General features: G+C 39.4%; 5 protein-coding genes and 1 long non-coding RNA gene across 78 annotated transcripts; 2 read left to right on the top strand and 4 right to left on the bottom strand.

Annotated features, from left to right (window-relative positions):
* The first annotated feature begins 7,005 nt into the window (after positions 1–7,005).
* LIX1 (limb and CNS expressed 1) lies at positions 7,006–58,758 on the top strand. The gene is made up of 6 exons (XM_055298212.2): positions 7,006–7,257; positions 25,186–25,349; positions 42,336–42,476; positions 44,561–44,656; positions 54,420–54,497; positions 56,270–58,758. Exons 1-6 carry the CDS (start codon positions 7,176–7,178, stop codon positions 56,555–56,557), a joined length of 849 nt encoding a protein of 282 aa, XP_055154187.1. The 5' UTR covers positions 7,006–7,175; the 3' UTR covers positions 56,558–58,758.
* LOC134731748 (uncharacterized) lies at positions 47,918–77,744 on the bottom strand. Its single transcript, XR_010114306.1, has 4 exons — positions 77,631–77,744; positions 52,330–52,366; positions 49,192–49,565; positions 47,918–48,292 (listed from the first exon to the last, which is right to left on the bottom strand). It is a non-coding gene; the product is annotated as an uncharacterized lncRNA (long non-coding RNA).
* A 37,106-nt stretch (positions 77,745–114,850) lies between these two features.
* On the bottom strand, positions 114,851–222,858 carry LNPEP (leucyl and cystinyl aminopeptidase). 3 transcript variants are annotated; one of them, XM_055233389.2, is made up of 18 exons: positions 222,687–222,858; positions 174,876–175,716; positions 169,630–169,768; positions 168,187–168,318; positions 159,896–160,016; positions 159,059–159,213; positions 156,193–156,306; positions 154,555–154,686; positions 149,182–149,313; positions 146,388–146,548; positions 146,076–146,164; positions 138,465–138,648; positions 137,179–137,335; positions 129,696–129,880; positions 127,611–127,772; positions 125,548–125,688; positions 124,495–124,576; positions 114,851–123,921 (listed from the first exon to the last, which is right to left on the bottom strand). In XM_055233389.2, exons 2-18 carry the CDS (start codon positions 175,691–175,693, stop codon positions 123,790–123,792), a joined length of 3,036 nt encoding a protein of 1,011 aa, XP_055089364.1. In that variant the 5' UTR covers positions 175,694–175,716; positions 222,687–222,858; the 3' UTR covers positions 114,851–123,789. The 3 variants fall into 3 exon arrangements, with proteins under 3 accessions (XP_055089364.1, XP_055089366.1, XP_055089365.1); XM_055233391.2 differs by lacking the exon at positions 222,687–222,858 and adding an exon at positions 218,392–218,661; XM_055233390.2 differs by lacking the exon at positions 222,687–222,858 and adding an exon at positions 195,667–195,684.
* A 13,837-nt stretch (positions 222,859–236,695) lies between these two features.
* ERAP2 (endoplasmic reticulum aminopeptidase 2) lies at positions 236,696–360,186 on the bottom strand. 8 transcript variants are annotated; one of them, XM_055233353.2, is made up of 20 exons: positions 360,054–360,186; positions 356,085–356,271; positions 277,276–277,972; positions 273,591–273,729; positions 270,770–270,904; positions 268,326–268,446; positions 265,205–265,359; positions 262,303–262,416; positions 261,178–261,309; positions 260,816–260,947; positions 257,159–257,227; positions 255,680–255,855; positions 252,696–252,775; positions 251,499–251,682; positions 245,900–246,056; positions 245,253–245,437; positions 242,545–242,706; positions 241,891–242,031; positions 239,564–239,645; positions 236,696–237,831 (listed from the first exon to the last, which is right to left on the bottom strand). In XM_055233353.2, the coding sequence occupies exons 3-20, from the start codon at positions 277,848–277,850 to the stop codon at positions 237,688–237,690; spliced, it is 2,883 nt and encodes a 960-aa protein (XP_055089328.1). In that variant the 5' UTR covers positions 277,851–277,972; positions 356,085–356,271; positions 360,054–360,186; the 3' UTR covers positions 236,696–237,687. The 8 variants fall into 8 exon arrangements, with proteins under 8 accessions (XP_055089328.1, XP_063468399.1, XP_063468397.1 ...); XM_063612329.1 differs by lacking the exons at positions 356,085–356,271; positions 360,054–360,186 and adding exons at positions 279,506–279,646; positions 287,355–287,378; XM_063612327.1 differs by lacking the exons at positions 356,085–356,271; positions 360,054–360,186 and adding exons at positions 279,506–279,646; positions 281,027–281,656.
* Positions 360,063–407,902, top strand: ERAP1 (endoplasmic reticulum aminopeptidase 1). Of its 17 annotated transcripts, none has more exons than XM_063612314.1 (21): positions 360,063–360,196; positions 363,058–363,161; positions 364,056–364,599; positions 366,997–367,135; positions 370,659–370,793; positions 372,807–372,927; positions 374,001–374,155; positions 374,449–374,562; positions 375,772–375,903; positions 376,694–376,825; positions 376,968–377,039; positions 378,658–378,812; positions 380,818–380,897; positions 381,396–381,579; positions 383,283–383,439; positions 384,118–384,302; positions 385,507–385,668; positions 386,161–386,301; positions 386,854–386,935; positions 392,040–392,172; positions 393,518–394,080. In XM_063612314.1, the coding sequence occupies exons 3-21, from the start codon at positions 364,073–364,075 to the stop codon at positions 393,619–393,621; spliced, it is 2,910 nt and encodes a 969-aa protein (XP_063468384.1). In that variant the 5' UTR covers positions 360,063–360,196; positions 363,058–363,161; positions 364,056–364,072; the 3' UTR covers positions 393,622–394,080. The 17 variants fall into 17 exon arrangements, with proteins under 17 accessions (XP_063468384.1, XP_063468395.1, XP_063468390.1 ...); XM_063612315.1 differs by having other exon boundaries at positions 360,096–360,196; positions 363,062–363,161; XM_063612317.1 differs by having other exon boundaries at positions 360,114–360,172; positions 363,062–363,161.
* CAST (calpastatin) lies at positions 393,884–511,520 on the bottom strand. Of its 48 annotated transcripts, none has more exons than XM_063612332.1 (32): positions 510,938–511,387; positions 497,947–498,009; positions 479,060–479,131; positions 452,227–452,286; positions 448,039–448,104; positions 447,365–447,406; positions 445,611–445,667; positions 445,092–445,205; positions 443,960–444,040; positions 439,970–440,038; positions 432,088–432,186; positions 429,902–429,982; positions 429,238–429,276; positions 428,668–428,760; positions 428,446–428,532; positions 427,276–427,377; positions 423,747–423,830; positions 422,780–422,827; positions 421,553–421,648; positions 419,481–419,576; positions 416,058–416,159; positions 415,477–415,560; positions 412,721–412,771; positions 412,561–412,632; positions 407,849–407,947; positions 403,242–403,346; positions 402,418–402,510; positions 401,084–401,128; positions 400,572–400,664; positions 397,993–398,058; positions 396,888–396,946; positions 393,884–395,947 (listed from the first exon to the last, which is right to left on the bottom strand). In XM_063612332.1, the coding sequence occupies exons 1-31, from the start codon at positions 511,010–511,012 to the stop codon at positions 396,911–396,913; spliced, it is 2,370 nt and encodes a 789-aa protein (XP_063468402.1). In that variant the 5' UTR covers positions 511,013–511,387; the 3' UTR covers positions 393,884–395,947; positions 396,888–396,910. The 48 variants fall into 48 exon arrangements, 47 of the variants coding, with proteins under 47 accessions (XP_063468402.1, XP_063468405.1, XP_063468404.1 ...); XM_063612335.1 differs by lacking the exon at positions 510,938–511,387 and adding an exon at positions 510,267–510,458 and having other exon boundaries at positions 403,242–403,343; XM_063612334.1 differs by lacking the exon at positions 510,938–511,387 and adding an exon at positions 510,267–510,396.
* Positions 511,521–576,716: the final 65,196 nt, after the last annotated feature.

Here is a 576,716-nt window from a genome sequence, read left to right as displayed (position 1 = left end):
AATTTAAACATTCTATATGACTTACACCCCCCAGAAATGTGACTTTCTAGATAACCCATAGAAGGGGTGTTGTCTCATCCCTTGGCTTGCCCCTTATAGAAGACCTCTTCTCTCTTTATTTGAGGAGTAGCTCAGAAACTCAGCTGGAATTCAAATGCCTTTTTTAGAATCAATCTGATCACTTTACAGCCACATTTTGTATAAAGTTTTTTCCTATGCACCCAATGATACAAATTTCTGTCCTGGAAAGGGTGTCCTGGAAAGGGTATGTGAGAAAATGGAGAGGAACCAATAATTAGATAAACTTTTATGAAAGAGAAAATATCATTATAAAGGCCACTAGCAAAATCCACTCCAAAAACAAACCAAAATTGTTTTAACTATCTTTTTAAAGATACATATTAGGCTCAAGTCAGCCAACCATCGTTAATGAGCTCAGTTATCACAAATGACATCCAGTGACCCAAGGGCTTGGCATCATTATCTCCAATCTTGTTAAGTTTGAACTTCCAAATTCTCCCATTTAAATAACTCTGAGTTTATCCTTAAAGTGTTAACCTGTGAACTAGCAAAGCCTCCCCCAGTATCTTTGACCTCTGAAGTATTTCTTGAAATAATCAGTTTTACTCCTCACAGAGGCAAATACCAAGACAGCTCTGGGTAATTGGTTATATGAGACCATCAAGATAACATGGACCTATTCAGGGTCCCCATATATATATACCAATCAAAAAGCTGACATAAATGAGAGGTTGAATTTCATTGTGCTTTATGGTTATGAGAGTTCACTTTGCATTGGCAAGGAAAAAGAGCAGTTTACTAGTGGTTTTTTCATAATGTTCTATAAAAATGAAGAAATGTACATTCCTGTAATCTGGAGATGGGATATTAATCAATTTTCTAGTTATTTTTCATGTAGTTCAACAGATTAGTTCCTATTAATGATTTCTTAAAGGCAGTGTAATATCAATAAACAAGTATCTAGGATAAAGTTCTTTTATTTTACTTGTATTTGTAAACTTTTGCCTAGAAACCATCTGAAGTTGCCTTTCCAACTCACCCTCTCAATAAATACATTGATTCAAACATCTCATTGGTCGCTTCCCAGTTGACAGTATATAAATTAGCACGGCAGCGGTTCATTCTTTTAACTTGCTCTTTCCCAGCTGAGAGTAAACAAAGTTGATGCTATACAGCCATTCATTCCTCCTACTGCTCTCTTCCTAGTTGAGGCTAAACAAAGCTGACACTAAACAGTCATTAGCTATTACCTCTGCGAAGTCAACTTCTTCCCAGCCTTTCTTCTTCATCCTCCCACACACCCTCAGAAACACTCCTGACAACAGCTTTGATCCTCTTTTGCCAATTCTGCATTTAGACCCTTCCAGTTCCTTCCACTCATTTCCCATTAGAATCTGAAAGGAGCTGTTGTCAGTCATTTCCCGTTGTTTTCATAAACTATTTGTTCTCCATATTAAGGCATTTAACTGTTTGATTCCAATTCTTTTTCATTTGATCTGTTTTATCTTAAATTGTACATTTTTAAGGATTAGAAAGTAAGTGAAGAAATTATTTCAGGATAGATAATCTCCCTAAATCTCAATCAAGATCCACTCCCTCTCTCAGTCACCTGATTCACTAGAGATGAGTAGTATGAGTCATCTCAGGCTTAGTTACTGCAGGCCTATTCTTTAAAGCCTGCATGTCTTGAACTGAAATCTCTGAGGACCTGGAGTTTCACTAACCTCGCCTGCAGCCTCACCAACAGGCCCACTCTCCTGTTTCCCTTACTCTAGCATCTTCCTCTAGAGCAAAGTACCTTATGGCAAAATGAGAGAGTTCCTTCTTGTTTCTAACTGAAGATGACTCTTCAATGTATCCATCATATTTTCTAACATTCTGCAGGTTATTTTAATAAGTGGCCCCCACCTTCCTATCATTTTTATAACTGTAATGAGCCATCTAACAACAAAACTGTTACTGGAATTAAGATCTCAGCTCACTGCAACCTCTGCCTCCCAGGTTCAAGCAATTCTCCTGCATCAGCTTCCTAAGTAGCTGTGATTACAGGCATGTACCATCACACCCAGCTAATTTTTGTATTTTTAGTAGAGATGGGGTTTCACCATGTTGACCAGGCTGGTGTCAAACTCCTGACCTCAAGGGATCCACCCGCCTCGGCCTCCCAAAGTGCTGGGATTATAGGCGTGAGCCACCATGCCTGGCCAGGAACGAATTTTTTTTTTTGCCAGAAAAATTATTGTTTCCATCAACTTTTTCGATGCATTATGCATAAAATTATGGAAAATATACCACCTTGATTTCCCGTCTTGAAGAACTCTGTTCTCTCTGGAAGATTGGTAAGTATGCTATTTCCCTGAGCCTTCTGACCATTGGGTGGTAAGTTTTGATCACTGAATATGTCAGTTGTATGTCATTTCTCATCCTCTGATTAGTACAGTCTGACAAGATTTGTAAAAACATCATTTTGGTTTTTATTGTAGTCATCTACCTTTGTTTGAATACTTTTGTTTTTGGTATATACCAACAGATGGTTGAGGTTTACAGTAAATCTAATGTGAACTTTAGAATTTGTGCTAAAATAGACACACTATTCAGGGGTTTCTCAGGTTCTTCCATCTCCATCAGATGCTTCTTACATCAAATAAAGAATAGTAAGAAATAGTCGTTTTTCTAGACTATCTTACAATAGCATTTTAAGGTAAAAAGTCTTTATGGGCATTTAAGAAGGAAATGCATAAACAAAGGTTTAAGAAAACTTCTGCTGAAGGATTGGGCTTAACAGGAATGAAGAAACTATGCTATCTAACTGGAATGTTGTATAAGCCACCTTTCTTAGAATTCCTTTTTCATTTCTCAAAATACAACTCATTAAAAATCATGATATTTATTTATATGGACTCCTCTTCGTGAAGCTGTTTTGGAGCTCTCCATGAACATGCTCAATAGTTTGCTTTTTAAAGAAAAACCTTATGGAAATTGAAGATTAGTTTTCATTTTTCTTTCTTTCTTTCTTTTCTTTTTTTTTTTTTTTTTTTTGAGACAGTGTCTCACTCTTGTCACCCAGACCGGAGTGCAGTGGTGTGATCTCGGCTCACTGCATCTTCCGCCTCCCAGGTTCAAGCAATTCTCCCGCCTCAGCCTCCTGAGTAGCTAGGATTACAGGCATGCACCATCAAGCCCAGCTACTTTTTGTATTTTTAGTAGAGATAGGGTTTCGCTATGTTGGCCAGGCTGGTCTCAAACTCCTGACTTCAGGTGATCCACCTGCCTCAGCCTCCCGAAGTGCTGGGATTACAGGTGTGAGCAACTGCACTTGGCAAGAAGATTAGTTTTCTCAACAAATTTTTCCCTTTCATTGTAATTAGTATTAGCAGTGAACATCTTTGAATTCCTTATATTGATTTGTGTCTCTCACACTGATGAATGGATAACAATCAGACTGACTGTGGGAATAGAAGTGATTTGTTTGAAGACCATTGCACCCTTAGGAAACAAATGTATGAACTTACAGAAGGCTAAAAAATCTGTGATAATATTTGTGCTCATTTGTAATATAGGCATAGAAAAAATGTATGTTAGAACTGAAAGAGAGCATCCAACTTAATCCCTTAATTTTACAGAAGAGGACTCTGAGCCCAAAAATGAGTGGCTTCTTTAAGGTTATATAGATAATGAACATGAAGCCCTGGTCTTAATGATCCCACATTCAGTGTTGCTTTCACCAAAATGCAACCAAAATATTTTTAAATACTGCTGGAATTATATTTAAGCATATAGAAATGCCCATTTATTGACTGAAATCCAAACATTTCTTTTTTTTTAATATTATCAGGCTTACTTCTTTGAGAAGTCCATATTATTTTTCTTGGTTCTCTAGTGGTGATATTAAATATCTTGGTTTCCAATTCAATATCACATTGAAAGTACTTCATTTATACTTTGTGTCCAATCAATGGATAATAGCTTTTTTGTCCACAAAGCATCTAATTTCTGTTTTAGATGATAAACTCCTGGACAGCAAGGACATTGACAATTTCCTATTTGGTACAGCTCATATAAAGTGCACTTTGGGACCCTGTTTAAAGAAAATGTCTTAACATGAAGGGCTACTTCTTTCAAGTTCTTATCTTATACAATGTCTTTGCACTCTGGGGCAACGCTGTGTCTGTGTGGCATATACTCCCTGTGGGCATTTGCTAAGTGATAGTCATGATATGGTTTGGCTGAGTCCCCACCCAAATTTCATCCCTTTTTTTTTTTTTTTTTTTTTTAAGACGGAGTCTCACTCTGTTGCCCCAGCTGGAGTCCAGCGGCACAATCTCAGCTCACCGCAACCTCTGCCTCCCAGGTTCAAGCAATTCTCCTGCCTCAGCCTCCCGAGTAGCTGGGATTACAGGCATGCACCACCACACCCAGCTGATTTTTGTATTTTTAGTAGAGCTGGGGTTTCACCACGTTGGCCAGGCTGGTCTCGAACTCCTGACCTCAGGTGATCCGCCTGCCTCGGCCTCCCAAAGTGCTGGGATTACAGGTGTGAGCCACCACACCTGGAACCAAATCTCATCTTGAATTTTAGTTCCCATAACCACCATGTGTGGTGTGAGGGACCTGATGGGAGGTAATTGAATCATGGGGGTGATTACCCCCATGCTGTTCTCATGATAGTAAGTTCTCATGAGATCTGACGGTTTTATAAGGAGTTTTGCCTCTTTGCTTGGCACTTCTCCTTCCTGCTGCCATGTGAAGAAGGATGTGTTTGCCTCCTCTTCCACCATAATTGTAAGTTTCCTGAGGCCTACCCAGCCATGCTGAACTGTGTGTCAATTAAACCTCTTTCCTTTATAAATTACCCAGTCTTGGGTATGTCTTTATTAGCAGCATGAACTAATACAGTGAGTATAATAGGAATTATTATTATTCTAGTTCCATTCCATCTATTTCCTTTTATGAAGCCTGCTCTTCTACAAACCAGCTGAAGAAGCTGATCACATGGAAGGTATTTCATTTTTATATAGTCTTTAAAGGTCTACTTTCAGTTCATCATAAAATACAACCTAGTTATGGAATCTGAAAATTGGAAGAAACATTGGAAAACAATCTCTGTGGCTACCCTGGAAAAATATTTTAAGTAAAAGTTTGACAATCCTCAACAACCTCCTTCAACAAGTAACATTGGTTACAACCACTAAAATTAGTTATTTTATATCTGGTATAAATCCTTATTATGGAAAAGGAATCCTGTGACTTATATTTGTGTCTTCTATGGAAAGGTTATTTAACAAAGTGTTGCAGGTAGTATAGATCATGAATAGGTAGAAAAAGAATTTCTGTTTTCTTAAGATCTTTAAAGGCCAGGCATGGTGGCTCACGCCTGTAATCCTAGCACTTTGGTAGGCCGAGATGGGTGGATCACTTGAGGCCAGGAGTTTGAGACCACCCAGGGCAACATGGTGAAACCCCCTCTCTACTAAAAATACACAAATTAGCCAGGTGCGATGACATGGGCCTGTGGTCCCAGCTACTAGAAAGGTTAAGGTGGGAGGACCGTTTGAGACTGAGAAGTCAAGGCTGTAGTGAGCCCGGATCATGCCATTGCACTCCAGCCTGCATGACAAAGTGAGACTCTGTCTCAAAAAAAAAAAAAAAAAAAAAAAAAAAAATGGATAAAGCTAGGGACTAAATTAAGCCTTGCATTTGAATTCAGGAGCCACTCTTCTGGAAGCCAAGGCTTGTTGCCCCCAACAACCCTCCCAAATTTTAGTCACTTCTGTTGGGCAGGGGCAAGTAAAACGTGATGGACTGTCTTACAGCTTGCCTGGGAAAATTTGTTTCCCTATTTACCCTTCAAAGTGAATCATTCCCAAGGTTGACTTTAATTAATTCTGATGTAATTCACTTCCTTTCATTTAATAATTATTAAAAATTTCAGGGCAGGGTGCAGTGGCTCACGCCTGTAATCCCAGCACTTTAGGGGCCAAGACAGGATGATTGCTTGAGCCCGGGAGTTTGAGACCAGCCTGGGCAACATAGTGAGACCCCATCTCTACAGAAAATTTAAAAATTATCCAGGCATGGTGGCATGTGCCTCCCAGCTACTTGGGGTGCTGAGATGGGAAGATTGCTTGAGTCCAGGGTTCAAGCCCCCCACTTAAGTCAAGGCTGCAGTGAGTTATGATCACGCCACTGCACTCCAGCCTGGAGGACAGTATGAGACCCTATTAAAAAGAAAAATAAAACAAAGAAACAGGACGAGAAAATACATGTATGTTTCTTAAGGTAGTTATTAAAAGATTTTTTTAAAAATTGAGACAGGGTCTGACTTTGTCACCCAGGCTGGAGTGCAGTGGCACAGTCTGGGCTCACTGCAGCCTCGACCTTCTAGGCTCAATCCATCCTCCCACCTTAGCCCCCCAGGTAGCTGGGACCACAGGCATGCGCCACCACACCCAGCTAATTTTTGTATTTTTTGTAGAGTTAGGGTTTCGCCATGTTGCCCAGGCTGGTCTGGAACTCTTGGGCTCAAGCGATCTGCCCGCCTCAGCCTCCCAAAGTGCTGGAATTACAGGCATGAGAAACTGCACCCAGCCCCATAATCTTTATAGCACTCCTTTACCAAAGAAGAATTATACTGAAAATTTAGATTTATAGAGATTATACTGTTAACATATAGCTGGCAGTCCTGAGCTGGAAGCTCTCTCGTCATTCAGGAAATTTCATGGAGAAATAACTTTCCTGATTCCATATTCTTGGGGGCAACACAATTGAAGATGGAGGGCCAGAAGAAATACTCAAGTCAGAAAGCTGCACAGCATTCACACAAAATCTGGTTGGAGAGGAAAGCCGTTTTCATAATTTAGCGAGCTTCCCCAGCTAGCCTGTAGGTGGGTGTGTTTAACAGAAGAAAGCAATGGGAACCCGCCTGTCAGCCAGCCTTTCGAGCTAATTAGCTCAGCATACAACAAAGATAAGTGAGCCTGGGAAGAGGGCCCCCTGAGGGGTCTTTAGATTCTGGGAAATGTCTGATTGGCAGATGTTAAAAGGGATTCCTTGGTAATCCAGTGCATCAATGAGCTGCAGAAATTCAGCCCAGGACTGCAAGAATTCAGGCATGAGGACACTCTGTACAGGAGGCTCACACAGGCAGACCCAAGATGGACAGAACCTTGGAATCTCTGAGACACATCATTGCCCAAGTCTTGCCTCACAGAGATCCGGCTCTAGTCTTCAAAGACTGTAAGTACTGAAAGGGGAAAAGTTTTTTGACTTTTTAGAAAATAGTCCTAAACGTCAAGTCACATCCTATTTAAGTAAGATTTCTCCTAAATCTCTGCAGTCGTATGCTGTGTTCTAAGTGATATTTTAACTTGTTCCTGACTTCAGTCAGAAGAACGATTTCATTTCACCTACAGGCATTAGGCGCTGGGTTATTTTGTCAGTGATACATCTTCCTAACTATTTAGAAGTCTCTTCTACAATCCAAGACCTGCCTAAGACTTAATGAACTTTTTCTGATGCTTTTTAAGTAAAGCAAAGCTGACTGGTGCTGAGATTAAACCTAAAAATAATTTGGAAATGATACTAAAATATATCAATATTTGTTAACCTGTTTAATACTCCACAACACATATTAGTTATGTTAATTCAAGTATCGTGTTTGTCTGAAAATTTTTGTTGCAAACCAGAATTAACAGTAAATCACCACTGAGCTTTTAAATTTCGATAACAGATTATAATGGTTTAGTTAAAAGGCCAATAAAATGAGATGCCTCCTAACCTCAGCAACACTCCCTGTGGGGACCCCCTGACCACCACCACCAATTTATACAGCATGGCAAAGTTATTTCAAAATCTTTTTTTTAATGATTTAAAAATAATTCAATCAAGATTTCCAATTCTAGCAATACTATTAAACCATTTGTCATATAACTTCGTTTCTGGAACCAATTTGATTTCCTGCTGCTGCAAAACAGACTATCTTCATGTTGTATCTTATCTACAGTGGGTTTCATATTACAAAGGGCTTCTGAAATAGAACTTTGCTATGGAACTGCCCAAAAGGTAAAATGCATATGGAATTTTTTTTAACTTCAATAGGTTACAGCTTTCCTCTTTGTGAATCTAGTTATGTTTGTCTCCATCAAAACATCAATGGTTTGAATTTTTGCTTTCTGATTGCTGAATAATGTTCCTTTCCAGATGTCCTCTTAGCTTAGATTTCTCATATGTATGTTGAAGAAAGAGGAATGTTAGGCCATTTAATTCTATAAATTTTTCCTCTTAGATGTTAAATTGTAACCAATCTGTCCTTTAAGGCATAAAGTGGAAGCCTTTTCTTTCCCTCTCTCTCTTTTTAAATATTGTCTTTAAGCATTTGCCAATAACTATGTAGATCTAATAAAAATCACTTCTCCACTACTCTAGCCTGGAGTCTATTCAGGTTTGTTATGTTTTTTAAGTAAAAAGGGAAGGAAAGAATGTCTCTCTCCTACAATAGAAGTGAATTCACTAGTGAGGGATAAAAGGGCTCTCGGGCTGCCCAAGCTTTGGATAAATTGTATAGGACCAGGGTTCTTATGCTGAGGGTTTAAATAGGGGAAGCAGTTAAAAAAATAGGGAGGACATTTTTCACTGGCTCATTGAAAACTTAATAAGTTCAAATGCGAAACTGTGTAGCTCATTTTTTAGCCGAGCTAAATTGCTGCGATTGTTTACGGTTTAGAAGAGAAGATAGACTAGAAAAAGGATTACAATAAAGCATACATTAAGTTCTGTCATCCAGGACTTTGCAGGACTTCTTTTATATGGGAGAACAAATAAGTGTCCTGTTTTATGTATTTCATTCATTAACATAGAACCTATATTTGACCAGACAGCATTGTCCGTTTATCCTAGAATGGACTGCTACTCGGCAACTGCTTGCATGGCTTAATAGATGTGAATATTAAACTGCTGATTCTGTCCCTTCTTTTCTAATCTGAAAAATGACTAAATGACAGTAAGCCAAATGGCACATTTCTGTACCAGGAGTTTTCCTAACTTTAAAACATCCAACCACTTACCAATCTCGTGGAATAAGTGGGAATGGGCTTGCTTACTTTCTGCGACAGGACATTAAAAGTCTGTCTGGAGCCTATGCCATTGCCCTGGCAAGCTGTAGGTGCTGCACACGCCAGAGTTTGGCAGATGGACCCATTTTCTTTGGCATACCCATAAGTTGCTGCCACCACACTCCGATTGGCAGCCTGTAAAAAGCTGCCACCAGCCTTGAATGGCAGGTTCTGAGCAGTCCCCTCTCCTCCTAGTCACTCCTGGCTCCTCCTCCACTCCAACCTGCTCCAAGCTCTTTCTGCCAGGAGGAAAGAGCTGAGTACTTGAGCACATCACTGCCAATTCCTTAAGAAAAATTGCTACCTTACTTTCCTACAAGATGAACTCTGATCCAAGAATTTTTAAAACCCAGCCCAGTTGAACAAAAGAGTAAACACACACAAACACACAAACACACAAACACACACACATGCACACACAAAACACTTAAATTTTTTCTAAATTTCTCTTCCATGAATGCAAACACAGTTTTTCTCTCTTCACTGTTTGGTTATACATAATGCAGGGAGTGTAAATGATCATGCAATTCATTTATTGCCCTCAGTTGGCTTTTGATTTGCTTAAAAACAAGCAATAGTAACTGAATTTTCTCTTCAAGTTGGTTAGAAAAAGCACCCAGAGAGTTTTCTGGTCTGAAACAGATGCACATGGGAATAGTTACATTCATTTAAAGAAATAAAATTCAAATGCTTTCTCAGACAAGGAAGCTCTTCAAATGGTATTTTGCAATACATTAAACCTGTCATTTTGTTTTATACAAGGCGTTCATCTGGCAATAGTTGTGATTTGTTTCTTTTTTTATTTTCTCTTCTAGAAGGAAATAAATTCCATAACACACTTTTTTCCTTTTCCCTATTTCACATTTCATATGAAAAATAATGGAAAGAGGTTTTAAATAAGGTGGACTCCCAATTTTAAATTTGTTCATCTAAGCTGACACTGGACTGTTCTCCCCTGCATAAATGTCTCTATTTTAAAACAAGTAGCACTGGAAGTCTCCACACTACCAGGCAGAATCTCTGCAAAGTATAGCTTGTCTCCATATTGCCTTCCATTCTTGGCTTTGTGCAATATCCAATTTCGTTTCATGTGTCATGCATCACAACGAAAGCTGAGCTATCCTAAAAGCAGCCCCTGTCCACTCTTTTGAAGAAGTGTGTGAACTTACTATTCATTTGCCACTGTTTGACAATTCCTTGCGTAACTTCTCAAAAGAAATCACCACAGGACTTCAAGATAGCTATGCTTTCAGATCCTAATCTGAATATTAACTCTTCATATTACAAGAGCACAATACATTTATCTGCCATCTTTGGGCTCTTCCTTCAACCATTTAATAGTAAGGCTAAGACGTCAAGTCCTCATCATGTGATAGGCACTGTACTAGAAACATTTATTCTTCACAGTAAGCTAGTAATGTAGGTACTATTGTTGTTAGAGGTGAGGAAACTGAGGCACATAGAGGTTAAAATGACGTGCCCAAGGTCACTCAAGGTCACCCAGCTAGTATGTGATAGAGCCAGGAATCAAATTCTGTCTTCCAACTCCTCACCTTGAAACACTATGAGACATTGCCTCTCAGAAGTGCTAGTTACCATGTCATTAATGTTGTAATAGCAGTACAGGTTGATTATGCCTTATCTGAAATGCTTGGGACCAGAAGTATTGTAGATTTCAGATTATTTTTAGATTTCAGAATATTTGCATTATATATACCTTAGCACCCCAAATCTGAAAATCTGAAATCTGAAATGCTTCAGTGAACATTTCTTTGGAGTCTCATGTCAGCAATTAAATGTTCTAGATTTTGGAACATTCTGGATTTTAGGTTTTTGGATTTGGGATGCTCAACTTATATCTCTTAGGAAAACAGAGGGGAGAAAAAGAAACTCTACCAGGAGCACAGTGGGAGCCCATTAAATAATCACATTTAACAGAAGTGTGACAAGAAAGTGGTCAGGGGAAGATAATTTTTGATGAGATAGAACAGCTTGTCCAAAGACAAATTGGGCAATACAAGAACCATGTGCTGGGGGAGGCAGAGACAGACCGAGGAGGCAGGTTGGGTCATGCTGACATGCCAGCAATAGGGAGCCATTGGAGTTAACAGTGATCCTAAATTAGTTCTGGAAGTTTATGGCCTTATGTTGCATTGGGGAAAAGTTTATATTGACATCGGTTGGAGGTACATATCCGAATACCTAAGTTAGGGAACACTGCAGCTTTTTCTTAGCAAGAAACCATTTGCCAACTCAGACAAGATGCAAGATTTGTAAATGTCAAACATGCCTATGAAGAGAAACCACTTTCACTGACTGAAGGCCAAAATCAGGGCAAACTTTCTCAAAAAGATGGTTTAAAAAGTATCTTAATTGTCACTGTAGCCACGAGAATGAGTTGGTTTCTAGCACTGACTTATGAAGTGACATGTAAGATTTCACTGATATTTTTTCCCAAATTTTATAATGAAAAAGTAAGACGGATCCTTTACTAAGTGTTGAAAAATTGGAAGCAAATTTCTCACATATTTGAGGTGCACTAACTCTTCCATTTGGGAGAACATTTTTCTGCATGAAACGTTTTATTTATATCAGATAGGTGAATACTTTACTTCAAAGAGTACGTTTTTTACCCTTTGGAAAAACTGGACCAGACTACAGGGCTATTAAAAACATCTTAGTAATCATGAATCTAGCTATATGCAGCATGAGAGAGCAAGAATCCTCAGGAGTCACGTACTTTATCCACCATGCTTTTTAGTACAGTTATGTGAAATCAATAAATTTGATGATAAATTTATAGTTTTCACATTTCACAGAAAGGAATGGAGTAGGATGTAAAGCCTGAAGATTCTTCTGCAGTAAAAAAATCCCTATATATATTGCATTGCATTCTACCACCCCTGAAAAAATACAGTTTAAAACCACAAAAAAACAGCCAAACAAAAATAAACCCTATAGTGCTTGCTAGCTTATTTTAAAATAATGAGTGCATCTTAATTACAGTAATTTGAACTCTGCTAATTTTAGCATCTAAACTATGGATGTCTGTTTGACTGAAGCCTATTCAAACGCTAATTTTACTTTATTTATCAGAGGGCCTAACTATTTTTATTTGAATTTATACTAAGGAAGAAATGTAAGTTTTAGTACAGCTATCAATGGCATAAGAGCTGGTTCTTTTTTTTTTTTTTTTTTTTTTTGCAGTAAATATACTTTGACAGAGTTTAAAGTCAAATGTATAAAAGTCTCAACCCCAGAAGACGGGTTCTTAAAATGGAAAAAATAGGTAGCTTCTTGATCACTTTATGGCTATATCTGTCCTAGTACATTTATTTCTCATAGATAAGTAAGATTTAACAGATCAAAATAAATATGATAGACACCTATCCTGTGAGATCAAAGCTGGGACCTCTTCATTGACTGCTCTCCCATCTCACCAGAGGTTTTTGATGGTGGTTGCTGTTGTTTTTAACAGTTAAGATTTGTTAGTCTGAACTCAATTTTAACAACTTCTGAAACTCATGTGTTAAGTTACAGCCCATAATAGGATACAGATGCATAAGGGTGAGTTTCTAAGTTATGATCTTCTGTTTAAATGACACGGTTTTACTGATTATGTGCTACAGATTGATTTAAGAAATGTAAGACAACTTTAGAAGCCTTTCATAAAAGAATCTTCTTTTTGTAATACATTTCATATTGACGTTTTAACCCCAAACGCTCTTACTTCTTTTCCGCCATGTTCAAATGCCCATGTAAGTTTAGTCTGTCAAGGTAGTTAAAACATTTCTATTTTAAAAGAAAAAAAAATCCTACTGAAAGATTAATATTGACAAAATAGACAATCATTACACTCTCCATAGTTCTTTATATTTTTTTCTCTGGTGTCCATGAAATGTTTGAATTATGGTTTTGGTTTTTTTTTCCTCCTGCGATGATAATCAGTTGATCCCTATTTTGATCTTATCCCGTTAAGCAGGTGTGAGAAACCATCATTTCGTCACCACTCCTTTGGCACTTACGGCCTGTGCTATTTAGTTTACATTTCCTTCATGTGGCTCTGTACTAAGTGTTACGGCTTCACTGTGGTGTTTTTGTCCACACCTAAGTTGTAAGTTCCAGGAGGGCAGAGCTGTACCTTGTACTTTTCTGTAACCCCCAGGTAACTCCCACAGGGACACACACCTAGCAGGTGCACAATCAGACATTTTTGGATTGCCAATGGTTGATTTTTCTTCCTCACGTAAAGGGGGTAAGATTCTCCCCATTGTCAGGTGTTCTCCTTTACGATGAAATAAACTGTGCCAAGACCCTTTTAAGCCGTTTATCTTCTGACTCCATTATCACAGGCTAATTACATGCAGGGTTAAGTTGATAGCCAGATGATACAGAAGACAGCATCAAGAAAGTCAGGGCTCTAAAGACAAACACACCCACTCGGCTAGAACTCTGCCTTGGGTTGGCCCTATCACACTCTCTCAGAATCATTCCATATGCCATATTGGCACAATGGCTTAAATTGCCCATCCTTACATTCATCCATTGGATCTACCCCCGACTGTGAGTCACCAAAGTCATGCATGCACCATGCTCTTTAGAGCCAAACTCTGTGCCTTGTACATAAACCCTGGTTAGATAGCTGTGGCAGGATCTTGAGCATTCTTATAATGACTGTTTCCAGGGAAGGAAGATGCATTATACAAAGCCACTTTTCACACTTATTTGACCATTTTGACTAAGAAGAACTGATCAGCAAAGCAACCAGAATGACTAATCCTTTATTGGTTGTCTAAAATCATTGGTCCTCAAAAGTCTCTTTTATTTATTTTTATTTTTATTTTTTATTAATTTTGAGACAGAGTCTGGCTCTGTCACCCAGGCTGGAGTGTAGTGGCATGATCTCAGCTCACTGCAAACTCTGCCTCCTAGGTTCAAGGGATTCTCCTCTCTCAGCCTCCCAAGTAGCTGGGATTACAGGGGCCCACTACCGCACCCAGCCAATTTTTGTAATTTTAGTAGAGATGAGGTTTCACCATGTTGGCCAGTCCGGTCTCAAACTCCTGACCTCAAGTGATCCGCCCACCTCGGCCTCCCAAAGTGCTGGCATTACAGGTGTGAGCCACTGCGCCTGGCCTAAAATCTCTTTTAAAGACAGTGCAATGTCATTACCCAGTAGAATGTGAGAAAGATATGTACTTTCTGATTGGATAAATAGGGTACATCAGGCTTCTATTTTATGCAGCTTTTGAGATTGAATGACATCATCTGATCCAATGTGCATGTATTAACCACATATGTGAAATCAGGCATGCTGCTTAAGTATGGTATACTTCATAACTTTTTGTCTTTGTGATTCCCTCTTACACCTTCATTAATTTTTCCCCTCCTTCCTTAAAAAATTACCCTGTGCTTCCAAATATACATAAAATAAGTGTTATTTAAATTTTCCCCTAAAAGGATTTACAGTTCATCGGTTTTAAATTCTAAAGGTGAAAATTAAACAAAAAAGTATGATATCCCTTTTGCATGTTTTGCAGAGTCTCCTGAGAGGTTAACTTTGTAAAACAACCTGAAGGATCATAATTTCCTCAGGAAAATGTTTGGGGTAAGGGGTGGGAATGAAAGAAGAAGAAAAAAAAGCAAACAAAAGAAGAAACACAACCAGCTTTCCAGTTGCTGAAGAGTTAAGCTCTGACCTGGGAGCGTTACCAAAGGAAAGTCCCTCTGCTGGGAACAAAGCAAGACTCCAAGCTGTCTCAGTCCTGCTGTGTGCTGTGGCTACCTTTGAAAGTGTCTACACAAAAGAAAAAGGGGCCCGAGATTCCCACATGTTGTACCCTGTGTGTCCACAAGATTCCATTAGCCTGGGCAAAACTTGGGAAAGGCTGAGTATAGTTATAAACGACTAGACAGCAACTCTGTTTGTCAGTGTCCTGGGGTTCAGCTAAGCCCAGCACAAGACCCAAAGGTACTGCATTTTTAAACTCATTTTGATGAATGGTAAATCAGCATCACACCTCGAGCTTGCCCTTTAAATTGTTTAGGGATCCTTTTCCTGTTGTTCCTCAAGAAAACTAGGAAATAACATTGGTAAAAAACAAGTTGTACATGATTGAATTGCTAAAATACAAAATGCTAATTAACTTTATTTAAAAATATCACCTGCTAGGGATAATTTAACTAAAGGTTATATTAAAATATTACATAACATAAATCCATCTGTTGAGAGGCAGATAATCAATTTAGAAATATGGCGTCTGGGCACAGTGGCTCACGCCTATAATCCCAGCACTTTGGGAGGCCGAGGCGGGTGGATCACCTGCGGTCAGGAGTTCAAGACCAGCCTGACTAACATGGTGAAACACTGTCTCTACTAAAATACAAAAATTAGCTGGGCGTGATGGCAGGCGCCTGTACTCCCAGCTACTGGGGAAGCTGAGGCAGGAGAATCGCTTCAACCCGGGAGGTGGAGGGTGCAGTGAGCTGAGAAAGCACCATTACACACCAGCTGGCCGACAAAAGTGAAGCTCCATCTCAAAAAAAAAAAAGAAAAAGAAAAAAGAAATATGGTAATTATCTTGAAAGCCTCTTAATGATTTATCCTTAAATGGCAGCCTTTCCAATTTGTCTTTGTTTTTTACAAGGGAAATTCTACCCAGCTAGAATATTTCCTACGTAAGTCTTAAAGAAATTTGTTCTTTTTTTCTGTCAAATTTATAATGGATTTTTAAGATCCCTTTTTGTGGACAAATGACTGTCTTCTATGCAGGACTTGTGTCATATTAGGTAATTGAACTGAGCAATGAACTATATTGTTTCTACTTTCCTGAAGCATACACTGTTATGAAAATTAATTTAAAATAAAATTAGCTCCTCATGATAGTTTTTGCTAGGAGCAGGTCTATTGCCTTTAGCATCCATTGGAAAGAGAACAATTGGGACCAAAAAAATCCACGTTTTCAAATTTTGAGACACGTAGCATTTTATCCATTTATTTTCTGGCTATTAGGGAGTTCTGACTTTACCAGTGAATGTTATCAAAAGATCTCTCTCTTTTCTATTCCTGAACTCTGCCCCTATCTTGGAAATAAATAGCACAATGTGTTCAATTAGAGAATCTTCAGGTTGTAGACGATTTCTGGACTATTTAATGCCTTAGTTTCCAATACAGGAACAGTTTGTTTCAAAGATGCAATATGAAAACATATATTCATGCCTTTTCTTTTCTTCCTTTACCTCCTCCAGTCACAAATAATAGCCAACACTCTAGTTACTTACTATGTGTGAAGTTCTTTTCTGAGCATTTCCCATTTTAAGCCTTACAGCACCCCTGTGATGTAGACACTACGTTCCACGGATGAGGAACTGAGGCATGGGGTGGTTAGATATCTTGCAGTGATAGAAACAGGATTCAAACCCAGACAGTCTGGCTTCAGAGAACAGGCTTTTAACTACTAAGGAAACTTCCTGTCTGTTGATAAAAAGTGGAGAGACAAGATTCAGTGCATATTTTATTGTGTAATGAACTCATGCCTGTATCTGAGGACACTTCTATAACAAACCCTGTAATCCACAGAGCATTTAAACTCTCTACATCTCAAACTTTCCCTATGAAAACATAGATCATATATCCTTATTGGCATCCTCATTGTCCAATCTGTGAAAATAAAAATACAATTTTATATATATATATATATACACACACACATGATAAGCCCTGAGTGTTGAGTATAATGCCCTCTGGGTGTCCAATTATTGATGTCCTTCTCTGAAGGGGTTTCATCTCCTTCCAGGCTGCAGAAAGAAGACTCTTTTGCTTACTCATCTCCTACCCACTTCTAGTGGGTTTTTCTGCCCAGGCCCCTCTCAGAGAAATGTTCTACCTTGGGCTCACCCAGATACACAAGAGCAATCACACATTCTCTCTGGGGATCCAGGCCCTTCCTTGTGGCTCCACCTCTTCATGGATGGAGCCACCACAGGCAGCACAGCACCTTTGGCAAGGGCAAAGGACAAGGGACTCTGTTCCTACCCTTCTCTCCTGCTTGGGTAAAGCTGGGACACCAAGGCAATGGGGTTCACGTCCAGTTATTAAAAGAAGCTAAGTCCCCTCACCCTGTCTCTTGTCAAATCATATCCCTTCCTACTGGCACTCTTTCCTATTGCTCCCTACACAGTTTCTCAGTGGGAGTATCATTATTTCTCTCCCTTCACCCATCCCTCCCTCAACCTCATTCCTCTGAGAAGGGTTCAGCTTAGGCCTTTTTCCTACACAAATTTTTCCTGACCTTTCCAGCCCACATTCATCTACTCTTCCCCTTGCATTTATTTAATTATTCTGCCATAAATTTTACATTTTACATGTCATTTTAACATCATCTCTGTTCCACAATTTAGCACTCTAATATTTTGTTCACTAATTACATGATGAATATATTATTTCTCCAGTCAGATTGTAAATCTCCATGGGCAGAGACCCGTCTTGGATTTTTCTATTACTTCATAGCATCAAGGTCAGGGTCAGCACATAGACATGCCAATGCCACACTGCAGGTTAATTATGGTGTTCTGTTCCACTGATCCCATATGGTATTTTTCAATTCCTTCCAACAGAGTGCTTCAGGCAGTCAACATCAATCAATTAGTGTTGGCATCCAAGACAAACAGACTTATTATCCCTGTTCAGGACTTTGCTAAGCACTAGTTCTTGTGAAGATACAACCCAAGTGAGTAGGCAGCCAGCAACCACGTTTCTACCCTGACCACACTTCATCTCTCTCTACCCACTTTGCCATCTCCAGCTGAGACATGGTTGCCACCAACACACCCATGTTGTGTGAACACCGTGGTGGTCTATCCATGAAACCTCCTATTCCAGAATTAAGTCCTGACCACGCTGTGGATCACAGTGACTTCACTTACTTTCTACATGTTCGCTCAATTGCACTAGAGCTGTTTAGACTATGTCGAGGTTTCTTAGATTCCAAATGAATTCAATGACTGCTTCTAGGTGAGCATCCAGCCTGTGCTGGATACCAAGGAGGCTACAGAGAAGAATGAGCCAGAGTTGCTGCCCTCTAGAATCCCAGTGTGCTGTGAGTTAAATAACAGAAAACTGTATTCTGTAAGATGAATTGTTACTACAAGGCATTTCGTTCCTCTGGCCAGAAGGAAGTACAGCCAAGTCTGACTGGATACATTTAGCCAGGAGCACCACATCCATTTTATTAGCATGGTTTAAAGGAGATTAAGTGCTAAGACATAGGGCCGCTCATGGAATAAGAGTTCAGAAAAAGAGGTACACGTGGGTAGGAGCCAGTGAGTAAGACACAATGAAGGAGGTGTCATTTCCCCTGAAGTGTGGGAGTAAACTGGATAGAAGGAAGGGAGGGGAGGGACACAACACTCAAAATAGGAGGGAGAACTTGAACGAAGGTACAGATAACAAATAAGCAACATGTGTTCAGGGAGGTGTAATGAGACTGTCCAGGCTGAATGAAGCCAATCAGGAATTTCTGCTGGAGAGGGTCAAGGGTTAAATAACCAAGGTGTTCCATGTTGCTGGATGTCTTCATCAGTTAACTGGGAAAGCCTCAATGCTCAACTTTATAATAAAAAAAAAGGAAGCTTCAGGAAGGGGAAAATGAAAACCTCACTTACAAGAGACTTGCTTGGGGATCTAATACTACTCTGAAAACTCTGTTGTGTTCAAATTTCAAAATACAGTGAAGAAGAAAGTAGCCACACTCATGTCTATAAACTACATGGCACATTTTCTTGTTATTGAAACACAAAATATTTAAAACTCCTGTAGGGGCCTATCACCGTGTTAGAGAAAGCAATTAGGGGTAGTAGAATGAAATTAAGAAGCTCGATCTGCAAAGTCACTTCAGAGGTACACTACTTTCTTTACTGTCCGCAGTTCTAAGCTGATAGAAATCATAAAAAGGAACTGGATTTCATGCTATTATTAATATCCCTCCTAACACTTCTCTCTCCTTCTACTTCTTACGTCCCTTGCCTCAGCAAGGGATTTGATATTCTGCTTCTTTATTGTAACTTTATCAGTTAAACATCAGTTACCTTGACAAAAGCAACCCCAAAAGATGATTTGCGAAAGTTAAAGGCAGAACCAGAAGTGTTGCTCAGCTCATCCTTAATTCAGCGTCAGCCCAACTGCTACCCCTCTGCTTTCTCCAGAGCTCCAGCTTAGGAGTCACTGCTTCATGTGTCCAGTGTCTAGATTCACTGTATGACTGATTTATCTTGTCCTGGCTGTGGATAAAGTCCCTTCCCTTTAGTGTCCACTGGGAGAGAGTAGAAACTTTTCAAAAAGAACTTTACCAAACTTTTGGAGAAACAATGCAAAGCCATAGATAATGCATTTTCTTCTGTAGCTTCCTGACCCTGAGGTGGAAGGCAGAACCAGGCAGAGACCTGGCCTTGCCAGAAGGCTCATGTCCCTCTACCAGGGAAACCAAGCCCCTCAGCAATCTCTGTCATTGAGTCTTATTTCTCTTGAGGTCCCTCCTTTGTTCTTTGAAAGAAAGGGCTGGAATGAGAGGCTCAGTCACAGCCCCTCCTGAGCCAGTCTGTGGGTATTTACACCATCGCTTAAACCAGAGCAGTTGGCTGAAGACTGATGATAAGGATGTCTGTTTACATGCACATGGACGGCTCATTCCGTATGACAATTCCAAGCTGGAAACATGTCATATGACTTGTTGAAAATGTGCAAATAAAGTCTTTTCTTTCACTTGACTTTGTCAAGAACAAAGGTCAGAAAAATGGCTCACGGAAAAAGGTAAATGAAGTAATTCTTGGGAAGGCTCTCATGCCTACACTACCAACAGCCTCACAAATGCAGCCTATCTTCTATACTTTTGATAACATTCAAATACTTGACTAACATTTATTACGTTTCTACTATGTTCCAGGGGTTGTGGGGAAATGATATGATTCTTTCTCCAATGAGCATTGTCTATATTACAGATAGACAGCATGAAAATGACTTAAGTTCTATTATACTACAGAGTATCTCAGGATAAACCAAGAACATGGACTATAGAGGCAAAACTAGGTGAAAAATCCTAGGTCTAAGACTTAGTAGCTGTGTGATTACACCTTCAACTTCTTTTTTTTTCCTTTGTAGGATGTGGATGATAATACCTATTTCAAGGGGGTGCTGTAAGGATGAAATGGGAAAATGCAAATAATAGGTACATTAGGAGGATAGGAGTGGTCACTTCTTCCTACAGCAAGGCCTCTCAAATTTTAACATGCACCAGTTTTTTTTTAATCTTGTTAAGAAGCAGATTATATTTCAGAAGTCCTAGGGTGGAGCCTGAGATCCTGCATTTTTAACAAGTTCCCAAGTGATATCCATGATGTTTCTTGGGGGTGGGGCGTGCACTTTCATTAGCAAGGGCTTTGAGATTATTTTGTTTTTGTTTTTTAGAAACTGATCTGGAAGCACGTCTTGAAAAATAGTAGGTACCATTCGAGAAGACAATAGTCAGTGGAAAGAAGGGCATTCCAGGAGGATGAATGGAAGTACTGGCTTTTGAGAAGCATAAGAAGTATAGGAGTGAGCAACCTGAAGGGTGAACTTGGGGAGAGGAGGTTAGGACAAGAGAGAATAGTGAGACATAGGGTCTTCTATGCCTTGCCAAGGAGTTATTCATTCCATAGTTAATAAGGGACCCACAGAAGGACTTGAAGATGTGAGTGATTTGATCAGCTATGAGATTCAGTGATATTACCCTGAAAACAGTGGGAGTATAGGTTGGATGGGAGGCTGGTTGGAGTCAGGAGGATATTGTGGTATGCTTGATGAGATACAGTGAGCATGAACCAATGCAGTAATGGCAGTATAGACTGAAAGAAACTGATGCTGATGGGAGACATCAGGATATGAAACTGACAAAACTTGGGCATTTATTAGATATTGAAAGAGGAAATTAAGTTTAAGGTTTATGCCCAGTTTCTGATTTAGGTAACTAGGTAGATGATAACAGCACTTTTTTTTGTAACTCAGGAGAAAGAAAAGTAATTCAGGAGGAAGAGAAGAGTTTATGAAAAAGAAAATGAGTTGAGTTTGAAAATATGTTGAGTTTTTGCAACATCCAAATGGCAGTGTCTGATAACAAAATTGGAGATGCAGGAGAATAGTTTGGGAGCTGTCTGTGTATATTATGGTGGGTTCTGTCATTCAAGGAGAATAGCTGGAAGAGAACCAAGAAGAGACAAGACAAGATTTCCATGTTAGCCAACATGAGTAGTGAGCAGAGGAAGAGAAATTCACAAAAGACACCAAAGAGAAATGATTAGGAAGAGATGCAGACTGAGGAGGAAAAGCCTAGGAAACAAGGTTTCTAGAAGCAAGTTATCAGCTTTGTCAAACACAGCTAAGAAGTCAAGTAAACAAGGATTGAAAACCAGGAATTGGTACTATTTGTAGGAATTTCAGTGGAATAATGTAGAGGAAAGCCTACATTACTTGCAGTGGGTTAAAAATAAATGGAACATAAGGAAGCAGAGATAGTCAATGTGGAATATTCTTTCTAGCAGTTTGGCTATATTGGGAGCATTTTAATAACTAGTAGCCAGACAGAGTTCCAAGATTGAGTGTTTCATTTAATTGATTGATTGTTTCATTCATTTAATAGTTGTTTTGAGCATACTTTTGGCTGCTGGGAAAGAGTGAATAAGGAGGGAACTTTTAAAAATAGGCCATGGGAGTGACTAAGAGACCAATTTCCAGGAAAAGCAGCACAAATTCATTTGAGACTGTAGGAAATAAGGTGGAGCTGAGCATTTGTGCAGATGGGTCCCTAGACATAGGGATGGATATTGCACACTTGGTAGCTCAAGTTAATTCTGTAACATGGAAGGCAGGATCATTGGCTGGGCACTGAAGGTGCAACTGCACCTAGAGATTAACTACGTATTGATTGACGCCTATTCTCAAACTTGGGTGATTTTCTTCAGCAGCTCTTGACCCTCTGCTCGTATTTTCTTTGAAATTGTCCACAAACCTTGTTGATGCTACCCCCAAAATAAAGAAGCGTGTGTTTCATAAATAGAGCATTTTCTGATATACCAATCGTTGGAATTCCAAACGGCAAGCTGGCCTTCTTCCCTCTGCACTTCATTTGTCTGGTTTTCGAGTTGACAAGAACAGATAGAGATAGAAAGATGGATTGTGTGTCTGTATGTATATATATTGCACTCTTGGCGGGTGATGACATCTATGGGATCATCAGAGAAATCTTACAAAATTGCAGAATGAAAAATTTGAAAACTGCAACTTTTATTCACATAGAAATCTGACTTAGTGCATACCTTCAAACTCTTTAATCCCAAGAGCTTTACATGCCAAAATTCTTGTGTTCATTTTCCCTAGATTATCATGCATTTTACCTAGATTATCGTGGGTCCTCAACTTCCTACTCCACTTCTCAGCTAAACACCAGTCAACAACTGACTGACAAAGTAGGAGGCTAATAGTCCTTGTTGACAAGAAAAGCAACAGGCTACTGGCATTAGTTACAGTCTTCAATCTTTAGGACATCTCTGCTGACTTCTGGAGGTCAACTGCAAGCAGAGACTCAAGTCAGCTAGCTCATAGATATTTGTTTCCTCAGGGGTGGGAGGGAAAGGAGAGTAGGGGACAGAAAAATAGTTTAGAAAATAAAAGTTCTAATTCTATTTTCAGTTACATCAACTAGTAGAAAATATTATTTCAGGCTGGGTGCGGTGGCTCACGCCTGTAATCTCAGCACTTTGGGAGGCTGAGACGGGAGGATCACAAAGTCAGGAGATAGAGACCATCCTGGCTAACAGTGAAACCTTGTCTCTACTGAAAATACAAAAAAATTAGCCAGGCATAGTGGCAGGCACCTGTAGTCCCAGCTACTTGGGAGGCTGAGGCAGGAGAATGGCGTGAACCAGGGAGGCAGAGCTTGCAGTGAGCTGAGATCATGCTACTGCACTCCAGCCTGGGCAACTGAGCAAGACTCCATCTCAAAAAAAAAAAAAAAAAAAAGAAAAGAAAGAATATTATTTCAAACATTTTCAAAAATTTAAAAGGCTCTGTAATGACCAATTCTCAACTTGACCATTCAATATGTATTTTATTGATTAATTCAAGTATCCCCTCACTACTCTTAACATTTTCCCAATTTCTTTCCCAAATCACTTCTTAAATTACTAAACACTGCAGTTTTTAAATATACACAGGCAACCAGTTCCTTAGGAGTTGCCAGAATTTGCCTGAACTATACACCATGAAGTTGATCAGTGACCTATATAGGAGGTGCAGACACCCAGTGCTCTAGTAAACAGCTTAGAAAGCGGCTATACAATGATTTTGCCTCCAGATCACACTCTGAGATACTCCAGACTCTCTGAAAAATGTCACTGTCCAGAATTTTAAAGCAGATCCAAGAATATATTCAGGATAATGGCAAAGGGCATAGATGCCATGTTACACAAAACGTTTGAAAGAGCAAAATTTAATCTAGAACTTGAAAAAACATGAGTGTTGTCTGTTTAGTGTACTTTTCATATGCAAGTGAGAGATGCCACTTGAAAATGGCTTAAGGAAAAAGCAGATGGGTTGGTTAGATAATTTCAAGTCCAATCAAGGATCCTGGATTATGGGCATAGCTGGAACCAGGAGCTCAAACTATGTCATCAAAACTTAGCCTTCCTCCATCTCTTTACTGAACCATTCTCTGGGCTTTCTTCTCAGCCAGATTTTCTTCTTGCTCGGGCAGCACCATGCTTACCTCCTACCGCTCCAGAAACCCCACTGACAAAAGGAAAGTTTCAACATTTTCAACACATTCATTGTCCCTAAATGGCTTGGTTATGGCCAAATTCCCACCTGCACCCCTAGAGACTACATGATTCTTCAGGGAAAATATCGGTGCTATTTCCACAAACAGGGAAGTGAATGCCAGGCAAGCAAAACAACAGATGTCCTATACTGCTTTCAAACAAGTAGTGGGCTCCCATGTGGATAAGGAAATAAACTTTTTGAGGCCTCAGAAATGAGAAGTAGACCCTCTGCATGAACCTTACAAGAAAGCAGATTTCAGTTCACTCCTACAAGGACCTTTTCACAGAACCATTAGCAGTTGAAATAGGCTGCCTCAGGTTGTGGCAAGTACTAGTTCCTTCCACATGTTCAGGTACAGGCCAGCTGGGCAGCTGTCAGGAATGCTGGCAAGGAATTCCTGCATTAGGCAGGGCTTTGCCTACATGACCTATAAGGTCACTTTTGACTCTACGATTCTATTATCCTTGTTAATTTCTACAATTTAATTTGCAGTACAGGATAAACAAACCAACCTAATTTGATCTGGAACTTCTGCAGGCTATCACAGGTCATTTAATCTAAAACATATGGCTCTAGCCATTACTATGTTTTCTGAAATACTCGAACAGACCTTGTCCTTAACAAGGTCTTCATGTTATTAGTTTCACTCATGGATTTTTCCAGCCTCCTGCTTATTCCACAACTGCCTTTCATTCTCGTTTAGACTGGGGTGGAAGGAGCATGAAAGAGTTCCCTTCTTTCTGATTTTCTCTTCTTAAATCTTTGCAGGCTTAAGAATCTATGAGAAATGATAAAGAGGACCACAGATAATCACAACTCTGGATAAAGTCTATTAAGACAAATGTTCAAAGCAGAATGAGATTTTTAATTTTTATATTAAAAATTAATTTATAGAGTAAATTTGAAATACTGCTATATTGTTTTAATTAGGGCACCAAAACCACTTCTTGAGCCTTACTCATTAAGAAATATACACATTTGCATTTGTAAATAACAGGTTTAATTTGTATATTTTAGCATACTTTAAATATATTTAAATAAAGTATATTCTTTCACAGCTAAAAGCCCCCCCACCCCACTATCCACATACCCAGCTCTACTTAAACTGGAACTGTCATGCTACAGAATCCAGCTTGCAAATAAAATTTTGGTTTTGCACCAGATTATGTCCATCCTTAATAACTGATGGTGTGTTGTCTTTTTCAGTGAACGTTGTGTCAATGTTACAGGAATTTTGGGAAAGCAAGCAGCAGCAGAGGGCTGCATTCCCAAGTGAAGGTGTGGTGGTCTATGAGTCACTGCCAGCTCCTGGGCCTCCCTTTGTGAGTTACGTGACCCTCCCAGGGGGAAGCTGTTTTGGCAACTTTCAGGTAAGAAGTAGCCATTAATTTGTCAGTGAAAGTTCATTGGGTTAAAATAAAGTAAACCTTTTTGTAAACTGGTAACATTACAAATTTTCTTGGAAATAGTGAACAAAGTTGTACCATATCCTATGAATGAAAACAACAGGAAAGGAATTTCTAAATTTGCCAATATCCTTTATAAATACCCTTTTAATTGAGTAAATTATCCCTCAATTTTCAATAACTGGCAAAGATGTTTTATTTCTTGCTTATGGATACCACGAAACTCATAAGTAGTCAAGTTTCTCTCTTAGTTTGTCAACTAAAAAGCCCAAAGGAAAATTTTCAGGTAATTTTTTTGTAGTGTAAGTCTAGAGAACTTCATATCATATAATTTTTAAGACTAACGTCATACCTGATACTATTTATATTTTTACCTTTACTCTCCCTTTGAACTTATTAAGTCACTCATTTACTGTATCCTGTTACCAGGTGTATCTGTTTTACATGGCTTCAAATCCTTCATTGAGTGAGGGAAGGGTATAATTTAATAAACAGACCTACAAACCTATGCTGCCTCAGGGAAGTCAAAGAAGGATTCACAGGAAATATAAATGTGAACTGAGGCATTCAGTTGATGATGTCTTGGCCAATGGGAAAAGGGAAAATGACATTCTTAGCATAGGGAACCACAGCATTTTCAGAATTAGGAAAGCATAAGGGTTAATGTGTGTGGCAAGGAACGGTTGGGAGAGGACAGGTAGGCACTCACATCAAACCATAAGGGATCTTCATACTTTGCAAAGCAGTACAGGTTTTATTCTATATAAAATCAGAACCTTTGAAGGATTCTGAGCAGAAGAGTGATGTATTCAAATGTACTTCAGAAAGATTACTCGGGTCACAGCGTAAAGATACTTTGGATTTAAACGATTTAAATGGCTGAGAGGCTGAAAGTGATGAGTGCCCATGGAGACGAGCTGCAAACACAGTATGTTCAGGAGCTAAAGGTGAAGGGACTTCATTAGGAGTGAAAGTTGGGATGATACTTTCATACCTAATGAAGTCCATTCACCTTCACCTTTACCAGTGGTCAGCCCTGGCTTTGGCCACTGGGTGGGAAACACAGGAGGAAGTGGAGCGGGTATGTGAAAGGTGAGGACGAGGAAACTATGAAGTGCCTGGAAGCCAAACAGAGAAGAGCAATCGCCCTCCCCTATCCAAAAAAAAAAAAAGTAAGACCTGAAGCTCAAGAAAGAGATATGTGTTGAACTTCTGCATTTCTAAGCTGAAGCCACAGCTACAGGTACCACTGCCAAGTGAGAATGTGTGGTGTGAGAAGATGATCAAGGAATGCTCTTAGGAACAGTTTCAGCGGGGGAAATAAAAGGAGAAAGATTTCTCTAAAAAGCCCAGAGATTGCCCAGAAAGAGACAAAGAACCAGAAGTGGGGATTTATGGAAACCGAGAGATGTGACATTTTGAGACTGAGGATGAAGTGAGCAGCGGTCAGCCACAGGACAGATGTCCAATGAGATGTTTCCACTGATTGTGATGAATGTGAAATCCTTATTAACCTTCCGAAAAGTAATGTCAATGGAGAAAATGGGATACAAATTAGATTACAGTAGATTACAGTTGCTAGAGTAAAATAGGGGTTTAGAAGTAGAGACAGCGTCTTTCCGCAAGGATTTAGAGGGCTCCTTCCTACTCTTGTGGTCAGCACTGCTTGTGAAAATAGGAGCACGTTGCCTATTGTCCAGTGGGGAGCTGGAGACAAAACACATTCTGGTGAAACTGGCATCAGTGGCTTCCAGACATCTAAGCCATAATTAAAGCTGGGAAGGACAACTAAAACTGAGCCACTGAATATTCAGACAGTTCTCAAATAGCCTGCAAAGATGGGCCAGAATCAACAAGATGAACTCTTAGAATATAAAATAAAAGTTAAAAAAGTCTCAAGATTGAATCAAGATGGAGTGGACTTAGCACATTCTTCAAACTCTTTTCTAGTCTGAAATTCCCTAAAATGTCAAAGACATGTTTTAAAATAAGTAAATTCACAATAGTGCTAGGCAAGAAGAAAGGGTGCCATTGGAAGAGATGAACTTTGAAGCAACTCTGGGAGATGAGAGTAGAATCAAATTATTAGGGGCAAAGATGCCACCGTCTAAATATATATAGGAGAAATGTACTGTGAAAGTAAAGAAGAGCTAGAGAAACTCCAGGTTCACATGAATGAATGCAAAGAGCAGGAGGCAGTCCTGGGGTAATTTTAAGGCTAATCAAAAACTGCTTTCAAAACTTCCGACCCATCCAGCCAGTGAGGTGTTGCCTTCCCCACTCCGAACAGTAGTCAGCAGTGTGTTTTTACCTCTGGTGAATGAAAGTGAATTGACTGACGAGGATGATTTGAATGTGGGTATGGAAGCCTCAGAACAGAGCTTGATGTAACCCTAGACACCAAAGACACGGATGAGAGGCAGCAAAGGGGAAAGAAAGGCAGCCACTGAGGAAGAGGCTCTCCAACCCACATGTGCCTGCAGGTCCATTATTGAGCATCCTAAGGTGAAGTCTGCCTGTCAACACACCCCATTCAATACGAAGCACCCAGCTGTCCTCTCATTCAGGGGAGCCCCTCTAGGGAAACAGACATTCTCAAGCATAGAGGAAGGTTTTGTCAGCCATCTAAACTAATGTACTTGTTTGTCCATCTATGTCAATGAACTTAAGATCACCAAACATTTGAGGAAAACCAAATGCACAAAAGACCAAAGGCAAGCAAACAAAAGAACAAAACAATTCAAGCAGCACAGAATGTCAAAGAGTATTACAGTTAATATCCTCAGAAAATTTTGAAAGGATATTTCTCTCTAAAACAGCTATTAAAAGGGAGCAAGCAGGGAGCAAGAAAATGAAATATGTTTGCCAAATTAGAACAATAAGGATAAAGAATTAAGAGGAGCAAATAGAGGAGCAGACATAGCCAAATTAGTAAGGAATAACTAAGTAAAGTCTTCTAGAACTTAGAGCAAAAAGACAGAGATGGAAGACAGTACAGGAGACATGCAGATAAATTTTGCAGGTAAACATCAATTTAGTAGGAGCTCTAGAAAGAGACAAAGGAAATAGAGGGGAGGAAATAAATAACAGAGGCAATTTTCTTTGAGTTAAAGAAAAGCATAGGTTGTCAAATTGAAATGGCCCACCATATTCCATGCAGAATCATAACAAAAGAAAAGCACAGCTCTGTGGTTATGCGGGACTTAGAAACAGTATTCTGCTTAAAGGTAGACAAGGGACTTTTTTGATACTGCATATGTACACTATCTGTTTTTAAAATTAGATTGAACATATACGTAGCTTTAGGGAAACTTCAGGGGGCATTAGCTCCCTGAAATGGGACAAAAACTGGCAAACTTGGTTAACGAAATCAAAAACTGTTTCTTTGAAAAGACAAATAAGAAAGACAGATCTTTGGCATTTCTGATTAAGGAAAACAGACACACCACACTAAGCATTAAAGAGAGAATATAATCATAGGAGTGTAATATAAGAACACTATATAAATCATTATTCATTGAAACATGAAAACTTAGATGATATGGACTACTTTCTGGGAACTCTTTACAATCTTTGCAACTCTTATATAAGCATAGCATTTCAAAATAAAAAGTAAAAAGGGGGGCTTCAATGGCTCCCTATTATTTTCTTATTAAAGCATACATTCCTTACTCTGGCAATAAAGATTCTACAGCTGGTCCAACTTTCCCTTCCAGTTTTATCTCCCCGATTTCCTCTTCTGACACTTGATGCTTCTACCTAACTGTTCCTCATGCATGTCTTGACCTCTCCTAACCATTCCCATACTCACATTGAGATCTACTTAGGAAATGCTATTGCCACCTTCTTTTCACGTCTAAACCCTGACCATCTTCCAGGACTCCACAAAAATTTTTCAGAGAAAATAAAAAGTTTTCTCTGATTCTCCCTGATGGAACTCCCTACCTCATGTGATTTCCCAAAGCAGTGTTCTCTGTTTCTCTACTAGACTTAATGTTTTCTACCGTATGCTCCAGTTACCTATGTGCATGTTCTTTCCCTTTACTGAAATGTAAGTTCCAGGGATGGGGTGTGTATCCTTATGTTCCCCATGACCTCAAGCACTGTGTTTCGCATACAGTGCATAAAGTGCCTAATAAATTGTGTTAAGTGAATAGCCAAATGAATGAATAACAAATCCGAAGAATAAATGAAGTCAATGTTTGTCCATTCTTGTATGTAACCAATAGTCAGCTAAGATCATTCATCTAAGTCTGCAAGATAGTGGGCTAGGAAGGAAAAGTCAGTAACAGTAAAATCAGCTTATATTATTTTGTTCGTATCTGTGGTTAAAGTTTTGAAAATGGATGAATTTAAAAGTATTGATTAAAAATACCTTATGATTCTCTTGGATTTAATTTATGCATAGCAACTTTTTCCCCACCCGACTCTTAGGACCATAAATAACCAAGATTTGGCAGTACTCACACCCAGGCATGCATTATATTTGTTCATACATTCATTATACTCTATCTAGAATATAATGCATTTGACAGATTGGTGAATGGATCTAGAAGATATGAGTGTAAGAAATTCTAGTGTTATTGTTTTTGTTTTTGTTTTTGCTACCCGAAGAAGCACAAATTTTCCTATCATCTCATAAATTTTGACCCAAAATGATAGCACTTCCCTTAGGTAATAAATTCAACATCCTCCTGTGGTCTTAACAAAAAAAAAAAAAAAAGAAAGAAAGAAATAGCAAACAAAATGAAAAACTGAAAACTTCAGCAGGGAGGCCTCTTGGTGATTTCTCTGATCATTTTAGGGTCCCCTTTTCCTTATGTTTAAATCATCATATTTTAAGGCTCTCAGGAGGACTGTTAACATCTTTGCTTAAAAAGATCCAGAATTTCCTGAATCAAGTATGTTTTGAAAATGTGTTTGGGTGGTTGGCTGCCAAATCTGGCTCCTTCACCCATTTGGCCCTCCAAAATATGACTTGAGAAGGAAAACCAGGGGTGAAAAATGAAAGAACATTTCTCCTAAAGCAATGTGCTTACGCTTTTCTTTGTCAGTTCAGAAACCATCTTAAATGCTATTTTCACCATATAACATTTCATCATGTTTTTGCCAGCAGTTGGACTATAAGAGCCTACATGCTCATTCCTGCAATGCCTTTCACATAATCAAATGTCACCCCTGTGCATTACAAATCATTTCACGATGGATTATTAATGCCAAGACCATGTGCTGAAACATGGAGAAACCATTATGCCAGCAGTAGCCTTCTTACTGAGCCATGGACGTCACCACCAATGGTGCCAAGTAATTGAAAATACTTGAAGTGGAGTATGGGACCGGATTGTGGGACTAATCCCTCTGGTTTCAGGCAGTTTCATGAAAGCTGTAAGAGATTATGCTCATTCATTCTTTAGGAAAGTAGTATTCAGACTGAACTTTAGTTTTCTGATTAATCAAAGGAAAGCAGTCCAGTCAAAGACTCTGATGGATACAAACCACTGGTTTTTTATGCAAAGAAGCCTCTCACTGAAGTAAATGGGAAGCTTGTGTCCATGAAAGCTGATTAAAGAATTTTCAGTTAGCCTTGACACCACAATCTACAAAAAACAGAAACAGAGAGAGAACGAAGAGAGAGAGAGAAAAAGCAGCCATAGCCCTGCCTTTAGACCAGGCCTTCATAAATTACTACAGAATAGAAAAAGAGAAGTGAAAATATAATTTTATTTCTGCATTTCTAAACAATAAATAAAATAACCTACTGATTAAAAAATTTTTTTTCAGAAAGTTATATTGAAACACATTAGTACTTATTGGATCTTTTATAAAAGAAATCATTTTCTAATATTACCAGCATTAAGTATTTCATGTATTTTAGATATATTTTCTTCATGCCACTTTTGTCTAGGCAGTTAATCCTTCCCTAGCCACATATCATGACCATGAAAACTTGCAGTAATTTCCATTTTTTTACAATAGAGCAATGCAAAGGCCATCAGATCCACGTCTGGCTCCCCTCTTGATGAACTCAGAAGGAAAGCCACTCATTGTTGCAGCAGCTGTTTTTGCTTCCAAATCCAAAAGGGAACTCGAGTATTTTATCTTATTTTATATTTTGATTTAAAGGGTTTGTGATTCAAGTTTTGCTTTCAAGTCAGTGACATGGTCTTCCACATATAGTCTGCTGGAGTGACTTGAATTAGTGAATTTCATTCTTATTTTGACTAAAAAGCAAAAATTTCCTTGAATATAGTACTAGAGCATGTGATTATTTATGTGCATGAATTATGATTGAATAAAAATTGCCTCCTGACAAAAATATTGATGTGATAGCTCGATCTATTTGGAGCGTGAGACACTTACTCATCGGGGCATTATATCTTTTTCACCTAAGTATTTTGTTGTTAAAATGGCTTCACAGAAAATAAGTACAGGTGTTAAAAACTGGGTTCTGGTACTCAGGCTAGTTGAATAGTGCCAAGCACTCTATGAAGTTGAGACATTCAATTCTTCCATAGGCAAACTGTTGACTGACCTTTTATTTTTTTTCCATTTGTAACCAATGTTTGGTGTTGCAAAACAGGGCTGCAGAGGAGTGAGATGGGGGTGGCACACAGTGCAGATGAGCTCCTTGCAAAGCTCTGTCTCTAAAAGGCAATGAATTCATTAGATGGGTTTTGATTTTTATGCCAATCTGGTTTTCAAACCAAAGCCATCGCCTATGCTGATATCTAGAAAAACCATTTTTCCAAGGAGCATACAGCCTTAAACAAGGTGAGGAGTATTTTAATTGTGTTTTATTTTAGTTAAGGCAGTAAGCACACTTAACCTGCATTATCAGACATAAAAACGCGTTTTATACTTTTATGCATTAAATGAGTCTTCTCAAAGTTCATGGAATTAAAAGTACATTTAAATCACAATAAACTAAGTTTATAAAATTAAGTTTCTCCCAGTAGAGAATGACTAAGAAAATTTGATTAATTCATACACTTGACTCAATGGAATTGTAACGCTCTTTTTGCTGAGTGTTAAATAAGGCCTGGCCTTGACATTCCATATCCCAAATAGGGATTTAGTTCCTGCTATAAACTTGAGACTATTGCCCAGCACTAATGCTGTTTTAATGCCTAGTATTTCTATTTGAAATTATCCATGACCTCTTCTCTGCCTCTAGGGTGGTATACCTTGACTCAGATGGACGACATGCTATGCAATGTAACTTAACTTCTAAAGGAGGTATTTCCTGGTGGAAATCTCCACAGGAAAGCATCCTGTTTTATAACTAATGAGACTCAAAGACGGGAAGGTTAGTTATAACCATTCGAAAGTCATATGTCAGCTAATTATCAGACCTTAATGACCTGCCCATGAAATTGGGAGTGCATATTGCTTTAATGAGACCCTTTATTTATTCCCCAGCCTCCTTCCCTAACTTTAATCTGTTTCTTTTTTTATTAAACAAAGTGAATAGAAATTCTTGACCTCCAAATATAGAATGTAGTGAAAGAAATGATTAGGAAAGTCCCCATGGCAAATAAGGACTTCAGACTATCTCCACAGGAGTCTCCCAGCCCCTAGTTCATAAACTTTAGAAAGATGCTCACCAGCTCAGTGAGTCGCTGAGTGGGGAAGAAAGCCTGACTCCATCTCTCCCTAACTCCCCTCATCCCTCTTATGCAATCAGAGCCAAGTCCTTTCACATCAAAGCAACTATAAAAATAAACCCAAATCTTGAGCCCTGATCAATTCATCTTGTCTACACCTTAACTTGAAAAAAAGAAAAAGAATAAAAGAAAAAAGAAAAGAAAAGGAATAAAACCTCAAGGAGCAAAGCACAACATAGGATTGTAATAGTTACCAGGGACCTTGGTCTAGGTATGTGTGTAGAATACCGTTGCCGCAGAGGTAAACGAGGAGAAGGCCAGGTGGTTTATATTATAAAAATAACATTCTGACCCACCATGTGCATGAAACATTTCTTTCAGTTGACAGGAACTGGTGAGTTTTCTCTGAAAATTGGACTCCCAGAGCAGTCCCCTCCTCCACACGTAGCTAAGACCCCCATCCCCAGCACACACAGAGCTCTAAATTGTTCCCAACATATTTGCAGCCACTCTGACCTATGGATAGACACGATATTAACTTGGGTGACTGAGTTCCAACGGTTGCCCTTTTTCACATCACCATCTGGAAGGAGAAAAAATGCTAATATATCCACAATTAGATAAATTGGAACACATGCAAATGTTCATGCTTCGGTCAGGGTAGTCAAGGTTTTAAAGCACTGAAAGGGGGTCCGTTAGCAACAGGGTCTGGCTTGTGGCATTCTTCGTGAAGGCTTGCTGTCAGGATGAAACCGAGGTGTTGGTGACACTGACCAGAGCTGTCAGGCAGTACGCACAAACTCCACAAGTCACTTGCTAAAAGTTGGACTCCAAGTTACAAAAGCAAAACGTTCCCAACCACCTGAATGACAGACCTAACAGCCGATAGGATTTGGGCAGGAATTCTCACTTCTCACAGAGTCAATTTATTTGGTTTTGCCACCTGCAAAGTCCCAGCTTTGGAAAACCCCTTGGGTACCATGTGCTATTGAATGAATGCCACCTAAATAACACTGACCTGCCCTTGACCCCAGAGAGGATGGCATCTTCAGCTTTGAATCTGCAAATAGATACAATCTGTTACATTAGCTATTACATTACTGTTCTTCTTCTTCTTTTTTTTTTTTTTTTAATCCTGCTTCTTACAGACTGTTTCAACTCCTTGGCTACCACTGGGAGGCACCAGTGAAAATGTGCCTAAAATGTGTTTTATACATTTTAGATCTGGAGACCATTTTTCTCCTGATGTCTTTAAAACACATGTATGCATAATTGTAGAAAGTCTGTTGTTTAAGATAGAGAGAAAGTTACTTGTATCAATGTCCTTCCATATGCACTCCTGAAGAAAGCACTGTAGTTGGGATGTAAGTACAGTAAAACCTTGGGATGTAGAAACAACTACTCAACACATGAATCCTGCCTATTTTCTAATACAAAGCGTGGAATACAATCATTAATCAAATGAGGGCTACCAGGAAAGTTACTGTTTCACGTCTAAATTGCTTCGGCTTGGCCAGAAGATGGTTCTATAATCAGTAAGACACCTACAAATAGTTTTAAAGTATTTCACAAGTAAGTAATGAAAAAAACTAATTTCTTATTAGGAATTTCTATTTATAACACATACATGACTATCAAAACTTTATTTCAATTAATATAAGAACTTCAGTTAATGCTAAATAGTTAACTAGTCATTTTATTTCAGGAGGGCCTACTGGTCAACAAATTAATCTTGGTTGAATCTCGACATTACATAGTGTGACACCCTGGAAAATAATCATAGAAGAAATAAAAACTGTTAAGCAGAGAAGTGAAATGGAGACCTCAGTTAGTTAAGTCATAGTGCTATGTCCTTCCTAAGGACCTAATTTTAGAAGAACTATCATAAAGGACTTTTTAAAAACTTGAATGCTGCTTTCCTTGACTCTTGGGTAGAAGCAGTTTCTCTAATGAGAAATTAGCATTTCTGACGTTAGCAGAAGTGGCTCTACAATGAAGACAATGAAGCTTCTGCACAGGCTCTTTGTAAATCACAACGCTAACTTTTTTATTTGTAATTTCATATTGTTTTTCTTAAACAAGGGCCCCCAAATTGTGTAAGCCTCAGGCCCCACAAAACTTGGTTCTGCTCCTGCCTGTTAGAAATGAGACATGGCATGGGCAGAGGTTTCAGCAACACTCCTCTAAGAGTTGTCTTCGGTCCGCATGTCAGAATCACCTGCAAATCTTATTATATGCAGACCCCCCCCCCCCACCATCATACAGCTGAAGAGATTCTGATTCAGTAGGTCAGCTTTGGGCGCAGGAATACACATGTTTAACAAGTTCCCGGGTAATTGTACTATGAACACTAAAGTTTTTGAACTATTGGTCCAAACTCCCGGCCTAGGCTTGGCAGCAATCTTCATAGTGTACCCTATAGGGTCCTGGTGGCTTGTTGGTCATCTTAATCTATGATAAAATATAGGGCCAAAATGAGTTAGTCTTGGGGGGAATTTTTTATTCATCAGAGCTAGGAAAGTTTATTTTTTGTTTTATTTATTTAGTTTTTGAATTTTAGTACAGACAAGGTCTCGCTACATTGCCCAGGTTGGTCTCGAACTCCTAAGCTCAAGTGATCCTCCAGCCTCAGCCTCCCAAAGTGCTGGGTTTACAGATATGAGCTACCGTGCCTGGCCAGGGAAGTTTAATTTAAATGACTTTTACTCTTGAAGAGTTATCAATACTTCTTGAAATGTTGAGCAACCTTGTGTGGTAGAATTCCAAAATCTCTTGGCCCCGTACTTAATCAAGAGAGTAGTTAAGGTTAGAATGAGATGCTTCCTACAAGGTAACATCTGATCTCTGGTCTAGTCGCAGTTGGCCTTTCTATCTCCATTTTCCTTCTCCCTATAGTCCAGGAAAGCATCCAAAGGAGAACAATAGGAGGGAGGAGGATATTGAGATAATGTCAGCATATTCCCATCCTCAGTGAGTACCATTTATCCCCACAGTGTACTGCATCTTGCTTGGCCTTTTGTTGTAAATGAAGTCAAATTTGTCATGGGAGGAGATATCCTTTTAGTCTTATATCAAAATGACCCATAAAAGCGCAAAGTTGAAGCTTTGTCTAAAATACTGTACTGATTTAGGGAGTGCTATGTGACCTTAGGCAAATTATATATCCTCTTTATTCCAAAGTGGGTGGCCATTTCTATGAAGAGCAAAATAGCAAAGTGGTTAAAAATGTGGACTCCCAAGTCAGACAGACTGGAGGGCAAATCTTGTTTTGTTCCCATCTTAAGGTGCATGACCTTGGGATGTATAACCTCTTTAAGCCTGTATTTCCTCACCTGCAAAATAAGGATAATAACAAAACCAACTTTACAGGATTGTTGTGGTGACAAAATGTGATAATAAACATAAAGTGCTCAGCATAGTGCCAAGCACATAGTGCCAGCAATGTGGATTATTTCATTGAGACTTCTTAATTAGCTGTGGTGAGCAAAGCCTTTGTATTAGTTACCTATTGCTGCATAAGAAATTGCCTGAAAACTTACAAACATTTATTGTCTTGCACAGTTTCCAAGGATCAGGGATCTGGAAGCAGCTTAGCTGAGTGGTTTTGGCTCAAGTTCTTCTGGAAGGAGGTTGCTTTTGGTAAGCTGTCAGCTGGAGGTGCAGTCATTTGAAGGCTTGATCAGGGCTGGAGGATCAGCTTCCAGCCTCCCTCAGATGGCTGCTGGCAGAAGGCTTTAGTTATCTGCCATGTATGCCTTTCCATGGGACTGCTTAACATGGCAGTGACTTTCCCCAAGCCAGTGACTTTTCCCCTTGGTTCCACTTATCTTCTTTTATAAAGAGATGGCAAGTGAGACCAAGATGGAAGCCATAGTGTCTTTTATAATCTAATATGGGAAGGGGTTTGCCCTCACTTCTACCATATTCTATTGGTTACACAAACGAACTCTGGTGCAGTGTAGGGGAGGACTACGCGAGGGTGTGAATGCCACGGGGCAGGGGTCACTGGGGAATCTTACAAACTGGCTACCACTGCCTTTGAGTAGCTTTCCTGAGCAATGCCACAGTCACTCTTTTTTTTTTTTTTACTTTAATTTTAGATCAGAGTCAGGAGGCTTTGAAATTATCATAGTGGTTTATAATCTACCAGCAAATGAAAGGCATCTGAACACCAAAATAAATGTCTGAATGAGGTCTGCTGGCCACTCGGAAAGCATGTGGCTCCACATGCCTGAGAAATTCACAGCTGACTTTAGTAAAATCTTTACTTAAATATCCCAGCTCTGCACTTTCGCAAAGTGCAAAGAACAGAAGTTGTCTTTCTATATTAACAAGTAAAAATGGTTAACAGAAAAGACACGGTTTACAAATCTATATTTATGATTAGGGCCTGGCTAAAAAATAGCAAGAATAAACTGTATAACCTGGGAAGTCTAACTCTAGCAGGAAGTTACTTTGAAATAACATCATACTTCACTCGCTCCCCAACCGATGTCTTTGACGACTGGTTTGGACACATCCATAAAATGTCCTGTCACTTACCATATTTTATTTTCTTACAGTGTTTCCCACTGTTTGATAGTAACTTTAACAGTGCCTGTTCTTACAGCAACATTCACATTCTGATTTAGATTGCAACCAAGTAGATTGCCGTTTGGCTAAATTTCTTCCCCAAGTAAAGATTCTTATGGGCTGAGAGGTCCCATTAAAAGATCCCTAGAGAAAAATATGCAGCCCTTACTGGCTGGGATTTGTAGTTCTAGAATTTAGAAGAAAGCGGCTGGTTAACATTATAGACATTTTGAAGTACTTGTCTTTCAGAAATGCCAAGAACAATAGCAAGAAAAGCTCTTTGATGGCTCAGAATTTATTTTATTTTATGTACTTATTAATTGGAACACTTTCTCCCCCGTTTTAAGCAAAGATTCCGTACATTGAAATAATAAAATAAGCATAGACATGTGTCTGCTTTAAAATCTTGGTATTGGTTAGTTCTCTGTAGTCCTTTTTCATGCTTTCTGGGTAAAGGCTCTTTCTGTTCTCTCAGCCGGGCTGCACTTTGATCTCCCGAGCAGTGCCATTTGGTTGTAAACGTATGTGGTGCTTTTGATCTAGTACTTAACTGGTCTTATTTAAAATAGATAGCTTCTTTTATCTAACTAGTGTTTACTAGGTCTCTCTCTCCATAAAAGATGGTTTAAATTGCTATTATTTAGATAGAAGTTGTTTCTGAAGAGTGCCTGGATTTGAATCAAATTCTCTAAATTCTAAAACTCCAACAGCTCTATGATAGATTTTGTAAAGCTAAATTCCTATTAAAAGGAGCTGTTCCTACAGATGTCAGGTAATACTTGCAAAAACGTTGTTTGCTTTTTAATGGGGAACTGATTTTCCAAAGAATAATAAACATACCCTACGCCCAGGCAAAAATGGTCATCTCAAAGTGTCTGACTGCAATGACCAATTATCCATCTGAAATTCATTAATATGTTTTTATATTACTAAGTTATACATACCATAGAGGGTTTATTGAAATTGCACTCATTTAAAAAAAATAAAAAGTATATATCCGTCATTTTTTTCTTTACGAGGATCTCTTGAACATTATGCCTAGTGCTTCAGTGACTTGTTTTTTTAGTTTCCTAGGCTGTATTGTTGCTTATTCAGCAAACTAGGTCACAAGAGGCAGGAGACAACTAAGTCATAGGCTCTGCCTTTAGGGAGCTCACGGCCAGGAGATGGTGGGGGCAGCGCATTAGCAAACAGTTACACCGCAGTGTGGTCAGTGCCTTCCTTGGACAGTGGTCCTCCAAGCCTAGACTTGAGAGTGATCAAGGAAGGCTTCCTAAAAGAGATGGCACTCAAGCTTCAGTGAAAGATTGGTGACTCAGTGTCCTATAAATTTTCAGCCAAGCCCATAACACAAAGCCAATCTACCTTGTCAAACCCATTGTGGTTTCATACAAGTTGCCTAAAACTTGGAAGAGGTCTAAACCTTGAACAGCATTGCTGTCTAAAGCTTCCCCCAAAGCCTTCTTGTGTGTCAACACCAAGGAAAAAAAAAAAAAAAAACTACGTTCCACACTCATTTTGGAACTTTAGCTCCATTGTTCATTCAACGGCTATATAGAAAATCACTCTTTGGGCCCAGCACTGTGGTTCATGCCTGCAATTTCAGCACTTTGGGAGGCCGAGGCGGGTGGATCACCTGAGGTCAGGAGTTCAAGACCAGCCTGACCAACATGGAGAAACACCAACTCTACTAAACATACAAAATCAGCCGGGCGGAGTGGCACATGCCTGTAATCCCAGCTACTCAGGAGGCTGAGGCAGGAGACTTGCTTGAACCCAGGAGGCGCAGGTTGCGGTGAGCCAAGATCACGCCATTGCACTCCAGCCTGGGCAACAAGAGTGAAACTCCATCTCACAAAAAAAATAAAAAAATAAAAAATAAATAAATCACTCTTTATTGTAAATTATAGTATCTTCTTCTGCCTGCCCTTAATTGTTCTGCTTTGTTAGTCTCCTGGCAAATGTTGTTTGTTTGGTTGGTTTTTGTTATTTTTTAATTTGTGTTGGTTTTAATTCTCCTCAGTCTCATGTTCTTGCCATTTCAAAAGTCTTCTAATTATTTCATCAACACACTCACCATGTACAAGCATCTCCAAGCGCTGAGCCTGGCTCAGCCAGTGGAGGATGCTCAAGTAATATACAAAAACAGTATGGAGATTCCTTAAAGAACTAATAGTAGAACTACCATTTGATCCAGCAATTCCACTACAGGGAATTTGCCCAAAGAAAAAAATGTCACTATATGAAAAAGACACGTGCACACTCATGTTTATAGCAGCACAATTTGCAATTGCAAAAATATGGAACCAACCTAAGTGCCTATCAACCAATGAGTGAATAAGGAAGATGGGGTACACCACGGAATACTGCTTAGCCATATAAATGAACAAAATAATGTCTTTTGCAGCAACTTGGGTGGAGCTGGAGGCCATTATTCTAAGTGGAGTAACTCAGGAATGGAAAACCAAATATTGTGTTTTCACATATAAGTGGGAGCTAAGCTATGAGGATGCAAAGTCATAAGAATAACATAATGGACTTTGGGCACTTGGGGGAGAAGGTTGGGAGGGGGGTGAGGGATAAAAGACTACATATTGGATACAGAGTATACTGTTCGGGTGACAGGTGCACCAAATTCCCAGAAATCACCGCAAAAGAACTTATCCACAAACCTAAAAGCACCTGTATCCCAAAAACTATTGAAATAAAAAAATAAATATGAGGGGGCCAGTGGCTCACGCCTGTAATCCCAGCACTTTGGGAGGCCAAGGCAGGTGGATCGCTTGAGCCCAGGAGTTTGAGACCAGCCTGGGCAATATAGTGAGACCCTGTCTCTACAAAAAAATACAAAGATTAGCCAGGTACGGTGCCAAGTGCCTGTAGACCCAGCTACTCAGGAGGCTGAGGTGGGCGGATCGCTTGGGCCCAGGAAGTGGAGGTTGCAGTGAGCTAAGATTGCACCACTGCACTCCAGCCTGGGCGACAGAAGAAGAATCAGTCTTTAAAAACAAAAGTATATGAGGGCTCCTCCCAGGCCCGGAGGCTGGGAGAAGGGGTGGGCAAGAAGTTACCCATAGTTGAGGACAAGGTCTTTACAATATATAGGCACTACTATTCTAGAAGGTTTGAGGGCAAATCACAGAGGACTTGGAACCTGGCTTCAGGGCAGTCCAACTAGGTTTGTGGAGACGGGGAGGAGAGACAGGTCTCTGGAGGACACGAGAGCATAAGTCTGGAGCATTCCCGAGACAGAGCAGAGATAGTCAACATAGGGCAGATAGGATGGAGGCGGGGATGTTGAGAAAGCAAATGAGAGGGATTTGGCTTTCTTCGTTTGGTGGCACAGAACCCTTGCTCTGTGAAACTGTAAAATGAAGCGTGGTATTTGCTATTTTTCCTTTTCTTTCCCATAAATCACCAAGAACTACTGATTCTGAGAATCATGCATTTTGGGTAGTAGGAGCCTTGGAGATCAGAGAGCCTAGCCTCCCTATTTGTCCAATGAGAAGATTAGCTCCCAAAGTTCAGGTGGTCCAGGTTTCTGAGAAGCAGAGCCAGGGGTGCCTGGCCACCCCACTGACCAGGACCTAGGCCCAGACTTCTCTTGTTTCCCCCTAGGAGTCCAAGATCCTAGACACTTATCCCCGGGTCCACAGGAGCCTGTAGGAGAGAGGCCATCAACTCCTGGGCTCTCCAAAAGGTGTGGGCTCCAGGGACAGTCCAGTACTTATGGGGCTTGTCCCTCTATCTGCAACCCCAGGAAGCATGCCAAACCAGAACTTGAAAAATGGGAGTTGTTAGTTGTTCAGAGACAGGGAGGACAGAAAAGAATATGGATGCATCGACCAGATCCATATGAGCCACAGAAAGCCAGTCTAGCAGGATGGAGCACAATATTATATTTGAGAGGAGTGAATTTTTTTTGAGTCACTAATCATAGGCTGCCTATAGCCCTAACTTCAAGAAGGTTTGAATGGAGTATGTCCCAGCAAAACCTCATGGATTGAGACCAAGGGAGAAAGCCTAGTCCTCAAGAAAATCAGGGAACTGTTACTAGAAGGAAGATGGGGGACAAATGTTGGAAATGCAAAAGCAATAGATATTGACAGCAGCACCCTTGTACTAACCTGGAGATAAAAATGTCTGGCTGGCCTGTTCTCATAAGTGCTACTGTGTGCCAAGTATTTCCAGTGCTTCATCTATATTAACCAATTGATCCTAACCTCAACCCTACTATTATTCCCATTTTATAGAGGAGGAAATTGAGGTGCAGAGAGACTAATTAACCTACTCAAGATCTTATAGTTAGTAAATGCCAGAGCTGAAAGCAGTCTGACTCGGAATTTGTGTTCTTAATTATTGTGTTGCAAGTATTTCCAGATTCCTTGCTTTTCTCCTCTCCTTACATTTTTTCTCTGAAATAGGGATTTGAGGAAGGCCCTGATAATGAATTTAAATTATCTAGCACACAATAATAGCCATTATTAATTTATCATTACTCATTAATAGAGTATGCAAAGCTTCTGACATATAGTAGACATTCAATGCTATAAAATAAGACAATAAGTAATTGAAGATCAGCCAAGACATTTGCATGGCTTCTAGAGCTGAAGGAAAATCTGGGTGACCTTCAGGGAAATTAGCAACATATATGAACAGAATAGATGCGGACAGTAAATGTATAAATAGAAATGTCCAGAGACCCATTGATGCAGGAGTGGAATGGTGAAATGCTAAATTCTCAAATGACTCCTTTTCTCCTTCCCTTCTCAAGTGCTGCTTAAGTAGAGCCGAGGCCAGGCGGGATGCAGCTAAAGTGGCCCTGATCAACTCCCTCTTCAATGAGCTGCCCTCTCGCAGGATCACCAAGGAATTCATTATGGAAAGTGTTCAGGAAGCAGTAGCCTCCACCAGCGTGAGTACCCACCATGGAGGGCAGGAGATGGCTGCACTGAGAATTCTGAAGCATTTGAATCTTGAGAGATGCTAACATGAGCAAATTCTTATTTTAAGAATTCTGTAGATTCAATTTTTACCCATTAAATTGTTAATTTTCAGAAAAAAGAATACTTAACTTGGAAGTCATAATATCACACATCTCCCTGGATCACAATTAATCTTTAATCTCCCTGGATTACAATTAATCATGCTTTAAATCAAGGTAGATCATTGGATCCACCTGGATATGTTTAAGTGAATGTTTGCTTATTGAGGAGTGTTGATTCTTTTACGGCCTGAGAATGCATACAGTGGAATACTGCTTTAATCTAGTGGAAAACTAGCTCCATTTTCCCCAAACTTGAAAGATCATGAAAATCATCTGAAGTGTTTACCGGAAGTGTGAATTCCCCAGCCAGTGTGGGGCCCTGCAATCTGCATTTTTAAGGAAACATGGACTGTTTAGATATGAGAAAAACCATATGCCCAATATGTGTTAGCTATTAGAATTACTATGGTTAATATCAATTACCTCTTCGGAGAGCATTGAAAATTTCTGTAATTAACACAATTAAATGCAAAGTGCTTTAAGAGCAAAACGCCCTGTCTTAAAAATTAGATAGGATTTTTTTTTAAGCAATATAGGACAGGATATTTGTCCCATGAATGATTTGGAGCTCCCAACTCCCATTGTTTCCAAACTATAAGCCAAGAAAGAAGCCTTGGGTCCCCACCTGTGGCAAGTATTGCCCTGTGTGTGCTCAAGGGCAGGAACCTGGCATTACCAAAGGGATTAGCCACCTCTGGCTTGCCTTTAGCACGGATAAACCCCACCTGAGATTTCCTTCTCTGTTTCCCTTAACTAGGAAGGCTCCGTCGTTCTGGTGAAGCTGCTGCTGATGAAGGAAACACTATCAGACTAGATGTGACCCTTTTCCCCTCATAAATCTTCTTATCACATAAAGGAGAGATAAGGAAGGAGGAGGGGAAGAAGAGTGGTTGACTTGGCTGGGAGATGCCAGGGAGTTCTGTTCTATATCTGGTCTGAGGATGAAAGGAAGCCTTTATTTTCCAGCCCTGTAAATTTCAAGTGCTTTTGAGGAAGAGAGGTTAGGAAAATTATGCCTGATTTATATAAGTGTGAAATTTACTCAGGAGCAGGGAAGGGCCCTCAGTGTAAAAGTAATTTATCATTTTTTAAATGGAAATTTCTAAGGAAACAGAATATATATGGTTGCATGCTTCTAGATGGATTTCCTTTGGGATATTTAAAAAGCCAACATAAATATTTCAGCAGCAGTGTGTTAATGTTATTGCATTCAAAAGCTATAAATTTGCTGCTATCTGTGCTGGCACTTGTTTGTTCCGTCTCACAAAGTCACCATTGCCCACCTTCCCAGGAATCCGCATCCATAGGATACAGAAGGGCTGGCCCAAAAGCCATACCAGAGTTGTGTTAGCTTCTTAGCACCACTCCCCACACCCAAATTGAAAGGGAATTTCGTTTCTACCCATCACCCACCCACCTCGTTTCCTAGAGATTAAGTGGTACAGGACTGAAAAAATATAAACCATGATCCATGTCTCCAGGCTAAACACCAGCATATTACGAAAAGCTCCTATTAAGAATCATGGCAGTAAAATCTGAATGGTCCATACAACTGACGAATTCTTTCCATGTCAATTATGTAATCTTGCCCGGTTATCACTGGAATCAGAGCAAAGTCAGCATTTCAAATTTCAATAACCAACGAAGGCAGCCTCAGAGTTCAGCCATGCAAATGTTAACACCACCACCACCAAAACCCTGTGCAATCATACAGAAATGTCTTCTTTTGGAAAATTATTATATCAGCGAGTATATAACAGTATTCTAATCAAACGCTCAATTCAAATTGATTACAAAACCCTCAAATCTACTGGAGACTTGGTTGTAAAGTGAACATCTGTTCAGGTTAGACCAAAAATAGGCTTGCTGTGTGGTCACAGAATTAATTTGTGACCATTCAAAGAAGAGGAGGAAATATGAGTAATTTTTCTTTTTCTGCTTTCTTTCCCAAGGGCACCTTAGATGATGCAGATGACCCCAGCACCAGTGTTGGAGCCTATCACTACATGCTGGAGTCAAACATGGGGAAGACCATGCTGGAATTTCAGGTACCTGCCGACCTGCCACATATTTATTTGATTATCCAATCCAGAAGCCTAGGAGAAATGCAACATTTATCACTAACATCTCCTGACCCAATAATCTTTTGGTCTTAAGTGTTTTTGGTCATTTTAATCTAACCCTCCTGGAATCCAGCATGGTAGCCCCATCTCGGCCACATCTCATAGGCCTAAACAAACACGCAATCAGGAAACAATCTTTGCTTTTATAAAAGAAAGTAAAAGGCAAATCTAAGAAATAGGTGAGGTACACCACATTCTTATGATCCTGTAATGTTTCACCAGCTTTTCAGTACAAAGCTCCCCACTAAACCAATGAAAACAGTTTGACATGTTGGTTGTTACCATTTGCTTCTTAATTTTCAGAAGTCCTATGACTTCTGAAAGTTCCTGCAGTGCACGTTAAACAATACCCTACTTGGTCTGGTTTTCTATTACACAAGTTCTGCCACCTCCTATCATCAACGAAATAAAAAAAAATTAACAATCTGTATCTCTTTTTCACCCACTGCCAACAAATGATAACAAGAGCTGAGGAACTATATTACCTATTATTTCTAAAATATATTGTTATATTAGTAACAACAACAGTAATAACAGTTGACACTTATGGATGCTTACTTTGGCCCGTGCTTAGCATTTAACAAATAGTGTCATAATGTAACACTCACAATAACTGTATGAGGTAGATAATATTGTTATCCTCATGTTATCATTGAATTCAGGATCAGGCAGTCTGATCTCTGAGCTCACACATCTGACTATTATCCTGTATCAGGCTGGACAGACAGAATTTTAGTAGTGATTGGGCATGAAATGTGCTTCCCTTTAAAAAACTTAACTCCAATGCAGTTGAACATCCATACACATGCAATGCTGGTAGTGAGAGGTGACAGTGTGCTGGCAGTCCTCACAGCCCTCGCTTGCTCTCGGCGACTCCTCTGCCTGGGCTCCCACTTTGGCAGCACTTGAGGAGCCCTTCAGCCCACCGCTGCACTGTGGGAGCCCCTTTCTGGTCTGGCCAAGGCGGGAGCCAGCTCCCTCAGCTTGCGGGGAGGTGTGGAGGGAGAGGCGCCAGCGGGAACCAGGGCTGCATGCTGTGCTTGCGGGCCGGCTGGAGTTCCTGGTGGGCATGGGCTTGGCGGGCCCCCCCAACTCGGAGCAGCCGGCCAGCCCTGCCGGCTCCAGGCAATGAGGGGATTAGCACCCAGGCCAGCGGCTGCGGAGGGTGTACTGGGTCCCCCAGCAGTGCCAGCCCACTGGCGCTGAGCTCGATTTCTCACCTGCCTTCCCATGGGGCAGGGCTCAGGACCTGCAGCCTGCCATGCCTGAGCCTCCCACACCCTCCATGGGCTCCTGTGCGTCCCGAGCCTTCCCGGCGAGTGCCACCCCCTGCTCCATGGGGCCCAGTCCCATCGACCACCCAAGGGCTGAGGAGTGCGAGCGCACGGCCCGGGACTGGCAGGCAGCTCCACCTGCAGCCCCAGTGCAGGATCCACTGGGTGAAGCCAGCTGGGCTCCTGAGTCTGGTGGAGATGTGGAGAACCTTTATGTCTAGCTCAGGGATTGTAAATACACCAATCAGCACCCTGTGTCTAGCTCAGGGTCAGTGAATGCACCAATCGACACTCTGTATCTAGCTGCTCTGGTGGGGCCTTGGAGAACCTTTATGTCTAGCTCAAGGATTGTAAATGCACCAATCGGCACTCTGTATCTAGCTCAAGGTTTGTAAACACACCAGTCAGCACCCTGTGTCTAGCTCGAGGTTTGTGGATGCACCAATCGACACTCTGTGTCTGGCTGCTCTGGTGGGGCCTTGGAGAACCTTTGTGTCGATACTCTGTATCTAACTGATCTGATGGGGATGTGGGGGACTTTTATGTCTAGCTCAGGGATGGTAAACGCACCAATCAGCGCCCTGTCAAAACAGACCACTGGGCTCTACCAATCAGCAGGACGTGGTGGGGCCAGATAAGAGAATAAAAGCAGGCTGCCCAAGCCAGCAGTGGCAACCCGCTCGGGTCCCCTTCCACGCTGTGGTAGATTTGTTCTTTCACTCTTTGCAATAAATCTTGCTACTGATCATTCTTTGGGTCCACACTGCCTTTATGAGCTGTAACTCTCACCACGAGGGTCTGCAGCTTCACTCCTGAAGCTAGCGAGACCACGAGCCCACCAGAAGGAAGAAACTCCAAACACATCCGAACATCAGAAGGAACAAACTCCAGACGCGCCACCTTAAGAGCCGTAACACTCACCGCGAGGGTCCACAGCTTCATTCTTGAAGTCAGTGAAACCAAGAACCCACCAATTCCGGACACAGTAGGAATCAGAATGCAAAATAATAAAGAGACTTCACCTTTAGAAATTGTTTTCTTAGGTTATATTCCAAGAAGCAATGAGAGGTATAAGGTTTCATGGGCAAAATGTTCCTCACGGTATAATTTACAATGGTGAGCTGAGCGCTTCTGAAGCCACAATTTTCAGATACCTTCTTTGGTACCTTTCAGACTCCTTTCCTGACCCCGGTGGCATAGCCACTTCTCAGATGGATATGTCCCCCTGCACATTTTTTAAAAATAAATATTATTTTATTAGCCCTCTGTATGATTGCGGCAAAAATGCTCTTTCTTCACTCATCCTAAATCTTAGTTTTTCTTTCTTTTCTTTCTTTTTTTTTTTTGAGACGGAGTCTCGCTCTGTCCCCCAGGCTGGAGTGCAGTGGCGCCATCTCGGCTCACTGCAAGCTCCACCTCCTGGGTTGACGCCATTCTCCTGCCTCAGCCTCCCGAGTAGTTGGGACTACAGGTGCCCACCACCACGCCCGGCTAATTTTTTGCATTTTTAGTAGAGACAGGGTTCCACCGTGTTAGCCAGGATGGCCTCGATCTCCTGACCTCATGATCTGCCCGCCTTGGCCTCCCAAAGTGCTGGGATAACAGGCATGAGCCACTGCGCCCGGCCTTAGTCATCCAGTTTTATAGTTAAGTGGCCATGGTCTTACTGACCTTTGGCGTAGCCTGTCTTGGTTAGGAAGCAACAAAGTATCTTTTAAGCCTAGTGGATGGGGCACATGTCAGCTCAGTGGCTCTGACCCAGACTCTGCAGTGGGCTGGCCAGTTTGAGCCTGGCTCTTTTCCTTACCTTAAAATCTACTTCCTCGTTTGTATGTAAATCAGAGAGAATAACAGTACCTTCCTCACAGTGCTATTGTGAGGATTAAATGGGATGATATGCGTAGAGTCCAGAAGAGTGCATGGGGTATAATGAATGCTCAGTGAAGATGAACAACCATTATTATACGTATTTCTGAAGGAATCTTTGCTTGAAATGCCAGAGGCTACTGGATGGATTCCGTTGACAACTCTGTCTAACCTAGCTCTATTTGAACCTACACAAAATGGTTCAGGGCCCCTATTGTAGGATAAAAGAGTCGATCTGTAAAAGGTCCTTTTTTTTTTTCATAACAATCTAAAATTAAACAGAGGAATAATACTTTTAAAAAGAGGTATTTTTTCAAGAGAAAGAAAATAAACTTTAAAAAATCATACAGACCTATGTATGAAGTCTGCTCTACCGCTTGCCATCTGTGAGCTTGTCCATTCTGAGACTCAGTTTTCTCATCTATAAAATAGGAATAATAATGCCCATTTTGTAGAATTTTTCTGGGATTTAAGTAGTGTAACATTTATAAAGCATCTGGCATAATGCTTCCCCCAAGCAGAAATTTCATTTAGTTCCTGTTCCCCCTCCAAATAATACTGTAGTTCTTTTATTATGGAATGAACATTGCCTGCCCCAGTACACAGTAGCTTGTATGTAATTTAGAGCTATTTTTGGAAAAAATTAAGAATGATTTTGAATGTGATTGGTTTAGTCTGCCAAAGACGGGGGAAGGTGAGATTTAAAAAAAAAAAAATTCTTAAAATTCCTTCCAAGTACTATGAAAGGCTCTACTCAACCCTCTTTTAGTAATAGTTTAATTGCTTTGCTATAGGCTATGTGTTTTCTGTGTGGTCTGTAGTAAGGTATTTAAATTTGTGAAATAATAATTTGAATCCTACTGTGGACATGCTTCATAAATTCTCCTAAAGGAGTCTGAATACAGGATGGAGACAAAGGAAGAGGAAGATGTGAGGGCAGGGAAAATCCAAACTCCCTTCCCCAGTAGGGATACTGGCAACCCAGGAGGAGGGCCTATGGAGCGCATCCCTTTTCCTTCCACCAGCCCTAGCTTGCCTGCTGGGACCTGGCACATTCCTTAGTGGCCTGGCTTAAATGCTTCCGCTTGTGTCTACACATAATGGGAATTGCCCACAGACCCAGGCTGTTTCTGCAGCCAACACAGCAATTCAGTACCCCTGGTGGGTAATAGATGTGTGTTTGTATCTAGCTATGGATGACTCTACCATATAAAAACAGGCTGGTGTCTCCAGACTGCCTTTGGGCTTCCGGAGGTAGGGGGGTTGAGGGGGACATCCTGCAGCCAGCACTCAGAGGAAACATGATAGGCCTCTGCTTACCTTCACTTCGTGGGAGGGAAGCCTGGATGCTTGTTTCGAGGTAGCTTTGCCACAAAGAAAATTGCCTGCTGTTTGTGGGGAAGGTTGGGAGCAGCACTAGTCACTGGGTCTTGTCAGGGTCAGATTCTAGGCAGACTTTGACTGAAGCTGGTTAATATATTTATTCTGAAGCCTAATGCAATTCAACGAAGACTTGTTTATTTACATCTTTGCTAAATTTTCCAGGTCGCCTTTTAAAACTTCATCCCATAAACAAATTTCCTCTTAAATCCATTCTCTTGGGTGGGGAGATGGTGCCCACCTGTTTTTCAAGTTCTCCATTTACAGTGTTTGTTTTTCTTATTTCTGATGAATCACAGAGCCAAACCCGTCTCCTAGAAAGAGTTCCAAAGAGAAGCAGTGAGCATTTTCTCTCCACAAGTAGCTGAAAAGCCCAACATTGTTTCTAACAGAGGCAACCCCAGGAAAGGCTGTGAGGACAGAGCCCCGTTGTTGTCTGTTTAAATGAAATGAATGACAAAATAAACCAGGAAAGCTGTAGAGTGAGAGCTGCAACTGAAATTTTCCCTAAAGAGGAAAGAAAACACACAGCTTGATTCTTTGTTCTATATTAAATTTACTCTGCTGGTCAGGACCAGCTAGATAATTTGCCAGGCCCAGTGCAAAATGAAAATCTAGGGGCCCTCGTTCAAAAATTACCAAGAATTTCAACACAGCAGAGCACTAAACAAAGCAGGGGCCCTGTATAGCTGCACAGACCTCATGCCCGTGAAGCCGGGCTTGCCCCTGAGACAGAGCCACAAGAAGGGGACAGACAAGGGCTAGGCAAGTGAGGCATTTGTCTTGGGTACAAAATTGAAAAGGATGTTTAAAAACTTCATAATCAAGATAAATAATAGTATAATGCATTATTTTTTAAACTCAAAATTCATGCAAAAAATTCACGATAAACAAAATATCAGAATTATAAATAAAAGACCATGAACATGTATAATTGGCCCCACTCACTTTAAAACTTGCCTCACCTGCCTCACCTTATGAGGCTAACTTGTTTTTCTGTTGGTCCAGCTGGGCCCCTCAGGCTTCCAGATTACCCCACAAATAAAACACCACACCCCAAAAGACTTCAGTGAGGATTATGACAGACCCTCACAGGAAAAGACAACACTAATTTCCTTTATTTAAAAAAATTTTTATATATATTCTTTTTTTTTTTTCTCAGACAGGGGTCTTGCTATTTTGCCCAGGCTGGGCACAAACTCATGATCTTCCTGCCTCAGCCTCCCAAGTAGCTGGGACTACAGGCACATTCCACGGCACCTGGCTACACTAACTTCCTTTAGAGTAACAGAGCTTCTCCAGGTAGAATATGAGCCAGCGAACACCAGGCAGCAAAGAATCATGGGGAAACTAGCAAGCAGAACTCCACAGCAGCCCTCTCCTTCCCACTCTGCAATCATGCAAGGATTTCCAATGGAATTAGTCACAGGCATGCAAAGATTTCCTGGAGTTGAGCCAAGAGCTAATAGTTTTGGGAAAATTTGAAGAGAGTGAATTTGGTCTTATGAGGGGAAATAAAGAAGTGAGACAGAAAATATGTGAAAATATTTAAATATACTTTATATAATGATGGCAAGCTGAACATCTCTACAGAGGACAAAAACTAGATGGGGATATAACGTAAGAAGTTGGAAAGGAGGTCAGCTTCCCTAGGGAATTTTAAGAACAAGAGCAACACTGAGGAAGTGGCATTTGTGTTACCGGAGAGAAAAAAAGCTGCTTCGTGATGGGATAGAAATTTAGACAAACCAGAGGTGATGAGGAGGTTGGCCTTCATCCTGCAGACAAAAACAGTTCAAGTCTCTTTGGGGACATTTTTGAAAGATGAAGGTTGTCAAGGGGCATGAGAAAGGGTTTTGGTTCTGTTCCCAGAAGAGTTGTGAATTCTAAAGTCTTAGGAGATTTTCAGGGTGGAATGATAGTCGCTTATGGGGCGGGGAGAGCAGTTAGTGTATAGATAAGAAAGAGAGCCCAGAAGACCCCAGAGGAAGAAGAGTATGTTTCTAAGTCAACAATTATCACAGGATGGAATTAAGAGCCTTGTTAGCAATAGGCTGTTTCTCAAACTGGGCCACAAGGATGCAAGAACAACGTCAAGATAGATAGCTATAGGAAGCCCCAAAACAAATCCAGTATATGTGTCTGAGTTCTCAACTTTACATAAAGATTTAGGGCTGTGGGGGTCAAATGGACGAGTGGAGTGATATTTATTTTCTTTTTTGAGATGGCGTCTCACTCACTTGCCCAGGCTGGAGTGTGGTGTCGCGATCACAGCTCACCTCAATCTCCGCCTCCCAGGTTCAAACAATTCTCCTGCCTCAGCCTCCTGAGTAGCTGGGATTACAGGTACCCATCACCACACCTGGCTAATTTTTGTATTTTTAGTAGAAACAGGTTTTCACCATTTTGCCCAGGCTGGTCTCCATCTCCTGACCTCAAGTGATCTGCCTGCCCCAGCCTCCCAAGTGCTGGGATTATAGGCACAAGCCACCACACCTGGCCAATATTTATTTTCTCTTTTCTAAAAATGGGCATATACAATAGAATACAAAATTTGAGTGGATTTTTATAAGACATAAAACCAAAAAAATTTTCTTATTTACAAATATTGGCTCTCCTGTTACGTCATAGAGACTGGTTCCCACATACTGAAAAAACCTTCCTATTCATTTTTATGGCTTCAAAGTATTCAGTGAGCTGGTTTGTTAGTATGGTAGGGAGGGCAACACAAATTTGCCCTCCTCAGCCACTGGGGCTACTTTGATGGAAGGCCTGAGAAGAACAGCAGTGACAGCCAAATTGGACGAGATTTGGTTTCTAGAACAAAGCACTCCCACTTTTTCAAATTAGCATAGTGACATGATGAAGTGAAAATCTGAACAAGGGCAGGAAGATATGGAGGAGAGGGGCCAGGAAGGGGCAGCATCCCTGGGCACTGGACCCAGGACCCTGTGCAGACAGGGAGGTCTCCATCTGGGGCAGAAGGAGCAGCTCAGCTGGTATTCATGTGTGTTTTAATTAGCAGACACAAGTGGTTTTGCTTTTACTGAGGTGTCTGTGGGCTCTCAGAGTGCTTACTGTGCAGTGAACTTAGACAGAATGCCAAACTGGATCTCTGACAGAAAAGAAGAAAAACATTTCATTCTAACGGCAATTTTAGACATGAGAGAAGTGCTATTTGCTCTTCTAATAATCTGATAGCTTTAAAATTTACCAAATAATTTTAAGATGCCGAAAACCTGACTATGAGTCTCCTGATTTTCATAAGAGAACCTCTTCCCGAGCAAGCAGATGTAAAGACAGTTAATTAAAGTCAGCTTTTTTGTTTTAAGAGACAAAATATTATGTTGCCCAGGCTGGTCTCAAACTCTTGGGCTCAATCAATTCTCCTGCCTCAGCCTCCCAAGTTGCTAGGACTATAGGCACACACCACCGTGCCCAGCTAAAAGCTTTTTTGAATAGGCAGTAGGACATCTGTCTATGTTAAGTTTTCATAACTATTTTTTAAGACATGAAAGTTCCTTGATCATCTCGAGTTATTTTTCAATAATTTCAATAACCACAGGCTATTAATCCACAATAGATGTATCTCTGACAAAAAAAACCTGTAAATGAAATGCAAATAATTTCAGTGGAAACTTCTAATTGTAACCGCATTAGGAAAATGAAAATCTTCAGTATACTTATACACTTTAGCTTGCCCTTGATATGTCACAAAAGGCAAGGAAATTATGGTGCTGATAGTCTGAATGCTGTGCCCAGCCCTGGCCCTTGGATTTGGAAACCATGGGTGAGTTTTAATGTCAATATAACCTTATTGTCTATATTTCAAGGCATTTTTCTTGACTGAATTTATAAATTTAGGAGTATTGAACAGTTTCTGTAGTTTGTTCATTATATGTTTTATATTATCAAAAGACAAAATTATAATAAATTTAGTTTAACGATCTAGCTGACTTTTACTTGCAATTTTAGAATTGGGTAACACCTCCTTCTGTAAAACAGAATGAATGTTCTGATGAGCTGAGCAGAGGAAGTTGGCTTTAGGCAGAAAAGGGCTAAAGAAGGTAGAAACAGAGGACAAAAATGGATTTGTCATTTCATAGTTACTTGTCTTGTAAAGATTAAAGCAGAGGGGACTTCTTTATTATGCCGGCTAAAACTGGCTTGTTTGGGGATTTGGCTATTATCGCTCTCTTTGTCCTGATTTCAAGGAAGCTCAGATAAACAGCTTAGTTTCAGCATGGAGATCTAGAACTTCAGCATGAGTGACTCCATTTTGATTTGGTCTATTAGGCCTAATGCAGTAGCTCCGTCCAAACTAATGGCCTCCTATAAATGCTATTTAACTATATTTGTATATTTATTTTTTGGCTTAAAATTTTTAGAGTTAAATGGTTTTCTTTAAGATATAACATGGCCACATGATTCAAAACTCAGTAAGTTTTGCAAAATAATGTCACAAGAAGGTCTCCCTCTTTTACTCCTGTCCCCCAGACATTCCTCTGGCATTCCAGAGACAGCTAATGTTACCAGATCCTTTTGTATCTTACTAGAACTCTTCTAGGCATTTACAAGCAAACACGTATATAGCAATCTTCTTAATCAAGTAGTAGCACATGTTACACACTGTTGTGTTCCTTGCTTTTATTTTAACACGTCATAGAATTCTTTCTATTTAAACTTATGGAACGTTCTCATCCTTTCTTTATGACTGCAAAGTGTTCAGTAGTATGGATATATCATACTTTAGCCATTCGTCTAAAAGTGACTATTTAAGATGCTCTCAGTCTCGAGCAACTTTAAAAAAATGATACAATGTCAAACCTTGCCTATACACTATTTGTCAGATGTCCTGGTATATTTAAATAACTTCTTGTGTGTAGAACTCTTCAGTGTATTATTTTTAATGCTGAAAGACATTTGTCAAGTATTTAGTCATTTCATTACACAAGTAATGTAATGTAATGCTATGGATATAGCAAAGGAGGGAGAGAAGAATGTTCCAGAAGCCCTGGGACCCTGGGCTTGGGAAAGTCCCAAAGTGTTGTGACAATATTGTGTATTCTGTTTCCTGATATATTTGGGAATTAGAGTTATGCCCTGCTCAGCTCTCACCAATGCACATTTCTGCTTTGGGACCAATGATAGGTGTTTGGGTTTTGTAGGAGCTGATGACCATTTTCCAACTATTGCACTGGAATGGAAGCCTAAAAGCCCTTCGTGAAACAAAGTGTTCCCGACAGGTAAGATTTTCTAATCAAGTCTAAGTTCGTGTTATATGAACTCAGCAGGTGGCTCATCATCTTCCTAGGAGATTTCCTTTATTCGAATTTTTCCGAATATAAATTTGGTACCTTATTTATTAAGAGCAGAAGACATATGAAGAAATATATAGAACAGCCCCACTGAGTCAGGGACTAACCAAATATACACACTAAAAAGAACGTGGGCACAGGACTGATTTAGATACCTGTACTGAATGCAAACCGAAAGGATCATAAAGGCAGACAGCTTCTAAAGAAAATCCTGGATCTTACCCCATACACCTCCCCTGCCTCCTTGGAATGTGTGCCCTCTTGTACCTTCTGATGCAGAAACTTGAAAATGCACTGCTTCTGAAACCTCGTCACTGGAGAGTGGCCAAGTTGGTGGTAGAAGAAGAGTATTTCCCACTCCTGCCAAAAGTCCCCAATAAACAACAGAAATGATTATAAAGTCTGACAAGCTGGCATTTAATCACTCTCATTTTTTTGGTTTAGAAGTTTCTTCTTTATTTTTCAGAGACAAGGTCTCACTATTTCTTTGTTACTTATGAGAAGCACCCTTCCCCCTTTTTTAATAACTAATGTAAACCCCCTCCTGTGTATTTAATGGTTTTCACCTGTTGTTCTCCAAGATTTATCCTTCCTCTACCCACCGTTAGAATGTGAAAGATGGTAGTTTATTTCTGAGAATTTCCTAATAGGAATTTGTGTGAGGAAGAAAGCCTCTAGGAGTCAGCAAGGTAAGGGTGGGTGAAAGGAGCTTTCCATGCACTGCACCCCCTAGTTTTTAGTTGTTCTTTGCTTAGAGAGTCTAGGTTTCAGTTGTCAAAGATGGAAAAGACATGAGTAGCTGATAATGTCTTTGGTTTTGTTTTTTTTCCTTTTCCTTTGATTTTACAAAAGGCCTTTGAAATATGCTGGTTGGGTTATAAACACTTTTCCATGATTGTTTTTAATTTGTTAAGGTCATAAATGCATACCATATGTTCTTGAAAACAAAAATAAGCAATGCATTCACTCCACATGATCAACTCTACGTATGATGTTATTATGTATTGACAAATTTTTCACACAAGAATTGACAGGCAGTAACTAATTTTTAATTGTTTGTAAAAGTAAAAGACAATGGACCATGAAGGTATCATTATGATATCAATAGTGGAGATGTCTACCTTCCATCATACATCTGAACTCCCTTCTGTATTTACTGTGAGAGAGTTGGCCCGTCTCCCTTGTGCTAATACCACAGCTGATTCTCCTGGTTTGTAAATGATACTCTGAGATGCCCTTAACTAAGAGCTTCCTGCTTTCTTCAGTGGATTTGACCGAACCCCATTCTGCCCAAGACCCTCTGTAGAGCTACTTCCCTCTCTTTATCTTTCCAAAGGAAATAATGCTGGGCAACAGGGTTCAATGAATAAATGAGGTCATATTCATACCAATTGTAGGAATGTATTTTCAGTGAATGGCTTGTATTTCTAGAGATGGCAGAGCTATGTTTGGTGAACATTATTGAGTCATTCCTGGTGGTGTGTTTTGACTCAACCTGGAGTTGTGTGCTTTGCTAGGCCAACTTAGCCCTTCATTTCCTTTATAGAACTAAACCAGTGGGTTTTGGTTTCAGTTTTTGAACATGAGAGAGATGGGGTTGTTGATAAAACCCTAATGATATGGGAAGCGGGAGGAGGCGTGTGGATGGGTGCCTTTGTTGCTCTTTATTGACACCCTGGACTTTGTTTCTTGGCCCCCAGGAAGTCATCTCCTACTATTCTCAGTATTCTCTAGATGAAAAGATGCGCAGCCACATGGCCCTGGACTGGATCATGAAGGAGCAGGAGTCACCAGGAATTGTCTCTCAAGAGCTACGAATGGCCCTGAGGCAGTTGGAGGAAGCCAGGAAAGCAGGACAAGAACTACGGTTTTACAAAGAAAAGAAAGAAATCTTGAGCTTAGCCCTGACTCAGATCTGCAGTGACCCTGACACTTCGTCACCCAGTGATGATCAGCTAAGCCTTGCGGCCCTATGTGGCTATCACTAGCAAGGCCAAGCCCCGGGGAACCCTCAGTGATGGCAGAGGCCAGACTCTAACATCAGGAATCTCAGTGCAGAGGTCCTCAGAGGCTCTAGCATCTCTAGCTACTACCTGAAGGCTCTCCTAACCCTCTCCACACATTCCATTTACAGAGTATGAGAGTTGTAGGACCCTTACAAGACCCAGCAAGCCACTCGATGCATTTTTTCCATCACATTCTCAATAGTTCCAGCTCAGGATAAAAGGATAGACACAAAATTGTTTGAAAAACATTTTCCAGGCCTGGCTCCAACCTAAAGCCTGACTGACATGTGCCTTGCTAGATTATACATGTTGTTTCAAAGAATAGTCCAATATAGCATTCCCCAAAAGAACAGCAGCCAGAACTAGGTGAAGTAGTATGATAGCAGTTTTTAAAAATACTTAGGATTAAATAAATAATATGGATTGTTTTAAAAAATATCCAAGGATCAGAGTCCCTTTCTAAGCTTTGTAAGCTAAGCAATAGTTTATGTCCTACTAGATACACTGCAAAGCTACAGTGGGGATTTTATCTGGACATCCCACCATCAAAGATCTTGAAATAGTAATAGTATGAAAATACTAGATAAAATTAATATTTAAAATGTTTTTGTAACAATAATTTTTTAAAACCCACTCTCTTCCATATACGGGGATAAATATCACCTAGAAAAGTAGCCTCACTCTTATTCCTCAAGAATTAATATCCAATTTTTACGAGTCTTGCAATCAATTTTGTTCGTTTTTAATTTGCAAATAGATAACCTGAACTAATTTGTTCTTGTTTTTTGCCACTGCAAACATATATCTACAGAGAGAAAAATTAATGGCATTTTAAAGTTTAAAACATTTTGAAAAATTATTAGCATGTAACAAAGAATGCTTGTATATGATTAGTTTCACCAGCATCTGAGAGAAGGACTCTTTAGCTCTGTTTGTTGTTCAAGAACATAAGCAACCGGTAGCTCAAATGTAGTATCATTATTAAGTTTAAGTCACTGGAATCTTCTTTAAAGGAGGGATAAGACATTGCCATCTCTATTTGACTCACCTATATGGGTCAATCAACTGATTAGAAAATCAAAAAACAATACAAACTTTTTTTTTTTTTTTTTTTTTTTAGTAGAGATGGGATTTCATCATGTTGCCCAGGCTGGTCTTGAACTCCTGGGCTCAAGCCATCTGCCTGCCTCCGCTTCCCAAAGTGCTGAGATTACAGATGTGAGCCACCATGCCTGGCCTAAACTAATTTTTAGATAGTTCCTGGTCACTCAAATTTAAGAATGTCAGCAATGTCAATTTTAAATGCTCATAGGTATTTCCATATCTATAACATGAAAATGATTATTCTGCATTTTATTCAGTAGTCCAAATTAAAGAAAATATTTTTCTCAATTTAAAATAACTTCTTTTTCTTTTGTTTATGCAAGTGCATACATGCCTCACTGAAAGCAAAACCATTATAATTACATTAAAGTTTATAAAATACGATATTTTAACCTCATATCTAATAAGTATGTACAAAGGTAACCATCACTCCTTAAATCCACATGAAAACTACTGTAACTGATCATGTATTTTGGAATTAGACTTGATAATAAAAGATTATCATGTATCACATATCTCACACCAGGGGAACAATTAGCTACGTAATTGTCATACTTTAATATCTTTTAAAGGTAATAGTAATTTTCAACACATTTTATTTTAAAATATTATTTTAACAAAAGTTACATTCCTCTCCACAATGAGGCTAAATGTCACCTAAGAAAGAACTTTATTCCCTTATATTCCTGAAAAGAAATCAGAATTAACATTTTTATGTTGAATAAATTTTAAAATTTAGGAAATGTTCTATTTAAAGTTAATTTCTTTCTTAAAGCCATTACTGTTTACATTGTCATTTCCAAAGAGCCACAATTTCCCACCTTGGATGCGATTAAAGTTAGGCACACCTTTACTGCATTAGCATAAGCCTTTGACAATGACTTCCTCAAACTGACACCATCTTAATTAGATGCAGGGACAGGGATCAGATGGGACAATATCAAATTTACTTTGTGCCCTACAAGTTAAAAACTGCACCCATTCTGTAAATGGAATATAGAGTTTCTCCCTTGGCCACTGTCAGTTTTTCCTGACTGGCCAAAACTGCCCATTCTTCCTGGAATGATATGAAAACTTCAGCAAAATAAATAAGTCAGAATCTTTGCTGGTCCCGGTCCCTTTAATGCTCATTTGATAGTAAATCAATTTCAGCTGAGACATAAGGGCTGTCAGTATATCATATAGATATCTTTAACTATAGCCTAGAGAAAAGAGGATTGAAAGACAAAGCAGATTTTTTTTTTTCCTTTTCTATATCTTGTTCTGAACAACACACAGTGATAAAGGGGTCTAGAGTGGAAGATTCCCTATTTAAACACATGAAGCTCTGGGTCCTAGCCTTTTTTGGTTATAAACCCTTTGAGAATCTGATAAAAGCTATGGATCATCTCCTAGGAAAATAGAACAAAACATATATATTCACATTACACAGTTCCAGAGTACATGGACCCCCCAAAGTCCGGGGATTGCCCTAGGGGATCCTTAGATTCTTGTTTAGAACTGTTGATTTTGAACACAACATATACGGTCAAACTTTACATCAGGGATCCAACATAACTCAGACATAGCCCAGGTAGCCTGTTTCTAACACAACTGTCATAATCCTGAAATCCAAAATTGCACTGTATTTGACATGAGATAGTTTAATTTCCACAAAATCCAAATTTACCATATTATTGTTTTTAAAAAAGCAGTTTAGAGCAAACTGTCACTAAACTTGGGTGAATGGGTCAGAAAGTACAGATTTAATAAAGTCGTACCTCTAATGTTCAGAATTTGGTTGTCTATTTGTTCAAAAGCTATAGTTCACTCCTATTTTTGCTGTTAAATTTATTTACCTATTTCTAGAAAAGGAAAAGAATTAAACCATAGATATTCCTGAAATGCTATACCTATATCAACTATGAATCTGATCAGTTAAGTCTCAGGAAAAAGAGAATCAAAAGCATAAAGGTTTAACACTTTTCTCTTTCTTTAGAGAAGGTTTTCAAAGCCAGAGGTATTGTTGCAGTTGATTTTATCTCTAGCCAAGATGCTTTAGAGAATTCTGAGTTTTATCATGCCACGCCTTTCTTTTTATCCAAAGGACGAAAGAAGCCGGACTAAGAATATTTTTATAATATATTCGAAGGTAAACATTAGTTAAGATGTTATCTCATATATTGTTGATTTTTTTGTTTGTTTTGCCTTACAGAAATGCAAATATCAAGATTTATTCTATAGTGTCCATCCTTAAAGGCTAACATTGTTTTTAGCCAAGGCGCTAGGAAAATGAAAATCCTTCTCCTTATAACAGTGGTTCTCAATTTTGGCTGCACATTAGAAATACCCAAGGAACTTTAAAAAACGCTAAATGTCCAGACTGTACTCAAACCAGTGAAATCAGACACTGGGAATGAAGCGCAGCCATCAGTATTTTCTAAAGCTTCCCAGGCAGTTCTAGCACACAGAAGGTTGATAACCACCGCTCTCTCCAGAGGTACTGGCTCAGAGGTCTATGCCTAACAAGTGGGAACTATTACTCCACTTGACCTTGGCCTCAAACTTAAATGTGGAGCTCTTCTGAGCTGCATAGGAGCACATTTTTTTGCTTGGATAAGAGGTCTCTCCTGGAACCCAGGACTAAACCAGGGCAAGTACACACACATGTGCATACATGTACAAACACCCCTCATCTGAGTAGGAGAGCCAGATTCTGCCCCAGGGTCCAAGCTCTCTTTCTCAAATATCTATCTGCACCAGAATCATATAGGTTACTTGTTTAAAAATACAACTTCCCAGGCTGCACCTTAGACCTTGCAACCAAATTCCAGGAGAGGGTCTGGATTATGTACCACTTCACCAGGTGTTTCTGATCACACTTCAGCTTGAGAGCTTCTGGGATAAAGCTACCTAACACATCCTTTACTGGGCAGCAGAGCCCTGGCTTCTACAGAGAGAGCACAGAAAGGAATAAAGGAGTGTGTGAAAGGTTGCCTCTCCACCCCTCCTGGAAGCTAGAGAAAAGAAGGGGCAAAAGGATGTGTTGCATTTACCTCCCAAATGAGCAGCACGCGCTCTTTGATCACTTTGGCCCCAGCATTTGGTATTACTTTTAATCCCTTTCCTAGAAACCATAAAAATATCTATCAGCTCGTGGTTAAAGTCACTTTTTAAAATCTAACTAAATCCCAGTAACACTTTCCTCCTTGGAGCAAGGTAGGTGGTGAAAAAGGCAAGCAGAAGCTTCTTTTGAGAGCTATTGATTCTCTAGTGTTGTTGGTTCCCAAGCAAAAGTCCCAGATTGCACCTATTTATAGGCACTTCCCAATTCTAGCCCCAACTGGGCTCCACAAGTCCATTTGTAAGTCAGTTAGTTCAACTGTGAGTATAATACATTTTTCTATAGGATCAAGGTCATAAATGGTGGTAAGTTTCCCAGACCAGCCTATACAGGCCATAAGGTGCCTAAAACATTGACTATGGGACATAATGCAGCTCTGGGTTGTGAGTGGGCAGAGGAAGGTAGCACAAGGAGCAGCTGTGAGTATAGGGCATCATATGGAAACACCTCCCTGGAGCGTAATTCTCAGTTTCAGACTGGTTCTCCAGACACTCCCTTTATTTTCTCTTTGTCCCCTCATAGATTTGCTTGCCAACGCCCCACCCACTCCCATGACCTATTGCCTTTTCTGATCATGGCTTCTTCTACTTTTGACTTGCTAAGGAAGAGATGTTTTTTTTCCTGCGTTTCCTACAAAACTTTTGAAAGTGTCTGAGTTAGTACCACTAGAAACAGGAACATTCGGGTGACCTGAAAATGGCAGCCACTAAGCCTCTTCTCAGAGCCTATTTTCACCAGGGCCTGCGGGAAAAGACAGGAGCATACAAGGCAAAACTGTGTGGGACTGGCCAGCCAAGGAGCCTGATCCAGTCCCCCAGACCTCTAAGGTTCCTGCTTCTCTGTTGTTGGCTTCACGTGATGTTGCCCCGTCCTGATTACAGCTAGCTACCCCATAGGCCAGCCAGTGATTCTGGGTAATCTGGCTCAAAACCACAAACTGGACCGATCAGTCTGTCCTCTCAGGGATCTGAACTAAAAAACACAGAAGGAATTGGCCAGTTGGAGTTGGCAGCTGAAGTGGGAACAGCCTGTCCATGAGAGCTGTGGTCTCTGCAGGTGGAAGGGATGAAGAAGCAGGAAGCATGAGTCAGCAAGTGAAGCTGATCAGTAGAAGGGGGAGAAGTTGCTTGGTGTAGAGAGCAGATGCAGAGAGAGGCAGAGACAGGAGATGATGAGGCCCAGGAGGGCGTGATGATGATGAGGAATCGCTGGCCTATGTGCCCTGCAATAACCTTTCCTCGGTTGCAAGGATCACATACCTCGCAACCAAAGAAATCTCACTGTATTAGCCCATTTTCACACTGCTGATAAAGACATACCTGAAACTGGGCAATTTACAAAAGAAAGAGGTTTAATGGACTTACCGTTCCACGTGGCTGGGGAGGCCTCATAATCATGGTGGAAGGCAAGGAGGAACAAGTCACATCTTACACGGATGGCAGCAGGAAAAGAGAAAGAGCTTGCGCAGAGAAACTTCCATTTTTAAAACCATCAGCTCTTGGGAGACTTATTCGCTATCACAAGAACAGCAGGGGAAAGACCCGCCCCATGATTCAATTATCTCCCACAGGGTCCCTCCCACAACACCTGGGAATTATGGGAGCTACAAGATGAGCATTGGGTGGGGACACAGAGCCAAACCATATCATCCACCTTACTCATTTCAGAGCAAAGCCCCATTTTTTTATTCCAGTCTTTTAGCAACCTAAGAAAAGTGCAAAAAAGCTGACACGAGGAGGACCATCTTCAAGCGACAGAAATGCTGCTGAGAAAATTAGAGTTAGGACTGGTGCAGGGTTAACTTTCTCCTCATCCACTGCCCCTTCACTCCAATGTTAGGTGTCACGCTGGTCAGGAGTTCTCCCCAACTCTGAAATAAACACATGTATTATGTGCTAACCATACTGTCCTTGCTCCATACGTAGAAATTCCTGTTTTCTCACGTTCCACAGGAGATCTGACTACAGGGGAAAACATAACTCTATTTTTACAGAGATAGAATTCATAGCCTCAGCTATTTGTTGTCTTCTTCAAAAATTAATCACCTTGGGAAATAAATAACATGTTCTCACCACACTCAAGAGTGCTGTCTTTGCCAAAGACATTCCTGTCACTAACTCCTCCTTGAGAATGGCCCCTTGAGTCTGCGTGAGCAAAGGAAGAAAAGCAGTCTCTTCCAGGCTGAAAGATCTCAGCATCCTGAATGGACTAGTTCATCTCAGCATCTCGACTATTAGGCCCAGCATTTAGCAGGTGCTCAGTGTTGAGTAGAAATCTGTCATAAATGTCTTGATACCTTCCTTCTTCTCTTCTTAAGGAAGAACCTTACCTGGCTCTATTCTGCTGGTTTAGTCAGGACTCACTTGGTTGCAAGATTGAAGCCCAAATCAACCTGCTAGGCAAATAGGTTACTGGCTCATGATACAAAAGAGTCCCAGCATTGTTTCTGCTCCAAGTATATCTGGATCAAGGTGCAGAAATCAAGACTTAGTCTCATTATGTGGATATACACACATGTGCACATCCATGGGTCTCATCGCTCAGGTCTTAAATCTGCTTCCTTTTATGTTGGCTCCATTTTTAAGCAGGCTCTTTGTAGTAGCAAGTGGAAGCCAGTAGCTTCATGCTTATATCATAGCAGAGTGAGAAATTCTCCTCCCAACAGTTAAAATCCATGTACCAGAACTGAATGCCAGCATGCTGTTTCAGTCATGTGTCCATCCCTGAATCAATGACTACGGCCAGGCTCGTCACATGTCTGTGCTCTGGAACTAGTGGTCAAGTCAGCCTACCTGAACAACTTAGACCTGGTTGAGGAGCAGTCATTCAAGAAAGAAATGGGTTCAATTGCCAGGGGAAAATGTGGCCATTTCCCAAGGGATATTAAAAGCTATTTTCTCCTCGAGAGCCTTCAAAGACAGAATGAACAACAGAAGAAATACAGCCTCTCGGCCGGGCGCGGTGGCTCACGCTTGTAATCCCAGCACTTTGGGAGGCCGAGGCGGGCGGATCACGAGGTCAGGAGATCAAGACCACGGTGAAACCCCGTCTCTACTAAAAATGCAAAAAAAATCAGCCGGGCATGGTGGCAGGCGCCTGTAGTCCCAGCTACTCAGAGAGCCTGAGGCAGGAGAATGGCGTGAACCCGGGAGGCGGAGCTTGCAGTGAGCCGAGATCGCGCCACTGCACTCCAGCCTGGGTGACAGAGCCAGACTCCGTCTCAAAAAAAAAAAAAAAAAAAAAAAAAAAGAAAGAAATACAGCCTCTCCAAACACAAGTTGGGACAGAGGCTTCTGGGTAGACAAAAACAACAGATGTATACTATGAATACATTGTACCATTTCCAACAATCTAATCGATCCTCAAAGGACACACTTTGTCACCACTAACAGTGTTCAAAAGCCCCAGAGGGCATCCAAAAATGTTTCCAGACCAATCACACACTGGGATAAGCATACGGGTTCCCTGAGGACTCTCCTGAAGGAGACAGTGCTCATTTGTATGTAAGAGTTTTGTTGTGCAGAGAAACCTAATCACTCGCATTACTCTGCAGTCACACTTCATATATCTTCAGTGCTGATGAACTGTTGTTATGCAAGTGAGTCAGGAAATTTCCTCTGGTCTATTTCTAGCGGACCCTGGCTTCCATTAACAGTGGCTGCTAATACCTTAATAGGAAAGAAAACAGTTGATCCCAGCAAGTAAATACAGTTGTAGCGAAACTGGACAGTTCAACAGCCTGGATAGTTTGTTTATCCCCTCTTGCTACTAAGCCAGTTGCAAACCTTAACTATGACTCTACTCTGACCCATGAGTCGCGACTCAGGCAGTCATAAAATGATTTGGGGAACGATTTATTCTGAGGCAATCCACTGTGTATCTCTCAGATATTTCCTTATTTTCCTGTAGTGATTTTATAGATGATGTCTAAAAGTTAATAGGGAGTACTTGGCACAATCATGTTTTCACATGGAAATTTTTAAAACGCAAGTGACTCTGTGAGGTTCCAGATTGCCAGGTAAGTTAAAAAGTCATCCTGACACTATAATTAACTGAAACTAAAAAGGGGGAGATGCTTTACTTTGTCAGTTAATCTTTTCTCTCCAGTGAAATGGGAATTTTATTCATTTGCTTATTTATTTATTGTGGCTATTTGGATTAAAACAATTTTTTTTGGTCACAAAGCCACCAAAGCAAACAAATAAAAAATAGGGGAAGCAATTTTAATTCTCTTAAAAGCCAAAACACATTTGCTTCTGATGCCTCACATAAACATATTTGTTAAAGAGTAGGTTTACTAAAACAGATAATTTACATTAAGACAACTTTCCTTCATCCTGCCTTTAATCTAGAGCATTCTTATTGGCAACATGTTTTGCAACCTTTTTCTTTTTTTTCACAGACATCCAAGGAGAGTGTCTCCTTGTCCCGTTCACCAATTGTCTATGAAAAACCAAGGGGGCTTGGCTCTCACTCCACTGAAAAGAGGCTTCGACAGGCTGCATCTCACCACATGGGCAGCTTCGTCCCAGGCATTGCAGGTGTCACACACATTGACAGTAGGATTCACAGGATCTAAAATAAATGGCCTAAAAAGCAAGAAAATTAAAAACCAAAACTGTCGATTTCTAAAATCTATTTCTCTCTCTCTGTCTATATATCTGTGTGTGTATATATAATATATAATTATATATTATATTATATATTATATATTGGATATATATAACATATATATATTATATATATATATGTTATATATATGGCCCGGATGCTAAGCCCCTCACTGCCTGGGGCTGGTGGTGCCAGCCAGCCAGTCCGAGTGCGGGGCCGCGGAGCCCGTGCCCACCAGGAACTCACACTGTCACATGAGCACTGCCACCCTGCAGCCCTGGTTCCTGCCCGTGCCTCTCCCTTCATACCTCCCAGCAAGCAGAGGGAGCCGTCTCCAGTCTCGGCCAGCCCAGACCAGGGCTCCCACAGTGCAGTGATGGGCTGAATATATATATATTCAGTGTGAGTTCCTGGTGGGCACGGGCTCCGCGGCCCCGCACTCGGACTGGCTGGCTGGCACCACCAGCCCCAGGCAGTGAGGGGCTTAGCATCCGGGCCATATATATAACATATATATATATAATATATATGTTATATATATCCAATATATAATATATAATATTATAATATATAATTATATATTATATATATAATATATAATTATATATTATATATAATATATTATATATAATATATAATTATATATTATATATAATATATTATATATAATATATAATTATATATTATATATAATATATTATATATAATATATAATTATATATTATATATAATATATTATATATAATATATAATTATATATTATATATATAATATATAATTATATATTATAATATTATATATTATATATAATATATTATATATATAATATATAATATATTACTATATATTATATATAATATATGTAATATATGTTATATGTAATATATAATATATGTAATATATAATATGTTATATATATAATATATGTAATATGTATATCCCATCAATTGCCCAAGGGCTGAGGAGTACAGGCGCCTGGCACGGGACTGCCACAGGACAGCACTGGCAGGCAGCTCCACCCTTGGCCCTGGTGCAGGACCCACCAGGCGAAGCCAGCTGGGCTCCTGAGTTGGGTGGGGACTTGGAGAACTTTTATGTCTAGCCAGAGGATTGTATATGCACCAATCAGCACTCTGTGTCTAGCTCAAGGTTTGTAAACACACCAATCATCACTCTGTGTCTAGCTCAAGGTTTGTAAACGCACCAATCAGAGCTCTGTCTAGCTAATCTAATGGGGACTTGGAGAACTTTTATGTCTAGCTGCAGGATTGTGGATACACCAATCAGCACTCTGTGTCTAGCTCAAGGTTTGTAAACGCACCAATCAGCACCCTGTGTCTAGCTCAAGGTTTGTAAACACACCAATCAGTGCTCTGTGTCTAGTTAATCTGGTGGGGACTTGGAGAACTTTTATGTCTAGCTAGAGGATTGTAAATGCACCAATCAGCACTCTGTGTCTAGCGCAGGGATTGTAAATGCACCAATCAGCACCCTGTCAAAATGGACCAATCAGCAGGATGTGGGCGGGGCCAGATGAGGGAATAAAAGCAGGCTGCCCAGGCAACCCCCTCGGGTACCCTTTCACACTGTGGAAGCTTTGTTCTTTCGCTCTTTGCAATAAATCTTGCTGCTGCTCACTCTTTGGGTCTGCGCTGCCTTTATGAGCTGTAACATCGCGAAGGTCTGCAGCTTCACTCCTGAAGCCAGTGAGACCACAAACCCACCAGAAAGAAGAAACTCTGAACACGTCCACACATCAGAAGGAACAAACTCCGGACACACCATCTTTAACAACTGTAACACTCACCACAAGGGTCCACGGCTTCATTCTTGAAGTCAGTGAGTCCAAGAATCCACCAATTCCGGACACAGTTACACGGTTAGAAGAGCACACCAGGGTTCAGAGAAGGAACTTAGTTAAGGAAAGGAGTCTCTGCGAAGAAGAGAGGAAGTTCATGGAGGGCTAATCATACCTATCACGAAACAGAAGCTCCTGTTTCTGCCCCTCTAACTCTCCTCGTTTTTCCTTTTAACCTGAGCCATTTCTTCCCTAGATTCAACCTTCAATTTCCTTCTCATGTTGTTGTCTATTTACACATTCTATTCATTCTATTCAAGTTACTCTTAATTCACATTTGAGAATTAGAGCTTTGGGGAAGTAATCTAAGGAAATTGATTTTATGGTAATTAAGGTCTCCTCATTTACATGTACTCCCAATAAAGCTGTGCTTTGTTGCAGTCTCTTTCTTGGTAGCAGAGATGTATCTTATATCCAAAGAACACAAAAAAAAAGATGATTACTTTGTGTTTCTGGCTAACCTTTACAAAAATGAGGAATTTGGAATGATGGTGTCTGTGCCAGTGTAGTTCTGCATATTGACCCGAAAGTTTGAGGACTGCTCTCATTCCCTGCCCCGGGCTGAAGAACAGGGGCTGTGATTCCAGTCCCCAGATGTAACTGTGAGGAGCTCCCTCATGTAACAGGAGGGGATTCTCCAGAACCTAGGCACAGAATAAAGGGTTAGTACCTGGTTCAATTAACCCAGGGAAAAATTCAAGCTCAACAGGAATTCTACAGAAGAAAATTCCAGTTTTCAATCCCAGTACTTACCGAACCATGGTAAGATTTTTACCAATCAGATTGGAAAACTATAATTAGAATATCCATCATTGCACACCTGTAATCCCAGCACTCTGGGAGCCCCAGGCGGGCAGATCACAAGGTCAGGAGATTGAGGCCATCATAGCGAACAGGGTGAAACCCTGTCTTTACTAAAAATACAGAAAATTAGCCGGGTGAGGTGGTGGGCGCCTGTAGTCTCAGTTAGTCAGGAGGCTGAGGCATGAGAATGGCGTGAACCAAGGAGGCAGAACTTGCAGTGAGCCAAGATCACACCACTGCACTCCAGCCTGGGTGACGGAGCGAGACTCCATCTCAAAAAAAAAAAAAAAAAAAAAAAAAAAAAAAAAGAATATCCATCATTGGTGAGTCTGTGAGGAAATGGATCCTCCAACACTGTTGTTGAGAGTATCTTTTTTGAGTCTTTTTTGGAGCCAACTCTATTAAAATTGGATATGTTCTGTCCCTTTGGCCCAGCACTTTTCACCTCTGTGAATTCATCCTGGAAAACCACTGCTGTAAGTGCTCAAGATATGTCAAAAGAATGTTTTTATTTCATTGTTCATATGAATAAGCATTGGAATGTTCCTCATTAGGAAACTAGTTTCAGGATACATTTCTTCCTGTGCTGTCCAGTACAGTAGCTACTAACCACTTGAAATGAGGCTAGTCTGAATTGAGTACACATTGGATTTTGAAGATATGAAACAAAAGGTAAAAAATGTCATTAATTTTTATATTGATTGAATGTAGCAGTAATAATATTCTGGGTATACTGGCCTAAATATATTACTGGAATTAATTTCACCTTTTTAACCTTTTTAATGTAGCTATTAGAATACATAAAATTACATATGTGACTTGCATTTGAACCTTGCACTATATTTCTCTCAGACAGCACTGATCTGTACTATGCAGTCACTAAAAGAAACTAGATCTCTATATAGAGATACAAAAATAAAATATCCATTATAGATTAAGTGAAAAAGAATTTTAAAAGGAATACATGAAGTACAAATCCAGGTTTTTTTGTTTTTTAAAAAATTAGGCATATAAAAAATAAATTTGTAGGAATATACTCAAAACATTATTGAGAAGGTGGGGATTGGGAGTCAAGAAGGAAGCTTTTTCTAAGCTAAGTAGATTTTTTTTTAAGAGCGAAAGATAGAGATACATTTGCAGAAATTTCTGTCTACTCAAAACAATTCATAGTCCCTATTCTTTCAATGTTGCACTTTTCCTTGTGGTCTCTATGTTGCAGAGAGAGTTGTTTCTCAGAGATGTTTGCTTAATACAAATAACCTTCCCCTCTGTATCACAGAAGGGAAATAAGGACTAGTCCCCAGAGAACAAGCAGGCAGTCTTCAGAGAGGGATCCCCAGTAACTTACAAGGGGTGACAGAGTCATTCTGTCAGGAGTCAACGACTCTCCCCGCCCATCGAGTCAGCAGTAATCAGGTATAATCAGGTGAAGAGGAGAGGTAGTATAACCAGCTGGACAACATAGGCAATAGGAAAGTGTGAAAATGAAAGAGATTTCCTACCAGAGGATCCACAGAAAGGTTGTACCAGTCAAATGCAGTCTTGTGCTTCTCTTTTGAGATGGGGGTACCCTACATGGGTTTGCAGTTTTCACATAAAAATTGGATTGATACCAAATATTTGTGCCATTTATGTACACCAGGAAAAAATTAAATTAAAGCTGATGATTAAAAACAAACTCAAGGGAGGAAAAAAAAATTGAAAACCAACATATAGTTTCAGGATTTCCTGTTGGTTGATTTCCAAATATGCGTTTTACTGACTTGGCATTCACTGGCCACAGAAATCACTTTTGATGATATTGTAAGGGTAGAAAAGGTTTTCCTCAACCATCTTAGGGTCCCTAGCTGGTTCTGAAAAAAAAAGTCAAACTAATAAAGATAGGTCAATAGGAGAAAAACACACAAATTTATTTATTTATTTACCTTAATTACTATGAAGTCAGTTTCCTTTGATTACTTCTCCAAAGCTCTAATTCTGAAATGTGAATAAAGAGTAATTTGACACAAGAGCCTTTATAAGGAAACGAAGATCCAAAGACAATGTTGAAGCTGTTTTTTTATAGTAGGCTTAATAAACGTTAACCTATTTTACTTCACATTTAATAGCATGTTTACATATATATCGACATAGCTCTGACTTGTGTCCATATTACTTTGTATTCTATTTTAATCATTTAACATTATTTCTTGCACACATCTTTCTATGTGTTACCATGTTTCCAAAACTTGTCTTGAATAGTATTTCATCAGTGAGTTTAATTGCTCTTCAGGGAAATTTTTGTTTTTCCCAGTTTTCATTACCTTTAATATTAGGTTGGTGCAAAAGTAATTGCAGTTTTGGCCACTATTTTTATGCACTTTTCTGAACCTACTTTTCAAAACAATTATTTTTAATTTTCATGGGTACATAGTAGGTGTATATACATACATATATATATATATATATATATATATATGGGGTAAATGGGATATTTTGATACAGGCATACAATGTATAATAATCACATCAGGGTAAATGGGGCATCCATGAGCTCAAGGCTGAAACTACTTTTTTACAATTTTTTTTTTGTCTGATTTGTTTTCTCCAATGATAGCTCTTCTGGGTAGTTCCAAACTCTCTTTTTAAATCTTTGAGTTCTTTTGTTTATGATATATATATGTCATGAAATAAAATGCTGCCTAGGCTAGAGTAAAGTGGCACAGGCGTGGCAGCCTTGAACTCCTGACCTCAAGCAATCCTCCCATCTCAGCCTCCCAAGTAGCTGGGACTACAGGTGGGCATCACTGCACCCTGCTCTAGGACATACTTTTAATATAAATGACCTCAATTTCTTGTTTGATACCAAATAAGCAAACATTTTCTGGAGTGGAATTAAGTTGACAAATTGTTTGAATATTTAAAAATTCTTAACATACAATAAATACTTAATACATATTACTAGATAATTCTTCAAAAATGGAAAACCAATTAGAGGACAGTAACATATGTGGCCCAGTTTCCCCACAACGTCACCTTTCTTAAGTGTTAGAATTATTGTTATCGTTATTTTAACAGGTAAGTTTCTTCTTGAAGATCTATAAATGCTCTCCACCACACACACACACACACAAAATTTAAGAAATGTTTCAAAACCACACCTGTCATCTGACCAAAGATCTACGCAAGCAAGAAGCTTTGTTTCTTTGTCCTTCTGTTTTTCTATTTTCACTAGTAAGTTGTTATTCAAACAAATGAGGAAGATACACAGAATATTTAGAGATGCTTAGAGATAGGAGCCAATTATATAGAAGTAGTGTATGTTTTTACAAAGTGACTAACGTTAATATCAATGTTAAGCACAAAAATATACAAAGAGTAAACAGAGGGTGTCATTCAGATTAACAAATAAAGATTATTAGCAACTTTATACAAAGACAAAGAAGACATAGTCCTTGTAGAAAATGGCTCTATATAAATGTGTTATAATAAATCCCCATCTCTATTTCTGCCAAATGAAGAATTCATACAAATTTATTCAAATTTTCTGTTTATCAAATTTATCTCAAAATATTGAAACTAGTCCCTGTGTCTCCCTCATATCCCTTCGTCATTGCTAGATTTTGTTGTAACCAAAGGGGAGGAAAGACACTACAATAGTGTTACAAGAAAAACTTTAGCCGAAATAAATTTAAAGGTGTTTAACTAAGCAATGAACGATTTGCAAATCGGACAGCCTCCAGAATCATAGCAGATTCAGGGAGACTCCAGGGATGTCTTGTGGTCAGAAGAAATTTGTAGAAAAAAAAGGCAAGTGATGTACAGAAATTGGAAGTGAGGCACAGAAACAGCTGGATTAGTTACAGGTTGGCGTTTGCCTCATTTAAACCAGTTTGAACACTCCAGCAGTGTATGAGTGGTTGAAGTATGGCTGCTGTGATTGGACAGGACTCAGCAATTGTCACAGACACATATTCCTAAGTTAGATTTTCAATCTTGTCTAGCTATTAAATTAGGTTGCCATTGGTCCACAAGGACTCAAATATACAAGTATGGAGTCCTTCTCAGGCCACATTTAGTTCGCTTTAACAATAGGCACATGCTGGTCATCCCGTGGAAGGCCACCCTGCCTCTGGTAGAACAGCTATAGCAGAAGAAGAACTTAAGCACAAACATTAAACGGCCCATTCAAATAGTGCTGAGAGTTTCTCTTTTCCTTTTATGTGCCTTCTTCCCTTGCACCATAATATTTGGTTATGCCACTGAATATTTTCGTTTCTATTCTTTGATTCCTACCAAACCATTATGCTGTGCTTTGAAATAATATACTACAGATGTTCCACATTCTACACCAGCCCTTGTGTCCCACACCCCTTCTCTCTATATATATCCCCTCTGCCTACCAAGAAAGGAGTGGGCACTGAACAATAAAGAAAAGGGACACAAAAAGAGAAAAGCTCACATGGTGCCCATGTGCTGGTTAAGTTCTTATTTTTCTCAGTGGGGTTGGCAAATGATGTCTCGAACCAATGTGTCATTAAATGAATCAGCTCCTTCACCCTCACAATAGATGCTACAGATGCCTTGACGAAATTCACTTGGTCCCACAAGAGAACCAGGGCACACAGCTGTGCCTCATCTCTGTCATTACAGAGGTACAGAGTTTGCAGCAAAGGTGACATTTTAAATCTGTTAGCACCAAGGAACAAAGACAACTGTGATAATTTCCTTCCCCCTTTTCTCCCCTGGTTTCCCCTGATACAAATGAGCACTGACATTCTGATTAATTAGACTTTGAGCATTTAAAACAAAATACATTTCTGTACGCAGGAAGTTATTCTAGTTTGCCCAAGTAATTAAAAGAGAAAGCTTCAGCATTATAATACCTGAGCAGTTCAAACTGAGTAAACCCTGATACAGGAAAACCTGTCTGATGAGAAAGATTTTCTTCCTATCGGCAGAGGAAGTTTATTTCTCAGGGGCAGATTTAATTACTTTATGCAAATATCATCAGCAAAGGATCCAATGCCACTATGCTCTCTGCCCAATAATCTATATCATCTCCCCTGTTTAATATCCAAATTGTTAGTATGTGTATGTGTATATTCATTCATGTACTGCACAATGACCTTCCAGTCATTGTCAAACTGTATATATGCCAGTGGCATCATAAGAATATAAGGGAGTTGAAAAACTTCCATCACCTGCGGAAGTCATAGCCATAATACCATCGTAGCACAATACATTACTCCCATGTTTGTGGTGATGCTGGTATAAACGAACCTACCTTATAAACTTTATAAAGTAAATAAAGTTACAGTAAGCTGAAGTTAATTTATCACTGAAGAAAGAAAAATGTGTGTTTATAGTGTAGCCTAAGTGTACAGTGTTCATAAAGTATTCAGTAGGGTAATGTCCTAGGCCTTCACATTCACTCACCGCTCACTCACTGACTCCCCCAGAGCATCTTCTAGTCCTCCATGCATGTTACATGCCCTACACAGGTGCACCAGTTTTTATATTTTATGCCATATTTTTACTGTACCGTTTCTATGTTTACATACACAAATACCAACCATTGTGTTACAATTGCCTATCGTATTCAGTACAGCATGCTGTACAGGTTTGTAGCCTAGGGACAATAGGCTATACCGTCTAGGTTTGTGTAAGTCCACTCTATGATGTTTGCAAAATGACAAAATCTCAGAATTCTCCCCTTCATTAAGCAATACATTACTGTCTCTTTTCTTTCCTCGCCGGCTCTCTCCCTCTCTCTATATATATATACAAGTAGATGTAGGAGAGAATTTACCACCTGGACACTTGAAGGAATTAATTATGTTTATAAAGATGGAGATGATTATAAAAGACATATTTAGATCCAATTGAAAACAAATAATCTACTTCAGTTAACCATAGATTAATGAGGGAGGAAAGTTAAACAACAAATATGATCAAGTAATCCTCTCCAGTTGAAAACTGCAATCTCATAAAACATTAACTCAGACGGTGCTCTAATTGAATGATATAATATAAATGCTTGCTATCTTTCATCGTAGTCTACTTAAATTTTTTCTTTTTCTTTTACTTCATTATTTTATTTTATCGTGTGTGTGTGTGTGTGTGTGTGTCTGTGAGAGAGAGAGAGAGAGAGAGAGACAGGGTCTTACTCTGTGGCCCAGGCTGGAGTGCAGTGATGCAATTTCGGCTTACTACAACCTCTGCCTCCCAGGGTTAGTTAATCCTCCCACCTCAGCCTCCTGAGTAGCTGGAACTACAGGCATGCACCACAACACCTGGCAAACTTTTTGTAGAGATGAGGTTTCACCATGTTGCCCAGGCTGTTCTCAAATTCCTGGGCTCAAGCGATCCACCCACCTTGGCCTTCTAAAGTGCTGGGATTACAGGCATGAGCCACTCCACCTAGCCAAATTTTCTTAATTCCACACAATTAGAAGTTCTAACGTGAATCATTTTACATAACCTTGGTATGACCCTGTCCTTCTGCCCAACTAAATTGTGACGTAATCCCTCTATCACTTGTTAATTGTGACAAATTTATATTCCACAATGTACATTTTAAATTGTTTAATTTCTTTTACTTGTAAAATACATTTTACCAAAAAAACCTCACCCGCATATGCTTTTATCTGGATTCCTAATTTTAAGATATATGCAGAGTCATTTTGCACTTGTCCAATTGTATACAGCCAAATCAGAGATGTAATAGTAGATTGCCATCAACAGTTTTTGAGAATAAAATCAAATTCCAATAATAAACATAGGTGAACGAATACAGTTATCTATGGCAAATATTCTTGTAAACGTTGTTATCATAAACTTATTCTACTCCCAAAGTTGTAAGGTAACAGTCACTAGAATTATTAATACAGACCTTTCCATTTTACTGGGACCTTTCCATTTTACTGGGAGTCTGCCAGCCTTTCCTAGCAAACAGACTTGGAAAAAACTCAGGTTTATGATGATAAGAAATAGAAGAAATAATAATTTAACTTAAGTTTTGGTATGCAATAGGTATGTCAGATATTTGTTGACCTTTTCTGATCTACCTGATAAGATGTCAGTCATGGCTGCCCCAGAGATGATCTACTCAAAGCCACTGTATCAATATTTCCCCTCCTTCGAAGTTCTTCATTGACAGGAACCAAAATTGGTGGCCTCTGTCTTCAATTATTTTGAGGCTTATAATTTTCTGTTTCTACTTTAACTGTGTGACTTGGATGAGTCTATTAAGATCTATTATTACTATTATTATCACTTGTAAAACAAGAATACTTTGCTGTCTTCCTATGCAGCAAGTACTGTCCTAAGGGTTTTACATTTATTTATGGCACACTTACTTTGAAAAACTCTGTAAGGTAGGAACTATTATTATCTCTAGTTTATAACTGAGAAAATAGAGTCAGAGAGGTTAAGTAGCTTGCCCAGAGACACACAGCAAGGAAGTTAAACTGTCTATTGCCATTGTGTAGATCTGAGCACAAATGCTTTGTCATCAATGGTTAATTCAGTACTTTTTGGACTTTAATGAAGCTGAGAATCACCTGGGGATCTTTTAGAAACACAGCCTGTGATGCAGTAGGTCTGGAGTGGGGCCCCGAAAATGTATTTCTAACAACTTCCCAAGTGACACTGATGCTTCTGGTCTGAGGATCGTATTTAGAGAAGGAATATCATCAACCATGTCCTCGTCAAATTCATAGTTCTGGGCTGCATCGTGGTACACGGGCCATGTTATTAGTTGTCTCACACATGTGTAAGATGTAGAGGAAATAACATAAGATGCCTGTGAGGATTCGATGTGATCATCTGAGGCTTGCTCTGACAGTTATTAACATTCAGTTGCCCATTAAAATTCTTTGGAATCCTAGGACTTCGTCTGCTCCTCTCCTGTCAAATTCATTCCCCATCACCGTTGGAGAGCAGCAGAGCTACTTAATCATTTCAGTCTTTTTCCATTCATTTCACTCAGCTATAATCAAAAACATAGGAGACTTAGAAGCCGATATGGAAATACGCTTCTGCTCCTCTGGGAGACATTTTTAGCTAGAAAGCTACTGATCTAACCTCAGATCCTCAAGACAATTACCCAGGAGCTGCTGTTGACTAACAAGTGAGCATTTGAAGCACGCACACAAGAGAAAGAAAGCGTTTTACACAAACACAAGAGCTTCATGGGCCTATATGATCAGGCCTAAGAAGACTAAAATATCTTTTCCTAATAAATATTCATTGATTTAAGCACTGTGCTACATGATTTCTAATTAAATGTCATATTTTAATTCTCACAACTATCCTGTGAGATAACTTTCTCATTCCTGTTTTATAGATTAAAAAAAACTGAGGCTTGAGAATTTTACATGACTTACCCAATGTCACATAAATGACATTAAATAGATCTGGCATTTTGCTCCCAGCCCAGTGTGTTCTCTCCATTGTATAACTCCGATGTTATGTTAGTCTACACAGGAGCCAAGGTAAAGCCATACTTACCTGGGATTGCATTCCTGCTCTTAAACTTAATGGTTATATAACCTTGGGCAAGTTGTTTAAATTTTCTAAGGCTTAGTTTTTCAATATAAACGCAGAAAAGGCATGTCTAGGAAAGATTAGCGAAGGAAGTAATATCTGAGCTGAGTCTTGAAAGATAAACAGGAACTTTCAAGATAGACTGTTGGGTGGGGCAGGTTAAGAAAAGTGTACCAATGGGAACAACTGTGCAAAGCCATGGAGTTGGAAGAGAGCATGGAGCTTTAGGAAATAACAAATATTTCAGGGGTGCTGGCTCATGAATCTCTGCTCTACAAAATGGGAGTCCATGAAAACAAAAATCTCCATCTCCTAGCTCAGTACCTAATCCATTGTCACTACTTCATAGCACAGGATAGGTGTTTCAGAAATAATGGTTGAATGAAATAAATGAATAGGTGAATGAAAATATTTAATATTTGCTGCTAAACTAGAGGAAGATCATTGGTCATGTACTGGTTAGGCTGAGTGCCTTAAACAACAGAAATTTATTTTCTCAAAGTTCTGGAGGTGGGGAAGTCTAAGATGAAGGTGCCAGTATATTTGGGTTTTGGTGAGGGCTCTCTTCCTGGCTTGCAAATGGTCACCTTCTAGGTGGAGAGAGGAAGCTTTGGTATCTCTTGCTCTTCTTATAAGGGCAGTAATCCCACCTTGGAAGCTCCATGCTCATGCCCTCAGCTCAACCTAATTTACCCCTCAAAAGCCCTACCTCCTCATAGCATAACACTGAGTGTAGGGCTTCAACATATGGATTTTGAGGGGACACAAACATTCAGTCCACGACAGAGACTTAATCGCCTTGTCTAAATTCAAGATACTCTATCTCCTTCTTCGTATGTGTAGGATTAGGCATTATATTCTGTACCTCACTCCAGATACCACATCTTGGGGATAAAAATAATATCACAATGACCACAACAGTATCATTCTCTGGCTCTGTCCTTCACTTCCCACTTCTAGAAGTTCCAACTCCCTCAAATTTCTCCCACACTTCAGATACCCCCCAGGGCATAGCTCACACTTGCTCACAGGTGAATTCCTTCTTACCTTCTGGCATCTGCCATTATGTCTTCTCCTGCTCTTTTGTGCTGTGTCTGATGAATTCTGTGGCTGCTGAGACAAAAAGCATCAAAAGTCCCTCAAAGATGGTCATGCTGAAATGGGAGAGTTTCCTAACCCCCCTCGTAGGATGTGTGACAGGGGTGTGGCTTGTCTGTTCAGCCTCTGTGCACTCAAACCCCTTACTGGAGGGGGAGCATGCAGATGGGCAGGTGCAGGAGGTGGGGCAAACACTTTTGGGCTCCAGCCCCATGGTAGTAGCATCCAGGGGTGGGTGCCTGCAACTCCCAAAGCCCCAGTGGGCATGTTACAGTGCTCTTCTAGCTCTGCCGTCCACAGACAGCTCAAGCGTTATCCAGCCCAGTGCCCTCTTGGTACCCAGGTTCTTGTCCAGCATCCAGGAAGAATCAGGTCACACAGGCAAATTGAAGGATAGTGAATGAGAGGGATTTTATTTTCAGATGGAGGTGGCTCTCAGTGGAATGGCTGGGGAGTGGGAAAGCGAATGGAGTAGGAAGACGTTCTTCCCCTGGAGTTGGGTCATCCTGCGGCCAGTCTCCTCTCCGACTGTCCCCAGCCAAACTCCTCTCAACATTCAGATGCTGCTTCTCTTCCCTCTTTCTCTACCACGCTGCTCTTCCATACTGCTATTCTTCTGTTCCTCTGCTCTTCTATGTGTCTGCTTTTCTGCTCATGGAGCCTGCAATTTGGGGTTTATATTGGTACAAGATGGGGGGGGCATGGTGGGCCAAAAGGCAACATTTGGGTGCAAAAACAAGAATGCCTATTCCCATTTAAAGTCATGGGTTTCCAGGCTTCAGGGTGGGGCCTTTGCGAGGGAACCTCCCTCTTCTACCGGGTATTTCCCTGCCTCCTGTCTGTATAAATGCCACCACTGGTGGCCAAGCCTGCCAAAATCGCAGCTGCTCCTGCCATTGCCAGGAAACTAAGACCATCAAGGGATGAGGTCTACTTCCATGTCTTCTCAATTCAGGATGAGGGTTGCCCACTTTCCTGTTCAGGCAGTAGCCCCAGAGCTGCTGTCTGACACTCAGGCTGCAAAGTTGTGCTGACCTAAGCTCTAGCTGCCTTAGCAGATACCCAGGAAACAGCTCCTCTGGTTTTTACTGAATGTGTTTTGAAGTCTTTCTCCCAACGACGTGAGTCCACAAGGGCTGAGTATTAAACTTCTCCCTCTTTAATACTGATCTGTTGACTTTGGACCAAAGCTCCATACTAACATGCCTTTTCCACTAAAGAAGACTCGTTTTCCCTCCTGAATCCCCCAGATGGTGACTGAACGTCGGCGCAAACTTAACTTTGGCTCAGGTTGGGATTCCTGCTTTGAGATGAAACTCCCACAGGAGGCACAATGCAAACTTCTTTTGTGCCTCTTGTCTACTCCATGATACTAGACAAATGGTTAATACTTAATAACAATAATAATACTTTTTAAATGGGAAACTGGTAGTATAAAGATATACCGTATGTATGCACTACAGGGGGAAAAAGTGACTCCCAAAAATGCTAAGCATTTCAGTTCTAATAAAAGCAGCCTGGTTCTGTAAACCTAGCTCAGCAAATCGTGTCTGGACGTGGTCAGTCCCCTATAAACACGTGATGCATGAGCAGCTGTCTGAAAGGCTGCTGAAGCCAAGCAGAGAAACCTCACCTGTGGAGGATGCAGGCCTGAGGACATTGTAGCAGGTCATGATCTCAAAAGAATGACCGTGAAGACTTTCAATACACAAAAAATGGAATCTTAAAGACAATGATGTTCTCTTCCCCATTGAGATCCTTTAAAAAAGTAACATGACATGGTATGAGAGATAATGGGACGGAAGAGAAGAAAACACTAGATGACTATCTACTATGTTTCTTTTTACTATAGACTTGCTGATCTCTTGGCTAGTTCTTGAATGTTCCAGGAATGTTCCCTTCTCAGGACCTTTCCAGTTGCTGTTCTCTATACCTAGAATACACCTATCTGAGAAAATTCATATGGCTTGGTCCCTGGCTTCCTTCAGGCCTCTGCTACACAACTTGATCTTTCCTGGCCACCCTTTATAACAAGAGCTCCCTCCCTACTCTCTGTCCCTGTACCGGATTTTATGTTTCTTCATAGCATTTAACTACCGCGTGGCATTATATCATTTGCTTATTATCTCTCACACTACAGTGTCAGGTCCACGAGGTGAGGAATTGTGCTTGCTGTATTCATTGCTCTGTACCTAATACCTGACACATAGTAGATGCTCAATAAATAATTTTAAAATGAATGATTATCTAAATATAAATTGTAGTGCAAGATACTGTTAACCATAAATGTGATCCAGTAAAATATTTTAAAAGCTGCCAAAAAAAACTCTAGCCAATTAAATTTGAAAGAGTTTAATTGAGCAAAGACTGTTTCGCGAATCAGGCAGCCTCCTGAGCCACAGTAGACTCAGAGACTCCAGCACAGCCACGTGGTGGAAGAAGATTTATGGACAGAAAAGGGAAAGTGACGTACAGAAATGGAAGCGAGGTACAGAAACAGCTGGATTAGTCACAATTTGGCATTTGTCTTATTTGAACACGGTTCAAACAACTGGCCACACTTGACTGGCCAAAACTTGGTGATTGGCACAAGAGTAGGTTACAGTCTGTTTACAATTCCATTTAGGTTTGTTAAATCAAGTTTAGCCTAAAGCTGCCTCCTTACATATTTTAAGTTTGGCCTGAAGGTTTCTCTGTACATCATGAACTATGACAAGTGGAGGTGTAAACAGGCCATAGTCTACACTTGTGCCAATTACTAAGTTTTGATGAATCAAATGTAGCCAACTGTTCGAACCATGTTCAAATAAAGCAAATGCTGAGCTTTTACCAGTCCAGCTGTTTCTGTACCTCGCTTCCGTTTTCTGTACCCCACTTGTCCATAAATCTTCTTTCAGCACGTGGCTGTGCTAGAATCTCTGAGCCTACTCTGGCTTGGGAGGCTGCCCGATTCTTGAATCATTCGTTTTTCAATTAAACTCTTTCAAATGTAATTCGGCTGAAGTTTTTCTTCTATCAGGTTATAGTTCGTGATGTTCAGAGAAACCTTTAAGCCAAACTTAAAATATATAAGGAGGCAGCTTTAGGCTAAGCTTGATTTAACAAAGCTATTGTCAGACTTCTACTTCTGGGTATAACAGAGTTGTTTCCCACAGATCAGCACTGAGAACAACTAGAAAACTGAGTTTAAAAAATTATGTGTATGTGTGTTTTAGAGGCTTGGGAGAGTTGCTGAAGCTAGAGAGTCCAAGACTGGGGAGGGGGTTGGTGCAGAAGAGACAGTAGATCATGGAGAGGTAAATTGTTGTTGGGCTGCTTTTTCCCTGGAGATACATGCTGATTTGCAGAATAGGTAAGAGGCTGAAAACATGGACTTTGCTTGGAGAGAGGGAAGCTTCTAGAATTAACAAAACCAACAGAACTTTGTCAAGCTAATGAGGCTGAAGAGGCAATGTTAGAGACTCAGACTTGATCCTGGAGAAGGAGGAAGGGTAAGGAAGGGTAGAGAATTGTACCTGAAATACGCTTGAGATAGTTATGGTTAAGAAATGAAGGCCAGAAGTAGTGGCTCACGCCTGTCATCCCAGCACTTTCGGAGGCCAAGGCAGGGGCATTACTTGAGCCCAGGAGTTTGAGACCAGCCTGGGCAAATTAGGGAGACCCTATCTCTACAAAATATAAAAATAAGTTAGCTAGATGTGGTGGAGCACACCTGTAGTCCCAGCTACTCAGGAAGCTGAGGTGCGAGGATTGCTTGAGCCCGGAAGGTCGAGGCTGCAGTGAGCTATGATCATGCCACTGCACTCCAGCCTGGGAGACAGACAGAGATCTTGTCTCAAAAAATAAAAGTAAAAAAAAAAGGAAGAAAAGAAAGAAAGAAAGAAATGAAGTAGAATGTCTTGAAAAATCGAGTGGACTTTTTGGAAGTCTTGCCAGACTAAGGCAACACGGATTAGTGTTCGGTCTCAGACGCTAAGGAGGTAAGGATTAGGAGAGAGTCCTTAGACAATGAACAAGGCTGCAACAGTGGTTCTGGAACTTCGCTGCATGTTGGTATCACCTGGGAATTCCTTAAAAGTATTGTTACCTAGTTCCTACCCTCAGACATTTTAATTTAATTTATGTGGAGTATGACATGTGATTAACTATCATTCTATCCAGTTAGTGAGGAAACAGCATGCCTTCTCTGGAAAAAAAATAGTCTTGGGTGTAGCATTTATGATTTTTAATGCAAAGTGTCTCGGTTTTAATTTTTAAAATTCACTAGGAATTGCAAGAGACAAGGCTAAAAGATTTAAAACTAAAAGAAAAAACAAATTATGGTAACAGACGCCATCAGTGACCCAAATATTGGCATAATCAGGTAAGGATTTTAACTAATTAATGAATATGTTTGATAAAATAGAGAGGAAAATGGTCAAGGTAAACAAAAAGATAAAAAATTACACCAGAGTTGGTTTCAAATATGTAAAAAATAGTTGAATAGAAATTCTGGACTGAAAAATACAATAACTGAACTAAAAACTTTACAGACAATTTCTTTCTTTTTTTTTTTTTTTTTTTTTTTTTTTTAGATAGAGTCTTGCTCTATCACCTAGGCTGGATGGAGTGCAGTAGTGCAATCATGGGTCACTGCAGCCTCGACCTCCTGGACTCAAGTGATCCTCCCACCTCAACCTCCCAAGTAGCTGGGACCACAGGCATGTGCCATGATGCTGGGCGAGTTTTTAAATTATTTGTAGAGATGGGGGTTTTCCTATGTTGCCCAGGCCGATCCTGAACCCCTGGGTTCGAGTGATCCTCCCTCCACTTCCCAAAGTGCTAGGATTACAGGTATGAGCCATTATAGACAAATTTGTAAAAGATTAGATATAGCGGAAGAGAGAATTAGTGAACTATAAGACAGGTCAACAGCCAAAATAAAATAAAATACATTTTATGGCTGTTCTTTCTTTGCTATAAAGAAATGCCTGAGGCTGGGTAATTTATAAGAAAAGAGGTTTAACTGGCTCATGGTTCTGCAGGCTGTACAGCAGGCATAGTAGCATCTGCTTCTACAGAGTCCCCAAGAGGCTTCCAGTCATGGCAGAAGGCAAAGGAAGAGTAGGCATGTTACATGGCAAAAGCAGGAGAAAGAGAGTGGGGAGAAGGTGCCACAAACTTTTAAATGACCAGATCTTGTGAGAACACTCTATCACTAAGATATCACCAAGCCATGAAGGATCTACTTCCATGATCCAAACATCTCCCACCAGGCCCCATTTCCAGCATTACAGATTATAATTCAACATGTGATTTGGGCGGGACAAATATCCAAACTATATCAATGTCCAATCTTTCCTTTAAATGGAATAGAAGTTTCTGAAAATTTATATTCCTAAATATATTTTTTAAGTGTTGAGACTTCGAAGTTTTAATTGGCTTCCTGTACATACCACAAAAAAGAATACCTCAAATCATTATTAAATTCCCTCACCTTACTTTTCTCATGAGTATATCCTTGTCTCTCAGCTGGGGATAGGATAAATTAGGGAGAGTGAGAAGGAGTTAAAAAAAGCCAGCAGCCCACCATTTCCGCCACAATTTAGAGTACTATGCCTAACACGGTAATTGTATGTTAAGGAGATATGGCCCTAGCTAGGTGAAGTCCAGTCTTGTGAATAACCAGAGGGCCTGAATGAGGTATGGAATCGATTGGGGGAATCCATGTAGGGTCTAGAATGGGTCAAGGTTAATGAGAATGTCAGTACTAGCCTAGGCTAACTTGTATGAACCTCACTGTCCAATGAGTATCCCAAGAGATTTTTGCTATTATTTTATGTGGAAATAGGACATAGGTCCTAGCACAGTTTGGTCATTAATCTTCACGTCGTATCATTTGCCACCTCTCATTTTTTCTCAGCCCTATTAAAAACAACTCCATATCCTACAAAATGGCTTGAATAGGACTATTTGTCAGAGAAGAGCCTGAAGATGACCTGAACTGAGAAGCTAAAGAAGCAGAAATATTCTTGTTTCAAGAACTCTAAATCAAAGCGATAAGAAACAAGAGATAATGGACAGAAGTCCAGTGATAACCATAACTGTTATAGACATGACACAGATTTTACAGCACTGTCTCCTTAAAAGCTCGGAATACGTTGCCCCATTATGGTTTTCAATAATAAACACACTGGTATGTAAAAAGAGAAACACAGCATCCCCTGGCGTGTAAATGATTTTCAGAACCTAGGGGTTATTGGGCACGTATCCTGAGATTTCATTCACAAACAGGGCCCTGAAAATGACTGACAAAGAACAGTTGCTGTTACTTGTCAGCTAAGATGTGGACTAGTTCCAAAGGAAAAGAAAAGGCTTTTCTCACACCCATCTTTCAAAATAAAGTAACTGAATAGCTTTAAAAATAACAGCAACAAACAATATATCACCAAAAACCAGGTATCAACCGAAACAATAAACTTCTTTACTCTCTCAGTGGGTGGGAGTCAAAACCAACTGTCAGACTTGTGTATCTGCTTCTTTTCCATTTTTCATTAGATTTTCCTTTCAGATGAATCTTGGTAGCTCTGAGTAGCAGAGAAGAAAGTCAGAGGAAGTGACTGCTGCATACAGATATCAGTCCAAGGAAACCCCTGTGGGCGATCCACCTCTTTCCCGGACTTCACAATCCTGGATCAGTCTCTCTCGAGGTCCCGTTCCTCTCTAAAGATGCTTTTCCTTTTTTTTTTTTTTTTGCCCCAGGAATTGTTCCGCAAAATAAAATATTTGATAAAATATAGCTTGGGCCAAATGAAAACCATTAGCCTCTTGAAAAATCACTCCAAGGAAGGGAAAAGAAACAGACATTTACTAAGCCCAAAGAAAGGATGGTAGTTACCTAGGAATTGCGTTCAACTTTAAAGGCTTTCCAAATTAGATTATTTAATGAGTTGAAAGAACAGAAAGAACATAGGTTACCAAATTAGTTTGTTTTCAGTCAGTAACAATTAGAGCAAATGAATCAAGTTTTTCAACGCTGGATTTTTTTTTTTTTTTTTTTTTTTTGGTGGGTTCCACTTCAAAATTCATTCTGAAAATCTAACAAAATAAAAACTTCAAGTGCTTTTTTGGAGACGGGTTCCTGAGATACATAGGAGTTGAAAGAGAGTTAGTGAGACTGCATCTCTAAGGTTCTGTGAAATTCTGTGGGCTGGCAGTGTAGGAAAAGGACATAACAAGAAACAACAAAGATTTTGGTTCCACATAAGGTCACCATGGAAAGGGTACACCTTTAACTCTTATTTTTAATGTGCCTTTAGAGTACATTAACTGTCTTGTTTTGATAACTAATAATAACAATGGCATAATGTACCTTATGGTTTACAAATTTAATGGGGAAAACTTGGAAGAAGCAATGAATAAAAATGAAAAACACCACCTTCTCCCATTTCTTCCTTTTTTTAAAATAACTTATTTCTTAAAGGTGGTCTTTCCTTGTCCAAAGTGTGATCATAGGTGAAACTCCATTTCCCTTTGTGCCTTACCAACTCCAACATACTTCATTATGGTCACCGTCATGCCATTCATCTGTCGTCTTCTGCTAAGTACTATAATTTAGTAGGTGTCTGGTATTCCTGAAGGTAGTGTTTTTCATTAAAAGACACATTCACACTAGTTCTCTATACTCAGTTGAAGCCAGAGCTTGGTAATGAATCTATTATTTAAATTAATAAACACTTCTGGGATATTGTTCTAAAATATGGATCTTATTTTAGAATCCAAGTGGCATAGAGCCTGGCTTGCTTTTCTCAAGAAAAATGTGCTATTTGTTTTACAACATAGTTATTTGCATTTTTTTCTGCATCCTCAATTCACTAAACTGAAAAAGAAATAAATAGAGATGTAAAAATGAAATAGAAAAATCAATAACATATTAGGGACTTTTCTTTTTCTTTTTTTGAATTCACTAAAAAACAGACCTGATTAGTTCAACATTTGGAGCAAAGAGATATTGTGTGTAATGTCAGCAAAGCCACATCAGCAAGAGACCTGAGGACATTGCTAAAGGAAACGTTTGTCAGACAACTGTGTCTCAAAGACTCTTCAGTACTTGGAGGCACCTTTCCCACCCCTTCCTGTTTGCATTCCTCAGAGTCAGATTTCAGCTAAAGGGATGGAAATTAAATAAAGGTGCATTGGAGAACACATAATTAGTCCTTAAATCATAGGATCTCAAATTCATGAAATTTCATCAAAAGTTTAGTAGAAGTCTTAAAAAAATGCCCCAGGGCAGTCTCTCCAAGTTTTCTCCCAAGAATTTAGCGTTAGCATACACAAGTAATTATCACTCGATAATGCTCTTTTGTGCCAAGCTAAGAGTTTTCTTTAACAGTCTTTTCCACCTGTGGAATAAAATATTTCACAGAAACACATTCACCCAGACCTGTTCCCATGTGAAGTCTGCTTCAAGTTTTTTGTCAGAGCATCCAACTCTTCTCTTGCAATTGTTCACACTGGCAAACACATCACATTGGCAAACACTGTGTAAATCTCAGAGCATCCTCAGGTATCTGTCCCCTTTGTGTAAGAGCCATCCTATGAAGACGAAAAATACCACTTCGAAGAAAACTAACCTTAAGGGAAGTGCAGACTTCAAGCAGTAGTATTTTTAGGGTAAATTAACATTGTGGCATAGCTTAAATATATGCTAGTTTACCCCTAACTCCCCTGCCACACACACACACACACACACACACACACAAGACAGGAAGTAATCAATAATGCTGTACTGAGAATTTGGTTCTGTGGAAAGAAAAAAGTCTTTGTGAAAAAGGCCTGAAAATCCTTATGGGCAGTCACAACTAGAAGTTCTCAGACTCTTCCTGCTTGAAAGGTTGTGAGGAACCCACAGGGGCAGGAATTACATTCACCAATATGCACCAGAACGTACCCCAAGACTCACACGGAGTCATCCTCAGCAAACTGAAAGCTCCACCCCAAACATGGGTGCCTTGACACAAATTGCCCCTAGGAAAGTCCAAACTATAAGCTCTGATGTTTTTGGTGGATGTTAGTTATGTGTCTAAATTCATCACAAATTATTTTAATAAAGTATTGTGTAATTAGAATTAATGAAAATTTACATCAAAGCTCTTGCTAAATATAATTGTACAAAAGTTACAACTTTAAGTAATTAATGGTTCATCTTTGTCTTCTTTATCACTCAAGGAAAACTCTAGGCTGCAAATTGCCAAAGGAACTTCTTTAGTAATACAAGGAAATGTTATCTATGATTTGAGAACCATCACACATTTTTTTGAGACGAAGTTTCACTCTTGTTGCCCAGGCTGGAGCAAAATGGCACGATCTCAGCTCACTGCAACGTCCACCTCCCGGGTTCAAGCAATTATCCTGCCTCAGCCTCCCATGTAGCTGGGATTACAGGTGCCCACCACCACACCTGGCTAATTTTTTGTATATTCAGTAGAGACAGGGTTTCATCATGTTGACCAAGCTGGTCTTGAACTTCTGACCTCAGGTGATCCGCCTGCCTTGGCCTCCCAAAGTGCTGGTATTACAGGTGTGAACCACCACGCACGGCTGAGAAACCACCACACTTCTAAAGCAAATGCAATCTTTCAAAGGTAGAATGTGACACATAAAGTGACAATGCAATTTCACATGATGTTAAAAAACATTCTGAATCTCTGAACTTGTTGCCATTTATTGAAAGTTAATCACTTAAAGATTTCCAAATGCCCATTCAGTCAGGCACTGTGTTGAGTGCTCAAGTAAACAAGAATGCACAATTTTTTAATCTTGGCATCTCCCTAACCTGCCCCAGGAGAAGACTGAGTCCTCCAAAGAGACACAGCAGCATGGTCAGAGTACTAACAGGTAAAATGGAGAATCCACGGGTTATAAGAGTATACCACTAGAGAAAATAGGGGAACAAATACTTCCTACCAACAAGAGCTGTTGTTGGTCAAGAGGAAAGGGTATGTGTGTTTCTCCCAAGTCACAGGATCATGAAAGATACTTTAGAGCAATGTTTCCAAGAGTGAGAACCACAGTGTACCAGGAGAGGATTCATTGCAGGTAAGAGACACCGTTCTATAAAAAAGTTACCTTAGGCAGAAAGAAACTTAATCAGGAAATTGTTGAATACCTAGAATAACAGGTTTTAGGATGGGTTTTTAGGAATGACTTTCAGAATAACATTGTCCAACTGGCAGGCTAAGGGAACTGTTGCCCTAGCTATAGTCAATGAGCTGGGAATCTCAAAGCTGCCATGGCAACTGCTGGCTTCATGATTGAACTGCCTTAAATCTGGGAATCAAGAAACTGCCTCTGTAAGCATGCCTTTTCAACTGTCCCAGAAACACTCCACCCTAATGTGAATCCAGGGACTAGAATTTATTGCCAGAACTTTTGGCTCCAAAGTCATTCTGTATCTGCTATATCTGGATAGCTAAACTGGTGCCTCATACCCCACTACCTCTTCTCCGACTACTTCTGGACTCAAATCTTACACTAGTGCAACTAATTGATGAAATCTAAATCCATTTGAAATCACAGAAGCAAAGGAATGTGGAAAAGGTTTTTAGCTTCCTTAATTTGACATATCTTAATATGCTAATGTGTGATATCAATCTCCAAAAATGAAATATGGCACACAGCAATTCCTGAACTTAATTGATCATCAGCCTCTGCCTTTAGCGAGCATCTTGCAGTACTGGAACCAGAACTCTGGCTCCCAGTTCCCAGCTCTGTACCCTACAGCTTATCTTTGTAGAAGAAAATATGTTGTTTCATATTCAGGCTTTTGCCATAGCTATCTTACTAGAATGTAGTCATACTCATAAATGATATTTGATATGGAGTTACATTAAAAGATAATTTTGACTTTTAAATAAATGTATGGTTTAAAGATGACTTTATAACAATTATGTGTGCATTTGTAAATGAATGAATAGAAAAATTATCAGAATAAAACACCCTCAGAAATATATACTGTATTTTTTTTTTTAAACACAGATTAAATGGTATGGACTGATGGTATTAGCATTTAAAATAATAACAACAGGAGGGAAACCACATCATCATTCTTGTTCGAATCCCTTCTCTGTGTGTAGGCCATTTACCCTCAAGGAAATTTTCACAGAATGGCTCTGCACCCTGTGGACAACCATTCCTGGACACAGTGAAGTGTCGTTAAGTTGACAGGGAGCCCATCAGCGCAGCACCTAATTACTTCTACTGGCAGGTTGCTCCAGCATGAAACAGGGCCCCAGGGGACAGTACCACCTCCTTTGCCTCAAATTCCCTGAAGCATCTCTTTTCAAACATCAGTCAAGTGTGAGCCAAGTCCTTGGCCTTGCCAATGTAAAGGCAATTTCGTCCCTTGGGCAAAAATTGCCAACCTTAATGGGTTCCAGCTGTTGCATGATCAGTCAGCCTACAGCCTGCCCTGGCATTTCAAAGGGCTCCTGCCAGGTCTGTGTCACCCCCACGCAAAAGGTGAAGCTGGCCTTTGAACCATGTGGCCTTGCCCCATGGATGTGCATTACCCCCAAGAGAAAGGAAATGGCTTCCTTCTGGCTGCGTGGCCTGGCCAGAGGCCTCAGGAGCTCAGATTACCTGGATCACTCGAGAGGCTGGCACCAGAGAGCAGCCCGGATCAACATCATTAAGGCACAGGTTTCAGCAACACAAGCATCGCTCAGAGGACCCAAGGCAGAGCGAATTTTTTCCTCTGCAAATCTCTGTAGCTCTTGGGGACCTTTACACTCCAACATATTATGAGGTGAAAATCCTGTGGACATTTGGGCTGTACAGAGAAATGATCAATATTTGGTATTCACAGTACAGATGTGTGTGTGGAGTGGGGCAGAGGAGGGAAGGCAAGAATCTAATCCAGTGTGCACATTATGTCTAGTTTATCACCAGGATTGCCTTGTTGTGATAACAGGGAGCCTGGCTCTCCCTACTGGGGAAGCATCAATTGAACTGGCAGACTTTCCTCCCTCTGTACTTAGCCAACATTTTAACCTTAGATCGCTAGAGAAATGGCAGCATTTATTAGAAACCAGATATTCAGATATTTTCATGCCCTACAGAAAAAATCTTTGCCCCAATTTACTAAATTACTTTAAGTTTCTATATGAATAACATGTTTCTTATTATATAACATGTTATATCATAGACATATAACACATTCATATGTTATATAATATATATAACATAGCCATATAATAACATGTATCTTAAGCCATCTATTCTAGGGGTCTCAAACTGTTAGCCCACAGGCCACGTTCTGCCTGCACGAAGTTAGATTTGGCCTGCACAGGGCTTTCAAAAAGAAAACACTGAACCAACATCTAGAAATCAAGAGATGATACATTTTTGAAAATGGGGATATCAGAAATGTTTGTTTTAAACCAGAAGATCGCACAAGACTTCCCAGGAAGAAACTGAACTCCAGAATTGCTATTGCCTGTGTGTTTGGGGGAATGGCAGGGAGAAGGGGAGGATAGTTCTCCAGGAACCAAGGCCCCAGCATGCCCTGTGACTACCCTCCTGAGGCTGAGCAGCCTTGGGCATTTATCACGCCACTGGAGCTGTAGATTTTTATGATGTGGAGATGTTTCCCCATGTCTCTGCCATAGATAGAAAGAAAAGTGGAAAAGATCATATTCCCTTTTTTATATCAGGCCTGCTTCACTCATTTAAGATACCTGCCTGGCCTTGTTTGGAGTTTGTCATCCAGAAAAACTGAGAACAGTTATTTTAATGGAAAATCTGCAAGGACCTGCTCATACCCAGGGCCAGGTGTGAGCACCACTGTAAGGAGGTCACTGTGTGTCACTGTAAGGCCTGCCACCTGTCCCCACCTGTGCTTCTGCCGGTGCCCCCACCTGGAGGATCTTGGCCATGTGTAGAGAGGTGGTGGTTCAGGTTCTAGACCAGCATTTTTCATGGACCACAAAGAGTCATGAAATCAATTGAATGGATCATGATCAGCTTTTTTTTTTAAATGAACAGAAAAATATCAAAATTCATCAGGCTTACTAAGGGTGTTAAGGTATTGTGAATTTCTTGTTTTGCATACACACATGTGTACTGGGTAGCTGTATTAAAGAATGCTCCTATAAGTCATGGAAAGAGCTTGAATAATCTTGCTATAGATCAATGGTTCCAGATCTTCCATGAGCCCATGACACCTTGGTGTCTGTGAAAGTCATGAATCTGAGAATCTCTTTCAGGCTTTCTAAATATCTTACTGGGTTTTATGGACTAGATATGCCATCAAAACACCCAAAAAGTCATAAAACGAGGTGGATACTTTAAAAAAATTTTAAAAATTCATTATGAGCTGCAAGAAAGTAAGGAATATCTCCAGATGCTAAACAGCACGTGAAAACAGGAATCCAGAGAGGTGAAGGGATGATAAGGACAAGCTGCCTCTGTGTCTGCAATCCCAGGTCTCCTGACTCTTCTGTTAGCCACTCAGGCCTCAAGCCACCCATACCAGGGGTCTGACAGGAGATGCCCACCTAAAGCCGAGACTTCAATGACTAAAAGCTCAGTGAAAGGATAAGTGAAGGAGGCCATAGACGGAAGACAGCAAAGAAACTTCCAAAACTTTGCACTAAGTGAATTGAAAAAATATCCCTGAGACGCCGAAACAACAAAGTGGCCTTTCTTTGGGTTTACAGAACAAATTCATATTTTCATTGGGAATTAATTTTAGAATGAACTCAGGCTAATGGGGGGCCCAAGCATTTTGCAGAAGAAATCGCTAATCCTCTCTGGGAATGAACTTTCACCTGGACCTTCCTTCTCAAACCCGTATGAAATATTTACAAAAATTAATGTATTCTCAGCTATAGATAAAAGTCAACAAGTGTCAGAGAGCTGGCATTACACAGATTATATTCTCTGACTACCAAGCAATTAAATAAGAAATTAATAACAGAATTAAAATATCGTGGAGATCAGGAGGAAGATGGTGAATGGGAGACAGGGCTGACATGTACCTCTCACTTAGATGGACAGAAGAGTGTGTGGAGACTCACACTGTCAACTTTTGCTCCAAGAACCATGGCAGGAATGTACCAGGAAAACTGAAAGAATTCACAGATCTTTTGAAAGAAGCAGTACACCACTGCAAATTCTGTAAGACGAGCAAAAAACTGTGAGTTCCCAAAGTGTGAAAGGGAAAAAAACCGCTGCCTCCAAATACACATCCCCACTGGTGAATCTGAAAATCCAGATCCTGGGAGAAGGATTTAACCTTACCTAGAGCTGAAACAGATTTAGGGAGCCACACCAAATATAAAAGTAGAAGCAGCAGTGGGAAGAGCCTTGTAGGCACTTGCAGTCTTCAGCTCAAACCCAGGAAAGTCATCTCTGACTATATCTCACAGTGGGCATTGGGGAAGGCAGCCAGCAGAACTAGGGAGGGGTCATAGGGTGAAAGTAGCTTCCAACTGAAATTTGTAATAATTTCAACTGGGCACAAATTTTCTTGAGCAGAATCTGAGGGGCAAACTGGGGGGCAAAACTGCTGCAGGAGCCAACAACAACATTGTGGACAGAGAGGGAAAGCTGTGCTTGGTTTCTCCATGGGAAAGCTTACAGCCTGGGACAAGGTCTAAGTAGGGCATTAGAGGAGTAAGACCAGACTCACCAACTGCATGACAGCTGGGTGAGGCCTTTCACTACTGGCTATCCCCTATTTCCCTGGCAAACTCTATGACACAGAAGAGGCAGCCATAATCCCCTCTGCAACACAACACCGTTGGTCTGAGAACCACCCCCAATCCCACACAGCAGCCATGGCAATCCCTACCCAAGGACAGTCTAAGCCTAGACCCATGTAACCCTGCCCCAACCTAATATTTTTTCTCTACTGACCCTGGTAGCTGAACACAAAAGATAGAAACTCTTGGGAACTTTATGGCCCCACCCATCACCTGAGAAACCAGAATAGTTACCCTGGCCAACTTAGGGCAAGCTTGCATCTCCCTATTACTACCACAGCTGGTGTTGTCTTGAAAGTACCACTGCCTGGCTGGAGGCAAACCAACTCAGGCCATTCCAGCAACACATGACATAATAACCCTGCTCATGGGAAGGAGAAAACAACAGCTAATTCTACCACTTGCAACATTCTGGCTAACTAGAGGTCCTGAGTCTGTCCATGTGACAATATCACTACTAGCATAACCAGCATTTAAGAAAGCCAGCACACTAAACATATCTACAACCAAGGACTCTCACAGAGTCTAATTCAGTCCCTTGACACATCCACCAGAGCAGGGGCTGGTATCCATGGCTGGGAGATATGAAGATGGATCACATCAAAGGACTCTTTGCAGGCATTCCCCAGCACCAGCCTGGAGCCCTGGAGCCCCACTGGGTGGCTAGACTCAGAAGAACAATGACAATTACTGCAGTCTGGCTCTCAGGAAGCCCCTTCCCGAGTGGAAGGGGGAATGCACTACATCAAGGGATCACCCCATAGCACAAAAGAATCTGAACAGCAGTCCTTGGGTTCCATAACTTTCCACTGAAATAGTCTACCCAAATGAGACAGAACCAGAAAACTAATTCCAGTAATATGACAAAACGGAGTTTTATAACACTCACAAAAGATCACACTAGCTCCCTGGCAATGGATCTAAACCCAAAAGAAATCTCTGAATTGCCAGATAAGGAATTCAGAAGGTTGATTATCAAGTTACTCAAAGAGGCAGCAGAGAAAATTGAAAACCAACTTAAAGAAATTTTGAAAACAACATAGGATATGGATGAAAAATTCTCCAGAGAAATAGATATCATAAAGAAAAAACAATCGAACCTTCTAGAAATGAAAGACACACTTAGAGAAATACAAAATGCGCTGGAAAGTTTCAATAGATTAGAACAAGTAGAAGAAAGAAATTCAGAGTTCGAAGACAAGGCTTTCAGATTAACCCAATCAGACAAAGACAGAGAAAAAAGAATAAAAAAAAAACAATAAATAATGTCTCCAAGAAATTTGGAATTATGTTAAATGGCCAAACTTAATAATAATTGGTGTTCCTGAGGAAGAAGAGAAATCTAAAAGTTTGGAAGACATAGTTGAGGAAATAATCAAGGAAAACTTCCCTGGTCTTGCGAGAGATCTAGACATCCAAATACGGTGCTGATGAGTTAGGAGAGGTCATCAAAGATGATATTTGGCCAAATCCATTACAGTATTACTTGGTTCCTGATACGGATAATGAAGAAGGAGAAGGAGAAGAAGAAGAAGATGATGATGATGAAGAGGAGGAAGGATTAGAAGATATTGATGAAGAAGGGGATGAGGATGAAGGTGAAGAAGATGAAGATGAAGGGGAGGAAGGAGAGGAGGATGAAGGAGAAAATGACTAATAGAACACTGATGGATTCCAACCTTCCTTTTTAAAAATTTTCTCCAGTCTCTGGGAACAAGTTGCAGTCTTTTTTTCCCCCCTCTTGTGCTCATTCACCCTGTTCTTGAGGTCTCTGTTCTCTAAACCATGGCTCTCAACTTATTTTGGGGGAAATAACTTGAGCATAATACAATGGGAAAAGAGTCTCTACCCCTTTCTGTTCGAAATTCATTGTTATCCCTTCCTCTCTGAACAAAAGCTGTATGAACGCGACACCACTGAGCGGTGTGGGAAAAAAAGAAAAACCTGCTCCCTTCACATTGCTGGAAGCTGGAAGGTGCTAAGCCCTGAGTAGTAGTGCATAGAATTCCAGCTTTTTTCCTCTTTTCTCTGTATATTGGGCTCAGGAGAGTACACTGTGTCTCTGTGTGAATATGGACAGTTGGAATTTACCAATATGTATCTGTCTACTTTCTCTTGTTTAAAAAAAAGAATAAAAAACTTTTAAAAATGGGGTTATAGAAGGTCAGCGAAGAGTGGGTTTGAGACATTTGGGTGATTAAGTGGGCATTTTGACAACATGGCTTCTCCTTTGGCATGTTTAATTGTGATACTTGAGAGACATCCTTGCAGTTTAAGATGACACTTTTAAAATCAATTCTCTCCTAATGATGACTTGAGCCCTGCCACTCAATGGGAGAATCAGCAGAACCTGTAGGATCTTATTTGGAATTGACATTCTCTGTTGTAATTTTGTTCCTGTTCATTTTTAAATTTTCTTTTTGTTTCACTGGAAAGGATAGATGATGCTCAGTTTTAAATGTTAAAAGTGTACAAGTTGCTTTGTTACAATACTAAATGTGTACACAAAGGATTTGATGCTTTCCTCTCAGCATAGGTATGCTTACTATGACCTTCCAAGTTTAACTTGTATAACATTACTGTCAAACTTTGTCACCCTAACTTCGTATTTTTTGATAAACACTTTGAAGGATAACCTCAGGGCTATGTGGATTGAGTAACGGGATTTGAATCAATGTATTAATATCTCCATAGCTAGAAAATGTGAATACAATTTGCCTTTGGTTTCTGAAAGTATTCACATCATTTGGAATACCAGATTGCTCAATACTTTCTGAGTATATTGTGCCCTTGATTTTTATCTCCAAGTAGCAGTTTTTAAAATTGGCCTTTTACCAGGATATAAAATAATAGTGCCTGCCACCACTATCCAACAGACCTGGTGCTCTAATGCCAAGTTATACATGAGACAGTTGCCGGCATGTCTTCAATGGCTATATAAAATGTGGCCAAGAAGATAGGTTCTCAGAGTAAGAAGTCTGTGATGGTTAGCAGTAACTGTCCCTGCTCTCTGGTGTAAAGCTCTCAAGTGTGACTATGTGAATCTGGGTGGGATAATGGACCCAACTCTGTCTGCTCAATGCCATTGTGCAGAGAGGCACCCTAATGCATAAGTTGTTTAATGCTGCAAAATATAGTAGCTGAAATTAAGTGCCACTTTTTCAGAGGTAAATTAATGGACAGTCTGGTGAAATTCAAAAGCTTTTTGATGTATAAAACCTGATAAATGGAACTCTTCCATCAATAGGCAAAAGTGTAACAACATATCTAGATGGATAGCATGTAATTTCTGCACAGGCCTATGTTTAGTAAATACATCACTGTATACCGATCAGGAATCTTGCTCCAATAAAAGAACATAAAGATTAAAAAAATGTACTTAACAGATTTTATAGAACATTCTTTCCAATAACTGAAGAATACACATTCTTTTCATCAGCACATGGAACATTCTCCAAGATAGACCATATGATAGATCACAAGACAAGTCTCAATAAATTTAAGAAAGTTAAAATTATATCAAGTATTTTCCCAAACCACAATGGAATAAAACTGGAAATTAACTCCAAAAGGAACCCAGAAAACCATATAAATACATGGAAATGCAATAATCCGCTCTTGAATGATCTTTGGGCCAACAATGAAATCAAGATGGAAATTTAAAAATTATTTGAACTGAACAATGTAACACAACTTATTGAAACCTATGGGATACAGCAAAAGCGGTGCTAAGAGGAAATTTCATAGCATTAAATGCCTACATGAAAATGTCTGAAAGAGCAAAAACAGACAATCTGTCTCAAGGAACTAGAGAAGCAAGAACAAACCAAGCCCAAACCTAGCAGAAGAAAAGAAATAACCAAGATTAGAGTAAAACTAAATGAAATTGAAACAAAAAATACAAAAGATAAATGAAACAACAGGCTGGTTCTTTGAAAAGATAAACAAAATTGATAGACCATTAGCAAGATTAACCAAGAAGAGAGAAGATCCAAATAAGCTCAATTAGAAATGAAATGGGACATATTACAACCAACACCACAGAAACATAAAAGATCATTCAAAGCTACTATGAAAACCTTTATGTACACAAACTAGAAAATCTAGAGGAGATGGACAAATTCCTGTAAATATACAACCCTCTTAGATTAAACCAGGAAGAAATAGAAACATTGGACAAACCAGTAACAAGCAGTGAGACTGAAACAGTAATTTAAAAATTGCCAAGAAAAAAAAAGTCCAGGGTCAGATGGATTCACAGCTGAATTCTATCAGACATTCAAAGAGGAATTTGTACCAATCCTACTTAAACTATTCCGAAAGGTAAGGAGGGAACCCTCCCTAAATCATTCCATGAAATCGGTATTACCCTAATATCAAAACCAGGAAAGAACACAACAGAAAACAGAAAACTACAGACCAATATCCATGATGAAAATAGACGCAAAAATCCTCAACAAAGTACTTGCTAACTGAATCCAACAGCATTTCCAAAAGATAATACTTCATGATCAAGATAATACATCATGATCAATTGATCGTACATCAATTCATGCCAGGGATGCAGGGATGGTTTAACATATGCAAGTCAATAAATGTGATACACCACATAAACAGAATTAAAAACAATGATCATATGATCATCTCAATAGATGCAGAAAAGTCATTTGACAAAACCCAGCATCCCCTTATTGTTAAAACCCTCAGCAAAATTGGTATAGAAGGGAAATACCTCAAGGTAATAAAAGCCATCTATGACAAACCCACAGCCAACATTATACTGAAAGGGGAAAAGTTAAAAGCATTCCCTCTGAGAACTGGAACAAGACAAGGATGCCCACTTTCACCACTTCTATTCAACATAGTGCTGGAAGTCCTAGCCAGAGCAATCATATAAGAGAAAGAAATAAAGGGCATCCAAATCGGTAAAGAGGAAATCAAACTCTTGCTGTTTACCAATGATATGATTGTATACCTAGAAAACCCTAAAGACTCATCCACAAAGCTCCTAGATTTGATAAATGAATTCAATAAAGTTTCATGATACAAGTAATCAATGTATTACACACAAATCAGTAGCACTGCTATACACCAACAATGACCCAGCTGATAATCGAATCAAGAACTAAATCTCTTTTACAACAGTTGCAAAAAAAATGAAACACTTAGAATATACATAACCAAGGAGGTAAAAGATCTCTACAAGGAAAACTACAAAACACTGCTGAAAGAAATCATAAATGACACAAACAAATGGAAACACATCCCATACTCGTGGATGGGTCGAATCAATATTGTGAAAATGACCACGCTGCCAAACGCAATCTACAGATTCAATGCAATTCCCATCAAAATACCATCACCATTCTTCACAGAACTAGAAAAAAAATTCTAAAATTTATATGGAACAAATATAGCCTGTATAGCCAAAGCAAGACTAAGCCAAAAGAACAAATCTGAAGGCATCACATTACTCAACTTCAAACTACACTACAAGGTTATAGTTACCAAAACAGCATGGTTCTGGTATGAAAATAAGCACGTAGACCAATGGAACAGAATAGAGAACCCAGAAATAAAGCCAGATACTTCCAGCCAACTGATCTTTGACAAAGCAAACAAAAACATAAAGTGGGGAAAGGACACCTTATTCAACAAATGGTGCTGTGGTAATTGGCAAGCCACATGTAGAAGAATGAAACTGGATCCTCATCTCCCCTTTATACAAAATCAACATAAAATAGATAAAAGACTTAAATCTAAGACCTGAAATCATAAAAATCCTAGAAGATAACATCAGAAAAACACTTCTAGATGTTGGCTTAAGCAAAGAGTTCATGACCAAGAACCCAAAAGCAAATGCAACAAAAACAAAAATAAGTAGATGGGACCTAATTAAACTAAAAAGCTTACACACAGCAGAAGAAAAAAATCAGTGTAGTGAACAGACAACCCACAGAGTGGGAGAAAAATATTCTTAAACTACGTATCTAACAAAGGACTAATATCCAGAATCTAGAAGAAACTCAAACAATCAGCCAGAAAAAAAAATAATTCCATCAAAATGTGGGCTAAGGACATGAATACACAATTCTCAAAGAAGATACACAAATCGCCAACAAACATAAAAGAAAGCTGAGCATCACTAATTATCAGGGAAATGCAAATTAAAACCTCAATAAGATACCACTTTACTCCTGCAAGAATGGCTATAATTTAAAATTTTAAAAAATATAGATGTTGGCATGGATGTGGAGAAAAGGGAACACCTTTGCACTTCTGGTGGAAATGTAAATAGTACAATCACTATGGAAAACTGTGCAGTGTGGAGATTCCTTAAAGAACTTAAAAAAAAAAAAAAAAAAAAGAACTAAAAGTAGAACTACCATTTTATCCAGCAATCCCACTATTGGTTACGTGCCCAGAGGAAAAGAAGTCATTATACGAAAAAGACCCTTGCACACGCATGTTTATAGCAGCACAGTTCACAATTGCAAAAATATGGAACCAGCTTAAATGCCCCTCAACCAATGAGTGGATAAAGAAAATGTGGTATATTTCCACCATGGAATACTACGCAGTCATATAATGGAATGAAATAATGACATTCACAGCAACCTGGATGGAATTGGAATTGTAAGTGACAACTCAGGAATAGAAAACCAAACATCATATGTTCTCATTTATAAATGGGAGCTAAGCTATGAAGACACAAAGGCATAAGAATGATATAATGGACTTTGGGGACTTGGGGAGAAGTGTGGGAGGGGTGTGAGGGATAAAAGACTACATGCTGGGTACAGTGTCCACTGCTCGAATGATGGATGTATCAAAATCTCAGAAATCACCACTAAAGAACTTATCCATGTAACCAAAAACCACCTGTTCCCCCAAAACTATTGCAATAAAATAATGACAGATAGGGGCATATAAACAGGACTCTCAGTGAACAAGGAGAGAGAAATAGAGAAGGAAATATAAACAAAGAAGAAGAATGAACTCTCTGACAGAAGGTCAGAAAGACAAACTGTGCCCATGAGAGCCATAGAGGACGGATTGCCAGAGACAGGACAGGCTGTCTGGTGTCCCTGCGTCATCACCTGGGGATAGATAAGTACTGCGTTAAAGCCCACACATCACCAGGACATCTTGGAAAACTTTCCTGTCTTAGCTCAGGAAAGTCCCTGTGATAGGAGACAAAATACCCCAGAGAGCAAATACGAGCTTAGTTTCTTGCCCTTAGGTCAGCAATTTAGCTGCTCTTGCCTCAGTTTTCCCAGCAGGAAAGTGGGTACAATTCTTACTTTAGAGGCGTATTAAGATCATACTGAGTTAAGGTGGGTACATGAAAAAATGTAAACATCTCATACTTGTAGAAATTTTTTTTAAATAACTCAGAGATCATAGAGGAAATCATAATGGAAATCAGAACATACTTAGACAGAACAGTAACAAGAAACTATACCAAAACTCAAGGGATACATAGTCCCTTGTTTAAGTTTCATCAATTATGCCAAATTAACAGATTGGTTTATTTGTTTGTTTGTTCACACTTTGATTTTTTTTCTTGAAACATAATAGCTAATAGATACACTACTCTTTTTGGCTCTTTTTAGGGAAGGTTTATCAAAAGTGAATTCATCACATTTCAGTGATGTCCTTTGTATAGGAATCAATTATGTTTCCTTGAAAAATTTTTAATTTGTCAACAGACTTTCACACAGTAGCAACCATCAGTTAGTTTAGAGGAGAGACTAAATATGAGAGCAGAGGACAGACAATAAATATATGAGCAAAAGGGGTAATATCAGTTTTCTGGTTATTTTTGACACGGGCAGGCCTTTAAAAATCTCACTTATGTCTTCTCTATCTTCTGTAGACCTACACTCTATTGTACTATACATTTATTGCTCCTGGCTCAGATTACCTATTTTACCCAGATCAAATTAATATAAACAAGCCAGGACAAAGAAGTCTGGCACACAGAAGTTAGGGATGTGTGGATGGGATTAAGACTAGAATTCTTACTAAATGAGTAAATTGCATTCCAACATTTTATAACCAAATCTTTTAATATAGATATTTGCAAGGGATGGAATGTATAAAACGATAAAGGAGTCTCTGGCAGGGAAATCTTGGAGTCACTGTTCTAGACTCTTCTTTCTTCTTGGTAATTAAAAAATAGTTTTTTCCCTTAGAGAATCTGCTTTTAAATAGTAATGAACTAATTTGATAAGATAATGTGTACTAATTCACAGAAGTAGTCTTCCTGGTTAAATGTACTTATATGTGTTTGTAAATATTAGCTTCAGGAGTCAATGCTTTCATCTAAAGAAGTGTCTGTAAGGGCAGGAAACTCAGGCACTTGGCAAAAATATCTGGGGACAGTTATAAGCCAATGGTTACCTGCAGAGTTCCCCCACCACAGAAACTCCAGTGTCATCCCTTTGTCAGCCTATCCAGTTGACTCTTTACTGAAGCCACTTATGTCATCATTTTGAAGAATGGCTTAATTATTTATATATATGCACATTATCTGCCAAATCCCCAATCAACCTGAGAAATAGTTAAGTTTTTTACTACTTACTTAGTCCAAATCCACTGCTTCACAATCCTTTTCCCAGATTTCAGTCCCAGACCCCAGAGTCAGGTTTAATCTTACTTATTTACTTTCCCTATCTCCGCCTTCGCCGAAATTCTCAGACATGGACCCAAACTCCTGCTCTTCCCACAAGCCCTGCCGGCCACCTTGGCCCACTCCAAGTCCTAAGGCAATTCACCTCAAACCTCTGGTGATAGTTAGAATTTGCTTCCAAATTCAGGTGCTTTTTGCATGATTTGAGAGGTTTGTGAAAATCCAAACCTAGAGTCTCCTTCTTTGCCCAATGCATTAAGGCCTGAAGCTCCCCACAGCCATCCCTGAATAGATGCTCTCCCTACCTCATCTGCCCAACTTGGCCAGGTCACAGTTTGGTTTCTGCCATAGCAAGTTGGTTTGTGTCATGGGATCTGCCCCTAAGTTTCATCCAATCCCTTCCCCACCCATGACGAAACCTGGCTGTTATTTTGTCTTGCTCAGTCCTTTTCCTTGGCCCGGGAGTTCTGCCTGCTATCTCCTCCAACACCTGAGGTTATGATATGAATGACTGGGTCACCTGAATATGAGTAGCCCACACACCTGACACCCCCCTGGACCCTTGACACTTCTGACTGGAGGCCTCCAGAATTGTGCTTCTGACTATGTTATCTTTGAACTTTGCCTTGGTTTCCCAGCTTCCTCCTTAAATGAAGCTCTGCAGGATTATCCTCCACCTCTTCCACCTGAAGTCTCAAGCCACATCCTGGTTCCATTCTCTTTCTTCTCTTTTTCCTGTTCTTGGAAACAACCCACAATGCCTTGCATTGAAGGAAAACCAAAATATGGTTTAAATGCTGTATGAACTTCCACAGAAGGAAAATGCCAGATATCTGTTTTGCCTCTTTTACTGGCTGTGAAGTGATGCTCTGTATTTCATGGTTCTCCTAACTAAGGACTGTTCCAAAGTGTCTAGGACACAACCTACAAGTTTTTGACTTTATTTTTAGCCATATGCTTTATATTCCTTTCTCCTGGATTTTCCCAGGTTGGGCTGTGTGTCTCCATGGTTGACCTGTCATGAACACAGACTGAGAAAAGGGAGATATTTAACAACGAATTATAAGAGCTGTTTGAAAGATCTGCTGGTCTTCATTTGGTTTCTCACTAAATGCTCCCATTCATGGGCACAGTAAATGTTCATTCTGAAATTCTCAAAAAGAGCAAAACAAAGTCAATTAGCTCTTCTAATATAGATGGAAAACTACTGTAGATAATAAAGGAATGAACCATAAGAAGCACAGTGCTGAAAGCCAAGCACCGTAGTGCGTGTCTGTAGTCTCAGTTACTCGGGAGGCTGAGGCAGGAGGATCACTTGAACCTAGGAGTTCAAGGCTGTAGTGCACTATGATTGCACCTGTGAATAGCCACTGCACTGCAGCCTGGGTGACACAGTGAGACTCTATCTCTTAAAAAAAAGAGAGAGAGAGAAAAAAATTCTAGGATTATGAGAATTATGTCACTGCACAAAGCACATTGGAGTAGCAATGAAAATAATAGCAGCCTCCTTGGATATATCACTCCAGGTCCAGGGCATTCTGCTACACGTCTTTTGCTGTGGCCCTATGAGATGGGTACTTTATAGCTGAGGAGTTTTAACCACTACACCCTACTATCTGTCCTATGGCCCCAAGTTTTTGTTTTAATTTTTAATTTTCTGTTAATAGGGCTCAGGGAAAAGAATCAAAAACCAAAACCAGCCAACAAAAGGCATGAGTGTTGTAGAAAAAGTGGAGAAAACTCAGAGGTTTCACCCATTTGTACCTTACTGTGATCTTGGAGCTTCTCCCTTAGCACTTCTTGGTTACATTTTTCACAGTGAACTTTTCCAAATGCTTCAGCTGAAAGTGATACTTCAGAGCCACGCAGCTGACAAAATCACTCTCACAGCGCTCCCAGTTACAGGATTGAAGAGCCCACGTTCTTGCTCAATGAAGTATTGGATTTAGATCCTGTTGATGACAAAAACGGAAAGCATGAGTCCTTTGAGGAAGCTCTAGTTCCTCATAGTCAACTAAAATAAAGATATTATTTCTAGTGTGCTCATTTGTGCTCCCTCACATTAGTGTTTTCTAAGAAACACATCCCTCACTAAAATCAAGTACGACATCGTGAAAGTATCCATGTAGATCAGATGCTTGTAACTTGGGTCTATAAACATTAGAGAGGCTGGAAAACCCCTAAAAACAAATGCAAAATTGTGTAAATATATATATGCATTTTTCCAAAAAGAGTGTCAACTAGATCTATGATCCAAGAGATGCTGAAAACTACTGATTTAGGTATTTCCTGTATTCATGGGACTCTCTGAAAGCCATGGATTCCTCCAATTTTTACCATCCAGTGAATTCTCATATTTGAGAAAATTATCATGAATGATGATTTCTGTATTTTGAATCATTCTCTGGATTTTTTAAAATGTAAAAGAGAACGAAAGTAAGAACCAGAAGTTTATACCAAGAGACATGGTCTAGAAGAGGTTGTTGGTGGTTCTAATCTCCAGCTGACTGCTTCTGAAACTGTATATTTATTTTTGTTGTTGTTGTCATGCAGCTCTGCTTGCATTTGTAATAACTTACCTGAACCTTAGAGCTCCTTCCTCAGAGTTAAGGATTATGGGATTTATAGTTAGCAGTTCTGTAGCAACTGCTTAGATCCAACTTTTCTAACTGCACCAAAAAGTATGCATTAATTTTGCATTTGCCGCTGTAACAAATTACCATAAATTTAGTGGCGTAAACACACAAAATCATTATCTTATAGTTCTGTAGGTCAGAAGTCTGCCATGGATCTTACTGGGCTAAAATCAAGGCCTGGTGCTGTATATCTTTCTGTAGGCGCTAGATAGTACCCTTTCCCTGCTTTTTCCCGCTTCCAGAGGCTGCTGCATTCCTTGGCTAGTGGTCCCCTTCCTCCATCTTCCAAGCCAGCAAAAGCTCTTGAAGTCCTGCTCAGGTTGCATCACTCTGATCTTTTCTACCTCCATCTTCCACTTTCAAGGACCGTTGTGACCCACTGGGCCCAACTGAATAATCTATGGTAATCTCCCTGTTTTATCTGCAAACTTAATTCTCTTTCGCCATGTCGGGTAGCAAATTCATAGGTTCCATGGATTAGGACACGGACATCTTTGAGGGAGGAGGGATTATTTTGCCTACCACATTGTAATTCTAAACAATCAGAAATAGAAATGAATCCAAAATGTGTCTGAGTAAAATAGAAGAAAGGCAAACTGTTTCTACTCTCTGCGAATGCTTCTGCGTGTAATTGGTTTTGGAGTCTTTGTCAAACAAGCTTAGAGCTGCTGGATAATCTTACCAAGGACACACACTCTTCACTGAGGTGTGGTAAGTTTTCCAACTACGGGCCCTGTCACATCAGAAAGATGTGAATCAAGCTAGTGGGTTGTGACCATGCCTAAAAGTGTCTGCTTAATCCTCCTGTTCCCAGCCTTTAAGATCATGTATATCACTGTTCCCAAACTGGATCCCACAGGAGGACACAGGTTGACACATGCCATAAACAAGAGTTCTTTAGGCACTGATTCAAAGAGTTGTGGGATTTTTAAGTGGAAACATCCTCCTCTGGCCTTCCTTCCTATCTCCTTCATCATTTTAACAGATAAGTATTTAGGGACAAGCAATTTTGTTTGTAAGGAATAGGAGCCCATTGAATGGAAAAATGGGTTTTATGGGACGAGCTTCAGGAATCCTGAAAAATTCAAGAATAGGGAGTATACCTAGGCCTCAAGGCCATTCCTGTTCCTATCAAATTGCCTGGCACAAGTGAATACTCAATAAGCTTTGGTCCAATAAACGGAGGAATGCGTGGGCAAATGAAGGAAGAGAAAATAATCAGGAATCAAGGTAGATGCTCTCACTAACTCTAGATTTGGCTCATAATCTTACATCTCTGCTTATATGTGTCTGCTTCGCTTGTCTTTTTCTGCATGGTTGTATATAGCTACTCACAATGGTGCCTTTGTAGGATGACCAGCCATCCAGTTTGCCTGGGACTGAGAGGAGTTCCTGGAATGCAGGACTTTCGATGGTAAAACTAGGCAAGTCTCAGACAATCCAGCATTGCCTCACCCTAGCACAGCCTCAGAGGGCACCTAACAAGTCAGCTTCATAAATCTAGCCCCTGTAGCACCTTTGAATTAATGCATCAAGTCCCTCTATAAGCCAATGTCATGATATTTGCAAAATTTATTGGCTCAGCCCAAACTGTGATATGTTTCCCCTGCACCAGGTTTTCATCCCTGGTTCAGTCACATAACCCATCCACAATTCTATGTACCAAGTTCTCTATGTACCAAAGGGGTGTTGAGGCAATGTTTGGCACGTGTAGACCTAGTACATCATTCAGAGGTTTCCAGCAAAAGCATCCTCTCCATGATCAGGACGGCACGGCAAAGGAATTAGGAGAATGTTGAGGTTGTTAGATTTTCTCAGTGAGATCTCTCTCCTTCCTTTCCTTCTTCCTCCTTTGTCTCCCTTCATTACTGGTTCACTTTTCTACTGTATTTGATGACAACACGCAACAGGTATTTCTATTCTAGTTCAGCAGTGGTTCATGGACCTCTGGAGGTAGCCAAGACTCTTTCAGAGAGAAGCTGGGCTCAAAACTATTTTCCTAGCAATATTAAGACACTATTTGTCTTTTTAATGACTATATTGACATTTGTACTGATCATGAAAAAGTAATGATGGGTAAAACTGCTAGTGCCTTAGAATGCATGAAGACAGTGGCAAAAACTACATTAACAGTCATTTCATTCTCCATCAACATGTGGGGGCAGTAACGCTCAACAAACACCCTTTCTTCTCCTCCCAGAGGCTTTAGAACTGAGTAAGCTCAAGTAAGGTCAAATAAGGACAGTGCTTTATAGAATGGGGTCTTGCAAGGAACCACCAGATGGGTCCAGTCATGACAATTCTGTTTTCTCCAGTACCAGGAATGCAGGCTATTGTTTCTCAAGACTGCTACCGAGCTGGGTCACAGGGAGTGGGTCCAGGGTAAGTTAAAATGCCACAAAGCTCATCGTTCTGAGATTCTACTGTTTTCTCTTAACACTCCCTGTGTTGCCGCAAGCCTTTGGTTAATTTCTAGATTTCTGGAAAAAATGGTTCTCACAATTTTTGCCAGATTTTTCCTTGCTTTTTTATGGAAAAGTGAACTTTCAGAGATTCTTACTCTGCCATTTTCACCGACATCACTCTGTAATTACACTTTGAATATTTTCTATAGTGAAATTTGAAAGATAATAAATGTTTATTGATCATGAACTTTCCTTTTTCTTTTTTTTTTGAGATGGAGTTTCGCTTTTGTTGCCCAGGCTGGAGTGCAATGGTGCGATCTCAACTCATTATAATCTCTGCCTCCTGGGTTCAACCTCTTCTCCTGCCTTAGCCTTCTGAGTAGCTGGGATTACAGGCATCTGCCGCCATGCTCAGCTAATTTTTTATATTTTTAGTAGAGATGGGTTTTCACAATGTTGGCCAGGCTGTTCTTGAACTCCTGACCTCAGGTGATCTGCCCGCCTCAGCCTCCCAAAATGCTGGGATTACAGCCGTGGGCCACCACGCTCGGCCCTCCTTTTTCTTAAATTATGAAAGCAGCACATACTAGCCATAAACAGTTCAAATAATACAAAATGTTTAAAGTGTTAAGTCCCTTGCTTTGTGTACCTTCTTTACCCTCTGCCTTAACACTTCTTTCATCCTACTACATCTAACAAATTATGGAGCACCTACTACATGTAGATTGAGGTGGGCAAGTCATTGACTTAGTACCTTGTTTATGTAAAACTGAGTTCTGTTACTGTTTGCCGACCTGAGAAAGCTTCCCTGGTAGATGATGGATGAACCAGATTACAGCTTCTGCATTTATGAGAGGAATTCTATAAAGCCCAATGGCCAGAGAAGATGTTCAAAGTCAGGGCCTTCGTAAGTGAGATAAATACATCAAACAGGAGTTTCTTTTCAGTAAGAAGAGTTTTACTACTAAGTGCAGTGGCAGAAGCAGGGTCACAATTCCCAAAGCAGGGGTGAGTTTGTCATTCTTGTCTGCATTTTGTGTTGTACTCAGAATGTGCTCTGGCTGCCCAAGCAGTCCTGACTACTGAAGAGCAAAGTAGATCTTTCCTTATGGTCTGTGTTGATTGAAAAAGGGGTGCCACATATATTATTTGGCTAAATTTCTTAAACATGTCTTTTAAATATTCCTTTCTTCCTCCCTCCGTCCAGCAGCTCCTGAAATATCTGTCCCTATTCTTTCCCTCTCTTCCCACATTCACACACACACACAAAACCATCTATCATCTCTATCTATCTATCTATCTATCTATCTATCTATCTATCATCTATCCATCCATCCATCCATTCCATTCCCTTAATCAACCTGCTTTCCTCTACCCCATCCCAGTCTGCTGACCTGCATAAAGTATCTCCTCTTACCCCCAGGGATGCTTCCTCTCCCCCAAAATGGTCTGCACAGTTGGGCCATTAGTATGTATGGAGCATCACCAAGCTTGGAATTCTAAGACATGAAGCACCTGTTTTAAATGTCATCACCGTGAACAAACACTTGTGGAGACAAGAGCTGCAGAAAATCCCACAGGGAATATTTGCCAAACTGCCTTCTCCACAAAGTCCAGTGCCTAATACTCTCAAATACTCATCCCTCTTATTAGGTGAGTCTGCTCTGAAATACACATTCTATGTTTTTCTGCCAATTACTTGCAGGACTGGTCTAGAAAGCAGTGAAACAGGAAATGTTCTGGAGCAGTCATAAGGCTGAGGCTGAGCTGCAGTTCTCTTTTGTACACTAGGGTAATGCCACTCAGAACTACTTTTCATGGCAAAGCAACAGTCTACTCACCTTTGAGGACCAGCACTCCTCTGCCTTCCCTGCTAGTACCCTTGTCTCACAGACCCTAAGGAAGATTCCTCGCCTACAGGGACCTGGGATAGTGTTTTCACCCCGATATGGGGTGGCTTCCAATCAAACCTGCACTGCCTCCTCCTGGAAGGCATTCGGCTGCCCTGGGAAAGCACCGCTTTCCACAGCTCCTGTTGGAGCCAGTCTTACTCAAAACAGCTCGACTTCCTTCCTGGTCATCCTGGCCAGTGGAAATTTCTAGGCTATCTAAATCAGACAACAGATCAGCTCAGCCACTTTACAGGACCTTTACAGGAAGGTGCAGGATACCCTTTAGAGTTAACCATTTCTTTCAAACTACAAAGGGAAAAACTTTCATTCTACGCTACTTCACTTGAAACTACACTTTTTTAAAGCATCCTTTCACAAGAAGCATATTTCCCAGGAGTTCTTCAATTTCATCTGAATTTCTCCTCTTTTCTGTGTGAGTCTGGAAATTTCCATGAGCGCTGTGTAGACTCTAAGCCGTTTGAGGATAGACAAGCCTCCCCAGCTGTTCCTGGTCACTCTTGGTGAGCACTGGGCAAGGACAGAAGCCACCAGAGTTCCCCCCAACCAGCCCACACTAGTCCAGCTGAAACTGCAGCCCACGCACATTCTAAAAGACTTGAGCAGACTGCTCTTAAGGCAAGGACCCTCGAGAGGTCAAAGATCAGAATTCCTGCTCTGATTACTGAGGCTAGAGGGCAGTCATTGAAATAACTGAGGCGGGTGCCTGTCATGTAGAAGCCAATCAGACAAACAGTGCCATTTCCTGTGTGGCACATTTAATTGATTATGCTCTGGAACTTCACCTAGGGGCTTTCCACTCCAGGCAGCCAGACTCTCCTTTTATTGAAGTTTAGGTGTTAAGTCAAGACTCCCTGCATTACAAGTCTATCTTGAAACACTCTCTTTTTTCTTACTTAGCCACACAGAGGAACTCAGACAAGAAAGCACTCTTGCAACTCAGGTTGAGGAGAGCCAAGCTCATTTATTGCTAATTAGAATTTAGGAGAAACCTGGAGTGAAACCGAAACAGGCAATTAATTTCCCACCTCCTGTCATTCACTTGGAACACCCGCAGGAATGTATACCTGTGTGGTTACTCAAAGCAGATCAAAAGCGCCTCTGGTTCCCAATCAGCAACACAGGGCATGCAACGCGGTACTTAAGCAGCGGTGAGAGGTCTCCACTTCTCACATTCCTCTGCACACTCCAACGAACAGAAGGAGACTTCTGGCTGAGGAATGCGTGTCCCCCAGACCTGCCCCACTCAAGATGGTGTGCTGCCATTGAAACAGGCTGCAACACCACCAGTTTCACAGCTTGAAACCTCCCCTGGCAACACCCTTCACTTCTGTTGCACATGAACCCCAATGCCCTTGACTGTCTACCACCCACCACGCAGGCCGTGTTTATAAAACCCAGGTGGCAATTTCCTGGCCTGAGCCAGCTACTCACATCAGAGTCAAGTCTCAGGTACCCACCGAGCTCAGGGCCTGATGCATAGTGGACAGATCACAATATTTGTTGAATAAATGATCCATAAAAAATATTTTAAAAGTATGCCTTGGCTTTCCTCTTCCACCAGTTCAATTTATGGCTGCTTTCTCTCACCCCAAGTCTGGATGGGGTCAGATATAAGCCAATTTTCTATTAGTCTGGAAAAACATAGTTAGGAAGAAAAATCTGTTGCCAATCTACAGAGGCAGATAAAGATTTCTAAGAACATTTGTTTGAAATAAATAGTTGATAAGCTGCCTGCTTGTGGGAAGGGTTAAGACTCCAGGGAACATGTCCAAATAGCAAAAGGTCTCCAAATCTTGGGGCCAGCTGCTCACTACAGGCCATTAGTTTTGTGGAGCTTTTGAGGTGCTTGGCCAAACACGTCTGGATGTAGATGCTGAGGCACTGGGATGTCTAGGGGCAAGAGTGACAGGTCAGCAAGGCCTGGGTGTGTGTGTGTATGTGTAATTTGGGTGAGAAGCACACAAAAAGATCCCCCAGAAATGGCAACGTAAAGGAGAGGCTCTGGAGAACAGAAATACAAGTGAGGATGACACTGTTAGGGCATGTAAGAGTAACTTCCCTCATAGACTCTCCTCTGGGTACTATCTTGGAGAAAACCTATATTGCTGGACAATGCTTTGGTTTTAGTGCATTTCGTGGAAAGGAATCTTGAAGAGGTGCTAAATTCCAAGTCTAAGTTTGCTCAAGGCAAAAAAGAGACTACAGACACACATGCGGGGCTGAAGAGGGCCAACTGCATTCAGGTTATGCCTCCTCCATAAAGCAAGTGAAATCAATGGTTTTAAAATTGTGTAATATTGCCTCTTTTCCCATGCCTGTAGACTTCCTTAAGTTCCTGTCCTTCTGGCAACAGAAGGGGGGTCTGTTGAAAAATAGGAAAGAGGCTGGGCGTGGTGGCTCAGGCCTGTAATCTCAGCATTTTGGGAGGCTGAGGTGGGAGGATCACTTGAGTTCAGGAGTTCAAGACCAGCCTGGGCAGCATAGAGAGACCACTGTCTTTATACAAAATTTTAAAAAGTTAGCCAGGCATGGTAGCACACACCTGTGGTCCCAGCTACTTGGGAGGCTGAAATGGGAGAATAGTTTGAGCCCAGGAGGTCGAGACTGCAGTGAGCCATTATCGTGCCATTGCACGCCAGCCTGGGTGGCAGAATGAGACCCTGTTTTTTTTTGTTTGTTTGTTTGTTTTTTGTTTTTTTTTAAGGAAAAGAAAAAACAAGAAAAATAGGAAAGGATGTCAGTCTGCTCTCAAAGTCTAGGATTCTGTGGCTGAAGACAGAAGGCCCATCTCGGGCTGATTTCAAACTATAGTAATGTGTTGCTTGCTGATTTCATCATGGTGCAAACAACACAAATCTTGATTGTTTAGCCTACTACACACCTAGGCCATATGGTATAGCCTATTGCTTCGCTCCTGCGCTACAAACCTGTATAACATGTGACTGTACTGAATACCATAGGCAATTATAACACAATGGTATTTGTGCATCTAAATACATCTAAACATAGAAAAGGTACAGTAAAAACAGTGTAAAAAAGATTTTTAAAATGGCACAGCTGTGTAGAACACTTACCATGCATGGAGCTTGCAGGACTGAAAGTTGCTCTGGGTGAGTCGGTGAGTGAATGTGAAGACCTAGGACATTACTGTACCCTACTGTAGGCTTTATAAACACTGTACACTTAGGCTACACTAAGTTTATAAAAGAATTTTTCTTTCTTCAATAATAAATTAACCTTAGCTTGATGTAAACTTTTTAATCGTTTAAATGTTTTGATTCATTTGTATCAACACACTATAGCTGTACAAAATAATTTTCTTTATATCTTATTCTATAAGTTTTATATTTAAAATTTAAAATTTATTTTTAAACTTTTTTTGTTTAAAACTAAGACAAAACCAAACACATTAGCCTAGGCCTATACGGGGTCAGGATCATCAAGATGTCACAAGGCAACGGGTATTTTTCAGCTCCATTATAGTCTTACGGGACCATCATTGTGGCACATGACTGTACTTTAGGAAAATGGTTCATTTTCACCTTCTACTTGCAGTCGGTGAAGCTTAACGTTTATGTTCTTTTCATCCAGCTCATCAACCATTACGGCAGTTGTTACTTTACCAATGCTAACCACCCTTCCTCCTTCCTGAGATTCCCTTTGGTGGTGAGAGTGTCTGAACCTTCTGACATTAGTATCTTCTACCTGAGAGAGATTATTCAATGTAATTCACTTCATTTAAACATTAAAAAAAAAAATGCTACTCTTTTGAGATCATGTTATTTGAATCATTCACAGCATCATTAAATGTAAAGGTGAAAACATTAGGATAGTTCAGTTTAGCTCTGCACTCAACATTAATGAAACACCTCTTTCAACAGCAAATTCGAACTCTCTTCTCCAAAGAAGCAGTATCCCGCAGGCAATTGCACATCATTTGTCTCAAAAACGATGCATATAAACTGTGTCTAATCTAAAAACATATACAAATTTAACATATAATGTTATATCATGTGGGATTTTAGCTCAAGCATAACTTGAGCTAAAAGTTATGCTCAAGGAGTAAATTTAGACTAGGTCATGTGGAAGGAAGTTTTCCTTCTAGCACTAATAATCCCAGGTCCTAAAGTATTTGGCCAATTTCTCTCCATCATGCCATCTAATGCATAAGTTGCAAACAATTTTTTTCTAGCTAGAATGGAGACTTAGGCATGCTTGATTCATTTGCATACTTCGGCAAATAAACTGAGAGAAGGAAAGGAGTATTTGTGGAGCACCTACGAAGCACCAGGTGTACTTTCCTATATACCTGTTCTTCATGTTATTACTGCAAAGTAGATATGCTTTGCAGATTAGTCAAGAGTCAGGATTTTGTTTTGTATCTACTTTTAATTAACCAAATTCAGCGACAGCCAGAATTAACTTCAGTTGTAAAACCTATATAACTGCATGTTTTTTCTAATATAATGCCTCTCAAATAAAATCTTTGCATATTTCAGGCTTAAATAAAAAGCATATTAGACGAAAATTATTTTTGTAATTTCCTAACTGGCAAGTTATATACCTTATTCAATTTTAAAAACTCATATCCATCTGTAGCTGAAGATATTAATATCCATACACCTCATTAAGCAGCTGAGAGTTTTAACAATGACAGTTGATAATTACTCTGCCTGGGCCAGGCAATATACTAAACAATTTATAGGTTATTTTATTTAATGCTAACAACCCTGCAAGGTAGGTAGGTAGGCAGTATCTCGGTTTTATAAATGGAGGAAACTGAGGCAAACAGGAATTAGTAACAACTCTCTAAGTGGAAACTGATTGAACCAGAAATCAATTCTAGTTCTGATTGATACCAGCCTAATAGCCTTTCAAGTATTTAAATTTCTTGAAATTGTTACCTGTAGTTATGTGGTAATAGTAATATTCCAATAATTTTGCTGAAGTTAAAAATTACAGAGGTCTTTGAGAAAAAAAAAATGAAGACATAAACAGCCACTAAACCCATAGGGCAGCCCATGTTCAATCCTACATGTAGGACCCAAAGATCTTTTCAGCTGCATTCACATAGAAGAGCAACAGCATCAGAAACTGCTGAACAAAAGAACTTTCAATTTCCCACATTTGGTTTGTACACAAATGACACTTTAATAAGCAACATACTGACAGCTCTAAATTGTCTTGCCTATGCTGAAGTGGCCTCTTGTATGCCCCCGACTTCCTTTCAAACTATTACCTCCTGGTGCTGCCTGCTGGTCAACAGTTCAACTCTGATGACTGCTATTTTATTATCACATTAGGTTCTTCTTTTATAAACACAAATGGGAATAGGAAAGCAAGAATCAAACTTATTTTGTGTAAGCCAAGGTCCTGATTATTCAGCTCAGCCAACAACAGAAATTATAGGGGTACCCAAAGTGCATTTCAACTCAACTGGACTTTGGCCAGTTGACTGGAGGTCATCCATGAAGAGAAATAATAAAAGTAAACAAGCATAGAGCAGTGGGAACATTATGGATCTAGAAGGTGGGTGAAATTAATGACTTAAAAGTATGATTTTGCCCTCTAGCAAAAAACCACCTCTTTAAGCATGTAAGTCAACTGTTCAACTTGCACACAAGTTTTAGTAAACACCAGAGCCTTTGTGTGTATGTTGGCGGTGGGGTGTCGGGGGGCTTTACGTAAAACAGAAGAAGCAAAAAGAAGATATAACTGAATCATTCCTCTGTACCATGGGTTCTAAAAATAATTTAGAAAAATAGGTTATTGTTACTCTCCATCCAAAAAGTCTATCAGAATCAAAGTGTTCTTTACATTTATAATGGGTTTTAGTTCAATTGTTTACTGCTGGTATCTGTGAATTAAAAAGCATAAAAAATTTAACCAGAAGCTTTTGATCAAAATCTTCACAATTTTAAGAACATTTCCCCTATATATTAGTAATGATCATTATAAGAGATTTTAAAAGGGCATACATCAAGGTTTTGTGTCCTCAGAAATAGGATTTTGGGTGTGGGAGTTAAAACTTACTTTGCCTTCAAACGCCCACCTAACAATCACTGTAAAAGAATACTTATTCTAGTTCATATATCTGGAAGCCTAAGAAATTCTCGATTCTTCCTCAAGGCTACTCATGCAGACAGAACCAAGAAACTCCTTTTGTAGACCTGACCAGGAATGTAACCATGGCAGTGTGCCTCTAAAAAGGTGCACTCATACTCCTACTTATATGTGAATCAACGCAAGGGGTATTTCCCTGATAACATCCAATGTCTCACCTTCAAAGTAAGACAGTGTTCCTTGGTTTCACTGGCATACGACATGTATGACATTTCTCACACTGATTTAGGTACTGTATGACTACTGCATCAGTTGGCTACTTAGGTGACCTGAGTGTTTACAAGAACTGCTTTAGTCCAAAAAGTAAATAATGGTCCTGATGGAGCTCCCATGACTGTTACTTAGTTCTCTGCCCTATGTATCCACTCAAAGTTTTAACCCTAACCTCAGGGGACATTTGGCAATGTCTGGAGGAAAGGTTTTAGTTGTCACAACTGGAGACAAGAGTTGCTATTGGCAACTAGTTGCAATTGGCATAGGAGGGATGCTGCTAAATGTCCTATGATACACAGTACAGCCCCCGCAACAAAGAATTAGCCACCTCTGAATGTCAAATGTCAACTTAGGTATATGCAATAAAGATACTGGATACTGGTGAAATAAAAAACCAACCACAGAAGACAATGAGTACAGGAGCTGCCCTGGTAGAGGTCATAACCTAAGAAGAAATACCACATTATATATATTCATTAATCCAAAGAGTCCACACAATATTTGTATTTAAATACTTTTATTTTCATCTCACAAAAAAAGCAACAGTGTTTGCAGTTACACATGCCTTTCAGTCAGTGCTGGTCATATGCAAAACAAGTTATCAGAAATATAAAGAAAAATAAGCCTTTTCCCTTTACAAGTGAAACAACACAATTCGCAGATACAATATTATATATACATATTTTCAAAATCTTTCATAAAAGACAGATTATGACACAAATTTAGAATTCCACCCACAAGCTCGGACTCAAGGAATTGAAGATCTCTATAGGTGTTTAAATATAAAAATGTAATACCTTTACAAGTTCCAAGTAACTGCTTTCCAAAGTATTTGAAAGTGGCTATCCTTCACAGCAACGTGGAACACTTGGCTTTAATCAAGACAGCTGTAAAACTAAGTTTTATCTCAATGTGAGTTTGTTGATTAATGCAAATGCTCCAATTATGCCGTAATTCTCATTTTATATACACATACATACACAGCGTATTATTATACTGATGGTTTATACAGTCCAATTTCTGGAGCATTTCCTTCAGCTAAGCCATGACCTTTACTTCCTTTGAAGTATTTTAAATTAAGAACTGTTCAGAAATATCACTAATGACTACCATGACTAACTGTGAAAAGGTGCCCTTTTTACTTTTATTTATGATCAAATGTAAATGTGTCATGAATAAACTTATTTTTTTCTATGGCAGCAGGTATAAGTAATAGCAAAGTACAGGCTACTTTTTCAACACTAGAACCTGAGAGTTTGAGATACAGTATATAACATTTCTTTGCAAATTTTCTAGGAGTTCTATCACTCAATGTTTCCAAAATAGTAATATGGCAAATCTTCAGTATGGATTAGTAGTATCAGAAATGGGAAAACAAACAATGCTAAGAGGCCTGAAGGAAGGCAGGAGAGCAGAGAGGGAGGGAGGGAGGGAGGATGTGTGCCCATGCATTTTCTCTGATGCAGACAAATGTGGAGTTTTAACATTTACCATATGGTAGATGAGGAGACAGTGTGATATAAGAATGCTTAAAGTGAACATACAGGTCTGGATACATGATATGCACACAAAATACAAGGCTAATGAAGCAGAAATGGCTTAAATTTGTGAATGCCAGTGAGGAAAACACGTAACAGTGTAAGCACTAAAGACAAAATGGAAAGCACACAATGGAGAACAGAGGAGAAAGATGCAGTCACACAAAAGACCTCTGGGTAGGAAAGGGCCAACTTGTCTTGCCACATGTGGGGGATGAAAGACAGAAAATTCCTTTTGGATTTAGTTTTGGGGCTCATGTTCTATTCATCGGAGCCATGTCAATAACTCGAAAGGGTCATTCCAAGACACAATTTCTACCAGGTACACAAGCTATGCAATTGATGGAATCGTAATAGACTTCTATAGATGAACCAGAAGTCTGGGCCTCAAAAAGAAGCTACTCTTAAGGGTTTGCAAATGCGTTCTAGACAGCACTCTTATTGGCTTATCAGCTTCGCCGGTTTACCAGTTACTAAATGATACATAAGCAATGAAGTTTAAACACACCTTTATTAAATACTGTCCCCTTGCCTTTCTAGAATTTACAAAAGCACAGGTCCCTTTTCACTACCTCATTCAATTTGAATCAACATAAGAAATGCTGGATCTAATTAGCTTTCACAACTCATCCATAGCCGAGTGTCTTCTCCTGTCTTATCTGCTGCACACCTGTTGCCATTAGTTACATCACTACACTGTTACACCTTCCAGCCAGATGGCAGGGATTTAGTAGGTCTTTATTTTTGTTACGTACAGTCAGACCCCTTGCAAGGGACTAAGTGTTAAAGGAAAATAATGGCGGAAAAAAGAAGCAAATGATACATGTGCATCTATATGCTGGCATCCTTAATGGAATAGATCCTAGGGAATGAAATAAAATAACCAGAAAATAACTATATTAGCTACTGCTAAGTGAGGAAATATGTAGGAAAAGAAGAAGTGAGCTGTTATATTATGAAACTCAACTTTCATTAGGTCCCTACGTAGCCATGCAAAAGACTACAAAATGAAATAAAGATATGAAAACATATTAAGAATATTCTCCTACCAAAAATAGAAATCTTTCCAAAACAGACAAGTAAGTAAACAACACATAACTAGTCTACTTGCTATTGCCAACACAGGCAATAAGGAAAGGGGAGGATGGGAGATTTGTCATACACTGATCCTCAATTTTCATTAGGTACCTATATATCCACGCAAAGGACTAGGTACAAAACCAATAACATGAAACATTTATATACATCTTTAAAAAGTATAGACACTGTCCTTTCCCCCGACTATTATCCACCCAAAGAACCCCTCCCCATAAAAAAAAAATTAAACAATAAAAAACCCAAGATATGAAACTATTGCCCCTGCAGGCAATGAGGGAAGGGAAACAGAGGAGAGTTATCATACGTCTGGACCTCCATGTTTCATTATGTGCATCCATGTCCCAACAGAGGACTGGGTACCACATTATATAACACACAGAATGTAGCAAATATTTATATACATTAAAATGTGTGTGTATAGTATATAAATATGTGTGTTCTTGTGTGTGTATACACACACACACACACACACACCCAGACACCCCCCAAAAGAAACCAAACATCTATTCTACCATTGCCCCCTAGGCAATGAGGGATGGAGAGTATGGGATATTTTTCATAGAGTCAATCTCAACTTTATTACTATTAAGTACCTAAGTGGTCATACAAAGGACCAGATTCAAAATGAAGTTAACACCAAAAAGGGGCAAAACATTTATATACATTAAAAAAAGTATATATCTTGCTTTTTCCTCTCAACAATCCCACTCCTCATTAAAACCCTCAAAAGCAAAACACCAAAACCCAAACCCAAACCCTGTAGTGCTCACATACTGCTTGCTTGTGTACACAGGCTCTGAGGAAGGGAAAGAATATTTACCACACTCTCGGGTCTGGGTCCCTCTTTACATTTGATTCCTACAAATTCAAACAAAATACTGTGTTGAGAGTGAAAGAACAACAACAATAACAACTAGCACACTTTTATAGACATAAAAAAAAAGACAAACCCAGAAATGCCCCACCTCCCCTACCAAAAAAAAAGAAAAAAAAAAAATCCCTTAAACAACTACTCTACTGGCCATTGCCAAGACAGGCAATAAGGGAAGGGGAGAAGGGGAGATTTTTTCATAGAATGAACCTCAATTTTCATTACGTACCTAAGTATCCATGGAAAGGCCTTGGCACACAATGAAGTAACAGGAAAAAGGAGCAAGAACATTTATATACATTTCTAAAAGTGCACACCCCACCCTCCCGGAGATAGGCAGATGGAGTAAAAAGGAAAAACCATCTATACTACTCTATAATTATTGCCCACAGAGGCAATAAGGAAAGGGGAAAAGAGGAGATTTTCATACATCCGGACCTCCACGTTTCATTAGGTACCCGTAAGTCCAAGCAATGGACTGGGTACAGCATGAAATAATACAATATAGTAATGAAAAGTATATATACATTTTTAAAAAGTATATATTCTGCCTTAGACCCCTCCCACCCCTCAAAACTTCAAAAAATCCAAGCTACTTTAAAATTATTCCCCATATACATGAAAAGGGTAAAGGGAGAAGAGATTGTTATACATCCATAACTCCATGGCTCATTAGGAACCTACACGTCCAAGTGAAGGACCGGGTACCCAATGAAACACTATAATAAAGAAGTAAAAATATGTACATACATATACAAAAGGATATATCCCAATACCCACAGAAGAATCCCTGAAGCTAATCAACTACTCTCTTAGACACCTGCCCACACAGACAATCTAAGGGAAGGGGAGAAGAGGAGAGTTGTTACAGGCTGAACCTCAATGTTCTTCATATATCCATGTAAAGGACAAGGTAAGAAAGGTAGTGACAGAAAAGTAGCAAAAACATTTATATACATGTTTAAAGTATATACTCTTACCCTGAAACCATTTTCTCTCTCCTAGCAAAAGATCTTCAATAAACCCAAACTACTCTTAAGTATTGCCCACATGGGCAATAAGGGAAAGGGAAAAGAGGAGACTGTTATACATCCGGAACTCCATGGTTCATTAGGTACCTTTCAGTCTGGGCACCCGATGAATTAATAGAATGTAGTAGTAAAAACATGTATATACATTAAGTGCATTTTCCTACCTTCCCTGTCCCTCCCCCTCACCTCAAATACTCCACTTGACAACTATTCTGTTAGCTACTGCCCAGCCGTCAATAAGGGATGAGAATGGGAGACTGTTATACATCGAGATCTCCACATTTCATTGACACTTTCACATCCATGAGAAGGACACAGTGTGAACTAAATTAGTAATACAATGTAGTAGCAAGTTTATTTATATACATTAAGTACACTCCACTCTCTCCCACACCCCAAAACAAAACAAACTACTCTATTAGCTATTGCCTAAATAGGCAGTAAGGAAAAGGGAAAAGAGGAGATTTGTCATACTCTGAACCTCAATTTTCATTAAGTATATATGCATCCATACAAGAAAACAAGTATAAAATGAAGTATAAAAAGGTGGCACAGTATCTATACACACTTGAAAGAATAATATACAACCCCAGCCCCCAAGACTAGATCAAAAGAACAGCAACTAGGACTACTCTGTCAGTTATTGTCCATGCGAACAATAAGGAGAAACGCAAAGGGGACATCTGTCATGCTTTTGGACCACCGCGTTTTATCTACACGTCCACAAAATGGATGAATGAAATACAAAATGAAATAACACAAAATAGCAAAAACATCTGTACACACTTTTAAAAGAACATACCTTGCTCTCCTCTCAACATCACCACCTTCTTCCAAAGAAGGAAACCAAATAACTAGTCTGTAGCTACTGCCCATACAGGTAAAATGGGAAGGGTAAATGAAATTTTCATAGGATGATATATCACTCTTCATCAGGAAAAAAATATACAAAATGAAATAATATAAAAACTATCAAAAACATGTGTGTACATTTTTAAAGTATATACTCCCAAAAAAAACCACTGAAAAAAACGATCAACTTTTCTATTAGCTGTCACCCACGCAGGCAATAAAGGTTAAAGGAGGAGATTTACCATACTTTTGGACCTCTACTTTTCATGTGGTACTTAATTGGCAAAGCAGGGAATGGAGCACAAAATAAAAGAATGCAAAAACAAGCAAATATATATATATACCTTAGTTTTTAAAAATACAAATGGGGTGAAGGGGGAAGGAAGCTCTTTAAAAAGAGATTTAATTCCAATAAATACAAAAGTAACAATGGCAAAGGTAAGAAGAAAAGCTATGTCATATCCATGGCCTCAGTTTTTAGAGAGGCCTAAGTAACCAAATCCTAGTTTTGCAGCCCAGGAAGTGCTGTCCTTGGAGGTGGCTCATCTCAGATGTATTTGCCTTCCCTGAAGCCCCAGGAAACATGGGGATTATGTGAGTGTTTAGCAATCTGACGGCAGATTACGGTTCCAGGTACTTTGGTTTGAATAGACTCTTTTTAAAATCCACCTCAACAAACTGTCAGTAATCCAACAAAATCAACACTTTTTTTTTTTTTTTGAGACAGTCTCGCTTTGTCACCCAGGCTGGAGTGCAGTGGCACAACCGTGGCTCACTGCAACCTCCGCCTCCTGGGTTCAAGTGATTCTCATGCCTCCCAAGTAGCTGGGATTACAGGTGTGCACCACGATGCCCAGCTAATTTTTATATTTTTAGTAGAGATGGGGTTTTGCCATGTTGGCCAAGCTGGTCTAGAACTCCTGGCCTCAAATGGTCTGCCCACCTTGGCATCCCAAAATGCTGGGATTACAGGCATAAGCCACCGTGCCCAGCCAACACTTAACTGATTTCTTATTTCCTAATAGAAAGGATTCTGTTTGGACCCTATAATACTGATGCAGCTTGATTTGCTCTCTATACCCAGGAGTCTTCTGACAACTCTTGTGGTTCCTATGGTGGCTAATGTCCCATAAAATGGAAACACATATGGCAAGGAAAATTAAAGTAGAACCTGTGATAGCGAGAAAGTTCATGAACGATGAAACAATGACAACAAAATTTCATTTAAAGAGACTTAAATAAAACAAGATGGAGGAAGGCCCAAGCTTATGGTGAAGCTGATACTACTTGCAGTTTAATATATCTAACCACTTTATATTAACAGAACAAACTGGACTCATCCAATTCCTACATTCATAACCTTTTTTAGATCTCCAAAGCATAAACATTTCTTCCACAACCCAAGATTTCCAATTCTTTTTTAATAATCTAGTATGATGACCCTTTTATATTCAAGTAGACCTCTCTGCAATGAGAACACCTGTTCAACAAGTACTTGTGCCATGAATCTGTGTGCTTAAATAAAAGAAGCATACTGTGACTTCTGTGCTTCAGTCTGAGTTCTCAGAAATACACTGGCTAAGACAATGTTTTGAGAAGATAAAACTTTGAAAGCTACCATTATACCTATTACACTACAAGTTCTACCTCTCATTTAACCTTACATTCCTGATGTAGTTTTTAGAAGTCCTATATAGATGGGTTAGTTCAACATTAAAATTATGGAATTCTGTGGGAAAAACTGAGGCAAGGCCTACTAAAACTACAAATAATTAAGGTAAGGACAACAACAACAAAAAAACTACAACTATTATGGATATGGTATTATGGGAATGAACAGCCTTTGAGTAATAAAGATAGCAATAGATCATGAGTTATCTGTTTTTCAGGCCAAGTTTTGATAAGGTTTTACTCATAACAATACCCCCCATACTACACACACACACACACACACACACACACAGAGAGAGAGAGAGAGAGAGAGAGAAATGATATAATTCAAGACAAGATTTGCCATATGCAGAGTTAACTAACATACATTATAGGAGCGATGTCAAGAAGCACAGGTAAAACTGAAGAATCTTTACTGATTTTGAGAAGTTACAAAATTTAAATTTTGTATCAAAGTGGAATTTAGTACCACATGGTAAAAAAACAGCAACAACAACAAAACTCTCAAAAGTTTAGTATTTTTCCCTCACTCTAAAAATATAAAAATACATTAACTTTCACTATCAACTAAATTATCATTTATTTAACCAAAGCACAAGAATAAAGACTTACAATCACCTCAGTTGAATAAGACATACTTAGATGATTCTGTGATTCTCAGGATATAATATTTTCTACTCTAAAACAGATAAATTTTAGAAAAGACTAAATTGGGGAAAACACACTAGGATTAAAGACGACTATTTTTTTAGCTTACCAGCCTTTTAAATTTTATTATATAAAAATATTTTCATAAAATAAAATATAATTTTATTCACAATTCCATACATTCTAACTTTATACCTGCTGAATAAAAAAAGGGTGACCTTTCCCACTGTCTGACTCTGTGGAGTGTTTTAAGTGCTCACAAATGGGTAACTACCCTTTTTATGTACATAGAAACTGTTTTCAAACAAAATATAAAGTTCTCAAGAATTATTAGGAAGAAAGCTTTTCTCCTAAGAATCAAAGAAACACAACAATCTAGGTGTAAGTCTGCATAGCTCAAAAATTCAAGTACAGTATTTCTCTTTCAGGAGTAAAATGCCATACAGTTTCGGACATCCTCCCTCATTTTTCTTTCTTTCCTTCTTTGACCATTCCTTTTACGTTAGTTTGGACACACACAAAAAAGAAAAACTACAATTTTTAACTAAACAAAAGCACTATTTTTGATAGTGAAAAAAATTCAAAGTCCACCATACTAAACACGAATTCAAGTTACTCCTATCCCACATTCTCTTTGTTCCTTTAAGGTATTATGGTGAACTTCAAATAATTTTTTTTCAATTTCTCAAAGGCTCTGTTTTAAAATATGCATCTAATATGCTACACTATCATATAAAATGAAAATTCACACATGGGTATGATTCAGAGAGAAAGTTTCTATGATCTATGATGCCAAAAGGCAACTTAAATTGCATTCTTAGTAATAGTGATAAAAGTCACAATGAAAACCACTGGTGTTACCAAATGCTTGCCACGAATGTAGAAATACTAACCTAAAGTATATCTACAGCAGGGAGTGATAAAGGTGTACAGATTTGGGGACTATCACCATTTATGAATAAAATAATTATAATTAAAGCTAACTCAGTTTGGAACAGTTTCCTATGGTAATGCTATAAAAGATGAAAAAGAAAGTCTTAAATATTCAAAAAATTTAACCTTTTGGCCTTGTTTAGCTTTTCAATACAACAAAAATTTTAAAAATCTGTAGCACCTGGCTATTCTGCAGGAAAAAAAACACAATAGTTACAGACATTATTTAAACTTTATTTCAGAAAAATAAAGAATTAATCAAAACCCCAAATCAAAGTAGATCTGCACACCTGAGGTCAGTTCTTACAGTGCATGCTTTATTGTCTGTTATCATATTCTTCAGAGCTAACTTTGTACCACATTCCAATATCATCTATCAATAAGAAGCAATAGATGGCTGACAAACCAGTGGCCTGCAGTGATGGTGGCTCTTAGGGTAGAACTTTCCTTGTTTTACTGTGTCAGTAACTTTCTGGATACTGAGGAAGAGAACAGAATTCCAAAACAGGGTTTTTTTCCCCATTTGTGTATCTTCAAAGTAGAAAAATTACTCATTGTTTTTGTAGATGGTTGGCATTTAGGTGAATATAATTTTGTAATAAATAACTACATACTGCCCAAAGACACTTCAGAAAAGACGGACGAAAAATACAGTCAGGCCCTGAGCTAACTAGAACTCCAAAGAGCGCAAACAACTCGGCAGCGATCCTGGCTTTACCTTGGCTTTTGCAAAAGCGGCAGAGCCCAAGCTTACAAGCTCTCTGAATGGGCAACAAAATGAGGTGCGGTTGTGCATGCTACAGCCACCATGTGAGACTTTTGAGGTTCTTCTCCATCCACTGGATATTCAACTGAATGACTTCCAAAGCCTCCTGGACACAACGAAGCCGGAAGGTTGCCTCTGACTGATTTTCAAAGAATGCCTGAACCTGTAAGTTTCACACAGAAGAATTTCAAAAGAAGAAAAGGACAATAAACCTCAGGTAACTCCAGCTTTTAAAATAAGCTTTAACTTAGTGATGGCTGTGCTGTTATCTTGAAAGAAGTACTTTAATATTCAAGGTATCTACATGGAGTTCCCAATCAAGTATGGTGATATCTGAAATGATTTTAAAAAGGAAATCTTTTTACTCCCACACGGATACATTTTTCTAACTTAAAATGAAACCAAGGAGATGTTTAAGTAACAATAAATAAAGTAGAGTCCAAAGGCTTGGTGCTATGAATTCACCCCAAGAATGCAATTCTTCCAAACAATTTTATGACCACTTCAATTATTTGTATTAGGGAGACAAGGGAAGAGAATGGAATCAGAATTTTTCCTCATTATCATATATGCCACCATCTAGAAGTAATCACAATGCAGAATCATTAGTACTGATTAAGGAAGACAGAGAGAAGGAATCAGCATGAAAATCCACCATCTCACTAAAACTGAGCAGCCTGGTCGGGGTTGCCAGGAGGGTTGCCCAGTCTCTGCATTAGCATTTTATAAAACCAACCTCAGATAAATGTGTCTTTGTTGAAAACAGGTAAGTTGATCCAGCAACAATATTTTGTATGGTATAGGACCCCAGATGGAACCTGAAGAAACACAAAAACAAGAGCAAACAAATTAGGCAGCTGCTGGTAAAGCGTTGTTCCTGAGTGCAAAGGAAAGTCGTTAATGCCAAAGGCAGAGTAGAATCCTCCTCCCGGAACCGCAACTGAGGAAACCGGGGTAGCCCTATGCATACTTACTGCCGGTGGGAAGGAAAGGTGGGCAGAAAAAGGGAAGAGTTCAGAACATGCAGACAATTAATCTGCTTAATATCGTCGAAGATCACACTGTACACCCAGAAATGCCGTTATTGATTTAAAAGAGAGAAAGCAGCAAAAAAACTACATCTGCATCTAGCTGAGTATGAGTTCTTAACTGATGCCTTGGCAATGCAGAGGTTTTTTTTTTTTTTTTTTTTTTTTTAGAGTCTCGCCCTGTTGCCTAGGCTGGAGGGCAATGGCACAATCTCGGCTCACTGCAAGCTCTGCCTCCCAGATTCACACCATTCTCTTGCCTCAGCCTCCCAAGTGGCTGGGACTACAGGCACCCGCCACCACGCCCGGCTAATTTTTGTATTTTTAGTGGAAATGGGGTTTCACCGTGTTAGCCAGGATGGTCTCGATCTCCTGACCTCGTGATCCACCCATCTCGGCCTCCCAAAGTGCTGGGATTACAGGCGTGAGCCACTGCGCCTGGCCATGGAGAGGTATTTTTCAATATGCATAGCTAAATGGTTGCTATGAAATAGTCTGTAGCCATGCTGAGCTAAGTAACCTGGTGCCAAGCAAGGGTAGGCTTAATTAGAACTTAGATGGAATGCTACTGTTAAATGATTCATGCTATGGAATTATGTTAACAAATGTGAAAATTTCCGGATGTTTCAGTTAAACTGTCACGGAAGTATTTTTCCTCTCACAGCAAATCCTAACTTCTGTGAGCCAACACAACACTGGGAGCTTTTTTCAAATGCACAACTTGAGAATACTAAAAGTTAATAATTCTCTGAGAAACTTACTTCTGTACAAGCTTATTCCAGTTCTCTTTGACAAAATCCCATGCCAGTAAGTGTCCAGGAAAATGTCCACCCACTGTTCTAATGATAAGAGACAGCTTCTGTGTTCGGATGTTATCTCCATTCAGGCTACTTTTCATTAACCTGAAGAGCAAAGTAGATTTAGCCTCCAAAATTATTATTCATGAAGAAGTGATGACTGAAATTAAACTTAGTATGGTTTCCTAATTAAAGCTGTGTAGCAAATCGAGAAATAACTGTTGCGTTAGTCTACGGTTGATCTATAGATTGAAAATGTCATTTTTTTTAAATGAAGAAAGAACTCACCAATGAAATAGGCATTTACCTATATTGTCACATGACAATAAATAGTTTTTAAATAGTAAAAACATTTAGGAAATAAGTTCTGGTAGAATTTATTACAATTCGAGAGGTGGGTATTTTTTCTGGTAAAAACCTTATTTGATTTGAATGGGCAGGTTAATTATATTACTATTCTTAAAAAAAACTAGGCCATTTGAATTATTTGAAAATTAGGATACATTTCAGAATATAATCTTAATGTTCGTAGCAAACATTTACTGACACTATGTACTAAATAATGTTCTAAGTCCTTGACACAACAATGCTATAAAGTAGGTATTTATTAATACTACCTAACTCAATTTTATAGTTGAAGAAACTGAGGTTATCTAATTGACCCACAGTCACACAGTAATAAATACCAAAGCCTGACATCTGAACAAAAGCAGTTCTCATTTACTATGCTATACTATCTGTTTATAGTGAGAAACCACCCCCTACTCCAAGACTGTGGCAGTATTTTTAGGAGGGAAAAAAACAAAAGCCCAACAAAACGTGATGGGTTAAATAAATTATGATAGAGCCATACTACAGAATATTATGAACCCATAAAAACACTTTAGTTTTTTTTTTTATATAAAGCAGCCTTCAAGAATTGACATGGAAAATCTCATAGACTGATCATTCACAAAAAGATTGTCACAAAACACTGAGTATGGTATAAACCTAATGTGGTTTTTAAAATGCAGTTAAATATGTAGGTATGTATGTATGTACGTACATACATATGTACAAATATCCATTCCCACAGATGAATACAAAGACCAAGACTGACATTGTTGTTAACAGAGAAAACGAGAATGGAAGTGAAGGATCATGAGAAATGCTTTCATATTTTACTCTATATTCTTAGGTACTGTTTGAATACTTTATTATGGGCATTATTAGTGTATTACTAGCATAGTTTAAAAACAATGATTTTTCTCTATTTGCTTAAGTCAGAGGCTGGCTAATACTTTAAAGAAAATGACAATTTACAGTGTATCTTTTGGTAAGTGGGTCTGGACAGGTACTGAGGACATCTCTGGGACACTATTAAGATTTTTCTGAGCAAAATCATACAACAGAAGTAATGAGACCCAGAAGCCTCCTTCTATCCTCAGTGTAACTTTTAACATCTGTGCTCTCTACACCAGATGCCTCCATATTCCTCTTGGCTATGTAGAGCTCCTCTACCCCACCACTGCCTGTTCTTCCTGTCAGGAGGCCCTACTTATTGCCCTACCTCCATCCATATGACACTCCTACTTCTGGGCCTTCATCACTACATATTAAAAAGGAAAAGTCTGACAAATAAACTCATATGAACATAGAACCTAGAAGGTTTAATATGTTATTTTTTTTCTGAAATGTCTACATTTTAAAATGACAGCTTGCACAAAGCAATGCCTTGGTCCCAAAATATGGAGTACCAATTGTGGTGTATAAGACAACATTCCAAGGGGATGAATACTTTTTGAGCAAGGAGTAGGAGGGGGCTGTGACTCCTGACATCTTGTAATCCCTTTTGGGCAAAGGATTTTCTGCTTGTCCATAAAGATAAAGCCCAGCACCTGTAGTCTCCTCACCACACTGTCCAACTTAGGCCTGGCCTGTAACAGAAGGGAGGAAAAGAGATCCCCTCAAAAATGAGCTCCTGCCCAAGAGCACAGTGTTTGTATTCTTTTGGTTTCTGTATATCATATTCCTCGGTGGTTTCATACCAGTAAAGCTTCCGCACATCCTCTGAGCTGGCAAGTGCTTCTAGTATTTTGTTCTTCTCTGCTTCAGAGCCTATAGAAATGTATTTGCTCAAAAGGAATGACCAGCCTTTGTCAGTTTTCGCTCCAACTTTGAACACAGCTGTCATGACATCAGTAGGTAGGCTGTAAGAGAGGTGGTCAAACATGAGAATAACAAGAAAATATTCTGAATACAAAGGTGAAGAGTTGGCTGTGGTGGAGTTTCTGGTGTGAGGGTCGGTAATAATAACAAGTTTGAGTACACAATTTAGGGTCGAGAAAAAGTTTAACTCAGTGACTGCTATTTTCCTAGTAGTGCAACTATGGATACATCAGTTCAATTTAATATTCACAGAGTACTCACGAAGAACCAGGCAGGTGACTGGCTGGACACTAGGGAGCAGAAAAGGAGTGAGAGCCCCTGTCCTCTGAGAACTCACAGGCTACTACGAAGTATAGAGCAGTAAATATATGCATTACAATTCACTGTGATAAGTTTCATGGTAGAAATATAGCAGTAAATGGGGTGCAGAGAGTAAACACAGTCTACTGCCTTTATTAAGATCTCAGAGCTGGGAAAGACCTCAAAACGTTATCCAAATCCTCTACCCCAACTCTTCATCTGATGCTTGAATCTTCTCTCCATAATGCATGGTAAGGAGCTGGAGAGAACTAATTACCCCCAAAAGCTTTTCTGTTAACTGCTAACTCTACCTGCTATGTTTTATTTCTAAATTAAGAGACTTGTTTATCACCTGAAACCCATTAGGATGGCTGCTATCAAAAACCCAGAAAATGGCAAGTGTTGGCAAGGATGTAGAGAAATTGGAATGATTGTGCACTGTTGTTGGGAATATAAAATGGTGCAGCTGCTGTAGAAAACAATATAGCAGTTCCTCAAAAAATTAAAATTAGAATTACCATATGATCCAGTAATACTACTTCTGGGTGTATTTCCAACAGAATTGAAAGCAGAGTCTCTAGGAGATATTTGCACACCGATGTTCATGGCATTATTATTCACAATAGCTAAAAGGTACAAGCAGCACAAAGGTCTATCCCTGAATGAATGGATAAACAAAATGTGGTATATACATACAATGGAAAATTATTCAGCCTTTAAAAAGAAAGAAATTTTAGCCGGGTGTGGTGGCTCATGCCTATAATCCCAGCACTTTGGGAGGCCTAGGCGGGCAGATTTTCTGAGGTCAGTAGTTCAAGACCAGCCTGGCTAACATGGTGAAACCCTGTCTCTACTAAATATACAAAAATTAGCCAGGTGTGGTGGCGGATGCCTGTAATCCCAGCTACTCCGGAGACTGGGGCAGGAGAATCACTGGAACCCGAGAGGTGGAGGTTGCAATGAGCTGAGATCGCGCCACTGCACTCCAGCCTGGGTGACAGAGCAAGACTCCATCTCCAAAGAAAAGAAGAGAAGAGAAGAGAAGAGAAGAGAAGAGAAGAGAAGAGAAAAGAAAAGAGAAGAAAGGAAGGAAGGAAGGAAGGAAGGAAGGAAGGAAGGAAGGAAGGAAGAAAGAAAGAAAAAAAGAAAGAAAGAAAGAGAGAAAGAAATTTTAATGCATGCTACAACATGGAAGAACCTTGAAGACCTTATGGTAAATGAAATGAGCCAGTCACAAAAAAGCAAATTCTATATGACTTTACTTATATGAGATATACAGTGTAGTCAAACTCACAAAAACAGGAAGTAGAATAGTGGTTACCAGGGGCTGGTGGGGAGAGGGAGTGAGGAATTATTCAATGGATGCAGAGTTTCGGTTTTGCAAGATGTAAAAGTTCTGAAAATAAGTACTCAATAATGTGAATATACTTAACCCCTACTGAACTGTACAGTAAAAAATGGTTAAGATAGTAAATTTTATGTTCTGTGTATTTTACCACAATTTTTTAAAAAGTCTTGTTTGAGAATGCAGATACATAGAGTTCACCTACATTGACACTCAGTTTTATAACATTTATGACCCAGGATGAGAATACCCTGGATTCTGTATATGATGTGAGATAAAGAAAAAGAAGATAATTCATCTGAGTAGAGGTATACTTCACCTTTGAGTTCCATTGGATGCCATCCAGTCATCAAACAGTTTCATGGCAGTAGTGGAGCAGTTCCCCAGGTTGTGGGTGCAAGCAAACTCTAGCAGGGCTGATCGAAGCTCTCGCAGAGATGGAGTGCCCTCATCCGTCCAAGTTTGTTGTTGAATTTGGTTTTGAAGTAATTTAAATACCCTGGTCTAGAGAGACAAAATAGATTATAATGGTTTCATAATAATTAGGACAATCAGAAAAAAAACAGGACAATTACAGCCAGGCGCAGTGTCTCATGCCTGTAATCCCAGCACGTTGGGAGGCTGAGGCGGGTAGATCACCTGAGGTCAGGAGTTTGAGACCAGCCTGGCCAACACGGTGAAACAACATCTCTAGAAAATACAAAAATTAGCCAGGCATGACGGTAATGCCTGTAATCCCAGCTACTCAGGAGGCTGAGGCAGGAGAAACACTTGAACCCAGGAGGTGGAGGCTGCAGTGAGCTGAGATAGCATCATTGCATGCCAGCCTGGGCAACAGAGCAAGACTCTGCCTCAAAAAAAAAAAAAAAAATCAGGACAATTAGATCTCTTTTCCCCAACATTTATCCAATGAGGGAAAAAAAAGGCATAGATATTACTCATTAAATATCAACTGACACATGAAGGCCACATACAGCTGGGATGAAACCATTCAATAATAAAGGCTATGCATAAGGCTGCTATAGCTAAGGGGGACTTTTAGTGATGTTAACTCAGAAAAAAATTAATGACTTCTGTGCAGTAGAGAACTTTTATGCTGCATATACTCAGCTAGAAGTTATTTTCCTACCAAAAAGTATCACTTATAACCACTTCTGCAAGGAAGTCAGAACTTCCTGACCTTGTGACTTTACAATCTATAAACCTATAAAGCAATGAAAGAAAAATACACTTCTTTACTGATAGTTAATGTTTAAATGTTTCTCAATCCAATATTAAAGGTATATTTAACATTATCAACTAGTTTGAGGTTATAACAAATTAACCAAATTAGCAAGAAAATGAGGCCTTCAGGGAAGAATAGTTGTTTATAGTTTATTTTTTCTCCCAAGTTTTTATTTAAAGAACTTTCAAACCTACAAAAAAAGATAGTACAACACCCATACACTGTTCATCTAGATTCACCAGTTTTTAACACCCTGACACTTGCTTCGTTTTCAAGTGTGTATAACACACATACACACACATTTGTTTTTTCTTGTTTTAGCTGAAAAATATGAAAGTGATATACAGATATGATATTTCATTTATAAATACTTTGGCATGCAACTCACAGATATCAGAACATTCTCTTACAGAAACATAATACCTTATCACACTTAAGAAAACTAATAGTTATTCATTAATATCATCCAATCTAGTCCATTGGTATTGGCTGTCATTGCTAAACGTATACTTGCGTTATTAAGGTACTAACAGATGCCTTTTTCATCTCTCTCCAAAATAAAAACACCAAAGCTGTTAATACTATGTTGAAATATTTCCATTCTGCAAGTTGTGCATGGCGGGTGGGGGGTGAGGACACATGATATTTTAAAAAGCATCATATGCAATATGCTTTTATGAATACCACTAGGAGGAACAAAAATTCTGATATAAAAAACGTTTTTAGGTATTCTTTTTTTTTTTTTTTTTTTGAGATGGAGTCTTGCTCAGTTGCCCAGGCTGGAATGCAGTGGCACGATCTCGGCTCACTGCAAGCTCTGCCTCTGGGGTTCACGCCATTCTCCTGCTTGAGCCTCCTGAGTAGCTGGGACTACAGGCGCCCACCACCACATCCGGCTAATTTTTTTGAATTTTTAGTAGAGACGGGGTTTCACCACGTTAGCCAGGATGGTCTCGATCTCCTGACCTCGTGATCCACCTGCCTTGGACTCCCAAACTGCTGGGATTACAGGCGTGAGCCACCACACCTGGCCGTTTTTAGGTATTCTTTAGAAAACCTTCATGGCTACATAAGAAGGACCAAAATGAAAAAAATTCAACAGATACCCCCTCTGAAGGAATCAGCACAGGAGGATTTCTTCCTGCTGGTACTTCTTTACCTCCACCACCATCGTGGCATCTCATCTCAAGTAATCATGTACCACAGATGACCACATACAAAACCCTTAACTTCAGAAGTTTAGCTCAAGTTCTTCACAGAACATTGCTTTCTTCCTTTCTTTTAGGTATTGACAGTGAGTACCACTGAGTATCACCGTCAATACCTAAAATGAATCCTATTTGGAAATTTTTATACTATTAAGACCATTATCCTAGCAATGACTTACAGTGAATAAGTATCTTGTGGAGTTGAATATGAGAATGGAAAAAAAGAAACTGCAAGGAAAAGAACTCAAGGTTTGTATAACATGTCAACTTGCTTGTGTTTGTTTCAAAAGCAATGAAACACAGAACAGACACCTTGTGGAATGTGTAAGTGGTAAAGCTTCTGAGACATTGGGAAGACATGAAGTGGAAAAATACTTGCTATGCTGACAATGCGAGGAACAGACAAGCAATGCAGGGGATCCCACTTGACACACCTGACTGCATTGCTACACGGTGTCTTCACTGGCCTTACCTTCTCAATAGCATTATGATGGAAAACCATCCCAAATGACTGGAGAACAAAAGAAATTTAAATCCTACTCATAACTGTCAAATAGGAACAAATGAAGAATGTGAGAAAAAAAATCACATGCTTGAAATCCTATTTAAAAAAAAATCAGTGAAGAACAATGGCAATTCTCATTGAGAGTTTACTAAAACACAAAGGCAGCAATGGAAAGAATGGCACTTGAAGTCCTGGAAGCAAAGGAAATCTGACACTTGAAGATGGCTGTGGCTAATTCTTGAGCAGTTACACCACCGAATTACAGGGAGCAATTTTACTAGTTAGTCTTCATACGAAATCATTAAGGCAAGTTCTCAAAATAGTTGTTTAAATGTATTTCAAATGATAACATAATAAAGTAAAACATTTTAAGAAAGAATAATTATATTAGAAAAATCCTGTTACAAAATATCATTTTTATAAGTAATCCAGGTTTATTTTTAATATTAATTAATATTAATGAAGCATAGCATGTGCTTCAAATTATCTTTCCCTTTTAGAAATAAAATGAAATGTTTTTCTAAGGATCCAAATTAATTTTTTTTTAATTTAAGTTCTTTCAAAAATAGAATGCAACTCTATGATTTTACAAAGTGAAATGGCAAGTGGAGAGAGGAAATAAATTGATGGGTTATACAAGCTACAAACACTGGATTTGTAATAAAATGCAACAACAACAATATAAAATTATTTTAAAAATAAAACAGAGGGAAAGATGCTAGCACTTACGTTGTATATTACATTTTGATTTACTGCTTTAATTTTACACTGATATGCCCAGGGAGTTCTTTCCTGGGTCAACTGAGTTTCTTAAAAGTGAAATGTCAGTTTTTATTGCAAAAGGTTTATCCCACCAATGCTTCATATGTAAAAGAATGACAGATTTGTAAGTGATAAAACAGGAATATGGCTAGGATCAGATGTTAACATCAGATGTGAACAATTTAACACAATTGAAATGTGCCTCCAGACCCTACCCATCACAACACCACAGCATCACAAAACGCAGCATATGTCATGTGCAGCCTACATAACAAAAGGACCAATAAATGTACATAATGCTTTGGTTCCAATGATATAGAAGTTAATTAGAAATCAGCCTTAGACACTAATACATTTGAACATCATATCCAAGGATTCATAAATGTCTCCTATCCCAATTCCTAACTGTAGAATGTCAGATTTCCTAGTTTGAGAGTATTGATGCTACCAGAATTTTCACCCCAATATGAGAATAAGAATGTTAAAGTGACACGTTCTCCCTCTTGATGAGCTAAAGTTAACTGGGCTTTTAGCTAACCATATGAAGACACAGAGCAGTAAAATGGCGTCCGATCTTGGAAACACATACTAAGCCTTCTGCCCTTGCTCTCTACCCATCAGTCCCTGGATCCCTCCTTGAAGTATGTTCCTCATAAACACATATCTGCCCAGAAAGCTGGAAATCATCTGGGATGAAGATGCAGTTCAAAGAAGAGGTAAGTATCAAGTGCTTCCTTGATATCTTTAGGAAAAGATTTCATAAGCTAGATTACATTAAAATTTAAAACTCATATTAATAAAAAATAATTAAGAGAGTAAAAAAAGCAAGATGGAGTGGGAGAAGATATTTGCAAATATACATGACTCTAAACAGAGTTAACAGAGAGGCAAGGAGAAGATTGACTTCTGCCATTATGAAGTTTAACGGGCAGCTTCAGAGTCAGGGGATATTCTGCCTCCTCACAGGGTATATTCAGAACCAACACTGTCCTTTAATAGTGAACAAAAGTGAGTGATACGCACTAATCTTATTTATTGCTACCTGTACTAGGTTGAATAGTATCCCCTCAAATTTTGTGTCTGCCTGGGACCTATGAATATGACCTTATTTAGGAATAGGGTCTTTGCAGGTACAATCAAGTTAAGATGAGGTCATACTGGATTATGGTGGGCCTTAATCTAAGAATGGGTCAATTTGGGCACAGAAACACAGGGAGAACACTGTGTTGACAGAGATAAAGGCCACGGTGAGGCACCTACATGCCCAGGAATACCAAGGATTGCTGGCAATCACTTGAAGTTAGGAGAGGGGAATGGAACAGATTCTTCCTCAGAAGGAGCAAACCTTACTCTGCCAATACCTTTATTTTGGCCTTCTAGCTTCCAGAACTATGAGAGAATAAATTTCTGTTATTTTAAGACATCAAGTTTGTAATAACTTGTTTTGATAGCCCTAGGAAATTAATATACTACCCCAAATGGTGTTGATATTATACTAATTACCTCAAACATAATTCTATGCAATAAAATATACTGGTCCTGGGGATAACTGGATACCATACTGAAAAGAATGAATCTTGGTGTCTACCTCACACCATCCACAAAAATCAATTCCAGATGGATCATAGATCTAAATGTAAAGGATAAAATAATAAAGTTTTCAGAAGAGAACACATAATATCTAGGGGTAGGAAAAGATTTCATAAGCTAGATTACATTAAAATTTAAAACTCATATTAATAAAAAATAATTAAGACAGTAAAAAAAGCAAGATGGAGTGGGAGAAGATATTTGCAAATATACATGACCAACAAAGGATTCATATCTAGGATATATACAGAACTCTTACAAATCAACAAGAAAAAGGCAGACAATTTAATAGAAAAAATAAGCAAAAGATGGGCATTTCACAAAACAACATCTAATGGTCAATACATATATCAAAAAGAAAATCATCCTCACATCAGTAGAAAAATGTAAATTAAAGTGAAAATTGCAGTACCACTATGCACCTATCCACATGGCTAAAATAAAAAAGATTTAGTATGAATGATAATTATCAGCAAAGATATAGAGCACCTACAATTCTCATATACTGCTAAGTGTAAATTGGTACAACTTTGAAGAACTATTTGATAGTACAGTATTAACTATGCATGTGTTATGACTCAATAATCTCATTTCCAGACATATATCCCATAGAAATTCATAAAGACATACATCAAAGACACCATAGCAGTGCTATTCATGATAGCTCCAAACTACAGATAAAACAAATGTCTATCAACAATAGCTGAAATGGTTAACTAATGGCCAATCTCTTTACTATACTAACACTAGAAAGTCGATATTGGATTCTAAGTTTGCCCTAAAGACATGAGTAAGCTATTTGCATACTTCTTGGAAAGGCACATAAATATTGTTTTAAAAAGTCATTATTAACATTTTAGATAAAAAAAAATCTCTTAAGTTGACAACTTCATTTTTAGGAGAACAACTAGATGTGGGCCAGTCACTTGAAACCTTAAATGTATGGTCTGCAAGCTTTTCAAAAGAATATGACAAGAAGAAAGCTTTAATTTTTCTAACAAAAGGTATCCTGGAAAGATGACGTTGCTAGGACACGAATTAATTTTACAAATAGCAATATAACATAAAGAGAAGTCTTTGGAGTGAAATTAATCTGGGTTTGAATCTCAGCTTTATCACTTACTAGATAAGTGACTTTAAAGAAGCTATTCCGTCTCCTCGTTTATTTAATGGGGGTAGAAATATCTACCTTGGCACTGTGTGATAATTAAATGAGGTAATCTACATTAAGCACTAAGCACAGTGTGTAAAAGCACTCAAATACACTTGTTTCTGGTGTGTTTCAATCATTTATTCACTCAACATTTACTGAGTGTCACTACAGGCCAGGCCATGTTCCAGGCACTAGTTTTTATTAAGGCTGCTAGCTGAAAGCCTTATGAAATAGAAAATGATAAAAATTTTAACCATTAGAAGAGATCTCAGAGAATCATCTAACTTAAGCATCTTGCTCATGGATAGGGATGGGGTAACTCCTTTGGGGTCAGATCAGAAACTTTTGGGGGAGAAAAGCTTTTCAAGCTCCATATGGCCACTCTGCCCTGTGTTCCCTCCACTCACTGAGAATCATGCAGGTGATGAGAGAACTGTTCATAGGAGATGCAGGGTAAGGCAATAACAGAGGCAGAAAGAAGGTTGTATACATATGTAACGAACCTGTACATTGTGCACATGTACCCTAGAACTTAAAGTATAATAAAAAAATGTTAAAAAAAATTATTTAATCCAACCCCTTCCTTTTACCAGTGAGAATACCAAAACCCCAAAAGACTTACTCTAATTCTTGGTCTAATGCTTCCTTCCTTTCCCTGAAAGCTGCCTTTTGCCTGGGTCCCTGGGAAATCTCACTAGTTTATAAAGCAAACTCTGTTGTCAAAATGCGCTGATTCAGAGAATTAGATAAAAACAAATAATTTTTCACTCTCTTCCAAGCTTTTAAAGTCTCAGTCAACAGTTTAATATTAAAAGTATCCAAAATAACAACTGTTAAGATCAGGCAGTTGATATTAAGAAAGGTAAAATGGTCTCTAATACTAAGACTCCTTTAGTGCTTTGCAAAGAAACATATCCACCAGCATCATTATCCGTTAGATAGTTATCAGTAAGAACTCTTAAACAGAATATTCTCAATACAAACATAACTGTCATTTTATAATGACCACTAGAAAATTAATGGGGAGATCTACTTTGCAAAAGGGTCTATTTCAAACATTCATCATGTAAAAATAAAACAGGATCTGAATAGAGAAATATTATTCTCATGTGACCTCATTTTGACAGTGGTGTCAAATGTCTGTATTTTGATATTCAAACAAGACCATATCATACTAAGCCTTTATCAGCTCTTCATCATAAGCAACATCTTGATTTTAAGTAAAGATTTCACAAGCAGGAAAGTGAAGAAAATGGAATTTAACTGGTTGCTTTTTCAGCCTATTACTGGCTGAAAATGGAACCGTGAATAACAATATTAAAGATAAACAGCAAGAAGCTGGCAAAAAGGCAGACTTACCACCAGTCTTGAGGCCAGATCCATGTATCCCAGTTTTTCAAGGAGGTTATAGATGAGGCCTGTCTGAAACAGGGCTTCAGTGATGGGTGCAGTATGGTTCTCATTTCCAAGATAATTAATCAAATCAAAGGCCCTCCGGAGAGGTACCTTGCCTAGGCTAAAGGATAAAAGAACAGGAAAAGTAAATATGCAGAGACACACAGAAGAACTCTATGCATGCTAAGAGAGAAACTTAGGGTTAGATGGTGAGTCTTGAAGACCAAAAATTTAAACTTACAGTGGCATTCTGTAAAGTTAAGCTAAATATGATTATCTCTGATTAAGTTCATGTGGCCCAAGATTAAAGAGGCATTTCAAGAGAAAGATAAACAATAGCTCATTTTTTTTTATTCCTAAGTCTCCTGTAAATTGCTACTAACTCAGCAAAAGTACAATATCTTGGGTTAGAAAAGATGAATAGTACTAATTTTATTTATTAATTAGTTATATTTGCCAGGAAAGAGAGTATAGCATAGAGTATCTGAATTTTTTTAAAAAAATTTTATTTATTGGTTTAATGGGAATTTGTTTTTCAAACTTGTTATGACAAGGTCTATTGTGAATTTACAGTGAGTACATTTTTAAAATTAACGATTTTATAGAAATCATAGCAGTAATGGCTAGGATGACGTAAGAAGGGAGCTTCATAAAAAACGAGACCAAATGGAAATGTCCAGGGAGGTGAGAAGGAATATTCTTCTGACCTGAAGTGTTCCTGTGTTTTTAAGCCTATCATCAATCTAAATTGGTAATATTCTATTCAGAGAATATGTTTACATGAGGTCACTGTCATCCTTGGCTTTGGGACTCTATAATGCATGAGGTGGTTGGGGAGGCAAGCAGTACAGATAAGGTGGCTCCAGCCATCAGAGATGTCCCTCAAAACCAATGCATAAGCACTAAGCTTCACGCTTAAACCAGCTGCTGTTTGAAAATAATTCTCTTATGAAATAAAATAGAGCTTGAACTCCGTATCAGTTTAGTCAACAAAATATGTGTCTTGTTTTTGATATCTAGTCTTGAATTATTATTAAATGCTGTTTCATTTAACTGTTCAACTATCTTTGTAAGTAATGTTTTATAACGTCCCTGGAGGCAAAGAACACATCTTATATTTTCCTAATCCTCCAAAATGAATGGTACCAACCAATACATGCTAGTTCTTTCAAACTGTTTTTCATATATATTTTTTACCTCAATGACACTTGTTTAAAAAAAGAAAAAACCTCAAACTAAGTATACTCTACCCTGCAAGTTCAAAGATGTTGTTGATAAGGTTGGCTCGGTCTTTGTCACTCAGAACATAAGGATTTATTTTCAACTGATGGATTAGTGCTTCCCAATCATCATCTGCATAGTGTACGATATAATAACCATTCATGTTTATATTCACTTTGACCCACAGCACTTCTTCTGTAAGATTGATGACACCTAATGGAAACCAAAAAATAAGAGATTGAAAGAGAAGACAATCGGACAAGAAAAAAAAATTACATGAGTGCTTTGTTTCTAAGTTAGTTTATTTTTATATTTAATCATTCTAGTAAGAAAAAAATGCCTGTCTCCAACTACAGTTATTTTCACGTTAGTGAAGGTCAAGACATTCATTTAACAATTATTTATTTACTGTGCAATACTGGCTGTAAGCTAGGCACTGGAAATCAAATGGTGAACAAGGTAGCTATGTCTCTGCTTTTAGAGATCTCACAGTCTAAAGTAAACAGGCAAGTACAGTATCATACAAGCGCTATTGACAGAAAAAGAAAAGACAGCATTCAACGAATGCACATAGAAAAAATGCTTCACTCTCCCAGGGAAAGTTAGGAGCGATTTCTTGGAAGAAATGACATCTAAGTTGTCATTCTTCTAAGAGACCTCAAAATATTTAGGTGTTGGCCAAGTGAAGAAGATATAGTAGGGAACCCAAGTGCGCAAGGCCCAGAGAGAAAGCATACATGTTATCCATGCACTGAACTGGCTCCCAAGTTCATTATGGCTAGAGGAAAGAGGGAGGGAGAAAGTAAAGGTGTAGGTTGAGGCAGCAGGGGAAGACAGCGAGAGAACTGTGTAAAATGTGTCCCATTCAGCCTCTGTCTTTTGTCATGTTAGCAAAGGAAGAACAAACAAAGCCATTTAGAAAAGTCACATTATTTAAAGCTAGCAAAATAAACGTTAGGGAAGGCTTAAGATTGCATAAGGGGCAAATAAGAAATAATTGGGTTAAAATAATAGGAAAGGATAGGCACTTTTGGGGTCTCTACTATAAATGCTGAGAGAACTGTTAGAAATTTCCATGGAATTCTGTCAACTAATGTACCAATAATGAAGTGCTAAGAGTTAACTGACCACAAAATATATGTATGAATTTTTAAAATCCTTAAAACTGCTAATGAAGAAATGTCTTTTAAAGTTGGCAACAAGGATGTAGACTTAATTATAATAGGGGTATGCTTCTAAGCATCTTGAGGTTTACTATTATTTATTAGAATATAAGCTACATAAGCTTACTATTTTGTTGACTGCTAACGCCTCAGCCCCTATAACAATGACCTAGCAGGTACTCAACAAGTACCGTTGAATTAGTCAGTGAATGAATAAATAATGACTATGTCACAATAAATAGTTTTAAATCAAGTGTAGATATAGGTTTGTAGATATTTATTATATAATGTTTACCCCCTTTTAAAGTAACAAATACTTAAAAAAATTTTTAATTGTAAGAAAAAGAAGAGTAGAGATAAGAATAATCTAAAGTCAGACAATGATAGCATTTTGGAATGTACTTCTTGCCAAGTTTTTGTCTTATACTTGTTTTTAATATTTTATACAGCTGATCTATATACATTTATTTTATCCTTTTTTACCTATCAGACCCCCCCACATTTTTTCCATTGTCTTCATAAGCAGTGTTCAAATATCTTCATAATATTCCATTTCAAGTTTATCCAATCTATTTTGAACAATTTAGGCTGTTTTAAAATGTTCACTATCATTATAATTCTGTAGTGAAACTTTTTTATATAAAATGCTTTATAAATATGTTTTCAACCTAAAGATTATATATTAGTACCTGAAGCCTTAGTTTAGGTACTAAAGATTATATATTAGTACCTGAAACCTTAGGATTTATCAACTTCAAAAATATGAATTATTCAAATGTGTCAGATGCCCTTAATATCTTTGTTATTCCAATTATATTGATACTGCAAAAGATGTTTAAGATGAAAAAGACACTCTGATCATGTCTTAACAGGACATAATAAGCTAAGCAGTCTTTCTTACTAAAAATATTCCGTACTTATTTCTGTTATATTGCTGATACAGCAACAGATGGGAAAGATCAGTTAAATAAGGTTTATTCCTTTTTTGAGGGCAGGATACAGTTTTAAGGGATACTTGCGATGGCAGCAGTGGCTGCTCCAAGTTGGAGCCATTTTTAGCAAACCTATGACTAAGGAAATTAACTTTATCATTAGCTAATCCAAAAATATCAACACTCTCCAGGTCACCAAACACTATATCCTATGGAGCTTTTATCAAGAAAGAACTCTGGGCCGGGCGCGGTGGCTCAAGCCTGTAATCCCAGCACCTTGGGAGGCCGAGGCGGGTGGATCACGAGGTCAGGAGATCGAGACCATGGTGAAACCTCGTCTCTACTAAAAATACAAAAAATTAGCCGGGCGTGTTGGTGGGTGCCTGTAGTCCCAGCTACTCGGGAGGCTGAGGCAGGAGAATGGCGTGAACCCGGGAGGCGGAGCTTGCAGTGAGCTGAGATCGCACCACTGCACTCCAGCCTGGGGGACAGAGCAAGACTCTGTCTCAAAAAAAAAACAAAAGAACTCTGGGCCTGGGCATGGTAGCTCACACCTGTAATCCCAGCACTCTGAGAGACCAAGGCAGGAGGATCACTTGAGCCCAGGAGTTTGAGACCAGCCTGGACAACACAGTTAGACATCATCTTTACAAAAAATAAAAATTAGCCCGGCATGGTGACACATGTCTGTAGTCCCAGCTACTCAGGAGGCTGAGGCAGGAGTATCACTTGAGGTCAAGTATCACTAGGTCAAGAGTGCAGTGAGCTATGATCATGCCGCTGTACCTTAGCCTGGGTGACAGAGCAGGACCCTGTCTCTAATAAAAACAAAGGTAAAGAAAAGAAACAAAGAACCCCAGGAAGAAGGGCTACAGAGACCCAAATCTCCCTTGCCCATAAAAGGAGACAAGAAATGATGGCTATGACAATTGTTCCACTAGATGGATGCAGAAAACATTGAAATACATACGGAATATCTTGGTTGATAAGCAGCTTGCCATGTTGTAAAACTAGCCAAGTCCAGATGGTAAAGAGGAGGGACACAGCTGGGAATATACTTGAAATTATTACTGTCATCGAGATGACACAACATAAAGCAGTACAGCCAACAGCACAAAGACAGACAGAGTTATCATTTAAAGAATCAACATTATTAGTCTCTTTCAGTTCTTCTGAATGATCCAGAATGGTGGACCTTAAAACCACAGGTATCGAAAAATAATACCTTTGCACACAAGGGAAGTAACTACATCCTGCAGCTCAAATGTGGATGAGGCTACCCTCATATGTTTTTAATTTACTATAATCATTAACAGATTAACACTTCAATTTTCAGTCTACTGAGTGGCAAAAAAGAGTGAGCAACTGCAGTATTAAATGGCAGAAGCCCAGATGAAGTAATCTAACAGTGATTTTTAAAAACCATTTGTCAATGAGCTACGAAAATCAACTACTGTTTTACAAAAAAATTAAAGTTCTGAAACTAAAAAACATGTTTTTACTACAAAGTTACAAAATTTCCTGTATAGTTTGCTCCAGAGCGCTAGCATCATACATGCTATTGAACTTTATCACTCCTGTTCAAAAGCATTCCCTTCTCTAATGCCCCTTTCTTTCTCCTTTACTTTATTAGGGGAAAAAAAGGCAAGAGCAGAGAATGGCACATGATAAATATTTTAATTACTATATGCCCTTCCTTCTTTCATCCTAATTACCTTTTCTTCCAATGACATATCTTTTACTTTCACAGCAGTACTTCTGATAGTGATATCCACTTGGAAACATGAATGTTTTGCATTAGATTTAATATGAAAATCTCCTATAGTTAAAGATCTTAGGTCTGAGTAAAATGTGGATAAGAAAGAGAGAGAGAGGGGGAGGGAAACTTTTAAAAATATAATTTCCTCAATATGTAAACTGGAAAAATGGCCCCATCAGCATTTCTTGTGCACAATAAATATTAATTGTTCAAAATTCATGTATGTGAGAAAAGGAGACAAATACATTGACCAAACATAACTCCTATATACAACTGAACTAATGAACTAACCCAACAACCCTTGAATTAGAACACGTGAAAATATATTTAAAAAAAGAAAGAAAATATATTGAAGATTTAACCAACCACCAAGCATCAAAATAATACACTATACTAAAGTATTACAGCATAAAAGAAGCCTGAAGTCACCCTCTCTGCTACCTTTGAGAATAGAAAAAATAAAAATGCAGTTAAATTAAGAGTAATTCTCATTGGAGCATTAGGAACCAAGAAGGCTCAACTGTCCTCAGGGTCAAACATAAGGACAAAAGTTTTCATGTGGACTCTCTAAACCTGAAATGGCAGGAATTAAAATAGCAGCAGCAGCAGCAGCAGCAGCAACAAAGGAAATAACACAGTTGAGAAGAGGAAGTAACAGACACTACTTTCATCATGTATTGGCCCAGTTCCAGCTCTAGATTAAATCAATTATATTCTAGTGAATTTTGTATATTCCTCTTTACCAAGAAGAGGAAGAGAAAAAGAAAACATCATTTTATCAGGCTTTGCATGTTCTTTTCCTAGAAATTTTTATAGTGAGACTGGAGTGACTTCATTTTGGACTAAAATTTACTAATTCATTAAGTTTTTGTGTGCCTACTGAGTACTAAAAGTGATTTACAGTGATTCATGTAGCCATGATCACTACCGTCAATGGGGGAAATACCTAATATGAGGATAGATATGAGTGAACAGTACTTACAGTATGAGTGGAGAAGTAGAGAATGTTATTAAAAAACCTAAGCAGGGCATCTAAACTGTCTTCAGGAAAGGAAAGGTTTCCTGGAGCAAGCAATGGCTGAGCTAAGATCTGAAGAATAAACAGGAGTAGGTCGAGAGAGTGAGGAGGCAAGGGTGTTCTTTAAGGAGAGAAAATAGCATATGCAAAGATCTAAAGAGGCAGTATGGCATGTTTGAGTTGCTGATAGAATTTGTGTGCGGCAAAAGCAGAGAATGCTGGTAAGGGCCTAGAAGGCTAAAGCGGTAAAATATGAGCTATTCTATGAGGTTAAACTCTCAAAAAGAGCTTAACAAGCTCAGAAGTAAACTCAGGTAAAGAGTAAAGAGGAGGCTGGGCGCGGTGGCTCACGCTTGTAATACCAGCACTTTGGGAGGCCAAGGTGGGCAGATCACAAGGTCAGGAGATTGAGACCATGGTGAAACCCCATCTCTACTAAAAATATAAAAAATTAGCCAGGCGTGGTGGCGGGCACCTGTAGTCCCAGCTACTCAGGAAGCTAAGGCAGGAGAATTGCTTGAACCCAGGAGGTGGTGAGCTGAGATTGCACCACTGCACTCCAGCCTGGGCGACAGAGCGAGACTCCGCCTCAAAAGAATGAAAAAATAAAAATAAAAAAAAAAAAGAGTAAAGAGGAGCCAGGTGCGGTGGCTCATGCCTGTAATCCCAACACTTTGGGAAGCCAAAGCAGGAGGATTACTTGAGGCCAGGGGTTTGAGACCAGCCTGGGCAACATAGTGAGGCCCTGTCTCTACAAAAAATACAAAAATTAGGCCAAGCATGGTGATACATGTCTGTGGTCCTAACTTCTTGGCAGGCTGAGGCAGGAGGATTGCTTGAACCCAAGGGTTTGAGGCTGCAATGGGCCATGATGTTGTCACTGCACTCCAGCCTGGGCAACAGAGCAAGACTCCAACTCAAAAAAAAAAAAAAAAAAAAAAAAAAAAACAACAAGAAAAAACAAACAAAAAAAAATCAACCAAACAAAAAACAGATAATAAAAGCAGATTTCTTATTGCCCAATTATTTCTAATAGCACTAAAATTAATATACTATCAGAAAGTTTACAAAATTTCCTTATTAGTTTCTTGCGAATACTCCAGCCATGTTTTGGCTGTGCTTCAGGATATAGGGAGATGGGGTTATTTGCCCTCTCTTGAGTCAGAGACTATCCTTTTAGGGCTCATTCAAAGTTAGAGTTTTGTTTACTCAAAGACAGTAGCAATTCCTTGTACTTCCAGCTATGCTATCAAAGATATGATGACATTACCAACTACCACTAGGATTTTAAATAATTAGATTGTTGCTGCTTTAACACTTCACTATGGTAAAACTGCAATGAAACTGGCACATTCATGTATTTCAGGTGGCATTATCAACTGTAACTACACAATAAAAAGGGCGATTTAGTTATATGTACCAAATCACAAAAGGTACTGCAGTCTTCATTTTTGAAAAGCATTCCTTAAAAAATTTCATATAATGGAAAAACCTTTAAGATTTGAAACATTTAATTAAGGCAATATTTTATAACAACAAATGGTGAATCAAGTAGGTTAAGTCAATTACTATATATGTTAAGTTAAAAAAGGCAAGATACAGAAATCATTTATATATAATGATTTTGACTAAGTACAAATATTTATTTAAAATGACTATAAACAAATAATCATAAGAATAGTTTTGATAGGGTAATAAGATTTGCTCTCCATTTTCCAGGTTTTATGTAATATATTATATTAAAGATTTACTTTTTCAATAACATTAATGATAGTTAACATTAATACAGCACATAATACGTGCCAGGCATTGTTCTGGGTGCTTCATATAAATGAAGTCATTTAATCCTCACCACAACTACATAAAGTAAGTATAATTACTATTTCTTTTGTACAGCTGAGGGAATGAGGCTCACATAACTCGCCTAAAATCATATAAGTGATCAATGGTACTGCTAAGAATTGAACCCGGCAGTCTCCAAAGTCTCATTCCCTTACCCCTAAGCTACACTCACCCCTCAAAAATATAGGCTTTGACGCCAGATCCAAATTCAAACGAGAAATTTTCCCTTTTCATCAATCCAAAGCATCACTAAGGGGTCCTACAGAACCCAAGAGCCTTGTGTTTCTTTAGGATGTAAATTAAAAGGAAGATATGTGGTGTGACACTCATAGTGGTATTTAACAAATGGCCCAAAACTACATTTCAATTGCTTTTTATATTGTAGGTCAGCATACACCATGTTTATATGTTACTATTCCCCTCCCCCTTGCTATCATAGTTTCTTGCCCCATTTTCTTGTTCCCCAAAACATATACTATGTCTGCAGGGCATATTGCAATAACTATTTACTCTCAATCCGATCATGAATAAACCTCAATTATACACACAAATCATTTAGAGTGTATCTTGTTAAAATGCAGTTGCCCCAGCCCAACCCTAGACAGTAGACAGCAGAGGATACTTTAAGAAACTCCTCTTATTTTGTAACAAAATATTAATCTTGGGTATAAAAACATGGCATTCGCTATTTTCTTTCAGGAATGCCAGTACATTCTCTGCAAATTTTTTACCTTATTTCACAAGGCTAAAAGCCAGTTTTGTGCATGATATACAGAATCAATCTCACATTAGTCACATCTTGTATATGCAACCCATAAAACCAGTTCAGAGAGTGTGCACACTAGAAAGTGTAATCTTATATATGCACTCTGATCAGATTTTTAAAATTATGCCATTTCCAATCAGAACTGTCATTATAGTCAAACCTGATTTCTTATCCAGTAATGATACCGATTGATATTTTGAATAATTTCTTCCTTCAGTGACATAGGATAGTGGAATATGCCACAGGTAGCTGTAAAGAGAAAATATTGGAAAATTACTATTCTTCCAGTTAGTTACATATGATTTGTTGTTTTTTTAAAAAAAAATTTGGTAGGAAGGTTAACTTTGTTAAGCTATTCCTAGGAAGGGATAATCTTGTTAGGTTTCACAAGAATTTATGATTATAAAACACTTAAAAATATTTCCACCTGAGGGTGCAAAAGAGATGGCATGAAAAGAAAGAGGGCATGTACCTTGTATCTGAAGGCTGAATTTCAGGCTTCATATTTAAAAAGAATCTCTCTTGTTGTATAAAAAGTTCCTTTCCTTTCTTTTGAACAGTCACTAAAGGAAATCCTTTCTGCAGGGTCCAGGTTTTCATCATTCTCTTTACATCTAGTGTTTGGTTTGTGACCTATAATATAATATATATTATTATATATATATTATTTTATATATTATATATATATTATTTTATATATACATATATAAACTCTTTTTCCTTAAAAATAAAAATTGGTTTAAAAAAATTTTACATTTTAATTTATCTGTACCCTTCCCTCTTTTCCTACCATCTATAAAGACTACATTTAATGTTAATATAAAAAAGAAACATGAATGTTGAGTTTACACTTCTAATATAGGTAAATGAGCAACTGCTAAAAGGAATGTAACCTGGAACAGAGCTAAGTGATAGCTAAGGGAGTGAGGGAGGCACTAGGTTGGGAAGTGGCACATGTATCAACCAACTAAGAGTTCATTAAAATCCCTAAATTCATCAAGATTAAAATCCCTAAGAAGGTATAAGCATTCTTTCAAGTCACAATACCAACATCTAGAAGATATGAATAATGATATATGGTCTAGATTCAGAAGCATTGCTACTCAATCCTGTGAAGCACCTGAGTCTGGGTTTCTCTTTATACCCTCCACCTCCATAATGATAGTCTCTTAGGACCTAATACTGTGGGAGTGCCAGGGAGCAGCGGCAGCAGAAGAGTGACATATGAACAGGTCAGTTGCCTTAAGTCTTTCTAGAAAACAGCAGTAAACTACTTTGGTGGTCACAGACCTTCTTTCCCAGAAAATATATGAAGTTATCTATAAAATCTGTTATCTATATAAGATATCTATAAGTTATCTATATAAAAATAAGTTATCTATATAACCTAGTGTCAGAGCTTTGCAGACCCTCTAAGGCCCAAAGCCCCTAAGATATCTAGGATCAATAACTAAGAAGCAATTTTTGAACAACAGTCTCTTTAAAGCAGGTGGGTTAAACTCAGGATTCAAATTATTTTTCTAGATTATATATGAATTTGAATTGTAAGCAACAAAGTCATGATGTACCTAAATTGATAAAATCACTCTACTATATGGCAGGCCTCACCTCAACCACCATATGCCCATTTATTTAAAGCACACAAGGATGGAGCAAATCTTCCCATTTTAATTAATCTTATATTTATCATGGCTCTGACCTATTTATTTCTGAACCAGAGGATTAGAAGAAAATAAGCTTGCCTAAAACCAAGGTGCTTTTGTGTGTCGAAGCTGTACTGAAGTGAAGAGGCCAATGCATAATTTGATGTGGGTGCTGAAAAACCTGAGGATACTGTTAGGAACTAGTTTGGGATAGAAAAACACCATGATGCAAAAGTTGCAGTCAATGAGAAAGGCAGAAATATGTTCTAAATGCCAACAGATAAGACAGTAAGTATAAAGTAAACAATGTGGCTTTCAATTGAAATGCTACTATATGATCAGAGGAAAAAAACAATGATTTGGGAACAACTGTTAGGTAATAAGTTCTCAAAGAGAATTCAGAGAGTAGGGAAGGTATATCTTCTGGGCAAAAGACTAACAGCTAGAAAATATCAGGATTCAGATGAGGCAAAGAAGCAGTAAGAGTGTATGAGAAAGATCCAGGGCAGGGGTTCCTAATCTAGAGTCAATAAAACTTTGAAACTGTGTGTGATGTTCTGCACATACATGGTTTTTCTGAGTAATATGGCCAGAAATTTCATCAAATTTCCAAATAAGTCTGTGATCTTTCTTTCTTTCTTTTTTTTTTTCTTTTGAGACAGTCTGGCTCTGTCACCCAGGCTGGAGTGCAGTGGTGCAGTCTCGGCTCACTGCAACCTCTGCTTACCAGATTCAAATGATTCTCCTGCCTCAGTCTCCCAAGTAGCTGAGACTACAGGTGCGTGGACCACGTTGACTAATTTTTGTATTTTTAGTGGAGACGGGGTTTCACCATATTGGCCAGGCTGGTCTGGAACTCTTGATCTCATGATCTGCCCGCCTTGGCCTCCCAAAGTGTTGGGATTACAGGCGTGAGCCACCACGCCCAGTCAAATCTGTGATCTTTCAAAGTATTATGACCCATCAATCTAAATCAGGGTAACAAACACAAATGCTTATAAGGGTTTTGCGTCAGTATACATGCATGAAGCAGCCCGGGTTCATGTGCTGCTTTGAAGTGTAACTTCCACATAATTACACTGCTTGCTAGAATATTTCCAGGAATGACAAAATTCCAACAGCAAAATCATCCAAGGGTAATATGCAGTCAGCTTGTGATGTATCATCTACTCTGGAGGAACAGTCACAAAGGCAAGCGATTCATAGAGCAGAGTACAGAATCATTCAAAGGAGGCAGAAAAACTAAAAAAGGGTAAGGATAGGAAAAGAGATTTCTGGAAAAAAAGTCAAATAATGAAAATATAGTAATATTCATTAATACGGAGAAGACAACTTTCCTACAAAATAAGAATAGAAGTTAAGGTACAGAAAAAAAAAAAAAAAACAACAACTGGCTACCCAAGCCCACACACGTCTTTTTCAGCAACTAAGAACAGCACTCCCATTTCTTGACATAAAATTTAGTGCTCCATTCATAAATATTTATATAGCAAGCTCCATCCCCCCTTCTTAAATAACTATGCTTTGTACCACAGAATAACTTACACACATGCTAAAAAGTATAAATAGACGAACTCCTCTCTTTTTACAGTAAGAGCTAAATAAATTACCCAGGTCACTTACCTCATTAAAACTATCCCACAGATCATCACTTTGAATGCATGCATAGCTGTGATTATGCAGGTAAAGGACAACAGCATGTTGAAACACATCTTCACTAAGGTAAGTTTTCAGCATCAACAAGAGAGAAGCTCCCTATTCAAAAAAAAAGTGAGGAAAAAGAAAGAAAATAATAGAATACTATAGATTATCGAATTGGGAATCTAAAATTCAAACTATAGTCATTCTAAAAATTTACTTCCATATGTAGAACTTAGTTATAATACACTGCTACTTAGTCTCATATAACTAGATGTGGACTGTGTTCAACTGTCTTAAAATTATTTTAAAGGATTTGAAAAAGAATTAATGAGTAGATTCCCATGTGCACTATTCTAACCATGAGTCATTCTGTGTGGTCTATTGGTATAGTCGCTGTTTCAATGTTAGTGTTGAAAAGCTAAGTATTTATAAAAACATTTTAATAGAAAAACATGCCAAATTTTCTGTGGCACCCACACCTCCATCCTCAGTGCTTAAATCACCCATTGAATTCATGAGCACACACTGCGAGACACAATAAATTGACAAGGCTCTCAAAAGTCTCCCTGCTAGGTAGGTCATTAATTTCCTATTTTAGTATATTGTGTTGTGAAGTAACCAGAATCTCTCTTCTTCCTGCAGGATCACTTCAAATGCTTGGAACTAACAAATGTATAGGGCAGTGAGCATACTATTAAGGCCACACTATATCCACTGATGTACATATCATCATTCCCAATCCTGAAATAAGCACCACCTCCTCTGTGAAGCCCTTCCTGGTTTGAAATACAAATCACATTTCTCCATCTTCAATACAATTTATATGGCATCCTGTATCTGTTACACATTTATTTCCTCATCTATGCTATAAGCTAACTGAGAGGAAAAAGTGAAAACTCAACTCCAATGACAAAAACAATGCCCACTACATAGTAGGCACTCTAGTAATTTTTGAATGAATTTCACTTTTGATAAAAATGTAGTAATGTCAAGACTATTGTACACATAACTAAATTATTACCTATTACTCTCATTTCTATATCACACTTCATAGCTATTACTTGTTCTATAAATTTAAGTACTCATTGTCCCCAACAGTCCTTTCTGCATCACCAACTTCTCCCTTCATACTGTAACATGCCCATTAACAAAACAAAAACGATGTAACATTCCTAATTTTAAACAAATAAAAGACTCTCTACCTTTCCCTAACTTCACCCTCCTCCAGTTACCGTGCTATTTTTTTTGTTCCCCAATTGTAGTAAAACTCCTCAAAAGAGTTGTCCTCAATTTGCCATCTCCATTTGCTCTTTCCATTTTCTCTTGAGCCATCTTCTAATCATCACTCTACTGTAAGTATTTTTTTTTTTGAGACGAAGTCTCACTCTTGTCACCCAGGCTGGAGTGCAATGGTGCGATCTCCGCTCACTACAACCTCCGCCTCCTGGGTTCAAGCGATTCTCCTGCTTCAGCCTCCTGAGTAGCTGGGATTACAGGCACCACCACCACGCCCAGCTAATTTTTGTATTTTTAGTAGAGACGGGGTTTCACCATGTTGGACAGACTGTTCTTGAACTCCTGACCTCAGGTGATCCACCCACCTCGGCCTCCAGAAGTGCTGGGATTACAGGCGTGAGCTACCATGCCCAGCTGGAAGTATTTTTATCAAGGTCACTGGTAAACTTCCTGGTGCCATACAAATGTGAATTCTCAGGCTCATCTTATCAACCTATTGATAGTATTTGATATAACTGATCAACTGCTCCTCCTTGAGAGCTGCAGGACACTACTCTTGATTCTCTCCCTATTCACTGGCCATCCTTCTCAGTCTCTTCTACTGAATCCTCCTCATCTTCCAATGAGGAAAGTGTGTCCTCGCATCTTATCTTTGGACCGCTTTTCTCTACCTAAATTTCCTTCCTAGTTGATCTCCCAACTCCAAGGTTTCCAAATGATCCCCTGATTTATATATCTAATCAGACTTCTTCCCCCTTGAATTTCAGACGCATATCCATCTGCCTGTATGGTATCTCCATTTGGATATCTAATCCATATCTCATACTCACTCAGAAATGGAAGTTTCTTCCCCCTTCTTTCCCTAAACCTACTTCTAAAGCAGTCTTCTCCATTTCAGCAAATGGCAACTCCATTTTTCCAGTTGTTCAGGTAAAAATCTTAAAGTTACCCTGACCCCTCTCTTGTATTTCATATCTAATCCATGAACAAATTCTACTGGATCAATCTTTAAAATACATTCCAAGTCCAGTTGTATCTCCAACACCTTCACAACTTCCACCCTTGTCCAGGCTACCATTATCTCGCCACCCATCTATTACAATAACTTCCTAACTAGTCCTCTTTACTCCAGGTACTGTTGAAGACTAGAGCGACCTTTTACAAAATAAGCCATATCATGGTATTTCCCTGATCAAATTGCTTTTCATTTCACTTAGAATAAAATCAAGGTCTTTACCATGGCTTAGCAGACCCTATAATAATCTGGCCTCTTACAGTCCCTCTAACTTCATCTACTACTTTCTCCTCTGCTTACTCTACTCCAGATAACATTGGATCCTTGCTGGTGCTTGAACATGCAAAGCAACCTTTTATCTCAATCTCATATCTCTCTCAATCTCATATCTCATGTGGGGGTCCTCAAGACCAGTTCCAGGTTTCATGATGCACTAGAAGGATTCACAGAACTCAGCATGTAGTCATACTCACTGCTATGATTTATTACGGTGGAAAGATATGAAGTAAAATCAGCTAAGATAAAAGATGCATGGGGCAAAGTCCAGAGGAAACCAGGCACAAACTTCCAAGTCCTCTCCCAGTGAAGTCATGCAGGATGCACTTAATTCCTCCAGAAAGTTGTGACAACATGTGCGAAATACCATCTACCAGGGATGATCATTAGAGATTCAGCACCCAGGCTGTTTACTGTGGGCTAGTCACGAAGGTACCTTCTGCCTAGCACATACCAAAACTCCAGACACCCAGAAGGAAATCAGATTTTCAGCATAAACTATATTGTTTAGGCACAGTGAGCCACTCTTATCATGCAATAGTGGGAACTTTCCCAAAACCCAAGTTCCCACATGCCACCCAAGGGCCAACCTTCCAAGCAGGTCTTTCAAAGAATAGCAGTCTCAGGCCTCCTACATTAATTCTTTTCTGCACACAAGCACTATACATTGATAATTTCCTCTGCCTGGAATATTCTTCCCCAAGAAAACCACATTCCTCATGCCTTAGATGGTGTTCAAATGTCACCATACAGGAGGGCTTCTCAATCACATTATATTATAAACACCATTTCCTTTGTCATTCTCATTTCCCTTATCATGCTTTATTTTCATATTAGCACTTATTACTTAACACAATACCTACTTATTCATTCATTTGTATACTGTCAGTCTCTACCTTTGACCCCTGAAATGGAAACTTCACAAAAGAGACAAAGTCCACCTTGTCCCCTGATATAACCCCAGCACCTAGAACAATGGCTGGTATATGGTTAGTACTTGTAAGATTTGCTAAATGAATGAATTCTTGCAAGGCAACATGCATCAGAATTAGGCTTGATGATTATAAAGACCAAACAGAATATGTCTGCTAAACATATTTCCCTGCTGGTACTTACCTTCTTGCACACAATACTTATAAGTTATCCAGTATCCCACTTCTCTTAATTACACAGAATATTTTTGCCAAATTCCCAATTCTGAAACAAGTAGTTACCATGTTGACAGGGGTTGACTATGGTATGGAAACTACATGTTCAGAAGACACTGAATTCTGGGTTTAGAGGGTTGGGGTCAGTGGCAGACAGAGCTCTGTTATGACTCTGTTCTCTTATTATATACTGAACTTAGAGCATTTTAAGCAGGTTTTCAAATCCTGAAATAACTGCTCTAAGTTTGGTATAATAACAGAACCTCAAGTTTTAAATTTTCTTTATTGACAGGTCCACTATGGTCTTCAAAAATCACACCAGTAGCTCTAATTGGAATAGATTTAATATAGCTAACTGAACTCCTGATTTTCTTGTTTGTTAATAGTACCTGTACAATAATTCTTCTTGTCAGTCAGGTTTGAACCTGAAAAACATTTCTGCCTCTTTCTTTACTGGCCTTACCCTATCACTAATACTTTAAGTACTTTCCCTGCCCAGTATTTTTTATACCCATTGTTTTCTTTCCACCCTTACTAGCACTCCTCATTTCAAACTTTTACCATTTCATGCCTGGACTTTAGCAGCAATTTCCTGACTTTACGTTTCTCCCCACTTAAATCTACTTTATAAACTGAAACCAATTTACTTTTCCTAAATAATAACTTTAATCAAGTCATTCCTCTGTTCAAAAGTCTTTTCAAGCTTCCTATTGCATAGGAAAAAATAATTCCTTATGGTATCCAGAGCCTTCTACAACTGAGCCCCACACAACTTTCTCTTCTTTTCCCTCTTCACGTGTGGCTTCCACTGTGGTCAAACACTGACTCTCTGAAAAAACATCACTTGCCCATTAGTACTTCATTTTCTTTGCAGACCTCATTGTTCCATTCCTGCCTTACCCTATACTTCACATTCCTCTTTACCTATATTTCAATTATTTAAGCCAACTCAATTCCCATTTACCTCCCAAGTTTCTCTTCATTATCCTAGGCAAAAATTCTGTCCCACTCAGCACATATTACCTCTCTTATTGCTCCACAAGTACCAACCACCTGAACTTTCAGCTACTTGATGACATAGACTGTATCTCACACATTTTGTATATTTTCTTCTTTATCTTGTCTGACAGCCATAACATTCATCCCTCCCCACAACACAAATGTGAATGACACTGTTGTCCCTATTCTTCCATTCTCTGACCTATGGTGATCCGAATGGGATTTAACATTCTGCTTTTTCTTTACCTTGAAACCCAGGGCGTGTGTTTCAGATTCTGAAATCTAATCTTCAATTCTTAAAATCTCTTTTTGCTTACTTGTTTTGGCAATCCTGACTTGACAGCATACCTCAATTCTGAGTAACACAGCCAAGAACTTGCTTAGGACCTTCCCCGAACATATTCTGCCTGTAGATCTGGAGAGTAAACTAACTTTAAAAGATGCATTGCTATAAGATCTGGTTAATTTTCCAGAATACTAGTCATACAACTTAAATGAGAGTCAGAGAAAGAAAAAAACCCACAAAAAAGTTATGACCAAGATTTATATAGAAGCAAACATTTTATAGTTTACCATTAATACCTGAAAAAAAATTAATCTTTAAAATAATCTAAATCACGCAGCTTGCTCACATACGAAATTTTAAACCCACTCCAGCTACCTCTTTGTTCACAGCAATACCTTAAAATAGGAAAGAGAATCAAACATTTCTTCAATTTGTTCTGAAGACTGAACAGATGATGATATTGGATGAGATGAATTTAAGGAATCTTTCTTCATGGTTTTAAATCGAGCATCTAAGAAATCTTCATACTGTCAAAAAATGAAAAGATTAGAATATCACAAGTAGTATCAAATGCAAAAGTATAGTAAATTATTTATATGAATTAGACTAGTGTGTAAGATCATTAGGAAAAAATGACCAGCGTCACTAAACTTCAGGATATAAGCTTTCAAAAATGTAGGAAGATTGTAAAGTTTATGAATATTCCTTAAATTTAAAGATACAATTATAACCTGGCCACATTAAAATTAGCATTTTCTAAACAACAGCATAAGGGAAAATTAAGAATCTATTACCAAAGTAAACAAATGCCAACTCTGGGTATCCAAGATGAATATTCTAAAAAGGTTAGCATATATTTTTTTAAATGAAACCTGAAGTTTAAAAAGAGAAAGAACAAAAACTGGTCCTTAGGCTGATTTCTCATATATAGTCTAGAATTTCTACTAAGAAAATATACATTTCCCTTACCTGAGGTCAGTTTTAAATAAAATGTAACTCTTAAACAGAAATAATTCTTTAAGAGCTCAGCAGATCAGCTCCCCTAGAACATGTATTAGACATTTTTACACATTCTGGGCACCACCAAGTGGTCAAACTGTGTATCTCATTACTTAATTAAGTAGTATACATGGATTTAGAATATCTTTCTTAGTATTCTAGCTACCACTTGATATTAATTAATATCAATTAATTTCCCCTACCACTTGAAATTTTTCAACAAGCCCTATCTAAAATTTCAAATCAAAAGCTCTTAAGAGTACTTCTGTTTTAAAAGCCATCTTGGATCATAACATCAGGAAGTTTAATAGAAAGTCAAAAAATTGGGGGGTTGGAAGGTATCTTTACACTTTCCCACCTATTGTTTGAATTATCTTGACAATATCTGTCATATCATGGCCTAGCGTGTTTGAATATCCCTAAGTACTGAAAATATTTCCCAAGAGTCTAATACCATAGTGACACGACTATTATACTTTTCTGTACTGAAACGATATTCCTAGTCTTTGGAAAAAGGCATAAAATGTGGTTTGTACCTTAAAAAGGGCAAATTATTTATTTGTACCAAGCTATATATCACTATTGCAAGAATGTACACAGTGATAAGAGAGAAACAGTATTGTTATAAAATGTTTTAATTTTTTATCTAATTTTTACACAGGATAAAAAAGTTTTAAGTTTACACAGGATAAAAAAATTTAAATTAGACTTTGCAACTTTAAATTCCTGCAAGCAGAAGAACTATAGCTGTTTAAAAGAAAATGTTGCAAAACAATTTAAAATGTTCATCTTAATGACAAAAATATAAAATAATCTTATATAATTTCAGTTTTCAATGAAACACATCAATAAATAATAGCATCACTTTCATCGTCAAATCTCAAAAGGTATAGATATCAATAACCAAGGTCAAGTTTGGCATACCTTCCTAGAAACATTTTCATTACTCCAGATGCATAGAAAATACATGAAAATGTGATTTGACTATTTTTCCTCTTAGCATTCATAGCAGGCCAAAGAAACCCTGTACTTACACTAGAAAGCTCTTTGAATATTTTTTCCAAAGAGAAATACTCCATGAAAGTGGCAAAACCTTCATTCAGCCATAGATCATTCCACCACTTCATTGTTACCAGATTGCCAAACCACTGGGGGAGAGAAAACAATTAACCCACAGGATATTTACAGCCTCAGGAATTTTTTAAATAATTGGCTGAAGTGTCATATTAATTATCTATAACCTGATTACAATGTCTTAAAGATATACTGATATTATAGTTAAAACAAACTATATTCAAATTAATTTAAAACTTACAAAAGTTGTATACATTTACTTTAAAAATAAAAAAAAATTTTAATCTTTTACCTTAACTGAATGGGAAACAAGCAAGAAAGGTTATTAGCATATTTATCAATGTAACAAACATGCAATATAGCATGAATAGCATGAATATAGGGAAATAAAAACTTTTTTTGGCCACCCCATAAAGTGAGATTTCCAAGATAATGACATTTTTCTACCTTCTAATATCAAGTTAATAAGATTATTTTCCACTGTATCTACAACCACCCATGAAAACTAAAAAGTCTCTATGTGAGAGATTTTCCTGTAATCAGAAAGCCTATACTTTGTTTCTCCTCAGTTGCCCAAATTGAAGACAGTATTTAAATGATTCAAAATAGAATTCAAACAATATTCCTTAAGAAAGTAGACATATACAGGCTGGGCATCGTGGTTTACACCTGCAATCCCAGTGCTTTGGGAGGGCAAGGCAGAAGGATTGCTTAAGGCCAGGAGTTCAAGCCAGCATGGGCAACATAGCGAGACACTCTCTCTACAAAAAAATTAAGCCAGGCATGGTGATGCATGCCTGTGGTCCTAGCTACTTGGGAGGATGAGGTGGAAGGATCAGTTGAGCCTAAGAGTTCAAAATTGCAGTAAGTTATGATCATGCTACTGCATTCCAGCCTGGGTGACAGAGTGAGATCTTGTTTCTTTAAAAAAAAAAAAAAAAAAAAAAAAAAAAAAAAAAAAAAGATGGCATATATAAACAAATTAAGTTAGAAAGATCTTTAAATATTTTCTTCTATGAGGTAGTAAGAAGAAAAGAAGAAGGAAAAAAATAATAGGAGATTCTCCTTAAAAAACATGTCTAAAAAGGCCGGGCGCAGTGGCTCACGCCTGTAATCCCAGCACTTTGGGAGGCCGAGGCGGGCGGATCACGAGGTCAGGAGATCGAGACCATCCTAGCTAACATGGTGAAACCCTGTCTCTACTAAAAATACAAAAAATTAGCCAGGCGAGGTGGCGGGCGCCTGTAGTCCCAGCTACACGGGAGGCTGAGGCAGGAGAATGGCGTGAACCCTGGGGGGCGGAGCCTGCAGTGAGCCGAGATTGCGCCACTGAACTCCAGCCTGGGTGAAAGAGCAAGACTCCGTCTCAAAAAAAAAAAAAAAAAAAGTATCTAAAAAAATCCTTGAAATGAAAATTGTAAGATACGTAATTTGGTCAGTGTGGTCTTGGGCTTATCTCAACTCAGCAGCAAAAGGACGAGGTTACTGCATAAAACAAAACACCTTTGAGAATTACAATAACATTTTTCTAAGATATTATCTTAAAACCTGTTTCAGAGGAAGATGATTTCTAAGTCCTAAAGAGGAAATAACAGAGAAATACTCCCAAATGGTGATGGGTGGCTTCAGAAATAACAGACCTAGAGGAGATCCCCCAAAAGACATCTTATCTATATGACCTATTTTTTTTGAGATGGAGTTTCACTCTGCTGTCAGGCGGGAGTGCACTGGTGCAACCTCGGCTCACTGCAACATCTGCCTCCCGGGTTCAAGTGATTCTTTTGCCTCAGCCTCCCAAGTGACTAGGATTACAGGCATGCACCACCATGCCCAGCTAATTTTTGTATTTTCAATAGAGACGGGGTTTCACCATGTTGGCCAGGATGGTCTTGATCTCCTGACCTTGTGATACACCTGCCTCGGCCTCCCAAAGTGCTGGGATTACAGGCGTGAGCCACTCCATCTGGCCCATGACCTATTTTTAAAGCAAATAAGAATGTGCTCATATGCCAGCTTGTCACGAAGTCTTCACAAGAGCTCGATTCATATAAGGTGTTTGATGTAGGAAATAAGCTGACCAGAAAACATCCTATTCATATCCTGCCACTGTCATGACATCACCCAAACCATACCCAATGCTAGTTAAGCACCTCTTCCAGGGCAAAATAGAGACAAGGTGTCAGGGAAGAATGGGGGTGTTATGTACCCATATAATTTTCTTTCTTTCTCTCCATGTCATACAAACAGTACCTTTGCCATTTCCTCAGAAATCCCCCTCTCCAAAATTAACAGAGAACCCCATTCTGGCAGGAGATTGAAAAAAAAAAACAAAACCAGCCCTGACAGCTACAGTTTGAGTTGTCAGAAGGATGCAACTTAGGGAAAGAGATTCTTCCCCACAAAGTTATACTGGGCAATGCGCATTTGTCATAGGTGATGCAGCTGTGTATTACTGAGGCGGAAAAAGAGATCTTGAAGAGATAGTGGCTCTTCATGGCCCAGTGCTGCTACTTATTAGCTGTATGACTTGTGGCAAGCCATTTATTTAAACTGAGTCTCAGTTTTCACATCTGTAAAATGTGATTAATACCCACCTTAGAGAAGTTGTGAAGTAAGACAGATGTGAAAATGCTTTAACCTGTAAAGTCAAACATCTGATAGCATTTTCATTTGAAAATGAAGTTTGTGTTTAAAAAGCATCTTTCTATTATAAAAGAAGGCAATACTTAAAAAAAAAAAGAATTATTAACATCTAAATGCTAACAATAACTCCAGGACAGGAAGTAGACCACAGGTATGACATAGAACAGCCTTGGTTGCTAATACCTGGTGGGCCAGCTCATGAGCAATGATTTTAGTCACCAGTTTTCTATCCACCACTGAAGAAGTGTTATTGTCATACAGAAGCGTCTCCTCTCGGAAGGTGAGCAAACCCCAATTTTCCATTGCTCCTGCTTCAAAATCAGGAATAGCCACCAAATCTGGACATAACAGGAAATAAGTGATCAACTTTCCCTCATCTTAGGCATTTTCTACTCAAAGTATTTTATTCAATGGTTTATCACTGTGAAAGCAATGAATTCTTTTTATACTTCTAATAAATGGAATCTTCCTTATGCTAGCTCTGTATGCTCTCTACCCACATGTCAGCTGAGGAAGACCTGTTCAAACCCTTTTAGAGTCACTGTTCCACTGTCCCTTAGTGAAGAAAGAGATGCCTAATTCCTTTACAATCAGTCAGCTTCCCAGAGCAAGAAGGACAAAGTTCACGGCCAATACTCTACTCTCTAGGACTAGCTCCATGTTGAACAGTACTGAAATGTTCTTGCTTTCCTGAGCTCCCGTTACTCGGTTTTTTCTTATTTAAACCAGGTATTTCTTGGAAGTTCGAATTAGTCAAATTGCAGACTAAGCCATAAGCAAATTCCCCTTATACAGCACCTTTTTAGCAGCCCTATAAACTTAAGTGTTTTAAGCTCCAACTTCAGATATATTCATGAAATCTAAATAATCTTAACAAACACAAACATTTTTTAAAGCATTAATAATGGTTTTTGGTTTTCTCTGCAAACAACTTGGGCAGAACCTCTTTCTAAAAAACATTCACAAAATAAATCTAGGTTCTAATTATAACAAAAATCAGAGACACTATTTGATTCTTACCCAATTTCTTAAGTGGGTACTGAATTTCAAAGTAGTTTTGATAAAACTCAAGAAGCTTCACAGTTGTTTCCAAGGCATAGTGAATTTGACCAATCTTTTCTGGTACAGCATATATAGAAACCTAAAGGAAAACATTATGTATGATGTAAGGACAGGTACAATTAAAATGGCATGACACTCAAGTAGCACTGTCAAGACTAGCATATCTGAAAATTCTATAGAATTGTATGAGATCCTTCTGGATAGGAACACTTGCTTATGCTTACTTTAGCCCCAACAGAGTTTAGCAAGTCCCTTCCACACATACAACATTGTTGAAAGACTTACTGATTCCAACCCCACCCCACCCTCCCACCCCGCTTCTTTTTAAGCTAGCAACATCCAAAATAACTACTTTAGGTCATCTTATAGCAATTTATAAGTATTTGCCTATTTAATTTTATGATACTCTTCTCTTCCTCTCCCATTAGCTGCCCTTCCTTACTTACGAGGTAAAAAGATTGAGAGTTATTTGAAAGACAAAACTAAATTTTCATCCTTTCAGGACGTATCACCATACCTGGCATCTAGCAGGCATTCAACACTGAGGAGTCACATCTTATGATGGAGTTAGTTCTAAAGTTAACATGTAAGGCATAGATTGCATATGTGTTGAAATTATCCTAGAAAAAACAATTAGAGACCAACATATTCTCTTCCAGTAAGTATGGCACAGCCAGTTTTTCTTCCAATGCTGTGGACAGCTAACTTTTTTTTCAGTTGTTGGCTTGTTTTTAAGGATCATGTTGTAAAAATATATATATTATACAGACAAACACTTGTTTTGTTGTACACAGAACTAAAACCAACCAAGGGAACAACAGGTTCATGTCTCCCACTGCCCATTCACTCCAGGGTACATACTAAGAGACAAAGCAGATGGAATCATCCTTATTATTAAATTGCAATTCTTGCTCACTCTCTCTTTTTTTGGCTAAATGAATAAATTAAACATATATTATGTGACAAACTATAAACATCTTATTCAGTAAGTATCAAAAGGCAAGTGCTAAACAACCATGTTCAAAGCAATGGGTTTTACAAAACAATATTTATTCTTTTCTAATTGATTTTAAAAAGCCCTCTATACTCACCTGGAAAAGTGGGATGTAGATTAGACACAGCAGAAAATAAAAACCTCAAAATGAAGATCTCAACAGGTGGAAAATGTAAACTTTTCAAACAATTCATAATTTGGAAAAAGCACATTGGTGAACTCTAACTCCAATTTTAGTTTCTCATCAAATTTAAAAACTCAACAATTTCTCAAAGCAAACAAAAACATAAAGTGGGGAAAGGACACCTTATTCAACAATCAGCAGAGTGAACAGACAACCCACAAACTGGGAGAAAATCTTCACAATCTATACATCTGACAAAGGCTAATATCTAGAATCTAAAAGGAACTCAAACAAATCAGCAAGAAAATAAAACAATCCCATCAAAAAGTAGGCTAAGGACATGAAAAGACAATTCTCCAAAGAAGATATATAAATAGACGACAAACATTTGGAAAAATGCTCAACATCACTAATGATCAGGGAAATGCAAATCAAAACCACAAAGCGATACCACCTTACTCCTGGCAAGAATGGCCATAATCAAAAAAATCAGAAAATAATAGACGTTGGCGTAGATGTGGTGAAAAAGGAACACCTTTACACTGCTGGTGGGAATGTAAACTAGTACAACCACTATAGAAAACAGTGTGGAGATTCCTTCAAGAACTGAAAGTAGAGGAATCATTTGATTTGTCAATCCCACTGCTGGGATTGAGCAATGAGTGGATAAAGAAATTGTGATATATATACATACCATGGAATACTACTCAGCCATAGAAAGGAATGAAATAATGGCAATTGCAGCAACCTGGATGGAATTGGGGACCATTATTCTAAGTAAAGTAACTCAGGAATGGAAAACCAGACATTGTATGTATGTTCTCACTCATAAGTGGGAGCTAAGCTATGAGGATGCAAAGGCATAAGAATGATACAATGGACTTTGGGAACGTGGAGGAAAGGGTGGGAGGGGAGTGAGGGATAAAAGATTACACATTGGGTGCAGTGTACACTGCTTGGGTGATAGGTGCACCAAAATCTCAAAAATCACCACTAAAGAACTTATCCATGTAACCAAACACCACCTGTTACCCAAAAACCTATTAAAATAAAGCAAAAAACTGTCAACAATTTCTAAGAGGTCAAATAGGTTTCAACCACATTGTCTTTATGTGAGGCTTCAGTCTATAGAACATATGCATTAATCACAGAAATATGGAGGTGGCATAAAAATTAAACAATATAGAATGTTTAAGTAAATGAACAAAAAATGAAATATATAGGCTCTGTATTTACAGTGATGGGGTTCAAATCTCTGCTATCTGTATGACCTTGAGCAGGCTAGTTAACCTTACTTCCCTTATCCATAAAATGGGGATAAAAGTGGCTCCTACCCTCACAGAGTTGCTGTGAGGATTAACTAAGCTAATACATGTATAGAACTTAGATTAGTGCATGACACAATGCCTAAGTGTTCAATAAATGGTAGTTATTATCGTTATTACAAATAGACTCCCATCGGAATTGAGGCAAAATATGTGTGAACAGAATATTTGTGGTTACAGTTACTGGAAGAATTACATGTATAGCACTGGAGTTAACCAATTAAAAATACGTTGCTTTCTAAAGTAACAAGAGAAGAAATTTATTCTCCCATATTATGTGGCCAACCGTACTTCATTAGCCCAGCCTTCTAACACCTGAAGCCCTAGATACGGGACTGTGACCACAACTTACTGAATTCAGTCACCGCCTACAAGCTGATCCTACTTACTGCATTTCCTGCATCTTTCCCCTACAGAAGTCAGTTTTAATATACACACACATGTGCACGTGTACCTGACATACAATTTTTAAATCTTCAGCTATCATTATAAATAATTGTATCAAGATCAATGGAATTCAAGACAAGTCTTTATTAGCTGTACCTATTCTTTCCAGACAAACATATCTTGTGTTACAGTTGCCTCAATCATCTAGAAGATGGTATCCCAATAGAAACATCACCCATACCTCCAGATTACTCCTAAAACATTCTTCTGCCTCACACACACCATTTGGCAGCTCCCATCACTGAGCACCTTTCCTTAGAGGACAAGTCAGGAGAAAAAGTTCACATGAAACTGAACTTTGACCAAAGGGTCCACTTATTCCCATCTCTGGAATACAATAATTAGGAAAAAATGTAGTTTAATACTTTCTCTTCCTTTCTACCTCTTTTTCTTTTCCTTAAAAGAACATCTGTAATGAGTTCTTACGAGAGATAAATAATCTGGTCATTATAATTATTATCAAGCTTTTCTAAGAGCAACAGATGCAGTAAGAAATAGAGAGAGCAACCTAGCTCAGCAAAGAAAGTCTTGAACAGCATTCTGGACTTGGTAAGAGTACTCTAAACATTGTTAAATAAAAGTCAATCGGCACTCAGGCCTTAAAACTTACAACTTGAAACTTTCCTTGCCAGATCTCTTTCAAAGATCTTATAGGAGATTTCTAAAAACACAACTAGAAACATCCCTGATCAGCTCTCAAAGAAGGTTAACATTGAGCAATAACAGATTTAAGTTTAACTTACTTGTTTCTTAATTTAATAAAAACAAAAACTAACAAAAGCAAAAATAGAACAAAACCTCATACCCTCAAAAAGGACAATAATATGGTCTGCAAAATTTATAAAGGCAGAAAATATTAGAAGCTTCGATCCTAAATTTTCTGAGAAACACCAGTCTTCCTCAACAGATAACTGGACACACATAAAAGCAGAAATTCCACCCCCTCCTCCACAAAAACAGTTAAGTCTATCCAGAATAACTGATTAGATGGCTTTAGGAGAATGATATAAATTGTGTACAATGTTCCAGGCTGGTGGAAGATAGTTGAGGTAGAAATGTTTTTAATGGAAATTTGGAACAAAGTCATGTAGTCATGTTTCTGACTAAACATGAATAAATTAAAATTATAACTTCACATGGATGATATTGGTGAAGTTATATTTCTATTTGAATGCTCAATGTCAGATGTGATGTCCACACCTGACTAACCATGACTAGATTCTGATTCTACATGTTATGCCTGTGTACAGTAAAAACAAAAGCAGGCAGTGGCAAACAAAAGCATGCAGTGTATTTCACAACTGGCCTAGAATTGTCTAGGTAATTCTGGTATTTCTGAAGGCAGGGGGAAGTTTATGGAATAAAGAATGAACAGAAATGATGAAATATATGTTCTTCTTTTTTAGGTCTTTGACAACAACGCAGTATTTAACACTGAACAGGACACATGTAATAATCTATAGTCAACTTTGAAATTTTTAGTTGGTGAGTAATATTGACTTTAGTAAGTAAAGCTCTATTGCCTTATTTCTGAATATTGCCTTATTTCTGAAACTACCCGTCAAATATTACAAAATAGAAGCCATCCTAGAGATTTTAGCATAACAAAATCTATCAACATATCAAAAAGTCTAATCCTTTGTTAGACTCCAAGTTTTAAATTTCTGGTCACCATACCTAACATAAACAACAGAAGTTACTTATGTCATTTGGTGTAGGCAGCAGCATATTGTGGTGCGCAAAACAATTTTGACTATCACTTACTGATTATGTATTTTAGGTCAATTACTTAAATCCTTTGAGACACTGTTTCCTCATCAGCAATGTGGGTCTAATATGTATCTTCCCCTTATTTGGCTTATAAAATGAAAAAATGTTTATAAATGAGTGCCTAGAATAGCTGCCAGCACAGAGTATAACTCCATGCATGTCACATTCCTCCCCATTTCCAGATAAAAAGGAAAGAAATTAATAAAACTGTTATTTGTATAATGTTAATATTTTCAAAACATTTACTTCTGGGTATTAAAAATAATGTAGATTATATTCACTCACATGCAAGGATTTTATAATATATTTACATATGGTAAAAAGGAAGTGTGCACTTTATCCATGTGTATGTGCATATGCGTATGTGTGTATATATGTTTGCGTGTGTGTGTATATATATGTATCTCTATTATATAATATAGATACACATATATTATATATAATTATACAAATTATATATATTATTATATATATAATACATACACATATTATATATATTATTATATATAATACATACACATATTATATATATAATTATATATACACACATATATATACACATATATATTATATATAATATTATATATAATATGGGCCCTTAAGTAGACTGCTCTCATCCTTTCTCAGTATATATATGTGTGTGTGTATATAATTATATATAATATATATACACACACATATTATATACACCCACACACACACACACATATATATATACTAAGAAAGGATGAGAGCAGTCTACTTAAGGGCCCATATTATATATAATCTTATATATAATATATATATAATATATGTGTATATATGTGTATATTTATAATTATATATGTGTATATATATTATATATTATATCATATATATAATATATAATTATAATTATATATTATATATATAATATATAATATATAATTATAATATATATAATTATATATAAGTGTCTATATATTATATATTATATACATACACATATACACACATACACATATGCACATACACACATACATACATATATACACACATACACATATGCACATACACATGGATAAAGCGCACACTTCCTTTTTACCATATGTAAATATATATAAAGGGCCCATAGCTAGTAAGCTGTCTAGGAGGATTTTCAACCCAATTAGACTCCAGAGTCTATGTTTAACAATGTTGTTTCCTAATACAGGTAAATAAAAAGCAAAAAACAAAACATAGTCACCTAAAACTTCTCTATCTCTTCCTCTTTCCACACACATACACACAAGCATGCACATGCACACACATATATGAGAATGCAGTATGTATGTGGGCAATGAATAATTCAGCTTGCCTAGATGAAAGAACTCATAATAAGGCAATTAGAAATATAGCTGAATTTGCCAGAAGTATGGTTTAAACCTGTAATCCCAGCATTTTGGGAGGTTGAGGCAGGAGGATTGCTTGAGCCCAGGAGTTCAAGCTGGCCTGAGCAACATAGCAAGATGTCTCTACAAAAAATTAAAAAACAAAACAAAACACCTAGCCAAGTATGGTGGCAGGTGCCTGTCTGTAGTCCCAATGACTTGGGAGAGAATCACTTGAGCCCAGAACTTTAATGTTACGGTGAGCTATGATTGCACCATGTACCCCAGCCTGGGTGGCAGAGTGAGATCCTGTCACTAAAAAATTTTTAAAAAAGATCCCAGCACTTTGGGAGGCTGAGGCGGGCGGATCACGAGGTCAGGAGTTAGAGATCAGACAGGCCAAATAGTGAAACCTCGTCTCTACTAAAAATACAAAAAATTAGCCGGGCGTGGTGGAGGGCACCTGTAATCCCAGCTGCTCAGGAGGCTGAGGAGAATTGCTTGAACCCGGGAGGCAGAGATTGCAGGGAACCGAAATTGTGCCATTTGTATTCCACCCCAGGTGACAGTGCAAGACTCTGTCTCAAAAAAAAAAGAAAAGAAAAAGAAAAAAGAAAGATCAGTGTGCAGATGGGTGGAAAAAATAAATTTTAAACAAGAAAAGAAATATTGCTGAATTTATAAGGAAGGCCTTGAATATCAAATGATGAATCTGAATGTAATCCTACAGGTAGTGTGAAGCAAACACAGCAGATGAGAGAAAGAGGGAAAAAGGAAGAGAGAGAGTGAAGAGGAAGGAAGAAAAGAAGGGGGGAAAATGCCAAGACTGCATACATTTTGGGATACATAAAAAGTGCTGGGGGTTTTATATCAATGAGTATTAAGAACTACAAAAAAGAGATAATTAAAGTGCTATGAAAGATCAGAGAGGGAATGATTAATTCCAGCTGGGGAAAGAAAGAAATGCTTCATGGAGAAGGTAGTATTCAGCTGAGTCTTGAAGCAGCAGCAAACCTGGCTCTTTTAGATTGGGCTTCTTAGGCTTTATCAAGGCTGCAAACTCTAAATCAAAGGCTAAATATGTAGTGCAACACCTGAAGTGGAATTAACTGAATTATTTCAGATTTAAGCCAGTCATAATATCCTTTTGAAAGGATTCTGAAAAATCCTTGACATAAAGTCTTTCAATCCAAAGGTGAGTGAACCATTATTTAGCACTTAATATTATAGTCTACACTTACCATTAAAAACTTAGTTTACTTTTTGAGTAGCGTCATTAAAGGCATACAGTATTACTGCTGATAAATCACCAGAGAATCCTTATCTCTGTCCTTATCTCTGAGAGGTATGGGATAGACATGATAGTCTTTTCTAATAGGAAACATATACCCTTTTGAAGTAGCAAAATGATAAGATCCAAGTATCCTGTGATTAATATAAAGCTCTTTAGTCTAGAAAGGAAACCCAAAACTAGCAGTATATTCCCTGGTAGAGCTCAAAAATACGAAAACAGAAACTAAGACATTCTATCATATTTCTATCAAGAATAATTGTTTTTAGTTTAATAAATATGATAGAATGCCTTTTCTCCTTCTATGTTGTCAGTATTTGAAAAAATTAACTTTATTAGGTTTCTACTGTGAAATCAAAGTATAAAATCCAATCAAATAATCATTTACAAACAGGTACAAATGACAAAGAAAAACAGAAGAGTCTAATTTTGGCAAAATACAGATAAACCAGATCCTTAACTAAATAAACAATCTTATTTATTAGGACGAGGAATCTCATCAGGATTTGCTTTGAAAAAAGGGAGAACTCATCTAATTTTTACAACTTAGAGCTATCGAATATGTAGCCACTAGTCACATGAACCCTGCTGAACACTTGAAATATGGTTAGTGAGACTGAGGAACTGAATTTTAAATTGTATTTAATTTTAATTTATTTAAATCTAAATATTCCCCCTAAGGCTAGCGGCTATCACTCAGTTCTAAAAGCTTTAGTATACATATAGTGTCTTACTAAAATTCTCTTTAAAAGTAAAATTTTTTAAAACTTGAAAATTATTGACTTTCAGCTATTAAATTAGTAACAGTAAATAACAGCTAAGCAAAAAAGTAGCATTTCTGGTATAAAATGTCAGAGTGTGATCTAAAAGCTTGTTTATTTCATACAGCAAATACCAAGAATGGTTAAAGCAAGAGTTCCTCTCAACCTCTTGTGACACAGGCTTTCAGACAATTACCACATCAACATACCAGGGTTCCATCTACATCCTGACTCAGGTTCTTCATCTCTCCCACAATGAAAGCAACCAAGTAAGTGCTCATCTTCACACTCTCAGAAAACTCATCCTGAACAAGTCCATCTTCTAGAACGACTGATGACTTCTACAAGCAAAGGGGAAAAGACAGTTCTGTAACTATAGGAATAAATGGCAATAACAAACAAACTGAGAAACTGAAAATTCAAATAGGAAATAAGTGGTAAAGATGCTAGCATATTATAACCCCTCAGTATGAATTTCTGCAAAAAGCATGGCTCTTAGTCTCAGCCTGTTGTACCATCCTTCATCCTGAGGACATATGGAGCACAGTGAAAATCCTCAAGGAGTTTTTAGTCCCAAAGATGACCAAATAAATGTTAAGTTAAAGATAGTCACGGAGGTTCTGCTTCTCCCATTAGAACACCTCCAAAACCAAAATCCTTCCTTAAGACCTGGGATTGCTCCACTCTACTGCTACAAATACATCCACAGAAGAAGGAGCTCTAGCTGCGACACCCCTTCAAATGATCTGAAATGGCTTCATGGGGTGCCATGTTGAGGAGCCCCAAGAAAGCTTAGTGGTAACAAAGTCAGTAGTAAGTCATTAGAGAAGTCTGCAGCAGACACAAAATGAGGGAATGTAGGCAACCTTATAGAATTTTCCAACCACAAATTAAAGTAGGCATCTGCCTCTTTAGAGAAAGATGAAGGTGAGGAGTATGGCTGAGTGTGGAGAGTAAGCTGGTACAGTGCTGTCTGGTTACAGATTACGCTCTCTGCTGCCTACAGGATTGGCTCCATAGCCTGCTGGGTATGGCTGCTGCTCCTCTCCCTTAGCCACATGGGTCCAGGAGGCTCCTAACAAGCTGCACAGTCCCTCAAGTGTCTAAGACCAAAAAAAAAAAAAGGACCCCCTACGTTCCAGGTTTTGTTTGGCATAAAAACAATTATTGGCTTCACCCTCACTGCATCCCACACAGAGCTAACATCTAAGAAAGAGGCTCCTGTTCTAGTTGTCAATCTCCATATTATAACAATATTGGTTTTTCATTTACCAATAAAACACCGAAAATAGTTATTATTCAACACTCTCAAATAACAGTTTAGAATAGCAAATTCATCCTGTCTCAGAAAATATTACTCTAATCTTGTGCTAGTTCATTGTATTAATATTTGCACAACTTAATATACAACGCACACTCACATTTCCCATCCACACATTCCAAGTCCAGCAGATCTCCTTCCTCAAGTCCTCCTCAAGGTGATTTCCCAACTGATGCCAATATATTTTAATTTTTATTTAAGTATTTTAAGGAAGAATATTAATGTATATGATTTCAATCATTCTCAACTGTAGTCTGGTAAAGAGGAATTTAAGTGTTCTTAAAGAAAGAGACCCATTCAAAGATTTTTACATTCAAGAACAGAACAGTACCTTAGGCATATTTGACAAAGTGGTGTATTGCTCATCCCTTATGATCTTGATGATAAAAGTGGCTTTAAATGCTGGTTCATCAAAACAAGGAAAAGCAGATCTTGCTGCCAGGGGTTCAAACTGAGTTGCTGCAAAGTACCTAAAACAAACACAAATTCAATCCAGTAGTTACTGAGCACCTACTGTACAAGGCACCCTGCCAAGTATACTAAGATAAATATGTTACAATCCTAGTGATTAAAGGATCTGCAATAAACTGGGAAAGGCAGAGGTTTATACAATGAACAGAAACTTTATGTCAGGCTGTAAATCATGTCCTAACAATGAAAATAAAGCAGTGGGAACAAAGGGAAGGAAACAAATTCTGACTAGAGGTTGAAGATATTATAAGGAAACTTGTAGAAAACCTGAAGAGGGCCTAAAAAGATGAGTAGCTGAAAAGGTGAAGAAGGAAAGAACGTATACTCTGGCAAGAGTGGGTAACACAAGTGTGGCAAGCCAGACCTCACTAACGCAGGCCTCCATAACAACGGTTTCAGAACTGGCTGAGTGGTTAAGTTAAATATTAAAAGCCAGTGCCCTTATACAAAGGCTGGAATTTAACAAAAGCCCACCAAGAGTTTTGCCTGGGTCTTAAAGCATGACAAAATAATGAAGGAATACTTAACAGGACCCATTTAGGATTAAATAAGTTTTATTGGAGGGTCTGAAGCAACTCCCCAGGCCTCCACAAACAATTACTGGAGGTCTGAAGGAACTCCCCAAACCTCTGTGATTTAGCAGGAGACAACATAAGGGTAATCACCCCAGCACCTGGACCCATTTAGATTAAGTAAATTTACTGAGGCTCAAGAGGAAGGTCTTCAAGACTCAGACCTTAGTTATGGATTAAAAGAAGTTAATCACTTATGTCTTTAGAGAAATGCACACTTACATGTAAACATATAGTTTAGAAGGTATATAAGCTCTGGAAAACTTTGTAATTTTGAGTTGGTCTGGCAATAATTTCCAGGCCTTCTCCCTATATAACTGGTTATAGAAATAAAAAGTCTCTTCCCAGTTCATCTGCATCTCGTTTTGGGGCAGCAAAAAATAGCAGCCTGACCCTCAGTTTGGTCTGGGAAAACAAGGAAAGAGAGCGGTGTATGTGCAGAAACTGGGGGTGGCTGTCCAGTGTGGCTGGAGATGAAGCCACAAAGGTAGGGTGCAACTGGCCACTGAGGTCTTAAAAAGGTTTCTGATGGAAGATTATTAAGAAGGGTGGTCATTAATTGCTGCGAATTATCTGTACAGGCTCTGGCTTCACGATACCAAACCTCAAATTCACAGCTTGCATTTTCATGAAGACTGAAAAAATTAGGTTTCCTGTAGTATTCTGGTTTCCTTTACTCCCCTCAGAGATTAAAAAAAATTTCCTCCTCTTTCTATAGCACACCAGCAACAGTTGAGAATATGACACATAGAAAAATCCTCAATTACAGTCCGGGTCAGGTGGCTCACGCCCGTAATCCCAGCACTTTGGGAGGCCAAGGTGGGCGGATCACTTGAGATCAGGAGTTTGAGACCAGCCTGGCCAACATGGTGAAACCTCATCTCTGCTAAAAATATAAAAATTAGCCAGGCATAGTGGCACATGCCTGTAATTCCAGCTACTCAGGAGACAGAGGCAGGAGAATCGCTTGCACCTGGGAGGCAGAGGCTGCAGTCAGCCGAGATTGCACCACTGCACTCCAACCTGGGTGACAGAGCAAGATGCTGTCTCAAGGAAAAAAAAAGAAATGTCCTCGATTACAGGTTGGTGGAAAAGCATAAAAAGAAACAAGGAGAAATCCAGATTTTCAGTTAAGTAAAAGAATAACACAGATCTGAACTTGGGAGATCATCCCAACGTGGCTCTAATCACGGCAAACATGGCCCTGGTGTGCATATCTCAGGTACCAATCAATATAGCACATATACAACCACCACTTTGGAGGTGGTAGCCTCTCTTATTTTGGGCTTAGTTTCCACTACTAGAAGATAAGGACAAAAGAAAGAGTATGAGATTTGGAGTCAGAAGACCCAGACTCTGTAATTTACTAACCACATAACTTTGGGCAAATCAGTAACCTACATCTCATACATCTCAACGCCCTTACATCTCATACATCTCAATGTCCTTATTAGTTAAATTAGGACTGAGATAGAATCCACTGCCAAACACCAGGGTTTTTGTTAGAATCAAATAAAACTGTTTATAATAAAAACGACTTGTATACCATATGGTCCTAAATATTAGGATTTTTGTTAGAATCAAATAAAACTATTTATAATAAAAACTACGTGTATATCATATGGTCCTAAATAGATATTTATTACAAATGCAAGATAGTCCTAACTTCTTCCACAATTAAAATTTGTGTGCTTTTTTTGTTTTATGTTGTTTTGTTTTTGCTTTTTTTCTGTTAAGGATGTGTGCCCAAATAACTGTTGCTACTGGATTGGGTAAACTGCAAGAAAGGTAGCAATCAACATACATGAAACAATTTACACATATTATGTTTCTAACATTTCATTTCTTCGACCCACCCCCAACATTCTTTTCTAGTTAACAGAAGATTTTGGAAGAGAAGCATAAGGGACCAGGGAATAAAGTTTGATGCTATCCCTACTATTCATACAAGAGAGACCCACTACTGTTGGATAAAAATTAGATCATAACACACTAAGGCAAATAAAACGTTAAACTGCTGTTAAGAGATCCAATCATAACCATCTCACATAAAAATCCCTTTGAGAAGCCTGCTGCTTGATAACACTTATAACCCGTTCTATCTATGCTGAATAACTTGAAGCTTATTCTTTCACTGGAGAGTATATTTCCTTTCCGAAATACTAAAGTTGAACACTTTATCAAGTAGTGTTCAAGACAATTACAAATCAACTGGGGATAAGAGAATTTTAAGCACTGGAGATAACAATGTACAAAGGAAGGCAAGTATGAACTAGAGAGGCAGTGCACCATGGTGGTGAAGAATGTAGCTTCTGTAGTTAAAATGACCTTGGGTTTGAGTTCTCCCTCTGCTATCTGCTTGTCATGAGATGCTGGATAAGTTACTTTATGTGCCTCTGCTCCCTTAGCTGTAAAATGAATATAATGTTAACATCTATCTCTTAGTGAGTTTGACAGAATAAAAGACTAAACACGTAAGAGGCTTGGAACAGTTTCCAGCCCTTCAGTTCCAGGTGAATACTGGCTATTATTATCATCAGAAAGTTCACCATGGCAGGTGAGAACTATGAGAAAGAAAAAACAAGGGCCAGATCAAAAACGGTCTTGAATTAAATTCTGTTAGAAATGAGGAACTGCTGAAACACATCCCTATCCTGAATTTGTTTACCAGTTCTTAGTATCCGTTTGTTATCTAGGACTTTAAGCTTATCATAAACGACTTCGAGATTTAACTCCAAGGTTACTGACTGTCTCTGTCTGTTAGATCACATGGGTAAAGGTAAAGTTCCCTTACAACAAGCAGTGTCTACACAAGGTGTCTGACGTTTACATACAATGGTTTTCCAATCAACAAGAAATATGTTCTTAGTATGCAAACAGACTTTTAGGACATGTGCCCTAGACATCTCTTCCCATCAGAATATTGACCTTGGAATCCTTGTACCCGTTAACTATTTAATGGGAGGAATAAATGTAGCAGAGTAAGGTGATTTTTGGTACGGCCACTTATTGACTTTTGCCATGGGCTGGACTGAGTTGTGGAAAATGTCAGAAAAATGAAATATGTTTCTTTAAAATTAACAAATAGAGTATTATAAAACAGTATTTTACAACCTATTAAAATAAATTAGTTCGTGAAACTCTGCTATTCAAAACAAAATAAAAGTATCAGTAAAATGAATCCCCCACGTGATAGTATATCTTGATTCTAGGTAAATGTTTAGATTATTTATACCTTTCAAGATGTCTGAAAACTATAATTCAAAGCAATTTTTTTGTCTTTCTCTCTTTTAATTTTGCTTAGCTCTATTAGAGAAGTTTTATACATTTTTCTTCTCTGAGGTATGATTAGAATACATATTTATACTGGTAGATAAAGTAATTAAGAGATGTATTTCTTGTTTTTACGTATAGCTTACATTTCCTGGGGATAATAGGCATTATAGAAGGAGAAGAACTAAAGGCAAGAACTTTCAAGTTCCCATTGCAATTATACATTTGTGTTCAATGCCAGATCTCATGCAAGAATTGAAATGCAGGGCCAGCATGCCATTTATTTTAAAAGTATTACATAGAGGGAAAATAAAATAAAAATTATTTATCTGAATAGAATTATGGATCTTGCTTGGTCTCTTTCTCCATTTAAGAAGAATCAAAAAGTTTCCTTTAGATGTAGAATACTCATTTCTAACTATTTCTCTTAATATGTCAACATACATTAGCCAAATGGTCAGCATCAGTAATTCACATACTGTTTTACAGAGTAATATGAGAGAATGCTCCAATTGCATAAAGCAGATGTAGTGATTTTGTGCACAAGACAACTGGTATCACTGCTACTTAAGATAACCTCCATACTGTGTGAACTCCATCTTCCCAGAATTTCAAACTACATGCTATGAATGCTAAAAGTACTAAATATATAGTCCAAATAGGGACCTGAATAATTTTATATTTTGTCTCACCTTTTTTTTCTGAACCAAATTAAGTTTCTCCTAGACCTTAAAAAAAATTTCCACCAGAAATCCAAAATAGACTGGCATTTTAAAAAATAACAAACCAGCAAAGATTAAGGATATTAAAAATGATATATGTAAGCACACCACACTTCACACTTCTTCATGCCCTCTTTCTGTATTTCACTAAGTACCTCCTAAAAGTTCTGCACATTAGGAAAATAGATCTTAAAGAATAACTCATACTCCTCTTTACTCTGCTTCCCAACAGACTTCATGAGGTGACAGAAAACTAGATTCATCTTAAAAATGTGAAAAACTCAAGATAACAAGTTTTTTTGGACATAATCTTTATCCATCCTTTTCCACCAGCACACCCATCTCCACCCACCATGATATATGCTCAAGGCTTTGACTAAGAGAGATAATATATTCTTCTAAATCACCATTCTACTATTTTGTATATAACTTCCTAAATTAAAAAAAATCACAATTCGTGTCTCTGGTGTGGACAAAGGGATCTATATTGCAGAAGTTATCAGAGCGTAAAACCAGCATCATTTAAGAGGGCTACATACTTTTTCTCATTACTTTCATCTGTGTAGGAGAAGCCATAAAACCCATAGTAAGAACTAGATATATTTGCCGAGTACTCTATCTTCAACGTATAATTGTGCCCTGCTAGAAGGGCTTCGGGGGCAACAATGGCGATCTGTTCATGATATGCATATTCCAGGATCTCAACTTGTTTTTCTTGGCTTGAAACTGCTGACATAAAGGTCACTCTTGAAATATTATGACCTGTGCTATGAAGAATGATATTCCATGTGACCTGAAGAGCCTGAACTGAAATTGTCACAGAACCCCTGAATGTCATCGAGGTTAGGTTCGGGTGTAGGTTGAGTTCATAGCGTAGTGGCACAATGGCAGTGGGAAGCCTGATCTGTGCCCATGGAAACAATTTCCCATTTGTTGCAAATGGCTGAATTAGTCCAATTGACTGGTTTTTTTTATGGCAGCCTTCTTTGGTAAAGGTACATCTGGGCAGTAAGTAAATCACCATGATTACAGAAACAGCAACCACAATGACAAAAGCACAGACCAACATGGTCCTTGCAGAGGGTACTGAACAAGCCCCATCTGGACTCTGCCTGTAACCAGTTGCACTGTTCCGAAGGCCTGAGCTTCTATTCATGAAGGACATGCCCAGCAGCTTTGCTGATGACTCATAATCCTCTTCATCCTCGTCCATCTCATGCTCACCAAGACCCCGCACCAGCAGTCGGGAACCCCGGGGCTCATATTCCACCTCATCAGGCTCTAGAGGATGTAAACAAGGCTCTTTGGCTAAATCCACCACATCTGGTTCTTCCTCAAACATGCTGTTTTCAATCATATTCCTGGGGAGCTGAAGCCGATCTAAAAAACCAAAACATAAAAACAAGGCACAGAGTTAGAAAAAAAAAAAAGCTCATAATATTAATAACATGTCTTCTAGCTAGACCACATTTAAACTAAGAATTGTTTTAAGTCACTAAGACTTATTTCCATCTCAGAGCTACTGAATCAAATAAGATGTTTATACCATTATTGAGTCATCCATTAAAAACTAAAACACAAATAAAAGTATACCACAGTTATGAAACAAGAAGCTAAATAAACAGGCTGTTATATTTTTAAAAAGTTAGCTGAGATAATACACTAATTTCCTTAATATATTCCTGCCCCACAACGTGGGGCCCTGCCCTGGGCTTGAAAGGGCTGTGTTTTGGCGTTCCTCTAACTCCGTCTGTCCCCACCAGGCGAGGAGTCAGTAGGATCAAAGGGATGTGCCCACCTACAGTCCATGGTTCCCCTTCTAGGGTTTGGGCAATCCCAGAATTTCTGTCCAACAGGCCTCAAACCTGCTTCCAAGGTATTTGTGGGTCTCATCCCTAAGTCTCCTTCTCTCTAGGGAGCACCACAAGCTGGTATGCCCATTTCTAAGATTGAGTGTGGCTAAGCAACAGGATGGGTTATTGTTTTCCCCTGAAAGAGGAATGTTTCTGTCCCAGAGCAAATGGGAGGCAGCAAATTATATAGGAAATTTCCATAAGCAAGAAATAATTTTTAAAAAGACCAAAAGACAATAAAAGTCAGATAAAATTATAATTCAATCTGTTTTTCATGCTTCCATGGCTTTCAGAAGTACAACATATTTCCATGGGAAACAACCATACTGCACACCATGAGTGTTAGTGGATCTCAGTGGGAGCTTTTACAAACCACAACAAACCACACCTTCCAATTTGCCAAAATCACTGAGAAAAAAAGACTCTAGAAGTAGAAGGGTGGATAATCCCCCATATATCAGTACTTCCTAGGATTAGATCATTCAATGTTTTTTATTTAAAATTCATACAATTTTAGTTTTTAAGGGATCTCAAAAGTTATCAAACTGAAATCTCCACTAATCTTCCCTACAAGGCACTTTATACATATCATTTCTAACCCTTACAACAATCCTATAAAATGGCAAGTATTCTATTTTAGACATGAGAAAACAGAAAAAGAGAAATAGATTAATTCGTCTTCATAAAGTCACACAGCTATTTAGTCATAAAACTGATATTAAAGCCCAGGTCTAAAAATTTGATTCAAAAGTTTATGCTCTTTTCATTATATTGCATCCCTCTACTCAAACTCTAATTCAATAAAAGATGAGAGCCCTGAATTATTTATTTTATACCTGGCAATGAAGTTGCTAAAAGTACTATTTCACCATCAGGAGAGCAAAGCTTACAAAAAACTACTGAATATCTAGCTTAAGATAAATGCTATGGATTTTGTGCTATTCAACAAACACTGTAATGGTGGAAACTCTTCATCCATAAAACTTATTATTGATAAATATTAGGATAAAATTTGCAGTTGTGCTGCTCAGTGTGGCTTGTGACCCTGCAGCATTTGCATCACATTGTAGCTTGTTAGAAACGCAGCCTGTGAAGTCTCCACCTAAATTACGAATTTTAACAAATCCTCGGGTGCTTCACGTGAACTTAAGTTTGAGAGGCAGTGGTATAAGCATCTTCCATGGTCAGATCCCAGCCAGCACTAACCACACCATTCCTAAGTATGCTCTGGCCATCCCAAACTGCTTACTATTTTGAGCATAGGCCAGGCAGCTATTCCACGCTATCCTCCGCATGTCTTTTTTTCTTTTCTGTTCCCTCTGCCTGCAGTGTCATCATCTCCCTTTCCCATGCCCATCCACCTGGTATTCCATACCTCAGCTTAACTTGCTACAACACAAATTAAGAAAAGTTTTCTTTTTTTTGTTTTTCCTTTGTCTTTATTACCTTTAAAAAATAAACTTTCTTTTCATTTCACTTCACCCATTTCTGCTTTGGGGAGCATATGGATCACAATGAGGTTACCTTTTCCTGACTCCTTTCCAACGTGAACTGTGTACAAGTTATGCTACTTTAAAATTTTTATTTGAATAAAACTTTTAATCATTTTCTAGGTATGAGTTTAGCAATCTGCCATCTACCCATCTACTATGAAAGAAGTACAAAAACATCCTGCTTTTGGGAATATAATCTCCTAAACTTCTTATAGTGCCCCAATTTCTTGTAAAAAAAAAAAAAAAAAAGTATGTTTTGTTTTGATGGTTAATAGTGTTTGGGGTCATACACTTCATTAACAGAGCAAATATTGCTGTATTCAATTTTTTAAAATTGCTTTTAAAACTCTTAATGATTAGAAAGTTTCTGTAGTAGTTTTTTGGTGTCTGGCACACTGCTGTAGACTAGCTTAATTTTTTTTTTTAATTTAAAAATGTCTAAAAAGGCCTTTTTTGACTTTTTTACCACACATGGGAAGATTATGCTCTTAGGCATTTGCCCCATGTGTTTTGTTCTGTGTCAGGCCCAATGCAGACAACAATGGGTTCTGCACAGTATGGTTTTATTTACTATATTTCTGAACTAACTCCAGGTACAATCTCAGCTTAATATTTAGAGCATTCCCATCTCTCAATTCTGTCTGCTTAGAACTTTGTTGCTGTGTTTTTTTATTCTTCTGCCATGCCATTTAAAGGCCAAGAGATATTCTACAGTTTGACCATTTGGCATCTCCTGTCTGCATGTCATTAATTTCAAATCTTCTGACAAGGGCTTAGTCAGATGCCTGCCTAAATCCAAATAACTTACTTTTATTATTTCACTCTCAGTCAGAATAATACCAACGTAGAATTTTAATCTTTCAGAAATGGAGATCACATCAACCCATTTGCTATATTTCACTGTGCAATACAGAAGCATCGTTTTTTTTTTGGTATGCACAATCATATCAAGTTAAATATATCAAATCAGGGAAAATCACTTTTATTACAGGTATCCCATGAAGATACATGAAGGTACTTCAAGCCTATTTAAGAAAATGTTGATTTGATTCTTAAGTCAGTACACTTTGATTTTGGCATTAAATTGTAATGTAACACATGATTACCCCTTGCTCGATGGGATTTATTCCTACTGAAAGAAGGGATCCTAAAGAAACAGGGAATTTTCTAAGACCTCTTAAATCCACATATATAAGCTATCTATAAGCCAAAGCAAAGAAACTTCTAGCTGAAATGTTTCAGTTTTAAATAACATAGGCCCATGTGGTTATAATCTAAGAGAACTGAAGACATTTATTTTCATCAGATACTGTGAACTAGCACTCCTCAATGTTGTTTGTGGACCAGTGCCAATGTGCAAAAGTGTGACCCATCTGGGCCAGGATATACATAGACTATTAGTACCCAAAAACTTCTATGACAATTTGACAGAGTAATTTTTATGTGTGTTGAATTTAATAATGTTTAAAACTGAGCTATTTTTGTATGTCTTTTTTCATTTCATTTTTCTAATTAATTTTTATATGCTACAAAATTTCTGCAACAGATTAAAAATTAAAAAAAAAAACAACAAACCCTGGTTCTTCAGCTCAGATAATGTGAGAAGCAGTGAGTTAGACTGTCACTATAATGGCAATAACAGTCAAGATAAAATTCTTAACTATGTCAGTAGCAGTGGGAATAAAGAGGAAGGTATGATTACAAGTCACGTCAAAAAGGTAGATGCACAAGAACTGATACTCCCTTGGGCTAGATGGACCTGCAGGGTAGGAGACAGAGAAAAGTCTATGTCAATTCCCTTTACATTCCAACTTGTATAACTGAAAAGAAGGAATGTCATTCACTGAAATTGAGAATATAGGCTTTCACATTTTCTAATTTTTTTTGAGGCAAGGAAGGAGAACAGGATTATGAGATGGCATTCAGTGTAGGATATGATACATCTGTCAGATAACCAGGTGGAGATGTTTGATTAATAGAGTTAAAGGCCTGATTTTAGGTAGACGTTAAAATCCTGGCTTTTCCACTGATCTCAAACAGGTTACCTTTCTTAGCCTCAATTTCCTCACCTATAAATGTGGGAAACAGTGCTATTTTGTAGAATTGTTAAAAGGATTATGTTATGTGGGTTTAGAGCTCAAGAGAGTGATCTGGGTGGAAGATTCAGATTTCTGAATCACCTGTGTAGATACGGTCATTAAAACCATGCAGATAAATGAGACTATCGAAAGGGAGACTCAGGAAGGATCAGCATTTAAGAGCTGGGTGGCCAGAGGAAGAAGGTCAGCAAAGGAGAAGAAGAAATGGACTAAAGGTAGGAAAATCAGAGGAGTGGCATCCCAGAAACCGAAGGCAGGATTTCATAAAGACGAAAGTGGCCAGCATTAAATATTTTAGAAAGGTCAAGTAAAATGAGGCCTAGAGAGGCCCTTACATTTGGTAACCAGGGAACCAGTGACTTTAATAGTGAGAGTAGAAGCTTGATTCCAGGGGCCCAAAGAAGAAATGGAAAGTTAACAAAAGAAAACAAGGACTGCAGACTATTCTTTCAAGGCATGTAGTTGTTTATCAAGGAAAAAACAGGGATAAACTAAAGGAAAATGTGGTATAGAGAAAACTTAAATCCTTTTGTTTTTCATTCATCTGTGTTTAAGACGGGAACAACTTGGGCATGTATTTCTGCAGGAAAGGAACAGTAAAGAAAGACAAAATGTGGAGGTGGAGGAGTAGGGGAGGGAAAATGCTGGCATAGCATCCAGAGGGACAGGGAGAGTGTACAAGAAACCCAATATGATGGAAGCTAGGTGCTCTTCCTCCAAGCCTGGAGGACAAGAGGTGAAGACAGAGAAGAGGCATGTGCATGAGCACAAAACAGCAGAGAGCCTTTGTGTTCTCTGTGACAAGCGTAAGCATGGACATCTGCCCAGAGCTAAAGGCAAGTTGTTGGGAAGGCATAGGGGCTTGAGCAGAATGAGGGACAGGTGCCATGGGAGAGGGCCAAGAAGTGGTGACCCCAAGACAAGCATGACTGAGAAGGTCAGAAACCCCAGTGGAATTTGTCATACTACAAATCTCTAAAAAACATCTTCAGCAGTTCTTACCAGCCCAGGTCTAAAAGAAGAGAAGTGTTATGTGTATTTTACCACAATAAAAGTTAAATAAAATGTTTATAAAAGGTAGAGAAAGCAGATTGTTAGGCAGGGTTAAATATATAGGGAGGATGTGGTGAGAAGGCAAATGTACAGTGCATAGAGGCTACCGGCAAGAGAGCAAGTCATCAACTGAGGGGTACAATTTAGAAGACAGGACAAAAAGCGAAGCCATGACAAACAGCATTAACAGCAACTTGAACTAAAAGAAGCAAACTTCTCACAGACTTTAAAAGGATTAAAGCTTTAAGCTGCCATCACATTTTCTGAGAAAATGTAATAGGATGTACAGTTGTCCCTAGGTATCTGTGGGGGATTCATTCCAGGGCTCCCTGTGAAACCAAAATCCAGAAATGCTCAAGTCCCTTCTAAAGAATGCTGTAATATTTGCATCTAATCTTTGCATATCCTCCCACATACTTTAAATCATCTCTAGACTACTTATAATATCCAATCCATTATAAATGCTATATAAATAGTTGTTATACTGTATTTTTTAGGGAATAGTAACAAGGAAAAAAAGTCTAATATTCTTCTTAGGCCCCTATGACATATTTATATAGAACTATAAGCTCCAAGTATGGGACAGCACTTAAAATATTTTCTAGATAAATTTCCAAAGTGATGACTAAGTATCACATAAAGTAACTATTTCCCTAATGAGAATCCTCTTCTATCAAAAAAAAAAATTCTATTTTTTTTTAAGTTTAGGCTTAAAAAGAAAGAAAAACACTAGAATTTAGAACCAAAAAAACGTGATTTTTTTCTGGGTAGGTCCAGATGGACAAAACATTACCCAACCCCCACTAAACCCATACTTAAAGAAAATCTCTTCCTGTTAATTACAGTGCTCATGAGAAGTTACAAGTTTAGGTGTATCTTATCTCACCAGAATCTGAAGGGCAGTCGTTAACAGCAAACAAGTTTTGAAGATGTATCTAAGTCGCCCCTTTTCCTGACACCTGTTTGTGTAACACCTCAATGTATAAGCAGTGGCATAAAATACGAACACGGAAAGTCCTGCATGCATTACTACTTTACCCCTAGTATATTATGCTTTTTCACAACACCTTTAATTTTCCAGTTCAGAGGCCCAAGGTCATGACATTGGAGTAAGATCCAAGTAAGGTCTTTCTTCTGCTGCCCCTCACCCTGACTTTGTCTCCCTTGTGAAGAGAAAAGTAAATGGATGACTGAGGGTGGGAGGCAAGAAGATCAGAGAGCAATGATTCAGTCCATGAGCATACTGGGAGAGACTTCAACTTTCAATATAACAGAGTAATTGGTACCAGATTATCATTCCTCTCATAAACAACTATTAAACTAGACAAAACGATACACCTGTTTGCACATACTAGCTAACAGAGTGTGACCTCTGAGTGAAGGAACAGGTGAGCCCACAATCACTCTGGTTCTCTGGGGACAATTTCCCAACTGTAGTCCAGCAAGCTAGGGTCTAAGCAGAGCAGTGCTGGTGAAGGGGGGCATGTGCAGAGGGGAGTCACAGAAGTTTGCACAAGGTTTTCTGAGAGTCCTTAGCCAATTCAGGACATGAGGCATAGAAGAAAGTGGCTGCAATAAGGTTAAGACAGAACAGAAATACTAGAGGTCAAGCAGTGCAGGGAAGTAGTGGCAGGTCAACCCAGCCAGAGCAAAGAGAACTCATAACACCCTAGGCATCAGCTTGGAACACTAGAAAGGCCTCAGTGTAGAAGTAAAAGTGGCACCCTAGAATAGGGCCTACTCTAGATCCATACTAACAAAGCCTAAAACCAAGCCCTAATAAAATCCACAGTGGAAAAAGTATTTAAGGATGAGTCTCACTAAGTTAGAGAATCCTGAGAAACACCTTAGGCTTTCCACAGATCTGCCTTAAAAATAAGCCTACACAAGGTGATCAGCCAGTAACTAAGCTGTCTACAGAGACAGAGAGAGAAAAATCAACATTTTGCAGAGTTTTTTTTTAATTCAGCATCTCTACCATGTGCCATTGACACTATTCAATATGTAATAAAAAATTACTAGACATTTAATGAAACAAGAAAATGTGAACCCTAAGTAAACAAAATCATTAGAAAGCAATCTTAAGGTGGTCCAGATATTGCATTGCATTTAGTAAGTCTTTAGAGTAGCTATTATAAATAAAAAAGAATCCCTGAAGAAGACGTGTTTTATTATTTTTCGATTGTATCCCCATCGTTAAGCAGGAAGATATATTTTAAAAAGGAAAAAATGAGAATATGTGAATAGATGAGACTCTCAGCGGGGAAATCAAGACTAAAAAAGAACTAAATGGGAGGGAAAAAAGAAAATTCTAGGAGAAAAAGGTTCAATAAATAAAACGAAAAAGTTACTAAATGGACTTAATAGATTGGAGACAGCAGAAGAAAGAGTCCATAAACTTGACAGATCACTAGAAATTACCAATTTGAAGAACAACGAGACAAAGGATTGAAGAAAAGTAAACACAGCATCAGGGATCTAGGGGACAGTATCAGACAGTCTAATATGTATCTAACAGGAGCCACAGAAGAAGAGTGTGAGAACGCGGCAGAAGAAAATATCTGAAGAAATAGTAGTTAAAATTTTATTAAGTTTGATGAAAAACACCACTTACCAGATCCAAAATGTTCAGCAAACCCCCAAAAAGATAAATACACACACACACACACACACACACACAAAAATAATAATGTCTTAAGCACATCATGGTCAAAACTGCTTAAAACTAAAGATAAAAAGAAAACCTTGAAGAGAACCTGGAAACAATGGTAGATACAGATGAACAGCAGTACATACACTAACTTCTCATGTCAACGGTGGAGGCCTAAAGATGATAGAGCATTTTTAAAGAGTTGGAAGTCAAAGAAAATTCTCAACTCTACTTTGCACATACAGTGAAAATATGCTTCAAAATCAAGAGTAAAAGACATTTTCAGATAAATGACAGTTTACAGAATTCATTTAGAACACATTTTCCTCAAGTAGATGTATACTATAAGAAATTTTAAAGGAGGTTCTTTAGGATGAAGGGAACTACTACCAGACGGAAACTCAGATCTTCAGGAAGGAGAGAATACCAGAAATAATACATGTTAAAATAAAAGGTGTACATTCTTTATTCTTCTTATAATTACCTTAAAAGACTATCTTTAAAAACTGTATGCTTAAAACCAAAAAATAAAAGATGCAACAAAAGCACAAAGAATACAGAAGTTGAGTAAGAGAAATTAAGCAGAAAGGAAGAAGGGTCAGGTATAGAATGTGAAATGGTACAATACTGACTATACACAGACTTAATGATGCATATTATTAATCCTAGAAGAAACACTGAAAAAGTGATTTTAAAAAGATGCATAGTTAAGAATCCAATAGAGAAAATAAAATGAAATACTAAAATTGCCCACTTAATCAAAAAAAAAAAGAATAAAGGAGAAACAGTGAAAAACAAAAGGAACAAATGAAAACAGTGGCAACATGGTAGACTTAAACCTGACCTATGCATTAACTGTAAATGGACTAAACATTATAACAGAGACTGTCACAATGGGGAAAAAACAGCAAGAAACAACTATATACACTGTCTGTAAGAGATGCATTTTAAATTTAGACACAAATAGATTAACAAAGTAGAATATTTTATAATGATAAAAAGAGAAATTCAGCAGGATATCCATCTTAAATATGTATACCTAATAACAGTGTTTCAAAAAGAAGTTTTTTATGAAGAATAGAACAAACAAAAACATCCACAACCATATCCTTTCTCTTCATAATTGATAGAACAAACAGACAACAAATAAGTAAGGTCACAGAAGATCGGAACAATACTATTAACTAATTTGACCTGACATTCACAGAACATAAAATCAAACAACTGCAGAAATACATATGAAACATTCACCAAGGTGGAATAAAGCAAAATAAAATAAAATAAATCACAATCAACTTCAAAAGACTGAAATATGCTTTTTAGAGACTTTGTTCTCTAAACACAATGGAAACAATTAAAAAATCAATTAGTAAATTAGGTAGACAATCCCTAGATATTTGGAAAATAAAAACAAAAGACTTTAAATAATCCATAAGTCAAAGAAGAAACCACAAGGAATATATAAAATATTTGAAAAAAAAATAATAAAAACATAATATATCAAAATTCAAGAAAATTTATTGCTTTAAATGCCTATATTAGGAAAAGGTTTAAAAATAATGACATATCCACCCTAAGAACCTAGAAAAGAATACCAAATTAAACCTAAGTAGAAAAAATAATTTAAAAAAGGGCAAAAATCAACAAAAACCAGATAAACAACTGAAAAATAATGCAAAAAATGCTGCTAGAGGGCAGGAAAGTAGTGTGGGCAGCTCTAACTCATATTCTCCTAGAAACTGGCCCAAAAATCCACACATACCATGTCCTGGTGCATCTCCAAAACCAATTTTTCACTTCTCAAAAGTCTAGTTAGGTGATTTAAAGGGACAGATCAGAACTGGGTCACAGGCTAGAGACAGAGATCTTTTAACAAACCCAGCCGTCTTACATCTGTCCCTCTTTCAAGAATATCTGGCAAACACAAAATTATTTAGCCAGTAATAATACCAGTTATGCCCAAATTTAGAAAATACAGTATGTTCTCCCTCTCCTTTCAAGTAAAAAGCTAGGGAAATTTTCTTTGTAAATCCAAATATTTAAAATGAACTACACAACTACTATTTAAAGGAAACTTCTTATGAGCTCATCAAAAGTTAAAAAAAAAAAAAAAAGCAAGCATTCTTAAGCAAAAAAACGACTTAACATCCATTTTTGTATTTGGATTTCTGTATTGCTTTCTTTAAAAGGGAAACTCCTTTTAAGTGTCCACTTAAAATTTTAACTGAGTTTTTCTGGATAGGAAAAAAAGCCCTCATTTTGAAGTATCTGATTTAAAATTCTTACTTCATTTGAGGTAATCACAATTCTGAGGCTCATTTTGCATAAATATAACCATTCTGCAGTCATTCAGGTCACAGCTATGTGAAACAAATCTCCACAGCTAGCATCTTTGTTCTAAATCTAAGAGACCCAGTGGCCCTATATATAAACAAACTAAATTGGTCCTCGGCTCTCAGCCATGCTTCCACAAATCCCTAAAGCACATACAACCACGCACAGTGCCTGCTCTGCCTCTAACCAGTATGTGAGACCATACACATGTTACAAACATCTTGGTTTCTCTCAAGCATGCATGGCAGCTATAGCCACTTCACTTTGTCCCTTTATCCCATCCTCTTCTCTGCAGCCCACAGGCTTTTTTTTTCCTCCCTCTTCATTTATTATACCAGTCCGATGTAATCTTTTCAAATTCCTAGTTTCTTCCACCTTTAAAAAAACCAATCCAACTATTATTGGAACAAATGTCTTACTCTGACCAATTTTCCTACTCTTCCTAAAATAGTACGCCATACATAGTAAGATGTACAAATGTTCTCTTAAGACAAAAAGGTTATAAGAACTGCAATAAAGAAATGCTTAAATGGGCCCTGAAAAAATAACCCAGAAGACTTCCACAAATATTACTATATTCACTTTCTCCCCAGGGTAAGTCCCTGGACAATCAAAGAAAAACAACTTGATTTATAGTAAATGACACTATCTAATAATCATTCTAAAAGTAATCCTGCCAACTTGGGGGATTATCCAGTACAGGCTTGCTTCTTGGTAGCCACTGTACATAGAGTTTTGTTTATAATTAGACTGTGTAGTATTAATTATGCTGGTTGCCCTGCCAGTATTCTACAGAGGCTACAGGAGGAGATCAAAACAATCATTCCAGAATTATGAGTCACTTCACTCTCTCCACACTACACACCACTGGCAGCCTCTCAACCCTGGAAAAAGGAAATTATGCACACTATTTGCCTGTACAGTCTTTCACATTTAGGATGAAATATTGAGTTCCAAAACCTGCTCTACATTTACTTTTCTAGAATAACCGATACATTTCAATCTTGGTAACTTTTTGCTGTTCAAGAATTAGAAGTTGAGGAAAGAAGGTTTAGAAAACTCTCAAGACCAGGTTTATGCTGTAGAAAAAAAGAATTTCTACATAAGTAAACTGCAATTATAAATTTTGCTTCAAATATGAATAATTCCTCCAAGGAGAGGTTCATAACCTCATTCATCTTTGTATTCCTCATGCCTAGCAGGGAAGAAACCTGTCATAAATGTTGAAATGAAAGTAGCAATAATCTAATACATTAAAATGAAGTATAAACGAAAATTACCTCCATGTCCATGCATAAACTCATCAAGGGGCTGAACCCAGGTTTACTGGAGGCTTGGAATAAGATAAAATTCATACACTGTCTATAAGCTTAACAAGGTCCTTCCAATACCTGCTGTGAGGCTGGATCTTAAATCAGGAGGACTTAGTAGTACTTCAGTGACTATGGGATCTGAGTCATTGCCTTTCAGTTCTACTAGACACTGATTTTGAGAACACTTACTACTTTTCCTCTTCTTTCCTCAAAGCTGGTTGATAATTCAAGTCAATTATGGTTTAGAAGACCTAAAATATAGTGAAGAGGCCAGGCACAGTGGTTCATACCTGTGATCTCAGCACTTTGGGAGGCTGAGGCAGGAGGATCACTTGAGGCCAAGAGTTTAAGACCACCCTGGACAACACACTGAGACCCACTTTCTACCAAAAAAATAATAATAATAGCCAGGCTACAAATTGTAGCTGTCATCCAGTACATTGAGTTTTATTGTGTAAATGCAGTATAGTACATGAACATGGCCTTTAGAGACACTTCATTCTTAGGGATGTTTTCGGAGCAGTTATAGTGTTTTTATATCAAGGCAGCCATTTGACAAATGTCTTAGAAGTCAGATGACTTAAAATGTAAAACCTGTGTGTCAAAATCTCTGTGAAACAGATAATATCTAAAGTTCCACTATACCTGAGGGTTCTCCAGGGACATTGCTCCAGCTGACCCTAAAAGACGTCAAGAGGCCAGAGTTGTTGCTTACCTAAGTAATTTGGTATTTTTGGTGTTAAAGGAAAAACAAGGTTTCCAGACTTCTCATATTTTAAGAATTTACCTACTAATGTGTGCTGTGAATGACAATCAAACATCATTTTTAAGGCATGAGGGGGAAATTATGCTAATGAATCTTAAAGAGAAAGACTAGTGTGCTTTGCTGAATAGTTAAAGACACGTTTATTGTCTTATGATTTTGAAGATTCTACCCTAATTATGTAATATAATAGCAATGAGCTCTTTATTAATAAAGCACTTAATAGTTTACAAAGTGTTGTGACCCACTTATCTTATCTGACTCCTATGATAATATAAGTAGACAGGGCAGTTATTATCCCCATTTTACCTTGAGAAAACTGAGGTTCCAACATACACTAAGTGGTAAAGCCAGGACTCCATCACTGGTAGGGCCAGGTTTCTCTTCACTACACACACACACACACACACACACACACAGACACACACACACACACACACAAATACATGTAAGACAGAGTCTCACTCTGTCACCCAGGTTGGAGTGCATGGAGTGCAATGGCACAATTACAGCTCACTGCAACTTCAAACTCCCAGGCTCAAGCAATCCTCCCACCTCGTCCTCCTGACTAGGTGGGACTACAGGCATGTGCCACCATAGCAAGCTAATTTTTTAAAAATTTTTTGTAGAGATAGGGTCTCACTATGTTGCCCAGGCTGGTATTAAACTTCTGGTCTCATGCAATCCTCCCACTTCTGCCTCCTAAAGTGCTTGAATTACAGGTGTGAGCCACCACACTTGGCCTCCATCACTTTCAAATTCTCTACTGCATTATATTTACAAAGTCTAATTGCAGCTGTGCAGTTCTATAGTCCTATAAGCAAAAAATCAACATTACAGTGCTAAAGAAAAGAAGCAGAAAAGATGAGCCACTTCTGGTTTAATTTTGCACATTGTTTTAAATATCTATCAAGGAGAACATTTTAGTTGAAAAGGAGAAATTCCACTAGAGAATGCCAATGACCAAGGACAGTTGCAAACAGAAACAAAAACTGTAGCACATAAAGAATCCTGCTGTGAAAAAGATCAAGGACAGGACAAAATAAATAACTATAATATAATACAAATCTTAATCATAAAATCTTAAACCTAAAAAAATTTTTTAAATGAGGAAGAAGTCATTGCCTTCAGTAAAAGAAGAAAAATGACTATCACAACAAACAAGGTAGAAATTCTTTTAACCCATGTCGACTTAACAAACCTCCAAATTAACCAATGTCTTCCATTCTCTCTGTAAGACGTTTTCAGATACTAAGTGCTCAATGAATGCCACAACTAAAGGGCTACTCTCCAGAAGGTGGAAGCACATATGCCCTCACCAGAGGCACTCTACTCTAAGAATTAGTTGTTTGTTCTCAAGCTGATTTATGTTAGTTAAACTTGTAATTATGGTTTTATAATAATTAAATATTGTGTCATTAAATGAAAAATATAAAAAGAAAATTGTTTTTATGAAAACTGAGTTATGAATCAGAAAGATCCTACAAAAATGAGTCCTCAGAATAACACTGCTGCCAAATTAGGTATGGGCAAGAAAAACCTAATACCTTGGGGTTGGGGGTTGGGGTTGGGAGGCAGAATTCTAGGATTTTTGCACCCAGTCTTCAAAATGCCTGCATTCTCAATCTACTTTTTTTTTTAAGGACCTGGAAATTACAGATGAATGAAAGGCAACACATATCCACATGTAAAAAGAAAGATGAAGAACTCTAATTAGTGGACCCAAATGCAAAATGAAAGCTTTGGTCACTAAGACAATGTCAGCTACAGACAACCTACTACTATACTATTGAATGCTAGATCTTACTCCTTCTAACTTTATTTTCATACCCATTAACAATAATCTACTGTACAGTGCAAAATAGATAGAAGAATTGGAATGTTCCCAACATAAAGAAAAGATAAATGTTTGAGGTGATGGATATTCCAACTGCCCTGATTTGATCATTACACACTGTATTCATGTATCAAAATGTCACATCAATTCTAAAAATACGTATAACTATTATGTATCAGCAAAAAACTGCAACACCAGAAAAACAAGAAAATATTAGCAACAAAGTTTATACATTTTGATTTGTAAATGAAGTGCTAAAGAAATGTATTTTTCTTAATGGTTGCTATTTCAAATTAGCTTTCAGAAATTTCCCTTTCATGTGATCTCAAACATAATGAATTCAGCTCTGCAACATTATACTCACTAATAAGTTTAAACCAGAGAATTCTTAAAATCATGCCTCATCAATATATAAGTCCAAAATACTTATTTGACCAAGTAACTTCACAGTAGGATGTTTTCCTTGGAGTAACTGCCAGAGATATACATATAAGAATGTTTACAGCAGTGTAGTTTACATAGTAAAAAAAGAGAAAAACCTAAAACAACAAGGGATAGGTATATTCATACTGAATAAGATATTATGCAGACAAAAAATTATTTATACCTATTTTAAACATAGAAAAGTATTCCAAATATAAAGAGAGAAAAGCAGGTTATAGACGTTTAAATAAATATCCAGTTGGATACACTGAAAATAAGGTTAACTGGTTATTTCTGGGAGGTGGAGTTGTGGGTATGTTGGGTATTTATATTATCTATATTTTATTTTTATATTAAAAAATAGAAATAAACCTCTCAAATATGTACAGATCATGTTTTCATCTGCCAAGATCTTAATAAATTAACAAAAAACTATCAATGCTATTAGGATGTTTTAGAATTGATCCATGACAGTGAAATCAGGAAACAAGGATACCAGGATAGAATCTGCTATTAAAAGTCAGACACAGAAACACAAATACCACATGATCTCACTCAAATGTAGAATCTCAAAAAGAAAAAAAGTTGGTATCAATCATAGAAGAGCAGAGAGTAGAACAGTAGTTACCACAGACTGGGGAGGGGAAAAGGGAGAAGATGGGGAGAGGTTGCTCAAAGGATAAAAAGTTACAATTAGATAAGTGGAAGAGATTCTGGTGTTCTGTTGCACAGCAGGGTGACTGTGTTTAACAGTAAAATATTGCATATTACAAAATGGCTAGAATAGAAACTTTTGAATGTTCTCACTGCAAGCAAATGATAAATGCATAAGTGACCAATATACTACCTTGTTGGATCATTATATAGCACAGATATCAAAACATGGAATTATACCCCATAAATATGTACAATTATGTGTCAATTTAAAAAATTAATAAACAAAACATTCTTTTTTAAAAAGGAATTTGCTATTAATCTCCAATTATTAGGTGAAGTTTCTATTGCCACTGAATCCAGCTTGTAACTTGCTTTAATCAATGGAATGCAGCAGAAATTACACTGTGGAATGTCCAATCCTAGGCTTTAAGAGGCTTTGTAGCTTTCAACATTTATCTTTTACTACCGGAGAGCCCCATGAGAAGAAATCTAAGCTAGGCTCCTTGGGAACGAGGAACCACATGGAAAGCCAAACCCAGTCAAAAGCCACCATCAACTGGCAGATATGAGTGAAACTATCTTAGACCATCCAGCTCCAAGTCAAGCTGCCAGATGATGACTGCTACAAGAGTGACCTCAGGCAAGATCAGCAGAGGAAACACCCAGCAGAATCTAATCCAAACTGTTGACCTAAAAAATCATGAGCAAAGAAAATGGTTGTTGCCTTAAGCCATTAAGTTTTATGATGTGCTATGCAGTAATAGAGGATCATTTCATTCATAAATTGATCACTACACTATTATCACAATTAATGTTTTGGTATACTATTCTTAGACTAATTTATCCCCTAAGACAAAATTGAAATTATATGCTACATACTAGTTTTATGATTCTGTGGCATCTTTGAAATGGGAACACATGCAGTGTCTCATGATTACTTCAAATTTCAACTCAGAAACATAAGGAGAGAATGAAACACTTGGTATTCAGAACATTTTGTATTCTTTACATAAAAACTCTTCCCTCTGTGCAGCTGTGGGCTTTTTCTCTTAAGCCCAAAGGCCTTGTTGTACGTGACTTCATAGGAAGCTCTGCCTGGGGTCCTAGCACAGGACCAGATTAGACACTGAAACAGTAAAACCAAGTTCATCATCGTCACTACCACCACTGATAATGTTGATAAAAGCCAACATTCACTGAGGGCAAATCATATGCTAATACCCAGCTAAGCAATAAAGAGACAGCACAGCAGAGTAATTAAGAATATCTCTGGAAGTTGGTCCTAGTGCAGTGGTATTTACAACTAATGGATCACAACCAGTTACAGACTTATTTGTTCCTTCTCCACCCTCATTGCTTCACTTGACTAGCCTGAAAAAAAAAAAAAAAAAAAAAGAAAAGAAAAGAAAAAGAAAAAATGGTATCTCTGGAACCAGACTGCTCTGCCACTTCCTGTGTAGCCTTAAGCAAGTTACTTCATCTTTCCAAGCTCAGTTTGCTCATTTGTAAGATGGGGATAATAATAGTATCTATCTCATTGAGTTACAAGAATTAAATGATATGTAAAAGCATTTAGAACACAGTCTAGCACACAGTGTGTACTCAAAAAATTATCAGCTGTCTATATTAATTAGCATTTTACACACATTAGTTAACATTTAATCCTCACATTTTACAGCTGAAGTGAGAAACAAAGAGGTTTAAGAACTTGCTATTAAGTGGCACAGCCAAGTTCCAAACCCACCATTTTTTTTTGACTGCAGTACCTATACCCTTTAATACCCTTTTAGACTTTGGGTAGAAGTCCAGGAATGTCAAATCAAGTCCCTAGTTCCAACTAAACACTTCATGTCTACACAGCCTCTGGAGAAGGCTGGGGGGTCACAGAGGCACCTCTACATCACAACTAAAGAGTTGCATGGAGGTTTAGGATAGTACCACAAATTCTAGAGCTAAACACAGCTCCAACAATTATAGAAATATGTAGAAACACATTGACACTGTGGTTTCTACAACTCTCTCAGCCAGGTACTTAGTAGGTATTCAAAAAAGGTTGGCTGATGTCTCAACTAGATTCACTGTATTACTACTTCATCATGGGCAGTAAACCAGGCTTTCCCCTCTTCCCTTTCTCTCATTAAAATTATGAAATTATCCAAATACAGTCAGTCTGTATTTACAGGTTCCAGATCTATAGACTGAATGGCAGATTTTAAAAAATTGAAAAAATAAAAAAATACAGTATAATTTACATAGCATTTACATTGTATTATGTTTTATAAGTAATCTAAAGATAATTTAAAGTAAATGGGATGATGCGTGTAAACTGGTTATATGCTAATATACAGGGATTGAACACTGATGGATTTTGGTAGGGGGGAGGGGATCCTGGAACCAGTCCTCAGAGGATACTGAGGGATGAATGTACAGTACAGTGCCCATGCTACTGACACTTTGTTTTGCTATTTTTAAAAACCAGAAGTTTTTTTAAAAACAGCTATTGATATTTTTAAAAACTGTAAGCTTTTTAAAGAGAATCTCTAATCCTATTACATTTCTAAATAAAACAATTAGCTTCTGTCCAAAGATACTCAGCTAGTTAGTAAAAATGACAGGAACCAAGCAGATTTCTTTTTTTAATTTTTAAATTTTAACTTCTCTAGAGGAAAATAGAAGTGAAACAATAAGTGAGTTTAACCCACAGAACTGCTCAGCTAAGTTTAGTTCTACCCAAATTCTGTCTGGTGCTTTTGAAAATAACCACTTTCCCATACTTACAGGAAATGGTTAAGCAACCTCAGAGAAGTCATTTGTTTTTGCATGGTAGACAGTTTTTTTTTTTTTTTTTGAAAGGTGAATCCTTTTCAAATAAGACATGCATTCATCAACTGAAGCAAGTCTACAGCATGGTACAAGTTATTACTTTATTCTAGATATTCTTTTTCCTTTACAGGAACAAAAAGAACACAATATTTAAATGAACTTGCACATTTATAATAAAATGAATTCTCAAAACTTTAAGACCAAACCAGAACAACAAAAATCATTAGAGAACAGACAAGCTGATGGATCAAGACCAAGCAACATGGTTTCATCTTGGTCTCAAAAAAGAGACCAGACATGATTGTGGAAAAAAAAAAACATATTTTTTGAGAAATTTCTCAGGTTATACTATAGTTGATTTTTTCAGAAAAAAACTATCTACTGTCTCTTTTTTTCACTATAGCCCTATTTGATTCTTAGAACAGTAAAACATGGTATTTGAGATGAGAGACTATATAATTTCTAATGGAAAAGTTTTCTGCCTAGGTGATAAAACTTTACTAATTTTTAAAATTTGGTTTTTGGTGCAAATAATTCTAACATATTTTACTATTTTCCCATCTTCTTACAAACACTAGTCTGAAGAGATTTATGGTCATCATAAAAGGAAAAGTCACTGACTACACTATACTTGTTGGGACACAGAACTGTATCCTGGCTGAAAAGGTAGAGAATGAAACCCACCAACCCACAACCTAGAATGTGACCAATTTGCCCAAAATGCATTTCAATTAACAACTAAAGGTTTAAAGCAATTCATATTGCATAAGTTGCTTTAAGTTTTAGATTTCTACATTGAACCAAGTTTTGCTGCAGTTAGTTACTCCAGCTACGTTTCAGTGGACTTGTTAGCGTAACTGAAGTTCAATTTTAATTGTGGTTCATATATTAGTCAGTAAACATTTCTACTTAAAAATATTTATTTAATAAAGTCAATTGTAAAATCTGTGAATTAAGATAAATTTTGGTCAGGCGCGGTGGCTCACGCCTATAATCTCAGCACTTTGGGAGGCCAAGGCAGCTGGATCACCTGAGGTCAGCAGTTCGAGACCAGCCTGGCCAACATGGTGAAACCCCATCTCTACTAAAAAACAAAAATTAGCCAGGTGTGGTGGTACATGCCTGTAATCCCAGCTACTCGGGAGGCTGAGGCAAGAGAATCACTTGAACCCAGGAGGCAGAGGTTGTGGTGAGCCGAGCTCACACCATTGCACTCCAGCCTGGGCAACAGAGTGAGACTTGGTCTCAAAAAAAAAAAAAAAAGATAAATTTTAAAAGTAGTTGGCTGAATTTAAAATGTGTTGAAATATACATGTGAATACTACTTAGTACTATTACTCACATTAGAGCCATGAATAAGACTTATAATTTGAAATACACAAGAAATTTTCATAATCAAAAATTTTAGATCTTCCCAAGTTTAGAAAATCCTCAGATACTCAACTTTGGTCAGATATGGAGAATTAGCTATAGAGGATAGATTTAGCTAAATCAAATTTTAAAAATCTAAAACTAAAATCATATTAAACCAATCATATCTACTAAAATGTCACTTAAGTCTTCAAAAGTTGTTTTAAAAATTACCATCTAATATAAATGGCTAAAAGCTTCATAAAAAGTAAAAATAAGGAAGATTTCGGCAAATTATTAAATTAGATAAACATAATTACATGGATATTTAGGTAAACTGACCAAGGATCACATTTTGGTGTATCATGAGCCATATCAAAATAATCCCATTCCTATGTCTTCCTCAACTCTACCCACAAAAGACTACAACAAAATACAGAGGTAGTTATATTAACTATAAATTAATTAAAATTTCAAAGTAAAATCAGCCTTACAGAAACTATTCTGGGACATATTATTCGTTCCAACATTACTTCTACATACAGTAGCCAATCAGCTCAACATATTAATCATTACTTTCCACATCCTCTGTAAATAAGATTAACTGGTATGGTCAACAGACTAATCCTCCCCCAACCCCCAAAATGTCCATGTCCTAATCCCTAGGGACATGGTTACAGACCTTGAGATGGAAAGATTATCCAGGACGGCCTAATACAATCACAGGGGTCCTTAAAAGGCAGAAGAGGTTGGGAGGCCAAGGTGAGTGGATCACGAAGTCAAGAGATCAAGACCATCCTGGCCAACATGGTGAAACCTCGTCTCTACTGAAAATACAAAAATTAGCTGGGCATGGTGGCCGGTGCCTGTAATCCCTACTCAGAAGGCTGAGGCAGGAGAATCGCTTGAACCTAGGAGGCAGATATTGCAGTGAGCCGAGTTCGTGCCAGTGAACTCCAGCCTGGTGACAGAGTGAGACTCCGTCTCAAAAAAAAAAAAGCAAAAGAGGCTATCAGAGTGAAATAATGAAAAAGGACATGACTTGCCTTTGGTAGCTTTGAAGATGAAGGAACAGGGCCAGGAGCCAAGGAATGTGGACGACCTCCAAAAGCCAAAAAAGTGAAGGAAATGGATCCTGCCCAGAGCCTACAGAAAGGAACACACAGCCCTGCCAACTCCTTCATTTTAGCCCAGTGAGATCCATATCAGGCTTCTGACCTACATAACTTTAAGATAAATTTGTACTATATTGCTTAAGTTTGTGGTAATTTGTTATGGTGGCAATAGAAAACTAATACAACTAGTCCCCACAACATGCCTGACATTCATGGCTGTACAGCTCCACTTCTGTACTAAGTGGAGTTAGGAGCTTGCCCAAGGTCAGCTGTGGCATTTCGAGTTATGCTTGGTATAGCTATTAGGTAATTCAGTTAACTTGCAAAATAGATGAAGAAAGCAATTCTGAGAAGATCAGCTGAAATCACCGGAAAAACTCAAAAAGGCAAGCCACTAAAATTGTTGTTGAATTAGGTAGGAGACAACTCTAAAAGACTGGGGAAAAAAAAACTGAAAGTCTAGACAAATTTTGCACTCAGACCGCTTCACAGGTGTCCACATTTTCATTTCACTTTATAATAGGTTATAGGGTCAAAAACTTGCTGAAGCAAAACACATGGGGGTGAGTTTCTGTTTTAATATTGTTCCATTTCCTTTCTCTACTTTGCCCTGAGGGCAGGCTTTGGTCACAGAGTGGTGTGGAAGTGCCAACAGGTAAAATTCCAATGAGTCCCATATTTCTATCCAGAGAAACTAGAAGTAGACCCTGTAGGCTATACAGCATGGGGGAAATCCCAGAGGGGAGAGAATCAGAAAAGAGGATCCCTTAAATCTATGCATGAACCTGCAAAAGTTATGGAATAATCAGTGAGCTACATATGTGCAGAACAGACTCAAACCAATATAGCAAAGTCTATTAGTTTCTATTGCTTCTATAACAAATTAACCTCAAACTTGACGGCTTAAAACAACACAAATTATCTTCATTTGTTCTGGAGGTCCGAAGTCTACTATGGGTCTCACTGGGCTAAAATCAAGATAGCAACAGTGCTGTATTCCTTCTGGAAGTTCTGGAGAGAATCCATTTCTTTCTGTTTTTCAGCTTCTAGAAACTGCTTACATTCCTCAGTTTGGGCCCCCTCCCATCATCAAAGCCACAACTGCAGACTGAATCTTTCTCACACTTTGTCACTCTGATATTGACTCTTCTGCCTCACTTTCTCACTTTTAAAAACCTTATGACTACACTGGGCCCAACTAGATAATCCAGGATAACCTCTTTATTTTAAGGTCAGCTGATTAGCAACCGCAACTCTAACTGCAACCTAACTCCTCTTCATTATGTAACCTAAAATATTACCAAGGCTCCAGGGATTAGGAAATGGACATCTTTGGAGACCATTATTCTGCCTACCATACAAAGGCTAGGAGAACTAAACTAATATTGGAGCCACTGGCCACAGATGGTGAAACAGAACTAAGGTCTGAACCTGAGCAGGATGATCGCCAGCCAAAACAAAAATATCAACATTCTTCAGAGGATAAAAGAGTCTACACAATATAACACCCATAATGTCCAGGATGCAAGCCACAACTACTTGAAATACAAAGGACCAAGAAAATGTGAACAATTCTCAATGGAAAATGCAATCACCAGATGATGGAATTATTGAATACTTTAAAGCTGTTATTATAATTATGCTCCACGAGGTAAAGAAGAACATATTGAAATAAGAAAGTAAAAATTCTCAGCAGAGAAATAGAAACTATAAAAAGTACCAAAATAAAATTTTTAAACAGACAACAAAAATTCTTAAAAGAAAAATTCACTGAATGGCCTGAAAAGCAGAATGGTGATGACAAAGAAAAAAATGTCAATGAACTTAAAGATTAACAGAAATGATTCAATTTGAGGAACACAGAGAAAAGAAAGATTGAGGAAAAAATAAACAGTGCCTCAAGGACATGTAGGGCAATATCAGAAGGTCTAAAACATATGCAGTCGGAGTCCCAGAATGACTGGAGAAAAATATTGGGGCAGAAAAATTATCTGAAGAAACAATCACCCCAAACTTCACAAATATGGTAAAAGACATCAATGTACCAATTCAAGAAGGAATAAACTCATAGAAAACCAAGACACAAAATGCTGCAAACCAAAAGTAAAGAAATACTCAAAATCGGCTAGGAAAAAAATTCAACATATTACATACAGGGTAACAATTCACATTACCATGGATTTCTTTGAGATGGAGTCTCACACAGTCGCCCAGGCTGGAGTGAAGTGGCATAATTTCTGCTCACTGCAACCTCCGCCTCCAGGGCTCAAGTGATTCTCCTGCCTCAGCCTCCAGAGTTGGTGCGACTACAGGCACGCGCCACCACGCGTGGCTAATTTTTTGTATTTTTGGTTGAGACAGGATTTCATCATGTTGGCCAGGCTGGTACCATGGATTTCTTAATAAAAAAAAAAACCTCTGGAAACTAGAAAATGATAGAGCAACATCTTTAGTGTTTTTATATAGAGAGAACTATTAGATACATTTGTGTAATATATATATGTATATATCTTTGTGTAAGCATGTATCCAGAATATTTGAAGTATTCTTACCACTCACTAAGATGACAAATAATCCAATGTAAAGGAATGGGCAAAAGATTTAAACAGCCATTTCACAAAAGGTGAACTAATGGCCAAAAAATCCACTTCTCCTTGTCCCTACACAAAGATAGTCAACATCAGAAGTCATCAGGGAAATGCAAATAAAAACCCAAGGTAACCACATCTGCTGGATTGGCTAAAATTAAAAATATTATTTTACTAAATTAATCAGCACTCTCATATACCACTGATGGAAATGTGAAATGGCACAAACAGTTTGAAAGATAGTTTAGCAGTTTCTTAAAAAGTTAAAACTTATAGTACCAGATGACCCAGCCAATCAACTTACAGGAATTTACCCCAGAGAAACGAAACTGAATGTCTATACAAAGACTTACACTAGAGTGTTCATAGCAGCTTTATTTGTAATAGCCCCAAGCTGAAAACAAATGTCCATCAATTGGTGAATTAGTGAATAAACAAATTATGGTAGATCTGTACAGTGGAATATTATTCACCAATTTTTTTTCTTTTTCTTTTTTGAGACAGAGTCTCGCTCTGTTGCCCAGCCAGGCTGGAGTGCAGTGGCACAATCTCAGCTCACGGCAACGTCTGCCTCCTGGGTTCAAGTGATTCTCCTGCCTTAACCTCCCAAGTAGCTGGGACTACAGGCGTGCATCACCACATCCAGCTAATTTTTGTATTTTTAGTAGAGATGGGCTATCGCCTTGTTGGCCAGGCTGGTCTCGAACAACTGGCCTCAAGTGATCTGCCCACCTTGGCCTCCCAAAGTGCTGGGTTTACAGGCGTGAGCCACCGCGTCCAGCCCTATTCCCCAATTTTTAAAAAAGAAACCAGTATGCTGAGTCAAAGAAGTCAGGCCAAAAAAGAGCACTGTATGATTCCATTTACATGAAATTATATAAAATCTACATAATTCAATTTATATACAATTCTAGAAAATGTAAACTTACCTATAATATCAGAAAGCATATCAGTGGTTGCCAAAATATGGGTATGAAAAGAGGGATAGAAGGGTTATTTTTTGTTTTGCTTTAAGTTTTAAAAATATAATTGCAAGCCGGACGCAGTGGCTCATGCCTGTAATCCCAGCACTTTGGGGGGCTGAGATGCACGGATCACGAGGTCAGGAGATCGAGACCATCCTGGCTAACACGGTGAAACCCCGTCTCTACGAAAAATACAAAAAATTAGCCAGGCGTGGTGGCGGGCGCCGGTAGTCCCAGCTACTTGGGAGGCTGAGGCAGGAAAATGGCGCGAACCCCGGAGGCGGAGCTTGCAGTGAGCCGAGATCGTGCCACTGCACTCCAGCCTGGGTGACAGAGCAAGACTCCATCTCAAAAAAAAAAAAAAAATGTATATATATATATTTATTTATTTATTTATTTACAAGAATGAGGAATATGCAACACTTCAGCACTCTGATTTTAATTATACAAAGGCCAGTTTGAGAAGCTTATTCATTTGAACAATTATTGCACATTCTCATATGCCAGATTCCAGGTCTTTGCTCCACAAATTCTTTCTACTCACACAAAGGAACCATACAAGGTCTTCTGTGTAAAAGTATTTCTGACACTTAACTATAAACACCAGCAGAGTGAAGGGCTAAATTTCTATAATGTCAATAAGTATTTCAAGGTATTTTGAATGAATGGGTTAGAATGGGTAGGTATATCATCTACTTTCATATTAATAGAATTCTAGCTCAGGCCAGCTGACCTTATAATTACATTTCAGGATGTACATGTTTACATCTGATCACAGATTACCATATGTCTTATTTTAGAAGGAAAGAAAAGGAAGATAGTTTTAGGGTTGTTATTGATAACTTAAACTTGGAACTTTATAGTCTCAATTATCTCTATTTTAGCATGCCATAACCCAATACTAATGTCTACAGAGAACCTTGAGACCACTGACAACGCTGCTGTGGACAGATTAATACAGAATATACACTAGCAACGATTTTATTTATTCTGCAATGTACCTAGTAATCAAAGGCTTGGTGAGCATTCCTTAACCTCAAGGATAAAAGCAAGCACAAACTGATGAACACCGGTTGGAAACTGCTATGGGTTCAGAATCAGAAATAACCTTTGCATTATGCCAACACAAACATTTATTATATTAACCTCTATCAACACATCTGGAGTAAAAAACAAAACTTGAATTAGTTTACATAAACTAAGACATAGATTCGTTTGCTTCTTAGAAATTAATATTTTAATTGAAAAAGAAAATACCAAGATACAAATGGACAAGAGAAAACTTTCAGATGAAAAGCCAAGATAATACATGAAAATCCTAGAAATGAGAGAACCACACATTTCTATATATGGCAACATATTATTTGGCCACATATTATGTTCATATAAGGTAAGCCAACATGCAGGGAGTGAATGTCCTTTTGTATGTCATTGTATTCTATGGGATAAACAGGACTTTAAATGGCCTCAGGGATGTCTGGGTTTCTGAGAAACGTGGGAGAAGGAGGGTAGAGGTAGCAATTACTAATAGAAAAAGAATTAGTAACTCAGTTTTAAGCAAGTCTTAGGTACTAATCAAACTCCTCTATTAAATTTGCTCTAAGAAAAGGACACGATAAAAGATTCCAACCATTTTGTGATTAGACCTGTCTCTGTGTCTATACCTTACTTTCACACTAACAAAATGCTAATCAGGAATGCGAGGGTCAAGCTCTCTTTCATAAAACCTGGTATGTGTGAACACCTAGATGAAAATCAGTGTGTAGCTTACCGGAAGTACCTTCCTTTCCCCACTGCCAGCCAAATGGAAATTACATTATAACAATCTAATTACAGATTAACCATCTATTCCAGGTATAGTCAAACCCCACAGGCTGGTCCCAGGCTGACCTGGTTAGGCCCGGGGCAAAGCTTGAGAAAGCAGATCAATCCTAGTCATTCATGGCCCCAGAAAGCCCAGAAAAAGAGGGCTGATTCTAGTCCTCTTAAAGGTCTAGATCATTCTATGGCAGGGCAGGTATGAAACAAAGGGTTTTGTATCATCTGGGATTCCTGGGTCCATAGATCAAGAGAAGTAGGAGAAAAAAAAAAGTAAATGAACTTAGCCAAGTAGGCCTTTAATTCATGAAAACTAAGATGAGTCTAAGAGATCATGAAAGGGCTGAGAAATTAAATGATGTATCTCCATTATGTTTTTGTTGAGGGGCTGGGGTTTTGGGAAAGGGGCAGCTTGTTGAAAACCCTTTGGATATAAACAAAAAAAAATGGGGATAAAAATCAATGATTTTTAAAGGCAATAGTTTAAGAAAAATCTGTCTCTCTCTACTTTAGCACCATCTAGAGCTGAAATAAATGACGGTAGAATCCGCACATAACCAAGGCATCTGATAATGTGGCCAGTCAAATATGCCTGGCCAGAACATTCCCCTCCTGTGACCTAGATCTATCTTAAGAAACTTGCTGCCCAATTCCAACAGCTCCACTTTCTACCTTCTGTGGACTCCTAAACTATTCCTCTCCAGTTCCTGAAAAACACAAGATTAATGTTCTCAAGATGTGATATGGCTACACCTAGAAATCCCTGATACCCTTGCAGGAGGCCTTCAGAGTCAAAACAATTTCATCATAATACGTTATATGCCATTTTCACTCCACTTCTCTCATAAGTGTACAGCAGAGTTTTCCACAGGCTACATGACTTGTGCTATTACAACTGACTGAATGCAGAAGCAAATCTGAAAATTCAGTTGTATTCTATTAAGCTAAACATCAAAAAGATTTGCAAAAATGAAAAATAATGCATCTCACTAATGCTTTTGTTTTGGAAAATAATAATTCTCTTTTTTAAAAATTTTATTTAATATGTAAAAGGTTTTTATTGTTATTAAATAAATTAATATTTTTTAAATGTTAGTGTTAATTTTTACATATCTAGAGAAATAACTCACACAAACAAAAGCTCTTAGGGGTCCTCGATAAAAAAAATTTTAAGAGTGTAAAGGAGATTCTAAAACCAAAATGTTTGAGAAGCGTAACTCTGCCTTCAAAGATAAACTACTCCCAAACTCTCCACACATCTTGACCCAAACATGCAAGTTTAGTATACTAAAATCATATAGAGTAAATACACAAAGTAAATAAATACAGAAAGTCTGGATTGCTTCAGTGAAGGACAAAAATGGGACAAGGGGTTTCTGGATCATCCTGAATTACAGTGTCCAGAAAAAAAAATTGAACTTAACTATATATGCTTCTTTTAACATCCTCAGGCAGGAATGTAAACTCCAAAAACTTATTCCTGTGGAAAAGTAATTTTCTTTATCCTGAGGTTTACAGAAAGAAACTGTCTAAAGTGAAGACTCCTATGATACAGAGTTGTACCCCTATCCCACCCCCAACACCCTGCAAATTCATATATTAAAGCACTAACCCCCGGCCGGCCGCGGTAGCTCACGCCTGTAATCCCAGCAGTTTGGGAGGCCGAGGCGGGCGGATCACGAAGTCAGGAGATCGAGACCATCTTGGCTAACACAGTGAAACCCCGTCTCTACTAAAAAATACAAAAAATTAGCCAGGCATGGTGTGGGCGCCTGTGGTCCCAGCTACTCGGGAGGCTGAGGCAGGACAATGGCGTGAACCCGGGAGGCGGAGCTTGCAGTGAGCCGAGATCTCGCCACTGGACTCCAGCCTGGGTGGCAGAGCGAGACTCTGTCCCAAAAAAAAAAAAAAAACAAAACACTAACCCCCAATGTGATTGCATTTGGAGACAGGGCTTTTAAGAAGGTAATTAAGGTTAAATTCGGTCATAAGGGTAGAGCCCTAATCCAATAGGACTGGTGTCCTTGGAAAAAGAGAAAGAAACAGCAAAGCTCACTCTCTCCACATCTGCACAGAACAAAGACCACGTGAGGGCACAGCAAGAAGGTAGCATTCTGCAAGTGAGAAAGAGAGCCCTCACCAGAAACTAACCATGGTGGCCCCTTGATCTTGGACTAGTAGCCTCCAGAACTGTAAGTAAATAAATATCTGTTGAAGCCACCCAGTCTGTATTACTTCATTCTAACAGCCAGAGCAGACTACTACACTGCCTATACTATGTTCCCATATAATTACTCTATAAATATATTAAGGAGTAGGGAGAAATGGAGATTTTCTTAAGGGGGAAGGAAGTAGTGAATCAACGTATTCATAGTACCACACACCATAATTTAAGTTGTGTGGCCATTAATGAGTTGTTTAGATTTGTTTTCCTCAAAATGTCATTTGATTTTTAACCTTCGATTAACATCAGTACAGAAACATCCACTTTTTTCCCTCCTGGATAGTGTCAGGTCTAAAATTCATGCTTTCATACCTCAGCTCATACTGCAACTAATTCATAACACTAGTTATTAATATTTTGTTATGTCAACTAACAGAGAGTCCTGCCTTTCAGTGGCTTTGCCCAGTTGACAACCATGACACAGCTTAACCTTTACTCTTCCCAAAAGGCTACATGAAAGCTTGTGTGTGACCCATTCATTGCCTTCTCACCAACTCTATGGTATATTAGGAAATTCCTTTTTAAAAGTTAAATTTAATTGGCTTGGGAATTGTTTTCACGGCTCTCTAATGAAGGGCAAAGTGCCCCAATATAGGTCAGCCAGAAGTCCATGCAGCACTGTAGGAAGAGAAATTGATTTAATTGCACCACTTAGGTCTCAAACGCACAGCAGCTCTCTAGCTATGAAATAAGAAGATGAAAGAAAAAAGGAGGTAAATGTTGCTTCACTCTTTAATGTTGATTTTGAAAATGCTTCAGAGTAAGAGACTCCTTCCCTCCACATCATCTTCCTTTCCCTCTAACACTGAGAGGGTTTCCTATTTAGCACTGTCTTCTCTGTACAAAGAATAGGGTTTGAAATACTGCAAGTACTCAATAAATTCATTTCAGTGGAAAGGGAAGCTGAATGAACATTAATAAGAATGTTCCAAAAAATGATTTGGAATTACTCTATTTGCTATGGAAAAGTTTATAGAAAAAGGAAAGGTGAGGGGGAGGATGGAGAAGGAAAGGAGGGAGGGAGGGAAGGAGGACGAAGGATAGACAGACTGACACCTCTAATTTAAGAGTCCAAACAAAACTGTTAAGTGTTTGTTTTGGAGTTGTTTGAAGTAATATTACTTTCGGATAACATTTATTAAGCATCTAATATGTGTGCAACAAAACACTATGTTAGATGCCAATCATAGTAGCAAATATAAAAGAACTGTGTTTTTGTCTGCTATATGTAATTAATGTTTTTTGGCTGAACAAATAGAACCTATTTATATGAATAATAAGGTGCTGCATATTGCATTTTCTTGAAGGCACCATGAAAGCATACCTGGGCCAGAATTAAGTTGGATGTAGGAATGTACAGTTCCTCTACTCTTTAGGCTAGTGGCTCCCAACCTTTTTGGCACCAGGGACTGGTTTTGTGGAAGACAATTTTTCCACAGACAGGGGTGTGGGGGAAAGTGATGGAGGTAAGAGCATGAAAGGATGATGGTTTGGGGATGAAACTGTAACACCTCAGATCATCAGGCATTAGATTCTCATAAGGAGCATGCAACCTAGATCCCTCCCAAGTGCAGTTCACAATAGGGTTCATGCTCCTATGGGAATCTAATGCCACCCTGATCTGACAGGAGAGGTGCTCAGGTAGTAATGCTCGCTTGCCCACTGCTCACCTCCTGCTGTGAAGCCCAGTTCCTAGCACTGGTCCTTGACATGCAAGTTGGGGACCCTGCTTTAGGCAACACTTCCATGAAAGTGTTGCAAATTCATAATTGTTAATAAATATGAAATGGAAAGAATCCTCCTATAATGGCCTCAAGCCCTTAGTAAAGAATTAGGATCCAAGACATACCATTAGTTCTCGGCTTTTCAAAATCTCACTATGGCTGGAATACGGCCAAACCACCATGTATCTTAGACCACTGCTAATTTCAAAAAAGTTTTAAGTTTTGAATATACATTTTAGGTTTTTAACTAAAGATATTAAGATATTCTGGTAATATCCTTAAGAATCAGAGAGCTAGTGAATAAAGAGCCAGGATTTGAATATGGCCGTCTGAACTTTTCATTTCACTATTATACTACACAATACAGTAGTTAACAAAATAAGGTAGATTTATAAATAGATCTCCAAAATGGAAAAAAAAAAAAGGTACAAAAGCAAATGTATCTGCAGTAAAAGGTGTGGGACTGGACCTATAATTCTCAAATTATGGTTTTTGGAGAGGATGCTAGTCTGTATGTTCATATCAATAATCTTTTCGAGAAATAATTTCACAAGAATGTAAGCTCCTCAAAATCAGGGACCATGCTACATTAATATTTGTAAATTTAAGAACAAAGCTTAGAACAAGGTAGCATACAGTAAAGGCATATTTTAATGCATTTAATGTATTTATTTGGGAGGGCATCTTTTTGAAAATAGAATAGTTTTCTAAAAAGATACACGGGCACAAGTCAAAAGTAAACAAAAATACTTATTAATGGAAGCAGTTTAAAACAGAATGCAAGAAGAATCTGGGCTGGGTGCAGTGGCTCACGCCTGTAATCCCAACACTTTGGGAGGCCGAGAAGGGCAGATCACCTGAGGTCAGGAGTTCGAGACCTGCCAGGCCAATAGGGTGAAACCCTGTCTCCACTAAAAATACAAAAATTAGCCGGACATGGTGGTGCATGCCTGTAATCCCAGCTACTCGGGAGGCTGAGGCAGGAGAATCGCTGGAACCCGGGAGGCAGAGGTTGCAGTGAGCTGAGATCGCGCTACTGTACTCCAGCCTGGGAGACAGAGCAAGACCCCGTCTCAAAAAAAAAAAAAAGAGGAATTTGTATTAAAATGTTTACACTATGCTTCTTCCCGGATCACCACTGCCTCTTCCCCAATAAAAAAAGAATGAAGCATGGTGACCTGAAAAATGATTTATGCTTTGCTATATTTTCTGTCTAGGTGATAAAAATAAGAGATGAAGAACAAATTACTAACGTAATGTATAAAGGAAAAAATTCAAAAAGAGAAAAATGAGAAAATCAGAAAAATTGGTAGATTTGAATCCCATTATTCTCTGGTTTCAATAAAATAGAATCAAACCCAAAGCACTCATCTCCCAAGATTTTTTTCATACATTATATTCTCTCTATATGTAATATTTCTGTATTTAGTTTTCTGGTTGCTATCTGCAGTGGAATATACAACTAATATAAAATATTTATAATAATGTACAAAGTTCTAATAATAACCACGGAGTTCTACTGAACAATTAGGCATTCAAAAACGTTGTCAATGCCACAGAGAGACAAACACATTGTCGATTCTACACAGGAAGTCCTGTAGTTAAAAATCTGTCTAAAGGACATCTCAAAAGCATCAAATTACCAAGTACAACACGATATTCCACGAACTAAAAAACAGACAAATAGCATGGGAATAAATACTGAGAGCATTTGGTTGCTTTATCCTTATATTAATCATATGACCATGCCTAAAATTCACATAAGGATACGCTCTTTTAGTCACTTAAAAGACAGCCAATAACCCTGATGAGGGAAAAATCAAATTATTTTAGCTCCAATTTTCAATTTTCTTTTTCTTTTCCTCGGTTATTTACATTTATATTTATACATACTTGTCCCCCCAATCAAATTAACAAAAAATCTTTACCTTCCAAAGTATTTCTTAAATCTTTCCTCACAATATAGGTGCCAGTCTTTAACAATGCTTAGGGCCCCTGTTAGATTTAGCAATATAAAGTAATTTACATTGTCAATGATGCCTAATATTTATGCTCATTAATCTCTCAAGCAAATCTGCATAGCTGCAAATACTTTCACGAGATCTAAAGATAAAAAGTTTACTTTTAAATTCCATCAATTGGATATACTATAGTCTTAAAAGAACATCTTAACCTATAATTCCTTATTTAAAATGAAAAATTACATTAGACATAATGAGTATCTGTGAGTTATTTAACAAAGAACGCATATCACTGAATGGGATCTGCAAAGGAAATTTATAAGAACTCTTCAATGTATACAGAAAACTTGTGAGTTAAAAAAGAAATCTCAGTTGGTGAATACATTTATTTGCCAGATCTCAGAAGGATCTGAACAAAAAATTACTTTGCAGATACTTTTTTGTAATACTTTTCCATGTGACTCATCGGATTGATAAAACACCAGGTATACGACAGTCTTCAGTCTTTATAGTAACAACTTTGTCATCAATTTACAACTGACTGAGGGCCAGTTTGCTTATCATTAACCAACTTAAAAAATTAGTTATGGATTAGTCAAAAGGCTGGGATTGTAACTACATTTTTTCTACTAATAGTCATTGTCATTTGATGATGTGCCAAGACAAGATTCTATACATAAATTCTTCAAGTCTTTATCGCAATAATATTTCCTGCATTGGTAATTAATTAAAACAGAACTATGTACCCAACTGCAGTGAACAACTGGACTTGAAAAAAGCTAGCCACACTTTAGTGAACATGTGCTTATTTCCATCTAATTCAACATGCTCTATTATCTAATCCCCAAGTCACACTAGACCCTCTTTTCTATATTCAATTATTTTTCTGTGTGCTTCCTACAAGTGGAATGTTACCAAGCCTCTCAGTATCCTGTACTGATGCAGATGGAAGTGACGCTGCTGCTTTAAAGAGCAATGCATTTCTTATTCCCACTAATGCCCAATACTCTATTGTTCAGTTTGAGTTATCTTCATAATGTAGCTACCCAATCTAGATACTAAGGCGCTGAGCCTCCAGTTTAAAAAACAGAGAAACTACTAAGAGTGGGCCAGCCCAAACTCCTGCAGGTGATCTTGATAAATCTGGACACACTAGTTCCTCTCACCAAGACTCAAGTGTCATGGCAGCCTCCCTTATTTCATCATTGAGGCCCTTCCGACAATTATAGGACAAGCAGACGCCAGACATGTATTACATTCTTTCTGTCTTCAAATCACTTTACCAATACCAACTTAAAAAGATATTTAAACATCTCCTTTTGATTAAGCTCTCAAGACTGAGTTCTCCTCAATCATTCCCACTAATCTCTATACATTTTTCCTCTGAAGAGGATCTTGGAATGATTTTGTAAACCAAAAATAAAATTCTAGGCCCCTCAACTGACCGAACGGACCCCTCTGACTGAATGGCCAAGGGCGTTCCAAAGTAAACATGAAAAACTAGCTCAGGCTATGATGGGAAGTGGGGGTCAGACACACCTCATTATACTCTCCTCCCTTTGGAATTCTGGCACAACTGACCAGCATTAATATTAAAACAGAGATCTTAAGATTCACAAAACAGACTCTTTGTAGCAATAAAATACCAAATTCTAAACTGATTCTAGTATAACATCACACAACAGATAGCAGGCTGTGAAAGAAATAAAGGTATTTTACCCCAAAATATATTTCTTAGACCTATTTTGAAATGGCCCTGCAAAGCTGTCTCTTGTGTGTAACATTCTATAGAAAAAGACCTTTCTGATCTCTTTTTTTTTTTTTTTTTTTTGAGATAAGGTCTCACTCTCTTGCCCAGGCTGCAGTGCAGTGGCATGACCACAGCTCACTTCCACTTTGCCCAGGCTCAAGTGATCCTTCCACCTCAGCCTCTTAAGCAGCTGGGACCACAGGTGCATACCATCACACCTGGCTAATTTTTTTTTAATTTTTAATTTTTTTGTAGAGACAGGCTCTATGTTGCCCAGGCTGGTCTTGAACTCCTGGCCTCAAGCAATCTTCCTGCCTTGGCCTCCCAAAGTGCTAGGATTACAGGTGTGAGCCACTGCACCGCCCCAGGTCTTTTTTTGATCCAGGAGAGATTTAACTAAGAGTCTGGCACCTTTTAGGTTCTGATAAGAGATAATAACCATCTATTCACTTAAAGCCTGCTACCTGGAGGCTTCGTCTACATAATAAGAACCTTGGTCTCCACAACCCCTTACCTTATCTTAACCCAGACACTCCTTTCTATGGATTTCAGGTCCTTAGATAATAACTTAATTCTTTCGACCAATTGCCAATCAGAAAATCTTTGAATGTGGCCAGATGTGTGGCTCATGCCTGTAATCCCAGCACTTTGGGAGGCTGAGGTGGGTGATGACTTGAGGCCAGGAGTTCGAGACCAGCCTGGGCAATGTGGCGAAATCTCATCTCTACTGAAAAAACACAAAAATTAGCTGGGTGTGGTGGCAACATGCCTGTAATCCCAGCTACTCAGGAGGCTGAGGCACAAGAATTGCTTGAACCTGGGTGGTGGAGTTTGCAGTGAGCTGAGATTGCACCACTGCACTCCAGTCTGGGTGACAGAATGAGACTCTGTCTCAAAAAAAAAAAGAAGCAAAAATAAGAAAAAGAAAGAAGAAAATCTTTGAATCCACCTATGAACTGGAATAGAAGTCCCCGCTTTGAGTTATCCCACCTTTCCAGACTGAGCCAATGTACACTTTACATGTATTGATTGTTGTCTGCCTATAACTTCTGTCTCTCTAAAATGTATAAAATCAAGCTGTAACCCAACCACTTTGGGCACATGTTCTCAGGACTTCTTGAGTCTGTGCTTTGGGCCTTGGTCACACATTATTTATCTCAGAATAAGCCTCTTTAAAGATTTTACAGTTTGACTCTTTTCATTGACAATGTAATGATGTTTCATTGATGAATATACTAACAACTGTTTTAAATTTGACAAAATAACAGTTTCAGCTGTGAGAAATACTATGGCTTAAGCCTCCTTCGCTACCAGAAATTTCCTCTATGGCACTGAATGACACCTGAGGCAGTTGTCTGGGAAATGCTCCCACATAGCACTGGTCATCACTTGCTGCAAGAGGAAAGGAGCACACCCCACCCATAGAGGCATCCTTTTCTCACCGCACTCCTCATTCTTCTGTTCCCTCAGCTGAAGAAGCTTTCCCCAGCAGAAACACCAGGAAGCCTTCTTTAACTTCCTTCACCCCAGATCATTGGCTGGAGAGGACTCTGAGCCCCACAATCCAGAGAAATTCAGACAACTGATTCAAGTTCTGGTTCACTGACTACATTTTTGAAATATGTGGAATGCCCAGGAGTACCTTCATTAAGCAATATGTACTAGAAGAAAAAGAATTTCAAAAAGTCTCCTACAATTGAACTTGATCCTCCATTGTTTTTTGAAACTCCCTTGGAAGCTTGAATTTTCCTATTTGGCAAATGACCTGGTTTCCTCCTCATTTACATGTTAAGGATGGAATTTTTAAAAAATTAATTGGTTCATTGTTCTATCATAAGCACCAGTAGAAAAGTGAAGCAAAGCCAGGCTATAAAGAATAGTAGGCTGGCCACAGGGCAGCACTGGCTCACACCTATAGTCCCAGCACTTGGAGAGGTCAAGACAGGTGGATCGTTGGAGCCCAGGAGTTCAAGACCAGCCTGGCCAACATGGCAAAACTCCATGTCTACAAAAAATACAAAAATTAGCCAGGCATGGTGGTGTGCACCTGTGGTCCCAGTTACTCGGGAGGCTGAGGCAAGAGAATCGCTTGAGCCTGAGAAGTCAAGGCTGCAGTGCTGTGACCATGCCACTGCACTCCAGCCAAGCAAGACCATGTTCCCGTCCCTCCCAAAAAAAAGAACAGTAAATGACTGCTACTATGGTAGTCCCAAAAGGTAGATAACTCTCTATTGTTTTTCTTTTTTTTTTTTAAACAACTGGTAATCATTTATTAAAATAGTTGACTTAAGCATCTGCAATAGTGACTTCAACCTCAACTCCTGGCTCAATAATGATGGAAGTAATCTGCTTAACAATCTCAGAAAGACTGTGCAAGTCAATGAGTCACTTGTGGATCCTCATCTGGAAACAATACCATGTCTCAGAACCTTCATAAGAAGTTTTTCTTGTAATGATTCTCAAAGTCTTGGTAGGCATTCAAACTGGTCCTATCACTTTAGATTCTTTTCCTTTGCTCCACTGATCAAGTTGGCACACACCTTCTCCAAGGATTTTACGTTGTGGCTCATTAGAGTGAGTCTTTTTACTTATTTATTTTTTTATTATACTTTAAGTTCTAGGGTACATGTGCACAACGTGCAGGTTTGTTACATATGTATACATGTGCCATGTTGGTGTGCTGCACCCATTAAGTCGTCATTTACATTAGGTACATTTCCTAATGCTATCCCTCCCCACTCCTCCCATCCCACGACAGGCTCCAGTGTGTGGTGTTCCCCACCCTGTGTCCAAGTGTTCTCTTTTTTTTTTTTTTTTTGACATGGAGTCTCGCTCTGTCACCAGGCTGGAGTGCAGTGGCACGATCTCGGCTCATTGCAACCTCCGCCTTCTGGGTCCAAATGATTCTTGTGCCTCAGCCTCCCGAGTAGCTGGGATTACAGGCATGTGCCAACATACCCAGCTAATTTTTGTATTTTTAGTAGAGACGGGGTTTCACCATGTTGGCCAGGCTGGCCTCAAACTCCTGACCTCAGGTGATCTGCCTGCCTCAGCCTCCCAAAGTGCTGGGAGTACAGGTGTGAGCCACCGCGCTGGGCCTAGAGTGATTCTAATTCGGTGAATTGCCACCTCTGGCTTCATGGGCGTTTTTCCGTATCTCCTGACCAACCTGTTTTTTGGTGAGCGAATGGCGGTAAGTCAGGAGCAAGAGCAGGCTTACCACAGCTCCACACCACGTTGTTTCTCAAAGAGCTATATTTTTTCTTTAAAACATTCAGGCAAGTGAACAGTCCCAACTTACAAGTGACTGAATTTTCTGACTATAAAAAAGACAGTATGCTTAAATTTCTGGCAAATGTTTTCTATCCGTTGCCAAGGCTCCCAAATGCCAATCTTAACTCATTTGTCCCCTGAGCCCCCAATTCCATTAATCCAACCAGACCTACCTACCTGTCCCCCTCCAACCTAGACTCTGTCTTCAACCTCCTACAACAGTGTCCTACTCTCCAACTGAAGCTCATTTCTGAACCAAAGACTTGCAAGGATCAAGGCATGACCATTTTTAAAATCTCTGCCTATCAGCTTCTTCCTTTACCCCCAATCTCCACATTTCTTTCATCTTCATCATTGATTCTCCTCTTCCAATTTTCTCTAAACATCTCTGTAAAATGCAAAGTCCTTCAGGTGCTGCTAGGACAATCACAAATGAATTACAACAATGGATGAGGTTACAAGGGAATCCTGTCCACCCTTTCATGGACACAGAGAACTCTTGATGTTCCATTTACTGTCCAGAAACACCAAGGCAATGAGTAACCCTCTCTACAACGGCCAGATGTAGATCTAGGTCAAGATCTAGATATAAAAAGAACTGTACCACCACAAGGGCTCCAAAATGTCCCTCCATTCTCAATCCTGGCTTCTTGCAAACTTTCAGAAAAGTTGCTGAAATTTATCTAGGGATTCAAATAAATAAATAAATAAATAAATGACTGTGTCTTTCTGGTTGCTCCAATTATACTATGGAAAGGCCTAGTAGTATCAGCTCAACTCCAGCCCCCTACAGTAGGGTTGCCCAACCCCAAGGCCACAGACCAGTATCAGTCTGTGGCCTGTTAGAAACCAGGCCACACAGCAGGAGTGAGCAGTGGGCAAACAAGTGAAGCTTCATCTCTACAGTGACTCCCCATCGTTAGCATTACCACCTGAGCTCCACCTCCTGTCACATCAGTGGTGGCATTAGATTCTCATAGGAGCACAAACCCTATTGTGAACTGTGCATGCGAGGGATCTAGGTTGTGTGCTCCTTATGAGAATCTAATGCCTGATGATCTGCCTACTTGCAGGAAAACAAGCTCAGGGCTCTCACTGATTCTACATTATGGTGAGTTGTATAATTATTTCATTGTATATTACAATGCAATAATAATAGAAATAAAGTGCACAATAAATGTAGTGCACTTGAATCATCCCCAAACCTTCTCCCCTTTAGAATATATCACAAACTAGAAAGTATACATACATCCCCCGGACCCTGGTCCCGAAAAGTTTGGGGACTGCTGCCCTACAGTTTTCAAGACATGAGGTGACTAATTGACAAAACATAACTGCACTGATCTCACCTCAACTGCCAAGAACCACAGGCCTCATCTAGGTCCATCCCAAAGTCTGGGGTAATCTTGGCTGAACTCTTTCAAATCTCAATTTCCTAATGTTTTCATAGAGAGGGTTAACACTGCTGTTTCCTAATAGGAGTATTACACTAAATTAGTAGACATGCAAACTTATGGAAACAGTTATGAACAGGTTTCTGTATATTTATTTCATAATTAGAATACTGTCTTAGACAAAACTTTATTGCTTTTTTATTTCTTTTGTGTTTCCATATTTTCATATTAGCATGACAACAAAACTAGGTTCTTCTATTCATTTTTCTTATTTAGGTAAGTATTATCTGATGACAAGGTTGTGGGGTTTTTTGTTTTTTTAAGTAACTGTGCCTAGCAGAAAATCTACTTGTAAGTGGGCATTCAAAAGATGGCTGTATGACTGAATTACTGAGCAGAAAATTACCACTTATTTTCTATATAATTTCCTTATAACCAATCTCTCCGGTTATCTATCTTTCAGGCTGAATTCTCAAGGATAACCTACAGATAAATGGTAATCACTGGTTATAAGGGTTTCTAAAATATGCTGTTTTTATGCATGTATCAAGACACTTTTTGGAAACTGGCAAGTAATAGCAAAGAACTTTTCTACCACTAGTTTCCAGTTAAAAACTGGGCTATTTCTAGCTATAGCTTTAACCCTAGATTGTTAGTGATGCTAACACTTGATTCCTAATAGTCTTATTTCCCCCAAATAAAATAAAAAAGACAGAAAGATAAAAACAGGATTTAACTTATATTCCATCACACAGAGAAACTATGAGCTCCTATTTCTTAAGGGTTGTCTTTCAATGTGGAAATTTATCACAGAGCAAAAGAAAAATAAAAACAAAATGTGGTATGCTCACATTTTTGAGAAGTGATGCTAAAATTTTTTTTAAAAAGACTCGCCTATCTATAGAACAACTGTTATGTGTAAGATTAAAAGATGGAATCACAATTTTATACTGTGTTACAACCCACAAATATCTCATTTGTTGCCCAGACTTCCCATTTTTGAGGTTGAAAAATACTTTCAACTGGATACCAATCTGAACATGAAAACAAAAATAATTTTTTAAGACAGTTAAGTCCTCCTTGTTTGATTATGTGCCACACTATGGTAATAAAAGTGATTCACAGTACGTACATTCATATGAAAAAAAAACTTTTTAAATTATGTTTTCAGTTCTGGGACCTCAAAATACCAAAATACCAACCTTTAGATATACTTTAGAATATATCACAAACTAGAAAGTATATATACTTTCAGCTGGGCGCAGTGGCTCATGCCTGTAATCCCAGTACTTTGGGAGGCTAAGGTGAGCGGATCACTTGAGGTCAGGAGTTCAAGACCAGCCTGGCCAACATGGTGAAACCTCATTTCTACTAGAAATACAAAAATTAGTTGGGCATGGTGGCGAGCACCTGTAATCCCAGCTACTCAGGAGGCTGAGGCAGGAGGATCGCTTGAACCCGGGAGGCAGAGGTTGCAGTGAGCTGAGATTGTGCCACTGCACTCCAGCCTGGGCAACAGAGTGAGACTGTGTCTCAAAAAAAAAAGAAAGTATACATACTTTCTAGTATATATTTCATATATAATCAGACCTCCTTAATCAGATTCTGAGGGTGAACCTTAGCATTTGCATTTCTTAAGATGAATATAAGTTTTTCCAAAATATACCAACCCTGCATGCAAACGAATGGACAAAAATCTGGATAAACATCAAAGAATTATTTAATCTAATATCTCTATCAAAAAAAGTAGATAGTTGCCTTCAATTTTTTTTTTGTAATATACAAATCACTATTACTTAACAGTTTTACCTCTACCTGCCTAACAAGACATAATCATTATTGCCAAAACAATCTTAAGTACTGGTTCAGCACATCTCTCATCATAAAAAAGCCACCAAAGATCCAAACCCAGACCAGATGTCCAGACTTCAGCATAATAGCAATCCCTCCCAAGGACAAAGCCAAAAACAGATCCTGAGCTAAATGGGAATTCCTAGCACTAAGATCCATCCTTACAAGCCCTTTCCGGGGATATGCATTTTAAATGGGTTGCAGAAGTATGTTACCTGAACAGGTTAACATAGGATATTCATCAAATGAACCAGTTATCAACAGGTAGAGAGCAGGGCCTAACAAAAATAGGTCATACCAGTGGCAACTTCGGACAGAAAACAGGGAAACTACAAAAAAAAAAGTACGAGAATAGATGACTATTGAAGGCTAGAGTGACAAGATATAAACAAAATTCACTTCCTTTACAAATGCATAGGTCAGTAGATGGAACCACTGACAAGATTTTAACTAAAAGATATGTGGTCCTAAATTACTGAAACTGTTCTTTGTTAAGCTCACACACCTCTCTACATATATAGGGATACATGAGAAAGTGTAAGTGGGAAAGATTCCATTAAAAGAGGATGAATGTGTAACAAAATCCAGTACCAGGCTTGATAAATCTTGCAATCATAAATTCTATGGATAATGAAATACTCTGCATCATCACACCCAGACCAATGGTAGCATTATACATGCATTATTTTTTGTACTCAAAAGGATGAAGTATATAACTGTCTACTGTACCATGTCATTTGAAAACACTAAAAATTCTACAGCAATCCTTCAAAAGTTTTCAAATAAATACCCTGTCCATCTTAAACCTGAAAAGCACTTCAAATTGCTAACATTTAATTTCTTGTTGACTGTAGATATTGTCGTTTCTGTTTTCCTTGTAAAAGGATGCTAAATAAGGCTCCAAGGAGTAATTGCTACATTAACCAAAATTATGCACTGCCAAGCTGTCTCCAGCATCAACTCTGAAAGATAGGAAAGAATCAGAAATCCAATTTCCTACATGAAAGTTGAAGCATTGCTTCTTTTTTTGTTCTCTTCTGTGGGATTTTTCCATTGTCCTCCCAAATGTGACAGTTTGCAAATACCCACATCTAGAAGCAATCTAGAAGCATATTCTATAAGAGAAAAGACACCAATTTAAAAACTTGAGAAGGTACTTTAATTCTGTAGGCAAAGGTTCAGCAAATCAGCTAGCACTAATCTTGACCAAATGGGTGAGTCAGCCTCATCACAGAGATTTTTTTTTTAATTTAGATGAAATTTCACATTTAAAAACATGGTAACTCCAAGCATTCTACCAAGAACAAAGAACAAACATTGGAATAGTCACTTACAAGGACTTAACGACTTGTATTAAACATATTTTACACTAAAGTACTAGATGGTCTCTCTAGTTCATTTTAGCTCAAACCTTCCTTAATTCTTCGAGTAACTTCACCAGACTATTCTTTAAGTCTTAGTAATCACAAATAGAAGCTGAATGAGAAAGAAAATTCAGAATGAAAGTTGTTATCAGTAAGCCTAATTAAACAGTGAAGACAGAAAGATGGCAGTAGAATAAAGCATTCTACATTAGGAGAAGGGAGAATATAATCAGTAGTTCGCAGCCCCATGAATGAAGCGCAGCATACAACAAAGTCTGGCTGGGATTTGGGTTACAGTGGACAATATCTGTCTGCTCTTGAGTGGTAACTAACAAACTAAACAGGGATATAGACTGTGGCCCTATTAATGTGATACTCTACCTGAAGTAACCAACCACACTCATGTTTTCAACTGAAAACATGTCAACCAGAGTGAATCCTCTAATTTTAGTGAGTCGTCTCCCTTAATGGCAGTTTTCCTACTTTCTGTCTTAAAAGGGAATCCACACACTCAACACTGCAAAACGGTAAGACATCTCACCCCTATATTGTGGCTCTGGAACTTCTGGTCCGCACAAAAGCCATGGTTCTAACTAGGGTGGGATTTATGCTCCCCGTTCAGTGAAGGGCTGTGGCTGTTTGCAGGGTGCAGGTTCCCTGCGTTCACTCTCGCTTCCTGTCTGTCACACAGTGGTATCACCGCCGTGACGGACCCTTGACATTAACAAGTCTTTGAAAAACTGATGTGATCTGCAGCCAGTGACGGGATGCGTGGTGGCCCTGCCGAGTGCCTCGGCAGGGTCAGGAGGGTGGCCCTGCGGGCAGGCACCTCCGCGGCCCCGAGCGAGGTGAGCAAGCCTTTCCTGAAGTTTCCCTTCCTTCCACAACATTAACCTGCCAAGCCTCCCATCCCCACCCCGCCCTATTAGGAAAAGTCACGCCGGCAGCTCACTGAAGGGCAGGGGAACAGCTCCTGGCGCCCCACAAAAGTTGGGCTCGGCAGCTGCCACAACTTAACGCTCCTACAGGAGAGTCGGGCCGACACCGCCTCCTCCGGGGGCAAACCTGAGCTGCCAACTTTCCCACTGCCCACTCCTCTGCGCACAGCAGCCCAAACTTTGCTGTTTGCCCACCGGCCGCACCCCGGGCGAGCGGCGGCGGCGCTGACCTTCACGCCAGCCCAGAGTCCGGCACTGGCCGCCGCCGGCCCCCCGAACCTCCCTGCCTCCCCCAGATCCCCTCTCCCTGCCTCCCTCAGCCCTCGTGGGAAGCCTGCGGTGTTGGGGGAGACGGCTGCAGCCCGACCCCGCGTGTCACGACTGCCCACGACCCTGAGGGCTCCGGAGAGCCCGGGTCCCGGCGCCTCGGCCACCCACTCACCATTGGTGAAGGGCTCCATTTTCCCCCCGCCGCGGCTCCTTACAGCCCGAGCGCCTGAGCTTCCTACTCCGAGAGCTGAGGCGGCCCAGCCGACTGAGCATGCCCAGCGCGGCCTCCAAGGGCTGCCAGGGAGGTGCCGCGAGGGGCGGCGCCGCTCCGCCGCTCGGTCGCTCCGCCGTTCCGGGTTTTCGTGGCGGCTGCAGAAAGAGCGAAGGAAGCGAGAGGGAAAAGCACAGTCAAACTCGCGGCTGCTCCACGGACAGGCGAGGTGGGAGCGGGTTCGCGCTGGGGGCGGGGCCTAGGCGGGGCGGGGAAAGCCCAGCCCCTGCCTGAAGTAGACCTGGCTGCGGCGCTCTCCCCGGCCGGGAACCGTGTTCAGTCACTCAACAAATGTGGAGCCCTACTGCGACCCGCCCGATCCTGGATGCCGAGACACCCGCACTGCGCCAGAAAAACATGGTCCCAGTCCCAGGAGCGGACATTCCAGAAACAGACCATAAATAAACACAGAAGACACACGAGTGTAAAGTCAGTGCCCGGCTGCGCATTAAATCGGGGTGATGTGATGGCGAGTGAGTGGGTAGTTAATTCGGATGGCTTGGTGAGACGAGGCCTCGCTGAGCAGGTGCCACTGAAGCCGAGGTCTGAAGGCAGAGCAGGAACCTGCGGGCGAAGGTCGCTATCCGAACCGCGAATCGCCAGTTTCCCTGGGGAGGTTGGCCGCGGAGGGATCACTGCTCGAAGGATCGAGGGAGCGGGCGCTGTAGGTGTTTTCGGCAGAGATGCCCGACCGCATCAGAGTGCCCCAGTGAGGAGGAGACGGAAGAGAGGGCGGGGACCCCGCAGGGCCGAGGGCGCCCTGGGGTTCAGTCCCGGGGCTGGCGGCTGCAGGCGCGGCCTCTAGGTGCGGGCGGATAACAAAACCCGGCGCCGGATCGCCCGGCCCGGGTCGCGGGCGCCGCAGGATGTGGGCAGAAGGCCCGCCTGTTCCGAGCCTTACTTAAATCAACACCTGCGGTTCCCGGGTATGCCACCATTGGGGCCCGCAGCACGGCTCCGCGGCGCTAGGCCCGAGAAACTGAAACTCCCCTAGTCGCCCTTGCCCCCCAGCACTCGCACCATTGCCTCCAGCCCCGAGCCACTATTGTTTCCAGTGCCAAATCGGGCAGCCCCGCTAGCCTCCGGGACCGAACCGCCAGGGGCCCATAAGCCCCGAGGAGGCTCGTCAGGGACCGCTTCCTTCTCCTCCTGTCGGTATGCGCATCGCCACCACCCTCGCTGCAAAGGCCGCCGCCCTCGCAGCGCGCCATCACCGCCTCCTCTGCCTCTTCCCCTCCCTCAGCCCCGGCCCCTGCATTGACATGGCTCGGGCTGCGCCTCACTGCGCCTGCCAACTGTCACACGCTCCGAGGCTTTCAACAGCGGGGCGCCAGGGACAAACAAGCCGCGGCAAGCGCAAACAGCCTGCGCAAACAGGGACGGCCAGGGTGTTGTTTGACCAGCACTGGAATTGGAAACTAGGTTTCGAAGAAGTCAAATCGAAGTACAATATTGTATTTTAAACTGTCTGTTGTTATTACATCCCTCAGAATCCACGCTCTACTTGAAACTTCCCGTGGATACCAACTGCACTTAGAATAAAAAATGAAACTCCTTGCCTAACTCTGGGACCTCATCAGCACATACCATGTTTTGGTCACAAAGGCCTTCATGCTGTTCCCAGAAGTCGCCAAGTTCCATCCATCATTGTTAATCATTCCTTTTGCTCGCTCCTCGCACAAGAACTGTTTCTTCTGCTTAGTGCTTTGCCTACTGATTCCATCTTGTCCTTTAAGTCTCAGCTCAAATGTCACCTCTGCAAAGAACCCTTGTCTGACCATACATCTAAAATAGCCACAAACACTCTATAAAGACTTGGCCTTGCTTTATTTCCTACTCAGCACTCATCACTGTCTGAAACAATGTTTTGCATTTGTTGCTTGTTATCAGTCTCCCTCTCAAGAATGCAAGCTTTGTGAGGGCAGGGTCGTAATCTTTTTTAAGGTGTATCCCCAATGCCTGGGTAAGTATACAATAAATAATTTTTGCATGAATAAGTGAAGGACATAGTGGTGTTTAGAGTTCACTTCCACTGCTGCAAACCCTTCCAGTTAATGACTCCATATTGAATGATGTGTTTGATCAGTACAGAGAAGGTGTCTGTATCATATGATACCTCAGAGCTGCTATCTCCCTAATGTGTGAAAGGTAATCAGAACCCTTAGGCTGGCCCCTTGTACTGGCATTTTAGAACCAAAAATAGTGAACCACAGGAGCTGATGTATCCCAGTTCAGATATTATATAGTATACGCAGAGCTAGATTTTGTTAACATACTTCACACATTGTATTGCTTAAATAAGACGCTCTTCTCTATATTTTAGGTCATGTCATGTTCCCTTGGAGTTACTTTCGCAACCAAACCACTTAGGAGATATTTAAAACACCGCAGCTTGTTAAATCGCCTCACCTCACATCACCTGTAACCTACAGTCTATCATGCTTTTAAGTGTGAAACATGTTACCTTGTGTTTTGTTTTAAATATCCCAACTCTGCAGAGACGTGGTAAAAAATGCACTAGCGAATATAGGTGGATCATTATGTCTTTTTGAGATTTCTTTGACAAAGAGACAAATGATTTCTTTGCCAACCTCTTGCCTCCCACCCCTCCCATTCCTTCACACACACAAAGACATGAAGGACCATTTAAAGACATGTAAAAATACAAAAACTAAAATGAGCCGGGCGTGGTGGCACACATCTGTAATCCCAGCTATTCCGGAGGGTGAGGCATGAGAAGCTGAGACATGAGAATCACTTGAACCCGGGAGGCGGAGGTTGCAATGAACCGAGATCACACCACTGCACTCCAGCCTGGGCGACAGAGCAAGACTCCATCTCAAAAAAAAAAAAAAAAAAAAAAAAATAGGTGGTTTTGTATAGGAAGTAAAAATAGTAAACGAATCGAAATGTTTCAGAATCCTACCTAGGAGCAAAAGAATAATAATGAAGTTTGTTTTGTTTCATTGGATACTGTTTTACATTTGACTTCATAGAGCCTTTTTGAGGGAACATGATATCACAATTTCACAACCAAAACCCATTATGTTTTTACCTTTAACACCCGCCTATCCTCCCACACAGAAGTTCCTCTTTAGTTTAAGAATATGACAGTTTATTATGAAGTCACTATTCATTATCAAAGGAGATAATGTGACATTATCTACTATACCCATCTACTGTCTTCAGAATCATTGCTGTCTACCATTTAACACTTGAAAACCATTAATTTGGAGAGTTAATTATAATGCATAATAAATAGCATGACAGGAAAAAATATAAGCACCCTGAAAAACAAATTGCATTTGTTTAAAGAACTGACAAACTTGATAATGAATATAGGAATATTTTTATCAAAGTAAAACACTTGGTATTCCATAGATCAGCAAATCCGAGCTTCACGTTGAAACAGATAAGAAGGGCCTAGAGAGGGTAGAATATTTACGCACAATCCAGGAGGAGACATGGACTGGAACTCAGGCCATCTGTGTTCTAAACCAGTGCTTCAGAGTTTTCTGTTGCCTCCCAGTTTCCACAAGCAAATTGGGGTCAATGACAAAAATCCACGAAAAGAATATGCAATAGAGAGAAATACAGCTAATTTCATCTATTAGAAGTCTATTCCATTAATCATTTAATTAAGATTCCAACTTAATTAGTTGATATTCCATAGGGAATTTGGATTCAGCCCTACTAAGTGATCTTTCTAATTATTTTGAAATAAGCAACAATACATTAATTCATTGAACACATTTGAAAATGTTATTTGTTCAGCACTCTTGAATATATGGAGGAAGCTGCTTCCCGCCAGGGCAAGGCTGACCATCATGAGGTTTCCGGCCACCCTAAGGACCGAAGGAGTCAATATCTCATTGCCTTTGTAACCCATTTGTAGCACACATACACTGCATTAATTAGTAATGTTTGAAGTTATACCAAATCAAGAAATGTTTAGAGCACAGAAGAAAGCAGAATAATTATCTAATAAAGTTCAAGTAGAGCTTAGGCATTAGCAAAAAAATGCGGCCAAATAAAGTGAAAGGTTATTCTTTGGAAAGAACAGTAATATACTAGTTCAGATTCCTTGGGCTATGAAAGACAAAACTCTGAGTAAAACTAGTTTAAATGATATAGACATTTATCCTTTCATATAACAAGTCCAGAGATAAGACAATCTTCAAGTACAGCTCACCAACCTCATCAAGAGCCCAACTTCTCTCTCTCCACTCTTCAGTCCTCTATGTGAGCAATTCCCCAAAGCCCAGACTACCATATGGTCAAAAGTTGGCTGCAGCAGGGGAGGAAGAAGGAACTTACTCTTCCGTGTCTCTTTTTTGAGAGCAGGGGAAACCCTTCTCAGAAATTCCCCATTAGAATTCTCCTTAGGTCTCATTTACCAAAACTATATTTTGTACATTTGTAGACCAATCACTGGAAATGAAAATGAGGTTACAATTGAGACAGAGTAGAAACGGGGCTTAGCTTCACCTCACCCCCACTAGAGCATTCTTTCATGCACCACTACCAAGCACAAAACCTACACTACTACCTCACTGATGCCTTAATGTTTAAACCATGTCTTTTACTTAAAGAATTCCAGGAACTAGGCTGGGCACAATAGCTCACACCTGCAATTCCAGCACTTTGGGAGGCCAAGGCGGGAGGATTGCTTGGGCCCAGAAGTTCAAGACCACGTGCACCCCACAGCAAGACCTCATTTCTACAAAAAATTGAAAAATTAGCCAAGCATGGTGGTCTGTGCCTGTGGTCCCAGCTACTCAGGAGGGTGAGGTGGGAGGATTGCTTGAGCCTGGAAGGTGGAGGCTGCAGCAAGCCAAGATCACACCACTGCACTCCAGCCTGGGCAACAGAGTGAGATCCGGTCTGAAAAAAAAAAAAAAAAAAGAATTCCCAGAACTGGCCTTAGGAGATGACCAAGGTTGTGGAGTGTCCTAAGTAGGGAAGGAATGCTGAACAATTGATTTACAGCCTTGTTGCCTCTGGCTGCCCATTACTCAAGATAACCATACCAACCAGGTAATGCTGACCTGCATAGCCTACACATGATATGCTTTGCCCAGTCCAGCCTGCATATCCTAACCCTGATGTCAATTCCCACACTTTGCCTAATAAAAAACCACTACTAGCTCTTTTTGGGGAGTCAGTCAGGGAATTCTCTCTTTTGTGCTACCTCCCTTATGTCTGAGCGTAAGCTCTAATGAAGGCTTGTCTAGGGAAACTGTTTTGGCCTCATGTCAATCTCTATTGCATTGAGAGCCCAAGAACCAGTGGTCAGTAACACCATGGCTAATTTCTTAGACAAAGTACAGCCTAAATGTGCTGAGTTTAGGATCACCTTCCTTGTTTCATATGGGAGGAGAGGGGTATTTGAACAAAACCATTTTCCATTCAAAAAGGAAAAGGGGAATGTCAACTGAGGAATGATGAGGTTCACAAATTTGGAAACTTATTTCTCATAAAGGGTTGCAGCCTGTAGGGTGGCCATGCTGACAGGCTGACCCCACAGCCAGAAGCCAGAAACAGACACTCTGAGGGAGGGGCAAAGAGAACAGGAATTTATGCTGAGCAGGGTGGCCAAATATACATGTTCAATAAGCTATAGGAGGAGTCATGAATATTTATGAAAGGATAAATGTGTGCATGCGCAGTGGAGCTTCATGCCCCTTCATGGGTCCCATGTACAAGAAATGGCAGTGTTAGCATGATCCGAGGGTGGAGTTTTCAGTCCTCTGACATCAAAAGGCGAAGCAGAGGACATGAAAACTCTTACTGTGCATTCTCTGGAGATGGGCCAGAACCATTCCATGTGGTGATCTCTTATCAGGCAAAAAACTAGAGGCAATATCAGGTGGTTGGTTGATATTAGTGGTGGAATCTTTCAAAAGGGCTGGTTTCTTTTTAGCCCTTAGGGAAGAAGGGCTAATCCTGAATATTGAGGAAGGGGTATAATAAGACTTGTTTGACCCTGGCATCCTGTCATGAATGAGAATTTAGTTTTCAAGGTTACCCTGGGGTCCCCTTGGCCAAGGCATCATCTGTTCAGTCACTTGGGAGGCTTAGAATTTTATTTTTAGTTTACAGGAGTGAAGCCACCAAAATGTTAGGCAGGCAACCTAAATGTCCACTAAAGGTTATAAACACTGACATATTTTAATAATACTTTCATATTAATTTTTTAAAACCCTAAGGCACTTATATAGGAAAAGTAAAGATGGAGCCATTAAATACAATGTAATTTTTTTTATATAATTGATTAATATAATTAGGATTACAAACCAAGAGGTGGTATATTATTGTAAATGAAAAGAGTCAAACTCTGTAAAATATTTGAAGAGATTTATTCTGAGCTAAATATGAGTGGCCATCACCCATTACAGAGGACCAGGAGATCCTGAGAACATATGCCAAGCATGCCTGTAGTCCCAGCTACTCAGGAGGCTGAGGCAAGAGAATCATTTAACTGAGGAGGCAGAGGTTGCAGTGAGCCAAGATCATGCCACTACAATCCAGCCTGAGTGCACTACACTCCAGCCTGTGTGACAGAGTGAAGACCCGTCTCAAGAAAAAAGAAATAAAAGGAAAGAAAAGAAAAAAAAGAAAGAAAGAAAGAAAGAAAGAAAGAAAGAAAGAAAGAAAGAAAGAAAAGAAAGGAAAGAAAGAAAGAAAAGAAAGAAAAGAAAGGAAGGAAGGAAATGAAGGAAGGAAGGAAATGAAGGAAAGAAAGAGAAAGGAAAGAAGAAAGGAAAGAAAGAGAGAGAGAAAGAAAAGAAAGGGAAAATGAAGGAAGGAAATGAAGGAAGGAAGGAAAAGAAGGAGGGAGGGAAGGAAGGAAAGAAGGAAGGAAGGAAGGAGAAAGAAAAGTAGATCTAACTTATTTTGGGCATGTGTATTAGTTTACTAGTGTTAGCAATGGCAAATCCGCCAGGTCTGCAGAAACTCTATTCTTGCCTTCTTGGAGGAAAGAATTCTGCTGAGGGGCATAAGGCAGAGAGACTGAGGCAACTTTTAGAGCAGGAGTGAAAGTTTATCAAAAAGTTTTAGAGCAGGAATGAAAGGAAGTAAAGTACACTTGCAAGAGGGCCAAGTGAGTGACCTGAGAGATCCAAGTGCACTGTTTGGCCCTTGACTTGGGGTTTTACACATTGACATGGTGCCAGGATTTCTGTGTCTCCTCCCTTGATTTTTCCCTTGCGGTGGGCTGTCTGCAGGTGCAGTGACCTGCCAGCACTAGGGAGCGATTACCTTACTGAAGTTGTACACATGTTCATTTGAGGTGTTTTCCCCTTACCAGTTGAGCAATCCTAGAGGAAGGCTATATACTTGTTCTATGCCATTTTGCCTCTTTGTGCACGTGCTTGAGCCCTCTTACCCAACTCCTGAGATCTTACTGAGAAGCTGCTTATCACCAGCTTCAGGTGTTTTCTATCTATTGGAAGATTGCCTTTCCCTGATGCTAGCTGCAACCAGTTACTATTTTAGAGACAGTTTAACAATTGCCTCTCTAAAGTAGTAGACATGGATGGGGAGCTCTGCTGTCTTGCTCATGTCTGCCTGGCTACCTATTCTAACACTGGGGCTGCCGTAAAACCTAGTGCATTCGGAATGACTTAAACAACAGAAATTTATTATCTCATAGTTCAGGAAGATAGAAGTCCAATATCAAGGTGTTGGTAGTACCATACTCCCCCTAAAGGCACTAGGGAAGGATCTGTTCTAGGCCTATCTCCTAGGTTCTAATAGTCCCTAGGCTTGTGGCAGGTAACTCCAGTGTTCACATGACATTCTTCCTGTGTGCATACCTGTGTCCAAACTTCCTCTTTTAATAAAGACACTTGTCATATTGGATTGGAAGCCCACCCTACTCCAGTATGACCTTATCTTAACTAATTACATCTGCAACAACCCTATTTCAAATAAGGTCACATTCTGAAATACTGGGGATTATAAATTTAACAGATAAATTTTGGAGGACACTATTCAACTCATAACAACTTCATTGTAACGGAAATAAGGTTGAAGATAAGTATCAAGAAAGTATGCTTCAAAGGATAGCATCAATAAATGAAAAGATAGCCAGGCATGGTGGCTCATGTCTATAATCCCAGCACTTTGAGAGGCTGAGGTGGGCGGACCACTTGAGGCCAGAAGTTTGAGACCAGCTTAGCTGTAAATACAAAATACAAGAAATTAGCTGTGTGTGGTGGTGTGTGTCTGTAATCCCAGCTACTCAATAGGCCGAGGCATGAGAATCACTTGAACCTGGGAAGCAGAGGTTGCAGTGAGCAGAGATCACACCACTGCACTCCAGCCTGGGCAACAGAGCAAGACTCTGTCTCAAAAAAAGAAAGAAAGAAAGAAATGAAAAGACAACTCACAGAATGGGAAAAAATACTTACAAACCAAGGGACTTCACGAGGGACTTGTATCTAGCATATATAAAGAATTTTTAAATTTAATGATAAAAGATAAATAATCCAATTAAAAGTAGGCAAAGGACTGTAATCCCAGCACTTTGGGAGGCCGAGACGGGCAGATCACGAGGTCAGGAGATGGAAATCGTCCTGGCTAACACAGTGAAACCCCGTCTCTACTAAAAATACAAAAAATTAGCCAGGCGCGGTGGCGGGCGTCTGTAGTTCCAGTTACTCAGGAGGCTGAGGCAGGAGAATGGCGTGAACCCAGGAGGCGGAGCTTGCAGTGAGCTGAGATTGCACCACTGCACTCCAGCCTGGGTGACTGGGAGAGACTCCGTCTCAAAAAAAAAAAAAAAAAAAAGTAGACAAAGGATCTGAATATCATTTCTCCAGAGAAGATATACAAATGGCCAATGAGATATGAAAAGATGTTCAGTGTCATTAGTCATCAGGGAAAAGCAAATCAAATCCAAAATAAGCCACCACTTCACATCCACTAGGATAGCTACAATAAAAAAGCCAGATAATAGTAAATGCTGGCAAAAATGTAGAGAAATTATAGGCCACATACACGGCTGATGGGAATGTAAAATGGTGTAGCTGCTTTCAAAAACAATCTGGCAGCTCCCCAAAAGGTTAAGCAAGAGTTGTCATGTGATCCCAGCAATTCCATTCCTAGATATATACCCAAAGGACCAGAAAACTTACGCACATTCAAAAACTTGTACATAGACTGGGTGTGGTGGCTCACACCTGTAATCCCAGCACTTTGGCAGGCCGAGGTGGATGGATTACTTGAGTTCAGGAGTTCAAGACCAGCCTGGGCAACCTGGTGAAACCCCGTCTCTATGAAAAATAAAAAAATTAGCCAGGCATGGTGGTGCATGTCTGTAGTCCCAGCTACTTGTGGGGCTGAGGCGGGAGGTTTGCTTGAGCCTGGGAGATCGAGGCTGCAGCGAGCTGAGATTGCACCAGTGCATTCCAGCCTGAGCAACAGAGGAAGACCCTGTCTTGAAAAAAAAAAACAAAAAACTGGTACATGAATGTTCGTAGCTGCATTATTCACAATAGCCAAAAAGTATAAACAACACAAATGTCCATCAACTGATGAACGGATAAATAGAATGTGAAACATTTGTATGTATAATAGAATATTATTCAACAATAAAAAGTACTGATATATGGGCCGGGCGCGGTGGCTCACGCTTGTAATCCCAGCACTTTGGGAGGCCAAGGCGGGCGGATCACGAGGTCAGGAGATCGAGACCACGGTGAAACCCCGTCTCTACTAAAAATACAAAAAATTAGCCGGGCGTGGTGGCGGGCGCCTGTAGTCCCAGCTACTCGGAGAGGCTGAGGCAGGAGAATGGCCTGAACCCGGGAGGCGGAGCTTGCAGTGAGCCGAGATCGCGCCACTGCACTCCAGCCTGGGCGACAGAGCGAGACTCTGCCTCAAAAAAAAAAAAAAAAAAAAAAGTACTGATATGTGTTAAAACATAGATGAACCTTTTAAAAATTATGTTAGGTGAAAGAAATCCGTTACAGAAGACCATATATTGTTATTATTCCACTTATTTGAAATGTATTGTATCATTCCATTTATATGAAATGTCCAGACTAGGCAAATCTATGGAAACAGAAAGTAGATTAGTGATTTCCTTAGACTGAATGGAGGCAAGAATGGGAAATGTCTGCTAATAGGTATAGGGTTTTTTGTTAGGGTGATGAAAACATTCTGAAATTGATCATTTTACTAGGCACTCAACCCTGTGACTATACTAAAAACTATTGAATTATAAACTTTAAGTGGATGAATTTTATGCCATGTAAATTATATCTCAATAAAACTGATATATATGAAAGACTTGAGGTTATAATTTTTAGAAACCATAATAACAATGCTTGATTAAAATGAAACAGTAATGGCTGGGCGTGGTGGCTCAAGCCTATAATCCTAGCACTTTGGGAGGCCGAGGTGGACAGATCACGAGGTCAGGAGGTTGAGACCATTTTGGCTAACATGGTGAAACCCCGTCTCTACTAAAAATACAAAAAATTAGCTGGGCGTGGTGGCACGTGCCTGTAGTCCCAGCTACTTGGGAGGCTGAGGCAGGAGAATCGCTTGAACCTGGGAGGCGGAGGTTGCAGTGAGCCGAGATCATGCCATTGCATCGCGCCCAGCCTGGGCGACAGCAAGACTACATCTCAAAGAAAAAAAAAAAAAAAATCTGTTAGCCCGAATTGTTATTGACTCGCTCTTTCTAGAGAGATGTTTATACTCGTGAATATTCTGATTTAGTTTTCCTTTTTGTTTGTTTCTTACAGCTATGCCAAAATAAAGCCTGCCCAAGGTTCACTTCCATAAAATGTGTCCTTGAGCTTTTTGTTTGTTTTTTAGCATGAGAAGGTCCTATAATATTTGTGCTGAAAATTACATTTGACTATGATTCTTGGCTGACACTCAGTTGATTCAGGTGCTTTTTTCCTCCCTTTGGCTGATGGTTGCCAGCACAGGCTGTCAGTCAGTCAGCACCATTTATGGAGGGCCCCTGGTGGGCAGGGCCTCAAAGAGACCTCAAAACAAAACAGGAGCTAACACTTCGCTTTTACGGCACATACAATCTATTGGGCCAATCAGTACAAGCACAGAGGATATATACATAATACATGAAACATGAGACAGACATATACCACCGTGTACTAGCAGGATCAGCCTGAGGCAAATTTTCCATGTTTCTTCCTCATTTCCAGGTGCTGCTTTACAGCCAACATATATTTATCAAATGACATCTGTGTAACATCCTTGAGTAAGTGACAGATACTGCCCTTAAGACCCTCCTACCCAACCAGTACTTTCTAAGCTATTGGCCGCTTTCCACAATTCACTCCCCAAGCCCCTCTCCCAACTTCAGGGCCCTCTTTCTCTCCTCAGGGCCCTTTTCTTAGCTAGCTACAAAGAAATATTAATTTTTTAAAATGTCACACTAAAGCATGACTAGTGAGTTACAATCTAATATTTTAACTCTTTATTAGTCCAAAGGAATAAATCTATAATGGTGAAATTATAAAAGAAAAGGCAACTGGATATTTTGACATGTACGAAGTTTCTTTTTTTTTTCTTTTTTTTCTTTTTTTTTTTTTTTGAGACAGAGTCTCATTCTGTCGCCCAGGCTGGAGTGCAGTAGCCTGATCTCGACTCACTGCAAGCTCTGTCTCCTGGGTTCACACCATTCTCCTGCCTCAGCCTCCCAAGTAGCTGGGACTACCGGCGCCCACCACCTCACCCGGCTAATTTTTTGTAGTTTTAGTAGAGACGGGGTTTCACCATGTTAGTCAGGATGGTCTCAATCTCCTGACCCCCTGATCCGCCCACCTCGGCCTCCCAAAGTGCTGAGATTACAGGTATCAGCCACCACGCCCTGCCTGAAGTTTCTTTTTTTACACAACACATTTTAGGTTTGGATTTGCAAGGCCAGCACTGTTGCTGTTATTTCTTTCCAGGTTCTCAGTGAGACCGAGGGGTTAACAAATAGTATGTTTCCCTTGGTTTTAAAATCTAAACAGCCAGGACCTGGCGTGGTGGCTCACACCTGTAATTCTAGCCCTTTGTGAGGCCAAGGAGGCAGGACAGGAGCTTGAGACCAGTGTGGAAAACATAGTGAGACCCCCATCTCTACAAAAATTAAAAAATAAAAATTAGCCAGCCATTGTGGTGTACATCTTCAGTCACAACTACGTGGGAAGTTGAAGCAGGAGAATCACCTGAACCCAGAAATTCAAAGTTACAGTGAGCTATGATTGTGACACTCCAGCTTGGGCAACAGAGCAAGACCTTGTCTCAAAAAAAAACAAAAAACAAAACAAAACAAAAAACAAATAGTTAGGCCTCCCAGAGGCACAGTTGTTTGAAACTAGAAGAATAATATGCTTGTCCTACCTAATAATGGCTTCTCTGTAAGATCTAAGTTATGTGCTTTGATTAGTAGTTGCATAACTTTTATCTACAGATAAGGCACAACTTAGAACAAGAATAAATAAATACAAATCTTTAAATGCTATCCAGCCTCTTTCACTAACTAACAACTTATTCATTGTTGCTTGAGTAACTCTAATTTAGTCTCTGAGTGTGAGTTACGTTAACTCACCCAGACAGAGGGTCTGACAACTGTGGGCTCTGTCTGGTTCACATAGATTGCGCACAATTGTTTCAAACCAGATCTTTCCTTTGATTCCTATTAGCTCAAGTCTCTCTACCTGTTTGCCCCCAGCCAGCCAGAAAGCCCTGTTTGTCCTTCTAAGACTCCTGCTTTTAGTCTTTGGCTCTACATCTGAAGATATGAATAGAAAGAAAATAAAATTATATGCCAGCAGTCTTCTGTGCCCCAAGCCTTTTCCTGGCCTTTTTCCATTTTTGAGTTTTAAAAGAGTGTTCTCGCTATCCTTTTCCCAACTCCAACTCAATATATTAGAGACGAGAAAGAATTTCCAAATTCAGTTGACTAGAAAACAGTTTGTTTTTTGTTTTTTTGTTTTTTGAGACGGAGTCTTGCTCTGTCGCCCAGGCTGGAGTGCAGTGGCCTACTCGGCTCACTGCAAGCTCCGCCTCCTGGGTTCGTGCCATTCTCCTGCCTCAGCCTCCTGAGGAGCTGGGTCTACAGGCGCCCACCACCGCGCCCAGCTAATTTTTTGTATTTTTAGTAGAGACGGGGTTTCACCATGTTAGCCAGGATGGTCTCGATCTCCTGACCTCGTGATCCACCTGCCTCGGCCTCCCAAAGTGCTGGGATCACAGGCGTGAGCCACCGCACCCTGCCTAGAAAACAGTTTTTAAAGTGGAATACAGCTTTAAAACTGAGAAAAAATGTCCTTTCTATGTTTTCAGTATTTTCATAGACAATTTATTCTGGCTAACTCAAAATGAAGTTTATAATTTTAACTGTGGTATTCTTTGGATGACTGAAGGGACATACCAGGTGCTATTACTATGGGAATTCCTTACGGAGGAATGAACCTGAAATATAGTATTGAAAGAAAGAAATATGACATAATTCAACAGAGGAAGGCATGAATTTTGAAGTGTGGGGAATCATGTGTGTAAATAACTAAAGATGAGAATTACTGAGTCATGTACTGAGAATAGAAAACCAGTTTCCTGACCTTCTCTGTCAGCATAGTAGAGGATTAGGACATCTGGAAGAAAGAAGAATGCATTTGTAAAAGATATGGAATTTATGATTGGGAAGGAAAGATTATAGAAACGAGTAAGAAATAAAATGTTTTTCTACCTTGTTTGTTAGTTAAGTATGCATTTCTCAGACTTTCTAAAGATTTCTCACTATGAATACTAAACATTTTCCTGATTTAAATCCTAAACAAATGATCTGTTTATACTGCCAGCTTTCTAAGTATGATGCAGACTTAGGTATTCGTACATTAGAAAATAAATTATTATGGTTTCTGGGAATATGATAGAATAGATACCTTAACTGACCTTCCTGCTAAAAATAACTAAAAATGTAGAATAAAAGTATTTTAATGCATTGATGACCTGGAAAGTTAGTAAGGAATACTCTTGGATCAGAAACTAAGTGAAGGCAGGAATCCCAAGGGGTAAGCCAAAGGCTGAGGCCAACTTTCACCTTGAGAGCATCTGAAGCTTCTGTTTTTGTGCCTTTGAGAGTGCTAGGGACAGATGACAAAGCCCAGGGCCTGCCTAAGTTGGGGAGCATAATAAAAAACAAAATTCAGGTACAGTCTCTTTGCAAAAGACTCATCTAAAACTAAAGGATCCAGAAAGATATCAGGGGAAATGGTACCTTAAATATTACTAGAGATCAGAGTTTAACATCTGGTACTGACAACTACAGAACGTATGAATAAGAAGAAAGTGAATTAACACCCTTTTAAGGAAACTACCCAGCACAGATTATTAAAATAGAAGATTATATGAAGTACACATATGCTTCGACCTAGTAAAGCCACTTCTTTCATGATCCTTTCCAGACTTTCTTCCTTATGATTTGGAGACCTGGCTTTGATGAGATTAAGATACCAGGAAGACAACCAAGTGCGTGATTGGTTTAAAGTTTGTAAATGTAAAAGTTGTAAACCACTATATGTTGAAATTTTAAAAATAGTGATACATGGTTACATGGATGAGACAAGGTCAATAAAGAATATAAGTGAAGGAAAAGTAGCAGAGTAAAAATGTAGCCATTTGGAGCAGGCTTATGTTTGGTAGACATCAGTGTTCAGGTGGAAAACTAGTTCCTATGACTATTTGGAGGCTTGCCTTATGGCTGGGGGTGGAATAAAACACAAAACAAAAAATTAAAAAAAACAAAAACCCCAGGAACTTCTTCAGAAAATCAGGATTCCTGTAGTTTCTGGCCACGTCTGCTTATCTAGAACCTCAAATGGGCTCAATGTCATAGCAACGAATGAAGTGCAGAAGCATGTACTGATATAGGACAAGAAAATCCCTACCATGGCAGTTAGACTCCTTTTTTTTTTTTTTTTAAATGAGAGGGTCTAGCTCTGTCACCCAGGCTGGAGTGCAGTGGCATGATCTCGGCTCACTGCAACCTTCACCTCCCAGGATCAAGTGATCCTCTCACCTCAGCCTCCTCTGTACCTGCAACTACAGGCGTGTGCCACCATGCTAGGCTAATTTTTGTATTTTTTTGTGGAAACAGGGTTTCGCCATGTTGCCCAGGCTGGTCTTGAACTCCTGGGCTCAAGTAATCCACCCTTCTTGGCTTCCCAAAGTGTTGGGATTACCTGCATGAGCCACTGCACTTGGCTAGTTAGACTCTGGAGGGTCAAAGTGTCCACTCTCCCCCACACAAAGCCATTGGTTCTGGGCTTTCATAATCTGAAAGATTTCTCATTATGAGTGGGTTGCTGGAACCACATAATTCTCACTGGGCCTTGTGAAGAATGGGGGAGGCCCAGAGAAGTTGTATCTGCTCACTTCATCATATATTCATGATCTTGTATATAACTTTTTCACATCTGATTCATTCAGGGTAAAAGAAAGTAAAAGCAACTTAACCAAGTCTGAAGTTGGTGTTGGTGGCCTGGCATCTACCATAAGGCTTTTGAAATACTACACTAATAAGTACAATACATTTATTTTTAAAAATCTATTTATCAAAACAGTATTGGCACAGTAATTCTCATATTATCATCAAATAATAAAATTGCTACTTTCTGTACTCAATTCTTTGGAATCCCAGAAATTGCAAATGCATTCAATATAACAAAATTGTAAATAACAATACAAAAGAAAGAACTCTGCATATTTATGGAAACATTGTTGATGGTACAGTTCTACTGAAACTCATACACATTTCACTATTTAATTTACATATAGTCTTGTTGAAAAAAACCAGTATGTTTTACTTTTTCAATTTCCTTATGCTAAAATACATGTAATTCTAAAGGATATCACTTAGGTGTTACAAAAACCAAGGTAGGTCCACCACCAAGTCAAAGTTAGAGTCAAAGATACTTCAAAGATTCCATGAAATGATCTGAAAACAAATTTAACAAAAAAAAATGTGCACCGTATTGGGGCACATCCATGGCCACCCAAACTGTATTCTATCTCTGACTGTGGCATCAAAGAAAGGTATATGGAATTGTAACTGACCTTCATGATATTGCTCCAAAGTGGATTGAATAGCACTTTCCCCTCTTGACCCAACATCCCCAGTTTTCCTTAATAATGCAAACATCAGTAATTTACATATTGTTTTGAGTTTTTCTAAAACTTATCTGTATTTTTATACTGTCTCATATACAGGATCACAAATTAAGTTTACTATCTGTATGTAGAGTGATCTTTTCTTTCTTTATTCCAAACTACCTTATTCAAATAATTAAGAGAAGCATTTAGCAGGGCATTTCAGAGATCAAGAAGCACCCTTAAAAGAAGGAGGTGGGGGGTTTCCTTAAAATATGAAGAAATGCTAAAGCTGGTTATAAAATATGGTGCTGCATCTAAATATTTACATTCAATTATGATTTAACCCAAAATATACAATGCAATCTAATTCTGCAAATTTCAAAAGATTTATTAAAAATGCAATAGTGTATGAATTATATTCCTTTCTTTCTTGTATCTCTGTGAGGGCAGATTCAACTTCATTTGGAATGATCTCAAAAATCTACCCTTGAGGTTCTTCATGAATGTAAGGCTTAAACCAAATGGTATTGAGAGGTGACAGCGTGTTGGCAGTCTTCACAGCCCTTGCTTGCTCTCAGCACCTCCTCTGCCTGGGCTCCCACTTTGGTGGCACTTGAGGAGCGCTTCAGCCCACCGCTGCACTGTGGGAGCCCCTTTCTGGGCTGGCCAAGGTGAGAGCCGGCTCCCTCAGCTTGCAGGGAGGTGTGGAGGGAGAGGCGCGAGCGGGAACCGGGGCTGCACCTGGCGCTTGCGGGCCGGCTAGAGTTCCAGGTGGGCATGGGCTTGGCGGGCCCCCCCACTCAGAGCAGCCGGCCGGCCAGCCTGAGGCAATGAGGGACTTAGCACCCGGGCCAGTGGCTGCAGAGGGTGTACTGGGTCCCCCAGCAGTGCCGGCCCACCAGCGCTGCGCTCGATTTCTCACCGGACCTTAGTTGCCTTCCCGCGGGGCAGGGCTCGGGACCTGCAGCCTGCCATGCCTGAGCATCCCACCCCCTCCATGGGCTCCTGTGCAGCCTGAGCCTCCCAGAGGAGCACCACCCCCTGCTCCACGGTGCCCAGTCCCACTGACCACCCAAGGGCTGAGGAGTGCAAGCGCACGGCGCGGGACTGGCAGGCAGCTCCACCTGCAGCCCCGGTGCAGGATCCACTGGGTGAAGCCAGCTGGGCTCCTGAGTCTGGTGGAGATGTGGAGAACCTTTATGTCTAGCTCAGGGATTGTAAATACACCAATCAGCACCCTGTGTCTAGCTCAGGGTTTGTGAATGCACCAATTGACACTCTGTATCTAGCTGCTCTGATGGGGCCTTGGAGAACCTTTATGTCTATCTCAAGGATTGTAAATACACCAATCGGCACTCTGTATCTAGCTCAAGGTTTGCAGACACACCAATCAGCACCCTGTGTCTAGCTCAGGGTTTGTGAGTGCACCAATCGACACTCTGTATCTAGCTGCTCTGGTGGGGACTTGGAGAACCTTTGTGTCGATACTCTGTATCTAACTGATCTGATGGGGACATGGAGAACTTTTATGTCTAGCTCAGGGATGGTAAACGCACCAATCAGCGCCCTGTCAGAACAGATCACTCGGCTCTACCAATCAGCAGGATGTGGGTGGGGCCAGATAAGAGAATAAAAGCAGGCTGCCCGAGCCAGCAGTGGCAACCCGCTCAGGTCCTCTTCCACAGTGTGGAAGCTTTGTTCTTTTGCTCTTTGCAATAAATCTTGCTACTGCTCACTCTTTGGGTCCACACTGCTTTTATGAGCTGTAACACTCACCTCGAAGGTCTACAGCTTCACTCCTGAAGCCAGCGAGACCACGAGCCCACCGGGAGGAACGAAAAACTCCAGACACGCTGCCTTAAGAGCTGTAACACTCACTGCGAAGGTCTGCAGCTTCACTCCTGAGCCAGCAAGACCACGAACCCACCAGAAGGAAGAAACTCTGAACACATCCGAACATCAGGAGGAACAAACTCCAGACGCACCACCTTAAGAGCTGTAACACTCACCGCGAGGGTCCGCGGCTTCATTCGTGAAGTCAGTGAGACCAAGAACCCACCAATTCCGGACACAGTATGAATTATATTCCTTTCCCTCTTGTATCTCTGTGAGGGCAGATTTATTCATTTGACCATTCATTCATTTGACCAGAGACCATTCATTTGGAACGGTCTCAAAAATCTACCCTTGAGGTTCTTCATGAATGTAAGGCTTAACCCAAAAGGCCTTCCTGACCTTCTTGATAAGCCCTGACACCTAGTTTCTAATAATCTGAGATTTGGTGACAAAGTCTCTGGTTTCCTGATCCTTGCCTTTCATAGTTTGTATCTTTTATGCATTGGCTAATTTTCCTCGGATGTAAAACTGGTTGGGCAAACTATAGAATACTAAGCAAGGTTAAAAAAAATTAAAGAAGCAAAATAGTGGCATAGCATGAAGCAATGGAGAAAGTCACTTGAGGCTAAATAATTACAGCTATATCTATATATCTATGTGTGTATCTCCACATATATCCATTATTCAGGAAGTTTACTTTTAAATAGGATACTGAACTGCACTTCCCCCACCACTCCATCATCACGCATTTTTTGGCTGGATATGATAGCTGAGAGCAGGCAGCTGCACTGTCTGATTTCTTGAGACTTCTTGTTTGTTAGACAAAATATCCACAGCTCTTGACTTGAGCTTTGCTGGTGTTACCTTGTTTGACTTCATGCAGGCAGTCATGTCTGATGTACCTCTTCTTTTCTTTTCTTTTTGGTTTTTGTTTTTGAGACAGAGTCTCGCTCAGTCACCCAGGCTGGAGTGCAGTGGTGCAATCTTGGCTCACTGCAAGCTCCACCTCCTGGGTTTATGCCATTCTCCTGCCACAGCCTCCCGAGTAGCTGGGACTACAGGCGCCTGCCACCACGCCTGGCTACATTTTTGTATTTTTAGTGGAGACGGGGTTTCACCGTGTTAGCCAGGATGGTCTTGATCTCCTGACCTTGTGATCCGCCCTTCTCAGCCTCCCAAAGTGCTGGGATTACAGGCGTGAGCCACTGCGCCCGGCCTACTTTGTCTATTGACCATTTAAGTATTAACTAGTAGCCAAGTCCTCAGAGTCGGAAGATTCTTCTCCAGCCATTTTATATTTTTGGTTATCATTTCCAGAACAATTTGAAAAATATCCAGATGTGATCCTTGAGCCTCAAGAGATTCAAAAAATAGTTTCACCTGTAAAATATTGAAGAAAAAAATTACTGACAGTTCATAAAACACTTTGCCTTGGCCACGTATGGTGGTTCACACCTGTAATCCCAGCACTTTGGGAGGCCAAGGTGGGCAGATCAGTTGAGCTCAGGAGTCCAATACCAGCCCAGGCAACATGCCAAAACCCCTGACTCTACAAAAAATAACAACAACAAAAACAACAACAACAAAAATTAGTCGGACATGATGGTGCATGCCTGTAGTCCCAGCTACTTCAGAGGCTGAGGAGGGAGGATTGCTTGAACCCAGCAGGTGGAGGTTACAGTGAGCCAAGATGGTGTCACTGCACTCCAGCCTGGCTGACAGAGCGAGGCAGTTTCAAGAACAAAGAAACAATAAAACCACTTTGTCTTCCAAAAATTTTCAAAAGAGCTTGCAAATTATATACACACAGGTATAGGCATTTCTCTGCCAACCTCTAAAAGGTTATTTTCTACTTTTCCGCATAATTATTCACTTTATTTTCAAACAATAGGTAAAGTAAGACAAAAATTATAAATCCTCACCTTACAAGTGACCACAATGTGGCTAAAGAAATTAAATGATTTACCCAGGTCATAAAGTAAATGGTGAGCTGGGATTTAAGTTCTGGAATTCTGAATTTGCCTAAAGGGTAAATAAATTCAAGATTTATTGTGAAAAGAAGATGCAAAGACTAAAACGCTTTAAAAAAAAAAAAAAAAAAAGAAAAAGATAGGCTGGTGGCTCACACCTGTAATCCCAGCATTTTGGGAGGCTGAGGTGGGTAGATCACAAGGTCAGGAGATCGAGACCATCCTGGCTAACACAGTGAAACTCTGTCTCTACTAAAAAAAAAAACAAAAAAATTAGCTGGGCATGGTGGCAGGCTCCTGTAGTCCCAGCTACTCGGGAGGCTGAGGCAGGAGAATGGCATGAACCCAGGAGGTGGAGCTTGCAATGAGCCAAGATAGCGCCACTGCACTCCAGCCTGGGCAACAAAGTGAGACTCCACCTCAAAAAAAAAAAAAAAAACAAAAACAAAAAGATAACTAGAATTACCAACAATAGTTTTGTTAAAAAGATCATTAAGTATGCTTCCAAACTTTAATATAATCACTCCTGCATCGTAATACAGTATGAAAGAAATAATACAAAAGGGCTCACCTCTCAAGTCTATTTTCATTTTGAATGCTATGAATACACGTATTTTAAGTATTTTAAGAGTCAGGGTTTTTTTGCTGTTGTTTTTGTTTTTTTGTTGTTGTTTTGTTTTTTTTTGTTTTTGAGATGGAGTCTCGCTCTGTCACCCAGGCTGGAGTGCAGTGGTGTGATCTCAACTCACTGCAACCTCCACCTCCTGGGTCCAAGTGATTCTTCTGCCTCAGCCTCCCAAGTAGCTGGGACTACAGGTGTGTGCCACCACATTCAGCTAATTTTTGTATTTTTAGTAGAGACAGGGTTTCACCATATTGGCCAGGCTGGTCTCGAACTCCTGACCTCATGATCTGCCTGCCTTGGCCTCCCAAAGTGCTGGGATTACAGGTGTGAGCCACCACACCTGGCCAAGTGTCAGGTTTTAATCCTGTCCCTTCCATTTACTTGCTATATGGCATTGGACAAACAACTTTTTTTAAAAATAAAATGAGAACTTCAAATCAGATTATATCTAAGTTTACTTTCAATTCTACAATTTGAACATTTATTTTGAAATTGTTAACAATAGAAAGTCACAAACCTCTTGCAACTTATCCTTGGAAGAAAAGTGAGCTGTTGTGCCAGAGATGATCATCCTTATGTCATATGAGCCCAAGCCAAATCTGAAAATAAAAACAAACACCATAGAAAGTCATAAAATACTGACCTTATGTTTATTATATCCTGTATATTTTAATGTATATTAATAACTGTGATAAGCTTGTGTATTACAATAGATACTGTTAATTGCCATAATAACATTCATCCAGTACAATTCTAAAGCTGTAAAACTTATCAAATTTTACTATAAAATGAAAATGTAGATACAGCTTCTTTGGGAAATATGGTTATTCAGCGATGTTTATGTTTAATTTTATGTTTCTGTTGAAAGCAGTGTTCCCTACTTTTTTTTTTCACTACATGCTCCTGTCAGTAAAGATTTTTTGAGCAAGAACTTCTCAATATACATATTTTTATTTACAAATTATATGGGCTGGGCACGGTGGCTCACGCCTGTAATCCCAGCACTTTGGGAGGCTGAGGCGGGCGGATCACCTGAGGTCAGGAGTTCAAGACCTGCCTGACCAACACGGAGAAACCCCATCTTTACTAAAATACAAAAAAATTAGCTGGGCGTGGTGGTGCATGCCTGTAATCCCAGCTACTCGGGAGGCTGAGGCAGGAGAGTCGCTTGAACCCGGGAGGTGGAGGTTGCAGTGAGCCAAGATGGCGCCATTGCACTCCAGCCTGGGCAACGAGAGTGAAACTCCGTCTCAAAAAAAATAAATTAATTAAAAAAAATTATATGCATATGTTAAAGTATGGTAAAAAAATTAAAAGCATGAGATAAATAATATATTTAACTTTTTATACTATATATCATTTATGTTTATAAATTCATAACAATATAAAATTTAAAATTAGATAAGAAATAATAGACACTCTAATGTATTGCACTTCTTGCACACTTCCTCATCCCATTTTGGATACCACTGTGTTTAAACATTGTGTGTAGGGGGGCAATGTTACTTGGTTGAACTCTCATTCACGGCCACAGAATGCATCCTTCAATCCAATGTTTTATATATGGAAAACTTACACTACGGGTCAAAGTGATTCATGCTGATAAAGCAGAGCACAGTTACAGCTCAGAAAAAAATATGGTTCCAAGTCTAGGCTCTGCACATGGCTGGGCAGGGGCATCATTTCCTGTTTAAAATGAAATCCACAGCATTGTAGAAAAAGGCTGATCATTTCAGGAGGAAGATGACAATTATGAAAACAGACAAATCAATGGCTCAAGTAAAGTTTTAAACGAAACACACACACATACATATTAAAGCAGTTTCTGTTTGGTCTCATGTGTATGTCAACTCCTTGAGCATTTGAGAGAGGGGTGGAAATGTGCTTTTTGCCTATGCAAAGCTGTCTGAGGACTTTAAACCTTCCATGGCTATGAAATGAAAGAGAAGGAACTAAGAATTAATGACATCAGGGATGCTAACTGACCCTGACATAAACAAAGCAAATCATACTTCTGTGATTCAAGATATTTCCATATAAGCCATAAATGACATTTTAGATTTGGATGGGGAATGGCTGAATGCCTTATAGGGTATTGTGATGTGTGTGTGTGTGTGTGTGTGTGTGTGTGTGTGTGTGTGTGTGTGTGTGTGTGTGAGAGAGAGAGAGAGAGAGAAAACAATGCTGTCTTATACATTCCATTCCAACAAAATCTAATCATTATTGGTTATTTCTGAGGGATATTTTAGACCCAGGAACATATTGAAATGAGCTCCAGTTCTCCCCAAAGTTGAAACCCCAGAAAAGACTAAGAACCAAAACAATTTGGAGGGAGGGCTCCCCAGACACTCCTGACTGGGTTTCTTTCACCTGAACCAAGGTCTCCACAGTGCCACCTCCACAGGGGCTCTAGGGTTGAGGAGTAGCTCTTACCAAAATTCCGGAGATTTTCCCCCAGTACAAAACTGCATTAACAAATGAGGCCACATATGTGTGATGAACTATACAAGGCATCTTGGGATTCTTCTGGGCTGAGGAGGGAGCCAAGAAAGGATGGTGGGAGGGGGCTGATGACTGCACTTCATTCAACTCGGACTTGATCCCAGCGGTTTCTTGCCTGGACTGAATGAGAGAAGGCTGTTTCCCATTCCCTTATGCTCATGTCTCTCCCTTACTCCTGGATAGGATAATTTGGCCTAGGGAGTTTCAAAGTTGACTCCACTGAACTATTTGGATACAAATGGTATCATTTATATGTTTTGAGAAACATTCGATTACACTTGGTTTGAGGCAACTGAGACATCTGTATGGAAGAACACACACTGGATGTAAATGAATACCAACTTTTTCAGAAGATGGGTCCAATTTTCTCTTACAAAATCCCACGCTAATTGCTGCCCCTTTGGATGTCTGGCAATCGCATGAAGGAGAGCTGCCAAGTTCTGTGTTTTGATAACCTTTCCTTCCATTCCTAGTTCAATTAACCTGAAGAAAGAAAAATAATTTGTTTCTAAATAGTAGGTATTATGTACATGGACATTAACTCAAGCTACCAATATATTAAAAGAATAGAACAGAAAGAGGCATGATAAAAGTATAATTACGAATTTTTTAATGTTCCAATTAAACTTTTACTTTTTTAGAAATAATTTTTATTTTGTTCCTAGCAAAAACATTTACTTATTTCAAAGAACTTTGATTAGCATCATTTACATATCTTATATGCGAGTATATTTTTAGAACAATAATTTTCCTTCAAGGTTCTGAAGATAAAACATAACCACTTGTCTAGTATCAATCATATGATTAATAACTAGGGAATACCTGTTTTCACTATTTGCATTTCGTCAATATATTCTTTTCTGAAAGTAAAGTTAAAGCCATACACATTCTGATTCAATTATCTTATGCCTTTAAAACTGGTGGCTGAAGTTTTAGTGACTTCACTGAATTTGTGTCAGTTTACTTACAACAATTTAGTTAAATTATTGAACTTACTTCAGTAACTTTTCCTGATGCTTGCTCGTTGACAAAGCATACAGAATTTTGTTTTGTTCAGCACTTGACATTGACAGTTCATATTGCTCTAAAAGGTAATTCCATCCTGCAGTTGTCTGAGCACCCACAGAATACACAATCTTTAAAACATCTGTTGGTATACTGTAATATCAAGCATAAAAATGAAGAAAAAGTTTTATGAAAGAAAAATGTTTTTCTTATGACAATTTTAAGTCCCATAACAGAATAATCTCTGAATTGCTTTCAGTACTCAATGTATTAAATCTTTTTCTCTGCCAAACTCTTATAAAAATATTTTATGTGCTTTTACTCTGAAAATCATTTGTGTTTTATCTCCTACTGATGATAAAATGTTAGCAAGAAAATAAGCATAAAATTTTAACCTACTCTGAGGTGAAAATAGAAAGTTGATGTAATCAACAAATATAAAAGCTTTCTGAAATACAAAACTACTGGTTTACATAAATTCTATCATTTAGTAACCACTATTGGTGCTATAAGATTTTTTTTAAAAGATGATTACTTAATGCTTTTTTGTCACCAAATTGAGGGCATATTCTTCTTTTCTTTTCTTTCTTTCTTTCTTTTTTTTTTTTTGAGACAGGGTCTTACTCTGTTGTTCAGGTTGGAGTGCAGTGGTATGATCATGGCTCACTGTAGCCTCAGTCTCCTGCACAATCCTCTTGCCTCAGCCTCCTGAGGAGTTGAGATTACAGGCACACAGCGCCATGCCTGGCTAATTTTTAAATTTTTTTGTAGAGGCGGGCTCTCACTATGTTGACAAGGCTGGTCTTGAATTCCTGGGCTCAAGTGATCTTCTTACCTCTTGGCCTCACAGGCATGAGCCACTGCACTTGGCCTAGTTGAGAGCATTTTCTGAGACCTGTCTGGGAGTCATCTGACTCTCTAGGCCTAGAGAGTCTTAATTTAGTACAATTCATTAGTGTCTAGTTATTTTATAATTTTTTAAAACTGATATGATGCAGTGACATGATTTTCTGTCCTTCTGCAAAAGACACCACTATTTTGATTTTTATTATCTTGAGGACATTAACCAGTTTTTATTCTAAATGGGCATATGACCTTTTAGTCACAAATGTCAATGGATCAACAAGAACCGTTATTGATGTCTCAGAAAAAACACAACACAGAGCATTGAGGAGGGAGCCAGAAATTTGCATTTGTCACGAAGTGACCTTATGGTAGAGATTGTACTAGTCTCCATACATCTTATTTAACTGTCAAAAGCTACCCTCTGAGATAGTTATTATCCTGATTTTTTTAAAGCGGAAATACATCTCAAAAAGTTAAGTGACTTGCACAAGATGACATAATTTGCCATTTTGCAGATGGGATTTAAACCTATGATTCTAGTGCTTTGGCTAATTCCTCTATACTATATGTACTTAAATACCCCAAGTGGCATTTGAATAATATAATAAAGATCAAATAATTAAATTATAATACATATTGTTTTCACTTTAGTGTATTTTGCTGAACAAACTTATAACAATTGGTAACAAACGCATTGTAAGCTTCTTGAAGGTAGGCCACTTGGTTGTTTTGTTCACCACTTTATCCTTAGCTCCTACAGCAATACCTGGCTGGCATAAAGGAAATGTGCAACTAGTTACATTTCAAATCCACAAATGAATGAAGTAATCAATTAATCTATGTAAAGAAATTCTTCATTAAAATTCATACTAGCAGTCTTGGAGTTTAGAAAAAACCAACAATATTTAATTACATATTTTTGATTATGAGCATAAATAAGTTTACCTAGAATATTTTCATAGGTATATTCAACATATTGAACACTTATATCTACTGTAGGTGGGTTACTGCAGGTTAAGATTATCTTTCTTCTAACTAGCATAAAGATGAAATAATAGTATTCTATTTTGTATAGGGCAGCAGGGTGTTTACATTTTAGCTTCATTCACACAACCCATTCAAACAGAAACAAAAAGAAGAGAATAATAGATTTAAAAGTTTTTTAAGTTTTTTTTTTTTCTAAAATGATTTCAAGCTTGAACCCCAACAAGGAAAAAAAGTCCATAAAGAAGAAAACTTGAATTACTTTTTTAAAAAGAAGAATTCAAGAAAGGATTTCAAAAAGCTCACTGAGATTTAGTTAGAGCGAGAGAAGTTATGATACCATCTTATAACGATTTGGCACAGGAAAAATTTTTTTTTTTTTTTTTTTGAGACAGGACCTTTCTCTGTTGCCCAGACTGCAGTGCAGTGAAGTGATCTTGGCTCACGGCAACCTCTGCTTCCCAGGTTCAAGAAATTCTCCCACCTCAGCCTCCCAAGTAGCTGGGATTACAAGCGTGCACCACCACATTTGGCTAATTTTTGCATTTTTAGTACAGACAGGGCTTCACTATGTTGGCCAGGCTGGTCTTGAATTCCTGACCTCAGTGATTCACCCTCCTTGGCCTCCCAAAGTACTGGGATTATAGGCGTAGGCCACTGCTCCCAGCCAGCACAGGAATAATGGACACCATCGTACTAGTCTCCATACATAGCACTTACAACGTGAGAGCATGAAACAGGGTTTGTAATTCCCAGCATGTTTTTTTTCTCTATCTTCACTAAAAGGTTTTAGATATAATGTCTTGCTTGATCAAAGACTTTACATCAAAGAGAAAAGAACAAAGAGTAGGACAGAAGTCTAGATCTACTTTAATTTTCCACTGGATTCCATCCACCGAGAGAAGAGTTCAGCAGCTTTCTGGATGCAAGGAGCATAGTTCAGGTGACAGGCCAGCTTCAACAGAGCCGAGCGGAGCATCCTGTCCCAGACTGAGCCCTCGTCACTCCAGCTTTGCCTGTCAATCACTGGCTTAAAATACTGAAGAAGGTAATGCTGCAGAAAATATGAGATGGTTAACAGAGAGGCTAAATTTAGTCCTTAACACAGCTCTTGCCCATCTAAAGGGCTCAACTCTAAACTTTCTGCATCTTTCCCAATCTTTCCCCAAACAGTGTATCTTTGTATTTCTCTTATCTTTTTCTGGCTCCTACCCACCATACTTAGGAAACAGTTTTTGCATTTAGACATGGTTTAATTTCCTATCTGAAAGGGGAATATCAATGGATATAAAATAAAATCACCTTTAGTAGAGATGCTTTGCACGTGATCCTGATATCTAGCTCGTAGGATTGGCAATGGTAAAGAATGAGAGTCATTGACCATTACATGCTATCAGTCAGTCCCCCGAGCTGCTCCAGATTTAACCTCAAGGACTTCATACAAAACAAACTAAGCCTCACTGATACTCCAGACACCATGTATTTACTTAATACATTTTTGAAAAGCAACACAAACCTTGAGGTTTTCAGAGATATCTGAAATGTTCCTTCTGTCCATCATGTGGTAAAACAATTCCAAGTAACTCAGACCTTTGAGAAGTGCGGGGATGCTTGTTTCATGTTGGAGGTAGTGAGTCATGTCAAGAGCTTTGTCTAGGGTCAGTCTCCCTGCACTGAGGTATAAAACAAATGTCAGTGGTTTGTGCATATCTTGTAGTTTTTAATATTTTTAACATTAAAACAAATATGAAATAGAGAACAATAACAGAAGTAGGTCATTATAGCTGGACCATTCAGTTTAAATCTTAGCTCTGCCACTGACTAGCTGGGTAATCTTGGACAAATTACCGAACCTCTCTGGACCTATTGCCTTCTTTATACAATGGGGATAATAATACTATCTTCCTCATAGGCTTGTTGTGAGGATTAATGAGCTAATATTTTAAAAAGCATTTAGAATAATGTCTACCACCTAGCAAAAGGTTAATAAATGAAATAAATATTAGCCAATATTAACATTTAGTACCAAATAATATCAAACTTTTTACACATGATTTCATTCTCTAATTGCTTCATGTGTGGGTTTGACTTGTTTCTCCAAGTACATTGGGAACTTTGAGGACAGGTGCCATGTCTTGTTTTTCTTTGATGTTTGTCCTTAATCCTACCAGAGAAGCGGTAATCATTGTGAATAGGACAAAACGAGTATTTTCATCTTTTTAGATTCTAAAGTTACATGCCTTCTCTACGTTTTCTGTTAGTGAGAAGAATAAACAACAGGTTTATTATTCTAAGTACCAAAATGCTGGGGCATCTTCTGTAGAGGAAACAAACCATTCTAACCTCACTATTGGAAAGTGCTTCTCACGTGTGTTTCTGGGAGGCTATGTGTGCACACAGGGTCTATAAGTCATTCTTGTGAACACTCAACTCCCAGACTAACACAATCGTGTGATGTGGAAACTGATTCCAGAACAAAGGATGTCTCTCCTGAGCTTATCATTAACGTAATGCTCTACCTCTTCTGGGCTTATACATTTTTTAAATTCCTGTCTAAAAAGAGGGAAGAGAGACCAGAAGGAAATGAAAAAGAACCAACTTTTGTCGTCCCTTTAATCTTCTCAATCATGATGACTTGCTGCTTTAAAACAGACTTATGGAAATTTTTTTTCAAAAATTTCACCTGAAGACAGAAGGCTGGACCATATACTCCATGATTCTGTGGTCTGCCATTTTTTTTTTTTTTTTTTTTGAGACAGAGTTTTGCTTTTGTCACCCAGGCTGGAGTGCAACGGCATAATCTCAGCTCACTGCAACCTCTGCCTCCCGGGTTCAAGCAATTCTCCTGCCTCAGCCTCCTGAGTAGCTGGGATTACAGCCATGTGCCACCATGCCCAGCTAATTTTTTGTATTATTAGTAGAGACGGGGTTTCACCATGTTGGCCAGGCTGGTCTTGAACTCCTGACCTCAGGTGATCCACCCACCTCGGCCTCCCAAAGTGCTGGGATTACAGGCATGAGCCACCTGGCCTGGCTAGTCTGCCATATTAAAAAACAAAAACAAAAACAAAAATCCACAAAATGCTACTACTCCTTCCCACCTGTGTGAGCAGCACAATACCTGGCACAGTTGATACTTTAGCATCAGCAATAGGCGGAAACGATATTCCAGGGCCACAATATTAAGAAGAATATTTGACATATTAAAACTACTTTACATTAAGCCAGTTTTTCTTTTCAGCCCAGCCTAATTGATTTCTTACTAAAATCAATGCCATTATTAAAAATATTTACTTTTATAGTTGCCTATTTCTTTTAATTTTAATATTTATTCATAAGGGACTCCTTTTCTTTTTATATACTTACTAAATTTTTTAATTAAAAAATCTAAGTCCTCATTACTCACCCTATGCTTCAAGAAATGCATAGAATGTTATCTGAATGTTTGTTTAGCTTAAAGAATAAAACATATATAAACATAAACCTTAGCTCAACGGTAAAAATCTACACCTACTTCCTTGTATATGATTTCAGCTAGATTGTACCTTTGAGAAATAACATCATATTCTTGAAGCACCAATTTGAGTTTTTTGTTTTGTTTTGTTTTGTTTTTGAGATGGAGTTTCACTCCTGTTGCCCAGACTGGAGTGCAATGGCACGATCACGGCTCACTGCAACCTCTGCCTCCCAGGTTCAAGCAATTCTCCTGCCTCAGCCTCCCAAGTAGCTGGGATTATAGGCACCCACCACTATGCCTGGCTAATTTTTGTAATTTTAGCAGAGACGGGGTTTCCACATGTTGGCCAGGCTGGTCTTGAACTTCTGACCTTAGGTGATCCACCCGCCTCGGCCTCACGAAGTGCTGGGATTACAGGCGTGAGCCACCGTGCCCAGTCTGGGGGTTTCTTTTTAAGGTGTGGGACTAAAAGAAACAAGTATAGCTTTTTCTATAGGCAAATTGAAGTTGTCATTTCAATTCCACTCAACTTACCCAAGACCCATGTCTTTAAATTACATTTGAAATGTATGAAAACCTAACTAAAATAAATATCACTTCTTGCATCAAATTCTCTCTCTATGCTGGATGCAGTGGCTCACACCTGTAATCCCAGCAATTGGGGAAGCCGAGGCAGGAGGATTGCTTGAGCCCAGAAGTTTGAGACCAGCCTGGGCAACATAGGCAGATGCCATCTCTGCCAAAAAATTTAAAAATTGGTTGGGCGTGGTGGTGTGTGCCTGTAGACCCAGCTACTCAGGAGGCTGAGGCGGGAGGATCGCTTGAGCCCAGGAAATTGAGGCTGCAGTGAGCCATGATCACACCACTGCACTGCAGCCTGAGTAACAGAGCAAATCTTTCGAAGAAGAAGAGGAAGAGGAAGAGGGGGAGGAGGAGGAGGAAGAGGAGGAGGAGGAGGAGGAGGAAGAGGAGGAGGAGGAGGAGGAGGAAGAGGAGGAGGAGGAGGGGGAGGAAGAAAAAAAAAAAGACAGTGTTGTGTCGTGGTTAGGAGAATAGCTCTGGAGACAGCCCTTGGATGACAATGTCTTGTCCACTAAAGAACTAAATAGTATCACCTCTTGTAAAGATTGATTTACGCTGGGTGTGGTGGCTCATGCCTGTAAACTCAGCAATTTGTGAGGCCGAGCAGGAGAAGTGCTTGAGGCCAGGAATTCAATATCAGCCTGGACAATATAGGGAGACCCTGTCTCTACAAAAAAAAAAAAAAAAAAAATTAAAAAGAAAAAAAATTCTGTCTCCAAACTAAATATGATCACTATTGGTTCCTTTAATTCTTTTTTGTTTGTTTTTTGAGACAGAGTATCATTCGGTCACCCAGGCTGGAGTTCAGTGGCATGATCTTCCGGGTTCAAGCGATTCGTGTGCCTCAGCCACCCAAGTAGCTGGGATTACAGGTGTACACCACCACGCTGGGCTAATTTTTTAATTTTTAGTAGAGACGGGGTTTCACTATGTTGCCCAGGCTGGTCTCAAACTCCTGGCTTCAAGTGATCTGCCTGCTTCAACCTCCCAAAATGGTAGGGTTACAGGCATGAGCCACTGTGCTGGGCCTCCTTTAATTCTTAAATGGAAGTTTCATAAAGCAGGGGGGAAAGTGGTTTATAGTATTCAGAAAGAACAGCAAGTAAAAATATTTTCTTTATTTTTATCTATTATGAGAGCTTTAATTGTTTTCTTATACAATTACTTTGGTTATAAAAGTAATATAAGTAAATATAAACAAATTTCAGAACAACTGGAAATTAGACTCATAATTCCACAACAACCAGAAATTAGAAGAGACTCATAATTTCAATACCCTACACACTCACCAATAGCATTTTGAAATAATTCCTTCCGGTTTTTGTTTCCCCTTCTCACTTATTTTTTTCATATGTAGTTGCAAACAAACATGATAATACACAAACTTACATCCTGCCTTTTTCCCAACTCCACATTATTTGAAATGTACTTTTCTATGTTGTCATCTCCTCTTCCTATTCATCTCATGACATTTCAAATAATTGGTATTAGATAATACTAGTAATGTTAACAGCTGACATTTATTGAGTAAGTACTGCATTTACTGCTTTATCTTCATTACCTATGCAATCCTCCAAATCCTGTATGTCGGATATTATTAGTAATAAAGTTTTAAAGACTGGAAAATTTAGGCTTTAAAAGGTTAAAAAAAAAAAAAAAAAACTTGTCCAAGCTCAAAAAATTAGTAAGTGAAGGGGTAATACTTGAAATCTTCCGTTTTCATATAAAATTTATATTCTTAACTTTATTAATCTGTCTACTTAGTGAAGAAAAGATGATTGATTTTCCACCAATGCATCAATAACTGCAAATTTCCTCCTGCTAAATTTAGACAGTCATAAGCGGATAGGCTAGAAACAGCAAAAAAGACTTCACAACTACCTAAAAGATTAATTTGCTGAATTGTCAATATTCTCCATTTTTTCCAAGTCTTGCATTGTTAATCTATCTTCTCTTCAGTCTGCTCAGAGCTTCTCCTTTGAGCAGGCAAACCTCCTTCAACTAGCAATAGCCTGCTTCTTAACTCACCTTTCATGCATTCACTCATAGGTAGGATGGTGTTTTTCCTAATTTTGGCCTCCAATGAGCTATGCCTCCAAGATGTTCCTGAGACTCATGGGACTGAGGATTAAGCCTCACTTTCTCTTTTCTTTCTAACTAGAGGATTTTAGTGTACCGAGAAACTTTGTCTCAGAGATGTCCTGCTGGTCACTTTCACTCAATTTGACCTAAACAAGCTTCTGAAAGAAAATTATATGTCACATTGAGTAAAGTGAGTGCATCACAGTAATTCTCAGAATAGGGAAAGCTTACAACACACAGTATACTTCCTGTTCCTCAATTCCCTCCAGCCATTGGTGATCTTGTGACCTGATTCATTCTACACATTATTCTGTTCATGATACATAGAAAATGAAAGAAAACACTTTGTCCTCCCAGGAAAGTCTAGAGAGGAATAAATGCAAACAGCCAATTATTACTTCATTTCCCTACAAACTTCATATTAATTTCTCCAGTGTAAGTAATGAATAGATTTCATAATAACCTGTTTAAAATTATAAAGGTTAAGACTATATTTGTACTTTTCCTTAAGAGATTACACCGGTATTTGGTGTAGCAGTTAATATCATAAATACATTTTAAATGTGGGGCCAAAAGCTCAAATACTTAGAGAGTCCATACTAAGTGAATGAAACAGGCCATTTGGGACTTTGGTGCTTGGGAGAAAGTAGGCCTGGCCTAAAGAGAGTTTGGCCCACTGCACTCTCCTTTATAGCTATCCTGTGGCCCACAGGATGAAGACCCACAGTTGCCAAATATCACTTTTAAGAGATTCCAGAGGTCAGGATTTTTAGGTAAAGTTCTCCACATTTTAAAATATTGGATTACAGTTATAAACACTGTGTGGGTCAAAATACGTTATTAGTGGGTAGCCTTTGGCCTAGTGGTCACTGTTTGAATTCCATTCAAATCCATATCAAAGGAATGACCAATGCTGAACATTCGATATTGAAGTCTAGCATGTCTGGTTACGAATCAGTTATTTCCCATGAAGTCAGAGGAAATGTTGCCTTACCCAACTAGCTGAAACACATCATGAATCAGACCTACTCTGTCCTTAGGTCTGAGAAGTGTGTGGTTCTGATTCAGCTGTGTAATGAGTTGGTCCCATCCATGACCCTCATAGTGAACGATGTAGTAACCATTTGAGTCCACATTAAATTTCACCCAACTGGTCTTTTCAGGTAAATCCAGAGTATCTAAGAGGAAAAAATTGGCATAGGCATTTTATTATCAACATACTTATTTGGAACATTTCCACAACTGTTAGCTTTAATCAAATTACTTATAAATCAATGGGAAGATGAAGTTTGGGGAGAGTCATAATGATATTCATTTTCATAGTTCACTGGATGATTTCTTTTGGAAAGATGGTATTATTAAATTAATAAATAAGTTAATTCATAGGAATAAGACTGCTGAATTTGTTCTAAAAAATTGTCTATGCAGGTCTAAGAGACATGCAAGGGCCCAGTGAGCCAGATGGCTAGCATGATGGGAATTTGGCTTAATTTGATGATGTCCTTGTCTGAAGGTTTAGTCACTGGTCATTGAAATATGTATGTGTAAATAGGTGATCCATTTGTTCATTTTAGGAAAAGAAGGACTCCAGGTTAAGCATGACTTTGTGATGGAAAACTCAAATTTTATTAAAGTGTTTAGAAGAAAATTAAAATTATACTGTGTATTTTTAATATGGCATATATTATACTAGAGGGTAAAATTACATTATAATATTCTCTCAACAACTCTGTGAGGTTTAGTCCTTATTCCACATAAGATGAAAAAAATTGAAGCTCAGGATGAGTTTGTAAATTTTCTTAAGGTCACACATCTAAGAAGTGAGAGAGTGAGGACTTGAATCCAGAAGCAATCAATTTTAAAGTATATGCTTTTTTCCACTGAACATTTTTTGCCTCATATATAATGTGTAAAAATAGATTAGTGGGTTTTATAAGACATAAGATAGATTTATGTTATTTCTTGATGTAAATAATCTATCTCTAAATGATAAAAGCACAAGAGAACTTCCCACTGAATGAAAAATCCAGATTTTCTTACTAAAGGGTTATTTTAGTAACATATGGATGACAACTTCCCTCAAGTATAAATCTTTTATTATTAGATTTACTTATTGTATTGTTCCTTCAAATACCTCAACACATGTTTAATTTCAACATTGAAATACCTGTTTGGCTAATTAGTTCATTACCTGTCTTTGAGTTTAGAATGTGTCTGTGGATTACATTAGAGGAACTTGTGGAGTAGGTCAATGGGATATGCCACAGGTACCTATGACAGAGAGTAAAGATAGTTACAGACCAAAAGAATGCCGCTGTGATTTTTCACATTGTCAGACTCGGGCAGACTGTAAAAGGCACCTAAGTACCCATCATCCTTCATACCACGCACAAGTGGTCCTATAAATTTTATAGGCTAAGACTAGCATATCCTTAAGTATGCAAAAAATTATTCCATGATAATTATAAAGGAGCAGCCATATCTACCTAGCTGAACTCTGCCACAAATACTTGTGTCATTTGCTGTCCTAATCTCATACCGTAACAAATTCTGCTGTTTGTATGGGAAAGAAAATCCAATATTCCTTTCATATTTTCAAAAACTGCCAGCCTGATGCTGATTCAAATAACTAAACCAAAGCTGTAAGAGGTAAAGAACTTACTCCAGTATGATTTTCTACTTATCCTTTTGTTCAACAGTACTACTCACATCCAACCTCCCAACTGCTGAATGACTGCAAATAACTAGTCAACAATACTACAGCCCAGGATCTGTAGGAGAGCTAAGTGCAGACAGCAGAAAAGCAGAATGGATTAGAGGAAAAGGTCTCAGTTACTTTTCAATGGCCCTGCTGTAGTAAACGGGAAAAATTGGCTATCTTTTTCTGATTAACTTTCTAGCAGCCTCTAGAATTCATTTCCTCTATTAAATCAAGCCATGTTAGCTATAGTAATCCTGCACATGTAAAATCATGTGCTTGATAACACCAACAGGTGTAAAACAGACAGAAGAGTAACTGAGATCTTTACACAAAAAGGTAAAAAAGGCCAGGCACGGTGGCTCACGACTATAATCCCAGCACTTTGGGAGGCTGAGGCAGGAGGATCACTTGAGGTCAGGAGTTTGAGACCAGCCTGAGCAACATGGTGAAACCCCATCTCTACCAAAAAAAAAAAAATACAAAAAAAATTAGCCAAGCATGGTGGTGCGTGCATGCCTCTGTATTCCTGGCTACTTGGGAAGCTGAAGCAGGAGAACTGCTTCAACCCAGGAGGCCGAGGTTGTAGTGAGCCAAGATTGTGCCACACTCCAGCTTGGGCAACAGAGTGAGACTTTGTCCCAAAAAAAAAAAAAAAAAAAAAAAAAAGATTAAATAAAACTCCACATAGATGAATTTCTAAGACTTAATTGATTGGGATCTGTCAGTGCATCTCGGCTCCAGAAGAGAAGGGATTTTTCCAAATAAACACATCTGGGGCTAGAGAGAGGGAGAGTAGCACTTCATGAGTCTGGATAGCCATGAATTAGCAGGCCATCATTTTATAAGAATTGTCTAAATACTGCCCCAGAAGGAGGAAAAATACAGATTATTGTAGTAGATCTTTGTTATTGTGGGTCATCCACGAGTTTTGAACTCTCTCATGACATTTTGATAAGTTACAAAATTGTGAGTCCTGCTTTCCCAATAATGAAGCGGACATTAAATTATTCAGCCTTGTTTACCAAGCTGCAACTTATGGAAGCTCTCTGAAGTTCAGACTTCAGAACAACACACAGAAAAAATAGAAGGATGCATACATAAGAAGTGGCATAATAGTTGGTTCCACTGGATTGGAAATTTGTAACTGATTAAGAAACCCCCCAAAAAGCCCCAGTAATTTTATATGTCAAAGATCTCTAATTGTTTCTGACTTCCAGAAAAATTCTAGCATTGACAGCTAAGTTCTTAAAAAACAAAATTATCATCATAAGAACAGAAAAGGTTCACATGGATTATTTCATTTTAAATTAACGTCATTCGTCTTATTAACAGAGCTAATAGCGAGACAGAGTAGGAAGGGGGCTTGGCTTCAACTCACCCCCACTACAGCATTCTTTCCTGTGTCCCCAGTGATCACAAAACCTACACACACTGCCTCACTGATGCCATAATGTTTGAATCATTCCTCTTAATTTAATGTTTGAACCATTCCTTTTAATTCCAGGAGCTGGTCTCAGGAGATAACTAAGGTCGTGGAGTGTCCTACTTAGGGAAGGAATGCTGAACAACTGATTTACAGCCTTGTTGCTTCTGGCCAGACTACCAGGTAGCCCATTACTCAAGATAATCGTAGCAACCAGGCAATGCTTATCTGCCTACCTTATCCTTCATGTACTTTGCCCAGTCCAACCTGCATACCCTACCCCGATACCTATTCCTTTGCCTAATGAAAAGGCTCTACCAGCTCTTTTTGAAATGTCAGTCAAGGAATTCTCTCTCTCTCTCTCTCGCTGCCTCCCTTATGTCTGGGCATAAGCTCAAATGAAGCCTTCTCTGGGAAAACTCTTTTGGCCTCTTGTCAATTGCTATTGCACTGACAGCCCAAGAACCCATGGTTAGTAGCAATAGTTCAGAGCAATGTGTACAGTGTGTTACTTGATTTCAGTAGTCTTTACTAGGTTTTTTTCAGGATGGGCTGGTGAACAAGATGACAGTGTGTTTAATTGGATTTGCTTTTATTATTACTAAGAACATCATATGTTTTAAGACACTATATTTATAGTTTATTACTGAAAAATGAAAGGCAACAGGAGATCTTAGCATCTAATTTATCACATAGGGGATATCTTTTCTCTGATGATAAGAAGCATTATTGTCATACTTCCTAGGTATAGGCCAGTCACAAAGCTTATTAGGGCCCAGAAGTCAGTGCATTATAATATAAGTTTAACTAACCACCATTGGCATTAAAACTGAAGTTCTCAAGGCTGATGGAATCACTAAGGATGGTGCTGCTAAACAAAGAAGTCTGGGTCATATGAAGCTCTTTAAATCTTATCAAGTCTACTTTAGGCCTTTGATTCCTATATGGAACTAGCATCCTACAAAGTTGCCAGAGGAGCTGAGAGAAAGCTAAGGAAATAACGAGGAAACTGAGATGAGGTAAGCTAGACCTAAAGAAGAAAAGCAACTACCTCTCCTGCAGGGCCCTCCATTCAGGGTCCTCCTGGAAAACTCCCTGGAGGAAGCGCTCCTGTTGCAGTCGGAGTGAACGCCCGTCTTGTTTAACCACCAGCAGGGGGATTCCTTTCTGGAGAGTCCACGTAGTCATCATCTCTTTAACGTCTGCATTTTCCCCCAGAAAGGTGAGCTGAAATTACAGGTGACTATGATAACTCAAGAGAAAGGAGACAATCCAAAGACAGAGGGACAGAAACTTCCATCTCCTTGGATGCCAGAAACAAGCCTTGGGGAACAGAAGACTCAGGCTGGTATCTCAGGGAAGGGCAATCCAGGCAACTGGATTAGGGATGGCTATCCCAGGACTGCTCTCTGCAAATTACTTGAATTGAGGGATATATACAGGATTTTGTAGGGTTAATACATGGCAGGAAAAGCCAGTGAAAAGGGGGTTGAGACTGGAGTCTCTTTCCTGACACCTTTCAAAAACAAACAAAATAAAACAAACAAACCCCTCAAATAACAGTAGAATCCAGGAGGGTGGTTTACGAGGGAAATATCTGTCTTTAGGGAAGCTTTCAATATTTCACAGAACAATTTTATATCAATAGAGGTATAGTGAATGGAGAACAAAACCTCTGGCTGCTGCACTGCTAGTATGGGTTTCTGATCACTGGATGATGCTGAACCTTCCTTTAGAAAACACAATTTAGGGCCAGGCGCGGTGAATAGCACCTGTAATCCCAGCACTTTGGGAGGCCGAGGTGGGCGAATTGTCTAAGGTCAGTCTGGCCAACATGGTGAAACCCCATCTCTACTAAAAATACAAAAAAATTAGCCAAGCGTGGTGGTGTGTGCCTAGAATCCCAGCTACTTGGGAGGCTGAGGCAGAGGAATTGGTTGAACCAGAGAGGTGGAGGTTGCAGTGAGCCAAGATCAGGCCACTACACTCCAGCCTGGGCAACAGAGCGAGACTTTGTCTAAAATAAATAAATATAAAGTTATATATATATATATATATATTCAGGGGATTAACATGACTCTTTGTTTAAATAAAAAATTTTCCTTTTTTCCCCTGTGATGACTTTCTTTTCTCTTCCCTGTAGTGATTCTATAACTTCCCAGAAGTAAGGAAAACGAAAAACATATACTGTATTTCCAAACCTAACAGCATACTTATTTTGGCATTTTTCAGAGCTTAAGGGATGCCAATGCAGTAGTAACCAATCAAAAACATTTTGCACTGAGATATTTTTAGCTAGCAGTGGGTTGTGGGAAAGCCGAACTATAACGACAAAAATATAGTAGCAACAGCATCGTCCCCCTAAATACCCCAAGCATTTTCCCTTCAGTTTTGTTTTAGAGAAAATTGTGGGGGCTCTCTTTCTCTCCAGCTTTTAAAAGGGACAGGTGGGCTACTCTGTATGTCATACTCAATCCAGGTCAGGCTATTCCGCAAATCTCTTCTACTCTGTGACTCTCTTTATCCTTACCATGTTACTTGTCATCTTGGGATCCGAATGACAAACTCCACCAGATGTAAAATCACTTTCTAAACAACTCTACAAAACAAGAACAAAAGAGCACTGCAATGTAGGCATCATTAGTTGGCTGAACGTTCACATTAGCCATGGATGCAGGCATTTATTAAAAGAGCTATATGAAATAATTCATCCAGACATGATAATGAACATGAAAATGAAAAAGAGGCATGTTTGCAGTGACCTGGGATAGAAGTCCACAAAAGTTATTTCTTTGTGTCATATATACACATGTGTAAGTTTTCTTTAAAAAGTTCAATAAAGTCAATAACCGTTCTAAGGAAGAATCAATTTGTTGAATTTTCTATCCAATTCTTCTCTTTCCCTTAAGAAAGGTCCTATTTTATTATTTCATTATGCATGTTATGCGTGCCCCTATTTAGCATGTAGGCAACTCTGTCTAGTACTATTGACTCTCCCCTGATATACTGCAAGTTCTTTGACAGTAGGGGAAACACCTTTGTTTACCTGGGTATTCCTACAGTGGCTATCACGACAGCATGTGATGAGTGTACAATATTTCGAACTAACTAGGAATAAAATAAGAATTAAGAAAAGTAACAACTTGGCAATCCACCCTTGAATAACCAGTAGTTAAGGGCAACTGCAAATGAGAAGAAATGAAGTATGTGCTAAGGCTCTCAAATGCCTTTAAATGATCTTATGAAAAATAACAGCAAATAATTCTTCTCATTCTCAAGTTGCTATTGACATGTATTAGAATTGACTTTATGTGACACAATGGTGGGCAAGATATTTTCAGTAATTTATTATTTTAATACTACAGGGCCCTTTGGTGTCAGAAGGGAGGTGGTCAAAATCTAGGACCTTTAGGGGAAGATTGATGGGGGACTTTTCTTATAACTAGGGACTAGCTGTGATGTAATTGAATAACTATTGGACTTAGAGTCAGAAGACAAATTTTAAGTACTGATTTTCTCACTGACTTGGTGACTTTGGGCAAATCTGTCCCTTAGTATCAGTTTTCTCACCTATAAACATGGAGTAATGATGATTACTTTATCTTTTGAGATGATTATAAGCATGATGTGACAAAAAATAACACAGGAATCTACACTGCTGGCCTAAAATGATCTGGTAATTGCTGGCCAAATTTTCTTTTTAACTCCCACCCTCTACTGCCAGTATGCACACCAAATGATATATTCTTCTGTGTTGGAAGGAGCTAAACTGATGTCTACAAATATACATACATGCACACACACATAGCAAGGGAGAGGGAAATGGAGAGGGATGAGAGAGAGAAGCAACACAATACTTGGTGTTGAGAAGCTTAAGCGGAAGCATGGAGAAAGAGTGTCTGGACCACTGACAGTGGGTGGTGGAAATGGATAGTAAATAGCATCTTTGTATGTTTTTTGTTTGTTTTGTTTTGTTTTGTTTTGAGACAGAGTCTCACTCTGTCACCAGGCTGGAGTCCAATGGTGTGATCTCAGCTCATTGCAACTTCCGCCTTCTGGGTTCAAGCGATTCTCCTGCCTCAGCCTCCCGAGCAGCTGGGATTACAGGTGCACCACCATGCCTGGCTAATTTTTTTTTTTTTTTTTTTTTTTTGTATTTTAGTAGAGATGGGTTTTCACCCTGTTGGCCAGTATGGTCTCGATCTCCTGACCCCATCATCTGCCCGCCTAGACCTCCCAAAGTTCTGGGATTACAGGCATGAGCCACCGCACCCGGCCTATAAGTATTTTTGTAAGTAAAAACTATGTATTTCTATATGTCTCAGGATTTTTAAGAAATGCAAGTAAAAAATTGGAGCTGTGAAATAATTTTTGATTGTTGGATTTTGTTTCTTTAACCAAAAAATCACATATCAGTTGGACCATAAGTGTGCTTTATAAGGGCACAAAAATATCAAATGAGATAATGAACATGAAAGTACTTTTTAGGCCGGGCGCGGTGGCTCACGCTTGTAATCCCAGCACTTTGGGAAGCCAAGGCGGGCGGATCACGAGGTCAGGAGATCGAGACCACGGTGAAACCCCGTCTCTACTAAAAAAATACAAAAAATTAGCCGGGCGTGGTGGCGGGCGCCTGTAGTCCCAGCTACTCGGAGAGGCTGAGGCAGGAGAATGGCGTGAACCCGGGAGGCGGAGCTTGCAGTGAGCCGAGATTGCGCCACTGCACTCCAGCCTGGGCGACAGAGCGAGACTCCGTCTCAAAAAAAAAAAAAAAAAAAAAAAAAGAAAGTAATTTTTATTCTTTACCTTTGATTTTTATTTATTATTAATTATTGTTATTACTATTATTATTGAGACAGAGTCTCGCTCTGTCACCCAGGCTGAAGTGCAGTGGTGCAATCTCTGCTCACTGCAACCTCCAGCTCCTGGGTTCAAGCAATTCTCCTGCCTTAGCCTCCTGAATAGCTGGGATTACAGATAATCACCACCATGCCAAGCTAATATTTGTATTTCTAGCAGGGTGGGGTTCCACAAATTGGTCAGGCTGGTCTCAGACTCCTGACCTGAAGTGATCTACCCACCTCGGTCTCCCAAAGTCTTGGGATTACAGGCGTGAGCCATTGTACCCGGCCATGAAATTACTTTTTAAACTGTAAACTGCTGCATAAATATTAAACAATATTATTACTGTCCCTGGGACACAAGTGCTTGTAAAAAAGAAAGGATCTCTTCTGTCTACAATGACTTAGGTTCTTCTAATTACAGGTATGAGTTCTCTGGGTCTAACGGTTCTATAAAAAATTATTTTCTTTGCAGTTGGAAATTTTAAAATATTTTAATAATTATTAGAATCATCTGAATTAACTGAATTTTTCTGCTTTGCCTTTCCTATTATCTACATGAATCCCAAAGACAGAGACCATAAGTTCTTTAATCAATCATTAACTACTTATTAATCACTATTATAGGATCAACATATGCTAGGTGCTATCACATTTAAAAAAAGAATAGACACAATTTTTGTTCTTAAGCACATTATTATTATTGAACTAATAAAAACAATAAAAGAGGGTACTATTACGTGGAACAGATTATAAGTGCACTTCTAAGAATTTAGCAGACACGCAAACGAATGAGGGCTGGAACAGTCTGTAAGGAGGTGGTGAAATCTCAGCTGGATCTTGAAAGTTGGGTGGCATTTGAATTGTTGGAAAGAAGAAAGGGCATTTCATTTCAGCTAGTAAAGGCACTAGAAATATAGGCACAATGATCCAGAGATTGAGCAAGATTTCTTCTTATAAGAGAGAAGATTAGTTTTGCTCAACAAATATATACACATTGGGGAATACAGTTGACAACCTTAAAATTTGCCAGAGATTAGGTGTTATATGGTAGAAATTACAATATTTTAAAGATTTTAGATCAAGGGAACATAAAAATGTAGGATTAGCCGTAGAAGAGAAACCAAAGGAAGGTCAAATAGTGAGCCCCTGGGGCCAGCCCAGCGTGACATCCTAGTGTGGTGTTAGAGGAAAAAGGGAAGTGCTGCCTTCTATAGACCATGACAACATAGCAAGCAGAATAAATATGGTTGACTGACAATATATAGCTATTTATAAATATTCACAATTATTCTGTTACTTTCTAGATTAAATAACAGTCTACCGTTACCCAACATATGACTTACATTTGACAGACTGCTCCACAAATCATCATTCTTAGCGTTTCTATAGCTGAACTTCTTCAAGTACTGAATTATTCCTTTCTGGAATTTCTCCTCACCCAGAAAATCCTTGAGCATATTCAAAATACAAGCTCCCTTTAAAAAAACACAAAAGAGTTGAAAAAAGAGATAAAGAAAAGGGTAGTATGGCATGTTTTTAAAGGAAGTTTAAATTTTACGGAACATATGTGAAGTCTGAAAAGTGAACAAATAAAAAGTGAAACAAGTAGCAGGAACTGGCACCAATGACTTAAACTGCTGATTGTATAGTCATTATTACATTTCTTCTGTAAGCAGAGCTTCCACCTGCACGCGATATTTACTACCTTGTTATAGGAAACTTCATCAAACATTTCCTCTATTTGAGTCGGAGTTTCTGCTGGTTTGGAGATAGGGCGGGATGAATTCAATGAATCTTTTGTAATTACTTCAAAACACACATTCAAAAAATGGTCATCCTAAACAGGGAGAAAAATGCTTAGTTTTAGTTTCTATTTGACACCGTAAAAGCAATAGAAAACAGTAGGTTTAGTAAGATGTTCTTAGAGGTAAGATTTCAATCGATATTTCTTGGAAGATGTTTCTTTTCTTGTATGTATTCCGCTTTCACCGTCTCTCTACTTTAAAAAGATACAAATCCAATATTCCTTCAGACATTGCCTGAATGTTTACCATGTACCAGCCCTTGAATATAGAAATAAAATAATGGTTTCCATTTAGTGAATACTTGTTATGTGCCTAGACCTATCATCTGCAATCCTGTCAACACCTCTGCAAGGGAGATATGGTGTATGCATTTTACAAATAAGAATACATAAAGCTTTGGCATTAAGCCACAAATTCAGTACATACACAGTAACAAGAAGAGCCTAACTTTGAATCCATGTCTGTCTATAGTGTACTGGACTAAATATATATCCCAAAGACCTAATTAACCATTACTAACCACCTTGATATGCAGATTTGTGTAGTGTTCAGACCACTATATTCATTTTTAAAAAAGACATACCTGAAGAAATCCATTCACACATTTTGGGGAAGCCAGCAGACCCTTTGGAAATTCTAGAAAAGTACACCCCCAATGATGTTGATTTCAGGTTACATGCCAAGAAATCTCTATAGTACCTAGTAGCCATGGGCATTCCTGTGCGGATGTGTACAAACGGTGATGTTCTTTCCTCTCAACTCTACCCACATACACAGTTCTACATTTGTATTAGTTTGCCTTCTCTGTTTACAGACTTCGGGGTGACAGATTTATGTTGATTGTTTTCTAAAACCTTCAATGTTTCATCCAGTTCTGTGATCTGTTTCGTGCATCAAACAAAATGCCATATGTTCAAAAACCACAACATTATGTAGTTTTTCTGTTTAACATTCACTTGAAATTTTAATAGTGAATTGATGATTCTTTACACCATATACTATGATACACAGAATTGTGAACTTACAAATTGCAGCTCTGGATATGTAGCATTAACAGCGATAAGTTCCATGTATTTTGCAAAACCCTCATTAAGCCAAATATCATTCCACCATTCCATTGTGACCAGGTTGCCAAACCACTAGGAGGTAAAAACTCAGTATTATTAGAAGTTAAACAAATAAAAATTATTAACTTTAGCAAAAAAAATACAATGGTTACTAACTTTTTTTTTATTAGGATCTCTTCTCTCTTTGCTACCCTTTTCTCTCTGTACAATTTTCTTCTACTGATTTCCTTGCCTTCTTATTCTCACCACCACATTTTTGCTTGATTTTCTTTTTTCTTTTTTTGTGTGTGTTCTCAATGCCCTTAAGTCTTTGACTTTCATTCTATCTGCCCAACATTTCCTAGTTGTTAGATTTAATATTAAGAAAGAAAATGGAACACTTTATGGAGGTAGTTTTTTTTTCCTGCCCAATAAGAACAATCTCACCTTGTCCTTGATATATGATGATGTTCAAGGGAGAAATATAAACCCAAGTGTCCTGGGTGAAGTTATCTTTTTATATTAAGTAGCAGGTACTTAGAAGAATCATAAGAATTCATTTAGGGCTCTCAGATTGTTATATAATTATTATATAATATTACTGAAGAGCAAATTCAGTTGTTAACCTCTGCCCCTGACTTACTTCAGTGGGCCACTAGAAACAATAAAGGTCTAAGATTTAAAATATATATAAATCAAATAAAAAGGATGCATAAAGATAATTGACATATTTACCCTTTACCTATATTTGATCTGTGTTACGCATTTTAAATATTACTATTCTTTTATGTGCTTTTATATTTTATTTATTTAGTCTATATGCCTAATACTGAACATCTAGTGTATGTCTCTAAGACTGCAATCTCTAGACGGACCAAAGCTTCAACAATAAGATTCTAAGATTCAGAAGAGCCTGGTTATAGTTACAGAACAGAAAATTATAAGTCTGTAGCTTCTAGAAACAGTTTAAGCACTATTCCTTTTCTGACAGCCTTCAGATTACTTTACAAGTGGGCACCAATCTTCTGAAGGGCATTCATGGAAAGGGAGAGGTGTTTCCTCAATTTGAAAACCGGTGAATATAAGAAGTACAGGATAAACTGATTCTGGCCACTTCACCAGTTAGTAAGACTAGTTTATTCATTCATTCAGTAAACACCTGTGGAGAACCTACTGTGTTCCTGGCACCATGCCATATGTTAGAAATATAAAGATGTATATAATATAGCCACTGCCTCAATACAAATGATGGAGGTCAACCAGTAGAAAAATAAATACAGTAAAGCAGGTGCTAAGATCAATGTCTTTGCCAGGGACAGAGGGGATTCCAGGAGGAAATAATCAGTTTTGACAGGACGGTATTCATTTCCTGAGCCTTGTAAATAGTACTCAGGTATGCTGAATATCAGGTAGTAGGAGTAAAGGCAGAGTGATACAACCTGGCATGTTCAGAAAACGGCAGGTAATCTTGGATGGCTAAAGCTTAGGTGTAGGCAAGAGATGAGGCTGGAGAGGTAAAAAGGAGCTGGGTCATGGGAACCTTGTATGCCAAGCTAAGACAGGTGGCATCAGGGAATCTTTGCCAGGGTTATGCACAGAGTGACATGTGAATATGGTAATCAATGGGAAGACAAAAAAGTGGGGGCAAAAATTCCAGTGCTGTTTGCTGCTTCAGCACTTGACTGCATCTCCGTGGAAGAGAAGCTATTAAAAGGAGGGCAGGAGGGAGCATGGAGCCTCAGAGGTAGAGCTCACAGAGCACTTCCCTACAAACAATAGGCAGAAAGATTAGAAATCCCCAGACTCAGTTAAGTGCTTTAGAGCTCCTGGTGGGTCATGATCAAAACACCTAAAACGGGCCAGTGGGGAGATTCGGAACCAAAGGGAGCAGCCCATGTGTTCTCGAAGCACAGTGCTGAGCACGGCTCTCTGTGTAACGGAGTATTTAGTTCACTGCTTTAAAGAACAACAACTCATTATTGTGGTAATGATAAAGGATAAAGTTAAAATGTTTTAAACAAGAGATTTTACCAGATTCTACAACAGAATGATATTTGCCCACTTGGTGAAAGACAATTTTGGTGCCTTTAATAATTTTCTGCATTACTGAGAGTTTTCAGAAATGAAATAGAGGGAATAGTCTCCAATATCTATAGACCTAGTTTTACAATTCCACATTTGTATGTAATACGGTGTTTATAGATGGCCCTTAGATAAGTTATTCTGCAAGAAATAGTAGTATTTCTTGTAGATGTAGTGGCCGTTGTCATCATCATTAATAACTAACACTTATTGAGTACTTACTATGTGATCCGCACACTGTCCCTATCCATAATCCTCACAACAGCTTTATGAAACAGAACTATTATTAACTTCATTTTATAGATGGGGACACTGAACTTCAGAGAGTTAGGATCATCAGCCCATCAAGTTTCACTTGAAGTATTTCATTATGGCCATGTAAGCACAGGTTCCAAACTGAAGGAAGATTGACATTGCCCTAGATTGGAATGCCAGAGTACCAGGGGATATAAGGAGAAACATTTTTAGTAGAAATCTTTATTTGTAAGGTTTCCAATTCTGTGCTTCATGTGTCTGTATAGTCACTTCCCTTCCTTTCCCAAATGACATTTGAAGGCTTTGCTTTGAAAGGTTTTAGAGGATAAATGTAATGGCTACTCTCGTGATAAAATTCCAGTATGCACACCACAGTCCAGAGACTGAGTACTCTGCTACTTGACATGTTGTGTTAGGTTTAGTAATCTCTAACTTCCCCTCTAGAGGTAAATGAGATGATTTATTTTGTTTCAGGAAGATTGGTGGTGTTCTATATAATGTTATTTTGAACTGATATTGAGATAATGTCATGAGTGCCAAGTACCTGGTGTGCCAGTTCATGGGCTATGACTCTGGTGACCCACAGTTTATCGGAAGCAGAAGAGGTCTTGGGGTCAAAAAGCAGTGACGTCTCCCTATATGTAATGAGGCCCCAATTTTCCATGGCTCCAGATGCAAAGTCAGGAATAGCAATTAAATCTGAGAAGTAAGAACAACCATACTTGATTTTTACGGCTCCCACACCAGAAATAGAATTTGCTCTCTGTTCAAATACACTGTGATCCTTTAAGTATATGTAAGCAGACTTTTTGAAAACATCAAGAATATCTTAACATTGACAAGGTGTCTTATAGTTGCACTGAAAATAATCAGTGCCCATTATCAAGTGGAATAAGTTGTACAAAGAGTTTTGTAGATGAAGTAATATATTGACATTTAACCATTTTCTTCCTGAAAGTGCTGAACTCTGAAAATATTTTGGGTGCCTTACTGCCAAGAAAATAATTTATTTAAAAACTATCATATTGTGTTTTATGTTAGTACTGCTGAAAACTTTAAAAAAGGTATCAAATAATTTCGAATATGTTTGAGATTCATCAAAACACATAATGAACTCATTTTTAGAAAAAACAAAAAGATACATGATTTTAATTTCAGGAGAACACCTCTTAGGAGCCATCTCTATAGTCAATATTTTGATTGATATTTCTAGCACATATAGCCTCTATTATGAGCACATGTCCTTCTAAGACAGCAGAGGAAAAAGGTTTGGGCATTGATTCTTTCTGACATCAATTTCCTTTTCAGCACTGATATTTCCTCTACTTCTTAAGAAAGTGTTGTGGGGGAAAAAAGTTCAACCTAATCATTTAAACAACTCAGGTAAAATGCATTAATTTGCATTACGTGTGTGTGTGTGTGTGTGTGTGTGTATACCGTATATGGGCACATATATATATATATATATATATACCTGTATATGTGTGTATGTGTGTGTATATACATATATATGTACCTGTATGTGTGTGTGTCTGTGTATATATATATATGGGTGTGCCTGTGTATATATATATGTATATATATATACACATATATATATACACAGACACACACACACACAGACACACACATATATATACATATACAGGTATATGTGTATGTGCATTGTTTACCATCCTTTGCTAATGATTTCATGTAGGCTAAAAAATTTCTGGCTAATATTTAGTCTTTGAATTCTGCTAGCTAAAATGTTCTGTTTAGCTGGAAAAAAAGATAATTTTTAAGAAGTTCGAAATGAACCAAGTCACTTGGCTTATAATTACATTGTCTGGAGTTAATACTGCTTAATTGTAGTAGATTAAAAACAAGTATACACAACACAATCAAAAACTAAATTAGCACTAATAAAGATTAGTATTCATTAGCACTTCGAATGTGGGAATGACTTTTCTTCTAAATTGCACTGATGATTTTATAGTAGTGGGACTTATATCTGCTCTATTTTTTCTTAAGCTGCATGTTTATTTTCTGTTAGTCTTAAAGATATTTCATATGCTCTTTAAGACTGCATTTTTCAAGAACAACATTAATATTATTGACGGCTGTTATTAATCTTTCCTTGACTTTTGACCTAAAGTACAGCAGTGAATTATGTATAAATGGGATTTAGTATATCTGTACTAAAGGGTATATAGAACCTGCACAATAATAACAGAATAAGACTCAGGAACTATCGAAATAAGCTCCTGGATATAGCTTTTAATTTTTTAAGCCTAGAACTGTATGCCAATTAATGGTCCCTTTTAATTTATGTAAGGAAAATGCATTGGAGTTGGGGGCAAGAGGCAAAAAAGGACAGGATAAGAAGTATATCCTAAATTCCAAAGGAAAAAAATTGTTTTGTCACTATCAGAAACCCCAAGTACTAATCTTTATATGCTATGAAACTTTTTTCACAGTTTTTATATGCTCTACAACAGGGGTCCCTAACCCCAGGGCCGCGGGCCAGTGCCTGTCAATGGCCTATTAGAAACTGGGCTGTATGGCAGGAGGTGAGCGGTGGGTGAGAGAGCATGACTGCCTGAGCTCTGCCTCCCGCCAGATCAGCGGTGGCATTAGATTCTCATAGGAGCATGAATCCTATTGTGAACTGCGCAAGTGAGGGATCTAAGTTGCGTATGCCTTATGAGAATCTAATGCCCAATGCTCTGAGGTGGAACAGTTTCACCCAAAAACCATCCACCCAACCTTCGTAGAAAAATCGTTTCCACAAATCTGGTCCCTAGTGTCAAAAAGGTTGGGGTCGCTTCTCTACAACATTCTAAAAATAACGTCTTTTATTTTTTAAGATAGAAAATTAAAAGCAAGATAGACTATGAGTATCATCTCATGTAAAGACCTACTACCACAACCAGATGATCTGTTTCCTGCAATTTTTTTTAAATCTGTTCCACAGTCTTACCAGCCAACCTCAGTGCCCAATATAGATAACAGGTGGAGGCATAGTTTTCAGTTCTCTCTCTACATAAACTTTTGACAACTTTTATAAAAGATTGCTGACCTTGTACAAATAGAGTATAGTGATTCCTCCAGAAATCCCTCTAATTCTAATATGCAATGCGTGTGTGTGTGTGTGTGTGTATTTTTTAATGGAAAATCCACTCCCTAATCAATGCCGCCGGTCACAGAAGAGCAGCATGATGGGAGGTGTGTTTCCCTGCCACAGAAGAGGAACATAATGGGTGAGAGCCTTGATGTCCGCCACAGGGATCCACAGCATCTTGGACGTGTGGACCCCTATTTTGAACAGAGCAGTCACTGTGTTCCTTCTCTTTTTCTCCCCATCTCTTTCCTGGGCCCTCTACCTGGCTTCTGTCCCAGCCTCCAGTGTGTGCCCTTTCTGATCAGCCTGGGAAGGAGTGCAATGCAAATATGTTAATGTTAAACCTGATAAAAGAATAGAGAAATGATCCACACTATTGGGGCATCTCATAAATACTTTATTTTCTACACTCAAGAATCATCTCTGAGGATCAAATTATTTTTTCCTGAGCTAACTGAATTCCTCAGTGCTCATTTAAATCACATAGAAAGAGAAAGAGGGAAGCGATCAAAGCAAGTTTTATGAGCAAAAATGAAGACAATAATGTGGAATTTAAACATACCCAGTTTGGAGAGTGGATAGTAGATATCAAAGTACTTTTCATAAAAATCAAGTAGCTTCAGTGATGCCTGCAAAGCATAATGTGTTTGATTCCGTTTGTCTGGGGATGCATAGATGGACACCTGGGAAATGTGGATCAGAAGAGGTTTTTGAATGACAGCTCCCTGGCATAATTCCATTCCTGATAACCCTCTCACACAGAAAGGCAGACTGCATCTTTTCACAAAAGTATTAAGATACCATTAAGCATGTTGTCAATAAGGATAAGAGGTTCTGTAAAGTACTAAAGCAAAAGTCAGTCTTGAAAATTACAAACACCCTGAATCTTCTGTTACAATCCATTTCCTCAGTGCTCATCTGTAACTTTCAAATCATATTAACCCATTGTATCATAATCCAAGTATATCATAGAGAGGAACCCACTTGAGTTCATCTCTATGATATACTTTAGCACTTGTCAACTAGCTTTCCAAAATGATGACCACAAATACAATTCAAATAAAACATAGGTTTCTTCTAGACCTATATGGGAAGCCATGAAGAACTTATTGGATACACCCTCTGTCAAGCTTGCTTTAAACTAAGAAATGCTCAAATATGTTCAATGGCTCCCCCAAAGAAATTAGCTATCAAGTAGAAAAAATAGAATTAGATTCAAATTTTCTTGCCTTCCAAGTATAGAGCTACTTTTATTTCATGACCCACTTTTATGCTCTGAATTAACTGAAGTCCTTCAAAACTTTTATGCGGAAAAAATGTAAATGGCCATTTTTTGACAGTTTACCAGGCACTGTGCTGAATGCTTACACATAAAATCTAATTTAATACTTGCACCCACTCTATGAAGCAGGTGCCATTTTATAGGTGAAGCAACAAAAACACATAAAGATTTAGTAACTTGCTCCAGATCACCCAGGCTGAAAGTTGTAGAGCTGGGATGTGAATCCAAAGAGGCTGACAGAAACCTGTCCTCTGAAGTGCCATTCACCTCCTGCACATCCATGTCTATGCATAGACATCCATGTCTAAGTGCAGAGGTGCCATGATGTGTGTGTGTAGCTACACAACTCATATATCTACATATTCATGAACATAATACGTATGTAAATTGTAATAGATACTTTATACCGATTTTTCTTTTCCTTTTTTTTTTTTGAGATGAAGTCTCACTCTTGTCACCCAGGCTGGAGTGCCTGGAGCAATGGCAGTTCACTGCAACATCCGCCTGCCGGGTTCAAGTGATTCTCCTGCCTCAGTCTCCCGAGTAGCTGGGATTACAGGTGCCTGCCACCATGCCTGGGTAATTTTTGTATTTTTAGTAGAGAGGGGTTTCACCATGTTGGCCAGGCTGGTCTCAAACTCCTGACCTCAGATGATCTGCCCGCCTTGGCCTCCCCAAGTACTGGGATTACAGGCATCAGCCACTGTGCCCGGCCTACACCCATTTTTCAAAAGTATTATTTTATAACTCTTTAAAGGTGTTTTTATGTCTATAATTTGGTCCCTTGGGATAAGAAGTTCTTTTTTATTTATTTAATGTGTCTACTGATATTTGCAAATATTTAACTACAAAGATAATCATTAGGTATTGTTGTAAGTTTTTGCAAACAATGAAGACTCTTCATTGAGGGAAAAAAGTTATAAAAAACAGTGGGAAACTGTCGGGCACGGTGGCTCACGCCTGTAATCCCAACACTTCGGGAGGCCAAGGCAGGAGGATCACCTGAGGTCAGGAGTTCAAGACCAGCCTGGCCAACATGGTGAAACTCCATCTCTACAAATATACAAAAATTAGCCAGGCATGCTGGTCTGTGTTTGTAGTCCCAGCTACTTGGGAGGCTGAGGCAGGAGAATCGCTTGAACCCAGGAGGCGGAGATTGCAGTGAGCCAAGATAGCGTCATTGCACTCCAGCCTGGGCAACAGGGTGAGACTCTGTCTCAAAAAAAAAAAAAGTGGGAAACAACATACATGTCCAAAAATAAGATGCTGATTTTAAAATCCTTATTAAACCTCCAAGCAATTATTAATATAATATTATTTAAAATTTTTAATGACATTCAACTTTTATGGCATATTTTGATAAAAATGGGTGAAAATAGTCAATATATTATTTTGCAAAGGGTATGTGTGTGTGTGTGTATATATATATATATATATACACTTTGAAAATTACCTTTACATATATAGTCAGTAAATACTGTTACTATGTACACCCATATATGCTGACATACATATAGAAAATATTTGGAAGGCTTACATTAATATTATCAGTAGTTGTATCTTGGTGACAGGACTATAGATAATTTTTAATTTAGTTTTTTATCTATCCCTTTTTCTAATGTAAACATAATACTTTGATAATAATGAAAAACATGAGAAAACAAAAGTTCATTGCTCTCAGGACACTTTTCTGCACTGCGTAGAAAATTAGAACTCAGTCTCACCTTGACCCCTGATGAGGTGACGCCACTCACAGAGTGGAAATCACAAACTATGTAGGCTACAAGGTATGTACTCATTTTTACAGTAGTTTCAAAGTGATCTTCCAAAAGACCTCCTTCAAGTTCAGTTGTCTTAACCTACAGAAAGGAAAAGGAATAATCAGTACTTGAAAACTGGAGTATTTCATAACCATGCCTATGACTTATGGCAAGTGAGTTAGAGGCAAGCCTCATACTCTGAAGGACAATTGATGACCTCCTAGGAGGGCAATGGCCTCTCCTAGTATTCTGTGGCCTCTCTTACCTCTGTTGCTTTTACCCCAACACTCTGTTGAAGACAAAAAGCCCTGCTTTTGAGATCCCCAAAGCACAAAAATGCCAAATCTCATTTTGTTGATTGAAAGCACAAAAATATTACATATTTCTATTTTCCTAAAATGCGATAATCTCCAACACTGGCATCAATTCAACTTCTGGGCTTTTAAGTAAAATACCAGATAATGGCCCCTTTCCCTTTGTTTGTTGTACAAGAAATACACCCCTGCAGAAAAAGAAAACAGGAAGTGAAACTAAACTAGAGGCTTCACATGATTTTTTAATCCTGTTATGTGGGTGTGAGGTTGGTGTTGTTTCTCAGGTGAGGAAACAGAGTCTCAGAAAGGTTCACAGAATTGTTGGAGATCACATGGCTAGTTCCACGGTTGGACCAAGATGTGGCTGTGACTGTGTGACTCCAAAGATGATGCTCATTCTCTCACTTGCTGCGTGCCAGCTTGAGTCATGGTCTTATTTTATCTTTGCTTCATTGATTCAGCAATGAAAGCAGTCAGGCCAAGGAGGTCATTAGTAATTTAAGCTTCTGTCCATCTCCTGAGGAAGCAGAAACTTTTCAGCCTGCAGTCTCGTCAGCTGCATCTATCAAGATCACTGGGTAATGACTGAATTCTATCTTCATTTGGTCTGGGCAGCTTGTCTCAGAGATGGTCTTCACCATGGTACAATGCCCCCAAATACTGAATGTATACAGATCCAATAATCTGAAAACATTTTCTTCAAGCTAGTCACAATTCTTAGACAGGCTCTTCCCCACCTCTATCCCTGAGCCCTTTCTGGGAGTCAGGCTTCTGATGATGCTCACTGCAGCTTATTAAGCATGTTTGACGTGTTGGATAAGATTACGATTTGCTTTGGCAAGAGAAAATAGCTTGAAGCATTACCATAAATTATCTAGCCTACTTTGATGGCAAATGATTTCGCTATTAAATTCTACAGAATTTAATTTTACTGAATTCTATTTGAAATCTATTTCTAAGTTCCAATAAAGAAGAAGGTACTGATCAAATACTGTAGGAAAAGTTGAAGTATATACAGGGCTGTAATTTTTAAGAACTCTATCCAGCAAATTAATTTTCCCCAAAAACAGTCTCCACTGGCTGATTCAACCAGTGTTCTCTGGATATCCACTCCCAGCAGAGGAGATGCTGTCTTATGGTAGGGGCTGAGAGCTGGGGTATATTGTGGTCTTCTGACCAAACTCAGCAGCAAAACCATTTAGTCAAGTGTGTGGAGGGGTTACTGGCGGAGGCATGAGGCTGTGAGACTATGGGGAAATACATCTGGGCTACCAGGAGGCTGGTGGCAGAGATGGTTAGGAGGCAAATGGGCATTTGCTGTGGTTTATCCCCACCAGATCAAGCCGATATAGTCCACGGAGGCTGAGTTTTGCTCAGAAACCTGGAATGACCCATGTAGACTAACATTGCCTTAAATGGACATGTATGGGTTATTAGTGTAAGTTCTTCCAGGATGGTGATGTAACCTCCAAGTACAAAACACTGACTGCTAGGCAAGGATTTAGCTGTTTTCTCAATACCAGCAGAACTTTACTTGCATAGCAATTGTCACCAGTGAGTGTGTGTCTCTGAAAGAGACAAATAAGTGTCCAAAAGATATGCTGCCTCTACTAGTACTTGGACCCCGCAGGGTCCCTGAGTTTGAGACCAGGCTGAGTAACATGGTGAAACCCCGTCTCTACTGAAAATACAAGAAAAATTAGTCGGTTGTAGTGGTGGGAGCCTGTAATCCCAGCTACTTGGGAGGCTGAGGCAGGAGAATTGCTTGAACCCGAGAGGCTGAGGTTGTAGTGAGCCAAGATCACGCCATTGCACTCCAACCTGGGCAACAGAGTGAGACTGTCTCAAAAAAAAAAGTATAACCACAATTAATAATTTTCATAAATAAATTTAAGAATTACTTGTGAAACTTAAAAGACAGGATTTCTAAGTTACATCATAGACTTCTAGATCAGAATTTCTTGGGTTGGGGCCCTGCAGGGTCCCTGAGGTCCATGCCACTGCAAAAGGGGTCTCTGGACCATCAGCAGTGGCTGGGGGCTTGTTAGAAAGGTAAAACTTCAAGCTTCACCCCAAGACCTCTTGAATCAGAATCTGAGTTTTAGCAAGATCCTCAGACCATTAATCTGAACCCTAAAGTTTGAGAAGTGCTGCTCTAGGAGATTCTGAATTTCATCCCTGGCCAAGAAACACTGATTTAAGACATTGTTTCCATGTGAACACAAAATATAAATCACTTTGCTTGGGAAAAAAAGCTTCCTGTGTAACAATGCCCCAAACAGAATGATGTTAGTCTAGAAGGATTGAAATTATGATGATAGATGATAGATAGATAGATAGATAGATAGATAGATAGATAGATAGATAAAAACAAATTAATGGCTGAAATCCTGAAAGCAATTTTAAAAAACAAACGAAGACTGAGTCTCAACTTGCGAACAATTTCTAAAAGTTTCTGGAAGTGGAAATACCTTTGGCATGTTGGATAGTGCAATATGCCCGCTCTCTCTTCGTATCTTGATTGAAAAGTTGGCTTTGAACGATGGTTCATCAAAGCAAGGGAAAGCCATGCGTGCCTGGGTTGGCTCAAAATCTGTTACTGCAAGTATTCTGTGAAAAGACCCACCCCCAGCCAAAATGCATAAGTGAAATCAAGAAGAGAAATGAATCTGTACATTTAGCAAACAGCTTATCAAACCTGCGGGTAAAAGACTTGATTTCTCAAACTGCAATCTTTGTGAATCTCAACTGTCTCTTTGAGGAAAATGAAGGTAAAATCTTATTTAGCAGCCATCAATCATAAGCAATACCCTGTTCTGGGAGTGCTAATTACATTATTTCATTCATACTCAGGTCAAACAAGGATATTGAGGCTCAGACAACTTGAATGACCTTAGCAGGATCCGTAGCCAGTAAATGACTGAGATAGTACACATGTTGTCTACATGGCTTCAAAATTCACTAGGAAATTAAACGTTCAGTACTGTCTCTAAATCTGAAAGGGCCTCACGCAGACATTTGAGTAATTGTGTACATGAGTGATGTCCTAAGTTGTATTTCCAGGAAGCAGATCCTGACTTATTGAGAACATCCTGCCAGGAGAAACAGGTAAGGGAATGAGGGAAGCAGGACAGGGAAAAGGGAGGAGCCAGTCAAGGGCGCAGGACAGGCAAAGTCCCAGCATCAGACTGATTCCCAGGGAGCTCTGGGGTGCAAACTACGCCTTCACATGTCCCCCACTGGAGGCAAGGAGCTAGACTTTCATATTCTTGTACCATTGTTGGCTAATGGTCTCTCTGTGGCACCTGTGCCCCCAGGTACTTCTAGTTCTCTCTGCTTGCCACTCTTCAGACGATGACAGGTATAATAGATATATACTCTGACAAACTTCTCTACCCCAACACCAGGATATGCCTGAAACTGTACAGTTACAGATTTACTCTTTGGACTTTAAGCTTCAATTAAGAACTGAATTCGGAGAGCAGATTTTGACTGGAAAAGGAAGGGAGAATAGAATGGCTCAAGAAAGAGGGAGAGAGAGGTCAGGAGGGAAAAAAGAGAAGCTGTCAGGATATTTTACTTCAGCTTACTTTATTTCTATGACACAGGCTGGGAAACTGAGGCTAGGGATGTAAATGATTCACTTGTAGCCTCAAGGTTTTATTTGTATTTGGTAGCAGTTTCTGCAAATGTAAAGGAACTCTAAATGGCTGGAATAATTTTCACTCACATGAAATTTTGGTTGTAATAAGTCTACATTGAAAAAACAAAAAAACCTGAATCTTTGTTGCTTACACGATTAATTGGAACTCTACATGCAAAGTGTGACCTTCTGCATCTCAAAAGAACCACTTTCAACTGAATTATTTGTGTAGTTTAGATGAAGAAGTGAGGAAGAAAGAGAGAGAGAGAGATTCACAAGATTCAATTGACATTCTGCAGTACATTATCATACATGTCAGACCTACTAGGTGACTGAGTATGAAGGGAACTGACTAATTAACCATAAGGGGCATCAGGAATAGCCTGCAATTAATCATGGGAGGCATGCTGGAAAGTCCTCCAGCTTTACTCCAAATATCTCCCCCTCTCATCTCCCACAGCTCCCAGAATAGTATCCCTAAGATGTATGTCCTTTGGATGGGGCCTTCAGCATTTGAAAAAATGAAAAAAGCCATCATTGTTTACGTGGTGCCTTAGTGAGAAGAAGTTGATACTTTTCCTATCCAATACTGTGCTGAGCCTGAAAACAAGCCCCTGAGGATTGTGGCTGCAATGAGGGGAAGTGTCACCAAGGGAATGTGGAAAGAGAGGAGCCTGGGGAAGAGTTGTCCTAGGTGGATGGCTGCAGGCTGTGCAGTGAGCACCCAAGGGGGGAAGGGAAGACCAGGATGTAGTAGACACAGCTAGTCACTTTCCTGATACCCATTCCCCTTCCTTGGTTCCAGTGGAATCCTGATTTTATTCAGAAAGGCAACAAGTCCAGATAAGAGAGTTACTTCTTCAGGCTCCCTTGTGACGTGGTGAGGCTATGACTCATTCTGGTCTAGCTGAAGTCTTTGTGTGGGAAACCTTTGTAAAGAGTGTTAGATTCAACTGGAATGTTTCTTTTTGCCCTTATCTCTCCCCTGTGTCCCCCTTCTTCCTGCCTAGAATGTGGACTTGGTGCCTAGAGGTGCAGCAATCATCTTGCAAGTATTAGAAAGAAAGCCATAGGATGGCTGAGCAGAAAGACAGAAGGAGCCTGGGTCCTGGATGATGCTGAACAGCACTATAGCAACTCTGAGCTGCCCTACTTCTGGACTTCTTGTTGCATGAGAAAAATATGCCCCTGTGTGGTTAAGCCATGGAATTTAGATTTCTCCAATGGCAATTGAACACAATTCACATAACGTGAGAGTGCACTGAGCCAGACTCCTCTTACCTCCCAGATGGATCCTGGCCCTGGGAAACCAAACCATCCACTCTATGAAGCATCCTTGATTCTTCTCTTTCCCTCACCTCACATGACCAATATGTCAGCAATCTCTGTTGTTTTGCCCTCCAAAATAACTGCCAAGTTCAATTGTTTCACTCCATAAGCACTGCCACTAGCCTGGCCCAAGTTAGCATGACTTCTTACCTGAACTACTGCAATGACCTCCCAAATGATTACTCTGCACCTCTATAACATACCCTCAACATAGACCTGATCTTTACAAAGCATAAATCAGAGCAGAGTCTTCCAATGATTTCCCATTTCATCTGAGTTAAAGTCAAAACTCCTTACAAGACGCCCCAAGGCTCCACATGATCTGATCCCTTTCTCCCTCTTGTTCACTCTCCTCAGCTCACACTGGCCTTCTCTCAACCAATCCCACTTTAGAGCCTTTGCACTTGCCCCGAGATGTTCTCATAACTGTCTCTTTAAAAAAAAAACTCAGCTCTTAATTTAAATTCACTTCCTCAACTAACACTTCCCTGCCCAGTCAACTGAATTAGTCTCAATCTCCAGCCACATTTTCTACCTTTCTTGCGCCTTGTTTTATTTCATTCATAACACTGGCCACTTACCTTGCCAATTTTATTTATTTTCTTGTCCTGGTTGTCTCTTCCTTCAGATCCCACCATTATACATTCAGTGCTTAGTGCACTGCCTGGCACATAGTATGTGCTCAATGAATGTGACTTGATCAAATAGACTATATTTCTCAATTTTCCAAACAAACTGGTTCCTTGTTTCTGACTATTCGATATGAGTCATGGCTGTTACCTAGGCAATGTATACTCTGTCACTTCCTCTTTCCCGATCCCAATCTCACTTATATTTCCTTCTGGTCCCAGATGAGGACTCACTTCCTTTGAGAAGCATTCCCTATTTCAGCCCTGTCTGCACTGACCATCTCTTTCCCTAGCACATAAGCATATCCATCATATCAGTCATATACTGGCCTCTCCTCCTCATTATTCACCCTCTAGCTATTTATGCCTCTGAGTCCTGTCTTTCCATCTCTACTGTGGTTTCCTTAAGGAATGGCAGAGCTTTTCCTTCTTGTGGGTTCCCCATAGTTTACTGGATTTCTCATAAATGGCTGCTGAAGTCTGCTCCTGGCAAAGAGATGCCACTCATAAGGACATTATCACAAAAGAATGTAAATTACCTGAGCAAGTTCTTACCTTGTTTCACCACCAAGAGTTCTGTATGTACTTTTATAAAACCCTTCAAAGCCATCAGCTAACTTGGCTTGGAAGTCAATAGCCACATAGTATTTCAGGTGAGGCGTAAGTTTCTCTGGAACCAGCAGTGCAATTTGTTGATGAGCAGGGTAACTCAAAACTTTCAGCTCTTTTCCAGGTTTCATATATCTTGAATCCTCCTCTGACTGAAGAGTGGCATTCGTGATTTCAAGATCTTTGCTGTGCAAGATGATAAACTGGGTAGCATTGCTGACCAAGACCTCGATCTTCTCAGATGCAACAAAGTCCAGAGAGGTGAGATTGGGGTGGACAAAGAGGTCATAATGGAGGGGAATGACCACATTGGGGAGCCTTAGCTCCTGCCAAGGAAATCGTTCCCCATTGGTGGCTACTGGGAAAGCCCCAGGATCCTCAGTGAAGTGATAACTAGATGGCACTGAGAACTGAGAACAAATGCATATTTGGGGCAAGATGGCTGCTAAGCAGTAAAATCCTTTGTGAATATTAGACATTGGTTTTCTGTGTGAATTAACCATTGCAGAAGAACGGAACATGAAATCTATTCTCTAGAAGACAAGTTAATATCCAGGCTAATCTCGTAGTACTTCATAGCACTGCACTGGCTCCAGTTATGTCACACGGCGTCTGAACAATATTTTCAATATATGAATTTCATCTAGAAGAAAAAAAAACACACAGCATGACGAAAAATATTTCAATTTACAAATAAAATCTTAAACATGTAAAAAAGTATGTGTGAGTAAGGGAAAATCTGCTCTCTGTCAGAATTAGGCCAAGTATCCACAAAATAGAGCAGAAATTAAGCTGTTATCTGGTTATTACAAATAAAAACCCTTTAGGACTCCCCCAAAAAACCCTACCTTAAAATTGAATGTAATGAATTTCTTCTGAATTCTTGTGCAGTGAGCAGAAGGCAGGTGTGTAAATTCATTGCATGTTGAATGTTTTTAACATTTGGTTATATTTTAAATTTTTGTTTATTTATTTATGTTCTAGACACGGTCTTTCTCTGTTGCCCAGGCGGGAGTAGAGCGTGCAATCATGATCACAGCTCACTGCAGCCTCAACTTCCTGGGCTCAAGTGATCCTCCCACCTCAGCCTCCAGAGTAGCTGGGACTGCAGACACACACCACCACACTCGGCTACCCTTTTTGTAGAGATGGGGGTCTCCCTGTTACCCAGGCTGGTCTCAAACTCCTAAACTCAAGCAATCCTCCCAAAGTGTTGGGATTACAAGCGTGAGCCACTGTGACCAGCCTATTTTATTTTTATTCATTTATTTATGTTTTTGAGACGGAATCTCGCTCTGTTGTCCAGGTTGGAATGCAGTGGTGCTATCTCGGCTCACTGCAACCTCTGCCTCTGGCGTTCAAGTGATTCTTCTCCCTCAGCCTCCCGAGTAGCTGGGATTACAGGCATGTGCCACCACACCCAGCTAATTTTTGTATTTTTAGTAGAGACGGGGTTTCACCATGTTGGCCTGGCTGGTCTCGAACTCCTGACCTCAGGTGATCCACTCGCCTCGGCCTCCCAAAGTGCTGAGATCACAGGCGTGGGTCACTGCACCTGGCCATATTTTATTTTTTTTAAAAGACAGTGTGTCACTATGTTGCCCAGGCTGGCCTCAAATTCTTGGGGTCAAGCAATCCTGATGTCTCAGTCTCCCAAGTAGCTGGAACCACAGGCACACATGTAATTTTAAAAGTATGCCTGAAAGTAAACTGTGCAAGATGTCTCTATTTTGTCTTCATAAGTCACAAAGAATATTCTATATATATTCTATATTCTTTGGATACCAGATATTATTATTATTACTACGAATGGCATTGAACTTCACCTCTTTCAATAACATGATCTGAATGGCCTCATTTTATGGCTCCTGGTGTAAAGGTTGCTGGTCAAGGTAGGTGTTTATCCTCAATTTATTTTCAGTATGTCAAAAGCCATGGAAATAAATTTTGAGTTTATAATATTCTCACATAATTTTTTTAAGGGTTGGTTCTTTTTCCTTTACGCTACTTTTGAAAGCACAATTAAATCAAACTGAATTTACTACCTGTGTAAATAGAACTAATTTTCTTTCTCTTCGAAGGGTAAAGCTACAACACATACAAAATTAGGACAAACAGCATAGTTAATTTGGGGGAATCAATTCTTACTGCCACCCTACCCCCTGCCTCTACTTACTTCCTTACTGCTCCAACTCAAACCATGAAGGTTTTCTCTGCTGCTGCTTCTTTTTATAATCCTTAACAAGTTCTGCAGCATTAATCATCCAAACAATTACTTCAATTTTTCAATTTGCAATATTAATGCAGATAACAGGTACTGTTAAAGGAACAACAATAAAATAAAATAATATTAAATAAAGATACTTCTCCCTCTTTTTAAAAACAAGCATTAAATTAGTGCTACAAATCTCAGTGTTCCAAGAACGTCTGATAAGTACACTCATAATTGGTCTATTAGCTTGAATTTTGGAGGGTTTAAAAAAAAAATGGAGTGGCTTATTAGGTGGGTCTGAGGCTTTGGAATCAGAGTGCCCGGATTCCAACGCTGATTCCACCAACCTCACGTATGTGATCATGGGCAAAGTTTTTGACTTTTTGAGCTTCATTTATCTCACCCATAAAACAGTGTAATAATTATGCCTTCCTCATGCTGGGATGATTAAATGAAATAATTCATGTGAAGAAGCTGGCACAGCACAGCATGGAGCATATAGGAAGCAAGTAATGAGTGTTGGATATGAAATTATTATTGAGGTTATAAGTTGCATTCAATGGCCAAAATGAAGGAGTAGCTCTGCCCCCACTTGTAGCAGACACTCCTAGAGATGCACTTGATTGATAAGAGCAGAGAGAAAAGCTTTACTCACACAATCTTTAACTTTAGAACTAGTAAGGGTTGTAAAGGCCAGCTAGTACAAGTCCTTAGTATTCAGATAAAGAAACAGGATGGGGCACAGTGACTCAGGTCTGTTATGCCAGCATTTTGGGAGGCCAAGGTGGGCAGATTACCTGAGGTCAGGAATTCGAGACCAGCCTTACCAACATGGTGAAACCCTGTCTCTACTAAAAATACAAAAATGAGCCAGGTGTGGTGGCCACATGCCCTTAGTCCCAGCTACTCGGGAGGCTGAGGCACGAGAATCGCTTGAACCAGGGAGGTGGAGGTTGCAGTGAGCCGAGATGGTGCTGCTGCACTCCAGCCTGGGCGACAGAGCGAGGCTCTGTCTCAAAATAAATAAATAAATACATAAATTAAATTAAATAAACAGATGAACGAACAGGACCATGACTTCTCAAAATCCACACAGGAAGTCTGAAACAGAATCAGGACTAAAACATAGCTCTTTGACATCTGGTCTGGTGGGCTTTCTATTATACTGCACTGTACCTTAAATAGCAATGCAGTGAACAAAACATCCTGGCATTGAAGAGGCAAGAATTGTCACAAACGTTTAGAAAATACAAAAAGATCTCTGAAAGAGAGTGAGTCAGTGCAGCAGAAAGAGTCTTAGATCAAGTCCCAGCCTCAACTGCATACACTTTCTAATACAGCCACGCCCAATTCACCCCAGTCTCCCAGAACCTTGCCTTAGATTACAAAACCTTCTCAACACAGCAGTTCTAAACCTTCAGTTCATTATTCTCATTGAAAAATTCTAATTTTAAGACAAACCCAAGAGAGATGTTGATACGTTACCTTAAATCATGCTGCTGCAGATTTAACTGAAGGGGAATTTATTTTTGCTTTCACTTTCTGTTCTAAGATTCAGAACTTTGCATGCTTCCTGAGTACAGCACTAGCTGGTTCATTATCACGCAGGTGTGAATGGAGCTTAGGATAAGAGCTTTATTCCAAAAAGGACAAGAAACTTTTTGTAGAATGCACAAATAAGTGGCTCTGGAGTAGAAGCCAAACCATGGAAAGAAAGGATCGTCAGCGGCTGCCACTTCTGCTGTTATCGCCTCCGTTCCCTTGTCCCCAGGGTAAAGCCTTCAGAACATAGTTCACGTTTTTTAGTGCCAAGTTGTTGTCTTAGGAATTGATCTTGAACTTCTCCTTGTGCTGCGTCCTCAGTGCTATGAAATCTGACTTCTGCCCATCCACCCCACAGACGTAACTCCAAACTTACCAAACACCTCCCGGGCAGCTTCTGTGGTCTTTATCAGAGGTGATTATTCTCAGCTTTTCCGTGTCTGTAATCACCCCGCCTCCTTGGGCACGAGGGGACTGTATCTCACGCTCATCTCTTTGATCTCTCTTTATCTGCCTGTTTGAGTTGGGCTTCTACTTCCTCTTTGCTCTGAATATAGGCCTTCCACAAAGATGAAACCTCTGGCCTTTGCTCTGCCCTCTCTTTATCCCTTCCAGTACCCAGATTTAGCATTTACCCCTATTCATCCCACATTGCTCCCATTGTGATCCCTCCTTCAAGGGTTCTGCTGCTGTAATTCCAACAGCCCGATGGACTGGCATTACATGGATGTCTAACCCTGACCTGAACCAGAACCCTAACAACTCAAACAGTGTTTTCTTTCCCCAGATTAGTACCCTTTGCTTTAATTTTATATACTTCCAGCCTTCTTCCATTATCTAGGATTGAACCATATAGTTAGTTACGTTGATTCTGTCCCTCTCCAATTTGTTACCAAAGCCTGTTGATTTTTCCTTTTCCTTTTTTTTTTTTTCCTGAGATAGGGTCTCACTCTGTCACCCAGGCTGGAGTGCAGTGGTGCCATCCCAGCTCACTGCAGCCTCGACTTCCTGAGCTCAAATGATCCTCCCACCTCAGCCTCTCAAGTAGCTGGGGCTACAGGCATTCACCACTACACCCAGCTAATCTATTATTTTTTTTTTATAGATGATGTCTTCCTATGTTGCTCAGGCTGGTCTCAAACTCCTAGGCTCAAGTGGTCCTTCTGCCTCAGCCTCCCAAAGGATTGGGATTACAGGCATGAGCCATTGCAACTGGCCTTTTTGAATCATTTTCAATCTCTTTCTATCCAATTAAGAAAAAATCCCACTGCTTATTAAAGTAGTCTAGGTCCTCATCCTTCCTCACAATGGCCTTCAACCATGTCTTCCCAGCTTTTCAAGCTCAGCTGCTTGCAGTTTACTTGTACAATGCCACCAGATTAATCCTTTCAACTACTGCTTGACCATGCCTCCCCCACTGATCAAGATGTTTCCTTGATTTCCCCACTTACAGAGGGGCAAGTCCTAGTGTGGGAACCATAGTGGCCTACTGGCAGCCTATATGCCAGCCTATAGTTGTTTTGTTTGAATCGCAGTCTATTAAAAGGGAACACATCTATACAAGTTCTATTGTTGAGTGAAATATAACAAGCTTAGCTCTTACCATGTTGCAGACACCCTTCGTAGACTTGTATCATGTGCCTTGTCCTGCTGTGGTTTGTGTTTGCAACCTATGTTTGGCCCAATGGCACATGTTGCCATGATTTGATCCTAGTGAAGTCTCAAGCTTTAATTTTTCCCCCTTTCTACATTTTATTATTTCAACCTGAATGAACAAGTCAATAAAGTAGAAAGGGCAGAAAGCAAGGCAGTAGCTACACCTAAGGCCCGAGGCATAAGACTGAATGGGGTCCCTCAGAGCTGCATTTCATGTAGTGAGAGGGGCACCACAGGAAGGGGGATAGCTGGAAACCAGTGAGTGGGAAAAAGAAGGGGACAAAGAGGACAAAGAAGAGGAGGCCCCAAGGGCTTATCTATGGACTCTAACTCTGCAGGGCGTGGGGGCAGGTAGAAGAGGTATAGGAGGCTGGGAGTATTTCTGTGATATTCCTTGTCACAAGATCCAGCCTAGCTGTGGGTATGTGGGCGAGTGCATGTGTGTTTTCAGAGCTCTGTCCTGCCCACTGGAACAGAAGTGGTGATGGAGAATGAAGAAACAGGCTTTGGGATTGAGCTGCAGAACCCTAGAAGTGAAAACTGAGCCGAATTCAAGTACTCTGTAGCTTATTTAAAAGAGTTTCTCAGCAAAATGGGCTCCTAACTTTCCTTTTCTTTCTTCTTTCTTTCTCTCTCTCTCTCCTTTCTTCCTCTCTTTCCTTCTCTCTCTTTCTCTCTCTCTTTCTTTCTTTCTTTCTTTCTTCTCTCTTTCTCTTTCTCTCTCTCTTTCTTTCCTTCCTTCTTTTTTTTCTTTTCTTTTCTCATTTCTTTTCTTTGGGATAAGCTTTGGGAGGTTTATTGCTTAGGGAATTCATGTCTCAGTTTTCCATTTCATCCTGGTCTCTGAATTGTCTCTTACTCAGAGACACCCTCCTTGTTGGCTCTAAGGCAGTACCACCCCTCCCTAAATCCACCACCACCAAGGCCTATCCCGTCAGCCTGCTTTATGTTTCTTCTTAGCATTGGTCGGTTCCTCATACTTCATTATACAGTTGTTTGTTTGTTTTCTTGTCTCCTCACTAGAACATAAGCTTTTTGCAGGTAGCAACTCTGCCCTCTAACTGCTGAGTGCCCAGTCTAGAGCAGAGCCTGCCATATGAGAGACCCTCAACAAATGTTAGCTGAGTGGGTGAATGCATTTTCGGTGTTTTAGTTTTAGTTTCTGTTTTTTGTTTTTCCTAGATTGCCCAACACTTGCTTCATGCTTCAAGCACGTCAAGGTACTTTCCACTTCTGGATGAGCCCTGTGTTTCCTCAGCTGTTCTGCACCTGCCTCTCCATTGACCTAGAGTGTCTATGGAACACTCAGAGTGTCCCCTGTGTAAACCACCTATCACAAGGTAAATGCCAGCCCCAAGAAGCCACTTTGGAAGTAACACATGCTTCCTTTCCAGTCCCTAACTATAGGCATTTGTTTAGTAGGTCTACTGGCCCTCATCTGAGGCTAACATGTTTGTGTTTCATTTTCTTCCTCAGATCATCAACTTCAGGCGATGGGCCACACACCAGGATTCCACCTCTTTCCAGCACCTATCAGTGTTGTGCACATCATAGGCCCTCAACAAACAGGTAAGAATGAATGAGTGAATTTTCCAAACAGATGAGACTTTATTGTCAAAATATTTTAAAGATTTCGCGAATTTTCATGATTTTTTTTTTTTTTTGACAAAGTCTCACTCTGTCGCCCAGGCTGGAGTGCTGTGGCGCGATCTCTGCTCGCTGCAACCTCCGCCTCCTGGTTCAAGTGATTCTTGTGCCTCAGCCTCCCGAGTAGCTAGGATTACAGGCGCCCACCACTATACCTGGCTAATTTTTGTATTTTTAGTAGAGACGGGGTTTCACCATGTTGGTCAGCCTGTCTCAAACTCCTAACCTCAGGTGATCCACCCACCTCGGCCTCCCAAAGTGCTGTGATTACAGGCATGAGCCACCATGCCCAGCCGAGAATTTCTATTAAATATATTACATATGTTTCTATCCTCTTAGGGTGTTCTCAACAGATTTAAATCTTAATGACTTCGTTTTTTAAAAAATTATAAACTGAACCTAGGATCAAGAGAATTGAATCATCTTCTTAGAATAATTCACTTCCTCATCTCCAAATTAGACACAATGATACTTTGCTACAGAGGATTATTGTCAATCCAAGAATCAATTAGGGAAAATATATGAAAGACAATTCATAAATGTTTTGTAAACTTTAAAGTTCTTTACTTGCATCAGTTAATTTATTCTTATTTTCTGTTTTTTGGGACAGAGTCTTGCTCTCTTGCCCAGGCTGTAATGCAGTGGCACAATTATAGCTTATTGGAGCCTCAACCTCCTGGGCTCAAGCGATTCTCTTGTTTCAGCCATCCAAGTAGCTGGGGCTACAGGTGTGCACCACCATACTTGGCTAATTTTTTTATTTGTTGTAGATATGGGTTTTTGCCACGTTTCCCAGGCTGGTTTCAACTCCTGAGCTCAAGTGATCCACCTGCCTTGGCCTTTCTTCCTTTTTTTTTTTTTTTTTTGAGATGGAGTCTTTCTCTGTCTCCCAGGCTGGAGTGCAGTGGCGCCATCTAGGCTCACTGCAAGCTCCGCCTCCCGGGTTCACGCCATTCTCCTGCCTCAGCCTCCCGAGTAGCTGGGATTACAGGCGCCCGCCACCACGCCCGGCTAATTTTTTGTATTTTTAGTAGAGACGGGGTTTCACCGTGTTAGCCAGGATGGTCTCGATCTCCTGACCTCGTGATCCGCCCGCCTCGGCCTCCCAAAGTGCTGGGATTACAGGCTTGAGCCACCGCGCCTGGCCATTTTTTTTTTTTTTTTTGGAGACAGGGTCTCATTTGGTCACCCAGGCTGGAGTACAGTGATGTGATCTTGGCTCACTGCAACCTGTGCCTCCTGGGTTCAAGCGATTCTTCTGGCTCAGCCTCCTTAGTAGCTGGGACTACAGGCGCCCACCACCGTGCCTGGCTAATTTTTGTATTTTTAGTAGAGACAGGGTTTCACCATGTTGGTCAGGCTGGTCTCAAACTCCTGACCTCAGGTGATCTGCCTAGCTTGCAGGCATGAGCCACCATGCCTGGCCCTGCCTTGGCCTTTCAAAGTGCTGGAATTACAGGTGAGAGCCACTATGCCCAGCCTACTTTCATTATAATAACATTTTATTTTATATTGTAATAAAGTGCTGTTCTTGTGGCAAACGAGGTGTAGTAAATGACCCCATGTTGCTATATGTTTTCGAATTCTTGTGAGTACTGTACAAAGTTTATTCCACCCCTCCATTATTATCCAATTTTTATTTACCTTCTATTGTCACCTTGAGTTATCCCTAACCACCACCATCCTAAACCTCTCAGAATTGTTTCTTTCGGTATACTGCAAACTGAAAAATCAACAAATGAAGCTAGCTGAACATTATTTCAGGCACTCAGATGCCTTAAAAATTACTTCCTGGCCTGGCGCAGTGGCTCACACCTGTAATCCCAGCACTTTGGGAGGCCGAGGCAGGCGGATTGCAAGGTCAGGAGATTGAGACCACCCTAGCTAACACGGTAAAACCCCATCTCTACTAAAAATACAAAAAAGTAGCTGGGTGTGATGGCGTGTGCCTGTAGTCTTAGCTACGCAGGAGGCTGAGGCAGGAGAATCGCTTGAACACGGAGGCAGAGGTTGCAGTGAGCAGAGATCATGCCACTGCACTCCAGCCTGGGCAACAGAGCGAGACTCTGTCTAAAACAAACAAACAAAAAATTACTTCCTAGGCTGGGCGCGGTGGCTCACGCTTGTAATCTCAGCACTTTGGGAGGCCGAGGCGGGTGGATCACGAGGTCAGGAGATCGAGACCACGGTGAAACCCCATCTCTACTAAAAACACAAAAAATTAGCCGGGCGTGGTGGCGGGCACCTGTAATCCCAGCTACCGGGAGAGGCTGAGGCAGGAGAATGGCGGGAACCCGGGAGGCAGAGCTTGCAGTGAGCCGAGATTGCGCCACTGCACTCCAGCCTGGGCGACAGAGTGAGACTCCGTCTCAAAAAAAAAAAAAAAAAAAAAAAAAAAAATTATTTCCTAATACTGCCTGTGTTGCCAGTGGGGAGATACAGAATGAATAAAATGACGAATGGCTTCCTGACAAACAAAACTTTATTGAATCTCCGTCTCCCTTTTTGCTAATGTGGCTGTTGAACTTCTTCCTCTTAATATAGTCACAGCTTGGCCTTGGTCAGTGCTAGATGCTTGTCACTCTCAAGCCAACTTATAGTTTAAAAAGTAGCTTCCTTTTCTCTGACTTCCTTTTTATTTTTCAAAAGGATCTCTATAAATCTATTAAAAATACTTCTAAGAATTATTGTTATGCCTATGTTCATTTTCAGACCAAATAGAGACAGAGTCTATACTATGGGCTTCAAATTTTTAATTTAAAGAAAATCAGTGAAAGTTTATGTTAGTGTAAAGACTCAGGGCCTTATGCAAAATATGAGAAATGGGGGTAGGGAGGGGAAATTCACCTAGTAAATGCAATCTATTGCTTCTTTTAAACTCATTCAGTTGCAACAGAAAATTAAAACATGTATTCTCAGAATTTTAAATCAGTAACTGACAGGAATATGGTTTTTCAAAAATGGTTACCTTTTGCAATGCCTTCCACGAAGCACTTACTGAAAACAAAAACAGAAAAATGCCACCATAAAAATCTGATGTTGTTAAAGTAGAACAGAATATTAGACAAACTTGACACTGAACAACTGCTATTTTACCACATTAAAAATTTTTATTTAGTAGCCAAATGAAAAATACTGGTGCCTCTGTTATTTTCTTTCCAATTAAAGATTATTTAAATGACCGATGACACATTCTCAAATAGGAAAAATGATGGCAAAATAAACCAGGGTGATTCTGAGCTTGCTAAATATTTTGAAAGTAAATTTGCATGCTTTCAACCAACCGATTAAAACCAACTGATTAAACCAAATCAGTAATGTTTTGGCTTCTCCCCTACTTAAATATTTAACTAAAAGATCTATAAAAACTTTTGCCTCTGGCCAAGATAGAGTAGGGACGCTGATTTATTCTCCTGCTTAAAACAACCAAAAAAAAAGATGGACAAAAGACAGTTTACAAGACAATGAATATCAAGCAACCCAAGACAGCGATCCCTGGAGAGAAGGAAACAAATAGGCATGCTCTGTGATTTTCCCAGCTTTCTGCCTTGAGAGAGGTTCCAGGCTGCTTTGCAGGGAGACAGAACTAAGGCAGAGCCCAGCAGATTCTTTGAGTTGAGGAGATGGAGATGAGTCTGGGAGAGCAAGGAAACCAGAGTTCATAGGATGAATACCAAAGAGGAGAGAGCTGCAGAAAGAGACGAACGGTGTGTGGGAGGGCAGGCTTTGGAAACCTGCTGAGGATTTTCCTGGAGTATTCTGCTGATCAATGATCAATATGCGCATGAGCAGAAAATAAACGTTGCCAGAAACTGAACCACTGAAAAGGATTAGTGGGAACAAAGCCTGGTGCTTGCACAGAGACAGAAATAGTGCTTGTACCTACCCATCAAACTGGAAAACCTCAAGATGAATGGGCCAATGGGTAGAGTATGCTAAAGTGTCTTACCTCAGTAGTGGGGAGCAGATAAGTCTCTGCTCTGGTCCTGCCTAACAAATCTTAAAAGCAGGATCCGAAAGGATGAAACTTCTCAAGTAACTTATCTGTGCTCCAGCACAAAGCTCAACAGCATTTATAGTAATAAAAGAAAAATCCACCACCCAACTAGGCAAAAAGGTTGGTGGTGATTTTTGAACCAACTGGGTTTATGAACTCACTACAGCAAGGGAAAATACCCTGGGGAGCCCTGGGGCATCTCAGAAAGAGAGTGTCAGAAAGAGGTCATTATGGGATGTTATAGGTGATTTGCGTGAGAGTTTCATGGGGCAGGGCTTTGTTTTGGTTTAAATGTTCTAAGAAAGTGGGGGTGATTCTATGATTTCGTATCTTATTAAGAGATTAGAATAAGGCTAAGGCTGAAATTGGTGAAGAAACAGCAGTCATTCATATTAACCAGGACCTGAAGATGTTTGGTCATTTTTGTGGTTTGGACAAGGTTCATGTTTGCCTGTGTTCAGACATGATTATGGAGTTGGCTTGTGTTTGTCTTGATCCATCAGAGTCACAAGAGTGGTTGTGTCTGATGTTCATATTCTATGAAATTGTTTGTGCTCAACAGGGGAACACTGAGGTCTGGCTGTGAGTGCCCGGTCAGCTCCTGGCTGTCAGGGACTGCCTTTCTCATTACTCTCAGCAGCTCTCAGATTTTGCACCCCCTGGTCCTACTATCAAAAGCTTAGTCTGCCTCTCAGTTTCCTCTTCCAAATCTGCAAATGCCCCTGGGGCATTTCTGGAATCCCTGGTTCACCTCTTTGGGTTTCCAACTTTTCTAGAATCTTAGCTTAGTAATTCTTCACTATCTTTTTAGACTTTTATGCTTTAAAGATCTTTTTCTATTTTGTCAGTGTTTACAATTGTCTTCAGTGGGAGGATTGGTCCAATTACATACTGTGCCATTACAGCAAGAGGCAGCACCCTCCCCCATCCCTGTCCCATTTGCAGATTTCCCTAAGCCTCCAAAAAGGGTTTTCTGGGCCTTTTGCCTGGGCACCCATCCTCTTATCTGAACCATTTCAATGTGAATAGATGTCTGATCACCTTACAATAGCTCCACAGTCTTCATGGTCAGATTATTGAGGAGTTTTCACTAGACTTATGTTTACCCTTCCCTAATTCAACACTCATCGTCTCCTTCAGCTGTCTTCCTAACTCTCCAGAGCCATTTGACGATGTTTTTGACATTTGAATACAGCAAAAATCCCCAAGCCCTTTGTTCCAGACAGATTGCTCCTTCTACCATCCTTTTCTATAAAAATCCTGAATCTACCTGTTATTTTCTAATAACTCTGTAAACTAAATAAATGTGAGTGGGCTCATGGTTGTACTTTGGAAATACGTTGAGTAAGCTAATTCTCAACTTTCATCCAGGAGTAAATAGAGTCTTCTTCTTTTCACGGGTGTCCTTTGTTTATACCTCTCTAAAGCCAACACTTGGTATAAAACTAGTCAGTGGAGGGTAGAGGGTGATGGGTGCATACTTTTAAATAAGCAGTTATCAACTAGAGAAGTTATGGATTACAGCCTTCAGGCCATGATGTACACTTTACCACCTAGCTTTCTGAATTTTATTAACTGATAAGACTGGTCACTCCATCTTCAGAGCAAAGCAACTCTGAGTAACCCTAGCTATGCATTTTAAATTACAATCAGTGTCATCTAGTAGCCAACCAACAAGTTCTCTTGAGCGAAGAAAGCAAAAGCAGCAGGAGCTTCATCTAGTGGTAACAAGTGTAACTGCAGAGAATCCTGTGTTGTAGAGCTAACACTTTGTGAAAACACACATCTTGAGGCAAATCACACAATCCAAAAAGCAATAATGTTCTGCGAGTACACAACCCAGACTTAAGATAATCAGATTTATCGGTAGGCTTGGATTTCGATATATGAAGTTGAGGACTGGGGGTGAGAATTTTTATGATACCATTACTAAATCTAATTTGAATGCTTGAATAACTATGCATTAGTACAGCCTAGGGCAGTGATTTTCAGAGTATGCCTTGCCCCTCCAACAACATCAGCAGCACCCTGAACATTTGTTAGAAATGCAAATTCTCAGTCTTTCCCAAATGGAATTAATTGGAAACTCGGGGTGGTGTCTAGAAATCTGTATTTTAACAAGCTCTCCAAATGGTTCTGATACACACTAAAATTTGAGAACCACTAGCCTAGGGTTAGGAGTTCAGGATCTTAAATAAAACATTCCCTCTTTATATCCCAGCTCAATTCCTGAATGGCTGGGTGGCCTTGGGCAAGACACTTTCTCTCTAAGTTCTAAGTTCCTCATTTATCAAATGTTGGGAAAATAGCACAAACTTCATAGGGCTGTTGTGAGAATGAAAAGAGATATATCCGTGTTGCCTTAGTCAAAGTTCCCCACAAAAGACAGCATAAGGCAAAGTTTAGGTATTAATGCTCTACTGAAGGGGTGGTAGGTTGTATTTCTAAGGATGGCCACACTGACAGCCAGTCCCACTTGCTCTTGTTAGTGAGGTCTCTGTTTCCTCCCCTTGAATCTGGGTAGATTTTTGTAACTGCCTTCAATAATATGCAGCAGGTCACAGAAGGGAGGAGGCTTCTGTGCACGTGGAGTGCTGGGCTGACTTTTAAGAGAGAACTGATTGTATACATTCTTTCCAATGTTGAGTCAGTGACTTCAAGTTGATAGCCTGAGAATAAAGTCTTTTTTTTTTTTTTTTTGAGATGGAGTCTTGCTCTGTCACCCAGGTTGGAGTACAGTGGTGCGATCTCAGCTCACAGCAACCTCCACCTCCTGGGCTCAAGCAATACTCCCTGCCTCAGCCTCCCAAGTAGCTGGGATTACAGGCACTCGCCACCAAACCCGGCTCATTTTTGTATTTGTAGTAGAGACAACGTTTCACCATGTTAGCCAGGCTAGTCTTGAACTCCTGACCTCAGGTAATCCGCCGGCCTTGGCCTCCCAAAGTGATGGGATTACAGGCATGAACCACTGCGCCCAGCCCACATAGAGTATTAAAGCAGGTAAATAAACAAATTATACAAAGCAGGACCTTTTTCCCACCATGAGAGCTGGTTGTTAAATATTTCTTGGAACTACTACTTCTCCTTGGTTCTGTCTCTCTCTGCTGGTCCTTGGACCCTGCCATGAGGCTATGAGGAAGCCCAGGCCCAAAAGGAGAGATCACTTGTTGGCATTCTGGCAGATACTTCCAGCTAGATACTTCCAGGTGACAGCCAGCATCCAATACCACGCAAGTGAGTGAATGAGTTTCAAATCATCCCAACGCTACCCTTCAAGAATTCCACCTAAGACTCCAAGATTTTGAAGCAGAGAAGAGTCATCCTAGCTATGCCCTGTCTGAATTCTTGACCTATAAAAACTGTGACAAATAATAAATAATTATTGTTGCTTTAAGCCACTAAGTTTTGTGTTAATTTATTATGCAACCATAACTAAAGCACGGGGTATAATGTCAGGGAGAAGCCCAGCACAGTGGTTCATGCCTGTAACCCTAACACTTTGGGAGGCTGAGGCAGGTTTATTGCCTCAGCTCAGGAGTTCAAGACTATGTTGGACAACATGATGAAACCCCGTCTCTATTAAAAATACAAAAATTAGCTGGGCAGGCCGGGCGCGGTGGCTCACGCTTGTAATCCCAGCACTTTGGGAGGCCGAGGCGGGCGGATCACGAGGTCAGGAGATCGAGACCACGGTGAAACCCCGTCTCTACTAAAAAATACAAAAAATTAGCCGGGCGCGGTGGCGGGCGCCTGTAGTCCCAGCTACTCGGAGGCTGAGGCAGGAGAATGGCGTGAACTCGGGAGGCGGAGCTTGCAGTGAGCGGAGATTGCGCCACTGCACTCCAGCCCGGGCGACAGAGCGAGACTCTGTCTCAAAAAAAAAAAAAAAAAAAAAAAAAAAAAAAAAAAAAAAAAAAATTAGCTGGGCATGGTGGCGGTGCCTATAATCTCAGCTACTCGGGAGGCTGAGGCAGGAGAATCATTTGAACCTGGGAGGTGGAGGTTGCAGTGAGCCAAGGTTGTACCACTGCACTCCAGCCTGGGCAACAGAGCGAGACTCTGCCAAAAAAAAAAAAAAATCTCAGAGAGGTAAAGCAGAGAAAAAGGGAAGTGAGGCAGGCACAGAAGGAGGGAAATAAACACAAAGCTAGGTACTGATGACCTGGTCACTCATCAAGGAAACGTAGCTGGTTGCTTGGTCCCGTGTGACATCCCCGGAGAGGCTGTATGGAACTCCTGGCTTCAGAATGGTTTATTTATAGGGTAAAAGGTGGACAAATGATCTGCTGGCTGCTTCTTCTCCTGTCTGTCAATAGCACATCAACTCCTCAGCACTTCCAGCTTGTGTCAGCAGGTCCCTCTCGGTGGCTGACCAGCCTCTAGGCTGGCTAGTGTGCATGTACAAGGTCTCTCCTAGAAGGTGCCTTGTGATGTCTCCCAAGTTTCTTGTGGCTGTAATGGCAGGAACTACGGCTTTATAGCTGCAGGAATGACATTGGCTATTACTAAAGCAACTCCACCCAGAAAAGCAACTCAGGCCCTGGGGCAGAGCTGGGATGGCATATCAACCGGGTTGGGCATACATGTTAAATAAACATCCTTAATGAATGTTGGTTATAATTATCACTATTACTACTATATGTTACAAACACTGATGTTTGTCTATTTGTTTTCCACACAGATGTGTTTTTATTACTAAAATTGATATGAATATTGAAGAACATAGAGATTAGCCTAAAAGTTGGCTCTTTAAGGCAAGAGTCACAGATCAAAATACGGGATGCATCAAGTATAAACAGCTTGTATACACATTGATTGCAGAGTTTAGATTATGTTGACACTTAGGAAGGGGAAGAGAACTCAGAAAATGTGATCACTTTACCAAAGGAGGAAGTACAGGCTTGGCATAATGAGAGAATAAGGCATAACACTGGAAGCATGAAGCATGTAGATAACACTACTAGGCTTTGTACTTGTTTAAGCTAATAGCTGTATTTCATTTTTAAATGGATCCTTTTGTAAATACACAGAATAGGAATGTTACAAATAGATGTTACAATTGCTGTAAGTATGTATATTTGGTAGATTGAGTATGAAAAAAGCGACCTTGTATAGGACATACATGCGTAGAGTAAAAACACAATTAATTTTTGTCAGTCTGGGTGTAATGTCTTTGAGAAAGAAAAGTTCTTGACAAGGCCTGATGAAAGCAACAGGGTTTGGAAGATAGTATTGCACCGTTTGTGTGGCCCTATCTTATTTGACCATATGTAAATGAAGGCCATTCATCCATTCCAAAACCCTTATTGAGTATGCTGTGGAACTAGATTAGATGTGGTGTGGTAAGTGGTAGTGGAATTAAATGTTAGAGATAAAGAAATTTTAGAATACAGTACTGGTATGGCATAATTAAAGCCTAAAGTAAAAAAAAATGAAAAATAGAATAGTTACCTTTATTTTTTGGTAGACTAAAAACATTTGAGGGTTATTTGGAAATTGTGTTTATTTTCCATTGCTGATTACCAATTTAGAAAACAAAACCTCAGATTTATTACTTGTAGAGAACAATTAACTATCTACCAAGTATTTCTACCTGGGTATTTTGACATCATTTCTGTAGCTTGCTAATGTTAAGCAAATCTCCCATTTCCTAATTTACTTAGAACTAGTTTGTACTTTGGAAAGCAGTAGGGCTTTTATACACATATTTACAATCGGAACAGGAACAAAGGCCAACAGGTTATATTATTTCAGCGAAGACATTAGAAATGAAGGAAATGGACCCTCCTTCCAATTCTGTTCTGGTTGGGTACTTTAATCACATTTTTCCTCGAAGTTGCAGGTCTTGACTAATTTTCTGTGTCTATAAAAACATTCAGAGACATTTCCCATGATATGGATAAAAATTTCACTCATTTAGAAGACAAGGAGGATGGAACAGGTCATAAGTTCAAAGGAAAATAACTCAGTGTACTATCAGGAACCATATCCCATCACTTCAACTGTAGTTAATTATTGGCTAAAAAACCATAGAAAAAGTTCTAGGAAGAGCGCATACAAAAGTTAAAGAACCAAAATAAAACATTAGCTTTAGTCCAGGGCTTGTTTTTAAAGTTTTTAGCTCTCTGCTCAATTTCCATGTCTTTCAAAGTATTAGCTCATATTTGCATTTCTGTATCAATAAGATTTTTACTGAAGACACACCTTTTTATAAATTGGACCTTTGATAATATTTTTATAGTTTTAACTTACACATATATAAGTCACTTTGAAAAAAAATAGTATTGTTCCCTGTTCAACCTATCAAATCTTTCCAATATTCTAAGAAAATTACTATTGAAGTTGCATTTTCAAGATACCCAAATCAAAATTATAAAACATGACACAGCTGACTAAAAAGGATAATTTCTTCTTAAAGCATTGTATCCTTCCAAAAGATTATAAAGGTTTCTTGGACAATCAATTGGCTTAAATTTATTACAAATTTATTTTTTGAAAAATAACCTTAAAACCTTCTACCATAGCTGAAATATGACTTCTGTTTATCATGTGTTGGAATATATCTGTGTATTTTTTTTACCAATGTGATGCATACAAAAGATAGCAAAGTAGACCTGAGACTTTTCACTGTCATCTTGTCTGTACTAAGATACATGTCATTTTGAAAGTACATTCATTTTCCATAAAATCTTCAAAACATTGAGTGTAACTTTTAAAGAATAAAGAAGCATCTGTTGGCCTCTCTAAGGGAAAACACAAAGACACATGGCTTTGACATATTTAGCACAAGTTAAATAACTTTTGGCTCAGCTACTGTGTCAACGATAAGGCAATTTCATTGCTTTGGAAGGTAAGTGTCAAATCGCCACTAAATCTAAGTACAAGGAAAGTGGTAACTATTCATTTAGCAGCTTTTTTTGTGTGTGTTTACATTATCTGCAAAGTGCCATAATAAGTATTGCCAGGAAATCAACTACTGCCCCTGCTGGAAGCATCTTGTGTGCATGTGAATGTGAATATGTATATGAATGTACCCACCTTTAAAAACATCATGACAGTATATGCACATGGTAAAAAAAAATCAAGAATTTATCGTATAGAATTTAACACTGTAGCTGGAGTCAAGGAAGCCTTTGAAGATAATACACAATATCAGCTGGGCCTTAAACGATTATTTGAAAAGGAGGAAAGAGCACACAAGAACTGATACTAAAGGAGCAAAGTGATTGAGATGAGATTTTTTTTTTTTTTTTAAATAAGATTTCTAAATTTCCTGGTTGGAATCAGGGGTTTGTACCAGAGAGGAGTGGTAGATGTAATTGGATCCTGAACATGTCTAGCTTGAAGAACTAATAACAATTTTCACATCAAAATCAGTGGGTAGTTAGAAATGTGAACAAAAATGTATGAAAAAGTCAGGTAGGAATTCACATAAAAAGGCAGCAAAGTCATGACCATGGGTGAATCTGCTAAGAGAAAATACAGAGTAAAAAGAGAAAGAGGCTGAAGGAGCTTATGTTTCGGGGAACAAGAAAAAGAAAAGACAGCCACAGAAATCAGGCACAGGGGGAGGATTACAAGAACATGACAGAAGCCAAGAGAAGAGAGTTTCATGAAAAAGGGGTGGTCAGGAGACACAAATGAAAGGTGAGCGAGGATGGTGATTGAGAAAAACCCACTGAATTGGATGACACAGAAAATGCCTCGAGAGAAACTGCTTAACTTCAGGGGTGGGCAAAGGGTGAAACCACACTGCAGAGAGCTAAGGAGTGTGGCTGGAGTAGAGCTGTTGGTAGAATCTGTAGAGGTTCTGGTGTAGAGGCTCTGCAGCTGACAGAGGGCAAATTGTGAGGGAGGGTGCAGGAAGAGATTGATTGGGGAACAAGCCTTGGGGACTTAGAATGGAGAGGGGCCTGACGAGGGCACACAGGGAGTGAAGGTGGGGGCAGGGGCAAACTTAGGGCACAGTGGTGAATTTAGAGAAGAGAGACTTGAGAGAGGATAGTGCAGGTGGATCTTCTGACAAAAGAAGAAATACTTATGTAAAAAAAAATAAGTGAATCATAAGGTTCCAAGAAGCATAAGTTAACATGGCAAGTGTGCCACTTTTAGTTATGCCCTGCTCAACCCAGATATGGGTGAGGGTAAAAGAGGTAGCTCTGAAAGGTCCAAGGCATTTTGGTAGGAAGTAACAGCAAAATGGCAGGGGGACAGGAAAGGTTAAAATGAGACCTTTTCTTGGGGATGGGCCCAGAGAATGGCGCAGGGATGGTCTTGTAATGAGCATTTCTCTTCCTCCTTAATCTCTCAATTGCCTCATATCCTTGGAATGAGGCAGAGCATGAAGAATAATCTCTAGGCAATCATGGTGGCTGCAGAGAAGGTTACCCTGTTGCCATCAAGAAAAGATCAGCTTCAAAGGAAACAACAGAGGTCCTTAAAACTCATTCGCTACTAAAAGTCAACCATTCACCAGACAATGATGGAATCTTTTAATGCCCCTTAATCATAACCACTGTAATTTCAGGGAGTTTCTGTTGTAAGTTCCAGATCTCGTATCTGGCTTTGACACACTGAAATATTTGCTAATAGCTGCCTTCTGATTTTCTGTGACTGCTTGGGTTAGACTGATTCTCAGGCCATCTTCACCAGGTTGGCAGCCTCAATTTCACTAATAAGAAGGCAAGTTTATTTATTTATTTACATGATTATTTATTGTAAAAGTTTACTGTTTATTGAGATGGCACTTGGGTAGCAATGTCTTGTCCACTAAAGAACTTATAGTATCACCTTTTGTAAAGATTGATTTAGACTCGGCAGGGTGGCTCATGCCTGTAATCCCAGCACTCTGGGAGGCTGAGGCAGGATTGTTTGAGGCCAGGAGTTTGAGACTAGCTTGGACAACATAGGAAGATCCCATCTCTACAAAAAATAAAAGGAAAAAATAAAACTAGCTGGGCATGATTGTGTGCACCTGTGGTTCCAACTTCTTGGGAGGCTGAGCCAAGAGGATCACTTGAGCCCAGGAGTTCAAGGACGCAGTAAGCCATGATTGCACTATTGCACTCCAACCTGGGTGACAGAGCAAGACCTTGTCCTGATTTTTTTTTTTTTAAGAATCACAATATACCTTGGTTCACAAGTCATACAAGCTTTTTAGAATGGGATGCTTTAAATTTCAAGTTTATTTTGATCATTAAAAAGTAATAGGCAAAATTACTGTTGGGTAAATGCAACAGAATTCCCGCAAGGATGTTGTCTCTGCTGTGTAGTCACAGTGGAGTGTTAAGCACATAGGCTTTGAAGTTAAATGTCCCGGGTTCAAATGCTGGGTCATGTACTTCAGTTAGATGTTTAAGTTCTGTTGCCTCAGTTTCCTCATTTTTAAAGTGGGGATAATTAAAATACCTACCTTAAATCGTTGCAGCTGGGATCAAATGAGATGGCATGTGATGAAGCCTGGCATATCCCAAGTGTTCCAGAGATATTAGTGGTTATTATTACTGAGGAGGATGAATGGTATCCACAGCATCAGAGGAAACATTGCCAATTCTGATTAAGGCTTTCAGAAATATCTTCAAGTACCCTTGGAGCTGCATATGAACCCTGAGACTATCCCTGTGAAATCTTTAAATGAGAATAAGCACATACCAGTCAAAAGCCACCTAGATTTTTACCTAATTTGCATTCAGATCCACTGGGGCTCAGGCTGCTCATCAGAAGCTCTCCTTAATTAGGCCACTCTGTCCTTTGTTACCAGAGAGTTAGTCAAAGGCTGCCTTAGTGAAGTATCCGTGTGTTCATTACCTCTATAACATGAAGATGTCCCCAGGGAAAACTCACACTGATGCCACCTGCTTCTGGATGCCACAGCAGGTGATAAGATCAGCAGATCAGAGGCACGGGCCCTTGTTCATACCTTGTTTGTTGTGGAGTGATCAGATGCCTTATTTGTGGGAATTGATGAAAAGATTTTGGCAGTTCAAAGAATTGTCAGGAAGGCTGTAGAAACAGACTTACAAACTTCTAGGGAGAAAATTTGGCCACAGAATCACAAAGGTAAGGTTTTGACCGTGTAATGACTGCTCTCTTCAGTCAGTAGAGGCTTCTGCCCACACAGTTAAAAAAAAAGAAAGAAAAGAAAGCTCTACGTGAAGACTGTTTACCTGTGTTGCTCACTTGTAAATTGAAGTCACACATTACTGCATTGGATTGGCAGAGGTAAGTCACTTGTCTACAGTTTGGCTATAATGGAGGCTGGAAATTTGAGTCTGATTTCTCTGGGGCAGTGGGACCGAAAAGTGAGGCAATCATTTAGAAGATGATAAACAACAACCAACTAACAAATATGCATTAGCTCCCCCTTTTATTCCACTCCCCTGAATTCTAGCCAACTGCTACTTGTGGAAGTCTTCCAGAAACCGACTCTTACTCAAGGAAACCTTCCTAGACCCCCTTGCACTCAATTGGGTTACCAGACAGTAATATAGTAAGGTTGGGGCCCATGTCTTTTTCGTTCAGTGCTATATTTTTATATCTAATACAGTGAGCTTGGCACACAGTAGTTGCTAAACAATTTTGTTGAATGAATGTAAGACTAGTTCTTCTCCTCTGTAAATTCAGCCTTAATATCACCACCACAAACAACAACACAGGCCTAATTTATAATTATAAATATAATTACTTATATTTAAAAATACGCATCCTGTGAAACACATTATCATTATAAATTTATAGACAGGGCTGGGTGTGGTGGCTCGCACCTGTAATCCCAGCACTTTGGGAGGCCCAGGCGGGTGGATCACCTGAGGTCAGGAGTTCGAGACCAGCCTGGCCAACATGGTGAAACCCCATCTCTACCAAAAAATACAAAAATTAGCCAGGTGTAGTGGCACATGCCTGTAATCCCAGCTACTCTGGAGGCCGAGGCAGAAGAATTGCTCAAGACAGAGGTTGCAGTGAGCCAAGATCATGCCACTGTGCTCCAGCCTGGTCAACAGAGTGAGACTCTGTCTTAAAAATAAATAAATAAATAAATAAATAAAATTAACAGATTGATAGACAATATGTATTTTGGGCTGTACTTTATCTCAATATGATGTTAAATCACAAAATGATATGCCATTCACTGCAGCCTAGCCCAAGCTCAGGGCAGGTAGTATGCTAAGTATTATTTTACACCAGCTGGAGGGGATTTTAAATTTCATGTATTAAAAATCTCCCTCAAACATTAACATAGCCTGCTTGGCCTTACTGATGTTATTAGGCAGATGTCAATAGGTCGAAGTCATAGTTGCCATCCAAAATTAATAATGCCATAAGTACTACCAGGCTTGCTTAGCAGTTAACAAAAAGTTTGATATATATTATGTCATTGATCCTCAGAACAATCTCTACAGAAATCAGGGGAGGTATTACAGATGAGAAAATAGAAGCCCAGTGAGGTTAAGTGATTTGCCAAGGTCTTAACAGTGACTAGGTGAAAGGCCAAGGCAGGATCTAGCCTCTCAGCTCTGTCCCAGGCATTCCCCACATTGCACTGTGCAGCTTGTGTGACATTGAGGCTCAGATTGCCCCAATTCTGGAAAGATACAAGCAGGGAGCCATCCACCTACAGAGGAGAATCATCTTCTTTGGTTCAGCCAATCTAGTATCCCAGCACAAACGGTCTGGAAGCCTGAGACAATGCTCTGGGCAACAGAACTGTTCCCTCAACTCAACCTGCATTCGCAGAGCAACAGTGTGTTGGGAACCTGAGGGTGAATGTGGCCCTCTGTTGTGTTTGGACTCTGTTGTCCAGGGGGGGTTTTTGGCAGTGTGGAAGGGAGGCTTTCCATTGACAGCCCCAAGTACAGACCAGGATGGACAAGAAGGACACTCCTGTGTGGCTCAGAGACCCAATTCAACAAACTGCACAGACACCTAACAAACGAAGGCCTTGTGCTAATTACTTAGGGGCATGGAAAGGAATAGAACATGTCTGTTGTGCAGTGTGTGTGTGTGTGTGTGTGTGTATGCATGTGGCAGGGGCTGGTCTAACATAAACTTCATCTTTTTCATTTGGAATTGTAGCAACCAATATCATGTTTTGAAGGAGTAATCTTCAGAGCCAGGGTTCTTGGAACTCTTTTGTGATGTTGTTGGATTTGTGTTTGCCTGTGAATCAAGAACACAGGGAAGTTTTAAAGTGATGAGAATGACTTGCTGATGTTCCACACTGTTATTCTTCCTTTTTCTCACTTTTATTCCTTTGCTGGGCTTCTATTCTGGACATGACATTTTAGCTACAGTAACTATCTATTTACATACCATGATTAATCTAACCTGGGGACTTCTTTGGGCTCTATAAAGGCAGCAGGTATAACAGGTGCAATGCTGATGGGGTGGGGGGCATTGTCATGCACTCTAACTTCAGTACTGAAGACAAATACTGTCACCCAAATTTAGGGCTCAGCGAAATCTTAGACACATTCAGTATTCTTTGGCATAAATCCCCAAGTTGAATGGCTGTCATTGATCACCAAGTAATTAGTTCAAGGTTATCAGGCACAATTAAAGTGAAGAATAATTTACAATTTGCCAGGCATGGTGGCTCACACCTGTAATTCCAGCACTTTGGGAGGCCGAGGCAGGCAGATCACTTGAGGTCAGGAGTTCGAGACCAGCCTGGCCAACATGGTGAAACCCTGTCTCTACTAAAAATACAAAAATTAGCTGGGCATGGTGACGGGCACCTGTAATCCCAGCTATTCGGGAAGCTGAGGCAGGAGAATGACTTGAACCCAGGAAGCGAAGGTTGGAGTGAGCCGAGATAGCACCACTGCACTCTAGCCTGGGCAACAGAGAGAAACTCCATCAAAAAAAGAGAAGAAGGAGGAGGAGGAGAATAATAATTTACAATTGTCAACAGTGGCTCAATGTTTGCTGTAACCAAATTAATCAGATACAAAATTACCTCCCATTGTGGCTTAATAGCAAAACCATGCTGGTAGAATCCACAGTTCAGCCTCTTTGCCCCTCCAAGCTGCTGTTCATTGAGCTTGCTTTCTCAGGTCCCTGCCACCGCCCTTGCTATATGACCTATTTGGAACATATTTTGAAAACTTTATCTTCATTTTATCCATTGCACATGATTCTTGGTATTTTCCCTCTGGCCCTACTTATTTTCTTTCTTACCCTCTACCCTGCCCCTAGGATCTACCATAAAGGCCTGGACACAAAATATGTATGCTCAGTCAGAGTTAGAAAAGCCTGAATACAAAACAGGTTTTCTCACCCAATCTGTAGCTTTTAAATTTAAGGTTATTTTGAAAGTTAATGAGAAGTGATCCTTTATAATGGCTATGGTTCTATCCCTAACTCAAAAGCAAGAGGCATAGATTATAGAGTGGCAATTCAGCATATAGGCTCTGGAGGCAGACTGCCTAGATTCGAAACTCACATCCGTGTTTCTTGGCTATGTAACCTTGGGAAAGTCACTTAATTTCTCCATGCTCAGTTTCCTTATCTTTAAAATGGGAATGATGATAATACCCATGCTTTATGTGGTTGCATTAGTAGTATCACCTATTTTTATTAATTTTTAGTTCGTATTTCATTACACAAAAATACTGAGAGTTTTCTATGGGCAAGGCATTGTTCTAGATGCTGAGGATAAAATTATCACAAGATGAAGTTCTTTCCTTCAAGATGATCACTTCTTAAGTACTTAACTAGGGGAAACAGTCAAACAAAAAGGCAACAATAACCCAGTGTGACATGTGTGTGCTGGGAGTAAGACAAGGTAAGAAGCTTTAAGAGCACATAGGATACTAACCTAACCCGGCCCTGGGAGATCAGGGAAGGCTTCTTTGAAGAAGTGGCATTGATACTGAGTCCTGAAAGATGAGAAGCAGTTAGCCTGGCAAAGAGTGGAGGTCACATCCTAAGCAAAGAGAAGAGCAGATGCAGAGGGCAGAGGCAGAAGAAAGTATAGGAGACATCTGGGGGAACAGCCAGGGAAGTGGTTCAGTGGAATGACTGTGGTGGGGCATGAACTTGAAAGAACTACAAAGATGAGGCTCTGAGATAGGAGCCCAACCGAGGGCATCAGGATGCAGAAATCCAGACAGGCACCGGGGATCTGGAGAGGAGATGAAGGGGAGAAGTGGGTGGTCTGTGCCCACAAAGTCCAATAAGAGGGAGCAGATGGAGAACCAGCAGAAAAGTGAAATGCGTAAAATATTGATATTTGGATCAGAAAGCCAACAGTGTCAATTTGATATGGTATCAAGTGGGAGAGACCAGTGAAGACAGAGACCCAGTGAGAACTATGCCGGAAGTGGGGAGAAGGAAAATGAACCCAGCATAATTGCAGGGGCCAGTCAGGGATCTATGGCCAAAGGCCAGTTAATGGGATGAGGACCCAAAGCCAGAGCAGAAGCAGCCAGAAACAGCAGCAGAATTGATATAAGCAATTACTGAGAACAGTGAACTAGCTCTAGCTCCATAAATGTTCTTAAGGACAGGATGGCTGCCAAGATACAAGGTAGGGTTTGAATTTGCTGGAAGGAAAGCAGAGGTTTCCTTCAGCTCAAACAGCATTGTACTGAAGCATACTTATATCTCAAAAATGCAAATAATTTGTTCCTTTCAAACTAATTGTCTTAAGTATTTGCTCTCTGTCTCTCTCTCTCTATATATATATTATATATATATATTATATATATATTATATATATATATTATATATATATTATATATATATATTATATATATATAATATATATATATATATTTTTTTTTTTTTGAGACGGAGTCTCACCCTGTCACCCAGGCTGGAGTGCAATGGTGCAATCTTGGCTCACTGAAATCTCCGCCTCCCGAGTTCAAATAATTCTCCTGCCTCAGTCTCCCGAGTAGCTGGGATTACAGGCATCTGCCACCACGTCCAGCTAATTTTTGTATTTTTAATTTAGACGGGGTTTTGCCATGTTAGCCAGGCTGGTCTCGAACTCCTGACCTCATAATCTGCCCACCTGGGCCTCCCTAACGGGTGGGTTTACAGGCATGAACCACTGTGCCCGGCCTGCTCAAAATATATTTATAGGAAAGATCGACTATTGAATGTGAGTAAAAGAGAATAGTCTTTCTTCTGTGTGTCCCAGCAATTTGGTCATGGCCACACACAGTCATTCCCAACATTGCAGTTAACGAGGCTCACACATACACATATGTGTGTGCATGTGTATGTGTGTACATACTTGCATAAATTATTTGAGAATCGAAAATTCCCTTCTCCTACATCTTTCTATTCCCTTTTACCTAAAAGACCAAGAAGGAGATGTCTTGGGACTCAGATTCACTCTTGACTGTGAAATCAGATCTAAAAATGACTCAGGCTGTCAAGTAAGTGGGAGAGAAGTGGAAATGATCCAACGGTGGCCAAAGTTCTGCTGCAATTGCCTCTGATGGTTAGCTAGTTTTCAAAATGCCATCGCCCTTTTCTTTGGAGCAAAGTTCCTGGTTTCTGTAAGTCATGGAAAGGAACAGACAGTCTTCACTGTAAAATCACAGAGTTCTATGCAATCGCTGGTGAAGCTCCACAGAAAATGTTCATCTGGTTCCACTGCTGCCCACCCATCTGGGTTTTTTTTTTTTTCTCCAAAGTTTTTCTGCTACAAAATTGTCTCCAGTGTGAGAGACAGACAATGTATCCTGTGAAAGTAGTTTTGACAGAATCTCTGTTTACATTCGTAGAGCTCAATTTCATGGATATTTATTCAACTCTGCAACGATCTATTTTTTTAGAACATTCCTTGTCATTAATTGAAAGTGTTTTTTAATAGGCAATAAGGGTTACATTTGTTGTCATTATAATAATGATGCAATCAGAGTCTGTTCTCCCACAATGTGTTTCTTTAATGCTAATTGTCTCTACTATGACTAGTAAAGAAGAGGCTGAGTTCAGTGGAAGTTATGTGGGTTTATGCAATTTTCCCCAACATGCTAATGTTTTAAACCCATTATAGTCAAGCTTTCTCACTAATAGAGAAAAAGCTTCATAATATATTAAGACTTTAAGATAAAACCTATATATTCTGCAGAAATGCCTTTCATTTTTGTAAAATGTACTTATTTAGTGGTTTGAAAAACTGCTAGATTTTCTATATGTTAAGCTCTTTGGGGAGTTTCAAGAAAAGATGAAGCCTGAAAATATTTCTCTCATGTTAAAAAGAAAATTAATGATTAAAAAGGCTACCCTTGGATAGTATTTTAAGTTTTGGTTAAACTTCTTTCTATGGAAGTGACTGTTTCAAGGACATTCATTTTAAAAGAAAAATAAAGCACGACTCCATGGTAAAAGGCCTCAAGGGTTGGAATGACTGAAATTTTATGGCAAATGCCCATGGAAATTGAACCACAATGGCATAATTTCTTATTAGGATTCCAACTGGCTGTGTTAGAGGCTTGATTTCAAAGCTGTATTTGATTTAAATATCTTATTATTAATGCATTTTCCCAAAGACCCTATTATTTTTAGTGTGCAATTTTTCCAAAATGTGAAGTTTTCCGGGGACACACATGGTATCATTGTAAGATGCCTATACTTGGCATTTGAACAAATAAGACAAAAATAAAAATTAAGAGTGCTCAGAGGTTTTTTTTTTTGTTGTTTGTTTGTTTTTTTTCCACACTGGCCTTCAATGATTTAAGTGCATAGACCTGCTCAAAGTGATTCATTTATACATCCAAGTTAAATTATGGACTGCAGACCAGTTCAAGTATGTTTACATACTTGAGGTATCTATTGAATCATAAACATAGTACTAATTTGCAACATTGACTGCAGTCTCATAATGACATTTGCCAGATAGACACTGCTAAGTGGTGTCTTTGCAAGATCATCTCATTTGATTCTCATAATAGATTTAGGAGGTTGATACTATTATCCATATTTTATAGATAAGAAAACTAAAGTAATTAGCTCGATAACATAGCTGTGTGTGTGTGTGTTTGTGTTTATTCAAGATTTGGGAGGGAAGGCAATGGTTAGAACAAGGTTATTTGACTCAGAACAAAGTCAGAAATGGCTGTATTCACAGATTTCTTTCATTGAGGTGACATCTTTCAAAACCCACCTTTTACCTGTCCTTTATAAATGAATGTTTCTTTCTCTGTGGGCACAAATCCAATTGCTATCACTATTAAGAGCATGTATTATTTTGTTCACTTTTCTAAGGTGCAGAAAAGTCATCATGCTTTTTTTTTTTTAGAACTTTTAAATAGCCTAAGGTTGATTGATCATACTTGTAACTGTGTTCTACTACCTTAGATACTCTGCTCACAAAACACATTTAAAATACTACATGAAGTGGGCGATCTTTCCAAAGCCACAGTTCACTGAGTTCCAAATTCTCATCTGCCACTGGCCTGTGTGCAAAATGAGTTTTGCCTTTCTAAGTTTGTTCCCTATTCTATGATGTGAATAAATACACATCATGAAACCCTTCCTGGGAGATGAGTTCATTGAGCCAAATTCAGTTGATCGTAGCTGTCCTCTTACCTAAGAGGTGCTTTTATATCTCCCAGTTCTAGGCATTTGTTCATCTGTACACATGTCTAACTAGAGATGAGTATATGAGGCGTTGATATTGACTTTTGGAATAATGCTTTTGAAGTTGGTAGTGTACCTAAGGCAGGTTTAGCCTCTCTGTCCTGGAATCATAGAATTAGATTTACCTGCAGACTTCTCATCTCTTTCCACTATAGTCTAGATCCTATTCTTTCTTTCTTCTGCCCTCAGGTTGCATCAAACTGGGGCAGAGAGCAAACAACCTCTCCCCTGGGATCAGTGGCTACAATATTATCTTTAGAGAACAAAGGTTGGCTATTCCTTTGTCAGTAGGCTTTTGGAAGGCAATAAATAAAACTCTGTTTTAGCAGAGTCTCTGGCCTTGATCCCTTATATGCCTAATTCTGCATTTGTTGAATGAATGGACAAGTGCATGTACTGCCAGCTCAGTCCAGTCTCCCAAGCTTGCCCCTGGAGTGAATCCAGGGGCATGATTTTTAGCAACCCAAGAGAAGGGTTTTAATAAAATATCTGAGAAAATCAAATTTAAAGTCATCTACAGTCTACTTGTCACTCTGCCTCATTGTGGGTAGAGTACACTCATTTTTCATGGTGGATGAATCATAAGTTAATTTAAAACAGTTTAGCCATGAAAATTCCTGTAGCATGTGCAGAAGTAAGATTAAATTTAAGGCAATAATAATTCCCTGCCAAGAGAAAATGAATATATTCATCAACGTACTTCATTTGAAAAGTAATTGAGTCACCATTTCTATTCACATTACCATCTGAACATTGTAAAGCTAAATTTAAAACTACGGGATTTTAAAATGATTTTTTGAAAACTTTATTTTAATTGTCAGCCTTGAATATAGGACTTTGCATCTAAAATGTTGTTCTTTCAAAAGTAGGAAAGTACTAAATTTATGGAAAATTATACCATTTTCATTATTGTTAAATAGGGAGACTATATCTTTTCCTTAAATTTTAACTAGAAAATTTGGGGAATGGAATTTTTAAAAACATTTCTTTCAAATCAAACCTAAGAACGTACTTTCCTATGCTAGAAACCTAGCTGTGTAAACATTGTATTTAAATTTTCTTTTCTATAACTGACTTCTACTTTGAGGCCCAAAGCCACCCGCTGATGGAGACATCAGTGTTTCTGTACTACCTAGAGGTGGGGAGGGCACTGAATGTTACACACAGATGGGAGAGGTTGGAGACACGGATTTGTCCATACTCAGCATTTGTCCATGTTAACATCCTTTCCCATAAAAACAATATTTTATCTATGTCATTTCTGCCAGATTTCATGATCCTGAGTATATAAGGCCAAAACATTTTTTAATAATAACATTTAAATCATAATAAAATGTAAAAATAATAGAAGTGGGTGTTTAGAAGTGAATCAAGTTTAAACTTTTCCCACAGAGTAAGTTTTTGTTGAATGAATGAGTGAATGAGTGAATGCCTTAATTGCTACGCTTTTTGGGGTCAGGGGGCTATTTGCCCCTCTCTCCACATGACAGAACTGCTCTGTTTCTTTGTTGCTCTTCTCAGCTGTCAGACGACTTGCTGCTTGTTTTCCACACCACCATGTCTATTCTGTCCTTTACTCTTCCTGTTCTTTTTTTTTCTTTTGTATTTCTTCTGGCTCTTGTCCCTTTTCCCACGTGTCTCAGCTTTCCTTTATTGCCACTTTCAGTCAGAGTAGTCCTGTGCTTCTGGTGCCGGCATACAATACTTACTTGAGTTTCTTGGCTTTTCTTGACCGTGCATCTCTTACTTCAACATAGGAATAGCCTGTCATAGAGTTTCTCCAGTTCCAGGGCTCAAGAGGGAGATTGCCAGAAAATTGAGACTGTTTTCACTGTCTTGGATTGAATTCATAAAGCAAAACCAGTGTTTGTGTGAGGGTTTGCTGTGTCATGCCAATAGGTTGTTTGGGTGCAAACCTATAGAATCCAGCGTGGGAAAAGAAAGAAACCAGAGAATAGCAGCATCAGAACAATGCTTGACATCATTTCTCAATCAAGCAGTCCAGTCTAAACACAGTAGGAGACGTTACTAAATGCTGATCTGTCTCCTAAGTGCAGAGGGCTAGAGATTTTTATTTCTCCCAGAGTTCATTTTACAATCTCATTAATTTGTAAATTGTGATGTCTCTGCTCATCCTTTACCTGTGAAAGGAGACACGGGATGTGAGTGAAGCACAGTGCCGCCTGATTAAGGAAACCAAGTTCACCTACTTCTCAAACTAATATTTCAACAGGGACAGACTTATTGCCTAGAAAATTACTTTTAGATAATCAACTCTCAAAATCATGCCTTCAAGTAAAAGAAAAGTTAATTTAATTACTATGAAGCACTAATTAAACATAGACCATAATATAATTATCCTGGGCTTTTAATTACCTGAAACCCTTTCTTATCAGAAATAATGTTCATGGATACTATTTACATATTCAAATAGATATTTTTGAGGAAGCAGAAGGAAAAATGAAAGAAACTGAGCATGTCAAAATGTTTTCTACCTCCCCCAACCTCTGTTATTAAGTCTGTGACTCTAGAGCAGCATTTTACAGAATGCGTACCCTGGGATGTTAATATGTAAGGGAGGTTTCTTTGGACTAATAGGTTGTGAAAGCAGTGGCCTAGATAAGGTTGAGCAGTTTTATTTTATTTTTTAAGTTTTTGCAAGAGACTTTTGTAACAGAGCCTTTATTAGCATGCAGTATAAATCTTGAGGAGAAAGACATGCACGCAGCATTTCCCAGTGTTATTTGAACAAACTGGCGGAAGAATTTGCTGTCTTGTTTTTTTGTGTTTTTTTTTTTTTTTTTTGAGTCGGAGTCTCGCTCTGTCGCCCAGGCTGGAGTGCAGTGGCGCGATCTCGGCTCACTGCAAGCTCCGCCTCCCGGGTTCACGCCATTCTCCTGCCTCAGCCTCTCCGAGTAGCTGGGACTACAGGCACCCGCCACCACGCCCGGCTAGTTTTTTGTATTTTTAGTAGAGACGGGGTTTCACCGTGGTCTCGATCTCCTGACCTCGTGATCCGCCCGCCTCGGCCTCCCAAAGTGCTGGGATTACAAGCGTGAGCCACCGCGCCCGGCCTAGAATTTGCTGTCTTAGTGTTCTGTGGAATACATTCTGGGAGCTCTACACTATATAACATTTTTTTAAGGGAGGGAGGAAGACGGAGGGAGGAAAAGGGATGTAGGGAGAGAGAGGGAGGGAGGAAGCTACACTATATAATTAATAAGAGAAATTATCAGGACATATTTCAATATGATGTTTACATTAAAAGGAGGGCTAGAAATGGATAACAGCCACACAAGAGCATAAAGATCTGTACTGGGACAATTACACTTAGTACACCTCACCAAAATTCATTTACACTTAGTACACCTCGCCAGAATTCATTTACACTTAATACACCTCACCAGAATTCACCAGAATTCATTTATACTTAGTACACCTCACCAGGATTCACCAGAATTAATTTACACTTAGTACACCTCACCAGAATTCACCAGAATTAATTTACACTTAATACACCTCACTAGAATTCACTTATACTTAGTACACCTCATCAGAATTCATTTACACTTGGCACACCTCACCAGAATTCACTTTCACTTAGTACACCTAGCCAGAATTCATTTACCCTTAGTACACCTCGCCAGAATTCACTTACACTTAGTATACCTCACCAGAATTCAGCAGGACTGAGACTGAATATGTCTCAGTCTCACTAGTGTTTTAGGTTGCTAAACTAAACACAAAAAATTGAAGTGTATATTTAGCAGAAAATTAAATGAGCTTTTTTTAAAAAATCAGCATGATATAATGGAAATCAATCTGGTTTACTTTTTAATTATTTTTCAAGCAAGTAATGTTTTATTTAAACAGATGAAGAGAACTTCTATTTCAGTAATACAATGTATAGTAGTTACGAAATTAAAATTAGGAGATCATAGGGCACTTCTCCCAAAGCGGAAATTCCTTATTAACATAGAAAGGTTTTATGAGGAAAAGGTTCTCATAAGCAGTATGTTAGTATTCATTTATTTCTCTCAACTATTCTGTGTACAAATATTGGCTTTCCGGATATCTTTGTCCAGCAAATCTTTTTTTAAAAGTTATTTTTATTTTTAATTGATAATAATTATACATATTTATGGGGTACAATGTGATGTTTCGATACATGTATACATCGTGGAATGAGTGAATCAGACTAATTAACATATCCATCACCTCACCTTCTTATTATTTCTTTGTGGTGAGAATATTTAAAATGTACTACTCTTTTAGCTATTTTGAAATATACATTATTATTATAGTCACTTTGCTGTACAGTAGATCACCATAACTTCTTCCTCCTGTCTAACTGAAACTTTGTACCCGTTGACCAGCATTTCCTCTTTTCCTCCTTCCCCATATCCCTCAGCCTCTGGTAATCACCATTCTACTGTCTACTGCTATGAGTTTGAATTTTTATATTCCACATAGAAGTGCGATCATGTGGCATTTGTCTTTTTTATCTGGATTATTTTACTTAGCATAATGTCCTCTAGATTCATATATGTTGTCACAAATGACAGGATTTCCTTCTGTTTAAAGGCTGAATAATATTCCATCTTGTAAAGATATCACATTTAAAAAATCCACTCAACTGCTATTGGATACTTGGGTTGTTTGCATATCTTGGCAGTTGTGAATGGTGCTGCAATGAACATGGGAGTGCAGATATCGCTTCAATATACTGATTTTAATTTCTTTGACTATTCACCCAAAAGTGGGATTGCTGGATCATATGGTAATTTTATTTTTAACTTTTTGGGGAACCTCTGTATTGTTTTCTAAAATGTCTGTACTGATGCACATTTCCACCAACAGCACACAAAATGTCCCTTTTCTCCACATCTTTGTTAATGCTTATTAATCTCTTTCATCTTTTTAATTATAGCCATTCTAACAGGTGTGATGTAATACTTGATTGTGGTTTTGATTTGCATTTTGATCAAGATTAGTGATGTTGAACATGTTTTCATATATCTGTTTGCCTTTTCTTTGTCTTTCTATGAGAAATGTCTATGCAGGTTTTTTGTCTATTTTTAAGTAGGGTTATTTGTTTTCTTATTATTGAGCAGTTTGATTTTTTAATATATCTTGGATATCAGCCCTTCATCTGATGTATAATTTGCAAATATTTTCTCTCAGTCTGTGGGTTGTCTCTTCACTCTGTTGTTTCCTTTGCTGTGCAGAAGGTTTTTAGTTTATGCAATCCCGCTTGCCTATTTTGCTTTTATTACCTGTGCCTTTGGAGTCTGGTGCAAGAAATCATTGCCCAGACCAATGGGTAGCTTTTCCCTTATGTTTTTTTTAGCAGTTTTACAGTATCAGGTCTTACATTTAAGTATTAATTCATTATCAGTTGATTCTTGTATAGGAGGTGAGATAAGGTTAAAATTTCATTTTTCTGCATATGAATATCCAGTTTTCCTAATGCCATTTATTGAACACTCATTGTGTGTTCTTGGCACCCTTGTTGAAAATCAACCGACTATACATGCACGGATTTATTTCTAGGCTTTCTATTCTATTCCATTAGTTGATGTGTCTGCTTTTATGCCAGTACTATGCTGTTTTGATTACTATAGCTTTGTAATATATTTTGAAATTAAACAGTGTCATGCCTCAAGCTTAGTTCATTCTGCTCAATATTGTTTGGGCTACTTAGGGTCTTTTGTGGTTCTGTGAGAATTTTAGGATTGTTTTTTCTATTTCTGTGAAGAATGACATGATAATTTTGATAGGGATTACATTGAATCTGTAGAACATTTTGGGTAGTATGGACATTTTAACAACATTAATTCTTCTAATCAGTGAACATGAGATATCTTTCCATTCATTTGTGCCCTCTTTAATTTCTTTCATCAGTGTTTTATAGTGTTCAATATGCAGATCTTTCACCTCCTTGGTTAAAATTACTCCTAAGTTTTACTTATGCTATCGTAAAGGGGATTGCTTTCTTAATTTTTTTCCAGATACTTCATTGTTAGTGTATAGAAATGCTAGTGATTTTTGTATGTTGCTTTTGTGACCCGCAACTTTACTCAATTTGTTTATTAGTTCTAATAGTTTTTTAGTGGAGTTTTAGGGTTTTCTACATATAAGATCATGTCATCAGCAAACAGACTACTTCATTTAATTGTTTCATATTTGGATGCCTTTTATTTTTTTTTTCTTGTCTAATTGCTCTTGCTAGGACTTCCAGTACTATGTTAAATAAAAGTGGTGAGAGCAGGCATTCTTGTCTTGTTCCTTATCTTAGAGGAAAAACCTTCAATTTTTGAGTATCATGTTAGCTCTGGGTTTGTCACATATGCCCTTTATTGTGTTGAGGAGAATTTCTTTGATGCCTATATTATTGAGAGTTTTCATCATGAAAAGATGTTGAATTTTGTCAAATGCTTTTTTTGCATCTATTGTGATGGTGATATGGATTTTGTCCTTCATTCTGTTAATATGACCAATTACATTTATGATTTGCTTATATTGAACCACTCTTGCATCCCAGGGATAAATCTCACTTGATTATGCATCTATATTCATTAAAAATATTTGTCGCTTTTTTTTTTTTTCTTGCAGTGTCCTTGTCTGGCTTCAATATCAGGGTAATGCTGGCCTCATAAAAACAGTTTGTAAGTATTTCCTCCTTTTCAATTCTTTGGAAGAGTTTGAGAAGGAGCAGTATTAGTTCTTCTTTAAATATTTGGTAGAATTCAGCCATGAAGCCGTCTGGTCCTAGGTCTTTCTTTGATGGGAAACTTTTTAATTACTGATTTAATATTGTAACTCATTATTGGTCTATTCAGATATTTTATTTCTTCATGATGGAGTTTTGGTAGGTTACATGTTTCTAGTAATTCATTCATTCTAGGTTATTCAATTTGTTGGTGTATGATTGTTCATATTAGTCTCTTATGATTCTTTGTATTTCTGTGTCCCCTGTTGTAATGCCTCATCTTTCATTTTTGATTTTTTGTTTATTTGAGTCTTCTCTTTCTTTAAGTCTAGCTAAGAGTTTATCAGTTTGTTTAGTTTTTCAGAAAACAAATTCTTGGCTGGGCATGGTGGCTTATGCCTGTAATCCCAGTACTTTGGGAGGCCGAGGTGGGCAGATCACTTGAGGTCAGGAGTTTGAGACCAGCCTGGCCAACATGGTGAAATCCTATCTCTACTAAAAATAAACAGGTGTGATAGTGCACACCTGTAGTCCCAGCTACTCTGGAGCTGAGCCAGGAGAATCACTTGAACCTGGGAGGCAGAGGTTGCAGTGAGCTGAGACAGCACCACTGCACTCCAGCCTGGGAAAAAGAGTAAGACTCTGTCTCAAAAAAACAAAAACAAAACAAAACAAACAAGCTCTCAGTTTTGCTGATCTTTTCTTTTGTTTTTCTATTCTCTATTTCATTTATTTATTTCTGCTCTAATCTTTGTTATTTCCTTCCTTCTACTAACTCTGGATTTAATTTGTTCTTCTTTTTCTAGTTTGTTGAGGTACAACATAAGATTGTTTATTTGAGATTTACTCTCTTGGTGTAGGCATTTAATGCTATAAACTTCTCTGTTAGAATTGCTTTTGCTGTCACATAAGGTTCAGAATGTTTTGTTTCCATTTTTGCTTACCTTAAGATACCTTTTCATTTCCCTTTTAATTTCTTCTTTGACCCAATAGTTGTTCAGGAGTCTACTGTTTAATTTCCACATAATTGTGACTTTCCTATAATTCCTCCTGCTATGGATTTCTAGTTTCATACCACTGCAGTCTGAAAAGATACTCAATATGAGTTCTATCTTTTTGAATTTATTATGCCAGATTGTAGTTTAACATGACCTATTTTGGGAAATATTTTATGTGCACTTGAGAAGTATGTGTATTCTGTTGCTGTTGGATGGAGTGTTCTGTATATACATGTTAGGCCTATTTGATCTAAAGTGTTATTCAAATCCAATGTTTCCTAATTGATTTTCTGTCTGAATGATCTTTCTATTGTGTTGGGAGCGGGATATTAAAATTGCCTACTAGTATTGTGCTGCCATCCATGTCTCCCTTCAGATCTCATAATGTTTGCTTTACATATTTTGGCAAACAACTTTTTAAAGCTGTATCTGTCTCATTTGTACTCAACTTTTTTATTGTTTTGAGATGGAGTCTTGCTCTGTCGCCTAGGCTGGAGTGCAATGGCATGATCTCAGCTCACTGCAACCTCCGCCTCCTGGGTTCAAGCGATTCTCCTGCCTCAGCCTCCCAAGTAGCTGGGATTACAGGTGCATGCAGCGACGCCCAGCTATTTTTTGTGTGTGTGTGTATTTTAGTAGAGATGGGGTTTCACCATGTTGGTCAGGCTGGTCTCAAACTCTTGAGCTCAGGCAATCCATCCATCTCGGCCTCCCAAAGCTAGGATTACAGGCATGAACCACCGCACCCGGCCCTGTACTCAACTTTTAAATGGCATTTCCCTGGACACTCTTTTATGGATGACCAGTTGATTATAGCATCCAAATGACCAGTTGATTTGGTCCAATGACCAGTTGGTTATTCCAATGACCAGTTGATTACAGCATCCAAATAGAACCTTCAGTTCACAATTTGTTCCAGTTTTAAATTTCTTTACATCATCAGCAGCACTCTTCAGAGAAATCATTCATTTTTTTTTTTTTACCATAGCTTCTCCATTTCTGAGTTTATACTTTTTTGCATCTTTTGGTTGAATGGATGGTGGAGAAAATGCTGGGACGGGGGTTGGGAAAGGGATATAAAATTGTTGTTCAGGACTTTAATACTCATATGTGATCCCCAGACCAGCAGCAACAGCATGTCCTGGGTGCTTATTAGAAATGCAAGAACTCATGCCCTATCTCAGACCTACTGGAAACTACATATTAACAAGATTGCCAGGAAATTCATATGCAAGTTTAAGAAGCACTGGTAGAAAACACTAGTTCTCAAACTTGGCAGAACATTGAAATCCCCTCAGCGGGTACAAAAAGCACTAATACCTGGCTTCCTTTTCTAGAACTTCTGATTCAATTGTTATGGAATGTGGGCCAGAGAATCAGGATTATTTTTTTAGAAGCTCCCCAGTTGATTCTAATGTGCAGAAAACTTTCAGACCTACTGGTCAGAAAGAATGAAAGAGTAAATAGACCAGTGCAGTGGCTCTCAAACTTTGATGTGTATTACCATCAAATAAAGCAATGCAGAGGACCAAGTTGGTGGGAGGATAGATCATGGACCTCTGTTTATACCAAGTTCCCCAGCTGATTCTAAAAACACTGACATTTAAGAACTACTAAACTAGGAGAATACATTACAATCATGGGGCAACTGTAAGGCCCTACAAGGTTCCTGGAGATCTCCCTTGGGTTCTGTTTTTTACGACTGAATTAGGACACTGATACAAGCATCTGTGGATGACCCTTCTATTACCTGACTATTTTATCCTCTAATATTTATCAATAACTGTTTCCTCTAGGCATTAAATTATGCCCTATTGTATGCTGGACTAGTACTACCAAGAACATTTTTTTCATATATGACTTTCAAAAAAAAATCCAAAGGTTTAAAATCATGTACTTGTATAATTTCTCTCCTTCTTTTCTCAGAACACATACAAAAGTTTGCATGTGAAGGTGTGTATAGATTCAGACTGTTAGAGCTAGACTAGGTCTTAGAGATATCTAATCTAACTGTCATTTTCTGTTGAGGAAATAAAGGACCAGAGGGAGTGAGTGAGTACCTCAAGATCATACAGGAAATCGTAGAATATGAGCAGTACTTCAGATAATTTTTAAAAGTTTGAATAGGCAAATATAGCTTAAATTATTCAGACTAATTCATATAAAGATAAATTAGTCAAATAAAAGAACCAATTTTATATGTAAAATATTTACTTATATACATATAATTAGTAAGTTGCAGCCAGGCACTGTGGCTCCCCGCCTATAATCCCAGCACTTTGCAAGGCCAGGGTGGGCAGATCACTTGAGGCCAGGAGTTCAACACCAGCCTAGCCAACATGATGAAACCTTGTCTCTGCTAAAAATACAAAAATTAGCCGGGCATGATGGTGTGCACCTGTAATCCCAGCTACTCAGGAGAGTGAAGCATGAGAATCACTTGAAACTGGAAGGTGGAGCTTACAGTGGGCTGAGATTGTGCCACTGCACTCCAGCCTGAGTGACAGAGGGAGACACTGTCTCAAAAGAAAAAAAAAAGTTGCAACATAATTAAACCCAAATAATGAGAAGTTTGAATAAATAATTGTAATTTTATACTGATATTCTTATTTTTTAAATCAATTTTTCTATTCCCAGTTTAACTCTATATTATATATTAATATAATCACCACTAAAAGTTGGTTTTCTCCCCAGTAATATACATAGTTTATCATATTAAACATACAGACCATTCTGTAGGCAATTTTGTAAAACTTTGAAAAACACAATGCTTTAGTACTCTGATGTATCTGGGAAGAGGAATCAGACATAATTTTTCTCACCCAATTTGTTATCCCTGACTCTTCTCTGCTCCTCAAAGTGGCAATACCTCAACTTCTTTAAAGAATCTAAGATGACGAGCACTTGAAAATAAACAACCCTAGCTTTCATATTATTTAGATCAACAGCCCTTTTTGAAAGTTTGAGCAATTCTCGCCAAAGGAGGTGGAGAGTGCCAGAAGCTATGCTGGGCAGAATACTGAAGATAAGTTTTTTTTTTAGCATTCTCTTTTCTTCCACTTGCTTTCAGTGTCTGTCTACAAACCACAATGCCCTGGAGCTACCATCTGGTTGCCCAGAGATCACCCGCTGGAACTGAAACCAGTCCTGCCTTCTAAAATATGTCCCTACTTCTCTCAGGACTTGTAAGTTACTTGCGTGGGCAAGTAACTGATAGACTTCCTCAAAGTAAAATGTTAATTCATTAATGAGAGACCATATTATTTTAGGTTCTTTTAACAGCACATATCAAAATTGGTTGTGACTAGCTTAAGCAAAAAATAAATAAATAAATAAATAACAATAATAACTTATTGGGAAGGAAATGGGTAGTGGTGGTGGCAGTGGGGCTTGTCTCAGAGAATTTAAGAGAGAGTTACACTACTCAGCCCTGGGAAATGCAGGAAACAGCGCAGTAAGTATATTTGAATTATACCTGAGGAGCTGACATTAAAGTGACAGAGTTCCATTGCTGTGCTGGAGCTCGCTCATCACAACTGGGGAGAACCAGTTGTTGAAGAGTTTAAAGTCATCATATCACTGAATGATATTACATTAGCAGTGTTATCGAAATGAACTGAGGTCCCCTCACCCAGCACAGTGAGACCAAACATCCACATCAAGGTTTGCAGTGGGAGAAAGAAGGGTGTTTATTTGTAGGGCGCCAAGCAAGGAGAATTAGGCAGTTCAGGCTTAAGACCTGACCTCCTAGATGGCTTGCAAGTAAGGATTTTTAAAGGTAGGGGTAAGCAAAATCATGAATCAATACATGGAGATAATACAATGGTTTGGCATAAAAAGGTAGATTATCTTGAAGAGAGGGCTCATAGGTCATAGGTAGATTCAAAGATTTTCTGATTTGCAATTAGTTGAGAAAGAAAAGCTTGGTTTAAAAATTTAGGGTCAGTAGAAAAGAATGTTACCTGTGGCTCTTGGGCTTGATTCCTTCCAGACCCCTCAAGACGAAATTTAGAACAACGAATGGCCGTCAGAGTTTAGTCCTCAGTTCCCCCTTACCTGAGGTTTATGTGCCAGTGGATCCATTTGGTGGGTGCCTGAGTTTCTGAAAAACAACTCAGGGGCATATGTTAACGAGGCAGGAAAATAGGGTCTGAGGCAGGGAACCTAAGGCCAATTCACGCTGAATTCCTAGAACTAAATCAAAAGGAAAACCCCAACTTTCCACGCCCAAGTAACAAAAGGATTATTTCCTTTGCAACCTCCCCACTTTTGTGCATGGCAAATGAAAAACTGAAAGTACGTCTGGTCCCCTCCTGCAACCAATCAGGTGGGTCATGGGCCAAATCTTTATTTGCAAAGGAGTATAACTTTGTAACTTCACCTCCGCCTCTGATGGGTCACTTTCTGCAACCAATAAGACATTTGGATAGGGTGTAACTTTTTAACTTTACTTAAGCCTCTGATTGGTTGCTTTCTGCAACCAATCAGACTGATCGCAGGCCACTACTTCATTTACTTAGGGTGTACACAAAATAACCAGTGGGAAACCTCGAGAAGGTATTTAAACCACAGAAAATTCTGTAACTAGGCGTTTGAGCTGCTTGTGCTGGCCTGCTCCTACCCTGTGGAGTGTACTTTTATGTTCAATAAATCTCTGCTCTTGTTGCTTCATTGTTTCCTTGCTTTGTTTGTGTGTTCTGTCCAATTCTTTGTCCAAAGCTGCCAAGAACTTGGACATCCTCCACTGGTAACATTAAGATGTTATCTTTAACCGGCAAGCCAATTAAGGAATGTAGAAGAATGAAACTGGATCCTCATCCCTTGCCGTATACAAAATTCAACTCAAGATGGATTGAAGACTTAAATCTAAGACCTGAAGTCATAAAATTTGTAGAAGATAACAGTGGAAAAAAAGTCCTTCTAGACATTGGCTTAGGCAAAGAATTAATGTCCAAGAACCGAAAAGAAAATGCAACAAAAACAAAAATAAATAGATGGGACCTAATTAAACTAAAAAGCTTCTGCACAATAAAAGAAATAATCAGCTGACTAAACAGACAACCCACAGAGTGGGAGAAAATTTTTGCATGCTATGTATCAGAAAAAGAACTGGTATCCAGAATCTCAAACAAATCAGCAAGAAAATATAAATAATCCCATCAAAAAGTGGGCAAAGAACATGAATAGACAATTCTCAAAAGAAGATGTACAGATGGCCAACAAACATATGAAAAAACGCTCAACATCACTAATGATCAGAGAAATGCAAATCAAAACCACAATGCAATACCACCTTACTCTTTCAAGAATGGCCATGATCAAAAAAATCAAAAGATAATAGATGTTGGCATGGATGTGGTGAAAAGAGAACACTTTTACACTGCTGGTGCAAATGTAAACTAGTACAACCGCTATGGAAAACAATGTGGAGATTCCTTCAAGAACTAAAAGTAGCTCAACCATTTGATCCATCAGTCCTACTACTGGGTACCTATTCAGAAGAAAATAAGTCATTAGATGAAAAAGACAATTGCACACATGTTTATAGCAGCACAATTCACAATTGAAAAAATATGGAACCAGCCTAAATGCCCATCAACCAACGAGTAGATAAAGGAAATGTGGTATATACATATACCATGGAATACTACTCAGCCATAAAAAGGAATGAAATAATGGCATTTGCAGCAACCTGGATGGAATTGGAGGCCATTATTCTAAGTGAAGTAACTCAGGAATGGAAAATCAAACATCGTTATGTTCTCACTTGTAAGTGGGAGCTAATGTGTGAGGATACAAAGGCATAAGAATGATATAATAAGCTTTGGGGACTTTGGAGGAAGGGTGGGACGGGGTGAGGGATAAAAGACTACACACTGGGTACACTGTACACTGCTCGGGTGACGGGTGCACCAAAATCTCAAAAAATCACCACTAAAGAACTTATCAATGTATCTAAAAACCACCTGTTCCACAAAACTACTGAAACAAAAAAAATTTAAAAAATAAAATGAGAGTAGAATGAGTAATGCTCAAAAAAAAAAAAGAAGAAGAAAAAAGATGTTAAAGTTTCTGGAGGGAATAAAATATCTTTCTACTCTAACTTCCTTGGCTATTGTTTTAAGTTACTGTTACCTTCGTGCTTATCAAGTTGCTCATTTACTTCTCTGGGTTAGCTAGGTTGCCTGAAATTTCCCTTGGAGGAACTCAAGATTTTCCTTTATTTCCATGCTTATGGGCATTGTGTGGGTGTGGTGGTGCCAGGGTGGCACAGGCTCCTGAGAGAGATACCTGCTCCATCTCAGCAGCTTGAAATTGGTCATGGTATTTATGCCAAGGAAATCAGTAAATGTTACAAAAAGCATTACTAGAACAGTATGGCTAGGCTCTAAACTTGTTGTAAACAACAAGTTCTAAACAGAGGTTGTTGAAATGACTCAGTTTGTGTACACTTTTGTGTTAATTATGTATGGCCAGCAGGACAGGGTTGTAATACACAGATACAGCCAACCCAGAATATCAGTGGTGTCCTCGGGGAAGGGAATTTTTTAAACTGGGCAGCCACCCAAGGGCTTTCTGCACAGCCACTATCCCTTTTCAGATAATGTATTTGCATTTTAACCAGGGTTAAGCAAGTAGAAAATTAGGAGACATGACATATGCCCCTGGTGGGAATGAATTTATGTACCCAGCCATGACTGTGATTAATGTTTCAGCTACCCCAGTGGTCATGACTGACGGCACATTTTTAATCACCTGGGACCTTTAAAAATAGACCAATGCCTGGCTGGGTGCAGTGGCTCATGACTGTAATCCCAGTACTTTGGGAGGCTGAGGCAGGCGGATCATGAGGTCAAGAGATCGAGACCATCCTGGCCAACATGGTGAAACCCTGTCTCTACTAGAAATACAAAAATTAGCTGGGTGTGGTGGTGTGTGCCTGTAGTCCCAGCCAGTTGGGAGGCTGAGGCAGGAGAATCGCTTGAACCCGGGAGGTGGAGGTTGCAGTGAGCCGAGATCATGCCACTGCACTCCAGTATGGCGACAAAGCGAGACTCCGTCTCAAAAAAAAAAAAAAAAAATTAGTCCAATGCCTGAGTCCCATCAGACAGAGATCTGCTTTAACAGAGTATCAGCATTTTTTTAAGCACTCAGGTAACTCTAACATATAACCAGGATTGAGAGCAACTGAGATTACGAGTTAACATTATTAAGGGATTTAGAGAAGTGAAACATTTACACATTTGTCATTTGTTGCTAGGTTAGAACAATCATCTTTTTTTTGGTAGGCTATTGTTATTAGACCTCTGGACTATTACATCTAGCAGGCTTAAATTTTATGTTATGGACTCTAAGGTGAAACCTGATTCACTGGGGGAAAGAGAAAAAAAGAGTGAAAATAAACCAATTAATATGTCTTCCAGGATCAGGGATGATTTTATTCCCTGGGGAGTGAGAAAGATTATAATCTGGGGCTGATGAACCGCAAAGAGAAGGCTGTAGTTAACTTGCCAGTAATGTGGGGTTAATAAGTCACACAGTACCGATATATAAATCTTTAAAAGTTTTGAGACAGACAGTACAGATCTAAGGAGTTTTCACTATTGGAAAGATGGAGGTCCTCAGGAATGCTTAAAAGCAGCATTTACTCAGTTACTGATTCCATTCTTCCTTTCATCTAATAATTGTTTATTGGAAAAAGTATTATATGCAAGGAATTGTATTAGGCTCGGATAATACCTGAGATTATTGAGTTTCCATTCTAGCAGAGGAGACAAGCAGTAAACAACTCATTACACAATTAAGCATTTACTTACACATGTAAACAGTGAGGAGAAGTACAGATTTTATGAGAACGTACAACAGGAAGAACAGAGACCTGAGAAATATTCTGGGAACTCAGATGAGGTCGGGAGATTTGGGGAAGTAATACTTTGAGCTGAGATCTGAGTATTTTTGGGATTTATTAAGAAAAGTTGAGGGTAGAGATTGTTTCAGGAAGATAAAATATATGGAAAGAGCTGTTTGACAGGAAGGAGCCTAATGTATTTGAGGAGCTAACAGAAGTCCAATGTATCTGTTTGCGCCTTCCCTCTGAGCAGGGAGTGAAGGAGGAAATGAGACAGGTAAAAAAGGCTGAAAAATGATCACGCGGCGCCCTGTGGACCATGTCGATATATATCCTAAAAGTAATGAGAAACAATGAAAGAGTTTTAAGAATAGTATTGTGTATTAAAGAATTTGGCTGGTCTTTGTCCCTGGTTCCTGGGAGGTAACCTCTAAATCCTTAGAAGTTTCTGAGTAATTAGAAAGCAGTGTCTTCCAAACTCACAGTGGGCCCTTTGCGCTACACTTGAGTTTATGCTAATGAGATAACACAGAATGGGGCTGGTCACCCCAGAAAGACCAACCATGTGATTAGAAATCTGGGATCTTGAGCTACATGATATCAGCCAGATCTCTGGGGGGTGGTGGGGAGGGGAGCTGGAGACCGGCTTCCATCAATCGTGTTTACATAATGAAGCTTTAATAAAAACTCTAGATATCTGAAGCTTGAGGGAGATTCCTGTTTAGTGACACACCTTTATGTGCCACAAGGATGACATGTCCTCCAGACACAGAAGCTTCGAGTTTGGGACATCCCAGACCTTGCCCTGTGAGTCTCTTCATTTGGCTGTTCCTCAGTTTTATTCTTTATAACAAAACTGTGCTTGCAAGTATAGTGTTTTCTTGAGTTCTGTGAGCCATTCTAGCAAATTATAAAACACGAGGGATTGTGGGAACTCCTGGAGTTGTAGCCAGCTGGTCAGAAGTGTGCATGGCCTGGGGAATCCCCAAGCTTGTAACTGGTATCTGAAGTGAGAGCAGTTTTGTAGGAGATTGTGCCCTTAACCTGTGAAATCTGCACAAATTCCAGGTAGTTCACATCAGAATTGTATGGCAAATTGTGTGTGTGTGTGTGTGTGTGTGTCAAGTGATTTACACAGTTCGTCTCCCATATTATTGTTTGGAGCTCAAACCTAGTTCTGTCACTTCCTCTGTGAGGCCTTTCCAGTTCACCTGGCTTCTTGCATGGTGTTAAGCTGTTGTCATGTGTGGACTTTGGGAGGAAATATATGGAAGGAAGTAATAAAACTGGGCAACGTTATCTACAAATTTAAGAATTCAAGTGAACTTTGGGAGGAAATATATGGAAGGAAGTAATAAAACTGGGCAACTTTATCTACAAATTTAAGAATTCAAGTTACAAGATAAGAACTATTATATCACTATCTATATGCACGTACTATTATATCTATTACATACAAATAGATAAATCCACCTCTGAACCACCATGTTATCAAAAACTAGGGGGAAAGAAAGCCTAGGTAAGAGTGTATTTTCCAGTGTAGACTTTGGACTACTGGCACTAGAATCCCCCTGAGGGCTACCTGGGTCCATCTCAGGAATCTGTTCCACCTCAAAGGTGCCCAGTCTGAAGCTCTGGCTGGACTGGGACCTGCACATTGCCAGCCTTGGCAACCCATTCAACAGCTCAGGCATTTGGAGATATTATTAATGATAGGGAGAGGAGCCAGGAAATTCTGGGCAGAAGAGAGCAGGTTCCCGGTGAGGACCCCACCCTTAAGCCTGGAACCACGGCCCAAAGTGAGAACATGCATTCCCGTTTTCCCGCTCGAATGTTGCCTTTCCCAAAACCACCCATGGCCCCCCCACCCCCCATCCCTGTGCCCATTAAAGCCCCAGGCTCCACCAGCAGAGAGAGAAGAAGAGGAGAAAAGGAGAAGCAGTGGGATGTCAGAGACTACAGTTGGACATTGGAGAGAAGCAGGTTGACTTCAGAGGGACGGCCTGATGGCGTAGTTTCAGAGAGGGACGGCCGGACTCTGGGGAAAGTTTATCTTCCTGCTCTGTCCCCCTTTCAGCTCCCCTTCTCGCTGAAAGCCACTTTCATCAGCAATAAAATCCCCCGCATTTACCATCTTTAATTTGTTCTTGTGACCTCATTCCTCCCGGATGCCAGACAAGAACTCTGGCACAGGTGCGAAAGGCTGTCACACTGACTCTCCACTGAGCTGTTAACACTTAAGCCGTTCTCTGACAGCAAAGCTAAAAGAGCACTGATTGTAACATTCCTTCTGGGGCTTCAGGGGTTGCAGACACCTCCCTAGACGCTGCCACGGCACCCACAGAGTTTTGCTCCTGCTGGCGCCCAAAGGCACTCGCCCGGGCTCCTGCACCACCCACCTGCGCTCCCCGTCCCACAAGGGGTAGAACGCAGTGGGTTTGAGTGAGTGGAATTCACCCCGGCTGAAGCTCCTGACTAGGTCCAGCGCCCGTGCACTCCAGTTCCCGCCCACGAAGGGGTCAGGGAAATTTCCTGCTTCATTAACATGTAACTACTGACCTAATGTAGGTTTGTTTGCTGTTGTGCTCTGTACAATAACTTTGAAAAACTATGTACCCTTCCAACACTTAAAAATGTTATCTCTATATCTAAATTTAAAGTATCTTAAAGTTTTATACTTTTAATAGTTGTAAATGATATAATTCCTGGCATATCATAAATATTGATATTTAAAACTCATACTACATTTTAAAATGTGTCCAGTGGAATGTGACTATCATGAGGAATTGATGCCTACATATCTACACTAAAAAGATGAACATGTTCTTTTTTAATAGTTAGAAAGTCCTCCTTCCTCTCCATTTCATTTTCTCTCCCAAATTTTAGCCTAATATATTTTGATTGAAAGTCCTTATGACATATTTTTTGAAACAGAAATATGTATGTAAATTGAAATATAAATAAAAATTTAATTTTCAGTGACCACAATTTAAAAAAATCTTCTGATTTGCATTATCATTATAATTTTTATTGGTACCCAATTAATCAAAACAAGGTAAGTACATTACACATTTTGACATATTATTTAACACTACTTATCTTTTAAGGAGAAGAATGAGTCCTGCTTTTCAAAGGATGCATCTGCATATGGCTCTTTATTGCTAGAATGAGTTGGGATTCAGCATCAGTTTTATTCCTATTTTAAATTATTTTTATGTAAGTGCTAAGGAATCTTATTCGTATTAGTTGGTGGTTGGGGATGAAATGAGTTTTGTTTTAGCAATGTCACTCAATTATTTGAACTCCTTGCCACTAATATGCCAAAAATCACATAGTGACCTATCATCAAAAAATATTTTTAATGATCTACTAGTTAGGTAGTTAAATTTTGTTAAAACCAAAGATGTGGACCGGGCATGGTGGCTCATGCCTGTAATCCCAGCACTTTGGGAGGCTGAAGTGGGTGGATCACTTGAGGTCAGGAGTTCGAGACCAGCCTGGCCAACATGGTGAAACCCCATCTCTACTAAAAATACAAAAATTAGCTGGGTATGGTGGCTCAGGCCTGTAGTCCCAGCTACTTGAGAGGCTGAGTGAGGCAGCAGAATTGCATGAATCCAGGACATAGAGGTTGCAGTGAACCCAGATTGCACCACTGCACTCCAGTCTGGGTGACAGAGTGAGACTCTGTCTCGAAAACAAACAAACAAAAAACAGAAAAAACAAAACAAAAAAAACCAAAAAGGTGGAAACTCCCTGAAATGTAAAAGGATTTGTTTTCCGGTCATTGAAGGCATTCATTTTTTCAATACCAGGAACATTATTTCACATCTCTCTGACTCATGCAGGTTTCTCATTTCAGAAATTGTATCATAGTAGTATTAGCCACGGAGAGAAGTTCTTCCTTCTTTTGTCAAGTGAAAGCAAAGGTGAAAGGGAGGTCCCATATAACCTTAAAACCACAAGAGTGTTCTCAGATCATGTTTGGTTAGAGTATGCCTGCAGTTGAAATTCTGGAAATTGATGCCCTGTTGGAACCACCTGTCTGCCTGGGTGTCCCTTGGAAAGCCTCTGTGGTTTCCCAGAGGTCCAACCCCTCCTTTTGAAGACCCTGCTCCAGCTGATAAAATTTGTAGTACCTACTAAGTAGGATGGGCCTTTCCAACTTGTGAGCCTTGGTACTGCTGGCTTTTTGAAGGATTTATTCATGTTCGTACAACTGTAAATTTGTTGTGATAGTACAGTAAAACATGGTTATACAGAAGAAAAACACACTGTAAACTTAGACTTTGAAATCATACACATAGAGATACTATTAATATATAACAAAACGATCAGCAATAATTTTTTTAAAAAGCACCTGGAATTTTTTTTAACATCATTTCTTACAAATAAACTTCCCTACATGTAAGGATGCTCTACTCCGTTTTTGTTTTTTAAAAGATATATGACGGAAAATCCTGACAACAGGGTTGGAATTTGAGACCAGCATCTGAGCTTCTACCTGGTTTTCATTTGTGTATTTTAAGATCCATGTAGCAATTCATGTGGCTTAAAGGAGCAGTGTCTTGTCCTCAATCAATTTCTTGTCAGGAACTTGACAGGTCCCTGAAGACCTCACCATGTGGCAAGGATCACTCAAACTCCAAAGAAGTTCTAAAGCAGCTTTGGTCATAACCAGCTCACCAACTCCAATTTTCCTTTTAGCCTTCTAGGACAGTCAACAGCAGAGTTTTGTCTTTCTCAAGAAATGTCATAATTGTATCTTAAGCCACAGAGAGTGTCATGGTGTTACCTTCTTTACTGTTAGCAAAGCAAACTTCTCAGCCACTAGTACACGCCTAACAGCCCCTTAGTATTCTTTGAAATGTGGAAAGGGACAGCACACAACAAATACTAAACGCCCTCAACCTGGTGGTTCTCGGCCGGTTGTGTGCCTAAGAATCATGTGGGTGTTTCTTTAAAATGTAAATTTACAGTCCCCAAATCAGATTTTGATTCAATGGGTCTAAAAAACTGCCTAATACTAGGTAAGTATTATCCAGTGTTTCTTTGTGTAACAAAAAATTACATAGAAATGAATCCTCATTAGATGATTTACGCAGTAGAGGTTAAACACCATGCAATTATGATTTAGTAATAACAGTGAAATAGAAATATTATTCCTTCCCACAGCATCAAACACTCCCAATGATAACATTGACGGGTCTATTGTGTATGTTTCTTCACTGAAGAAAGTCAGCAAATTGCACTACCATTTATTTGGATTGATTTTATTTTGATTGAGTTCTCAAATCTTTTTTTATTCTTCTTCCAGTAGTTCATTTTACTGTGAACTAGACCACAGGTAAAAGTTTTGTCTCAGTATAAGTTCACATACATTGAACTCAGGACTCCACTTGTCATATCACAATTTAGCAATTAACTTTAAGTTCCTCAAATTGGATGTGATCTGATCACTGTGTTGAAATCATAGAAGAAATGAACATTAATAATAGGCCCATTGTGCACAATGCTCTTTATGGTTGGGGTTATTATTCTATATTAAAGATTAGAAAACTGAGACTGGAAAGCTTGACAAACTCTGACAAATAGTAAGTGGGAGAGCTGGAATAGGACCCCTTCTGCTGAATGCAGACTCATGAGTTGAGAAGGTTGACAAGTACACACATACCTTGGCAAGAAGGAAATTAATTTGTTGGAGAAGGAGATTCTTGTGGCAGAGGGGGGTATTTAAAAACATTTTTCTTTACTGAAAGCTTTAACTTTAACTGCGGAAGCCACTGAATTACTGAGGAACTAAATATCTGATGATGCTAACAAATTAAGGCTACCCCTTTCTCATTCTGTGAAGCTATATCTACAATTTTGAGTGTCAGTTTTTCATTTCAACTAGTTGTGGCTACCCAATTAGCAACTTTGCTTCAACTGGCATGCATTTTGGTACAATCAGCAATGGATCATTACTACTACACTAATAAGTTGGGAGTATTCCATTTTTTTAATGAATACAAAGACAAAGATACGTGGACAGGAAAAACAGAAGACACACGGAGGGCTGAACCTGAAGGAAAGAAAATCCTGTCAGAATTCATATGCTATCTTCTTTTTCTTTTCTTTTCTTTTTTTTTTCTGAGCCTTGCTCTGTCACCAGGCTGGAGTGCAGTGGTGCAATCTCAGTTCACTGCAACCTCTGCCTCCCGGGTTCAAGCAATTCCCCTGCCTCAGCCTCCCAAGTAGCTGGGATTACAGGCATGCACCACCACGCTCGGCTAATTGCTGTTTTCTTACACAAGGCGAGGTCAGGAACCATGTGACTAAATTCTATTTATTTTCATGTCTTCCCACTCCCTAAAATAGTGATCTGTATATAGGAGACCCTCAATGAACCTACATTTTGAATTGATTTTATGATTGAGAATATATATGTCCTTCAAAGTAGTTCATTTTTATCTTGACACCATTTGGATCACCAACAAATATAACCACATACACAAAACTCTTTTGATCTCAGTAAACAAATATACATTTCCAAAAATAACCTGTTGAGAAATATTTATATGATCAAAGCACAAAGGATGTAACAAACATCTTTTACTCATGAAGCTCAAGACCCCATTCACTGGAGAAGCATAATGGAATGCAAAGAGATTTGCAGTTGGACAACAGCAATCCTAAAGTGTCACCTTTGGCAGATTGAATAACGTAATTAATAATTTCAGTTTCTGTCTAAATATTGGTCTCCAAATTTATCAGCTATCTTAGTTTAGGCTGCTATAACAAAGTACTATATGTTGGGTGGCTTATAAACAACAGAAATTTATTTCTCACAGCTCTGGAGGCTAAAAATTCAAAATTAGGGCATCTGCGTGGTTGAGACCTCTTCTAGGTTGTAGACTGTTGAATTCTTCTACCCTCAGATGGCAGAAAGAGAGCTGGATTACTCCCCGGGATCCCTTTTATATGGGCACTAATCTCATTTGTGACGGCTCCACCCTCATGACCTAATTAGTCTCAAAGGCCCCATCTTCTAATATCATCACATTGGGGGTTAAATTTTATTAAATAAATTTTCAGGAGACGCAAACATTCAGTCCATGGCATCAGCCCAAAGGGATCATGAATGCAATTCAAGCAGTGTGGAAGAATATCGATAAACTTAAAATCGAAGATAATTGTAGCATCACTGTCTCTTTGTATGTACAATGCTATCTGCTACTTATAGCACATTTTCAGAGACTTAAATACATTTTACAAATCCTGTTCATGTTTATAAAGATGATTAAATATTTTCAAGGATGAAAGTCATAAAATAACACAAGCTGGAAGGGGCCCAGAAAGAATTTTTTCAAATCCTTTAATTTTATGCATTCCCATTTCAAAGGAAGACTTTAAAGACATTTGTGGAAAAATCTGAATGTGTAGTTCTATATTTTTTCAACTTTTCTCAGTCTTTTGCAGCTATTATATATACCCCAAATTCCACTCAATTTAATCAAGACTTTCCAAAATATTCAACTTGGTGTTCATAGGTGCATCAACATTCTATTCTACCCATTGATTTAATAACATTTTATTAACTTAAGTAACTACCTAAAGAATACAACTGGCAAGTCACGTTTGGAACAAATGTAACTGCCTCCTGGCCAGCATTCATCTCAGGGGATAGAAGTTTATCATACATCAGGAGCAAAGTTTGCTTTGATACCAGTCAACATGTTTTACAGAGTGAATAGAGAGCTTCCATTAATATAGTGAGTCTGTTTCTGTACCTAATTTTTGTACAATTGGTATGTTAGGTAGGACTCTTGTTTCAGCGAGTTTACTCCTCCTGCATGGTTCTGGCACACTCAGACCCATTCTGTGAAGCCAGGATATCCTCATCTCTTAGATAAAATCACAAGCAGCTTCCATAATCTTCTCTCATTATTCACAAACAATAAAAAGTTCTAATTACTTTATCTCAAAATACTGTCACTGTGGTAGTCAATATGTCCAGTTTACTGTAATAATAAAAATCTCTGACCGTATTCAAAGTTAAAGCTCTTCTCAACCCAGCTCAAGCCCACCACAGCAGCAAAGTCTGCAATGGGCGAGGCGGAGGGCTAGAGAAATGGGGAGAGGGAAAGACGTGGGCTAGCTGCTTCTCTACCTCACCAAGTTTTGCTTCCACCCCTGCTAAGCCTGGATTCTGCAGGAAGCAATAGCAGTATTTCCTTAGCCAGACAGATGCTATTCCTAGGACTGAGGGTAGAGAAAAGGGCACATTAGACTATATCTAATTGATTTTGAGAGATGCTATGGATAAGACCCTTGGGGATTGTATCCCAGGAGTATTGATAAATCTGGAAGGAAAATAGCTTTTGCACAAACTGCAGATTGACCTTATAATTAATGAAAGGAACATACTCTTTCCCTCTTCCAAAATAAGTCATACTATACAGTTGGCCCTTGAACATCATCAGTTGAAGGACACAAGTCCTCCTGTGCGTGGACGGAAAATACAGTATTTGCCAGTGATATGATTTGAATGTGCATCCCCACCAACTCTCATGTCAAATTGTAATCCCCGGTGTTGGAGGTGGGGCCTGGTGGGAGGTGATTGGATCATGGGAGCAGAGTTCTCATCAATGAGTTAGCACCTTCCCCTCAGTGCTGTTATGGTGATAGTGAGTGAGTGAATTATTGTGAAATCTGGTTGTTTAAAAGTGTGTAGCTCCTCCCTCCTCTCTCTTCCTCCTGCTCCAGACTTGTGAAGTGCCTTGCTTCCCCTTTACCTTCCACTATGATTGTAAGTTCCTGAGGCCTCCCCAGAAGCAGAAGCCGCTATTCTTTATGTACAGCCTGAAGGACCATGAACCAATTAAACAATTTTTCTTTATAAATACCCAGTCTCAGGTATTCCTTTATAGTATTGTGAGAAGCAACTAATACAGCCAGGATATGAAATCCATCTATGTGGAGGGCCAACTTTTCATACACACGGGTTCTGCAGATGCCTGCTGCAGGATTTGAGTATACTTGGATTTTGGTATCTGCAGGGATCCTGGAACTAATCCCTTGTGTATACTGAGGGATGACTGTATTTGGAGGATCATGAATAATTGTCTCTGCAGAGACATAGCTAACATAGCTGAAGCACCCTGTGTGCATTTCCTTCCTCTCCAGGGGCAATCAGGGGCCCCAACTTTATGTTGATTGTTTCCTTGCTTTTAAACTTGACTCCAAGAGTATGTATTACTAAACAATATTCTTTGTTTTGCTTGCTTTCGACTTTATATTATTGATATCACACTATATAAAATCTTCTGCTACATGCTTGCTTGCTGAATATTATATTTGCAAGATTTATCCATATTGATATAAAAATGTTCATTTATTTTTACTGTAGCAATAGTTCACTTATTTTTACTGCTCTATAGTGTCCAATCATATGAATATCCCATCTTGTTGATGAACAGTTGAGTTGTTTCCAGTTTTCAGTCACTGCCATACTGCGATGAGCATCCTTGCTCACGTTCCCTGGTGCACCATGCTACAGTTTCTTGAAGTTACAAACCTGGAGTGGGGGAATCATCGGGTATACACATCTTCAAATTTCCTAGAGACGCTTCGAGGCCTAAGGTGTTATTTTCCACCAAAGAGGATTTTTAAATTACCTTTTGTCAAGTGCCCAAAGGCAGCAGCCATCTAGAATCATCACATATTTTCTAGAGCCAGCTTGGGGACCACAAGCTGGTCTGCAGTCTGTACATAGGCTACTTTCCTTCTAGGTTTATCCTTTCAGCTGGGATGCAGTCCCACAGGCTCTCATCTCACAGTGAGATATTTACCAGGGTCCCTACCTCTGAGTGGTCTTGGACTCTAACTTATTGAAATTTCTTTCAAAGTGATCCCGAATGTCATTCTTCAAGATCTTGTTAACTCTTTGATGCATTTGATAAGATTTCTTTTAAAATCTTTCAAGCTTTTTTAGTTGTCAGAGGGAATGTTGGTTCAATTTACGTGGTCTATCATTATCAGAAGCAGAAATTCCACACTTTCAACCTTACTAAGAAGACTAATTTTCTGTTCAAAATTGTTTATACACCTGCTAACACTGCATAGCATTTCTATTGATGAGAGATGTTTACTTTCCTATGCATATCCTTTTGTATTCTGCCTTTTGTGCTCTGGGCATAAATTTTATACTCAAAAAATCCATACAAAAATCATTAAAAATAAAAAATAATCTATCGCTAATTCGGAAGGCAGTTTGCTCTCAGGGAAACTAAACCGCACATTATAATTGCTTAACTCTGCTTCCCTGTGTCCTTGCTAATTTAATAGTGAGCTGATTGTTATGTTAGCCTAGGAATTTTTCTTATGGATGACAAAGTCTGGATTCACAGACTCTAAAATGATTAGTGTTGTTGGATTAGCATGGATCAAAAATCACAGTGGATGGAAAGAATTCAATCCAGAAGTCTTAATGTATATTTGAGAAATGACTAGTTCATTTGTGGCTATGGGGAAAATAATGTTTTCAATTCCTTCCCTACTAAGGGTGTTGTTTGATTTAGTAAAAATCAAAACAAGTCAGTATGCCAGCAGTACCAATGCTGTAAGATGCAATCTTATAAGTAATCATATTAAATTTTGAAAATCCATTGAATTTTACTTGGTATATGAAAAAACAAGTATGTTTTTTCAAAAACAAGTATGAAAAAACAACCTATCATGTTAATACTATCTGCATACATGTGTAAGTTATTTGGTCTCGGATGCTAGGGGACTGCACAGTTTATTTAAAATAAGAATTAAAATGTCATAGCCTGGGCGTGATGGCTTATGCCTGTAATCCCAGCACTTTGGGAGGCCGAGGCAAGCGGATCACAAGGTTAGGAGATCGAGACCATCCTGGCCAACACGGTGAAACCCCTGTCTCTACTAAAAATACAAAAATTAGCTCAGTATGGTGGTGTGTACCCGTAATCCCAGCTACTGGGGAGGCTGAGGCAGGAGAATTGCTTGAACCAGGGAGTCAGAGGTTGTAATGAGCCAAGATGGCGCCACTGCACTCCAGCCTGGCGACAGAGTGAGACTCTGTCTCAAAAAATAAAAAATAAAAAAAGTCACAAAGAAAAATACTATTAAATTGATTTTTATTGCTAGTAAATGGGTAATTTCTTAAAATCTATTTTTTTATGACCTTCCCCAGACCCCTCACTCCATCTCAAGTGTCTAGAATAACTGAAATGTACTATGTTCAAAACTAGGGCAAATTCCCATATGTCCAGGATGGGATCAGTATGGCTCTCCCCTCCCACAGAAGAATGGCCCTGAAAACCTCCCACTCTTTTGACCCTGGTGATATTGTAACTATGATCCAAATACCACCCTGCCCTATTGAAAGTGTGGCTTAATTGGTGGATCTGCTCTAATACAAGTTCTTTTTGAAAAATAAACTTTGAATGTAATCAGTTCTCACTTGTTTGTTTTATTTTTCTCTTAGTAAATATTTAAATTAGTAATGTTTATAACTGAAAATTTAATATTTGAAAGACTGATACCAAAGTGCCTGACAAATATTATTATTATTACTAATGTTTATTTACACTCAATCTAGAATCTTTTATATTCTTAGTAATTCATTTATGTTCGTAGTTGGATTATAAACTTTCCCAAATGTATCAATGTTTATTTTGTAGTCATAATTACAATGTAATGACCCACAAAAGACCTACAAATTAGAGGCGTACCCCTATAAGAAATGGAAAATCAGAAGGTACTTGGAGCTAGACATCATAAAAGGCAACAGAGATGGTCTCTACATTTTCAATGGTTCTGTTTACTTATTAGAAAATTTTTACGTTTGTGGGGTGGTGGAGCCAAGATGGCCGAATAGGAACAACTCTGGTCTACAGCTCCCAGCGTGAGCGGCACAGAAGATGGGTGATTTCTGCATTTCCGTTTGAGGTACCGGGTTCATTTCACTAGGGAGTGCCAAACAGTGGGTGCAGGACAGTTGGTGCAGCGCGCTGTGCGCCAGCCGAAGCAGGGTGAGGCATTGCCTCACTCGGGAAGAGGAAGGGGACAGGGAGTTCCCTTTCCTAGTCAAAGAAAGGGGTAACAGATGGCACCTGGAAAATCGGGTCAGTCCCACCCTAATACTGCATTTTTCCAAAGGGCTTGGAAAACGACACACCAGGAGACTTGTCCTGCACCTGGCTCAGAGGGTCCTATGCCCACGGAATCTCGCTGATTGCTAGCACAGCAGTCTGAGATCAAACTGCAAGGTGGCAGCGAGGCTGGAGGATGGGGGCCCGCCATTGCCTAGGCTTGCTTAGGTAAACAAAGCAGCCAGGAACCTCAAACTGGGTGGAGCCCACCACAGCTCAAGGAGGCCTGCCTGCCTCTGTAGGCTCCACCTCTGGGGGCAGGGCACAGACAAACAAAAATTCAGCAGGAACCTCTGCAGACTTAAATGTCCCTGTCTGACAGCTTTGAAGAGAGTAGTGGTTCTCCCAGCATGCAGCTGGAGATCTGAGAACTGACAGACTGCCTCCTAAACTGGGTCCCTGACCCCCGAGCAGCCTAACTGGGAGGAACACCCCAGTAGGGAAAGACTGACACCTCACTCGACCAGGTACTCCTCTGAGACAAAACTTCCAGAGGAACTATCAGACAGCTGAATTTGTGGTCTCACGAAAATCCGCTGTTCTGCAGCCACCGCTGCTGACACTCAGCCAAACAGGGTCTGGAGCGGACCTCTAGCAAACTCCAACAGACCTGCAGCTGAGGGTCCTGTCTGGCAGAAGGAAAACTAACAAACAGAAAGGACATCCACACCAAAAACCCATCTGTACATCACCATCATCAAAGACCAAAAGTAGATAAAACCACAAAGATGGGGAAAAAACAGAGCAGAAAAACTGGAAACTCTAAAAAGCAGAGCACCTCTCCTCCTCCAAAGGAACGCAGCTCCTCACCAGCAACAGAACAAAGCTGGACGGAGAATGACTTTGACGAGTTGAGAGAAGAAGGCTTCAGATGATCAAACTACTCTGAGCTACGGGAGGAAATTCAAAAGAATAGCAAAGAAGATAAAAACTTTGAAAAAAAATTACATGAATGGATAACTAGAATAACCAATGGAGAGAAGGGCTTAAAGGAGCTGATGGAGCTGAAAGCCAAGTTTCGAGAACTACGCAAAGATTGCAGAAGCCTCGGTAGCTGATGCGATCGACTGGAAGAAAGGGTATCAGTGATGGAAGATGAAATGAATGAAATGAAGTGAGAAGGGAAGTTTAGAGAAAAAAGAATAAAAAGAAATGAACAAAGCCTCCAAGAAATTTGGGACTATGTGAAAAGACCAAATCTACGTCTGATTGGTGTACCTGAAAATGATGGGCAGAATGGAACCAAGTTGGAAAACACTCTGCAGGATATTATCCAGGAGAACTTCCCCAATCTAGCAAGGCAGGCCAACATTCAGATTCAGGAAATACAGAGAACGCCACAAAGATACTCCTCGAGAAGAGCAACTCCAAGACACATAATCGTCAGATTCACCAAAGTTGAAATGAAGGAAAAAATGTTAAGGCAGCCAGAGAGAAAGGTTGGGTTACCCACAAAGGGAAGTCCATCAGACTAACAGCTGATCTCTCGGCAGAAACTCTACAAGCCAGAAGAGAGTGGGGGCCAATATTCAACATTCTTAAAGAAAAGAATTTTCAACCCAGAATTTCATATCCAGCCAAACTAAGCTTCGTAACTGAAGGAGAAATAAAATACTTTACAGACAAGCAAATGCTGAGTGATTTTGTCACCACCAGGCCTGCCTTAAAAGAGCTCCTGAAGGAAGCACTAAACATGGAAAGGAACAACCGGTACCAGCCACTGCCAAATAGTAAAGACCATCAAGGCTAGGAAGAAACTGCATCAACTAATGAGCAAAATAACCAACTAACAACATAATGACAGGATCAGATTCACACATAACAATATTAACTTTAAATGTAAATGGGCTAAATGCTCCAATTAAAAGACACAGACTGGCAAACTGGATAAGGAGTCAGGACCCATCAGTGTGCTGTATTCAGGAAACCCATCTCATGTGCAGAGACACACATAGACTCAAAATAAAGGGATAGAGGAAGATCTATCAAGCAAATGGAAAATAAAAAAAGGCAGGGGTTGCAATCCTAGTCTCTGATAAAATAGACTTTAAACCAACAAAGATCAAAAGAGACAAAGAACGCCTCTTACATAATGGTAAAGGGATCAATTCAACAAGAAGAGCTAATTATCCTAAATATATATGCACCCAACACAGGAGCATCCAGATGCATAAAGAAAGTCCTGAGTGACCTACAAAGGGACTTAAACTCCCACACAATAATAATGGGAGATTTTAACACCCCACTGTCAACATTAGGCAGATCAACGAGACAGAAAGTTAACAAGGATATCCAGGAATTGAACTCAGCTCTGCACAAAGTGGACCTAATAGACATCTACAGAACTCTCCATCCCAAATCAACAGAATATACATTTTTTCAGCACCACACCACACCTATTCCAATATTGACCACATAGTTGGAAGTAAAGCTCTCCTCAGCAAATGTAAAAGAACAGAAATTATAACAAACTGTCTCTCAGACCACAGTGCAATCAAACTAGAACTCAGGATTAAGAAACTCACTCAAAACCGCTCAACTACATGGAAACTGAACAACCTGATACTGAATGACTACTGGCTACATAATGAAATGAAGGCAGAAATAAAGATGTTCTTTGAAACCAATGAGAACAAAGACACAACATACCAGAACCTCTGGGACACGTTGAAAGCAGTGTGTAGAGGGAAATTTATAGCACTAAATGCCCACAAGAGAAAGCAGGAAAGATCCAAAATTGACACCCTAACATCACAATTAAAAGCAAGAGCAAACACATTCAAAAGCTAGCAGAAGGCTAGAAATAACTAAAATCAGAGCAGAACTGAAGGAAATAGAGACACAAAAAACCCTTCAAAAAATTAATGAATCCAGGAGCTGGTTTTTTGAAAAGATCCACAAAATTGATAGACCGCCAGCAAGACTAATAAAGAAGAAAAGAGAGAAGAATCAAATAGATGCAATAAAAAATGATAAAGGGGTTATCACCACCGATCCCACAGAAATACAATCTACCATCAGAGAATACTACAAACATGCCTACGCAAATAAACTAGAAAATCTAGAAGAAATGGATAAATTCCTCGACAAATACAGTCTCCCAAGACTAAACCAGGAAGTTCAATCTCTGAATAGACCAATAACAAGCTCTGAAATTGTGGCAATAATCAATAGCTTACCAACCAAAAAGAGTCCAGGACGAGATGGATTCACAGCCGAATTCCACCAGAGGTACAAGGAGGAACTCGTACCATTCCTTCTGAAACTATTCCAATCAATAGAAAAAGAGGGAATCCTCCCTAACACATTTTATGAGGCCAGCATCGTCCTGATACCAAAGCCTGGCAGAGACATAACCAAAAAAGAGAATTTCAGACCAATATCTTTGATGAACATTGATGCAAAAATCCTCAATAAAATACTGGCAAACTGAATCCAGCAGCACATCAAAAAGCTTATCCACCATGATCAAGTGGGCTTCATCCCTGGGATGCAAGGCTGGTTCAACATACGCAAATCAATAAATGTAATCCAGCATATAAACAGAACCAAAGACAAAAACCACATGATTGTCTCAATAGATGCAGAAAAGGCCTTTGACAAAATTCAACAACTTCATGCTAAAAACTCTCAATAAATTAGGTATTGATGGGACGTATCTCAAAATAATAAGAGCTATCTATGACAAACCCACAGCCAATATCATACTGAATGGGGAAAAACTGGAAGCATTCCCTTTGAAAACTGGCACAAGACAGGGATGCCCTCTCTCACCACTCCTATTCAACATAGTGCTGGAAGTTCTGGCTAGGGCAATCAGGCAGGAGAAGGAAATAAAGGGTATTCAATTAGGAAAAGAGGAAGTCAAATTGTCCCTGTTTGCAGATGACATGATTGTATATCTAGAAAACCCCATTGTCTCAGCCCAAAATCTCCTTAAGCTGATTAGCAACTTCAGCAAAGTCTCAGGATACAAAATCAATGTACAAAAATCACAAGCATTCTTATACACCAATCACAGACAAACAGAGAGCCAAATCATGAGTGAACTCCCATTCACAATTGCTTCAAAGAGAATAAAATACCTAGGAATCCAACTTACAAGGGATGTGAAGGACCTCTTCAAGGAGAACTACAAACCACTGCTCAATGAAATAAAAGAGGATACAAACAAATGGAAGAACATTCCATGCTCATGGGTAGGAAGAATCAATATCGTGAAAATGGCCATACTGCCCAAGGTAATTTATAGATTCAATGCCATCCCCATCAAGCTACCAATGACTTTCTTCACAGAATTGGAAAAAACTACTTTAAAGTTCATATGGAACCGAAAAAGAGCCTGCATCGCCAAGTCAATCCTAAGCCAAAAGAACAAAGCTGGAGGCATCACGCTACCTGACATCAAACTATACTACAAGGCTACAGTAACCAAAACAGCATGGTACTGGTACCACAACAGAGACATAGATCAATGGAACAGAACAGAGCCCTCAGAAATAATGCCACATATCTACAACTATCTGATCTTTGACAAACCTGACAAAAACAAGCAATGGGGAAAGGATTCCCTATTTAATAAATGGTGCTGGGAAAACTGGCTAGCCATATGTAGAAAGCTGAAACTGGATCCCTTCCTTACACCTTATACAAAAATTAATTCAAGATGGATCAAAGACTTAAATGTCAGACCTAAAACCATTAAAACCCTACAAGAAAGCCTAGGCAATACCATTCAGGACATAGGCGTGGGCAAGGACTTCATGTCTAAAACACCAAAAGCAATGGCAACAAAAGCCAAAATTGACAAATAGGATCTAATTAAACTAAAGAGCTTCTGCACAGCAAAAGAAACTACCATCAGAGTGAACAGGCAACCTACAGAATGGGAGAAAATTTTTGCAACCTACTCATCTGACAAAGGGCTAATATCCAGAATCTACAATGAACTCAAACAAATTTACAAGAAAAAAAAAACAACCCCATCAAAAAGTGGGCGAAGGACATGAACAGACACTTCTCAAAAGAAGACATTTATGCAGCCAAAAAACACATGAAGAAATGCTCATCATCACTGGCCATCAGAGAAATGCAAATCCAAACCACAATGAGATACCATCTCACACCAGTTAGAATGGCCATCATTAAAAAGTCAAGAAACAACAGGTGCTGGAGAGGATGTGGAGAAATAGGAACACTTTTGCACTGTTGGTGGGACCGTAAACTAGTTCAACCATCGTGGAAGTCAGTGTGGCGATTCCTCAGGGATCTAGAACTAGAAATACCATTTGACCCAGCCATCCCATTACTGGGTATATACCAAAGGACTATAAATCATGCTGCTATAAAGACACATGCACACGCATGTTTGTTGTGGTACTATTCACAATAGCAAAGACTTGGAACCAACCCAAATGTCCAACAACAATAGACTGGATTAAGAAAATGTGGCACATATACACCATGGAATACTATGCAGCCATAAAAAATGATGAGTTCATGTCCTTTGCAGGGACATGGATGAAACTGGAAAACACCATTCTCAGTAAACTATCACAAGGACAAAAAACCAAACACCGCATGTTGTCACTCATAGGTGGGAATTGAACAATGAGAACTCATGGACACAGGAAGGGGAACATCACACTCCGGGGACTGTTGTGGGTTGGGCGGAGGGGGATGGGACAGCATTAGGAGATATACCTAATGCTAAATGACGAGTTAATGGGTGCAGCAAACCAATACGGCACACGGATACATATGTAACAAACCTGCACATTGTGCACATGTACCCTAAAACCTGAAGTATAATAATAAAAAAAAAAAAAGAAAATTTTTACATTTGTATAAATGCCAGGGAATTTCAGGCTAAAATTTGAAATAATTTACAAGATGAATGTATCCACTTCTAACAGGCTTAGTTTATCACAATAGCTTTAAATAGGTTAGTCTGTGAACTACAGAGTCTTATTTGGAAAATAATAATGAAACCTAATAAATTAGAGTTTAAATTGGTGTAGTAGAAAAAATAATGGCCAGTGTTTCAGAACCACTTATCTTCTATTATCCTCACAGGGTTTCAACCAATACAGGAGTCTCAGTGTTTTTTAGATTAGCATTTGGTGACTTAAATTTTATTCAGGGTGGTAGGTAAAGATAAGAGTGGGTAGAAGTCAGGGGACAAAGTAAGGTAGAGGGGAAAAGTAAAATGGAAACTACTATTCAAAAAACTAAAAGCAGCCAATTCCCAAAAAACGTTATTTATTTATTTATTTATTTATTTATTTATTTATTTATTTAGAGAAGGAGTCTCACTCTGTCACCCAGGCTGGAGTGCGGCGGGGCGATCTCGGCTCACTGCAACCTCCACCTCCCGGGTTCAAGCAGTTCTCCTGCTTCAGCCTCCCAAGTAGCTGGGACTACAGGCACACGCCACCATGCCCAGCTAATTTTTTTTGTATTTTAGTAGAGATGGGGTTTCACCTTGTTGCCCAGGCTGTTCGTGAACTCCTGAGCTCAGGCAATCCACCTGCCTCGGCCTCCCAAAATGCTGGGATTACAGGCATGAGCCATCGCGCCCAGCCTATATTTTTATTTCTTAAACAGAGGGAAGCATTTCAATTTTACTTTTAACTTCTTAATCACTTGTCTTCTACCCCCAACTGACTTTTTAAAAGGGAAACAAAGAACACCTATCCCTTATGGCTATGAATTAAAAGACTCACGAGAACTACTCTTTGCAATTTCATCCAACATTGACTTCCCCTGCCTTTGCTTTATTAAAATCCAAGCAAAAACACAGGAAAGATCTGTTTGAAGGAATGTGCGTTAGAGCCAGAATTAGAGGGGAGTCTCAGTCTCAAATCCAAAAATTCTTGATGCAGTTTTGAGTGCTAAAATTGTCACAAGAGTTTTAAAATTCTATCTACTCTCCTCCCCTTTCCAATACTACCTCATAAATACCATGGACATTTGAGCTTTGTGGGGATAGAGTCGGGGATTATTTTTATAGCTATTCCCTGCACTAAAAATTTATCTAATAAACATTTCTAAAACTAGTTTATTTCATCTTCACAGTATAGTTTTCCCTATAGTTAGAGAAACTGATCCATCTCTAATGGCAAGTATTTCAAAATAAGAGTAACAAAATTAAGGAGACACAGTAAGCTGGAGTTCTTCCTGGAGAATAAAAACCGTAACGTTCAAGGCAGGGGTCAAAAATTCAGATGGTTTTAAGGGGCCAGTGGGTAATGAGGAGTATATGAATCAGCTACAGTAACATGGTTAGGAAGTCATGTGCTGGCTGACTGGAGGAGGCACAGCCTTCTTACATGTCTAAAAAACACCATACTGGCTGAACCTGGATGGCTAAATTCATCCACCACGACACCCATTTGTGGCTCTTTTTTCAAAAAAGTCCTATTTCAAAGGGATAAAAAGGGATAGGGCTTATTTAACTGGGGGAGAAGAACCCTAAGAGTTTTATTTTCTTCTTTCTTGCTTTTCCTAAGTAGATATTAAAAATAAAGCTTAAGGAATGGCCAGTCTAGTAAATAGACAAGGGTAATTATCTATTTATTTGAAGCTTTCAGAAATTCTCTCTGCCCAAATACTCTTCCTCTCTCATTTGCCACAGCATCTAAAACCACATTGTAACTGTATTGAGGGAATGGGGACAGTGAGGGAGGACATTAATGTATCATAGTAGCTTTAAGAACACACACACACGAGTCTGGCAGATGTTTAGTTGTACTGCAGCTAGCAGCATACATCAAGTTTATTAGAAAAGTGGAAAAGAGTCAGATTTTTGTGGAGCAAAGGCATTTCAAAAGAAATTAAAATCTCTGGCCAGCCAGTAACACCAACAGCATTAGAGTATAGAAGATATCAGGGATGCAGAATGAAGGAAAGCCAGGTGGCTGGTGGTGCAGAATAAGCAACAAATCAAATAACTAAACTGAACTAATGTTACTGAGTATCTTTACCACATACTATGCTTGGTGCTGGGGATACAAGGATAAATAAGGATAAATTCATCTAGAGGACCACATAAACTTTAGCTAACCACAATATTTCATCAACTCTCTAACTCAAGTTTTTTTTTTTGATGTTTAAACACCTTTGAAATTGATGGCATCTTATGATATTATTAGCAGCATTTATTTTTTTCTTATACAGTGGTATACAAAATAATTGTTACAACAGAAGAAATATAGTATATGGATTGTAAAATATTGCTAGCGAGTAGAAGGAACAACAGCTAAAATATATCGTGTAGATTATAGTCAACTATTGAAAGTGTTTAATCTGGGGAGTAACATATAAGATCTCTGTATTCATTTTTCCCTTCCTGTGCTTGCCTTCTTCCTTTCACTCAATAAGCATGTATGGAGCACATGCTATAGGTCAAGTTCTCTGTTAGATCCTGGGAATACAGTGGTGAAAAAGATAGATGTAACCATCAATCAACTGGATCTAATTGACATTTATAGAACACTTCATCTGACAACAGCAAAATACACATTCTTCTCTGATTCACATAGAACATCTGCTAAGATACGCCACATTCTGGACCATAAAACACACCTTGACACATTTAAAAGAATATATATCATACAAAGTATGCTCTCAGACCAATGGAATTAAACTAGAAATCAGTAACAGAAAGATAGCTGGAAAATACCCAAATATTTGAAGACTAATCAACATACTTCTAAATAACTTCTGTGTCAAAGATGATGTTTCAAGAAATTAGAAAGTATTTTCAACTAAATGAAAATGAAAATACAGCCTATCAGAATTTGTAGGGTACAGAGAAAGCAGTGCTTAGAAAGAGAGAGACACAGTCCTGGCCTCTTATTGACCAATGACTAAGTAAACAGAAACATTTTTAATTAATTAATTTATTTATTTTTGAGACAGGGTCTTGTTCTTTAACCCAGACTGGAGTGCAGTGGTGTGATTGCAGCCCACTGCAGCTTCCACTTCCCAGGCTCAATCGATTGTCCCACCTCAGCCTCTCAAGTAGCTGGACTACAGGTGCATGCCACCATGCCCGGCTAATTTTTGGTAGAAATAGCGTTTTGCCATGTTGCCCAGGCTGGCCTCAAACTCCAGGGCTGAAGTGATCCTCCTGCCTTGGCCTCCCAAAGTCCTGGGATTACAGTTATGGGCCACTGTGCCTGGCCAGAAACATTTTTTAATGGAATAAAAATAATTACGATTACAGTGGTGTTAGAGAAATAAGGGTATGTGACTACTTTTTGATAAAATGGTCAGGGAAGGTGACGTTTAAGTTGAAGTCCAATTGTTTGCAGATGGGAAAGTTTTCCAGGCTGACAGAATAGCATGTGTGAGGCAGAAAACTGCTTAGCATGCTTATGGAAATGAAAGAAGGTCAGTATGATAGAAACTTAGCAAAGAGAAAAGAGATAGGAGATGGTTTGGAAGGATGGACAGGGATTAGAACATATAGGGACGTATAGACCTCAGGAAGTGTCAAGGGAAGTCATTGAGGGGTCCTAAGCAGGATAGGATCCAATTTACAGGTGGACACAAGATTCCTGGGCCAGTAGAAGAGACATTTGAATGCTGGATTAGACATGACCAAGAACTGTAGCACAGGCAAGAACCTGAGCTCCCAACCCAGGCTGCCAGTGGAGTGTCTGAGGAATGTGTTTTCTGAGGTAATTTGTATTCTCAAGGGGATGAACATTTGAACATCAGGCATTGGGTATGAATACAGGAGTCCACTCTAAATCTACATTTCCATGGTTTCAGTTACCCAGAGTCAATCTCTGTCCAAAAATATTATGTGGAAAATTCTAGAAACAAACAATTTACACATTTTCAATTATGCATCATTCTGAGTAGTGTGATAAAATCTTGTGCCTCTCTGCTCTGACTTGTCTGGGATAGGAATCATCACGTTGCCCAGCATATCCCCACTGTCTACACTACCAGCTCATTAGTCACTTAGTAACCTTTGTGGTTAACAGATCCACTGTCAAGGCATGGTCATGCTTGTGTGAGCAACCCTTATTTTACTTAATAACAGCCTCAAAGCACAAGAATAGTGATGCTGGCAATTTGAATATACTAATGAGAAGCAGTAAAGTACTTCTTTTAAGTGAAAATGTGAAAGTTCTTGACTTAATAAGGAGGGAAAAAATTGGATGTTGAGGTTGCTAAGATCTATGGTAGAAACAAATCTATCCATAAAACTGTGAAGAAGGAAAAAGAAATTCATGCATAGTGTACTTAGGATTCAATACTATCTGCAGTTTTAGGCAACCATTGGGGGTCTTGGAATTTCTCACCAGCCTAGTAGGGTAGGAGCTTGGGATAGAATTTATTGATTTAAATAAAATAAGAAAATGTGGTATTTCTTGTACACCTGAGTGAAGAATGAAGATTTTTGCCCATTTTAAGAAAACACTTTGCCTGCTGTGTGGAATGGATTCTAAGGAGGCAAGTGCAAAAATGAGGTGAATTTAGAGGCTACTGTAGTATCTATGCAAGAAATACTGTGGACTCAAATGAGGAGGATGGTGGTGGAAATGGTGAAAAGTAGAAAGATGGGAAATGCTGTCAAATATTTTTGGTACCTGTGATACACAGACTACCAATGTGTTTCCATCACCCATGCCTCCTGGTGTTGTCTTCATGCGATCCCCTCCCCTTGACTGCAGGTGGCATCTGCCACTTATTTCCTCCAAACAGAATATGACAAAGATGACAGGATGTGTATGATTATATGACTGTGTTTCATAAGATTGTAAGGCTCACCCTAATGGAGTCTCTCTCTCCCTTGCTTTCTTGAGAAAGCAGGCAGCCACACTGGGGGATCCCACATGGTAAAGAACTGCAGGTGGCCTCTAGGAGATGAGGGCAGCCTCTAGTCAACAGCCAGCAAGAAACTGAAGTGCTCTGTCCTACAACCTTGTGGAATTGAATTCTGCCAACAACCTGAGTGAGACTGAAAGTGGATCCCTCTCCAGTCACGCCTCAGGTGAGACTGTATCCCTGGATGACACCTTGATTCCAGCCTCATGTGACCCTGCAAACCCATATAAGCTGTGCCTGGACTCAAGGCCCGCAGAAACTGTGAGATAATAAACATGTGTTAAGCTATTGAATTTGTGGCAGTTTGTCACATGGAAAAGTAATGCCTGCCCAGTAAATTGCCCAGTCTCAGGTATGTCTTTATCAGCAGCATGAAAAGGAACTAATACAAATGGGGTCTTGTTATGTTACCAAGGCTGATCTCAAACTCCTAGCCTCAAGTGATCTTCCTGCCTCAGCCTCCCAAAGTGCTGAAATTACAGGCATGAGCCACCATGCCTGGCCAAGAAATATTTTACAGGCTACCTGGGCATCTCTTAGTCCAGTCAAGGTGACACATAAAATTAACCATCGCACTACCTAAGACACAATTCTTGCACCTCTGTTTGATAACATTTGGAATTATACTTTATCTGGATTTTTTTCTAGGTTTCTGGGACCACCTTTGTTCCTGAGCAATATTTTTGATTCTGCTTTGAAAATTTTTTCCCATGGCAGAAGTTGCTCTTCTTCTTAAATCTCTTGCCAAACTCTGGCTTCCTGATTTAGATTTCTGGGCTTCCTGCTAGCCTGGGAACGAACAATACAAAAAACAAATTCAAGAAGAGAAAGAGGTTACCAATTTAAAATATTAGGAGGTGCTGTAACAGCATAGGTGAAATTATTTGAAGCCTGATTAGAGGCAAGATAAATGAAAAGGAAAGGAAAGGTTCAAGACACCCTTTGGCAGCAAAATCAACAAGACCTGCTGAAATACAGCAGTGAAGAGATGAGTGGCGGGAGATGACGCTGATGTGTTAATGACATCTAGCTTGGGTGGTCAGGTAGAAAGCAAGACAAAAATCACACTTGGGATAGTTTATTCCTCCATGATCGCTTTTAAATAAATATGACACGAGTATACCCACACCAGGAAAGATTTGAAAGGCAGAATTTGTTTCTGGAATTAACCCCAGCCTCTCCACCACCAAGTCTCTATAGCTTTCTAGCTGTGTAACTCGCAAATTATTCACCTGACAGAGCAGACATAAATGAAGATTTCCTATAATTAAAGCTAGTTTATATGGAGGATGTCCTGCTTGGGACACAGGAAATGCTCAATATAAACTAGCTCTTCCTGTTGAGCTGTGTTCCCTCTGGCCCAATCATGCTTTTATCAGCCTCAGATTTCCTGCTTTCTTGATGTCTCTTTCTTTGACTACATATTTCATTAGCTTTCACTGAGCTATCAGGTTTCCTTGCTTTGACGTTGGTGCTCCTTCTAGGTCTAGGACATGACTACAGTACCTGGTCATAGATAAAGGATACCTCTGCCCCTGCTCTTGCCTTCATCCTGTGCTTCCCCCTGGGTCCCATCAGCCTGAATGCCCAGGTCTGCCCTTCCCCTACATATGCCCACAGGAAGGAAACCAAAAAGGGGACACAAAAGGAGATTGAGTTTGTGAGGAATGTGAGGAACGTGGCAGTTTCTTCTGGAGTCTGTTGAATTTTAAAGTGTTTATAGAACATTGAGATGGTTAATTTTATGTGTCATCTTGGCTAAGCTATGGCACCCACATGTTTGGTCAAATGTTAGTCTATATGCTGCTGCTATTTTTTAGTATGATTAATATTTAAATCAGGAGACTTTGTGTAGATCTGATTATCCTCCATAATGTAGCTGGGCCTCATCCAATCCGCTGAAGGTCTTAAGAGAAAAGATTGAGGTACCCTGAGGAAGAGGGAGTTCTGACTCCAGACTGCCTTTGAACTCAAGATGAAAACATTGACTCTTCCTTGGTTTCTCCAGCTTGCCAGCCTGCACTGCAAATTTTGGGCTTGTCAGTCTCCACAATTGTATGAGCAAAATCCTTAGAATCAATCTCTCTTCTTCTCTCTTCCTCTCTCTTCCTCTTCTTCCTCTTCTTCTTCTTCTCTCTCCTGTAAGTTTTATTTCTCTGGAGAACCCTGACACAAATATTCAGAAGTCTCCAGAGTAAGTGTTTATACAGATTTAGAGCTCAAAAGAGAAATCAAAGTAAGTAAACAAACAAATTAGAAGTTATTACTATGAGAGTGGTATCTCTGAATCTGAGGGAGCTGAGAAAATGCAAGAAAGAAGAGGTTATAGACAATATCAAATATGGCACAAAACCCAACATAATTGAGAAAAAAATATTTAATCTGGCAACTAACTAATCAGCATTTGCTTATTTGCCATTTAGCAAACAACATAGCTTAAAAGAAGACAAATGAAAGAAAATCTCATTTTCAGAATCAGTAGCAATTTTATAGGACTCACTAAAAAATTACATGGTTGTACATATGATCCTCAACAGTTTAAGGAAAACTAGTAATGTTTAGATTTCAGCAAACTTTTACAAGACTGTTTATCAACATTCAAATCTCAAGTGTATTGTTTTATCACATACTAAGGACCAGATCAGATCAGCAATTAGAAGTATGACATACAAAATAATCACCCTCAAGGAAGGTTTAAATTAGGGATGAATTTCCAGTATTGACATGGATCTTTCCAAGCACCCTGCATATTCTTGCTACTAATTCTGAAAATGAGATTTTCTTTATCTTTTTTAAAGCTATGTTGTTTGCTAAATGGCAAATAAGCAAATGCTGATTAGTTAGTTGCCAGATTAAATATATACTTGAGTATACATTTTCTCCCATAAAATGCAGTAAAATGATTTTTAGAACTTTGAGAGATCCTTTCAAGAATGTTCATGAAATTGTAAAGCTTTTTATGTTGTTTCCATTGAGATTTTATCACTTGAGAAAGTGAATATACCTGTGATGGCAAATGGAGAACAACAGAATTGGGTTGGGATGTGGATTCTGAGTCATTGGCCCACATATGGATGAAGTGGCTCCTTCTCTTGCATCTGTTCATGTAACTCTAACCTACGTCTTGGCAAAATTATAAACTACCCAAGCGCTAGACCTTCAGGTCACACTCAAATAGTCAAAATTGTAAATATTAAATCCATAGGTGCTTGATGTCTATTACACGCTCAATCTTTTGATGATGTCCTGAGAAATAATGACTTCACTCACAAACTACTAGAATACTGTGCTGAATATGCAGGGTGCTTGGAAAGATCCACGTCAATACTGGAAATTCATCCCTAATTTAAACCTTCCTTGAGGGTGATTATTTCGTATGTCATACTTCTAATTGCTGATCTGATCTGGTCCTTAGTATGTGAAAAAACAATCCTAGGAAAAGTGTTTGGTTTTTCAAACTTACAGTATAACAAGTTTTGAAGAAGCTTCAAGGCAGGTAAAGGAAACACACCTGAGTTTTGCTGGTAGAAAACATTTTATTTTCTCTCTCTCCCTCTTACACACACACGCACACACACACACACCCCTCTGGAGCCATAGGTGCTCCTGCCTTCCTCGTCTCACAGTAATTTTTCTTTGGCTCTTCCCCATTGTTAGTGAAATAGCTGGAACTCGCCAGTCTACACCGCTGGTGATTGTCTGTAGGATGAAAACATGATGATATGGTAGTAGGTGTCCATGAGGCTTCTGACAAATGAAGCTGTTCTTAGAGAGTACTTACCTGAAATTGAGTGATGTTACAAAATCACTGAAATAAAGTCAGTTGGTTAGAAAATGCAGTTCAAGCTGGGCGTGGTGGCTCACGCCTGGAATCCCAGCACATTGGGAGGCCGAGGCAGGCGGATCACGAGGTCAAGAGATGGAGACCATCCTGGCCAACATGTTGAAATCCTGTCTCTATTAAAAATATAAAAATTAGCCGGGCGTGGTGGTGGGTGCCTGTAGTCCCAGCTACTCGGGAGGCTGAGGCAGAAGAATCGCTTGAACCTGGGAGGCGGAGGTTGCAGTGAGCTGAGATCATGCCATTGCACTCCAGCCTTGGCGACAGAGTGAGACGCCGTCTCAAAAAAAAAAAAAGGAATGCAGTTCAGGTTTGGCTTCATTGGAATTTAGGCTGACCTCAAACAATGTATGGGAAAGCAAAGAAATGTCACTTTTCTCATGGAACACAAAAGACACTACCTTCCTTTAAGTGAATAGTGGAATAGCAGGTTATAAGATTGAGACTGTGGTTTGTTTATTACAACTCTTAAAATTAAACGCTACTGATTCTCACCGCAATAAAACTATCTTTATCCAAAAGGGAGGATTTATGGCATGGATTCTGGATGCCTCAGGCATTGAAGAAAGCTGGAGGAGAGAGGTAGTCCCAGGCCTTAATTAAGGATGAACTCAGAAAATCTGCACAACAAAAAAGCCTCTCAAGCTTAGCCTCCTTTTCTTTCTTCTTTGGGGTTATTCTCTCAGCCATCACCCGTAGGGGGAACTTAGCCATTAACTCTAGGGCCATATTTGGACAGTGCTGGCAACATAAAGGAAAAAAAAAAGAGGCTTCCCTGTTAGCTTCAGCCGGAACAATCCTGGGCTGGGAGTCTGCTTGGACTGGCTTTGCCCTTGGCCTCATCGCGGTGGCCAGAGAGTGGAGGTGCTGTGTTCATCTCAGACTGAGCCCGAGCAGTGTGATTATTCACTTACAGGAGGAAAGGGAGGCGTGTTGAGCAGGCAAAAGTGTTTTAAAGCCCCTGGAGACATTCCAAATATACTAAATGATAACTTGATTTTTGGCAATATGCTTCTGTCACAATGTTAAATATTCATCTCACTCCCAAGTGCCCCGTGTCTTTCATAATCTAAATCTACGATTGGTAGCTCAATTATTATTTTTTATTCATAATTACAATCAATATTACTTGAGGCCTCCTCATGATTGCTTTATTTCTTTTTTATTTGTTCATCCTCAGTACAGTTTAACATTTATTGCAGATATTGGGATTGGCTCACTCAGCATCTCTTCCAAACGCTTTTCAGAATTTCTCACACCACTGCAGAGCCTGGAAAGCAAACACTTTATTTTCCAGACTCCTTGCTCCTAGATTCTGGATTCGCTTTAGGCTCTGCCAAACAGTAGCACTGGTGGGAGACTTGAATTTGGAATTGATTTCAGTAGGGAGAGAGGCAGCTCTTGAGCTATTCATTTTGTGGGGACAGATTGTGGTACACATGATATGGTTCTGGAGCCAGCAATTGTGGCAGAGGCTGCCCAATTTAGCAGATGGCTTCTGGATCATGGCAAGAGAAACAGTTTCACTGGTGGCCAAGTTCTGCATTGTGGTTTTGGGATTTGTTTCTGGAAGCTCAGTCTAGTGTATTTTTTAAGCCTTCCCAATGATTATGTAAGTCATGTAATAGCCTGCAATAAATCCTTTTCTGATTAAATAGCTTAGTGATTCTGTGCTCTGCCATTGAACCCTGACACAACATAGAAATTAGTTTTTAAAATGTCATTGATCTTTTTGATTGTGTTATTTTTCTTTTCCTTATTTGTAATTGCATGGATACAAAACATGAAATGATGTTGGCATTATATATTGCTTTGATGAGCAGGTGAATTAGGTGATCACAGTTGCTAACTGATGCTTGGTTAGTGAGACCCATAGGAAACACCTGCTGTGGTTCAACAAGCTGAGGCTGGAGGTCTTCCATTGGCCCCTACAGGTCCACTCCTCACCCTTCTCTATCCTGCTCTGTGCCCTGGGACTGCCTAGCAGGAATGGCTTTCTGTGTTCCCTGGCTTTGCCCATGGGGAAACTTGATTTATGCTGGTTGTCCGTCCCTCCAACCCCAAGTCTTTAGGTTACCATGTACTTTCTCTTTCAAAAGTGTCCCAGTTGATGTAATCCTCCTTTCTGCTTAGAGTTTGTACGCTCTAAACAATGAACACTTATTAATTCCTTACTATACAGTTCCTCTGTTTTGCCAGCTGAGAATGTATAGTCCAAAACTCACAAGCAGAATGGCCACTCTGGTGCTGTAGCAGTCTGCTTTTGCCCCTGGAGTTTGGTGAGGGGTCTTATCTCACAACTACAAAATAGGCACACAGACACGGAGGGTGAGTAGGGCAGAGCAAAATTTATTAAGCAAAAGGAAAGCTCTCAGCGAAGAGAGGGGTCCTGAAAGCAGGTTGCCAGTAAGGTGTCCGTGTTCTGCGTCTTTTATGTGGCAGAGGCCAGGAAGTCTTCTGTGGGTTTTGCCCAGATGGGAGGGATAAAATTCCCTCTTGGGGTACTACATCTACGCATGCCTAAGGTTGACCAAAGTGACTCCAACTGGTTGAATGCCTAAGTGAAACTCATGGTGGGAGGTGCCTAAAACCACAATGCTAATGTTATGTTAATGGCATTATAGTGAGCTGGGTCAAATTAAGGACATTTAGGTTGATTTGTTGCACCTGTGCCTAAGTTGAGACAGTCCCTGCTGAGCAACATCCTGGCATAAGGGCAAGTTCTTAACCACATTTCTTCCTGTTAGCTGCAGAGGCGGGGTAGGTGCTGTCCTGCAGTTGTTCCTGTGAACATTGTTCCTTTCTGTCCCTTCTCCCGAGACCCTCCATCTCTATCTGCCTATCCAGCCCCTAACTCCTCTCTCAGTGCTTTCCCTCCAGTACACACCCATATTTTAATTTCCAAGTGTGCGATTTTCACGTTTATAATTCGTTAAGAAAGAATGCAAGGGAATGATTCAGATAGTTGTCAACAAACTGCAGCTGAGTCCAGACTCTGTCTACCTTTCTTCCCTCTTCTGTTTGCATCATCTCCAATAGTTCTTCTAGGATCCAGAACTGATACTGATGCTGCCCAGTTTTGAGTGCTGGCCCTTTGAGGTTCACTGATTCTCCTACATTTTCTGGCTAATGTGTGGAAAATCTGCTTTGTTCCTAGTAAAACAGTGATAAAATAATTTTTTATTCCCCTAAATTCCCAAAAGTAGCTTATACTTGCCATGAAGTTTAGGCTATATCTCAATCTCTATCTTTCCCTTTATCTATCCATCCATCCATCCATCTATCCACACATACATATATGTGTCTATTTATCTCTCAAGATTTACAGTATCAGAATTTTTCAGAGTGTGGCTCAGGAATCTTTTTTCTGTTAAGCAAGTTTTGTAAGCGTTCTGATGTATTTTGTTGCTTCAATTTACTTATTGGATCTATTAATAAATTACTGCTTACAAAAACAGTAAAGAAAAAAAAGAAAAGCACCTTAATGGCTGAGTGTGTCTGTAATCCCAGCACTTCGGGAGGCCGAGGTGGGTGGATAATTTGAGGTCAGGAGTTCAAGACCAGCCTGACCAACATGAAGAAACCCCATCTCTACTAAAAGTACAAAAATTAGCCAGATGTGGTGGCACATGCCTGTAATCCCAGCTACTCAGGAGGCTGAGGCAGAAGAATCACTTGAATGTGGGAGGCAGAGGTTGCTGTGAGCCGAGATCACACCATTGCACTCCAGCCTGGGCAACAAGAGCAAAATCCCATCTAAAAAAAAAAACAACAAAAACAAACAAACAAAAAACCCAAAACAAACAACAACAACAACAACAAAACACCACCTTAATAGTTTGGGTGTTTTATTTAGCAGTGCATTTACAAAGATCAAATGAGTGATATAAACTTTGAGTTTTCTATTTTCATCTTTTAGAATGGGAACAGTCAGAATGCTAAACTCACACAGATTTTATTAAAGTTTAGCAATCTACCACCAGGACTGGAAAACCAAGGAAAAAAATAAATCTAACACAATGCTACAGAAACAGAAAAGCCCAGAATTCTTGCTAATTTAACTGAAGTTTAATTTTGACATCTTTGGCTGATCCAGCCACTCAGTCTTGGTCTCTTTCCCATCTCTTATGGACTGGGAGTTAGGTAATAAAAATGAGCCAAAGATTCTCAAAGTTCTGCAGAGGTAAACATGGGCTGGTCTTGCTGTCAGAACTGGTTAGTACTTTGGGTCTTTTTAGAATATTTGGTGTTAGGCTCAGATAACTCAACTACATCTGTAGTGCTTCTCTGTGGCTGCTCAGTTTATAATTCAGGTCTTGCTTGGACCCCTAGTCCCAAGGACACCTTTTCCTTTGTCTTTCTGTTAAAAGTCTCTTCAACTTTGAGCTTCCATTGGGCCTATACTATTCTCTCTAGACTGTAAAGGCTCTTTCTACCTTTAATCATCTTCTTCACCGATGTTCAAATCCAGTTATAGGGCCTTGGTCTCTTTGTTGGTCAGGATGTCAGCTGCCTTCTTTCTCCTGAATTTGGCATCACTTCTGATGAGCATAAGCTAATTCATTTTTCCATCAGGGAAAAAGCTATCATTAATTTCTCATGAATATCTCTTATTTGGGAGATATTCCTATTTTCAGCTCAATGAAGAACCAAATCTTTCTAGTCTCTAGAATCTAGTCACTTCTGTAATTTCTTCCCAATTATCCACCCACCAGTTGTTTTTTTTGATATATGTCTCCTTCCCTGCCTCAAGAACACAGACTATGCCAATCGTAAGATTATAATAGTAGAAATACCTTCAATGTGCAGTAACATTAGTGTGGCAGACATAATCTAAGTTGCCCCCATGATCCTTGCCTCCTGGTATTCATTCTCTTGCATAATTTCCTTTCTTTTAGTGTGAGAGAAACCTGTGACTTGCTTCTAACCCATAGGATATAGCAAGGAACTAGTCATATCTTAGAGCAGCCTCCAGAAAACAGTCAGCAAAACACTGAGGTTCTCAATCCGATAGTCAACAAGGAACTGAATGCTGGAACAATGATGTGAGCTTGGAAGCAGATCCTTCCCTTCTGCTGGGCCTCAGGTGAGACTGCAGCTCCAGTCATTACCTTGATTGCAGCCCACAGAAACTCCCAACCCACAGAGACTGTGAGTTAATAAATGTGTTGTTTTAAGTTGATATGTTCGTATTATTGATATACAATAATAGATAACTAATAAAATTAACAATAAGAGACACTGTTTCCTCCAAGGGAAGGAAATGGGCCATTTTCTTAGACAAGATAGTAAAAAGTGACAAGGAAAACTTCCTAAACAAATACCGTAACAGTTGGATTCACTAAAAAAAATTATAACATGAGAACACATATTTGAAATGATTTAGCTCTTTATGGCTTGATCTGTAATGCTATCTTTTAGAACTTCTTTTAGCTGGATATAACAGAAGGCTGACTACAGTTTGTTAAACAAGTAAGGTAAGGTGTTTATCTTCCTCATGTATGAAGATGCCTTATGCAGGCAGTCCAGGGCTTGTGAGGCAGTGCCAAGATGTCACTGGGGATGGGGTTCCTTCTGTCTTCCTATTCTAGCATCCTTAGTGAGTGGATTTCGTCCTCATGGTTGTAAGATGCCTGCTGCATCTGCAGGCATCTGTTACAGGACAGTGAGTGAAGAACAAAGGTGGATTCCGGCTGATTCTCTACTTTTTTAAAAAGGCTTTTCTGGATATTTCTACCAAGAAACTTCTACCTACATCTGAATGGGCAAGACAGAATAACAATAGGGTCACCTGCAATGGATTACGTAGGGGAGGCTGGGTATTTTATCTAGGTATTTTGCTGAGGTATGCATAAACAAATCAGGGTCTGTTAGTAAAGAAGGAAAGGTGAGAGGATTTTGGGTGGGCTACTAGGAGCATCTGCCACCACAGTCATGTAGTTAAATGGGAGTCTCTGCTTGGAAGAACAAAACTTACAGAATAACCCCTGGAGCCAAACAAGTCCAGACGAGTAATCAAAACTTGTTTTTAGTATAGAGTTCTTCTTTTTTTTTTTTTTTTTTTTGAGACGGAGTCTTGCTCTGTCGCCAGGCTGGAGTGCAGTGGCACAATCTTGGTTCACTGCAACCTCAGCCTCCCGGGTTCAAGCGATTCCCCTGCCTCAGGCTCCCAAGTAGCTGGGACTACAGGCACGTACCACCATGCCAGGCTAATTTTTTGTATTTTAGTAGAGATAGGGTTTCACCATGTTGGCTAGGATGGTCTCCATCTCCTGACCTCATGATTTGCCTGCCTTGGCCTCCCAAAGTGTTGGGATTGCAGGCGTGAGCCACCACGCCTGGCCTAGAGGTCATTTTAATTAAGTTATTTCCCTAAACCTGCCTATTAGACTACTCTTAAAATTTTACAAAGGCTTAGATTATCTTGCATTTTAAAATGTTTATGCCTAAACTGTTGCCCTTCCCTTCAATTTAATAGCTGGTATTTCTTTGTCTCAAAGGCCTCTAAACATTTGTTCATCCTTTAGACAGCTTTGTAAATAAAACCAAGCGTTCCTCCTATGGTCCAGACAGCTTCTTAAGGACAGATAAAGTCAGCACTCCTAAGCACCAGGGTAGCCAAGGGAGTGTTGTAGATTTATAGGGGTAAGATATTATCTCTTTCTTCCACTTCCCACCACTTAGTTCAAACTCATAAGTTTAAGTGAGATAAGGAAAACTGTCTCTTAGGAAGGGTTGGGAAAAAATAAAGGCTGTGGTGGCCTGAAGACCACTTGAGTCATTTCTTCCATAATTACAATCTAATTTTCCAATAAATTGCAAGCATTCCTAGAACCACAGACTTCACTTAAGCCAAACTCTGTCAATTTCACACAGCCACTTATGGATGAGCATAAATGAGTTTCTCTTTTCAGGCCCCAATTGTATATACTTTACAGAACTTCATTGAGAAAGTTATTCGTTTCTTCCCTTTCCTCCTTTGTATCATAGCTCATTTAATTTCAATATAATAAAATCCATTAACCTTCTAGAAACTAAGGTTTTAAAAAGTTATTTTTCCCATGTTTAGTTATTGCAACAGATATTCATTATAGTTAAGGCAAGACAATTATTTAGTAGCATAACACCATGGTCCCTCAAAAAATAACAATAAACAAATCTACGTATTTTTCATCCCAATATTTTTATCATTCCTTTAGGCATATGCAAAGATCATGTTCACTCCTGGCTGGATAATTCATTCTTTCTTTGTGAAATAGCTGTGGCAGAGGGAGTCATAAATAAAATAAAGCCTCCTAAACGAAGGTTTGCTTTAACGTGTTCAGATTGACAATATCTAGTAAATTCTAATATTTCAAACAACTCACCATAACAGGTATAGATCTGGGTTTTTAAGAAATTGACATGATTCATCCAGACACATTTGTGGGTTTTCTTTGAAACAGTAGAGCTTTACTGACTGTGACACTTTGCATTTTAAAGAAATTTCATTGCTTTCTCTTGTGTGTCATAAATAATTTTTATATAACTGAATTGTGATTCTCCAGTAGATAAATGGACAAGAAATGTAAACATATAATTCTCAAAAGAGAAAACACAAAGCAAAAACAGCTAATTAACATATGTTCAGTGCATGTGTTCAGTCTCATTAGTTATGAAAGAAATACAAATTTAAGAAATATGTCATGGTGACTTACCTCCTTGTTGACACAAGCAAAGGAAAAAGCAACAGCAATAGAGAAGACTGGCTAGACAGCAGTTAGATGGGCCTGTCACCTACTGAGGAAGGATGGAGACGGGTGGATTCCCTGGGTTCTGTAAGGCTGCAAGAACTGGAAACATGCTCAGGTTACCTTAGGCAGCAGTATCTTGTGAAATAAATGCCTGAGGGAGGGAAAATGGGAAACAGGTGATCAGTCCTCAGGGCACCTAGAATGTGCTTCAGGATCCACAGTTCTAGAAGTTCAAGGGCAGCTGTGGTCACTCAACTTGCTTGAGTTGTTCCTACAGAATCTGGCATACATTGCTCCCTCCCATAGTGCTCTGCTGTATGGTAATACAGGACTCTCTCTGAAGACTGACTCCAACTGGCTAAATCAAAAAGGAAAGCATTGGTCCTCTTGAATGGAAAGTCTAAGGACAGGGTTTGCTCAGGACAGTTGGAGCTGAGGGCTTTAGTGGAGGTATTCTCTGTTTCTGCCAGCCCTGCTGTCCTTTGAACTGGCTTCACTTTAAAGCAGGCTTTTTCCATGTGGTGTCCCCTGGTAGGTCACTTCACATGTCTAATCTGTTTCCTCATTCTAGAAAAATGGAGCTACTAGCCACCTGCATAAGTACAATGTGAGGATCCCATGAGATAGACTATATGTAAATGCTTTCAAGCTGCCACATTTCAGAGGACTTTATTATTTGATATGAGCTCAGTGGCCTGTTTTGGAACAGTCTTTAACATGGCATCTGTACCGTCTTCCCTGTTTCTGATTATTAATAAGATGGTATTGCTGTTGTTAAGCAAGCCTGCTCTGCAACTTGGCACAGAGGGGGAAAAGAAGTCATCCTCTTTATCAAGAATATCAAGAATGAGGGGCATTATTATTCTTTTTTAAATTGGCTTTTAAAAAAAATTAAGTTCTAAGGCCCTGTGAGCCTATGGAAGAGTCTCAAGGACCACAGTGTGTGTGGAAGGGCCGGATGGCACTGGGCAAGGCTGACTGGGTAGAGCTGCCCTGTTTAATAAGAGCAGGCCTCCTTTTGTCTGTTTTCTACATCATGATTCTGGATGAGATTTTACATCAAAAAGGAGAGTGGTAATATGATTAAAATAGGAGCACCTTTGGCAGCAAAACAGAAGAAATGGGCCAAATGCTGACATTAACTGACTAAAAGCTAATGAAAGCAGAACTGAATCAATCAATTACAGCAAAATTGAACATCACTTGACAATATCTAGAATTCAATATTTTTTAAGTAGATCAGTAATAGCTCAAAGTGGTATGTATTTCATTGGCCTAGGCCTGAAATTCTCCTCATTCCTCTGGCTCACCTCTGAGACTAAGGACACTGAAAAGCCTCTGCAATGGATGGGCTCAACCGGCCAAACAGCCCTCATATACTATATGGTACACAATATTATTAGTGTTTACCAACCCCTCCTTGTTCTGGCCAATGCAATGTGAGTAGAAGTAGTATGTGTTTTCTCTTTGACTCTGAGCAAGTTGCCGACCTGTCTCATTTTTCTCATCTATAAAGCATAATACCTACATTACAGGGTTGCTGAAAAGATCAAATTATAAACACACACATGCACACACAGCTAGCATTTAGCAGTATCTAACAGTTGGTAGGGAATCAATAAACCTAGGTACCCTTTCTCTCTGTTCCCTTCCTTCTAACCATTTCTAAGCTTGGTAATTTGCTGTTTTGATCTCACAAGCTCTAGAACTAGGACTCCTTAAAGTCCTTACTCCAAGGTCTGCCTCCTCTACATCCCTGCTAGAGCTTTGAAACTAGAAGTGAATGCTGCCAAATCCTCTGACTTATCGCTCTTTGTAGTGCACTTCAACTCTAAAGATGAAATCACGGCCAGGGCGACAAGCTAAAGTCTGAGTCAGGGTGAACTTTTGGGGAAACGGCGTGGAGCGGGTGGCGGTGTCAGCTCTCTCCTCGCCTACACTTTAGCTCCTTTCTGCCCACACCCATTCAGGGCATTGCCCTGTTTGTCTCCTCAGCTGTCTTCTGTATTAACCTCCAGCCTGTTGGGTGCATTCAGTTCTGCCAGCTGGACTTTCAATATGTATTAAAAAAGAGATACAAACAAAAAACAAAAACAAAAAACTTTACTAGAAGCAAAAGGAAAACCATCATATTCAAAAATATAAATTCAAAAGCAAAGAAATGCATACATTTACTGGACAAAGAGGTCTTATCTTGAGTAAACTGGGAGCACTCCGAGATGTCTGGAGATCTTGGAGGCTACATGCTATCCATTGATACCTCCTGTCAAATTCTGAACATGCAGAAATTACCAGATCTCAAAGTTCTCATTTCTTGTTGAATTTTAGTGAAAAAAACTTCTCTGGATCCCACCATAGTTGAGTCTTGGAACAGGGTGTTAATCTTTATATTATAAAATGTCCTTGACTAGAGAGAATAGGCAGTATGAAACATATTTTTAAAAAGGAAACATAATATTGAAAAAAAAGAAAAATACTGTTGCAGTGACTTGGAATCCCCAGTTCTCAAAGGGAAGAAGGCCAAAAAAGAAGTGGGAGAAGAAAGTCTGAGAACCGCATGAAAAGTGTCCTGTTCCCACTAGGACCATGGTCCACTCACCAAATTGTCAGAGACGTTTGAACCAGAGCAACTCTATCTTGAATAGGAGCTTGGTAAAATAAGGCTGAGACCTACTGGGCTACACTCCCAGGAGGTTAGACATTCTAAGTCACAGAATGAGATAGAAGGTAGGTACAAGATACAGGTCATAAAGACCTTGCTGATAAAACAGGCTGCAGTAAGGAAGCTGGCCAAAACCCACCAAAACCAGGGTGACAATGAGAGTGTCCTCTGGTCGTCACTGCTACAGTCTCACCAGCTCCATGACAGTTTACAAACGCCATTGCAACGTCAGGAAGCTACCCTATATGGTCCAAAAAGGGGAGGCATGAATAATTTCCCCCGTTTAGCATATAATCAAGAAATAACCCTAAAAATGGACAACCAACAGCCCTTGGGGGTGCTCTGCCTATGAGTAGCCATTCTTTTATTCCTTTAGTTTCTTAATTACTTGCTTTCACTTTACTCCATGGACTCCCCTCAAATTCTTTCTTGCGCAAAATCCAAGAACCCTCTCTTGGGGTCTGGATAGGGACCCCTTTTCGGTAATAAACTTGTAGCATTTGGTGTTTTAATGTTTGTGTTTTCTTGACTTGTTACCTCATTTAGCCTCAACTGTTTAAAGATGGTCTTTTTGGCCATTTTATTCAGCTTTAATTGTTCTAATGGGAGTGAAGAAATGGTCATTTACTTTGAAAAATCAGAGGGAACGTGTTGATGCGGGAAGCAGCTAATCCTTGGGGTACAGTGGCCCTTGGTAGTGCAGGAAAGTCCTGGGGGCCACCTCTAACCCACCTATCTCCTCTACAGCATCTCCCACTGTAGTCATTCTCTACCGAAGCCCCAGAAGGTGCAGCACTTCGCTACAACAGACTACTGGGTTCCTGTTTCTTTCTGAGGCGGGCCAAGAGCTCTCAGCCCATTGGCAGGGGCGACATGACGGACATCCAGCGAGTCCAATGGGCGTCGAGCGCGTGTAGGCTTGGTGGACTTGTCAGCGCCTGCCTGGTTTCGGTCCCCAACTTGAGCACCGGCCCTTTCCTGTATGCCCCTAACCCTCGCAACGCTAAACAGTGAAAAAACAAAAACAAAAAATATCTCAAAACACACACACACACACACACACACACACACACACACACACACACACAAGGATCCGCGTTCAGAAAGGCGTGCACTTCCCACGCCTGATCCCCCGCATCGCAACCTCGCAGCTTCCCCGGCGTGCAGCGCTCATTTACCAATTCCCTTCCTGGGAGCTGCGGCCTCCCCCGCTTGGCCCCACTCCCGTTTACCCTTTCCCCAGCTCCCGCCTTAGCCAGGGGCTTCCCCACCTGCCGCTAGGGCTCTGGCCAAAGCGTCGCTCCGCGCCCGCCAGCCGCTCCCCGGGCTGCACTTTCACTTTCGGTCCTGGGGCAGCTAGGCCGGCGGCGGTGGTGGCGGCGGCGCAAGGGTGAGCGCGGCCCCAGACCCCCAGGTACAGCGCGCCCAAGCCGCGGGGAGGGGACTACGGGCCGGGAAGAGAGCGCGGGACCCGCCCCTTCCCTGCGCCCGCCGTTGGGGGGGCTAGGGGGTGCTGAGGGCCTGGGGCACGGGAGGAGGGAGACGGGGCGCGGGAGGAGGGAGACGGGGCGCGAGACAGGGCGCGGGAAGGGCAGGGGGAGTCGTTGGCTAGGCCCGAGTCCGCGGGGTGCCCGGCGGGTCGGCGGCGGGCCCACCCCTGCCGGTCCCTCTCCCTGTCTCTCCGGGCGCGTGGCCGGTGCGCATGCTCCGCGGGTCTCCCCGCTGTTCCGCCGGCGGGAGCCTCCCTCCGCTCTCCGCCTAGCGCCTGGATACCTGCCAGTCCTGCAGGCCACCGACGCCCGCGCGAGGCCAAAAGGCGCGGTGGGGCGGGCGGCTGGCTCGGGCTGAGGAAGGCACCTGCCCATAGGTGCCAGAGAAACCCAGAGGCTTTGGGTTAACGACTCTGGTCGGGTGGGATGCGCGGGCCGTGTGTGTCCTTCAGGCCACTTCCCTCCCTGCTTCTCCTTCTGGTCGGCAATTCTCTCCCTCCCCTTCACTCTGGCTCTGGCTGGGTTTTATTCAGATAAAGCACCTCTGTTGACGCAAATTCAAAGTTTCCTATCTGGGTGCCTCACTGGCCAGGTGGGCCTACAAAGTTAATTCCATGAGGGGAAGAGGAAGAGTACACGCTTCCTCACGCTTTTGGATTTCTTTGTGTAGGCTAGGTTCAGAAAGAAATTATCTGTTTCCTATTAAACACCCAGAGGATTCGCTCTGAACTCAGGACGTGGTCAACAATTAACAAAACAAAACAAAAAACTTGAAAATTGGGCACAATTGTCTCTTCCTTGAGGATTTGGAATTAGTATAAGTAGCACATTTTCAGGTGCGGCCTGAATAGAAACATTCTAGTACTTTTTTTTTTTTTTTCAAATTAATCCAGCATTTTTATTATTTACCAACAGTGCTTGTTAATTTCATTGTTCAGAAAATTCTGGAAGAACCTCAATTACTTCTTGATGATCTATTTCGTATACTATAGTGCCCCAATAAAAGGAAGGGAGGCAGAGGTTGCAGTGAGCCAAGATCGCGCCACTGCACTCCAGCCTGGGAGACAGAGCGAGACTTCATCTCAAAAAAAAAAAAAAAAAAAAAAAGAGATCTTGGTGAAGCTGAAAAAGCAGAGAGTTTATACTCACACAGATGTGGATTGCATTCCAACAAGTTGTGTGAACTTAGCAAAGTTACGTGAATGTTTCTTTGCTTCAGTTACCCCACCTTGAATGAGAATAATAGGCTATTAGAGAGCGTGAGCATGTGTAAAGTGCCTGGCATTTTGGAGGAGCTTAGTAAATATTAGTTCTTTTTCCTCTTTGGCTTCTATTCCTTTAAGTGTTAGTGGAGTGTAACTTCAAAGAGAATTGTACTTCTCTTGGGAAGAGCTGCTTCTATTGAGTAGACTACTGTTTTTGAGAGCTTTCTTTTTTTTTAACTGCATCCCTTTCAGAAAATTGTTAGTAAAACCAGACCCTAGGAGACCAGCCAGAACCATGAAATGCCATGTTTCAAACTGGAACACTTACTATTGGAAGCAAAGCCAAACAAGAGCTAATTTTTCAGGGGAAGAGCCAAACACACGAACATGTTCACAGAATCTTGGATGTAGCCTACTGTTTGGGATTAATAAGAGCATTTATTAGTGAAGCCCTTTATTCACTACATGGAGTTTTTACCAAGCCCCACTCATGCACTGCATCCTCCTTGAGACATAACTGTTTCTTTTTGGCCCCCTCATGGACCCAACCCTGAAAAGCCTCTGATCCAAGGTCCTAGTACCAACCCCTTCCGCAGCCCATCAGCCTTTCTGTCAGCTCATAACGAGTTGGAATTTCTAGATCTCCTCTGGGGCTGTTGGAGAGGTCTCGGGGACTTGCAGAGTCCTTACATGCTTGAACCTGCCACCTTCACAGAGTCCTCTGGATCCCATCCTGGGGCAAGGGCAGTGCTCATTAAGCTGTTGCTGCCAGTAATTCTATATGGAAAGCAAAACACAAGTTCCATTTACTCTCTAGTTCCCCAACTTCAAGGGAAAAAAAATGTTCTCCCTATTCACACTTCCTCTCACCTGGGTGGTGCCTTTTGAACTGGGATTATGAGATTTCCAAGACTCTCTTTAATGTGTAGGTATCCTTACTGTTTAGCCTCCAGATTGCTCCGGAGGTGAGGAGAAGGGAATTCCCTTGAGCTGTGCATTTGGGAAGGGAGCAAGGAAGTGCGGGGTTAGGGAAGGCATTCAGCCATTGCCGTGAATTAGTATCCCATCACATAGAGTTGAAGGGGGAAAGCCAGGGTTTGGCAAGGATGAGCTTTTCAACCTTGGCTTCTCAGTAAAATCTCTGGACAGTTTTTTTTTTTTTTTTAAACCAAAAACCAGAAATTAAACAATCCATAAAACCATACCCCGATCTTATCACCATAGATTCCAGTTTAATTGTCAATAAGGACCCAGGCATTGAAAATTTTAAAAGCTTCCCAGGTTACGTTAATATGCAGCCAGAGTTAGGAAACTTGACATCTCAGAGAGGGAAAATTCCATGTACTGTGAACACTTGGAGGGATCCACATTGTAAGGTTGCTACTTTTCCCAACTGGAACAAGAAGAGTTTGGGCCAATCACTTGCATTCACCTGGTATGGGTCCCTCTTGGCAAACACCCATTAGAAAGGTGTGTTTGTATAAAAGAAATAAAAACTTGTGTTTGATTCTTGGGGTAAGAATCTGCCAACTCCCTTAAAATTCACATTGCCTTTTTTTTTTTTTTTTTTTTTTTTTAAGACAGAGTTTTGCTGTGTCGCCAGGCTGGAGTGCAGTGGCACAATCTCAGCTCACTACAACTCTGCCTCCCAGGTTCAAGCGATTCTCCTGCCTCAGCCTCCCAGGTAATTAAGACTACAGGTGTGCGCCACCACATCCAGCTAATTTTTGTATTTTTAGTAGAGACGGGATTTCGCTGTGTTGGCCAGGATGGTCTCTATCTCTTGACTTTGTGATCTGCGCATCTCATCCTCCCAAAGTGCTGGGATTACAGGCGTGAGCCACCATGCCCGGCCTAAAATTCACATTGCTTTTATGTCTTTAAAATCAATCCAGGTGATTGATACGTTTGCCACAAACTACTGGGAAAATTAAGCTCTTTAAGCTCTTCCTGGCTAAATAAATATGTAATTAACTTTTGGCATGACAATTTGAGGAAGACACTGATGTTATTAAAGGTTACTGTCACGTATACTCACAGGAGAAGTGGAGACCTCGTTCTAGTGGTGGCTGCCGCCATGTCAGCATTTGATTTCCAGGGTACTACAGTGGCTTTCTCCGAGGTCCAGTGTCAGTGGGGAGTGGTAGCTTGATCAGCTGTTCCTCTGATATGGTTCTGGTTTTGCTTGTTTCGTGAGCCTGGTTTCCCAGATATCCTGCAACTCTGTGATCCATTTAGTGAGCCACTCAGGATCTCCTAATGATTCCTTTTCTGCCTACATCAGCCAGAGCTTGTTCGGTTGCTTTCAACCAAGAACCCTGACAGGTAGAGTTAATTTAAACTTTGAACATCAGATGATGATTTCTAGCAGGTGTTAATGATTGTTGCTAACTGTAAACATCTTTCTTATATGAAACCATAACATAGGGAAGGTCTTTTTGCTTTCAGGAAAAGACCTAGTACTTTTGGAAGTTTATGCCTATTTCTGTGAATGCTGGGTGGATACATTCTGAAATTATGCTGTGTCAATAACATTCTAATGACATATATTTTTGCTTTTGTACATTTGTGCCACTAGGTAGTTAGAGCAAGAAGATGGTGTTTCTGTCCCTCAAATGGTCCCTTGCAACCATGTCATTTCTACTTGTTGGCTCACTGTTGGCTGTCTTAACTGTGTCCACTCCTTCATGGTGTCACAGCAGTGAAGCATCTCCAAAAGGTAGTGATGGGACGCCATTTCCTTGGAATAAAATACGACTTCCTGAGTACGTCATCCCAGTTCATTATGATCTCTTGATCCATGCAAACCTTACCACGCTGACCTTCTGGGGAACCACGGAAGTAGAAATCACAGCCAATCAGCCCACCAGCACCATCATCCTGCATAGTCACCACCTGCAGATATCTAGGGCCATCCTCAGGAAGGGAGCTGGAGAGAGGCTATCCGAAGAACCCCTGCAGGTCCTGGAACACCCCGCTCAGGAGCAAATCGCGCTGCTGGCTCCCGAGCCCCTCCTTGTCGGGCTCCCGTACACAGTTGTCATTCACTATGCTGGCAATCTTTCGGAGACTTTCCACGGATTTTACAAAAGCACCTACAGAACCAAGGAAGGGGAACTGAGGTATTTTTTTTCTCTTTTTCTTTTAAACTGCAAATGCTGCCCACGCTAAATTCATTATTTCAGATTGATTGTCTTTTAAAATTCCCTTTATTGTTGAACTTTTTCTTCGGTTTTGCTTTTGCATCTTCTTTATAGTGTTAAAAATGGCTTTTTCCCTTGCTTTTTAAATCTCATTTTAAAATACTATTTTAACCAATTTTCTTTCCCCCAGCTCTATCAGAGTAAATATCTATTTGTTTATTTAGTTCGATTTCTGAGACATAATAAACATGTTTAATTTTCCTGACCTATGCATTAGTTTCTTAGGGCTGTTGTAACAAAGTACCACAGACTGGGTGGCTATAAACAACAAAATGTATTCTCTCTCAGGTGTGGAGGTTAGAAGTCTGAAATCAAGGTGTCAGCAGGCCGGTGCTCCCTCCAGACTCTGGGTAGAATCCTTCCTTGCATCTTCCTAGCATCTAGTGGTGGCCCTGGATCCCTGGTACTCCATGCCTAGCACCTGCATCATTCTAGTCTCTCCCTCTGTTAGTCGCATGGCCATTCTATTTCACTGTGTCCCAGTCTCCATCTTCTTATAAGGAAACCAGACATACCAGATTAAGGCCCAGCCTGGTGGCCTCTTCTTCACTCCATGATATTTGTAAAGACCCTATGTCCAAATAAGGTCACGTGCACAGATACTACAGGTTAGGACTTCAGCAAATCCTATTAGCAGCCTATTAGAGGAAATACTTTTATCTCAGTTGAAACTTTTTTAGAGATCTCTACTCATCTTGCTTTGGTTCTGTTTTTAAGGAGGAGACTTATTTGGGGGAGATTTTATGCTCAGTTTTAAAATGGAATTTTATTTGTTAGTAGATTATACTAATTTATTTTTCAAATTCCATATTATTTTATCAAGGTAAAAAAGTAAAATTTATGTCACTCATAGCCCCCTGAACTAACCACTACTTCTATTTCAGTGGAATATTGTCACAGACTTCTTTCTGGATATGCATATGTGTTATTTTATATAAATGGAATTCTTATATTTTCTCTTTTACAAAGGACATTTTTTAACTTATATGTTGGGGAGATGTTTTATGTAAATGAGTATTACTAGACATAATTTTAATGATTTTATTAAAATACATAGTTGTACGTTAATATCTTTAATACCTCGGGAAAGGAAATGAAATTATTTCCAATTTTTCAGTATCAACAACACTTTGATGAACATCTTTGTTTATTATTTCTTTAGGATAAATGACTAGAAGTAAAACTGGTAAGCCCCAAAGAGCCTATAAATTTTTGATAAACCTTGTCATTTTTTCTTACCCCTCACCAATACTGTATATTGGCAGTCTTTTTAGAGCAAAAAAGGTCCCCAAGTGATATCTCTTTTTAATTTATGCAACTTTGATTAAGGAAGTTGAGCAGCTTTTGATATGTTTGTTAATGATTTGTAGGTTCTTCTTTAATGAGTTGCCTGTTTATGACCTTTGACTTTGCCTGAGATTCCCTTGGTTGTTGGGGACTTTTTTTTTTTTTTTTTGTCGAGATGGAGTCTTGCTCTGTCACCCAGGCTGGAGTGCAGTGGCGTGAACTTGGCTCACTGCAACCTCTGCCTCCCAGGTTCAAGCTACTCTCCTGCCTCAGCCTCCTGAGTAGCTGGGATTACAGACGTGCACCACCACGCCTGGCTAATTTTTGTATTTTTAGTAGAGATGGGGTTTCACCGTGTTGGCCAGGGTGGTCTCGAACTCCTGTCCTCATGATCCACCCGCCTTGGCCTCTCAAAGTGCCAAGATTACAGGTATGAGCCACCATCGGGTATTCTTTTACACATTTTTAGGATCTCACTATCTGTTAAGGCTATTAAGTCTTCCTCACATACTTCTTAAATGAATTTTCCCAGTTTTTTACTTTTTCTTTTTAACTTTTTTTTTTTTTTTTCCAAGATAGAGTCTGGTTCTGTTGCCCAGGCTGGAGTGCAATGGCGCAATCTCAGGTCACTGAAACCTCTGCCTCCTGGGCTCAAACCATCCTCTCACCTCTGCCTCCCGAGTAGCTGGGACTACAGGCATGCACCACCATGCCTGGCTAATTTTTGTATTTTTGGTCGAGATGGGGTTTTACCATGTTGCCCAGGTTGGTCTCACACTCCTGGGCTCAAGTAATCCTCCCACCTCAGCCTCCCAAAAATTTGTTAGGATTACAGGCATGAGCCACCGTGACCATGCCCAGTCTAACTTGTCTTTTAACTTAGTTTATGATAGTTTTTGTCATGTAAAATATTTTTTAGTAGTAAAATCCATCAATCTTATAGTAACTTTACGAATTAAAAAGCAAACAACTGTTTTAGAGTTCCTGGTGCTTCATGCTCAATTTTTATTTCACTTGCCTTAATTTTAGGATACTTGCATCAACACAATTTGAACCCACTGCAGCTAGAATGGCCTTTCCCTGCTTTGATGAACCTGCTTTCAAAGCAAGTTTCTCAATCAAAATTAGAAGAGAGCCAAGGCACCTAGCCATCTCCAATATGCCATTGGTGAGTCTGCACTCCTGTGTATTTTCTACAGGAAAATCTACTGATTCTCTGTGACTTGCATTACCCCAGTGACAGTCACCTGTTTTGTTTTATTGCCTGGCAGATCATTAATAACTTTTCATTTATAACCTATGCTTTTGTTTCAAGCCATAATTATATGTAATCAAAGTAAAAATTGCCCCTAAAATTGCAAGATTTCAGTAACAGTGCCATTCCAGGTTATACATGCTGATAGGAGGGAGGTGGTATAAGAAATTCAGGTCACGTTTAAATATTAGTGCCCTTCGCAAAGCACTTTCACCCTCATTTTCTCATACGATCTTTTAAAATGATTTTAAAGGTAATGCTTTGTCAATAAGGCCATATTTTTAGCATATAGTTATTTTCTATAATTTACATGTACTATATAGTAATATTTGTTATATAATTTGTAACTGAATGTACAAAATTGGGTAGACAGAAAAAGAGAATAAAAGTAATCTTTTCCAAATATTATGGTGCTGAAGGTAAGTCATGATAGATAGCTTAGCTTCCCGAGGGAAATTATTATTCCCCAATCTCAATGCGGATGTGGACAGCATTCCCTCTGATTTTTAAAAGTGACTAAAAGATGACCATGCCAAATGAATAAAACTGTTCAGTAAGTGCCATCATCCTTTGATTCTGATAGTTTAGAAAAGCATCAGCTGGGCTGTCATTCTGCAGCTGGTATATAACACCTCCTGGAAGCACATCCTTTGTTCAGAGAAACTCACTGGGGATGAGACTCAGGGTAGAATAGGCTTTGCCTAGAGTCCTGAGGGATGAGCAGCTTTGTCCCTGTGCTGACCGGGAAAGCAGTATCTTAGCATGGAGAGATACCGAGAGCCACAGACTGACCTCTAGTATGGTGCTTCTCAACCTTAAAACTCTATACCTACCTGCCTTCATACCATAAGGATGCCTTCCTCAAACAAGATTTGGATCTCCCACCTCAAGCCAGAGGGCTATCCTCTGTAAAAATCACTCTTCTGCAAATTCCTACCAGGCAAGAACTTCTGTCCCCACTCCCACCCTTGTATATGAAAACACAAGAAACAATTATGCTATTTTCCTAATATAAATTTAAGATACAGGATGTGCTTTTTCAAAATATAGTCCTCTCCCCCAGTATTGTGGTATTACTCCCTGGGACAGAAGTGAGTTCTTTACTTGGTGAATCAAAGTTCTAGGAGAATAAAGGATCAGGGATGGGAAGGAGACAGGAGAGAGACTGAAGGACCAAACAGGATTAGTGGAGAAATTTGTAGGCTTTCAGAAGGAAGGCCTGGAGCTTTGGAAGCTCCACGAAGTTGCTACAGTCTAAATCCATGGATATCCAGGATCCACTTAGTGAAGATAGGAAAACTTCTTTTGTTTTTGACTATAGGAAAACTTCTAATGCAATGTTGTTCCTTTGGATGGGAACACCTCTCACTAACAGAAATCTAATACGAGTAGCCTGACCTCAGGCTGCAGATATTGAGCTGAGGGGAGAACAATGGGGTCTCAAAAGATCTTTTTGGAAACCAGAAAAACAAAATATATACCATTGGAACATTGAAGCTTTTGGGCATGGGGCAGAAATTAATCACATTTAAATTTGAATTAATTTAATTAGGTTATTTTCCTAATAATTAAGACAACTCGAGAATGGAAATTTTTGGCCAGGTGTGGTGGCTCATGGCTGTAATCTCGGCACTTTGGGAGGCTGAGGCAGGTGGATCACCTGAGGTCAGGAGTTCAAGACCAGCCTGGCCAACATGGTAAAACTCTGTCTCTACTAAAAATATAAAATTAGCTGGGCATGGTGGCACATGTCTGTAATCTTAGCTACTTGGGGGGCTGAGGCAGGAGAGTCACTTGAACTCGGGAGGTGGAGGTTGCAGTGAGCCAAGATCGTGCCATTGCACTCTAGCCTGGGTGACAGAGTGAGACTCCATCTCAAAAAAAAAAAAAAAAGAAATTTTTGTTGTAGGTAGGCAGAAGCAGAATGTATTTAAAAAGAAAAGATGATTTGGGATCCTTTATGAGTAATCTTAGGCTGGGTAGCAGAGTTGGTTTCAATGACCAAATGGTGACCAGAAGTTGGTGGTTGATGGGTATTAAGAAGGATGAGGGCCAGGTGAGGTGGCTTATGGTTGTAATCCTAACACTTTGAGAGGCAGAAGAAGAGGATTTCTTGAGGTCAGGAGTCCAAGACCAGCCAGGGCAACATAGCAAGGCCCTATCTCTCAAAACAAAACAACAAAAAAAAGATGAGGGCAGAACAATAGAGGTGAGTATAGGATTACAGGAAAAATGCCCATGACCATGGTTTCACCGGCTAGTTCTGGCTGGTTCTTTTTCCATCTCCGTGCTTTTTATTGCTGAGGTGTTAGACTTTCTTCTTTAGGGGCAGACCTCTAAGACTGTACCTCCATCAACCATACCCCACCCTTACTCTCTGATTGCACTTAAAAAGGTGATTCCAATGAAGCAAATCTCTTTTTTTTTTTTTTTTGAGACAGAGTCTCACTCTGTCGTCCAGGCTGGAGTGCAGTGGCGTGATCTTGGCTCACTGGAAGCTCTGCCTCCTGGGTTCACGCCATTCTCCTGCCTCAGCCTCCCAAGTAGCTGGGACTACAGGTGCCCGCCACTGCGCCCGGCTAATTTTTCATATTTTTAGTAGAGATGGGGTTCCACCATGTTAGCCAGGATGGTCTCAATCTCCTGACCTCGTGATCCACCCAAAGTGCTGGGATTACAGGCGTGAGCCACCGCGTCCGACCCAGGTTACTTTCAGTTATACAGAAGAACAGAAGCTCTTTTAGGTACTACAGGGTTGTATATTTTCCCCGTTGCATATATGCTCAACAGCTCGACGTTGCGTTGCCAGATAATTCTCAAACCTGTATTTAAGGACAAGTGGATCAGCCACATCTTGGCAAAACTCACAATCTCAGTTTTGCTTTGTCTCATCCATGTTATCAATCCACATATGCCAAATGTGGATTTACACTGTATTGTAAACTTTAAAATGGTAAGTTTTATGGTATATGAATTGTATCTCAATAAAAAAGAAATTGAGTAGAACTGTTTGACATTAATATCTAAATTATAATTAGATATTGGAAAGATAACTTTTAAAGTAATTATAGAAGCATCATTAGACAGAGTCTGGCTGTGTCATCCAGGCAGGAGTGCAGTGGCTCAATCTTGGCTCACTGCAACCTCCACCTCCCAGGCTCAAGCCATCCTCCCACCTCAGCCTCCCCGGTAGCTGTGACTACAGGCACGCACCACCAGCAGGACTAAGTTTTGTATTTTTTTTGTAGAGATAGGGTTTCACCATGTTGCTTAGGCTGGTCGCAAACTCCTGAGCTCAAGCAATCTGCCTACCTCGGACTCCCCAAGTGCTGGGATTGATACACTTTTAATATTATGTCTGATAATTAGGAAATTTCTCATGTTCACTGTATTGGATAATTGGATTACTCGATAATTTGAATTATTCTGATTTTAGGTGAAATCTGTGACTGTTGCTGAAGGACTCATAGAAGACCATTTTGATGTCACTGTGAAGATGAGCACCTATCTGGTGGCCTTCATTATTTCAGATTTTGAGTCTGTCAGCAAGATAACCAAGAGTGGAGTCAAGGTGAGCCTATGACTGTCACATATGGTGACCAGCTTGTTCTGGTTTGCCTGGAACTGGTTTTAAAACTGGAAGTCTGGTTGAGCGCAGTGGCTCGTGCCTGTAAACCCAACATAAACCCAACACTTTGGGAGGCTGAGGTGGAAGAATCACTTGAGGCCAGGGGTTTGAGACCAGCCTGGACAAAATAGTGAGAACCTGTCTCTGCAAAAAATAAAATAAAAAAATTAGCCAGGCATGGTTCCTTGTGCCTGCTACTAGTCCTAGCTACTGGGGAGGATCCCTTGAGCCCAGGAGTTTGAGGCTTCAATGAGGTATGATTGTGCACTCCAGCCTGGGCAACAGAGCAAAACCATGTCTCTAAACAAACAAACAAAGATAAAACCAAATACCAAAATCCTGGAAGTCCTGCATCCTGGGAACCTCCTCAATCTCAGGCAAACCAGGATGTTGGCCAGCCTGTTGTCACGGGTGCTCATTTGTATAGTGAGGTTCTAATAACAACAACGTGGAGAGAGTGTGGCCTGGCCTGAGTCGTGATCCTGGCTTCACCACAGTCACTTCACTGACTCTCTGGCCTTGGCCCTATTCCCTCTGAAATTTAGTATTTACTTCTTTGGAAGGTATAACTTGGACTAGGTCCTGCAGTGGTCTATAAGGTTGCTTCTGGTTATGGCTTTCTGCAGTTTGGAAGTAAATGTTACTATCTGGCAGGGGATTTCTGGCTATGGTAAGGAAGATAGAGCAACCTGCTTGGAATGGCCAGAGACTTTGGGTCAGGTACACTGGAATGCTGGAGAGAAAAATCTTGTTTCAAGGCACACTTGTTCCTCATTTGGGTCGCGTTGCATAGTGGGCAACCTATACAACTGTGTGCCGTAGCTCAGAATGCAAACAGGTTTTTCTGAGGGGAGGAAGGGATGCTTTGTTTGAAGATACCTTATGTATTTGTGCTGGTTTTCACTGAGGCCTGAATAGATGGGGATTCCTTGCTGAATTGCTTTGTGTTCCTCTAGTGCTGAGATTTCTTATTCTTGTGGAGGTATCTTTACTTACCTGGGGATTTGTAGGTGACGCTTGAGACTCGGATGAAGGGAACATTCTTAATTCAGCAGTGAAACTATCAGCAAAAACACCTGCCCATTGTTTTGCCACTTATCTGAATCTCTTAGAAATGATTATTTTAATAATGTCTAATCTATATTAATAGTTTTAATTCTTTCATTTCTTTAAACACATTAAGCATACATATTATATATCTGTGTCTGGTAATTGTTTTATCTGAATTCTTTATGTATCTGATTTTGTGGTTTATTGTTTCTGCTGGCTCTTGCTTATGGTATCTTGTTTCCTTGTTTGTATTATGAATTATGTTTGTGAGCTTATGTTGCCTGAGTCTAAAGTGGATTATTCCAGAGAGAAATTGCATTTGCTCTTGCAGAGTGTCTGGGAGTACTTACTGGTCCGGGGATCACTTTACTTGTAGTTTCCTTGAGAAAGGGTAGTTATTTCTAGTTTACCTTTACATTAAAGGCCTGGCCTTTGGGTACTAGCTTTATGCAGGGGTTGCATGTCCTGTTAGACTCTCTACTTTGGGCAGGCCCTGGACTTGGTCTCTTAACACCTGAGTCCTTCAATGACATAAGAAGCAAAGCTCAAGTCCAGCTGTGTTGGGCTAGTGCCGGCAGGGCTAAAGCTGGCTGCAGTGCTCTCCTGACATCAGAGGGTCTAACTGTCATTTCACTTTTGCCTCTAAATCTTTCTTTCTCATTTGCCATCTTATAAACACATTTAAGAACACTTTATATATGTTATCCAGCATTTGTTGTTGTTTTCAGAAGGGGGATTAATCAGGAACAGTCAGTATTAATGCAAGAAATGGAATTCCCAATTATTTTCTTTAATATTGGCAACCATATCCCACAATATGAAGACATTAATGTCAGTCTTCTACACAATGTGGGGAGAGAAGCCACTTAAGATATTTGAATTCCTTTCTTGTGCCTTTCTCTTTAGGTTTCTGTTTATGCTGTGCCAGACAAGATAAATCAAGCAGATTATGCACTGGATGCTGCGGTGACTCTTCTAGAATTTTATGAGGATTATTTCAGCATACCGTATCCCCTACCCAAACAAGGTAAAGATTTTGCACAGATATTACACATGACATTTGATGAACACAGTCATAGATTTGTCATTATAATTGGCACATCGCTGTGGTTGCCTCAGCAGCCCCTCAAGCCACAAAAACCCCAGCAAGTGATCAACCTGAGGTTGATCTTTCTGAGCATCTCCTCACCCTTGATGAGTACAGTAACTTCTAGTGATAGTGAAGAAAGCAGATCTTCATAGAGTTCTTGAGGCATATGGCATGGGGACTCTTTTGCCTTCTGATTTTATTAGTGGGCAGACAGCAGAGGGAAGAGGCTACATTTTTTCTTTACTGGCACCTGCTTGGCAGGAACCCAGAGGATGTTCAACAAACTGTTTTGAATGAATAAATTTATATAGTGTAAGACAGTCTGCATTTTCTTTCTTACTTGAGCCCTTAAAACTATTGTATGTTTGATTTTTTAGGTATATGTGGGTCTTGGGCATCCAAAATAGAATGGATTATTGTAATTGTTAAGTTTTTCAATTTCCAAACTCCTCATCAGAAAGTTAGAAATGGAGTCAAGAGGCCTGAAAAGGCAGGCACGGTGGCTCATGTCTTGTAATCTCAGCACTTTGGGAGGCCCACGCAGGTGGATTACTTGAGCCCAGGAGTTTGAGGCCAGCCTGGGCAACATGGCAAAACCCTGTTTCCACAAAAATACAAAAATATTAGCTGAGTGTGGAGGTGCACTCCTGTAGTCCCAGCTACTTGGGAGGCTGAGATGGGAGGATCACCTGAGCTTGGGAGATTGAGGCTGCAGTGAGATATAATTGCGCCACTGCAAATGCACTCCAGTATGGGTGACAGAGTGAGACCCTGTTTCCAAAAAAAAAAAAAAAGGCCTGAGATGCAAGTCTGACTTTGCCACATTTATAGCAAAGTGATGCTGAGTCACTAAGCCTCTTTTTCTCCATTGTGAAAGGTTCTTCCAGTCTAGAGCTCCATGATTATGCATGGGCAGCTGGTTCAAACATCTATCCATTCTGAAGATTAGTGTGTTTGGGCGAATGTGTAGCTTAGAGACTGGTAATGTATTTTATTACTTCCTTTCCAAGATCTTGCTGCTATTCCCGACTTTCAGTCTGGTGCTATGGAAAACTGGGGACTGACAACATATAGAGAATCTGCTCTGTTGTTTGATGCAGAAAAGTCTTCTGCATCAAGTAAGCTTGGCATCACAATGATTGTGGCCCATGAACTGGCCCACCAGGTACAAGCTCATTCACACTTCTAATAAAGTATAAACTACATTTATATTGCTTTTATGGGACATATAAGGCTATTTAAATATTGTAATTTTTACTTTGTCTTTTTTTAATAGGAAAAATTGTTTCTCCAAAGCATTTGTTTTTATGTCTTATAATGCATGTTGAACTTTTTTATTTTTACCTTGATTAAATATTGGTCCTGTAAATATATGTTAACATTCGTAAACTTATATTAGACGTCTAAAATATACTTCTTTCTGAATGTCTTTGTTTATGGCTTATGTTGTGCTTTTAGTGGTTTGGGAACCTGGTCACTATGGAATGGTGGAATGATCTTTGGCTAAATGAAGGATTTGCCAAATTTATGGAGTTTGTGTCTGTCAGTGTGACCCATCCTGAACTGAAAGTTGTAAGTAGTTATTTATCCTTCACATTTTAGGTTAATTTGTTGTTTTGTTCAATATTGCTGGAAAATATTTACTAATCTTTGATTATAGAACATATAAAAATATTTCATTGATAACTTCCTTGACAGTTTAGATATGAATCATGTTTCAAAAATGCTAGTGAACTTTCGAGATATATCACAAAGACTTATTTACAAACTCAGTTGTGAATCTATGATTGTTTGTAAATTGTCCAATTTTATCTTTCTTAATATCAAAGAAATAGAAATAATGGCAGCCTAAATGTTCCATTTCATTTTCCCAACCTTCAGGTTGCTCATTGCAGAATTATTAGGTACAGATTACTGATATCTCAATAGGATGCTACTTGCCAAATCAAATGAGTTATACTTAAGGTAACTGCACGTTTGATTGTATAACAACCTAGGCTTCTGGATCACAAATTTATTGCTTTGGAACTGCTATATGGTTTATTTTTTAAATCACCACATTTAACTTAAGAAAATCACATATAGCAAAATTAAACTTATGTAAAATTTTTTTTATCCTACTCCAATGATTCTTTTCATTTGTAAATATTTATTCCTATTTTCATCTGCCTGTATACATTATTTAAAATATACATTTGTGAATATATATTACTGCCTGTTTTCAACTGCTTGTGTACATAATTAGAAAGTACATATCAGTATTGCTTTATAATCATAAATATTTTCTTATGTTTCTACATAATCTTTAGTAATAAAAATGATTATGGATACATATGATCCTGTTGAGCTAATGTGCTCTAATAAAGCTGGTTAAGGTTCTCCATTTATTTTCATTACATGTTTTTAAAGGTAAGTATCTTTGCTCTAAAACAGCACAGACAATGATTGGAAATGTTGAAATTACTATACAGTTAATTTCTTGTTTTGTTGCTGTTTGGCTATAGGCATAATCGTTTCATTTTTAGATTAATACGAAATTTTCTTTATTCTAAAGGATTTAAGATGAACAAAATATATAATGTTTAACTAAAATCATTGTTTCTTGGGTAGTTTTTAGAATATATTAATTCTATTTTGTTTCATAAATATTAGGAAATATGGAATAGGTTGCCCCCAAAATGTGAAGTATGGACTTCTTGCCTCAGATAAAATGTCCCGCCTTTGACATTTTTTATCTAAATGTAAATCATAGGTGATGTTTTCTTTTTTCTGTCTCAATAGGGAGATTATTTCTTTGGCAAATGTTTTGACGCAATGGAGGTAGATGCTTTAAATTCCTCACATCCTGTGTCTACACCTGTGGAGAATCCTGCTCAGATCCGGGAGATGTTTGATGATGTTTCTTATGATAAGGTAAAAGTAGATTGAATATAAGGATACAGTTTAGATACTAAAGTTATACATACTGGGGTGGAGAAGTTATAGGCAAGGTTGTGGGGTTAAACCCAGATTGAATGCCTTCTCTCTTGACACGTGCTGGCTGGAGTTAACTCTTTTAGGCCTAACTTGCAGTTTGGCTCATAAACCTGAAGATTCTTTTATGGGAAATTCTTCATATATTCTTTCTTGGGTTGAAAATTCGTGGCTTACAGGAATACAGGGTGTCTGGGAAGACTCTTGTTCCCTCTCTCATTGTGACTCCAGCTCCATCAGCCCTCCTTGCTCAAGGCTGCCTGGGCTCCCTGGACATATCCACTTTTCCTTCCCTGGCATCTACCTCTGCCTCCATCTCTAGTGCTCCACCCCTTTGTTGTACTGGCCTCTCCGTAGTCCTGCCCTGGAATGGCAGTGGGAGAGCCAGGTAGTAGCTCAAGGTCCAATGTTTAATCTGCACCATTATCCCCACTCACATGTAAACAAAGGGAGTTGGCAGATGATGCAATTTGCCCCATCAGGAGGTCTGGCTACTGATAGAAAATAAGGGCCTCAGTGGGCTCAGAGCATAAACAATCACATTAGACAAATCTCCTGCCTAAACAGGTCCAGGTTTAACCTGCTTACTCCGTTTCACAAATTGCCAGACATTAACGATGTTACTGCCGTTGCATTTTCAAAGAAATGTGTTTTATTGAAAAAGAATATGTGATTTCAGATGAGATTGCAACGAAACTATAGACAACAATTATTTCTATTATCTTTTCAGGGAGCTTGTATTCTGAATATGCTAAGGGAGTATCTTAGTGCTGATGCATTTAAAAGTGGTATTGTACAGTATCTCCAGAAGCATAGCTATAAAAATACAAAAAACGATGACCTGTGGGATAGTATGGCAAGTGTGAGTATGTTTTTGAATATCTCTGCATTTGGGATTGACAGGCTTATCATCTTGTTTTGTTTTCCTTGCATCCTGTTAATCCCTCTGAGGAGAATCATTGTTTTCTATAGAAATGAGTGATGTGTTTATTTTTGATATTTAGATTTGCCCTACAGATGGTGTAAAAGGGATGGATGGCTTTTGCTCTAGAAGTCAACATTCATCTTCATCCTCAGTAAGTTTCTATATCTGTACATGTTCCCCCAAGCACATTCTTTTACTACATATTCTTTGAAAGATAGCTCTGTGCCAAACTTTCTGAGGTCCTTGATTATATCACCCTCATTCCAGATAAGAATGCATTTAAACTATACCATACTCATAATCTTTTTCAATTTTTCTTAAAGTGTATCTATACAGGAGGGTTGCAGAGCTTTCTTTGGTAATGCTTCTCACTGATAATAATTTCTTCAGCTTCCCTTTTAAAGCAGTGGATTTATGACATGTTTCTATAGCAGATTACGGCTGCATTGTAGCAGTCAAAAGGATATGTCAGTCATTTCCAGAGCTCTGCATTTGTACAAAGACAATGGCACTGAGCATTCTTGCACACTTGTCATGTGTCAGGCACATGTTAAGCACTTATATATATTATCTCCTTTACTCTTCATAATAAACCTGTGAGCCGGGTACTATTACTATCCCTATTTTTAAAGTTGAGAAAATGAAATACAAAGACATCTGATTGGTAAATTGCAGAGTAGAGATTCGAATTTAGATCTAACTCATGTTTTTAACTGCTAAGCTATAAAGTATTCATAACATCAAGTCACAAAACAGCCTGAGTCTCTGTTCATCTGGACTTGTGGGATGTTTTCAGAGGAAGCTGAGGGTGAGTCTGGAGATTCAACAGAATTTTATCTTTCTTTTTTCTTTTTATATGTTTACTTTCTTGGCTTTTTTGTTCCTAGAGATTGCTTTATTCAGTAGTTTCTAGATTTGTCCTGTGGCACATTTTATCTTTTTACTATACTAATTCTTTTTTTTTTTTTGAGACAGAGTCTCACTCTGTCGCCCAGGCTAGAGTGCAGTGGCGCGATCTCGGCTCACTGTAGCCTCTGCCTCCCCGGTTCTGGCGATTCTCTTGCCTCAGCCTCCCAGGTAGCTGGAATTACAGGCACACGCCACTACACCCGGTTAATTTTTCTATTCTTAGTAGAGATGAGGTTTCACCGTGTTCGCCAGGCTGGTCTTGAACTCCTGACCTCAGGTGATCCACCCACCTCAGACTCCCAAAGTGCTGGGATTACAGGCATAAGCTACTGCGCCCAGCCTTTACTACCTCTTAAATCGTTTCTTAAAAGCTTTTTTAGTATCAAAAAACAGCTCGTTTTGAGTTCCCACTATTTGTCGAGTGTGGGTCATCTCTGTGTTCTCACTTTAGAAACACAGGCTCTTGACTGAACAGTGTTTCCACCTTGCTTGTCTGAAACCAGCATAGTTAGGTAGGTATTGAAAACCCGGCACTTTCTCTCCCCTCTCTTCCCTCATTCATTCACATGCCTGCTTTGTGCCCAGTGTTATTGCCAGCCCCAAAGTGTGCCCGGCAGAACTAGGTATGCTACCTGTCCTCCAGACACAAATGTGTAGTGGAGGAAAATGACAAGCAAACAGTTGGTGCTCTGGTGGAGGTGTGATGGCTGGGGATGTCACACTGAGAAAGGGATCAGAAAGTGCTCCAAAGAGGGGAGGTTGGCAACTGGTAGCGGCTGTTTGAGCATGAGCTGGTGTTCTGTCTTTTCTTAGAGTTGGGTTAAATGGGTGATGTGTCTGCCTTTTTGTGTACACACCAGCACTGGCATCAGGAAGGGCTGGATGTGAAAACCATGATGAACACTTGGACACTGCAGAAGGGTTTTCCCCTGATAACCATCACAGTGAGGGGGAGGAACGTACACATGAAGCAAGAGCACTACATGAAGGGCTCTGACGGCGCCCCGGACACTGGGTAATGCTCCGAGAGTAAAATTCGTTTTGTTGTCTAGGTAACATCTGCCTTGTAGGATGGAACCTTGCTTTTGAAATAATGCCCTTACTGCTATTGCTAAAATATTTCAACTACATCTGTGTATCCTATGAAGTTGACTTATACTCCCTGCCCCCATCTTCCCAAAAGGATTAAGGAGGCTTTAAACCTTGGTTATTCTCAGTAAAGTTGACAATATAATTACTTTAACATTCTCATATTTTGTTATTTGATATGATGGTAATTTCTGGTTACTGGCTTGAAATCAGCTCCAACCTAAGCAACTGCTACTAGATTACGATAGTGCCTAGCATTGAGCTGGAGCTGAGGACAAAGGAATTTAGGTGATTTCCGAGAATGATGAGAGACTCAGTTGTCTTCTTCTGAGTTAGATTTGGAACCTGTTTGTCAGCTTAATGCTATAGAAGAGTATTATTGGAAACAAGATGCTGCAACTTGATTGACCCTGGATGGATACTGTTAAAAAATTCTTTTATCTTGAAACAATTTCAGACTTATAGAGAAGTTACAAGAATAACACAACAAATTCCTATATATCCTTTACCTAGATACAAGTTAACTCTTTACTCCTTTACTTTCTTCACCTCCCTCTTTCTCTCTTGCTCTCTCTCTGTATATATATATATGTATATGTTTGTGTGGATATATATGCGTGTGTGTATACATATACATGCATGTGTGTATACATATACATATATACACACACGCATATATATATACATATGTATATATATACACCTCCCTCCCCCATCTTCCCAAAAGGATTAAGGAGGCTTTAAATCTTGATTAATCAATACCATCTATCTACATAGACACCTATATACATATCTCTATATGTATATACTTGGCATATGTTTTTCTGAACTGTTTGACAGTAAGTTGATGACATGATTCCCCTTCACACCTAAATGTTTCAGCATAGTATTTTCTAAAAAAACAACATTTATGGCCGGTCATGGTGGTTCACGCCTTTAATACCAGGACTTTGGGAAGCCAAGGCAGGAGGATCACCTGAGGTCAGGAGTTTGAGACCAGCCTGGCCAACATGGTGAAATGCCATCTCTACTAAAAATACAAAAATTAGCTGGGTGTGGTGGCGGGCACCTGTAGTCCCAGCTACTCAGGAGGGTGAGAAAGGAGAATCACTTGTACCCAGGAGACGGAGGTTGCAGTGAGCCGAGATTGCACCACTGCACTCTAGCCTGGACAACAAGAGTGAAACTCCATCTCAAAACAAACAAACAAAAAAAACCAAGAACATTCAGTTATATAACCATAGCCACAGTACAATTATCAAAATTGGGAAATAAACTTTATATAATACTATTATTTATAAATCTCATTCAACTTTTTCCAATTATCCTAAAAATATCTTTATAGCAAAATAGAAAATAAATTCTGACTTAGGATTTAATACAGGATCACATATTTTATTTAGTTGTTGCATCATTTTGGTCTTCATTTTTTTCTGAAACAACTCTTCAGTCTTTTTTGGGCTTCTTGATATTGACATTTTTTGAAGAGTACTGGCCAGTTATTTTATAGAATGCCTTTCAGTTTGGATTTTCTGCTGTTTCTCCATGATCAGATTCAGCTTACATATCATTGACAGGAATCCCAAGGAGGTGATGTTGTGTCCTTCCTACTACACGATTCAGGAGGCACATGACTCCTGAAGTTAGGCCTCTGAGATGCAATCAGCCAATCACTGTAAAAAGGCTTTCAGGGTTCACGTGAGTCCAAATTCTTAGCTCTACTCAAGGAGTCCAAGAAAAGGAAATAGTGCCCGAGCTGACACTCCCTACAAAGCTGGAAAACAGACTGGGGATGTTTTGAGAGCTTGGCTGTAGCAGTTTTGGTCCTACCTTGTTCTAAACTAACCAGTGCCTGGCACATGATAGGTGATTTAATAACTGCTTGTTGAATTGAATCAACAAATGAACAATTCACCTCTCCTTTCTTTTAGGTACCTGTGGCATGTTCCATTGACATTCATCACCAGCAAATCAGACATGGTCCATCGATTTTTGCTAAAAACAAAAACAGGTAATTTATTTTGGAAACTACTAGTTTAATTCAAGGAGGAATGTGAAAATGTGTAGGATTAAAATGCTGTTTCTTTTGCTATTTATCTTGGTTAAAGCATAAAGGATAAGATTGAAAATGCGTTCTGGTTTCAAAGAAGAATGGCCAACATCTTGTCAGGTGGAGATTATAGTTGAATTATGCAATGCTAAAAAGGAGAGATCACCAGTGAACATTCCCTATTACTTTGTTAACATTACTGGGTTATATCATATGTATGGCCAGAGATGTAGTTGCATTCTTTTCATAGATCTATAAATCTCACAAAATTGATGTCTAAAGCTAGTGTTAGCTTTTGTCTATTGAGTTGCTGTTTTCTGGTTTCTGAAAGAAATAAGTGATGATTTCAAATTGTTCAGTATTAAACTCTTCTCTAATTTACTTGCCCAATCTCGGATCAGAAAAGCTTTCATCAGGCAAGGGAGCAAATGGAGCTTTGATTTATTTTATTTACTCTAGATGTGCTCATCCTCCCAGAAGAGGTGGAATGGATCAAATTTAATGTGGGCATGAATGGCTATTACATTGTGCATTACGAGGATGATGGATGGGACTCTTTGACTGGCCTTTTAAAAGGAACACACACAGCAGTCAGCAGTAATGATCGGGCGAGTCTCATTAACAATGCATTTCAACTCGTCAGGTAATACACGCTGCACAAAGTCGCGGTTTATTTCTGAAAGCAGCTGTTATTGTTCAAATTCTTGATTTCTAAAGACGAAAATGATGGATTGATAACAAGAAGTTGAAAGGTGTTTTCCTCTAAGTTTTTCTAACAACCCAAGATTGCTTTTAGCCTTATAATTAACCTCCTGTCTGTGACTACTAAGGCACTTGAAGGAAGGAATCTGTATCTTAATCTTTCTCATTAATAATTCAGATCATACTGAGGCAGAAGTGTAGATACCCAGGAGATCAACATCCTGGCGAAACTCCTTGCCTTGTCCCTGCATGGTCCCGCAGCTTCTTCTGGCCCTGCTATACCGGATCAGGTTTCTCCCACCACTGGGTCTTTAACAGCCTTGAAGGCTTCTTAGAAGACTAAGTGACACAGGCCCAAGTTGTTTGCATTACATTTCTTGGATTAAAGAAGGGATTTTTTTTTCTTTCCTCAACCAGATACCTGAACTTTGCAGCATCTTTATGGAATATACCTCATAAAATGTAGCCCAACCAAATGATCTCTGAGTGTGTGAGGACAGAATTAACAGTACCCTTTTTTTTTCTCCCCCATGACAATGATTTTTAAGGAAATGCTCCCAAAGCCTAAAATTCAAACTTCTTCAACATGTAGGCAGATCTAAAGTCCTAAGAGGGAGCATGCAGGTGGGAAGGATTATCTCTTTCTCCTCATACCCATATCCTTCTGGCTTAAATTTTGAGTGCCTTCTGGTTCTTCTCACCACCATACTGGGCCTCCTGAAGTGAGAAAAAGCAATGGGAGAGAACGTTAAGGGTTGCTTACGTAGCTGTTTCTTTCTGCCTGAAAAATTCCCCTCTGTAGAATATTTCTGCTTGAGCCTTAGAGTGCTTCTTCTTTTTTATTTTTTAACTTATATAATATATACCCTACCACTGAGGTTTTTAACACTAACCCTCTGTAATGAAGGGTTTCTAAGGATATGCAGTGTCTTTGAAATGGAGAAGAAAATGTGTTTCCTCCAGGAACTCATAGTTTTGACCAGATGATAGTCTGTTTGACCAGGCTTCCTAAAGGGTCTTTGATGGAAATCCCTTGCTTACTCTAGAAGTTCAGCACACAATCCAGTGTTTCACAGGGATAGATGCTGATGTGCTTCCATTCCGGCTTATCCACACGTTAGCCCTAGATGTTACTGTTTGAGAAACTTCCTCCCTAGTGTAAACATGCCAGATGTTGTGTTATATGTGATAGAAAAGAGACTTATATACTAGTTATCTATCCCTTTATTTATTTATTTTTTGGAGATGGAGTCTCACTCTTTCGCCCAGGCTGGAGTGCAGTGGTGCCATCTCAGCTTACCACCTCTGCCTCCCAGGTTCAAGTGATTCTGCTGCCTCAGCCTCCCACATACCAAGTACCTGCCACCATGCCTGGCTATTTTATGTATTTTTAATAGAGACGGGGTTTCACTATGTTGGCCAGGCTGGTCTTGAACTGCTGACCTCAGGTGATCCACCCACCTTGGCCTCCTAAAGTGCTGGGATTACAGGCATGAGCCACCGTGCCCGGCCGTAGTTATCTATTTATAAGGGACATTTATATCTGATTGCTTGTTTTGCTAGAAGATTAAAATATATTTTGAAGCAAAAAGTTGACTTCCCGGATTTACTTTTAAACCACTAACCACAGTGTCTCTTGGTCAGCATTGGGAAGCTGTCCATTGAAAAGGCCTTGGATTTATCCCTGTACTTGAAACATGAAACTGAAATTATGCCCGTGTTTCAAGGTTTGAATGAGCTGATTCCTATGTATAAGTTAATGGAGAAAAGAGATATGAATGAAGTGGAAACTCAATTCAAGGTAAAAGCCTGAAATAAAAGTTATGTAATTATTATTTCTTTTGTGTTAAAAAGTGTTAATCATGTGTGTGTGTGTGTGTATGTGTGTGTGTGTATCTTTATATACATATTAAGGAAAAGCAAATAAATATTAGTTCAGTATTTAGATGCATTAGCAAAGATTTTGGTTTTATTTGGCACTAAAAATAGGAATGGCATTCTTAGACTCTACTTAATTTGCATGAATTTGTTATTTCCTTTCACAAACCTTTGATTTCATTTTCTTTCCTATTACGATGGCTGACATTCAGATTTTCTGGGACTCTTCATGGTACTTAAGGAAGAGGCACAAAATTGTTATGCTTGGCAAAATGTCATGAAGTCTTGTTGCATAATTTGCTCTCAAAATTTAGTCATATAAACTCTGAGTTTGTTTTAAAAGTGGCAATTCATCCTGACTTTAAGTAGATAGGATATCTTATGAAAGTTTGTTATGAAAATATGAAAGTCATTCATCATTATTTATTGTTTTCGACCCTTTTATAATTAAACAGTGCTGCATGATTTATACATAATCTAACATAAAAGTTAGATTATGCTTTAAAAATTAGCCCCCATCATCTGAGACCATAATGGATTATATTAACATGAAATGACCTGTGACAATACTGGTTCCTGTTCCCCTGTACAACGCCCTCAGGCCTTCCTCATCAGGCTGCTAAGGGACCTCATTGATAAGCAGACGTGGACAGACGGGGGCTCAGTCTCAGAGCGAATGCTGCGGAGTCAGCTACTCCTCCTCGCCTGTGTGCGCAAGTATCAGCCGTGCGTACAGAGGGCAGAAGGCTATTTCAGAAAGTGGAAGGAATCCAATGGAACCTTGAGGTCAGTCCTTACTAAATAACCAATTTGTTGATGTGAAGGGTATCTTTTCTGTTTTCCATCATTGGTACTAAACATTAGGGAAAACAAAAAGTGTAAGTGTCTCCCCTGCTGCCCTTTTTTGGAAAATAAATTGCTTTTTAAGATTTATCTATGTATCTCGTAACTTCAAGAAATGCTAGGAGGGAACTTCTGTGCATAAAACTCAAATATCTGGGCAGTTAGGATGGTATTGGAATAATTCCCATTTTGTGTAGGCAATGCAAAATCGTATTAAACGGTGACAGCCCTGCCATAGAGAAACACATGTGTTGTATTTTATAGTAGTTTCTTTGGGCTTTCAAATTCCCTGACAGGGATGCATAGTAATTGCTGACACTGTCTAAGCAAGGTAGGATTTTACCATATCTGGAAATCCCTATTCTTGCTACACTTCAGCCCTTTTTACATTTGGAGCTTAAACCCCACCCAGGAAACATTTATGCCAACAACCTGCATGCTTCAGCTTAAAGAAATCCAAACAGTGGTCCTACTGCAGTCCTGACTTGTGATCATGGTGTAAATTTTGAATATAGTTTGCATTTCTTTTGGCTGGAAAGGTGATCCCCTATGGAGTCAGTCAGCATCATTAAAGTATTTAAATATGTAGGTATTTATAAAAATGGCATTTCACGTTACATTTTTGAGAAGGCTACTTAAAACCTAATTTTAGATATTTTTCTCTTGCCTTTTTTCTTTATAAAGTGTAACTAGGCCGGGCGCAGTGGCTCACGCCTGTAATCCCAGCACTTTGGGAGGCCGAGGTGGGTGGATCACGAGGTCAGGGGATCAAGACCATCCTGGCTAAGACAGTGAAACCCTGTCTCTACTAAAAATACAAAAAATGAGCCGGGCGTGGTGGCAGGCGCCTGTAGTCCCAGCTACTCGGGAGGCTGAGGCAGGAGAATGGCGTGAACCCGGGAGGCAAAGCTTGCAGTGAACCGAGATCAAGCCACTGCACTCCAGCCTGGGCCACAGAGCGAGACTCTGTCCAAAAAAAAAAAAAAAAAAAAAGTGTAACTGAAGGAAATCAGTAGTTTTTGTTTATATTTCCAGGCATGCTTCTCTGATCATGGGGAAAGTTCAGCAGTTCATAATTAGTCACCATTATGCCTCTAAACATACTTACTGCATCTCAGATTCTCACCGAGTGTGTTCCTTTCTATAGCCTGCCTGTCGACGTGACCTTGGCAGTGTTTGCTGTGGGGGCCCAGAGCACAGAAGGCTGGGATTTTCTTTATAGTAAATATCAGTTCTCTTTGTCCAGTACTGAGAAAAACCAAATTGAATTTGCCCTCTGCACAACCCAAAATAAGGAAAAGCTTCAATGGTGAGTCAGTCATTCATTCATATTCATGTGGCTAAGGGAAATTAGATTAGATTAGATCATTCTGGCATCTATTTTTGTTTTCTTGGCCAGGAATTGTCTATCCTGCTGGGAACGTACTGAAAGTCGGCACACCTCTAATGAGAAAGGCAAATAATTAGGGAGAACCAGGTCTTAGGAAAAATATTTAAAGGTGTATACATTTGTGCATCTTTAAAATGACAACATATTAAAAATATTTACTAGAGCTACTCTTCCTTAACTATTCTTTTGAGCAAATGAGGGTATATGAGAATGGGTGTTATGAACACTATATAAATGTTAGTTTTTATTATGTAGCTATGGTGGGTTTATCAGGATTCTGGTTACCCATTTATCTTTTTAACCTTTGTTATTGGCAGAGTTTTTTTTCTTTTACAAGTAATTTTATTGCAGTGATTCATAACTGTTTCATCACCTAGTCATTGCTAACATTTCTTTTCTTAACCCTTCTAGGCTACTAGATGAAAGCTTTAAGGGAGATAAAATAAAAACTCAGGAGTTTCCAGAAATTCTTATACTCATTGGCAGGAACCCAGTAGGATACCCATTGGCCTGGCAATTTCTGAGGAAAAACTGGAACAAACTTGTACAAAAGTAAGTGGTGCCAAAAATTGTGCTGTGACTGGATAAGTTCATAACTTTACTGTGTTTTAGCCTTGTTGTTTGTAAAAGAACAGTAATAGTCTAAAGGTACTTTTTGATTGAAGATAGGCAGTAGAAGTACTTAAAATATTTGTAGAAAACATAAAACTGGACTTCAGTGCTAACTAGTGAATCTGGACAGGGATGTTTTCCATTCCATCTGGCATAACCCCTTCCTGAGCCCATGGACTTATCTGAAGCCTTCCTCCTTACAGTTCAGCCCAGGCCTTCCATGAGCATGTTTGCTTGTTTGCATCTGTGTTTGTCTAACTCTTATAGCATTTCCTGCCTCTGTCATTTTCTGTTGGATACTTAACCTTTTATTAAGCTGTTGGTGTGTATTATTCTTTACAGCTAGATCTTAACCCATTGGATAGACATCATACATTCTATTTTTCACACCGATCAGTTTTTAGCTGAAAGCTCTTATATATAGGAGGCCCTTAAAATATATGTCAAATGAATAAGTATTTCACAACCCATTTTTGAATATTTCCCCTCTAGGTTTGAACTTGGCTCATCTTCCATAGCCCACATGGTAATGGGTACAACAAATCAATTCTCCACAAGAACACGGCTTGAAGAGGTAAAAAAAAAAATATATATATATATATATATATATATATTTTAAAACATAAATGAAAGTTAGCTAATATGGGGTAGACAAAATATTTTGAAGGTGCAGTGAGTTAGAAATGGATTTTGTCATTCAGAAGTTATTTTTGGATGCTATGGTGTTGACAGCAGCATAAATCAGTTGCAATTAAACTAGTGAAAGCTGTGCCTCAGACACATTAAGAGGTCTTAGCTCTGCCATTAAAAACCTTAGGACTTGAAGAAAAATTACTTGAGATAATTCATCCATGTTTAAGGATGTTAAAAGTGGGCATTGACCTTTGCCCACTTTTTGATGGGGTTGTTTTTTTCTTGTAAATTTGTTTGAGTTCATTGTAGATTCTGGCTATTAGCCCTTTGTCAGATGAGTAGGTTGCAAAAATTTTCTCCCATTCTGTAGGTTGCCTGTTCACTCTGATGGTAGTTTCTTTTGCTGTGCAGAAGCTCTTTAGTTTAATGAGATCCCATTTGTCAATTTTGGCTTTTGTTTCCATTGCTTTTGGTGTTTTAGACACGAAGTCCTTGCCCACGCCTATGTCCTGAATGGTATTGCCTAGGTTTTCTTGTAGGATTTTAATGGTTTTGGGTCTAACATGTAAGTCTTTAATCCATCTTGAATTAATTTTTGTATAAGGTGTAAGGAAGGGATCCAGTTTCAGCTTTCTACATATGGCTAGCCAGTTTTCCCAGCACCATTTATTAAATAGGGAATCCTTTCCCCATTGCTTGTTTTTGTCAGGTTTGTCAAAGATCAGATAGTTGTAGATATGCGGCATTATTTCTGAGGGCTCTGTTCTGTTCCATTGTTCTATGTCTCTGTTGTGGTACCAGTACCATGCTGTTTTGGTTACTGTAGCCTTGTAGTATAATTTGAAGTCAGGTAGCGTGATGCCTCCAGCTTTGTTCTTTTGGCTTAGGATTGACTTGGTGATGCGGGCTCTTTTTTGGTTCCATATGAACTTTAAAGTAGTCCAAAGGACTATAAATCATGCTGCTATAAAGACACATGCACACGTATGTTTATTGCGGCACTATTCACAATAGCAAAGAGTTGGTACCAACCCAAATATCCAACAACGATAGACTGGATTAAGAAAATGTGGCACATATACACCATGGAATACTATGCAGCCATAAAAAATGATGAGTTCATGTCCTTTGTAGGGACATGGATGAAACTGGAAAACATCATTCTCAGTAAACTATCACAAGGACAAAAAACCAAACACCACATGTTCTCACTCATAGGTGGGAATTGAACGATGAGAACTCATGGACACAGGAAGGGGAACATCACACTCCGGGGACTGTTGTGGGGTGGGGGAGCAGGGAGGGACAGCATTAGGAGATATACCTAATGCTAAATGACGAGTTAATGGGTGCAGCAAACCAACATGGCACATAGATACATATGTAACAAACCTGCACATTGTGCATATGTACCCTAAAACCTGAAGTATAATAATAAAAAAAAATTTAAAAAATAAAAATAAAATAAATAAAAGTGGGCATTGAGGTATAAGTAACTGAAGTGGTCACCCAGGTATTGCTAAAGAGGCAGGTCTGGAATCTAGGTTCTTTATAAATCATCCAAGTTCATGGTTCCCTGTCACTTATTATATAACCATCTACCTTCAGAAAGAATTTTAGGCAGCTTTAAGATCCATGTATAAAAGAAATGTTAAAATGAAGGACAAAAAGATACATAATGGATAGGTGATAACCATGTGAGGGACTTATGGCTGAGGATAATTCTCGCAATTGTCCCCTGAATTTATCACAGGCATTCCTAGAAGTCAAGGAAAAATGAGGAATCAGTATGAGTTATTCTCATTGTCTGGTAAAAGGGAACATGAAGCATACACGTTTTCTACAAAAGCAGACTTCAGTCCTAAACTCGAGGACTTTGATGTGTGGGCCTTTGAGTTCTGTGGTGTCCCTTCTATAATAAGGTTTCCTATAGTAAAGTCGTGGAACAAATTTTACAAGGCTCTTAAACTATGGTACATTTAGATAAAAGCTGAGAGGCTAATATTAATTTTTTTTAGGAGTGGTTCCATTGTGTAGTCTGGTTACACTATTTTCTAGCTTGAGATGGGGAGAGAGCTTTGGAAATGAAAAAGAATGAAGGGTTGTTAGTCATGTAGCTTTTTTTCCAGTTTTCAGTAGCCTCATCCAGGCTTGTAAAGTTAACTTGCATATAATAATTCAAGCTTGAACTCCAGCGAGGTCTAGAGCAGAGATATTCTGTGTGATGACTGAAGAGCTGTCCAAAGGCTTGACCAGAAAGGTAGTCATCCATAGACAATATCCATAGCAACAAAGCATTTCATTCATTCACTTGTATTCTCATTAATTCATTCAAGACATATACGCCACACATGGTTTTAGGTTATGGGGCTATAACAGTGGACAGACAAAACCTTTGCTGTCATGGAGCTGAAATTTCTGCTGTGGGAATCAGACAATTACAGACAAATCAACCAATTTCAAGTAGTTACGTGCTCTGAAGATGAATAAGGCAAGGAGAGTGATTGGGATAGAGGGTTGGTGCTGTTTTATAGGATGATTAGGAGACATTTGAGAAGATATTGAAGGAAACGCCAACATCTAGAGGAGTATTGTGAGCAGAGGAAACATCAGGTGCTAAGACCCTGAAGCAGGGCATGAAAAGTAAAGAGCCCGAGATGTTATCATAATGGAGAGCAAACTACGGACATATAAAATACAGGAGTCATCCTGAATCCTTCCTTCCCCACACATCTAACTACGCAAGTCCTGCTGGTCCTCCCTCAGCACATGCACTGGATCTTGCGCACTTCTCCCTGCTCTTACCCCCATCCGATCCTTTCTCATCTCTTGCCTTGCCTATTGCAATAGTGTCCTAACTGGCCTCCCCCTTGCCACTTTCCCAATAGCAAAACATTTTCCACATTTAAGACTGCAAGTCAGCCCATAACTGACCCTGGCTTCTTGAAACCCTGCCTATTGTTCTTGCAGTAAATTCCAAATCTCTCCTTCCCATGTGTCCACGACCTTGAAGACCTGGCTTCTGAGGACCTCTCTGGTGCCAATTCCCACAGGCTCTCCTGGTTTACTCTCTCACAACACTGCAGCCACTCAGCCTCCTTCTGCTCCTGGGCTACCACGTTTCTCCTGTCTTTAAGCCTCTGCACTTTTCTTCTCTCTGCCTGGCTTGCCCATTCCCCAACTTTTCACTAGAAAGGGGCATTTTATCTTTGAGAGGTCTCGGCTCAAATCACCTTCCCCAAAACCATGCTGTTCAATGCAGGCCACGTCTCCTCAGTTACTAGCATACCCCTGGCATATTTTCTTCATAGCATTTACTTACAGTAATCATATTTACTACTTGTATACCCCAAAAGACTGTAAGCTCCATGAGGGGAGGATGCTTGCCTGATTCACTGCTGCATCCTCAGTGTCTAGCACAGTAATTACAGCAGAGGGATGAATACGTATCAGAGTAAATATTGGTGAACAAATGGATGAGGTTAAGTCCCTGATACATGCTGGGTTTGGGGCTTTGCACTTTAACTGCATTATATAACTACATCCTTCACCACTGCTCTTCATTTTACAAATGAGGAGACTGGCTTCCATAGAAGTTAAATCATTTGCTCAAATCAAGTTAGTAGGATAAGCCTGTTTTCCTATCCCTGTATTGTGCTACTTATTGCACAGAAATTGTTCTTAAAGAGCCAAGTCTGAATCAAATATTCAGTTGAGATGTTGCATTTCCAAGGCAGGTGAAGACAGGAGAGATGATTTTGGGTCAGGACAAGGGTAAGAGTAATGGTTAACAGCTGGCTTCGCTGTTGTAGAAGGTCTGTTTTTAGTGGAGCTATCATGATGAGCTCCTTCAGGATTAATGACTTGAGCAATTAGTAAAATTATTGATGTGCTTTGTTGAATAGTGCTCAAAGTGATTTTTAATTGACTGTGAATTAATCTTGCATTCTGAGCATGTATGAAACAGTAGGTTGAGCTACAACTTAAAGTAGACAGTGGAGAAGTGTTTTCCAGGTTGCTACAGCAGCAGGCCATGCCTTCTGCTCATTGAAAAGTTGTACTGTATTGACATATAATTTTAAAACAACTCTGCATCATTTAAAATTGAAATCTCATCTTTCTAAAACCCATTCCTACTCCCCTCTTTATTCTCAAACTAATAATATGGTATTATGACATGGATTTCTAAGGAATTGGCTGTCTGGAATCTATGCTGAGTAAATAATACATCTTGGTCTACATTCGCTTCCTGCATACCAGATCAAAAATTGATGGATTAATGCTGTGAAAATTTATGGGGAAAGGGTAATAACCCTTTAAGGTGAAACAGAATCGCACAATGGTCAATCCTGTGGCAAAGCCAGCCTATCTGTCATGTGAGCTCAAGGGGTTAAGATACCCAGAAATGAAACAAGAACAAACATATTTTTCAGGAGATAGCCAAGAGTTTCTTATCTCTTTAAAATCATGGGGAACTTTATGTGGATTTTATCTTGAGACAACAGTACATGAATTGTAGATTAGGATAAAAAAAATTGGCAAGGTTTGGGTCTTACCACCATAACTTGCTAAGAATCCCATTCCCCACAGTGTTTCTATAATAACATACAAGGCCAGGCCCATGGAGAAAGACGGCACTTATGTGGTGGAAACTGTTTTGCTTGGCAAAGAAAAGACTCTGCACATTCTGCTTTTTAGAGATCATATTTTTAAAAAACGAAGTTTGCATCTGTGAGTACAGAACAGAATAACACATTAAATAGACAAAATTAAACCTCAATTATAAAATGGTAAACAGTGAAGTCTTTTAAAGTCTGGCAACTGAGAATAAACAAAAGAACTGCAGACAAGAAACACAGAACTTGACATCATGAGGCATGAGCTCATTTCATACAGCTTATGTGTACATAATCCTATTCAGACAGCTGGGACTGCCCTCTATATAGAATTTTGACAAATGCTGGAATTTTGGCTTCAGTTTCAACTAAAGTTACATCTGGTTAATGTAAAAAAAATTTTTTTAAAACCCACTTTTTCCTCACAAGGTAAAAGGATTCTTCAGCTCTTTGAAAGAAAATGGTTCTCAGCTCCGTTGTGTCCAACAGACAATTGAAACCATTGAAGAAAACATCCGTTGGATGGATAAGAATTTTGATAAAATCAGAGCGTGGCTGCAAAGTGAGAAGCTTGAACTTCTGTAAAAATTCCTCCCTTGTCAGGTTCCTGTTATCTCTAATCACCAACATTTTGTTGAGTGTATTTTCAAACTAGAGATGGCTGTTTTGGCTCCAACTGAAGATACTTTTTTCCCCTCAATTCATTTTTTGACTATCCCTGTGAAAAGAATAGCTGTTAGTTTTTCATGAATGGGCTGTCGCTACCATGTGTTTTGTTCATCACAGGTGTTTCTCCTGCAACGTAAACCCAAGTGTTGGGTTCCCTGCCACAGAGGAATAAAGTACCTTATTCTTCTCATTTTTATAGTTTATGCTTAAGCCCCCCAGTGTCCAAAACCCTGTGCCCCATGTTTGTCATTCATAAACTGTTTCATCAGTCTCCTCAAAAGACTCTCAACAGTTGACTACTGAACAATGAACACCTGGATCTGAGACTAAGCTGGACGATGGCTGGGTTAAAGCTCTCCCTGCTGACCCCTCCAGACCCGCTGCCCACCCCTCTCTTCCTTGCTCCACGCCCAGGGGCTGACTTGTAAAGGCCAAGTCATCAAGCTTTCTTGCCCTTTGGATGTTGGTCAATGGGGAGCTGGAGAGCTGGAGCTGGGGTCGGAGGAGGTAGTAGGTGGAGGTGTTCTTCCCTGATTCCCTTGCCGGATGCCTCATGCTGGCCTCCCCTGAGGGTCTTAGCTCCTGAGAGGGGACTCTCTTTTCCACACAGCCTTCTCCACCTCTGGATTTTGGTAACTGCTCCCCCCTCATCCCTTCAGGATTAGGGGCCTCAGTGGGAGCCTGGCGTTTACTAGTCCTGGTGGACTTGTGGTTTCCACATAATGTGCTCGCACTTTTGCAAAAAATCTTTTTATACCCTCCTCAGATAATTCTGAGTGTCATCTATTTCCCTGACTGATGATACAGTATCTCTTCTGAAAAAGCAGAGTGCATTCATGTATGTAGGAAAACCCTTTTCTTAGGGAGGTGATTTTTTTCTCTCTCTGCTTCTTATTTGGCCTACTTTACAATTTCTAACTAGTTATTGGCATTTACTGACAGTAAATTATCGCAGTCACCAGTAAATGATAGTACACTGTGAAACAAAATATTTGCTCATATTAGCAAATAGGACATTCTTTGGCTTTGAAGTCTTTTCACTCGCAGTTGCTTCAGTACACAGTTGCTTCTCAGGTTTTATGTATAGATAATAGAAAGCACAGTTTACTAACATGGTAAACCAACAGAGTTCAAGTCAGATAATACCCTAAGACTTAGATTTTATTTCTTATTCTGAAAACTTGCTACACAGGGACTTATCTAACCCATAGTGTGCTCTGTTGCTGACTTGATTCAAGTTGCAGGGTGTTTTGCGCTGACTCTAAGGTGCGGAAATCCTCACACCTGGCAAAGAAGAATTCAAACTGAACTTTTTGAATATAAGGGAAAAACTTCAAGGTAAGGGAAGATGATTGATATGAAAAATGTCAAAATGTGTTCCTCTAATACACGACAGAATAGAATGACTTCTGGACATAAATCTGCCATTTATTAAACTAAACTATTCACCATGGTATAAAAGTGTAAACCATACAAATAGGTATAAAAGTGGAATTGGAATTTTTATACTTATTTGTTGTAGTGAATGGTTTAATAAAAATAGAAATCACTGGTAATTTCCACCCCAAACTATTTCCCTTTAAAAAAAACACACAACCAAGATGTTAATGTAAAATATTTTGCTTTAATTGTATTTTATGCCTTGATTAATGAAACATGGAAATACTAATTTTCAGTTTTGGTCACCTGAGGAACCTATCTTTGTTTGCTTTTGGAAAAGCCCATTTTCTAAACAGATACAATATTGCCACAATGATGTGCAGAAATCTTTTTGATGATAAAAATTGTTCTTTGCCTCTAAGTGGATATTTGCAATTATTTTCTCCTAACTAGATTGTAAAAAGGGCTGCTTTAGATCCTGTAGCTTACTCCAGTTATTAGTTATTAACAAACACCCAAGTCTTGAAGATATTTCTAATTAAAAAAGAAGGCATATTCAGAGTATTTTAAATAAATGTTTACTTTTATAGGCATCTTTAAACTTCTGGATTTTGGTATATCATTTAAAAATACCTCTAGATACACATGGAAATTAGTAATACTGCAGCCATATCCTTGCAAACACATCTGTCAGTGTCAAAGGTTTCAAGGTTTTTCTTAAAAAAAGAAAACAAAAAAGCAAACACCTATACTGCCCAAATGGGAGGATTAGATACATGGTTAGAAATCCCTTAGGAAAAGTGTTTTTTCTTTTCTTGTTGCTGCCTTAAAAATAGAATAATGACTATTTCTGATGGACAGAGACATAGCATTTTAAGCTGGTGGAGTGTGAAATCCCATAAGTATGTGCATGACTTTCAGAGAGTATTTGGGGTGGAGGTTAACAAGATGTGGTGCCATTTATAAGCAGTGTTACTGTTTTTGCTTGCTCCACTGCCACAAGTCAGCTAAGTCATAACAAAAGCTTCAAACTGATGCTAAGGAAGGCCATGCCCTTTGGAAACAAGAAATTCCCCATCTATTTTATGTTATGTACCTGACATCTTTTCCTGCATTCTCTACCAGGAAATAAAGATGAAATTAAATATCAAAATTCTAATCAATGATATCAGTGCAATGTTCAGGAACTATTCATTCAGAAAGATATTAGAAGACCATTCAAAGTGGTAGGACATCAGAGCCTACTTCTTACACTGCTGTGGGGGAAATGCAGATGTAAAATTTCATATATATATATATATATATATATATATATATATATATAATTTTTTTTAAAGCAGAAGTTTCTTTTTGTATTTAGTAAACTTAAGTTCCATAAAGCCAGATGCTATACAGTGCAAAGACTAATGTGGCAATAGCTCTAAGGACACAGTTGCTGCTCAGGTTTTATGTATAGATAATAGAAAGCACAGTTTACTTACACAGTAAATCAACAGAGTTCAAGTCAGATGAATACCCTAAGAATTAGCTTTATTTCTTATGCTCGAAATTTGCTACACAAGGACTTATCTAACCTGTATTTTGCTCTGTTGCTGACTTGATTCAAGTCTCAGTGTGTTCTGTGCTGACTATAAGATGCAGAAGTCCTCACACCTGGCAAAGAAGAGTTCAAACTGAAAAGGGGTTTGGTGCTTTCTGGTTTGTCCAGGTTACCTGTTATTAATTTATTATTAGCAGCCCAAGAGGAGATATGTGCCCAATGTACAATATCTTATGTTTGACTTATAAACATTATCCCAAAGCAACATCAAATACAGTTCAAAAGCCCAAGAGGAAAGGGAGTAATAAGAAATCAGTACACTGAAGAATGTTTAAAGGATTGTTTTCTAAAACACTAACAAAAAAAATTAAGCGCAAACTGAAAATACAAATGAGATTTACAGGCACTGTGTGTAGAATGTGCAAAAATTCACTTAGCTTTTCTTTTGTTTTTTTGGTGTTGCTTTAAGAAACTTTATCAAATATATTTCTTACAAATATAAAGCTTTCTTTCTCTCCCAATTGAAGGCAATTAAAAAAATTCAAAGTTTATCAATACTCAGTACAATAACACAGGTGAACCAAATTCATTTTCTTTCTGGAAAAGAATAACAAACCAATATTTAGGATGTTCAAAGACTCAACAAAAACCATTCTAGAAATCACCCAGAACAATTGTTTTCTGTTGCCAAAGCCTTTTGTTCTTCAAAAGTCACCATCCACCAGTTGAAGATTTTAAATGCAGATACCTTAAAAATTTCAAATAAAAAATGCAGTGAATCATTTAATATGTAATTTTCTTGTTACAGACATAGTAAATATACCACTTAGCAAAAGCATTGTATAACAGACAAGAAGGAATTTCCTATAAGTAAACATGAAAGTGGATTAATAGAATTTTTTTAATTTTGGGAAAAATGTTAGAGCAGTTCTAACTAATATAGCTCCATTTTTCTAGGAAATAAACATGGACCATGGTGAGAGAGCTGAACCCGATTTAACCTATACTTTGATATCTTTTAGGCTTTGGTCAGTAAGTGCTTGCATGCTTTTAAGGCTTACATTAAGCCCTCTCCTTTCTGAAGATTAAGATAAGGGCCCAGCTCTGAAGATCTCAGAAATTCCTTCAATCTGTCCAATTTCTTCAGTAATCATAAATTAGAATCAAACACAGTACTTTACTTTCCAAAATAATGACAAATAAAAATGGCCAATCTTTTCCTTTGCCCTTGTTCCCAAAACCCTGTAATTTCCACCAGACTCTAAAGGGTACTTCTCCCCACCCCACCACGTATTGGTATTTTGGTGAATACCAATATCTTAAGGACATTTTGCCAAGTTGTAACATGCTAATTTTGCTTTGCCACAATAACCTGCAGTAATGTGCATTTGGATTTCAAAGATTCAGCGAGCCTCAGATGGTCATTTTAAGTGCCTGACCTAATAAATATTTTAAAAAGCTTTTAATTATAAGATTAAGGTTTTTAAACATTTCAATAGCACCATCATCCCATTCAGTGCTTTCAGAGAATGACCAATTACTCTGTAGATCTTGCAGTATGCATTTCATGCCAATAGTGTAAAGTGAGCATGAATTACTCAAGAGGTGGACTTCACTTCTCTCATCTGTAACACATAAATTGGCAGAAGGTACAGTTGTCTTCATTTACAAATAAACACCCAACTTACCAGATACTTTAACTCATATTTCTTTAATCATCTTTTGGCTTGGAAGTTTCCTCTGTTGTCTAAAAGGGAAAGCAAAACCATCCATGAGTTCTTTCTTTTCTGTATTAAGTATGAGGAGATGGCCTTCTCATAATTAGGGGACAAAAGATGGCAGTCAGTGGGGAAAAATACGATGGTCCTTTCAGTTTCTCTTCTTCATCTGGCCAAAACGTTGTGAGTTCTTCCTCCTCAAGCTTATAAGCTAAAAATAACCTTAAGTGATCCTGATCCTAAATGTATCACTCTCAGCTTTATTTTTTTAAGGTCAGGGTAGGTTATAAAATATGCATAGGTGTTGTTAAATGGCAATGTTTCATTCCATGGTGATCCTTCCTTTTCCTGTACATAGGGTCATGGCTATCCAGCAAATCCACTCATCATATAGGGTTATTATGCTTTCCATTATTTGTTAAAGGGCTGATTAAGTACTTCGTATAGCTGAAATTAAATAATAGGCAAATAAGTATTTAATCTGAGATATAATGGCATAACTGTCAATTATCAGTGCTGTTTCCTATATCCCTTAAGGGAATCTACTACAGGAAGATTTTAATATATTGTTTTAAAAGCTTTGGTGTAACTGGACTATTGTCTTTAAAGCTACACCTTTAACTCCTCCTTATAGCCAGGGGACCATAGTAATAATCATTTAAAAAATATGTTCTTGGAATTGGAAGGGACCTAGAAGTTGTCTGATCCAATTTTCATTTCTGATCACGGCTTGACTAGTTTTAATAATAGGAAGTTTCCAACTTCCATGTTCTAAAATCTATATAAACCACATACTATGGTGGTATTTTAATTAGGGCAAGAAACACAGGCAAAACACAGGCAAATTGAGTTGTGTCAAGAACATTCATTTAGAATTTTAAAGCACCAGTTACTTAAAAATATATGTATCTATACAAATTCAATTACTTTACCAAGCCATACTATGGGATAGATAGTACTTTAAGAAATCTTTTATTTTAAATAGATTCCAGTACGAAACTAAATGACTGAAGTGATAAACCCCACTCTGTGTAACTGGTAAACTAATTTGTAGTGTATTTACTGCTCCATTTACCTTTGCTTTTGCTTTACCTCCATTCTTAGGTGCTTTGGAGCTGGACACAGTCTTCTTGTGCTTATCCTAAAGCAAAGGAAATGTAATGAGGCTATGGCTATCTCCAGTCCATCTAGCAATTAACTAGGCTGCAGTTAAATTAATCCAGACTATTCTGAGATCTCCAATTTAATTAAATAATGGAAGACTTTGGGTGTTTTTTCATGATTTTGTGAACAATGGTGAGTGTCAGAGAATTGTTTAAAGCAGGAGGGAAAAAGGATAGAAATGAGGGAAATGTGGGTCACACTGATGCTCTGCCAATTCCCGTGGTGCATGACTCACCCAGACCTTATTTTGCTAATCAAAACACAGCTTGTCAATGAGATGATAAATGTTGGCAAGGGTGTGGAGAAAAGAACCCTAGTACACTGTTGGTGGGGATGTAGATTGGTACGGGCTATGATGGAAAACAGTATGGAGGTTCCTAAAGAAATTAAAAGTAGAACTACTATATGACCCAGCAATCCCTCTTCTGGGTATATACCCAAAGGAGATGAAATTATCACCTTATAAAGATATCTGCACTCCCATATTCACTGCAGCATTACTCACAATAGCCAAGATATGGAACAACCTAGTTGTTGATGAATGGATAAAGAAAATGTCATGTATATATACATAATGGAATATTATTCAGCCTTAAAAAATGATATCCTACTATTTGCCACAACATGGATGGACCTGGAAGACCTTATACTAGATGATATAAGCCAGACACAGAAAGAAAAGTGATTTTGCTTATATGTAGAATATATATAAAAGAAAAAGCTCAAAAACACAGAGAATAAAACATGGCGACCATGGTAGGGAACAGGAGGAGGAAACAGAGAGATACGTCAAAGGATACAAAATAGCAGATATGCAGAATGAACAAGTGTAGAGAGTTAATATATAACATGAGGGCTAAGGTTAATAAAATTGTATTAGGGATTTTATTAAATAAGTAGATTTTAGCTGCTTTTGTCACAAAAAAGTAATTGTGTTAGAATGATAGATATGTAAATCTGCTTCCCTACAGTAACCATTTTATTATTTCTATGCGTCCCAAACTACCATGTTGTAAACCTCAAATATACACAATAAAATGTATTTAAAAAACAAAATAGAGCTTGTCTCGATCAGGACTGGCTTTTGTGTGCCAAAAGAGCAAAAACAAAACCCTGTTTTCAGTGTTATGGAGGAGAAATGAACAATGGAAACAACCAAGGAAAGCTGGAGCAGGTTACATACAAAAATAAAGTCCATTCACCAAAAAAGGCATGACTTATGAGTCACCGGGGTGATAGATAGGATGGTGAAGTGGTCTAGAAATTAAACTACCCAACATGGAAGGACTGACGATTCAGTGATCGAGAGCAGTGCCTTACAACAGTCAAAACAATCGCAAACTGAGATCTGCAGAATTAACTCTTCTGAAAATAACAAGGAGGTACTCATTTCACTTTTCCTTCTATTTGATTTACAAGAGGGTGTAGCTTGATGGAAAATGCCTCACACTTGTTGAATTACACAGTCGTTTCTCAGTCACTTTTAATCACGTTTTGAACACCTGCTAAGTACCAGGCATTTTGCTAATGAGGAGCACAGAGGTAAAAGACACATCACTACTGTATAAAATGCATAGCTCAGTGGTGTGATACACAAGCACAGACAGGTAATAGAGAGCAAGGAGGGCATGGAAGAGAGGCCTCTAACTTTGACCTGGGAAGGGAGAAGAAGTAAGACAAGAAAGTCTTCCCTAAGGAGCGGATGCTTGAGCTGTGCCCTGAGGAATGAAGAGTCGACCAGTTGGGCTAAGCAGACAGAAAAGGGGAGGAAGCTCCAGAGAGCAAATGAGCATGAGCGTGCCTGCTGTAGTTAGGGCCTGCTCTCACTTTAAATGAACACAGACATAGCATTATTGTGGCACAACCACATAGTGTGGAGATAAAAAATGGTGGCTATGGAAATTACAAAGTAGCAGTTAAGAAATAACGTTAAGCAGTGTTTTCTAAGTGGACTGTAAGTATAATTATGTAAAACAAACATATAGAAAAAAAAGGAAATCCACAAAATAATACTGTTTTGGGGGCAGTGGAATTATAGGTATTTTTTCTTTTCTTCATTTTCAGGTTCTTTATATCATCGTTTGAATCATTCTACAGTTTAAAAATTATAAGGGCCAGGTGCAGTGGCTCAAGCCTGTAATCCCAGCACTTTGGGAGGCAAAGGGCAGATCACTTGAGCCCAAGAGCTCGAGACCAGCCTGGCAACATGGTGAAACACCATCTCTACAAAAAAATACAAAAATTAGCTGGGTGTGTTGGTGCACGCCTATAGTCCCAGCTACTCAAGAAGCTAAGGTAGGAGGACTGCTTGAGCCCAGGAAGCAGAGATTGCAGTGAGCTGAGATCACACCACTGCACTCCAGCCTGGGCTACAGAGTAAGTCCCTGTTACAAGACAGATAGATCGATCAATCAATAAATAAAACTTATATGTATGTGAACATAAACACACACACATTTCAAAGAAAGTCTACGTGAAAAAGCACGGTACCTTTGCTGTGTTCTGTGAGGTTTCTGTAGTGGAGGGACAGCTGTCCAGATCTCCTGAGAGAGCATCAATGGGGTCTTGGTCATCTGCAGGTTTCTGAGATATGAGTAGAAATAACCATCAGTGAAGAAGCAGACGGCAAAATGCAATATGGGGTATTTTCCCACATCACTTACAAATAAAAGATGTTTCTATAAGAAAAAAACTTACTGACATTCTTTACTAATACTAATGTAAAGGAGATAGAAAAACAAGAAAATCTTGATGACTTTTTTTCCCTCTACTCTTTAATACACGTTGCTTAGCATTCTCTGAGCCTCAGTTTTCTATCCTAAAGGGCTTTTGTGAAGACTAAATGAGAGGTAAACAATAGTCACACACATTTATATGCATGCTTTGACAAAGTACCAGGCACAGAGTAGGCATTCAATATGTTTTAGTTTTCTAAAATGCCAAATAACCCTATGGCTAGAATAAAACAAAATTTAATGGAAATATGTTCCTATGGTCTTTACCTTTGATTCCTCTGATTTCTTTGTAGGTGGCTTCACTGGTTTGTCCTTAAAAAGAAGGCAGACTATTGGTTAAGCACAGATATTTGTAAAGGTTTACTTAGGTTTAGGCAGTAGAGAAGCTATTATCCAATGACTTGACTTGGATAAAATGGAGTGTAGACTTGCAATAATTAATAAACCTGGGTCCCCACTATTTCTTTGCCAGCTTTGCTTAATTACTATTCTTTATAATCATTTCTGTAGACTTGGGGAAAACACACGAAAGAGTCTGGTCCTGGAAGTGAAAGAAACACTATTTGTGAACCTTCTGCCATCATGTATTATCACTTATAATTCTACTTACAGTGTTATAAAAAGTTACTTGTGTTTTTACATCTTATTTACTATAGCTTATTACACTTAGAAAGTTGTAAGGGATTTTTCCCAGCTTCAAAGGCAAGGGCCTTAAATAATAAATTTTCCAAAGAACGCAAGCAGGGTGAGTTGGTACTATCAAAGTGGGAAGGGCTCTAGCAGGATGTGGAATTGCTATCTTGAGGAATACTGAATGCAAGCAAGGAGAATTGGTTCCTGTAATAGGAGACCTTGAAGCTGACAGTGCTATTTAAACCAGGAATCATTTTACTCACCAAAATGAATCAGTACAAAAAGAGAAGAGTGTAATTTGGTCTTCTTTGTTTCTTATTTGATGAACAGGCATGGAAAAGGTTATTTATCATCTAATTGACTCAAAAGTTAGAAACCAAATAGTAAAGAGGTGGGGGACAGGCCTGGTTGACCTACGAAAGACCGGCCTCTATCATGTGGGAGACAAAAGGCCAGGGACTTTTTGGCAGAGAAACAGGATTTGTGATTGGGAATATTGCTTTGCCTGTCTTCACTTGCAATAGTGCTGATGGTGATGTAGGAGAAGATAGGGGGACCCCAGGTCTTGGTGCTGCCTTACTAATTTGTCCCATTAATTATCCCAATACCAGCTCCTTTTCTGCTCTCCTTAAAAAGAGATTTCTTCCTTTGAAATCCTATCACCTTAGTCATTTTTATAGCTTTTTCTTGAAAGAGAGAATCACATTTCTTGGATCACTCTTAAGCATCAGTGAGTATTCAGTTGAACAGTATTCAACCCTGTTTATACCACAGAGCCTAGCATATGCATATACGATATTGGCTCAAATAAATATTTACCTGCTGGTCGGCTTTGGTGACAGAAGCAGTCAGTCATGATACGTTTTTATGCTGTTGTAAAAGAGTATAGCTACTATTTATTTCAAGGGAGGTTTAAATTTAAAGATCTTTGTAGCATAAATCCGATCTAGCAATTTGCCTCAGTTTACCTGTCCATTATCATCCAGGAGATGTCTGTATTCAGGTGGGATAGTGTCATCTCTTTCTCCAAGCTTGTCTCTATGTTCAGCTTTAGCTTTTTCCTATATAAACAGTGAGCAGATAGAATTAATATTCATTTCCTTTTTCACTTAGAAAATACATTGTCAAATGCAGCATTCAGCATTTGTTGTACTTTTATGAGGCAAAACATATGGTCTGTTTTTATTTTTTAAGCAACAGAACAACACAGATGACTTCAACAGACTGCTAGTTGGCTAAAATATATAATCCCGTATGCTTGTGTATGTCAATTCATATCTGTGAATTTTCTAGCTATATTTTAAATGGAAATAAATGATTAAATAATTATCCTCAGAAACCATGTTAGGAGATTAGAACCCCAAGGTATAAAATATCTTTTTTCTTTTTTTCCGTATGGTTTCACTTTTCTAATAAAAAATCCAGCCACTGTACCTTGCCATTTAGAGAGGTCATATTTACAGCTTTGCCTATTTATAAGCAACCCTGAAGTACAACAGCTAATTTGAATGGATGTGCTGACTGCTTATGTTCCATGGGAGGAAGCCATGCATACACCACACCTGCCTCCCAGAATCCCCTCAGGGAGGCTCCGCTGGTGTCTGTCACAGATTCAGTGACCTTCCCCTCCAGTGGAGTACAGATTGATTTTTCTATTTCATTATAATTTCATGTTTAAAATATAGGTTAAGTTCACATCAATATTCCTATGACAACGACAGAGTCAAGACCCAAGGATCAAAATTTCACTTATTAGTGAATTTTTTTTTTTTTTTTTTTTTTTTTTTTTTACCTTTACTTTATCCTCCATCGGTTTGTTCTCATCTGGGTCAGGCTGCCTTTGTCCTAGACTATCGGAGAGTTTATCCAAGGCATCATCGAGGTCTTTGTCACTCTGCTAAAAAGCAAATAATGCTGAATTAGTCACTTGTTAGCCAAACTGTATCAGAGGCAAATTAGCCCAGGAACTCCATCTTTTCAGGAGGGAACCTGTTTCCTTGGAAGAAAAAGACATCTGGGGCTGGGGCAGGGGAGTAGACAGGGTCAGAGAAGAGAAGGCCAGGAATGGAAGATCAGGAGAAGAGCGGCAGCATCTGTCACCCTACTGGGGTTGGAGGGCCAGTGCCTTCCACCCAACCCTGCCTATCTCTTGGTGAAGATCCCACCAGGTTAAGGAGGTCTTAGTGGCAGCCTCAGGAGCCATATCCAGTGGGTGACCTGGAGGTCACATAAAGGGTCCAAAAGCAAATGAACCAATCATGTGTGCCTTTCATTTAGAAATTAAACACCATTAGAAAACTGGATATGAAAACAAACATCCACTAATGTTGTCAGATGGTTAGGAAGCAGGATTCTGCAACTATAGAGCGTATTTCTTTGGTTCCGTGGGTCCTCTCTAAGACTCTAAGATCTTGAGGGGTGCATTTCATAAAGTGCAGCATGACCCGTAGTTTGTGGGAAGCCATGGAGCTCGGCACTGCCATCCTAATACTTCCTAGAGCACAAAACCCCAGAGACAATCTGGGGTCAGGAGAGTGGAAGGGGCTTGTCTGCCACACTGGTGATGAGTGGCCTGAAAGACTTCAGAGAATTTCTGAACTGGTAGGAAAACCTGTCTTTTCATCTTCAGGAAGCTCATGGAAGTGAAATTGCAAAAATGGGAGCTGGTATTCTAGAGGAAAAAAATTATGGAACAACAATATCACTGTAACTAAGACAGCTTATTTCCTCTAACATTTATTTACGTATGATTCAGGCAGCTTATTTAACCCCTTTCAGCTTCAGCTTCCTTGGACGTGAAATGTGAATAGTAGTACCTATACTCCTAAGTTGCTGAGAAAAGTAAATGATTGAAAAAGCATTTAAAACAATACTAGTTGTATGTTAGGACCAAACAAATGGTAAATTATTATTAGTATTATTATAGCAAAATCCATATTTTTCAACACATTGCATTCAAAATTCCACCTCTAAATGAATTCAATTAAAATGTGTTTAATATCTACATTGTATAAGACACCATGCTGAACTCTGTCCAATACTGTATAGAACTTTCCAGTTGATTTTCAAAATGTTTTCACATACGCTGTCCAGTTTTATTTGATGCCCACAATGGTTCTCAGTGAACTAAGCAGGCTTTTTTTCTGGAGGTAAAAAGCTGAGGGAAGCTAAGTCAGTTGCTTGAAAACAAATTGTTAAAAAGTGAATAGAACCCAGGTCTTGGGACTGATAAAGCTTTTCCCTGTCATGCTTAGTCACATCCATGATCTTCTATTTTCTTTGAAGCAGTTTTCCTGTTGGAGTGATTTTATTACACAGATCTTTGAAAGCATGTCTTCAGATGCTTTCAGTGTATGTAACACTGTTAGTAACAGTCTAATAATCTAAGCAAAGAAAGCTCCCGTGAATTATCATGGCTTATTTGACTCTTTGATTTCCCAATATTTTTATCTAAACAAAGCTTTATACCTTGTTTTAGTGACATCTTCAAATAAAATATTAACTAAAAACAAGACTCTCTGATGGGAAATGTGATCAGGGAAGTGTCATTGTAAAACCTACTTCTTAAAGGCAAAAAAGTTTTTGATTGCAAATGTTTACTGATAGCCTTCATCAGGGCAGAATCTCTGGCCCGAATATTAAGAACTGAAGTGTAAGAATCAATATCGTGAAAATGGCCATACTGCCCAAGGTAATTTATAGATTCAGTGCCATCCCCATCAAGCTACCAATGACTTTCTTCACAGAATTGGAAAAAACTACTTTAAAGTTCATATGGAACCAAAAAAGAGCCCGCATCACCAAGTCAATCCTAAGCCAAAAGAATAAAGCTGGAGGCATCACGCTACCTGACTTCAAACTATACTACAAGGCTACAGTAACCAAAACAGCATGGTACTGGTACCACAACAGAGACATAGATCAATGGAACAGAACAGAGCCCTCAGAAATGATGCCACATATCTACAACTATCTGATCTTTGACAAACCTGACAAAAACAAGCAATGGGGAAAGGATTCCCTATTTAATAAATGGTGCTGGGAAAACTGGCTAGCCATATGTAGAAAGCTGAAACTGGATCCCTTCCTTACACCTTATACAAAAATTAATTCAAGATGGATTGAAGACTTAAATGTTAGACCTAAAACCATTAAAATCCTACAAGAAAACCTAGGCAATACCATTCAGGACATAGGCGTGGGCAAGGACTTCATGTCTAAAACACAAAAGCAATGGAAACAAAAGCCAAAATTGACAAATGGGATCTAATTAAACTAAAGAGCTTCTGCACAGCAAAAGAAACTACCATCAGAGTGAACAGGCAACCTACAGAATGGGAGAAAATTTTTGCAACCTACTCATCTGACAAAGGGCTAATATCCAGAATCTACAATGAACTCAAACAAATTTACAAGAAAAAAACAAACAACCCCAACAAAAAGTGGGCGAAGGACATGAACAGACACTTCTCAAAAGAAGACATCTATGCAGCCAAAAAACACATGAAAAAATGCTCATCATCACTGGCCATCAGAGAAATGCAAATCAAAACCACAGTGAGATACCATCTCACACCAGTTAGAATGGCCATCATTAAAAAGTCAGGAAACAACAGGTGCTGGAGAGGATGTGGAGAAATAGGAACACTTTTACACTGTTGGTGGGACTGTAAACTAGTTCAACCATTGTGGAAGTCAGTGTGGTGATTCTTCAGGGATCTAGAACTAGAAATACCATTTGACCCAGCCATCCCATTACTGGGTATATACCCAAAGGACTATAAATCATGCTGCTATAAAGACACATGCACACGTATGTTTATTGCGGCACTATTCACAATAGCAAAGACTTGGAACCAACCCAAATGTCCAACAACGATAGACTGGATTAAGAAAATGTGGCACATATACACCATGGAATACTATGCAGCCATAAAAAATGATGAGTTCATGTCCTTTGTAGGGACATGGATGAAACTGGAAAACATCATTCTCAGTAAACTATCACAAGGACAAAAAACCAAACACTGCATGTTCTCACTCATAGGTGGGAATTGAACAATGAGAACTCATGGACACAGGAAGGGGAACATCACACTCCGGGGACTGTTGTGGGGTGGGGGGAGGGGGGAGGGACAGCATGAGAAGATATACCTAATGCTAAATGACGAGTTAATGGGTGCAGCACACCAACGTGGCACATGGATACATATGTAACAAACCTGCACATTGTGCACATGTACCCTAAAACCTAAAGTATAATAAAAAAAAAAGAAAAAAAAAAGAAAAAAAAAAGAACTGAAGTGTAAACGGCAGCCTAGGCTATTAATGATTCTTCCTTTCTGTTGCATGGGGACTTTCTTCATTGTGGGTGTGTTTACACACACACATGCACACGCACACGCACAAGCACACACACGGGGCATTTTACTGGTTTTAAGTGCTTTATTATAATCCAGGATTATAGCTGCCAATGGTAGAGCTGCCCAGGGCCAGGTCTGGGCTTTGTCATTTGTGCCTCTGGATATTTTCAGATGATCCTGAAGCTGATGCAACAGGATGAAAATCCATCAGAATCTCAGACCACAGCACTAAATATGCTTTGATGCTACATCAAAAGGAATGGAAGCATAGCTGACTTTGCTAAAGTTACTTCATCTCCGTCTAGCAAATGAGGCACTGTTCTCAACCAAAGGAGATGGGGATCTGGTTTAGGGCAATCCCTTTATAATTTGATGTGCTGTGGTCTCCTTGGTAATGTTTAATTTGGTATTGCACAGGTGATTACTCAAGGAAGTCTGGAAAAGCTTTGGTCCCACAGCCTTGCCTCACAGCATGTAAATAATTAAAACAATATTGATGCTGAGGTTCTTCTACTGCCAGTATGAAAGTGACAAATTTTTACTGGTGTGAACTGGGAAGAAAACAATGCTATGACATGTTTGTAAAATTTTTGTAAAATGTTTGTGAAAGCTCAAACACGACAAATTCCATAAAATAAACTTGAGGTTAAATAATGGGTAGTAAATTATAGAACGTATAAGAAAAAATATAAAGGAGAAAATCAATTATCAGGAAAGCTAAAGAACTTTTCAAATCTAGTAATTCGAATATAGACACAATGCACTTTATTGCACTTTCAATTCTTATAAAGCGACAATAATATTAAGGTCCTTGACTATGTGTACAATGTTTTCACATATATTGTTTCATTTGATCATTTCAAAGTTAATCTCTGCCATCTCACTAAATCATCAGTCTCGGCTCTTCTGAAATAGAAGGTGCCTGATCTTCCTAATAATTCTGCCTATTTTCATTTACTTTAAACAGGTGTCCTATTTTCTTTCTAGTTGTGGCTGCGCAAAAACATTTATCTCCCAAATAAGATGTGCTGCTTACCGAAGTATCATGGGGTGGGGCTCCGGCATGGGTCGTTGAAGCTGGGGTTTGGGAAACCACTTCAGAGATGGCAGCAGCAAGTTTAGCATCTTCAAATTTCTTTTATTGAAAAAAATTTTATTAGTAACATGTTGTATATAAAATTATGACCACAATGCCATCACTTAGCTATAACTCTTAAAGATAGCTTAATGACTGTTTATTCTCTTGATCCAAATAGACTCATAACATATAATTTTAAAAGAAATTTAAATTCTCTTTCTTCTCTATCGTATTATTTTATACAATTTCCTATCTCTATTTCCTTCTCATATTGATTATTCTAAATACTATGCAATAATATAATAACTTAGAGTTCCATGGTTTGTTTACACCTTTCCTGTTGTACATTTAGGTTATTCAAAGTTTTCAGCTCTTTTAAAATTGCTCTGAATAAGTTCTAGTGAATAAGTTATGGTGCTGGCTATATTTTGCCAAACTGCCCTCTCAAATGTTGCTAGGAATTCATACTGTGAAAAGCAATGAATAAGCATGCCTGTTTTCCCATGGCCTTGCTTGCCAGAATTGACTTTTATTACATATTTTTATTTCTGATAATCAGTATAAAATGATATACTACTATTGCTTGTATATTGTGGTATATGGTGTCAGGTTTCAGGTTTTTTTTCAATGTTAAATATTCTAGAAACTTTCTGAAATAATTTGTTTAAAAATATTGAATATATGCTTCATTTCAAATACTCCCTTTTAACAAAAAACTTAAGTACCACTGTTGATGAAAAACCAGAAAAAAGTCCAGAACTCTTTGGTGACTCCAACTATGGATAGCTTATTTTGAAAAAGGAGAATTGCAAATTTTACCAAAAGATGGAGAAAAGCACATTAAAAAGATACCAACATTCAGAAATGTATTTCAGCATGTTATTATTGGAGATTATTTAAACTAATTTAGATAACTATAAGATATTGTCCATTTATACCCTGTAAAGTCGTTTTAGAATGTAATATTTTAGGTAATCTAAAATGTACTAAATTAAATTCATTTTTAGTTATGAGAAATCTTTGCTTATATGACAAATGAAAAGAATAACAAGTTGTCAAATGAAAAGAATGACATTGAAACATTTGTATTGTCTCTTCTTAAACTATCTTATTGACTTATTATTTAAGCCTTTTAATACTAAGTATGAAACAACCTATGGTCTAGAAATTTGTATTGCAAAGCTATATGTGCATATGTTATTTAATTCATCTAATGCTACACAAAAGCATAATATAATGATTTTTCACTCTTTTTAAAAATACTAAATCATTTATGTCCATTTCTCAATTTTTCCATTGATCTATGCTTTGAGTTTGCTTTCTCAACATTATTGTATTTTCTATTTATTATTACTATATAACATATGCTAGTGTTTAGTTGGATTAATCTTACCTAAAAGTACTGAAAAACACTTTTCAGTATTTTTTCATATTTTATACATTATTTTTCAAATATATCATTGAATAATTTTATTGAGTTATAAAAAGTATTTTATTGCTATTTAATAAAAAATTAACATATAAAATGACTTGAATTGTCATCATTATTTTTAAGATATTTAGTTAAACTGACAATGTATGGCCTTCAATTTTTTTTGTGTCCTTATTTTTCTGATCATTTCTCCTTTTGTAGTTTACATAAGTCTGATCTCATATTAATTACATTTTCTCATCTGTTGTTACTAATAAACATGGCATAATGTTACTTACAAATGTATTATCTACAAGTAGTGCTATCCACTAATATATTCAAATGTTCCCTTTTAATGTTTGTCATTTCTTTTTCATGTGTTGTTAATGATTCTTCCATATGATAATAAGCAGAAATGACAATAAACTTTTCATAGTTTCTGCTTTTAAGGAAAATGCCTCCAGCATGATATTGAATATTTGATTCTGAAAATTAAAGACTCTTTAACATATTAGGGGATTGCCTACTTTTTAAAAAGTTTTTATTTGTAATATGAGTATATGTAAAATTTTAAGTAGATCTTTTACATGGACATAATTATTTGTTTCCATGTGATATACCGCTACAATATATTGACAATTTCCCTGCTACTGAATCAATACTTATAATGGCAAATAATTTCTTAACTGTTTGTTATATTCTATGTATGTTGTATGTAATTTTTACATCTACACATTTAGTAACTTTAGCTGATACTGTTATATTTGTCAAATTTTAAGATTAGCATCATAATTACTCATAGAAGCAACTATGTGACTCCATCTTTTTCATGACATATTTATGCCACATAAGGACGGAGTGTTCAACAGTTAAAGGAGTCATCTTTAAACCTTCAGTAGAAGGAGAGTTTGAAAACCAATGCAATATTTTCTTCAGTCTTTTTTTTTTTAGGTTTTGTGAATTATGCAGTTTTATATTTTTGTTTAATCTTAGAAAATTGTTGTACATAGTGTTTCCTAATAATTTAGTTGTGTTCTGTACTGATTATTGTATTTTCTCACATTTATGTTAAATTTTATTAGTAAGATTATTTTCTCTATTTACCAGTGTTTTGTAAAATGTTAAAAATTCATAAAAGCCAACTATTGGCTTTAAACTACCAGTAATTTAGTTGATCTCTATATTATTATATTACTCTTAAAATTTAATTGTATTTTTTGTAAGGTTTTTTTCCTCTTTTGCATTTGCTAGTATTTTATAAAGTATCTGTTATTTCAAAAGAAACAACTATTGGCCAGTTAACTTTCATGCTGCTATTTTCATTTCCTGGTATGCTTATTGCTACTTTGTTTTGGGTGGTTACCTTATTAAAACTTTTAGAAATTTCAGTTTAAAATTCAATAAGCATTTGGTTTATCAGGTTTCTCTTGATGAAGGCGTTTATGACAATGTATCACAGGAATATTGCTTTGACTGCTTCTCAAAGATTTTTACTTGTAATATCTTTGATGTTTTAAAGTAGTCTATTATCAATGTGATCTCAGTATTATTAGGGGAATAGTTTTAAGTGTTTCTTTTTATATAGCATTTCTGTTCTATTTTATTATTATCAAAGAGCATGGTACATACAGGAGCTATTCTTTTATAGATGAACATTAATTATGAGCCATATGTGATACTTTTCCCCCAAAGTTCTTGAAACTTTCCCCTAAATAACTATTTTGATTATTTGGTTCTCATGATGATTAGTTATTTCTACTTTACAAACTATATTGTTGACACTAATGTTTCCTTTGCTAATTTTCTAAGAGTAAGTTTTTGTTTTTTTTAACGGTTGTTTCATCTCACCATTTCACTGCTACGTGTCTTTGAAGGGGGCATATAAATCCATTGTTACTTTTTCCAAATCTTTGAATTTCTAAAAGAAAAAACACCCCTAACAATTGTAATAATAATAATGATAGGGGGAGGAAGGGAATTGAGATCTTGTTCCCCACTATTTGTTCATCTGTTCTGCATCAGTGTAATGCTATGACTCCACATTCCTGGGGTACTCCTCACATTGTATTCTTCCCCATGTCTTATGGTTTCTAAATCAAGGCTGGAGTGCTTTGCTGTGATGTGGTCTGTATGGAAGATGATGAGAGGAAGGTCACGGGATGAGCAGCATGGTGCTTTTACAGGGGTACAGAGAAGAACATGCTCTGGTTAGTAAGCTCTTCTTTGAGGGGCTTTATTGCTTCATTCAGCAAAAGTAACAACGTCAGCAATTCCAAAGAATCATCATTTCTTCTAGTTGTCATTCTGTCTATTCTCCAACTGATATAAATATATTTTCCACGCCACTGTCATAGAAACTGTTCATCCCTTTCCAACTGACTGCTAATAATACATTCAGTGGTTTAAAAACTGAGTTCCCAGTAAATAGATAAACCACACCCCACAAGAAAAGGTTCTGCAGTTATTAAGTTTGGGAACTCTAACAGACTCACTACATATTTGCATATAAAAAGCCATGAAAATCCTACAGTAGAGAAACCTACTTGACATTACCCAATATTGTTCAAACTTTTCGAGTAACAGAGTTCCCTTTGAGGGACTCTATATTCCACATGGAGCTAAGTTCCCTTAGGAGGCAATTTGGGAAATAATAAATTGTAGAAATATCAATAGGTAAAGTTGTCTGAGGAGTAATTTTGGATAAGCTTACATTTAAATTCTCTTTTCATAGCGGTACTGGTACTTGATATTAGTTACACTACTAAAAGCATCCACCATGTTGGGACAGTATTTCATGGTGTAACACATTTTTAATGGCTACAGTGGGTTGAGGGCCATTAATTTTATGATTGTTCCTGAGTTCCCAAGTCAGATTCTAAGTCACCAGTTTCCATTTATTTCTGCCACTCTAAAACTAAAGAAATAGGCCAGGCGCAGTGGCTCATGCCTGTAATCCAAGCACTTTCGGAGGCCAAGGTGGGCGGATCGCGAGGTTAGGAGATTGAGACCAGCCTGGCCAACATGGTGAAACCCCGTCTCTACTAAAAATACAAAAATTAGCTGGGTGTGGTGGTGCACCCCTGTAGTCCCAGCTACTCAGGAGGCTGGGGCAGGAGAATCGCTTGAACCTGGGAGGTGGAGGTTGCAGTGACTGAAGATGGCACCACTGCACTCCAGCCTGGATGACAGAGCAAGACTCTGTCTCAAAGAAAAAAAAAAAAAAAAACTAAAGAAATAAAACCAAGAGTTTTGGACTTACAAGAGATGAAGCATTTTGTGGACCAGAGAAGTCCTCAGACAAAGCATCCAGAAGGAAGTCTTCACTCATGGGCTGCAAGAACCAGGAAATGTATCAACAAACACCATTGCAATCAGGGCCAAAAGGAAAAGATATCCTCAGAGAAAACTGGTTTGCTTACTGGAAGCTGTTCCTTAGACTCTTTTGGCAGGAGTGGCTTTCCATCTTTATCCTATCCGGGGGGGAAAAAAACATGGCATGAAATCATTTTACATTTTATCCAAAGTATGAAACCTTGTAAACATTACAAAGGGTCTACAGGTTATACTTGCTGTTGTACATTTTAAATTAGATCCATTGTGTCAGGAAATAGATTCTCTCACCAGAGAATATGCTCTAATTAGTTCATGTCAACAAACAGCTCACAAGCACCAGGCATTCCTGAGTCACGGGGGCTGCACACTGGATGAGGTATGGCTTGTGACCTCAGAAGCCCAGAGACTATCACAGGAGGAAAACGTGAAAGTCAGCATAGTGTGGTATGTGGTGCTGTGACTGGGGTTTGCAGGACAGTGTGGGATAAGCCCTTTACCTACATGGGGGTGGGCTTTGTAGAGGTTGTCTGGAAAATGCTGGTTAACCTTGTAAGCCACACATCTAACTCATATGCAAGGACTACATGCCAAGCCCTGACCTAAGCATTGGCAATACAACAGAAAATCGCAGACAAAGGCCTTGCCCTCAGGGAGTTTAACCTGTCGATGAAACGCTCTGCAATTTATGGTTCAGATTAGGTCAAGCCGTAAACGACTCCAAGTGCCACATTTGAGTAATAGGACAAAATGAAGAAAGCAGGTGGGGCTCTTTAGTAAAAGGAGATCTATATACTAATAGTAAATCCCATTTATCCACCTATACAAAAATAAGCAAATACAAAGATATACATATATATGAATATTTCACCTGAGAAACTGGTTAAGGTTGGTTTTTGTTTCATTGAAAATGTGAAGAGCAATGGTTTAGAGGTACAAGTTGAGTATCCCTAATCTGAAAATCTGAAAACAATTTAAATGCTCCAAAATTCGAAACTTTTTGAGTGCTGACCTGAGAACTCAAAGGAAATGCTCACGGGGGCATTTTGGATTTTCAGATTAGGGCTGCTCAACAGATATAAGGCAAATATTCCAAAATCTAGAAAAGTCTGAAATCTGAAACAGTTCTGGTCCCCAGGCATGTCAGATGAGGGATATTCAACTTGTATCACCTGCTTCCCTCATGACTCACTTGTGCCTTCTGACCATTCTTCAGGTACAGAGGAAAGCTGAACCTGGGCTTGTTCTGCACCATCTCTTAGCTGTAAAGGCAGACAATTTCCTAAGTGATGCCTGGGACTCTGGGGGCACTTTTGCTCCCTACTCAAACTGAAATCGATTTTCCATCACTGCGTAATTCTGTGTCTGGAAGGGGAGGTTGTGGCCTGCCCTTGGGGAGGCGAATCTCACTGAAGAGACCTGATGGGAACATAGCTGGTGAATACCAACATAGGATTTAAATGAGATGAAGCTAGTGCCCGAAAATGTTATTAATAGGTAACTAATAATGTGTGAGGTAAGTCAGAGGAGGATGAAACGACTACAGAATAAAGTGATCAGGGACTGCGAATCAGCCGCTTCCTTAAACACTACTACTAAATTCAGTAAAGGGAGACAGCAAATCACCAACCAATCACCTATCATGAAGAGAGTTACCTGCACTTGACCCGCCTCTACTGAATGGGCACTCAGTGGAGACAGAACATGTGGCCCTTAGCATGCTCTCTAGGAACTTTGCAAAGCAACGTACAAATGAGCCCAAATTAACAGAAACGCTATGGCTGCAACTGAATTGTAAAACACAGGAAGCAAATATAAAGGTATCCAGAACAATAAACTTTCAATCACGGGGAGCTCAGTCTAGTTCCCGTGTCTGCTAAATAAATGGGCTAGTGCACATGGATGAGTGAGAAGCATGAATTTGATTTTCTAGAATTGTTAATGAAGTTTAGTTGAATACTCTTTTAAATCCTGGCCCGCTACAAAGATGACTGACATTGTTTAACTGTCCACGAATCTGCCTCATTTAAGTGACTGCACTTAAACCACAAGACTCATAATGGGGTCTTCCCCCTTGTTCTGTACAATCTATACTTTCAAAATCGAAGAAATGGGGCAACTTAACACTATACTCAATGTTAAATAGGTTCTCTTATTTTTCCAACTTATATCTGAAAGTTGCAAATTTTTCTTATATAAAGTAATTGTTCCTTTTTTTTTTTTTTCATTTTTTACTTCTTTTTGAGTTAGGGTCTCACTCTGTCACCCTGGCTGGAGTGCAGTGGTATGATCATGGCTCACTGCAGCCTCTACCTCCTGGGCTCAAGTGATCCTCCCACTTCAGCCTCCCAAGTACCTGGGACTACAGGCACATGCCACCATGTCTGACTACTTTTTTTGATTTTTTTTGTAGAGACAGGGTCTCATTATGTTGCCCAGGCTAGTCTTGAACTCCTGGGCTCAAGAGATGCTCCTCCCTTGGCCTCCTAAAGTTCTGGGATTATAGGCATGAGCCACCACGCCCGGCCTATTCCTCATTTTAGTTCTCCTATCTACACAAGGTTTTTTAGTATTTCTGGTATTGTAACAAGCTGTGGGTTAGAAAGGAAAACATTAGGTAGCTTAGACATTAGATTTCTTTCACTTGAGGATCAAGTCTACTTAGGAATATTTTAGCTTTGTATCTGATGTTCTAACACTATTAGTAGTAGACTAATACTATTTGGTGTTTGAAATATGAAGAAACAAGATCTTTATATTCCAGGTCTGTTCCCAAGTCTCTTTGTTCTGTGTATGAATTCAGTATGAATTAAAATAAAATAGAAAAAGACTCTAGCCTGTTTACCTTGACCTCTTCTAATCTATAATCAGGAGGAATTGTTTCTTCTTTTTCACCAAGCTTTTCACGGTCTTCTTCTTCGGCCTTCTCCTGAATAAAAATTAGACCATTTTCATTGTTAGCATGTTTTTTTCTCTCCATAAAATTCATGCCTGAGTGACTAGATTTGAGGTAAACAAATCTATCATTAGGTTAGGAAGTACATATGGCTATATGCTTAGTGCTCCTACAGCAACTTAATCTGGCAGGCTCAGGCACCAGCAGAAAGCCTGCTGGGCTGCAAGGCAGCTGTGAGGAGGAGCAGGCAGCTGCCACTTCCTTCCCAAGTCCCAGCAATATCAATGCAGGTGGGCAAAGATGAGACTCAGAGGCCTCCGGTCTGTGCATGTCGTCCATCCACTGTGGGGGTTCAACACTGCAGCTTATTCAGGTTTAGCTTATTAAACAGGATATGCACAATAATAGAAAAAGCCAGCTGGTCATGTTTTACGGGAAATATAAAAAACAAAACAAATGACTAACTTATTTGCAGGGGGAGGAGGTGATCAATGATAGTTATTTTCCAGAAGTATCTCAGTTGCCATTACCTTGACTTTATCCATCACAGGTTTTCCATCTTCTGGATCTGCTTCCTTTTTCCCCAGGCTATCAGCCAAGGCTTCTACAGCATCGTCTGGCACTGTGCCCTTCTGAAAGTCCATTAGTGGATATATTAAGTAGGTGGTTAATCACTCCCTTTAAAACATATGCTATGAAACAATTCAGAAAGGCATATCATTATTTCAGATAAAAGGCACATGTTATCTTTTAATAACTCAAGTTATCAACTGAATTAGAATCTATGTTTAAAAACCAAAATGTTTAACATTCGAGCAAATTTCTTATATTAAACATTGTGTGCAAATTATATGTTGATAATGTGAAACTTACAAGACCTGACCCAGAGTTGGTTTAGAAATAAGAAAGACAATGGACTGAGGTGTACCACAGATAAGTTGAATACCAGGATAAAAGAAAGACGTGGTCTTTACGGAGATCATTCCGTAGACGGCACAGGAAAGATTTTCAGAGCCCACAAGAGGCCATTCCCTCCATTTCCTGTGGGACAGCCTGGCTCGTCTCAGAAGAGGAGGCTCGGAAGCCTGTTTTCTTCACAGGGCTTCTACTGACCAAACGGGTTTCAGGGCTGGTTCTGGTGACTCTGCCTGTGACCAACTAACCTGAATGGCACAGTGAGAACTGTCTACCTGTGGTCCGATTATTCAAAATGAAATGTACTGCCTCAAAATGTAATGAACTCTGGCCATGCTGGTATTTAAAATCACATTGGATTGGACACAGAGGATAAATGGCGTCAAGGGAAAATAAAGGGAATCATCTGTACATTAGTAGCTCATAAAAATCAACTTAATGGTTCATGGCAAGGACTTTTCTTTTTTAATGAAGAGAACAGGACCAGGCACAGTGGCTCACACCTGTAATCAATCACAGCATTTTGGGAGGCCAAGGCAGGAAGATTGAGCTCAGGAGTTTGAGATCAGCCGGGGCAACAGAGTGAGATCCCATCTTTACAAAAAGTTTTAAAAAATTAGCCAGGCATGATGGTGCATGCCCGTAGTCCCATCTCCTCAAGAGGCTGAGGTGGGAGGATTGCTTGACCTCAGGAGGCTGAGGCTGCAGTGAGCCGAGATCATGCCATTGCAGTCCAACCTGGATGACAGAACAAGACTCTGCCTCAAAAAAAAAAAAAAAGTGTGAAAGTGTGCATGTGTGTGTGTGTATACAATGCATCATACATAGAAGGGATAAATACTATTCTTTAAACTGTTGCTTCTAGTGTATGGGGATGGGGTTGCAATATCAATGAATTTCCCACTGTTGGTCTTGGTCAAACAAAAATGTGAAAGGCCTTGGGTTAAACAATCTCAGAGTTTAATATTATTATTTAAAATCTCTGACCTCACAATGAGCACCTATTAAAATTTTAGAGTAAAACTGTATTTGTTTTATATTTTAGCCATCATTTCAAGTAAGAAAAGCTGTTTTTCTGATAAACTGTGCTGCAAAAGGAAAGATCACTAAAGAAAAGTGATTTAGCACCACCTAGTGGCTCAACACTGCATGGGTTTTATTCCCAAGAGCTACAAAAAAAAAAATCCCTGAGGTTTCTTACCTGTTTGGGATTATACCTAAATTAAGTATTAAGTATTAAGAGTTGCAACACTCTAATCAAGGATCTCAAGAGTTGCACTTGTACCCAAGTCTTATCCAAGCAATGTGAGTTGCTACATGATTTAAGACACCTGCTCACACTATAATCCTGTTTTCTCATACTCTACGCTATAGAATCTTTGGAAACCACTGCTTCCCCAAACCTGTGCCCTTTGCCAACCTCTTGCTTAAGAAATTACTGAAACAGTTAAAGAAAACCTAGGAGAAGAAGCAGACTTAAGAACAAAGGAATGTGGAAACAGGAGTAAGGACTAAAACTTCTATTTCTGTAGTATTTGATATTATCAAATTCACAACTACAGCTCAGGTCTCTGCCTTTCCTTAATAAATTTTCTTTTATACACACAAGAACCACCTAGGGAAGGCATTCATCTCCTTCCTCTGGTCTGTCTTCCTTTACTCTCTAATCTTCATGCCTTTCTTGAGTCCTCTGACCTTTATTACACTCTACAGCTATTCTTTCTGGCTTTTGAGGGTGTCACAATCCCAGAAATACCAACTGCCTCAGTGACAGTAACCTGGGCAACCATGGCCAGAGTTAGTGGGGTTGAGGCCCTGGAAAGGAGGACGGGGAGAGGGAAAACAAGAGCTTTTTGTTTTGTTCTGGTTTGTTTGCTTTCTAACAATCCAATGCTCAGCTCTACAGTCAGGGTAAAGTTGAAAAGGAAGTGAGCCCTCTAAAGCCCCGGCAGTCACACTTGGCAGATGAGGTAGGTGGTGCAGGTGCAGGTTTTGGTTACAAGAGTTCTACTGGGGAATGCTGGCTATTGTCGTTTTGACTCCAATCACAGCCTCTTTGCCTGCTTTCTTCACCAGAGTCCTCCTAGAGTCCCTCCTCCTCTCCTGTTCTTTACCACTGTGGCCTGGCACCCATGTTGTAAAAAGTACCTGAAGAGTAAAACCTCAAAAAACTGGGGAGGGCTCATATCCACACTAGTCTTGAGGACAGCTGAGAGCGGGGGCCATATCTTTCATCTCAACTGAGGCTCTGAAATATCAAGTGGATCAAGGTCAACTCAAAGCCTTATTTCCCTCAGCTATTACAGGAAGATGATCAGGACAGACTTCATAGTGTCCTTGTGAAAATTTAATGAGAAGACATTGCAAAACATCTAGAACAATGGCACAGTAGATGATGAAAGGTAGGTGTTCAGAGGGAAGATGTACTAATTCTGTAGTAATGAAATATAATTGAAATATAATTCCATCAGATGTTATTCCCTGAGTCAAATTCTATTATTAACTAATGGAAAAAAAACACTAAAATCAAAAGGAAACAAAGATTCACCTTCTTAGGTATCATACTTCATATGAAAATTAGAAAGTGAGAGAGAAGCACGAAAAGAAGAAGGAAAGAGAAAGAAACTCAGTCAGTCTCACCTCCTGCAGTGGGAAGAGCGGGGAGGAATCATGATTTTACTGCATGTTATTCTACCAGGAAAGTCAGTAAAAAAGTAACTTTGGGCTTTCGGTGGAAATCCATATAGGCTTAAAAGATGCAGAAAAGTGAAAAAGCAGGATTATCCACAATAGCTGAGGAACTAGAATTTCAGAAGAGAAAAATACAGTTGGGAGTAATTTAATTAAAAATTTAAATCTTAGTCTGAATTTCTACGACACCCCGAAGCCCAAAGAAACAACAGATACTATAATGATATCAGATTTTATTTTTAATTTGTCAGAATAAGATAAAATGATGGTAATACACAGCAGAGAGCGACAGGAGGAGGAGGAAAACTTTCTCAAGCCACTGCTCAGATGCCCAGGGAGTCACTCACCAAGGTAGCCAGCTCAGGGGGTGCTGACTGTATACTACACATGGAGGTCCGAGACACAGCCTCCGCCACAGGAGCTGGAGCAGCGGCCTTAGATTCCTGAGGAAAGACACAAGTACTCTCAATAACTTTAGAAATATTTGGTTAATAAGACTGAGTAATGGTAGACCAACAAGACACTCCGCTACATTATATGGTGTGAACATGATTCTCTTGAATACCTAAGGATTGCTGAATAGTAAATAAGTCAAAGCATGCTAAAACTCTTCAGCTGCCATTTTTTTTCAACTTGGTTTTACTTCTCACCTTAGGCAGGTTACTGAAACTCGTGAAACTGAGTTTCCACATGTGTAAAATGAGAACAACGACAGTATCCACATCTGAAGGGTTGGTAAGGGGCCTATATGAGACAATGCAGGGAAAGTGCTAGGCATAGTACCTGGGAACACAGTTAGCTCAATGCATTCGAGCAATTATTGCTATTATTCCTATTATTTATTTGTCATTATGTATAACAAATATGCCTATTATGTAATATAGCATTATGTAAAATATTGTATTTATATAAATCTAAGAGCACTTTATATACAGCTATGTAAGAATGGAAAGTAGTAGTAATAAGCCACAAGTTCTCGAAGTGTAATCCCTGCACTAACAGCCTCAGCACCATAAGGGAACCTAGAAATGCGGATTCTTAGAACCCTACCCCATGTACTAAGTCAGAAACTTTGGGGGTAGAGTCTAGCAGTCTATGTTTAAAAAAACTATCCAGATAATCCTGATGCATGCTAAAGTTTGAGAACCACTGTCCCATCTTATTTTATCACAAGAATAAAGTTTCAAGGCTGGGTGTGGTGGCTCATGCCTGTAATCCCAGCACTTCGGGAGACCAAGGAGGGTGGATCACTTGAGTCCAGGAGTGTGAATCAGCCTGGGTAACATGGCCAAACCCTAGTTCTGCAGAAAATACAAAAATTAGCCAGGCATGGTGGCATGCACCTGTAGTCTCAGCTACTCAGGAGGCTGAGGCGAGAGAATTGCTTGGGCCAGGAAGATTGAGGCTGGAGTGAGACAAGACCGTGCCACTACACTCCCAGCTGGGAGACAGAGTGAGACCCTATCTCAAGAATAAACAAAACAAAACAAACAAACAAACAAAAACAGAAGCAAACCTTTAAACAAACTGTTTTAAATCTAGACTTTTATGGAAGCCTATCCTATATGCAAGGTGCTCAGCAGATGGTCATTAATAGGATATGATCTCTTCGTTCAAGGAACTTACTACCCTTTTAAACTTGGCATAAATGTTAGAGTTAAAGAGGGATTAAAACAGAGTTTAGCTGTTTGTAACAAAGGCTTTAATAGTGATATATAAAAAAAGAACTACAGATCCTCTGCCATGTTGTGTTCTGCTTAATAAAGGTTGGATGGATATAGTTTAGGGAGGGAAAAGCAGCAGATAAAGAAAGCCATATTTTAGCAGAGCCTTGAAAAGATGAGTAAGACTTTAGTTGATCTAGAATTAGAAAGAAAGGTCAATCAAGACAGAGGAACCAAGTGAGAAAAGCCAGGGATGCACACATACTTATTGTTCAGTTTATTGACACAGGGACACAGTTTGGTAGGAAAGAAAACTGGGTCAAGAATATGGTAATAGGAACCTTTTTTTGTAGAGATGGGAAACTCCTGGGGATAGAAGCAGAGGAATGACATGACTACAGACATGCTTGAGAAAGAATGAGTCTGGTGGACAGGAAGGAGACTGCAGAAAGGCCACTGCAACCCAGAGGGGAGGGGTGATGACAGTTCCAATCAGGTCAGTTACAGAAGCTGGGACAAGAAGGAAGGCATGGGTTCCAAAGCTTTCCTGAAGGAGTCATTGCAGGACTTCAGTTGCAAGAATATCAGGGTTAGGGTGGGGCAGAAAGCACATCCAAAAAGGAAGACAAAAATGACATGGAAAAAACGATGACATATTAGGCTTTCTAATAGACTGTTTCATGCTAAAACAGTTTGTCTCACATTTTTAAGATCACAAACCTCAAAACTAGAGATTTATATGTTTAGAAACATACTTCTGTCTTTTCAGTTGGCTTAGATGGTTTTTCTTTACATTCAGACCGGTCAAAATCTTCTGAAAGTTCATCAATGAGTTCTGATTCACTCCGAGGCTGTAAAATAAGAAGTGGTGTATATTACAACATGACTCTTTTTTATTTTGTAAAAAAAAGTTTTCATGGAGCAATTTTTTTTCCTGATTAACACATATGAGGCCATACTTAACGCCCAAAGCTAATTTGTAAAGGGCATATTTTTTCATTTATCAACATTAAGATAAAATTTTCATGAAACAAATATGAAATACTAAACACCTCAGTACCGCAAAAGTATTTATGGTTTACTTGGTCAAACGTTTCCTTGATATTTCAGTTTCAGAAGAATTTTGTTCAAATAAAATTGCCTGTTCTCTAAAATGAAAATCTGTATAATTTTTAAAAATGTGATTATTATTTTCCTATTTCCTCATGACTTCTCTTCTGAATAAGTGAAAACATGGATAATATATTCCGTTCCTATGATTATGTGGGATTTTGGCAGCAAAGTTCTCCTACCCCTTGTTCTTTCAGGAGAGTGGTATTAGTTTAGGGCATGTGGAGATTGTCACTAACAACAGTAACATGATAGAAGGGCATGTGATTCAGACGCTGGGAATCAGACCAGATAGCCTGAGTTCTAAGTCCTGGGCTTGGCTTGCTATTTTCTAGCCCCTTGACTTTGCGCTATTTACACAGGCCCTCTATGTCTCAATTTCCACACTGTAAAATGGGAATAATAACAGTACCGTCCTCATTCATTGAGGACTCACAAAGGTAATATCCAAAAAGCATTTGGTGCAGTGCCAGGTGCATAGCAAGTGATTAATAAATGTTGCTGATTACATGTGACAGGTTACTACCAACTTAAGGCAAAATGGAATCATTAGAGAATTTGATCAGGATGGAACTCTAAGTGCTAGCTCAATCTGACTTAAGAGGCCTCTTGACATCAGCTTCTAGTGTGCAATAAATTTTACCTAGAAATTTATAGTCTAGTAATGATTCATGAGGAAGATCATCTTTAAAATATATGGAAAGGAGCCACAGGTATCAACCAAGTGTTATCATCAGAAGCTCCCCTTTCCCCTGTACTAGGTTAGCATGCAAGTCTGCACAGTGAACTCCGGACTGTCAAAATTATCTTAATTCATACTTTACATGTCTATTGTTCTTTAAGTATAAAAAAAAACAAACGTATTTCCTAACCTTGGGTTTTTCTTCAGGCTCTGGCAATAGTGGTTTTCCATCTTTATCCTGTAGCAAAATTAAAATTCATTGGAAATGAAATAGAAAATTTTGCTTTCATGTCCCATCAAGTTTGTTTCTGGGAATTCCAGGATATGAAATGTCAACTAATTTTTTTCTTAGATTTACATGAGTTGGTGTTTCAGATTTACTTTTTATAAAGTATAAAAAAAGGAGCTGAGCTATAAAAATCAAGATGTTACCAAATAGAATGCACATTTACTTTAAGTTATTAAAAAATGTTTTTCATCTGTTGGATAGAGTAATAGGGAAAAGAAGTTCTTTGGCAATAAAGACGTAGCTATGTTAATGAAAGCTTTTAAAAAATCCCAATTCTCCAACCTAGAGTGAAGAGGTGAATATCATTCCTATAACACTATTTAGTTTTTTTAGATATGAGGTTTCCTAATTTAGAATTGTAAACATTTTCCAACATGTGTTTATATGCATGATTTCAAAAGTAAAAGACAAATGTAATGACAGGAGTTAGTCTACCATCCTCGCCATAATCAAAAACAACAGCAACAAAACCACCTTAACTTAGGATACTGGTAAACCCTCGTACATTCATATCTACCCCTCAGAAGACCTATGGTGCTTTTATCCATATAGCAGTTAGAAAAAAAAATTACCCCAAATTGTTCCTTCTGAGTTTAAGGATCTATTGTAAGAACTGTTAATAAATGAAACATTTAAATCTGTGGGAATTTTAATGAACACATGGTCACTACTTAGGAAGCCAGTCAGGGACAAACCATCCCTCAAGGGGTCTAACTGTAGGGAGCAGAGAAAAAAAGGTTCAGGGTTTTCAGACTTAATATCCGAATGGGGGACAGACATGTCCTTTGACAGTGTCAAGGGTACAGATACAACAAAACAAGACTCAAAGGTAAGATGCTGTTGTCATGCACTGTGGCTAAAAATTTACCGTGGCTGGTTTTAATCTGTACTCAGATGGGATTGTTTCATCATCCTCACCACACTTCTCTAGTTTTTCTTCTTTAGCTTTTGCCTGATGAAAATGGAGGGAAAAAAAAGTAGTTGGATAATGCACATAATGAGATGATATCACTTCCTCTCTGTACTTCCTGAGTGTTATAGAGAAGACCAAATCTGGTAAAAGCATCTGGAAGAGCTTTGTAAACTACAAAGCACAAGACCATGGTGGGCAGCTGTGAGAAAGGTACCAGCGGGTGACTGAGCAAAAGCAGCCCAGCCAGGGATCCTGGGGAGCTGCCCTGTTCTGCTCCCAGCTGCTGTGACCTTGGGAAACCACTTAGCCTTTCTTTGGTCCAGTTTCTTCAGCTGTAAAATGTGGCTACTAATAACCCTTATCTAGCTCACTGACTTGTGAAGATCACCAGAGAAAAGTAAATAAAAGATCCTTTGAAGACAGTAAGCACAGTGCAGCAGTTAGTTGCAATTATTTTAATGGCCTTCATCTGTCTTACTCAACGAGGCAGCTGTCTAAGGAAGGGAGAGGAAACACGACTAATTTTCACATTAAACCCAGTTCAGATATGGGAGAAGCAGCCCATCACAAATCTTGGCTGATCCATGGATAACTTGTTTTACCTCTTTTAAAAGGACTCTCTTCAGTAATGCCAGGACTTCTCTAGCTTCCTGAACCAGGAACAACTAGCTGCATTACAAATAAAAGTGTAGTTGTATAGTAGATCACTGACTGCTAGGACACAACACTTGCAATTTAACCTGCTGGTGGGTACTGTGAAGTTCGATAATATGTAAGAATTTGTACCTATATCAAGGCGTGGATTTAATTTATAAATGAAGGTAGGAGGTTCGCTTGGCATATTCCAACCCAACCCACAGCCCCCATCTGCATCTTAGCCTAAGAGTGTGGTTCTCTACTGATTGGTTAGTTGATTACTACTTACTGAGCACTTTTAATGGAACAGGCACTGTTCTGTGCTTTGGGATTCGTTTGACTGTTTTATAGAGAAGCTTTTATTAAAGGATGAAGTCATGGTTTTCTTTTAAACATTTCCAGTCATGCTCTATTTCGGCATCTGGAGAAATCCTGTCATGGGGCAGCACTCCCCAGGTCAGGGCACAGCAGCCTTCATGAACATCCAGGGTCACCTGTATTAAGACGGTCCTCCCCACTAATCTCAGGCTGCGGACAGTGAGAGTTACACATGCAGCCAGAGCTTTTATTTTCCTCTTTGATCTTTATAGTCTTGAAATGCCTGCTCTGTGGTTTGTATATAGTAGGCATTGAAAAAAAAGAGTCTACTGGATTGAAATGGCACTAGACTAGGCAGCCACACCTAAAAATGTGGGAGACTTATAATGGGGTATCATTATAGAATAAAAAACTTTTATGTTATGGTAGATGATGGGAATACCAAGTAGGCATGGGTTTCGTCTCTGGAGTATTGTGTGGTTTTTCCCCAGACAGCTCTCTATTCTGGGGTGTGCTGGGGTGGCAGTGGACACTCCTACAGGCTGATAGTGACCTTCCTGAGCCTTCTCATCCTCAGACTATCTAGGATGTAAAGGACCCATTAAGTTGGGTACTAAGAATTCAGGTTAAGAATCTAGAGGACTGAAAGATCCTCTTTAGAAACATTTATACTTTGTATATGATTAAAAAGGAAAACTAGGGATATGGTTTGGCTGTGTCCCCACCCAAATCTCATCTTGAATTGTAGCTCCCATAATTCCCACGTGTCGTGGGAGGGACCCAGTGGGAGGTAATTGAATCATGGGAGCAGAGCTCTCCTGTACTGTTCTCATGATAGTGAATAATTCTCACTAGATCTGATGGTTTTATAAAGGGGAGCTCCCCTGCACATGATCTTTTGCCTTCCGCCATGTAAGACATGACTTCGCTCCTCATTTACTTTCCACCATAATTATAAGGCCTCCCCAGCCATGTGGAACTGTGAGTCAATTAAACTTCTTTCCTTTATACATTACCCAGTCTCTGGTATGTCTTTATTAGCAGCATGAGAACAGAATAATACAACTATTATGTCATGAGAGTGGAAAAGAAGAGTTGTTTTTGCTGGAATTTTAGTTTGCTGTGACTCTGAAGTTTTCTAGAGGAAATTTAATACATTCATATGCATTCCCAAACTAGTTACCCACATGCTTAAATAACTTATTTTATGTCACTTTTTTTTTAACATCTGCTTATCTGCTTTTAGTCACTTTTAAGACTCCTTTGATCCTGAGGTTTATAACATGTTTATACCCTCCCTTCCCACATTTATTGTCTCTCCTTAAGTGTCTGTAAGAAGCCTGGGGCAAAAGTGCAATATACTTGTGGCCCTGTCACCCTCAGGTGGTAAAGCCACAACTCAGCTTGGCCTCCTGACTCCCCCCAGGGTTCTGCCAACACCACCCTTTCCTCAAGATGACAATGCTTCTATCGGCTACTCTAAGTAATGTATATCTCACATTGTGTTGTAATTAAGTTTCCCTTCTTCCCAATACATTACTTGGTCCTGGAAGATACGAACTGCTTCTCTTGCTCCCCTGTGTTCACCATCACAAAGCTTATCATGCCACACTGCGGCCGGTGAGCCCTCCAAGAAAGTCGAAGGTAGAAACTGGCCCATCTTAGGCCAGGGTAGTCCCAGACTCAAGGATAGTTGCTGGAAGTCAGGGTGACTCCCCTTCCCTGATGACTCAGAACAGGAGGTGATAGCAGAGATGGGGCATTGTGACAGCAATGCCTGCCAGTGCCCCCAGCCTGAGCTGATGGAAGTGGGGTGGGCTCCTGGGGATCCCAGGCTGCCTTTCCATCTCCCCACAACACCGCCTTGTCAGGAATGGGCAGCTCTCTCCTTTCCTTCCTCTTTCCCCTCAGAGGACTGAGTTGAAAAATTCTACAAAAATTACAATTTAATATTAAAACTTTCCTACACCAGATATAAGCTTGTTTTGGTTCAGAAGGCTTGTTAAGATCTTGGAGTGTGATGGGATAAACACTCATTAGCATTATTCTCTAAATATGCAGGAGCTCTAGTTAAAGTAATTACTGCTTGATTTTAATTTGAGACAAAATTTTCAACATCTTTCCCCATAGTGATAAATGAAGGATCTTCCCACTCCTTGTATAGACATGTCCTTCTCTTACAAAGAGACGCACCCAGAACCCTTCTGAAAATACAAATTTCCAATTGCCAAACTTCACTATTTCCCGTCAGGCAGTGCCTCCTTGTTACCTTGTTTAGTCAGCTGTCATTTAAGCTCTAGCAAGGGAGATTCGTGTTCATCTCAAATGTTAAAATTCTAGCTGTTTCACAAGTCAATCATGTAACTATCCCCCTTAGTTGCTAACCACTCAGCAATAAATAAAGCACAATGAAGAATGCTCACTTTTACCCTCCAAGAAAAGTTGTGCAAGAATTCTAAACATGCAGAATGCATTCAGTTTTGTAATGTGCAGACTAACACGCTTTGTAAATCAACTCTAAGGTCAGTACCTCATCGACTTCCTTAATCGAGCTGAGGTCGAGCTCAGGTTCTGCTTGCCAGGTGCCCAGTGACGCCGACAGAGCCTCGAGTGCTTGATCGCTCATTGTATCCTGTTAAAAGTAAAAAATTCTGTGCATGAAAAAAGACATCTCTGGAGCCTGAACAATCCATTTACTTCTTTGTAAAATACATTTTAGATTATAAACTGAATGTGGATTGGGGAAGTGCTCTAGAAAGGCAATTTTATTTGAAACCTTGCAAAAGACAGAAAGGAAAAAGAACTTACCAATGAGTGGAAATTGGGGCTAAGACACGTTTCTATAGTAACAGCGTTCTCTGGGGCACACTTCACCCCTTATTTGGTAAGCTAGACATAAAGCTATAGTAATATTATTATAAAATACTCTAAACAAAAAAAAGAAGCAAATAGTAAACTGTTACCACACTGTTTTTCTTTTTCTAAAAATGTATCTCTAAAAAGGCTTCTGACAACCTAAGCTTAGGAAGCAGAGAAGCTTAAAGTGGCCCCTGCTGCCTTCTTCTCTGAAGGCACAATGGCTGATCGTTGTAGGAACTCCCACTCTCAGGGGTGTGGTGCTCAGCACTGTTCCCCAGCCTGCCAGATAAAAATAAACTGTCCACTCCAGGAGGGGAGAGGCACAAGCAGCTCTGATAGAAACTGTTCCTGAGCATTATCTTGACTGTTTGCAGAGGAGACATGTGTTCCCAGCCAGCACAGAGCTGCAGGATTGCCTTTTGCGATTTGTGAGAATTACGTCATAGTGGAATATAGTTAAGAATGGTGGGCAGTACCAGCTACTTGGTGTCCCTCTAGTGATCTTCAGGGCTCAACGTCCTTTATAAAATCAAACTTGAAGGTTTTATGTTCCAAGAGTGCAATTTCTCTGGTTTCTGCCCTTCTGTGTATCATAATGGTGAGATGGTCTTAGATGACAACTAAGACAACTGTGCTGAAATCATTCACAAGGAGTTACAGAAACACACAAGGCTTGCCTGGAGATGATCAACATAACCCTCATTGGCTTCACTATTCCAGATAGACCTAAGAGGGAAAAAATCATGGCTTCTCATCCTGGGTTACGCACTACTGGCAGTTTCCTGAATGAGCTACATCAGGCTCTGGAAAGCAACTGCTGTCAGGTAGACTGTGACTATACCTTCTCCACCTTTCTTTTCTTCTCTTGGGGTGGAGCAGCACTTCTGACTGTCCCTGCTGACTGAGCTTTTAAAACTTCTGTAGATTCCTGAAAAATAAAATACAAAAGATTAGATTTACAGATGAGGAAAGTTTAACTGTAATAGCCTGAACTAAAAAGTTATTCTTTTAAAGTTCAAAATAGTTCCTAACAAGTTTCCCTTAACAACACTAAAAACAATACCTCTTTTTCAGTTTTCTTTCCAGCAGCTGTAGGCGACCCACAGGTGAAGTCAGATGACAAGGCATCTATAGCATCATTTGGCCCCATGGGTTTCTAAAGAAACAGGCACAGTGATGGGTAACTTATGGGAACCACTCAAGTGGAAGAATGGATCATAAACCTAGCAAATGAAGAATGCACTTTTCCAATTCCCTTGCTACCAAATGAGATGTGTTAATGAAACAACTTAGATCAAAGTGTATGTTTTGAAGAGAGTGGCTACGCATTAAGTATTATTTTCCACTTCCCCCTTTCAAAAGGAGTTACATTCTCATTCTATTATTATGAACATGCATTCTATTCTAATACTTTCTTGCCTTCATTCTCCTTTCCCTCAAAAAACCTACGTATGAGACTCAGGAGCACTGAGACAACCCTCACACCAACCCCTTTCTCTGAACACACAGAAACTCCATTTGATTTGAAGATGAGTTAAGTCATAATCCTCAAATATAGAATTGATAGCCCTGTTCCCCCAACCAAAAATATAAAACTATTAATTTAGATCAGAAGACATGTATATAAACTCACCGAAGAGTCTGGAGGAGGCCCTGTGATCCCTTCCTTTTTCTGAAACAAATATTAATTTGACGATGTTGAGAAGGTAGAATTAATCCTTAAGATTGGCAAAATGCATTGCCCGTTGTGGGTTGAATTGTGCCTCCCACCCCAGATCTATATGTTCAAGTCTTAACCACAGTACCTCAAAACGAGACCTGATTTTGAGATAGGTTCCTTATAGAATCAAGTAAAGGTGAGGTCATTAGGGTGGGCCCCACTCCAATATGATGCGTGTCCTTATAAAAAGGGGAAATTTGGACCCAGAGATATGCACAGAAGCACAGAAGGAAGACGGTGTGAAGAGACACGGGAAGAAGACGGCCATCTATAAGCCAAGAATAGGCCTCAAAGAAACCTTCCCTCACAGCCCTCAGAAGCAACCAGCACTGCTGACACCTTGATTCTAGACTTCCAGCCGCCAGAACTGTGAGACAATCAATCTCTTGTTTATGCCCCTGATCTGTGGTACTTTCTTACAGCAGCCCCAGCCGACCAATGCAGTAAGCTTCATAGTAATGACAATTTCACATGCACCATTATATTTTCTAACTTTTAAACATTGTAAAAATATTGACATGAAATTATATTCTAAAGAGGAAACAGTGAAATAAAAGTAAATGATTATTTAACTTACAGCCAATAGTTCCCTATATTTTGGAGGAATTGTGACTTCTCTTTTACCCAATTCCTCTATGTAGGTGGAACTCATTGGATCCTGCAACAAAATCATACACGTACGGATATTATATAATTAATTACCTGATAATGCTATATGCATATTCTGAAACTAAGGCACTATTCCATTATTAATCTATGGAAGTACGGAGATGAAGGATAAATCATTAAGAAGCCAACACTTGATACAACTACATTTCTATGTTTACACAAATACCCATATTTAATTGGCTTAACTCATATGTAATGCTAGAAAATATTCAAAATACTAAAGTTGACTTCTAAATACATTTTGTTTTCAAATGTTTTCATTATCTAAGGTTTCTAACCAATACAAAAGAGCAGTTAATAAGATAATGAGTTTCTGTATAACCCAATACCCAACTCTATCAGCTTTCTCACTTCTAAGAAAACAAAATCATAGAGTGGATGTCTCCTGTTTAGCATTCTCAAACCTAATTTCCTTTCCCTGTTAATCAGAAATAGCCACCATTCTGAACTTTAGCATATCAATTTAAAGTTATTTTATAACACTTTTTACATATGTAGGTAACCATAAACAATGTCCAGCATTACTTTGCATATTTTCCAATGTTATATAAATGGTATCATATTCTACATATCATTCTGCATTTTTTATTCTAAATTATGTTTTTGTAACGTATCCATGTTGATACATGAATAATCCATTTTAACCACTATAAAGCACTGAATTTTATTATCCTGTCCTCTATTGAATAAAATTGTTTCCAAACATTTCACCAGTTCTTATAACTCCTTGCACACATGGGCAAGGCTCCCTCCTGGGAATCTCTTTAGAGGTGGACTTCCTGGTTGAAGGGAATGTTCATCATGAACACCCATCAGCTATAGGAAAACTATAGGAATTGTCAGACTTTCACACTTTTGCTAATCTGATAAATGCAAAGCAGTGTTTCTTCTGTGTTTTAGTATCATTATCCTAATTACTAAGGAGAGTTTCATTTTACTTGCTTATTGGTCAGTCAAGTTTTCTCTCGATTTTCTATTGGGTTGTCTTTTTCTGTTTTTTATTCTTTATAAATTCTAGAAACAAACCCTTTGTTATATCTGTTGCAAATATTTTTGTCTAGCCTATGGCGTGTCTTTTTTTTTTTTTTTTTTTTGAGATGGAGTCTCATTCATGTTGCCCAGGCTGGAGTGCAATGGCACAATCCCAGCTAACTGCAACCACTGCCTCCGAGGTTCAAGCAGTTCTGCCTCAGCCTCCTGAGTAGCTGGGATTACAGCCATGCGCCAACACGCCTGACTAATTTTTTTGTATTTTTAGTAGAGACAGGGTTTCACCATGTTGGCCAGGCTGGTCTCGAACTCCTGACCTCAGGTGATCTGCCTGCCTCGGCCTCCCAAAGTGCTGGGATTACAGGTGTGAGCCACCATGGCTGGCCGGCATGTCTTTTTTTTAATACCAAGGAAAATATAATTTTAGGAATTAGGAATAGGGATAAACTGAGGGTGGTAAGTATTGAGAAGTCAAAACAAGTTCTAGTCCATTATACTTAAATCTTGAGGATGGAAAATAAGTGTGTGACCCAGTGGACTGTGTCCCAGTGTCAATCTTAGCACAACAACAAATGTTTGCTAACTCGATGTTATAACGCAGCTGCCAAAAGACAAACCATTTCCATCCCCAATACTAATTTTTAGTTGCTGTGTTGATACTGACATCATCCAGTTTCTATGCAAATGACAGAACACTAGATAGATATTCTTTTTTTTTTTTTTTTTTTTTTGAGATGGAGTCTCGCCCTGTTGCCCAAACTGGAGTGCAGTGGTGCAATCTCAGCTCGCTGCAACCTCTGCCTCCTGCCTCCTGGGTTCAAGTGATTCTCCTGCCTCAGCTTCCCAAGTAGCTGGGATTACAGGTGTGTACCACCATGCCCAGCTAATTTTTGTATTTTTTAGGGTTTCACCATGTTGGCCAGGCTGGTCTTGAATGCCTGACCTCAAGTAATCTGCCTGCCTCAGCCTCCCAAAGTGCTGGGATTACGGGTGTGAGCCACCGCGCCTGGCCTCACTAGGTATTCTTTTGTACTTCATGACCATGGCCTTATTTGCTCTCCTACCCACTGAGTATGAATTTTTACAGATATCAAGATCACATACTGAAACTACTGGTCCAGTATACGTTGTATTTTCTTCTTCAGTTTCTTCAGGTCCTCCTAAAGTATCTATTAAGTCATCCAAAGCAGCATCCATGCCTGACTGGAAAAGAAAGAACAGATATTTAAATGTTATTTGTTGGGGAGGAGCCAAGATGGCCGAATACGAACAGCTCCAGTCTGCAGCTCCCAGCATGAGCGATGCAGAAGATGGGTGATTTCTGCATTTCCAACTGAGGTACCGGGTTCATCTCACTGAGGAGTGCCAGACAGTAGGTGCAGGACAGTGGGTGCAGCGCACCCCTGTGTGCGAGCCGCAGCAGGGCGAGGCATCCCCTCACCTGGGAAGCAAAAGGGGTCAGAGAATTCCCTTTCCTAGTCAAAGAAAGCGGTGACAGACGGCACCTGGAAAATCGGATCACTCCCACCCTAATACTGCGCTTTTCCAACGGGTTTAAAAAACGGCACACCAGGAGATTATATCCCACACCTGGCTCGGAGGGTCCTACACCCACGGAGTCTCACTCATTGCTAGCATAGCAGTCCAGGATCAAACCGCAAGGCCGCAGCGAGGCTGGGGGAGGGGCACCTGCCATTGCCAAGTTAGTTGTTTGATTAGGTAAACAAAGCAGCCACGAAGCTCGAACTGGGTGGAGCCTACCACAGCTCAAGGAGGCCTGCCTGCCTCTGTAGGCTCCACCTCTGGGGGCAGCGCACGGACAAACAAAAAGACAGCAGCAAACTCTTCAGACTTAAATGTCCCTGACTGACAGCTTTGAAGAGAGTAGTGGTTCTCCCAGCATGCAGCTGGATATCTGAGAACAGGCAGACTGCCTTCTCAGTGGGTCCCTGACCCCTGAGTAGCCTAACTGGGAGGCACCCCCCAGTAGGGGTGGACTGACACCTTACACGGCCGGGTACTCCTCTGAGACAAAACTTCCAGAGGAACGATCAGGCAGCAGCATCTGTGGTTCACCAGTATCCACTGTTCTGCAGCCACCGCTGCTGATACCGAGGCAAACAGGGTCTGGAGTAGACCTCCAGCAAACTCCAAGAGACCTGTAGCTGACATCTGTTAGAAGGAAAACTAACAAAGAGAAAGGACATCCACACCAAAAACCCATCTGTACGTCACCATCATCAAAGACCAACGGTAGATAAAACCACAAAGACGGGAAAAAAGTAGAGCAGAAAAATTGGAAACTCTAAAAATCAGAGCACCTCTCCTTCTCCAAAGGAACGCAGCTCCTCACCAGCAACGGAACAAAGCTGGACTGAGAATGACTTTGACTAGCTGAGAGAAGAATGCTTCAGACGATCGAACTACTCTGAGCTACAGGAGGAAATATGAACCAACAGCAAAGAAGTTAAAAGCTTTGAAAAAAAAATTAGACTAATGGATAACTAGAATAACCAATGCAGATAAGTCCTTAAAGGACCTGATGGAGCTGAAAGCCAAGGCTCCAGAACTACGTGAGGAATGCAGAAGCCTCAGGAGCCGATGCGATCAACTGGAAGAAAGGGTATCAGTGATGGAAGATGAAATGAATGAAAGGAAGGGAGAAGAGAAGTTTAGAGAAAAAAGAATAAAAAGAAACGAACAAAGCCTCCAAGAAATATGGGACTATGTGAAAAGACTAAATCTACGTCCGATTGGTGTACCTGAAAGTGACAGGGAGAATGGAACCAAGTTGGAAAACACTCTGCAGGATATTATCCAGGAGAACTTCCCCAATCTAGCAAGGCAGGCCAACATTCAAATTGAGGAAATACAGAGAACACCACAAAGATATTCCTCGAGACGAACAACTCCAAGACACATAATTGTCAGATTCACCAAAGTTGAAATGAAGGAAAAAATGTTAAGGGCAGCCAGAGAGAAAGGTCGGGTTACCCACAAAGGGAAGCCCATCAGACTAACAGCTGATCTCTCAGCAGAAACTCTACAAGCCAGAAGAGAGTGGGGGCCAATATTCAACATTCTTAAAGAAAAGAATTTTCAACCCAGAATCTCATATACAGCCAAACTAAGCTTCATAAGTGAAGGAGAAATAAAATCCTTTACAGACAAGCAAATGCTGAGAGATTTTCTCACCACCAGGCCTGCCCTAAAAGAGCTCCTGAAGGAAGCACTAAACATGGAAAGGAACAACCAGTACCAGCCACTGCAAAAACATGCCAAATTGTAAAGACCATCGAGGCTAGGAAGAAACTCCATCAACTAACGAGCAAAATAACCAGCTAACATCATAATGACAGGATCAAATTCACACATAACAATATTAATTTTAAATGTAAATGGGCTAAATGCTCCAATTAAAAGACACAGATTGGCAAATTGGATAAAGAGTCAATACCCATCAGTGTGCTGTATTCAGGAAACCCATCTCACGTGCAGAGACACACATAGGCTCAAAATAAAGGGATGGAGGAAGATCTACCAAGCAAATGGAAAACAAAAAAGGCAGGGGTTGCAATCCTAGTGTCTGATAAAACAGACTTCAAACCAACAAAGATCAAAAGAGACAAAGAAGGCCATTACATAATGCTAAAGGGATCAATTCAACAAGAAGAGCTAACTATCCTAAATATATAATGCACCCAATACAGGAGCACCCAGATTCATAAAGCAAGTCCTTAGTGACCTACGAAGAGACTTAAACTCCCACACAATAATAATGGGAGACTTTAACACCCCACTGTCAACATTAGACAGATCAATGAGACAGAAAGTTAACAAGGATACCCAGGAATTGAACACAGCTCTGCACCAAGCGGACCTAAATAGACATCTGCAGAACTCTCCACCCCAAATCAACAGAATATACATTCTTTTCAGCACCACACCACACCTATTCCAATATTGACCACATAGTTGGAAGTAAAGCTCTCCTCAGCAAATGTAAAAGAACAGAAATTATAACAAACTGTCTCTCAGACCCCAGTGCAATCCAACTAGAATTCAGAATTAAGAAACTCACTCAAAACCGCTCAACTACATGGAAACTGAACAACCTGATACTGAATGACTACTGGGTAAATAATGAAATGAAGGCAGAAATAAAGATGTTCTTTGAAACCAACGAGAACAAAGACACAACATACCAGAATCTCTGGGACACGTTCAAAGCAGTGTGTAGGGGGAAATTTATAGCACTAAATGACCACAAGAGAAAGCAGGAAACATCCCAAATTGACACCTTAACATCACAATTAAAAGAACTAGAAAACCAAGAGCAAACACATTCAAAAGCTAGCAGAAGGCAAGAAATAACTAAGATCGGAGCAGAACTGAAGGAAATAGAGACACAAAAAACCCTTCAAAAAATTAATGAATCCAGGAGCTGGTTTTTGAAAAGATCAACAAAATTGATAGACTGCTAGCAAGACTAATAAAGAAGAAAAGAGAGAAGAATAGACGCAATAAAAAATGATAGAGGGGATATCATCACTAATCCCACAGAAATACAAACTACCATCAGAGAATACTATAAACACCTCTATGCAAATAAACTAGAAAATCTAGAAGAAATGGATAAATTCCTGGACACATACACCCTCCCACGACTAAACGAGGAAGAAGTTGAATCTCTAAATAGACTAATAACAGGCTCTGAAATTGAGGCAATAATTAATAGCTTACCAACCAAAAAAAGTCCAGGACCAGATGGATTCACAGCCGAATTCTACCAGAGGTACAAAGAGGAGCTGGTACCATTCCTTCTGAAACTATTCCAATCAATAGAAAAAGAGGGAATCCTCCCTAACTCATTTTATGAGGCCAGCATCATCCTGATACAAAAGCCTGACAGAGACACAACCAAAAAAGAGAATTTTAGACCAATATCCTTGATGAACATTGATGCAAAAATCCTCAGTAAAATACTGGCAAACCGAATCCAGCAGCACATCAAAAAGCTTATCCACCATGATCAAGTGGGCTTCATCCCTGGGATGCAAGGCTGGTTCAACATACGCAAATCAATAAATGTAATCCAACATATAAACAGAACTAAAGACAAAAACCACATGATTATCTCAATAGATGCAGAAAAGGCCTTTGACAAAATTCAACAACCCTTCATGCTAAAAACTCTCAAAAATTAGGTATTCATGGGACGTATCTCAAAATAATAAGAGCTATCTATGACAAACTCACCGCCAATATCATACTGAATGGGCAAAAACTAGAAGCATTCCCTTTGAAAACGGGCACAAGACAGGGATGCCCTCTCTCACCACTCCTATTCAACATAGTGTTGGAAGTTCTGGCCAGGGCAATCAGGCAGGAGAAGGAAATAAAGGGTATTCAATTAGGAAAAGAGGAAGTCAAATTGTCCCTGTTTGCAGATGACATGATTGTATATCTAGAAAACCCCATTGTCTCAGCCCAAAATCTCCTTAAGCTGATAAGCAACTTCAGCAAAGTCTCAGGATACAAAATCAATGTACAAAAATCACAAGCATTCTTATACACCAATAACAGACAAACAGCCAAATCATGAGTGAACTCCCATTCACAATTGCTTCAAAGAGAATAAAATACCTAGGAATCCAACTTACAAGGGATGTGAAGGACCTCTTCAAGGAGAACTACAAACCACTGCTCAATGAAACAAAAGAGGATACAAACAAATGGAAGAACATTCCATGCTCATGGGTAGGAGGAATCAATATCATGAAAATGGCCATACTGCCCAAGGTAATTTATAGATTCAATGCCATCCCCATCAAGCTACCAATGACTTTCTTCACAGAATTGGAAAAAACTACTTTAAAGTTCATATGGAACCAAAAAAGAGCCCGCATCACCAAGTCAATCCTAAGCCAAAAGAACAAAGCTGGAGGCATCACGCTACCTGACTTCAAACCATACCACAAGGCTACAGTAACCAAAACAGTGTGGTACTGGTACCAAAACAGAGATATGGACCAATGGAACAGAACAGAGCCCTCAGAAATAATGCCGCATATCTACGACTATCTGATCTTTGACAAACCTGACAAAAACAAGAAATGGGGAAAGGATTCCCTATTTATTAAATGGTGCTGGGAAAACTGACTAGCCATATGTAGAAAGCTGAAACTGGATACCTTCCTTACAGCTTATACAAAAATTAATTCAAGATGGATTAAAGACTTACATGTTAGACCTAAAACCATAAAAACCCTAGAAGAAAACCTAGGCAATACCATTCAGGACATAGGCATGGGCAAGGACTTCATGTCTAAAACACCAAAAGCCATGGCAACAAAAGCCAGAATTGACAAATGGGATCTAATTAAACTAAAGAGCTTCTTCACAGCAAAAGAAACTACCATCAGAGTGAACAGGTAACCTACAGAATGGGAGAAAATTTTTGCAACCTACTCATCTGACAAAGGGCTAATATCCAGAATCTACAATGAACTCAAACAAATTTACAAGAAAAAAACAACCCTGTCAAAAAGTGGGCAAAGGATATGAACAGACACTTCTCAAAAGAAGACATTTATGCAGCCAAAAGACACATGAAAAGATGCTCATCATCACTGGCCATCAGAGAAATGCAAATCAAAACCACAGTGAGATACCATCTCACACCAGTTAGAATGGCCATCATTAAAAAGTCAGGAAACAACAGGTGCTGGAGAGGATGTGGAGAAATAGGAACACTTTTACACTGTTGGTGGGACTGTAAACTAGTTCAACCATTGTGGAAGTCAATGTGGCGATTCCTCAGGGATCTAGAACTAGAAATACCATTTGACCCAGCCATCCCACTACTGGGTATATACCCAAAGGATTATAAATCATGCTGCTATAAAGACACATGCACACATATGTTTACAGCAGCACTATTCACAATAGCAAAGACTTGGAACCAACCTAAATGTCCAACAACGATAGACTGGATTAAGAAAATGTGGCACATATACACCATGGAATACTATGCAGCCATAAAAAATGATGAGTCCATGTCCTTTGTAGGGGCTTGGATGAAACTGGAAACCATCATTCTCAGCAAACTATCATAAGGACAAAAAACCAAACGCCGCATGTTCTCACTCACAGGTGGGAATTGAACAATGAGAACACATGGACACAGGAAGGGGAACATCACACACCGGGGACTGTTGTGGGGTAGGTGGGAGGGGGAGGGATAGCATTAGGAGATATACCTAATGCTGAATGACGAGTTAATGGGTGCAGCACACCAACATGGCACATGTATACATATGTAACAAACCTGCACGTTTTACACATGTACCCTAAAACTTAAAGTATAATAATAAAATTTTTAAAAAAGTTATTTGTTATACATATTTCACTTTTAGTTTAACTACAAAAAAAGCCATTCTGTGTGGAAAAACCACCAAACACCAAAAGTTTTTCAAATAGTTCCCCAAAATAGTTAAAATCTGGTCTCTAACAGACTTTACTATTTAAGTCTCAATGTACAAATTCTAGGTTGGAAAGATAAAAAACCACATTCAGGCAAGAAGCACAGTTTCAACAAGTCTACAGGCATTACATACATGAACAAATGTACAAGTTCATTAGAGCTGCCAGTCCAATGCACTGACAGTTAAAAAAGGAAAAACAAAACAAAACAAAACAAAATACAGGGAATTGTAACCATGTTGCTCTAAGCGATAAGGGAAATGCTCGGTATTTATTGCTTATCAATACTTTTCCAGAGTTTCAAACAAAGAACCCCTAAAAATCTCTATATGGTACCTCTTCCAAATAGAATCTATTTTATGAGGGAAATCACTCTGTATTATTTCATTCATGTTTTTTGTTGTTGTTGTTCCCTTGCTTGCCTGAAGAGGTTTACAAAACAGAAATTACCTGAGACATTAAACTTAAATGAACTCGCAAGTTTACTCCGTCAATATGGGCTTAAATCAGTATAATTGATATGGTTTGGCTTGTGTCTCCACCCAAGTCTCATCTCCAATTGTAATCCCCATGTGTTGAGGGAGGGACCTATAATCCCCACGTGTCGAGGAAGGGAGGTGACTGGATCATGGGGGTGATTTTCATGCTGTTCTCATGATAGTGAGTGAGTTCTCATGAGATCTGATGGTTTTATAAGTGTTTGACTGTTCCTCCTTCACACGGTCTCTCTCCTGCTGCCTTGTGAAGAAGGTGCCTGCTTCCCCTTCCAGCATGATTGTAAGTTTCCTGAGGCCTCCCCAGCCACACAGAACTATGACTCAATTAAACCTCTTTTCTTTATAAATTACCCAGTCTCAGAGAAGTTCTTTGTAACACTGTAAACACGGATTAATATAATAATAAATAAGAGCGCTTCTATCTATTTTTTATGTTAAGGATGACTCGTTATGAACAATAACCTACACTGAAAGGAGAAAATAACAATCTAGGAAAGGACTTTGTATTATTTGATTTAGATGAAAAATAATTATTTAAATTATCTTTTTTTTTTTTTTTTTTTGCAACTACCATATGCCCATGACAATTTTAGGACTCTACTGATCATGGATATGTGAAATACAATTTGAAGGCTGTTAGGCTTACACTGATTCTTTTACGAATTTCAGAAAAAAGAAGTACCTGACTTCTTTAGTAATACCTCTGGTTAAATAAAGTGTATTTGCAGGAGAGAAACTGGAATGTAAACTCCATGGGATGAAACCAGAGTTGCTTTTTTTTTTTAAAAAAAAGGGGGGGGGGTTATAATAGCAAGTATTACAAACATGAGTATGAAAACTGTACTTCCAACCCACACTTTCAATATTAGCTTGAAACAATAATTCATTAAAATGGCCCTTTAAATTACCTCCCTCATATTATTTGCCCACAAGAAATCAGATTATGATAAATATAGAGTATATGAGCAACTGTCTCATGTAGAAGGACATTGCTGTCTTCGTACCTTTCCCGATGGTTTATCCGGTTTAGATTCAACTGGCACAGCTGGGGTTAACGATTTCTTTTCTTTTTTCTGGTGAGAATTGAGAAATTAAAAACTCTTTCTCACATACCTTAATAAAACTCAGTATTATTACAAATTTTAAAATAAATTCACCATATTAACAAGCATTGATCATATACTGAACATGTGCTCTACAGCAGACAGTGTGCTGTATGTTTTATATCCTTTTTCAGAAGGGCTTCAATTATATTAGTCTCAGTTAGTGATGGGCAAAGCAAGGCTCAAATTAGGCCACTTTCCTCAGGTTACACAGTAAGGGACAGAATGAAGATTTGAATCCAAGACTGTTTCTTTCTTCGCTGTTCTTCTCCAGGGCCCACCAGCCAGTCTTTGTAACATCCCCGAATTCCTTCTGTAGGCTGCCACTTCTGGCTTTGCTCTCTGGGTCTTTGCCCCCACACATCGAGACCTCCATATCCCTCACTTCGGCATCTCATCACCTCCTCTTTCCTTAAAATGAGTTTATCGCCCATCATTGCTTCCACTGCTCTATCAAAGATTGCAAACAACTTTTCAATCTGCAATTTCCATGCTTTTATCCAGATATAATCTCTGAAATTTGACCCTTGGAGCATCTCTCCCTCCCAGCTGCCACCTTTCAGCACATTCTGATCCTACTGTGGCATCTATGCCCTTTGTTCTCCATTACCTGTGGCATCTCTTTTACTTTGATCCCCACTGTAGACACTCTGCACATTTCTGCCCTGTGCTGGTGGTCTTATCCAAAATCATTCTCTACGGCCAGGGGCAAATGCTTTCAGAGACTGGCAGAAACTAAATGGGTGAAGTTGTTGGGTTTAAGATAAAAGGAGACCATGTCCCATTTGAAGGTATCCAAACTCAGGCAACAAAGCACAGGAAGAGCACAGGCTCTGACTGCCAAGGTTTGCATGACAGTTGAGACACACATGGCTGCTTGAGGCTTTAGTAAGTCACTTCTCCTTGGAGATATTAGATAAGTGAATCTATGCGAAGTATGAAAACCATTGTTTGGCACATGCTCAGCACTATGTAAGTACTTGCTACGTAATTGTAAGCGCTAAATAAGTGACTATTATGATTGAAATGCTAGAAACACTGTGGGGGCCACTAGGGTGTGCGCCTGAGTCTGGATAATTGAAACCACTTCCACGATTCAGCCACTACCTCACGCAGATATTCACTCATGTTCTCTCCCCCACCTTCCTCTTCCTTCTCAATGTCTCTCTCCCCTTCCGTCTCTCCCCACTATCTTTCTATTCCATCCACTCTTTCTCTTCCTCTCCCTTTCCTCCTACTTCATTCTTTTCTATTAGAAAACAGTATTTTAATTGTCTTGCTACACATATTTCTTTGGACACTTCAAACACTTAAATTCAGCTTGTCCAAAATTAGATACATCTCTTTCCTCCTCAATTCCTCTGACATCTGTACTCCTGCCAATGGTACCCAGGGAACTTAGGGACTGGACTGCAAGGTGCCCAGCTCACAATTTAAAAAGGCACTCATTCTCAGGTGTCAATTCTGCACTTGCACAAACCTGACAATGAGCACCTTAGGGGCCTCCTTTCCCTTACCGTGTGGCTACCAACCTCATGCAATCAGATTCAGAAGCACCAGGTTATCTTAGATTTTACTTTGTCTTTGCCCACTTCAGTCAATCATTTCCTAAAACCTGAAGATTTTTGCTCTGCAATTCGTCTTGGATAACTCCCCACTTTCTTATTCTATCACAGCTGTAATTTAGGCCAAAATATGACTCATCAGGACTCCTGAAACAGTCCCTGACCAACCTTCCACCTTCCTATCTCTATCCCATCCACCTACTGCAGTCCCTTAATCCTTCTGCAGCTCAGATTCAACTGCATCACCCATCTGTTCTCTCAGGTTCTCAAAGGCTACCCGCTGTCTGCTGAATCACTACATGTACAAATTCACCTTAGCATTCTCCACAGCAGTGCTCTACCTGTCTTTCTGGTCTTACAGCCCCACCACTCACTTCCTCTGTGCTTCACCTACATTGGAATGTACTTTGTGCCCAGAACACATCTTACACTTTTCAACACCTTGATGCGTTTGCAAGCCTGCAATCCCAGCTATCCTTCCATGCCTAACTGAACTTGGATCTATTCTCTCAAAGCTCTGGTGGATTCCCTGAATTAGATAGAATCCCTTCATTACTCACCGAATAACACCTTGTGGGGGCCTTTCTTAATCTGACTGAAATACAGCCCCAGGTATATTGTCTTTTCCCCACCCCCTAGACAGGCCAGCCTACAGCTAGTGCATCCTGCAGAATCAACCATGGTACTTTATTTAGTTTTTTATGTTTTTGAGACAGTGTTTCACTCCTGTTGCCCAGGCTGGAGTGCAACGGTGCGATCTTGGCTCACCGCAACCTCTGCCTCCCGGGTTCAAGCAATTCTCCTGCCTCAGCCTCTTTAGTAGCTGGGATTACGGGCCTGTGCCACCAAGCCCAGCTAATTTTGTATTTTTAGTAGAGGCGGGATTTCTCCATGTTGGTCAGGCTGGTCTCGAGCTCCCGACCTCAGGTGATCCACCCGCCTTATGGTACTTTAAACATGGTATGTACTAAAATAAGAAGGCAAGTCATTAAATCCTATTTAATGGGAGAGGAATCAGAGGCAACGTAAAGTGAAATGACTTCCTGCAAGTTCCAGCACAAGGCAATGCACAGCAGAATTCCACATAAGCCTCTCCTAATTTTATTGTTTAGTTTTCACTTATAACACTGGTTAATTTACATCTAGCTCAAAACTGAAAATTTTGATTACATTTAAAAATCTATTTTAGCGGGCCTAATCCTCTGCCTTAAATCCATTTTCAAACTGAAAACATTGATTCCATTTAAAAATCTATTTTAACGTATCTAATCTTCTGCCTTAAATGTATCCATTTTCAAACCATTTCATGTAAGCATTCCTCATTGGCGTGAGAGAGTGCTGTGTCTTCCTGGGGTGAGGCTATGAGTCTCAAGGTAGTATACAAGTGATCTATTGCAAGGAAAAACAATTTTAAGTTTGATATTTTCATTTAAAAGTTTTTGTAAATGTTGCCTTTGCTCCATAGGAGACCTGTATTAATTTGGATAAAATAATGTGCCTTTTCTCCCAAAATCCCAGAGGGAAAAAATGATGTTTCAGGGAGATGTGCCATATTTTTACCCTAAACATCATTTACCCTATGACCTTCTTTACCATTTAGCCTGTAGCAGGATATCTGACCCATTTACAGAAGCAAAAGTATATATAAATCTATATTACTTTTACATTTTTCATTCCCATCTTCTCATTGTTCCCTCACTTGCTTACTTGTGGCTTCAAATGGATTACATGCTCTTCAAACTGATTACTAATTCTATATTGCTGTGGGTAGAAAAGGTAGATAACTCCTCATCTTATACTCCTGGGCAAGTATTGGAAGCAGCTCTTCAAAAAATCGAAGGAAGCTATGCCCACAATCACCCAGCTCAACACATCTCCTTCATCCTGAGAGGACTCGAAACATTTCCTTTGAAAACGTCTCATATCCACTCATGTTGATGTCATGGTTGTGATACACCAGTATCAAGACAGCTGGCATCAACACTGAAAGCTGAAAAAGCCTATTCGAATGCTCATGGAAATTGTATTTGCTTTATTTCATACCTATAAATTTGGAAGGCAGAGTCTGAGTCAACTCACATTTTAATGTCCTTGGTATTGATATCAATACCTTATATATGGCATGCAATTACTGAATATATAAATTTACAAATTACTTTTGGAATCTTGTTCACTCTCTATCCCTTAAATGCATGCTCTTCACAAAATTTTACATATAAGCAGTGTTCAGTTTTGCCAAATGATAGGTTATTTGAGCATACGTTTCTCATAAAAGAAACTTGAGAAGCACAGAGGCCCACATTTCCATCTGCTTGTGTGTGCTCACCTTGTCACCCGGCTTGTCAGATATTGCAGTGACACCAGCAACACTCTCTCCACCAGCAGAAATCGTGTCTTGTGGTTTAGTCTAAGACAGTGAGGATAAAAGGTTGACAGAGCTAAGTATCTCTGCATGGCTATTATCAAGATCATGAGTTTTAAATGTCACTAACATCTGCCAGTTCACCCTCATGGACACCATAAGGGAACGCTTGCTCGCTTCTATTGTACATGGTGCAGTGCTAAGCACCACATAAAGCTGGACTCAAGAGCCTAAAACGTTCATGCAGGTAACATGAATAGGTCAATCAGGCTAGGTAAGGACTGTGGTAAACTGGAGCACATATACCAGGTGTAATGGCTCTAGTCAATTGTTGCCACATGAGCTCACTGTTACTAGATAGTCTAATTTTTCAAGAGGAGTTACAATTTGGGATGTTATGTGAGATGCCTTGACTTTGATAGCTGGCAATTAATTAAAAATAAATTTTTAACAACATTGTAAGCCAAACAAAATATACATGTGGCATTTAAGTGGTAGATCACAAATCTGTGATCTCTGATATAAAATATATTGTGAAGCAGGCCTTGTTATTATCTTCCAAGTGCTCTCAATGAAAAAGTATTTCTTGTAGATGTTAATTCTTCTAAAAGGTGGCTGCTATTAACTACATAAGTATGGAAGCAATTTCTAATTTTTGGCTCTGTAAGTTCAGCTCTTCTACAACACGACCCTAAAAATGCTTTAGGATTTCCATTTAAAGAACTAGATAATTCAGGGCACATATGTTCCCCAGCCCAGGTGTTCGGGGGTCCAGGAGGAAGCCTCAATCCAAAGCTGCCTGTCTGGGAGACAGCAGAGCCTGCTGCCCTGCAGTCACAGCTGGTTATTGCTGGGCAGTGGGAGAAGGATGGACAGTGCATCCCCTGGACCAATCTGATGCCCTTCTCAAGCCATCCATACATCCAAGTTTCCACAAGTCTATTTGAAAAACCAACAAAATAATAATACCAAATCACTACAATACAAAATATATTCAGCACAGCCCCATAGATTGAACTACACACCTCAGTGTGAACAGGGGAACCGTATCTTATTACCCAGTTGATGTTAAGGTTTTCCTATCTGCTTCATTTACCTTTGGTTCTGTTGATTTCTCTGATGGCTGCTGTTCAGCTGATCTGGAAACTGCTTTTTTATTGTGAGCATCCTTACTTCCTGTATCTGATGCCTGCTTGGGTAGGCTTTTTGGCTGAAAGTATACACACAGGTGCCCACACACATATAAAGACATCATTAACAAGATGGTAGTCTTAAACATAATACTGATACTTTTCTCTATAGAATAAAAATTGTTCATAACAGTTGTGCTGTCTGTGGTTCTAAATTATGTAAATTTGAATTAGTGTGATGTACATGTGACAATTTCACTTTAGGTACAAAATTTGAAATAGTGCAAATCCTTCCCCCAAAATTCAGCAAGAATCACATAAGTTGTAAACACTGCTATTGCCACATGATGGCACCATTTTAGCTGAAAAAACTAATATCCAACTATCCATCGCAGGGATTAGTTTTGAATTGATGAAAGATTTTTTTAATTATATCCCACCAAAAGAGGTTGCCTTATAATTAAGTCCTGATGATAATCATTTACCTCTGTGTGTTCTTTTGGCTTTCCTTCTTGGGATTTTTTCTCATGAACCACAGACAGCTGTCAATTTCAAAAGATTAAACTTGATTACACTGGAATCCAACTTGTAATACTTTCAAACAAGAACAAGAACAAAATTCCAACTAAAACCTTCTGCCTTTTTCAGGAAAAGCCCACTTAGGCCCACTCTTTAGGATCACAGAAGCAGACATGTGCTATCAGGTCAATAGTAACCCTGTCAGCAGTCTCTGAGAATGGTGATTATCAGAATAATGAAAAATTTAGTATTTCATCTGAATAATATTTTCAAATACACGTATATCTCTAAATTACTGGTTGTTTTTCACCAATGTACACAGATAACACATGAGCCATGTGACTACTGAGTTTGTTGACAGCTAATCCCACTCTAGAAAATATATTTTAGGCCAGGCGTGGTGGCTCACACCTGTAATCCCAGCACTTTGGGAGGCTGAGGCGGGCGTATCACGAGGTCAGGAGATCAAGACCATCCTGGCTAACACGGTGAAACCCCGTCTCTACTAAAAATACAAAAAAATGAGCCGGGTTTGGTGGCAGGCACCTGTAGTCCCAGCTACCTGGGAGGCTGAGGCAAGAGAATGGCGTGAACCCAGGAGGCGGAGCTTGCAGTGAGCCGAGATGGCACCACTGCACTACAGCCTGGGCGACAGAGCGAGACTCCGTCTCAAAAAAAAAAAAAAAAAACTCCTTTCATAGGATTTAGAAGTTTTTTTTTCTTTGTTAGTAGAGAAGATCTTATCACCAGAAACCCAATTTTCTTGAGATTCAGTAGATAAAAGTATTTAAAGTGGAATAGAAGACAACTTCCACTTAGCTGCTGAATTCTTCACTCGGAGTACCCTATGTTCTACCACCCCCAGGGGCCACCAGGAGGCCTTCCACAAAATCAGACAAGCCTCACCTTTCACCCTCACCTGTGCTTGAAGTACCTGGGCTCAAATATCTGTGCTTTTCCACAGGAAACCTTGTGGTCTTGTTTTAGTACTTGCTTTAAGTGCTTGACAAAATAAAATGCAGCACCTTATTGAAGAGAAACATTTGTGCTGCCGTACACACCCTGGGGTTCACCTCCACGCAGAGGCAGAATGGCATTCATTCTGGACAATCATGGGTCAGGAAAGTAACAGAAGCTAGCCTCCTGTGTAACTGTTAACTAGCTCCACCAACTGAGATAAGACTGTCACGATAAACCCAGCCAGCCTCTTAGGAAAGATTATTATCCCTAAGCCATCTAGGTGCTGAGTTCAGCAGACGACTTATTCCTGATGTCTCACTGGAATTGGAATTGGATATTCACTACTACTCTTTGCCTTTTTTCTTTTGTTCCTCTTGCTTTTTTCTTTTTTAAAACAACCACTATACATATAACAAAAAACTAGATTTGAACAAAACGCTTCTGAAATAGAGTTTTCATCTATAAAATATTATATATCCTTTTTAGCACTATACGGACTTAATGTTATGAATATTTTATATATTCTACATGTACACAGTCATTCAAAAAGGTCTAAAAATTAATTAAATTATATATGGACTTAATGTTATGAATATTTTATATATTCTACATGTACATAGTCATTCAAAAAGGTCCAAAAATTAATTAAATTAGGCAGCAACCCCCTTTACCATTCACAGCTGTGCCAAGGTAGGAAGTTGGTTATTCATAATTATTAAAAAGAATCCAAATAACTCACTAGCAGACTTAAACTGTTTACCTTGGTTGACTGTGACTTCTTCTCAGGTTCTGTTTTTACAGCCTAAATTAAAAGAAAAAAAAGGAAGAAAAAAAGGAAGAAAGAAAAGAAAGATAGACATAGTTTACAGAGACTATCATAGATTTTCTTCAACTGAGGAAACTCAAAAGAGATGATTTTTAATGTAATTATAAACATTATCAGTTAAGTTTGTTACACTTTGCTTGAAATTGCAACTCTTTAGATAAACAATTAGGTATACTAGTTAATATTCTGCTCTTACTATTCAGGGAGCAATTTATATCTCCTTGCTAGGTATATCAAAATATGTAAAGATTTATTACTATTTACACTGTAACACATACATGTGCAACAGAAAATTAAAACCTTCATCACAAAGCCAAGGGCACTGTGTTTCCATGCCACTAACAAGGTGTTTTTATCAGTGAAATATTCATCACGGGTTTTGGCTAACAGTGTAAAACAATGGGATGGTGACAGAATTGAGGGCACAGAAAGCAGTGAAAATTACTTTTAGTGCCAGAATGTGGCTGATGAGCAGCTAAGCCTACAGAAAGTCCATGATGGGATCTCAGTGTTAACAGAAGACTGTGAATTGCAGTTATTAGCACATGCTGAGCGGGTGATGTAACCGTTAGTAAACAGAGACGCCCTAGTACAATGAACAACATCACCTGTTTTTTGTGTTTTTTCTTGTTAGGAAGATGTGGTCCTTCCATCTGTTGGCTGACTGGAATGGCCTAATATAAGAGCACAGCCCCAGGTATAATTTTATTTTATCTGTCAGTCAAATAAGTAACATGTACAAAAAGGGTTAAAATGATTATATCAAGATTCATTCTATTCATCTATTGCATCTACTCGATGCATGTATGTATAACTCCAAGAAGCTGTAGGCACTTATGTTCTAAGGTCCTAAGAAAATATATCAGTTTGTGTTTACATTTTTTCAGTGAAGGTTTTTTTAAGCGAAGGTTTCCATTAATAAAATTAATTTCTCATTCCTTTCCTTTCCTGTGTAAAGACTAAATGAATACCATTTTTTCCTATGTATCCGATGTTTAGTTATGATCAAATAGTCACAGACGTAACTGAAAGTTTTATGAAATTCTGTCAACATAATCCCCCCAAAATTATAAATATTTAGTGCATGGATTTTTATTGGGCACATCACAGTCCTGTATGTAGAGATCTAATTTAAAGTTCTAGAAATGCTTCTAAAGAACTGGTTGTAATTTAGCATCTTTAGTATGGTATTTTACAGTTTTATCCAACTAAACATTACTTGTGTAAAAAAAAAGTAAGTACATGCATGCATTCTCAATATAGGCAAGATATAAAATCATGAATAAAGCTTGATTACATATTTCATGAACTTTTCAGTCAGAGATTACAAACTAGGGTCCAGTGCTTCCTGCTGTTTCTTTCCTTTTTATCTGCTTGGTAGTATCAGCACAAACTAGTGGTTTTTATTTATTTTTTTTAATTTGAAGAGGCTAAAGTCAAATATCCTCTTAATTTATCATGTCTTCTACTTCAGTAATGAAGACACATACTTTCTTCAAATAATGGCCCCTTACTATGCTAACACACTATTTTGGGAAGGAAACAAAGCTTATGATTGAAATGTTTTACAAGAAATTTTCAATTTTGGATCCTTTCACACTACATTCTCATTAATGAGTTTCTATTTATGGAACTATCCTTTCGGTTTATGCAAATATAATTTATTAAATGATTAACAAGGAAAATAAGCCAGCTGGTAGTATAGTGCTTTGAATCTATTAATAGCTTGCAATTTGGCAATCAAGATGTTGCCTGGGAGAACTCTACACTACAATTAAGAATGTCTGCTCACAGACACAAGCAGCTTAAAATGCAATGCATATTTAAATCAGTAATTGCTGAATTTATTTTTGTAGTGATTGTGCTGAATATAATAATGATGACCATAATAACTAATGTGTATCCATCACCTCTCATGTGTCAACTCACTTTATCTTCATAATAATCCTATGAGACAAGTATTATTATACCCATTTCACAGATGAGAAATTGAGTTTAGAGCAGTTAAATAACTCCCTAAAGACATCCATGGTGGAACTGAGGTTGTGTGTTCTAGTCATCGCACTGCACTCTCTCCCTAGTATTGGCCAACAGACAATCCCATCTGGACACTTGCTTAGGACAGGAATTGTCCAATATACATTATGTTTCCTTACACAGTCTTGTGAGGCAGGTACTATTATCACCTTCCTCCAAACTGTACAGATAAGGAAACCAAAGCAAAAAGAGACTGTCTAATATCACAGCTGATGTGGAACCAGGTTCCAGGGAGAGACTTGAGGCCAAAAGTGGTCCCTAGTCAGCCACTGGGGACACTTCATTACATGCATTTTATTTTTGTCTCTCCCTCTCTTATCTCTCCTACTTTCCTCCAGTTTCACAGGACTGCCAAGAATTCTCATGATTAATGCTTAGAGAAGGGTGAAGAGTTTGCTGACATTTGTTCTAGGTAACAGGCCATGCTTGAAATAAACATTGGTCCTTGAGCTAAGGCACAGGGGATTAGAATCAGGCAACAGGACGAAAAAGAACCAAAAGAATAAATCCTATTTCTGGCTCTCCTTCCTATCTCTTTTATTTGGTTTTCATGATCTCTAAATTCAATGAGATTATTTATTTATTTATTTATTTATTTATTTATTTATTTATTTATTTTTGAGACAGGGTCTTGCTCTGTCACCTGGGCTGGAGTGCAGTGGTGCAATCACAGCTTGCTGCAGCCTTGATCTCCTGGGCTCAAGCCATCCTCCTGCCTCAGCCTCCCCAGTAGCTGAGACTACAGGAGTAAACCACCACACCTGGCTAATTTTTTGTAGACACGGGATCTTGCTATATTGCCCAGGCTGGTCCCAAACTCCTGGGCTCAAGCGATCCTCCCACCTTGACCTCTCAAAATGCTGAGATTATAGCTGTGAGCCACTGTGCCTGGTCTTAATGAGAACTTTTATTTTGTAGATGCTTCTGGAATATTTTTTAAAATTAGGATTTTTAATTTTAGGCTGGACACAGTGGCTCATGCCTGTAATCCCAACACTTTGAGAGGCTGAGATGGGAGGACTGCTTGAGCCCAGGAGTTTGAGACCAGCCTGAGTAACACAGCAAGACCCCTGTCTCTACAGAAAAAACAAAAATATTAACCAGGCATGGTGGTGTGCCCTTATAGTTCCAGCTACTCAGGAGACTGAGGTGGGAGGATCACTTGCATCCAGGAGGTCAAGGTTGCAGCAAGCTGTGATCATGCCACTACACCCAGCACTACACCCAGCCTGGAAGACAGAGCAAGACCCTGCCTCAAGGAAAAAAAAAAGATTTTTCATTTTTTAAGGTTAAGATTGACATAATTAAATAGAGACAGCTAACATTAATTATAGATTATGTAATGTATATTTTGAAAGCAATTTAGAAATCAATGTAAATTTAAATACTAAATTTAAAAACTGATAATTTTAGATTAAAATTTTAAATGAATGCTAAATCACATTTACAAGAACTTAGATGTGGATAGTGTATTTCTAGATATTTGTAATGTTCTTTGAAGATGATTCAAGATGAGGCCATATAATCCTTTGAAAGTACTAAGTTACAGGGCCGCATCACCTGGGATAGGAAACTACAGGGATAGCACAGTAATATGAAAGACAGAAAACAAAAGTAGGTTGGTAATTTTAAACAAGGACAATTTAATAATAATGGAGTTGGGGTAGCTCTTAAAGGTATTAAAGAATATTGGCACACAAACATTAGTTGAGAGAATTTTGAAAATGCTACCTCTTTAATTCCCTCCCCTGAAATATTCCCAAGAGACAAAGCTTGAGCTAGAGTAACTTAGGGAGAGGGTTTAAAAGGCAGCTGCAGCCAGCTCTTTAGAACAAAGTGGACAATCCTACTAGAGGAAATTCTTTTATTTTTAATTCTGAAATTCAAAAAAAAAATTTTAAGAATAAATCCCAAATAGAGCTCAAGAAACGTTTGTCAATAAAATGGTACCCCACAAGACTCAAATTTCAGAAAATAAAAAAAAAAAACTTGAGAAAGCATCCGAAATAACCAGTATGTTTTTATGTTCATTTAGTATAATCTTTCATTTTTATATTTATTTTTAAATGGCCAGAATAGTAAGACCATTTTAGCAAGAATTAATAATTTATATTCTCATTTCAATGTAGAGAAATGTACTTAGAGGAATATCTTCAATTAAAAAACTCAATCAAATCTAGGATCAAAAACAAAAACAAACAAAACTGGCCACGGGCATGGTGGCTCATTCCTGTAATCCCAGCACTTTGGGAGGCCCAGGTTGAAGGATCACTTCAGCCCAGGAATTTGAGACCAACTTGGGCAACACAGTGAAACCCTGTCTCTACAAAAAAACAAACAAACAAAAAAACAATTAGTTGGGCACGGTGGTATGCCTCTGTAGCTCCAGCTACTCAAGAGGCCGAGATGGGAGGGTCGCTTGAGTCCAGGAGGTTGAGGCTGCAGTGAGTGTAATCACACCACTATATTCCAGCCTGGGTGACACAGCAAGACCCTGTCTCAAAACAAAACAAAACAAAACAACTCTAGGTGACTCTACTTTTCTAGATAACCTAAAACCATCTAGATGATGTGTAAGGTAAATATTGGAAGGAAAACTGGGCTTTCAAAGACCCCCATAAATTAGGAAGAAAATGTTTACTTCCATAATTAAAACTTCCTAGCATATATAACTCATCGTCAACAATTGGTCTACATTTGTTTTGCTTTGCAGCACAATCAACTTAAATCAGCACTCACTCAGTTAGCATTCTTCATACCTTGGTTTCTGTGGGATTCATACTGGAAGACTTGCTGGTCGCACCAGAGGAAGCTGACACCTAGAAAGGAAATAAAGAAATAGAAAGTTCGATTCTATTTAACCTACAATCTACATGGTCCTTCAGCTCCTCTTAACCATACTGCCCTTGGCCCTTTACCTTGGTTTTACCCAGTTGAGAACACAAAAAACTAGTAGGAGGTGGTGTCCAGTAGTGAAAACCTTTGTAACCAGATCAAATAGGTTCAAAATTTGGGTCTGCTATTTACTAAACAATCTCGGGTAAGATACTTAAATTTTATAATCTCTAGTTTCCCAACCTCAATTTTTCTTTAGTAGTTAACAACTACCTTGTAAGTTTATTATTAGAATTACTCCCTGGCACATAATGAATGCTCAGTAAATATTATTATAATTACGGTTTTTGTTATTTTCAGAAAAAACATGGATTTTGCAACTCAACAAAATTTTGTTCAAGCCCCAGCTCTGTCAATTACAAGCTCTGTGACTCTGAGCTTTAGTTTTCCAGGTCCATTTACATATAAAGTCCAATAACATCTATTCGCAGGATTGTATTTGAGATAGTGTGGCAAAATGTCTGGCAAATTGTAGATGCTCATTAAATTGCCAGTGTGTTATTCCTAATACATAAGATAGAAGGACAAAACTCCTGGAAATAGACTTGGGTGGATGCGAACTGTCCGTTCAGTGTCATGTAAGAAAGAGAAGGTGGAGACAAGGTTGGAGAGGGAATTCTGCTGTGTTATCTGTCTCATCTAGGCTCTTCCTTAGAAGGCAAGAGGTGATAAATAGTAACTATTCAAGAAACACCCTTCCTCGAGATGCTTGTAGTGGTGAAATCAGCCCCTGTGATCCAGTCATCTAAGTACTGGGATGTGTGTGTGGATACTTGTATGGTTTGGAGTACTATTCTAGTACTTAACTTGTATTACACTGGTTAATATTAAACAGATAATTATCATCTTTGCAAACTCCTATCCAGACTCATTTAAACCTCCTTAACATTTAAGTCCGTTAGGTTTTAGAACCCAGGGATTCCATCTGGCATGAGCTGCCTTCTTAAGCAACTGTCAGTAAACAGCTGCTACTCTGCCAACAACACCCAGGGAAGCCTAGAAGATGGACCTCACTCTGTCTCTAATGCCTGGCCCAAAGCCACCTCAGAGACTGAGTCACAGGGCAGCAAGAGCCCATTCCTGCTTCTCTCTTAACCTTCCCCCACCCCCAATACACTACCACTCAAGGTGATTCTATGAAACCCACTATAGTCCATGGTCCACAAACAAAATCACCTTCCCCACAAACCTCACTTAATGTAGAACACGTTGATGCTTGCAGTTAAACTATCACAATTTACAGACAGAAATCCAAAGCTTTAGTATACTTATTTTTCAAAAATAATCATATAAACATAACTATTCCTGAGAACCCTTAGGCACCAACTGGACACTCCCTTCCACCAAAATACACACACACGCACACATACAACAAGCCCCAGTCACTGTAGCAGGGCATGGAAGGGCCTCTCTCACATTCTTTTTGGTACTGAAAACTGGAAGATGTACCAAGATAGATTTTCCCTCTATCAAATTAATGGATAAATATATGAATATCCATGTATTTCCTTGAAAATATTTTTAAAACATATGGTGCTTAACGTCCCTGTATTTATGTAATTCTATCCTTCCATAACTGGAATTGATTGTACAAATTACAAATTTCCATTCAAACTCAAGAAATTCCACTTAGCTGCATTCCATTCCTTTAATGATTCCCCTCAACCATGCAACACCAACACAGAAACCAAACACTCTACGTGAAAGTGCTTCTGAAGCTGAAAATCTTTAGGTAGACATAAACTTATTTTCCACACATCCAAATGTATTAAATCATCCATAAAATCACATTGCCTTGAATTGTCCAGCCTGCCTTGTTACTTTCTTAAACAACACCTTGAAGTGATCCTCAAATTCCAGAAAGGAGAAAACTTTCAGAGGGCCCCCATGAACAGTAAAATCTCTATACAGAATAGCTGAAAATCAGCAATGGCACAGGGTATAGTGGAAATTTAGCTGAGGGCCTTGGCCCCGGTTGGCAGCACAGATTCCTGCATGAAAGTTTTCTTCCCTCACTAAGGCACTAACCATTTTAAAACTGAAATATGAAAGCTGCTTCATGGGAGCTGGAAGTAGGGAATACGCCCACCCCATTATTAATCCATTCGATTCTGGCTACAGCTTGTTCAATTTTTATTCTCTCTGTAAAGACAAGCAACTTTCAATATTTGTAATCTCTGGTGAAGGACTGAATACACTTTCACTGTATATTCTTTTGCATTGTTTGAATTTCATATCATTGATGTGGATAACATTTATAATAAAAAATTGTGAATGGTTAATCCATAGATCTTCAAAGAGAAAGCACCTTAGTGATAAGGTTTAATACAAGCTTTAATATACAGGCTTTAAACAGATGAGAAAAATGGAATCTCATGTCCAAGATTTTACCAGAGTTCACTGGCTCCCCCAAGTGTTTATCCAGAACATACTCTGTGCCAGGTACTGTGTCAGGTGCTGGGGACACAGAGGTAAAACCATTAGGCATGTCCCTGCCCTTATGAAAGCAATAGTCTAGTCAAAGATGGCATTAGTAGAAATAATCACTCCAACAATTATTTGCTACAAAGGAAACTCACAGGGTTCCATGAGAATGTAGATGAGGGAACCATAGCAGTTCAGGGGATAGTTGAGACAGGCAGTTCTGATAACGTGACCTGTCATGGGGTGACTGGAGGATAAGGAGGGATCGCTCAGGCTGGAAAGGAGCACTCTCTGCACGAGGACCCTCTGAGCTGTGTACGCCAGGCCTGGGAGCTTGGCCATCTGACTTCAAACCCAGGGTCCCTCTACTGCAGTGCCTGCCACTTGGCTGGTCCTGCTAACATCAACGGGCTGCCAATTTTAAAGCACAACCATCAGTGCTCATATACACCAAAATACCTCTAAAGAATTAATACTGTAAATCAGAGTATAAAGTGCTGCTATCAAAATACTACCCCTCCCAAGTGACCCATGTACCTATCTTAATATCCCAAATATTAGTAATCATTTATAAACTTGAATTAAGGCACCAGAGTAACAAGAAGCAAAGTTCCTTAATAGAAATCACTCTCCACTCACCCACCTATTCAACAATTATTATTTAAAAAGCAATGTACAGATGGGTGCAATGGCTCACACCTGTAATCCCAGCAGTTTGGGAGGCCGAGATGGGAGGACTGCTTGAGTCCAGAAGTTGGAGACCAGCCTGGGCAATATAGTGAGACCTTGTCTCTACAAAAAATTTAAAAATTAGCTAAGTGTGGTGGCAGGCGCCTGTAGTCCCAGCTACTTGGGAGGCTGAGGTGGGAGGCTCACTTAACTGTCTTGTGAGACTGGATGGGAGTAGGGAGGGTTCTGAGCTCCCCAGCAGGTCCTGGCAAGTGGGCCAGGATGGGAGGGTAAGGGCTTCTATAGAAGCAGGGGCAGAGGAGGGGGGCTCCTAGAATGTGGGCTCATCCATTGCGCCACTACATGTAGCTGATGGAACAATCATTCCCTCAGCTCCTTACTTGTCTACCACACATTAGAGTCCCTTCACGTCCTCCTGGCCTCTTGCCAGGCACCTCCCACTGGATTACAGGAATCCTCTCTGCTTCTCCTCCAGCCATTCAGCCTCCCCATGATCTCTCCCCTTGACCCCAGCTGGCTTGGCTCAGAACTTGCAGAGTGGGGCGTCGGATGCGTCAGAATTCTTTCTCCTCATGCCAGACCTTCCTTCCCTTCTCCACCCCATCACTGGCAGCACTCCCATATCCTCCCACCTGCAACACTACTTGCCCTTCACACACCTGAATCTGTCTTTGTTTGTTGAGGGTTACTGAGAACATTGGGCTGCGTGCATGTTCCCTCCTCCTCCATTTGACAATCCATCGGCAGTTTCACTTTGAGTCATTGACTGACTGTTCTCTCCTTGTTGGCTGCTGCGGCCTTACGAGCCCTAGGTTCCCTCCCTATACCTCTAACTTGTTTTCTTCTGGAAGCCTCTTCCACTTGCTCCATTCTCCTCTGTATTCTTTTTTTTTTTTTTAAGCTTTTAGGTTCAGGGGCACATGTGTAAGTTTAACAGGTAAACTGCGTGTCATGGGGGTTTGGTGGACAGATTATTTCATCGCCCAGGTGATAAGCACAGTACCTGATAGGTAGTTTTTCAATCCTTACCCTCCTCCCTCCCTCCAGTGTTCTTTAATATTCAGTGTCTGCCTTTTCTCTGATACTATTGCTCCCTCTGAATGTTGATTTCTCCCCATGACTTTAAGTATCTCTTATTTTGGGAGCAATTCTTCAAATCTTATCAGCAACTCTGCTACATGACCAGACTGCATTATTTTACCTTAAAGATGGGAAGCCAAGAAAGATAGATATAGGCTCAAATCCCTGCTCCAATGCTTATTAGCCCAAATTAACCTCTTGGAGCCTCCGTATTTCCTCATCTGTAAAATGGGGGTAATACCATGAAGCTGCTCTCAGGAAATCACCTGGCCTTGACTCACCTGTTGATTCAGTGCTAGTTCCAGTCCTTATCACCATTACATCCTTCTCATTTCTACTGCTACCCTACTCCAGGTCTAATCACCTATCACCCATACCTGGATAGAAACCCCCCTCTAACAATTTCCATCTAATAGTTGCCATCCTTATCCTTATTTGTCTCTCAATCCTTTGTCTATGGCTGACTAATCTTTCTAAAATAAATGTCTACCACATTTCCACACTGATGAAATATCAGTAAGTCCTAGACAAAGTTTAATGCCTTCTGCCTGATTTTTAGATTCTCCATTATTTGACCTCTCTCATCGTGGCCCCATATTAAGTCTCCCCTCTAGCCATGAAGGTGTACTTACCATCTCACGAGTACCACATCAGGCAGCACAACACAGGTTAAAAGGGTTCGAGTGGATTCTGGTCTCAAGACCATGGTGGAATCCAGCTGCCATTTAATGCACATGCAACCTTAAGCAAGTTTCTTAACCTCTCTGCCTCAGTTTCCTCATATGTAAAATTGAAATAGTAACAATTTTTCTCTGGTTGAATTGTTTTGATAACCGTTTTAAGGATAAGTTAATGCATGTGAACCAATAACTGCTTGGCAAGTGATAAGTGCTGGGCAAATGGCAGTTATTGTTACCACCATCACCATCACACTCCCTTCCACTTCTGAGCCTTGCAACTTGCCATTCCCCCTGCCCAGAAGCCTCTTCCCTGCCCAAGTCCCATCTTCCCTGCCCTTGAAGATTTAGCTCAAGATACACCATTTGCATCTGCTTTAGCTCTTCTTATCTTCTCAACTCTTGTGTTGATATTTCTCACTTTAACACTGAACCATGCATTCTGTGTTGGTGGGTTACTGAGTTCCTTTCTAAGTGTACATTATGTCTTATCGATGAAGCTATAAATTTATCAAGAGGCAGAGGTCATTTCTACTCCCCACAGTGCCTATACAGTAGCAGAGAGGGGCTCAAAAATCACGGTTGATTCACATTTTTGTTTCCATTTTCTAGCTGTCAAAGTCTCATTTAAACACAGAATAAGATACAGTTTTAATACCTTAAGTTTTTTTTAAGCTGGAATCAAGAACACACTTAATAAATCAGAAGACTTAAGTTTCCATTTGGATGGCCGCTAAGTGGCCGGGACTCCATGGGAGGTCAATTAAGCCTGCTGAGCATCTAGTTTCTTATCATGGGAATACCATGCACCCTACAGGGTTACTGTGAGAGTCAAATTAGATACCAAATGTTAGAGCAATTTAGGCAAACCACAAAACAAATACAAAACATTTTCTAAATTAAAAAATCTGACAAATCAATAATTTTTAACTTTTACAAATAGCTCTGCTAGATGTACAAGAGAAAAACAAATAATTTGTCCTGAGCCATAATCAGATTCTTATTTAATGACACATCTCAAATACTGAAATAAAGGCGATTGCATCCTTTCATGGATGAAAAAAAATCCTTTCCTCACAACATTTATAAAACAGCCAAATGTGAACTCCATGAAGGCAGGGGCCGGGCCTGTTTGAGTTGCCACCCACCCCCATCCCCATCCCCGGAGCCTTAACCTAGTAGTTGCTTAACAAGTATCTGAGATAAATGCATGAATTTGTACATGAATAAACACAAGAGTATTATTTGATGGCACAAAACCAACATTGTCTGAGTTTTATTATTTGATCATCAGAAATTCTGTTGACAGCACAGGTCAGAAAACTGATTAGAATAACACAATTTAAACTTTAGGTCATTTACATTATTATTGTCATCAACCAGGAGTTGTACAACTTAAAAATAAAACACATATATGCAAAACCCTGAGCTGCTTCCTGTAAGACACCTGCAACAAAACAAGGCTGCTCATGAGGGGCTTTTCTAAGGAAGACATGCACATTCTTTAAACACCTTTTATAGGTCTATTGAATACAGGCTTCCATTTTTCTTTCTGTAATGATGGATTATTCACTTCAGAAAATGAATATTCAGATGTCTGTTGTTTGCCAAGCTGTCACACCATGACATACATTCTTACAATCCCTTTAATTATTAAGTATAATAATGGTTCTTTTAAAGAGACCTGCAATAGAGTCATCTAACAAGGTATAGTGTTTATGATAACAGAAAGTGTGATTCTGATGAAAGATAAACAATTGATCATCTATGAATGAAGTTCAGCCATCTCTTTTGGGCAGAATATGGTGTTGTGCTAGCAGATCTAGTTACAGTGCCAGCTTACATCTCAGAACATAGTATTTGACAAGTTTGATTGTGATAAGATCTTAGGTACAATACAATGCTACAGGCGGTCAGAAGAGGGAGACTATTTCTGAGGTGCTGCTTTGGAAGACGGTTAGGAAAGGCTTCACAGACAAGGCAGGGACGATTTATTGGATGCTTATTGTAGTGTCATCTACAGGGAGGTGGGGACTTATAAAATCTTCCAAATACCAGGAACTGTGACAGGTGCTCTATGTATCTGATTTCAATATATCTTCATAAATCTTGATAGGTAAACATTATCTGCATTTTATCAATGAGAAAACTGATGCTTAGAGAAGTTAACTTATCTAAGGTTACACAGTTAAGAAGGGGCAGAGCCTGAATTTGAACACAGATATGACAATAATGTCCATGAACTTTCTGCTGTAACAAGTTGACTGCCCTCATTTCAAATATTAAAACAAAATATCTTGATTTTACAAAATGTGTAGATAGAGGCTGGATCAGGCAGGCATTCTAGGTGAGCAAAACAGCTTGCACAAGACTTAGGTGTAGGAAAGTACCAGAGATATTCAGTCCAGAATGCAACAGGTTAGATGAAGTTGAATGCAAAAATTTAAAGAATTTGGACTAGTAGGGAGAAACTGAAGATAACTACAGCTTGGCAGAGTAGGCTGTACATTCACAAAATATATTACAAGGAAACAGTTTAGTTAAAAATAAAGAGCTCTACTTGTTCTGAGGAGTGCAGAGCACATGAGCTTTGGCCTTCGATGCAACATGTGGGTAGACCTCAAAATAAACATACAAACGTTGCCTAGCAACCGTGACAATAGTCACAGCTGATCTGTGATCTAAATCCAAGCTAGAAGGATATCTGGCCATATTCTCTGAGTGTCTAATTATGAGCTCTGATACTGGACCACCCCAAGAACTTAGGAAAAAAATCCACATTTAAAGCATGAAGTTGAGCTTCCAGTTCTACAAGGCAACTGCTTCATTTTCATTGCTTTCCAAACTCTAGTTTTCCAGCGCTTTTTTATGGGATAATAATTTTGTAAGTAAGGAGAAGAGCAAGCCACACAGCCTAGGTCAGTCATCAAAGAATAGAAAAGCACATTTCTTTCCTGAAGTTGTATTCCTGTCTCTAGAGATTCCAGTTGCTTCTCTTGATGCATGAAATAATTCCAACTATGTCTAATCTCTGGCTGCCTAAGATAAAGCAAAACAAGGAAGTCAGGTCCAGAAAATACAGCCTACTTTCTGCTTCTTGTCCCTCCCCTAGAGAAGGTTTGACAGGTGAGGATTTACATAAGCCTGTGAATCAAACAATTTCTGTTAACAGGCACTACAGGAGCCATGAGGAAGACTGTACTTAACTAGCCATGTGACTTGGAGCTCTTAACCTTTCTTGAGCTCCTTTTCTTTATTTGTAAAAACTGTTGGCCTTGAGAATCCTGTAGTTCTGCAATTCTAATATTATATGCTATACTTTAGTGAAGGGCATTAAATAATGTGCTTAAGGACAGATGTTCAATTGGGAAACACAGAGGTTAAGAGCATGAGCTCTGGAGTCCCATAGACCTGAGGCCTAATTCTGGTTGCACAACTACAGGCAGGCTGCTTAATCCTCCCAAATGTGAGGTTTTGAAATTCATTTAATGGATATAAAAAAATGATACCTACTTCATAAGATAGCAGTGAGGATTAAATGAGGGTATGTGTATAAAGTGCATGATTTGGTGCCTGGCACATGGTACATCAACAGACAGCAGTGATTTTTACCATTTTATGAATGCCAACAGCCTCGAAAGTTTCTTTGCTTGGCCTCAGAATGACAGAGTAATTCTGTGCTGACCACTGTGTTTTTTGTTTTTGTTTTTTTGGATAGAGTATTGCTCTGTCACCTAGCTGGAGTGCAGTAGCATGATCTTGGCTCACTGCAACCTCCGCCACCTGGGTTCAAGCAATTCTCCTGTCTCAGCCTCCCGAGTAGCTGGGACTACAGGTGTGCACCACCACACCCAGCTAATTTTTGTATTTTTAGTAGAGATGGGGTTTCACATATTGGTCAGGCTGGTCTCAAACTCCTGACCTCAGGTGATCCGCCCACCTCAGCCTCCCCGAAGTGCTGGGATTACAGGTGTGAGCCACCATGCCCAGCCTGAGCGCTAATTTGAGAAGTTACACATTTCATATTAATCTTGCTTATCTTCCTCAAAGAAAAGAACCTGCAACTTTATTTCACATTGTGGTATTTTCTTTGGATTCAAATGCATGGTTGCTTTAGGTCCATGTTCCAGTCAAATTAAGAGGAATCTTGGTAGCAAGTGCACATACTTGTAACAACCCTGACAAGACTATGAGCTTATCTAAAGCATATATAGTTATTGATGATATGATTATGGTATAAGAATGAGAAATTCTGGCCAGGCACGGTGGCTTACACCTGTAATCCCAGCACTTTGGGAGGACGAGGTGGGTGGATCACCAGGTCAGGAGATCGTGACCATCCTGGCTAACACAGTGAAACTCCGTCTCTACTAAAAATACAGAAAGTTTGCTGGGCATGGTGGCACGTGCCTGTAGTCCCAGCTACTCAGGAGGCTGAGACAGGAGAATCACTTGAATCCAGGAGGCGGAGGTTGCAATGAGCCAAGATCGTGCCACTGCACTCCAGCTGGGTGACAGAGCAAGCCTCCATCTCAAAAAAAAAAAAAAAAAAGAATGAGAAATTCTGAGCTCTGCTGAACAATCATCCCAGAAGCCTTTCTATTTCCATAGTGCATTCATTCCTTAGGTGTAAACCGAACAGAGAGCAAGAAAAACATGAGAACTTTTATGTGCGCTAGTGCTGCAAAACCAACTGCAAGCCTCAATCTCCACAGAAATGAGAGACTCAAAATGTCTCTAACACAAGGTAGGGAGGAACATATGAGGATATCTTAAGAGAGAGCCAAACATGTGAGGACTGAGAGATGGGCCTGGCAGCCCACCTTTCACTGAAGAATATTCTTAATTAAAAAGCCAGTGTCATGAGAACTGTAACAAGGTTCTCTTATCCAAGCTGATTGTCAAATAACCAACATGAAAATGGGGAGTGAAATAAAACATTATTCTGGAAACCACCTAAGAAGAGCAAAATTCATAAATGTATACTGACAGCAAGTTTAATTTTGCAAATATTAAAGAGGCAGTGTTGTATCAATCTTTGCAAATATTAAAGAGACAGTCGCTGGGCACAGTGGCTCATGCCTATAATCCCAGCACTTTGGGAGGCTCAGGTGGGAGGACTGCTTGAGCCCAGGAGTTAGAGACCAGCCTGGGCAGCACAGTGAGACCCCATCTCTACAAAAGAATCAAATTAGCCAAGTATGGTAGTACACACCTATGGTCCCAGGCCCTCAGGAGGCTGAGATGGGAAGACCACTTGAGCCTAGACATCAAGGCTGCAGTGACCTGTGACTGCACCACTGCACTCCAGCCCAAGTGACAGAGCAAGACCCCAAGACCCTGTTGCAAAAAAAAAAAAAAAAAAAAAAAAAAAAGAAAAGAAAAGAAAAAAAGTTGTGTCATGGTTAGAAGAATGGCTTTGGAGCCGGCCACTTGAGTTTGAATCTCAGCTCTGCTAAACTGTGTGACCTTGAGCAAATTTCTAAGCTGCTCCGTGCCTGTTTCAGATAATGATACATTCCACTGCATTACATTCCACCTTCCCATCAGATAAAAATTCAGTGGAATAGATAGAACACAGTTTAAAGTAGGATTCATTTGAATTTGAAACTACTGTAAATATATGAGCACTGCTGCTTATATTTCAATCTAAGCAAAAGTTTCCTATAGGATAAGGGTGTCCTATTTCCTATAGGATAAGGGTGTTTTCAGTTATGTGCTATTTAATTTTACTATTAACAATTTTCGCCATATTCCAAAATGACTAATTTATTCCTTCTCTACTGCCCATGTCAAATGTCCAAAGAAACTGTCAACTAAACTATTATCTCCTAATCCCAATCAGTGTACAATACTCTCTTTCAGACAAGTGGGAAACCTCACCCATCAGAATTTCAGCAGTACTAGGATACTGCATATAACAACAGAGCACAATATTGATTTCCAGTGTTTAAGTTTAGAAACAAATTCCCCTCTCAGTTTTTTAAACTACTTAGATATAAACTACTGAATGGAGGATTTCGTAAGACTAGTCTGCTGAAAAGAATTTTAGAATCAAATAGAATCTTGCTATTTGTAGTGACCCAGGGTAAGTTATTTGAACTCTCTTGGCCCTCAGTCTCCTCATTTATAAAACTGTCAGTACCTCCTTACCTAGTTGTAAAATATGCAACTCTTACGAGGAATAAATGAAATCTTATGTAAATCACTTAGCACAGTAGTTGTCCAATAAATTAATAAATGTTAAATTTATTTGTTTCTATTTATTTTCAAAATTTACATCCTGTAGAGTTTCTCTAAACTATATACATACTGCTAGACTGACTCCTGCCCCCAGAGCATTCCAGAATTTTTTTCAGATTATCAGCAATAACTAGAATGTTCTTGGTTAACTTTTTCTTTGTTTTATATTGGTTGTCTTCCCAAGTTGAATGGTACCCAAATTTTCAGTTCATTGACCTATATATAGTAGGATATGGAGAAGTTACACATACATTAAGAAAATATGGTTTACTACTACTTCACCTGGAAATCAAGTGGTATTTCACAAAGATTTTAATTGCAAATATGGAGATCAGTGTTGATCACATTTAATCTTTGGAAACCTATGAACAGGTATAAAAATATGATTTTCAGAAGGGCTGGAGAAGAAAACAATTCTAATTTTCTGGGCTAAGAATCCAGGCCTGCCACAATAACACTGTGAAAATAATTCAGCACACAATACTGCAATAATTAAAAGATTATTGAAACCAACAGAAGGCTCAAACTCAATAGCCAAGAGAGATTAACCCTCCATTTTTAAACCCTGAATATTCAGCAGAGGACAGACTTTTTTTTTTTTTTTAAGTGATGTGGACCCGTTAGGGCTAAAATTCCAAGTAAATATAATTAACTGATTAAAAACTCAAGGTTAGAGTAAGATATCATGTGGAAGATATTTAGTTTTATAATATTGCTGGGGGAAAACATGATCTCTAATTCTAATCACTGAAACTATATGTAGAATAGGCAGGAATTCATAACCTATTTAAATATTTTAGGATAAAAATGTTCATAATTATTCCTGGCAATGAATGTAATGTCAAGCCACTGGGCAATGTAACTGGCCAAGCATTAATACCGTAGCTCAGTGGTTCTTGACATAATGGGTAGAAATGGTCCTGGAAGAGAATTATTTATAGGCAGTAGTTAGAATAGTGGGAGAGGAAGGGGGACAACAGACACTTAGAAACTTACAAAGGAAAAAGGGCAAGAAGAAGAGGGAAGGAGGTCTGTGGCCTAAAAAACTGTAAGCCTCTCAGGTAATTTTAAAATTCCCAGATATGGAGAATCACTTTTAGGTAATTTAAAACAAGATGGCTTTGTAGTGGCTCAGTGAAAGGACGACGATTTTCTACCGTCTATTGCTGTACATTAGTGCTTTATTCCTGGTGACGATCTCTGTCTCTTCACACTTACATTTGGTTAAAAGAAAGGATCACATAAGATATTAGGATAAATTTGCAAAATGACTCTTCAAAATTACCTTCCAGCCAGCTTAAAATAAGATTTTTGATGCTAATATTGCTAGCCTAGGTTACTGAAGAACCTAAATGTTCCCTGAAAAGACTGGGACAAAGGCATACATGCTTGCCCTGAAGTAGCTCAATAATACTTGTCCTCTTTAGTCTTATGTCCCTAAACCCCAGGAACGCTTGATACTCGTGACTTTCTCTTTCTCTGTAGCCCGCGTCCTTTCTTGCACCACAAGGAAATAGTAGTATGTTGTAGACATCATCGATCCCAATATTGCTATCATTTTATAGGTAGATATTCTGGAACTAATATTAGGGGAACCCCTAATGCTGCACACATTATACACCCAATATACAGCTCAGCTGCCAGTATATTTTTTAAAACAGGATGCAATTTTCAAATGGTCAAGTAATTAAATTTTCAGAAAATGATACATGTCTACTTCTGTAGATCAGGAGTCTAAAAAGCAAATGAAAACATGTGCAGAGTGATGTGAATATCATCAGATTATTATGAAGATCAGGCCAGTATGAATATCATAAGGTCAGTATGACGATAAGTATGTGACAAACTAGTACATGTATTCCCCAACTTAAAGGCTTTCAAACATTTCAAACACATTGTTCAGATCTAGCGAAATTAGTCTGTGTTCTAATAAAAGAACACCCTTTTGTTCCAGACATGAGAATACTGAATAAAATTTAACATAAAAAATAAAATACATAGGTAAGCTTTAAAGAAGAGAAATTCCCAAGTAACCTAAGAGGGAGGGAATTCTAAGTCCTCTGGTGAGCAAGGCTGAGACAGAATGACTCACGGGGATATCAGAAACAGATACAACAGCTGGGAACTGGGAACTGAATTCTCTAAATGAGAAAGGAATCCTGGCTACAGGCCCTATGCTGAGTTACTAGCTTAAAGCCAGAAGCTACTCAGAACTGATCACCCACAAACATAAGCCTTGACAACTGCCCACCTGTCCAGAACAATGGCAAGGATGCTTTCTTTCTGGCTGGAGCCATGAGTGTAAAAATGCACACGCATGAGAAAAATAAATTCCAAACTTGTGCCATTGGGCACTCAAGGACCAAATTTATTTCTGTAGAGTGGAAGCACCAAGCCAAGATATTAACGCTGTTGAAATCTGAATGACCGCAGGCAGTGACATACTAAAAACCACTTGGTAGAGGCAGATCTACAACATAGGGGAAAAAGAACTCTCATGGAGAACAATCTTCATTGAAGGTGAATTTCAAGCCACATTTTCCCAACCTAATCAGGAAGTAAAACAGCATGTGGGAGAGTCAGTGTTACAAGTATGGGAGAAATTTTACTTCAAGAATTAAAGACAGGCTGGGCGCAGCAGCTCACACCTGTAATCCCAGAACTTGTCTATCCTCTTTTGCACCTTGGGTTGAGTAGTGAAGAAAGAAATAGAGGTGAAGAAGGAGGCCGAGGCAAGTGAATCAGTTGAGCCCAGGAATTCAAGACCAGCCTGGGAAACATGATGAAACCCTGTCTCTACCAAAAATACAAAAATGAGCCAGGCATGGTGGCTCTCACCTATGGTCCTAGCTACTTGGGAGGCTGAGGTAGGAGGATCACCTGATCCCAGGAGGTCAAGGCTGCAGTGAGCTGTGATCGTGCCACTACACTCCAGCCTGAGTGACAGAACAAGACCCTGTCTCAAAGAAAAAAATAACTAAAACAATAGAAAACTCTGAAGGAGACTTTTAATAAATTTTAAACATCAAAGACACAAAAGAAAAAATAAAAACCCCAAATCAAAAACAGGTGAAAATATAAACTACATGTACCTGCATAGAGACTTAAGCAACTGGAAGATAGATCTGAGGCCACTACTCGGAATACAGCACAGAAAAATAAAGAGATGGAACATATGAAAGAGAAGAATCCCGAAATATAAAAATGCTGGTTACCAGTTTCAGTTCCCTGATGCAGACTTGACTCTTTAAACCTGACATCTTTTAAAATAAATGCTATAAAATGACGCATGTCTAAAAGCATATGAGGCACTGTTTTAAACACATTGTTAGCATGAGAATATTTATATTCAGGGACTCTGATGATCATTAGCCATAGTAATGGAGTCATATAAAAGGGTTTCATTTTCCCTATTGGATATAAACACAATTTCCTACATTCACAATAAGGAAAAAGCACATGTAACTGAAAAATGTATAAGTGATTCTATTCCCTGCTACCTTCCCTGGCCACTCTGTTAGTATAGTTAATAAGGAAACAGTAGGTGCAGGAGGCTGAGCTCCTGATTTCTTGGTGGGAACAGCACTCACAGCTCACATCTTCCCCAACAACTCTATCCTAGGCAACTCTGGAGGCCCTGAGGTGTGGTCTAGGTCTTTGACTCTTAAGTCACTTGTATGGGACACCTCAGTCCATTATAGAGTTCAGGGAGTATGCTTGCATACTAAGCGCTTTAATCTGTTGTGGCAACTTTGAGTGAAATGTGAGTGGTCCATGACCTTGCTCAGGCTCCAAACATGGGCCATGAACATCAGTTGGTTTAGTTCATGAGAGACCTTCCCTGTGAAGGTTGATTGGATCATGAGGTCAAGAGATCGAGACCATCCTGACCAACATGGCGAAACCCTGTCTCTACTAAAAATACAAAATTTAGCCAGAAGTGGTGGCACGTGCCTGTAGTCCCAGCTACTCAGGAAGCTAAAGCAGGAGAATTGCTTGAACCCAGGAGGCAGAGGCTGCAGTGAGCCAAGATTGTGCCATTGCACTCCAGCCCGGGCGACAGAGCGAGACTCTGTCTCAGAAAAAAAAAAAAGTAACCAAAGTTAACACATTCAATAAAAGCAGACCCAAAGTCCTTTTTTCTAACATATAAAATATCTTCCCCAAATAAAGTTAAATGTTAGTTTTTTAAAAAACAGAGTGTTGTAAAGGGGTCTTCGAAAACAGATGGCAACAAAACAGACCAAGCAACAACTTTGAAACCAAGGTGTGCTAACCATTCCTGTGAGAGGAACCAGGGAAAATGACAAAAGGTGAGTAAACTGGGTGTGAAGTTTTCCTCCTCTAGTTAAGGAGATGTATTTACCAGGTGGCAGCTGCCAAATACGAAATTAGAAACTAGATTGAGAAAAATGAGTCATTCGAAAGAATTCAGGGGCAGGTTATTCTGATTGTTGATGAACTTGTCTTTGCACTTTTGCACCTCGGGTTGAGTGGTGAAGAAACAGAAATATGAGCAGCAGAAACGTAACCCTCAGAGCTTGCCTGGAGGACCGACAACACACACCCAATCAGTTGTGGTGGCTCCAGTTAAACTGCGTAGAGCCCCAGGACAAAATGATAATCTTAGGTGTTACTGACACCTGATGGAAATTCAGTCTGTCTACAAGGGAAGAGTAGCAAGAACATCTCATCAGAATGTCCTAGAATTAACTAGAACTCTCAGTTCCACAAAACAGCACATGCAACAGAAACTGGAGTGTCTCAGGGGAAAGTATGGGAAGAAGAGCTTAAGAAAATAATGCATGAGGCAAGCCAATGACTGGCAGGCTGGATGTATTTCACACTTACAAGCAGTCCTGCCTTTAACTGATTGTGCTCCACCAGAATAACATCTCAGTCATTAGGATCTGCAGCTGTTGGCATTTTCTGCTTTAGCCTTGCCTCCTGGTTGCAGATTTCCTTTAAGGAAATCATATTTCTACTGTATATTCCCAGAAAAACAGGCTCCCAAGCTTAACCTCAACCCTCTTCCTTTAACCTTTCATTCCGCTTTTACAGCATCGTGATAGCAGTGCCATTTAACACTTTTCACATTGCTCTTTATATTTCTTATGTGGGCCATACCTCTGTATGCCTAGCGTCACGTCTGGCCGATTGCAGAAACTCCAGGGAAAAAAAAAAAAAAAGAAAAAAGGGTTCCTTGCTCATATTTTTTGTTTGATTATCCACTCTATAATCTTTAACCAAAGCATAAATAGATATTAAGCTTCAAAAACTCTACTTGTAAATCCTAGAGAATAGAAATGAATATTTTATCATTTCTACCTAACCAGGAATAATCTGTATTAATGTAACAGCATCTTAGGGCTCTATTCATATTTAGATAAAACAAATCTTTTTTCCAATCTAATAAATATTGAGCAATTACTATGTGGAAGACATGAAGTAGACGCTATAGGGGATTCTGTCTTTAAGGGGCTCATGGTATAGTAAAAGTTTGCATCCTGAGAGAGGAAATCACTGTAGCAAAATGAGAATTTAGTGTGTGATAACTTTTCATGCACTGAAGCTCATTCTTTGAAAAGTGTTCATGGCAAGCTGTTAAATATGTCCTGAAAAACAATATAGTGTGGTAGTTTTTATTTTCTTAATCTGTAAAACGAGCATAACAGGAGTTTCTACCTCATAGCTACATTATCATCACAGCACATAAGGGCTCCGTATGTGCTTAGAATATAGTGTTTTCAGTAAACGTAGCTGTTACTATTAATGTGTTATAGCCACATTAGAACTATTAATATAAATATCAATATTAGAACTATTAATACTCTGTTCCAATACACATTATGCTAATCTATTCTTTTACTAGAACCTGTTACAGTCACCTTCTAATAATCTACTATTATTGCTTAGGGTAGATAATAGAGTACTATAGCACATGGGTACAACAGTGTCACCCTGCTAATGGTATGATTACACATAGTTTCTGCCCAAATCACAATGTTCAAATAAACAGATTCGTCCAGAAGCCATCAAGTCTTAGGAGATGTAAAGTTGCTTTGAAAATTGGAAATCATGTGACTGAGTATTTTTATGGCTTTCCATCAAAATGGTATGGCTCAATTCTTTGTTTTTCCTTCTTTATATATATATATTTTTGACACAGGGTCTCATCACTGTGTCAGGCTGGAGTGCAGCAGCACAATCACAGCTCACTACAATTTCAACCTCCCAGGCTCAACTGATCCTCCCACCTTAGCCTCCCAAGTAGCTGGGGCCACATAGGTGCACGCCACAATGCCCTAATTTTTAAATTTTCTGTAGAGACAGGGTCTTGCTATGTTGCTCAGGCTGGTCTCAAACTCCTGGCCTCAAGTGATCCTCCCTCCTTGGCCTTCCAAAGTGCTGGGATTACAGGCATGAGCCACTATCCCTAGCCCTTTTTAATATCTTTTATTTAATTAAAAAAATTGGATGTAGTACCCAACCAAAGTTCATTTAAATGCATGAAAGTGCTTTCGGTCACGCTCTGACATTCAGTGGAAGCAAAGAGCTCTATCTAATTCAGAATTGTCACCCAAAATGCCAAGAGTATGCCTTTTGAGAAACATTAAGATGACATTTTTAAGTCAAGAGCATCCATAGAGAAAAAATTAAATGCAATGTTTGTGAAGACCTCCTGTAATTTTCTAGTATGCAGATTGCTAATTCTATACATAAAAAAACTATGCAATATGTTCTTATGAGGTTAGACACACCAATGCTAAAACAGATATCCCAGATTCATATGATCTCCAAATTGAGGGAATTACAAGGTATAATGAAAGAGGAGATACAAAGATATCTATGAACATAGAAGAACATGGGTTATGGAGTTTTTATTTGAATAGGACTAATTAAGACTGTTCATATTTTGAGAAAAAGTAAATGTTTCCACTTAAGAAGTAGTGATCACTTAAAGTTAACTGTGATTATAAACAATGAATAGAAACATAAATACTTAGCTGATTTTAAGAAGTTACTCAAATGAAAAGAAAATGCTTTCTTTTTGGTTTCATTCTTTCAAACTGTTATTTTACATACTATATTTTAAGTTTTCATTGCAGGAGAGATGTTATACTTAGTCAATTCTACCAGAGAATAATCAAGGAACCCAAACTCCCCACTAATTCTATATAATCAACTACTCTCAGGCATTGGGACTCTTCTTTCAAAGCATCTGAACTGAACCACAGCCAATATTTATACTTGGATGTGTTGCTTCATAAACACTGTTTCACATTCTACAAAGCATGCTGATTCGTAACAGACACCAGGAGTCCCTGCTGCACAAACACGGGATCCCTAGTCAGCCTTATTGCCATAGGTGGCTTATTCCTTCTCCATCAGTCTACAGGTGTGGCCTTTCCTTGTTCAGCAAGATTTTGCTAAAGTTCACTACTTCGTTTTAATCCTATACTGCCTCCTAGAACCCAAGCAGCACACCCTCCCCACCATATTCCCAACAACTCAATATTCCTTTTAGATACTGAAAAATCAGTGCTCAAAAGTCGAATTCATTCATCAGAAAGAAGCAATCTATATTAATATAAGCTCTAGTGCTGATTAGGAAATAGACTTTCTCCTTTTGAACAGTAGATGCCACTCCTTGCTGAGCTTCCCTGCAATGCAGAGGTTTTTCCTCTGAAAAACACGTGAAACAGCAGGAACTTTCCAGAGCTGCTGATTAAGCATTTCTGTCATTCTGATACATAGGTGGTTTCCTAGAAAACTAGAGAGGCCTCAAAGTCCTGATCCTTAGGGAAGCTGCCTAAACTCTCTGCCTCATTTTCTGAAGCTGTACAATGGGAATAAAGAACTTGCCCCCTGCCTGTGTATAAGTGGAGAATGCCGGGTCCCTAACCATACAGAAGATATAGTTAAATCTCTGTGAAAACACTTTTTATTCTTAAAAGATAGACACAAAGTAACCCTCAGTGATATTCTACAACCGTCTCAGGTTGTGCAAAGGAAATGGAACCGAAGCAGGTTACAACACTTGCCACGCCACACCCAGCATGTATCAGGTATGCGGAAAGGTCAGAGTGAGCTCACGCTCTAAAACGGAGGTCATCACAGGGTGGCGGCAGGGCTGAGGAGGAGGAGGGCTATCTCCAACCCTAGAGACAAAGGTGCCAAACCAAACTGACATAGCTGCGGCTTTCCTTCTTTCGGGCCACTTGTACCGAGCCACACAAATCCCTAGTTTTGTAACCCTACGCGTCCGGTCACCAGATACATTTCCCGGCGGAAGGGGCAGTAACAGTGTTACTGACAGGGAGGAGGAGTCGCCAAGAAACACAGTTAAACTCAGAACGCACAGTATCGCCTGGGTCGCGACAGTAGGAAGAGGGCACGTCCAGAGCCTGGGGAGTCCGCTGCACGGACCAGGCCCCGGACACGCAGGGCCGGGAGCGGGGGGCACAGGCCGCTAGACCAGGGAGCACGCGCGGCCTGGAGCAAAGCGGCGGAAGACAGTACTCACTCTGCGTGGACACCGGACCCCGCAGCCCTCGGCTTGGTTTTCAGGAGGTCTGCATTCCTAGCTGGGCTCGGCTCCTGCGGTTTCCGCTTGGAGCTCCAGCCCAGCTCTCTTGAGTGCGACGGGGCGGGGCGGTCCCGGGAAGGCGACGCAGGATGCTCCCCGCCCCCCTGCCCGGCGGCCCCGCCCCGGGAGCCCGGGATGCGTGGGGAGGGAGGTCCCGCTCCGTGGACTCGTCATGCGCCTGGCATCTGGAGACTGGCTCACTCAATAACGCAGCCTGTGATGCGGACCACGTGTTGTGTGGGCTGCGCACCGCCGGCTGTATGACAGGTTACCGCTCCTTCGGCTGTCACCCTGTGACTACCAGAATAAGGCAACGACGGTGGGTGCACTTCGCAAATACGCTCCCCCGAAGACCTCTTTTGAAATTACAAAGTGGATTAGTAATGACTACAACCAGGAATTTGCAAATGCAGTTAAAACTGTGTAATGGATTTCTTTAAAGAGTAGTTTAACAGTAAGAATTCTACCGGATTACTTTATATTATAGTATATTACAAACTTCAAAATTAGTAAGAATAGATTTGAGGCCATTGAATACAATATAAATTTATGAGTCTGTACTGCTGTAAATAAATGAATGGAGGGGTTAAGCCACTCTTTCATATAGAAGGCCAACTAATAAATATTGAATGACCGATGGAGTTAGAGAAAATAATTATAAAAATTTTAAAAATAAATGAAAAGCCGTACACCAACCACATTAAAGGCTCTGAACCCTAAACTTGGGGTGTGAGTGAAGGAGGTGGTGGTAGTCACTGTTTGAGGAACACAGACCTCAGGACAGGCTGGACAGTGCTGTTCCGAGTCATGACAAATGATGGCCAGTGGCATGAAAAAGGTGAACTCATCCACACAGCTTTGTACTCCACCAGGCAGCCAAGGCAGGTAGGGCCCTCTGACGTCCCCCTTCAAGGTACTCCTCACAGCTACCTTATTTTTTTTCTTTTATTTCTGTCAAAAATCTAGTGAAATAAGAGCCCTTCCAACTTTAAGATTCTAACATTTCCAGAGCAAAAGACCCTGTCCTTATAATTTTTTTTTTTTTGAGACGGGAGTCTCGCTCTGTGGCCCACGCTGGAGTACAGTCACGTGATCTCAGCTCACTGCAACCTCCACCTCCTGGGTTCAAGCAATACTCCTGCCTCAGCCTCCCGAGTAGCTGCGATTACAGGCACGCACCACCACACCTGGCTAATTTTTGTATTTTTAGTAGAGACAGGGTTTCACTATGTTGGCCAGGCTGGTCTCGAACTCCTGACCTGAAGTGATCTGCCCACCTCGGCCTCCTAAAGTTGCTGGGATTACAGGCATGAGCCACGTGCCCGGACTTAGAATTCTTCTTGATATATAGCTTATATATCCCTTTTTGTTGTTGTTGTTGATCATTAGTATTGTCATTCCTTTTTAAAAATAAACCACAACTCAGCTCATCCAGGTTTCACTAACATTAATTTCTCCTGTGACAAAAACAGCACAGGGTGACTAATTTGGGCCACACCCCATAGGGATGGGCCCGGGGCCCCACAGCTTCCAGAGTTAGGCAGCTCAATGATGCCTATCTCTGAATGTATTTCTGTGCTCCTGATGAGTACAGATGAGTAATCACATGGTTATAAAACAAATTTTCCGGCCAGGCATGGTGGCTCACGCCTGTAATCCCCACCACTTTGGGAGGCTGAGGCGGGTGGATCACCTGAGTTCAGGAGTTCGAGACCAGCCTGGGCAACATGGTGAAACCCTGTCCCTACTAAAAATACAAACATTAGCTGTGTGTGGTGGTGCGTGCCTGTAATCCCAGCTACTCGGGAGGCTTCAGGCAGGATTATTGCTTGAACCCGGAAGGCAGAGGTTGCAGTGAGCTGAGATCACACCACTGCACTCCTGCCTGGGCAATAGTGAGACCCTGTCTCAAAAAAAAAAAAAAATTTCGCAAGATTCTTCTGCTGTAAGTCAGGTGGAAAGGGGCTCCTTTCCTTAGAGTGAAGGCACAATGTAGTTCCACTGTTGTGCTGTGGCCATCACAATCCCTGAGTGTGTCCTTCCTGCCAGGTGGTTCTCAAATCATCTGCATCTGAAACTCCTGGGAATGCCTATTAAATATATGAAATCCTGGGCTCTTCCCCACCCTGGCAAATCAGAATTTCTTGGCTTGAAACCTGAGAATCTGCATTTTAACCAGATTCTCCAGTTGATGTTTAGGTTATGGGTAGCCCAAACTACCCACATTCTGCACTATTCAGTCTCCTGGCTACTCAAAATGTGGTTGCCAAAGCAGCAGCAGCGCATCCACTGGAAGCTTGTTAGAAATGCAGAATCTCAGCCTCATCCCGGACTTCCTAAATCAGAATCTTCATTTTAATAAAACCCACACTGACTCATTATATACATTAAAAGGTGAGAATTACTGCTCTGGATCTTATTTATCAAGCCCTGGTTATTATTTGTACATTATTTACATAATATTTTTTAACCTGCCATAGCTATATTATGTTTACTTAATTTGAAAGAAACCGATTTACTTTAACCTTAAATTCAGCCTCACCATAAATGAAAATCGCCATGGGATTAGGGAGTTGATGTGCTGGTTTACTTTTTATAGCACATTAAAATATAAGCATAATTATTAAAATAAAAATGCTTTCTTGTCTAACACACAGTCATCTCACAAACCACACGTGGTAGGAGGGTACTGTGGGCTGATGCTGGCGCTGAATGTCAGCACACCCTCCACAGTACCCGAAGAGTTAGCCCAAACCCTCACTCCTATTACAGATGAGAAAAGTAAGAACCTGGGAAGAGAGCTGTGTTGCCAAAGTCAGCACAGCTATTTATGGCAGACCCAGGACCCAAATCACAAAAGTATTTCTCTGATAGGTGCTTATTCCTTCATAGATCTCCTCCTGTCTAGGCTGGGAGAAAAGTTGTTTGTGCTTTCTTCTGTTTGAAAGGCCTAATGTTGCTGAATAACCTGTCATCTGTAGTTTTCCTATTCAATTAGGTAATTCTCCTGTTTTCCTTTCTGTCATGGATATCTGTCATTCAGCAGGAGGCCACATATTTGAAAACCCTCACCACATATTGATAATTTCCCACCTCATCAGTCCATGCCTTCCCAAAGCAGGATCCAGAAGACTCACACCCCCCGATTCCCTTGGAGCAGGGTGAAGGCATCTGATTCCCTTGGAGCAGGGTGAAGGCATGTGATTTACACTGGCCAATCAGATGTGCCAAACAAGAATGAGCTGGGAGATGAGCAACATGTGCAGGCTGCTGCCCACCAGGAAATCCATGTTATAATAGGGATTTTGAGTCTTCTGCACTGTCAGTGGCAGAGTTCTGGCACCCAGTCCTACATGTGACAGGAGCTGAGCTGTGGTGGCAGCAGAAGAAAGTCTCATAGTGTTACTGTGCATTGTTCCTGCTGTAAGGCTTTAGACTTATTCTGCTGTACTCTCCTGGATTTCTCTACCAGCTACCCCGTGTTCCTTAAGAAATTCCTTTTTGGCTTGGTCAGACTGGGTTCTAATTGGAACTAACAACTTTAACCAGTACATCTTCTTAATAGCATGGTCTTCTACAGAGACATTCCTAACACAATCTGAACCTCGGTTTCCTCACCTGAACAGTCAGGTTGGTGAAATAGAAGTTGTCTGACAAGTCTTCCAGAAATAAAATTGCATGACTGGTTATGGATCACAACTATTTTCATATAGGCTTTAGTAAGAGTCTGTATAATTTCTGCAGCCGCATCTTCACTACTGATTTGCCAAAAATTAAATTTTAAGAACTAAATATTTTATACTAATTATTTTGAATTAGAAAAATTTACATCACTTAAGAGCATTAGATCTTTGAAACCCAAAACCTCATAGCAGAAGGGATATTATTTGAGGGCCCAATTCCTCATTTTGTAAGCATTCTCATAAAACAATTCTACAATATATGGAAACCATTCTCTAATACATAGCTTACACATATGCTTCAAATTAAGTACTTAATTTTTTTAAAATTTAAAGTTTTCTTAATAATTGTAAAATTATCACTTATTTTAAATTTCAAATTAACTATTTCCAGAATCAAGAAAACTAGCACTAGCTCTCACTTCCAGTTCTGTCTACCACTCTGTCACACCTTTTCAGGATGTGTTGGGAGAATATTATTTTGCCTGTGTGTGCCATGATAACTGTGTAATAAAAGGCTTCAAGTTATGCTATTACCCCCAGCTTTTCTAAATGATGCATGGGTAAGTAATTCCTTAAGGGATAATGCTATGAGTTACAACCATTCCAATCTGGCATTAAAAGAAGAAATAAGCAATTATGTTTGTTCAACACCTTATAAAAGTAAAAAATATGAGAACGGAAGGGGTGAAGAATCAAACCCTGGAGAATTCACATTCAGGAAACTGACAAAGGAAAGTGAGTCAGAAAAGCATGGTGAGAAAGAGAAACAGGAGACATAAGAATGGAAATGGGAGAGGATGGTGTTTTTAAAGCCAAAAAAAGAACTGCAAGTTTGCTGTTAAATACTAAAGCAATAAACATGTAGCTAAATCATCTCCACTTCCCAGTTATGCCCTGCCCCTCCCAGCCCTTAAGACAGAACAGGGTTTGTGGGGAGATGTTCAAAATCTTTATAACTATCCCATCTCAGAAAAATAGGGTAACTTCCATGTTAAAAAAAAATGGAAAGGGTCTGATTCCTATGATTACATTCAAGAAAAGACTGGGTGTGGTTTTCCACAATGTACTAAACCTTCAAAAATTTAGATAATAGCAAGTGTGGGAACATTTATAAATAACTCACTAAATCTCGCTGGGTGGGTGTTTTGCTAATGAGGTGTATCATTTTTAGTGGCATAGTTTAAGTGTATGCTAAATACAAGTTGTAATAACAATAAAAGTTAATCTTTTTTAGTTGGAGACTCTCTTTTATTTGGAGACCTGGAAATAACAGAATATGAAGATTAACAAGATGAATCACCGGAGAGGTCCATTTTCCCAGCACCTACTAAATGCCAGGGCCAGGCCTAAGTGTTAGTATTTATTTTCTTTCATTTAAGCCTCTCAACAGCTCTGACAAGAGAAGTCCAACCCTCATTTTACAGATGAAGAAACTGAAGCTCAGTGGGACTGGACAAATAATAGTGGCAAAGAGGAAATCCAAACTCGTATTTGTTTGTGTAAGCAACTCTCTCTCACCCAGTGACCATCAGTGAATGCTGTGGTGTCTCCAACAGCAGTAAAGAATGGCTAACAAAGAGCAGACCTCAGTTTTGAATTTATGTTGGTTCCAAATGTTAATTAATTCCCTGTATTTACGATTCATGGACTTTCAATGATTTTTATATTTTTATTGACTGGTAGAAGAGAGCTTTGAAAAGGTCTTTAAAAGGCACAGGTCTTAAAGTGGCATGGTATTTAGCGTTAGAGGGACTGGCCTCTTCTCACTTCTCAGCTGATTATTGGTTTGGGCACCATCAGGGACTTAGAGAGCAGTCAGAACTCTGAGTGACACTAAAATACTAACTCTTCATTGAGCAAGTGACATCTATGAGAAAGTCTGACTTTCATAAGATAGCTACCAGTTTTAAAGAAAAAAAAAAAAAAAAAGCTTATGTTAAATAGTTGTATAGATAGTCCTGAAACATAGGTTGAGGTTTTAGATAATCTTCGACATACTAAAAGACCATAAAGTTGAAATGGGCTGAATATAACAACTTTTTTTTCTTTTTTTTGAGACAGAGTCTCGCTTCGTTACAAGGCTGGAGTGCAGTGGCACTATCTTGGCTCACTGCAACCTCTGCCTCCCGGGTTCAAGTCATTCTCCTGCCTCAGCCTCCTGAGTAGCTGGGACTACAGGCGCGCACCACCATGCACCATGCCCAGCTAATTTTTGTATTTTTAGTAGAGATGGGGTTTCACCATCTTAGCCAGGCTGGTCTTGAACTTCTGACTTCGTGATCTGCCCACCTTGGCCTCCCAAAACAATTTTATTTATCAAAAACTACTAGCTAAAATTATACTTTCTTTTTATTTTTGAGACAGAGTCTTGTTCTATTGCCCAGGCTGGAGTGCAGTGGCACTGTCACAGTTCACTGCAGCCTCGACCTCCCAGACTCAAGTGATCCTCCAACCTCAGCCATCTGAGTAGCTGCGACTGTAGGCACGCACCACCAAGCCTGGCTAATTTTTAATTTTTTTTTTTTTTTTGGAGAGAGAGGGTCTTAGTATGTTGCTCAAGCTGGTCACGAACTCCTGGGCTCAAGTGATCCTCCTGGTGATCCTCCTGCCTCAGCCTCCAAAGTGCTGCGATTACAGGCATGAGCCACTGTGCCTGGCCATTTTCTTGTCTCTAAAGGTGAGGTTTCAGTGATTTTTAAAAGTTGCAAAACTTTGAAGGGTTATATTACCAAAAATTGCTTAGATGGAGTTTATAAGACCCAGCATTGTCAAAGACCTCTTGACAGGAAACCTGGATTCAAGCCCTATCTCCATCGTACTGGTGTTGTGAGCTAGTCAAGGTTACTTAACCTCCTTGAGCTCTGGTTTCCTCAGGTATAAAGGAATAATAAGAAGATTGTGAGGGGATTACATGATATAATTACATAAAGCACTTAGCAGCACGCCTGGTGTGGTTAATGCCCATGAGGAAGATTTGAATTATTTTCTAAAGTGGGAGCACTACGTTTTTACTCACAGTATGTTCAAAAGTTTAATATTATCTACAGATAGTCATGATAATAATTAATATTTATTTAGTGCTTATTGTTATGTGTCAAGAAGATTTATACAATAAATGGTTTTACTAGGTTTTATATCATTCACATCATTATTAAGAAATTATATTCTCTCTTCCAGCACAGAAATGATACTTTGTTAAAAAACCTTAAGTGATATCCGGACACTGTTTGCCATTCCTACAGGCCCCACCCACTAATGATACCCCTGCAGAATACAGTAGGGGTCTTTTTGTGTTCAGGAAATCACTGACCTTGGTGGCCAAGGCTGTTCCACCAGCATAGGTTCTGGAGGATTGACTGCTGCCGAGGCTTGCTGCGCTTTTCTTGAAAATAGAAAATATTAATTTCAATGGGGGAAACACCTTACCAATGTAGTCAAATGAAAACTTACATATCAATACAAATATTTTCTCAAGCAAAAATCAGACTAATATATGAAACATACCCAAAGTAAACATATGCTTTGAATTTTTCATAACTTTGCCTGAAGATGATACAAATATTGAAATGAAGAGTAAGTTGAGTAAGTCTCAATTGTTCAATATTCAGTGATTTTGGAGAACTGCAAAACTCACTGAGGCAGTTCTCATGTACTTCCAAAAACATCACTCACCCTTACAGTGCCATAGAGAGTATACAATGTTACAATGTCTATGCAGGGTGATTTAGAAATATATATCAAAGATGCTATTCTACTTGTAAAAATGTATCTTAGGGAAATAAGATAAGAGAAAAAGTATTTTTCTACAAAGATATTCACCACAGTACTATAACCTAAAAAAACTGAAAACAATATCTATAATAATGAGTGTTTATTAAGTACTATGGTGTGCCAGGTAATTATTCTATTCAAATAATAGAATTATAGATAATAATAGGATAAAATGCTCCAAGAATAAAGCCTCTTAGAATGTTATTCTAAGTACTCTAAGTGTTTTAAATACCATGAGTAACAACATAAACCAATATAAACCCAATACTATTGTTATCTCCACTTTATGGGTTAGGAGACTGAGGAACAGAAGGAATGAATTACTTGGCCATGGTGACAGTTAGTAAAAGGCAGGATACCTGCTCCAGACTCCAATCTCTTACCTACCTATACTGCCTCCCATAATAGGGGGTTATGTTATGGGACAGCCATAGGATGAAATATCCTCTGGTTATTAAAAATCACGTCTTAGAAGAACAATTCATTAAATAAAAACATATTACTCATATTTTATACAAAGAAAAGTTAAATTATAAAATTGTATAGTATGATCCTTTAAGGTCATATGAGGTTATTTTCTGATGGTGTGACAAGTAATTTTTAAAAAATCCTTCTTGGGCTTTTTTGTGTTTTCTTATGCAACTATTTTAATTGAGAAAAAGAAAATAAATGGGAGAAAAAGGAAAAGTAAAATACACAGTTGCTTTCTCAACAAGACCTTCATATCCTGTATCTCTTTCTTATGAATATCTATATTCCAAAGAAGCAAGCATATAAAGTTTTTTTTGTTTGTTTGTTTTTGTTGTTTTTTTTGAGACGGAGTCTTGCTCTGTCGCCCAGGCTGGAGTGCAGTGATGCGATCTTGGCTCACTGCAACTTCCACCTCCTGGGTTCAAGCAATTCTCCTGCCTCAGCTTCCTGAGTAGCTGGGATTACAGGCACATGCCACCACGCCCAGCTAATTTTTTGTATATTTAGTAGGGTTTCACCATGGTAGCCGGAATGGTCTCGATCTCCTGAACTCATGATCCGCCCGCCTCAGCCTCCCAAAGTGCTGGGATTACAGGAGTGAGCCACCACGCCCGGCCAACTATAAAGCTTTATAATGTAAAATGGTGATATGCTCCAAGGTCTATAAAGTGTGAATAATGTACTGTAAATATTGAGTACACAAGGCAAGATAATGCATAAATTAGCTAGCATATAACACATTAAAGTGTTCTATGTCTATGCAATAAATATTTTATATGTATAACTGAGAATAATTTGGTTTCACTCTTTAATATTTAGAAGAAATATTTAGCCAAATTTATACTTTCTAATTTATTGAAAATGCATGCCATGGAAGTTTGAACTGAAGTCTTCTTTCTCTTCAGGGTAAATTTTGTCTTAGCATGCCCCAAACTCAAAACTTAGTTTGCTGCCCTCAAAGCGCAATCTCTATGTGTCCACTCGCCAACCACTCTAGGGGGCCTCACAGGCATTTGCAGGAATTTAGGCTCCCAGGCATCATCTGTAGAATAAATAGTCTCTCCCAAGCATACACTTACTACCATCAACCAAGGAAAGAAAAAAACCTAGATAAATGTAATAAAAACAAAAGAGGCTGCTAAGAAGCTAGTGATGCAGGTGTGATATGTGAGATGGTAAAAGGAGGGGATAACCTATATTTTATCCAGATTGCTAGTCTTTTTTAAATTATCACAAATAATAACAAATAGCTTCTGACAACCTTAATGTACAAATGGATTCTGTGTAAAAGACTGGACAAAAGACATAAAGACAAGAATACAGCAGTAGTATTATCCGTTTCAACTTCATTACCTATCTCAACCTCTCATTTTCCAGCGAGGAAACTGAAGGAGGTTAGGTCAGTTTTCAATGTGACACAGCTGTCCCAAACTCCAGCTATTGGCTTTTGATCTTAACTACAATTGAAGAAGGCCATGTTCCAATCCTGGGCTAATTACAGATTCCATTCGCTACATCAAAGCCCACATACTTAAAGTCTATAAATGGATTCCACTACTTACAATATGCCAATTCGGATCTGCCAATGAGAATTTAAAAACTTGTATTTTGGCTGTGATGAAACTATTAAGTTAAAAATAATAACTGTTTAAACTTAATACATATGCTGAAAATGACTTACTAATAAACGAAATGTTTTTTAACTTAACGGAGGCTCCCTCAACTTTCTCGTGGGTATGATCTGTTTCCCTAAAGACTGGCTTGCTCTCAGAGCTGCCTGGATTACTTAGTCCACAAAGGACCAATGTAGTTCAGCTGAAGTGAGACTGGAATATGTAAAATCATCTTTCATTAGATTTTTATCTACCAAGTATTTATTCAGCCCTTTGTTGACATCTGGCACTGAAAATACAATGCAAAAGCCTAGAAATGCACCCACATACAGAGCAGACTCCTTACTTTCAGAGTGGTAATCAGAGTTTAATTACAAGTTGTTTTGGCCCCCTTTCTTCATTTGTGTCTGACTTCACATATTTATTTGTTCATTCATTCATTGGGAAAACTATGAGCCTGGTCCTATTCTAGGCAATGGGGATATAATGACCAATTAAACAGAAAAAGCTCCTGCCCTCGTGGCACTTACATTTCAGTAGAAAGACTCAGCCTTTAAGTAAGTCAACAAAAAAACAAGATGACTTCAGAGAATGGTGAGTCCTGAACAGACTGTGAGACGGGATGAGGTAACAGAGAGTGATTGGCTCAGGGTTGCTTCAGACAGGATGGATGAGGAAGTGACATTTGACTAACACCTGACTGCTGTGTGGAAACCAACCATGTAAATACGGGATGAGGGAGAGGAGGCATTCTAGGTAGACAGGGCAGCATGTGCAAGGGCCCTGAGGTAAGATTGGGCTTGGTAAGCAGGAGGAGCAGAAAGAAGCCAGTGCAGCCAAAGCATGCTGGGTACAGGCATGTATGGTATGAGATGAAACAAAATGCAGGATCAAGACATTTATTCTGAAGTGACGCGGGATCAGAATAGCCCTATAGTCACATGAGTTTGGGATCATCAGTTTCTTTCAGGATCTGGTTTGCTTCCTAGTCTTCTCAGGTTACTATGTGACCCCCATGAGTCCTCCCTTGCCGCCAGGTGCAAGGTTTTCAGTGTCCTCTGACTTCATGTCACCTTGTGCTTAGTTTTGTTTGTATCTTCTTCACACTTATACTTCTTAACATCAGCATCAGTCCTTAGAAATTCCACCCTGCCCTGGACAGATCTCTTAGCTCACTAGATCTGCATACTCACTAACTAGTGATAGGGCTGGATCCACCCTGAGGACAGAATTCATCTACTCACAGTAAGTAGAAACTCTCAAAACAAGCTCATTTTTATATGATATTGCACCATCTGTTGCAAGAAGGCATGAAAAGAATTAGTTGCATACTTTTTGGTATATCTATTGTAGTTCAGAGAAAAAATTTTTTACTGAATCAATCAGAACTCGAGTCGTTAAAATTTTCAAAATAACAATGAAGTTCCAAGAGCCAGGCAAAGAGTTGTTGTGTCACTGTCACTTAAAATCTCAGAAAGGGCTCCCTGAGTGAAGCCACATGTTTTACCCTGAGACTTCATGACTCTGTGAAGAAAGGCACCACATTCTCTAGGACAATGGTCCTACCTTATGATTTATATAGCAAGAGTCCTGTTCCACCAAATGCCAGCTATGAGATCTTAGGCAAGTTTCTGAACATTTCTCAACACCAGTTTTCTGAGCAGGGTGAATAACTCTGCTCTTACCTTGGAAGTGATTCTGAGGGTTAAATGAGTTACAACATATCCTGAGGTCTGTGACCCACAGGTTGAAAATCCTGGCTCTAAAGGGAGATGCCCAAAGTCCTTGCCCAGGTAGCAATGGAACAGACTGACCTCCGCAGGGCAACCCCAGTGGGTCTGGTTTGTACACATGAGAAGACTTAGTGGCTGCTGACAATTTTCTATGAGTTTTATTATGTATACAATTATAAAAAATAATAACCTTTTATGGGATAGAAAAATGTAATTTTTTCCTCAGAACTAGCTCATGATTCTAATAATGGCATACTGTTAAGTTACTTGGAAACAGTTTGATTTTTTTGAGATTTGCTTTTAAGCTTTGTTAGGTTGGACCAGATCAGCTTTTAGAGTATGTGATATTGTGATATAATAAGAAACGTATGTAGTCATGTGCTGAATAAGGGCTTTTCACTCAACAACAGACTGCATTTTCTGTATATGGTACAGTGGTCCCATAAGATTATAATGGAGCATATACAGAAACTTGATGTATGGCACATGATATTGGCATTGCAGATCAAGTAGGGGAAATGACTAATATTTGGTCATGGTGCTGAGACATTTTGTTTTCTATATGAAAAAACTATATATATAAATAAAGCTGTATCTACCATCTAGGTTTGTGTAAGTACACTCTGGCAGTAGAAGAAGAAGTAGCGAAGTGAATAACAAAAAAATGACAGTAGAAGTAAGAAAGTCTATGGAGTTGGCCTCCATCTATAAGGTAGACTTCATAATACAGGTAATTTTATGATGAGTATCAGATACTAGTTAAAAGCACAGACTCTGGAAAGTGATTTCAATTCTGGGTTCTATTATTAAATAACTGTGTAGCCTTAGATGGGTTAATCAAGCTGTGCCTCAATTTCCTTATCAGGAGAATGGGGTTGTCATAATGGGCATGTGTGTGCTCATGTGTGCACACATGTATTTGCATGCGTATATAATACCTATGTAAGTATTAGCTATATTCATCAAACGATCTCTGGTTCTCTACTACCTTTACGGAATCTACAGAAAAAAATGCTTACAGTATTCTCTTCCTTTCCTGCCAAACTAGTTCTCACAAGGGCATTAATGATGAGTATATTAACTAGAAATACCTACAGTTTAAAACAAGATGCAGAAAAAGGCAATGAAAGATTAAGGAAATTGTTAATGGTAGAATTTCAGACATCAGCAAGCCACCTAGGAAAATACTATTACATAGTGCCTCCTAAATATATCTACTTGATAAGATTGTCCCTGCAAGGGTGGGGATAGTGCATGCATATAAACCTCTTTAAATTGTATGTAACATTTTGGAGGGTATTTTTTGTATTCATACATGTGTGTAGCTTTCAGAGAAAAGATCACAGTTGCATCAGATTCCAAAGAGAATATTAACTAAAAATATTTCAGTATTCTTGCCCTCCAAATTATCTTTGTTCTTAAGTCCTTATTTTCTGTCTGTATTTAAGAGGTGCTTTTCTTCTCAAACACGTGTGTGCCCCCACCCCCACACACAAGCACACAAAACATACACACTCATATACACACACACAGCAGCAGCAGCCTTGCTCTGAAAGTATCTCTTAGGGGCCCCAAAGTAAAAAATCTCAAATACACAACACCTCTCTCTTTGAGGTCTAAGCAGATACATGCATGGGTACTTTTGTGGTCATTGTTAAAACACTCTTATCTTACTCTTTTATTATCTATGCTGCTTATTGTTCTTTTTCTTCTGGTTTAATAAACACATTTAAGATAAAGAAAAAGTAGGAAGAAGAAATAATAATTACTTAAAATCCTGTCATCCAAGACAACTAATTTCAGTTTTTTCCTATTTTTATACAAATACAAAAATATGCACAAGATAACATAAGTATGTTATATGAATGGAATTGTAATCTTACATTTAGAAAGATTTTTACCTAATATAAGCATTTTTGCCTGTCATTAAATGTTTTTCAAAACACAGTATTAAAAATGCCTTCGTCAGTATATCAGTGCTATGATTTTACTTTACTTCCGTACAGGTGTTTCCTTCTTAGTTTGTTGTTATTATAAATAAAGCTATGATGATAAATATCGTTGGATATAAGTAAGTCATCATGTACACCTCTGATTATATACTTGGTATACATTCCTAGAATTGGGATTTCTGGGTCAAAAAGGCTTTTCTTATTTATGACGCAGTCACTTGTTCCACATTTCTAATTTGTTTTAATTAAAGGAAAAGTTTAATCATATTTCTAACATTTTCAAAATTATTGGTGAGTTTTTATTATTCAAAGAAAATTTATATATAAAGTCAAGACCAAACATTTTCTCAAAACACACACACATCCTAACATGTACTCATTCAGAAAGAAAAAGTCCACAATGTGTGATCACTGCTGAGCCAAGAAATATATTTTTCCATAATTTTTTAACACTGTACCACAGCAAGGAATTACCTACTTTTAACCACTGGGTGTCCCCTGAACTATATGGTTAACATTCAGGCAGATAGCACCATATGACATCTAACAAACGTCTAACCTTTCTTATTGGCGCTGGTAGTAAGAACCCTCATTAACTTTTAAATTTGCCAGTCATTCAGCTTTCAATTTCACTAGTGAAATAAGTATATTGCATCAGACTTTACTGAGTCTACTTGGTGTATTAAGAAAGTAAACAGGAAAAAAAGTGACAAAATTATATTCAGAGAAGCATTTTTTATCTTAAGTACTAAGTGAAACCAAAAATGGGATGTGATTATAAGATTGTTTTAGCTCTCAGTTTCCTATAAATAATTTTCTTCAAAATTGTAGATTTCAGATTTTAGAGTGATATATTTCTAGAATGGTACTAAAGTCCAAAACTTCTGGTCCTTAAGCCTGAATTAGATCCTTTAGGAATGAGAGGCTTGATGTGCAAAAGAGAGAGCCCAAAGATGCCAACTTTAACGTGAATAACAAACTAGGAGGTCTAGAATCGTAATGATTAAGACAAACAAATTTTTAGAATTCACCTGTTAGTTCTTTCCAAACAACAGCTTTCTTATTTGATGTTTCTTAGTTAATAAATGAATTCATTTACCAATAAACAACTGGCAGAGAACGGTACCAAAACAATCCGAGACATCTATAAGATGTGAAGGGTCTCAGTCACACTGACAAAGATTCTCTCCTTGACTAAATTCTAATCAGGCTCCTCTGAGCTCTTTTTCAATTAGGCCTCATTGTTGGACTTCCATGTTCATCTCTGCACTATCCACTCATAGCAAGAATATTGATACGCTACTTTAGTCAGAATCCTCCATTCTTGCTATCCGATCAAGTCCCCTCATCCTCCACCATCCGCCAGGTAAGATCTGATCACCCACTGGCCTTAAGCAAGAATCCTATAGGTCACTTTTCCCAGAATCTGCCTTATCTCTGATGTTTCCTCTTAATTTTCCATCCACCGATCCCCGACCCTGCTCCTGGCTATAAATCCCCACTTTTCTTCATTATATTTGGAGCTAAATATTACCAAGGCCTTGAATAACTATAATAGAATGCAATATTTGAGAATGATGTGCATGGAATTAGATTTTTAAAATTAAGGTTAGCTATGGAGTCAATTCTTACAAAAACCCTCCCGGAAAAACCAGCCACCCCTATAATTTCTCCCCCCTTACTGCAAAATTCCCTTGAAGTGGTCCCTACACCTATAGCAATAGTCTGGAATAAGGTCTGCCTTACTATTGTTTAACAAATAACATGAGTATTTTTTTCCTTACAGAACTTAGCTCTTTTTGTGTAAGTAAACACTGACTTCATTTTTCATTGCTTTATCTGCTGTTCTTTACATAAATCTACATACATTGGAAGAAGAATCTACCATGCACAATCTCCACATACTCAGCACCCTCTCAATCGTAATCACAGTACAATGGAAACCTTCTGTTACTCCACAAAAACAGCTTGGAAGAGAACTGATATTATCCCAGTCTCCAGTCAGGACCTTGCCTCAGCCCCCATCCCTCTGGAAATATCAGCATTTCAGTCCTACTGACCCTCCACTTCTTCCTGCACCCCCCACACTGATGACAGGGAGCACCCAGCTTCCTCTACCCCTTTGCTTGCTGCTTCTTTGACTTGAATTATCCTTCCCACTCCTACATGTAGGCATTTATCAACACTTGATTTTAGTTTCTCTCTCTTTTCTCTCTACACTCTTTTTTTCAATAATTTTAACCAGGAATTTTGGTAGTGAGGGTTAGAGACAGAGATGGAATGGGAGCTTGAGCAATTTCAAAGGAATTGCTTTAAAACAGTTTATGATGAAGATTGAGCTAATATGTAGTCTAAAGAGGAGTCATCAAATAAAGAGTTAAAAAAAAAGGAATAATCAAAAGATCTAAAGGACAAGGTCCTGGGAGAAGTGGGAAGAAATAGGATCAGTAACTGGTCCCTCCAACCAAAGCCTCCCACAAGGTCCACTGACTCAAACTGCAGCTCTCTTAGGGTGCTCTACTGTATTCCCACAATATGGCAGAGTGAGTTGGTCAGGCGGGAAAAAGAGAGGTCATTTCAAAAAGAAAAAAAACTGAAAGAAAAAAAGGAAATGAAGAAATCAATGTTTATGTGTGCTAGGCACCATGCTATGCACTCCATAAGAATTATTTCAGTGCTACTCAAAATGTGCTCAAAAGACCACTGGCATAAGAGAAGAATCACCTGGAATGATTGGCAAAAATACTGATTCCTTGGTCCCACCTCAGATCTAAATCAGTCTCTGGAAATGGAACCTACGAGTCCAAATTTCTCATACCATCCCCAGGTGATTCTTAGCCACAAAAAAAGTTGATAATCACTGCATTATCTCATGTCATATCCTGAAATATGAGAAACAGAGAGTTTTAAATTTGTTTTGGTACTAATACAATGCTCTACAAGCATTCTGTAATAACAATACTTGAAAATAAAAGACTTTGTGATGTCAATTTGCCATAAGATTTTGCTTTCACAAATGAACTATTTTTATAATGTACAAGCCATTATTTTGTTATACGGAAAATAATACTGACATTACGATAAGAATCATACACAGTCCTTAGATAAGGCAGATATCTTGCTAGGGGTATGATTTCAGGTTATTGTCCCTTTTGAACCAGTCATCTCATTATTTTTGAGAAACTAAGAAAGTTTAAAGAATAAAAGAAATTAACTTTAAACATGATATTTCTGGAATAATATTTAATCTATCTGTCCATGAGGTTTCTAGTGCTTATGATCTGTGCTGAAGTGAACTGAATATCCATTCAATTCCGTCAATATTTTGTTAGTATTTTATTCTGATTCCACATGCAATAAAATATAATCTTTTCAGAGACAATTTGGTGGGACCTAAGATCTTAGGTAATTCAGCTCATAAATCTAAAATAAGATAATGAAGGATATATTATTATTGTATGATATAATGTTGATATGTTTATGTATATATTTATATATTCTCTCATAGAGGAAAAGCGCTCAGTTTTTTTTAATACCATTACCTATCCAATGATACAACATTTTGTATACCACAGATTCTTAATTTAAAGGCACATTATTTTCATATTCTTTTTAAAAAGTACATCCTTAGCTTCTGATAAAACAGCTCATTGAATAGTGACACATAGGGTCTGGCATGGTGGCTCACGTCTGTAATCCCAGCACTTTGGGAGTCCAAGGTGGGCAGATCACCTGAGGTCAGTAGTTCGAGACTAGCCTGGGCAACATGGCGAAACCCTGTCTCTACTAAAAGTATTTAAAAAAAATTAGCTGGGCGTAGTGGCATGCACCTGTAGTCCCAGCTACTTGGGAGGCTAAGGTAGGAGAATCGCCTGAACCCGGGAGGCAGAGTTTGCAGTGAGCCAAGATTGTGCCACTGCACTCCAGCCTGGACAACAAAGTGAGACTCTATCTCAAAAAAAAAAAAAAAAAAGATAGTGACGCAGAGGTCTTTAGTTCCAGCTATTGGCGTATGTTTCTGCATGTTGCATGTAGTTGGTTTTATAACAAAAGTGCTACTAAAGTTAATATATCAAACTTCCCTCATTTTTTAATGGGAAGGTGCTGCAATATATAATCAACCAAGGAATTTGAGCCCTGCCCCATACCATAGGTAGACATCAACACGAGACTCACCTTTATTGCCAAACAAGTTCTCTTTACTGACCTAATAATAATAAAGTAACACCAATAATAACAATAACAGGAGCTAAGATTTATAGAGCACCTCATATGTCGCAGGCACTATTCTAGACACTACATATGGATGGTCTCATTGTTCTTCACATTGACTCTTATGTAAGAACTATTATTATCCTCATTTTACAGATAAGGAATGTGCCCTTAGTGAGGCAAAGTAACTTGCTTAAAGACACAGAGCTAGGAATTAGCAGAGCTGGAAATTAAATCCAGGCATTGGATTCTAAACCTTACACTCAGAACGTATCATATGCTGCTTCTACAGAAACCACAGATCAATAGCAGGTTAACTGAGTTGTGAGTGTGGCTCTTCAAAGTTTTCACAACAGATGAGCAAGAAGATGCTCTCACTGTGGTCTCAGAATGGCACAGAATTTTTGTCCTGAATTTTGTAAATTTCCTAAATTTCTCTCCGAATTCAAACTGAATTTGTATCTCAGGATAAATAGACTGCTTTAACGTCTGTATAATGCCTGGAGTTTTAATTGTAGCTTTGAACTTAAATTCATGCAGCCCTCATGAAAACCTATCTGACACATTCCACATAGGAAAATAATTCTAATATCTATGTAAATAAGTCTTGCTCATAGGAAAACAAGCAGTGACCAACATTATTTCATGATGACTTACAGAGAAAGACAAATGTACCGGGACCACACAGAGAAATCCCACAGAAGAGGTGATGCAAATGCCCTGTGATGATTAATCATGTCCTGCTAATAATCCTCCTGCCCCTCTGTTAAAACTCATGAGGGACTGAATAATACACAGAACAGAGTTTAAATGGAAAGCCATTTCATAGGTTGCACTCAAAGCAAACTAGAATAGAGGAGCTTGATTCAAGAAGCTGAACACTGTCATTATGAGCCAATTTCAAGAATTCCTGGTATAAAATATTCTCTCTAGAAGTTTCTATTTTTTCATTTTCTCATAGAAGAGGGCAGAACTTAACTAAACACTAAAGGAAGCCCACCAAATGCCAAAAATCTAGGCAGAATCTCCATCCTAATCAAAGCCAATGGAACTATATTGAAAAGCACAATTTGTGAACCAGTTGTGTCATGCATCTGAAACAGAACAAGCTTACATCCCTGAAAGACCCCCTCTCTCCTGAATGCTCAGACTTCACGCAGAAATGTAGACATCTAGAAAATCTAGCAGTTACACCTCTTTGGTAGGAGTCCTCCTCATGAGGCAACCTATCTTTATTCCCCACTAGTGCCTCGCTTTCTAACCCAAGTCAAAGATTCCAAATCCAAATCCTGGAAACCAACTAAGCAGAAATCTGGTGGGTTCAGTGGAGTGGGCAGGGCGTGGGAGGATGGGTTGTGCCGCAGGGTGTGGCAGTAGCATGCTGCACCTGGGGGAGCAGTTGTCCTAAGTACAGAGTGGCCTTCTTGGGGGTGGAGGTAAAAAGAGCCCCATTAGCAGTCCTTGCTAAAAAACGGAATTCTTCTCTGCATCTCATTTCATACAGTGGATGTTCTGTAATGAATGAAAGTCCACTAGGTAGTGGGGATTTTACTAGCATTGTGCATATTCACCTGCCAAACATCTGTTGGTATGAGGAGATTTAGTCAGCAGGGACATGGACGGAGAGCAGCGCTAAGGACAATGTGCTCATCACCGCTGACAAGCTCTAGGACTAGGCCAAGCTCTCCTTAAAAGAGTCACCAGGAAGAAATTTTGCCTCTCAAACCGCCACAGAGAAAGGCAGAGGGCACCATTACCCTGAAGACTGAAAAAAGACAGATCTCATAAAATGATATATGCTAAGAAAAAATTCAGACAAAAGTGGTATCCTTGATAGGAAACAAGATGGTATTACCTTCATGAAATAGAGTAAAGAGCTACAGACTGAGATGGAAAGCTAATGGAGTGAGACAAAGAGGTAAGAGAGGATTAGAAGGGGACACAAAGAAACCAAAAACCAAAACCAAAATTTAAACCTGTATTAGAAGTTTCAAAGAGCAGAATTTAGAAATAAAATATGTGGGGGGCAAACTTCAGAAACTCTCCCAGAGTGCAAGGGTAAATGTCAACAAAAGAAAATTGTGAGGCAGATGATTAGTGAATGTCTAATGTCAGAATTACAGTAGTCTCTCTTATCTGCAGGGGATATATTCTAAGATTCCCCAGTGGATGCCTGAAACTGCAAATAGTACTGAGCTCTGTATTCACTATGGTTTTTCCTATACATACATAGCTATAATAAAGTTTAATTTCTAAAACAGGCACAGTAAGAGATTAACAACAATTAATAATAAAATATAACAATGATAGCAATATACTGTAATAAAAGTTATGTGGATGGGGTCTCTCTCTCTCAAAATATCTCATTGTATTGTACTGTGGGTAACTGAAATCATGGAAAGTGAAACAGCTGATAAAGAGGAACTATTGCATATGTAGGTTTAAGAAGAAACAAGGGAAACTGAAATAAGAGCAATAATTAAAGAAATAACTAAATAACAGACATTCCAAGACAAATTAATAAAGAAAAACACATATTAATATATAGGTACATCCTGGTACTATTTTTAAATTGTAAGAACTAAAGAAAAAAATCTTGCACCAAGGCAAGAAAAATAGGCTTCCTAAAAAGTAAGTCAAACGCAGGCTGCCTCAGACATCTCTGAAGCACAAAAAGCCAGAAAACCACGAAGCAACAGATACAGAATTTTGAGGAACAAAACTGTGACCCAAGAATGTTGTACAATTTTGTATTGATTGACTTTCTTGTGAGTCACCAACGAGAAAACATGCTTACATTCACACACTCAGAAAATCATCATTGTGCTCCCTCCCTGAAAAAATATCTTAGAAAATACTCTAATCAATGAAACAATAAATGAAAATTTCGAATGAAAAAATGGGGAAACCACAGTTGAAAAGAATCTTGTAACTTCCCAGAGTCACTTTAGCCTCCCAAGTCAGACACCCAGTGCGAGCCTGTGCTGGCCACTTGGGGCTAGATCTCCCGGTGAGCTAGGCATGACTGTCTCGGTGCAGCTTTTCAGCTTAGCTTTTCTTGGCACTGAGACATGAGCTTGTGCAGCCACAATCAACTCCCCACAATTAGTATGAACTCTCTTGTCATGACATAAAAGAATGTTAAAATAATGTTTGCTGCAGTACTCTTTTAGAACTTGCTAAATCACTTGTGGGAACACTGTCACAAATTACTTTTTGAATAAGAAGTAAATTTTTCCTCCCTTCCAAAACAGAGCACAAAATAATGAACACTAAATGCCATACTGAATGCCAAGGTACTTGAATAATGGTTTTCTATATACTTAAATGCCACACACACTGATGGGTCTTTTTTTAATTGGAAAAGATTTATCTATCACAAAGCACATTATTTATCATTTTCAGACTAGGCCCTATAATGGTGTTCCTTTGCTATTTCTGCTTAAAAATCAAGATATACAGCATTTCAGTAAACAAAATATGCACACAAAGAAGATGCAGGAAAATACACCAAGATGTATATAGTGCCCGTCTCTTTAGGTGCTAGAATCCTAGATGAGGGTGCTTATTTTCTATTTTTCTTTTCTTTTCTTTTTTTTTTTTTTTTTTTTTTTTGAGACAGAGTCTCGTTCTGTTGCCCAGGCTGGAGTGCAGTGGCGCGATCTCGGCTCCCTGCAACCTCTGCCTCCCAGGTTCAAGCAGTTCTCCTGCCTCAGCCTCCCAAATAGCTGGGACTATAGGCACCCGTGACCACACCTGGCCAATTTTTTTATTTTTAGTAGAGATGGGGTTTCACCATATCAGCCAGGCTGGTCTTGAACTCCTGACCTTGTGATCTGCCCACCTCAGCCTCCCAAAGTGCTGGAATTACAGGCATGAGCCACCACGCCTGGCCAAGGGTGTTTATTTTCATTAAATTCTCTGGTACTTTCTAAATTTTTTCCAATAATTATATTTTAGCTGCACAATCATTAAAAAGTACTAAAATTGGCATATATAATAATTATAAATACATGACATTATCATGTTAATTTAAGAATATACACACAATTTTAGAGCAGTGGTTTAAGCGGTAAGACTCAAGGTAATATTGTTTTTCACAAGTATGTATTGTAATGAAAAATGTCTAACTTTATTAAAAGAAAAAAGTAAAAAAAAATGTTTGAGTCCTTCAACATTGAATTCATGCATTTTAGAAGGAGGAGAGGTAAATACTGAGGAAAAGCACGCCACCAATGCCATTAGAGTAAGGAAAATGTAATAAAACATCTTTTCCTTTAAGGCAGAATTTCCATTCTCTTTTATTTGTGTTTTCTTTTCTTTACTCATAATATTATTAATAGAGAATAACAACCAATTTTTTTACTCATAAAAATAAATCCATTGTTAAATTTGAAGCTTTTAAAATTGGCTCTCTGAGATCATGCCCATTTTATACTTTAAATTCCATTCCCCAGGACTTTACTGAAATATGTTGCTAAAAGATTCACACTCCTTCAGTGTGGCCAGATGTGTCAGTTTTATCCTTTAAATAGATTTGATTGCAGGTTTGGAAAGACTTATTTGTTCTACTGTATTTAAAGTTGCTGATGTTAAGTGTTTTCATTTTTCTTTTTCCTCCTCTCTAGTTATTTTATCTTTGGCTTGTTAGTCCATGCAACTTTTGGTCCTGTAATTCCTCTACATCTGAGAAAGAATTGAAAAATTCATAACAATTGGTATAAACAAGTAAACATAAATAAATTCTCACAGACACTTACCCTATCCTCAAGTATTTGTATTTCAAACGCAGCATGACAAATATATTAGCTTCAACATTCTATTACAATTGCTATAGCTAGCTGGGCGTGGTGGCTCACACCTGTAATCCTGGCACTTTGGGAGGTGGGAAGATTACTTGAGCCCGAGGAGGTCAAAGCTGCAGTGAGCCATGATCACGCTACTGCACTCCAGCCTGGGTGACAGAGTAAGACTCGTCTCAAAAAATAAATAATAAATAAATAAAAATAAAATTGCTGCAGGTATCTTAGGATCACTTAATGGTTGTGTGTTGGGGTAATATTCCAAAAAAGTAAAAACTATTGACAAATAGGGAGAAAGAACTCTGAAATTCACATGGCTACATTCATCTCCATTTGTGTTTTTTATGTTTGTTTGTTTTGAGACAGAATCTTGCTCTGTCGCCCAGGCTGGAGTGCAGTGGCATGATCTTGGCTCACTGCAATCTCTGCCTCCCGGGTTCAAGTGATTCTCCTGCCTCAGCCGCCTGAGTAGCTGGGACTACGGGTGCGCGCCACCATGCCTGGCTAATTTTTTTTGGTATTTTTAGTGGAGATGGGGTTTCACCATGTTAGCCAGGATGGTCTCGATCTCCTGACCTTGTGATCCACCCACCTCAGCATCCCAAAGTGCTGGGATTACAGGCGTGAGCCACCGCACCCGGCCCTCCATGTATTTTTATATATGGCAATATAATGGTGGTTCTCACCTAACCCTCATCAATTTTTTCTTCTGGTTATACCCTCCCAAAGTCCTCCTCTGTGCCCTTTTCTAGCATCTCTAATTGAAATGCAGCAGAATAATAAAAAGAGAAGAAAAACTGTGAAGAGGTACCTCTAAGATAGAAAGCAAATTTTCAAACTGATTTTGTTTCAAAAGCCCTGGTTTGTCCTCAGAGAGCTAACCAGTATATTTGCATATGCTTGGGGACAGTAAGTTATTTAATATTTGAGGGTACATGGCAGTTTGAAAATGGATTACTAAAAACCAAACTAAGCTTCTTAATCTCACGTTTTGTTCAACAGAGCAGCAGGTAAGAAAATATTTGGGAGAAATAATCAGTTTCAGCAAGTCTTTCTCTGGTAATTTTGTGAAGAAAAGGAGATGGCAACAAACTATGGATGGTAGGCAGGGCAGATAATAAATTCAGATTGCTCATGGTTTTATAATCATGACCATCAAGGCTAACATAATGCCTAAAGTGGCACAGTTTCCTTGAACTGTCTCCAGGACACAATATCTCATTAATGACTTATTTGCACATAACATAAAGAGTGTGGCCCTTTGAGGTAGACCATTTTGGAAATACACCCTGACTACCAAGTCACCCACCCCCATGCTTGGCCACCTTAACAAATACATACAGGCAGAATTTAAGGAGAGAGAAGAGCTCTAGGAACCTCTTCCAGTTTTGAGTGCTGCCCAATTCACAAACCATTCTTTGCTCAAACAAATTCTGTTACAAGCAGACAGATTTTGTCTAAAGCCATGATTTAAGCCATGGGGACAGAGCAAAGTCTCCATCCCCTCTTTACTTCTGCTGGTTGGGACAGAGCTGGAAGACTGGTATGTCCAGGCCCTGGCACAAGGGCAGGAGTCATGAATGTACATTTACCAGAAATGTAATAAAACAACGTCAGAACTGCTATGCCAATAAAGAGAAGAAAAATTCCCTGTTCCTTCTTTAAAGCAGAAGTTCAGCCTTTCAATTTTCTAAATCAAAGTAAAGACTGCCTCTTATAACATGGCTTCTTAGCAATGTTTTCCTTTCTAAACCTTTCATAAATATGGAGATGAGAGACATTATAATCCAGACATTATATACTTAACTATCTACCATCAGTTGTTACATACCAATAATGCCTGTACATCCTGTACATCCAAGGTGTAATATTTAAGTTTCCCAGTTATAATTGGCCAGAATGACCATATTAGTATTGGCTTTGTATCCACTTGACCATATTGGAAAAGAAAACTTCCTTTTTAGGCAAATAACCTTAATTAACATTAATAGAGAATAACAACCAAAAACATTATTTACTGGTCTGGAGAATAAAAGAACACTATGGTTTTCAATCAGGAAGTGTTCAATATTTGCTCAATATTAATTTGATAGATAACCTATCTGGAAATATATTTAAAGGGTAGGGTTGATAAATGAGTTAAATGACACTAGGTAGATTTTCTTTTCTTTGCTTTTCTTTTTTTTTTTTTTTTTTGAGACGGAGTCTTGTTCTGTCACCCAGCTGGAGTGCAGTGGCTCAATCTCGGCTCACTGCAACCTCTGCCTCCCAGGTTCACGCGATTCTTCTGCCTCAGCTTCCCGAGTAGCTGGGATTACAGGTGCACACCACCACGCCCGGATAATTTTTCATATTTTTAGTAGAGACAGGGTTTCACTATGTTGGCCAGACTGGTCTCGAACTCCTGACCTCGTGATCTGCCCGCCTCGGCCTCCCAAAGTGCTGGGATTACAGGCATGAGCCACTGTGCCCGGCTGACACTAGGTAGATTTTCATGTTGGGAAAAAGAAAAATTTGTGTTTCTTTTTTAATGGAAATTTATCTTTGATTAATTTAACCAGGAAACAGGATGAAATCTTAATATGTTTACTTCTACTTTCTATTTTTAAAGAAACATTTGCCTTTCATGGTTATAAAAAATTCACTAAAAACTTGCTTGGTAAGAAACAATCTAAATTACATTTTCATGGGTACTGGTAATGAAAACAATGGTAGAAAATGGAGGCATAAACTTTAGTACAGAATGCATAGCAGGTTCTAGCCATAACAGCCTCCTTACATATTAACTATTTTGAAACTGCAGAAAATAAGCAGAAAGAAGAACTAAATTTCAGAAAAACACCTAATTAATGTTGATAATATAGAGAAAAATAAAATTATCACTTGATGCTTTCTAAATTTCCATGTACCTTTTAAAACCTGGCTATATGACGTTTACAAGTTAGAAACGACTCAATTTCTACTGGATGAAGATGGATATATCATCCAGTTATATTGAGATTTAACACATAAAAAGCAGGTAAAGGAAGGCAAATCCTGTACTTTGGAAGGGCAGAACTTTCACATGACCCTTCCATAGAGAAGTAGGTCATTCTAAACAGTGCAAAGAATGGTATGTCATTCAGAGAAAGAAGAAACAGCCTCAAAGAAAACCCATCTCAAAGTGGGGAGATTTGGTTTTACTAGTTTTCCACAGAATCTGTGCAAATAAAAATAGTTATCTCTTCCTTTTGTTTATGAATCTGAAGGGCTGGTTAATCTGGCTGTCCCTGTCCTCCTTTCATGGTTTATTGTCATAAAAAAAGATTTTCCTTTCTACTACAGCATTTGTTTTCCCTTCTACACTTGACCTGTTCACCAACAAAACAATTTGGATTCACCAATTCCTACAGGGAAAACACCCTAAGCAACAAAGTTCTGTTACTAAAGGGAAAGTATTCATACAGAGTCTATTCCCAGGAACAATATTGTATTTATTTTTAGTGATTTCCTTTTATATTCTTTAATCAAATCTTAGTTAAATCAAAATTTCCCAATATTAAGCAAAGTAGAAGCTCTTTGCTACAGCATTATTTAATATTTCAAGGCAGACTTCACAGTTTAAAAGCAAGAGAAAATGAAAGCCCAGTATTGTGGAAATTACCTCATCTGATCCTTTCTTTTCTCCTGGTTTGGAAAGCGATTCACTGGTTTTTTCACTGACGTGCTATAAAAAAGTAAAAAATAATGCTTAATAAAGGAAGATAACACAGATGACAGTAACTTTAATCCCCAAAGGCTAAATGCATACCCCTTTTTTAAAAAAAGGACCACTTTAATCTTCTTCCTGAGAATGCTGATAATTCACACCAATGTAGGTGGCTCTCAAAAATCAAGGGATGCTACAGACATTCATTTGGGATCTAGAAGGTCAGTCTGTAATTAACTAGATGCAGAGCTGATGGTGATGCCAAGGCGGCATCTTGTCTCCTACAAAATGCCTCATGAATTTTAAGCTCAAGTTTTCAGCACGGTAGACATCTCATTCATCAAGGAGATGAGATAAGAACCATGTTTCATCTGAAGCCATACTTAAGGCTCAGTTCAGCATGGACTCAAGAGTCCTCCAAGGGAATTCACTAGAGTTCTTTCACGTATTCACCAATGCAGAAAGATAAAATCTGAAGGACAAAGACCATACCTGCAACTTCTTCTATGTGTTATGGCTTTAAGATTTCATTATGTCTACAAAGAGAATTATTTTTCTTACTAGGACACTGAGGATAAATACAATTTTTAAACGTGTTATTTTATTTTTAATTAACACATAACAATCGTACATATTTATGGGGTACAAGGTGATGTTTTGAATATACATTGGGTAATGATCGAATCAGGGTAATTACTAAATCTATCGCCTCAAACATTCATCATTTCTTTGTGGTGAGGACATTCAAAATCATGTTTTTTAGTTATTTTGAAGTATATAATACATTACTGTTAACTAGTCACCCTACTGTGCAATAGAGCAACAGATCTTATTCCTCATAACTGTCTTTATACCCATTGATCAAACTCTCCCTAATGCAAATATTTTTACGTGGGGCATAAAAGCTTCAAGTAGCTTACATATTCGTTTGTTTTGGCGATAAGATAAAATAAGCCATAACTTTACTGAAATGTTTTGAGAAATGAAAAAATAGTTGTATGTTCCTGAATAGGGGGTACAAAGAATTATTGCATTTCTGTCACACTGTAGGATGTTCAAGAAAGTGAGAAAAGGGAGCCAAATATGAAAAAATAAAAGCTCACCATTGGATTCAGTCCTAATCACCCTCAATTGAATCAAAATATAAAATACTATTATGTTCCCTAAAGCAGAATCATAACCTAGATATGTAGATCAGCGAAATCATTTGAATTAAGAAGAATGATAATAATAGTAATAATAATAATTTGTTATTATTATATACAAGGCACTTCCGTATAGTCTTATTTGATACAAAAAAAGAAGCTCATGTTGTTTCATAAATGAGAAAACTAAGAATAATAGTGATTTGATGGTGTTTACAAGGAAATATAACTAGTAAATGGGAAAAGGTCATAAAGCAGGCTTTCTGACTAAAATCTGTTGTTTGCCATTAGAACACACTAAATGGAATTAGATAATATTATCTTTAATCATATCAACAGATATGCTACTAAAAATGGCCAAGGAATACCAAACCTGTGGCTGAAATCCTTTCTCGATAGTGTTTTGCATGAACAATTAGCCAAAAGGCATGTTCATGACTGTACAATTCTTACCCAGAAGAAATACTCTCATGGATTAGTGATTGGCATCCACTGAAAAGCAGCCAGGGTGCAACAGCTTGGTGAAACCCTCTACAGGTCTTCTTTTACCTATACATCCTAGTCAAGGGTTTGTTTCTACATAGTTGAGGGCAATCTGTATTGAATAATTAAATGAATCTTTTGAAAATGAACCATTTTAAAGTTCACTTATATATCAAGGCTATATGGCAATTGATAAATATTAGAATAATTGGTGAGCAAAAGATTTCTAAAAGCCAGACTTGAGGGAAAATATTACTTATCTCTGTTAAAGTAAATAAGAGGGCCATTAGCATGAGGTGGTCTCTGTCCTCGGATACCTTACTAAGCACACTGAAACTTAACTTAAAGGCATTTCTTGTAAATGACTTAAAACAAAACAAAAATTGCCTCAGCCAATCATAACCAGCCAACCAGCTTATTGGTTATATATACAAACCTCTCATCAGACCATTCCTAGTTGTAGCCAATCAAGTAATTTCTTAACTTTGCTTCCACATTCAGCTATAAAAGCTTCCTGCTCATGCTGCTGGAGTGTACTGAGCGCTCTGAACCACTTTTGATTTTCAGTACTGCTCAATTCATAAATCATCCTTTGCTCAAATAGCTCTGTTAAATTTGTCTAAAATTTTTCTTTAAACATCTCTAAAAAAATCATTCTAGAAAGACAGAGATTACCAAATCTGTCTCCTTCCAGAATTGGTAATTTTAGAACCATGATATCACATCCATAATCTGTAATTCATATTTTTTCAGATTACATAAGTAATAATAATAGCCACTGCTTTATTGGGTGTTTACTATTTTGAGTGCCTCATTTACTTGTCAGGAGGTGTAATTATTCCATTTTACAAATGAGAAACTTTAAAAGGTGACTTGTTCTTGTCTGGTACAAGGTTCCATGCTCTCCACAGAGTCTCACTCTGCTTTCTGCTCATGTGACAAATACATATCATAATTTATTACCCCACAGTAAATGCATGTACAGCCTTTTCTCCCTTAAAGTAACAACTTAAAATAACAACTTTAAAATTGTGTACTATAGGCATTGTTATTTTCTGACTTCAAAAGTTGCTCACAATAGAAAGCTATTTTAAAATACACAAAAGTATAATGACATAAATAAAAATCACTTATAATAAAAGGCCAACTCTTTTAGAACCTCATGAATTATATTTTTCCAGTTCTTTTATTTATTTATTTATTTATTTATTTATTTATTTTGAGGCTGAGTCTCACTCTGTCACCCAGGCTGGAGAGCAGTGGTGCAATCTCGGCCCACTGCAACCTCCACCTCCTGAGCTCAAGCTATTCTCGTGCCTCAGCCTCCCAAGTAGCTGGGATTACAGGCGTGCACCACCACATCCGAGTAATTTTTGTACTTTTAGTAGAGATGGGGTTTCGACATGTTGATCAGGCTGGTCTTGAACTCCTGACATCAGTTGATCCACCCTCAGCCTCCCAAAGTGTTAGGATTACAGGCGTGAGCCACTGCTTCCGGCCCAGTTCCTATTTTAAGCCCAGCTTTTTATTATGAAAAATTTCCAACAGACAGAAAAGTTGAAAGAATAACACAAGGAATACCCATATTCCCCCCACTCAGATTTCAACAACTATTAACATTGTTGCCATATTTTGCCCTATTTGCATACACACATACAGGCATACATACAGACACAGAAAGAGATAGAGAGACAGAGAGAGAGAACAAGAGGGCACCACATGTCTTTACATACCTGTATTGGAAAGTAAATTACAGACATCCTGAAATTTTAACCCTAAACTTTTCACCATGCATCTCTTTAAATTTGAGAACATTTTCTCAAATGGTATTGGTATATACCCAATACTATTATCACCCTAAGACAATTAACAAGTATTTCCATTAAATAACAACTTTATCAACCATTGCCCTGATCATTTCTTGAAAATTATTCAATATTCAGCAGTCTGTTAATGATGTAAAGTTAATTGTATCTTTTCACTGAGAGAGATTCATGAAATAATTGAGTACTTTTCACATAACTGAGAGGATGGAATGAAATACTTGGGAATGACATATGTCAAATTCGATCCAGCTCAGGAATCTGCAGGAGTCTTTCTAAAGAGCGAAGAAAGAAAACTCTGCTGACCACTACTACGTGTAACTGCTGGGTTGAGGAAAGTGAGATGAGCAGGGAACAGGGAAGGAGTGACAGCTGGGGAAAGGGAACCGAACCACAAAACTAATTAGAGAAAAGAAATTAACACCTCCTAAGCATCTGCTCTGTGCTAGGCCCAGTGCCAGGCAACTCCTATGTGGTCGTCTTTGCTCCCCATAGCAGCTCTAGGGAGTACCCACTGTCGCCTTGGTTCATGAATAAAGCAACTGAAGATCTGAACAGCGATGTTCTCCATGGTGATACCACTCAGGATTACGTGGGCCAGAGACTAGGCTACTTTGGATCTAGTTAAAAGCTAACTGAGATCTTAGGATTTTCATCAAGAAAGTCTTTAGAGCATGCCAGTGATCTGAAATGAGAACAAAACAAAAGGCACGAAAAATAATAAAACACAAAACCTTCCTATTCTAAAACTTGTTTTATAAATGAACCAAACACACCATACTTATGAATTCTGTCCTGTATTGGCAGCTAGAGAGGAGACCAAGACAGAAGAGCAGGACAGGTTGCCATAGTCAAGAATTTCACTGGAAGGACAAGGCCATAGAAGACAGGAGACTAGATGGGGGCTAAGATGAAGGTGGTATGTGCTCCAGAAGCTCAGAGCCAGAGAAAAAATCAGATCAAGGGCTTTGCTGTCTTAACTCAAGAAGGAATAATTTTCCAAACTGTTTTCACCCCCCTTTTTATCACATAGTTGGCAAGTACAACTGTCCTTTGTCCTCATTCTAGGTGACAGCCTCTATACGTTTAAAATCTGCCATCGCAAACCCATAAATCTGAAAAAAAATCAATAAGAGCTAAGTGCAATAAGGCTCAGAGCCTGAGCTCTCACCCAGCTAAGAGCTTCTGCCAGGGCAAGTTTCAACTCTGCCACGTTTGGGCACCTGCCCTGTTGTTACCCAGATACACACAGATACACAGACAGCCAAGGGAACATGTCACACAAAACAAGATAAAAATCAAAGAAACTAGGGCGGGCACAGTGGCTCACGCCTGTAACCCCAACACTTTGGGAGGCCGAGGTGGGCAGATCAGGAGATCAGGAGTTTGAGACCAGCCTGGCCAATATAGTGAAACCCTGTCTCTACTAAAAATACAAAAATTAGCTGGGCATGGTGGGGCGCACCTGTAGTCCCAACTACTCGGGAGGCTGAGGCAGGAGAATTACTTGAACCCAGGAGGTGGAGGTTGCAGTGAGCTGAGATCATGCCATTGCACTCCAGCCTGGGTAACGAGCAAAACTCTACCACAAAAAAAGAAAAAAAAATCAAAGAAACTTCTTCACATATAAAAGAAGCAAGAAGACAGAAAAGCAGCCCTTGCCAGTGTTAAGTCCAGCTGTGAAAAGAGTATGAAATTGCTAGTGTGCTTCTGAAATGCCTTTGCTTTATTATTATTATTTTTTAAAGTATGAGGCTTCTTTTAGGAGGAAAGGAAAACATTCTAAAGTAAAATTGTGCTGATGGTTGTGACCACCCTGCGACTATACTAAAACATATTGTATCATATGCCTTGGTGGGTGATTTATTTGAAAACTTAAAAATTTTCCTTCTTCAATTTGGCGACAATTTCATCAAGATAGTATTCGCATGTCCAGGGACAGCTGTGGAAAAATCATGGCGCAATAAAAGGTTATCTTGATACCCTCTGGACTCTCCGAGCTCGTGGAACTCAGCTCTCTACCATCACACATACTGAGAAAGGCTTGTATCAGGGGCTCCCGGGGATCACAAAGACTTCAGGTTAGCAGTGAGTCCCATCCTTCAGTGCCTGTCACAAGCACCTGGGAAGCTTTTAGAAACATTTGTATCAGGACACAGGGATTTAGATTTTAGTTTGAATAGAATGGGGCCCGGCCATGGATAAATTTTTCTAACGTTCCCCAGCTGATTCCAATATATAGACAGGATTGAGAACCACTGGTTTTGCAGGAAGATTTGTGGGCACCATGATAGGAAGTGGAAGTTTCTGCTCCTCAAATCAAACCATCCCACTGAGTCGGCACCCATGGGAAGGTTCCCAGGGTCAGGCAGACTGGGGCGGCTCTGGGCTCCTCCTGGGTAAACTCTGATCAGTCAGTGAAGTAGCACAGTGCCCTATGTCCACACCAGTGTTTCCTGTCTAATTCTGAGCTTTGCCCTATTAATGGAGCATCATATTTTCATATTTGCACATTAATCTCTATTTTATCAGTAAATCAAACAAATTAGCACTTTATTGTACACTCTCTTGCTTACTTATTACTTTATAAACTTACATCTTGCCTTCCTAATCACAGGGTAAATTATATCCTTTTTTCCTAGATGTGTGGTAGGATCGTAACAAATAATTCTTGATTGAATGACCATGTTTCCACAAACCTATAAACATTCCCTGAGAAGTACTTTTGCTCTTTTCAGATCAGTAAACTATACAAAAGAGAAAGAGGCCAAGAAGGTAGCTTGAAAAATTGAGAGACAATGTGCAAATTGGTATTTCCCACAAAAATACCTTAAAATATATTTGTATATGTAATCTACTTGCCAAAGCAAAATTATTCAGCAAACAAGCAGAAGGACCAATGCTTCTGTAAAGCTGGTTTTGCTTCAGAACTGTCTCCCTGGGTACAGATCCTAGGAGTGTCTACCTTCAGGTGGATTCCTTGTTCCACTTCTGCTGTGTTCAAATTGCAGTAGAACTTTGCTGGCTGCAATTCTCTTGATGGATGGCCTCAAGTTGGGTTTAGCCATCAGCAAGGCACTGCCAGGAGACTAGAGGTGGTGGGTGGGTGGTATTCCCTTTGCCCCACCCCCTCCTCCAGTAGCACCTCCTGCAAGATGGGTCAGCTGTGGTTCCAGCTTCTGCAAGGTGACCCTTGTCCTCCCTGTGTCCCTCTAGACTAGGGATCGTAGCAGCTTCCTGCAATTTCTAATCTCTAGGTTGCCTCACCCTCCCCTGATGGCTTCCCAGCCTTTTTTTGTTACCTGGGTAACCAATTCCCTATGTTACATTCCCTTTGTTTTAAATACTCAGAGTCATTTCTGTCTGTTACTTGACTGCAATAAACTCTGATAGGGCAGAAAGAGCATAGATCTGTAAGGCTATGTGACTGTGACCTTGGGCAGATAATTTAATTTTTCAGTTTCTTCTTGTAAAATAGGACTAATGGTATCTATCCCAGGGGCTGGCAAATTTATGAAAAGAGTTGACATTAATGAGGTGCCTGGCTCATTGCCTTGTTCATTTTAAGAATACAGTTAAAATTATTCCACTCCCTTCTTTTTCCCTGGCAGCAATCTGACTGTGGTGAATTAGAAGCCAGTGAGTAAAGGTTTGAGGGTTTCATTTTCTAAGGCTGTAAACATTAGAACAGAAGAATTTAGTATTTTACTTTCCCTAAAGTACAAAGGAACCTTATCAAGTTCATCTGATAAAGCTTCTGTTTAGTATTTTGTCTATCTCATGACTGTGTATTATATATTATTCTCACATCTTCATATTACACTCAAGGAGATAAACTACATGGGGGTTAAAGAATTCATTTTCCCAACAAACTACAGCAATTTGGTTACAAGGATGAAACTTATATTTGCAATTCCCATGCTTTAAAATGCTGAAAAGGTGTGTGTGTGTGTGTGTGTGTGTGTGTGTGTGTGTGTGTGTCTGTGCTGGCAGCTGTGACGGTTAACAAATAAAACAAGATTGGCACAATGTTGGCAATTATTGACACCAATGATTGGTATATGAAGAGGTCATGATACTCTTTTATTTATTTATTTATTTATTTATTTATTTATTTATTTATTGAGATGGAGTCTTGCTGTTGCCCGGGCTGGAGTGCAGTAGCGCAATCTTGGCTCACTGCAAGCTCCGCCTCCCGGGTTCATGCCATTCTCCTGCCTCAGCCTCCTGAGTAGCTGGGATTACAGGTGACCGCCACCACGCCCAGCTGGTTTTTTGTATTTTTAGTAGAGATGGGGTTTCACCACCTTGGCCAGGCTGGTCTTGAACTCCTGACCTTGTGATCCACCCGCCTCAGCCTCCCAAAGTGCTGGGATTACAGGCGTGAGCCACCGCGCCCGGCCTCATTATACTCTTCTCTTATTCTGTGTAGTAATGCTTAATATGTATTAAGGATTAACTGCATAGCTGTAATTCTGAAATCCCTCTGTTTCACTGATCCCCAAGTGTTCATTTTTTTCTAACATTTTAAGATTTCAGTGGACATGACAAGACGACACCATAAAGGTACAAGTCCTTTGTGTCCAGTTTTCAGAGGTGGCATCTATTGCCTGTCATAGATTAGCTCCTGGGATTCACCTGAAGTAAGGTTGATGAGTTTTTCCTAAGTCAAAGGGGGTATCACGAGAATTTAAATAGTTGCTTTGTTGCCACAGCAATCGTCATGAGAATGAACTTGTCGTTTTATCTATGAGAAATGCAAGAGGAGGCCAGGCACAAACCACTGCACGATTTTTTTGTGTCCACTGCACTCTGCACAAAACTGACACACAGCAGGTGGACAATAAACAACTGTGAACATCTTGGAGCTTTACCAAATTTATTCTTGCATTCTATGAGTTTCCTACAATCAAAACAAATTTCATACATTTTTAGGAAACTATAACTTTAGACCTTTTTCTTCCTGAGTTAACTGACTTTTCCATCTGAGGAGATAACTTACATAAACAGTGTTTATTGGATGGAGCTGTTCTTGCATTTTTCTTAACTGGAAGACATCTGATATACTTCCCCCCTCCACCCCACCACCGCCTTTATGGTGGCTGTAAAGCTTTCTGGGTATGTTTTCATGAAACAAAAATGAGACAACTTAAAGAACAGAACTTTAGTATCTGTTAATATGATTTTCATCTTTAAAATACCTCAAGGGGGAAAAATGATGTACTACTTAGAGTAGTTTTGTATCTGCTGAGACAATCTAGTCAGAACTAATTACCCACCTATCCACATGGAATCTCACATAACCCCCCACTGTTCCCACCCCCAGAAGGCTATAGCATTCTTTAAAAGGCACTTGTAGAATATAATTAACTTTCTGGGAAGTGCCAAAACTGATTTTAAAGAAAAATATTATCAGATGTTACTCTTAGTTTAAAAGGCTTATACACAATGGGGCGCGAACTAATTCAGACTGTCAGCTGAAAGAGAAAGGCTGTATTTGACTTCTATGTTTCCATTACCCTAAAGTCTGTGCCCTTTTTGCAAGCCCTGTTATTTGCCTTCCTTAGTTCTAAAATTCACTGTGAGTAAGTGATCTGTCCTGCCATGGGAGGCTTGCAACATTCTTCCCAGGCTGGCTGCAATGATGGGGCCTCCCAAATGACTGGGCTCCTTGATCATGCTGTCACTAGGTCTATGGATCTAATTAGACTAAGAAACACCTTTAATTAACATAGCCTAATAGAATCAACTTATGATTCAGGAATGTGATTACTGGTGTGGGCCAAATTAACCTTTGTTCATGCTTGATCATTACACAGCTCGTAAGATGTTCTTCAAATTTAGCTTTGCAAAGTTGTGTGTGGTGTGTGTGTGTGTGTGTGTTACTACAACCACATAATTTTTCAGAAGATAAAGTCAATAGGATTGACGGCATTCAGTGTGGAAATATACATTGCAATGTTTCACTGACTAGCTTTATAGGTGGCACGCTGCTAAACGCAGCTTAGACATGTCTTTTAATTATTTCATTTTATTCTGCCTAAATTTTGAAAGTTAGATCATTTATAACCTTTTCAGTACTTAAAGGATTCCACAAAGATATTTTAATTATAGGATTTACCTGAAGTATTCTGAGATGTCTGTATATATACAGACATCTGTGTTTATATCTGTAGATATATACACACATAAATCTAGATGTCTATATATGTATTATACATGCATGTATGTATTACATATAAATATGCACATATATGTATATTGGATTGTATATGTTTGTGTGTATGTGTGTATGTATATGTGTGTGTGTGTATATATGTGTGTGTGTGTGTGTGTGTGTGTGTGTTATAAACTGGCTCCATGGACCTTTGGGGGATTTATGGGTGGTCTTTTGGAAATCTCTGAACTCCCTGAAGCTATATTGGAAACTGCATTTTGTGTACGTTTGTATGTATTTTGTTGTGGGAAAGCAGTCCATAAATCCCATTCGATTCTCAAAATTGTGACCACCCACCGATTACCAAAGGAAAAAAAGAAAGTTTAGGAGTCCATGGTCTAGCGTTATACTGTCCATTACTGTAGCCCCTAGCTGCCTGTGGCTACTGAACACTCTTGAAATGTGGCAAGTGTGAATTGAGATGTGCTGTTAATGTAAATATACACTGGATTTTGAAGAATTAATATAAAAAAGAATGTAAAATATCTCAATGGCTTATATGCTGATTATATGATGAAATAATAATATGTGGGATATAGTAGGTTAAGTAAAATATATCAATTAGCACAAATTTCACCTTTTTGTTGTGATGTTGCTGTTGTTAAAGTGGCTTCTTGGAAATCTGAAATTGCAGATGTGGGTCACATTATACTTCTATTGAATAGCACTGGTTTGGGCAAAGTTAAAGCTTGATCACAGGCATGTAGCTGGTTCTAGGAGGTTCCTACTAGCAAAAAGTTTTCATGATAGTACCAAAACTGGATTCTAAGAGAGGTTTAGCAAAAATATCAGACTGTGACTAAACAAAACAGGGTTAAAAGCATAGATTTAAACTACTTTCATCCAAGTAACCCAGCAGAGTTTCCTTGAGAGAATCATGAGTCTGGAAGGAGAAGTTTGATGTCAACTCTGAACTACTGCTATCCATATTTGCAGATAATGTACACGGTACATTTTGATAAGAACCTTAGGCCAATAATGACTCAAAGCAAACGTTTGTTCTTACCACATTAATAAAACGCTACATGTAAAAGCCCAGGAAATGTACTGGAAAACGTTCATGAAGAAATATCTCAAGGGAAATTGGAATTCCCAATTCTTAAAAGTATATGTGTATGACATTTTGACTTTTAAATCTAATTAGTCCTCACCAATACTTACATAGTGCATATAATTTCTATTTTACACATGTGAAAACAGGTCGAAAAGGTTGACTTATTTCCATTTGAGAAAAAGTCTTTGTTCTCCACAGTGTACATGGAGGCTTTAAAAAGCACTTGTAGGCCCGGTGCAGTGGCTCATGCCTGTAATCCCAACATTTTGGGAGGCTGAGGTAGGAGGATTGCTTGAGACCAGGAGCTTCAGACTGGCCTGGGCAACATAGTGAGAGAGACCCTGTACAGTATATTGTATGTGTGCGTGTGCATATATATATATATATATATATATATATTCACACATATATATATGCACACACACTATAAATATACACACATAACACACTATACATATATACTATTTATATAGAAACAGAGAATAAAAAATAACCTAAAAAAAACACTACTCGTGGGATATAATTCTGCTTGGCACATAATAGATGATCAATAAATGTCCATTGTCTGATACGTAACAGTTTCTTTCCTGATTCTTATACAGGGTTTCTAGCTCCAAAAAATGTCTGATTCCAACATCTTTGCTTTTTCCAATGCCACATGCCAAGAGAGAAAAAGACATACCTAACTAATTTTGATATTCTCACCATAAATCTATGAGACATAAATATTTTGGCTCTCACTGTCAACAACACTCCTGTGTGTGATTTTTTTTTTTTTTTGGAAAGCAATCTAATGTTAAATCATGCTTCCTGGTTCCAAAACACTAGAAGTGCCAGCTTGACTGGATATCACACCTAATTGGTAGGACAAACATTCAATGCACCAAACAAATGGAACGTTCTTGTCCGTCATCCAAAGTAATAAATTGCAGAGAAGCTCGCTTTTATGCGCCCTGTCTCTCTCTCCCTCCCTCTCTCACTTCCTCGCTTTCTTTCCTCCACCCCTCCACCGCTCTCTCCAAAGGTCTTGGTCTCAGATCTCAGTTGCTTCTGCCCCTTGGTGTTTGGGATTTTCTCCTTGCCTCACATTGCAGCTGCCTCTCCTTTGCGTTGGCCAATGTACGTCCAACAATCGCCCTCTAAAAGTTTTGAACTTTACTTAGGGGTTAAAAACGAACTCTAGATTAAAGCTCTTGCGATCTGCGTCCGAGTTCATTCAGGAATCCACCTCCTAGACAGAATTCCTCCAGCAACAATTCCAGTTCCATCCCACTTGTGAGCGCCAGCAGAGCATAGTGCTTGACACCGGGGCGAGAGAGGTGCATGCGCCGCGCACGCTCGGGCGCGCTCATACATACCACAAGAGGGTGAGTCCCCTGCCTCTCCCCGAGCCTAACCTGAAGGTCTGCGAGGAGGTCGCACCCGGTCCGCACCCCTTCCCCGCCAAACCCCAGACAACGCTTCTTCTGCACGCCCAGAAGGGCAAAGCAAACACACTCCTTTCCAACACACTCCCTTCCCGGTGTTGCCCAGGCACAACCGCTCCTATTTACCGTCTTGTACCACCAGCTGGCGAATGCCATGGCAACAACCGGCTGGCTCCGATCCGCACGGCGGGGGAGCCGGCGAGGGCGCGGGGTGCTGCGTTGGGGGCGCCGGGCTCACACTGCGCTTGGCCAGGACCTGGCTGGCACTGAGCTCCGCACATCCCAAGGCGGCTACCAGGTGGGCAGAACCCTGGGGGTGGGGCCAGGCGCAGGCCCCGCCCCTCCTCGCCCGCCCAATTTGGCTCGAGGCTGGTTAGGGAAGAGGCTCTGCGGTTCCAGGCAGCCACGCCCTGCGGCCCGGCTTTAGCGCGGAAGACTGGATTCCGCTGTCCAGTGAAACCACCCCACTCACTCGGGGGTCCTGAGTGAACCTCATTCCCCATTCATCCTCATCCTCATTCACCCACGTGTTACCAGCCAACTTTTCTCGACGCGTCCCCCCCTCCTCTACCCGGCCAACGCCACGCCCAGCGCACTGGACCCGGCCGGGGAACCGAAGCCACCTGCAGCCACCTGCCTGGCAGCGGCCAAGCCCCTAGCCCTCTCCCTAGTCTCCCCGCGGGGGCGCCGGGGACTGCAGACCCGCCAGCCTAGAAACGCCCAGGGAGGGCGGCCACAGCTCCAGGACCCGGTCCCCCATCGCCCAGTCCCGCGGCGTCGACAGGAGCGCCACTCACCTCCTGGGTGCGGCGGGCGGCGGCTGCGCGCCGAGGCCGCGGGGAGGCGGCGGGCTTCTGGCCGGGCTGGGACATGGCGAGGCCGCTGCGGGCGCTGCCTCCGGGAGTGCGTCTCGGAGAGTGGCGGGGAGGCCGGGCAGGGAGTCCTGCCAGGGAGGGAGGGAGGGAGGGAGGGCGGGAGCGGAGGGCCTGGGAGCGCCCGGTGAGGCAGCTTTTCCGACCCCACCCCACGTCTGCGCCGGGGTTCCCCTAGCCCCGATGGGCCCTCCCCTTCCTGCCCGCGGAGGGACCCGGGCTCCTGCACTGTAACTTAACACCCTCCGCCCCGGTCCTCACCCGGTGACCCTCCCCGGCCCCAGCACTGCTCGGTCCGGGTTGGTCAGAAAGAAGGGGTTGGAGGTTGCAGCGTTCCTCCTTCGATGCCCAGATCTAGCTTGCAGTTGTGCAACCAGGAGCGGGACCGGGCGTGGCCGGTCTACTCTTCGACCCTCCTCCCAAGAATCCGGAGAAATAGATACTCTTTCTGTATTCTGCTCTGCTTTAGCTGTGAGAGTTTACCAACTCAAATCTGGCCCAAGCCTGGACAGTCTAGATAAGGAAGCGGATTATAAAAACAAATTAGTCTGTGTGTGTGTGCGTGCACGCGCCTGTGTATGTTTTATATGATTTTACTTTGTTTTTTGGCAGTTTCGAATTTTAATAAACTTTTATGGGGAGGAGAACATAGGTTCCAATACAAACCGGAGAACAGTCCCAAATTTAAACCCTTATAGTCTTTCTAGAGTCTGGCGCGTTTTGTTTCTGAAACTAGATTGCTTTTGTCTTGGGCTCATCTTAAACAGCGCTTCCTGGTTTGGGGCTGGAAGTGAAATTTAACAAGCCCTACGTGCTCATGTGAGAGACTGTCAGCCTGAAGTTGCTGCTGGTTCACCATCAGGCCTGACAGAAAACCTGTTTGTTACCCTGCAATAGCATCGTCATTATGGGACTCGGGGTCACTGCTTTCTGCAGCGTTGGGGTTTAGACAGTTGAAGAGAGAGAAGGCAGAGCCTTTTTTTTTTTTTATCTTTCTGGAGAGGCAGTCTCGCTCTGTCTGGAGTGCAGTGGCCCGATCTCTGCTCACTGCAATCTCCGCCTCCCGGGTTCAAGCGATTCTCCTACCTCAGTCTCCTAAGTACTTGGGACTACAGGCGCGTTGCCACACCCAACTATTATTATTATTTTTTTAATGGTGGAGACAGGGTTTCACCATGTTGGTCAGACTGGTCTCGAACAACACCTGACCTCAAGTGATCTGCCCACTGTGGCCTCCCAGAGTGCTAGGATTACAGGCGTGAGCCACTGCACCCAGCCAGAAGGCAGATTTTAAGGAGAGATTTGTAATGCTATATGGAGCCTAGCAGAACAGAATTCTGGTTTCCTTTGTACCTCCTCATTTTAGGAATTCTGACTTCTTCCTCAAAGGATAGCAGCATTCTTAATTTTGAGGGAGGGGATGGGGGAGAAGAGGATTTAAATGCATTTCCTCTTAAAGGGTTCTACTTACTGTCTGTGTATCTAGTATTTCAACAAACAGGTAGCACTGCAGGAATTTATACATAAAAATGAAACAACTTAGAGATTGGGACCATGTCCACTCAGGAAAAACAAATGATTGTTGGCATCGGTTACATTCAGAAAGGAGGGAAACTATGCCATAAGTCTGAAAACAAGATCTTCGTATGATTGTGACCACACCACTACAGTAATTTAAACAAACACAAAAGCCGTAGGGGTGAGGTGACAGGCAGCTCCTCCTTCCTGGCCTCCACCCCAGGAACTAGAATGCTTTTCTTACTGGGGAGCCTACATATCCCAGAATCAAGGTTTTAGATCCCTGGAGTACTTTATTCAAACTCTGGAATGGTTTCCAGTGACTTGGTGGCATTAGAGTTTGAGGTTATTTTCCAACAGAGTATTTAAAAATTGAGTTTAAACCAGTTACATATTTCTTGAGAGCATTCTATGTAAAGCATTGTGAAAGGACTAGTAGAAGGAGAGATACAGAGATTAAAAAGATACATTGCCTGCCCTCCAGGGACTGACAGTTTAGCTGAAGTCATACGGCATTTGTAACACGTGATGGTGTAGGGATATTGAAAGACATTAACAGTGTGTGAATAAGTACAAAGGTGCTTTGGGAGTTTGGGGTTCCACAGGGGTTGTATCAACAATAGGAGGGAAAAGAGGAAGGAGACATGAGCAGGCTGGCTGGCTGGTGAGGTGTGAACAGAAGGAGAAGAGGTGGGGGCACCTGACGGGATAAAGAGGAACCCACTCACCTGGCTGGAGCTGAGGGTCTATGTAATGAAGTAATCGATCTATTCACCAGCTCATTGTTCATGGAGCAGCTACACTGTAATACATGATATATTAGGTATCAAAATCTATAAGAGGTAATAACCCTAACCTTCAGGCTTAGCTTAAAAGTCAGAACTCACATAAGCAGAACAATTGCTAAACAATGCATTAATGACTATGAGTACAGAAGAATTTCAAAGAAGTTGAAGACCTTGATGTTTCACTTTTCCTTGTAGCCAGTGAAGAATTATTGGAACTTTGATATCATGGACCAGCATTTACTAATTTGGGGAAGCTCCTTTTAAATATAGATGGTGCGGTGGCTCATGCCTGTAATCCCAGCACTTTGGGAGGCTGAGGTGGGCAGAGTGCCGGAGTTCAGGAGTTCGCGACCAGCCTGGACAGCATGACGAAACCCCGTCTCTACTAAAAATACAAAAAACTAGCTGGGCATGGTAGTACGCACCTGTAATCCCACCTACTCAGGAGGCTGAGGCACAAGAATCGCCTGAACAAGGGAGGCAGAGGTTGCAGTGAGCCAAGATTGTCCCATTGCACTCCAGCCTGGGTGACAGAGTGAGACTCTGTCTCAAGAAAAAAAAATTAAATATAAATAAATAAATGGCTTTTGCCACATTATTGTCTGCACATAGGTAATCATTTATTCCTTTATTTACTCAGTAGCAGATGCCTGCTATGGGGAGGTACTGTAGACCTCTTACACTAAAGGACTTTAGAATTAGAAGAGACAGACAAGTAAATACAGACATACCTTATTTTATTGCTCTTTGCTTTATTGCACTTCACAGATACTGTGTTTTTTTACAAAATGAAGGCTTGTGGCAACCGTGCCTCAAGCATGTCTGTCAGCACCATTTTGCCAACAGCATGTGTGTTCACCTCATGTCTACCCACATTTTGGTAATTCTTGCAACACCTCAACCTTTTTCATTATATCTGTTATGTGATATGTGATCAGAGATCTTTGATGTTGTTATTGTAATTATTTTGGGGCACCACATACTGCACCCATAGAAGACAGAGAATTTAATCAATAACTGTTGTGTGTGTTCTGACTGCTCCACCAACTGGCTGTTCTACCTAGGAATCAATTTGCATATAAATATATACTTGAAAGAGTATTCCTATAAAGAAATAAAGAACAGGCAGATACCACATTGCATTTGCTGGAGATTACCATATTTTGGCAATACATCATAGTGGGTAAAGCATAAGAGTTTTAGATCCGCACAACTATGTTTAAATCCCAGCCCTGCCACTTATGGACTGCATACCTCAAGAAAATTACTTAATCACTTTGAGTATCAGTTCCCTAACCTGTTATCTGTAGATGATAAAGCTGAATACCTACATACTAGGGTTATTCTGATGATGGAATAAGGCAGTGTATTAAAGCAGTTGGCACAGTGCCTCATGTATGGTAATTGTGCAAATAAATGCTGGTCGCAATTATTAAATTGCATTTATTATTAATAGTTAAAAATTTCAAAACCCTTGAATGTTCTTTGGACAGGGGCAAAGCAGTTTTGGTTGGATCCCCAGTAAGAAGCAACCTCCTGTCCAATCAATGAATGTTATAGATCTGTTTCCATTCAACCAGCATTCCAGACATTCTATAGACCACAAAATGAGCCATAGCTGAGCAGTACCCTAGGAAAGCTCTAATCCAGACCCACATACCTGAGCTGGCAGCCAGAATTCACGCTGATGTGCTCATTCCCAATAATGGGTGCTTTTTCCGTTTTTCCATTTCCTTTTTTTTTCTTTTTGGTTTGCTTCTTTTGTGTATGTGCTGATAGAGTGGCTGGTTATTTGAAATAACTTTAACATTTGTTAGGTAACAAGAAACCAAATTTGGGATGATGTGTGCATGGTAATGAACTTACTAAACCCAAAGTACTCCCGTGTTCCTGTCCTGGGATAGGTGCAAGTTCGTCATGGCCCTTCAGATCTGGAGGCACAAAATTATATATTTTTTTTCTTGAGATGGACTCTCGCTCTGTTGTCCAGGCTGGAGTGCAGTGGCACGATCTCGGCTCACCGCAACATCCGCCTCCTGGGTTCAAGTGATTCTCCTGCCTCAGCCTCCTGAGTAGCTGGGATTACAGGTGCCCACCACCAGGCCCGGCTAATTTTTGTATTTTTAGTAGAGATGAGGTTTTGCCATGTTGGCCAGGCTGGTCTCGAACTCCTGACCTCATGTGATCCACCCGCCTCGGCCTCCCAAAGTGCTAGGATTACAGGTGTGAGCCACCGTGCCTGGCCTACAAAATTACATTTTCAGGCTAGCAAGTGTATCTCTGGAAATCAAGTTATATTTTTGAAATCTTGCCACTTTCCACTAACTTTCGTTTTTCTCCCACTCACAAACACCATCTTATGGAATTAATTTTCTATGTAGAAATTTTAGCAGCCCAAATATCTGTACAGCCAACTGCTTGCTTCAAATATTTACCAAAGCTAGATTAATTTTTTAATGTGCTATTTCTGTCTGGAATGTATCTTGACAAAGTCATTCATAGGAGTCAATTTTTATTGTAAGAATTATATTCTTGTCATATTGAAGATTTTGAATCAATTATCTTTTCCTTTCTATATATCCTAACCCACTCCCTCCCACTCAAAAAATTGTCATCTAAATTTTCCCAGGCCTAGTCTTCATTTCCTCCCTCAGCCTGTCTTTTGTTCATTAATAGGTTATTTCTTGTAGCCTATCCAGAAGGCATGTGGATTGGGACGATATGCTGAGCAAACCACATTTCTTCACTATAGCAAAAAAGAAACCACAATTGGTCATCACGGTGACTCACCCAGGCTCCTACGGCCACACCCAAACCACACAATACTGCAAACTCTTTGGTTAGATTTAACGCAGAAAATAAAGCCATCCTGCAAAGCAAGATTTTTATGTTCCAAGGTATGCCTAAGGTCACCTCTCTTCGGTGTTTGATTATAAAATAGTCTTGATCCTTCTTGTTGCAGATTGCTTCACATTACATATTTATTGGTGTCAGGTTTGTTTTCACATTTGTTTCTTTCCCTGCATTTCTGTTTCCAGCTCAGATTATTGTATAAAGAAATGTGCCATTTCTAAGAGGTTCTTCAATTGCCTGCAAGCCACAGTGTTTTTTTTTTTAATTGAGAAAAAGTGTCTCTTTGGATTTAATACTCAAAGTCATTTGGGGCACATCAATATATTGATTTCTTTGAATCAATATATAAGAATTCACTAGTTTCTAGAAAGAAGAGTTAAGAGCATGCACCAGGGGCCATTTGGAATATCTGCCCAGCTCACCCCCATTCCTCCTTTGGAGTAGAATTCCAGATCCCATCAGGGCTCCCCATTGCTCTATCCCTCTTCTCCACAGCCCACAGTTGACTGGACCAATGGTAGACCTGACTTGAACTGACCCAAACGGGCAGGTTTTCTTTCCTCATTGGGAGGTGGGGACTGAGTAATGAAATTAAGATGATGATAAGGCAAAAAACTTTCTGGGTGCTAAAAACCGTAACGTGAAGCATGTAGACCTGGGCTTCACTGTGGAAACTGAGGACCAGCCCGCACAGGAAAGCCAGCCCGCACAGGAAGAAAGAACAGGCCTGCCAGGGAAGCAGAGATGGGAGGAGACAGAAGAGGCCTGAGCTTCCTTAAGACCTTCCACTTAATGAGCTCCACTCTCCAGTGAGGCCCAGTTGCATTCAAAAGGCTTTGGTTCTGGGACATACGCTATAGCCTTCAAAGTAATCTCCCCTCGTTTTTGTTTTAACAGTACACGTTGTTTTTTCTGTTATTTATTAACCAAAAGAGTCTCAACCAATTCAGAAACTAAGCAGAATATGCATAGAGTGTACAAATTGTTTTTAAGTAAAGTTCTCAGTAATTTTTCCAAACTTTTTTTCCCGTGGTCCTCAGTAAGAAATACAGTTTACATTGCAACTAGTACATATAAATGCACATAATTTGAACATGAAGTTTCGTGGAACAATTCTTATTTTTATTATCTATGATCAGGTAAAAACAATGAATAATGTGAACTATGTTTTATTAATCTGTAAACACAAAGTGGAAACAAATCCAAAACAAACAATAAAAACTAAAAATTAGGAAATATTTTATTTAATGCTGCAGCTATGTTTGCCTGTTCATGTTTATTACAGTCTGGGACACATGAAGATAATGCTACCTGCATTTCTGGTGCACTGTTGAGCCAGAATTTTTTTTGTTGTTTTAATTGGCTCAAGATTGAAAATCCTGATTTATACAAATAGGCTCTTGAGAATGTTAACAGTGGCAGCATATTCTGATATTTAACTTCTGTTCTACTTTATTCAAATTTCTTTTTTAAACTGTTGATTATGACTCACTAAATGTCATAACCGACTATTGTGCCCACAGTTTGAAAAACAGTAAGCCAGAATATATTGTTAAATTGCCTACTACGAAGATGAGCTAAGATAAGGCAAATGCATTGCAAGTATCTACAGTAGATCCTTATTTGAGCTCAGACATCTGTCTTTTTTAAAGCTGTCTAGAGGGGAATCCCAGTTTTTCATTCACTACTGCACATCATTTGTAAAAATGCTCTTTATGTGGAGAGTCATCTGCATTTGACTGTGGACTGCCATTCAAATCCATTTCTTCTTGTCCAGTTTTCAGAGAAGATAAAGAATAGGTACTCTAAAGCTTCTCTTTGCCTGGGTCTATACTTCTCCCTGCCTTTCCCCCCTTATCCACAGGAGGCCAGCTTCCCAGCCACACTGGTCTCCCTACTGGACCATGCATGACCCATGCATGCACTTTCCCTTTCGTGCAGTTTTCCATGTTGCTGTTTTTCCGAGAGACATCTCCCATCTGGTTATCTAAATCCTGCACATTCTTCAAGTAGCAGGACATGTTTACCCACCATCGGGTCTTGCTCATCACTCTGCCCCACATCTTTTTTGTCCTTTTCTGATCACCTATAGGTCTTGAAAGGTTTCTATTCCATATTTATTGACACAGAAAAATATTCATTATCCTGTTGGAAGAACAATGCATTTATAAAATAGCATGTATATTGTAGAACTAAAGATAAAGATAGAGCTATACATCGAGAAATTAACTAGATGTGAGCATTTGGGTAATTAATTCTATTTTGGTTTTATTGTCCCAGTTTATGTTTTCTTAATGTTTCTTATATTTCTTAATTGTTCTTGCAATAAACACATAGTATACAATAAAAATAATAAAAGGAAAGTCTTAACTTTTGAGCTAGCTGTGAAGGTCTTTTATCATGTGAGCCCTCCCCAAATTTAACACAAACATACATGGTCTTTATTTATTCTCTTCTTGTGTGCTCAGCTTCCAAATGTATTGCAATATTCTTGAAAATCCAGATGCCCCTTTTTTGCTTTTTCTTACTTTTCATTTTCCAATTTTGATATAACAGCAAGTTATTAATGAACTTACTCTTGAGAACATCTGAGTGTAGTCAAGTAAAAGCTTATACTGTGTATGTCTAGAAGATATTTGTGTTATATTTTACTTCCTGCAAACCACTGAAAACTCTGCAAATATTACTTCTCAGATTAAAATATAACATCAGAGAAAAGGAGAGTGCTTTGTTTTTGAAACTGGTAATATACAGTAGCGATGCACACTATGCATGTGAGGATTTTTGCTTACATTATGTACTGCACGGTTTGGTTTTCTTAAGAAAAAGGTATAGGAAGGAAAATGAGGAAAGCAGTGAAAGTGAAAGAAAGGTAAGAAAGAGAATTGAAAAAAGAAAATGGTCTGGGTGTGGTGGCTCACAGCTGTAATCCCAGCACTTTGGGAGGCCGAGGCAGGCAGATCAAAAGGTCAGGAGTTTGAGACTAGCCTGGCCAATATGGTGAAATCCTGTCTCTACTAAAAATACAAAAAAATCAGCTGAGCGTGGTGGCCCATGCCTGTAATCCCAGCTACTCGGGAGGCTGAGGCAGGAGAATTACTTGAACCCAGGAGGCGCAAGTGGCAGTGAGCTGAGATCGCACCAGTGCACTCCAGCCTGGCAACGGAGTGAGACTCCGTCTCAAAAAAAAAAAAAAAAAAAAAAAAGAGAAAGAGAAAGGAGAGATACAAGGGAAAAGGGAGAGAGGAAGAAGAAGAAAAAGGAAAAAAGGATAGTTAAGCAACAGGAATGAAAAAGGAGATATGAAGTAGTATTTTTAAGGGGAAACAAAAAATATTAGACTAAAACTACCACTAGAAAAATACAGAATAAGACTCATAGTTGTTTACTTGTTTATTTATTTATTTATTGCTTTTCAGTCTTCCAAATATTTAAAGATAATTATTTTGGCCCCCGAATTCTTTTTTCTTCCCAAAGAAGTCAAAATGAAATATTCCTTAGTTTTCTAAATATTGGATTAAAATACAAGATAAAGATCTGAGAGGAAAGAAGAAAAAGAAAAGAGCTTTTAAATAATTTTTATTTCATCTATGATTTACCTTTTGCTTACTCTAATCTAGGACTTTATATGCATTTTATGAACCCTCACAGCAATGTTACGAGGCTTTATTTGTACCCTTATTTTACAGAGAAGGAGATGGGTGTTTTAAGAAGGTAAGAATTCATCCACATCTGGGCGGTGGCAGAGCCAGATTCCAAAGCCAGGTCTACTAACTACACTTCCTCTCTGAATTGTTGCTCTTTCTGAAGCAACAACTCAATTGTTCTCTTTTAATCATCTGTTTTTCTAGGTCTCCCAGAACACTCTAGATGAGACAACATTTATTTATTACGAATTTATTATGCAGTTGACTTTGAGAAAAAAAATGTGATTAAAAACACCTGTCTGGCATAACTTCAATACCAGGTTGGGCCTAGTCCTAGCCCAAGGCAATGAATCTGGATTGGTTTGCCTGCTCAGACCCAGAGACTCCCTGTGAGGTCTGACCCCACCCTGGGGTTATAGGATAACTGTGGCACAGAGTAGATATGTCTCTGGAGCCTGTGAGAACATATCAAGGCAATCACTAAACTGTGGAAACACTGCCATTAATTTGGAAGATAATGGCTGTGGGAAACTCAGGCTCGACAGGGACCCTGATGGGTCTCAAGGATTAGGAGACATCCTTCAAGCACTGTGCTCAAGCCAAACCAGCTCCTCACAGCAGGTGGGTAAGAGGGTGTGGTCTCAGCTGGTGCCTAGCTACCTCTGCCAAGCCTGTTGTCCTGCAGAAAGGGATTATGGTTCCCGTGAAGTCTGTGTCCCTTTTGAAGTATGCAGTAGTCAGCCTCTGACTGTTGGAGTCCCTGTGACCACCAATTTCTGTCACGAGCTCTGTTTTTCCCGGGATACATCAGATATCACGTCTTATATTTTGCATTGTGTCATTTTAATATAGGCAAGATGATCCCATGTGCATATAACACATCCAAGGGAAATCTTAAAATGAACATATGGCACATACCTCACTCCCTGAGTGGGTTAGGCCAAATGCTGTATGTCAGGAGGCTCTGTGACACAGAGCATTTAAGTGGAGGCTTCACAGAGGAGTCACCTAAACATAGGGTTTCCTCTTTGTGGGTGTGCCGTGAGCTGATTGGATGAGTGGCTAAATGTATAATTAGGTGCTGTGGGTTACTTAGCTAGTTTTTCTGTTTATGTTCCTCCTCCAGAGTTTTAATTGAGCACTATTTAGTACTTAGGCTAAAATGGTATTATACCGATTATCTTTGTTTAAAAAAATCCCCGTGACCTATCAATTCTACATTTTTCCCTAACGTGTGTTACTTTTACACCATGAATATTCTACTTATAGACTCCCTGTAGGAAATCATTTGTAACTATCAAACAAAGCAAAGCCAATTATTACAACCTGGGTTGGAAGATACCTAAGGGTTGGTCTGGCCCTCATTTGCCATGAACCGTCTCCTTAGAACCATCCCCGGGAGGTCCTCTGAGGCTGCCCTAGTGGCCACTGCGGGAAGATCTGCTCTAGTGAAGAGCAGGGGTTTTGGATTCAATTGCATATGGATTTGAATCCCAGCTCTGGTCCTTAGCAGTAAGCTCCTAGGAAGTTTACCGAAGCTCTCTGAGACTCAGTATCTTTGTAAGACGAGCCTACTAATATATACCTTGCAGGGCTCTTAATTTTAAAAACATGTCACAGGGAGATTCCGATTTAACACACAGATTAAATATGTGTCTTTATTCCTTCTCTCCCCTGAAACTTCACTGAGAGTAAATGAAATTAAAACAAGTAGGAAAGCTCTAAACCCACAGAATAAAGGGCATAGAACAGGAGACAATTACAAACATGATATGTCAACACATTTTTGTAAAAGGTGTAGTAGAAACCAAATTTTACAAAATGGAGAAAGCTACAGCCTGAGAGTCTGCTGGGGAGATATGGACAAAAGCGAGCAAGGTCTAAGGCCAGTTTGACAGCTCAGGGTTTGGAGGTGGGGCATGGGCTGAAAAGAGAGAGATGGGTGAAAATCTTTACCGATTGCAGTTAGAACCTCAGTCTCTTTCCTCCATTTCACACATCAAGGCAACTATCCCTTCCCAACCTCAGGTGAGATGGGAAGCTTACAAAGAAAAGGACAGTAGAGACAGGGTAAGAAAATTACATATCAACTCAAGACATACAACAGCTATCCAGTAGGATTTCTGAAAAGACAGCAGAGAAAGCAGAGAAGATACAACCAAGTAATGATGTCTTAAAAAACCAGCATTGACTGATATTAGTAGACACACACCCACACACACACAAACACACACACACTTCCCTAGGCACATCACTGGTGCTCTGTCCCACGTTAGAATGTCTCAGAGGCTGAAGGTTCATCCTCTGCAGTGTTGTGGAGAAACCGAAGTTCTTGTCCCACTACAAGTTGCTGTTCTGCTTTCTAACTAGACAGTGCTTTGTTGCTGAGGAGACCAGGGCACAGCAGATTTTTGTCTGATTTAAATAATTGAGATGGGGAGGCTGGCATCGGCAGCATCATTTCCCTAAAACCGCATTTATTTCTAGTACTGCTTGGGTCTATTGTTTTATTAGTTCAATTTTTTCTCCAGAATGTTCTTGGAAAGAAAATATCTACCCACACTATTATCCAAGTTCAATTCTGAGAGAGCACAGCAGAAAGAAGAATCACAATACATCAACCAATGAATGCTTCAGTGTCAAGATCGGAAAACAAATTTCCAAACACAATTCTAAATGTCTATTTTGCACGAGTCTGTTGAAAAAATTCTTTCCTAAACCTTCTCTGTCTTCATCTTTGTAAGGACGGTATACATCTGGAAAGCAGTAAAGACTGTTTTGAGTAATCTTTTCTTCCTTTCTCCCACCTATCCTCCCACGAATCCACACACGCTACACACACACACACACACACACACACACACAATTAAGTGGGTAAGAGATAGGGAGACAAATTACATATATGGAAAGTACATCTTAGGCTTATGGGTAGAGAAAGTGAAGGGGAGAGCTGCAAATTACATAAAATAATTCTGCAAGGAAGATTTTTAGGAGGAAGCATGTTAGAGGACAATTGTCTGATTGTTAATATTGGATTTCAAATTCCAAGTTACAATGTATAATTTCTAGATTCAGAAATGAATATATTTACTTCAACAAGTAGGATAGTCATCAGGATAAGATAGGCTATACTTCAATAACCAACAAACCTGAAACCTAAGTGGTTGGTCACATGAAAGCACATTCCTTTTTCATGCAAGGTCCGCTGCAGGCCCAGCAGCTCCCCAAAGCAGCTTGATTCCAAGTGACCCACGCTTTCATCGTTAACATCATCATTTCAACCTGAGGCCTCTAACAGGGAAGAGGAAAATGTGTTAAGAGTCCTAATTATTCTTCTATGCTTCAAACTGGAAGTGACCCTCATCCCTTGTACTTCTAGTCCATTGGCTAGAACTAGTTCCAAGGCCCCAGTTTAATTACAAGGGAGTCTGAGAAATTAAAGGGAACACGTGGGTATTTGGTGAGCATTGTATGTCTCTACCACAGGCTGAAAGCTTGGCTGCAAAGGGCTGGTTCTGCCACTTCCTCACTGTGTAATGTATTCAATCTCTCTGACTCAGATTCTTCGACTGCAAAATAGAGATAGAATAATATCTAACTTATGAGGTTGCTATAAGAATTATATGAGAATATCCAAGTAAAACCTTTAGAACAGTGTCTGTCAGAGAGAAAATTTTATGACTCTTAGCGATTGTATTACCAGCATTACAGTATTACCTAACTCACTTATATACGCCAAGGATTGACTAATCTTTACTGCCTCTGTGACTTGAAGTTTAAATGCAACTCTAACAGGAACATGTTACATTTGAATGGTATTTTACAGTTTGAATGCTGACAATAAACCTGTGATGATGCAGGACGAACATAATTTTCATTTTATTATTTAGGAAACAGTTCAGAGACTGCTCAGTTGGGTCAAAGTTACATCACTAGTTCTGGTGGAAAACTAGAATCCAGTTCTATGACTCTTTCAACAGACTTATCCACTAGCCCCAGAATGACTGATCGATGGGGAAACCAAGGTGGCAAAGGTGGCTTGATCCAAGGTGGCAGAGGGTCAGAGAGCAGACCAATGAAAGAGAGTTAGAAATTAGGCCCGTTGACTTCAAATATTTATGAGAAGATGACAAACAATGGATCCTGGGAGAGGTTACATTCTCAGTGCTTTCTCATTATTCGACTTATGTGAATAGCAAAATTCTTTCATGAGAGAACTTTAACCCTGCTTATTAAAAGAAAACATCTGCAATGTCAGACAGATGCCAAGGTCAGGAACACGTTTGTGTTGAGACTGTATAATGACAGAAACACAGTAATTTATTGTCCTTGTCAGAAACCAAGGGCTGCAATGGGAGTCTGAGGCTTGCTGACATGAAAAAAGTTTTTTAAAACAAATCTAACAGCAAAAGACTGAACCTTTTATTAATTTTAAATTCTTTTGGCAATTGTATAAGATTGAACAGCATGAAACTGCCATCTCTGTAGGTTAAAAACTTTGAATATAGGCAATTTTATATGGTTTGAGCTAACATTTTAACAAAGACATGTCTTGCCCTATGAATACCTCTATTCCTATTAATATAGCCATACATCCACAGAGCTACAGACTGTTTATGCAACAAAAACATGAATCCCGTATCCACTGTGTGCCAGACAGTATTCCAGGCTCTGGGGGTAGATCAGTGAGCAAGATGAAGTCCTTGACCTATTAGCTGGAGTCAGGTGAATGGACCATCTTTACTGAGTAGGCGTCTCAGAGCTAGGGCTTCAGAATCAATTCAGCCTGGAATGAATTCCTGGCTCTGCCACTACCTAGCTGTGTGACTATGAACAAGTGTCTTATTACACCACACACACACACACACACACACACACAGACACACACACACGCGCATATATATATAAAACCTCTCCCAGTTTCACAATGCAGAGGTACTAAGTACTCATAAATGTAGCAATTGTAACTATTACATTTGTTATTACTTGCTGACTGAAAAAACTTTTCCTTCAAAGATGTTGCCACTTAAAGAAAAATAATACACAGATATATTAATTCAAGTGCTGAAACTTAAATATACAGATATATTAATTCAAATGCTGAAACTTAAATTTAAATATACTTAAATATTAAATATACAGAGAGAAATAAATAGTTTATGAGGAGAGGATAAACTTGGCAATAGAAAGCATACACAGTCTTGCTGAGTGACTCTATACTGAAAGACTTAATCTAGAAAGACCAATAAGGAAGTGAATCTGCAGACAAGTTCTGAAAGTGGGTTTTGAAAGACGGGAAGGCACACAGTTTAGCAAAAAGAGGGTGGTTAAGTCATTCTAGGCAAAAGGAACAACTTGAGTAAAAACATCCAAAGCCTAGTGGAAAATATAACCTAAAGGATAGATGAGTTCACACAGAGAGAAGTGATATTGTAGTGTTTCTTCCTAGAAATACTGGGGAAACACAACCTAAGTTGAAAAAGCAGTTACTCTTTCCAGACTAAATTACCAAAAGCTGAATTCAAATTCACAACGGGTATTTCCCAGTACAGGAAAAAACTGGAGAAAGTCACAGCTTATTTTGAACTGAGGTCTTTTTTACTTTTGTCCAATTATTTCCCATCCTGAGTCCTTAGGCTAACAAAAAGCTTCAAACTAGGTGGCTTAGAACAACAGAAATTTATTATCTCACAGCTCTGGAGGTTATGAGTCCAAAATCAAGGTGCACGCAGGGCCATGCTCTTTCTGAAGGGGCTTGGGAAGGATCTGTCCTAGCTTCCTGCAGGCTTGTGGCAGTGTAATTCCACTCTCACACGGTGTTCTCTCAGTGTGTGCCCCAGTTTATTTTATTTATTTATTATTTATTTTTAACAAGGCAATCTGTCATATTGGATTATGACACACCTTAATGACCTCATTTTAACTTGATTACCTCTATAAAAACCCTATCTCCAAATAAGGTCGTATGGGGTTAGGACTTCAACATATTCATTTTGGGGGGACACATTTCAACTCATAACACTTAGAAAAAGGAAACTGATCTAATCATAAAAAGCGATACTGGCTAGAACAGCACGAGGTGGTATAATCCAAGGTTCATATAAGTAAAAATCCTATTAAATCTTAAACAGTTTTACAAAGCAAAGAAACTCCTTTGCAAGAAGGCTATTTTTACCACAGAACTGTACTATGTGTTAATTTGAATAACAAGTCATCCTCAGTGTATGATCTTGTACAACCAATGCCTTTGGAGTCTGGATTGGATGTAATTAACAAAAACGATATACCGAAACCTAACGACTTCAGGTGAGACTGCAGGTGTGGAAAATGGAGCTGTGGGAGAGATGGGGTTTTTGTTTCCTCTGGTCTGTGTATGTCACTAAGCAGCAACATATCACCCAACAAGCCAGTGCCCCTAACTCCATCACAAACATGCCAGTGGTTCCCAGCAGAAAAGCCAAGCCACTTACAGAAACAAAAATAATCTAAGTCTCAAAATGATTCAAGAAGATGGTGAAATGGGAGATGCCATAATCATTAAGACTCTGCATTTGGTAGTCCGTAACAGAGAGGTGGGGCATCAGTTACAGTTTCACCTTCACCTCCTATCATTTGGCTAAGTGATTTCTAGAAGTACAAGTTACTTCAGCAAAACAGAGTTGGAAATTCTGGAGATTCTAAGTGATAAGCTTTAATCTACACATTATACGTGCACTTGATTTATAATATTTATTTTTTATTGGATATCTAAAATTATAATAGACAAAGAAATGCTATGTGTGGTTTAAAACAAATAAGTTGAATAATAAAAACCAATCGACGATGAAAGGCAAATATTCCCTGTTTACATGCACAGCCCCACAACACCTCCCCAGAGGCAACCACTATTTATAATTTTATAATTTATAATTATATTAATTCCAGAAACAGCCAATAGAGCAATTTATATGTGGTTATAAAGAAAATTTATATAAAGTAGATTTCTGGTTTTACAGACATACTAGAATACTATCTACACCGTTTTTCACACTGTCTTTTTCAGTTAACAATACATCTTGCAAGACAGTCCACATCCCCTTATAGAAATCTACCTTTTAAATGACTGCATAACATCTTATGTAATTGCTTCATAGTACACTTAACTGTTGCCTGGTGGTACTCACTTAGCTGGTTGCAGTTTTTCGCTATTATAAACAATGCTGTAATGAACAGTTTTGCACGTATCTTTGTGCCTGTGCATACGCAAGTATATTTGTTAGAGAAATTTCTAAAAGTGGAATATCTAGTCAAAAGATGCATAATTACAACATTTTGGACAGATATTTGCCAAATTACCAATCAAAATTTTTGCACCAGTTCAACGATGTGGGATAGTACCTCCTTCTCTGCAATATTGACTGTGTGTGTTTTATCAATCTTTTTTTATCTTTGTAATGTAACAGGACAAAAACGTTACCTCCTTGTGGTTTTAATATGTATTTGTCTTATTTTGAATCAGGTTAGAGCGTCTTTTCACATGTTTATAAAATATATTTCTTTTTCTGTGAATTCTATATTTGTGACCTTTGCCATGTTTTTATTGAATTGTTGGTTTTATTATTGGCTTCCAGTTATTTTTGTCTTTATAGATTTTTAAATTATTATTTTAAAATATTATGCAGATTTTTAAAATTTTAATTTAGTCAAATTTATTAATCTTTTCCTTTCAAGTTTCTATGTTTTGTGTCTAGACCTTTAGAGAGATCTTTCCACTCCAAGATTATAAGAAATACTCTCTTTTTTTTCCCTTGGTATTAGTAAAGTTTGATATACTTTCACAGCGTTTTCCCACTAATTATTATTTTAAAATAAAAAAGGTAATTGTTTAAATTTACATTTCATCTCTTGGAAAGCAACAGTCACATTATCTTATAATTTAAAATATTTATTTTTCCAAAGCATTAGAATCCAAAAGTTTAAAGTTAAGTATTAAAGACGAAAGGAAAAGAGAATCTCAGTCAATTTTAATAATCTTAGAGAACCTTGCAAATGAATATTGTGTTTGAAACAAATACAATAGGAATAATTTTCACATTTAAAAATTATTTGGGCATGGACTGGACTTAGTGACTTGCTTCCAAATAATATAGATAGGGCGAAATAATGACATTGAAGTGGGGAAAGCTGAAAGACACCACCTTAACTGCGTGATGAATGTTGACAGCACCAGTGGTAAGTCATGTGGATCTCATGCAGAACGTGACAAGAAGGCCGCTTTAGCACTGTGATAATCTTCCCCAAACTCGTAACTCCAGCCTACTCATGAGAAAAACATCAGATAAGCTCAAATGGAGAGATGTTCTACAAAATACTAGATGTACTCAAACTGTCAAGGGCATGAAAAACAAGGAAAGTCTTAAAAACTGTCACAGGTCCCAGAGGAGTCGAAGGGGACATGATGACTAAATATAATGAGTATGTAATATTGGATTGGGACCTCCAACAAAAAAAGGGAATTAGTGGAATAATAAATCCAAATGAAGTCTGGAGTTTTGGGTTTTATTTGTTTGTTTGTTTTTTGAGACAGAGTCTCACCCTGTCCCAGGCTGGAGTGCAGTGGCCCGATGATCTTGGCTCACCGCAACCTCCGCCTCCCAGGCTCAAGCGATTCTCCTGCCTCAGCCTCCTGACTAGCTGGAATTACAGGCACGTGCCACTACTGCTCGGCTAATTTTTGTATTTTTAGTAGAGACGGGGTTTCACCATGTTGGCCAGGCTGGCCTCAAACTCCTGACCTCAAATTGTCCACTCGCCTCACCCTCCCAAAGTGCTGAGATTACAGGCGTGAGCCACGGCGCCTGGCTTGGAGTTTCATTAATAGTAATATACTGATGTTGGTTTCCGAATTTTGACAAATGTATCACCATAATGTAAGATGATAACATCAGGGGAAATTGAAACTGAGTGAGGGTTATAGGTGGATTCTCCATACCACCTGCACAACTTTCATGTCAGTCTAAAATTACTCCAAAATAAAATGTTATGAGAAAAACAATTTTATGCTTAACAAAACTTTTCTGGGAATGGACACTCCCAAAATACTTGTAGTAAATTTTTATTTGTAATAATAATTTTTAAAGGTTAAAAATAATTTTCTAGCAGTTGTTGGCTGTAGCTGACCAACATGCCATGTGAATCCACCAAGTACCAAAACTACTTCTGCTGTGAATGCCTTATTCTTGGAGAAGCAGTAAATATAAAATGGATAAAGAGAAATTTAAATGACAGACTTTCACTGTACAAGAAACTTAAAGCATTTTCTTGAAATTCAGAGTCATCAATTGAAGACAAATTTGTTGTGAAGTATTTTTTTTAAATAACGGTTTTATTCAAATACAATCCCCATACCATACAATTCACCCACGTGAAGTACACAATTCCATGGTTTTTAGTATATTCACAGAGATGTGAATGATGAGTCAATTTTAGAACATTTTCATCACCTCAAAAAGAAACCCCTATTTTTTTTTTTGAGATGGAATCTCGTTCTGTCACCCAGGCTGGAGTGCAGTGGCGCGATCTTGGCTCACTGCAACCTCTGCGGCCTGGGTTCAAGCAATTCTGCCTCAGTCTCCTGAGTAAATGGGATTATAGGTGCACACCAACATGCCCAGCTAATTTTTTGTGTTATTATTATTATTTTTTTTTGAGAGGAAGTCTCACTCAGTTGCCAGGCTGGAGTACAGTGTCACGATCTGGGCTCACTGCGATCTCCGCCTCCAAAGTTCAAGTGATTCTCCTGCTTCAGCCTCCCGAGTGGCTGGGATTACAGGTGCGTGCCACCACACCCAGCTAATTTTTATATTTTTAGTAGAGACAAGGTTTCACCATGTTGGCCAGGTTATTCTCCATCTCCTGACCTCGTGATCCACCCATCTTGGCCTCCCAAAGTGCTGGGATTACAGGGGTGAGCCATCGCGTCCAGCCCATTTTTGTGTATTTTTAATGGAGTTGGGGTTTTACCATGTTGGTCAGACTGGTCTCGAACTCCTGACCTCAGGTGTTCCACCTGCCATGGCCTCCTAAAGTGCTGGGATTACAGGCGTGAGCCACAGCACCTGGTAAGAAATTCCAAACTCTTTAGCTATCACCTTCCTATCCTCACATCCGTGACCCAACCAGCCATAAACAACTACTAACTTTTCTGCCTCTATAGATTTAACTATTCTGAACATGTCATATAAATGGAATTGTATAATAAGTGATGTTTTGTGACTGGCTTGAAGGATTATTTTGTATTCTCCAGATAGACTGAAGAACAGATAGCAAAAGTAACTTAGAAAAATGCACTTTTAGGGATGCAGATATTATATCATTTTGAAATATAATCTCAGTGCCCTACTCTCAAGGTGTCTTGCATCCCAGCTGCATGCAAACATGCCACTCCACATTCCATTATGAACGTTGTTTTGTATGTAGCAAAAGAATAAATATAGAGTAGTGGTTAAGAGCACAGCCCAGAGAGGCAGACCACTTGATTTAAATGCTAATGCTGTCCCTTAGCAGCTGTGTAACCTAGGGCAAATTACTCAACCTCTCTGGTCTCTGGTCCTTAATTTCCTCACCTGTAACATTGGGAAAATAATGGTTCCTACCTCATAAGGGTATTAGAAGCATAAAATGAGCAAATAGATGCAAGGCCTTTGAAACAGTCTGTAGTACATATTAAGAACTATATGTATTTGGCTGGGCGTGATGGCTCACACCTGTAATCCCAGCACTTTGGAAGGCCTAGGTGGGTGGATCACTTGAGGTTAGGAGTTTGAGACCAGCTTGGCCAACATGGTGAAACCCTGTCTCTTGTCTATATTAAAAATACAAAAATTAGCTGGGCGTGGTGCCGGGTGCCTGTAATCCCAGCTACCTGGGAGGCTGAAGCACGAGAATTGCTTGAGTCCAGGAGGTGGAGGTTGCACTGAGCTGAGATCAGCCTATTGCACTCCAGCCTGAGCAGCAGGAGCAAAATCTTGTCTCAAAAAAACAACAAAAAAAAGGAACTATATGTGCTTTATTTATTATCATTATCAACTATGAGAGCCATTCAATGCAAATAGTGCCACAAAGTGTTTAAACAGTTCTCCTCATGACTCCCTGGCCCTGTTCAGTAGTGAACCATTTCAACTGGAAGTGCCTTTCTAAATTCCCCAGTCTATTCTTCTCTTCCTTGGAAGAAGAAAGTTTAGCCTGGAAAGACCCAGTAATGTGTCCTTATCCATTCAACAAATATCTATTGAGGACATATTATGTACCACGCATTATCTCAAGTTCTGTGAATAGGATTGAAATGACCCTTTTCATCATGGAGTCTAGTGGTGGATACAGGTAAACAGTTATGACAGGGATTAAAGAATGTAGTAAAGACAAGAATTGTATCATTGCATAAGGAAACAGAGAAATCAGGTAAGATAACATCTGGTTGGTTTCTGGAGAGCTTATAGAAGTTTCAGTGCATGGGGAGATAATGGGAGTAAGATAAAGAGAGGAAGCATTTCTGAAATGTTTTGCTGAGAGTTTAGATTGTGCACCCTCTCAGGCATTTTCAATTGCAGTAAAGAGACTTCAGTAAAGATTAAAACACTTAATTACTTTGTGAACTTTTGACAATTGTTTCTTTAAATATAGACCGCATTTAGGATTGAGCTGTGAGGATCCCGGGCTTTAAATAGGTTCTAGCCTGTTACAATATTATGCAATGCTGGGCAAAGTTAGAGGGAGCTTTGTGAGCATGCAGGAAAGTGGACTTGAACTTAGAAGATCCAAAAAGGAGCAAGAGACACCTAAACTGGGACTTGGAGGATGAAGGGGTTGCAATGGGGAAAGGTATTACAGGAGAGGGTAAATGAGCAGAGGCAGGAACTGGGGAGAGCCAGGCATGTTTCAGGATCTGAAAGTAGGAGGGCATGGCTAGAACACATTAGCCAGAAGGCAGAAGGCTGTAGATGAGGCTGCGAGGTCATAAGGGTGTAAACTCCATCCTCTTGGAATTGGGAAACCATCAAGGACTGTAAACAATGAAAAGGGATGATTCACATGGCGCTAGTTAGTTGTTGGCCCAGCAAAGAGCCTGATTCTCAAGAGTGGAGTTTTTTCATTACCCCATCTGACCCCACATCCCACCCTCAAGAATGGAAAGCTGCAAACTTCAAGAAAATTAAGGAATCAGAAGATGGCTGGAAAGTTTCCATAGCCTCCTAGCAAGCAGAGGGTATTTTATACCTTCTTGCCTAGTGCAAGACCTAGAGAGGTAATTATTATTATTATTATTATTATCACTAGACAAAATTAGAAAAGAAAATTTTATTTTCCCTTTATTTCTACAATTCTTAGCAATTCACAGTTGCAAAGTTGTTTCTGTATCTCTAAACAGTAGTATTAATAGCATGGCTGCTCTGTGAAACAAATTATTCTCTGGTGACCCCTTTAAAGGCAAACATCATTGTAAGAGGAGGAGAAATTTAATTAAATGGGTAATATTTTCAAACCTAATATTCTGTTATATAGAAATTTGACAGTATGCTTTTGCAATATTTATTTTCTCCTTCATTCTATTTGCAAAGTTTTATAGTATTATATAGCATTGTGGAGTGTAATGGACATGATAAGCCATCCGGATCCCCCTCAGGAATAACGGAGACTTTACCTTGGTTTCTGAGAGTGCTGCCGGAAGAAAGACCTCATCTGCAAAGGTCTGCCCCCTTTGGGGATTGCTACAGCTTCATAGAGCCACCTCCCTCTCCTAAAGTCATGATTCTTCCCCATCAAGCATACCCAGTGACTAGGTGATGCAGGTATAAAAAGGCCTCCCCTGTCTCCTGAACCCTGGACGATTCTAAAGGGCATTCCATCTCCATAACTCCCCGCAGGGTTGTCTGAGGCATCTAGCAGATCTGCATCCCAGCTCAGCTCCCCTTTTGTCCATTCCTCCCTTCCCTTCCATAGGTGTTGATCCCAAGGGCTCTTGCGGAAAGGAGATACAACCTCAGTCCCCCTCGCTCACAGAGGCAAGAAGCAGGACATTTTGTCATGCTGAAGAGAAAGGCCTGATGATATTTTTAGGTGTTTTACTATCTGGAGAAGAGTAAAGCATAAAGGTTGAGAAATATTCCTGAGGGCCTGGCTCTGGGTATGTGTGTGACTTAAGTTCTTGCTTGCCAGCAGTGCAAATTCAACATATTGCATATGCTATTTATTCTCTCTTTCTTCTCTTCTTCCTTTGTCCATCCATCCTTCCATCTCTAGAGTTTTTCCTCCCCTGGCCCCAACTGCTATCCATGCATAAAGCCCAGTGTAATCTGAGAAGCACCACAAGGTCCCTGTGGCCTAAATGAGTTCTCCACTGGCTAACATGCCTTCCTTTCCTTTATGCACAAAACTTACCACTAAAGCCATCCTTTTGGATAATTCAACAGCCAGAAGCAAGAAGTTCCTATTCAGATACATGCACGTTACATGAGAAAAAAGGCTCTAAGAGACTTTGCCTATTTTACTAATTAATTTTTGCCTATTTATAAGGATTCTTTTTTTTCCCCCTGGTTTACTCAGGAAAACATCATTATGGAATGAACTTGATTGAAAGGAGATGGCAAATAGGACAGGTAACACTGAGTGAGATTGGAGGCAACTGGATGTCAATTAGAAGGTCCAGGCTTCCTGGAGTGGCTTCTCTTCCAGGAGTGTGTGATGGTGTAGAAATAAACACCATCCAAAGTTGAGGGAACTACCCAAACCGTGCATACCTCAAACAAAACAAAACAAAATTCTGGCTCCTTCTCAGTTTTACCCACTGAGTTACCAAAAAACCCTCAGCTGTCGGATCAAATGGATACTCATTACATATTGTCTGACAACCTTTGGGTGACTTTTTATGTTGATATGGTCCCTGCATGGCCCATCCTTGCCTTTGAGAAGCCCTCTTCCTGGGGCCAGGTGCCACTTGTTTACAAGCTCCCTTGTGTCCCCACAGATCCTGTTCAGGTGCCATTGACTTCTCCCCTTCTGGACTTCATTCTGCCCTTCTTTTTCCTCATTTTATACATTTTCTGAGAAGAAGTGATGAGTTTCTGAACAAGTGCAGGAGCAGTGGGGATGAAGAAAAGGAGACAAAATGTGCAGATTACTTAGCACGGGGTTTCAGCTCACTCAGGCCAAACATGGGGAGGAAGGAGCCCCTAAGCTCTGCTATCTCTCCAGCCAGCCCACCCCTCAGTCAGGCTCAATGAGAAGCCCATCTTGGAATCCTATAGCGCTCTCCAAATACCTCTGCCTGCCTCTGCCCTCTTCCTAGGATCACGTGGCTGTGATTATCTACTGTACATTGGTCACAGTATGGGGGGCCCTGTAGTTCAGGCTTCAAGGTGCTTGCACACCTTCACTGGATTAGGATGATTTTCATCTTTTTCAGATGAACGGGATGAGTAAGTCTAGAAATAGGAGTTATATACAATGTTAGTATATGATCTAATGATGTGGGACAAGGAACAGGGCCAAAGGCCAAGACATGGGCTGAATATCAAAAGATGGAAAAGATCCCAAGAAGATAGGAGGCCACCTCTGAGGACTAGTGTGTCTAGAGAAGGGATGAAGTCCTCTGAGTCAGGCTGTCCCTCTTTGAAAATAATGTCCCTAGGTGCTGCGGTAGAGAGAAGGAGGTGAAACTGAGAAGGCATAGGGAAGGTCTGCAGTGGTAAAAGTTTGTTCTGCAACTTATTTGTGCTTCATTTAGAAAGGAATCCTTGGAATTACATGGAACTGACACAAAATTTTGAGGCCCATGAACTTAAGAGGCCCACGGGAGGAGAAAGTTTCCTTAGTGTTGACAACAGCCATGAATATGTTTGCTAAGGGGGACTTTGAGAGTTGAGCTGCTTATGGTGTTCTCACTGGTATATCAGAACAAAATCGTTCAAGCCCATGAATCAGAAGATAAGGGAAGGAGAAAACTTCAGCTGCCTTGTGTAACCCTAACCTTGCATCCACTGGCACAAAAAACACCAAGGTGTTTCGGGGAGGTCTAGAGGATCCCCAGAAGAATGTCAAAGGCTTTTCCAATGGAAGAGACGCAATTTGGATGAAGGGCCCAGTAATGACATTGCTTACAGATGTGCATTTTTTTGTTTGTTTGTTTTTCGTTTTCTTTGAGATGCAGTCTCGCTCTGTCACCTAGGCTGGAGTGCAGTGGCATGATCTTGGCTCACTGCAACCTCCACCTCCCAGGTTCATGAGATTCTCCCGCCTCAGCCTCCCTAGTAGCTGGGATTACAGGCGGGTACCACCACGGCTGGCTAATTTTTTTTTTTTTTTTAATAGAGATGGGATTTCACAATGTTGGCCAGGCTGACCTTGAACTCCTGACCTCAAGTGATCTGCCCGCCTCGGCCTTCCAACGTGCTGGGATTACAGGCATGAGCCACCACACCAGGCCCAAATGGGCATTTTGCTTAGTGCATAAAAACACCCAGATGAAGGGCCCAACCTCTTCCTTGCCAAACTGCATGTCGTGCCCAAGACTTCACTCAGTCAGAGAAAGTGATTTTTCTCAGTTAGTCTACTCAGGGGAGAAGTTTTTCCAAAATTTGCACTCAGGGTTTCCAAAAGATAGTGGTGGTCCAGGGATCCAGCCATCTCTTTCCAAAGCCCAGTCACACTTCTCGCACTATGAACACTGTATCTAAGGCCAATCTTTAAATCTCTGAATTTATTTAGATAGACAAAATATTGTATGTTTCTTAAATCATCATATTTTTCTTAAATAGTAAAATTTACTTATTTGGTAAGATATTGTTTTGCCCAAAAATGCAACTAGTGATTAATAAAAAAGAAAAATCTGTGTTTAGAAGAGAAAATAAGCTATTTAGCTTTTATGGATTTTAGTTTTATGTTATTTTTCTGGGAAGATATCTTTACCCTAACTCTTAAGAGTTGGTAACATGATAGCAATATAATTTCTAAAGGATCATTAAGCCGGCCAGTCTTCATCTGTTTATTGTCACTTTCAGGTGCTTGAATTTCTTTGATTACTTGCCATACAACAGTCACCACGGGAAGTTATTTGCAAAATGTGTCCTAAGAAGCTGAATTCATTTACCCACTCACAGACTAGAATTATTGAAAATGGAACACTGGAATGTTGGAAAGCCACATTCCAGAAAGGTAGTATAAATCCATGGTTCCATGAGGTGCTCTGGGGTTGCCTTGTGAACGTACTAGCTTGGGCAAGCTACCTGGCCTCCCTGTGCTTTAGTTTCTCATTTGTGAAATGGAACTACCCCTTATATGGTTGCTACAAAAATTAGCTGAGAAAATAAATGTAAAGTGTTTAGGCTTACACCTGACACATAGTAAATACAGTAATAAAATTACATTAGCAACAGAACAACTAATATTGAGCTGACCTAAGACATAATTGGCCAAGCCTCAGAGCACCATATTCTGCCCTGATGCTGCTCCTCATGCTGAGCCTGCAAGTCTTTCATAGTCACAGTAATGGTCTTGAACACATGGAGAGGCAGAGAGGAAACCCCAGAGGGGGGACTGTGATCTATTCCAGCTCTGACCCCCCTGCCAGCATCTGCTGAAGCTGCACCTCCACCTCCCCCAACACCGCACCTTGACCCCCAACCCTTATCCCTCTGCTCCCCATGAGTGATGCGATGGTAGATGTGGCTACTCAGGTTCAGCAGCTCCTGAGTGGAGCAGAACTTGTCATCCCTCCCACACTTCTGCAAATGTCATAAGGGAATCCCAGAAGCCACATTTGAGCCCTTTCCCCCAGCAGCCGCAGCCACTACTGACCACTTTTCCTTCTGAATGTACATTTGAAAGCGATTCCAAATGCTACTCAAACTTTCATTCATTTAACATTTCAGCATTTTTATTTTACTTTTTTGTTTTCTTTTTATTATTCCCAAATCTAACAAAGTATTTTAATATTAGGGGGTCAGCAGCACAAATCTAAGGGTATCTGAAGAATTTTATCATTTATTTTTTGCCGAATAAAATGGTAGTCCATAATACTAAGCCATCAGCGCCATTGATGACAGCTACAGAAAATTTATGGGAGATCTTAAGGAATCAGAGAAAGCTTTGGACATAGATGGGAAATGCTATGTCCAATCTCAAATAATATTTTAAGTTGTTAAATTCAATGAGGGTATGGCTTTTTTCCTCAGTGTTTTGTCCCAGGGACCCTGTGTGTGTTCCAGTGCAGGTTGATGTGAATTCAGGTGAACCCATGTCTACAATGTGAAACTTTTCAGAGGTGAGAGGTGGCTGTAGCCAAATCATGCCTGTGGGATATATCTTATATTTGCCCCTAAGGAAGTTATTTAACCTCAGGAGACACCTTTCTTTCTTTCTTTCTTTCTTTCTTTCTTTCTTTCTTTCTTTCTTTCTTTCTTCCTTCCTTCCTTCCTTCCTTCCTTCCTTCCTTCCTTCCTTCCTTCTTTCCTTCCTTCCTTTCTTTCTTTCCTTTCTTTCTCTCTCTCTTTCTTTCCTTCTTTCTTTCCTTTCTTTCTTTCTTCCTTTCTTTCCTTCTCTCTCTCTCTCTTTCTTTCGAGTGTGATACTTCATTATTTTATTTTATTTTGAGATGGAGTCTCACTCTGTCCCCCAGGCTGGAGTGCAGTGGCACAACCTTGGCTCACTGCAACCTTTGCCTCCCAGGTACAAGCAATCCTCCCACCTCAGCCTCCCGAGTAGCTGGGATTACAGGCATGCACCACAACAACTGCTTAATTTTGTATTTTTAGTAGAGACGAAGTTTCACCATATTGGCCTGGCTGGTCTCGAACTCCTGACCTCAGGTGATCCACCAGCCTCAGCCTCTCAAAGTGCTGGGATTACAGGCATAAGCCACCACACCCAGCCTCAAGGGAGTAAGATACTTTATTCTCTTCTTTAGAAGTTAGTTTTCTTCCCTCCTTTATTTTAATGCTTAGCTCAGAAGTAACTTATTTGTTCAGTAAACAAAGTATGATTTGATGTAGCCTCTCTGCCTCGAATGCTCTTTCCCGACTCTCCCATGGCTTATGTTTTCTTATTTTTCAGGCCCAACTTAGTCTTTTTCTAGAGACGCCTTCCCTGATAGCTAAGTATTAATAGATTCCCACTTATCACCTTTATTTTTCTGTCACTGCGTTCTGTTAGTATCCTGCATGGGTAATTATGATTAATTGCATCTTTGTTGGATTTTTGTCTCTAACCATAGACTGTAAGCTCGGAAGACAGAGAACATGATTGTTTTATTCAATGATACATCCCCAGTGCTTAGGACAGTGCTCCATAAATATTATTTGAATGAATGACTAATTGAGAAGGCAGGAAGCTGTGACAGATATCTCAAGCCTTCTCAGGTTACAGGCAGGCCCAGAAGTGGCCTGGAATTGCCTTGTTCTGTAATCCTGTTGAGTCTAGTCCACAGTACTGCAGGCTTAGCTGGTTTAGGGCTTGGCTGTGGTTTAAATCTGTGTTTGCAAATTCATAGGACTTCATAGAAGAAGAAATTCATCTCTGCCAAAATCAACACTAAATAAGTGCTGTGGTACATTGCTTAGCCTGATTAATCAAGTTTAGGCAGAGAGTGATGAAGAAAGCATTTCTCCCAGACAGCAGAGCAGTGGGTTTTAAAGGTGGGAAGTGAAACAAACCCATGTTGCTTGAGTCAGACGCTGATAGGGAGGGTTAAAGAATGAGATTGGAAGGAAAGATTGAGATATAAGTTACAGTTTAAATTCAAGTTGGTTGGCCTAAGACCCTCCTGTTTAGCACTATGTTCACTGTCTGAGAGAAACTGAGGCAAAGTGCCAACACATACTTTTTAGCAAGAAGATGCTGAGACAGAGTTTGTGGTACAAGATATTTATAAGGAATTAATACCTGTGAATGGAAGAAGGATTCAGCTGTGGGAGAAACTGAACCAAAATGGAGACTTGGCAAAGTCTTGGTCCCCCAGAGGGGAGCACTGGAAAGAATACAGTCTTAGCCTATTTTCTGCGGCTATACCAGAAGAACACCAGCTAGGGAATTTATATAGAACAGTTGTTTATTCAGCTCATGGTTCTGGAGAATGGGAAGCCCAAGAGCAAGGCGCTAGCATCTGGTGAGCCATCTCATGGCTAAAAGGTGGAAGGTAGAAGCGAACACTCACCATAGAGAGTGGTACCAGAGGCTGGACTCGATTTATATCAACCCACTCCCAGGATAACAACATTGATCCATTTATGCAAGCTCTGCCCTTGTGACCCAATTATCTTTTATTAGGCTCCACCTCCAAACACTGTTGTATCAGGTTTAAGGCATTTAAAAGGAATTAATACTTGTGAATGGAAGCAGGATTCAGCTGTGGGAGAAACTGAACCAAAATGGAGGCTTGGCAAAGCCTTGGCCTACCCAGAGGGGAGCTGTTTCCATCACATGAACTTTTGGGGGATACATTCAAACCACAGCAAGTATGTGCATCAGAGTTGCCACACATGCTGCAAAATGGCTGGGCCTTTATGCCCCCCCGCCCCTCATGTCCTCTATTCAGTAGCCATATGCACAAGATATTTGCTCGTTGATTATGTGCTAATCATGCAGGGAAACAACATCCATACTTGCTTCCTAATTTGGGTTCTGAAGGTTAAACTAATTGGGTAACTTTGCAAAAGCCACATATCTGTGACTTAGATGATCTCTGACTATTATTACCCTCGCTTCACTGATGAGGAGGTAGGGGTGGGTGGTGGTAAGTGATGAATGTCACTTAAGGACCTTATAGCTGGCAAATGGCAGAGACAAGCTTGGGGCAGATCTGTCTGTCTGGCTCTAAGCCCAGATACTTTTAACTATGTCACCCAGTCTCCCAGATTCTTAAAACAAGGAGGTTGGTTAGATACTTTCTAAATTTTCTCCTATTTTTAATGTTGCATGTGTTATTAGGGCACGTTTCAAGGACCTTAGGGTTATTGTCATGTATAAATGTAAACTTTGCTCAGTTCATCTACACAATGTGAATGCTGCGTATTTATAGAAGAGTTGAACTCGTTATTGCCATTCTTGCTCAGAAGTCTGAGTAGCAAGTGCTGGCATTTTCTTTTGAATACCAAACATTTTGGCCATAGGGCAGTGTCTGACCTGCTAAAGTTATATACTTATTAACCTTTTTTCCTCCATAAGGCATTTTTAATAAGTTATCAAACTTTTCCATGCATGCCATTACAAAAGAGGCCTTTGTGTGGTGAATGATAAGCAGATGATTAAGTAAAGTTTTTCTTCACTGAAACAGCACTTTAAAAGGATGCTTAACAAACAATATTTAAAATGATTTACTGTATTTCCTTTCTAAATGTTTGTATAAGAAAGGGTGGCGTTTATTTCCACATTCAACAAACATTCTATTTCCACAACAGAATCGCAGATGTCAATCAACGGAGTAACAAATATTCTCTCTTCACTTTGTAGGGTAAGGCACATGACTAGTGAAATGAAAATGAAAGCGTGGCAAATAAAGGCAGGTTTCACCTGGAGGGTTTACTTTGTGACTATGAAACTCTGGGCTTCTAAGGGATAGGACTTGAAAATTTTCTAATGCTTTCCAGTAGTTTCCAAGGGATGTGAAGAACAAATTACCTACCTAGGTCCCTCTCCTTCTCTCATCTTCCTCTTCATAAATCACACAAGTCCAGGAGAGTGTAAAGACATTTATATTTCTGTGTACTGAGCAAACCTTTCTTTCTGTAAACAGGAGTTTGTTAAGGAACTATTCTCCTCTTAAGAAAATTGGAACAACATGGTTTTTTACATTTTTATAGCTTTTTAAGATTTTTCACAAGGTGGATCCCAAATTTTCAAGTTTCACAGACTAGTAAAATTATCAAAAAATATCTGACTTTGTATTTTGCCATATAATGGCATTTGAGAGAGAAAAAGTTATATGTAACATCACCATTATTTATGGGAAAAAAAAAGGTCACGATCATGGTCAAGGGGGTCATTTTACATAAAAGGTCTTTTAAATAGCCCAAAATTGACTCTTTGGAAAACTCTACTGTGCTAAATTTTCACCTTCTGCAGAGTTGTAAAAACTTTCTCAAAAACTTTCATAATCACCTTCTAGAGTAGGCAAAGCATATATTGTTCTCATCTTGTCTGTTAAGAAATGTGTGCTAAGAGGTACAAAGTAACTAGTTTAAAATCACAACTATGTTGTGATAGACCTCAAATTTGAATGGAGCCATTGGACTCCTATCTTCCTCATTCTGCAATACTGCCTCCTGGAATGCTATTTCAATTGTTTCCCAGTTTCTCATGCATTTTTAACCTTGACATGTAGCTGTTCCCACATATTCTTTGTTTCCCTGTGAGCTGACTTTAGAATGATGTCTGTATACTTATTTGTATTCTCCCAAACAAAATATTCATGGTAAAAATATTAGAAAGCAATGCAGAATTTACTGAAAATTGTGTAGCAAAGATAAAGGATAGAGCTTATATCATAAATCTGCTGTCAAACCCTGCCAGACCTCATTTATTTAACAAATGTTGATGGAGTTCTTGCTGTGCACGGGTACTGTCCCAGGCCTCGGCGATGGAAGGACAGGGCTCCTGATAACATACAGTTTCTGCTTTGTTTAATTTTAGCAGAGAACAGCAATCTAGACAGCATTGGAGAAAAACTGTCATGAAGAAAATTAAATGGTAACAAGGTAAGAATGGCTGGAAGCAAGGGGCTTTGTACAAAGTGGTTAGGGAGACTCTCCCTGGCAGGGATGTTGGATCTGGGCTCTGACCCTGACAATGAGCAGTCCTGAGAAGATGGGAGGAGGTGGGGCTTCATCAGAGGAATCAGGAAACAGGACACTGACACTGCCAGGAGGGAGCGCATCCATGCATTTGAAGGCAAAGCAGGCCCAAGTGAGGAAGAGGGAGGGCAGGAGGAATGAGGATGGAGGGTGGAGCAGCATCCAGACCAAGAGGCCTGTGTCAGTTATGGTGCATTCATATTATGTTTCAAGAGTGATGGGAAGCTGTAGATGAGAGAAGACCTTACCTAATTTAACGCTTTGTTTTAATCACCCTCAGGAGTAAGAGAGGCAGCAGGGGAATCAGGTCATCATGGTGGACAATGATGGTGCCTTGGCCATTGGTGGTAGCACACGAAAAAGGACAGCCTGATCTCTGATCTGTCCTCCAAAGGCTACAGGCCCCTTGCACTAGTGTGAGCTCAGGTTCTCATGTGCATCAGTCCTTATTGGAGAAACAGATGCCAGGATGAGATTAGATATGCCAGAGATTTATTAGGGGAAAGTGCCTGTGGAGGATAAAGGGGAAAAGGGAGGACGAGGCGGACAGGGTCTTCAGACTACAATGCAGGCCTGACTCCTGAGGAGGATGGGAGGAAGACTGGGCAGGGGTCTCGGACTGCAGGCAGTTCTGGACGTCTCAGCTGGGTTGATGCGGAGTCCAGGACGAGTGAGTTCGCATTGGATGTGTCTTGCAAGGGGCAGGGATAGGCCTGCACTGCTACCTTCACCATGCTCAGCCAGTGGCAGGCAGCAGACAGGAAAAGTACAAGTATGACCTCAGCACAAAAACTGCAGTGCATCCAAAGAAGCTGCAGCTGGGACTGTCAGCCATCTGTCCTTCCCAAGACAGATTATTATGCATCCGAAAGGACTAAAAAGAAATAAAAACAAAATGCAATTTTGTATTATGTCACTTTTGTTTCTAGTACATTTTGCATACAATAGCAACCTTTGCTTAGGAATGTTACAGCTTTTCACTCTTCTTTAAAATTGGTTTCCCTTTTACGAGCTTAGGTCTTTTCACTGATGAGAAATTGGAAGCACAGAGAGGATGCGGGAAATGCCCAAGACACCAGATATGGTGGCAAAATTGGGAAGAGAATTCTGCCTCCTAGCTTTCTATACAACTTCGCCGCTAGTTTCAAGTATTTATCTAGAAAACATTACAAGAAAACATTTTGGGCACAATTTTGGTCTATTCCAGTTCAGTAAAGATAAAGGGGAGGCCGGGCGCGGTGGCTCACGCTTGTAATCCCAGCACTTTGGGAGGCCGAGGCGGGCGGATCACGAGGTCAGGAGATCGAGACCACAGTGAAACCCCGTCTCTACTAAAAAATACAAAAAATTAGCCGGGCGCGGTGGCGGGCGCCTGTAGTCCCAGCTACTCGGAGGCTGAGGCAGGAGAATGGCGTGAACCCGGGAGGCGGAGCTTGCAGTGAGCCGAGATTGCGCCACTGCACTCCAGCCCGGGCGACAGAGCGAGACTCTGTCTCAAAAAAAAAAACAAAACAAAACAAACAAAAAAAAAGATAAAGGGGAAATTCATATTCTACTTTCTAAGTGTGCGTATGAGAGACAGAGAGAGGGAGAGAGAGAGAGAATAAAATTTAACAAGAAACATCATTATTGTCACACTCTATACTAACCAGTAGTCCTAAACAGATGTTTGTTTTATGACCCTTTGAGAGAAAATTGTCATGAAAAAAATGATATTTGCAGTGTACTGGCACTCTTTATTGCTGCTCACAGAATTATGGATATTAATGCGAGTTCAAAGAGCCAAAAGTGCACCTCGTTTCTAAGGCATCATCACAGGGAATTAACCTTTCTTACTTAGAAGAGTCATATGTCTGTAAAAATGGCAAACAACAAATAGCAACAATGCCACACAACAAATAGCAACAATGCCAAGGACTCTTACTTGAATCCATGTGTTGCCATGGAAATAGATAACCAAAATGATGCCTTGATTTCTTATCTCTAGTAACAATCCTTGCACAAAGGAAACACAAACACAAAGCTACACAAAGAGAATGAGAATATTTGCTTATTAAATGGCGCTGGTTCATGGTAATGCCCTATGGGAAACCTGTTGGTTTTATTGTTTTATTGAGACCAGTTTATCTTTCCAGCTAATGAAAAACTGGCAAAGAGATACCTCTTTATTATTAATGACCGCATTCATAAACAAGGGATGGGTGTAATGCTAAGAAGCCTCATGACACGTGACAGTGCCCCCAGCCACCCATTCTTTGCTTTGAGAATTTTCATGCCCATTAAAAATATTATTTTTGTGGGGCATTATATTAGCAGTACTCATTTATTTTAGCACTATTTAGAAGGAAGCAAAAAGGAAAAAGAAAAATATTCCTAACATTCAGTGGTAACCATTGTTATAATTCTGCTATAATTCCTTCCGGATCATTACATGCAAATATTATAAAACAAACTGGACATGTGTTAGTTTGTGTGTGTGCACACACACACAAGATTGGAATCACACTATTCACCCTACTTTCCCAGACTCTTCTACACTTGTTCAATGCCATGTGCTTAGTGTGTTGAAACACTCCACTGTCTGACTAAGGATAGTTGCTTCTTTCCCATAGTAAGGTGTGCGTAGACAAAACCAAAAGCAAACCCCCCAAACACCATAACACAGAGTGGGTATCAGAACACTGTTCCCTTGAATTAGTTATGGTTATTTTCTCATTACACTGAAAACATTTGCAGAGCGCCCAGGTGTAGCACATGGATAAAAGATAGATCCAGTTATAATCTAGAAAGATGTGCAGAACACTTTGAGTGCCACTTAGATCTGGCCAAAATAACATAGCTTAGATTTCATTTAAAAATTAACAAAATTGGCCAGGCACAGTGGCTCCCACCTATAATCCTAGCACTTTGGGAAGCTGAGGTGGGAGGATCGCTTGAGCCTCGGAGTTTGAGACCAGCCTGGGCAACATGGCAAGATCTCATCTCTCCATGAAATTAAAAAAAATAGCCAGGTGTAGTGGCATGCACCTGTGGTTCCAGCCAGATGGGAGGCTGAGGCAGGAGGATCACTTGAGCCTGGGAGGTTGAGGCTGCAGTGAGCTTGTGATTGTGCCACTGGGAAACAGAGCCAGGCACTGTTTTGGAAAAAGAAATTAACAAAATTATTATAATCCTAAAAGAAAAAACCCCTAACATGTCTCCCCTTTTCTTCCAATAAGGTATGCTAAAATAATGTCAGAGGAGAAAGGAATTTCAAACTTCATGAGGCAAACAGGAGCAAAGTGTCTGGGATTGCATTCAGACAGACCCAGATTTAAATGACACTGGCACTTAATATCTGTAAGACTGCAATCTTCACTCTCCCCTTCTGAAAAATGATGTAAGTCCTCCCTTAAAATTAAATGAGAATATGAATGTAAAACTATCTCTAGAGTGTCTGGGCTCAAACTGGGCACTTTACTGGGCAGCTATTATTATTATTGGCTTTTGAAAGAATAAATTCAAGGGCTCCATGCTCATGCACATGTATTGATGTTATGAATTTAGCAGTGGCAGGTAGCTTTAATGTTCACTTAACAGGTTGCTTTTGAACTCATGAAAAAAAATGCCATTATTGTGTTTTAGAGTTTGTGACGTGTAACTAAGACAAAATCACAGCAGAGGACAGAAAAGGGTATCAGGTTATAAAAATTATTGAGGTAGGCTGGGTGCAGTGGCTCATGCCTGTAATCCCAGACCTTTGGGAGGCCAAGGAGGGCAGATCACGAGGTCAGGAGTTTGAGACCAGCCTGGCCAATATATGGTGAAACCGTATCTCTACTAAAAATACAAAAATTAGCCAGGCGTGGTGGTGTGCACCTGTAGTCCCAGCTACTCAGGAGGCTGAAGCAGAAGAATAGCTTGATATAGAAAACCCCATTGTCTCAGCCCAAAATCTCCTTAAGCTTATTAGCAACTTCAGCAAAGTCTCAGGATACAAAATCAATGTACAAAAATCACAAGCATTCTTGTACACCAATCACAGACAGAGAGCCAAATCATGAGTGAACTCCCATTCACAATTGCTTCAAAGAGAATAAAACACCTAGGAATCCAACTTACAAGGGATGTGAAGGACCTCTTCAAGGAGAACTACAAACCACTGCTCAATGAAATAAAAGAGGATACAAACAAATGGAAGAACATTCCATGCTCATGGCTTGGAAGAATCAATATCATGAAAATGGCCATACTGCCCAAGGTAATTTATAGATTCAATGCCATCCCCATCAATCTACCAATGACTTTCTTCACAGAATTGGAAAAAACTACTTTAAAGTTCATATGGAACCAAAAAAGAGCCTGCATCGCCAAGTCAATCCTAAGCCAAAAGAACAAAGCTGGAGGCATCACGCTACCTAACTTCAAACTATACTACAAGGCTACAGTAACCAAAACAGCATGGTACTGGTACCACAACAGAGACATAGATCAATGGAACAGAACAGAGCCCTCAGAAATGATGCCACCTATCTACAACTATCTGATCTTTGACAAACCTGACAAAAACAAGCAATGGGGAAAGGATTCCCTATTTAATAAATGGTGCTGGGAAAACTGGCCAGCCATATGTAGAAAGCTGAAACTGGATCCCTTCCTTATACCTTGTACAAAAATTAATTCAAGATGGATTAAAGACTTAAATGTTAGACCTAAAACCATTAAAATCCTACAAGAAAACCTAGGCAATACCATTCAGGACATAAGCATGGGCAAGGACTTCATGTCTAAAACACCAAAAGCAATGGCAACAAAAGCCAAAATTGACAAATGGGATCTAATTAAACTAAAGAGCTTCTGCACAGCAAAAGAAACTACCATCAGAGTGAACAGGCAACCCACAGAATGGGAGAAAATTTTTGCAACCTACTCATCTGACAAAGGGCTAATATCCAGAATCTACAATGAACTCAAACAAATTTACAAGAAAAAAACAAACAACCCCATCAAAAGGTGGGCGAAGGACATGAACAGACACTTCTCAAAAGAAGACATTTATGCAGCCAAAAAACACATGAAGAAATGCTCATCATCACGGGCCATCAGAGAGATGCAAATCAAAACCACAGTGAGATACCATCTCACACCAGTTAGAATGGCCATCATTAAAAAATCTGGAAACAACAGGTGCTGGAGAGGATGTGGAGAAATAGGAACACTTTTACACTGTTGGTGGGACTGTAAACTAGTTCAACCATTGTGGAAGTCAGTGTGGCAATTCCTCAGGGACTTAGAACTAGAAATACCATTTGACCCAGCCATCCCATTACTGGGTATATACCCAAAGGACTATAAATCATGCTGCTATAAAGACACATGCACACGTATGTTTATTGCAGCACTATTCACAATAGCAAAGAGTTGGAACCAACCCAAACGTCCAACAACGATAGACTGGATTAAGAAAATGTGGCACATATACACCATGGAATACTATGCAGCCATAAAAAATGATGAGTTCATGTCCTTTGTAGGGACATGGATGAAACTGGAAAACATCATTCTCAGTAAACTATCGCAAGGACAAAAAACCAAACACCGCATGTTCTCACTCGGGTGGGAATTGAACAATGAGAACTCATGCACACAGGAAGGGGAACATCACACTCCGGGGACTGTTGTGGGGTTGGGGGAGTGGGGAGGGACAGCATTAGGAGATATACCTAATGCTAAATGACGAGTTAATGGGTGCAGGAAATCAACATGGCACATGGATACATATGTAACAAACCTGCACATTGTGCACATGTACCCTAAAACCTAAAGTATAATAAAAAAAAAAAAAAGAAGAATAGCTTGAACCCGGAAAGTGGAGGTTGCAGTAAGCCAAGATCATGCCATTGTACTCCAGCCTGGGTGACAGAGCAAGACTCTGTCTCAAAAAAAAAAAATTATTGAGGTACATTGGATATAATGTAATTTATGAAATACAAGACATACAATCGATTTGTGGAGGGAAAACAATTTCTATTCCTCATATCATGAGGCATTCTGCTAAATGACACAAGTGGACATGACTGCTTTGAGTCAGAAGGCAGCCGGCACTAAGCACTCCTCCATCAACATAATGTATTGTAGCCACTATTGATGCTACCCACATACCGTCTCCTTCTAGAGGGCTTCGCAAAGGATGGGCAAAGAAATGGCAACTGCTTGTATTTTTCAAAATTCTCTTTTCTCCGTTGAGAAAAAGGCCTGTCCATTCCTGTTTTTCAGTTTAAAATGAATATACCCAATGGTTTGCTTTGTTTTCAATGTTTTCCTTTAATAAGTAGAAGCTCTTGAGGGCACTTAAGGTTTCCTACTCTCTTTCCGGTCAATCAGACTGAAATATCTAGTGGTGCTTTCATCATGGGTCAGAGCTGTTGTACTTGTGGAGCCAACTCTGGCACTTACGTCTCATCACTATTTTTAGCTGTAAGGATGTTTTAGTTTGTTGCCTGTACTTCTAGATGAAACCTCAATGTTAGAGAGAATCATGTATCCATGGAAGAAGAATCAGAAGAGCATATTTGGGGCCAGGTTCAGTACTGTATGGATTGTACCCACACCATGCAAAGTTAGCTGAGAAATTCTAGCTCCTGTTTGTACCTCGCAACTAAGTTGAAATGATTTACTCTTTGTCGGACGTGCTAGAAATTGTCTCATAAAATTTATTTTTCACTCAGCAATCAGCTATCACTGTATTACTAATTCTAAATCATGAGCTGAAGGTTCATTGGTCATTTCATATTTCCCATGTGAGTCATGATCAATAAATGTTGGAACGGAAATAACCTCTGTTCTTAACAGTGCCATAAGTCCTTAACTTCTTAAGAAGTTAATTTCATTATGCTGTTGAATAGCAAGTAAGAAACTGTAAATAGAATCTTCAGAAAATATATGAATTTTAAAACCCTTTGATATGTAAAAAGACTACATAAAGTTTTTAAATCTTGAGACAGAACATCCTTTGGACATCAGACCCATTGGCTAATAATTGAACTCAAACTTCTCCAGTACTAGCATAACTCTCTTCATTATTTTATTAGTCCCTGAGAAGTGCTTCAATGTGGGGCTGCTCACCAGCATTGAGGGACAGAAAGATCTTCAGCTGTAGTGATCCTGGCCTCATGTCACTTATCAACCAACATCCAGGGAAACAGAAGCTTTCACCAGTGACAGCTGACCATTTGCTGTATTTTCTACATGCATTCTCTCTTTCTCCCTTAGTGTCTGCAGCCAGATTTTATGTAAGGCTGAAATTCACACAGAGGAGAGTATATTTCTCAAAATCATTGGCAGCTAGTAGTGACCACATCATTAAGCTCTGGCCAATGAGACACAAACCTAAGTGTTTCATGGGCTTTGGGAAAAGGCTGCTTAAAGAATGCTAACTCAGGCCAGGCGCAGTGGCTCACACCTGTAATCCCAGAACTTTGGGAGGCCGAGGTGGGTGGATCACGAGGTCAGGAGATCGAGACCATCCTGGTCAACATGGTGAAACCTTTTCTCTACTAAAAATACAAAAATTAGCCAGGTGTGGTGGTGGGTGCCTGTAATCCCAGCTGCTCAGGAGGCTGAGGCAGAAGAATCCTTTGAACCAGGGAGGCAGAGGTTGCAGTGAGCCAAGATTGCACCACTGCACTCCAGCCTGGGCAACAGAGTGAGACTCCATCTCAAAAAAAAAAAAAAAAAAAAACCAGAAAAAAAGAATAAAAAAAGAATGCTAACTCTAACTCAGTCAGCAGGTATTCTTCTGCCCCCTTTCAGCTTCCTTTTCTTATGGTCTTAAATGACCTATCATGATTGCAGCTTCAGCAGTCTTCTTGGAACAGGAAGTGACCTTCCAGAAGGATGCCAACAGTAAGATAGGAGACAAAGACTGAAGATGCAATGGTTCATATCAGGGGTGATGGCTGTGAAACTGCCACACCTGCTGATATGGTTTGGCTCTGTGTCCCCACCCAAATCTCATCTTGAATTGTAATCCTCATAATCCCCATGTGTGGAGGGAGGGATCAGGTGGGAGGTGATTGGCTCATGGGAGCAGTTTCCTTCATGCTGTTCTCATGATACTGAGTGAGTTCTCATAAAATCTGATGGTTTTGTAAGTGTTTGATAGTTTCTCCTTCACACACACTCTATCTCTCCTGCCGCGATATGAGACATGCCTGCTTCCCCTTCCACCATGATTGTAAGTTTCCTGAGGCCTCCTCAGCCATGCAGAGCTGCTAGTCAATTAAACCTCTCTCCTTTATAAATTACCCAGTCTCAAGTATTTCTTTATAGCAGCATGAGAATGGACTAATAAACCTGCCCTTATATGTGACAGAAAGAAACCTCCATCTTGATTAAATTGCTATGATTTTATATTTTCTCACATGGGCAGCTGAACCTAGCTGAACTGATATAGCCACCAAAGAGTCAACCTCTGTGGTGTGTGAATTTCCTTTAATGAGAGACAAAACCTTTCTTCTACAAGACAAGAGATTTAAAATGCAGACACAGGAGTCTCTTTTAAATCACTCCAAGTACAAAGGACGCTTAACCCCTTTCCTCAGGGCAAATTCTGAGGTGGAAGACGTGGGAACTTGGGGTATCTGCGAGGAGGTTGAAGAAGCGGTAGGAGAAAGAAACAAGATTCAGAAGAGGAGAGTTAAGAACTGGCTTTGACTTGTACTTTTTACAAAACAAGGGTACTAATTTACTAGAAATGTTAAGTTTATACTTAGATGGACTCAAACCACATACGGTGACTGAAATCACCTAATTTCTTTGAGGAAGTAGCTTTACTGAATGGCAATGTGCTTTATAAATACCGTTTGTGCTTTTTCTTTGAAGAAAGAAGAGCATTTAAAATAATTGCAATGTAATCTCCCTAAAAGCTATGCCAATACATTTAAACATTTGGGCTTAAAATTTTTCCTAAGTAGTAGCTCTCTTGTTCACTCTCCAAGATAGTAAAATGGTGAATTTTTTTTTCTTTTTTTTTATGCTGCTTAACTTACAATGAGGTTATGTCTTGATAAATATCATGTCAAAAATGTATTTAATACATCTAACCTACTGAACATCCTAGCTTAACCTAGCATACCTTAAAGGTGTTCAGAACTTACATTAGCCTACAGTTGGACAAAATCGTCTGGTACAGAGTACACTGCAGAGTACTGGTTATTTACCCTCATGATATCATGGCTGACTCGGAGCTGCAACTCACTGCTGCTGCCCAGCATCACAAGAAAGAAGATCATGAAGCATACTGCTAGCCCCAGAAAAGATCAAAATTCAAAATTTTAACTATAATTTCGACTGAATGTGTATCACTTTTATACCATCACAAAGCCAATAAATTGTAAGTCAATTACGTACCAAAAAAAAAAAAAAAAAGAACTGGCTTTACCTGCGTCACCTTTTTATCATGAGGCTGTCCTCCTACTCCTGATGACTAATTTTGGATTTGGGGCATATGATTGTTGCCCTAGAGGCTCTAGAGGACAAGGGAGGAGAGAATTGCAGGAATTTCAGTAGCACTGAATAACTGCCAGAGCCTGGCCTTCCGGTCATAACAACAGCAGTAATAGATTGCCATTCTCCTTACTGCCTGCCTGCAAATTAACATGCATTGTCATTTAACATACATTGTCTCTAATGTAATCTTCAAGAAAGCCCTGAAACATATGGGTATTGTCTTTATTTTACAGAAGTGGAAACTTGAGCTCGGAGAGATTTAACATCTTGCCCAATGTCACTTGTTTAGCGAGGTACAGAACCCAATTCAACTCAGGTAACCCACCGTACTGGTTTGCCTAGGACTGAGCGTTTTCTTCAGATGCAGGACTTGTAATGCTAATGTGTCGGAAATTGGTGGGTTCTTGGTCTCACTGACTTCAGGAATGAAGCCACGGACCCTCGTAGTGAGTGTTACAGTTCTTAAAGATGGTGTGTCCGGAGTTTCTTCCTTCTGATGTTTTGGACGTGTTCGGAGTTTCTTCCTTCTGGTGGGTTAGTGTTCTCGCTGGCAGACCTTCGCGGTGAGTGTTACAGCTCATAAAGGCAGTGCGGACCCAAAGAGCGAGGAGCAGCAAGATTTATTGCAAAGAGTGAAAGAATAACGCTGCCACGGCGTGGAAGGGGACCTGGGGGGGTTGTTGCTGCTGGCTCGGGCAGCCTGCTTTTATTCCCTTATCTGGCCCCACCCACATCCTGCTGATTGGTCCATTTTACAGAGAGCTGATTGGTCCATTTTAGGGAGAGCTGATTGGTCCGTTTTACAGAGAGCTGATTGGTACGTTTTGACAGGGTGCTGATGAATGAACCCTACCTAAAGTTGTGTGCCCTGTTGTGTATGTGTGTGATCTTTTATAGGGCAAGAGTCTGTAGCTTTTACTACATTCTCAGAGCAGTCAGTGATTTAGAAATACTTGAAAATCACTGGTGTAGAATTAACAAAAAATCAACTTGGGAGTTTTTTAATAAAAGGTGTCTTTATTTTATACAGTGATTCACAGTAGCAACCTGTCCCAGCGTGTTAGCCTATGATTCAAGCAATGGCCTTGATGTGTCAACGGATTAAGACAGAGCCATAAGAAAGATGTGGTCAAGGCAGCAACAGGGAAGTGCAGCTGAAAGCTCCAGGGCACAATGCCCTGCCCTGCCATGAGAGAACCAGAGGCTTCGGACTCAGAGAAAAGAGTCTTGGGGTCCAAAGCCCACTACCAAAAATTTTTTTGATAATCTTGGCCAGTGGCCAAGATGATTGGTGTTTTATTTCTGGTGTATATGTATATGTGTGCATATATATATATATATATATAGAGAGAGAGAGAGAGAGAGAGAGCTTGGTGTCTAAGAGGCCACACATTGGACCCTGGACCTCAGTTTTAAGTTCATACCCCAACTCCACATCCTGTAGCCACATGCTTTTGGAGAAGTACCTAACCTGCTAAGCTGCTGTTCTCTTCCCTGTAAAGTGAAGGTGGTACCAGTGCCTACCTCAGAGAATCTTGGTGAGGATGGAGTGTGATGATACATGCAAGTTAGTTAGCAACACAGTCTGTGATGCATCAATGTCCCAGGCACTAAAGTGGATGGTGGCCATACATGAGGCTGGAATTCCTGACTTCTAGAAGCTTCTTGTCAGGAGGAACCCACTCGGTTGCTTTCTGTCTCTGACTCTTCAGTAGGACCTCACAGGCTGGAGAAGGGTTAAGGGAGGGGCTCCCTTAGGACACTGCCCACCAGAGCATCACTTCCATGCTTAGATGAACATCTTCTAGAGCTATGGATGAAGATTTAACACTTGGAGCCTGAGATGTAAACTGTGATGGTTAATACTGAGTGTCAACTTGATTGGATTGAAGGATGCAAAGTATTGATCCTGGGTGTATCTGTGAGGGTGTTGCCAAAGAAGATTAACGTTTGAGTCAGTGGGCTCTGAAAGACAGACCCACCCTTAATCTGGGTGAACACCATCTAATCAGCTGCCAGCGTGGCCGGAATATAAAACAGGCAGAAAAACGTGAAAAGACTAGACTGGCCTAGCCTCCTGGCCTACATCTTTCTCCTGTGCTGGATCCTTCCTGCCCTTGAACACTGGACTCCCAGCTCTTCAGTTTTAGGACTCAGACTGTCTTCCTTTCTCCTCAGCTTGCAGACGGCCGATTGTAGGATCTTGTGATCATGTGAGTTAATACTCCTTAATAAACTCTAATATATATTCATCCTATTAGTTCTGGTTGTCAAGAGAACCCTAATACAAGAACATTTACACTTGCCCTAGTATGAGTCACTGAGTCTCAGTGGCATGGACCTGTTCTCAGGACCCCTCTTTCCCAGCAAATGCTTGAAGCAAGAACCATTAAATAATAGCACCGCTGATAATCTCCTGATTCCCTACTCACTACCATACACCTCCACCTGACCCCTCTTAGGCTCCCTGGCCTGCTTGCCTGGGGCCTGGAGTGGTAGAGCAGGTTGAATTCTCCCTCAGTGTGCGTCTCAGCCAAGGACAGCCCACACAATCCTTGTCTGTTTCATTCTCTCTGTTGCCATTGGCACATTAGCAAAGCAATCTGATAGACTGGACTATGTGAGCACACTCTGGGAGACAGCCCTCTGCAGCAGCACAGACAGTGCTGACTGACTCAATGGGAGAGATGGTTATGGCAGAGTAAGGGGAGAGGAGGAAGTGAGACCTGCCTAGGGACTGACAAATGCCATCCTGTACAGCTGCTCTTTGACTTACGATGGGATAAACTTATTGGAAATAGAAAATATTGTAAGTCAAAAATGCACTTAATACACCAAAGCCGCTGAACATCACAGTTTAGCCTAGCTTACCTTAAATATGCTCCAACAATTACATTAGCCTGTGGTTGGGCAAATCATCTAACACAAAGCCTGTTTTATAATAAAGTGCTGAATATCTCACGTAATTTATTGAATAGTGTACTGAAATTGAAAAACAGAATTGAATTGCTGTATGGGTACTCTAAGTACAGCTTCTACTGAATGCGTATCACTTCTGCATCATCGTAAAGTTCAAAAATCTTAAGTCGAACTATTGAAAGTTGGGGGCTGCCTATACTTTAGCCTACTCACAGCTCACTGAAGGCAATGCTGAGCCCTCCCTAGTGTCCAAGTTATTGCTTTTAAGTAACTAGAAGGCAGGAGAATATAATGAACTCATTAGCCTTCTTAGTGACAGGTGCCTCACTTTACCAAACTTAGGGTGGGAGCAGTAAAAGATGATGGACCCTTTTCATAATTCAAATATATATATTCAGTTTTTAAAAATAAACAAAAAAGCACTGAAGAAGAGGGGTAATCTGGCACCCCTGGGGACAGGCTGGGCCTAGGCTTTGGATGGAGGTGAGTTCCTGCCATTATTCTTGGATTTCCCCTGAATCTTTGGACTCTGTGTCAGGTTTATCTGCCTGAATAGCTTCCTGTTCCCCACAGTGAATGAATCATTTCCTCTTCTAATCCCTTGCCAAACATTTCAAATCATGTCTCCTTTTCTTGGTTAAGTGCCTAAATTGAACTCACTATGATGAAAAAGCAACCCATGGACAACAGTTTTCATTCTCATTTATAAGCCTCCTGCCATATGGTTTTTGGGAGAAGCTTGTAGGCATGTCCCGGCTGGATGCTTTTGCTGAAAATCCCTTGTCAACACTGAGGCGCTGTAGTAGGTAAGATTGCACACAGCAGCAGGAGTGAAAGGCCCTGATTCTGATTCACTTCACCGCCATAACCTAACTAGTCAGGCATTTGCCAAGAGCTAACACTCCATCCAGAGGGAAATGGAATCATTATTTGAGACAAAATGATGAGCTTCTGCTGCCATCTGGTGGAGTTTTCACCTTTAATCATGTTAATTAAAGGGTTCCTCACCAGAAAATGCTGTAGAGTAGTGGTGGTTCTGGAAGGGAGTTCCTTGGACCAGCAGCATTAGTATTATCTGGTCACTTACTGCTGATGATATGTTGTTAGTTATTTTATACCTTAGATTCCTTCATTACAAAATAGACATAAAACATCTAACTCATAGGGCTGTGAGTTATCTACCTCACAATGTAGATAAATGAACAACAATTTAAAAAACAGTATAAAGCACCCAGTATGAAATCTAACAAAAGATGTGAAATTATTTTAAAAAGTATAAAATTTCATTGAAAGACATTTGGGAATACCTAAATATTTGCAGGCTCCACCCCAGACCTATAGGATTAAGATGTACATTGTAATAGAAGTCCCAGGTTATTTGTATAGAGAATAAAGTTTGAGGTACTTAACGTTTTCTCCAGGGAGATAGGTAGTTACTATTGTTGTTGTTGTTTTGTGCCTTTGAATACCCTTAAGTTGTTTCATTTAAAAATGCTGTAAAGACAATCATCAAAAGACAGAGTATGGATTGGAGGTTAAGAACACAGAATTTGGGGTCAGATAGAACTTGTTTTGCATCCCGTCCCCATCACTGCCTACTGATAATGTGGTGAGTTACTTAATCTTTCTGGACCTTAGTTTCCTTAGCTAGAAAATGAACATGAAAATATCTAACTCATAGGGTTGTGAAGACTTAAACAGAAAATATAGGTAGCACAAATAGTAGTATTACAAAATCTGAAGTACCTAGTGTTAAATCTAACAAAGGATGTGCAAATATGAAAAAAGTATGAAATTTCATTGAAAGACCTTTGAGAATACCTAAATGAAAGGAGAGATGAAACCATGTTCAAGGATAGGAAGAAAACTGTCAATCATCTTCAAATCCATCTATTCTAATGCAATTCAAATTATAACCTCAACTGGATATTTATTGCTGAACTTGACAAGCTTATTTCAAAATTTGAATGGAAGAAAAGAGCTAGGAATAGACAATTCTGAAAGAGAAGAAGATGGAGAGGGTCACTCTACCAGATATCAAGACTTACTATAAAACTGTAGTAGTTCAGGCAGTGTGCTATTGGCACAGTGATGGATGACTTACCAGTGGAACAGAATAGAGTTCAGAAAGAGACTCATACATATTTGGAAATTTGATACATGAAGCAGTGGCATTACAAATCAATAGAACATGCATGGGCTCACTGATAAACATTAATTGGTTACCCATAGAGAAAAATTACATGTACTTGTATTTACATATGTATATATGTGTGTATGTATGCGTATATGTGCGTATATTTATTTAGACCTCTTGTTTATATTATACACAAAGATAAATTGTTACCCGGTTGATAAGAGATCTAAACATCTAAAGCAAAACTAAAATAATTTTGAGGAAAATGCAGAAGAATTTTTGCATAATCTCAGTATAAAGAGCATATTAATAAAATCCAGTAAACCAAAATTATAAAGTAAAAGATTTTGATATATTTGATTAGATTAAAACTTATTTATTTCTTTAAACCTGTATTTTTAATATTTGAGGGGTACAAGTGCAGATTTCTCTGTTTTTGTTTTACTTTCTTCAAATTTTAGATTCGGGGGTATGTGTGCAGGTTTGTTACATGGATATATTATGAAATGCTGGGGTTTGGGCTTCTATTGAACCCATCACCCAGATAGTGAACATAGTACCCAGTAAGTAGTTTTTCAACTCTTGCTCTCTTTCCTCCCTCCCCGTTTTGGAGTCCCTAGTGTTATTGTTTCCATCTTATGCCCATATGCATGCAATGTTTAGCTCTCACTTATAATTGAGAATATGTGGTATTCGACTTTCTGTTTCTGTGTTAATTCACTTAGGATAATGTCCTCCTGCTGCATCCATGTTGCTGCAAAGGACATGATTTCATTCCTTTTTAAGGCTGAATGGTATTCCATCATGTCTAAGTATCTCATATTCTTTATCTAAGCCACCATTTTTGGGCACCATGACTTTGCTATTGTGAATAGTGCTGCCATGAACATACAAGTACAGGAATAGTTTTAGTAGAACTATTTCTTTTCCTTTGGATAGATACATGGTAATGGGATTCCTGGGTCAAATTGTAGTGCTATTTTTAGTTCTTTGAGGAAACTCCAAACCGCTCTCCACAGTGGCTGAACAAATTTACATTTCCATTGGCAGTGTATAGGTGTTCCCTTTTCTCTGCATCCTCACCAACATCTGTTATTTTGTGACCTTTTAATAATAGCTATGTGATTGGTGTGAGATGGTATCTCATGTGGTTTTGACTTGCATTTCCCTGATTATTAGTGTTGTCAAGCATTTTTCCATATGCTTGTTGGCTGCTTGTATGTCTTTTTTTGAGAAGTGTCTGTTCATATCCTATGCCCGATTTTTAACGGTTTTTTCTTGTTGATTTAAGTTAATTATAGATTCTGAATATTAGTCCTTTGTCAGATGTATAGTTTGTAAATATCTTCTCCCGTTTTGTAGGCTGTCTCCTTACTCTGTTGATAGTTTCTTTTGCTGTGCAGAAAGTATTTGGTTTAATTAGGTTTCAATTTTTAACTTTATTACATTTGCTTTTGAGGTCTTAAGCATAAATTCTTTCCCTAGGCCCATGTCCAGAAGACTTTTTTCCTAGGCTTTCTTGTAGTATTTTAATAGTTTGAGGTCTTACATTTAAGCCTTTAATCCATCTTGAGTTAATTTTTGTATATGGTGAGAGGTAGGGGTCCAGTTTTATTCTTCTGCACATGGCTAACCAGTTTTCCTAGCACCATTTGTTGAACAGGGTGTCCTTTATCCATTGTTTATTTTTGTCACCTTTTGTTAAAGATCAGTTGTTTGTAGATGAGTGGCTCTGTTTCTGGGTTCTGCATTCTGTGACACGGGTCTATGTGTCTATTTTTGCACCAGTACCATGTTGTTTTGGTTACTGTAGTCTTTGTTCTTTTTGTTTAGGATTACCTTGGTTATCATGACTCTGTTGGTTCTATATGAATTTTAAGATTGTTTTTTCTAATTCCATGAAAAAATAATGTTGGTAATTTGATAGGAATTGTGTTAAATCTGTTAATTGCTTTGGGCAGTATGGACATTTAGAACATGGAATGTTTTCCTATGTTTGTGTCATCTATGATTTCTTCCGTCACTGTTTTGTAGTGCTCTTTGCAGACATCTTTCCCCTCCATGGTTAGACGCATTCCTAACTCTGTGTGTGTGTGTGTGTGTGTGTGTGTGTGTGTGTGTGTGTGTGTGTGTGTGCAGCTATTGTAAATGGGATTATGTTCTTAATTTGGTTCTCAGCTTCAGTGTCCTGGAGTATATAAATGCTACTGATTTTTGTACATTGATTTTGTTCCCTAAAACTTTACTGAAGTTTTCTATCAGGTCTGGGACTCTTTTGTAGGAATCTTGAGGGTTTTCTAGGTGTAGAATCATATTGTCAATTAACAGAAATAATTTGACTTCCTCTTTTACTATTTGGGTGCCTTTTATTTCTTTCTTTTGCCTGATTGCTCTGGCTAGGACTTCTAGTACTGTGTTGAATAGGAGTGGTAAGAGTGGATATCCTCATCTTGTTCCAGCTCTTGAGGGAAAGAAATGTTTTCAACTTTGGTCCATTCAGTATGATGTTCATCGTGGGTTTGTTGAAGATGGGTGTTGATATTTTGAGGTATGTTCCTTTGATGCCTACTTTCTTGAGGATTTTTGTCATGAAAAGATGTTGGACTTTATCGAATGCCTTTTTGTATCTATTGAGATAATCATATGGTTATTGTTTTTAATTCTGTTTGTGTGGTGAACCACATTTATTGATTTGCATATTGTATTAGTCTGTTCTTGCACTGCTATGAAGACATACCTGAGACTGGGTACTTTATAAAGAAAAGAGGTTTAATTGGCTTATGATTCCACTGGCTGTACAAGAAGCTTGATGGCTTCTGGGGAGGCCTCAGGAAACTTACAGCCATGGTGGAAGATGAAAAAGAAGCAGGCACATCCTACATGGCCAGATCAGGAGGAAGAGAGAGAGGGAGAAGGTGCCACACACTTTTTAACAACCAGATCTTGTGAGAACTCACTCACTATCATGAGAACAGCACCAAAGGGATGGTGCTAAACTGTTCATGAGAAACTTGCCCCCATGATCCAATCACCTCCCACCAGGCCCCACCTCCAATACAGGGGATTACAATTCCACATGAAATTTGGGTGGGGACACAGATCCAAACTATATCACATATGTTGAACCATCCCTGCATCCCAGGAATCAAGCCCACTTGATTGATTGTGGTGAATTATCTTTTTGAAATATTGCTCTATTCAATTTGCTAGTATTTCGTTAAGGATTTTTTGCATCTATGTTCATGAAGGATATTGGCCTCTGTGTGTGTGTATGTGTGTGTGTTTGTGTGTGTGTTTGTGTGTGTGTGTGTATCCTTGCCAGATTTTCATGTCAGGATGATACTCATTTCATAGAACGAGTTAGGAAGGAATCCCTCCTCCTTGATTTTTTGGGATAGTTTCAGTAGGATTGGTGCTAGCTCTTCTTTGTATGTCTGGTAGAATTTGGCTGTGAATTGTCTGATCAAGGGCTATTTTTGGTTGGCAAGTTTCAAAATACTGCTTCAATAATATTTTCCTTTCCTTTCCTTTTTATTTTAAAACAGAATCTCACTCTGTCACCCAGGCTGGAGTGCAGTCATATGATCACAGCTCACTGTAGCCTTGACCTCCCAGCCCAAGCAATTCTCCCACCTCAGCCTCTCAAGTAGCTGAGACTACAGGTGTGCACCACCACACCTGGCTAATTTATAAATTTTTTTTAGAGATCTTTCCTGCTTTCTCCTATGGGCATTTTAGTGCTATAAATTTCCCTCTAAACACTGCTTTGGCTGTGTCCCAGAGATTCTGGTACATTGTGTCTTTATTCTCCTTGGTTTCGAAGAACTTATTTATTTCTGCCTTAATTTCGTTATTTACCCAGTAGTCACTCAGGAGCAGGTTGTTCAGTTTCCATGTAGTTGTGCAGTTTTGAGTGAGTTTCTTAATCCTGAGTTCTAATTTGATTGCAATGTGGTCTGAGAGACTGTTTGTTATGATTTCAGTTCTTTTTCATTTGCTGAGGAGTGTTTTACTTCCAATTATGTGCTCAATTTTAGAATAAGTGTGAAGTGTTGCTGAGAAGAATGTATATTGTGTTGATTTGGGGTGGAGGGTTCTGTAGATGTCTATTAGGTCCACTTGGTCCAGAGCTGAGTTCAAGTCCTGAATACTCTTGTTAATTTTCTGTCTCATTGATCTGTCTAATATTGACAATGGGGTGTTAAAATCTCCCATTATTATTGTGTGGGAGTCTAAGTCTCTTTGTAGGTCTCTAAGAACTTGCTTTATGAATCTGGGTCCTCCTATATTGGGTGCATATATATTTAGGATAGTTAGCTCTTCTTGTTGCATTGATCTCTTTACCATTATGTAATATTTTTCTTTGTCTTTTTTTATCTTTGTTAGTTTAAAGTCTGTTTTATCAGAGACTAGAATTGCAACCCCTGCTTTTTTTTTTGCTTTCCATTTGCTTGGTAAATATTCCTTCATCCCTTTATTTTAAGCTTATGTGTGTCTTTGCACATGAGATGGGTCTCCTGAATACAGCACACTGATGGGTCTTGACTCTGATCCAATTTGTCAGTCTTTATCTTTTAATTGGGGCATTTAGCCCATTTACATTTAAGGTTAATATCGTTATGTGTGAATTTGATTCTATCATTATGATGCTAGCTGGTTATTTTGCCCATTAGTTGATGCAGCTCTTATCCAAAGACAGGCAATAGTAACGCTGGAGAAAATGCAGAGAAAAGGAAACCTATGTACACTGTTGGTAGGAGTGTAAATTAGTACAACTACTATGGAGAGCAGTATGGAGGTTTCTAAAAAACTAAAAATAGAACTACCATATTATTCGGCAGTCCCACTGCCAGGTGTATACCTAAAAGAAAAATCAGTATCAAAGAAATATCTGCATCCATGTTTATTGCAGCACTATTTACAGTAGTCACGATTTGGAAGTAACCTATGTGTCCACCAACAGACAAATGGATAAAGAAAATATAGTACATAAATACAATGAAGTACTAATCAGCCATAGAAAAGAATGAGATCCTGTCATTTGCAATGACATATATGGAACAGGAAGACTTTATGTTAAGTGAAATAAGCCAGGCACAGAAAGATGAACTTTGCACGTTCCCACTCATTTATGGGCTCTAAAAATTAAAACAGTTGAAGTCATGAAGATAGAGAGTAGGATGATGGTTACCAGAGATTGGGACGGGTAGTGGGGAGGTGAGAGAAAGGTAGGTATGCTTAATGGTTACAAAAATGTAGTTAGATAGAATAAAAGTATTTGATAGCACAACAGGGTGACCATAGTCAGCAATAATTTAGTGTACATTTAAAAATAAAAGGTTATAATTGGAATCTTTCTAACACAAAGACATGATAAATGCTTGAGGTGATGAATACCCTACTAACCCTGATGTGATTTTTTTTTTTTTTTTTTTTTTTTTTTTTTTGAGACGGAGTCTCGCTCTGTCGCCCAGGCTGGAGTGCAGTGGCGCAATCTCGGCTCACTGCAAGCTCCGCTTCCCAGGTTCCCGCCATTCTCCTGCCTCAGCCTCTCCGAGTAGCTGGGACTACAGGCGCCCGCCACCACGCCCGGCTAATTTTTTTGTATTTTTAGTAGAGACGGGGTTTCACCGTAGTCTCGATCTCCTGACCTCGTGATCCGCCCACCTTGGCCTCCCAAAGTGCTAGGATTACAAGCGTGAGCCACCGCGCCAGGCCCCCTGATGTGATTATTATGCACTGTATGCCTGTATCAAAATATCTCATATACTCCATAAATACATACACCTATTGTATACTCATAAAAATTAAAAAAATAAAAACAGTACTAAAGATGATATGGCTTGGATCTGTGTTACCACCCAAATCTCATGTCAAAATTGTAATTCCCAATGTTGGAGGTGGTGCCAGGTGAGAGGTGATTGGATCATGGAGGTGGTCCTTCATAAATGGTACAGCACCATCTCCTGGTGCTGTTCTGGTGATAGTGAGTGAGTGAGTTTCCATGAGATCTGGTTGTTCAGAAGTGTGTAGCACCTCCCTACCTCTCTTCTCCTCCTGCTCTGGCCATGTAAGACATACCTGCTTCCCTTTTGACTTCTGCCATGACTGTAAGTTTCCTGAGGCACTCCCACAGAAGCTGAGCAAAAATCATTATGCTTCCTGTACAGCCTGCAGAATCATGAGCCAATTAAACCTCTTTTCTTTATAAATTACCCAGTCTCAGGTAGTTTTTTATAGCAGTCAGATATCATGGACTAATACACAAAATTAGTACTGAGGAGTAGGGCATTGCTATAAAGATACCTGAAAATGCAGAAGCAATGTTGGAACTGGGTAATGGGCACAGGTTGGAAGAGCATGGAGGGCTCAGAAGAAGACAGGAAGATGAGGGAAAATTTGGAATGTCTGTGAACTCCAAATATCTGAGATAGGTCTCAGTTAACTTAGAAAGTTTATTTTTTCAAGGTTAAAATGTGCACCCATGACACAGCCTCAGGGGGTCCTGACAGCATGTGCCCAAGGTGGTTGGGGCACAGCTTGCTTTTATATATTTTAGGAAGTCATGAGACATCAATCAATATATGGAAGACGTACATTGGTTCCATCCAAAAAGGTGGGACAACTCGAGCAGGGAGGGGGTTTCCAGGTCACAGGTAGGTGAGAGAGAAATGATTGCACTCTTTTGAGTATTAGCCTTTCCAAAGGAGAAAATCAGATATGCATTTATCTCAGTGAGCAGAAGGATAACTTTGAACAGAATGGGAGGCAAGTTTGCCCTAAGCAGTTCCCAGCTTGACTTTTCCCTTTAGCTTAGTGATTTTGGGGCCCCAATATTTATTTTCCTTTCACATTTCCCACCTTTTCTTTTTTAAAGTCTTTTGGAGAAAGCATTTTAGAAGAAAATGAATCTCTGGTCTCAGGTTTCATCTGATCTCTCATGGCTAAGATGGTTTATTCCTAGATGGGTAGGTCCTGAGTTATTAGGAAAGCTCATTTTAGCAGGTTGTGAAGTCTCATATCCTATGAAGAGAAATAGGGGGATGAAGGGAGAAAAACAATAATAAACAAAAGAACAATCCTGGAAAATCGATATAGGCCACATTACTCTGAAGTCTATACATACATTAAGCAGGTATGAAAGTGGCTTATGTATATAAATAGGTTGCTATTATTTTCTTCTGAAGTTTAAATTGTCTAGCTTCAGTTTGCAAGGCTTTAAGAAAGCAAAGCTTAGTTTTCAGTGAGTTCAAATTAGGAAAAGTGAGGGGGAAAAAGGAAAAGAAAGAAGAAAAAAAATTGAAAACATTATTTTGGAGACATGTAGCCAGGAAAAATTAGAATCCAGTCCAAACTGTATAAAATAATAAAAATTGAAAAACATTAGGCAAGACTAGAATCTAACAACAGGTTTACTGGTGTTTTTGAAACATAATTTTATTCTCTCCAGTTTCCCATTTTTACTAAAGGCAAATCATGGTAGGACCAATTTGCTTTATCATACTTGCCCAGATTACTTACTCAAGTCCTGCAAAAGCTAGTTCCATTATGATGGTCTCACTGACCTCTTCCTACATATTTCTGGTAAGAATGAATTACTTTCTCCTGAAATACCTCTGCCATATTGTTTAAAAATTGCCATATAGTGCTGGACATGAGTATGTGTTCACATGTTTATTATCTACTCTAGTCTCAAATTTCTAAGGTCTTGAATGTAGGAACCAATTTATTCATCACCTTATTCCAGACATGATGGAACCCAGATATTATTGAGAATCAAGTGATTATAGTAGATAGTGACCACCCTGAGAATGTTCATGTGTTACATAACGATGTTTTGGTCAACCAACGACTGCATATAGGAAGGTGGGCTCATAAGATTATAATGGAGCTGAAAAATTCCTAATGCTTAGCCATATTGTAGCCATGATATTGTAGCACAATGCATTACTCATGTGGTGATGCTAGTGTAAATGCTGTCTTACCAGTCGTATAAATGTATAGCACAAGGGGCCAAGTGGGGTGGCTCAGGCCTGTAATCCCAGCACTTTGGGAAGCTGAGGGGGGAAGATTGCTTGAGCACAGGAGTTCAAGTCCAGCCTGGTTAATGTAGGGAGAGCACGTTTCTACAAAAACTAAATAAAATTAGTCTGGCATGGTGGCACGCACCTGTAGTCCCAGCTACTCTGGAGGCTGAGGCGGAAGGATTATTTGAGCCCTGGAGGTTGAGCTGCAGTGAGCCATGATCATGCCACTGCACTCCAGTCCAGGTGACAGAGCAATCACCATCTCAAAAAAAAAAAACAAACAAAAAACAGTACAGCACATACAACGATGTACAGTTCATAATACTTGATAATGACTGTGTAACAGGTTTATGTATTTGCTATATTATACTTTTAATTGTTATTTTAGAGTGTACTCTTTCTAGTTATTAAAAAAAGTTAACTGTAAAACAGCCCCAGTCAGGTCTTTCAAGAGATATTCCTGAAGAAGGCATTGCTATCATAGGAGATGACAACTCCATGGGTGTTATTGCCCCTGAAGAGCTCAGTGGGACAAGATGTGGAGTAGAAGACAGTGACATTGATGATCCTGGCCCTGTGTGGGCCTAGGCTAATGTGTGTGTTGGTGTCTTAGTTTTTAACAAAAAAGGTTTTAAAAGGTTAAAAAAATAAAAATTTAAAAATAGAAAAAAGCTTATAAGATACGATTATAAAGAAAACATTTTTGTACAGCTGAACAATGCATTTGCTTTTTAAGCTAAGTGTTATTACAAAAGAATCTTTAAAAACATTTGTCCTCTTTTACCTCCCTGAATACACAGGTAGTTTACTGTAGCATCGGTATTCCTATATTCCCATTGCAATGCCCTATTCTTAAATAAATATCATTTTCTTTTAGAGATCCTCTGTTCTTCATTTAGGTTGACAAACCAAAAGGCATTTCAATAAATATATGATCCATTATGCATTGGTTTCAAAATTTAAATCTTGGAAGGAAATTCTTTTTTTCACACCCTGAATCAGCAATGCTTAGAAAACAAACACCATTCTATCTGCCACTTATCACACTTCAGCTGTATTTTCCTTCTTCCTGGTCCTTGAACACAAAGGCCCCTTTCTTCTTCCAGGCCTTTGCATTTGCTGATCCCTCCTCCTGGAATGACTTATTCTAGCTATTTTTATATTCGGAATATTCTCCATATTTGAGTCTCACCCAAATGGCTCTTTCTCAGAAAGGCTTTCCTTCACCACCTTAAACAAAATGGTCTTCTCCCATAAGTTTATCATGACCCTGTTATTTATTTATTTATTTTTGAGACAGTGTTTCACTCTTGTTGCCCAGGCTAGAGTGCAGTGGCGTGATTTGGCTCACCACAACCTCCGCCTCCCAGGTTCAAGTGATTCTCCTGCCTCAGCCTCCCGAGTAGCTGGGATTACAGGCATGCACCACCACGCCTAGATAATTTTGTGTTTTTAGTAGAGATGGGGTTTCACCATGTGACCAGGCTGGTCTCAAACTTCTGACCTCAGGTGATCTGCCTACCTCAGCCTCCCAAAATGCTGGGATTACAGGCGTGAGCCACCGTGCCTGGCCTCATGACCCTGTTTAGTTCCTTTATAATATTTATCCTAATACCGATTCATCATGTTTATTTGCTGTGTTCCTCCATAGAATGTAAGCTTTATGAGGGCAGGACTCTTATCTGAGGCTGCTTCATTCCAGGGCCTGGCACAGTGACCAGCACATAGTAGAAACGTAAACGTTTGTGAAATGTTAAATTGAAATGTCTCGTTGCAATCACTGCATGGAATTATGTTGAGATCGCAGTATAACATTAGCTATGTACACTTGTCATGTCATACTACTGTTTCAGCCGTCCTCGACCATCCTTTGCTCTCCCATGGTGTCTTGAGTCAGAGCACTCCTTTGAGTATTCTCATATATAGACCAGAGGGACCCTACTCTATTGTGACAGGCAGGATTCTGCTGTTCAGAGTGGGTAAGTCAGGTCTAGTCACCTCTCACAGACAGAGCTGCCTGCGACTCAAGAGAGTTTGAAGCTAAACCCCAAGAGTCCAACGAGGAGGGCCAGAGGGAGCCGGAAGACTTTAGCTGAGTGGATACTTTGCTGCAGTTTTTGGTTAAGACACTAGGTGGCAGGTGACTATGCTCTTGGATACACCAGGAGTAATTAGCATTACAGTGCTTATCAAATGCGGGATAACTTTCCCTGCTGACATTAAATGTACAAAATTTTTAATCATCTGACAGGATGAAAAGAATTATGATAAGGGTGTTAGCTTTAGTTTTGGTCTATGGAGGGTAAGATGTATCCTGAAACTTTATTTTCAGATTCACAAAGGAAATGTACAAAGTGGGAACATTAAAAAACCAATCTAGTAGAAAGATTAATGTCAGCTCCAGGGTATCACCAGGAGAGATATCTTTATATAATAAAACTGAAATCGGTACTTTCACTGCAATAACAGCGTTGTATCTTTTGGATTAATAATCTAATTTAGTAAATAATTTATTGCATCCTTCTCTTTTCAACTTGAATCTCCAGAGGGATTTAAAAAATCCTTTCAAATATAAACGGATCAAAGAATCCATTGTTTCCGTAGTAACCTTCTATGCAGAGTCCTGGGTGAGCCTTTATTTTCTGCCAAGGTCACAGATCCTGGGGAAAATAGTCAATCAGGCAGCACGTGCAAAAGCAGATTGTTTAGGTATTTCCTTCTGTTAGGCGAAAAAGGAAATGCTCAAGTCATCTGCCATTCAATAAAGAAAATAAGACACAAAATGTGATAGACACAATAAATTCTAATAAACAGATTTTCTTTCCATTTTGTGTTCTTTAAAGTGTGGTAATAAGGAAAGTAATAGGTAAATGGTCGTAGAGGCACCCAGCAAAGGAAGAGAGTGTGAAAGGAAGAGTAAGGGAAGGAGATGTTGAAGGAGAGAGGGAGAGAGACATTCACACAAGGAGACCAAAGGGAAACAAAAGGAGTCACATCAGAGAAAGATAGATCGTGGAGGGGGAGATGGGAGGTAGGTCCGTAAACCAGAAGAAAAACAGAAAGAAAACAGAGGGAGACCAAAATCCAGAGAAGGAGGAGCAGCGGCAGAGGTTAGTATGTTTTGAGATGTTTTCATTGGTGGCTATTTCTCTAGGATTTCTTAATCTTCAAACTTTAGAATAAAATAATCTGTAATTTGAATGTTAAATAATCAGTTAATTATGTATTGCTCTTTACTCTTAAGCTTATAAAGCTTAAGCCTTATAAGCTTTTCTTGAAATAAATGTGAGTGAGCTTCCTTCAGGTTGCAAGAAACACAGAGAGGCTCAGTTTTGCGCAGAGGATTAGGATATGCAGAAGAAAATGCAGGTAAGGAAGGAAAACAGGGACACATAGAGTTGGGCTTTTCAGAAAAAGAGGAGTTGGAGGACCTCTTAGGTGAGAACATAGTTCTAATCACTAGGTGTCTTTTCACTAGGTTAGCACCAGGGAACTGTTTTTCTTTCTTTAGTTCTTCGTTCCCATCACTTCTCTTTCTCCATTTCTGTGACTTTTCCTGTTATCAATGATGTTTTGTCTCTGAATTCAAACTTCGTAATATGAAGGGTCCATACTTGGTCTGTCATCATCCATATAACGTGCCCTTACTGGGTAGGGCTGTTGCTTGAGGCTGTGTCAGAGACTGGCTACTCTTGGGTTAGGAGCCCACCATAGTTCAAAGAAATCTGATTAAACAAGGAGGACCATGTGGTGCAATGCATATATAAAACCTTTCTATATTAGACTGTGTGTTTGCCAGGTATCTAGAAAGGGAGAGAATAAAACTAAAAGGCATCTTGGTTGGTCTTGATTGGCAAGAACGATATACTCTACCCCATGCCCATAAGGCAAACCATACCTTTTCTTCTTAGACACAAGGGTTTAATAATGCCCATACAACCTAATCAATCCACTACCAGTACACTTCCCTCCTGAAAGTTGTCTAGCCAGTACCTTCAGAAGAAATGATATAAAACACTTCAAACTTGCAGTCTGAAATCAACAGAGCTTGAGAGTTTTTTTTTTTTTTTTGCCTAATGAAGCAATAATACAGGATATTTTGGATAAATGAGAAGGGGAAATGTGGGAATTAAATAAGCGCTTTGAGGCAAAGGAGAGAAAGAGCAGAAAAAGGAAAAAGACTTCCCTCTTGTGAGGAGAAAAGTATATGGGTTGTGGGTGTACCTGAACCCAATTACTAATTGAAAGAAAATAACTTATTTCAAATTTGCTGCAGCTTAATTCTGTGCCCCAAGTGTGTGGCAACACATCAGAGTTGGTAGTGGGGCGCCTATGGACGGGGGTGGATTTCCAGTCTCTGCAAACCGTTCTGTATCTGCCATAAGATGACCTGACTTAAAGTTACCAGAGTGTGAGGGACCTGGCACTTAGGCAATGTAGATGTAGTGGCATTCATGATGGCCTGAAGAATGAAGACCCCCAAAGCAACTGAAGGATAGAGGTATTTTCTAAGCACAATTAAGACTTCTAGGTTCTTATTAGATTTGAATAGGAAGTCAGCCCGATATTACAGTAGATGAATTTCTAACATTACAGCTTGCTTAGATAGATACATTTATATTCCACTTGATTTAGAGAAAATAAAGAAAAAGATATTTTCTAATTCCTGAATTTAGAGACAAGAAATCGTACCACCTGCATTGATTTCAGCACTGGGGACCAACAGTGAATGAGATCAGTCTGAGGACAGATGGGGGCACTAACCACCAGTCCCTCCTTCTCTTTCACCCCCTGAATTAAGATAGGCTTTGGTCAAATTGTGTTTTTTACACCGTGCATTTGTCTGACAACTTGAAAATATTTTGTAAACATAGCCATACTCTAAAAGTCTCACAAAAGCTGTATATCAGTGATTGTATTAGTCAGGGTCCTTCAGAGAAACAGAATGAGTATGTATTCATGCTACGGAATTGGTTCATGTGATTATGGAGTCTGAGAGATCCACGGTCAGAAGCTGGAACCCTCCAGTCTGGGTCCTAAGATGTAGGAACCAGAGAAGCCCGTGGTATAGTGCCAGGCTGAAAGCTGGCAGGGTCAAGATCTAAGAAGAGCCAATGTTTCAGTTTGAGTCCAAAGGCAGGCAAAACAACAACAAACAATGTCCCAGCCCAAAGCAGTCAGACAGGAGGAGTCCTCTCGTACTAGAGGGAGGGTCAGTGTTTTTGTTCTATTCAGGCCTTCATCTGATTGGGCCACCCACACTGCGGAGGGAATGTGCTTTACTCAGTCTACTGATTCAAATGCTAATCTCACCCAGAAACACCCTCACAAACACACCCAGAATAATGTGCGACCAAATACCTGGGCACCCCAGGGCCCAGTCAAGTTGACATATAAAATTAACTATCTCAGTGATTATTTTCCATTTTTCTCATAGAAAAACGGAGGTAGGACAATGTTTATTGATTTGTCCTGTGGGATCCAGCCCATGTCGCCCAACTCAGAGGCCACAGAGAGAAATAAGAGAAGTAGAGCCAGGCCATTGCAAATCTTCCTGAAGAAATAAAAGCTGCAGCCCTAGAGACAGGGCAGCTGAGAGGGAAGCCAGTTTTCCCCAGTGCTTGGATGGGTGGGATATGACAGGACTTCTTGGCTCTGGTCATATCTGAGGCTGACCCAAGGAACTAGCTGGCCTTTGGGCAGATTTGGGGGTCCTGTTCTAATTTGGCTGGAGAGAAGTCTATGAAAGAAAGGCAAAAAAAAGTTATTTTCATGCACTGGGCACCAAAGGAAATTGATGGCAAAGACAGATCATGTTTTCCTGTAGGCTGAGTGTAAGCTCTCATTAGGCAGAGGAGCCAGAGCTTATTTACAGAGAAGCACTACCATTTTGTTATGTATGGGCAGCAAGTCCAGCGAATTCTCATCAAGCAGGTTGTACAAGCTCTGATTACAATGAATTTTCATGAAATTAGTCTCTGAGCATAGCACCTTCGGGAGTGTGTAGAGTCATCTTGACCCTGTGGGGAGGTAGAGACAGAGCCTTGCAGACTTCACTACTACCAGCCCCCTAGTAGTGCTGGCCTCTCCCCCCTCTCCCCTTCTTTTTCCATTTTTCTCTCCCCCCTTTCTTTTCTCCTTCCACCCCTCCAGATCCTCACTGGGGTGACTCAATGCTGTTGTCAAGCCACAAAACCACCCTGACCCCCACTTTACCCATCCAGAGGGATGATATTTACTTAGCAGGGTTATAATGAGGCCTGAATAAATAGCATATATGAATGTCCTTGCATAGAGGAGACACAATCATTATTTGGTAAGAAAGAAAGGAGGTGAAAAGAAGGCAGTTGCTTAAGTGCTACTCAGTATATGGAAAAATAAATCACTCAATGGCAAGTTCATCATGGGTAGGATGAGAGGAGGGTGAGTCAGAGCAAACTAATGAAGGAGTGTGATGTTGGAAGGTGCAGGCTGTCTCTGCTGCTGCTGACGTTATTTGAAAGAGATATAAGACTAAATCTCTAGTTAGTGGTAATTAGAGGAGCTCCCTAGGCACTTCATGTAGCTGGGATGGTAGCCTTCATGTCCCGCCTGAAATCAATTCCAGTTTGTGTAATTACATCCAGACAGCAGGGTCCCAGCTGCAAGGTTTTACACAAAACATTTTCTCCATTGTACTTTCTATAATTAGTATTTCACATAGGTGAGTGGGAGAAAAGGCCACAGTATCCCACCTGGTATCCTTTTCTTTTTTAAGGCAGATGGATGAATTCCTTGACAGATTGTGACATTAGGAAAGTCTTGAGAATGCATGAAAATTAAAAGATGTTCTGCAAGTATTTTTCATTTTGCTTTCTGATATGGTCTTCATAGCAATGAAATATATGAGGTCGTGGATCCTAAAAGTACAGGATGGTGCCATCTTGATCATTGTCACCTGTTATGGACTAAATTGTGTCCCCCACAAAATTCACATGTTAAAGCCCTAATTCCCAATATGACTGAATTAAGAGATAGAGCCTTTAACGAGGTAATAAGGTTAAATGAGGTCATAGAGGTTGGACCCTAATCCGATAGAACTGGCATCCATATAAAAAGAGGAAGAGACAACGGAGATCTCTCTCTCCTCACATGCTCAGAGAAAAGGCCATGTGAGGACACAATGAGAAAATCGCCATCTACAAGTCAGAAAGAGAGCTCTCATTAGAAACTGACCCTGCTGGCACCTTTGTCTCGGACTTCCAGCCTCCAGACTGTGAGAAAAAACCTGTTGGCAGCTCAGGATTCTCAACATGGTGCTGTAGGTTGAATTCAGTGGAGCCTCCACTCTCCAGGGTTTATCTCGAGGTGGGCTGCTGTGATCCATCATGAACACAGAAGAAAGCATCTCACAGCAAGTTCTCTCATATGCTTGGCTACATTTGTTTTTCATGAGCATGGCTGTAGTGACCACAAAGAGCTCTGTAGCTTAGTCCATGTTTCCTGTTGCTGGTTTTAGTTTCCTATTGTTGCTGAAACAATTTACAACACACTTAGTGGCTCAAACAACACAAATGTATTCTCTTACCATTTTGGAGGCAAAAGCAAAAAATCAGTTTGATTGAGCAAATATCAAGAGGTTGGTGGGGTCGTTCCTTCCGGAGGTTCTGAGGGGAGAATCTGTGTCCTTGCTTTTTTCAGCTTTTAGTGGCTGACTGTATTCCTTGGCTTGTAGTTACTTCCTCCTTCTCCGAAGCACATTGCTCCAGCCTCTGGTTCAATCATCAGGAGTCAGTCTTCTCCTCTGACTCTCACTCCTCTTGTGTTCCTCTTATAAGGACCACTGTGATTGTATTGGGCCTACCTGGCTAATCCAGGACAATCTACCCATCTCAATCCCTTGATCTCATCTGCAAAGTTCCTTTTGCCATATTAGGCAATATTCACAGGCTCTGGGGGATGAGATTAGGACATGGACATCTTTGGAAGAGGCATGATTCAGCCTACCATACTATTCTTCCCTACACCTCACACTCCTAAGCACAAACCCTTTATAGAGACCACCCCCATTTGCCGCTCTCTGCAGGTTCAGTATATCCCTCCTGAGTGGATTGAATATTTTTTCCTTAAATATCCAGGTCTTATGCCACCTCCTCCAGGAAGCCTTCTCTCCCTTCTCCAACTCACTTTGACTTCTCATAGTACTTAAATAAGAACTCCATTATTTGGGTCTAATATGTTATGTCGAATTTCAACTCTATTTTGTTTCACATATATTTGTCTTTTTTCTCTAACCAAGCTATACGTTTTTTATCTAAGCTCTGCGTATTTTCTCTCTGTTCTTCTTCCTCGTTCCCCTGAAATGCTTTCTTTGGCCTCTAGGTGGCCTTCTCCTTTATTCTCCCTATCCATTTCAGGTTGGGTGTCATTACCTGAGTGCCTGAGCCCATCACTGTCTCTGCTTCTTTGCTTCCCATCCCACCCTTGGCACTGGTTATGAGTCAGGCTCCTGCTCTGGTCCTTTTGAGGTCTTGTTCTGGGAACCTTCCCTGACCCCACTTCCCTCCATGACTGGGGCCCTGTCTTCCCCTTCAGTGGCCCTTCCCTGAGGCCTGGAGTTCTGCTGCTGATTCACAGCTTCCCTAGTGCCCAATTCCCAGGTTGTTTCACATAAATTCTCCACGTAATCTCTGTTTGATAATAATCTGGGCACCCGGGCCACTGACTACACTTGTGGCTGGTCCTAGTCCATATGTTGGAACCCTTTATCCTCACCTTAAGCCACTGGAGTTGCCAATGGGGGAATCATGCTTTTATCTACCTAGATAAACATCCAGTTTAGTATCTGAGGCAGATCTCCCAGCCCATTTTATGCCTGCATGTGCATGTCCATTGCCAGCTCTGATCCTCTGCACTTGGTATCCCACGTTTCTGTGAGTAAGCAGACGGGCTTCATGAATGATTCCAAGATATAATGTGAATCTCCCACAGTGCCTAACACAGACCTAGCCGGTGTTCACATCCAGGGCCAATTGACCAGGGAATTGGTTTTACTCTGTAGATTCCATATTTGACACATTCAGGACAAAATATACTTGAGATACAACTGGAAAAAGAACTATTTCCCTGATCTTGCCTTTCTTGAAACATTAAACTTAACTGCAATTGCCATTTGAAATCCATTTTCTGAGAGCTTGCTATATGTAAACACCAGGAATAATAAAAGAAAAAAAAAACTTGCCACAATCCTCACCTTTAAGCAATTCCTAAATTAATGTGGTACATAGAAAACAAAAACAGAGTTTACTATCACATCATAGCCAGTGATATAATTTGTAGGATTTACTGCAAAATAAAAATGTGAAACCTCTTGTTGAAAAAGCAGATAAAAGGTGACATAAGCAGTACTAAAATTTGAAAATTCTTTTTTTTCTGTAGTTTATCTTGACTTGGCATGGTATTTTTTAATGTGGTATTTAATATTCTAAGAAAAACTTAAAATTTAAATTATTAGCATGAATTTCGTCATCCATCTTTATATTGTACAATGCTGGTTTTAAATTCAAATATGACAACATTAAACTCATGCAGAATCATCGAAATTACATAATTGTAGTATTTTGTTTTTGGCAGAACAGTAGAAATGCTCTACAAGGCTAACTCGACTGTTTTTCTGTTTACATCTTGACATTCATGCATTCTACCAACACCCGACTTTTAGTTTGCTAATGAGTAATGAACTGCAAGCAAAGGAACTATGGGTTGCCCTATCTCTCCCTTTCTTCTATATGATTTTCTGCAGGAGTGGTTGGCTAATATAGGGAAGTAATAAGAGGTGGAAAAAATGACAGAGTTTCTTGCTCATTCACGTTTCTTACAACATCATTGCTTTCTTTATGCATTCAGAGAAAGTTCTATTTGGAAGGTGAGGCATGGCCTCTTGGAATTGCAAGTGCCACTGCTTCCTCAGTAGTACATGTAACATGCTTGCTTTATACTATAATTTTGAGTCTTGCTGAACTCTCACGCATTGTGGGTGCACTGGAATTCTGTGATCTTTGGCATTGCAAATGATTTATACGAACGGAGCAGTAAGGAATGGCTGACATTCATTGGCTTAGTTCAGCCGCTATAATAAAATGCCACAGACAGTGTGGCTTAAAAACAACAGAAATCTATTTCTCTCACTTCTGGAGGCTGTAAGTCCGAGATCAGCATGCCAGTGTGGTCAGGTTCTGATGCGGGCCTGCTCCTGGGTGGCAAATGGCAGTCTTCCTGGATTCCCATATGGTGGAAAGAGGGCAAGAGAGCTCTCTCTGGGGTCCCTTTAATAAGGCACTAATCCTATTCATGAAGTGTTCACTCTCATGACTAATTCCCTCACATCTCCTAATATCATCACATTGAGGGCTAGGATTTCATATACACATTTTACATGCACATTACATGCATCTCTTCTGCTCATTCAGCCCATTGCACACATATTGCATATATCTCTTCTGTTCATGTGCCTACTTCATTGTTCCATTGGACTTCACCTACAAAACACAAATCAAAGCTAAAATTATTGAGAATTTCAAGATGATGACAACAGAGCATTAAATAAAGTGTGGGGCCCTTCAGAGTGCAAGGCTCAATGATACTGCATAGGTCACACACCCATGAAACGGGTCCTGATGGCAATACCCTGTAAAAAATTCCATGATCAAGACATGCTCAGGGTTAGAGAACACGTCGCAAGATGGAGAGAAGAGAGAAGGACTTTCTACAGGAGGTGACACTGGAGCTGAAGCTTCAAGGATAAGAAAGATTTTGCAAGTGAACAAAGGAGAAGAGCATGTTCGTAGGGTGACAGCAGGTGCAAAGGCACAAGGCACACTAAAACATTGTGTGTTTGGGGGACGACAGCAGTTTGATGTAACTGGATGCAGATGGATATGGGGCTGCAAAGGAAGATGAGATTTAAGGAATCCTAAAGAAATGTAAGTGCCAGGTGTGCACAGTGGCTTAAGCCTGTAATCCCAGCACTTTGGGAGGTCAAGGTGGGTGGATCACGAGGTCAGGAGATCGAGACCATCCTGGCTAACACGGTGAAACCCCGTCTCTACTAAAAATACAAAAATATTAGCCAGGCGTGGTGGCAGGCACCTGTAGTCCCAGCTACTCGGGAGGCTGAGGCAGGAGAATGGTGTGAACCCAGGAGGCAGAGCTTGCAGTGAGCAGAGATCATGCCACTGCACTCCAGCCTGGGCGACAGAGCAAGAATCTGTCTCAAAAAAGAAAAAAAAAAGAAAAGAAAAAAGAAATGTGAGTGCCAAATGAAGGAATTTAAACAATCCAGGAAGCTACGAGATGTCATTGGAACAATAGAAGCAGGAAGGTGACATAAAATAATTTGTTCTCAAAGAGTTTCTTTAATAATTGTGTGGAAAATGGGGTTGGAAAAAAACTATAGAGAGAAAACAACTTAAAGTCATTGCTATCCTGTAAGAGAGAAGCTAAAACTGAGATTCTTTAGTTTTTTCTCTTTAAAATAAAAAAGTTAAGTGAGAAAGATAGAACCATATTAATGAATGAAATAAAATATTAGCTGAAAAATTAAAGCATAATGCCACATACAGCAATGACAATTGCTATAACTGGGTTCCCCCCCCCTTTTTTTAAGACAAAGTCTAGCTCTGTCACCTAGGTTAGAGTGCAGTGGCGTGATCTCAGCTCACTGCAGCCTCCGCCTCCCAGGCTCAAACCGTTCTCCTGCCTCAGCCTCCCAAGCAGCTAGGACCAAAGGCGCACACCACCACACCTGGCCAATCCCCCTGTATTTCTAGCAGAGACAGGGTGGTCTCTGCTAGAGGCCAGGCTGGTCTCGAACCCCTGACTCCAAATGATCTGCCTGCCTCAGCCTCCCAAAGTGCCAGGACCACAGGCGTGAGCCACCGCACCCAGCCGTAACTGGGTTCTTATATCAACTTCTAAGCCATTCCTTCAAAGCACTGGTCAAACACTTTGACAAATATGGCTAAGAGAAATGTCTACTCTAATTTGGTCTATATTCTATTATTCTCTTGATATTTGGGCTTGCTGATCCTCTTCTGAATTTTCTACTGTTTTTCTCGTACACCCACCTGTACTGAACTATTGACTTCTTTATTATGACCTACAATACAAACTAAAGTGACCACGCAGTCTTGTTAGATAATTTTTCCAAACTTCAGTCTTTGGTAAGCACAGAATCCTTATAAACAGTACTGCTTTTCTCCAATGTGCTTTGCTAAATGTTTTCCACCAATGACTTACTTATTACTTTGAGGCTTTTCTGTGTAAAAGAAAAGAAAATTGCAGGACCCTCTAAATTGATTATGCCAAGGAAGAATTTAAGCCCTGGAGACTGAGTCACGGAGCATATTTGCAACTTCTGCTTCTCAGATTATAAATTAGCTCTCTTCCTCATTGTTCTTGTTCTGTAAACAACCAGAGGCCAGACCTATTCGCCTTCCAGTCACTGATCTTTGTTATAGATTAATTGCCT

The sequence above is a fragment of the Symphalangus syndactylus genome, chromosome 11 (genome assembly GCF_028878055.3).
Source record: "Symphalangus syndactylus isolate Jambi chromosome 11, NHGRI_mSymSyn1-v2.1_pri, whole genome shotgun sequence".
NCBI lineage: Eukaryota > Metazoa > Chordata > Mammalia > Primates > Hylobatidae > Symphalangus > Symphalangus syndactylus.
This window is presented reverse-complemented; position numbering and strand designations above follow the sequence as displayed.

Bases quoted from the DNA above. Each gene is read 5' to 3' on its own strand.
- LIX1 (XM_055298212.2), top strand. From the start codon at position 7,176: ATGGACAGAACCTTGGAATCTCTGAGACACATCATTGCCCAAGTCTTG. The intron at 25,350-42,335 runs GTAAGAAGTAGC...TCCCTTCTCAAG, and splicing joins GCTGTTTTGGCAACTTTCAG to TGCTGCTTAAGTAGAGCCGA. The intron at 54,498-56,269 runs GTAAGATTTTCT...CTTGGCCCCCAG, and splicing joins AAACAAAGTGTTCCCGACAG to GAAGTCATCTCCTACTATTC.
- LNPEP (XM_055233391.2), bottom strand. The intron at 168,319-169,629 runs GTACTGTTCTGT...CTTTGCTTGTAG, and splicing joins CTTTGTCAAATATGCCTAAG to AAGTCATCAGTCGTTCTAGA. The intron at 137,336-138,464 runs GTAGAGTATACT...TTTATCCTTTAG, and splicing joins AACATCTTTGAACTTGCAGG to CCTAGGCAAGGTACCTCTCC.
- ERAP2 (XM_055233353.2), bottom strand. From the start codon at position 277,850: ATGTTCCGTTCTTCTGCAATGGTTAATTCACACAGAAAACCAATGTCT. The intron at 270,905-273,590 runs GTATTTCCACTT...TCCTTTCTGTAG, and splicing joins CACTATCCAACATGCCAAAG to GTTAAGACAACTGAACTTGA. The intron at 252,776-255,679 runs GTAGTTGCTTTT...TCTCTGTCATAG, and splicing joins TGGAGGGCCCTGCAGGAGAG to GTACCTGTGGCATATCCCAT.
- ERAP1 (XM_063612314.1), top strand. From the start codon at position 364,073: ATGGTGTTTCTGTCCCTCAAATGGTCCCTTGCAACCATGTCATTTCTA. The intron at 380,898-381,395 runs GTAATTTATTTT...TATTTACTCTAG, and splicing joins TTTGCTAAAAACAAAAACAG to ATGTGCTCATCCTCCCAGAA. The intron at 386,936-392,039 runs GTAAAAAAAAAA...TTTCCTCACAAG, and splicing joins CAAGAACACGGCTTGAAGAG to GTAAAAGGATTCTTCAGCTC.
- CAST (XM_063612332.1), bottom strand. From the start codon at position 511,012: ATGTCCCAGCCCGGCCAGAAGCCCGCCGCCTCCCCGCGGCCTCGGCGC. The intron at 422,828-423,746 runs GTAAATTTTTAG...ATTTTGCTACAG, and splicing joins ACAGATTAAAACCAGCCACG to GATAAAGATGGAAAACCACT. The intron at 416,160-419,480 runs GTGAGTGACTCC...ATGGACTTTCAG, and splicing joins CCCCTGAGCTGGCTACCTTG to AAGGGCACAGTGCCAGACGA.